The sequence below is a fragment of the Camelus bactrianus genome, chromosome 17, assembly GCF_048773025.1.
Source record: "Camelus bactrianus isolate YW-2024 breed Bactrian camel chromosome 17, ASM4877302v1, whole genome shotgun sequence".
Lineage (NCBI taxonomy): Eukaryota > Metazoa > Chordata > Mammalia > Artiodactyla > Camelidae > Camelus > Camelus bactrianus.
In genome coordinates this window covers 23,605,523-24,182,238 of record NC_133555.1, presented here as the reverse complement: position 1 = coordinate 24,182,238, position 576,716 = coordinate 23,605,523, and the positions used below count along the sequence as shown (strand labels likewise).

The 576,716-nt window shown below is 43.3% G+C and overlaps 4 protein-coding genes, 1 long non-coding RNA gene and 1 other non-coding gene across 24 annotated transcripts in view; 4 read left to right on the top strand and 2 right to left on the bottom strand.

The window, feature by feature from the left end:
* The window catches only part of PTPRG (protein tyrosine phosphatase receptor type G), a 673,139-nt gene extending 600,989 nt beyond the window's left edge, over window positions 1-72,150 (top strand). For all 5 annotated transcript variants that reach the window (XM_074344575.1, XM_074344574.1, XM_074344576.1 and 2 more), the window contains 16 exons: window positions 9,286-9,377; window positions 20,378-20,469; window positions 27,726-27,822; window positions 34,021-34,103; window positions 34,298-34,432; window positions 35,470-35,604; window positions 37,515-37,687; window positions 38,838-38,973; window positions 48,524-48,670; window positions 50,184-50,277; window positions 51,128-51,204; window positions 51,690-51,818; window positions 55,509-55,655; window positions 56,364-56,506; window positions 66,697-66,832; window positions 67,657-72,150. In XM_074344575.1, coding sequence (XP_074200676.1) covers window positions 9,286-9,377; window positions 20,378-20,469; window positions 27,726-27,822; window positions 34,021-34,103; window positions 34,298-34,432; window positions 35,470-35,604; window positions 37,515-37,687; window positions 38,838-38,973; window positions 48,524-48,670; window positions 50,184-50,277; window positions 51,128-51,204; window positions 51,690-51,818; window positions 55,509-55,655; window positions 56,364-56,506; window positions 66,697-66,832; window positions 67,657-67,803 — 1,963 coding nt within the window. In that variant the 3' untranslated portion in view covers window positions 67,804-72,150. The remainder of the gene's footprint in view (window positions 1-9,285; window positions 9,378-20,377; window positions 20,470-27,725; window positions 27,823-34,020; window positions 34,104-34,297; window positions 34,433-35,469; window positions 35,605-37,514; window positions 37,688-38,837; window positions 38,974-48,523; window positions 48,671-50,183; window positions 50,278-51,127; window positions 51,205-51,689; window positions 51,819-55,508; window positions 55,656-56,363; window positions 56,507-66,696; window positions 66,833-67,656) is intronic.
* On the top strand, window positions 64,373-64,479 carry LOC123612286 (U6 spliceosomal RNA). The gene has a single exon (XR_006719509.1). It is a non-coding gene; the product is annotated as a U6 spliceosomal RNA (small nuclear RNA).
* A 20,193-nt stretch (window positions 72,151-92,343) lies between the features above and the next one.
* Window positions 92,344-106,156, top strand: CEP15 (centrosomal protein 15). 8 transcript variants are annotated; one of them, XM_074344572.1, is made up of 8 exons: window positions 92,344-92,456; window positions 93,127-93,232; window positions 93,838-93,922; window positions 95,329-95,452; window positions 102,004-102,048; window positions 102,823-102,913; window positions 103,728-103,802; window positions 105,757-105,893. In XM_074344572.1, exons 3-7 carry the CDS (start codon window positions 93,870-93,872, stop codon window positions 103,784-103,786), a joined length of 372 nt encoding a protein of 123 aa, XP_074200673.1. In that variant the 5' UTR covers window positions 92,344-92,456; window positions 93,127-93,232; window positions 93,838-93,869; the 3' UTR covers window positions 103,787-103,802; window positions 105,757-105,893. The 8 variants fall into 8 exon arrangements, with proteins under 8 accessions (XP_074200673.1, XP_074200674.1, XP_074200669.1 ...); XM_074344573.1 differs by lacking the exon at window positions 102,004-102,048; XM_074344568.1 differs by lacking the exons at window positions 102,004-102,048; window positions 102,823-102,913 and having other exon boundaries at window positions 92,346-92,456; window positions 93,841-93,922; window positions 105,757-106,156.
* A 30,805-nt stretch (window positions 106,157-136,961) lies between these two features.
* On the bottom strand, window positions 136,962-140,071 carry FEZF2 (FEZ family zinc finger 2). Of its 2 annotated transcripts, XM_074344116.1 has the most exons (4): window positions 139,142-140,071; window positions 138,658-138,792; window positions 138,334-138,466; window positions 136,962-137,463 (listed from the first exon to the last, which is right to left on the bottom strand). In XM_074344116.1, exons 1-4 carry the CDS (start codon window positions 140,018-140,020, stop codon window positions 137,204-137,206), a joined length of 1,407 nt encoding a protein of 468 aa, XP_074200217.1. In that variant the 5' UTR covers window positions 140,021-140,071; the 3' UTR covers window positions 136,962-137,203. The 2 variants fall into 2 exon arrangements, with proteins under 2 accessions (XP_074200217.1, XP_074200216.1); XM_074344115.1 differs by lacking the exon at window positions 136,962-137,463 and having other exon boundaries at window positions 137,501-138,466.
* A 20,671-nt stretch (window positions 140,072-160,742) lies between these two features.
* On the bottom strand, window positions 160,743-576,315 carry CADPS (calcium dependent secretion activator). 7 transcript variants are annotated; one of them, XM_074344558.1, is made up of 30 exons: window positions 575,448-576,315; window positions 483,524-483,637; window positions 473,117-473,449; window positions 400,550-400,630; window positions 389,166-389,399; window positions 385,024-385,145; window positions 341,377-341,488; window positions 334,175-334,314; window positions 327,320-327,386; window positions 318,930-319,038; window positions 312,477-312,689; window positions 299,141-299,277; window positions 295,520-295,707; window positions 293,305-293,463; window positions 279,945-280,046; window positions 278,390-278,453; window positions 277,893-278,016; window positions 275,437-275,505; window positions 261,587-261,693; window positions 254,792-254,948; window positions 253,264-253,405; window positions 245,049-245,195; window positions 241,449-241,604; window positions 237,525-237,672; window positions 229,634-229,708; window positions 228,638-228,721; window positions 206,219-206,251; window positions 198,865-198,972; window positions 165,324-165,428; window positions 160,743-161,973 (listed from the first exon to the last, which is right to left on the bottom strand). In XM_074344558.1, the coding sequence occupies exons 1-30, from the start codon at window positions 575,883-575,885 to the stop codon at window positions 161,794-161,796; spliced, it is 4,248 nt and encodes a 1,415-aa protein (XP_074200659.1). In that variant the 5' UTR covers window positions 575,886-576,315; the 3' UTR covers window positions 160,743-161,793. The 7 variants fall into 7 exon arrangements, with proteins under 7 accessions (XP_074200659.1, XP_074200661.1, XP_074200660.1 ...); XM_074344560.1 differs by lacking the exon at window positions 293,305-293,463 and having other exon boundaries at window positions 575,448-576,314; XM_074344559.1 differs by lacking the exon at window positions 245,049-245,195 and having other exon boundaries at window positions 575,448-576,313.
* On the top strand, window positions 340,148-343,610 carry LOC123612266 (uncharacterized). The gene is made up of 3 exons (XR_006719484.2): window positions 340,148-340,463; window positions 342,578-342,654; window positions 343,326-343,610. It is a non-coding gene; the product is annotated as an uncharacterized LOC123612266 (long non-coding RNA).
* Window positions 576,316-576,716: the final 401 nt, after the last annotated feature.

Here is a 576,716-nt window from a genome sequence, read left to right as displayed (position 1 = left end):
TTTGCTGTTTATGTTTATGCTGCTGCTTTGCCATTTACATTATCAAATTTATCCATAAATTTCTTTTTTGGTTTTTGAGTTTTGAGTCATCATCAGAAAGTCTGTCTCCATTCTGAGGTTATTTTTTTTTTAAGTACTTTTATGGCTTCAAAATCTAACATGAAATTCTTAAATCATTTGGAATTTAACCTGGTTGGGGGTGTGATGTCTGAATCAACTTTTTTTTTTTTCCAGATGGTCCCAAGTATGTAAAAAGTACGACAATCTGGGGCTGTTTAGTGAAAAGGCACGTAATACCTCGCGAGATCCTTAAAATAACACTCTTACAGCAAAAGTCTGACAGCGAAAGTAGTTCAGTCAGTATGTTAATGAAATAAGTAGTTGCCAAAGGATTTTTTACCAGACCATTTTATGATACAGATACCAAATCATATGTGCAGTAAATAAAATGTGAGTTTTCATTTCCAAGCTTTTGTCTAAAATGAGTGGGACCACCCTGTCCCCATGAGCATCCCCATTCAGTGAGGGATTGCGTGAGTGCCTTAAAAAACAGCAGCAAGATAGTTTGTGGAGAGTCTCTGAACCCCCAGTTCAAAAATTGAGAACATTCCTGGCCAGGGTCCTAACTCAGTGTGAGCCGACTTCAAGCCTTCTTTCTGGGTAACAGCTGGGAGCACTGGGGGGGACTGTCTGGAGCTCACTTCCCTAAATCCAGCTGGAACATGAGAACTGCTCTGTGCAGGTTCTTAGTCTTGTCGAAGTGTGGTTTCCAAAATGACCTTTCTCTCTTACCATCCTGGAAAGTGTTACTGGTACTTCAGGGTGTTCGCAAGGGATTCTTGACAAAACTTAATGTTTAGCCAGGAAGTGTGTTGCCTTGAGACCACTTACGTGGATATAATTTGTTAACTTTCTCCCATCTTCCTAAGATGTTCATTACCAGCAGTTTGCATCCTCCAATAAAATTCTCACTGCAGAAATCAGATTTCTGTCACTTCCGGCTGTAACCAGAGTTGAATGGGACATCTCTCCTACCCATGTGAGAGCCAAAATATCTTGAAACATGTTCTCATCAATCCTCAACATGGTTTTGTTTGCTTTTCTCTTCCCTTCCTCCCATCCTCTCCCCCTCAACACCTGGCAAGCCCCACTTACTATCCAAGGTATGACAGCCGTGTGTCTCAGGGTTTCCGGGACAGCCCTGATGTAAATTATCCCCGAAGTACATGGGTACTTGTCTGATCCCACGTCCCTGTGATGGTTTGGAGACTATGCAAATGAGACGCACAGCTTTGAATTCTTGTTTCTGGAAGATCCCGTCCTGAAAAGATATCACAAGTATAAACTGAGTTGCACCAACAGTCATTTAACCTCCAGTCAGGGAAACGTGACCCGCGAGTGAGTGGTTGCATCTGCAACATCTCAGCTCAGAATTTACAACGGGCCCATTTCCAAGCCGGGACCCCTGAGTTACTGCTAGCAGACCGTCCCCTTTGAGGAAAAGCGCAATAATGCCCACGGCCTTTTCCTCCTATTGTTGTCCTTGTCACTTCGATTTCTTGAAACATTTTCCCCTAATAAATCAATCCGTGTCTTTTTAACGTAGCCCTCGATCATCTCCCTTGAAGGCATGCGAATGTGTTCCCACTTTGTATTTATAAGTGGCTCTTATTCGTACACAGTTTACTACAACAGCTCCATTTACAAAAGTAAATATTAACATGATTTCTGTACTTGACAGCAAGAGAATAAACGGGATTATTAGTGGCATGCCACGGTAAATTTAAATGAGGGCAGTATATAAATCAGTCAAGATTACTTAATTAATATTCAGCAGCAGCTCAGCCAACTGCCCATTCTAGCCTGCAATTAGCATTTTGAGCTGCACGCCGCTGACAAACTCCTTGTCACTCCAATGTGATTATGAAACCATTGAGCTTAATTTAAAGACAGTGACTTGGTTTCTAATCCCCATATATCAATATTTGGTTCTTTCGTAATCCTGGCTCTCTGAATGGAGTCTAGAAATTGTGTTGTGCCCCTGCTCCGGCCCTTGCCCCGTCAGTCATAGTGATGCAGAGGGAGGTGTTGCTCTAAGCCAAGGACCGCGGATGGGACCAGGGCGCCATCTCAAGCTTGCCGAAGAGATGTGCGTTTCAGACCCAGGTGTCTAGAGACCTCAGGACCCCCTCTCCTGTCCGCAGGCCTGGGTGCCGGCCTTTGGAGGAGAGTTAACCTTCTTTGTGATCACTGTAGCAATTACTGTGGCTACAAGGTACAATTTTACCATCTTATTTAAACTTCATGAATTTGAATGTTTTTTACGCTAATTTTTCCCGATAAAGTCCACTATGAAACAAGAAAGGAAGAAAGGAAAGAAAGGAAGGAAGAAAGAAAGAAAGAAAGAAAAGAAAAGGAAGAAAGAAAGAAAGATTGATTGATTCAGCTCCTTTCTGTCTTGGAGCTAGTGAAGACTCACGTGATGCTTCAGAAGGGGCTCTGAGTTCTTGGACAGGAATTTTGTTCCCTGTTCAGTGTGATGAAATGCTGAACCCCTCTCTCCACCTACTTTTTTTTTTTAAACCAGGGATGTCTGTTGAAATAAAACATTCAGTCCAAAAAAATAAAAATAAAAAGCTCCAAGACAGAAAGGAGCTGAGTGGAATTCCAGACGCTTAGAACAGTCAGTCTCCCTGGACTGGAGAGCAGCACTCTGCTTTTGAAAAGTACCCATCACCTAAATGATTCCCTGCTTCCCGTCAGAGGGGCAGAAAGACACCAAAGTAAGAAAGGTGTTGGGACACGTCGGAGGTTCTCTGAGCGGGTCCCTGGGAAGACAGGAGCTGCAGAAAGGAAAGCCTTTCTGCGGAAGTTCGGTCATTCTGGGTGTTGTGCATTAGGATGTGTCAGATTCCTAGAAAGAAATGGGAGGGAAGGAGGGAGCATCTAGTGAGTTCTGCTTATCTTCCTAGATTGCGTCATTTCGTTTGAATAGGAAGGAAGCTTCTGTAACTTGAGTATTTATTAACAGCTCTAAAGCACAGCCAGAGCAGCTGCAGGGTGTGTGTGTGTGTTCGTATATTTCATTAGTCAAGAGAGCCAATTAAACACACCAGCCTGTCCAGCGCTGACAGAGTGTGTGTTTCGGTGGGGAGCTCTGGGAATTGGCGTCGATGGCTTACAGATCTCAGTCTAGAAGATGTACTCCGGCACCCCAGCTAGAAGATGTACTTAGACATGTGCTGTGCTTTCTCAAGTGGAGAATTTTTGATTTTTGAAAGTCTCTCTTCAAAACACCTACCTTCTTCGAAAGGATGGAAAGTTAGTTTTCGAAATTGCAGTCTCAGGTCCATTGTTCAGGACCATAAGCTTCAAGTGTCCGTGGGCTTTTTAGAAGCCAGGTGTCGGACCCGTAGCTGCACAGTCCTGCCACCAGGCCTTCAGACAGTGGCTGGGTCTGGACCCCAGGTTGTGGAGTGCGGTCTTGGGACCAAGGAACTGCTCGCCAGGATCCACTTGGATCTGACCAGCTGCCGGAGAAGGTGTGGCAAGTTATCCTTTAATTCCAGTCACGCCTTTCTTAGATGTCTTAAAATGCACAAGCCCACATTGGTTTTCTCAAAAGGGGTGAATGGATGGAGAGCAACACAGAAAGCTTGTTTTCATTTTGCTGCTTAGAACTTACTGTGAGATGCGCATAGCTAACCATCTTTGCTCAAGAACCAGGAGCATTTGGCTTGTGTTCAGGGCCTGTGTTGTATGAAACACACACCCCTTTGAAGCAGTAAGCTCTCACTCAGTGTGAGAGGCACATGAGAAGTGGGACCAGCAGACTCACATCTCCCATTTCATTTTCATTCTGGTCCATGCCCCCCTCGAGCTGAACTGAGGAAAAGTATCTCATGCAAACTGGGGTGGGTGTCTCTTTCTTGCTCCCCTCTGGGAGTGTTCAGTGAACGGGCGATGTAACTCTGCCTTGGTACTTTCTTCATGGGGGTGGGTTTCAGATTTAACTGAAGCGGTTTTCAAATTTGTTCATGTGGCAGGATGCTCAGAATTCAGGACGTCAGAGCATCATGAACTGCTTAGTATTGAAGTTCATATTGACAACTTCAATTCCTTCATGGAAACTAAAATTTATTCTGCTGACAGACAAGCAGAGCAGTCCACAAAGGTGGCCTGAAAGGTCGTTTTAAGGAGGAAAAACGTACATCTGAGAAATCAGGCTTTTTTTTTCTGTGCTCTGAGAAGACTTTCATTCAGTGCAGTGGCAGCACACTGGGCCCCAGCTGAGAGGATTCCATCCCATTTCTGAGAATTTAGATTCTAACAGAAAACAAAACAGAATACCTTTCATTTTTTTATTCAAGTACATACAACACGGTTTTTCTTTCTGCTTCTTAGATGAGCACATTAACATCCTTGAATTCTTAATACCATGTTGTTGAGGACCCTTTAAATTCTGGAGTTTTCTCTGGGCATTTTTAAGGTGGCTGCCATTCAGGATGGTTTGATTTCTTGGGGGCTGTCTGAGTGAGACCACTGGAAATTCTTGGGAACTGTTTTTCTCTGGCAGGGGTCCCTCACCAGAGACTGTCACACAGAAGCTCGCGGCAGGGCGTGGGGGGGGTCTTTCCAGAACACCCGGGCCTGTGCCCACCCCTGGACCTGCTCAGCTGGCATCACCAGCCGTGGGCCTCATCCAGCGCGGGGATTTTAAAAGCTGCCCAAGCCAAGGAGGAGACAGGTGCTGGCAGGTGATAAACACCATTTGATTGAAACTTCAGTCGTATGTAGGGTGTGTGTGTTTAAGAGAGAGAGAGAGAGAGATTGGGGAGCTGACTGTCTGACTTCAGGAACCTCTGAAGCTAAGATGGACCTAAATACCTAAACTGGGAACCTCAAAGTGTCAGGAAAATACACCCTGAAACGTAGATGAGGAGAAGTAAAAGATAACTAATTTGGAGTATCACAAAGCCAGTCAGGGTCAGTGGAGAAAAAAATAAAATCTGTTTTGAGTCCTTAAAGCAGATACATGGGGTTTGGGGGGGGGGGCAGCGAAGAAGGAAAGAAAGAAAGGAAGGCAGAAGAGGTGAAAACAAAGTTCATGATAGGAAGCCATTGGACCATAATTTGTACTTACAAACTTGTAAAGGTGTTTTTTTTATTCCAAACATGATCCACTTCATTGCTTCCCCTTTTCAAGGTCCTGGCATAAACAAATGCTCACTCTGAAGAGGTAATTTCAGAAAACGGCCCTTGATGAGCCTAGAATCTGTTTCACTCAGGGAGGGATCTGACAGTCAGGAACCTGCAGGCGGGTTGGACCCAGACAGAACACCAAAAATGCGTGCCTGGTGATGCAGCCCGGCATTTTCAGAAACTTTATCTCCATTTTCCTGAGCTCAGACTTCAAGGCAACACTGCCTCTCCGAACACATCACAGTGGAGACATTTAGAGGCATTTACACTTGCGTTTTCTTTTCCTCTTCTCCAAAATCACTGCCTTTGCTTTTTTATTCCTGGACCCTGCTGAAGGTCAAGGGGAAAAAAAAAAAAAAAACTCTCGAGACATCTCTGAAATGAGTAAGTAAAATAAAATGTCCTGTGATCCGCCTCTGCACCAGGCGCTTCAAGTATTAAACCCACAGTGTAGAAAGTGCACACAAGAGGGCTTGTCTCAGTGTGGTCAGCGGTGGTGGAAAGGTGACAACAGCCTCGCACCTAGATGAGTCCCTCGTCCAAAGTAGACCCCCAGTCAGTAGTTAAAGGGATAATAAATTAAATACCTGACAACATAGTGCATCCATGAAGTGGAAGGTGAAGCAGACATTAATGTGAAGGTGACAGTTCTTATTTGTTATCACGGAGATACGTACAGGATGATCTCATCTTGTTAGAAACAAAGGGAAACTGTCTTCGGCCGTCAGCGTTTGGGTGAGCTCACAGCGGTAGCCCCTGCCAGGGCTCCTCGCTCCACTCTTGCTGCTCTGAGCTCCACACACCACACACAGCAGCTGAAACGAGCGCTTCACGGCGATACACGGTGAGGCTGTTCAGGTCGGCGGATTAAAGCCCTCAGTTGGCTCTCCATTGCTCGCAGACGCCCATGGAGCTTATGTCCTCAGGTCTGGCATGACCTGGCTCTGGATCCACCTCTTTCCCGGCTCTTAAGTCTGGCTTCCTGCAACATGTCAACTGACTCTGCTCTAAGGCTGTTTCACCAGCTCCTTGATCTGTCTAGAATAGTCTTCTCAGACACCCTCCTGTGGCTGGTCCTCCTCACTCGGTTCTCAGCCCTGAGGCTGCCTCGTCAGGGGGGTCCCTGCCTTCACCTCCTGCATCAGTTATCAGCGCCTCCTGTTTTATTTTCTTCATAGCTCTAGATTATTTACTATTACTTGTTCACTTGTTTGTTGTTGATTTCCCCAAGAGAACATAAGTGCCCTTAGGGCAGAGACCTGGTCAGTCTTGTTTATCATTCTGCCCCCAGCCCTTCATTGTTGGTGGTCAGGAAATAGTCAGTCAGTGAAGAAAAGTGAGGAAGGATATACCCAAAAGTATTAATAGTGATGATTACCAAGAGAAAGATAGGGGTAATTTTAATTGATTTTTTCCTTTTTACTCATTTGTATTTCCTAGTTTTTTTGCAAAGATCGTGGATTACATCCACACATAATTCTTTCTAAATGGCTTAATTAAATGCTTGGCCAGCCTTAAAGGAAGTGTTTTGAAGGCTTCCAGGCAATTGTAGAGAATGTGTTATCTGCACGCTCCTTGCTGTGCAGTGGGTGCCAAATAAATGTCTGCTAGGTGTATTGAAACCTTTAAGGGAAGGTGTTTCCCCCAAAGTCCCATGGTCAGGTGCCCACCCGAGTCCCGTGTGGGAGGAGAGGCCACGTGACCTGCATCAAGGTGCAGGGGGAGGGAGCTGTGAGCCCCAGGGTTCTGACCTGCATCCCCAGTGCCACGCTCTTCTCTGGCAATCCCAGAGTCATTTTGCTCCAGGGAAAGTCCATCATCAAACAGCAGCGCGTGGGGCACGGGACAGTGATTTTACGTGGGTTTGACGCCTCTCGCTCCTCATGTAACTAAGAGACCAGTGAACTGTCGGCCTCTCTTCTTCCAGAAAAAGAATCTACCACATCCAGGTCACCTGACTTAACAGTACCTTGGCCAATACTGGTTCTTTTTAGTAATGCCTTGTATTTTAAATATTCAGTAGGTAGGGTAATCATGGTCTTAAAAATAGAATAGTTATTTCTTTGTTGTTGTGGGGCATCTTTTTTTGCGCCCCTTTTTTTTTTCCTTCTTCATTTCGTTAAAGTCTGACCTGGTCAGTTGCATGCCGTTTGTTTCACTGTCGAACGTGCCTCTTTGGGTTGCAGTTACCTCGCTGGTCTAATACCTTGACAAAGGCAGATTTCCCTTAGCTGTGACGCTGGGCAGGTAGGGTTCAAGCCAGTTGGGAAAGTCCAGATCCTGATGTTACATTCTGGAAATTATGCAAATTGGGGGCAGGGGCGTCGGCTGAGGAATCCCAAGAATAGAACATTTGATGACCAGCTTAGAAACCGAAAGGAGCTATTACATCAGACATCAAAATCATGGATTGTTTTTTTTTTTTTAACGTGGATTTCCGTTATTTTACATTCAGTAGAAGATCCTGTTGCCACCAGAGCCCTAAAATACTTTGTGCATTTCATATCCACATAGCTTAAGTCAGACTGACTGACTGACTGCTCGATCCACATTTAGGAACAGGCAGCTAGACAATGAGTGATGAAAACTTGTATTATTTATACAAATGCCAAGCAGTATCAGAGGAAAAAAAATCATTGTTCAGTGCCCTGCAAGAGCAGTCCCATGAGACATGTGCCAGGAGCGGAAGCGATTTGTGTTCAGGACCCCCTCATGGTACGGAGCAGCCATGCCAATCGCGTCTAGAGCGGTGCCCGGTGTACAGTTGGTTGGAGCTGCTTTCCACCTGAGCACAGGCACCGCTGGAAGGGAAACACTTACCACTGTGACACTCGATTGGTTACAGCAGCTCCATGTAAAGCTGAGGGGGAATGATCTGGGTGACTTGGAGCCCTCCTCCCTCCCACCGAGATCCCCTGCGCTCTCTAGAGTTCCATGATTTTTCCAACCCCTCTGCCCCCCTCCTAGAAACGCGGTACACCCAGCAGGATCATCCCAGGGTGCTCTCGAGCAGATGAGCAAAGACGGCTCTGAGGAGAAGTTGACTTACTCCAGTGGGTGGAATCAGGCCCCCCAAAGAAGCGAGGCTGGAATGTATAAATGGGGCTCCGTGGGAGACGCCAGGGGAGCGGGCTGGATCCCAGGAGCACTGAGCACCAGGAGGATGCCGCCTGCCTGGCTGAAAGACCCAGCAGCGGGGCCGGCTATTGTGAAGCCCCTCCGCCAGATGAACAGGGACCCTGCTCTGGTCACAATAGCCATTCATGCTGAGCAGCCTCATTAAATATTCAGCCGGCGCTTCCGGCAGCTCATTAGGGCCGCACTGAGCAGTGACGTGGCTGCGGGAAAGCCGAGGGCCGGCCAGCATCAGTAGGAGAGGCTGAGTGAGCTGCCGATGGCTCTTCTGTTCACTGCCTGTCCTGTGATGACCAGTGTGTGCTCCCTGCTTTGTCTGAAGTCCAGGTAAAAACGAAACAGGCCCCCACACAAGCCGATGACCCTGGAGGGCGTCGGGTCCTCGTCTCCAGTGCTGTCTGGCCAGGGCCTCGGGTGTTGAGTGCTTGCCCCTGGAAGCCTTCTGACCCCCTGCAGGAGCCGTCTGGGGTTCCGGGGACCTTGGCTAAGCACTGACAACGTGGTGCTGTTGTGTGTCTGGGCTGGTGGGGGACGCCTTTGAGGGGGTTCGAGGTGTGGTTTGAACTTGGTGCTGGGAGCTTAGAATAGCAAATTCTTCTGTGAAGCAGGTCGAATTTAGGAACACTGTGGGATAATCCTAGCAGTTTACTCAGTCCGTGCCAAGTTTTCCTGTGTCTGAGTGGCTCGTTAACTAAGCCTTTCCCCTTTCACTCTCAGGGTGGGCAGAGTGTAACGCAAGGTGGCTCATCTCCAGCTCCTTGGGGTTCTGCCCATACGCTGCATATTGTCTTGCTTGTGTCTTGTTACTTGCCCGTGGGTTTGCACTCAGTGCTGCGTGAAATTTAAAGCTGGGACAGTCTGTGAAAGAACTGAAAGATGATGAACTCAGACGGAGCGTATTTATTTCTCTGCTCTCACCGTTGGCGTGTTTTTCTCTTTCCTGCACAGAAAATGTTTTCAGACAGCTCATTTCTACGTGGAAGATAGCAGTTCACCTCGGGTGGTCCCCAATGAAAGTATTCCTATCATTCCAATTCCGGGTAAGTCAGACCCCGCCCCTGTTTCCACTGGGCTAACTGTCTGTCCCTTTTGTCCTCAGTGCTATGTGACAGCCGTGACAAAATATTGTTTTTACAGCCTTTTAAAGCTGGCCCGGTCTGAGGGAGCCTTAACTAAGGGTAGCTGAATGAAATCTGTGACCCTTTACACGTCTGCCACGTAATGAAATCATCTTTCAGAGGAGCAAATACCTGAGTTCTTGCAGGATAGAGTCACACGCAGGGAAGGGAAGGAACAGTAGAAAAAAGGGGAAAACTTGGTGTTTTTGCAATCCACTTGGACTGAATGTTCTCATAGGCAGCTTGTGCTTGCTTTTTAAAAAATTGCAATTTGCAATCCTTTTTTTTTGTAAAGTTTTTTTTCCCAAGATTCAAGATACTCTGAAAATACTTGCCTCGGTGCTGGAAGCGTTGGTTCTTAGGCTGTTTGCGTGGAGGTCCAGGGCGAGGGCCCTGGGCTTGGTATTTCCGTTGTGTTTGGTACAGACACTCAGTCCCGGCCGGGGCGGGGGTGGGGGTGCTGGTGGCGCACACTGGTAGCTGGCGAACGTCATAGACGTGAGAAGTTCAGTAGTGGGTTCGCTGTGCTGGGAAGCATGAGGGGTTTGAAGATGGCTCCCACCATTTTTATGTGGCGTCCCCTTCCTTTTTTCCAGACTCGAACATTCATCCTCTGGGTCGCATTATGTACTTGCAAATACCTGTCTTCAGGTATCTCACACACCCATCCTCTGGATGTTACTCTGCTGTAAACAGAGGCACTCCTTTTATTAAGCGCGGTCCCCCATTGCACTTGCCTACCTCATTCTCCGGAATGGCTTTCTTCATCATCTAAGGCACCTTATTATTTTACTTGCTTCTTTGGGGTCTCCCCCCAAGTAGAGTGAGAGCTTCCTAAAGGCAAGTGGTTAGAATAACACCTAGCACATAGTAGGCATTCTTTAAGTCTCGGAACAAATGAAAGAGTGAATGAATGAATGCATGGAATGAATGTCAGCAAATCTTCCTTAAGGTTCTTAAAAGGCCACAGCTGTGAAGCCTAGAGGTGCAGTCGTTCTCTGAGTACCAAGGAGTGCTTCTGTTGTTTGCAAACCTTCTCCAGGTGCGGTTATGGTGGGGGGCTTAATCGGCCCTTTATGCCTGTATATGTTAAGTCATAAGACACGGCTGGACTTAGCCACGATCTCTCCATTCTGGTCCGCTGTCCCACAGAAACAAGAGGGGTAGCAGAAAAGTCTCTGGCCAAGTACCCTACCGGTGCTCATTTTGTGGCAGCCGAACAGTTCCCACACAGATGGGCCAGGTTTGGGGGTACCTTTGTTCTTGTCTGCTAACCCCCGCCCTTGCTGCTCAGTAAAGGAAACTGCACTCTTGCCTTTGAGAGGAGGCAGATAGGAATCAGTCCTCCATCTACACGGGGTAAGTTTTGTTGACTTTCCCAGATGTGGGCAGCAGCGTGTACGTAATCACTCTCCTCTTGCATCCCCTACAATTTGTGTTGACCTCTGGAAAATGCCTGCGAGCCACTCTCCTCTGAATTGATTCCACTGATAGACGGCTGTTGAGTAGCGGGGCAGTTGAAATCCATTTCAAAAGGTTAAATGGTGAGACGCTTCTGGGTCTGTCTTTTAGTTTTTAGGGGTTTTTTTCCCCACTGGATTAGGAATTGGAAAACCTAGGACCTCGCCCTGCTTCCACCATGAAACCTTTGGTCAGTGCCTTGGCCTCTCTGAGCCTTAGTTTCCAGAATCTGAAAAGTTAGCAGGGTGTCTGCCCTACTTGTAAGTGAGGCGGGGTTAACAATCCCATGAGACAGTACACGTAAAAGCACTTTGGAAACCATAACATAAGCCAAAGTGTTAGCTGTGGAAACTTTCCTTCCCAAACCATGATACTGTTCATCCCAGCAGCCAAGCAGAGCATTTGCACGGTTCCCAGGTTCAGACTGTCCCGAACACCAAACCACATCCACTGGATGCAGCGGCCTCACGTGCTTTTTGGCCTGGGCTTCAGGACTTTGAGTTCCCCAGAATCCTCGGACAGTGCCATCAACCATGCCTGCCTTGCCACACCTCTGAGAAGGTGTCTTAGAGCAGAAACGCTTTTGCGTGTTTCCTGCCTCAGTTCCCAGCAGCCTATTTAATCACCAAGTTTAACACTCACAACCCAAAGGCATTTCCTTAAGTGTGAGTTTCTCCTGATTCTTACCCACTGGCGGTATCATTACATGGAAGGAAGATGTCTTCACGTTCTCCACTGATGGAGGAAGCCATGGTGTCCCGTTGTCCCTCACCTGGCGTAACAGATGCATCCTTGACGAGTTGTAACACATTAGTAAACGTGAGTTACTTTACACACTGCTTTAATGCAGTGTGGTGTTAAAGGACTTATCCTGCTGAAACCCAACGTGAAACTATTTTTCCACGGTGTTCGCAGGTTTTTGTAGACAGCGCAGCCTTAACTGAGGGCGCGCGCCTAGACCCAAAACTTCCTTCACTTAACTGGGAAGAAGGACTCGCCATGGCCTTTCTTTAAAAATCTTACAACTTGATCACAGTTTCTTAGTTGTCTTAAACAAAACTACATAGTCCTGTTTACCAGTTCCATTGGTGAAATATTTTGTAATTTCGCTTTAACAATCCGTGATTGTATTTATCCTGAAGACTTCTTCCAGCTACTGCCGTATAACGATATGTCTTGCGTAAGAAAAGTCAATCTAATTTTTTTTAGAAATCGTGATTTTTTTTTTTTTTTTTTTTTTTTTTTTTTTACTTTCCTATAATGGAATCCGCCTTGGGATCATTTTGAGTGATTCACCTTAGGAATTACCTAATTGTTTTTATTTCTAAAGCTAGTAGGATATTCATAGAGCTCATATGGAATACTTTCTCTGCCCACTAGATCTCACTTGTAGTTTATCTGTGTTTGAAACCTAACAAACAAGACTGCTGGGCCCCAGATATATCAGCTTATTTTCTCACTTGAACCCCTCATTTGGTATCACTGATTATTTTTTTAAAAGCTATTTTCAGACAACAACTAGTAAACTGAACCATTATACGGATTTAAAATGGGGGCAACAGGGTGAGATTAAAAATTCAGGTACCAGACTGTTGTACAGCAGGGCTCCTGGGTCATCACTGTAAAATGTGTAGGACACTCTGATCCTAGAACTGATTTTACACTTTACCTTTTTCAGAAAACCTCATCACCACCACCTAATATTTATTGAGCATTTATTGATCAAAACTGCATGCTTTATGTTAATTTTCACTACAGTTTAAGCAAACAGATGCAGTCAACATCCCCATTTCACAGATGAAGAAACTGCGGCTCAGAGAGACATCATTTAATTTGCCTGAGGTTACAGGGATAAATGGTGGAGCCAGCACTGGAATTCCCTTGTGTGACTTCAAAGCACAAATGCTTAGAAATGGCTGTGCCCCCTCTTGGCACGCTGCTCTGACAGTGCTGATCTCTCAAGGCTTCAGCCTCCTCATTTGGATTTTGTTTCATTAAATTAAGGCATTTTCAAATACATGTGAATATTCTCTTTAATTTTTTCTGTTGTTGTTCTGTATCTGTTCCTTCTTTGATCAGCGCTGATGGCTTGCTTTTCCATCAAATGCTCCTTCATCCTCCTGGAGAGAGTTTCATCATTCTTCTGTTGAAGCTTCCTCCATATCAAAAACATCTCTCCTCTTACCTTTGTTTTCTAGTCATTTTAATTCTCTTCCTTCCTAAGAAAAAGACTCAACCTACCCGTACCTCCAGTCCCTGTGCAAAAAAGTATGTCTGTGTGATTTAAATGGCTTGGGGAGCAATTCACAAACATGTTGAATGTTGAATAGATTTAGATACTAAATCAGCAACTTTTGGGTGATTCTGCCGTGGCCTTAATTCACAAGTAAACAGCTCTGGTCTTGAAAGCATCAGTGGAATCAGTGAGTTACACCAACTTTTAAAAAATGTTATAAAATAGGCCAACGGTTAAGGAAGGCTTTGCAGACCTTTTAATACCCATCTCTTGGAGACAGCAGTTGATAGGAATTTTTGAGGAATTCTGAGTTAGCAGTTCTACTAATGCTGACTTGGAATGTAGGAATTTACAGTCTTCGGTGTGTTCCGGGTTAGTTGGCCAAAACAGTCTTGTACGACTGAAGACCTCTTTTTCCTGGTCTCACCTACATTTACGTAAAACGTGGACACGCCAAAGCCAGTATGGTGGCTGAGTGTAGTTAGCCGCATGGAAATGCTCGTCACGCGAGAGTACCATCCAGCAGGAGAGAGGTGCTCTTGAGGTCACGTTCCAAGCTCTAGAGAAATGACATCAAGTCTTTTATTAGGTAAATTTTGAATTGTGGTACCTGCTCCACGTATGACGTACGATGTGTGGAAAAAGTGAGGGGATTTTCTTCCAGATGAGTCAAATCGTGACTTCCGTTGGAGAATGAAAGGGTCTTTGACTCTTTTAATATTTTCCACTGATGATTTTTCCTTCATCAAATGTTCCATGGTTACTGGTCTCCTATTGTTAACTCTGATAAAGGATAATTGAATGCAGTAATGTAGCTGTCAGTCCCCCTATAAGCTTTCCATCTTCTAAGATGTTGAAGTGGTCACAGATTTCTGTCCTTCAAGATTTGTATTATTCTTAACATCTACAAGTACTTTGAAAAATCTAGGAGTTCCTTCTTGGGGATATTCTTTTGAAAGCGCAAGCTTGCATTGTATTTCCGCTACAATTATTAGAGAAGCATTACATACAATATGTCATCTGCGAATTATATTTGCTGTATTGTATTAGTTATTCTTTCAGACTTTCATTGTATATAGCTTTTTAAAATCAGAACTCAGCTCATGAAATTAGCCTGTGTGCAGAGCATGATGAAGGGGCTTTTCCAAGTGTGCGTATTGTCGCACACAAATGTCCTTATAAATGCTTGTCTCTGGAAATTAGAAGATCTAACTTTCTAATAAGAGCATTACAAAACAGAATGTTGCCGCTAACCAGTAGCTTGGAAATCCAGAAATTATTCATGCCTTCCCAGCAGTTAAAATACATCTTAATAATTTGAAGGTCACTGGCTTCAGCAGGGTGCCAGCATATAAAGGGGTTTTAAACATGCAGTTTAAAACCCTTGGGATTAAACCAACCTATTTGGCATATTTTATTTATATAGAGATTATCTCCAAAGGAGATTCATTGGTCTTTTGACGATAATGAAGCCCTTTCTTTATTGACTTCATTGTCTCATAAATGAAAAGAGATTTCTTTTTATGGCAGGAAATAAAATGTTCCAATCTCCACAACACTCTTTGCATCCAAAGAGTCTGATTGAGACAAAGATCTCTTTGTCCTGTCCTAACTCAGGAACTAAAATCTGGATAATCTTTTATTTCCTACGTGCATTACCTTCCTAAGTCAACACAGGTATTATCAAGCCCAGAGAGAGGCCTGAACTTGGCCTCTGCGAGGCCGAAGGGACAGACAAAAAAGGAGACTGAGTTCCCAACACTGAGGTCTGTCCACTAGAGGGGCGGTTAGCAGTCCCCGGTAACGGCCCTGTCATGGGATTTGGGGTTAGAGGTTAGGTCTGAGCACAAGTACTGTGCTGGGGTTTTATATGTTCTCCCTGCCCTCAGATAGATTTGGTTGGGATTTGGGATGGGGTTGAGGGAACCGCTAAGGTTTAAATGAACTTTACAGAGCTTGGTTGCAGTAAGTGATGTAAGGCCCTCTGGAATCTTGAAACAGTAATTACATACGTACCCACACACCGCCAGAGTAAGCAAGCAGGGATATGCTCATAAACAGACCTTAAGCCAGTCAACCCCACAGCGAAGCATGTCGGCAGGATGGTAAATACTATGACAACTTTATTTACCCGCCATCATCAAGGTGACCAGAACACCAGTGTGGATTTTCCAAATAACTGAAGCTTACCCTTAAAGTCAGAGCGATTTGCTTCAGCCCTTTTTTTGTTGTTGTTGGGAAGTTTCTTTTAAATGTATTATCCGGTTCTCTGCCCTCTCTACGCACGTATGTTCAATTTAAGGTCTAGAGAGGTCATACGAAGTGGAAAAAGCCAGCTTTGGGGTCAGCCTGGCCCCACCACTTGACAGGAGACCCTCGCCAAGTTCTTTGGTTCTCTTAGCCACAGTTTCTCCATCCATAAAATGGGGGTAATGACAGCCCCTGAATCATAGGGTCATGGATGTAAAGCCATTAGCCCCTCATAGTAAACCACAGTTTTATGCACTTACTAGACGCCACGCACTCTTATAAGCATTTGTGTTGTCTAGTGTGCTCTGCATAATGGTCTAGGAAGTAGGTAGTTACTACTCCCGTTTTAGAGACGAGGAAGGGGAATCACAGAGAGGCGAAGTTGTAACACCAGGTGGACTGGCTCTGGCTTTTTCCACTCACACCGCTGCCTCTGGGTGCCTGCTGCACAGGAGGCACTCTGTCAGTGGTGGCTGATAAGAACAGCTACACAGTTCTGAGTAACAGGCAAAAGACCCTACCACCCAGCAGTGCGCTGGGCTGGGCTCTCCAGCGCTCCCTGTGGTTGATGTGCAGGGACAGCCCCCGGTGCTGGGTTTTTTGGGGGGTTTTTTTTGTTTTTTTTTTTTTTGAATATCAAAGCAACCATTGCAGACACGGAAGCTTAAGTTTTTCCCTATTTATTTATCTGTTGTTCCTTAAGATGAAGAGGGGGCGGGGGAGGGGTGTAGCTCAAGTGGTAGAGCGCATGCTTAGCATACATGAGGTCCTGGGTTCAAGCCCCAGGACCTCCATTAAAATAAATAAAAACCTAATCACCTCCCCCCACAAAAAAAAAAAAAGAAGAAGAAGAAGATGAAGGGGTAGTAAATTCATGATACGTGAGGAGGTGAGAAGCAGAGACCACAGCCTGGGTGATGTCCCCCAATGGCCCTGAAGATTCAAGTACAGCAGAGATGTAACCACAGATTTCAGAAGCAACTTTTCTTTATATTCACTTGCATTTTTCTTCAGTTCCTGCAGTTTTGCATTTGAGGTCAACGTTACCCAGCTCTTTGCCTCCTTGGAATCTCTCACTTCCATACTCTCTTCTCCGTAGGGGTTCACCCTCTTCCGATGCTCTGCTTTTCGTACCTGCAAACCAGAGACTAACTGTGGGCTTCATCAGAAATGGTCCATAAGGGTGTTTTGTTGTGGACTGACCCAAAGAAAAGACCTCTTCCATGCCGAATTTAATTCCAGCCACAAAAGGCTAAAATCCTGGAACAAAGTGTAAATACTGTGATTTAATAAAAAGTCCACTTCTCAGTGCTGATCCTCAACTGACTGTATCAGACACACTTATAGTGGAGTGATTTAGTGATAACAGTAGTTGTCGCATTTTTGCCCACTTTAAACCTTTGGTATCTGAAAACTCTCTAAGTGAAAATATTGGCACAAAATGATAAAGTTAAGAGTTTATCAGATTCACCTAGATACTCTCATTCCTTGGTTTTCCTTAAAACTGTGCTTTGAGAAGGAAGACAGTGTGTCCCAGTGCATCGGGGCACCAGGCTTTGAGCTTCATACACCAGGGTTCAGATCTGAGCTCTGCCCCTTAGTAACTGTGTCCCGGTAGACAACTTGCCTCAGTTTCCTTACGTGCACTGTGATGATAACAGTGTCCTCTTCACCTGGTTCTGGTGAAGATGAACATAGGAAAAGCATTTAGCCCAGTCTCTGGCAGCAAGTGAAAGCTTAACAAATGGTGGCTTTCTTCTTATTTCTGTCGACCCTACCATTAGACCATTTCATCGTAACATCACAGTCTAGCATCCAACCTGTCGTCAGTGAAAACATCTGTACTTTGATTCCAGCGCATCTTTTCTTGATGCATCTCCCCCATCACCGCTGTGTCAGGGACATTTATTTCCACCCAAGTCATCGCACCCATCCCTCTGACACGTCTTCACCATGTACTTACAGACCGTTCTTGCCATCACTTAACGTTCCTCGTAACAAATGCTGCCCTCGGGCAGACACCATCTCCCTGATCTCTGGCTGAGTCCTAGGTGCTCGGTAAACACGTCACCCCGTGGCTCCGGTTCCCTGTTCTCTCTGACCCCGATGCCCCTGTTCTCTCCCAGTCGGAGCGCTCTTGACCTCTTCGGTGGCCCGCCTTCCTCTGCCATACACCAGGCTGCAGTGAACCTTTCTCAGCTTGTGTTCTCAACTGTAAGATGAGAATGAAAATAGTACCTATCTCCTAGGGCTGTTGGGAGGCCTGAGTGCAGGTTAATGCATGTCAGAGGCCCAGGAGGGCCTGGACCTAGTCAGTGCTGCTGGAGTCTCTCCGTTTGTTCATGAAATGCAGGCGGATGCAGGTGGAAATGACATCTTCCAGATGAGTGTCCTCGTACCACACAGGGTCTCTCCAGATAAAAATTGAGCAGATCAGGTCTATGATGCTGTTAGCATTGCTTGGCCTTCTGCTAGTTACATAATTTTATAATTATCTGGCTCCTGTTGAGAGAAATGTAATAGAAAAACTATGTGAGAGGGAAACTAGAGGACTTCTGATGAGCCATAGCCTTGTATTCATCTTAATATTGAGGGAAAAAGATTTACGACCCCTCAGTTTCATTTATCTTGATTGAAAGACATGTATTATCTAGGTAGCTGATGGGAGCGTGTGTGTGTGTGTGTCTGACAGTCTGGTAGTTTTATGGCATTATTGGTGGTGCCTGGAAACCCAGAGGGATGTGGTTAGACTTCCTTGGATAAAGAAGCAAACTGGAGAGACCAGAGAGTCGTGTATTTCCATGATTATCATCCTGAACTCTGGGGTTCTGCTGCATCCAGCCTTTGGGGGAGCAGGCCAGCCGACTTCTGGGCACGTGTGGCATTCGCTTGGATAGAGCAGTTGAACACTTTGCAGGGAAAAAACAATAAAGCATTAACCCCAAAGCATTTTTTTAATGACTTGAGGTGGGCTGTGACCTTTGAAACACTGTGGTCGGTACCTTGCAGAGTGAAATGACTCTAAAGCTGACGTGTTTTTTCTTATTTTGAACTAGAGTCCGCATGCTTGATCATGGCACCAAAAGTTTATTGGGAATCGCCAGTTGTAAACTGTCGTCACATAATAAATGGCGCCCTCAACCTATTACACTATTAATCATGTTAGTTTGCTCTTGGAGACAGTGTTGTGTCTCTCATTTCTAAGTAAGTAGGAGAGAGGTGCCTGCCGTCTGTGTGCTGGAATGTTCGTGGAGCCACGCTGTGTCCCGTATTATTTATTTTGCCTCTTGTCCAAAGATGAGTTTATTCTTGGGGTAATCTTTCACAGAGGCTCCAATTTTATTTACATTAATCCTTTACTCAACCTAAGATCTTTTTTTTGCCACTTGATCATTATTGTAGAATTTGCTTACTTCTAAACATTTGAAGTGAAGTGATCAGATAATTTGGGGAATTTTTCTTGAACTGTGCATTCTGCTAAATATTCTGGGGAAGCATGTTTGGCTCGCCTCACTCTGTTAATGGCGGTTACATCATTATGGGAGCTATAGATTTCTTGGGCGTGCAAAGTGATTGCATATTCATGAACATCTTCAGTCCTGAAATATTTGTAAATAACTTGGCAATTTTATTTCATAAGGTGGCCTATTAAAATGATTAGGTCTTTAATTGCTCACAGGGAGAGAATTTGTGCCTCCTGAGCATCACCTATTTGATAAGTAACATTTCTCCGCTAAGCAGTTTGGATCATGGGCGTTGATAAGTCACCTTCCTGAAACAGCGTATATAAGAGATGCTATTTTCCGCTGAAGAATGATTCAAGTTTGAAAATGTCAATAGATGCAGAAAGCCACCCCAGAGCTTTGCTCTCTCGAAAGAAAGTAGAGAAGGAATGACATAGTCAATGCTAACTGTCACCAGATGAAGAGAAATCAGATTGTCAGGCCTGGATCTATAACATTCTTGCCAAAGTAGGACCTCATTTACACATACAGATCTTCATACCCTTTGCTAAGAAAAGCATCTGTGGCAGTTTAGATGTTTGTGCGTTTGCCAAAGATCTTTCACTCTGAATAAAGTAAATGTCATGTCTGTTGTTTATCTCAAATTCAGCAGAGTATTTTTAAAAGGAAATATTTGCGGGGGAGGGTCGCAGGAAGTGGGGAAGGAGGAGGCTGGGGAGCTCCAGTTCGCGGGGTGTGGCTGTTTCACGGCAGAAACTCCAAGTAGCAGAGTGGATGTGGGTAAATGAGTTTTAAAACACACTTTGGGCTCAGGCGTGGAAAATGCCCCTTTGAAGTGACAACACTCCAAGTCAATTAATTGCAAGGTAGCGTTTTCCTGAATCTATACCTAGTCTGTCAACACCAAAAAAAAAAAAAAATCCACTTAATTCCATCAGACGGGTTATTTGGCATTGTGTAGACACAGCTGTCTCGAACTAAAATTGTGAACACTTAAACATAGATGACACTGCACCCGAAGCCAGCTGGTACAATGGCACCGATCTGTAATTGCCTATGAAGATTGCTGAAGACTTCAGGGATTGGAAATGGAACTTAACTGCTCCAGCTTCAAGCTGGACCCCATTCAGTAGCAATTTACTTGAAAACCTAGGTTGTGATCAAATTTCTTAACAAATCAGTAACCTTAATAAGTTCAGGATCTTAGTTAGGAGTAAGACGTGGTGATTTCACTATGTAAATTGCCTTAAATATTTAAAAAAAAAAAAAAAGGTAATTCTTTACTGGCCTTTTTAAAAAACCGTATTTAACCCAGCTTGTAGGCACTCAAAATCAGGAGACCCGAATGTAAAAGAAATGTTAAAGACTTTCCTTGAGGACGTCTGCTTCAGATTATGGAATTTTATCACTCTTCGCAAAAACCAAATATTTGCCTTTGGTAATCCCCTTCCAGTGTTACTTGTCTCATGGAAGTGTTCTGTGTGACTCTGAATGTTATTTTATTCCCACAGATGACATGGAAGCTATTCCTGTGAAACAGTTTGTGAAACACATCGGTGAGCTCTATTCTAATGACCAGCACGGGTTCTCCGAGGATTTTGAGGTGCGTTTCAGAACGGGAAATTCAGCTCCAGAAAGCTAACTCTCAGATTACAGGGATTTTTTTTTTTGTAAACTTGAAATGAGCATATTCCAAAAACAATAACTGAGGGAGGTGGGGACTGATTCTCGTTTCTTTTCCTTCCACTTAGAGTTTTAGCAGGCGTATCTTTTCCCAGTAAAAATGAGGTGAAAGGGAGTTGGTTGCACAGTTCCTGAAGGTCTTTTCTGTGAAAACGGGGGCAAAGTCAGATCCCCCTTCACCTGCGTTCTGACCGGGACAGCAGTCATGATGCAGATGACAGGGCTCCTGATTCCGTGGACGCGCAAGGTGTTTCAGTGGAGACGGCAGGTTGGGAGCCTGAGGAATGGGATGCTGGCTCCCCCAGCAGTGATCTTTCTTATCCTCCAGCTAGTCATTTCATCCCTGATCCCCAGTTTCCTCCTTTTAAAAAATGGCACTGATGTCACCTACATCCCCAAAGTTGGTAAAAAAAACAAATGAGTAACATGTTTGAAAGTGCCGGGGTAACTGTCAAGCCCACGCAAAGGTTGATCGTTGTTGTTTTCGTGATTATTAATCCTTGGAGAGGAGACACAGCCGTCTGATTCTAAGCACTGGTGTGCAGGAAGCAAGGTAGAGAGCAGCGCCACCACCCTGCCAGCGCTGGGGTCCGTGCCAGTTCAGCAGTGACAGGGTGTCAATGAGGAGCTATTAAACAGACTGCCCTTTTCTTCACTGAGGCGCTTAACTAAGGCACATCTCTGGCAGCAAGAGTTGTGCCGAGGAGGCCAAGTTTTCATGGCAGCTCAGCTGTCTTCTAGCTTTGTGGGGAAGTCGATTCCTTTCTCTGTCTCATTTCTACTTGAAAATGGAAACGGTGGTGATGGCGCTGACCTGCCCACCTCTTTTATGCAGTTGGTGTGCGGGGCGGGGGTGGGAGGGTAGCTGGGATGGGGGAGGCAGACGGAGTAACGGAGGCTGAGCGCTCCAGCCAGGAGCTACACCGCTGGGAGGTGTGATCATTCCGCGTGGAGCATGAGAAATAAAAAGAGGACCAGAAGCCCCCATCTCTGTGCAAATTTGGGGTCCCCAAAGGCCATCCTAAAGGCAGTTATATTGACAACTGGTTTTAAATCAAGTCTCTCTCCTAGCTTTTGTGTTTGTTATTGTTCTATTTCTTGGGCAGAAGCAAAGCAAAGATGGGAGAGAGAAGGTCCCCTCTGATTTATTCTGCAAAGTCTGACGTTTCATGGACCAAACAAAAACATGTCAAGTGTTTAATGCAGCTATTAGATGCTGACCGAAAAAAGGTGCCTATCCAACTACAAAGAGCGTGGTTTAAAGTCAGGCATTTTATATTCATGAGGACAGCGAATGTGTGTGGTGTTCAAGTGATTTAGTTCAATTGACTGCTGGCTGGATGACTGAGCAAGAATATTGAGGCATTTAACAATGTTGATGGTATTCAGGACAAACATTTATCCTCTAGAGAACAGAACTTGATCAGGATGATCAAATGCAACTCCAGTTTCTCAATTATTTATGATTTGGGACCCCAGTGCTATTCATCACAGCTGGTTTTGACACCATTTAATTATTCAAAATAATCAGCTACACCTCTGTAAACTTGATCTGACTTAAAATGGGCTTTGCTGCATCAGAATCATGCCGGTTAACAGATCCTGGGCACCTGCACCCTATTCCTCTCCTACAGAAAATACTGTGGCTGGAAGCTTTTTTGTCGCCTACACTGAATGAACTCTGTAGCTTAAGTATTAGTAGCTGGTATCTTTGGGATGTTATTTCACAATCTCTCCTGGTTTGAAAGGTTTCCAATCAGGGCTTTTCAGAGGAGGAAGAATGTCCTTTCTCCCCAAAAGATCAGTCAGACAGCAATGTAAAGGGGGTCAAATGAGTCAGTACAGGTACTTACTAACATCCTGACGTCTTCAAATTTAGGGGAAATCTGAAGTATTTTACAGCAGTGGTCGTATTCCTTTTTGGCACCTCAGCTTAGAAAAGAAAAAAGGTAACAGGCTATATAAGAAACTATCAAGGCTGTTGTAGAAACGAGATAGTAACAGGCCATCAAAAAAAAAGAAAAAAGAGGTCAGGACATGAGATTTCATGTAATTTAACAAGACTAAAACAAAGCCTTCATGATGGTAAGAGAGTAGGAACCTCAAGTCCAGATTTCCAGATCCTTTTATGTGGAACAGTGGCGGCCGGCATCCCCTTAGCACTGTTGCGTGGATGACCTCACTCGTTCCTCAGAAACACCCCATGAGGTGCCTGCCGTTTTACTGTCCCCGTTTTACCGACGAGGAGCTTTACCCGTGAGGAAACGAGGCACTGGCTGGCTCAGTTACGCGGTGGCAGCAGCAGGGTTTAAGACCAGGGCTTTCTGACTCAAGCCCGCACGTTTAACCTTGATGCCCTCCAGGCTCCCTTGAAGTAAGTCGTGGCCCGTGTGAACGAAAGTCAAAAAGCAGTAACCAAGATGATCAGCGACTGTCTGAAAGCGATCGTGCAGCTGACAGGCCAAAAAGTCAGAGTTCCTTCGCAGGAAAAAAAAAAAAAAGGAGAGCAGTCAAAATAAATAGCCCCCACCTAAGAGAACTAGGAGCCCAGTATGTAATCTTCATGGTCTAGAGGCCTCCCAGAGGGCCGAGAATCTGATTTCTAGAAATCTTACGTAACTTCTGAATTGAGGCCTGAAAGTAGTCAAAGAGCAAATCTTAAGATGATAGAGAAAACCGCTTAACAGGTAATATTTGGCCATTAAGGGGAGATAAAGCCACTCACCCTGCAGTCGCTGAGTACCTGCTGCTCTCTGGACATTGCATAAGGTACAAGGATGAATCGATGAATCGGACAGAGAAGGGTTCAGTCTGGTGGGGGCCAGGGAAGAGCAGAGTGGACACAGCTCAAGTAGACAGAGGGCAAAGCCAAAAAAGTGCAAATACAGAAATGAAGCACTGGAGGAGTACAGAGGAGAAAGGCTCCTGTGGACTTTGGTTGGGTATTTCCTCAAAAGTTCTCTTCTGCCCTGTCTTGTGTTAAAATCTTGGATGGAAATGGAGAAAAAAAATTTGGTGAATAGCTGTCATATGTTCAGAACTTTGCTGCTTGGAGGAGAATGAGAAACGATTCACTGGTAACATCGAGTCTTTGTCTAGAAGTGATACTGAAAGCAAGCTTTTTATCCTTGTCAGATAAGTTTTGGAGGCTGGTAAAAGCTGGGGACGTCACACCTCTAGCAGACTTTGCAGTCACTGGAAATAACATCAGTCCTTGTCTCAGGACAGCGTTCCGGGACTGTTCCCTTGGCTCCCTTACCTGACTTCAACCTCACGCTTCCCCAGCCTCTCCAGTCATAATCCATGTGGCTCCCAGAGGCATGATGCTAGAATACAATCTTGCCAAAAAGGGGTAGCTCCAAATGCCCTGTGGGTCAACAGAATTAATAGGCAGGGGTCAGGAGCATCGTAGACTGAAAGGCTGAGTGCATAGATGAGGCCAGAGGTCCAACACCCCTTGACAAGATCCTTTGGGGAACCGGGTCCATTACAGTCAACTCCAGCTGAGCTAAATTTGGGCCAGATGCTCATCTTAAATCAAGAGAACCAAACTTTGTCCACTTGAGCCCATGCACCGAGGGAACCAGCGGCCACAGCGGCTTTATGTGAGATGCAGATTTCTCGTGTTGCCGACGACACACGTATGGGAGTTGCTGGACAGAGGGCTGCTCTATCCTGCAGGACGGCAGAAAATGATGCCTGTCGAGTTTCCTGAGCCTCTGGGCCAGAACGCCAGTTTGGGTCTTAAATGTCCTAAAGGAAAACATTTAAAACTCTTATCATGAAAATAATCATAGCTGGTTAAATTGAGGTTTTTCTGAAGAGTAGGAAAAGGGTGTGTTAGTCCAGTTCCACAAATCGTACATGAAAAATAATTCTATCTTATAGACCAGCTGCAGGACGATGCGTTGTGACATAATCTCCAAAGACGGGTTGGTTTTCTGGAGGGTAAGGCCGTCATTGAAATGAAGCCACACGGGTTCGAATCGGGGAGAGGACAGGCATTCTTAGCCAGGTAAAGGGCACGGAAGCAAAGACCAGGAGGCTGTTCAGTCTTTTCAAGGGCCGTAGAGTTAAAGCTGCCTGGCACTGGGAAGGGAGAGGGTGGGAGACAGAGTGAGACCTTGAAAGCTCAGCTGAGGGAAAGGCCAGTCCCAGCAGCATCTGAAGAAGGTGAGCGTGGCAGCAGTTGGCAGCCGGGGTGGAGGAGAGCGGAGGCAGGAGGATGAGCGCCACGCGCGGGCCCGGTGAGGGCCGGCCCTGCGTCCGGCACCACGCCCGCACCCAGCGGGGGTCATGAGCTGAGCTCCGCGGTCCTCTGGGGCGCGGTCCCCTGAGCACACCCGTGGGCAGCCTGAGCCCAGACTCTGAGAATGTTCTGCAGACTCGGTCTAACACTTGGTCACCAGGTCCCAAATATTTTCTTCTCATCGTGCTTCACTGTGAAGCTAAGTGATCGGAAAGATTCCTAGATCTGTTGTGGTTGAATTGTGTTTGTTTTTTTTTTTTGTTTTTTTTTTTTTTTTTCCAAATTGAGCTGCGGCCCGGGAGGACAGGAAGCCTCCATGTGCCCTTCCAACAGCCTCTTAACGTCCGCAACTCCAGGCGGGAGGTGACTGAGCCGGTCGGTCATCTCCTAGGAGTTCTGACTCTTTTATCAGCTTCTCATGTTTTTGTTGCTTTTTAAAGTTTTACTTCCTTTTAAATTTCTTGCTTTCCGTTGGCTCTTTCCTGAGGCGATATGCCTGTTTGTAACTCAGAATACTCATTTTGAGAACCTCAGCTCTGTTATGTGGACAGTGAAATACAAACAAACTTATCTCTTAAAACTGTTTATCAAGAGTGCAGAGTAATGTTACTATACACACTCTAGTGGCCAGGGTCACTTCAAAGGGTTTTAACGCCTATGAAAATCACATTAACTCTGAAATGCCAGCTCTGATGGAAAAGAAGCCACTCCAGGGTCCGATGATATTGTCAGCATCTAAATGAGCTGGGCAGGGCTGCAGGGTTTTACAGATGACATTTATTATCCATGAGGCAAAATCGGAAGGCCCTAGGCAAGCCCCTTGGGTTCTAATAAAATCAGATTTAACATTATTTATGACTCTTCTTTGTTTTCTGCCATTCACATAATTGGAAAAGTGAAATAGAGGCAACGGATCAGACCAAGGGTTTTAGATAACGCAGGGTCTGATTGGCCGTACTGAATGACCGCTTCACACAGTGCAGACAGCTGCTCCCAAGCCGTCCCGGTCAATTGCATTATGCTGTAATAGATGCCCAACTTCAGTCCATAGCGTGTGGTCAGATGCAGACAATGGGGGAAAAACATGTCAGTAAACGAAGCAAGTCTCAAACTACAGTCCTAAAGGCTGAAGTCTCAGCACAGGATATCTGAGCACCTCAGCCCTGAAGAGGTACCTGCCAGAGGTACGGCCTTCCAAACCCAGAAACAGAAGCACGTCAGCCTATTTCGTGCATTTGTCGACAGAATGAATTACTGTCCTCCAGAACGCAAATGCATTTGCAAAGGATTTCTGCGCCTGGAACTTCTCAAAAGGGTGCGCCTCAGGCTTTCAAGGCAGTTCTAAAAGGCAGGTCCCCCAAATGTGAGTACGGCTAGCAGTCCTTCTGTTCTTGGACGTGTTAAGATGGCAGACTCAATGCATTGTGCTCACGCTTTATCATCTACGTTAGAGAAAAGAGCCAAAGGCTTCCTCAGACCCTTGAAACCAGCGTTTCCCAAACCGTAGGTTATAAGCCATTTTAAATAGAATAGCAAACATCAGAGTTGATCACATTCAGTACAAGTAAGAAAAGCTTAAGTATTGTAATAAAAAAATATTTTTTGGACAACTGGTAATGCCCACAGTGATGAAAAATTAAATATACAGCCTCGGAGAATCAGATGTCCGTGAATGTGGTTTCTTTGACTAGATGATGACCCTGTGTTTTTCTACCTTAGTTAAGTTGTTTGAGGGCGGTGAGTCCCTTCTCTGTGCTTTGTGAATATAAAAAGGCAGCCAGTTCCATGTTTGATTATGCATGACGTAAATGCTGTGGAAATCACCCGTAATTGCCGTTGCCAGTCCCTCATGAAGAAAGTCTGCGTGCTTGTAAACTCTGGTACATCTGTCACGTGGAAGACGCTTCTGCTGATAACGTTGTGTCGCTGCCCCTGCTCTCTGTCGCAGCTGTGCGCTGCTAATGACTTCCCTTATTAAGTCGGCTCCAGTACTTTCTGGGGTTTGAGGCAGACAGGGTAGGAAAATGTGGCTTTTTAGCAACCTCCTATTAGGCTAACAATGATTTTTCTATCCATGGCAAAGGTTAGCTGGAGAGAGTGGCTCCTCCCACTGCTGTTTTTCTAAAGAAGGATAACGTACATAAAATTTGAGTTAACAAATAACGCATCAGAGCCACATGTATTTGAGTCAGATACGACAACTGAGTGGGTTCTGTGTTAATGTCATTTCAGGACTGGGTCTTTATTGTCAATTTGCAGTCTGTTAGTTACAAAACGAGGCTGGAACAGGGAGGGCATAGCTCAGTGGTAGAGCGCATGCTCAGCACACGCAAGGTGCTAGTCTCATTCCCCAGCACCTGCACTAAAATAAATGAGTAAATAAACCTAATCACCTCCCCCGAAAACAAAAAAATCAAAACAAAACGAAACAAGAAGAGGCTGGAAGGACTGTCAGCATATTGAAAATCATGGTGGAGACAATTCTTCTGCGTGGAATATTCCTGTTCAGCCTTTCAGACCTGGGAGAGTGATCTCCTGTCTAAAGCTTTACTTCCTCTTTGCTTCCATCACAGTTTCTTCAGGCCTCTTTTCTGTTAATCACATTTGACTGCCATCATCTTAGTGCCTGTTTTTCCCGCCCATCAGACTGTGACATATTCAAAAAGAGACACTGCTTTGTAATCCCCACGCATAGGTCATAATACGGAATAAAGTGGATGGTCGATGAATTAGTAAAGAATGAAATCCTTTTATTTTGTATTTCGCAAGTTGAGTTTGGGGAGGTAACGGTGGCCAGAGGCTAGGGAGTGAGTAAATACTCTGTGCTTTTGGATGTAAATAGTTCCTTTCTTTCTGTGACCTTACTGGTAAATCTCTAAAGCGTGTCTAAAAGCCTTTGAAATCTTCGTGTTTGTTTTCTTCACTAGGAAGTCCAGCGGTGCACGGCTGACATGAACATCACTGCAGAACACTCCAATCATCCAGATAACAAGCACAAAAACAGATACATCAACATTTTAGCCTGTGAGTAATAAACTTTAAACTGTCTTCAGCTGCGAGGAAATTAAATCTTCACGCTGGGTGTAAGCTGTAAGGCAAGCAGTGAGAATCAGGATGCCGAGAGAAAGCGACACTTGCAAGTTAACCTCTCGCTAGGCCGTCTTCAACAGTGTCTGCGAAGAAGAGGGCACATTTTCTGCCCCCTTCATCTTTCTGGCAGACCTCTGCCTGGTAATCAGGTGATGCAAGGAGATGTTCTGAGCTTCTCTGTTTTCACATGAAGTGATTTCATAACCGATGCTGGGAACCAAAATTTAACGTCACTAGGCTGTCTTGACATTGTTTCTAACCAATGAGAGGCAAGTCTTTCAATACAAATAGAAGTAATGCGAATTGAGTCACGGAAGCTGAACTTCAAAGCAGTCTAAGATTAGGTAATTGGTTTATGGGTCCCTGTGGCCCATGTGCTTAGTCCCGTCCAACACATTTCCAGGGTCAAGAGTGTCCTGGAAGTTGAGGACTCAAACAGGTGTTGTTCTTACAGGCTCAGGGGTACCCTAGGAGGACTGGCTGCTTCTGTGGCCAGAATGCCACTTGTCACGGACACTGGGGCTCAGGTGACTGGCAGAAAATCTGTGCTTCAGTATTAAGGGCAGGGGCCCAGGCGTTTATGGTTAACGTACACTATAAGGAACACAGTACATAGTTTTATGTCACGGTGCATTTAAATTGATCCACTTAAATTTGCACACCATGGCAGATAGTTTTTTTTATGAAACATTGGTGAGGTGTATAATTCACATGCCATATAAAATGCACCCATTTTTAAGTTAATTAGAATTTGAATTTAAAGTGAATTTTCAGTGGTTTTTTTTTTATTACAGTCACAGAGTTGGACAGCCATCACCACTATCCAATTTTAGAACATTTTCAGCATCCCGGCCAGAAACCCCTTACCCATTAGCATTCACTCCCACCTCCTACTTTTCCCATGTCCCTAGGAACTGCTTATCGACTTTCTGTCTCTCCGGGCTTGCCTGTTCTGGACATTTCCTATCAACACAGTCATACAGTATGTGGTCTTTTGTGTCTGGCTGCTTCTACTTGACATGATGTTTTTAAGATGTACTGATAGGAGCTATGCCCTTTGTCCGGCTGAATAATGCTCCATTGTGTAGATACACCACATTTTGTTTATTCATTTATCATCTGATGGATATGTGAGTTGTCTCTACTTTTTGACTATTATAAATAATGCTGCTCTGAACGTTCGTGTGCAAGGTTCTGTCTAGATATGTTTTTCAGTTCTCCTGGCTGTATGCTAAGTCTAGAATGGCTAGGTCATATGGTAACTTGATGTTTAACGTTCTGAAGGACTGCCAAACTGTTTGCCAAAGCAGCTGCCCCGTTTTACATCCCACCAGCAATATATGCAGGTGCCAGTGTTTCTGCATCCTTGCTAATAACTTGTTAGTTTTGTTCCTTTGATCCTAGCCATCCTAATGAGTGTGAGGTGGTACCTCACTGTGGTTTTGATTTGCATGCCACTAATGATTCGTGATGTTGAACACCTTTTCATGGTTTGATTGGCCACCTATGTATCCTCTTTGGAGAAATGTCTATTCAGATCTTTTGTTCCCTTTTTTTTTTTTTTTTTTTTTTTTGGATTACCTGTCTTTCTCTTGTTGAGCTGTAAGAGTTCTTTATACATACCAGACAGCAGTCCTTTATCAGATACCGGGTTTGCAAATATTTCCTTCTGTTCCATGCGTTGTCTTTTCACTTTTTGATGGTGTCCTTTGAAGCACAAGTTTTTATTTTTTTTGTTGTTTTGTTTCAAGATTTTCTTTAGAAATAATTATAGATTCAGAGGAAGGTATAGTTGATGTACAGGGAGGCCTGTCCACCCTTCACCTGGTTTCCCCAAGGAACATCTTGCACAGCCGCAGAAAACATCACAGCTGAGAGGCTTAACATTGAGTTCCCTCCGTCCACAGAGTTTATCCTCATCTCACCAGGTTGACGTGGAGTCATTTGTGATATTAACAGTTTTAAATGTGATCTGTGGAATCATTTGGAGTGTCTCTGCTTAGTACAGAGAAAGGCATCAGTAGGAAACATGGCATCACGATAAACTTACGTGGACACCTAGTTGGTTTTTCACTTGTCTTATTGGCTATATTTTTGCCTATACATGCATGTATTCATTTTCATATTCTTTTCTCATTAAAGATTATTACAAGATACTGAATATAGTTCTCTGTGCTCTACATAAGAAACTTGTTTTTTTTTTTTCGTTTAATGTATTTTTGTATATAGTGGCTAACATTTGCAAATCTCAAACTCCCAAATGTATCCCTTCCCACACCCTTTCCCCTGTAACCATAAGATTGTTACTAAGTCTGCAAGTCTGTTTGTTTTGTAGATGACTTTATAGTGTCCTTTCTTTTTAGATTCCACATATGAACGATCTCATATGGTATTTTTCTTTCTCTTTCTGGCATACTTCAATTAAAATGATGATCTCTAGGTCTGTCTATGTTGCAGCAAATGGCATTATTTTATTCTTTTTTATGGCTGAGTGGTCTTCCATTGTATAGGTGGACCACAGCTTCTTGATCTACTCATCTGTCGATGGACATTTAAGTTGTTTCCATGTCTTGGCTTTTGCAAATTGTGCTGCTGTGAACATCGGGGTGCATGCATCTTTTCACATTAGAGTTCCCTTGGGATATATACCCCGAAATCGATTGCTGGTAGGTCTGTTTTTAGTTTTTTGAGGAATCCCGATACTATTTTCCATAATGGCTGCACCAAACTGCATTCCCACCAACAGTGGAGGAGGGTTCCCTTTTCTCCACAGCCTCTCAAGGATTTATCTTTCATGGACTTTTGAATGGTGGCCATTCTGATCGGTGTGAGGTGATATCTCAGTAGTTCTGATTTGCATTTCTCTGATAATTAGTGATATTGAACATTTTTTCATGTGCTTCTTGGCCATTTGTATGACTTCACTGGAGAATTCCTTGTTTAGGTCTTCTGCCCATTTTTGGATTGGTTTTTGCTGTTGTTGTTGTTGTTGTCGTTATTAAGTTGTATGAGCTGTTTATATATTCTGCAAAGTAAGCCTCTGTCGGTCACATCATGTGCAAATATTTTCTCCCATCCTGTAGCCTGTCATTTTGTTCTGCTTATGGTTTCCTTTGCTGTGCCAAACCTTATAAGTTTAATTAGGTCCAACGTGTTGATTTTTGCTCTTATTTCTGTTGCCTGGGTAGACTACCTTAGGAGAACATTGCTACAGTCTACATCAGAGAATGTCTTGCCTATGTTCTCTTCTAGAAGATTTAGTGTGTCTTGTCTTATATTTAAGTCTTTAACCATTTTGAGTTTATTTTTGTGCATGGTGTGAGGGGGTGTTCTAACTTCATTGATGTACATGCTGCTGTCCAGTTTTCCCAACACCGCTTGCTGAAGAGACTGTCTCTACTCCATTGTATATTCCTGCCTCCCTTGTCAAAGATTAATTGGCCATAAGCCTGTGGGTTTATTTCTGGGCTCTCTGTTCTGTTCCATTGATCCATATGTCTGTTTTTATGCCAATACCACACTCTTCTGATTACTGTAGCTCTGTAGTATTGTCTGAAGTTTGGGAGAGTTAAGAGTTATTCCTCCAGCTTCGTTCTTTTTCTTCAATATTGCCCTGGTAAATCTGGGTCTTTTGTGATTCCATATAAATTTTAGGATTGTTTGTTCTAGCTCTGTGGAAAATGCTCTGGGAATTTTGATAGGGATCGCACTGAATATGTTGATTCCCTTGGGTGGTGTGGACATGTTAACAGTATTAATTCTTCCAACCCATGTGCGTGGAATATCTTCCCATTTATTTGTGTCGTCTTTGGTTTCCTTCATTAATGTCTCGCAGTTTTCAACTTACAGGCCTTTCACCTCCTTGGTTAAACTTGTTCTTAGGTGTTTTATTCTCTTTGATTGTAAATAGGATTCTTTTCTCAGTTTCTCTTTCTGATAGTTCATTATTCGTGTATAGACATTTCAACAGATTTTCATGCACTGATTTTTGTACCTGCAACTTTACTGAATTCACTCAGTAGCTCTAACAGATTTTTGGTGGAGTCTTTAGAGTTTTCTGTATATGATATCATGTCATCTGCGAACAGTGAGTTTTAACTTCTTCCCTTATACTTTGGATGCTTTTATTTCTTTTTCTTGTCTAACTGCTCTGGCTAGGACTTCCATACCATGACATATAAAAACGGCCAGAGTGGACATCCTTGTCTTGGTCTCGGTCTTAGGGCAAAAGCTTTCGGCCCTTCACCATTGAGTATGACGTTAGCTGTGGACCCATCACATACAGGCTTAGGATTTCTATGTACAGGATCATGTCATCTGTGAATACAGTCTTACCTCTTCCAGAAAGAATGTTAAGAGAACCAAAAGTCATTTTGGAACAAGAGTATTTGTTTCAGTTGTCTGAGAGACTCAGGAGAAGGAGAAAAAAGAGAACAAGGAAGAAGAGTCAAACCTTTCTTTCTCTCCAGTCTTTGGATGGGCTGACTCTGGCAGTATTTGTTGGCCAGCTCAGTCAAGGCTCACCTTCCTGAGAGTGTGACGACTTGTCCATCCACATACTTCATTTCTGACCATGTAAGTCAGGCAGACATACACACATACGTGCCTTGCATGTGTCTGCACACATCATCCTCTCCACCAGAGCATCCTTTGCTTCTAGCGACCTCACTGCCTTGGCTAAAAGTATGGGACAGAGAAGAGGGAGGGGAAAAAAGGAACTTCTGTGTGATGTGCCGAAGGGTCGTGGTGTTTTGCTAGAAAAGCACCATTTCTGGTTAGATGTGTTTTTAATGTCACAGGTTCATTTGAGGTTTTACTTTCACAAAATCAAATTAGATGTCGTTTTAAGTTAATAAGTTCAGAGGGTTGCGTTTTGGTGTTCTCTTGGCCACTTGGTCAGATTCTCAGTACATCACCTGTCACCGCGGTCTCCCCATATGTTAATGCCTTTGTATAGCAAAGCACAGCATGGGAAGGTCACAGAACAAGTAAAAGTAGCCCATGAATGTGCCAGAAACCCAAGTAAGAAGCGTCTTCTCTCAGGAGCCATCACAGCTTTCACAGTATATATGGATGCCACCTCCTATAATGATCTTTGTAGCCAGTCCTGTTACCTTTTTGATTAACTGTGAATTTTGTAACCTGAGGAGTATGTGTTCGTGTCACTCTGAGAAAGAACAATTTAATGTTTACTAAGGCATTGCAGTTTGGATCCACATGCCTTAGGAGAATATTTTCATTTGTGTCAGGCAGCCCCTGTTCAGGTCCACTGTAGTCTATGAGAGTTTGTCAGCACAGCAAAGCAAGTCACAGGTCCAGGAAGGCGGAGGGCTTTGAAACAGTGCCTGATGGAGTCTGAGGTCAGTCTTGCCTAGGTTAGTCCACTCAGTGGACTCCTTTCTGAGCTGGCCTTTTATGATCATGACTATAAACAGAAATGTAAACTGGCTTTTGGCCATTCTGTTCCTAACTGGGGAAAAATAAAACTACGACCTCAGCTTCCTTTTATTTGTGTTCCTATAAATACAAGCTCGTTCTGTCAGGTAACTGGAGGCACATATCTCCACCCACCTTTTGTTCATTGGTGAAGGTTTAAGTGGGTTTTTAATCCTGACTGAGGACTTGAGATTCGTACAGTGAGACCACTGTTACAAGCAAGCTCCGGTTCCCTGCTTTACTTAGGTTCTGTTGGGGTGGTGGGAAGTCCAGCAGAATTGAGCGGTGGCGTCTCCTCAAAACAGATGCGCTGGACTTGATACAAGATTCACCTTTTTATATTTGTATGAATGGGGACGGGAGGGGTGATAGGTTGTCAAAGGCCTTGGAAATTGGTTTTTAAATATAGGAGAAGAAGATTTTGAAGGGTTGCAACTTTTGAATGGTTTTATATGACCGAAGGAAGACTTCAGTTTGCTTTTTTTGGGCGCTGACAGGTCAGAGCGTGGGGTAGGAGTGTCCCTGTAGTTTGGAGATGGACTTGAGTGCTGCATCTTTGAATGTTTAGGTGTTTTGTCGGGGGTACTCTGAGAGATGCCGTGTTGCCTCTTTGCCTTGTTTTGTGCTTCGGAATGCTGCTAGTGTTTGAATTATACATTTTGTTTTTTTTGCTTTTTTTTTTCTTACCCTTTATAGATGATCACAGTAGGGTGAAGTTAAGACCTTTACCAGGAAAAGACTCTAAGCACAGCGACTACATTAATGCAAACTATGTCGATGTAAGTCAGAAATGTTTTTATAAACCTATTTCTGATAAATGCAGAGTGCCACAGAGGCTGTTGAATGTGTGTTAATGCCACACAGAGCTTTCACGGGAAAACGTAGCCTGGTACTGAGTATGGAAAGGCACTCGTACTGTGACCTGGTCTGTGGCCCCACTCCCATCTCACTGTGTGCTGTGTCGTCTTTGAAGGGTTACAACAAAGCGAAAGCCTACATCGCCACCCAGGGACCTTTAAAGTCTACGTTTGAAGATTTCTGGAGGATGATTTGGGAACAAAACACTGGCATCATTGTCATGATTACCAACCTGGTGGAAAAAGGAAGAGTAAGAGCTTCTTGACTTTATCATATACCTTCATTCAAAAAGTATTTACGGAGTACCTGCTGTAGGGGGGGAGCTTTGACCAGGCCTAAAGAGTTAGACAGATGTGCGATGTCCTCCTTGCCAGGAAGGTGAGCTAAGCGCTCATCAGAATGGATTAAGTGTGATGATCCAGGCGAACAGGACAGTAATTAGGGGGATGCTGTAAAACACACGAAGGCGTCCTCTAGTACAGAGAGTTTTTTCAAAAGAGCTAACATTTGAGGTGAGATTTTGAGCAATGGAGGAAGAGGAGAGTTACACAGGCTTGAAAAGAGGAGGGACATCCCAAGAACAGGGGTTAGAAAGAACAAAAGCCAGGACATTGAAAGAAACTGTAGTCCAGGAACTGCTAATAGTTCAGAATGGGGGGAGTAAAGACTTGGCCATCGGTAAGAGTACCTTTTTTTTTTTTTTTTTTTTTAAGATGATGACTGATGGTTTGAATTTACTGGATTATGAGCATACGCTAGATGCTAATTTAGGCTGGAATCAGGGTCGAGGCTCAGGTTCATGACTCGAAATCACAAGTGCTCCACTTTGACCCCGGAGTCCCTGTTCTGCCCTTGATGACCCAAGTTGTACCGCGACGGCTCTCGCGGTTCCAGGAGGCTTGCTTTAGCTGCGAACACAGCCTGGCCTTCCAGAGAATACGTAAAATCCCTTTTGGACATACCTTACCCAAGGATCAGACACACAGGTTGTTTTCTTAGCGCCTCTATTAAGTGCATCACGCGTGGAAAGGTGATCACACATCCTAGGCCCAGTTTTGCAAATGACCTTGCTGACCTTGGCCACATGTGTCCCAGGATCGACCTCTTCAGCGGCCACGTCTGCCTGAAAGGATTTCAGCCCATCCCTTCCTTTTTTTTTTTTTGGTCAAAAACAACGTGGCAGTATTAGCAGTGTTTTAAAACTGTCACTTGAAACCGTGTTATGAACGGTGAAATTGTGGTGTAAATTGCAGTTGTAATTGACAACTTTTTTTTTCCCCTCCGCAGAGAAAATGTGATCAGTACTGGCCAACAGAGAACAGTGAGGAGTACGGAAACATCATTGTCACTCTGAAGAGCACAAAAGTACACGCCTGCTACACAGTTCGTCGTTTTTCCGTCAGAAATACAAAAGTGAAGAAGGTACTGCAGGGGCGGGGCGGCTGCCAGGGCATCGCTTTTTAAACTACTATGAAAATTACGGTACAAGCGAGGCCAACTCTCGTAACCAACTTGGTGGGGGTTTTTTTCTTAAGTATTTTTGAAGCATTTTTTCACAACTCTTTTGATTGACATCAATGTATGGTGTGAAAGATATTGGCAAAGCACATAATAGAATTTAACTGGCCTGACTGAGTTCTTTAGTCTCTTCCTGAAGAAGGCTTCATTTGGGGGGCGGGGGATCGTCTGAGGTTTTGGTAACCGGCAAATATGGCAGCATCTGGTTGCTGATTGAGCTTTTGAATTCCAATTTTCTGACAGCTTTAAAGCACTGTTTCCCAAAGTGTGTTCCAAGGAATGCCAGCCGTGCAGGATGCCTGCCAAAAGCAAATTCTGTGATTTAGCAAGTGTGGGTAATGAGTGCCACCTGATACGTGGTTCCCCGTTAGAAATTTACAGCGAACACAGGTACCCAGAGTGCTGGAGTTAAGCAACCGATAGAAATGTGTAGTGTTTCCTAAGGTGACTTAACAGTGCTGTAGAGAAGGGTTAATAACATCCTGAGTCACACCTTGTGGAAATGCTGCTTTCAAGTTATCTCAGTTTCCCTTGTGGAAAATCCCCTGTCCCCTCGAGACTCAGGTCACTACTGCGGTAACTGAACTCAAGACCTGTGGTCATTAAGACATTGACAAGTATTACTACTCTGCGGAGGCTTAGGTAGGGCAGTTGTTTGTAGCAGTGGTTCTTAGTTTTTAATTTTTTTTTACAGTCTTGAACATGTTTGAGAGTGTGGTAATAAAACTGTCACCCCCTTGTCCCAGAAGAATTCACATGTAGTCACATTTTTATATGTATTTTCAGTGGCTCTGAAGTTCATTTGTGATCCGAGGTGAACAGTACTTTCTTTGTATAGCTTTTTTTTTTCCCTGAGAATGACAGAAGCATATGAAAATTAGTGGCTTGGTTTTCATCTGTGTTCTCTATCAGAGAGCTGTGAACTGGCTTAATTCTGAAAGAGAATAAAGCCATCACTCGTGAAAACAGTTCAAGTATTTAAACATGGCCCGCTTAACTTTTATTTTAGAAACAGCTTAAGTCCGAGAAGGAAGTCAAATAGGAACTTTAGGTGTTTTGCACACGGCCAAGTGGACAAAAGTAGTCACTGGATATGAGGGAAGATGAGAGAGAACAGAAGAATCAGGACATCGCAGGTCTGTGTAGCTCAGGGCTGACCACCCTACAAGCTTCAGTGTCGACTGAATAGCGACCTACAGTCATCAAATTTTTTTTTTTAATTTTAGAGGTATTAGTAATAAGAGAAAACCCATCCCAGGAAGTGATCTATTGGGGGAAATTTTTCATCCAAAGTAGTTAACATGTAAAAAAAAGTTCAACCACTCAAAGGACAAGTACTCTGAGAAATCCATTTATAAAAGTGACAGGTAAATTGATGGTTGCCTCTGAGTCTGGAGCTTAAGGACATTTGGCACTCAGGCTCCTGGCCACACTCCCTGGGGAGTGCGGAGCAGCACCAGCCCTTGGGTGCTGAGGGTCCCACCCGGACAGTGGACAGAGAACGGGGCCGGGGGCGGGGGGAGGAGCGCCGACCCACGGTCAGGGGAGCAGGGGCAGGAAGTCAGGCAATGGAGGCCTTGGGGGCAAGTTACAAAGTGCTCTGGATGCTTCCAAATCTTAGAAAACTGATATTCAACATTCATTCCTGGTTCAGTCTTCAACCATTTTCTCTTCTTAAGAGACGTCCAGCGAGGTCATGCTCCCGCAGTCAGGGTGAACGAGGTCAGAGGTCATGTTCTCGACATCCTGACAGGATTTTTATCCAGAATGCCCCCTCTCAGCTTTAAAGACCTCTTTTTTCACCTTTGTCTTAGGGCCAGAAGGGAAACCCCAAGGGGCGCCAGAACGAGAGGGTGGTGATCCAGTACCACTACACGCAGTGGCCCGACATGGGGGTCCCCGAGTACGCCCTCCCGGTCTTGACCTTCGTGAGGAGATCGTCCGCAGCCCGGACGCCGGAGATGGGCCCCGTGCTGGTGCACTGCAGGTGGGCGTCGGGCGCCCCGCCGGGCTTCAGCTTTTCCAGTGGGCGGAGCGGCGGTGCGCGCCTCGTGACCCTGGACGCCTGTGGCCCTGCTGCTGCTCTGTTTGACTCGGAACCTGGGACTTGCCCTGGAGCCCGGGACCCATGAGACCCGGGGGGCGGGGAAAGGGGGTTACGGAAAGTAACTATCCATACCCCTAACGTTAAGAAATCATCTGCTCTTAGAGAATGAATCTCCAGGCTTCATAGCGCCATCAGTGATAAAATCTCCACTGTGCGTAGGGAAATTGTCAGCTCCTAGTAACCTAATACACACACACACACACACACACACACACACACACACACACACACACACACACACACACACACACACACACACACATACACACATACAAAATGACCTTTTCAACACAACTGTAGAACTTTGAACACTAGAGATTTTGAGGTTTTGAATATGGCTTTTCTGTAGGGTTTCTCCAAGTAACTGCTTTATGTTTGCAGGGATTCCAGCTCATACATGATCTATAAAATGGCTTTTTAAAAGCCCTTGTGAAGCCTGTTTTCCCTCAACTAGCTGAAATAACTGTAGGTGATTTCTTAAGAGTGCTTGTATTGTGTTTCGTTTCTACGTCTTGGTTTCTTTCACCTTGGCGTTCACACGGTCTTAGTCTGGGACGGGCGTTCTGTAGCTGCCCAGCCTTTTGTCAGCGTTTCTGTCGGGCTGCTCTCACAGCACGATTCCACGGAGCGAGTCCTTCGCACAAGCTGGAACCAGTCTTCTGTTTAAAGTCACTTAGAACTGTACATTCTTGCGAACCCACTTAGAATCATTAAGATCAAGGTGAAAGTCTTAACAGAGAGCTTGGGTATCAGCAGAGTTGTGCGAGAGGGCGGGGTCGGGGGGGTTGTTTCTGCCAAAAGCTTCCTCAGCCCCGCCGGGCCCGGCTCTTCCGAGCTGGTTCCGTTTCCTTAAACAGTCAGGGAATGGGAGTCGGAGGCCAGAACTTGCAGGTGGGCGCTGTTTCTACACCGGGCTTAGGAGAGCACGGTTAGTGCCAAAGCTCCCTAGACATTTAGATGAGGAGCTTTTCAGTCCGTGGTGCACGAGGCGACAGCCAGTGTGCGAGGTGACTGCGGCCCTCTCTTCCAGCGCCGGCGTGGGCAGGACGGGCACCTACATCGTGATAGACAGCATGCTGCACCAGATCAGAGACAAGAGCACAGTCAACGTGCTGGGCTTCCTGAAGCACATCAGGACGCAGCGCAACTACCTCGTCCAGACGGAGGTGAGGGGGAGCCCTACTCTCTCCTACTCTCCTACTCTCCTACTCTCCTACTCTCCTACTCTCCTACTCTCCTACTCTCCTACTCTCCTACTCTCCTACTCTCCTACTCTCCTACTCTCCTACTCTCCTACTCTCCTACTCTCCTACTCTCCTACTCTCCTACTCTCCTACTCTCCTACTCTCCTACTCTCCTACTCTCCTACTCTCCTACTCTCCTACTCTCCTACTCTCCTACTCTCCTACTCTCCTACTCTCCTACTCTCCTACTCTCCTACTCTCCTACTCTCCTACTCTCCTACTCTCCTACTCTCCTACTCTCCTACTCTCCTACTCTCCTACTCTCCTACTCTCCTACTCTCCTACTCTCCTACTCTCCTACTCTCCTACTCTCCTACTCTCCTACTCTCCTACTCTCCTACTCTCCTACTCTCCTACTCTCCTACTCTCCTACTCTCCTACTCTCCTACTCTCCTACTCTCCTACTCTCCTACTCTCCTACTCTCCTACTCTCCTACTCTCCTACTCTCCTACTCTCCTACTCTCCTACTCTCCTACTCTCCTACTCTCCTACTCTCCTACTCTCCTACTCTCCTACTCTCCTACTCTCCTACTCTCCTACTCTCCTACTCTCCTACTCTCCTACTCTCCTACTCTCCTACTCTCCTACTCTCCTACTCTCCTACTCTCCTACTCTCCTACTCTCCTACTCTCCTACTCTCCTACTCTCCTACTCTCCTACTCTCCTACTCTCCTACTCTCCTACTCTCCTACTCTCCTACTCTCCTACTCTCCTACTCTCCTACTCTCCTACTCTCCTACTCTCCTACTCTCCTACTCTCCTACTCTCCTACTCTCCTACTCTCCTACTCTCCTACTCTCCTACTCTCCTACTCTCCTACTCTCCTACTCTCCTACTCTCCTACTCTCCTACTCTCCTACTCTCCTACTCTCCTACTCTCCTACTCTCCTACTCTCCTACTCTCCTACTCTCCTACTCTCCTACTCTCCTACTCTCCTACTCTCCTACTCTCCTACTCTCCTACTCTCCTACTCTCCTACTCTCCTACTCTCCTACTCTCCTACTCTCCTACTCTCCTACTCTCCTACTCTCCTACTCTCCTACTCTCCTACTCTCCTACTCTCCTACTCTCCTACTCTCCTACTCTCCTACTCTCCTACTCTCCTACTCTCCTACTCTCCTACTCTCCTACTCTCCTACTCTCCTACTCTCCTACTCTCCTACTCTCCTACTCTCCTACTCTCCTACTCTCCTACTCTCCTACTCTCCTACTCTCCTACTCTCCTACTCTCCTACTCTCCTACTCTCCTACTCTCCTACTCTCCTACTCTCCTACTCTCCTACTCTCCTACTCTCCTACTCTCCTACTCTCCTACTCTCCTACTCTCCTACTCTCCTACTCTCCTACTCTCCTACTCTCCTACTCTCCTACTCTCCTACTCTCCTACTCTCCTACTCTCCTACTCTCCTACTCTCCTACTCTCCTACTCTCCTACTCTCCTACTCTCCTACTCTCCTACTCTCCTACTCTCCTACTCTCCTACTCTCCTACTCTCCTACTCTCCTACTCTCCTACTCTCCTACTCTCCTACTCTCCTACTCTCCTACTCTCCTACTCTCCTACTCTCCTACTCTCCTACTCTCCTACTCTCCTACTCTCCTACTCTCCTACTCTCCTACTCTCCTACTCTCCTACTCTCCTACTCTCCTACTCTCCTACTCTCCTACTCTCCTACTCTCCTACTCTCCTACTCTCCTACTCTCCTACTCTCCTACTCTCCTACTCTCCTACTCTCCTACTCTCCTACTCTCCTACTCTCCTACTCTCCTACTCTCCTACTCTCCTACTCTCCTACTCTCCTACTCTCCTACTCTCCTACTCTCCTACTCTCCTACTCTCCTACTCTCCTACTCTCCTACTCTCCTACTCTCCTACTCTCCTACTCTCCTACTCTCCTACTCTCCTACTCTCCTACTCTCCTACTCTCCTACTCTCCTACTCTCCTACTCTCCTACTCTCCTACTCTCCTACTCTCCTACTCTCCTACTCTCCTACTCTCCTACTCTCCTACTCTCCTACTCTCCTACTCTCCTACTCTCCTACTCTCCTACTCTCCTACTCTCCTACTCTCCTACTCTCCTACTCTCCTACTCTCCTACTCTCCTACTCTCCTACTCTCCTACTCTCCTACTCTCCTACTCTCCTACTCTCCTACTCTCCTACTCTCCTACTCTCCTACTCTCCTACTCTCCTACTCTCCTACTCTCCTACTCTCCTACTCTCCTACTCTCCTACTCTCCTACTCTCCTACTCTCCTACTCTCCTACTCTCCTACTCTCCTACTCTCCTACTCTCCTACTCTCCTACTCTCCTACTCTCCTACTCTCCTACTCTCCTACTCTCCTACTCTCCTACTCTCCTACTCTCCTACTCTCCTACTCTCCTACTCTCCTACTCTCCTACTCTCCTACTCTCCTACTCTCCTACTCTCCTACTCTCCTACTCTCCTACTCTCCTACTCTCCTACTCTCCTACTCTCCTACTCTCCTACTCTCCTACTCTCCTACTCTCCTACTCTCCTACTCTCCTACTCTCCTACTCTCCTACTCTCCTACTCTCCTACTCTCCTACTCTCCTACTCTCCTACTCTCCTACTCTCCTACTCTCCTACTCTCCTACTCTCCTACTCTCCTACTCTCCTACTCTCCTACTCTCCTACTCTCCTACTCTCCTACTCTCCTACTCTCCTACTCTCCTACTCTCCTACTCTCCTACTCTCCTACTCTCCTACTCTCCTACTCTCCTACTCTCCTACTCTCCTACTCTCCTACTCTCCTACTCTCCTACTCTCCTACTCTCCTACTCTCCTACTCTCCTACTCTCCTACTCTCCTACTCTCCTACTCTCCTACTCTCCTACTCTCCTACTCTCCTACTCTCCTACTCTCCTACTCTCCTACTCTCCTACTCTCCTACTCTCCTACTCTCCTACTCTCCTACTCTCCTACTCTCCTACTCTCCTACTCTCCTACTCTCCTACTCTCCTACTCTCCTACTCTCCTACTCTCCTACTCTCCTACTCTCCTACTCTCCTACTCTCCTACTCTCCTACTCTCCTACTCTCCTACTCTCCTACTCTCCTACTCTCCTACTCTCCTACTCTCCTACTCTCCTACTCTCCTACTCTCCTACTCTCCTACTCTCCTACTCTCCTACTCTCCTACTCTCCTACTCTCCTACTCTCCTACTCTCCTACTCTCCTACTCTCCTACTCTCCTACTCTCCTACTCTCCTACTCTCCTACTCTCCTACTCTCCTACTCTCCTACTCTCCTACTCTCCTACTCTCCTACTCTCCTACTCTCCTACTCTCCTACTCTCCTACTCTCCTACTCTCCTACTCTCCTACTCTCCTACTCTCCTACTCTCCTACTCTCCTACTCTCCTACTCTCCTACTCTCCTACTCTCCTACTCTCCTACTCTCCTACTCTCCTACTCTCCTACTCTCCTACTCTCCTACTCTCCTACTCTCCTACTCTCCTACTCTCCTACTCTCCTACTCTCCTACTCTCCTACTCTCCTACTCTCCTACTCTCCTACTCTCCTACTCTCCTACTCTCCTACTCTCCTACTCTCCTACTCTCCTACTCTCCTACTCTCCTACTCTCCTACTCTCCTACTCTCCTACTCTCCTACTCTCCTACTCTCCTACTCTCCTACTCTCCTACTCTCCTACTCTCCTACTCTCCTACTCTCCTACTCTCCTACTCTCCTACTCTCCTACTCTCCTACTCTCCTACTCTCCTACTCTCCTACTCTCCTACTCTCCTACTCTCCTACTCTCCTACTCTCCTACTCTCCTACTCTCCTACTCTCCTACTCTCCTACTCTCCTACTCTCCTACTCTCCTACTCTCCTACTCTCCTACTCTCCTACTCTCCTACTCTCCTACTCTCCTACTCTCCTACTCTCCTACTCTCCTACTCTCCTACTCTCCTACTCTCCTACTCTCCTACTCTCCTACTCTCCTACTCTCCTACTCTCCTACTCTCCTACTCTCCTACTCTCCTACTCTCCTACTCTCCTACTCTCCTACTCTCCTACTCTCCTACTCTCCTACTCTCCTACTCTCCTACTCTCCTACTCTCCTACTCTCCTACTCTCCTACTCTCCTACTCTCCTACTCTCCTACTCTCCTACTCTCCTACTCTCCTACTCTCCTACTCTCCTACTCTCCTACTCTCCTACTCTCCTACTCTCCTACTCTCCTACTCTCCTACTCTCCTACTCTCCTACTCTCCTACTCTCCTACTCTCCTACTCTCCTACTCTCCTACTCTCCTACTCTCCTACTCTCCTACTCTCCTACTCTCCTACTCTCCTACTCTCCTACTCTCCTACTCTCCTACTCTCCTACTCTCCTACTCTCCTACTCTCCTACTCTCCTACTCTCCTACTCTCCTACTCTCCTACTCTCCTACTCTCCTACTCTCCTACTCTCCTACTCTCCTACTCTCCTACTCTCCTACTCTCCTACTCTCCTACTCTCCTACTCTCCTACTCTCCTACTCTCCTACTCTCCTACTCTCCTACTCTCCTACTCTCCTACTCTCCTACTCTCCTACTCTCCTACTCTCCTACTCTCCTACTCTCCTACTCTCCTACTCTCCTACTCTCCTACTCTCCTACTCTCCTACTCTCCTACTCTCCTACTCTCCTACTCTCCTACTCTCCTACTCTCCTACTCTCCTACTCTCCTACTCTCCTACTCTCCTACTCTCCTACTCTCCTACTCTCCTACTCTCCTACTCTCCTACTCTCCTACTCTCCTACTCTCCTACTCTCCTACTCTCCTACTCTCCTACTCTCCTACTCTCCTACTCTCCTACTCTCCTACTCTCCTACTCTCCTACTCTCCTACTCTCCTACTCTCCTACTCTCCTACTCTCCTACTCTCCTACTCTCCTACTCTCCTACTCTCCTACTCTCCTACTCTCCTACTCTCCTACTCTCCTACTCTCCTACTCTCCTACTCTCCTACTCTCCTACTCTCCTACTCTCCTACTCTCCTACTCTCCTACTCTCCTACTCTCCTACTCTCCTACTCTCCTACTCTCCTACTCTCCTACTCTCCTACTCTCCTACTCTCCTACTCTCCTACTCTCCTACTCTCCTACTCTCCTACTCTCCTACTCTCCTACTCTCCTACTCTCCTACTCTCCTACTCTCCTACTCTCCTACTCTCCTACTCTCCTACTCTCCTACTCTCCTACTCTCCTACTCTCCTACTCTCCTACTCTCCTACTCTCCTACTCTCCTACTCTCCTACTCTCCTACTCTCCTACTCTCCTACTCTCCTACTCTCCTACTCTCCTACTCTCCTACTCTCCTACTCTCCTACTCTCCTACTCTCCTACTCTCCTACTCTCCTACTCTCCTACTCTCCTACTCTCCTACTCTCCTACTCTCCTACTCTCCTACTCTCCTACTCTCCTACTCTCCTACTCTCCTACTCTCCTACTCTCCTACTCTCCTACTCTCCTACTCTCCTACTCTCCTACTCTCCTACTCTCCTACTCTCCTACTCTCCTACTCTCCTACTCTCCTACTCTCCTACTCTCCTACTCTCCTACTCTCCTACTCTCCTACTCTCCTACTCTCCTACTCTCCTACTCTCCTACTCTCCTACTCTCCTACTCTCCTACTCTCCTACTCTCCTACTCTCCTACTCTCCTACTCTCCTACTCTCCTACTCTCCTACTCTCCTACTCTCCTACTCTCCTACTCTCCTACTCTCCTACTCTCCTACTCTCCTACTCTCCTACTCTCCTACTCTCCTACTCTCCTACTCTCCTACTCTCCTACTCTCCTACTCTCCTACTCTCCTACTCTCCTACTCTCCTACTCTCCTACTCTCCTACTCTCCTACTCTCCTACTCTCCTACTCTCCTACTCTCCTACTCTCCTACTCTCCTACTCTCCTACTCTCCTACTCTCCTACTCTCCTACTCTCCTACTCTCCTACTCTCCTACTCTCCTACTCTCCTACTCTCCTACTCTCCTACTCTCCTACTCTCCTACTCTCCTACTCTCCTACTCTCCTACTCTCCTACTCTCCTACTCTCCTACTCTCCTACTCTCCTACTCTCCTACTCTCCTACTCTCCTACTCTCCTACTCTCCTACTCTCCTACTCTCCTACTCTCCTACTCTCCTACTCTCCTACTCTCCTACTCTCCTACTCTCCTACTCTCCTACTCTCCTACTCTCCTACTCTCCTACTCTCCTACTCTCCTACTCTCCTACTCTCCTACTCTCCTACTCTCCTACTCTCCTACTCTCCTACTCTCCTACTCTCCTACTCTCCTACTCTCCTACTCTCCTACTCTCCTACTCTCCTACTCTCCTACTCTCCTACTCTCCTACTCTCCTACTCTCCTACTCTCCTACTCTCCTACTCTCCTACTCTCCTACTCTCCTACTCTCCTACTCTCCTACTCTCCTACTCTCCTACTCTCCTACTCTCCTACTCTCCTACTCTCCTACTCTCCTACTCTCCTACTCTCCTACTCTCCTACTCTCCTACTCTCCTACTCTCCTACTCTCCTACTCTCCTACTCTCCTACTCTCCTACTCTCCTACTCTCCTACTCTCCTACTCTCCTACTCTCCTACTCTCCTACTCTCCTACTCTCCTACTCTCCTACTCTCCTACTCTCCTACTCTCCTACTCTCCTACTCTCCTACTCTCCTACTCTCCTACTCTCCTACTCTCCTACTCTCCTACTCTCCTACTCTCCTACTCTCCTACTCTCCTACTCTCCTACTCTCCTACTCTCCTACTCTCCTACTCTCCTACTCTCCTACTCTCCTACTCTCCTACTCTCCTACTCTCCTACTCTCCTACTCTCCTACTCTCCTACTCTCCTACTCTCCTACTCTCCTACTCTCCTACTCTCCTACTCTCCTACTCTCCTACTCTCCTACTCTCCTACTCTCCTACTCTCCTACTCTCCTACTCTCCTACTCTCCTACTCTCCTACTCTCCTACTCTCCTACTCTCCTACTCTCCTACTCTCCTACTCTCCTACTCTCCTACTCTCCTACTCTCCTACTCTCCTACTCTCCTACTCTCCTACTCTCCTACTCTCCTACTCTCCTACTCTCCTACTCTCCTACTCTCCTACTCTCCTACTCTCCTACTCTCCTACTCTCCTACTCTCCTACTCTCCTACTCTCCTACTCTCCTACTCTCCTACTCTCCTACTCTCCTACTCTCCTACTCTCCTACTCTCCTACTCTCCTACTCTCCTACTCTCCTACTCTCCTACTCTCCTACTCTCCTACTCTCCTACTCTCCTACTCTCCTACTCTCCTACTCTCCTACTCTCCTACTCTCCTACTCTCCTACTCTCCTACTCTCCTACTCTCCTACTCTCCTACTCTCCTACTCTCCTACTCTCCTACTCTCCTACTCTCCTACTCTCCTACTCTCCTACTCTCCTACTCTCCTACTCTCCTACTCTCCTACTCTCCTACTCTCCTACTCTCCTACTCTCCTACTCTCCTACTCTCCTACTCTCCTACTCTCCTACTCTCCTACTCTCCTACTCTCCTACTCTCCTACTCTCCTACTCTCCTACTCTCCTACTCTCCTACTCTCCTACTCTCCTACTCTCCTACTCTCCTACTCTCCTACTCTCCTACTCTCCTACTCTCCTACTCTCCTACTCTCCTACTCTCCTACTCTCCTACTCTCCTACTCTCCTACTCTCCTACTCTCCTACTCTCCTACTCTCCTACTCTCCTACTCTCCTACTCTCCTACTCTCCTACTCTCCTACTCTCCTACTCTCCTACTCTCCTACTCTCCTACTCTCCTACTCTCCTACTCTCCTACTCTCCTACTCTCCTACTCTCCTACTCTCCTACTCTCCTACTCTCCTACTCTCCTACTCTCCTACTCTCCTACTCTCCTACTCTCCTACTCTCCTACTCTCCTACTCTCCTACTCTCCTACTCTCCTACTCTCCTACTCTCCTACTCTCCTACTCTCCTACTCTCCTACTCTCCTACTCTCCTACTCTCCTACTCTCCTACTCTCCTACTCTCCTACTCTCCTACTCTCCTACTCTCCTACTCTCCTACTCTCCTACTCTCCTACTCTCCTACTCTCCTACTCTCCTACTCTCCTACTCTCCTACTCTCCTACTCTCCTACTCTCCTACTCTCCTACTCTCCTACTCTCCTACTCTCCTACTCTCCTACTCTCCTACTCTCCTACTCTCCTACTCTCCTACTCTCCTACTCTCCTACTCTCCTACTCTCCTACTCTCCTACTCTCCTACTCTCCTACTCTCCTACTCTCCTACTCTCCTACTCTCCTACTCTCCTACTCTCCTACTCTCCTACTCTCCTACTCTCCTACTCTCCTACTCTCCTACTCTCCTACTCTCCTACTCTCCTACTCTCCTACTCTCCTACTCTCCTACTCTCCTACTCTCCTACTCTCCTACTCTCCTACTCTCCTACTCTCCTACTCTCCTACTCTCCTACTCTCCTACTCTCCTACTCTCCTACTCTCCTACTCTCCTACTCTCCTACTCTCCTACTCTCCTACTCTCCTACTCTCCTACTCTCCTACTCTCCTACTCTCCTACTCTCCTACTCTCCTACTCTCCTACTCTCCTACTCTCCTACTCTCCTACTCTCCTACTCTCCTACTCTCCTACTCTCCTACTCTCCTACTCTCCTACTCTCCTACTCTCCTACTCTCCTACTCTCCTACTCTCCTACTCTCCTACTCTCCTACTCTCCTACTCTCCTACTCTCCTACTCTCCTACTCTCCTACTCTCCTACTCTCCTACTCTCCTACTCTCCTACTCTCCTACTCTCCTACTCTCCTACTCTCCTACTCTCCTACTCTCCTACTCTCCTACTCTCCTACTCTCCTACTCTCCTACTCTCCTACTCTCCTACTCTCCTACTCTCCTACTCTCCTACTCTCCTACTCTCCTACTCTCCTACTCTCCTACTCTCCTACTCTCCTACTCTCCTACTCTCCTACTCTCCTACTCTCCTACTCTCCTACTCTCCGTCCCTGGAATCGAACCTGCTACCTTCACTATGCTGGGCCTACACTCTACCCCTAGCCTACCACCTCTCTATACTTACCTTCCTTTCCCCACACTCACCTTTCACTCCCCTGCTCAGGGAGTAAGCTGGCTCACCTCCTGTAAGGCTCCACCTGATCTTACTGAAGATCTGAAGAACATTCAGAGTCATCACCTGAGAGAGGCTGGCCTACTCCTCACCTGACAAGGGTAGCCTTACAGACGCTATAGGAAAGCTTGGAATCTTGGGGCTGGCAAAGGGGTTCCTCTCCCCTGCACAGGGGATTCAGTCTCAGGAGAAAGGGGACAGATCTCTCAACATGCCTGCGACCTCTGTGACAGGACACGTCCTTACTGAGCCGAGCGAGCCTGGGTCTTCCTTCGTGCCCTCCTCCCCTCACTGAGTGCCATGTACTTTCAGGAGCAGTACGTTTTCATCCACGATGCCTTGTTGGAAGCCATTCTTGGAAAGGAGACGGAAGTATCTTCCAGTCAGTTGCACAGCTACGTTAACAGCATCCTCATACCAGGAGTCGGAGGAAAGACACGACTGGAAAAACAATTCAAGGTAATGCTCTGAATACATCTCTTTGCTAAAAAAGCAAGGAAGGAAAGAAATGCCTGGATTGGGGTGGGGGGGGGCCATGTGTGCTTTGCAGGAACGTGCACCCCTGCGGTGCGGCACGTGGGAGAGTCAGGTGTCCACCTACGTAGGAAGTGCTGGGCGCCGAGCGCATAGCGCGGTACGCTGCTGTCTTGTGGGCACTTCAGTGCTGTCTGGACAGAAGACTCAGCCCCGACCGCAGTGACACAATGCTTTGAACCAGTCATTCTGGTCCAAAAAGTAGCCTCTGGATTTTCTCAGAACTAATCTGCCCTCCCCTCAGGAAGAATGGCTGCTTGTTGACATCTTATCCCCCAAAGCCAAGCTCTTTGAAAGCCATGCCTAGCTGATAATTTAGAAACCACAGAAAAGAGTTCCTGAAGGAAACTAGACAAAAGTTAATTGTCCCCCAAGTGGTGGTTCTTTTCCTTTGATGGGGGCGTGAAGAAGTGGGAAAGGCACATAAGGTTTATGTGACACCGAGTGACATAAAGGCGGAAAAAGAGACTGTAAGAAATACCAGGTCATTACGCTCAGGAACTCAGCCATCTCCAGCTACTGCGTGCTTTCCTCTGTATTGCTTGCTCCTGAGACTTTCAAAATGGGGCTCTTTTGCACATTTTTCTACATGTAATTGTTCATCTTGTATCGGGATGGAAAGAAGGAGATGAATCCCTGCCGTCTTGAGTCTTCATGATAAAACCGTCCATAGACTCCGAAACCTTCCTTTGAGTCCCAGCTGACAGCAGTGAGACTCTCAACCAAATGATAACAAATGATGTGAAACGAAAAATAGATTAATGTCACCAAGTTCAGCGATAACAGTTTAAAATGTCTGGCTCTCCTTATCTAACGCCCTAGCTACTCTAAAAACCATTTAAGGCAATTAAAAGGGAGGACATAAGTGTCTCTTTTTGAATGTTCAGTATGAATTCTTAAAAAATATTAAGTACCATTATTTGTTAATATTCTGCCTTTTTTGTTTCTGCAACATTTGTCTATACATACTTTAAAAAAAAAATCCATCAAAGAAATCAGTTCATTGGAAACCAAGTACTGTGTTCCTTTGTAGGCACTAACCACTTTAGAACTAAAATAGAAAAAAAAAAAGCAAAACCAGAATCAGAAGCTTAATCCCCACCCAGGTCACTAGACAGAAGTTACGAAGCATTGGCACGAGGAGCCCACTCCCCTGTACTCTGCTGGGGCCCCCCCGGCCCCCCAAAATACAAGGACAGACAGATTACTGGCACCTCCTCCAGCTCGCCAGGCACCTGCTACCAAGTATATCTTTCTTCTGGTTTTGCTGTTTATCCCAGCTTGATGGAGACATACATGGTTGAGGGTGTACACAACACAATGATTTATTATGTATGTATATGCAGAAAAATGATTGATTGCCACAGTGAGTTGGTGATTTAGCAAAGCCACAGTTTTAACCCTTTGAAAGAAGACTCAAACACGGCTTCTGTTTCAGCTGGTGACACAGTGCAACGCAAAATACGTGGAATGCTTCAGTGCGCAGAAAGAGTGCAACAAAGAAAAGAACAGGAACTCCTCAGTCGTGCCGTGTAAGCTCTTCCCAGCGGTCCGCCTGGACTGCCTGCCTTTTCTTACTGAATTGACTGCATGTGTACAGAGGCAGCTGCTACCCAGGGGGAAGGGCGTGCTCGGGACAACTAAAGCAGGAGGGGGGTGCCTCTCGGCACCGGCCAGCTGCCGCATCTCTGGGACATGGAATCTAGCTTCTTTTCACCTTGACATTCAAGAGTTAGACCAGGGTCTACCTTAGAAAGAAAAAAGTCGAGTCGCTGTCCCTGCAGCTTTAATGCTCTTTTAATACCTAGACTCCTGGATTAATCTGCATAAGTGGAACTACATTATTCAATTATTCTGGCCATTGAGACCACGACACTGCTGTGTGAGTAACTCGGGTCGCAGCAGGGGACTGTGTGCGAAGGCTGCAGTCAGAGGCACAGGGGACCACTGGAGAGATGGTCTCTGTGGAGAAAAGGCCAGTACTTTCTAGGCCCTTCCAGAGGGGACAGACACGGGTAACGGGATGGTAAAAAAGCACAGCGCACTATGTTGATATCATCGTAGGCATATCAAACCAGGGTCAAAAATTATGAAACCCTCTGTCATCTCTGCACAGAGGATTCTCTCAGTGATCTGGTGGGAAGACCTCTCCCAAAGAACAAAGTTATTCCTGTAATGCGTGTGTCCTTATGGGAACGTGCAGCCAAATTTCCTTTCACGTTCTGCCTTAGCTGGTAACGCTGGAGCTTGGGTAAAAACATAGGTAAGTCTTAAAAAGAAAGGGGACCCAAGGGGACATATTATTCAACAAGTAAATCTCAGACAGCACTGTTGCTCGTGTTTGTAACGAGGCAAATGTGTTCTCGTTTCTCCATGTAACAGCCGAGCGAGCTCGCGTGGGCCTCGCACCGTTGCCTGGAATGAAAGGAACGGACTACATTAACGCTTCTTATATCATGGTGAGAGTCAACAGCTCATTAGAAATAAACTCAAGTAAACTGAAAGGTGCTGAAGAGCAGATACCATCTCTGAGACTTTCCTTTTTCAAATAATTTCTCGATGTGTAATATCAAAATAAGAGACATTTCTGTATCCAGAGACCTCTGACAAAAGTACCTCATCAGTGGGGATACAGAAATGCTCAAATTAAGAAAATACTTTATGCTAATTTCACCCACCGAGTCTTGGACTAAATGCTGAAATTACTGTAATGTAAGAACAGTAGGGGTAAGCAGAAGTCAACTGGACGTGGACAGAAAATTGTCTATTCGTGTCAGCAGAAGTACATCTAAAAATTAGCCAAAGGCACTGAATGCCTTTTTCGATTATTTCAGGGAGGTCAGAACAGGGCTGGTCTTACTGCTTCATGAATTTATTTCACTACTGCAGAGTTAGACGAAAACTCTCATAGTCACTGGGGGTTTTTTTGTCTTTCTAACCACAGGGCTATTACAGGAGCAACGAATTTATTATAACCCAGCATCCTCTGCCGCACACCACGAAAGATTTCTGGCGAATGATCTGGGATCATAACGCGCAGATCATTGTCATGCTGCCAGACAACCAGAGCTTGGTAAGCAGCGCACATCTGCTGTATATTAACGAGCCCGTGCGGCCCCAGGCACCGCTTAGCTCACGATAGGGCTGCGGTGCCGGCACGCGCCAGGGAGGGAACGGACACGTCTCAGCTTTGACGTCTGCACGGGTTCCTTGCACAGTCTCACCGCCACTGACCCCGTACGGTCCACCACTGGGTTTCTAATGCTGCTGCTACCCGCCCTCAGCTGTACCATGCGTGGCGCTGCGGGAGGAGGCGCTGCCGGGGGCCCTTTTACCAGCTGCACTGATGATGACCCGAGCCGACCCCCTAGTTGCTGGGTGTCATGGTGAAAAACGAGTAACAGTGGCTAGCATTTATCGAGTATAACTGTGTTTTCACAGGTATGAACTCATTGAATCCTCTCTACAACTTTATGACAAGGGACCTCCCGTCTACCTAGTAGCTGAGAAAACTAAGGGGTAGTCACCAGCCCAGGGGCACGTACCAGGAACCAGAGCCAGGATCTGAGCCTGAATCCCGGGTCTCATTTTACTACTGTGTTTGTCCCACCCCACATCATAGAGATGTGCCCCAGCTCCCCCCAAAAAAATATCCAAAGTACTGATAATGGGGGATGGAGCCAAGAGACTCACCGCTCGCCCTCTCCCACAAATACACCAAGGATGACATCTGCAAACCCTCTGCATCGCACAGAACACCCACTGAACACTGGCAGAGGGTCTCTTGTTTCGAAATACAGGCAGATTCTCACCAAATCCGAAAAACAGGTTTATACTGTGTAGCACAGGAAACCATACTCAATGCCTTGTAGTAGCCTGGGGTGAAGAACAGGAGAACGAACGTGTGTATGTTCCTTTGTGACTGAAGTGTCGTGCTGTGCGCCAGAAATCGACACAAACGTGTAAACTGACAGTACTTCAAAAAATATATTTTTTAAAAAGGGCTGATAATGTATCATTATCGCCTCCCACACACACCCCATAGACAGGCCACATCCATCACAGGGAAGGAGATAAGGCTTTCTGGTTGCAAATTAATGCGACTCTTCCAAACCTGGACTTAGCTCCTACCTCTTCTTCCTCCTTCCGGTCCTTCCCTACTGAGGTCTCTCGGCCCCGGAAGAGAAGGGCGAGCAGGTTTATAGAAATCAGCGTTTGTGCTGAGCCCTCACTTCATTCTTAAAGTTGCAGCATGAGTTGGGTCTTCGAAAGTGACTGGGAGGATATGCAAGACCACAGAGTAAAAACAAAAACAAAACCGATCTGCCGCCATGAGTGTCAGAGTAGCGAGTGTTTTAATCAGGAAAGAACAGCCTGTGATTGAACCCCTAGTCCTGATGACATGCATTTGACTGTGTGCCCAGTCAGTGGGAACTTCACTTTGTCGCTTTTTGCTCCAGCTTCAGAATACCAAGACTGCTTCTGTGTGATAGAATGGCAACAAAGTTGAGAATCTTAGGCTAAAAACTGGAGTGTAAATTTTCAAATTAGCTGGCAATAGGGGTCTATTCTGCGTGGCATATGGAAATTGGAGGCATTTAGGGTTGTTAAAGCGTGCATTTGTTGGATGAGTCAGTGTTTTGTGAGCCTCACTTAGCAGAGGACAGTCACCGAAAGCATCTACCCGTGGGCTCATTTGTACAGGGACGACAGTGGGGGACTGGACCAAGGAAGTCAACACGTGTTCTGCGGGCGGTGAGGATGCAGGCCGGCCCCGTCATCTCAGGGTCTGAGGCCGAGGGAGGCTCGGCTGGGATCGTGCGTGCCTGCACTCATGGCTCTGGGGCGGAAAGTCACATTCCTCAGTGCGTGGTTTTTCCTGAAGACACTGTCTCTGGGGTTTTGGTTGCTTCATTACTTATTACTACTGCAACTTTACAAGACCATGCTTCTGTGAACCCGCTGGTCACTGGTGCCTCGGCCCCTGTGCCCTACCTGTAAGCAGCATTTAGTGCGAGACCAGAGCTCCTACTGAATTAAGAAGTAGCAATTCTTTGTCATAGTCTGTCAGGAGGCTCAGTTACTCCCTAGTTTACTATCTGGATTCAGAAGTTCTCGCTGCTTCTTCCACCACTAACGTTTCTTGGGCAGTCTTCAAGCCAATCAGATAATTTCCAGTTCATGTTATCAAAACAGTGCTTTGAGGTGTGCAATTTCTTTTGTCTCACTTTTCAGAGATAGAAATTAAGGCTGAGCTAGATGAATTTATTCAGCATCAGATCCAATCGTGTGTGTAGTCTGTGTATACTGGTTAAATTTAGAGGCCTTGTGCATCATTATGTCTTTAATATCTATTAAAAGGGCTCTAATTCCATTTCCTTGGACAAAATAGATTAAAACCCAAGACACTTAGAGACTTCTTTTGTATAGACTAAACCCAATTGCTAATCTGTTTCTCCTTATGCTGAGCTTTAAAAATAAAAATGTGCTTGGCAATAATAAGCTATATTGAAACTTGAAAGGGTGATAAGTCTTACTGGACTGTTGGCTCATTTCTAATGCAACAATGGAAGAGTAAACACAGCCTTCTTTGTTTTGAACATTATTCAGAACTATTTCTGACTTCATTAGGAGTATCTAAGCCTTTTCAGGAAAATTCCCATTGAAATCTACGTATTACAGCCAAACTGAAATATGCCATTTGACCTGAGGAGGAAAAAGGCGCAGCGGGGGAGGGCTCGTCCTAATTACTCTGTTTCTCACAGTCTCCAGCCCGCGGGATGCAGCAGTTAACCTTTTCATAGCATCCAAGTACCAAGCCCGAATGATGATTTTTATAATTGAAGTATAGCTGATTTACACTATTGTCTTAGTTTCAGGTGTACAGCTAAGTGATTCGGTTTTTTGGGTTTTTTTTTTTCCACATCGTTTTCCATTAGAGGTTATTACAGGATACTGACCATAGTCCCCTGTGCTGTACAGTAGGCCCTTGTTGGTTATCTAGCTTATGTATAGGAGTTTCTATCTGTTATGGAATATTTACTTAATCTTAAAATAGATGCACATTTAAAGCTGGCCTGATTCAAGGCTGAAAGACTTTGTGTTACCCGCTTTTGAAATCTAACATTGACTGATTAATTTTCCTTTTAAGAAGCCAACTTACAGCCAACATGCTTTTTTCATGGACTTGTCTGCGTGAGTGCTTGTGTTCTCATCTATAAAGACAGACAGATTAAATAAACAGAAATCCCTTACCTCACTAGTACACTGTACAAATTACATAAGATACTGTTCAGGAAAGTCCTTTGCAAAATGCTGATTCAGCTCAACTATTAGTTACCAACATAATGCACAGGAAGCAATAATTAGTGTATCTTCGTGGTTCAAGCAGTTGTGAAGTAACATTAATGGACCCAGACCCTGTCTCCTTTTTGTTTTCTTTTTGCTATGACCGTTGTATTACAGAGCATTTCGCGGCTCGGGCTCATACAGCCCCCAGAGGGAGCATTTTTGGTTGTTGGACAGGTGCAGGGCACTAGGTAAGAGGTACTATTAAGCATATTTTACAGTAACAGAGCAAGCACTGAACGCAGCACAATTACACAGGGATGTAATGTCACTTAAAAGCTGCTTTGAGAGGTATGGGAAATGACAAACATAAGAAATAAATCATCGGGCAAGAAAAACCAAAAGCAAACAGTTGACGGCACTGCAGAGGAGTTTTTCTCTTTCTCTTTCTCTTTCTGATTCTCGGCTCCCACAGGCTGAAGACGAGTTTGTGTACTGGCCAAGTCGAGAAGAATCCATGAACTGTGAGGCCTTTACCGTCACCCTGATCAGCAAAGACAGACTGTGCCTCTCGAACGAGGAGCAGATCATCATCCACGACTTTATCCTGGAAGCGACACAGGTACCGTCACAGCGCGGTCCCAGCCGCCCCCGGGCCCCGCGCCTTCCGTCTGCGCGATAACGGACTCACTCACCGCCCTCCGACGGGCCCGGGGATCCGAGTACGACTTAATTTGAGTACGACTTGTTTTGCTTCCATCAAATAGTTGCTTTTCCCAGCTGGAAAGATGCAATGTCACACTTCCTCTGAGCAGGCACACAAATGGGCCCGTTGCCCTAATTACAGAAACAATGCGCTAGAGTTCAATATTTTCTCTGCCTGCAGAAATGTAAGCCCTGAAATGTGCTGCAGAGATGGTACTACGAAGACTTTTTTTCTTCAGTAAATAACCCTTTGATAATTAACTCCCTTCTTATGGGCATAGACAACAGGGGAGCTGTCGTGTATCAGTAATTTAAATAGTGACCTCCTCGCCCCTTCCTTGTTTGGTTTCTTTCCCTTTATTTTTCTAGATAAGACAGAGTAGGATATAAAGTCTCCTATAATTTGTTGTCCCTTGAACTCTTCCCCTGAACAAAACCAGACTCTGTCACTCCCACGACCTCCGTTTTTTAGTGGCAGGCAGACCTCCCTGGTATTTTCTTACAGACCTAGGTGGCTCCCGTGTCCCTCAGTCACCTAGACGCCCGCGGGAGCGAGTGCCGGCCACTAGCCCGGGGCTGTGCCGGCCCCGGGGCGGGGGGCTGACCTGTGCTGCGCTGCTTGCAGGATGACTACGTCCTGGAGGTCCGGCACTTCCAGTGTCCCAAGTGGCCCAACCCGGACGCCCCCATCAGCAGCACCTTCGAGCTGATCAACGTCATCAAGGAAGAGGCCTTAACCAGGGACGGCCCCACCATCGTGCACGATGAGTATGCCTCTCCTCCTTGCTTTTCTCCCTGCATGGCTGTAGGAGAGGGGCAGGGAGCCAGCTTTCAGGACCCTTCTCCCTGTCAGCTTGTGACAGTTCCAGGTCATTTCTAACATGTACACGTACAAGGTCATTGTCGTCCTCATCGCATTTTAATTCGTCAGATGCCTCCAAGGCCTCCGGCTCTCCTGGTGGGCGGGCTTCTAGACAGGTGACAGTGCTTAGCCCTCCAAGATGCAGTCCCATGCTGTCTTTCGGAGGTTTTCTGTTTCAATAATGTAAATGAAACAGTTCATTCTTAATGTACATTTTTATATTTACACTAATTTACATGTAATCATTTATATTAAGTTATTTTAAATCCTCACATTGAATTTTAGCAAATGCTTATTACGGAAGAAACCTTTTAAAATATAGTTTAGCTGATTCGTAGTGGAAAAGTTACTATTATTAATGATAACATTTATAGTTTACAGTGTGTCTTTTGGGGGGGGGGGAAGGGGGTAAACTAGATTTATTTATTTATTTATTTTTTAATTGGCAGTACTGGGGATTGAACCCAGACCCTCAGGGATGCTAAGCACACACTCGACCACTGAGCTATATCCTCCCCCTTACAGTGTGTCTTGAAGTTGACAGCACAACCTTTGGGGGTTTAAAAGGTAAAGCCTATGAATCTCAAAGAGAACAAAGTAACTTACTCCTGACTCAGCGTCTGAGTATCCAAATGGAGTTCAAACTCAGCCCACTTCCCCTTTAATGAGAAGGAAAGGCTCATAGATATGATACAGATTTGTACACATACACTTATGGTATATGAATATGATATCTACCTTAAGGTATAGATGCCCTGTATGGAATATGAATCTCTGGAGTCAGACTTCAGAGTGGGAATCGACCTGCAAGTCAGGTGCGTAATCCCACGCAGTTTAGACTCACAGACATCCAGCCGATAGCACCAATTACACCCCCTCATCTCTATTTCAGTTCCAAGCCAGCTCCCTTGGTCAGCAACTTTTTAGGGCATCCATTATGTTCATTCCGTTACCAGCTGCTGTGGTAGCATAGATATTAATACATTTCACAGTAAACCTTATTGTTCCGGTCTTTTGTGTTCCTGGAACGATCGCTGTAACAGTCTAAGTGAACAAAGACTTTGGGCCTAGGTCAGCGCCTTCCCCTCAGATCCAAGTCCTCTATTTGAAGCCAGCCGTGTTACTGGCTCCCTCCAAAGACTTCGATGGTCTGTTTCAAAATGTTGACCTCCTTCTTCATTAGATGACGAATTAAGGTTAGTGAAATCCCTAAGTAAGACCCCTGGAAACGTGACAGCCACCAGCAGTGTTTAAATAACACACACAAAACCTCAAAATAACTGGGTAGTTGCTGCTAGTCCGTGAAACTGAAGCATATTATGCAGTTAGAGCATAAAGCTGGGGCTGCTTCTAGAGTCCCGTTCCCCCCCCCCCCCCGGACTGATCTGGGTTAGCTTTTCAAGAACCTTTTGGAATTCACATTCTAATGTTGCTCCCGTTTCGCTTCTCTGACAGGAGCACTCCCAGGGTCTGTCCTGCGGTCAGAGAGGCAGCTAGGGAAGGCAATCACCAGCTACTTCAACAATCTGAACAGAGCTGTGTGATTCCTTTCTCCATACTGTCTTATTCAGCGATTTTTATTTCAGGCTACCTGCTGAATATGTCTCCTCTGGAATTAATCACATGTACCTTGTTCTCAGGCCTAAATAAAGAAAAGAGCAAATTATTCCTAAACTAAACTAGTGGATCTTCACGTACCATACAGTTGAGCTGGCTTAAAAGCCACCTAAAGATAGATGTTCATTCATTTATCCACCATCTTTAAGAGATAAGTGATTGCATGGAAATTAGTTTTCTACATCAAACAAATTTGAAATTTTTAAATAGTTGCTCGCTCTCGTGCAGCACTCTGAAGGCCAGTTACCTTTCAGGGTCCATCTTACCTTCTGATGGCCTGCCGACACCCCAGATTTACCATCTGTCAACCCAGACTCCTCATCCTCCCAGCCTGCTCCCATCCACTGAGTTGTACAGACCAGAAACGCATCAGAGTCCCTTCTGTGTGTGTGCCCCTCGCCTCCACAGCTGACTGGCCACCGGCTCTTGTCCACACTACCCCACTCTCTCAGTACACTTTTCGCAGTCTTCGGCCTGGTCCAAGTTTACTTCTCCGGCTCTCATCCCCGTCCTCCGCAGCCCACCTGGCCCCAGCAAATACTGTCTTTCTCTGAGTGCCCTTTCATTCAGCACACACTGCAGGAGTCATTCTCTTTGAACCCGTCTCTAACTCACCCCGGAGGTGATCATCCACACACATCATGTCTTTACCAAGGCCGTTCCTGTTTATCACATCCTATCGTAACCACTTGTTCACAGGACTGTCACCCCACACTGCAGAGACCAGCAGTGGTGACTTACTCGTCCCCGTCTCCAGAGGGTGACGCCCACTGCCGGGCACGTAGTGGGTGCTGGGTGAATACTGGTACGAATGGGTACCGTGCTTCAAATCAAGATGACTTACCCCATCATTAAGGACACATACCCTTATATGACCTTTCCCCAGAGAGCCTTGCTTTTCATTTTGTATGGTGTTATCTTACCAGCTTGCATTCATTTGTGAACCGTAAAACCAATTTCCAAAGGTTTTTTTTTTACCTGTCAAAAATAGAAGTGGGCAGGCTTGTAAAGAAAGCTTCAGTGCTTCAACTCAAAGTCCAGGAGTTGAACTTTGCACACTTCGTGATAACTGTCTGGTCTTCACAGCTATGTGCCCAGAGGTTGAAGGTTCTAGGTAAAATGATCTAAGGATAAACTTCCTCACCAAAAAGTAAACGGATTCTATCTGAGGACAGGTGCAGCTTAAGGGCAGACTGCTTTATTCACAGCATCCTTTGCTTGCTCGTCTGTTCAACACAGTTCTCGCCGGAGGCTGGTCTGTGTCATTACTGTCAAATTTTAAACAGAGTCTACGTTCCTACAGAAGTATGGAACACAGCCATGGTTCCTACAGTTTTATGAGCCAACACTAGATCAGGCCTCTACACGCGGAACGAAGGCTAGTTTCTTGTGCAGATACCTTGTGTTAATTATTTGCTCTGGAGAGCTGTCTCGCACCACCCTGGATGCCATGGTGGGCTAACTTACTTACTTACTTCAGCGTTTCTCAGTGTGATCTCGAAGACTCCTGGTTGGGAAGTGGGGTCTCCAAGCCCTACCGGGAGATCCGAGAGCACACAGCTCTTTTCATACTACTGCGGACACTCTTGTTCTGTCTTGAGCACGTGCTGGCCTTTCCCAGAGCTACGTGGCAGCGGGATGACATCCCCACCGACAGCTAACGGGATGTGCGCTTGCATGGTTTTGTGTTGTAACATTCTCTCAGTTCTGATGCCTGGTGCAGCAAACACTGATATGATCCAAATAAGCAAATCTCCTTCAATAAATGTGCATTTTACTTGTCCTGAGACAGTCCATAGGAAATGCCAGAGTACACGGACTGCCTTCTGTACCAACGGTTGCAAAGGCGCCCTCAAATCCTAACTCTTCAGTTCCTCAAGTAATCCTCAAACATTGGGGGTCATTTTAGGACCCCCCACTTCATGTATGAGAAAACAGGGCCTCTAAAGGTAAGGAATAGGGCCCGTGTACACGTCTGGTTAGTACGTGTCAAAGCCAGGACCGGCTACATAACGTGTGGGGTCCAGCGTTAATGAAAATGCAGGAACACTTGCTCAAAAATTAAGAATTAACAATTTCCAGATGGCAGCACCAGAGCACTAAACTAAGTGCAGGACCCTCCTGAGTAGCGGACCGAGTGAAAAGCGCGGAGCGCAGTGCCACAGCCCAGGTGACAAGCCCGGGAGCCGGCACTGGCCGCGGTCACAGCCCTCTGATCCCGGGGTTGACACGCCTCCCAGCGGCTTTCACAGCCGGGTCTCCTGTGCTCGTCTCCCTCGTGTCTTCGGGCTGTGGGTGTTTTTTTTTCTCCCCTTCTTTATCTTCGCATCCACTTCCGAAGTTTCCATCTCTTGAAGTCCTGTGGTTTTTGTGTTCCGTTATGCCCCAGGATGGATGCACATTCAAGCTCTGACTCTGTTTCCCTTTCTGCCCTCCTGATTCCTGAGGGAAGCGTCACTTCCTGCACAGTGACACGTGCTGACTCTGGACCGCGTTCTTGGTTATGATTTTTAAAACATCGTAAAAGCAAAACAAAGATCTCTCTCACTATATGAAATAGTAGAAAGTATAATTAAACGGCCGTAGGTATGATACACCCTAACAATGCAAGGAGCCCCAATGTGTTTTAAAACGAATATAGACAAGCCACTTAGAACCATTACTGACCATCAGGAAACTGAAGTACTTTTCTCTGAGGCATAGACAGGAGATGAAAATACATTTTCACAGCACTGCTTAAGTATTGTTCTCAACAGGGCCCTTTGAGAAACTGGCAAACTATCAAACCCAGTGAATTGATATCTTACCCTTATTTTTGTAACTGAGTTATAAATTACCTGTGTCACTTTTTCACCAAGTCCCTGTGGTTTTAAGTGCAAATGCATGAAACCTGACAAACATCCTTCAATCCTACTTAATTCCTAAACTTCCCAAAGAGAGTAGCCTGCCTGTATTTTTTTTTTTTTCTATTTTTTTGGTTGTCTTTAAAGACTGATACTTTAAAGCATCTGTGCGTTTGGTTGACTTGACCTAGTTTCTAGTCATGTTGAAAGTCCTACTGTACTTCCTTTTCATTTAGGTTCTTAAGAGAGGCTAAATACAGGAAGGGCAACCCAAGGAAAGGCCAGGGGAACTCCCCGTGCAGTGCACACTGCATAATAAAATACATCATTCCTCACTGAATCCTATCTGATGGCTACAGTGAGCTCGAAGAAAGAGCTGAGGGGAAAAGAAAAAAACAGTTTCACTAGAACAGATTAAGCAAAAGTTAAAAGGTTAAAATCTTCCTCTTTAAAAAAAAAGTCAATATGAGTAATTGGGGGGAAAAGAAAAAAACTAGCTATTCTAAAGTGAGAAAGTAAACTCAGTTCAGTCTAGAATCTGAGGAAAGACAACATAATGAACTAGAACAAAAAATACATTAAATCAGGGTTAACAAAGCAATCATGATAGGGTTTTAAAATAATATGCTCAGAGAGCTCAAGGAAAACTGTATGAGACGAATTAAAGACATGTATTATGAAACAGGACTAAATTAGAGGTTAAGAAATGGAAACAGTAAGAGATGGGCTGTTAGTAGAGTGGACAAAATCAGACTCATGGAAGTAGATGTTTACGAGGTCCACGGAGAGAGAAAAGAGATGAAAGAGGAAGGAGTAACAGCTGAAAAAAAGGTAAGGATGACTGAGATTCTCTAAGAAGTGAATCCAGGGATGACCATGTAATCTCTTCAAACACAAAAGCTTTGTTTATAAAAACTGACCATAAGTGGAATTTGTATACATTCCCCCAAAACTCTTACCTTACAAGACCGCATTCATTGATTACAGTGCATTATATGAGAAACCAACAATGAAAATGAGGCCCCAGATCCTTATACACACACTGAAGTCCCCTTATGCTTAGATTAAATTTAATTCATGGGGTACAGATGTAATAAAAATAGTAATTACGGTTTCTTAAAACTAAATGATGGGGGGAGGGTATAGCTCAGTGGTAGGGTGCATGCTTAGCATGCACAAGGTGTCCTGGGTTCAATTCCTAGTACTTCCTCTAAACATAAATAAATAAACCTAATTACCTCCCCCCAAATAAATAAATAAAATTTTTAAAAAAATGATGGAGGCGCACTGCATTTCAAAACCTGGTAGGATGTAGTCAAACTACACTTAGAGAAAAAAATGTATAATCTGAGCTGCATATATTGGAGAAAAGGTTAAAAATAAAGTAAGTTTCAACTCAAGAAGCCACAAAAAGAACCAGATAAATCCATAAAAAGTACAGGGAATTAAGACATAAAATCAAACAGTAATGGTATGGGGGGCAAGGAGGAAACAGATTAAAGTCTAGCCAAAAATACAACTTTGGGGAAATGGTGAAGGAAAAAAATAGAGAAGGCATAATTTATTTATCATTGGGAAGAAAAAAAAATCTACCACTTATCTGTAGTTCTCAAATGTTTTAAAAATTGTTAAAATTTGCTTAGGTGTGATTATTATGTTTATTTAAGTTCTTATCTTTTAGAGTTTTATTATAACTTATTAAAAGAATACCTGCGATTTGCTTCAAAATCCACGGGGAGGAAGCAGGCATGAAACAAGACTGGCTACGAGCTGATAGTTGTTCTAACTAAGCGACAGCTCTGTGGGAGTTACTATCCTGTGTGTATGTTTGACATTTTCTTTAATCAAAGCTTAAAAATAGAAATATTTTAAAACAAATAACACATTTAAAACTACAGCTCTACAGAAATAAATTTTAAGACTCCCTAATCGTAATAAATGATACCTGGTGGACACACGGCATATACTGTCTCTGTTCCCAGCCACTGACGCGTATCGGCTCACACATAAGCTCCAGGCTCCCCGGCTGTGAGACCCTGGCCGGCCACTTCACCTGGATGTGCCCTGCCTCTTCAACCCCAAATGCGGGTAATAACCGCACTACAGCATCGGCTGATTCTGAGGGTCACACTGGAACCTGTAAGAGCGCCTGGCACCCAGAGCACAGCGCACGTCAGTGGTTACTACAAACTCAATATAAGGATGAGTTTTCAAACTGTGAAGACCCACTGAGTTTGGACCGCATTTGAACACACAGAATAAGACAGAGAAGATTTAATGTAACCTTGATTAAGAAAAAGATAGGCCAGTGTTACTTACTTGAGTATGGGTGCCAAGGTCTAAATAAAACACTGTCAGATAAAGCCCAGTGTGTTACATTAAAAGAATGACATACATCATGAAAAAGTACGATTTATCCTAGGAATATACAAGTAGTTAAATGGTACCAAAAAAATCTCTCAGTAAATTCAGGATACTATGAAAGGAATTTCTGTTTTAAAAAAAATCAATAAACATTGGAAAGCATACAATAAAATAACACCCACTCACAGTCCCTATCCCCAAAAAGAAACACTCTTAGCAAACCAGAAGTCAGAAGCATCCTCTCTATCTTCATAAATGTTACTTCTCAGAAGCCAACAGCAAGTATTTTTATTCAATATTAAAAACTTGGAAACTTCACCATTACCGAACACAATACGATACCTCTTCACAATGTCAGAATGCAAACTCTATTGATATCCTAGCCGATGCAGTAAAAAGCAAAAGACGGAAGAAGAATAAAAGTTCGAAAGAGACAGGAGTGGCATTATTGGCAGATAAAGATGTAGCCAAGTTCCAGGAGAATCCACAAATTATTAGAACTTAAAAAGAGTGCTGCGTGGCTGGGTGCACGTTCACCGTGTGAAAAGGCAGTAACTTCCCTATAGATCAGCTGAAACCAAACAGTATGTCATAAAAGAGGCCATTCTTCAGAGTAACAGAAACTCTACGGTACCTAGGAATTCAAAATGAAATTGGTAAAGACTATGAAGAAAACTGTGAAATCTATTTTTAAAAGACCTGAATAAATGCAGAAAAGACATCATGTTCATGAACAGAAAAACACAAAGATACTAATTTCCTCACGTCTGTCTGTATATTCAATGCAGCCTAACCAAAGCCCCAGCAAACCTTTTCGTGCTCCTTGACAGGCCAGTGTCACAATTAACGTGAAACGGGACAGGACGGCGTAGAAGGGTGGAGGTCTATGGAAATACGCATACAAGTGGAAAATGAAAATACATATGTTTGAAGTACAAAAAAAGCGCAGTGCTCGTTTCAGCAGCACACATAATAAAATTCAAACAGTACAGAGAAGATGAGCATGGCCCTTGCACAAGGATAACACACCAATTTGGGAAGCAGTCCACAGTTTTTAAATTAGGGCTTAGGGATTAACAGACGCACGTTACTGTGTATAACAAGGACCTACTGTATAACACAGGGAACTATATTCAGTTTCGTGTAATAACATACAATGGAAAAGAATCTGAAAAGAAAAAACATTTATGTAGGTATATGTGTAACTGAATCACTTCACTGAACACCTGAAACTAACACTGTAAATCAACTACACTTCTATAAAACATTTTTGGAAAGTGAAACAATAAATGTAGAGGCAGCCAAGACAATACCTAATAAAGCAAGTTTCCACAATTAATGACTTATTTAAACACCTATAGGAATTTAAACGAATGCGGGGAAATACAGTATAAAAAATAAGCAGATTTAAGGGCCAAAGCAGTTCAGAAACAGGCCTGTGTATATGAGAATTTAGTGTATGATAAAAAAATGCAAGTCACATCAGTGAGGAAAGACGAGACTATGCAATTAACCACGGGGACAAGTGGTCATCCGTAACTATAGGAACTAAAGTCAGACTCCAGCCTTACATCAAAACAAGAATAAGAGTCCAAGGAATTAAACAATTAAATGTAAAAAATTAAACAGAAAAATGGAGCAGAATACATTTTAATTAGTGGGTTAGAGAAAGCATTCTCAAACAAGTTTCAAAAGAAGCCAGAACAAAAAAGATCAGTAAATTTGATGACATCTAAGCTACACGTCAGCTTAACAAACGATCACAATGTTAAGAGAAACAAGAGACTGGAAAACATACTTGCAAGACAGAAAATACAAAAGAACTCCAATAAATTCATTTAAAAGGGACAGACCTAATAGAAAAATGGCCAAAATACATTCATACGCAATTTCAGAAGAGGAAATACAGATAGTCAATAAACACAGAAGACGTTCAACTCCCCTGGTCATCAAGGAAAGGCAAGTTAAAGCAGCTGGAAAATACACTCTTCACCCGTCAGCTTGGCCGAAGCCAGACTTGGAAATGATGAAGAGAAACAAGTATTCTCTTGTTGGGAGGAGTGCAGACAGGTAACAGCCACTTGGGAGAGAAATACGGCGGCATCTTCGGAACTGAAAATGGGTCCATCTGGGACTACTACTACGCGGGGTACCGGGCCCCTCTGCACCGCTCCGCTCGTGCACAAGGACAAACAACATAAACGGCCACCCGTGGGGAAACGAGGAGGTCGGGCGTGCGTGCGGCAGATGAAACCATGAGCTTGACTGACGTCTTCCCACATTCCTAACTCTGGGAAGGCTGTACCTCAACGGCTAACAGTTTTTCCCTTAGACAAGTTAGCTCTGAAGTGGGCGTGATGGTTAGGGAGAAGTCGGCCTTATTTGCATCACAGGGGCCATGCTAATCGTCTCTGTATTGTTCTCTGTAATGTTTTTATTTCACATAACAGTACATTTAGAAACTGCCTATTTAATCGTTTTTAACAGAACAGTGGACACAAAGCATCTAAATTCCAGTCTCATTTCTACTACCAGCCAGCAACACCACCTTGAACAATTCATTTAGTCCATCTGTTTTCTCGTCACTAAGATGGAAACTATGTGCCATCACAGGTTCCGGGAAAAACTGGAGATGCCAACCTGGCCTGATGAAAAAGTGCTACCCTGCTCAGCGTTTTTTTTTGTGTCGGGGTGTGAAGCAAAGAGAACCGTATTTTTCCAAGAATTTTATAGAAGGTGCTCATATTTGGAAAGTTCCACTTCAGTGCCAGAAATAATTACTAAATATGAAACTCGGTTTCAGAATTCTCTGACTGCATTTTTAACCACATATTTCCATTTTTATTCATATTCTGGAAGTTCAGTTTAGCTGCTTGGGATCGTTAGAACACATTTTTTCCAGAGCCTTCCACCACTTTTCTACTTGTCCAATAACCTCTAGTTAAAATTCTCAAATACTATTTTTCCTATTGTATCACCCACCTCGTCCCCAACATCAAATCGAACAGCCCTCCCAAGTCTTGAGTTTGAACTTCTCACTTCATGGAAGGTACCAAGCTAAACGTCTGGTAAAGCCAGTCTGAGAAATTTCACACTCAGCAAATGTCGTCTGTGCGCTCACCTCTCAGTCTCTCCCCTTGCCCCGCATTCCATTCACTTTTGTGTTCTATACAGTCTGCTTCCCTTCCATGTACACATGTGATGGTAATTTCATTCCAGTGTATTCAGTCGCTTAGTGAATCTGAAATCGATTTTTTTTTTTCCTCCCCAAGGTACGGCGCAGTTTCAGCAGGAATGCTGTGTGCCCTGACCACCTTGTCCCAGCAGCTGGAGAACGAAAATGCCGTGGATGTTTTCCAGGTTGCAAAAATGATCAATCTTATGAGGCCTGGAGTATTCACAGACATTGTAAGTACTCTGCTTATTTGTGAACCCTGTACAACATCAGTTGAAACTCTGGCTCGCCCTTTACAACAGTGGTTCTTACCTGGGGGTGATTTTGCCCCCTAAAGGATGTTCAGCAATGTCTGGAGACTTTTTTTGATTGTCACAAGTGGGGATGGAGTTAAGTGAGTAGAGCCCAGGATGCTGCTAAAGGTCCTACAGCGCCTAAGACAGCCTTCCACAAAATGCTTGGGACTTTTAAGATTTGCAAATGTTAACCACTACATATAAAAATAGATTTAAAAAAACAAATTTCTTCTGTATAGCACAGGGAACTATACTCAATATTTTATTAAAACTTTTAATGAAAAAGAATATGAAAATGAATATATGTATATATCTGCATGACTGGGACATTGTGCTGTGCACTAGAAATTGACACACTGTAACGGATGTACCTCAATTCAAAAAATTAATTGATTTTTCTAAAAAAGACAGCCCTCCACAATAAAGAATTATCTAGGCCAAATGTCAAAAATGCTAAGGTTGAGAAACTGTTTTCCAGAGTATAGCATTCTCAGGTTATAAAATACGGGTATCCTGTTACCTCAGTGGCCTGTCGACACTGAGAATTCATTCCAAGGTAGCAGAGATCAAAAGGACACGAAGAAGGAGTAGGTCTGGATTATAAAGGATTCCAGTGATTCTTTGTGACGTTTCTTGGCATGAACACATACTCCTGTTTCTCTAGTCTGTTTTCCACAGTCACAGTTTGAGTCGGCATTTCCACCTGAGGCAAAGTGATGAAGCTGTCCTTTGGCTCAAAGTGTCTCCCTCTTGTTTTACAGGAACAATACCAGTTTGTCTATAAAGCAATGCTCAGCTTGGTCAGCACTAAAGAGAATGGAAATGGTCCCATGACGGCGGACAAAAACGGTGCTGTTCTGATTGCAGATGAATCGGACCCTGCCGAGAGCATGGAGTCTCTGGTGTGATCGGGACCCTGCAAGGGCACTTCATTTGTAAACCTTCTGAAGACTGAGAACTTTTTTGAGGCCTTTTTTGCCAGACTCTAGGTTATAACAATAACCCAGTTACTTTTTTACACTGATAAAAGTTTTGATATTTATTTTTTGCCATTTTATGTCTTAATGGTATCCTACTGAGCATTTGCACCTCTGTTCATTTCACACGGTGAAACGCGATCTTACCTAGTTTGCACTATATGATCAGTGTTACTGCCTATAATCTAATACTAAAGCGAGCCCTGATGTGACATTCCATGACTGCATACATGCTACTTTTTAATTCAGTACAGTGAAGGTCTTTGTTAGGACAGTGAATCTTGATTTTTCTTAATCATTATTATTATTGCTCAAGTAGTTGCATTCTACTAGCAGGCAATGCTGTACTTTTCCTCAGTCCTCCTCTCCTGTTTGTTTTGTTTTGTTTTGTTTTGTTTTGTTTTAAGGCACTGTTGAATACTGAATGCCTTCTGTATTTTAACGGAGTGGATGAACACTTATCCTTTTAGAGAATAGCAGGTTTAGGGGAGCTACTAAAAAGGTCTGCCAACCTCACGGCCTTGAAAGAGTTCCATTTACGATGGTGAAGATGTCCATTAAGAAATGAGAAGGTTTAAGAGTTGTTTCATGTGAACATCACTTATTAGTTACAAACTTATATTCATAGCTTTAAAAAAAATGCCCAACTGTGTCAAAATAAAGGATATCTCTGTATTACTGTTTTCACAGTAGCTATGTGGACAGTGTGTGTTATTTCCATTTTGCCTCTCTGAAATAGCAACACCCCAAAGTCAGGGCCATCTTTTACAAAAGAGAAATGGCAATATTTCACACACCTCCAGTCATGAAACCCTTTAGTGAAGCTTCCATTACTGCTTCACAGTTTCTAATGCCATACCTCACAGCAGGTGGAATAATGAGAATTTCTGCAGGTGTGTAATTTTGAAACTAGTCCTCTAAGATATTCCTATTACTCGTATATCGATCTAATAAAAAAAAAACTACCTATATAGCTAACATTCTTTTCTTTCCTTTTTTGCCAAATGTTTCACAATAAATCTCATAATTGTATACATTCTCCTGTTTAGGATTAAGTTGAAAATACCATATTAGCAAGAGTCTTGGGACTATCCAGACTCCCACACAGGGTAAGTCTGACTTAGAGAAAATCAGAATCTTGAGTAAAAGGGGATAGTGACATTTTCAAATAGTTTTTAAAAGGAGGAGACAACGTTGTGTGCTTCTGTGTAGTCTAGGCTTAGGAACAACAGATTCACTTCCATAAGAGAGGCTGCTCATCGTTACAGAGCCCAACCAAGGAGGTGACCTCTTGGAGCTGTGTTCACCCTGCAGTGCATCATGGGAAAATCAGGAGCATCAGTTAGAAAAATAAGCTCCTTACTCAGATCTGCTTCCTCTGCTGCATATTTGCTTTTCAGGGACAACGTCTGTCAGAAGTGAAGCCATCACCAGAACTGGGCCTGTTAGAAAGAAAAGGGTTTTGGGTTTTCGTTTTTTTTTATGTCAATAAACTTCAACAAAAAGTCCACACTGGTTACTATCATACTGTCTGGATAGGCACTGAAACATTCATGATAACCAGCACTGAGATGCTGCTTATCTTGAGGTGGCTTTCTATGAAGCCTGTCAGAGAGGAGCTGAAGGCCCCAAGCTGCGAAGGAGAGACAGGCTCCAGGCCAAGCCCAGGAGTTCTGACGCACAAGCCAGTTGAGCAGAGTTTTCATACGTAGCTTGCCAGGGTCCATCTCATCTTTTCATCACATAGATTTCAGCCACACAGGATAGTCCACTGTTAATGAACCGTGTGGGCTAGGCTGAGAAAAGATGCAAAGTGAGCCAAGTTTGCTAAATGGTATGTGCCAGGGACACAGACACCTTTACCACCCCTCTGCTCCCATCAGAGGGGACACAAAGACATTCCACCTAATACTTAAGCAAGCAACACTACAACTGCCAGGTGGCTGAGGGAAATCAGGAAAGGTTTCAGACCGTGGCAAGGGCTAAACCATGTTGGTCAGTTAAGTAGGTTACTTCAGTTGTAGGCAGGACTGATACGAGCTCTTTTCAGTAGATGGCACAATGGACTTGACTTTGGGAAGCAACGTTCAAGGTGGGGTTTGTGGTCCCTCTGTAATTTTTTCTTAATAAAAACAAACACTGATTAGAAGACACATGGCAAGTATTCCCTTCTGTGCTGTTTACAGAGGGCTCAATTCACTTACTGTCCAATTCTGTGACCATCTCTTAGATGAATATCAGAATCACGATAAAGAGAGAGAACCAGTAAATAGAATAGAAACATTACAAGGAAGGCTTAGACATTCACTGAGTGTCTACCGCAGGCTTGAACCAAAGTCTACAAATCCTGACCCGCTGAGCGATGAGCAACTGCTATTTACCCATCTTGCCAAAGTGAACCAAACACACTTCACTGAAGACAGGGCAGTTCCTCACTTTGACCAGAGTGTATCCTATTACTCTTCATTTGTTATTGGCAAATATACGCTTGCATCTTTCCAGAGAGTGTTTCAAAGATGGCCTTTTCTTTGAGACAGAGGCATGTTGCTTAACTGCATAACAAGGTTTATTGCCACCTGCACGCAGTAGGAAAGACAGCGATTGCAAATTAATGTGTGCTATTTTATAAAAATTAACTTTTGGGATGTATGAATGTAGCTCTAGGTAAACAATGCACACACATCATTCAAAATTGAATTGCAATGATCAGAAGTGGCCATGCTGGACATCAGAAAAAAGACATCTTACTGCCATCGAGAGAACTCTTTCTTGCATCCAAAACCACAATATCATCTTTCATAGTAAAAAAAAAAAAAAAAAAAAAAATTAACGTCTGAAATTTGAGATGATTAAGATTAGCTGAATTGGTTTTCCTAATTTGTATGCCTTGGAGCTTTTTAGAGTCTTATTTCAAGTTGAAGAGTCCAGCAAGGTCAGAGAAGGCTATGGCATTTAAGGTCTGGCTGTTGCAGTTTATAGCCCAGAGTGACATACTGAAATCAACAAATAACCTTAATTGTTTTATAATGACACAGCACAACTGCCTTGTTATGAATTTTTTCTTAAATGCATATATACTGTATTTAAAAATTAAAATATAGATACCAATTTACCAAAGATACGTATTACTAATTCTAAGCAAAAAATTTAGAAACAGAAACCCAAGTTCATCATAATTTAAGAAATAATAATCAAAATGTAGTTTGTCTTAAGAATTTAGCAGTTATACTGGAAAATACATTTTCAACTCCTGTCTCCTAAAGTTTATGTTCAAATGGTGCCAGTGACTTTTTATATGAAGGGAAAATGCCTGCTTTTTTTTTTTTTTTTTTTAAAGCTGTAATTTCACTTACCCCTTTGCGCTTGCCCTTCGTTGCCATTTAACATACAATACTGGCTTCACTTATCTCTAGAAAGAAGGCATGCTACCAATAGGAGGGAACTGTAATAATGATATTTGGCCTCTACTTTGTCTTAGCTGTTAAACTGTTTTTAGTATTTTTGTTAAATATTTGCAAAGGGAAGCATTTTCTACAGAGGATAATTAATTTCAAGAAAAATATCTTGAGTTTTAAGAAATAAACATCTCCAGAAAAGGAGACAGTCGATTTTATAAAATGTCGCAACTCTCCAACATTTGGGGTAGTGACTCCTTTTTTGTTAGGACATTTGAAACTAGCAAGCAGCCATTGTTTCTAAAAAAAAAAAACAAAAAAACTCAGCCTTCGTGTCGATTCATGTTTCTTTCACTTCATTCTGAAATAGCTAAAATCATTAAAACTGTAAATATTTTGTTGCTTGGATAAGCATCTTCTGGGAACTTTGTATCTATGGTATATAATCATAGAATTTTATATTTTCATATAAAGCTAATTTTTTTCTAGTTTCAACTCTGTCATAGTTTTTTTTTCTTTGTGGTGGATATGTGAATTCAACTTTCTGTGTATTGAAGTAGCAAGAACCATCTTTGCATTCCAAAATAATCCAACGTGTGTTATTTCTTTGAGGCAGTGATCGTGAAAGTTGGGTTTTTTTAATTTCACTGACCATTTGTGCAATAGGATTAGACATAATTAGTCACTGAATACATTCGTTGCATTGACCCATTTGGAAAAAGTGTTGTTTTTTTTTTTAATTTGTTCGGGGGGAGGGGTTTTGTAACCTGAAATTTTTCCCTTTTTTCTTCTGTTTAAAACTATATCAAATCATTCTATTATAGTGTTATTTAATATGTAAATTGTATTGCTATACATAAAATAAAGTATGGTTTTTGATGTATTCATTTAGTGCTGAGCATTTCTATCAAAATAATCTATATCCAAAAAAAATCAGATTACTTGTTTCTCTTAACAGGTCACATTTATACCCACTGACCCTTGGTCTTAGTTTTTATGGTAGTAAAATGATTGCTGGTAGTCATCTTTGCATAAGCAGAAAACCAAAAAGAAATGGCTTTTCTGAGTTCTTCCTCCTTTACAGAGTAAACGATGACACAGTTTTACCTGTATATTGAATCAAACTCTATTTCCTTTATGAGTCTGCTGCTAAGTTACTAGAATTATTTCTCCACTTTATCAACTAGATTTGTAGCAATTTCTCCCTATTAACATTTACTCTGTAGGATGAAGGGCATACCCTGGCAACACTTTGGGAGAATTTATGAAATACATACATACAGCATCGCTACAATTGCTTCTGCCTATGAGGAATTCTGACATTTCCAAACAGGGGTCCCAAACTTGGCAGCTTGGGTCCACTGTTCTCTCTGAACTTTTACAGGCCCTACATTAGGATTTCAACTCTTACCACCAGGGCTCCCGATTTTTCCTTCCATAGAGAGAAAGAACTGGGAGTTCATTCTCCACAAGTAACTGGAATTTAAGAAACAATGTATTAATCTTTTCCAGTGGTGTCTGGAAGAAAGACCAGTCCAGCACAAAAGAATGAATCTCTCTAATGATACAACTCAAGTCTTCCTCACATTCCATCCATGGGGACTCAATACTTCGTATCACAGAGTCCACAGGAGGTCACAAATTGATGACCTGTAGATCATAGTCACTCTACAGATATATTTAGGCTGTAATTTAAAAAATTCTTTAGTTTCCAACATCTAAAAAAATGAAAACTTTTATATTAAGATTCAGATTTCAAGTTCCTTTTAAAAGCGTGGGTGGTATTACACCACCTGGCTCATGTCCTCACATGGTCTTAACAAGCTGGAGCGGAGTGGCTGTTGCCCCTTTTCGGTGATGCATCTACCCTCCAGTTCACCAGAGCCTGCATCTGACCCGTTACATCATGTCTCCTCGTCATCGGTCTAACCTGCCTGGATCTGACGAGCAGTTGCATACGAATTTTGAGACCATCTTCCATCTCAAGCTGGTAAACCAAGAACTGAAAGCACAGTAAAAGTATTTAGTATAAATTTATAAAATAAATACCAATATGCTCTTCCATCTTTAAAATCCTACGAAGCCAGTCAGGATGGGGTAGTGGGGGCTCGCACATCGCTAACTGCTTCTAAGTCCACTCAAGATGCTTCCATGAAGCAGCAGTTAGGACTGTTCAAAATAAGTAACAAACCAGTTCTCTACTCCATGGCAGTTACTGTCCAGGATAGAACTCTAGAGAAGGAAACACTTCTGCTACCAAGAATGGGGCCATGAATTAAGAGTGCAAAAAGCCACTGGTCCAAAACCCCATTTTCTGACAGTTAGTTTAGACTTGAGAACATTAAGATTTAGAAACAAGTCACTACTAACCATGCCTTGATTCAGAGACAAGATTAAAAACACTGGTTTTACCAGCTCATACAATTTAATAACAAAAAAAAACAACCCAATCCAAAAATGGGCAGAGGACCTAAAAAGCAATTCTCCAATGAAGACATACAAATGGCCAATAGACACATGAAAAAATGCTCAATCTCACTAATTATCAGAGAAATGCAAATCAAAACTACAATGAGGTATCACCTCACACCAGTCAGAATGGCCATCATCAAAAGTCAATGATAAACACTGGAGAGGGTGTGGAGAAAAGGTAACCCTCCTACACTGCTGGGGGGAATGTAGTTTGGTGCTGCCATTATGGAAAACAGTATGGAGATTCTTCAAACAGCTAAAAATAGACTTACCATATGATCCAGCAATCCCACTTCTCGGCATATATCCAGAGGGAGGTCTAATTCGAAAAGATACATGCACCCCAGTGTTCACAGCAGCACTATATACAATAGCCAAGGCATGGAAACAACCTAAATGTCCATCGACTAGTGACTGAATAAAGAAGCTGTGGGGTATTTATACAACGGAATACTACTCAGCCACAAAAAGAATAAAATAATGCCATTTGCAGCAAAGTGGGTAGACCTAGAGATTGTCATTCTAAGTGGTTTAAGCCAGAAAGATAAAGAAAAACACCATATGATATCACTTATATGTGGAATCTTAAAAAAAAAAAAAAAAAAGGGACACTATGAACTCACCTACAAAACAGACTCCCAGACATAGTAAACAATTTTATGGTTACTGGGGAAAGGGGGTGGGAAGGGATAAATCTGAGAGTATGAGATTTGCAAATGTTAGCTTCTATATATAAAAATAGTTTTTAAAAACGCTTCTTCTGTATAGCACAAGGAACTATATTCAATGTCTTGTAATAACCTTTAATGAAAAAAGAATATGAAAATGAATACATGTATGTATATGCATGGCTGGGACATTGTGCTGTGCACCAGAAATTGACACACTGTAACTGACTACTTCAATAAAAAAATAAAAATTAAAGTAAAACTGAAATAAAATAAAATAAATTTTAAAAATACTATGGGATCAGCTGTTATAACAGGATACTAGGTATGAAACATTTTCCAGGCAAAGATACACAACAATCATGCAAATTTAAACTGAACTTATTAATAATATTATTTATTAAGACACCTTTGGCCGGGACAAAATTCTCACATTGTGTTAAGAATATCTGAACTGGTTTTGTGTTGGAGCATTCCCAACAGGCTGCCAGGGATTCTTTACTTTTAGGCTGTCACCATACCAATAACCAAACACTCTCTCTCGTAGACGCAGCATGTCCTATTCCTCCCTTCATCCGACTTCTCAAAGGCCTCACGTGGGTGCGTGCATGTGAGCACCCAGGCCATAGAATTCCTAAACCATCCTCTGGCTTTTAAAAATCACCCCAGGATTATCAAAAAGCATAAAGGAGTCCTTGTTATTGTCAAAAGGATTTGGGCCTAAATATGCCCTGAAATTCTGAGCAGCACTGAAGAAAACATAAAATGCTGCAGCCGCTGACCCCACCCCCATCTCCCTCAACAGCTCCCCCTTTGCTCAGTGTTACAAAACTGTGCTGGGTTAGACTCTTAGGAGACCCACGTCTCTAAGGAAGGGTGTGCACTAGAGCAGGTGGACTATGGCCGCTCAGCTGCAGTCTACTGCTAGCAGTCCTCTCACATGCTCTATTCATAAAACAAACCCCAATGAAAGGCATGGTTTCTTATGCTGTAAAAACACTCCAAACAGAAATACAATCTGGAACTTTATGGCATACCCTGACACCTTTACTGACAACTGGGTGCTGTTTTACATCAGAAACCTTAAGTAAAGGACTTAGGGCTACTCTACCCCAATAATTCAGACAAAAGTCAGCTCAGATCTAACTTCCCTGTTTCTGTAGCTTGTAACCTCTACCTCCCCTCCCTTGCTCCTATGTAAGGCCAACCTTCCACCTTCTATTACTTGTAGGCGGCCCAGGCCTTGTCCTCTCAAGGACTTCGTGTGTGTCATTATCCTCCTCTCAGCTGAATCAGATACTTCTTTACTGAATCATTCATCATACAGATATGCTCTATTATCACCAACTTAGAAAAACCTCTCTTGAGCCAAGGCTCCGTTGACTATCATCTCATTTTGCTGTTTCACTCTGACTATAAAACTTCTAGAAAGAGTTGTCCGTACTCACAAGCTCCATTCCTAGCTTCCATTCTCTCAGCCTGTTTAAGTTGGGGCTCCATTGTCCCCACAGCACAGCTCTTATCAAAGTTCTCCAAACACCTTGTTCTTTACCTTCAACTCCACTCACTTGTCACCAGATTGACCACACTGCTTTCTGCTTTCAGCACTCAACAAATATTTACACAGCAACCACTATGCACCAGGAAGGATTCTAGGCACTAGGGATAAAGAAAGCAGTTCACAAAATAAAGTCCTTGACCCCTTGGAACTTACAGTTGACAGACAACAAATACCTAAGTAAAATTTAATAAAATGGCAGGTAGAAGGGCAAAGAAGAACACTAAATCAGAGAGGGGCACAGGGAGTAATGGGGGAAGACAGATAAAGTGGTCAGGCCCATCTACTGAGCAAGAACACAAAGTTTAGAGGTTGACACATCTCTTTTTCCCTATGACTTTTCTTTTGATGTCTCTCTTACACCTCACTGGTAAAGAAGGCTCTGAGAACTACGTGGCGGTCTGAGAAATGAGGCTCCATTAGGTACTTCTGGAGAGTGAAAATTACTCAGGATTTAAAGACAACTTTTTTCTCCTACCTCAATACCTGCATAATTTTTTCTCATACCTCAATACCCGCTATTTCTCAAGTTGCCGTGCGTGTTCACTTCATATTTTCGACCTCTAACTGTTGGCCTGCCCCAGGCTTCTGTTTCAGTAGCCCTTTCCCCCAATATATATCCCTGAACCCAGGTAATTCCATCCAATCCCACAGAATTAAATGCTTCCTATATGCCAATAATTACCAAGGTATATCTCTAGTTCCAACCTATATTGCAAACTCCAGATTAATATCCAACTGATTTTTTAACATGTCCACTTGTGTGTTTAATAAGGATCCTAAATTTAACATGACCCAAGCACAACTCTGCCCCTCACCTCCTCCTCCTCCTATCTTCCACCATCTAAGTAAATAGCAGTAGCATCGACTCAGGTAAAAACCAGTTATCGTGAAACAATCCAAAAATGATTTGGACAAGCAAAATCCAAACTATTCTAAACATAAGAAAAATAGCTGAACAGATACTTCACCAAAGATACGCAGAAGGCAAGTAAACACAGAAAAAGATGCTTGATATTATTGGTCATCAAGTAAATATAACATAAAACCACAAGGTCATACACTTATTAGAATCAGTGAACTTGAAAAAAGGTTAATAGATGGGACCTAAAACAAAATGCAAAGAGATAAAGAGAGAACAAAAAACACCACAGAGAATCCAAGGACTGTGGGCAGCATCAAACACTGTAAATACATAGAACCGGAACTCCCAAAGGAGAAGACAGAAAGGGGCAGAAAGAATACTTGAGGAAATAGTGGCCTAGATTTTCCAATATTAATGACACCAAGTCACAGATACAAACAGCTAAGAGAAAACTAAGCAGGATGAACTTTAAAAAAATTTGCATCTAGGTACATCACATTCAAATTGCTGCAGCTCAAAACCAACGAAGAACAGCAACGCACATTACTGAAAAGGAAGGTAAGAATTACAGTGGATTTCGTGTTAGAAGCCATGCAAGTCCTAAGACAACACAGTGACAAACGTAATGGGTTGGGAAAAAAAAAACCAAACTGTCAACCCAGAATTCTGTATCTAGTAAATAGGTTATTCTTTCAAAATGATTTATGGGAAGGAGTAAAATATTTTTTATATTTAGAGCCATACCCTTACAAGCTGTTTTTATTTTCCAAATATAAGTCAATACTTGCTGGAGGTATTTTTTCCTAGTGATGTTCCATAAATCTGGTTTAATGGAAGCCTAATTAGGAGCTGTTAATGTATTTAGTTTAGGGAAAAGCTTAGGAGATTAGTACAATCCCTAAGTAAAAAAAACTGAGCTAAAATTAACAGAGGGAACGCTTTTACATAATCACACTTTTCTTTTGCCATTAACATAAGATTAAGTTGCTTTGTTAAAACAGTCCCATAGACCACAGAACACTACATTCAGATTTACATCCACATTATGCAGTGTGAGAAACAGAAATCAAAAAGGCAAGATTGAATTCATTATTAGAGAATAACCAGTGTATTAAAAAAAATACTTTGGCAGAGTGTCCAAAGAAATCAAAGCACAATGTTGACTTTGCAGCATGCAGGCTATCTGCAAGCCACACAAGATACAGAGCAAAAAGGATAAAAGAATATGTTTAATGAATGTATTTGAAAAGATGGTTTTAGAGAAGGCGAGTACCAAGCTGTTAATTAATCTTCCTTTAAAAACCAATTTAACCTTGTCAGTCATCTTTAGAACATTTCAATAGTTCTCTTCCTAAACTGCATCAAATGTCAACTCTTGACTTTAAATATGTCATCATCCCTCCCTTTAAACACCACCTTTATCTGACCTTCTATTTCTTCTTCCCTTCAGATCACACCTTTGTTCTAGCCACTTCCAATCTATTCACTCACCGATCCACAGACCCACTCTTTCATTTCTATTTATCCCTGTCATTCCTCTCACTTCACTCCTACCCAATGTTCAGATGATGAATTTCCCCTGGAAACTGTTTCTCAGTAGTTAACCTACAACCATACCACTTGATTCTTAACTCTCGCTATGACAGCTTGCCCTAAAACTATTCTCTACCTTGTTAAGCAGGTGTTGTTCCTGAGACCTTAAAGGTGGGGGGCGAAGAATAAGGTCATGAGATATGTGTTACTCTGTAAGAAGAAACCAGCATTAACAGATGAAGTGGCCAACATCCTCAAAAAGCTGTCGGTGGAGTGGGGTCCCTTGAACATAAAAAGCGGGAAGGTAGAATGTACAAGAATATACGCAGACCCGCAAAATTAAATAACAATACATGACAGTTTATCGTCAGGTCCCAAATAGATGAGAATTGTTAACATAAATAAGTGCCACAGGAGTTCACAGAAAACGTTCAAGAAGGAAATGATGCCTCAGCTGAACCTTGAAAGATGGGTAGATTTTTGAATGACAAAACAGGTAGTGAAGGACATTCTGTTTACCTAAATGTTGGGGGAAATCTTGCATAAACAAAATTTGCATCATAAAAAAATGAGAACTTGGAAAAGTAGGACGAGGTCTGTGCCATGGAAGACTTTAATTATCAAGCTACAGAGTTTGGATTTTGTCTGAAGGTGAGAGTCACTGAGGACACGGGTATCAGTGACGTTACTGCCAAAGAAAGACTATGAAACAGACCGTTTGTCTGATTCACATCAGTTTTCTCAACTTTTTTCATGAAAACATACCTCTACTGAAAGATAAATCAGAATTTTCTTGCAAAGCTTTGGAATAAAGCTCACTCTAATTTAAAGTGTCTCTAAGAATAATTGCAAAATTTAAATACAAATAGTGCAACTCTCTTTTAAACAGAAAGTCAGAAATAACTGAATTTTTTCATTCATCTGAGGGTTAAAGAGTATTATAATTTTCTGCTTCCAAGAAATATCTCAAAGTCCAATAGAGTTGTTAATCCTCTCCTGGGAAACTTTGTGGGTTTAAAAAAGCTTTAAATTTTAGATTATGTACTTATCAGTGATTTTTGAAGTTTCAGAATGAAAAGTGGATATTCAGTTCTTTTGAGTCTAAAAAGCACAGGAAAATCAGTTCACAAAGCCTAATAAAAAAATAAAAAGCTAAGGATACTACTTTTAAGATTTAGTGTCAAAAATCTACCTTTATTTGCACATTAAATAAGTGAATAAATATCTTTATTCACATGCTCAATAAATTTAGAGTTCATCAGTCTTTTCAAGTCTTGTTATTTCAAAGAATATACTATCTTTGACAAAATGGGAACTGGAAATTCAAAGAATAAATCTGAACTAAAATACACCAGAGACCTGCTATTAAGGAAACCTTAGTCCGTGAGATAGAACCATCTTCTAAATTACGCAATTTATAGTAAGGTTTGGTTTTTTTTTTAACCAATGTAACAAGACTATGTGTGATACAGTCTAATAAAATAGATCCGCTTTACCATTAATGCGACTCAAAAATGCAAACTCCGCATTTCATATTGTCTATCAATAAGGAAAGCCCTTCCGTATGCATTATTTCATGTGGCCCTCATAAGTATCCTGTGAAGTTGCGAAGGTAACAGCTTCCCTTTCTGGCCAATGATGAAACTGGGTTCTTCCGTAGGAAACCTGGAGCTGGGATCCATGTGTTCTCATTCGGCAACAAGGTGGTTTCACCACACAGTAGCTCTCCCACAGGTATCAGTGCAGGGCTCCAGGGTGTTTCAGGGGGAAATGTCAGACTCTTTAGGTTAAATTCACAACACAAACTGGGCTAAAATGTCTATCATGTCTGGGACAGGAGGATGAGTTAACTCCTTCTGTATTTCTTTTCCTATAAATGCTATGTTTAAGGGTGACCTACTCTTAGTCAAGGTAGAAATTTCCCATGGATGTATTTGTGTATAGGAAAGTTGGCAGAGAAATACATTTACATAAAATAAAGTTTCCTTCTTCACAGAACTTTCTGTAAAGTCCTGTCAGTACTCTCAGACTATGTTTAAACTGTCAATGAAAACAAATGATCTTAAAAAAAAAAATTAAAAGCATTCCAAGCTGTCAGAAAACTTGTCTTACACAAATAGATGAAAAGTTAACATGCAAAACAAGATTGTAACAAAAACTATAAGAAAATCTTCAACAGTGCTGAAATACTTCAACAATTTAACGTATTTTCTATGTTGCGTCTACTGTGACTTCCTTCTCTACCAAGAACTTGTATACAATGATACACAAAAAGAAGAAAAAACTATTTAAATAATTATTTCTTCTTATTTCTCTAAATCCTTATTTATCTGACAGAAATTCGAAGTATTACTATGAAACACATCTCCAGGATTTTATCGTGAATGTCAAATGTTAAAATGACAGCGCAGATTCAAAAAAGATAACTTTCCAATAGATTTTATATCACGATAGAACTCCTCATGCAAAATCACACCATGAATTTAGTAAGTCACTTATGAGGATGTGGTTGTACACAGCATGTTTAACACACCACTTTAAAATTCTATCATACAATATAGAAAGTCAAATTTCTAAAATTGAAAAAAAAAAAAACAAAACCTATTGGGACCACTGGCTACAATGATAGGCCAATATGTCAAATGTACATCACTGAGAGAGCAGAGTCCTAACTTGCAATGTCTTCCTAACTTGGCTTCTGTGGCCCTTTCCAAACTTGACATCTCTCTTCAATCACTCAGTACCACAGTGGCTGGCTAGATCTTATCTATTCATTTCTTCGACAATTCAGCTACGCAGAATAGGGCTAGGTGCTGTTCTAGATATTAAGCATACAGTAATCACCGAGACATACGAGGTTCCTGCCTCATGAAATGTATACTTAGCGGGTGAAAAAGACAACGAACAAGTAAGCAAATATATCAGATGCACATGTTTATGTGTATGTCTGTGTACATGTGTACACACACACACTTGCATGCAAATATGTGCCAGGGAGAGGTAAGTAGTATAAAAAAAATAATAAGTTAAGAGGATAGAAATTAATGGGAACTAATTAAATTTAAAAGTTTTTGCACAGCTAAGGATAGCATCAACAAAAAAACAGCCTACAGAATGGGAGAAAATTTTCACAACTGATGTGACCAACAAGGGGCTAATTTCCAAAATATACAAAAAGCTCATACAGCCTACTATAAAAAAAAAAAAAACAACCAAATCAAAAAATGGGCAAAGACCTGAGTAGACATTTCTCCAAAGAAGACATCCAGATGGCCAACAACCACATTAAAAGATTCTCAACATCACTAGCTGTTAGAGAAATGCAAGTCAAAACTATAATGAGGTATCACCTACACCAGTCAGAATGGCCATCATTCAAAAGTCTACAAATAATAAATGCTAGAAAGAGTCTGTAGAAAAGGGAACCCTTCTGCACTGTTGGTGAGCATGTAAATTGGTGCGGCCACTATGGAGGACAATATGGAGGTTCTTTGAAAAACTAACAATAGACTTACCATATGATCCAGCAATCCCACTCCTGGGCATGTATCCGGAGAAAACTATAATTTGAAAAGTCACATGCACCCCGGTGTTCACAGCAGCACCATTTACAATAGCCAAGACATGGAAACAACCTAAATGTCTATCAACAGATGAATGGAGAAAGATGTGAGATACACACACACACACATACACACACACACACACACACACACACACACACACACACACACACAGGAATACTACTCAGCCATAAAAAAGAGTAAAATAATGCCATTTGCAGCAACATGGATAGCCCTGGAGAATGCCATTCTAAGTGAAGCAAGCCAGAAAGAGAAAAAAAAATACCATATGATATCACTTATATGTGGAATCAAAAAAAAAAAAAAGACACAAATGAACTTATTTACAAAACAGAAACAGACTCACAGACATAGAGAATAAACTTATGGTTACCAGTGGGAAAGGGAGTGGGAAGGAATAAACTGGGAGTTCAAGATCTGCAGATACTAACTACTATGTATAAAGCAGATAAACAACAAGGTCCTACTGTATGGCACAGGGAGGTATATTCCGTATCTTACAATAACCTACAATGAAAAAGAATATGAAAAGGGAAAAAAAGGAGGACAGAAAATGATGGTGAAAGGAATTATTTTTGACAAGGTAGACAAGCGAGGACTTTCTCAGGGAGTGACATGTGAAGAACATAAAAAGCTCTGTGGAAGATGTTCCAGGCAGGGGGAACATGAGGGCAAGGCTCCCGAGGCAGGACCTGAGCTGGGCAGACATCAGCAATATCAGAGTGAACGCAGGGGAGGCTGGTGAGAGATGAGAGCACTGGGAAGAGCGCCGGATCAAACAGGGCCATGGGAAGGGACGTGGATTTTACTCAAAGGGCAATGAACAGCCACTTCAGGGTTTGAGGAGGTTGAGGAGGAAAGCTACAAGTTTCAACTGTGTTTTGAAGAAAATTAGTCTGACCATAAAGAAGACTGCAGAAAGGGGGAAAGTAGAAGAAAAGGCAAGGAGAAGGCTAACCACGCCCTAGTCTTTCCTACTTGCATTTTTGGACCCAAAGTGGCACGTGCTACCTAAGGCAAGTTACTCTCCAAACCTAATTTAAGGTTATTTTCTGAAAATGAAATTAAGAAGGTTAAAATGCAAAGAATAGGAGCAGATATCTGTAGCTATTACTCAAGAGAATAATGGTGAAAATGCAATGGGAGATTTTTTAGAAAGATCCCAAAATCTGATTTTAAAAGAACTAAAGTGTAACCTCAAAAAAGTAGGATTAGATGGCAACCGTAACTAAAAGATCTAAATTAATCCATTTGAGAACATGTTACAAAAAAAACAATGAATTTACAAAATGAGAGATACATTGAAAGTTGCAAACCATCAGTCCACTGGTGTGTGTGTCCACGTATCTGTGTGTTTTGTTGTTTTTTATTTGAATTAATTGCTAACACTGAAAAATTGGAAGATTTCACATGAAAATCCAAATTTCTGTCTTCACTTGAAAATCAGAAGTTCAGACAACTTAATATTCATGTGAGGAAACAATTCATTAGAGATGAGTAACAATTACATCAATCATTACAAAATTCTAGCAGAAACTTCCTAAAAAAAAGGGGTAAATTCTTTTACTTCATTTTTGAGTAATATAGGACTGCTTTTTGTTGCTTAAAAAAAAAAAGGAAAAGAAACAAAGCATGTATCATGTTGCCAAGTTTATATTCAACATGCATTTATCAAGAAACTTATCATAGAAGGATTTCCAGTCAAGATGGCAGAGTAGTAGGACCACGAGCTCGTCTCTCCACTGCAACAAGACCACAACTGACTGCTAAACAACTGTTGGAAAAAAAAAAAAAAAAAGACTGGAACCCAACAAAAAAGATCTTCCCCCACTGGAAACCAAGAAGGAACCACAGTGGGAAGGTAGGAGGGGCACGCTCACGATATAATAAGGCCCCATTATCCACAAGCTGAAGAACAATTAAGTCACAGAGGCCCTCCCACAGGAGAGAGAGTTCTAAGCCCCAAGTCTGGCTCCCCAGGTGGGGTTCCAGCATTAGGAGGAGGAGGAGACCCCAGGACTTCTGTTTTTGAAGGCCAGTGGGACTTCACTCCACAGGACTGGGGTAAACAGAGACTTCATTCTCTTGGGATGAGCACACTGAATCTCACATGTGCCAGGTCCAAGGGCAGAGGAAGTGATTTCATAGTAACCTGGGCCAGACCTGCCTGCTGGTTTTGGAGGGTCTCCTGGGGAGGTAGGGGACAGCTGCAGCTCACCCAGGGGACATAAAAGCTGATGGCGGACATTCCCGGAACATTCATCTACATGACCTTTCCTGAAGGCTGTCTTTTTGACTGAATCATTAGCACCAAGACCTAGCCCCACCCAGCAGCCTGTAGGCTTAAGGGCTGGGAAGCCTCAGGCCAAACAACATAGCAGGTGGGAACACAGCCCCACCCATCAGCAGACTTCCTGAGCCACAAACACCTCTAGACTCAGCCGTACCCACCAGAGGCCCAGGACCAAGCTCCACTCAGCAGTGGGCAGGCACTGACTCCTTCCGCCTAGAAAACTGCATAAGCCTCTAGTCCAGCCTCATCCACCAGGAGGCAGATACCAGAAATAAGAAAACAACAACCCCAAAGCCTTTGAAAGTCACCCACAAACACAGGCCAGACTCTACACTAGGACCAGCTCGACTCTGGCCCTTGGGTGATAAGAGAGGAGTGTACTGCTGGGATACACAGGATGTCTCCCACACAGGGCCACTTCTCCAGGGCTGAGAAATGTAACTAACCTACCTAAAAATACAAATAGAAAGGTAGACAGTATGAGGCAGCAGAGGAATATCTTCCGGGCCAAGGCACAAGATAAAATCCTAGAAGAAATACATGATGAAGAGACAGGCAATCTATCTGAGAAAGAGCTTAAAATAAGGATGGCAAAGATGTTCAGAGAACTCAAGAGGAGTATATATGCACAAAGAGAAGTTTTTAGCAAAGAGTTGGAAAATATAAAGAACACCAAGAGTTGAAGAATAAAATCACTGAAATGAATAACACACTAGGAGGAACCAAGAATAGACTAAATGAGGCAGAAGAATGGATCCGTGAGCTAGAAAACAGATTAGTGGAAATTACTACCGAAGAACAGAAAAAAGGAAACAGAATGAAAAGAAATGAGGATAGTTTCAGAGAACTATGGGACAACATGAAGCACATTAATATTTGCATTACAGGGGTCCCAGAAAGAGGAGAGAGAGAGAAAGGACCTGAAGAAATTTCTGAAGAGATAATAACCAAAAAGTTTCTTACCTTGGAAAAGGAAATAGTCACCCAAGTCCAGGAACTGCAAAGAGTTCCACAGAGGATCAACCCAAAGAGGAACACACCAAAGCACATAGTAATCAAACTGACAAAAATTAAGGATAAGGAGAAAATATTAAGATCAGCAAGAGAAAAGCAACAAATAACATACAAGGAAACGCCAATAAGATTATCAGCTGATTTTTCTGCAGAAACTATACAGGACAGAAGGGAGTGGCACGGCATATTTAAAGTGAGGAAAGGGAAAAACTTACAACCAAGAATACTCTATCCAGCAAGGCTCTCGTTCAGATCTGATGGAGAAATCAAAAGCTTCACAGATAAACAAAAGCTAAAATAATTCAGCACCAACCAACCAGCTTTACAACAAATGTTAAAGGGACAAACCACAAGAAAAGAGAACACAAAGAAGAAAGAGAAAAAAAGACCTACAAAAGATTGCTTTCGCAATTCAGGGTCTTTTATGGCTCCATACAAATTTTGGAATTGTTTGTTCTAGTTCTGTGAAAAATGTCATAGGTATTTTGACAGGGGTTGCATTGGATCTGGAGATGGCTTTGGGTAGTAGGGCCATTTTGATAATATTAATTCTTCCAATCCAAGGTCACAAGCTATCTTTCCATTTTTTTGTACCACCTTCCATTTCCTTCATTAATGTTTTATAGTTTCCAGAGTATAGGTAAACCTCCTTGGATAGGTTTATTTCTCGGTATTTTGTTGTTTTTTGATGCAATGGAAATGTTCATGCCAGTTATAAAGTTCTGGTTTTTGCTGTGAAGACAAAAAAAGTGAATGAAGCCCCCTCTCCAATAAAAAAAAAAAAAGAAAAGAAAAGAAAAGAAACTATTATAAACCAACACCTGCTGTTAGGAGTTTGTAGTCAAGGGAAATAACTCCAAGGACACAGAAACTCTCCACGGTGGGATCACATCTTACTAGAGAGCCCACTAACATTTATTCTACCAACTCAAAAGGCAAGTGCTAATTCCAGGATCTGAGAGGTTCAAGGTCCAGCTGCAGGAGGCTACCCTGAACCTCCACACCTTTGTGGCTGAGAGGCAGAAAGACGGCGCCTGTGCCCTGAGTGCAGCGCCTACAAGGTTTTGGATCCACATGACCTGGGGGCTCACACGCAGGCCCTGTGCCCTGGGTGTCAGCTACTGCCTAGACCATGATTCGTTTGGAAATAAACACAGGACATAAATTGCTACATACCAAAAAGGGGAGTTAATCAAGTAAGTCCTCTCAAGAGGATTTGGTTATTTCATACAAAATCTGCAATCAATAAAATTTTTTAAACATATCACATCCTTTCCTTCTCTAAGCCACCTGACAAATGAGATGAGACTAATCAGGTCTCCTCTAAGTCCTATTTGTGCTATTTACTAGACACCGTATCAATGTACAGTAATCGTAAACCAGAGGTGGCTGCACGCCACCTCTACAGAAGGACAGTATTCAAAGAGCTGAGGCCATGAGAACAAAGTACGATCTGACAAGCTTTTCTTTTCCCTTATAAATATTACCAGAAATGTAATTTTAGTACCCTAAAAGCAATAAGCTAACATTGTGATTTAAAAATACTTACATGTAAAAAACAAATGTATTTTTAAGTGCACAGCAAAGAAAAGTAAAAGTAATCTCAAATGAACACACTTGGATATCTGTGCCAGATTTTGGAGTGGACTTTAATGGAACAAATTTTTTATGGAAATAGGGTTTGCTTATATTAAAAAATTTCAAGATATTAAATATGTAATAGTTTTCCCAATGGCATATGGTTTGAATCAATACTGGTAAATAACTGTACATAAGATAAAACTGCACTGAATTACATGTTGGTGAAAATAACAGAATAAAATAGGTGTGTGCCACATTACCAGCTGAAAAAAAATCCTGCAATTACAGGCCTACCCTATTTAGCTCATTTGTGTGTAATTACATTTTATACACGTTTGTTTAGTAATGTCAATCCTGGACATCATTTTGAGAATATAATTAACTGGATGGTAGGACGGAATGTGTGTTTTACTATTTTTGTATTTCTGTATTTCAAACAAGTTGGTCTTTGTTAGCTGTGTTTAACTGCCATCTAGAGTTAAAATGAATCCATTTCTTTTTCCCTTCACTACTCTTCTTTAAAATTTTAGGCCAACATGTTTAGTCCCTATTTCATATCAAATAAATATTCTTCAAATAACAAAACTGTAAAATAGTAAGTATCCAATTTTTCAAAGTACTATTAACATTTGTACCAGCCACAAATAGTTTAAGTGGACTAAAAAGTGAGGCTCACATTTAATCTAATTAAAACATTACTTTTGACTGTATGAACAAAGCAGTGAGCAGTTAATACACATTGGACTTAAGGATATACATTAAAAACGTCAAGGAAATTAATTTTCAGTCTATTCCTATAGCCTCCTATTTGTATTTTTTTTTCAGCGCCGAAGAAAAGCAGACTTACATGTAAAGCTATTCAAGAGTTATTTCATTTTTTACACCTGAAAAATCTGATTATGCAAATTAGTCAAGAATCAAGTGCATATTTAATTTACATTTTTAATATTCTTATATTAAAAGTGGCATTCGTTTCCAAATCTGAGGTTTGGAAGAATAAGCCATCAGTAAATTGCTCAGCTCTTGTAAGAAAGTCATTACTGGAAAGCAATGCCAAAGAGGTAATTAAGAGAAAAATAAAATCATATTTGAAAATAAGACCTGATACTCTAGCAAAAAAAGAAATGCATTCACCCGAAATGTTTAAAAAAAAAAAAAAACAAACTAGATAAAACATTTTCTCACAGTGTTCATATATACATGACAGATATGGGTGTTTTTTTTTTTAAAAAAAGTATCTGTCCCAAACGCATTAAACCACAACAGCCTTTGCTGACAATATTTTTACACATCATTAGATCCTGAAACAAAGATGGTGCAACGCAGTAAAACTGCAACTCTTATTCTTCCAAAGGAAAGTATAGAAAAGCTTTCAAGGGGATGCAGATAGCAAACAATAACAATGAAAAACTGGCGCAAAGAGCCTTGAATGTTCTCCATAAGCACAGCTGCACCGCATCACACAAAGACGGGACTGGCAGAATCAATGCTTACCAGGTAGGCAAGTATGCATTTAAGAAGGTTTTTAACTAAGTACTCAAGAGTGAACTAATGATAAAATTACAGGATTTGTAAGAGCAAAACAGTAGGCAAACGGAGAAAATAAATAGGCAGGAAGGCTGTGAAACAGAAAATTCCTGCTTCAAGAAAAACCTGAGTTAAGAGTTACAGTGAAACTAGTGAATGAATTGAAAGCCACTGGGAAATCAAGGAGACAAGATATATAGATAGACAGACAGATCTTTATAAATTATACACAGCTTGAAGTGTGTCAGTTTAAGACAGAAGGATTGGATGCGTTTTAAATGACTAAAACTTGAGAAGTAACAAGTATATGTATGTGTATATATATATGTATGTCTATGTATACAACGTACAAAGGATTTGCTAAGAATTACCATGTGTGCTGTCAACTTTAAAATTCTAATGCTTCCTCAGATAAATTTTAGAATGGGTGAGGTTTTTGTCTCCCTAGAAGGAAAAGGCATATGCAAATTGTCACTGGAAATTTCTAGAATTGAGCATAATTTTGTCAGCATGGCTTTGTTCTCTCAGTCAAGAATGTTTACAATGTAGGCACCAGCTGTGACAATGTTTCCTCTATTGCAGAGTTTTATCTGATTTTATTTGATTGGACCTAGACTGATAGCTGAGTCTTTGACCAAAGATCCCAAAGAGGTATCTGGTCGTAAAGTCTCTCTGGCCAAAATCCATCAGGGGCCAATTTAAAGCATTTCAGATATATTCTGAGTGTAGAATATTTTTCCATAGTAAAATGGACAGTCCACAGCTATGGAAAAAGGTAAAATTCTAATGATTTTATTTCAAAGTGAAAAGTAGAAATACAGGCAATTGGACCCACTTTACCAAATTTCAACTGGGTTTTCCCAAAACAGGAAGAAAAACTAACTTCATTTCAGGCGTGAGGTCTTCAGTTTCTTAATATTTGACCATCCAGAGGAAACCCAAAGGAGGTCTAAAAAGACGGCTTCCGTATAAGCCATAACTGTTTACGGTTAGTAATTTGGACTCTTTGAAATTGTCAAGGATTCTGCAATACTTTTCATTATTTCTTCCTCTTTAAATCTTGTCTTTCCTTTCTCATCCTCAAGTCTTTCCTTTCTATCCTCATTTCTATTCACTACTTACACCAGTCCCATCTCCAATAACTCCTCTTTATTATTACAAACCTCTATTTTCAAATTCTTTGGCACCAGGAATGAAATTTTCAAAATTGGGGGCAATGAGAAGAAAACACTCTTCTCAATGCTTCCTTTCCACGGGCTCTCACCTCACGTGTGTTCTCAAGTATGCATGTAAATGTACGTACACACACACACACACACACACACACACACACACACACACACGCTGCCTACTTCATGGAGAAGACTTCATGCTGCACTCACTTGACACCTGAAACACCCAATCACAAAAACAGGTCTCCAAATCCCACCCACTTTTCAAACTCTTACCTCAATCTCCCAAAATGCCAAGGAGACTATCCCAAGAGAGCAGTGGTTGCTCCTGTGTTCTCTAGCACGCTCATAATCTGCATGTTACACATCTTCAATATGATACATATAATTACTTAGAATACTAACACCAAACAAGCTGGAGTTCATTTACCAGCAGTGTGATTTTAAGTAAGTCACTTCTCAAAGCCTCAGTTGTCTCAGCTGTAAAAACGGGGACAGTAAGAGTCCAGCACCCTTGCTCATGGGGTTGTTAGGAGGACTAGAAGAGGTAATTTGTACAAAGTGCCAAGTGCAGAACAAATACTCAGTAGATATTAGCTATCTTTATGTTGTCAACCGCCATCCTCTAGCATCTTGCATATACCTTAGGAGCCCAGCCAGATTCTAGGCTCTTGAGGGCAGAGATTACATCTTACAGATGTTTAATAACTACATCTTTATGACTAAATGGCACAAGAATTTCTAAATAATAAGGCGAAGGGGACAATTATAGCAGGCTAGTGGACAGAACTAGTCTAGGGTTAGGAAACAGTAACTTTGCCACATATTTAGAGAATGCCTCATTATGGGCCAGGTGTTACTTAGTAGGTTACGGTAATTTGCATGGGAGACCATGAATACCTCACCCCAGAAAGTACCTAAATTTACCTAATAAATACAGAAGCTGTACATTAATAGCTGGCCTGTGCAACCGCCAGGAATTCTTCCTCCCCGGCCAGGCATCTCACAGAAAGGATCACCCACGGGTTATGTCAGGAGGAGGGGAGCTCTCCCAGCAGATCTTGAGGTAGGAAGTAAATACTTTCAGGGGATACTATAAAATAAATAAGCATAATCTATCCAGGTAACTTAAGTATTTATGAGATGTCCCTGCCTATCATTCACCTCAAAATTGGAAGACAATTTCCAAGGTGTTCCTTAGTTCACTGCTAAGGCGGGCAAAGATCTAAAGAAGTTGACCTAGAAGTTGAAAGAGCTGGGTTTGCCCCAAATGTGTCATTATGTAAATTTACAAGCAGGGAGATGAGCAAAGTCTGTCTTAAGCAACATACAAATGCTTTAATACGCCCTCTCCCAGTTCTCTACTTCATGCAACTCACTATCAATTTACGAAAAATCCTTATTTGTTAACTTCCATGAAAGACAAACAAGAATGCCTTGTAACCATGAAAAAGCACCATTTCTTCCCTAGAACATACGACCATTCAGAAGTCTATTTTTTTTTTAATCTTTACAAAGTAAGGCTGTGGAACAGCTATATCAAAAGTCCTAGCAACTGAAGACCTGTAAAATTATGATGGAATTTCCTCAGGGGAATTATTTCATCCATTCATTCAAAAATATTTACTAAGCACCTAAAGCTCAGGCAGTCCTAGTTGCTCAGCAAACAAGAGACAAAAATACCTTTAAAAGCAAGTTCAAATTCTAGTCAGGGGTAACACTGGTAAACAAATGAACAAATGATTATGAAATACGTGGAATGATGCTGTGTTCTAGAGAAAAGTAAAGCAGGAGAAGGAGCGTAAAAGTGAAGAAACAGACTTCCAATCTTATACTGGGGGGTTCAGGGAATGCTTCACTGAGGAAGAAGCATTAAAAGATGAGAAATAGTTTATGTCAGTATCTCGTGAAGGGGTTTTCCAAGCAAAGAAAACAAACGTGCAATAGTCCTGAAGCAGGAGCTAGATTTTATGTAGATACTCTAAAAGGAAAAAAAAAATTTAAACACCTACGTTGGAATCCTAGCTCTGTGCTCTTTACAGGCTCAGTAACCTTTACGAAAAAAAAACATTACCCGTGTTGAACCTCAATTTCTTCCTCTGTAATTTAGTACCACGTAACTCACAGTTATTTCAAGGGGAAAAAAAGATGTTTAAGAATGCAGTATACAGCACTAAGGGATTATTCCCAAGTGTGTGTCCTGAGGGCTGTGGGAAAATCTAATCGAGGCTCTACAGGTTTCAAAGCTACGCCCTAAATAAATGACCAAGCTTGTTTCCTCGTCTGTCAAAATGAGGAGAATGGCATGTATCTCACCAGGCATTGTGGGGAATTCAATGGATGAGATAATCCACGTAAATACAGCAACTGACACATAAATTCCTCCTGAAATGAAAAATCAACATTACTGTCTCTACAGGGGCTCCCCTGCAAGCGGGCAGGGTTCTGCTGCCCGACTCAGCATCACATGCCCAGGGCGAAGCTCTCTGAAGCCACTCCACAGGCCTTTGTGGAAGTGACTGTGAAGTCCGGACACTTCAGACGACTCTCAAGTGCTTTTCCCCCTTCCACACTCTACCGCGATGTTCTAGCTTCTAAGAAACCAGCTTCACTCTCTGGATCCTTTTCAACATACTCATGTCCCATTTCTAAAGGGCTTGAAATTAAACTACCACCAAAAGGGTCTTCTATGGGGTTAGCGACATCCCTCACCAGCCCTCACCTTCTTAGAGCCGCGTCACTTCACTAGCCTTTGGCGCCAGACGCCCTCCTTTTATATGGACGTGATGACGTCACCTCGCATCGCGCTTGCGCAAAGGTGGTGGCGTGTCCAAGCCCAGGTCTGCGCAGCCGCCGGCGCCTTCCCGGAAGAGGTCCGGACCGAGTTGGGCGAGAGAAGTCCGACAGCAGGACGGCCCGCGGGTGAGTGCCCTGAGGGTCTGAGCGTCGGCGCGCCTGTGAGGGGCAAGCTGTTAACGGGGGGGGGGGGGGGGGGGGGGTAGGAGGGGTGATGAGGAAAGTTCCCGAGTCCTCTCAGTGTGAGTAGGGGCTGGAGTGGTCCGTGGGCTGATGACTCCGAGAAGATGCAGATCTTCGATTCAAAAGGCAGACTTTGTCTTGGGGTTTGTCTGAAGTGCTGATGGCGGCCGCAGCAGAACAGAAGTTACCATGGACTAACTTCCCGGGACTTCTTTGACGCTGCATTGGAAACTAGGAGGAAGGCGGCGAGGATTGGCCTGCAGTGACTTCGGGGAAACTATCTGTAATTCGACCCCTTCTGGGCGAGCCTGCGAGCGATTGCTGTCCGTGGTGCTGAAAACAGAGAGGCGCCTTGAGGAGGAAACCCGTTGAGGGCAGGACGGTGTTTCCCTTTCTCTTGGCTGCACTCAGTGTCCTACACTCAGTGTGCGCGTGCTGAAGGAAAGGCTCAGGGAAAAAAAAAAATTTTTTTTTTTAATCAGTGCTAGACACTCAGGAGATGTTAATCAGTATTAATGTCATAATTTAGGAAAGCCAGTGCTTCATCCCAAGAAGGAATTTTCAGCCCTGTTTTTTATTATAACAGCTCAAGTTGCATTCTCCCTTTGGGCAGGCACCTTCAGCTCTTGTATCCAACCAGATGATTTGCCTTCAGACTCACAGCCTTCAGAGTAGTTCTCTAGATCTCTGTCTGTATTGGCCCAGGCACTTCATCCAAGGTGAGCTTGCTCTTGGTGTAAAACGTTTTGTGAAAATGGATTTCCCTAAACTCCCCACGTCAGAGTCCAGAGCAGCCCAGGTAAAGTGAAAGGACCTAATTGTGCCTTTCTCCTTGGTTAGGAATGAAAAATACTTCCCTATTTGGAAGAGAGATGGTAGAACTGGGCAGTCTTCCAATAAAGGAAAGACCATGAGTTTCCAGTTGGTTCTCATACTTGTTTACCTTTATGTCTGCGTGTGTGAGGGATGGTATTCCTGTGTTAAATTTTACAGAGTGGATTTTGTTTTCTGTCTGTTGATTCAATAAAATGTTTACTAGTGTTAGTACCAGCTGCTTGTTTGTTTTGAATTCTGATTAAGGTTAAAGTCTGGGGAGAAAAGAGGGGAAAATGTGAAATATGTTTTTACCTGTATCATAGTGTTCTGGGATCCATCTGGCATATGGAAAACTGTGCTGTGAGTAAAAATCTTTTTAAATGCATTCTTTTATACATTATTACAGCTCAAGTTGTACTCAACCAATGGGTTGAGGTGCTGAAATGATCAAATGTTGCAAAGCTGAGGACATGTGGTAGAAGTAACTTTAAACGTTCTCATTATTTAGCAGAAAGCTTGTAAGGGCAGCTTTGACTAAAGATGACGTCTCTGTTCACTCAAGAAATTCACCTTTCTAAAAGACATGATAAAATGTAAGTTGTTTTTGTTTTTGTTTTTCTAAGGCTAATCTCAATGTACAAACTGTATTGGCTTTATTAGTGAAACTGAGTTCACAGGAAAGTGAACTAAAAGTGTGTCATTTTAATCTTATGACACTTGAGAGATTTTATGATTTTAGGATCAATTTAGAGATTGATGTTAGGGAATGTCATTGTCGAGAATAACAAAAATTAAAAGGTATAATTATGTTTTATGTCTTTTTACTTTTTGTTACTAATATCTAGACAAATTCATTCTTCCTCTTGCCCTTTCCAGGCTCCACACTGGTATTGAATGAACTTCTCTAAGCCTCTTTATCGAGGGCTGGCTTTCATGGGTCCATGATCTGTGCAATCACTTGCAGGGCTCTAATGTCGCCGTCCTGAAATTCCCAGTACATTTTTAACATGGCCCCCACATTTTCATTTTGCACTGAGCCCTCCTCCTCAAACCTCTGTCTGTGGGCTCGCATGTTTTCTTTTAATTAATTACCAGGCCCTCTTCTGTGGCCTTCTAAGATATTTTTCTTACAAAAATGACTGTTCAGAGACCTAGGTTTTTAGTCCTACCCTCAAGAACAGCCCTATACAACCTAGTATTTCTTGAGAATCTCAACTATTTGGGAAACGGTTAGACAGTTGTGTGTACTATTTGTGTATTTTTTTTCTCATCTGATCACTTAATAGGACCAAAAACTTGTAAAATGAGCATTTAACCCATGAGAAGCTTTTGAAGTATAATATATATAGCAAAGCACTTTGATAATTACAACTTTGTACATTATCCTTAAATTACTGTTTTACCTTGTTGTGAGTATGCATGCATATACACAGCCTCTCACTCATATATGGAACCATCATCTTTCTCTTGGAAAAAGAGGGAAAAAAATATTTTTATTGCTTCTTCAAACATATGGAAGTTTAGCACAATTCTAAATGTGTAACATAAGATTCAGGGGTATTGAAGTGTTAAGCAGAAGGTTCCGTATAGCAAGTTATATCAATGTATGTGTGTGGGGAGGTATATATAAGTATGTGTACAAAGGGATATGTATTACAGTTTGCATTTTCACTAAAAAATTTTTAACACTAATTTCAAAAGACCAGAGAAGTTTAAAAAACAAAAACAGAAACAAGCATGTACTTAACAGCGTATGTTAATGAAAATGAAAATAAAAATAATTTTACCCAGACTTCAGACTTAACTGAATGACCCAAGTTTTTCACTGTCTTATTAATTGACGTAGTAATTTCACTATCCTATTAAATTGACATAGTAGTTGGGTCTCAAAATAGGTTGAATTGAAGTGAGGTGCAGTTAAGAAATGAATTCTTTGCATTGGTCAAGAATAAAATGCTTCCTTTTTTTAAAACTGTATATAATCTTCATTTTTTTCTAGAGTATCACAAAGATTAATATTACTGCAAAAAATGGAGGATAAACTTGGAGGTCAAAATAAGGAAAAGGCATCTCAGATGCAAGCAGCTGAGACTGCTTTTAAAAGGAACCTTAGTCTTTTAAAGGTAAGATTCTCTGACTTAAGTAGAGAGGTTTTTTCCCACTTTTGCCAAAAAGATTGAGTGAATTTTTCATAACTTTGATATTTATATGATTTCTTTGTTATGAGTAACAAATAGAATTAATGGCTCACTACCTGTTTTTTAAACACGTTAGCTGGGTAAGAAGCATATGGACTCTCGTTTTTTAAAGTGAAAAATCTTGAAGTTTCCTTAGGCTACATGATTTTCATTAGCCAGAAAAACTAATGACTACAGGGGGAATTTTAAGGTCACCTTTGTGCAAGAAGTAACAAATACAAGACACAGCTTCCATCTTCCATCTTTTACTTGTAGGAAGATCCTGAAACACCGTAAAGTACCTAGAATGTATTTAGAACAATTTGGTGTTGCCCTACTGGGGCCACAGTCGACACACAGAATTCATATCTAAGATAACAGATTTCCCAGATCTTCTCTGATGGTGATGGAGGAGGTGGTCAAAGTATGTGATTGCGCAGGGCCTCGCCATTTGGCCAGTGTGCCCATTTGGAGTAAAATCATATGTGTAACATTTTTGGCTGCTTGCTATACTCTGCTTCCAGAATTGTATGGCTTCATCCATAATTAAAACCCTAAAGTTTGCTTCCATTCAAGCTTCCAAGAGATCCTATGACTAAAACATTTGGTAGTGAGGCTATATTATTTAAGTTATAAAGCAGTGTTTTCAGTTTTTTATTGTTAAATATTTTCATCGATAGGCATGATGTAGTTATCTTCTGTCCTCACTGGAGGATAAAGGGAGAGGGAAAATTCAGTTATCTTCTCAGTTTCTGGCAGTTTGATCCACAGTAATTTAAGTCACAGCCATAGTGCTACCAAAGCATTCTATATTGCCATATGTCTTACTTGCCCAATGGTGTTTGCAATATTTATTTTTAAATGGAAATATATAGGATAATCTAGAATTTGCTGTGAAAAGTCAGAAAAACTAAATTAGAAGTCTTGAAGGCTTGATTGCTCCTTACCTACAGCAAGTGCAGGTGACATTAAGTGTCTTTCTTTTAAAGAGCAAGTATTTGATGAGGGTCCAAGGGGTCCTTACTGTTGAGCGAGTTCTGGACAGAAAGTGGGGATAACCAAGTACGTACAAATTAGAGTCTGGAGCAAGTAGCTTACAGGCTTAGTTGATGACATAAGGTTGTCACACACAAGATAGAGACCACGGATGATCAAACATTAATTATGTGGAGGAGTAAGTGTAAAACCTCTTTGAGAGCTAGAATATTCTATGAGGTCTCAGAGAGGAAGCGAAGCTGGAGTTGTGTTTCAGTAGGCAGAAGGAAAACCATTCTGTTGGATTCTTACAGAAGAGCCAAGACCAGAAGAATAAATGGCTTTACTAATGTTGATGAGACCCTGAGCTAACTAGCTTGGAAAGTCACAGGAAACAAGGTTGAACGTGTATTGTGAGACCAGTTAAAGAAGTTGAGACTTGATATGGAGAGCTAATATAGTACTGAAAGCAAGCAAAAAAAAAAAAAAAAAAAAAAAAAAGAGAGACTCATGTAAGAAACATAAGAGTGGGTCTTTAAGAAAGATTCATCTGCTGTTTAGATGCAAAGTGATTTTACGAATGATGAGATCGGATAAGTAGGGTAGCTAAGAAATCACTATCATATCCAGAAGGAAGATAACGATAAAGACTCCCTGTAAAAAACTTGAAAGAGCAAAGATGAGAAAGCACATCTCCCATATCATCCTGCCCATCTAGAAATTAGTCTATTTTTGTATATTTCCTTTGTCTTTTTCTAAACATTTTTCAAGCCTCTGTTACATGCCAGATGCATGCTTGCTATTAGAGATGCAGTTTTTTCCCTTTTTTTTTTTAACATACTTGAAATAATTGGATATGCAGGCTTTTTGTCCTTCTTTCCTTCATATTTTTTTTTTTTTTTAGACTTTGGATATAATGTTAGTGGCTCTACCATAGAAGTTATTGTGAAAGTAAAATAAATAGGACTTGAGTACACAACTTGAGTTGGGAAAGACTTTTAAAAGCATATAGATTAGATTCTCATCTAGAGGTTTTCTTTTTCTTTTTTCCCCAACATAAAAACTTTTTCCAAAGATGTAAAATAGATAAAAGTGGACATGCTTTAGCCCAAAGCCCTATCCATTCAGCCCTTCCTTCCTGCACTGCTGTGGCCCTAAGGAACGGTGAAAACCACTGATCTGGGCTAATCACTTAGTTTAAAGATAAGGAAACCATAAGGTAATAACTCCTAATACCCCTTGTCAAGAACAGGTTGAGTTCTGTCAGGATAGGTACTTAAGTACAGAGTGCACTTTAAAACGGTGCTGTTAAAACTTGGAAGCATTCCTATAAAGGTAGTAACAAACTAAGGATGACCTTATGACTGTCCATTATTTCACCTTACTCAACATGTTCCGAACAGTACAGTACGATGGCATAATAAACGTGAAAAGGGCATGAGCTTTAACTTTTGCAAAGAAAGGTCATACAACATCTTTCAATGATACGGTTTTACACTTGGAGAAGCCAAAGTTGTTTTAAAACTAGTATATTATGACTTAAGTACAATTCATGGATAAAACATAAACATACAAAAGTCAACAGCAATCCTGTATATACAGTTGGAAAATGGAGATCACGTTCGCGTTAGCAATAGAATTATAAAACACATACTTGGGGGGTTGTCTTAACGCTCCTAACGAGGGACTTGCATGCCAGGTATAAAGTCAATTATTACACTTTAGTGGGAGATAGAAGAGAAAAGTTAAGTAGAGATGTACGCCTTAATCCTGACTGGGGAGACCATTATTTTTCTAAATCAGTTGTCACAAAGCCATCTTTCAATTTAATAAAATCCCAACAAGAAATTTCTCTAACTGCATTTGAAAAAATAAATTAACAAAAAATATTGAAGAATTATTTTAAAAGACACTAATCCCATCAAAGAGTCCAACATATTAATAAAAGAATGACCATGAGTAGAAGCAGTGAAGAAAACTCACAGTGAGGGTTCAGTCAGTAAATACCATACAAGACAGTGGGCTTGGGAAGCAGGCTCAGTGGGTTTTCCTGTTAGTATTCAGACAGTGAAACTTACCTCCCTTTTAAAAACAGAAACATGGCGGATTTCTGAGACACAGGAGATTTTATTTCTACTAGGACTTCCATGGTACAGACTATCATCACTCCCACCTTTCCCTCCACAAAATTTAATTTATCCCAAAGAGGCGATTTTTTGGTAACAAATGTCATCTTGTGCGGACAAATGGTTGCAGATACAGCAAGCGCTTCCCTTCAGGAACACCCTGGAAGCCTCCGTGGGGCAGTTGGCAGTTCGAGCATTCAACCAACTGCCACCCAGCATGGCCAGGGACCTCCCGGCCCTTCTCTCGCCTCCTCACACGTCTCCCTTGCTCCAGTTCATAAGTTTAACGAAAGCCTACTTGTTCCTTGTACCAGTGATCCTGCACCTCACGCTTCAGGATGTCATTCTTGCTACCTCCAGCAGATTAAAAGATGAAACCCAGCCCCGCCAGAGCTGGGTTGGAGGGAGTGGTGTTGGTAGAGAGAAGGAAAGAGAGCGATCTTTTTGTGCTTATGGTTTACTTTTCCTATAAAACTCATTTATATAGGCTTCTGAATCATACCATAGAGTAACATCCACAATGGCAACATGCTTTTTAAATGTTATGGAAATTGTCACACCTACGTAAAAGAGGGCAGAGAAGGATGTACTTCGTGCGCTTATCACCCAGATTCAATCATTCTCAGGTCACAGCCCATCATGTTTTATCTATACTCCTCACCCCCCGCTTCAGATCATTTTGAAGCTAATCCTCAGATGCTGCATTGTTTCGTCTGTATTTCAGTATGTCTCTTTCCATACATCAGTGTTTATCACTAAAAGATAAGCACTATTTTAAGCAGAATCAAAATAGCAGTATCAACTTAAGAAATGAACAATAAATCCTCAAATATCCATTCAGGTTCCAAATAAAATCCAATCTGTAATTGATGGATAGGTCTCCTAAATTTCCCCGCCCCACCCTTTTTCCCCTCTTTTAAGTATATCTGTTGAAGGAATTGGGTCATTTGCCCTGTAGAGTTCCTGGATATGGCTGAGCCATCACTGCGTTGTCCACGGTGTGTTCCTCTGTTCCCCTAATTCCTGTAATTGATAGATCTAAGCTGTGCTGTGCACCAGAAATGTAATTCAAGCCACATATGTCATTTTAAATTCTCTAGTAACCATTTTTAGTAATATCAAAATAAACAGGTTACTTAAAATGTTATTAAAATTTCAAACACAGTTCAAATGTAAATGTTATAAAAAGTCAGTCAATATTTTTGATCCTTTTTTTTCTTACTAACTCTTCAAAATTCAGTGTGTATTTTACACTTACAGCACATCTTAATTCAGACTCATACATTTCAAGCGCTCAGAAGCTACATGAAGCTAAAGGATACGGCATTAACAGTGCAAACTACAGAGGCCTGATCAGATTGAGGTTCCGAGGTGTGGGGGAAGAATGCTTCCAGAATGCCCGGCTGTCTCTCTTTTTTGGAATGTTAGCTGTCACTGATGATCACTGCCTAAGCTTATTTCTAGGGGTTGCAGAAACTAACATTCAGATTGTTTTATTCCTTCTTCTTTAATTGCTGATTATTTATATTAAGAGAAATGTCCCTTTGTCAGTTATTTGGTTACACTGAGGTATATTTCACATAGAAAAAAGCATGGTGAGTGCTTGATTCTCTATTTAATTTTCAAAATAATAGGTTGGTTCTCTGGTATCCTCTAAAAGTGACTGATTAGGTGTTGCTGGTTTGGTTTTTTTTTTTTTCTTTTTTTTCCTAAGATGTCTGGGATTTTAAATGTTTCAATCCATTTAAATTTTGATTCCTATTTATTTTCAAATTGTCCCATTTTTACCAAGTGGGAGCCTCTTCAGGCTAGCTCCTGAATGCTTCTGACTGATCATAAGAGTCGGAGAGCTTCCTTTCCTTCTGGTCTGGTGAAATCTTCCGGGCTCATCATGTGCATGTGCTGCTCAGACCTGGAATTGGCTGTTGTTCCAGGGAGCCCTGGATCCTTTTGGTAGGAAATATGTTTAGAGCCCTCAATCTGGGCACTCATGGTGTTCATTGCAACATTTTTTTTTTCTTAAAGATAAAATACATCTTTTAAAGATAAAATACAAAATAAAGAGCTCATGTCAGAAATTCCCAAATTCCAATTTGCAAGACTTTTAACTTAGAATCATGGATCCTGTACCTCTCACTTTTTTGTCGAACCAAAAATCTGTTCCTCAAGAATCTTGCACCACCAACATAACTTACTTACTTTATCTTGTGATACAGACACAGTATCTGAGCACACAGAAAGATTCGGTCTCACCACCAATATGACTGCTGACAGTGGTTTCCGGTCAGATACTTTTTACCACCCTTTTTGTTCCCCAGTGTACCTCACTGGGGATGCTCAGTCAAATTACTGTGCTCTAAGGCCGCCTGATGTGCAATAATTATTCTCCGTGTGGTTATACCACCGACTAGATAGCAGTTCCGTTTGTTTCATTTTATTTTTAAATTGTAAGGACTGCTTTGTCATTTGTTCTATAAATGTATAAAATTTTAAATGGTCTCGTGACGAATCTATAAAACAGTACAAAGCCTAGCCAGGTAAAGCTGGCCAACTAGCCTTCCTTCCTCTCATCTCTTTTCCTTTTCCCTGCCTACCACCCCTGTTTCGGTTTGTTTTGTTTTTTAAGTTTTTGGTTTATACTCAGGAAACTTTGACACCTCAGCCTTTATTTAATGAATATTTAAGTACCTAGTACATACCCTGCACTTTGTTAGATGCTCAGATGCTTAAAGGCTGTATGAAACATAGTATTTACCTGCAGGGCAGCACACAGTTAAAGAGAAGGCTCTTAAATCCAAACGTTAGGATATAACCTGCTACAGAAGGCTGGGGTCAATTTGCCAACATTTTGAGTCAGGCCAAGGAATTCATGCCTGATCTTCTGTATTGTGGGTACCAATTTTTTTTTTCAGTCTAGGGGAGGACATATTTAAAGTAGTTCTTAGCAAAACTAATCAATTCCATGTTACATATGAATTCAAGTAAAATGAGATAGAATCTAGGCATGAGTGTAAGTGTTAAGTATTTGTTGAATGACTAAGTGTGATATTACGGCCATAGCCTAGGGAATAACAGGGAAAGACTAGAAATTCATCCTGAAGGAACAATATATGGAGCATTGAATTTTTAAACGGCAGAAATAATAAGAGTTGGAGAGAGTGACTACAACACGTTATCTAAGTGAATTCATTTCCCTCTCTGATATACTCAACACATTCAGTGGGAAAAGAAGAGTTTAGTTTTATCAGGTTGAGAAACAAGGGCTGGAAGAAAAGTTAGCCATCCCTCTACATTAAGAACTGAAGCTAGTTAAGAGACAATCTCGGAGGGAGAGAAAGCAAAAAGATGGGGACAGATGTCACAAATCTTAAGAAAGCCCACACTTCGGATTAACAGGAGAAGAAGGAGCCAGCCAAGGAGAAGGAAGTAGGAGTCAGAGAGGTAAGTTAAACTAAGGAGGAAGTTCCCTGGAGGGGTGATAACCCTTTGTGGAAATGCTGCAAAGATGACAGTCAGGTCAGTCACCAGAGACCTGCTGTGCCAGGCCACACCTCCCTCCTGTCTGCTCTCACGGTTACAAAGCTGCTCTTCTGTAAGAGACACTCAGTGTCCTTATTTTCTGATCTTTAAGAAAAATGTCTCATCTTGCTGATAGGTGCTAGTGGAGCCTAGATCTACCGGTAAGGAGAACTTCACAACTGTTCTTAGAGTAACGGTAAAATTGGGGTTAGGATTTTTATTCTGTTTGATTTGTGAAAATAAAAAGTGATTCTCCGGGTCCTGGTAAAATCTCAGCATAATCGGAAGAGTTGGGTCTCACGTATCTGTCGTATCATTTGCATCAAAAGTGCTTTAGCGTGTGTGTTGACCGTGAACTTCTGGTATGGGATAGACATGCTACTAGACAGGATTTTTACATCCCCAAATAGTTGTTTTTCCCCTTCAAGTCACCTTCTTCGAGACAGCAGGTGCATTAATGGTTGGGCAACTTCGGGGAGTCCCTTTAGGGAATTTCCTGTTTTTCCCTTTTCCATTTCACACCCATTCCCTGCTCCCGCCGCTGCCATCTGCTATCTCTTTTCTCCTGTTCAGCGCTGGCTTCTTCACACCCCACTCCCACGCCCTTTTCCATCGCTCTCCGTCTGTCCAACAGCCCTGTGCTTAGACTGCTCCAGTGCTTGTACAGGGACCAGAGAACTTCCTCTTTCCTATCAGCTCACGCGGCTCAAAGCAGACGAAATCTACACGGCCTTCAGCCAACGCCCCTGTGAACCTGACAAACACCAGGAAGTACAGGACAACGCAGGTGCTGACCTGGGGAGTGTCTGTTAAACAGGGCTTGAATGTTTCTGTGACAACATGCCAAGTCCTACATTTCTGGACGTGCACTTTATGTTCAGATCTAGGTAAAATCTTAACCAGGGTATGAATTAACCTTAAATACTCTTGTGTTTGAACAACCCTAAGAGCAAATATAGACATCTTCAAGTCCAACTATGAAGTCATGCCCGGTGCTTGAATGCCATCAACTGAATGAATTACTACCTAGCAATAAAACTTGCCTTTGAAATTAGCTTAGAAATCTAGTACTAAAAATTTAGACAGTATTATAGAAAGGCTTTTGTTGCAGAGAACTGAGGTACCTCATTGTGTCATTAATATACCGCTTGGATGATGTGGACAGACTAGAACTCTTCACTTTTCAGGTTAGCATAGTGTGGGTCTGAGTATCTGATTGTTTTGAGTATCAGAATATTTGACTATTTTATCCATCTGGCTGTTTTTTAATGATTTTTAAAGCTAACTTGGTATTCCGAGCAGTTTTAGAGGAAGTTCTTTTTCCAAGAATTATTGGCATTTACTAACTACTTAAAATGAAGGAGGCAGAACTTAGAAGTACCACCCCCAGCCCCTGCCTTTTATTTTACAATATGAAACCCTGCATTCTGTATTTGAAACTGGTTAATTAAGCAATGATCAGTTCTCCGTCAGTGTCCCTCCATCAGTTCCAACTGTGTATCCAGAGGAGAGTTTAAGGGTATAGATATTGCTATTACAGGTGCCACTGGTGTGTGTCATGTAAATACATTCTGTTCTTAAAATGCTGTTATCTGTTACAGGATATAGAAGCGGCAGAGAAGTCTCTTCAGACCCGGATTCAGCCACTTCCACGGCCTGAGGTGGTTTCTCTTGAGGTGAGAATCTTAATGAACAAATGTAAGAGACCCTATTCTGTTCGTAGTGCGTTGTAAATTAACTAGGGGTTGTGTGTGTATATTACTCAGATTTAGTCCTTCCATGAAATAAACAAGAAGTGTGTGATTGCTCTACGTCCAGCATGCCATGCCATGCTTTGTACGGACTATAGGTAATCCATAAGAATCTTGCTTTAAAAAGATTTCTATCAAGTGCAAATGTTACCGAAATCCTGTGTCTTTTCACCTGATTACTTAGAAATAACTATCTTGTTAAATCATAACAGACAAGATGCACTCAGTCTTAAGACGACTGCATGCCTAACCAAAATGCTTTTCCTGATGGCTGATGTGAGAAATGGCACTTCAGTCTCTTCACCAAAAATGCAACCAACGCTGTTTAAATGCATATTATCGTGCAGTGTAGTGTGGCTTTTGTCTGTTTAATTTTGCTCAGTTGAAGAACAGACTGGGAAGATGGTTAGCAAAAATAAACCATATTTGGTACATGAGTGTATTTGTGCTGAAAGGGAAGTTGCTACATATAGAAGAGTTAGATTTTATATTTTTAATGACCTTTTTTAAATACAGTTTGGCTGGCTGCCTAACCAGGGATGTGAACAGACTCAAAATTAAAGGCTGAGAATTGCCCTTCAATTTTCTGTGTCATCTAGACTAATAAGAAAAGGCAGTGATCAAGGACAGAAAAAACTCCGGTACAAAGTTGTGCCTTGGGCATGTCTTTTTCTTTGTTGAATTCTCCAATACCTTCCTCTGGCCCGTACAGGGCCCACACAATAGGGGTTAATCCAGCCGTGAATGGCGGAGAAACTGCCAACCACAGGCTTGGGTTGGTATTTTTCTTGGCTAGTCTTGCACAGCAGGCTGACCTTTATTTTAAGCATGTCAGGCTATTTCTCAGACCACATGCATAGATGCATAGATACAGAGACTCCCTCACCATCTTCAGCTTTCAGAACCCCCCTACCTTTTTAATGCTCAGAGGGAATAATCACGTGTCCCCAACGTGATCTCTTTGGCTGAACTTCCCAAAGAGAGATTGATAGTGACGATCTAATACAAAACGCCCTCCTATGACAGAGCTTTTGGCAGTTTCCTTTTCTTTGGCCTCCTTAGGGCACTCAACCTAGAAACCACCCAGGCTTGTAGACACGTTAGAGCACCATGGTGTGAGCTGGTAGATCATACAGACTGCCATGGTCAGGCCAGTAACACAGCATCTCAACTTCCGAGTTATCTGAATTAAAAATATTTGGATGATGTTGATATTATTTTCTCATTATACCAAAAAAAAAAAGTTGGGGGGGGGAAGAAGTTACAATATGCCCTATCAAGTGCTCTTCTGAAAGATACAGTGGATGCTTATTTTTAACGTGCTTCCCCCCATACAATTAAGGGGTCGATTCACCTGAATCCAAAAACATCCTCTTTATACTCCACTTCCTGATCTCATCCCGGGTCAAATCTTTTTCTGTTCATTCTCAAACAGTTGTTCCTATTGTATCATTTCATTGCGATAATTTTAGTATGGCTAATCATTTGCTGTGGGATCGGGAACATGAAACAAAAACTCACCATGATGGTGTAGCCCCAAATAGTACGACGGGTAATAATCACAAGACTGGCCACAAGAGGGCGCGTAAAATCACAATAAAATTCTGAAACCTGTAATTCTGCCAGGCTCCGGTTTTACTGAGAAATTTGAAAATTAACACTAGTAAGTAGCCAGGTTTTTTTTTTTTTTCTTCTAAAATTAACATAAAATATTCTGTAGAGGAAGTGCATTCTACGTATATGTGTGAGTGTGTGTGTGTGTGTGTGTACACGCACCCACACACTTAAGTGAATAAACATTTAGACTATTATGAACAGCCAAGTTCAATTGCCTGATACGCTTTTTTACTTTTGGACGTTTTTTTTTTTTTTTTTCCAGACTCTTTACTGGGCATCAGTAGAAGAATATATTCCCAAATGGGAACAGTTTCTTTTAGGAAGAGCACCATATCCTATTGGTGTTGAGAATCAAAATGAAGCAGAAAATACCATTCAGAAGGAGGCGCAGTGATAGCTTCTTCAAACGCTATTTCAAAAAAAAAAAAAACCTGTTCCGTAAAGCTGAGTATTCAAGAACATGCAGGTCGCTTTGGGGAATCGGGTATGTTCACGTTGTCTCATTACCCCCTCAACGACAACGAAAACTGGGAAATCTACCGGCAACTCGCAGGCTCTCACCTACTCTTTCAACATCAGGAATCTGCTTTCAGCCAAACCCAAAGAAGTATTAAGAACTAGTATTGAAAGGTGGACTGCTGATTAAATAAGTTGCTAAATGAGTGTTGTGTGATTGTTTTTTTTAATCACTTTCAGTCATTCTTATCTAAACAGTGAATGCCAGTGGCTCTGATTTTACATTTTCTAGAATCTTGATCTTTTACTTGTTTTGTGCTGGGGACAAGGCACAGGAGCAAAGCGGTTGTATGTTCACCGTTATCATTCTTTTTTTTTTAACAAATGAAAAGACAGTGACAATTGACTGCTTTAGTATAATAATATCGCTCAGAAAATAGATTCATAGGCTTTTGCCCCTCATAGGGAAGTGAACCTGTAAGAATTCTGGAAGAACGAACTGAACTACAAAGCACTCAGTGAGTTCCCAGGTTTAGGAGAGCTCAGACTAGGTTCTGGAAAAGGACACCTATCAGAGCTGGTATTGGTTACTGGATTTCCACTTGGTTATTTAAAGATTGCCAGTAACTCCTCTCTCATCTTTTCATCTTCAGATCTGCCCTTTCCTCCCCTTCTGTTTTTGTTATTTCTCAAACTGCCAGAAGGCTTTGGGTGACAACCCTCAAGAGCTTCAAGATTTCCCAGCCCACCACTGCTGGACCACTCAAAAAAATTTTTTTTTAATTTTCTAATTATAGAAGTATCTCCTGCTTAGTCAAGGAGTCTACCTCACAATGAAAGATTTTCAATTTCAAACTGGTTTGTGATTTTCAAAGACGACAAGAGGACAAGCTACAAACAATAACAAAGTCCATTGTGCTGATAAGTTCCTTGAAACTATCATCTTGGAAATACCCTGTTGAGTGGGTGTCGATGTGGGTAACAATAACGTTGTTTTCATAATATGCACTGGCAGATCCACACACTTCTCTCCAGTGTTAACAGTTGTAATTAAGGAATAAACAGCACGGAGTGTCAGTCCGATGACAATTTCATCTATAGTGTCACAATACAAAATGTCACAAAATATTAGAACTGTTACACAACTATAAAAAGGATAGGCTTAAAAGCCGAAAGCCCTTTAAAAAGGAAGACAGAGAAAGGAAGAAAAAAAGAAAACTGGCAGAGAGACCAGAACAATTTTATACCTTCTCAAGAATGTTCTGTCACGAAAATAAATTGATACATTTTTTTTCCCCCTGTTACATTGCAGTTTGGTTTCTAGCCATCCAGTTGATTTAGCAGGAGAATGCAGGGCTTTTTAGCAGCTTTGAATTGGTAAACAGATTTAGATGTAGTACAGAGAACATGAGGAAGTTTTTTCTTTTTTTTTTAACATCCAATCTTTCCCAGCATATGCACATAAGAAGGTGAATGAAGCAATGTGAAACTTATTTCTCTTTAGTCAAGTGGAAAAAAGGCTAAACATTTGTTGAGATGGTAAAATATTGTGTCAAGCAAGTAAGCACATTCCAGAATTAAACAGCGGTTGATACATGAATGTCATCAAATATTTGAGCACACACTTCCTTTGAGTTCTGTAAATTAAATCACCAGTAGGTTAGATTAAAATACAGAATGAATAGCAACTTAACCATCTCTGGAAAGGTACAGGTTTCTGCTCCCCTAAATGGACTAACTCGCTAGATAGTTTTTAAAGAGGGCGTAAGTTTAATGTACCCTGGGTTATGATTCAGAGCAGAAGGGAAGATATTTCTAGGCTTCAGCAAGACCATTTCCCTCATTTCTAGTTAAATACCTCGAAAACTCCCAGAGATGACTTTATCCCTAGCTCCCCTCCCCCACCCCAGAGCTTTCCCCACTCCCCTCCTTGTAGACTGGAACAGATTGCACCGCATGGTATATGTTTAAAAAAATTTTTTTTCCCAAAGGGACCTGGATACCCCATGAAAGGACTTTATATTCCTCATGACAAATTAGCTTTACCTACGAATTAACAAATATTGTTTTCTGTAAAGAGGGGAGAAATACCACATATCTCATGTATATTTTGTACACAATTAGTAGAAATCAGACAAGGAAAAAGAAATCTACCCATATACCTTTTCCTCCCTAATTCAGTGTCCTTACCATACATGACACTGCACCCACTGTTCTCCAGGAGAACTATGAATTTGGTTTTGTTTGTTTGTTTGTTTGTTTGTTTTTAGAATAATGGAGTTTTCAAAATAAAGGTTGTCCAAGAATTTTTCACAGCCTTTCTTAGACTATTCCAAGTGCGCCTAATATTTAAAACCCATTTTCAGCTGAAACATTTCTAGTATATGACATTATTAAACCATAAAATGCTACAGATCAGAAGGAGCTGCAGTTTTTCTCCAAACTTCCAAAAATTAATTTTACTAGATACTCAGAAAAAAAAAACCTAATGCTCTGGAAACCAGACATCTGGCCTTTTCCTGTCGGGGGAGCTATGTGAATGGAAGTGATGTCAAAAGGGACAGGTTTCCTCTGCTCGATGTACAAGGTGTTTTAACTTGTTAGCTCAAGACCTGGATGAGAAATAAAATAATCTTTAATAGTCTTGACCCTTTTGACTTCTGCCTCATCCTCCCATTTCTATAAAAAAAAAAAAAAAAAGAGAGAGCGAGAAAGAGAGAGAAGGTCTATTTATTTTTGATTCAAAATTAAACTTACTTGGAGATTATTTTGTCACTTCTGAGACAATTGGAGGCAGATCAGGAGTAGGAGGGGGTGTGTGAAAAACCAGGGTTTGCAATCACCAGTTTTAGACAGGAGGAAGATTATTAAGCTCTAAATCCACTGTAAGGTGGATTTTCCTGTAAAAAATTTAATGCACAAGGTCATGAATTTGGCTTACCTACAAAATATATTCTTTTCCCTCTTTAGTCTATTGTCTTTCTATTCTAAGTCAATTCCCATCCTTTTATATTTTATTTTTACAAAAAGATTCATACTTAAAGCAAAATAACATTTTAAATCTCCCTAAAGAGTGTTTGCCCTCTTTCAAGAACTGCCCAAACATAATAGCTACATGGCTTAAAACACTCTTCATCTCAGTAGTCTATTTTGATCTCTTCCACTTTAATTAGGATACTAAGTTATCTCTTTTTCTTTTTCTTTTTTTAAAGAGCTGCTAACCAAACTCTACTCTTCAGAGAAGGTAATACCTAAATGGTGAATTCAAACAGTAAAATAAAGTCTGTTGAAAAATATGGAGAAGGGGGAGAGGAGAGAAATTAGTTTGAGAAAGCTTCAAGTCGGAACAAGGAAGCCTTTCTTCTCCCCCACCCCCCCCGCCCGGTGATTGTTTTTTGTTTGTTTCTCATATAATTTAGAAGTTAATTTGTCTACATAGGAAATTTAATTCCCTACTGCTAATAAGAGAACATTTTCAGTTTTCTGGGACAAACATGGGGACATGTCAAACTTCAGCAATTAAGGAGAGGATTGATTTGTGGATTTGACACCTGGCATTGTGGTCTCCCTTTCAAACTGGAACTGAGATTATATCCTTACTAAAATCCAAGACAAGGAAAAAGAGTCCAACAAAGACAAGAGGCCAAAACATGCTTCCGGACATCATCCTACCTCTCAGAGTCAAGTTTCCTTGCTTGCGAGAGAAAGGACTGCATCCCCTACCTTGTAATAATGTGTTCAAGTTCTCACTATTTTAAAAACTCTAATTTGTGTCTCAGACAAAGAGAGGGACTGAGACTCTGCTAAAGAGGAAAAATATTTGCATGACCACAGTATAAATCAATAAATAGTTGCACAGATGAAACGCTGAAGTGTTCTTATTTTAGAAAGTTGGGGTGATTTAATTTGTTTCATTTTGATAGTAACGGGGTCAAAATTCCAATGGCATTTTTCACAGACATAGAACAAACAATCCTGAAGTTTTTATGTAACCATAAAAGACACCAAATAGCCAAAGTAATCCTGAGAAAGAAGAACAAAGCCAGAAGCATCACGCCTCCTGATTTCAAACTATACTACAAAGTCAAAGTAACAAAACAGTATAGTACTGGCATAAAAATAAACTTATTGACCAAGAAGACAAAATCAAGAGCCCAGAAATAAATCCCCACATAGACAGTCAATCAATACGTGACAAAGGAGCCAAGAACACTCAATGGGGAAGGGAGGGTCTTTTCAACAAATGGTGTTGGGAAAACTGGGTAACCACATGCAGAAAAATGAAATTGGACCTCAATCCTACACCACTCACAGAATTAACTCAAAATGGATTAAAGACCTAAACATAAGACCTGACAGGGTAGAACTCCTAAAAGAAACCATTAGGAAAAAGCTCCTTGACATTGGTCTTGGCAATGATTTTTGGATACACCAAAAGCACAAGCAACAAAAGCAAAATAACAAGTAGGACTACATCAAACTAAAAAGCTTCTGCACAGCACAAACAACAATAAACAAAATGAAAAGGCAACCTATGGAACAGGAGAAAATATTTGTAGACCATGTAATGGATAAGAAGTGAATATCCAAAATATATAAAGAACTCATACAACTCAGTAACAACACCACCAACAACAAAAACAAGTAATCCAATTTAAAAAATGGGCAGAGGAACTGAATAGATATTTTTCCGAAGAAAATATTCAAATGGCCAACAAGTACACGACAAGATTCTCAACATCACTAGTCAATTGAGAATCAAAACCAAAAATGTCACTGCACACCTGCTGGAATGGCTACTAACAAGAAAACAAGAAAAAATAAGTGTTAGAATGTGGAGAAAAGGGAACCTTTGTAGACTGTTGGTGAGAATGCAATAGAAAAGGCCAGGTTGGTTCAGCCACTCTGGAAAACAGTATGGAGATTACGCCAATTCAAAATACAACTACCATAGGATCCAGTAATCCCACTTCTGGGATATCGCCAAAGGAAATGAAAATAGAATAATAATTAAAAAAAAACAAAACCCTACATTCCCATGTTCACTGCAGCAGTATTCACAATAACCGAGATATGGAAACAACCTAAGTGCTCACTGACAGACGAATGGATAAAGACAACGTGATATATATGTACTGGAATATTACTCAGCCATAATAAAGAAGGAAATCGTGCCATTTGTGACAACATGAATGGACCTTGAGGGCATTATGCTTAGTAAGATAAGCCAGACAGCAAAAGACACATATTATATGATATCACTTACATGTGGAATCTTAAAAATGTCAAGCCCATAGAAACAGAGTAAAATATGGTGGTTACCAGAGGCTGTGGAGTGAGGGATTTGAGGAGAGGTTTAAGAGTAAAAACTTGCAACTGGAAGATGAATGCGTACTGGTGATCTAATGTACAGCATAGTGATTAAACACCACAACACATTAAATACTTTAAAATTGCTAAGAGCCTAGATATCAATTATTCTCAGCACAAAAAAGGGGGAGGGAGGATAGTTCTGTGACACGATAAAGGTGTTAGCTAAAGCTACAGTGGTACTCCTTAAGGCAATATGTAAATGTATCAAATCAACATGTGCACCTGAAACATACAATGTTATATGTCAATATCTTAATTTTAAAATGTGGGTTATCTATAAAGCAGAATATTATTTAGGAAGGAAATTCAGACACATGCTACAACATGGATGAACCTTGAAGACATTATGCTAAGTGAAATAAATGAGACAGAAAAGGACAGATATTGTACAATTCCACTTATATGAGACACCTAGGGTAATCAAATTCATAGAGACATAAAGTAGAATGGCGGCTGCCAGGGGATGGGGAGTTAGTGTTTAAAGGGCACAGAGTTTCAGTTTGGGAGGATGAAAAATTTCCAGAGATAGATGGTGATGATGGTTTCACAGCAATGTGAATGTGATTAATGCCACTGACATGCACACTTTTTTTTAAAAAAAAAAGGTTTAAACTGTAAATTCTATATTATGTGTATGGTGCCACAGTAAAAAATAATCCTTACTAAACATAACCTGAATACTTCCATTGTATGAGCTGTATGATTCAAATCTTGTTATCTGTGACAACCAAGCATATATAAGCAAGTTAATTCCTCCTAGAAAACTTCTTTATCAATAGTTAAACAATTCTTTATTCTCCATGTGTTCAAATTCATTTGACCACCTGCCTTTTGAAAGGGTGGTGTTCCCTGTGGTGGCTTTATGTCTATGAAACTCCTTACAAACAAAATTCTAGTCCCACCAGTTAGATCTGCCACTAACTGCCACTCAGTTTCCTCAGTGGGTTGAATTAGACCGCGTTGTACAACAGATGGTTCTGTGATAGTGGAAATGGTCCATTTCCGCGTTGTCCAATATGGCAGCCACTAACCACAGGTGGCTATTGAGCATTTAAAAACGGAGCTAGTGTCCCTGCGAAATGAAATTTTTATTTCATTTCAATTATGGGAAAATATTTTAAATATGTTTGTAACAATCTTCAACTGTAAGTTTTATAAAATCTAAATAGAAATCAATGAAAACGTAGCATCCAAATGAAGATATGCTGTAAGTGTAAAATACACTTTGGATTTCAAAGACAGTGAGGACAAAAAGAATGTAGCTTGTTAATAATTTTTGTATTGATGACACTGAAATTATACTTTGTGTTGATGATACTGGGTTAAATAGATTATTAAAATTAATTTCACTTATTTTCTTTTTACTTTTTCTCAAGTAGCTGCTAGAAAATTCAAAGTTACATATGGGTGTTGCATTATATTTTACTGAAGAGCATTGAACCAGACAATTCTTTAGAGCCACTGCAATTCCCTGAATCAGTAACTTTATGAGCATTTTTTAAAAATCCACTCTAATATTTGACAATGAAGACTATAATTACTGAATTTGGGAGGAAACTTAAACAGTTAATCGACATTTCATATTTTACTTCCAACAACACTTCAGAAGGTACATAAAAGTTCTTAAGAGCAGAGTATTGTTTTATCTCCAGAGTTTTTTTTTATATTGAAGTATAGCTGATTTACAATGTTGTGTTAATTTCTGGTGCACTGCATAGTGATTCACTTACACTTTACCTCTATTCTCATATTCTTTTTCATTATAGGTCATAACAAGGTATTGAAAATAGTTTCCTCGGAGTTGTATTTAGATGTGTGTTCATTTTTCAAATCTCAAGTCCAAGCACAATGCCTAGGAGTATTAGATGTTCCGTAAATATTTTTGGATCAATGTGCAAACTGGGATTTGCGTTTTGACCAGACTCTTAATTAAAGTACATTTGATGAGAACATTTATTAAAGATGAAACAGCATGAGGCCGCAAGCCAGCTACAATAATTTGGCATTGCTTTTCTTATGGTACAAGACAAAAAGGTGGATACTGAAATCAAAGGTCTGTCTTTCCTCAGGAGACCTTGCTAATCACAGGAAGCAATGTTAATACTTGGTGACGTTTATAGGAAAAGTACATTACAGACAAATTCTATAATGGAAGCACTGTGACATTAAGTGACTGTCAAAGTCGCACCAGGGGCTCCCTTCTTATTATACCTGGGGACTCAGCATTCTTCGTTTCTCCTCCCCACAGCCCCCACCATTCCCACTACCACACCTACAGGTTCTCCAGAGGAACCAAAGAGAAGCAATTATCAGTTAAAATTAGGTTGAAAGGAAACACTGCTTTCACCAAGCATGTATTTTAACTTCATAAACTTAATAGGCTTGGTCCAAAATGGAATTAACATCACTGTCACTCACTAGTGAAAGGCTCTGAGCAAAGACCTTTGTATTAACCTTTATTCAAAATTAACTTTTTAAAAAAAAACAAAAAACAAAACCAGATACACCAGGTCCTCGAAGTGCTCTCCTGTGCTGTTCTGGCAATGCCAACGTCAAGAGAAATGGTGGCGTTTTGGGCATCGACTATGGAGTTGCCTGCTCATCTGATGCAATTTACTTTCTTTATCCACTCCCCTACAGTGCTCATCGAATTCAGACTCTCCTCTGTCTAGGACAAAGCTTCCTTTTATCCCATCCTCCCTTGTAAAACTGAATCAGAAGTGAAGTTCAATTCAACAGATATTTACTACAGAGACCCAGAATGAACTAGGATTTGTGGGTGGAGACCATCAATGGGGCCGCCCCAGAGGCTCTCGTCTGTTGGGGAGGCAGCTGTGGTGACAGATAAAGCAGAGCTAGAAGAAGACCCAGGAAGGATTGCTAACACAGTCTGGGAAATGGGGGTGATGGGCATGTGGGGTTAGGGGAGCTGGGAGAGAGAGAGAAACCAGTGCTAGCGTTTAAGTAGAAGTTGGCCACGACACTTCCAGCTTTGAGACAGCAGAGAAGCAATGGCGACCGCTCTCTGGCTGTACCCCACCCTTATAAATGAGGGGGGATCTCCACATCCTCATCTCTGATTTCCCCTCCAATCCTCCCCGCTGAGACTTGTCAGGTAGAGGTCACCAATGTCCTCTGTCCTACTACGTCCAAAACTCATCCTAAGTACGCATCTCTCTCAACCCTTTAACTGCACTGGACATAGAGCCTCCCTCATTCTTGAAGTGCTGCTTCTCTTCATTTCCAGAGCCCTGACAATCCATCTACTGGCTTCTCCTTCCCAGCCCCTGACTCCTAGGTGCTGCAGTGGTCCTTGGCTCAGTGCCCCTGGTTGCTTCCCTATTCTCTTCCTTTATTGGTATCGCCCAGTCCATGATGACTCCCCTAAGGGGACAACTCCGAATACGTATTCTTAATTCTAACTTTTTTTCTCAAGTTTAATGCCACTCAACACTTGGAGATCTAATGACCACACTAAACTTGACATATCTAAACAGAGCTCTAGATTTCTCCCCTCAAACTACTCCTCCCAGGGTCTTCTCCATCTGTGCCATCACTGGCCCTCCATAGCCCAGCTCAGTACCCTGGAGTTACCCCCAGCTCTCCTTTCCCCTCTCCCACCAGACATACGTATAACCCACCAGCAAGTCACACTGGCTCCACCTTCATATGTCCCCTCTCTGACGACTCCTCAACCCCTCCATCACCATGGTCCCGGGGACCCGACTGCAGTACCCACCTGCCTGTGCTCCATTCTGCCCCACTTGTCTCTCCTCTCACTACCAGAGTTACCTAAATGACACTGTCCCGGCCACATATCTCCAAGGCTTACCCTTCCCTTGGGAATAAAAGAATCTTTATTACGGAACTCGAAGTCCTTCGTGATCTGGATCCGGGTGCATTTATTCAACATCATTTCCTACTTTCTGCCTCTTGACCTCCAAGCTCCAGCCACACCAGCATCCTTCCTACTTGGAGCTTTTGCACGTGCTGACGCATCTCCTGGGAAGAGTCTCCTCTCCTTCACTTCATTCAGGTCTTGGCTCAAGCCCCACCTTTTAGTAGGGGCCTCCCTGACCACTTTCTCTAAAGTAAGACCCTCCTCTCTTTATACCTATAAGCCCCATCATAGCCTTCTCTTCATAGTACGTGACATGGTACTACGCAGATTTATACGCTGTCTATTTCTCCCACTGAAATGCAAGCCCCACAATGGCAGAGACTTTGTCTTGTCACTGTCCTACCATCAGCCCCTATCCTAGGCCGGGCACCCAGCAGGCATGAGAAATCTATTTTGAATAAATTAAAAGAGAAAGAAGCTAAAACCTACAGAAGCCTGCTCAAAAACGAGAGGAAAAGCCAGCCAAGAGCCAGAAACAGCAGAGGAGCTGAGAAGCCACAGCAGTGAACCAGGGCAGCCGGAAACCAAAGGGGCACAGAAAAAAGGAAATGACAGCCGCCACCCAAGGTAGGAAATAACGCCAAGTCTCAGCAGTAATCCGGGAAATGTGAGTTACACCCAGAGACCATTTCTCGCCCGTTGGACTGGAAATATTAATAAAGTCTGATATCACTAAGTGTTGGTAAACATCTGGGGAAATGTCCTCTCCTCCGCTGCCAGTACAGATGTAAACAGGTGCAGCCACTTTGCGGGGCGCTTTTGCAAACCCCCAAATCCACACACCCTATACGACCCGACACTTCCATTTGTACTCTAGAGAAATGGCCACACGGTTGGACAAGGAGCATGGAATTGGTGGAATGCTGACTGAAGCTTGGTTTGTAGCATTTTGAAAGTTAGGAAAAGGGGGTTAGAGTGTGTGCTTAGCACGCACGAGGTCCTGGGTTCCATCCCTAGTACCTCCATTAAAAAAAAAAAACCAAAAGTTAGGAACAACGTGAATATCCTCAGTAGAGAAATAGAGAAAAGCTCTATCTATTCGTTTAGTGGGATAATAAACAATTACAAAAGGAACAAGACAGACCTACATGTGAAAACATGGAGACCTCTTTTAAGGGAAAACGGCAAAATGCAGAATGATTCCCCATCTCATTTCTATAAAAATGTGTACACACAGTATTAAGACATGTCTCACGAGCAAATAATATTTTTGCATGTTGGAGGGCACAAAAGCAAGTGGATTGTCCGAGGGGCCCTCAGCTTGGTAGACAACACTAATATGTCACAGGTAATTTATGTAAAGAACGTGTACAGTTGAAGGTCCAAGGAAGTTAACTAAGTGAATTGGGATAGGGTTGGTCTTCAGACCAGAACTAACAGCATGAAAGCAAGAAACCATTTGGCACAGTGAAGAACAAACAGGTCTACATGGTTGGAGCATCAAGATTGAAGCAAGGAGCAGCAGTAATTGAGACTAGAGAGGGGCCTGGGGCAAACTGTGCCTGGCTTGAGCACTAGGCTCAGTCTCACGGACTTTATCCAATGATTCCACACCATTCATCCACGTCCCTAGCATAATTCATAGCTTTGAGCACTCTGGGAAAGTTCTCAATAACTAGGATTGACCTTACACATTTTTTTTTTAACATATTTTAAATCATCAAGTTCTCTTGCAGCCTTGCAAAACAGTCATTGTCTATAAGCCCCCGTCACAATTTACAAATGTCGCCCTGCTAAAATCACTATATTCTTTTAGACATCATTAAAAAAAAAAACAAAACAAAACAGAAGCTCACTATGGCACCTAATAAATTACCCCTGCCCTATTTCTTTGAAATTCCAAGAAAAAAACTTAAGTTGAAAGACAGACAAGGATGCTTAATTGTAAAGATGTTTTCAGCCTGCATGATTAACTACTTTATGGTGACAGCATTCAATCTATTAGTCAGCATGTCATTCATCCAAACTTGTGTTGAGCTCAATGGTGTTAGGTACGCAGGCTACAGTGATGAACAAGGACAATCCCTACTCTCGTGGAGTTTACAGACCAGGAAAGCAAAGAGATATTAATAGATCATTACAACAGAGAAACATAAAATGACAACACTAATCACTTCTACAAAAAAGTGGCCCATGGTGGTTTAAGCACGTGATGGGGGAATATGACTTAAGAAGGTTGAAACCATGAAAGGTTTTTCTGGGGAAGGGGAGACTGAGACTTAAAGGAAGAAAAGAAAAAAAAAAAATAGAAGCAGCAGCAGTGGGTAAGGAAATTAATTCTCCTTGATAAATGGAACAGCGTGTGCAAAGGTCCTGTGGCTGGAAAGGTAGAATGCCAATATTTCAATGGACCTTTGAGAACAAAGTTGCTGGCAAAAATTTTTTTGCTCCATGCTATTTCCTCATGTGCTGACCTGGAAAAGATGAAGAGAATATAAATGTATCCTATAACTTAACACTTGACTTTGCCATCTTGCCCTGAATAATGCTTTTTTTTTTTTTTTTTTTTGGTGGCAGACAAGGCCCTAAATCCATTGCTTAAGGATGAGACTGCAAATTTGAGGCTATATCTCCTCTAGTCTGAGTTATTCCATCAAACACCACCAACAGTCAAATCAATAGCCTTTAAGAATGAACAGCTTGTGTGTTCACAAAATAAGAAAATTCTGATACCTCATTTGGGAAAGAAAAATAAGAGTCAAAGCACTTCCATTGCTCCACATAGAAGAAAAATGCAATTAATGGGTGAAATTTTTACTTTATGCTATCTGGCATCTACAGAAACTGCTCACCTGAAAAAAGAAAAGTTCGTACCTGAGTTCCCAACAAAAATCTGTCAATGCCCTCAGCAGCAACTTTCCAGAATGCTTCTGATCGCAACCCACGTTAAGAAATCTATTTCACGTTGTGATTTACCACAGACATAAATAGAATTTTCATGTTTCAAATAAGCCAACTGTAAAAAAAAGATTTTTAAAAAGAGTTCATTGGAGAAACTAGAATATTTGGGTATTTTGGAGATTGGCTATTACATGATATAAATTGTTAATTTTATTAGGACTGATATCAATTACATTGTGGTTATGTAAGGAAATGCATATACTTGAAAAACACATACATTCTTAAAAATATGAGAGTGAATTGAAGTAATGTCTGGGATTCACTTCAAAATACAATGGGACAAAAAAGAAATGCAGCTGGTCAAGAACTGTCAACAGACCTTGACAATTGCTGGATCTGGGTAGGTTCATTATACTATTCCAGTTATGCGTATGCTTGAACTTTTTCTAAAAAAAAAAAAATTTAGTCCAAATAAAATGAATCTACTTTTACCCTAACTATATATAATGTTCTTTGATATTTTCTGGGGTTTTTTTTTTTTTTAACTAAATAATAGAAGGTAAGAAGAATGGTGGTGATGACCCCCTAGGTTGATTTAATGATGCTCTCAAGGTTTGGGACACATGGTTTGAGATCACTAACTACCTGGTCTTTTCTCTGCCCATAGGGAATCATTCTAACACAAAAGACACGTTTTGGCCACTTGGATACAGATCAAAAACGAAAAGCCTAATCTCTTCAGTGTTTCCAAAAATGGAATGCTTCCTGACATTTCCATAGTTGTCTATTTCAGTTCGATGTAAATAGCTGCTGCTCCTTTGGGAGCGCCTGATAATGTCTGTCTCTCACAGTACAAGGACGTATGCCTCTCTGGTGACATCTAAATGTTGATCTTGTAAATTCTACAGCAACACATAATGTAGTACAAAGATATGCCAAGTAGCATCAAAAATATTTTTTTTTCAAAATCTGGGTTCAATATAAATGTCAAATCAAATTAGAGGAAAACAAATTACAAAATGTATTCAGATGACTTCAGCTAATTAATTCTCTCCATTGATAATGTTTTGAACTTTGGACACAGAGGTTACTAAATGTTTCATTTCTGGTTTTAGTTATAATTGCTAACTTTCAAAGCAAGTTGATTGTATACACTGTTAAATTTTTGTAAAGACAAACTCTGCATTTGCATTAAGTGGGAGTTTCCAACATTAATTTATCTATACTCAGTGTTTTTATTATGCTGAGACGTAGATTAAAAAGCAACAACAACAACCCATGATCCAAAAGATAAATATGTAACACTCAGCCTTCCTTTTGCTAACCTGGGGGAAATCATCCGTCAGTTCTAAAATCCACCCTGACTTTGTGAATACTTTTCTTGCCTTCTTCCTCAAAATCATGGGCAGCAGACACTGTTGGCTGGCTACAGAACAATTTATATCAATGCTTCTTCCACCCGCTTCTTAACTACAACAGATTTTATTCAAGTATCACCTATCTTCAAGCCTTCAGTGAAGCTGCCCCACCCTGCTTGGTAGTTCCAGGTGATAGACGCCCTTTTATCTAAATCAGTCATGCCAATCCCCTTCTCCCTGCCATTGACTGGTTTAGAAATGGGCGTGTGATAAAATTCTGGCCAATGAGATAGGAGAATAAGCCAGCCAGGAGGGTTTCTGGGGAAGGTTCCCCTGCTCCTAAGAGACAGAAGCCGGTTCATCGGGAAACTGTTAGAGCTGCATATGCGGCTGGGATCCTTGCAGCATCTCTGTTGACCAGCCTCAAGGAAAACTTCACATAGAGGAGGGCCAATCTAAGACAATCACACAGAGACAGACCTGAGGCTCCGACTTCCGTGGTTCTTAAAATGTGAAATGATCGATTTCCTTCTCATTTAAGCCACTTGCTATGTGTTACTTCCAGCTAAGAGAGCTCAATGAGACTTTAGCTTTTTAGAATTTCAGACTACACTTCTTATCTATTATTGGTTAAGTAATTTGTGAGCTTAAACAAAGTATGGATCTTTGTGACTCCAAAACAGCTGGTCATTTCAGCTCAAAAGCAAAAAGTAAGTGCACAAGTTGAGATGGGATCAAAGAAAAACACCAACAGTACAAGTGTCTGAGACCTTTAGAGGTACCCGAGCAAACAGAGTGAGGCTGAACAGAGAGCAGAAGAAGGTCAACAAGAACGCTGTTAGAAACAAGGAGGGATAAACTCTCGCCCGTCTAAATTTCACACATCCTCAACCCCAGTACGTTTGGAGGCATGACTGCAAGGTGTCAACTGCTACTGAGAAAGATCTCAGCATTCTGGCTAGTTATGAGACAAGCTGTACACTTAAAAAGATGTCCAAATGGCTAAAGTTCTGAACACAGACACAAGATGGGCTGACCTATTTCATTACACGGGACTGCACAGTGCGTATAAGCAGGCGATTTCTGACATTAAGTATCTGCAGAGGGAGAGATACTGGCCCAATCTAAGGCGTGGGGAGAGAGAGAGGGGGGAAAAGGGAAGACTGAATCTTGACAACAGATCTCCTTGTGGGGAAGAATGAGGCTGCCCTCATTCTGCAACTGATGAGATTACTGGGCAAGGAATGGGCAGAGATGCTGTACCACTGTCTTCACCAAGGCATGAAGACACTCCTTTCTGCTTCCTGGTGCAAGAATAGGTAGGGAGGACTTGGTTTGCATTAAGTTCAGGGGAGCAATGTGAAGATGATTGTTTTGATATCCAAAAATATCTTGAGCTCCTTGAAAGGAATGATGTAATCTTAAAATGAGAATTATATATTTTATATAAAGGAGTTGTATGCTTGACGTATGCTATTTAAAGCAAAATGATTACAGCATATGTTTGTTTTATATTATTTGAGAAGTGACATCCAATTTTAGAACACTGCCTAGCACACAGTAGGCATGCAGATGCTGGAAGGAATATTTGTTCACTAATTACTAGAAGAAGTTGAAAATGATGAACATTTATTCAGCGGAACATAGGGGAAAAGGCTTTCTAATTTCTAAAACTTCTAAATAACTTTAAAGTCTTTTTTTGTGGTTGCATGATATTCTTTTAGAATAAATGATTTCCATTATTACCTTTGGGTTTTTTTTAAAGCTGACAATTTTTTTAAACCAGCAAATATATTTTAAAACAGTTTCTAAAGCTAAATAAAGCTTGATAATTAGGTGTAAATTGAGATGTGAGTGGCAATTCTATTTAAACTCTTTCGATTCCATTCTATACTTGTTGGTATTCTTAATAAAATTCAATAAATCCAATAAAATTCTTGAATTTTAGAAGAATTTGCATGGAGATAATGTGTAGGCGTATCTGCCTGCTACGGAAACTTCCATGGATTTCAAATGTTTCTTTTATTACTTTTTATAGTCTCATACAGTAAGTCTAATAATTAATTCAACAGGACTTCCATGAATAAGGGCAGGACATTATAGACCACATTTGAAAAGTGTACATTTAGTTCTAATCTGACCCACACATGTACTATTTCTTAGAAGCTTATCAAATCCAAGCCTTTGAAAATGCATACACTGTAACAGATTTTTCAAAAACATGATGGAAAATACATACCACCCAGCTAAACACTCTCTTGATTTAGAATCAAGGCCTATATGTTTCTATTTCCATAGTGACTATTGCTGTGGAATCGACATGTTTTAATTTAGATTTGAGATTATAAACATCATTTGGAGACAGAATTTATTTTCTCTTCTACAACTTCTGAAAATTGATCAGTCTTCAGTGCTACAGAACAGAAGCAAATTCCGAAGCAGGCTGTAGAAATTATTTGGCCTAAGAGACATTTTTGATTAACAAAAGATTTTTTTTATGCAAATTCATGGCTTTTAACCCTTAAAAAATGCTCATGAATTTCCATACTGTGTAAAATGATCTCAAGAAGGGATTTCTAACCAGGCTTCCCTCAGAAGCATTTAAACTGTGCTAAGATGGAATTGTTTAAAAAAAGATATATCAAGGTGTAAGTACAGATTCTGCAAATATTCCCTAACAAGCTGAAATGAGACATTTTTTCCTTCTTTAATCATCTGAGTAGTACGAAGGTGCCTCACATTTAGGGCAAATACAAGTCAGCAATCCAAATCACTAATGGAAAGAGGAGAGCGAATTATGCTTTTATGAATTTTTTTCAATGCGCATTTTTTGGAACCCCGACTATCCCTGTGCGCAAGAGCCTTGTAAATGAGGGTGGGTGGGCAGAGGTGAGGAAATGGGCGAGCAGCTCAAGATGCTGGCAGAGCAGAAAGGAAGACCCCAGGGAGGAAAGAGAACCGAAGAAGAAAAGATCACAGGCAGGGAAGTGTCCTGAGTGCTCCGCAAAAGGACAATGTCTTATACCCTGAAAGGAGGGACTGCTTCTTTGCACAAAAACCTCAGACAACTTCACTTCATATGACTCACGCAGCCCCGCCGGTACGGAAACGGGCGCCACCATCCCACACCTTGTGACCTGCAGGGATTAGAACGTCATACTCACCAGGGTAACCCTTGAACTGCAGCTTTTCGCTTTGGATAAACAAGGTTGAAAAATGTTACATAAATCCAACCTCTTCCAACTCTTTCTGATGGCTTTTTTCTTTTCTCTCTGAAGAGTAGAGCTAAACCAAAAAGTTTATACACCCCCAAGGATTGCTGGGACTGCCCGAACCTTGGCAGCCAGCTCCTCAGCCCAGGGATGGTCCTCCATGGACAGTAACTGACGGTCTGCAGAGGGCGAACCAGGAGAGATGTCAGCAGGAAGAGGAGATGAAAGGTGGTAAGAAAAGACATCATGTTTCATTCACGATTAGCCAGACTCACCAATGAGAGCAGAAAGCTAAGGCTTTGCAAAGTAATTGCAGTATTATGTCTCTGAAAGTCTTTCAAGTGTTTGCTGAAGATCTGCAGTGTGTTCAAATGTGTCTGGTACACTCTTTGAAGGGACCGTATTTAGTATCTAGTGACAGATTAATTCATTCTTTGAAGCAATATTCAGTGAAGGTTTGCTGGAAGTCTGAGGGCCATGAAGAAGAATGGGGCAGATCAGAAGGGCCAAGACAGCCATTCACTCCATGTTGACTGAACACCTATTATGTGTTAGGTGCTATTCTGGGATCCAAGGAATCCAACAGTGAAGGAAATATATAGTGATTCCTGTCGTAACAGAGCCTACACTCCAGTAGGGGCAGATAGACAATAAATAAGGCAGGGAAGGGGAAGAGGAGATGTGTGGGAGTGAGTGAGTCTGTGGGTGTGTAAGGGAAAGTTTCACATTTCTAGAGATTGGTAGGGGAAGGTCCTCCTCGGAGAGCAAGATGTGAGCAGAGATCTAAAGGGAGAGAGAAAGAATCCCTAAAAAAAAATTATATATATATAAAAAAAGTTCCAAAGGCAGACACAGCAAGTGCAAAGGTCCTGAGGCAGAAACTTGCTTGGCACATGTGAGAAACATCAAGGAGGCCAGTGGAGCTGGAATGGAGTGAGGGGAAGGAGGCAGATGAGCTCACAGACTCCAATTCAAGGGGGGGGGCCTTGAAAACCAGAGTAAGGCTTTTACTCTGAGTGGTAAACTATTGAAGTGTTTTGAGCAGACAGGTGACACAATGCATTGCTTTTCAACAGTTACTGAGCACTTACTATGGGTAGGCACTGTGCTAGGTCAGACACGCAGGTCCCAGGGATGTACAATGAACACGACAGACACCATCCCTATCTTGTGGAGCTTAGATCGGAGTGGCAAAGAAAGAAAAGCAAGCAAACCAGCTCACAAAATTAACTGCTGGCTGTGATGATGCCGAAAGCACAACTAAGGTCCTTGAAGAATGCTACACGGGGTGAGGCGAATGGGTGTGGACGGCGAGGAAGGTGTCTCCGAGGAAGCAGTACTGGAGGTGAGTTTTCAGTGAGGCAGAGGAGCCACATACAACATTGGGGAAAAGAGGTTATCAGGCAGAGGGAACTGCATATTCAAAGGCTCAAGAAATGAAAGGATATGGCTTGTTGCAGGGACAGGAAGACGCCAGTACAGCTAGTCCCCAAAGTGTGAAGAACATGATGTAAGGTGAGACACAGGACGGATGGGGGAGGCCTGGGAAAGTGATGTGAAGAAGAAATTGTTGATCCAGGGTAGGAAAAGGTCAGACATCACATGAGACCTATAGGTAACAAGATGTGAGAGTCCTGAATCGGGCATCTGGGAGAAGGAAGCTTTGAGGGGGCACGTCCGGGAGGGGCAGAGGTGACCCATGTCCTGGGAAGGCAGAAAGGACACAGAGGGACTCAGCTTTGCCATCAAATGCCTACTTAGCCAGTAACAGCTGAGCCACACGAGAGTCGTCGGGAGCTTCCTTTAGTCCCAAATGAAAGGACAAGTGCCTCGAAGGTTTGAGAGAATTAAAAATGAGTTCATAAAATCCCCTGTGCACAGTAAATGCCAAATAAATGCTAGTTCTCACGATGGAAGATGAGGGCTGTTGATTTGAGTTTCTGCCCCCGAGTCTGGGAGAGAGCATGGATCCGGCACCAGTTACCACCTGAACCTTGCCTGTCCTTTTCAATACTCAATTTTGTCCAAGGAGGAGGGACATAACTTCATTCAGCCCTAGATTTGGTGAGTGCCTACTACGTGCCAGGCATGGAGCTGGGCACTGGATACATACAGGCGACAACGTGGCCCCACACTGTGGTCCTTCCAGCATACTCGGGAAGCAAACAAGAAAGGAACAAGTGCATATATGACTGGTATTAAGTACTATGAAGGAAAGGAAGGGGAGAAATTTGGAGGGAGGGAGGGAGAGAAGAACAGACAAAACATCTAGGATCATGAGGTGGAGATAAAGGCTCTTTCCAAGGATAAGCCGCTTTGTAGACCAAACCCACCCCCAAATATTATTACAGAGCCCTATTATTTAACTCCTTCCTTTCCAAGAAGGATGGAGGATGGGCAGGAACCAGCCACAAGAGGGAGGGAGGAGGGAAGAGGCCACTCTATACGCTGAGAGAGGGAACAGCAGGTGCAAAATACCAGACGTGGGAAGACTCAAACCCAAGCAGGAAATCAGCCACCATTAAAAGAACAAAAAACAAACAAACAAAAAAATTCATCGAGAAATTAACATCTCTCTTCTCTAGGAGACACTTTGGCATTTCTTTTCCCAGAGGATGGAACGTATAACACTGACTTTCAAATCGATTGATTTCCCACAATCTAAGCAGAAGTGATGTGATGAGTACTTTAAGCTTAGAGCTTCCACTTGTGAGTTCTACTAAGCACCCCTCGAGGGAAGCAACTGCAAACATCAGTGCATTCTTTTTCCAACACAATATTCCTTTGCAGTAGTCAGTCACTGGTCTTATGTCAATTTTATAGATTTGAGAGGAAACCGTGGAGACCCCGCATCTTCTTCAAATTAATCTTAGGCCTACAATTTAAATCCCACGTTTATTCTGCCTCACTCAAGACATCCAGCTCCACTCTGTATTCCTCCCCAGAGAAAACCTGCACATTTTATCACAGATGTGTAACATGCGAGAAATTTATAGGAGAGAGAATTCCGACCAAGGGGACAGTTTATCTAAAAGCCATGCATTTTCGTGGATCAGCCCCAAGAGTCAGAGGGCTCTGACTTTCTGCATTTCTTCCTGCCTGAACTCTACCACGACGGAAGTTGGCTGGCACCTCCGAGTTACCACTGCACCGCCCAGCTGGTGCTAACCTGTAAGAACTGGATCAATACGCAGGCTTATGAGCACATAATTCATGGCATTCGAGGCTGAAGGGGTAACTTGAAAGGAAACCTACAAGAGAATCTCATCAAGGAGGCTGTTCTGTTTGTTTTCCGGTGTCTGTCTCTCGAAGAACATCCGGATCATATAACCCACCCACTGTCTTTCCCTTCGGCTTCCAGGAAATGCAATGCCTGTCACAGCCATTCCTCTCTCTCGCTATGCCTTGTAGCTATTTGTCCCTATTTGATACCTTGATTTTCTATTTTTATTGACCACTGTGTCAAATGTATAGGGCTTGGGGTGAAATTACATTCATTCATTTTTGGAATGGGACAAATCGTAGTTAAATAATGCTTCTTGGCCCATATGTGCACCAGGTTTTAGGATCTGTGTCCTTCGATAAACAAAGCATAGACTTCCAGGCTCAGACCCTCAGGAAGGAAAGCCAGCGTTCTCCCAACTCACTGCACCTCAGTCAGCATCTCCCTCAAGTCTATGTGGAGATGCCCTGTTTTCCAGCAGACTGCACTTAAGTTGCTCCTACATCATAGGAATATTGGAAAAAAATAACCAGATTATATCCTTAGAGCTCACTCTTCCTTTTTTTTTTTTTTTTTTTTGAGAGGAGGGTATTTTATTCTTGTTTTGGTTTTGTTTTTTTCCCCAGCTTTAAAGAGATATCATTGATATATAACATTGTGTCAGTTTAAAGTGGATGACATGTCGATCTGACACACATGTACTGTGAAATGATTACCAGTAAAACATTAGCTAACACCTCCATCAGGTCACATAATTACCATTTCTTTTTTGTGGTGAGAACATTTAAGATTTATTTCCTTAGCAACTTCCAAGTGTAAAACACAGTACTGTTGACTGTATTCACAATGCTGGGTATCAGATCCCTAAAACTTAGTAAACTTTCTGACTGGCAGTTTGTACCTTCTGACCCACATCTCCCCATTTCCCGCCCTGGGAGCCCTTTCGAGGCAAAACCACTCTACGTCTCATGATTGCAGTGATGTATTTTCAACTTTTCTCTTCCCCGAGCTGCTTGACTCAGTCAGCCTCAGCTGCACCTCACCCTGAAGACATTTTTATTCTGTATAAAAATGTGAGGTTGTGGCTAGGTTTATAGGGTTCTCTTCCTCCAAAATTGTTTCATGTCATAAAATAGGCCACGTCTACTTGAAAGAGTCTCGGGACTAAAAGAAGATATTTAGGTAGACAATCCAACTGACAGCAGGAAAATCCCATCTTGAACTTCAGATGTTCTGTTTCTAAGGATTACAAGGAGAAGGGGGGGTCACGGAGGGGGAAGATTACTGTACTAGTCAGTATCTTTGGTTGTCAGCTACAGAAAACAACTCTGGCCAATTTAGGTGGAAAATGAGTTCATTAGAACGTTATGGGGAACCTCCCAGAACAAAGGGAAGGTTATAATGGCAGGAATTAGGGCAACTCAGAATATGTAACCAACAGGCTGATCCACCATCTCCTTGGAATGAGTATCAGTTATTTGGAGCCTTATCCCTCGGCTCAAGGGTCAAATTTCAAAGAAAACACCTGTATGATTTAGCTGATGCCCCATGCCTGTCCCCTGGCTGGTGCACAGATCCTGGGGGACCTTCTTCACAATTCCAACGATCTGTGCTCAGTGGGGAAGGGCAGCTCCCTCAAAGCAAAATCAGAATGCTGATAACCGGAAGGGAAAGCGGACAACGGTCAGGCGAAAACAAACCACTGAACCATCATTATGCTTACGAATTGTCCATTAGAGGCCATCGTTGGCATTAAGACATCCTATAAACCTCTTCTTTCCATGAGCGCTGCAACAGCTCGCTCTGTTTTTCCACTCTCCTGACACTACAGCTAGGTCTCTGACTTCTGTGACTTCAGGAAGTGAGAGGAAAAAAAAGAGTGGTATCCTGGAAAGCTCTCACCCAAAAGTCTGTTAAGAGTCTCAAGTTCCTAAGACAAGCAACCACCTCCTTGTGGAAAAATATGGCCTACCCAATATAACTGTTAAACAGTCACATTTAAGTCAAGGATGTGTTGCTTCGGTGATTCCATCTGGAGACTTGGCTGGGAAACGCACGCTTTAAAAACATGGCAGCAGTATCTCTTTCTATAAATTTTTTCCCTTTGATCAATTACCATGCCATTCAGAGGGAAAACGGTATGTGGGTCACTGGCCTAGAGCACCCACTGCCCAGGGGTGCTTTTTCTTTTCTGTAGCGTACCCTTGGAAAACCGTTTTTCTAAGTCCCAGGCAGATTTAAGCTGGATCAACCAATGGGCACTTTGGAGCTGTGGGGGAGGAGACACTTTGTGATTAAATCCAAGTGGATTAATTCCAGGGGCCAACTCGAGTTGTTTGATGCTTCTCTTAGTTCTTGGGTGCCATAACTTGTATCGAGACTAATACTGACCATTTATTTCAAGGAGCCTTCTCCCACATATGTCCCATCAGACCCCTCTCTTTGATTTCCTTCCTTGTGTTCACCACAATCTGAATTTGTTTCCTATTTCTTGGCTTCTTCATCACCCATGTCCCACTATTAAGATGGAAGATCCACAGGGTCAAAGTCTGTCTTGTTTACAATCGTATCCCCACTAGAATGCCTGGCATATAGCAAGCCTTCAATCAATTGTTGTTTTATGACTGATTTGCCAGTGACTGCCCAGAAGACTGAGCAGGGCAACCTCGGAATGGGAGCTTATATCTAGCTCTTAATTTTCATGTACCTACTATGTGCCAAGCACTGGGGACATGGCACTGAACAAAGCAGACAGTCCTTGCCCTTGTAGTGCTTATGGCCCTTTGTTTGCTAAGTAACGTCGTACCAAGGATCTCAGAATTATCTGAAGGGTAATAACTATAGTAGTAGTAATTAGTTGTCAGTAAATAGCTGTAATTTATCACATATTAACTATGCGCCAGACACTTAACACATATCTCATTTAAGTCATTCTCACTACCCTGATAACGTTACAGAATTTAAAGATGAGGCAACTGGATTCAGTGTTAAGAGGAAGCACCCATGGTCACACAGCTGGTGAGCATTTGAATCAGCGGGTATGTGGTTCTCTGAAGTCTACGCTATGTCATCTACATTCCCTTCCTCACTCAGGAAGAGGCAGGCTTCAGCAGCCGGGTAAAGGCTGACAGAGTACTAGGGTACCAAGCTCTGCCCTGAGATATCTCTAGCTCCGGTAGCCCACTCCCTTAGACTAGAAGTCAGGATGCCGACCAGTCCCTCCCTTTTAAGACGCCTCACCCTCCGGTGATAATAATCGCAATCATTTACCCGAATGCCTGCAATGGAACAGGTGTCTGATTTGCCCCACTGCATTCAATCGTAACAGCCCTGCGCGAGGCGTGTTACTTCTGTGCCCACTATACAGAGGAAAATCCTGAGGTTTAGAGAAGTCAAGACTCGACCCTAGAGCCCCACAGTTGCTCAGAAGCATATGTAAGTTTCAAAGCCACACCTACTGGTATTAAACCGCGCCACACCAAACACCAGTAAACTCACCGTCTTGTCTTCCACCGCTGGGCTCTCACTTAGGGTGCTTGAGACAGCGCTTCCTCCACTCCTCCTCTGCTACCATCACCAGCTCTAACCCTCTAGAGGTGCAGCTCAGACCTCCCTTTCTTCCGCCCGGTGTCAGTCAGGAGTCTCAGGGCGAGGGCCGAGAGGCTCCGTATGAGAGCAAACAGCAATTAGGTCCACGTGTGCCCCAGGCGTCAGTCAATCACGCCAGCGTCCACGGGGGCTTTAGGGTCGCCTTTCGGTCCCTCTCCCTCGCCACCTCAGTCCAGGGAGGCCTTCCGTAACACTGTTAACAAGCACGCGTAGACCAAACACCCAGACAAACGCTCGGCGCCGCGACGAGCCGCCAAACAAAGTCTTCTCCTTCCGCCTCAGCCCGAGGCCGTGCTTTTATTGCTGCGTCTGGGTCAGGTGCCCAGGCTCAGCCATTCACAGCGGCCAGGAAGATGCTGTGTTCTGATTGGCCAGGCCTGGGTCACATGCCCACCATGGAGGGCGGGGCTAGCCCCGCCTTAACCAAGAGGCCTGAGAGTGGGGGAGGGGGCGGAGTCTCCAAAGGAAATGTCAGATGCTGTTACCAGACCGGAGAACGACGATCAGCAAGCAAAAATAACCGATGTCCACTATACAACCCACCCCAGACTGGACTGAATGCCCAATTCCATCTTCATAACCAAGTATCACATTGGGATTTTTGCTGTATGTGATTTTCTCCCCTACTAGACTATAAACTTCCTCCTTGTAACTCCAGCACCCAGCATAGTGTCTAACACATCAGAGGTGTTCATATGATATTTGTTGAATGAATGCTCGTGTATTAATTAACTGATGAAGAACTGACGGTGTTATTTCACCTTTCAAAGGCAGCCTCATGGTGAGGTGGAAAGAACAGACGCTACATGGATGTTTCTTAAAGTGTAGTCTGGGGAACCAACTGCTTCAGGTCAAAATGCAGATTCCTGTGCTACAGAGCAGATCTATTGACCCAGCATCTCAGTAAATGAGTTCAGGTGCATTTTTAGCAAAAACATTATGTGATTCTTGTGCACATTCCTGTTGGAACCATGATCCCATAGTCCCCCATAGTCAGACAGAATCATATGAGTATGAGCCCCACTTCACTGGTTTTCAGTTGTGTGAACTGAAGTCATATCCTCTTCACAACTTAGTTTGCCCCTCTTTAAAATGGGGCTAAGAAAACGTACCTAATGAATATGTAATGAGACATCAACAGGATAGCACAGGTAACCTTTAAGTTTCACAACTTGAGTTTTTCTAACAACCGTCACAAACTTTTGGGGGTATTTCCTGTGTGTGTGTGCCAGGTACTATTATTCTAAGTTCTAACTTATGTGTGCTAACTCATTTGAACCCCGCAACAACCCTGTGAGATAGCTATTCTGTGTTCTTTTTTTCTTTTGGAGGCGTGATTCACTTACAACATTATTTTACTTGCAGGTGTGATACGAATGACTCCTACTTTGCAGGTGCAGAAGCAAAGTAGTTTTCCCCAGTAAGTGCCTCAACTAGGAACTAGCTGAACTCAGCTGTTCTGGTGCCAGACCCCAGGCTCTTAACCACTCACTTGACTTTCTCCATATAGATAATACGTTATCTTTCCCAGGCGAGTCACCACCACACACTTTAGGGGGCAGAATGAGGACACTGAAACTCTTTGAGGAGAAAGAGGTCCCAAAATGGCCGAGGACTGAAAAACGTTGAAGAAAGGAGAGAAACAATGAAGGTCGTGCATCAGGTCATGTGGCCTTGAGAGGCCGCCTTGATAACAAATGAATTATATCAGACTTTGTTCTGCCATAGAAAAGTCTCCTTTTTCTCCCTTCTTCTCTGAAATCCACCTTTCTAGATTGTGTAACACCTCTGTGCTTTGAAAAACAGAACAAGTCTTTCATCTTAGACGACTGTTTTTATTTTGAACTGCAGTACTCTCTCTTCCCCATTCTTTACTTCTAGGCACCAATGTATTTTTTTCCATGAAGCATGAGTGAAGCCTGAAGTGCCAGCCAAGCCCTCAGAAATGTGATAGCTGTTACCAAGGATTTGAGAGGAAGAATACAAAACCCAGAATCAAGATTTCAGTGCTGCACTCTAGCATCTGAGATGGTGCCAATGCCATGGCAAGGATGGAACCAATAAGACATTAAGAAACCACAGAATTTGGAGGGGAGGGTATAGCTCAGTGGTAGAGCACTTGCTTAACATGCGTGAGGTCCTGGGTTCAATCCCTAATACCTCCATCCCCCCCCCCCACACACACACACACAGAATTTGTTCTGGGATCCTTAGCTCGTGGACTAAGCTGATTCTGTTTACCTGGCTTTGCTGGGCACTGAGTGTAAAAGACCCCCAAACACCTCTGCTGTTATGACTCCTGGACCTTGATGTTTAATTAAGATGTAAAACGTGTCTTAGATAGACAAATATGTTGACCTGTTTTGTTCAAAAGAGGAAGCATTACAGTAAGGTGGTCTCTTAAGGCTCAGATGCACTATGAGAAATAATTTCAATACTCCATTAGGTGATCTCCAAGGCTGTGGGTTGTGTCTTCAATGCCCTGCCACCTCTGCTCCGTGCAGAATTAGGAAGGTAGACACCTGGGGGTGAAGATATTGTAATGGTTACCAGGAGGCAGAGAAGAAGACTGAATGTGAACTATATGGTGTCTCTGAGGGGCCTGTGGCTCTAGAAGAGAGAGGAACAGTTTGAGGAATGCCAGGGACTAACGACCAGATGACCAGAACTTGTAGGGAATCCTCAAAGGCTAACCTGATATATTTTTCACTCATGAAAGAAACATCCAGAGGGTGGGTGGTGGGTACCAGGAGCTTCAGATCAGCACCTGCCAAGGTGCGGGGCTGGTGGCTGGTGTCTGCTCTGTGATGTGAGCTTACCTTTCTGCTTTTTTTCCTCGCTCTTGGCCTGTTGAGCTCTGTCTCTCTCTGTCCACTGTCCACCAAGGGGCCTGGCTGTGGCTCCCGTTTCTTGGGCTATGTACTTTCAACCAGTTTTGAGCAGCCCCATTTCAGATTGGCCTTTTTATGTTTGATATAAAGAATAGTTGTTGGCCAATTTCATCTTTTCATCGCTGTTCTCTAGGCCTGAATCCAAGCAGTTTGTCAGATGCTCATTAACTCCCCCTTTGGCTCTTTCTAGTGTGTCTCCTAAGCTCATTGTGCCAAGAACTAACGCTTTCTTTTACACGATTCTCTTTCTCTGCTCCATCAGGGAGACAAATTACTTTCCAAAAGGGATCGCCAGGGATGGTTTAATGAGAATTTCTTTGGGGCTAGGCATGGAACGCAATGTAGTTAACATTCGGTGGACTTAATTGGACTTTTCTTTTCTGCCTCTTTTTAAAAAAATCTGAAGCTATCCTGTTAATCTCTCATTTGTAATCAATTGTGTTGACTAAACAAAAGTCTAGGTCGTCTTTTCTTCCTGTCCCAGACAATCCTTTGTTGCCTCTAAATGCCTCATTCTTGAGTGATCCTGGTCGCGTAGATGGGCCCGATTGTTGACAGTTCATTATTGCGCTTTTGTCCATTTAATCTTTCTTGCTGTGTTTTGCATGTGCATGCCTTAATGAGCTCCGTTGGCAATTAACATGTTTCTAGGAGCAAACTGGTTGCTCAGACGTTTGAGAGGGAAGTGCAGGGAAAAGGGCAACGCAGCTGCCTTGAGGTTGTTTATTTCCCAGCGTTTTCTCAAGACTCCTGTCCTCTCTTTGGCAGCACCCCCCCACCCCAACCCTCAAGCTTATTCGCCCCCTCCCCTCCCCCAGCTCACTCACCAGCAGCACACCTGGATGCCTGGTTGCTGTGACCCTTGGACCTGGCTCCGGTGGCTCCCTATCCTCCTGTGAGCCAAACAGCAAAATGGGGACCTTATAGACCACTTCTGCAGCCAAGGCAAGAGTGCCCCCCAAAATGCGTCTGGATGCTGGCAACTTCTCTATGTCGCTCTTTGCAGAGAGGAACCTCTTACCCGCCTAAGGCAATAGGACTGTACAATCTGTTATGTACAAGGCTGTGGCTTTGGAAGAAGGAGGGTTTTTTTTTTTTTTTGAGTCTTGCTGGCAAGATTGCTGAAGTGTGAGCAGTCATGGACAGAACAAACATCTTGTAGGGGAAAAGATAATTGGAGTCTTTTTTGTGTCTGTGACAGGAATCCCCTCCCCCGCAATTTGATTTTTTTTTAAAATATTTTTTAAGGGCGGCCTCTTCAATTTAATCAAGGTTAGAATATTAATATGCAGCTGATGACTACCTTGTTTAAGTCATTTATGAATATTGCAAACTACAAGTCATGCAAACAGTTTAATATTAAGAGGAGAGAAAAAAAAATCAGAAAACAGAGCCTTTCACCCATCAATTCTGATGCATGGGGAATAACCAAGAGGGATCCTAGTTAGAGTGGTGACTGAATGGGTTCAGCACTGGTTTCAGAATCTGCCCTGGCTGTGAAAGGTGTTTAGTCATTGAGACAGAAGTTTCCTTTTCTCTTCACACGGCTTTTCAAGTGAAGGAATCCTTTCTGAAATCCCATACCTGAAGGAAGCAGACATCTTAAACCTGGGAGGAGAGACTTCAAACCTGAGGGAAACAGAACTGCATCCTAAAGATACAGCAGAGCTCTGTTTATCTCCAATTACCGAGAGATGTGAAGTCACACCTTCTCAGGTAAGAGCGATTGACGAGAGCTGGTGTGAAGGCTAAGTAACGAATCAGGTGATGAGGAAACAACCTCAAGGAGGTTGGACTATTCAAGTAACTCTGCTCAGGTTTACCCCAGAGCCACAGTTCCTGGCCTCTTCCCGATGGCAGAGACAGACGAGCAGTCCCAGAGAGAGATGCCTTCTGCCCCACCCTGTGGTTTTATTTCACTTGCTGTCTCATTTGCAAACATAGGCTCTTCACCCCGCTCCAGAACTGCCCCCTGGAAACAAATTTCTCCGGTTTATGTGATGCACAACCCTTTTAGTCTTTCTCCTGGGAAAACGTATTACGGAAGAACTTCCTCAAAGTTCTTTCGCTGGATGGTCGGAAAGTTATTTCCCTGGATGGAGGTGTCCCATCTATCTTTTTACTTATCTTTTCTTCTTACAGGAAAAGAGGAGAACTGGGCCACGAGCCCCATTGGCAGACCCAACTGTTTAATCTACTTCTCTAAGAATTCTAAATTTTGTGGTGTCTGCCCCCTTGCCCAAAGTTCTGGAACTATTCAGGAAGAAAGTGGGCTTGTCCTGACCATTGTCTGGTCTCCAAGAAGCGCATCTGCCAAGGATCCTTTCAGGAACGCATAAGGAAAGGATTTTTGTTACAGCTGTCGGAGGGCACCCAGAAATGGGGGAGGGGCGTGTGTCTAGGAGGCGGGGCTAATAAAACCTAGTAAGATAACAAGGAAAGGAGCTGACTCCTCAAACCAGCCCGCAAACCCCCAGGGGGTGGATGTCTGGGAAGAGCAAGGCGTTATTTCCATATCTTTAGCCGCCAAGTCCTCCTCGCCCATTGTGGGGTTTCCTGGGGTTTGTGGCATCCACCGAGATTTCGGAGTTAAATCTGCATATCCCTCTGGGTCCCAATCTCCCCTCAGCGAAATGCAGCCAGAACGAGCTAACATTTAAATTCCTCCTCGCTTCCTCGTCCCCCCTCCCCTGGCTGAGTCTTCCCAGACTTGGGAGGGGGGGGAGGAATACAAAAAAACGAGGACGCTCTCCTTTCAGGAAATGGAATTCTAATGTACACGTTCCTATTTCTGAATCGGAGGTACTAAAAATACCCGCGCGACAGCCTGAGGAAGCTGTCGCTGTCCTCCGTGCAAACAAAATCGACAATTCTTCCCCGCGCAATGGGTCTGCGAATGGGGCGAGGGGTGAGGACCCAGCCTTTGGCTGTGACAAGGACAGAGCTTCCACCCAGCAGCCGAACGTCTTTCCCCCGGGTCCCAACCGTGATATTCGTCCTCCACCGACGACGACTGAAGGCACTTTGGGTTTTCTAAAAGCCTAGACTTCGAATCCTGACCCTACTTAGTGCCGTGACCCTAGGCATGTCATTTAGCTTTTGTCTCTGCCTCAATTTCTTCGTCCGTCCACAAGGTGGGAATATTCACCCCCAGCTTGCGGATTGTGAACCCCGGAAAGAATGTGCTTTGAGTTCCTGGCTTAGAGCAAGGGCTTGGGAAATGAGAGCTTCTCTGATTATGGGAGCCCCTGGCGCGAGCAGCACTGAGCGCCTGCTGTATACCGGGCGTTGGGATAATCCTCACTCGAGTCACTTGCAGAGTTACTTGGGGGTTTTCTTTTGCATTAACCATCGTTCCCTCCAAATAGCCTCCACCTGCAGTGGAAATCCGCATGGGATCAGCGCCCAGACGCCGCCGCCCTAGCCTTTGCAATGGCGAGGCTGCGTGGAAGCGCACTCCCCGGCCCCGCGCCACATTTCCTCCCGGCGCTGGGGAACATTGTTCCAGAAAACGTGGGTTGAATCGCCGTGCGAATATTAGGAAGGGGGGGGTGGTGCAGGAGGAGAAGGCCCGGCGCGCCGAGCCAGTAATCCGAGCTCTTGATTATCCAGATTCGGATCAAACGGGGCGGCGGCGGCCGGCCCCCTCCTGGGAATGATTAGATGATTAATGTAATGCTGTTTGAAGGGTCTCTGTTTTCTCTCTTAATTTGGGTCATTACTTAGAAAGCAAGCGTGAGATCATTTCATCAGCGTGTTCGGCGGCGGAGATAGCTATTCAGGAAATGGGCTAACCGCGCGGTAATCAGGACGCCGGGGTTGGCGGCTGTGAGCGGCGGGATCCCGGGTGCGCCCTCCCGCGGCAGGGCGCACGGCACCCGCACTCGGAGGCCGGCCCCAGACCACAGCACGGGCCGGAGAGCCCCAGAGGCCCTGCTGAGCTGGCACCCTTGGCCTCCAGCTCTCCTCTCAAGAAAGGAGTGGCTCCCCTTAGGTCACCCAGAGAAGGGGACGTGCCCAGAAGCACCGCGGCGGAGCAGTGCCTTGGCCCTTTACCCCCGTGTGACGCGGCGCTTAGCTCCAGGACACGCACTCAAAACCTGCTCTCCCAGACCCAGCCACTTTTAACCCCTTCCTCTTTTAAAAAATTTTCTCACCCAATAAGGCAACACCCAGAATCCCTAGCGTCGAAACAGTCACCAAATAAAAACTTGGCACCACTTGGGGGCCGCCGTGGGCCTTTGCGCCCTGACTCCTGGGGGGTCTAAACACGCTAGCGCCGCCAGAGGACCGATTTGGTCTCACCCCATCCCAGCGCCCCAGAGGAAGTCGCATTTGGGCCGGGAAATGCTATAAACGCTTAATGCCTTTTTATTTTTTGGGATTGCTGAGCTGACCTCGCGGCGAGGGGAGAGGGAGGGAAAGAAAAGACGCACTAATGCTTCTGTTTATTGAGTTATGTATGTATATATTCCGTGTTCGCTTGTACAGGAGGATTTACAGGCTGTATAAAGATGGCTGGGGGGCGCCGCGCTCTTCCGGGACGTTCACGTGACAGGCTGGGGTTAGAACCCGTTGCCCGAGGAGAAGTCGAGGCCTGGAATTAAATAAATTTCGGCGCACTAGGTTTAAATAAGTTTCCCGAATATACAAAGGTGGGAGCCAGCCGTTTGCTGCCAGTCATCGAGGAAACGTTTAGCTTTCCAAAAATATGCTGGTTTCGATAAATAGATTTTAGCCTCTCTGCTATAGCTTTTTTCTTTCTTTTAATTTTAGAAATAAGTTTATACGCGTGATCTGTTTGGGGGCTGGATGGGGCTGGAAGGGAGGGCGAGGCAGTAGCTCTCAGCTCTGCACTGTCCGAGCCAGGTCCTTTGTGGAGGGGGCAGCGGGGCCCACGCTGTCGTGGAGTTTGCGCACGTGTTTCTTTAAGTCAAAGTTTCTGCAAAACCCTTTGCCGCAAGTGGCGCACGTGAAAGGCTTCTTGTCGTTGTGGGTGTGCATGTGGAAAGTCAGGTTGTAGACCTGGTGGAAGGCCTTGTTGCAGATGGTGCATTTGTACTGCTTCTCGCCGCTGTGGGTCAGCTTGTGGTTCTTGTAGTTCCCTACAGGAGACCAAAAACAAAAAAGGGAGGGGGGAGTGAAGTGGGATGGGGGGGGTGTCCGGGTGTCCTGGGGTTGGCTCAGGTGCCCGCGCAAAGAAGGCGACGCTTGGCTAGGCGGACGCGACCTCTCCGAGTGAAGAAGTTGTCAAACTTCGTACGCGTCAAGCCTGGGGCTCTCACGACAGGATGGAGGGCCGAGTCCCGCGTAGCCGCCCCGCGTCCCTGCCCCGCCGGGGCCTGAGGCCGGCGGAGCGACCCTCCCGCTGTGCTCTGCCGGCCCGGAAACTTTTGCGCAGCACATCGAGTCCTTCTCCCGGCTGCTGCCTCGCTCGTAGAAATTCGCAGGAACCCGGGCTTCGTCCCTTATTATTTTCCTTCTCATTTTAAAAGTTACTCCCTCTGGTCTCCTAACTACTACTTGGAGATCCGAGAGTGCCCTGGAAAATCCAAGCGGGGTGCCGGGGACAGTGGTGGTTTCCCCCAAGTCTAAGCCTAAGATGTTCCCAGGAGGTGGATTTTGCCTCGATTTTTTTTTTTTTTTTCATTTCAAAGGAGAGTCCCGGCTACAAAGGGAAGGTTTTCCTATAGGGCAATACCTTGTCTTTTTCTTACTTCCTTTCCCTCTGCCCCTTCCTTCCCACCCCCCAAATTCGGAGTCTCCCCATGCAACCAGCCTCAGTGCCGCGAGGTCTACTAACCCGCCCGCAGAGCTTCCACCCAAACCCTGCACAACCCGATTCCAAAGAAATGCTGCGCCAGAGCCTTCGGCTCTCGCGCTCCCTCTCTCCGGATCCTTCTTTGCCTTTCCGCTAGCAGTGACCTGCCGAGTCCCGAGGTGAGGTGAGGAGTGGGCCTTGCACCGCACGTTACCTTTTTGGTGAAAACCTTTGCCGCAAAATTCGCAGACGAAGGGCTTGTAGCCCGCGTGGATGCGGATGTGCGTGTTGAGCGTGGAGCTGCGGTTGAAGGCTTTGCCGCACTGGTTGCATTTATGCGGCTTTTCCTGCGGAGAGGGGCGCGCGCACCGTGAGGCCAAGGCCTGGGCGGGGAGAGGCCACCTCGGGGGCACCTTGAAGGGACAAGGGCCCCTAGTGGGGGTGGGATAAGGGGAACCCTTGGTCATCCTCTCCCCAACGCCGTCGCTCAGGCACCGGGTGTTGGGTACGGGTTGGGCCGGACCCGAGGGCCACGTACCTGGGTGTGAATAATTTTGTGTCTGCAGAGCGTGCTGGCCTGGCGGAAGCCTTTGCCGCAGACTTTGCACACGAACGGTCTGGCTCCCGTGTGGACCGGCATGTGGCGGGTGAGGTTATAGTGAGCGTTAAACACCTATGGAAGCACACAAGGGGACCTTGTGGCGTGTCCGTCCGAGAGTCCAGAGTCAGCCTGGGCAGGGCACAGCCTACCTCCCCCAACCAACAACCCCCTTCGGAAGCCAGAGCCCTTTTCATTTTGCAAAGAGCTTCCCAACCCACCGCTCATGCCAGTCCTGTGTGGCCACTGACAAAGGCATCCCCATTTTACGGAATAGGAAACTGAGGCCCAACTGCGCCCCCAATTCGAGCAGACGGCTACTGGGGAGCTCCTAAGCTTGAGGAAGGGGGCAGTCCAGGCTGCCTCAGGCAAGCAGCCGCCTCTGCTCACCCCTCCCGGCGCCCCCGCGGACCCCGGGCCTCACCTTGCCGCACACCTCACAGGTGAAGTTTTTGGGCTTGCCGTCTGCGGAGCCCCCGGGCAGTTTGCCGTGGCCTTTGACGCCGCTGCGCTCGGCTGTCAAGGCTGAGTTCTCCTTCAGCACCTGCTCCAATGGAGCGGGCAAGCGCTCCTTATGGGCATACGGGGCCGGATGGGGGAACTTGTCCGCGGCTAGGCCGGCCAACTTGGCGTTCTCTAGCAAAAAGAGCTTGGGGTGCGCAGCCAGGGCGGCGGGAGCCTGTGCGTTGAGGAGGCCAGACGGGAAGAGGTGGCCACCAAGGAGCTCAGACGGCGGGTACGCGGAAGAGTCCAGGTAGTTGAAGTAGTAGAGCGAGCCGCTGGCCGGCAGCCCCACCGCCTGGTTGATGACCTGAGGCTTGATGACCCTGCCCGCGGGCAGCGCAGACGGCGCCAGGCCCAGCTCGGCCTTGCAGCACACGCCACAGTTGGTTTTGCACAAGCCGCTGGCGCCGCACACCGGGGCCCCCCCGCCGCCGCCGCCGCCGCCGCCGCCGCCGCCGCCTCCTCCTCCTCCTCCTCCTCCTCCACCGCCGCCGCCCGCCCGGAGGCTGCTTTTCCAGAGCTCGGAGTAACTGAGCAGCGTCTTGGACGGCACCTCGTAGCCTAGGGGCTGGAGGGGGATCATGCAGGGCAGCGGAGAGCAGAGGTTGAGCAATTTCTTGCTCTGGCCGCCGTCCGCCTCCAGTGCCCCAGGTCGGGGCTCAAAGGGAGCACGAGGCTCCGACGTCTTAGCCATGATGCGCTCGATGGAGAAGGCCAGCGTCTTGGAAGTGGCCGGCGACGCTCCGGCGCGCGGGCAGGCAGGGGGCACCATGGTCTCCAGGGAAGCCGAGCTTGCCATGGCGCGCCGAGCCGAGCGGTGCCGGACTGGGCCAGGGTGCAGCCTCTCTCCTCTAAGTCTGCATTCCGGAAAAGGCAGGGAGGGAAACCGCAATTTAATAAGCACCTTGTCGGGTCCAGGTCACCCATTTGCATTCAAATGAACAGGGGCAGAACAAAGTGCACCCAAGGGTTCCAAATTACCGCCCATTAACCCTGCGCGCAAAGGAACCCACCAGCCCCTGCCCTGGGACTTTGAAAGGGGGAGAAAGGGGGAGGGTTTATAAGGGAAAAAGAGAGAGAGAGAAAAAGAAAGAAAGAAAAGAGCCTCAAATTAAGCCCCCTGAGCCGCTCCCTGGACCCCGGCCTCCGCCACGCGTGCTGGGAGCCGGACAGGGAAGGGGCAAAGTTAAAGAGGACCAGGAGAACCACCTCGCATTTACCTCTTTCCCCCACCGCCAAGGAGATGCGTTCCGAGCCATGCAGCGTGTCTCCTCTGTCACATTTTGATGGCAAACATCTTCCCCTCCGCGTGAGATCACTGTCTTTTACATTCAGCTGACATCACATGAAGTCACTTGAAGTGGAATGACATGGGCGGCGGCGCGGCTCCCGTAGCGGCCCCTGTGTTCCACCGCGCCTGCCGGCCGCCGCCGCCACCGCCCCTCAAACTTTAAAAGGAGGCAACTGGCGCCCGCGCTCCCCTCGGGAAAGTGCGAGCGGTTCGCGAATCGGGAAGGAGGGAAGAGACGGGAGGGGGAGGGGGAAGGAATCGTGATGGTTTTGCCGGTGGAAAAAAAAAAGAGGGGGGGAGCCCAAACCCAGGCTGAGTTCCGTGCGTGATTCACAACTTTGGGGGCCTACAGATTTGCGGGACGCGGGGAGGGCAAAGGGTCCTGGACGCGCCGATCCAAAGGGCCCCTGGGTGTCCGTCTAGTCGCCGAAGTATCCCTTAGCCCTCTGCAGCCGAGCTGGGCATCGTGCTAATAAACTGCCATTTACCCACGGAGCCGGCGCCAGCCCCGAACACGCGCAAATGATAATTACCTCATTAGGATGTGGCGCATGGACGCGGGCGCCGCGTTTGGAGGGGGGAACTTGTTAATGGGGAAATATTAATTTATGCAAAAACAAGGAGCTCGCCTTGGCTGGCGTCGGAGGTCGGGGGAGAGCTCCCGCAGCCTAAGGGCGACCCCGTAGCGTCCGGAAGAGCAAGGCCGCGCGCCCAGATCCCGGGGGCCCCGGTGCCCCGCGAGTGCGCCTCCCCCTCTCCGGCCAGCTCTCCGCCTGCGGCTGGGGGAGACTGCACTGCGAGCTGGAGGATTGTTTGGGCTCCTAATCGATCAGAATCACTGATCTGTGATCGGCTTTTGTGGCAAAGCCCGGCTCTGCCACTGGTTTAGGGCTGCGTGTGGGGAGGATTCGGAGGGCAGCTCTCCCCGCTGATGGGTACTTACTGTTTGTATAATTGAGAAGGTCCAATCTCCACCTGTTTAAGGAGCAGATTGAAACAGCAGAACCTCCCCTGGATCCTATTAAAACGTTTTTCCTCCTAAGGCCATTCAGTCGAACCAATTTTCCGAAGTGATTCATAGAGCTGAATTCTGCCAAGGCAGTTCTTTCACTTTTAGCCACTAAAGCACCGCGTGGAACCGGGTTTTGTGTTTTTCTAAAATAAAGAGAAGGATTATCAGAGGGGAGAGGGAGGAGGACTGAAGAGGGGCGGGCAGAGACTTAGTGTGGCCAGAGGTACAAGCAGAGGGAAGAAAAGGCCCTTTTCTAGACAGGCCCCAAGTAAGTTCGGAGGAATTCAGCGTTTTGTGCCTGGCGCACAAAAGCTGCGCGCTCGGCTCTCGGTTTGGAGGGGCTGAATTCATCTGTTTGCAGACCATTCCACCTGCGTATCACAACAAACTGCTCAAAGACGCTCCAGCACTTTCAACAGGCCGGGTGCTCTTGGTGACAACAAAAGTGATCGAGGCTGAGGGTTCTTATGGGGAAGGGGTGGGGGTGGCTTGCGAGAGAGCAAAGGAGAGAATTAGGTTTAGGAAAGGAGGAGGGGGGTGCAGGGCTTTTTTTTTTTTTTTTTTAACTTTTGATCGGTTTTGTTTGCGGGACAATTATATCTTGCCAGCCGGCTTTTGCAAGACCTCGAGCTTTATAACCACAACTACAGTTTGAGGGGATTACGGTGGTTATAATATGAGCAAACAGGGTTGCGGGTTTGATAGTGAATTTCATCTCCAAAGACACGCGATCTTGTGGAGCCCAAGAAGCTGCTAGAGGGATGAAAACCCTCTCCTTTTTCACTCAAGAACAGGTCTGCAGGGGCTGAGTACCCCATCCCAGGCCTCTCTGCTGCAAAACATCCCAGGAAAACCGTTAGGGGAAAAGACAGGAAAGGTCTAGTTTTAAATTCAGGCAAACCACTCCTTTTTCCCCTTCAGAAGTTCTCTCTCCTACCCACTCCCCCTCTGACGTGCAACTGCAGACAGGATATTGACATGGCAGGTGAAGGAAAGGAAAAAGGTGTACTTGGAAATCTAGGAGGGGGAACAAAGAGAGAGGTCTCCGAGGGAAAGTGGTCTGGATGGCGAGTGCCGTGGGTTAATTTTTCCATCCTGCCATGCTTGGAAACTACCCCTAAATTCAGCAGTCTTGAATCTATTCTCCAGTACTCCCCCCACCAAAAAAAAAAAAAAAAAAAAAAAAAGAAGAAGAAGAAGAAGAAAGAAACTTCCAGATTTCAAAGCTAGAAAGAGGCTAGCTCTTCTGGAGGAGAACATTTCCAAACAGCCCATTTAATTTAGATGTTCAGAGAGGCACAATTCCAGACTCAATATACCCCCTTCCCTATGTTCATGTGAAAACAAGAACACAGATGAACTCCCTCCTTCCCGCCCCCCCAGCCCCCACCAAACAGGAAACAAACCAACAACTCACCCTGACATTGAAAGAGTATCAGTACACCCGCAGGGGCTCAAACCCCGAATTTCTATCCCGACTTTCCCGTGGATCCCGTTCAGCCATCAGCACTGCACCCCAACCCCCTTTCCAAATTGGGTAATTGTTGATCTCGGCAGCAGCTCGTAAAATCTGCTAGTTTGAAGGCTCCATCAGGCTGAAAGGCTTCCAAAGGCTTCCCGTGAACCTGCCTTACCATCCCCAGTGCTTTTTGTAGCTGCATAAGCCATCTCTCTCTCCCCGGCATCACAAAGGAGTGCTACCTCCGCAGAAAGAAAACATTTGGGTAAAAACAAGTTGCCCCTAATGTGCCTCTCCTTCCAAATGTTGGGTGAATACACTGGCTTTTATGAAAGTATTTAATTAGCTTCCACAAACTTCTCCTTCCCTCGCCTGCAGATTATATTGAAGTGGAGGGTTGAAAACTATTTTACACCTTGCCACTCACATGTTAATTAATCTCTATCTAACCCTAATTGCAGTTTATTCAAGCACCGCTCAACAGCTCACCCACACAATAAACACTGATCCTACTTTTATACATATTACTTCAAGTTAACACATTGAGTAATTAACTCCAGTACCAACTAATAGTGCAAACAAATATTTTCTGTAAACGAGATGATTTCAGGCAGAAGAATAGAGGACTAGGGAAATGTGGCACTTGGTGGAGGGAGTGCTGAGATTTCGATTTGCTGCCCCTCAGCCCTCCAAATTCATTCTCACTGCAGCGTCTCCCCCCTCCCCAGGCTGAAAATGCTTTTAAAAAGGAGGGCAGGGGGCAGTATTAAAATTTGACTATTGTAGGGAGCTGTTGAAGGGGTTTTGTGAGAATAAGGGTGACTTTTTTTCTACCTACACATTTTCAGTGAGGGGGAAAAAAAAACCAAAATAACTCGACAGGAGGGGCAAACAGGAGGCTCCAGGGACCCGTAGCTGTATTTCAGGGATGTGGATCCATTCATAACAAAGTTTTCCGAAACCTCCCACGTTAAAGAAATCCTGTCCTTTAAAGGAATAGTTTCCCAATGGAAGTGACAGGAGGCCGTTGTGAGAGATCAGAAGTCCCAGTCTCTCTGCCAGTCCAGACTGGTACACAAGTCTGGAGTGCCTGGGAGTCAGCCGCCAGCCGGCCCAAGCGAGGCACCTGACCTGCAGGCACGCGGCCGCAGCCCAAGCCAGGCCCGCTAGGCCTCACTCAGCGCGCGCTCCGCCCCGGGGGCGGGATTCCGGGGTTGGACGCCGGTAATCCCCGGGGCACCCGGGCCTGGTGACGGCCAGCCTTGCTGGACGGCGCGGGTTGCAGCCCATCGCGCTCGGCCTACCGGCCTCGGCCCCACCGTGAGGTCCTCCTCCGCCCTGCGGCCTCGGCTTCGGGCCTGTCTCCTTCTGGGCGCCTCAGCCGAAAGCCAGACGCTGTCGCCTCGGCCCATCTGGCCCACATTCCGGCCTCCACACCTCGGGCGGGGGTGGGGAAACACTGCCAGAGTTAAGCCTGACGCCCCTCGGCGGCCTGTGCTCTTCCCACGCTGCAGAGCGGGGTGCCGAAGCCCGGCGCTCTGCAGCTCCGCCGGGCCTGACCCGGACCGCGACCTCGGGGATCTGCGGCAGTGGGACGCCGCACCGGGGCCAAGCCACTCCTCACACCGCTGCCTGGGGATCCAGGCTCAACCCCAACGACTGGAGCGCCGTGTTTTAATTGAAATCGCAGGTTTAAGCACAGCTGGCGGCTGTCTATTGATTTTGCAGAGGCTTCTCTTGTGGGAAGCGTATTAAATATGACTGGCCCGGCTAGAGTCCTCCTCCTCCTGCCCCCTCCCTCACGCCTTTTTTTATGGTCACTAACCTGAACATCGTTAAGGATGGCTTTGGCTTTAAAAAAGTTGTTTTAATGCCAGAAATCGCCCTCACTTTAGAACACATTACTTAGCAGACGCCTTCGCCGTGTGTAGACAACCTCAGAGGAAACACTCTTTCTTGGGCAAAAACTCACACATTTGTACCACTTCTGGGATCACAGAGGGAAAAGGCAAGAATTTCTACTTCAAAAAGGTGTCACAATTCCAGCCCTGGTGCCTTGTGTCTCCTGGTTCTAGATAAATGCTATTATTATCATCATTTTTTATTTTTTTTCTCACCTGATTATTCGGTTGCAGTACATAACACAGCAACCTCTGCCACCTCCCCAGGGAGTTAAGTAGCTTGGGGGCGCTCGGGGCTGCTGAGTTTGGGGAAACACCCACTGGGCAGATTTGATGTCCTTTCTCCCTGCTGCTCCCTAACTCGTTTGGGAAAAACAAAAACCAAACCAAACCAACCAACCAACCAACCAACCAAACCCAGACCAAACTTTATGGTTTAAGGAGTCTCTTTCCCACCCTTCCTCCCCTTTCCTTACATCCTTCTAAAGGGACTTTTAGGATCTGATTTACATGGTGCTGCGCTTAACTGCTGAAAATAGATGAACTTCTGAAGAGAAATTCTCCTGCGATCCTCTTTTTTCCCCCCACCCCCCAAGGAAGCATTTTATTGAAAACATTCGAACCGGCTTGCCAGTGGCAGACTTGTCCAAAGGCGCAGGGGCCTCGGCCTTCGGTGCGCGCCGCTTGCAGGATTAGCGCGGCCGGGAGACAAAGAGCCCCTGATAGCCCGGCCAGGCGAGGCTGGGCGCGCCCGGAGAGCTCCCGGGTTCCCGGTACCCGCGCGGAGCGCGCGCGAGCACAGTCTTGGGCCCGGGCCTCCAGGGACAGATGGGCCAGAGCCGTCTGCATCTGCCCGCGTCCTCGGGGATGCTGCGGCGCCCACAGCCAGGGTGGCGGAGCGCCCGTCCCACTGCACCCGGCTGTTCGCGGCGCCCCTCGCATTCGGGGACTGGTTTGCAAATCTCAATGCACCCACAGACTGGTTTTCACCCTTGAACGGGAGAGGCGCCTATAAATCAAGAGCAGCCGGTTTTAAAGCCACGGGGCGGGGGGTGGGGGTGGGGGCGCGCTGGTGCAAACCTATCACGATTTCCAGAACCCTCCCTACCCCCTCCGCGACCACATCAGAGGACTTTCACCGCATCTTCAGAAATCTGGGCAGTGTGTGTGCTCCTAGGCCAGAGGGAATCTCCCAAAAGAGCAGATCCGCTGTCTCTACGCACGCAAGTTTGCTGCGCTCTCCTCTCTGCTTCAGACGCATATATAAGCACACATGCATATATATGCGCATGCATGCATATTGTGTGTCTCTGTATATATATTCACTGCTATCGACAACTCTGCACTTAGAAATGCCGTTTGATCAGGACTCTGATCCAATACCTGCACGCGGCAATTCGCCAAAGGATGTGTCATTTTCCCAGGCGTAGTGGGGGCAGGTAGTCGGCTCACACAAACGCCTTTTCCTCTTGCCACGCGATTTTGATGTGCACCCCAAAGGAAACAATACTTTACAAAGAACAATTATGATATATATCACACACCATGTACATCTATATGAGTGTGGGTAATACACATATGAAATACATATATTTATTTTTTTCATGAAATAAAAAGGCATTTTGGTGAGTGACAGGCCCTGCGTAGTTCGGGAGCTGTCTATTTCTAACTCCCCCGGAAGCTGAGGATCCTCCATGTTATTTAACTTGGCAGCTAGTTAAACTCCGCGGTGGAGCCTGCCCGAAGGTATTAGCGTTAAGTGCTAAGAGCTGGAGTTAAGCCGGCAGTGAAAAGGAGGGACTGGAGGGGCCAAAGGGGTGAGAGGAACTGATTCTAGGTTCGCCCAAACTTCTGGAAGTTTGCCGGGCAGAGTAGGTCTGAGTCGGATGGCCCATTGGATACGAACGCTTTGATTTCTTTACAAGCGAATCAGATCTCTCGATTCTGCTTTGTTTGGTTGGTTGGTTTGGTTTGGTTTTGCTAGGAACTTCCCAGATGTGCGTGAGAACGGAAAAGTTCTATCCTGCCTAGGCTTCTTCAGTTCTCACGCGTTCAGCCAAGTCCCGCCTTCTCCTCATCTGGGTAAAGATTTCTGTCTGTGAGCTCACCCCTGGAGTTTGCAGTTTGGCTTACCTAAAGACAAAACGCAAATTGCGAAAATTGCAAAAATGCTAAGGAGGGCTCCACTAAGAATGAATCAATCTCTTTCTGCCTCCATCTCCGTCTCCCTGACACACACACAGACCCTCTCTCTTTGGGGATTTAACTAGGGTAGCAATCAGCAGATGACTACTTATTACTGAGGACCTCTTACATGCTAGGCACAGTACTAGCTACAAATGTGCTCTAGTGGGTTCTCAGTTCTGTCCTATGAAGTCATCATATGTAATCAATGTGCCCATTATACACATTTGAGGCCAGATAACATGTCCAAGGCCACATAACTGGCAAGAGGTTGTTTGCAGAAACTGTACTCCTAAGATGATGCCAAAAGCCCTGAGCTGGCTGGTGGAGTGTAAACTGGGACAAACACTTTGGAAAATTGGTTGGCACTGCCCATTAAAGTTGAATATTTGCATTTCTCATGAGCCAGCAATTCCACTCCTAAGTATATACCCAACAGAATGTTCACAAAAAGACATGAACTAGAATGTTCACAGCAGCACTATCTGTAATAGTCCTACATGGGAAATTTCCTGAATAACCATCAAGAGTGGAACCCATAAAAATACAGAGTGGTATGTTCACAAAATGAAATACCATCCATCAGTAAGAACCAACAAACCACTGCTACACTAAACAGCATCAATGAGTCTCACAAACATAATATTGACCAAAGCTGCCAGGTCCAAAAGACTACATGCTGTATGATTTCATTTAAAGTTCAAATTTGCAATTAGGCAAAACTTGTGGACACAAGGCGACTTCTGGAGCACCAGTAAAGGATTGGTTTCCTGATCTGGGTTCAGCTTTGTGAATATTCATCGAGCTGCATACACTTATTATTTGAATGTATTTCTGTGTATTTGTCATACTTCTATATATGTTAAATACATCTATTTGTTCACATTTTAATATATCTGTTATAATATCTCTATATCCATTAGATAAGTGAATAATCAGCCTGAATTTGTCTGACTTGCTCCCCTCCCCGAGTTTCCCAAAGAGATACTCCTCCTTACCTGCCTCGTGAGTAATGGACCCTGAATTTCTTCCTCTGGATCAGACAACCACATCAATTAACTGGCTTCTCACATAGACTTAAAAACAAGCTACAGCCAGCCTTCTACCACCATCGTCTATGGAGCCTGGGCAGTTGATCTAACTTCCCAGGGAACCTGCAACGGGCTCAAGAATGCTCAAACAGGGGACTCACCCGAAGCATTCTTCTCACCCAAGACCTCAGCAGAGGGGTGGCAACCATGAACTTGGATCTATACCCTTTGCTGCAGGTGAAACAGGTAAAGAACCTCTTGCCAGGAGCTGCCTCAGACATTGCAGAGACACCATTTGGCATGTTGTGCTGGGAGGTGGAGACCTGGTTGAAGGGGGAGGATGGGGTGTGGGATGTTTGTACGAACTGGCATTAATAGAAAGCCTTGGCAAGTCTTCAGAGTTCAGCTCACTGGGTCTTGGCCCTACGCAAGGCCAGGAGAAAAAAGACAGAATCTTGGCTCTCTGGCAAGTGACCCAGTTAGCACAACCAGCCGCTCTGCTTTGGGAGAGGGTGGGGAAGTTCGTTTTAGCAGGAAAAAAGCCTTGGGATGCAGAAATCAAACCAAATACTTGACAATCCCTTTGTGCACAGCCGAGGTGAATTCTGCCGGTGGCAATGGTTACATATCTGATCTCAGCATTTTAAGAAAGATTTCAAGAACCTACCGCTAAAGCAATTAAAGTGGGAGTGAGGAGGTAAGAGCTGGTTCTCTCATTTCCATAGACTAAAAAGATAAAAATTCTCTTGTCCTGAAGGAGTGAGAAGAGATAGGACCCAAGGTGGTATAATTCATTCATTAGTTAGGCAGTACACCTACCTTGAGTCTTCCCGTACTGGGCACCATCTAGATGCCAGGGATATAGTGCTTACTAAGATAGATACAATCCTTGCCTTCATGCTGCTTACATTCCTTCATTCAACCAACAGATATGTGTAAATACCTTCTGTAAACTGGGTTATATGCCAGAAATGGAGAAAGGAAGTGGGCGCGGCTAAGGTGGTCCAAGATTCTCAAAGAGGGCAGAGCTAGAAGGAAGAAATCAAAAACAAACAAAATACCCAAAGAACACCCTGACAGTGAAGTTAAATAATTTAAGAAACTTACCAGGTTTCTGGAGGCATTTCCATGATGGGTGGGTAGACTCCTCCTTTTTGCCTGGTGCTTTTTTCCTAGAGCCAGATTTCTGGTCTGCAGGACTCGGGTCTCCCTGGAGTATGCATTTCTTAAGATACCGAGACAAGACATGAAACTCCTTTCTGGGTTTTGTAGGACGGAGTGTCTTTGAACCAAAGTGGGTTCTGGAATAAGATCAACTTAGATGCCTGACTCATCTGAGAGCTGTGTGTCCACAGGCAGGTTATGAAATGTCTCTGCCAGTTTCAGTTGCCCACACTGGACAGGAGAGGAACACCTACTTGGTCACAGTGTGGTGAGGACTGAATGAGAAAAATGCATAGAGAGAGCTCAGCGGCCATGACTGGCCAAAGGGAAGCTACCAGTGAACATTTGCTATAGTTATTACAGTGACTGTAATAACCTCTTTTTGTAGATAAAATGAGCTCTTATTTTTTGTTTCTGATTTAAAAAGTAAGCAATGCAGAAATGCTGGGAAAAGCAGAGAATTACAAAGGGGTGTATTAAAATTGTGCAAAATCCTGCTACTCAGAAATCACAGACAATGCTTTGGTATATATTCTTTCTCTGAATTTACAAGGTTGATATCATATGATATATACTGTTTTATAATCTGCTTTTCCATTGATTATAGCATGAATATTTCCCCATGTTTAAAATATGCAACGAAGACACGATTTTAATGTCTCTGTAGTATTCCACTCTCCGGCTTCAACGTGAATTAAACAGTCCTTTGTTGCTGGATATTTAGGTTGTTCACAATTTTTTTTTTTTTTGGCCATAGTTCCATCAGGAACATTCTCACACATACATTTTGTGCATAGCTAATTCCTGTAGGACAAATTCCCAGAAGCAGCATTACTGTAGCAAAAGATATGCACATTTTTATCTCACTCTTTTTTTTTTTTTTTTGGTGGGGAGGGGAGGTAATTAGGTTTATTTATTTATTCCTAGAGGAAGTACTGGGGATTGAACCCAGGACCTCATGCATGCTAACCATGTGTTTTACCACTTGAGCTATACCCTCCTTCCTGATATGCACATTTTTAAGGCTTTAGATACCAAGAGACAAACTGCCCTTCAGAAAGGGGGTACAATGGCCTCTTTCCCAGTGCCTTCACAACACTGGGCACTGTCATTAAAAAAAAAAAAAATCCCTACCAATTTGATAGGTCCCCAAATGGTGTTTCATTGCTATTTCTGCCTGTATGTTCTTGCCCAGGGCAGACTCAGGTGCTAAATGATGGAGAACTTGGAATGTAGAAATGCCGGTACAGACCTGGGTGACAGAGTAGAGGAAGAAACATGGAAAAAGATGTCCCAGAGAGAGAACCATTCAGAGAAAGGGGAGACCAGTGTCACATATTTTGGGGCATCCAAATGGTTTCAGATTGCTTTAGGTTTTGAGCATTTCCTGAGACGCCTCCTCACTTTCTTACTCTTTAGAAGAAGCCATCAGTCACAAAGTGAGCTGCTGCTGCCCCCTCTACATCTTCTAGACCTTCCATCCCTTCCCCGGCCAGCTCGCCCCTTGGTCCTGCGTGTGGGTGCTGATCCGTAGGTCTGGCCCCATCAGCGGGAGCCTTGGGCTAATGAGGCCAGTGTGGTCCGCCCCTCTCCCCCAGGGCGGCTGGACCAGTTCAGATCTCTCACCATGCTCAGAAAAAGAATCAGAATCTCCAGGCAAACGAAGTACTAGAAATGAGAAGAGTGGTCCTGCCCTTGGCCACACAAATAAAAGAGAGGGTGCAGGGAGGGTTAGTTACGCCCAAGAGCTAGGTTTCATGCTGAATTTCAGCTCCTCTGTAGCCAGAGAACTGCATGGTTTTTATTACCTCTCTGATTTCTGCTGACTCTTTCCTAGTAATTAAAAAACAACCAAACCTTAATAAGAGGAGTTTTCAACAAACACAAAACAAGTACAGAATAATATAATGAGCCCTTATGCTGAGCCCCAGCAGGACCAATCCATGGCCAGTCCCGAGTCATCTCCATCTCCACCTCCACCTCCTATTCCTCTTATATTTTTCTAAAGCAAGTCGCAGACATACTATTTTATCACTCGTAAATAATGTAAGTCCTATCACCTAAAATATTAACAATAATTTCGTAACATCTCAAATACCCAGCATCCCAATTTCCAATTTTTTGATTCATGTCATAATTTTAAGTAATCCTTGGTTTAAATGATGATTCAAATAAGGTCCATATATTAGGATTGGTTGTTATGCCTTTTACATCTCTTTTAATTTATAGATTTCTCTCCATCTCTTTTTCCCTTGCAATTTATTTCTTGGAAAAAAAAATCAAAAAAAGTTTTTTTTGTTCTATGGAGTTTTCAGAGTCTGCATTTTGCTGGCAGCCTCCCTATGGTTTTGGCAATTTTAAACACTTGAGTCTTAAGATGCTGTCCTTCTTTCTGCCACTCCGTTTTGAACATTCCTTGAGAGGGAATCTTTACTGTCCAAGTCCTGTGGTCTGTGTGCCCTGGGAGGGCCGGGGCCTCTCTCAGTCAGTTTTGGTCCCTGCTGTCACTCACACTCACCACCTGGACAGAAAGCACACCTGGTTTGTGGGATGCATCTGAGAGAACTATGCTCCGCTTTTCTTTACTTTTCTGCCAGGCACACCCTTCAACTCAGCTTGCAACGCTGCATTTTGTACTACATGTATTTTTTCCCCCACATGTGGTTAGTGTCTAAGGACAAGATAGGCCTCGTGCTGGTTTTAAAAATACAGACCTTTTCCCCGCTGTCCTGCAATGATGCTCCGCGTGGATCAAGGTTCTGAGTTACCGACTGTTGAAAGGATGACTGGCTTTTCATCCCCTGTGGCTTGGGATCCTATGCTGGCGCTTCCATTCTCCTTACTAATATTTGAAAAGGCACCTAGTTTTTAAATGAAGGAAGCCTTCCAAGATTTTTCCTTGGATATTGAGAAGACACTGATTTTAATTCCAGAATAAAGATTTCTTGCTCTCTCCCACCCACACCTCCACAGGTCCCCTGGGGGTGGAAGTGGAGGCTGTACAAAGTTCTGCAGAGGAGAAACTTCACATCCTATAAATAAGAGCTTGCTTGCGGAACGAAGGAGCCATAGCAAGTTAAGTCTCTATCCCCCGAGTTAAATTAAACTGGATCACATGCTTATTTAACATAGGCAAGTGAAGGAAGAATTCTCTTTTGATTTCTGTTCGCAGATTAGATTAAGGTTTCACCTGGAGCACATAAAGGAGTAAATCAATTAATATTGATCATCTAGGAGGTGACTGGCAGATTGGAGTTTTGTGTTTCTAGATTCAATGACTTTTTGGATGCAATAAAAATAATTGCTAACGCTTACGGAGTTCAAGCAACGTGATACAGTTTGCAATGAAAATCAGCCTTCTTTCCACCTAAATCTCTGGTCTTTTTCCCCAGAGGCAACCACTTAACATGGTTTCTTGCTACGTGCCAGACCCTGTGAGCTTAGTAATTTCTACTAATTACTGTTATTACTGCATTAATAGTGTGACCCTATAAAGCAAGTGGACGGTTATCTTCATCTTCAGATGAAGTCAACGGGACTCAGTGGGTATCCGTGATTAGCCTAAGGCCACACGTTTAGGTGAGCGGCAGAGCCAACCCTCATAGCTCGCCAGGATGGGACCCCGCACCCATTGCTTTTAACCATTAACTCATCCTGTGCAGAAACACAAAAATCTGACCTACTGATATCCTCAAATAGTAAACTGTAGGCTATCATTTCTTGAATTGTTTTGGCCAATTTGATGCTTTTGACTTTCAAGAAATGAAAACCTTACAGCTTACATGGTTTGCATAAAGAAGGGAAAGATACTGTCCCCATTACATAGGTAAGGAAATTAAGAAGACAGACAATGGGTAAGGCAAGGAATGAGATGGGGAGGCGAAAGGTGAAGCGCTTTGGCCGAAGTTCTCATCTTTTCTGTGTGTGTGTGTGTGTGTTTGTGTGTGTGTGTGTGTGTGTGTGCAGAGGACATAAAGCATGCACCCCTTTGACAGTCTGTTAAGACTCTGGACCCCTTCTCAGAATAACGCTTTTAAATGCATAAAATAGGTATAATTCCAAAGGAGACCAACCGTATTGCTACATAGTTATCAGTATCTCTTAAAAATAAATGTGTGACACAGTGATATGTGCGCTTCCTTTTTAATGCATTAAATAAGATCTGGTGGCAGGTGTAATAACTAGGGTAATTTAGAAGTACTGATGAGTGTAAATGATATTTTGAGATATTGCCACAACCATAATGTGATAGGAAAATATCTGTGATTTCTCTTGGTGACAAAGTCACAGACAATGCAAATGCTACTATGGTTTGCTGACTTCTTTCTTTTTTTTTCTTATTCAAGTTCATGGACTTCTTGAATTCTAAGCCAAACACTCCAGTTTAAGATGCAACCCCTTCCCCACCCTGTGGAGCCCCCCCCCCCAGAGGAGCTGAGCAGAGGTTAGAGGCAATACTTAACTTTCCATCCTGCACCTGCTACTACGAACTCTAATTCCACATTTTTCTTGTCCAGATGATGCTCTATTGGGACACTGTACACGGTAAATTTGTTTAAATTACATTCCTTTAAAATATTTCAGATTTGAAAAAGTAATAAATGCACATGGTTAAAATAATCAAACATAAAACAATAGGCACTGAATAAGACATCTTTCCATTTAAAGTCGGCTGTCCACTTTCCCAGTGGTAAACACTGTTACCAATTGCTTCTGAATCCCTCTTGTATCATTCAGTGCTCTTGGTCACCAGCGACAGAAACTGGCTGCAGTAAAGGAGCTTGTGGAGTAGCTCAGAGAATCCACTGAAGGCTGGGGAAGCAGGCTTCATCAGGAGCCAAGGGGCAAGCGAGGTGAGGCACAGCCAAAAGAGCTCCCCCCGCCCACCAGACTGCTGCTCAGCGCACTGCCCCACCCTTGGATGTCCCCAGACTGACCTGCAGCTGCCATGAAAGTCCTCTAATGCTGCTGTGCAGGACCCAAAGGGGTGCTTCCCTTAATGAGCTTCTAACAACAGTTCATACTTAGGGTCTTATTCTGCTTAGTTCTATTTTACAGATGAGAAAACTGAGGTCTAGGGAAATTAAGTAATCTGCCCGAGGTCACATGGCAGGTCATTACCACTGATTGCCTGAAATCGAGGCCGAGGTCAGCCTGATTCCAGAACCTGGCCCTGTGCTTGTCACCTCCCCCTGCTCTTCCCCCTGCTGTCCCTGTCCCACAAGGGTCTACGAATCCTGCAGCCCCTGCTTTCACCATTCTTGCTGCACTTAACTAGAGTGGTTTGAGTCCCCATCCTTTAGTTATAACAGGATCTAGGCCCCTCCCCATCTGAAGGATCATCTCTCACAGAGTCGGGGGGAAACGGGCACTTGGTTCACGGCCACTCCAGCAGCTCACTGTGTGGAAGGAAGCGACAGATCCCTCTGCTTCCTTGCATTCTCCAAAGACATATTAACCCAAGACTGTGCGGACAGCGGTGTTGTTACCGAGGTATGGCGGTGGCAGAGGGTAGATGCCATGTGACTTGGGTTTTTCACAGTGGAAGGATGAATTCCAAATTCAGAGATGTTAAAAATGTAAAAAAAAGAATAAGTGTTGTCTTAGAATCACTGAAACATAAGAATTGGTTTGACTAAAAGTTGGAGAAGAAATGGATCAGAGATGGTTTTACTTTATTTCAATGCAGAAAGAACCCCATTTCCTTGATTGGGGAGATCATTAGTTTACATTAATCTCTGCAGAATTATTTTATCAGAAACTCTTCTGAGTTTTGGAGAGAAAGACATCTCCTCCCGCTGCCAAAAATTACTCCATAGGAGTTCAACTTTCAGTCTCTCAAAACGAGAGGTTGCCATTTAATGAGAGTATCATCTGAAGAGTTCAAACTTTCCAAATACATTGCAATGTCAGTTTTCTCCATATGCTCTGGAATTTTTAGTCTATAATCTTGATGTTTGATTTTTTTTGGAAGGGTGGTTTTTATTTAAAATGGAAGTAATTACACTAAAGTTCACTGGAGGAATTTAATGTGCTCAAAGCCCCGTGCGAGGAGGTGAGTGAGGTACATACCTCAGCACAATAATAGAGTGACATTAATTTAGTGACATCAGAGTTTGAAACCTAGTCACAGCTTCCACCCAAATTGTACTTTTCTTTGCACCAAATACCAGCAGTATTTGTCTTCTTATGTTGCCTTTGGTTTTCTTTTAAGTATGTTCCAAAATTTCTAACACTTTCTCTGAAATCCGTACTATTCTTCAATCACACGTTTCTTGCTTGGAGATTTAAGCAAAGCCTTGTTTATCCTTTTTGCAATTGTATTCATTACCCAGGAAACAAGCCAACTTATTTCTGATGGACAGAGGGAAATATGCCAACTTAACCGTGTTTACAATTGCTTTCTGCCATCACACCCTCAAGTCTTAGGAAAGCAGAAAAAACATTTTATTTGGGTATTTTTGGCTTTTTGTTGCCTCTGCACTAGTCCTCTTACTTTGTAGTTGGGTGTTTTCATTGTGATCATTTTATCCCTCCGTGAGCCGGTGGCTGTGATTAATTTGTTGTGCAGTGTTTTTCTGTGACCTTCAACGTACTGTTGTCAGAGTAGAGAACTCTGTTGGCTGGATGCACCCTCGCCAGCCCTTTCTTCTCTTTTGCCTCAGATTTACAACTTTTAGATGAAATGCACGGTTTCAGAAGAAGGAAAACAGATGATGATTTTAGTATTTAGATGAAGAAGAAAAACATCCTTGAATAAAAGATGAATATTGATATCGAAAAAAATCTGTTTACCAAGGATTGCAGAATTGGGCATAATTTGATTTCATTTCAGATGCGTTAATCATGTGCTGATGGAAACTGGCCACAAAGAACACACTTATTCTGGATTTTAAAATTTAAACACAATGAACTTAATTAACATTTATGCTGGAACAATCATGATATCACCCTTGTTGGCTGATTGATTTCCTTAAATTCTTACAGAATCTCAAATTTATGACAGCGTGACTCCTCATGCCTGCCCTGGAAATTCAGGTCACGTTAGTGGTGAGGTGGATGGTTCTCCTGAAGCTGCTGAAATTCTTCAGCTTTTTTAGTAATGCTTTCTTTATAGACAGAGTACCTTGTAACAGATTTAGTTTATACTTTCTCAGTCCCGCTCATACCCAGGTATACCTCTCTGATGTTCAACCATTCAATTCAACATTTATTGAGTGCCAATTGTCTTCCAGGCACCAGACTGGCACAACATAAATGAGTGCACAGTCCCTGACCGCGAGAACGTGGCAGTCTAGTGAGGAGACAGACATATTAAAAAAAAAAAAAATCATTATAATACAGTGCCACGAGACTGGGATTAAATCTGGGCTGTTTCTGAAATGCTCGAGTCACATTTTAAATGGCCTCTTGGATCACTTCCACAGATGGCTTATTTCCACCATTATGTTTTCATCCATCCTAAATTTCGCCCTGGATTTTGAGTTTACCGTCTTTTGCAATTGTTTCTTCTGTGATCAGACCATCTCCTTAAACACAGCACAACCATTAAAAGTGATACAGAAAATCTCTATGTGCAGACATGGAAATGATCCTACACTGATAAATGAAAAACAGGATTTGACTCAGTAGGCTCAGGCTGAATCCCATTTGTGAAAATATATTTTAAAATATATATATATATGTAAATATATAAAAAATATAAATATATCCAACTGGATATTGGATATATGTATTATATATATAAATCTATATCCAATATACTTGTATATAATTTGAACATATTTGGAAGAATATATGCCCATCTGTTAGCAATGGCTACTTTGGAGAAATGGGTTGGGGAAGAGAGAAGCTTCAACTTTTTGTTTCACATAATTCTGTTCTATTTGGTTTTTTTTTAACTTAAAACAATTCTTTAAGTATTTTTGAAAAACTGAAAGTCCTGGTTAGCTCTCTGTTATGCAGACCAACAAACCCAAACTAAAGGAAACTAGATGTCCTCCACTGAAACCTGAACCCACCCTTCCCGTCTTAATCTCTCCCAACCCCCTGCCTAAATCCACGAAGCCAGACTCCCCTAACACAAGGAGCACATTCATTTGCATCGTAAATCAACATGTATTTGTTGCGTCTTAATTGTGTGCACTGGGAATCCACCAGAGAACAAAACAGCTTCAACCAAATGGCACATCCCCTCACCTCCCTCTGCTTTGGTCCGTGTCTTTTCCTGTTCTGTCTGTGGGCTCTTCAAGGCTTACCTCCTCCAGGAAGCCTTCCTTGCCTTCTCCATCCTCTGACTCTTACAGTATTTAGTCTAGATAAGTCTCTTGAAGAGTCATACCACCTAGACTAAAGGTTCTAAAAGAATAGTAATCAGATGATTTACATTTCTGCACTTTGAGCCTTCATTTATTAATCATATACTGAGTGAATACACTCACGCTAGAGTAGGGAGGCTGGCACAGGTCACTCACACCCTCCTGAAGTGGAGAAAAGCTACAAGAGACATGTACTGATGCAAATAACCCATTCACGAATAGCGTGGTGAACACCATGAAAGAGAAGTAGAACGTGTCCTGACCATATATACCGGGGGAATGGGTGCTGGACTGGGGGTGGGGTTTGGAAAGCTTTCCCTTCCTTGAGCTGGGGTTTGCAGGAAGAGATGAGGCGCTTAGGGAGAGGGGCCCAGCTAGGAAGAACCATGGTGCACAGGAAGTGAAAGGTGGCAGGGGTAGCTGGGACCCAGAGAGAGAGGAGTAGGGTGAACAGAGGCTGGAGAGGTAGGCGAGGAGCAGATCGTGCATGGCTTCGTAAGCCACCTTCACAAATTTGGGCTTCATTCTATGAGCAAGGCGAGCCACTGGAGTTTTAATTAGAGGGTGGACAAGATCACACTTACCTTTTAGAAAGGTCCCACTGGCTGTTGAGAGGGAATGGATTAGAAAGAAAACCTGGGTGTTTCTAGCAGTGCCCGGCCAGTATGGACTCAACTCTTTGTAGACTGATTGTCAATACAGTGAATGATTTTCCATCAGGTTAACGTTTCCTCTACACCTCAACGTCTCACCATCCATCTGGCACTTTTTCCTATGGCCTCTTCTCTACCAGTCTTCCAATAACTAGAATTTTCCTCTTTAAAAAATAAAAAGGGGAAAAAACTTAAGCACGCACTTCACAAGGCTGGCTACCCAAATTGCCAATACACACATTAAAAGGCAAACAACTCCATTTATGTAATCAGTGAATTACAACTATAAACTGTGGCACCAGTTTGCACTTACCAGGATGATGGCTAAGTCTACCCTTATCAAATACATTTACCAGAGTGATGAAAATTAAAAGCAGTGACACTGTGTAGTATCGTCAAGGGCAATACCCAGTTTGGTTAGGAGCTTTGATACTATGCTGGTAAGAGTGTAGCTTTGTTCATGCTTGGTGGAAAAATGGTAGTACTTTCCTAAAAGTGAACAGCGTATCTTTACCCTATGACTCAGCAAATGTCACATGCAAAGAAGTTCATGGCAGTATGATTCGTAAGAGCCCCAAACTAAAAACAAGATGTTAACACGGGTAGATTGTGGTATATTCATGCATTGGAAGACGACAGAGCATTGGGAAGAAATGAACCACAGCTACACCAACAATACAACACAGAGCAAAAAGAAGCCGGACAGCAAAGAATATTTGCTGTGAGTCTAACTGCACGAGGGCTTAAATTTAATTGATGCGATTAGAAACCAGGACAGCGGTTACCTTTGGATGGTGGCCACCTGCAAGGAGCAGGGAGAGACTGGGAAGGGGGCTGGGCGTGGGTATGTCTGGGGTGTTGTTCACTGTATTCTAGTTCTTGACCTGCTGGTTCTCCAAGGAGGGTGTTTGCTTTCACAAATCACTGAGTTGTACGCTTAGGAGTTGCGTATATTGTATTTTAATTAAAAAAAAAAAAAAAAAGGAAAAGAAGAGAAAACTTCAGCTTTCATCCCCCCAAAATAAAAAAGCTCAAGCTCCCCAAACTGTCTCCTTCTCAACTGAGTTTGTGGCAAAGGATAACCTGAGACTTAACCTTGTTCAGTTTTTTGTCTCTGAGTTCGTCTGATGTCATTTCCGCCTCCACGGTCCTCCCTCCAAGGTTGCCACGCGGAGGGGATGCTGTGCTGGGCTGTGGCAAAGCCTCCTTTTGAAGGAAATTTTTAAAACCTTAGTTTAGGGTCTTTTCTAACTTGCTTCTCTCCATGTCTTTCGGTGAGTTATCTAACTCATTCACTTAGCTCTCTGCCAGGTTCCTGAACATTTTCTTCCTTTCCCCAACTTCTGTCCGTCGGGCATTTCCAACTCCTGAACACTGGGCAGACGCTGTCTCATTACTTGTGCATTTTTGAGTTGTTTGTAATTGTTGTAAAAAATATGCTTTCGTCTTGTAACTAAAAATACCACGAATGCACATGTATCTCGCAAAATTCTGGCTTTGCCACACTGACTTTGTGCTGTTGGACAATGGATGAGTTTTATCATTTTATCCCCATGACTGGTCTTAACATTTCTCTAGTATCTCTGGGTGAAAGTTTCTGCAGGGAGTTGTGTAACCATTGGGCAAGTTACCTTAACTGTTCTGATCTCAACTTCTGCGTCTATAATGAGGATAGAAACACTCCTCTCCTCTTACGGTGGTTGTGAGATTTGACTGTGGTAAATACATGCAGAATGCCTGGCACAAAATAGCTGCTCAATAAATGGGAGTTATTCTCAGTACCAAGGGCAGGAAGTTCTGGTGATGTGTACCTGCAGACCTCAAGGATTAAACAGAGTGAGATGTGCTATGTAGAGGAGTTGAGCAACTGGTGAGCATTCTGTCTGGTCCTATTGAAAAAGTAAGTATTTCTCTAAAACCTCAGTCAGACCCAAGGAAAGGTCAGCTTGATTTAGTGGCAGACAAATAAAACAGGCAAAGCGACCAAAATGCCTGATTTCTTTTAAACTTAGGTGATGATGTGACTGACAAAGACTGGGGAGCGTGAAGAGCACTCCGTATCTCAGAGAATCTTGTAAAATGCTTTAACAAATATATAAGAATCATATATAATTGGCACACGCTTTGTTTGAATGCAAACACTGCTGTTAAAGCAGTGCTTAAAAACAGTTTGTTGGCCTTCTCTTCATACAGGAGAAACATTTCTCTCGTTTACGCTACTCTCTTGCTGAGCAAACCCTTATTTATCCTATAATGCAAGCGTAATCTGCCCAACATGTCCAAATGCCCACAGTTTCTGAATTAGTCGAGGCTGAATTAATGGAATTTTCGGCTGTCTCTCGTGGAGACAAGCGTTTGAACACCACCCACTCCAACGGTTTCGAGAACACTCTACGAAAATTACTCCTTCCCTCCTGTTTTCCATGTCTTCCTGCTTCGTGGGCTTCAGTTCTGGCTTTCAAAGGAGACAGAGGAAAAAAAAAAAGGCTCAGCCGTATTCTTAGGACATGTGAAGAGTTATTTATTCGAGAAGCCACAGTTTCCCACACTTTCATAACTGTAGGCTTTATATAAGGCAAAAGCAAGATGGAGCCACTACTTTACACAGAAAGAAACAGCTCTGCAGAGGACCCCGGGGTCATGCAGTTACAGATCAAAATGCAATGTACATGACAGATATAAAAAACAGTGTGGAACAAAATAAAGTCTGGTTATAATCTACTGAAGGAAATATCCATATCTTATTATAAACACACTTATAGTCTAGGGTCATCATTTAAATATTCAGGGTTTTTTTGTTTGTTTTTTTTTTTTTACATACACAGTTATTGAAACAGAAAAGCAAAATGTAACATTTAATAGGATAAACTCTGCTAGAACACCGTTGCTCTGAACTGCACTCGATGTGATTAACTATAGGCTCGCCCTTGCCGTGGCAATTTGGACGATCATTCCATTGGGATGTAGCCATCCTTTTTCGGCTAACTATCTGGATAAATGAAAGGATGGGTTAACAAGGACACCGGGTGGGGGTTCATCTTGCAGTTCTCTGGGAACAGATAGAGCCAAAAGTTGGTGGTTGGAGCCTTTGCCTTTTGTTTTTCGAAAAACCAAGCAGATCTACGTGTCTTAGTTAAATTAGTTTATTGTACTCATTTACATCACTGGCACCCACGGACGGGAAACAAAGAAAGTACTCGGTGTATTTGCCCTCACATCCATCTACCGTCAACGCACACACAGCACATTAATGAAGCATCATTGAACTTTGCTGATAACAGGGATACACCTAGCAACTGAGCTATGTAGTCTCCATAAATGGTATTTAAAGAATGGTGCTCCATATTGCTTGTAAACAGAGAGACATGGAGTCAGGAAATCGTGGAGTTGTAGGTCGTTTGCTAATCTTGGGACCATGTAGCTAAAACGGCAATTGTTATCCAGACACATCTCATGGGCATGGTCGTTGACAGAAAATTCCCTAAGGGGGTTAACTAACAGACTAAGGACATGCATTGGTTACAGGACTCTGCCCCAGGGGACTCCAGGCCCGAGCGCTCTAATCGTCCTCTTCGTCCTCCTCGTCGCTGTCCTTCATGCTGATCCCCTGCAGGCCCCCACCCTCGCTCACGGACGCCGTGGCCTCCTCCACAGTGAGCCGGTTCCGGATGGTCTCGTAGGTCTTGCTGTTCAAGGTGGAGTCCAGGACCCCTTGCAACCGGAAATCCCTATAGGTTTTCTAAAGAGGGAAAAGATGCCGTGATGAGGGAGATCTCGGCTCCACGCGGGGAAGGGAGAGGGCACAGAGCAAGTGTGAGAACACCGACCTCGGCTAAGTGTCACGCGGCACGCGCTGTCACGTGAAAAGCCACCACGCTCTCAGATTTCACTTGTGCTGAAAACTGAGAGGTGGTGAATGACAGAAAATGAGAAACTGTGACAGGATAAACTGTATTAGATGAGACAAAGCAAAGAACATAAGCTTGTGTTTATTCAGTTCCGTACAGGGAAATGTTCCATAATTGTTTTGATTCCCTCTTTCTTTTTTTTTTTTTGTTTTCATTCTGGTCTGGTTCTTTCTCTGAGGTTAATGTAATATAACGGGATAGACAGTACGAGGGGCTATAACACATAAATAATGAATCAAGTGATTATGGGATTTTGCGAGTTCTTTTGCAGCCTGCTCTTAAGCATTTGCGAGGCTCGTGACTGCATATCCCTCTGCCTCGTTCACAAGACAGACGTGTGCATGTTGGTATACAAAACCTCAGACGGGCAGCAACAATCATGGGGAAGACGGAGCGCTAATGCCTCATTAAAATGTTGCGGGCATGTGACTCACTTCTCGTCTCCGCGGCAAAGAAGCGCCTCTATTCTGTTCACAACTTCCTGGTCTCAGGGAGGAAACTTGGCTCTTTGTCAAGCACAAGGGTTTGGTATGACTATACGGCAAGTTCTTCCTTTGTTCCTTCAGGCAATTTCTCTTGGATTTCCTTAGGTATCCCAGGGACCGTTTCTCTAGAAATCCCTTCGCGTTAACTGAACATGACCAGAAGCATCTGGCTGTTGTCTACTTCACAAAACATTTGTTGCAAAAAGGTCTCCCTCTAACTACGACGCCTCTCCTCACACTGCATATCATTTCGGCTACCGATTCTGCGGTTTGTGTCTCCTCTTGGTACAGGAAACTCGCTAAGGGGGCACGGGAAGGGACACTACCATACTTCAACGGCACTCGTAGCCCATCTGATGTAGTCCTGGTGTCAACTGCAATGTCAACTCTCCTGAAGGTCATACGCGGGAATGACGGCAGAATTAACTAGCGAATGCTGTTCTGCTCAGTGAAGTCCAATAATATCATAAGATTTTGGATAAGATGACCACCTGTTCCCTTTGCCAGTTTACATCTGTGGTCCCAGGCTGATCATTCGTGGCACCTCCTTTCCCTCTTTAAAAGTAATCTGGTTTATGGAAATTGACACAATACTGTAAACTGACTATACTTCAACAACAACAACAAAAAAGGTTAGAAAAAATAGTAATCTGGTCTCGCCACTAAATTAAAAGGGCATCTTAAATATGGCTCAAGCTGCAGGGCTCTCCCAGGTAGCCCACCTGAACTGTGTCTTTCCCTGGAGCAGGGAGGGTAGAAGGCTGGGTAAATGCTAGGTATGGCATAGACCAGAGAGCCTGAGGATTTACTGGATTTGTTTGTACTTTTCAGTCATTTAGGCTCAATTGTCAGGATAGTTTGGGAAAAAGAAAGGGAGAAATCACTTGACTATTCTCCTCTTTGTCAAATTCCAGAGCAGTGTGTTTCCCCAGGAGCCTCTAAATGTCTGAGGACCACGTAGAGTCGCTTTTTCCAGTCCTCCGTCTTGTAATACACAAGGAGGGCCCCAACTAACATGAGCCCAGTGTTGGATGGATGAATAAATGCTTGCTGAATAATGAATGAACGGATGAATAACCAGAGTGGATGTAAAGGCAGGAAAGAAAGCCAATTATCACTGGGAGTTTGCCCCCGAGAAGGAGTCCTCTGGGTCATGTGCTGAGTGAAGAGGGGGTGAATTCTGCTCCACCCCTCTGTGTGGTGGCCCGAGTTAAGCGAGGCCCACTTCTGGCAAAAGTGAAGGGGTTCCTTTGGCAGTGACGTTTCTGTGTCCCTTCCCTGTGGCTCATGTCTGTGTCGTTTTTGACAGAAGGCTAGGAATACACTTCTTCTCTGACTCACAATTTTTCCTTAATAAAATGTCAGTAATTCCAACAGTCTTGACAAAAATCTGGGAATATCAGGAATGGGAAAGAATTTTAAAATATTAAAATGAATTGTCTTCTTTTCATGTCTACCCAGAAAGAGTCAAATGGAAAAAAAAAAATTCCCCTAAAGAGTATTTATGCCCAGAAAATGGAATTCAAGGGGTCAGGCAATGTTTAGCGAGCTTGCCTTAAGGAACTGACATTAAAAAAACATAAAAATTAGTCTAGGTGCCTAGTCCGAGTACATACATTCCTTTTTTTCATGAGCTGCAGCGCACCGCTGTCTGTTAACCTTCCCTGGGCGGACGCTTTGTGAGATCAAATGCATATGATAATAATTCTCCTTAATTACACTCAACGGAACAGTAATTGGTTTTAAGTCAGCACTGGGATAGAGGGGCACCTTCAATGAAATGGTGCTAATCCGAAAGCGACTAAGAAATGGGGCGGGATTGGGGTGGGTGGGGGAATAGCAGGGGCCGAGGGTGGGGGGGGACTTCTGGCAAACTGTTCAGAAATGGAAATGCAGCTACGTTTCACTGTTAAAATATTTTTAAAAAGACTTTGTGCTTTGAATGAGATTTTTGCACACGCATGTTTTCAAACCCTCGACGGTGAAGCATCAAATGGAAACTGAAATGATCAAAAACGTATTTACCCCCTTCTGGGATCTTATTATTTCATGTAAACCACTGAGATTTCACGCTGAAATAATTATCATTAGTCCAAGGCACACACACAAGAACAGGGGAAAAAAGCTGCGTTCAGGGTATGTTACCTCACCTTTGTGATCTTTTACATTTGATTGTATACACGCATTGTAAGAGAAACTAGTTCAATTAACTACCAGAACAATATTGATTTGCATCCTGATAATGATCACAGGACATATTTAGAAATAGCCAGAGGTAAATATTTCTATTAAATTAATTGTGGCAAAATTTTATTTAATTAAATCATACACTAAATGGGTAATTGATGTGATTAGCATAGTGGTACCCTAAAGCCAGCTTTTGAAAGTCTAATGCCAAGGGTACTTTTGAAAGTCTATTTTTACATGGCAAATATATAAAGTATTTTTCCAGTCTGGATAAAATACCAACTTCTTTTTTTTTTAAATTAAATTTCCCTTTGATGTCTGAGTAATAAATTAACCATGCATCCCAAATTGATTTCATCGGGTTTTTCTCGCCTGAGATAACTGTTTTAGGAATCATCTTGCTTTATACGTAAACTAATATCCTTTGGATCAAGGAAGTCCTGGATCTTGCCAAGGAAATGGATTTCAGGGAGCTATTTGCAAAGAAGAATCATTATGTTTTCTTTTACCTTTACCATCCTAATTAGTGTTTTCAACTGATAAATGTGAAGCTGTAAGTCCATCCGGTCCGTCAGCCAGGTACAGATCACGTTCATGGAGCTGTTGTACCATTGCTGAAAAAAAGAGACAAAAGTTCTCCAGCCAACACGTCATGGAGCGTTTAAAGAGCAGAGAGGGAACAGACCACATCTGAGCACCCTGCTTTGTTTCAAGAGGAAAACAAAACGGTTAAGAAGAATTTGAGAGCACAGAGACCGTGCCCAGCAATTGATACAAAATCCCAAGGTACCAGATCAGCCGAAAAGAGACCGGCTTGGTCTTTGAATCTAAAGCAGAACTCTTTATACACATCTCAGATACAACCAGTCCCTAACGACCATCTCTCGCTCTTCTGATTCTACTTTTTGTTGGTTAGTTTTACTCAGTTGAGATTTAAGTTACCATTGATTTCCTAAAGCCATTGTCGCGGGTGCCCAGGACGATGGGCGCTTCTCCACTGACTCAACTGATGCCACTGGCTACTTACCTTTTGAAAAATCCAGACCCTGTCCGTTTAGGACAATCCTGGGAATCAGGCTGAGAGCCTTGGGAATTGAGGGCAAAGTCCGCCTTCACTGACCCTATTGGGGCATTTGGATAAAGACAATGAAACGGAGTTTCTCTTTAAGGGCCAAATCATACTCTGGGCAGCGTATGTGGCCTTACGTTGACTGTGCAATCTGTTTGAATCTTAACACCAAAAAATTATGGAAGATGGGAGGGAAAAAAACCATCTACAAATGAGCTCATTTCAAGCTGTTGAAATCATACTTCCCCTTAAGGGGGTTAAATTTTGCTTCTTGTCTGTGAAAAATGCTTGAAGCTGTGTCATTTTAGACTGCCACCCCTGTGGTGCAGGAAGTCTCTGGTGCGGTATAATTTTGCAGCACTGCTCATATATTCATAAATCTCACTCGGAGACATATGAACAGTGTTATGAAGTGTCAGGACGGAAAAAAAAATCTAATCTTTTCAACTTCACCAGGTTTCATTACGCATTGCCGCTCATACCAAACAATTTACAAATAAAATGAAAAGGTGTGGGGGGACCTATATATATTTACTTAGAGGGCGTGGATGTGAACCGCGCACAGAGAAGATGTTAAAAAGAAGACGTCGTTAGGGGATGGAAACGGGGCACACTCTCCTGCTAACCGACGCGCGCACGCACACACGCACCCGCACACCAGTGGAGATTTTAAAAGCATAAATAAAAACATGTTTCTGATGGTAACTCCACCCTTTCTCACCTAAAGATCATCCAAAATCAGTTTATGCCTAACACTCACAGTTTCTCCGAAGCCTCGTTTCTGACTTAATTTCTTAAAAAAAAAAAAAAAATTAATTTGGGTTTTTACTTGCAAGGCAGGACTGCCAAGTTTCACCTTGCAAGGAACGACAGAGTCTCAGCCATGGCGTTCAGAAGCCCTCTTTGCAATCTTTCATTTCTAGGCTCTTCCCTCATCAGAGACAACTGTGGCTCTCCTTGGAGCCCAGCCGCCAAGAGACCACACCACCCCAATCAAGGCGGCACTGCAGCCTCACAGCCAACTTCTGCTCTTTTAAAGATCATCGAGGCGAAACTGTCAGTTTCAGGAACCTTCTGTCCCTCCCCAAGGGAGCTGGGGTGGGGGGAGGATTTTTTTCTTGATTATCTGCACTTCACTCCACGCCGGGAGGGGGCTTGTCCTGGTCAGACTGCCCCAGGCGCCGGCAGGTTTTCCCCTCGAGGAGTGAGAACATTCCCCTGAAACTTTTTTCTTTTGAGGGGGCGGTTGTGATTATTCGGGGGTGTTCTTGGCACCTCCTGCCTTGGGATTCTGGAGCTTTTGCCGTCACTGCATCTGGGTTTGCTAAGAAAAGGGCCAGGGCCAGGAACAGGACGGGGTCACGGGTGTCTCCGCAGCCCTTACTTACTCTCAGCAATAGTGGGGGGCTCTCTTGTGTTCACCCCAGGCCTCAAACCCCACGTTTCCTGGCTTTATCCACATGCAATCGGGGGCTCAAATAATCTATTTTGAGAGTCATGAGCAATGCACATCCCCCCCCCCCCGCCTCCTGGGGTTGGAAACTGACCTTCAAGGAACCCGGGTGACCTCCTGGCCAAACCTACAAGACTGAGGGCCTCATGATGGGTGCACCTCAGGGACACAAAAGAGGAATGTGGCACTCTGGCTTCTAGGCAGAGGTGACATTTTGCTTTGGCTGTGACAACAGGCAAACCGGCGCTGGCTTCTATCCGTGCCAGCAAGCCTTGTGCAACGTGCCTTTTTCTCTTCGCTGAGAGACATGCCACCTTTCTGGGTGGGGGTGGGGGGGGTAAGAATAACGAACTCCCCATCTGATATAAGTAGTTCCCATTCTTATAAATGGCTTCTGGATAGTAAAAAACACAAAGGAAAGGGGAGAACACTGTCAGTATTCGTCCTCCGCTGCCGAAAGGGTAGGGAGGTAGGAAATGCGCACAGCGATGGATCAGTGCATCACACTCACAGATTCCCACCCCAGGAGAACAAGAAAGCCCTGGAACACCCATGCTTTTCCTCCTGGATCTCACATCTAGCAAAAAAGTGTCAAAAATGTATGATGCCCCATTGGCTACACATGGAAAGAGGCAAAGGGAGTAAGTCACTCCTTTCCAAACCTTATGCTCAGTAGATGGAATTGGAGGCACTTTTGGCTGATGCACAGCGCTAACTTGGTTTCCCAGAAAGGCGCTTAAAGGCACTTGGATGTTGGAGAAAGCAGGAGTCACTGCCTTCGAGAACTTTAAAATGTGAGAGGTGAAAGGGGTCTTCCACAGCATCCTCTGCAGAGGAGGAAACAAAGGCCCAGAGAGGTGAAGAGACTTGCCCAAGGTCACGCAGCTAGTGGATCCGGAAGTGGCAGCTTTCCAGGATTAGGGACTGGAGTGAAACAGCTGAGCACCTAATTGCTCCCCCCTAGGAGGGCGTAATAGTGTGCTGGGCCTGAGAGTTGATCTTGTGCATCTCTGCCCACCTCTACACTCAGGGATATCACACTGATAGCCAGAAATAAGCCTTGCAGGGAGGTTTTAACCCATGGAGACTGGCAAATGCCACAAACCAGGGCATTCTCCCTCCCAGAACGCCAGTCGTGAAAACATTTTACCAGCACATTACTGGCTGTCTGGGTTGTTCCTGCCTCTCCTCGTGCAGTTCACAGTGCTTATTAATCAGGTTTGCTTTATTTGAGATCGATGCGAATACAGCAGATTTGTTATGATTCTTCAAAAGGGGAAATTCATAAAACATTTTAAGTTCTCCCCATTTTGTTTTGTCTTTGGTTCAGAAACGCCTTTTCCAGAGATATCCTGACACCTGGGCACTGAAATTTTGGTGAAATGCACACTAAACTCTTCGAAATAGAAACTGATGAAATACAGTAAGTATTTAAGTACAATCACAACTCCTTGGCTGTCCTGCCAGAATTCGGGTATATTAATTGGAAACTTCTCATATAAGGTTACTTTAACTCTATAAAATCCCTGGAGACATAAAATCCCCAGGACCCTGGGCACCTCTAAAGTATGTTCTCTGGGGAGATTCTGCAAAGGTTTAGAGCTGGAAGCCAAAAGGATGCCCATCACAGCTAGGGCCCGCAGGGTAATTCGGGTCCTTGGAAAGCTGAAAACTTCTTGAGTAGCTACAACCAGATCTGGAAGCTGTGATTAAGAGAACGTGGAAAGATGATGTAAAATTCTGCCATTTAATTCTCCTTTCTTTCTTTCCACAACACAGTCGTTAAGAGCACAGGCCTCACCTGACTGTCACCCGGGCTTGTGATCTTGGGCAAGTTACTTTACATTCTCAGAGACTCAGTTTCCTGATCCGCGAATGGGAATTAATCAGGCTTTCACGGGCTTTTTGAGGACTAAATGAAGTAGTGCTACAAAAGCGCACGCCAGAGTCCTTGCACATAATAAGACCTCAATAAATGTTAGCTACCACCATCATCATCACCACCACCATCATCACAATTGTCACCATGACCCCTAACATCTTCGCCGTCATCACCATCACCATCTATTCTCTCTTTCTCAACCTAAGAAATGCTGCAAAGAAAGGAAGAAAGCAGAGCACAGGATGAGAGAAAGCCATGCTCTGGGAGAAGAAATGATTCCTGCTGGAGGATCTCCAGAATCTCAAGCGTAAGTCTTCCAGGACACGGCCAGCTCTTAGCAAAGCCATTCCACTGTAGAGCTGTTTCGTGTCAGATCCCCACCCAAACCTAGAAAAACCACCCTCGGTGCATTATACACATTTGAAACTGTATGGACCTAGACTTAAATATTGGATTAAAAGGATTCAGACAAATACTGAGTGATTTTTTTCAAACCCTGTGTAGCTACATTACAGCTTCAGCTGGGGTTGGCTACTTATTAACTGGATAACCTCGAGCAAGCTACTTAACTCTCTGACCCTTAGTCTCCTCTTGGGGTTAATACCAGTACCTACTTCATAGGATTACTGTGAGCATTAAAAGAGACAATTAGGGAAAGTATTTAGCAGAGTGACCGTCACATAGTAAGCGCTCAATAAAATTTAGCCACCGTTGTTATTCTTACTCTCAGAAACACAACACGCATCCTTTAAACATACAATACGGAAGAATCTTCTTGATTCATTTCCAGTCGATGCTTAGATAATTAACATGCAGATACACTCAGGTCCCACATTCTGCCCTGCAACTACTCCGACTTCATGCAGGGAAATTCTTATACATAACGTGTCTCTTCTGTAACGTGGGGGTTCACTCCAGCTAGGATTAGGGTGAGGCAAGATCTTACAAGTGCAGGATTGGATGCAGCCTTTAATTAGTATTTCCATATTTTATGTCTCACGGATTTTTTTTGCATTCATTTTGATTTTTTAAACCATATTAAAATACTTATCTCAATAACCGTCTTTTTGGCTCCCCCTTAAATTCTGCGACTAAGAAGTGATTCATTCACCTCTTCCTAGTCCCCACCTTTGGGTTCATTGTGCCCCCAGGGAATTTTATCCCCTGGGAGGGGCTGCAGGATTGTGAGATAGGATGAAGAATTCACACCTCACCGGACAACATCGGGTTCATAGAGAATGGACTTTCACTTGGGTTTGGATAATCCCTCATCAGCAGGACAGAGTGTTACCACTGCGATTGCTACTGCCTTTACGCCTCCACCATCGTAACCCCCTAGATGAGTCTAAACTCCCAGACCACTCCCCCCATCTTGATGTTAATTCAGTGTCCTAAAGGGACCTTACTATTCACGATTCATTTGTTTTCAGAGCCAGCCATGTTGCATCCACGAGTGGCAATGGAAGCGAGGAATAGAGGCTGAAAAGGAGGCAGAACTATTCAGTGCATTATCAGACTCGCTAATTACAAGGACAACATGTCCCCTCAACTTACACAATCCCCCCATCACACTAGACCACTCTGGAAGACTTTAGAGTCTATGGTTTTTAGCAAAGGACAACAGTACACCCAGGATTCCACACACGCTCACAACGCATGTGCAACATTAATAAAAATAGTTACCAATGCACTGAACACCAAGTTCTTACAATGTACAAGCACTGTGCACGGCATCTGACAAGAATTATCTAATTGCATCATCGAGCTGAACACTTAAGAGCAGCAGCAGTCTGAACAGCCCCGTTTTGCAGAGGAGAAAAAGGCGCGTTGGTAGCCTGTGGTGGGACAGGCTTCAAGCTGGTGATTCACCACTACGTCCGTATGACTTGTGACGTTCAGCTCCCTAATTTCCAAAAGCAATGGCTTGCTTGTGTAGAAACACCCCTGGCATCCAGGTGCCTTTTCAGCAAAGTCATTCAGCTCTGAACTTCTCAAAGGAGAAGGGTGTGGGTAGGATAATGCTGTTGAACCTGTCTCCCCCAGAGCCCGAGCTTGGCTTGGTGTTGAAAAGATTCTACTTTTTATGAGCTTAGAGAGTTGCTAAGCAGAGTATGCTTGGGGAACTTACGGGTTTTCCCATGGAAAACCACTCATCATCAGCCTTAAAGAACTAATGGATGAGAGACAGTCATTGCTGACAAGGGAAATGACTTGAGAAAGTTGGACCAGGGGCAAGAACGCCATTTCTCAGCTAGCATCAGCATATTGGTAATGTTCCCCTGTAGCCCTACCTAAACTCTTCTTATTTTCTTTTAGGTTCATAACTCAGCAATTGCTACTGAGAGGAAGTTCTCACTGTCGGCAGTTTGCGTTTTCAAAGAGCCACATAATTAGAAAAAATTGCCTATGTCACAATGGATTGAATTTTCCTAACAGACTTTTGGAGACACAAACGTTATGACATTGATCAAAAGTTCGGCTCTGAAAAATGATACATCATCAGCTTTACAATTCTTGGTGAACAGGGAGAGTAAAATAGAGCCCTGGGGAAATTTGGTTTCACATTAAATTAAAGGAGATGTCATCAGAAAGGGCTGTAAGAGAAACAATTTGAGGCAGAGTCATGAATCCAAAGAAAGCAGTCTAGCTCAAAACTCAGCTCTTGTGTTGCTTTTTTCTTTTAAAGAAGAACTTGTATTGAAGTCTAACACGCATACTGCAGTGTATCACTTTTAGCAAAACGCACGCACAGACACACACATGCTGAACAGGGCGTGCTGCCCTATGCCTACAGCAAAAGGTAATATTTAGCCCAATATGGTGAAATTGAGCTCTTTTAGAGATTATGTTCTTAGCCTAAGGACCAATAGCCACACCATGCACAAACACAGATCTTCATATACCTTCTTTGATTAAAATCTGTGACTCAGTCCAGTAGAGCCTAAGCATGAATGATAGTTGAAATTCACAAGGATCTGAGTTCTATGGTTGGCTCATTTCCAAATATATTTATTTCCTTTGAAACTAGCATATTCATGCTATGTCTACCAGGCAGGCAGAGAACTAAATGCCTGGGCAGTTCATGGCTAAAGTTGAAACAGTTGAGCCTTTATTATCATCTATGGTCTCACTTCAGAGAAGAGGAAACTGAGGCTCAGAGAAGTCAAATGATCTAGTGGTTAGTAAGAGATGGAGCCTAGACTCAAGAAACTGACAGGCGGTACAGCCCAGTGGCTAAGAGAATGCATTTGAATCAAGCCTGTCCTGTGTTTGAATCCTGATGAATCCTTTAACCTCCCCGTGCCTCAGTTTGCTCATCTGCTAAATGGGGATGGTAATAAAAACCACTTAGGCTTGTGCGGATTACATGAGTTAAAATGTGTGGCGTGCTTACAATAGGCCCGTATTAAGTGTTAGCTGTTACTATCTAAGCCATGTTATCTTACCTGCTTCACAAATAAGAAATATCTCTCCAAGTGTGAGCTATTCAGGGTTGTTTCAGGGTTGTGCAAAACTTTCTGAGCAGCTTCCACACTTCCAAAGAAGTCTATGCAAACAGGTAATTTGTAACCTCCTGGTAACTGACCTGTATTTCTGGACTGAAGCAGCACAGTGAAAGCTGGACGATTTTGATCTTTTCTTTGGAAAGTACCCTCTCCAACTCGACACAGCCGTACATGAGAGGAACTGTCTCAGAGGCAATTTGCCTGGAGTGTCTAATGAAGAAAGGACATTTTTTTTTTGTTGGCAAGGAGTCAAAGGGGAAGATAATACCTTGACCACACCCCTGTGACTAAGTTCTTCACTTTGCTTTTGGTGACAAACATGGGTTATTATTTGTTGGGGAAAAAAAAAAAAAAACCACAACCTCTTTAAATTGCTGTATTGAAATACTGTAATGAAATCGTTTACATTTGCAGCTTTCAATGCATATTTCTTCCTTACAATTTGGGTAATTTAAGAGCATGTGAACAACATCACGGAGGGTTTCTCTGTGCTTCTACCAAAGTCCTGTAGCTTTCTTAGCCTCAGCCACAATTCCACAGCCTCACGGGTCTCTTGGGGCTAAGAATAGGTAGGGATCTGGTTGTCTCTGGTGTTCTAATCCAGATTCAGAGAGGGTTTGACGAAGAAATCTTGGCATATTCAGGACATCTGTGCCAAGTAGGCAAGCACTAAAGCATTGCATACAAGTTTTAGGATTTGTCAGAGCTCCCCAAGGGGAATAAAACTTTCTAAAAGGGCATATCATCTGAGTACTTAAAAAAAAAAAATGGGTACGTAGGTGAAAGATACAATCTTTGGCCTTCCTTGAGCGCTACTATAATTCAAAGCTTTGATCCACCAAAACAACTGCCCCTAGAAAAGGTAGTTCCCATTCACAGCGTCAGGACGCCCAGCCAAAAGCACAAAGACGCTAAAAATAACCGGACACCAAAATCAGAGGGTACAGCTAACCAGAATGACCTTCCAGGCTGTCTCAAATGTCTTTTTTAGCTGGAGGTATGTTGTTTTTGTTTTTGTTTTTAACATCTGTAATTCCCTAGGTGCCTAAAATCCATTTCATCAACGTCTTTGTGAAGCTGTCTTAGTTCTGTGGCTTTTCAAGGTTCTAAACTCTGGAATAGCAATCCCCCCCCCCCCCCCACCCCGAGTCTGATGAAATCCAGACTGATGGGAAGTCAGAGGCATGTTGCTGAAACCATGGATCCAGAGGATCATGGATGATCCAGAGGTCATCGTTACCCACAACTCAGTGCTGAGAGCCCCCGCTACCCTTTCATCTTTAGCTTCTTTTCACAAGGAAGATGCAGTGCAAACGAAATCATTATATTTTAAAACTTTGATTTAAATGGTTACTGCTTAAAATGTTTGCTTCTTCTACAGGAACGTGTACAGACCCTAACACTTGGGAGCACTTTGATTGCAACCTCCTGAGAAAGGGCCTAAATGATACCTTAATATTCTTTTATTAAAATAAGCAGTCATCTATTCAAGAGTAAATTTCAACTCTCTACAGCTGCGATGCGGAGAAACGCCAACAACGGGTGCCTTTAGCCGTGACATTTCAAATGGACACTCAAGACGAGGAACCCGTACTTGGACCCCTGATGTAATGCACGGCAGCCTTCTAACCAGGTCAGGCCCATCTCTGTTAGGTGCCTGGGAGAGAACACAAGGGAAGTCAGAGTCCTGAAGGATCCTTTCTGAAAGCAAATTAGGCAGCAGGAGAGTTAACTCAAAGCTTAGCTTATATGGGCTACACAAGGACCTCTCTTTGGAAGAAATTTTTTTTTAATGGTTTGATGAACTTGCTGGTAATCTCAGTAAGCTAGCCAAGCTACCCAAAGCCAGATCAGAAACAAGTTTGTCGCTTCTGAATCAATTAGACTGTGCGAAACCCAACAAGCCGCCAGTCCCCTTGTATCCAGCCCATGTCTCAGTGTGGTCACCTGCAAGGAGATGGGACAGTCTCCACAAGGCTAAGATATTGCTGGAAAGTTGACCATCTCTGAATGAGAAAACGAAATCAAAGATCAGCTTGTTGATGTTAACTTAAAAACAGGAAGGTGTGTGATGGGAAAGCAGAGGTGCTCAAGTGAATTTTCAACTGTGAAGGCTGTCTCAGCTTATACCCGAATACCCCTCTTCTACCATTTCCACAACTTGAGTAAATGCTATTCTAAAAAGAGGGCGATCCAGCAGTTCTGTTATGAGTATAGGTGCAAAGAAACTGACAAGATCTTGAAGGGATATTTGCACGCCCATGTTCATAGCAGCACTATTTGCAACAGCCAAGAGGTGGAAGCAACTCAAGTGTCTATTGACAGAGCAAGGGATAAACAAAAAGTGGTATATATACACGATGGAACATTATTCAGCCTTAAAAAGGAAGGAAACCCCATCACACGCTATAACATAGAGGAACCTTGAAGATATTATGCTGAGTAACATAAGCCAGTGAAACAACACAAATACGATATGAGTGCACTTCTGTAAGGTTTCTAGAATAGTCAACTTCATAGAACAAAGAAGGGTGGTTGCTAGGGGCGGTGGAAGGGGGAATGGGGAGCTATGGTTTAATGCATATAGACTTTCAGTTTTGGAAGATGAAAAGCACTGGATGAAAACCTCCAGTTTTGGAGACTGGTTGCACGACAGTGGGAATGCACGCAACGCTACTGAACTGTACCCTCTGAAACAGTTAACCTGATCAATTTTACCACAATTAAAACAAAAAGAAGGGAAATGAAAAATCACTCTCCATACTGAAAGGGAAACTGCTTGAGAGAGAGCATGGCTATGTAGCAAAGGACATATTCTAATCTGGAACACCTAACTGTGTTTCACAAAAGCCAAAAAAAAAAAAAAAAAAAAAAAAAAGACATGTATGAGGAACCTGGGACTTCCATTTAATACCAGGACGGAGACAATTTCTCCAGGCCGAGTTCTGAGACTGCGAAGAACAAAGAACAAAATCTGGTAGCATTTGCTCAGTCACTTATTGGGCTTATTTAAAACATGCCACGGGGCCAACATTTCTAAATCTGTGAAACAGAATTAAATGAAGCCCAGAGACGAGAACAGAGAATCCTCCTAGAGGACTGGGTCCAAACAGCAAAAAAAGGATGCATTTTTCACACTGCGTGACACGTCACCTCATATGTTCTCACGGAGACTCGCCGTCCCCTTCCCGACCTCCCGCCTGCCCCACGATGTTCCCAGCCCAGCCTGATCTGATCAAGCAGCACTCAGCACCCCCAGACCCCGGTTCCCTCTGCCCCAAAGGGCAGCAGCTCCCCCATCCAGAATCATTTCCCCCAACAGCAGATTTATTACGGTTTGGAATGTGTGTTCAGGAAGCCCTTATTTTAGGAAACAATTAAGTAGAATTAGGCTAATAATGTGAGGCAGGCAAAGCTTTTGCCCTTTGCTGAGAAATAACTCCTACATGGAACGGTTATACTCATAAAAATCATGTATTTCTTAAATGCCTCAAAATGATCTTTGCACCAAGCTCGGCAAGTAACACTGCCCCACTGAGGAGCATTTATTCCCCAGGCTAAGGAGGATTAATCTCCGCGTTTGCTCCACCAATGTCTTCCTCTGGTGAAAATCCAGTACAAGGCTTTGGGCTGGAAACAGAAATTTCTGCAAGCGGGAATTTCACAGGAGGCTTAATCTCCTTCCCCAGCTGAGAGGGTGGCAAGGTGGACAGGAAGGGTTGGGTGCCCCCTGCCAGGCACACATGGGGGCCCAGGCCAAGCACCTTCGTGGGCCTGTCCTTGACCGTGAGGGAGGATGGGAAGGCCTTTCTTCGGGTGGCCTGGACCTCACCTACCGAGGGGACATCCGCCCCAAGCCCCCAAGCCTGCACCTCCTCACAGGAGCCATGAATGGGCCTTCTTCTGGGCCAGAAGCTATACATTTCCCACCTCCAAGCCTGGGCAGGAAGTGACCGCTGGGCAAAAGAGGGACACGGACCCTCCCGTTGGACGCTTTGTCTCCTTGACAACACCCCAGCTGGTGGCCCGAGGAACAGACTTAATTTCTTTTCTTTCTCTGCCCACCCTCCCCGCCCCATATTTCTTTCCCTCCTTCTCGAGACGCAAACGCACGACATCCAACATAAAGTTGCCGAAATAGCAATCTTGTCTCTGAATATATAAATCGCAAAAATTGATATGAATAAATCTGCAAGTAGCACACTGATTGTGGCACATTTTATCAAAAAAAAAAAACAAAAAAAAAAAAACCCAGCTCTCAGTGGCTCGGTGGCTTGGGGGGCGGGGGGTTGGTGTCATTACACGTACAGAAAAACATCTGCAAACTCCCAGTTTCTTTACTTCGAACTGAATGGAGGCATGACCTCCTGTTCCTTGCCATGAACCCTGAGTTCACACTCATATTTTACATGTTACAGGAAGCCACAGCTCACCCCAGGGGTGCTGCAAACAGACACGCCGCCGAAGCCAGATGTAGCCCCCCACCCCCCCACCCCCCTCGCTCCTTAATGCACCTGAAGGAGCCGGCGGGCGAGTCGACATTCAAAAGCTGACATGCTCGTAGCTTAAGGTCACTTCGGATTTTGTAAAGCGGAGGACAAAACCAGGAATGCTTCTAGGGCTGGGCTGTCAGCGGGGAGGCGGAGGGATTACAAGAAACCTGTGACTCTGCCTCTTTCTGCCTTTGCTGGTAGATTTTTTTGTGCGTGAACAAGTACCATACAACAGATTGGGTCTCGTATAAAGGCCTGAGACTGTGCAAGGGGCCCCCCGCTGGGCCTCAGCTGTGCTTGCAATTAGCCATAGGCACCGAGGGATTGTTGTTGGGGTAGCGGATGGCGATGCGAAGTGACAAGTTTTATGGGGGAAGTTGGGAGTGGGGATGCTCGCCGAGTTCCTCTTTCTTTCCTTTTTCTTTCTTTCTTTCTTTTTTACTTTTTCTTGTTCTGCAAAAACCCTTCCTCGGGGAGGCTGCCACCTCCCGTGGCAGTGAGTGCTTTTTTTTTTTTTTTCCCCTCCCCCTCGTCATTCAAAAGCCTCTGAACAAAATCGGTGAAAGAATATTCTTCTCGGTGCTTCAGAATGCGGGTTTTCTAGGTCAGAGCTTCCTCGCTGCCCTATTTAACGTCAGAAATACCCATTTGCCTCAAATTAGCAGAGATCTGGGAGTTGAGGGCAGGAGATTAAGTATACAAAATTACGCAGCAGGTGACGGTGGGGTGGGTTTGAGGGTTGAGAAGTCTTTAAAACTGACTACGAGACATTATATACTTCTGACAAAAGAACATAGTAATCCTACCTGCTTGCTTTAACCACTGTTGTGTGCCTATTATTACGGGCTTTAATGCTCAGGAGAGCAAAACTATTGCTGCTACTACTCAATTACCATAGTAACTCACACCACTGACCTCTTATCTCAAGGCTCCCAGCCCGGCCAGACCAAGCGAAAGAGTTGGTATCTTTTTATTTATTTAAACGGTGACAGATACATGGACGGGAAAGCTCCAGGGGGAGGCTACTCTTCTCTTTGTCCAAGATCAGAACTTGTTTTGAAATTCTGTGTCAGGGCTTTTCACCTTTTGAATCCAAGGTGGTTCTGAAGTTTATGGATTTGAGGCGGTGGGACGCCTTCTAAAACATGATGAACGCGCAGAACAATGGCCAATAAGAAAATAAACATGTGTGCATCAAAGACCAGCAGCCTCCCAGCTGCACGGAAAGTCCCGCCTGGGCCTCCAGCTCCAAAGTTTGGGAGGAGGAAAATGGGAGGCTTTTTACTGGGGAACGTTTGCTATTTTATCCTATCGGTGGGGCTAGATGCAGACGGGACCACTGACTACCCAGAGGGATTTAACTGCAATTTTTTAAAAAGGAAGTAAAAATGATAACTTGCTTAAACTTTTCCAGCTTTGCATTCTCCCCTGGGCTGTGACCGTGTTTGTGATGCGTCTACGCATCCTGTATACTCTGTCTGAAGAAGACAGGTGATTCAGCGTCACGCGGTTACCTTAACATATTAAACGCTCTGAGAAGTCCTGCAGTCAAGAAACCCACTGAACTTGGCTTCATATTTTCCAAACCTATTTGACTAAAGAACCACTTTCCATGAGCCACCTAGTAATGTCTTTCAGGGTACTTCTGTTCCTCTGAATCCACTTGGGAAAAAAATTTTTATAGTGACATTCCTAGTAACAACGAATAACAGTAATAAAAAATAACGAGTAAACATTTAGTGAGCACCTTTTCTGTGTCAGGCACTATTCTGAGCAGTTTCTATGGATTAAACTCATTTAATTCTCCTAACCACCTCAAGAAATAGTTACTTTTTAAACCCCACTTTACATTTCTAGAGCATCTCATATTTACAGGAATTTGTTCTCTACGAAAAAGAGAGAAAAGAAAATGCATTAAGCCATATGTAATAAATTGGCTTTTAATGTCCACTCTATTTTTCCTGCTCTGACTCTCCAGAAACTATGAAGCCCATGGGCTCCCCAAATGCAGATTTTGTTTTTCTCCTATAACTCCATGCCCTATTGTATTTCAAATTAAATGAAGAGTGAGGCCTGACTCCCCGCAAAATGCCCCCTCCTTTGAACTTCAGGTGCCCAAACAGCGAAATATACCTTTCTCCTCTGTCTCTCTTGATTAGCCTCCAAAGCCCTGCGGTCCCGAAAGAAAGAATCCAATTTCAGTATCAAAATGAGATCTGTGCTTGCCTGTACACAACATGACTTCTGAAACTGCTGGACATCTAAGTAATTGAATAAAAATGTAACCAGTGGTCAAACCTGAATGAAAGATGGACCATGGGACCAACACCAGCTGTTTTCTAATACAGCTGGTTGACCAGCAGGACCTGTCACGACAAATCAGGACAAACTCGAGTCCGGGACTTAGTGTTTTAGCAAATGACAGAAGCTGATACCTAGCTTTCGGCAAGCAGACTCAGGAAACTGCGATCTTTAAGGGAAAAGGAAAAAGCTCTCTTAGGTACCTGGATTTTCTCAGGCTATTTCTTTTTCCAAGAGATAGAACTAATGAGCCCAATGTGATTAATCCCCAATCCGCTTCAAGCCAGGCTGGGTCTGCCACCTGGGCTGCCCAAGGCAGGTGTGCAGTGTGGACATGAACAAACTCACCACCGTTAACAATACCTTTCTCTGGGGCCTATTTTTCTCTGGATATGTTGGGGATTTAGTCCTGGGCCTCCCTGTGCATTGAGAAAATGGACCCCCATGCCTTCAGCCTCTGTCCTCTCAAAGGAACCCACTGTTTCTGAGAAAATGTATAGTTCCAATCCAAATTCCCACTTCAAGTCATCTCAATCACTTACAGCTCAATTGTGCCGAAAATGAAATTCCAGTTTTCGTGGCACATCCTACCACCTATTATCCACATGAAGAGCGGGAATAATTCATCTGAAAACTATTCTCTGATACACACACAAGGACTTCAGAGGTAGGAGAGAGATTCGTCCCATGAACTGAAATCAGATTATTCACAAACAGCACCTGCCCACCCCCTGACTGCTCCTTAGGACCGGGGAAGTGCATGTAGAGCTAGCCGCATTAATTCACAAGCAGATTGATGTAAGCAACTGAATCAGACATTTGCATACCATATAGAAGTGATTATAGAAATCAGACTCTAAAATAAGGGTGGTAGCTCCTGTACAGAACAGAGAGATGAAGCGGGGTGCCAACTCTGTCTTTTTCAAACGGGGCTGGTTAATCACATTAGGGCTAACTCCATAATTTGCACACATTAAACTTTCTCTCGTCATGACTCACGAGAGTCTTGTGAGTCAAAGTTGAAGTTCTTATGCAGGAAAATTCACATTGACCTCGGGGACTCATTTTCCTGGACTGAGGTTGTTTTAATCTCTACTCTCAATATTTTAAAAAAAAATAAATAAAACCACACACAAAAAAACCCCACGATCTGTACATTCCTATAATTTCCATCTTATTCCCTGGAAAGCATTCAAGTCAACAGGTAAACGCTGTAGGTCAAACCACCCAGCTAGTTTCCAAGCAGATGATGACAGTTCACTAATCTATCACCCAGAAGGCGCTGTCCAGAGCCCCAGGGTCCCGAGACCACAAAAGCCAACAACTATAACTGGGTCCAGAACCCCTTTCCAAAGCCTCTAAGCGGTTATTACATGAGATCTATGCAGCTTAGGGAACCTGGGCTCCATGCGGAATGACTTCTCATAAGGAAAGGGTATGATCTTTTTAGGAGCCAGAGACGGCACTGATGTTTCCAAAAAGCAGTCAATGGGACAACACTCAGATGCTGGTTCAGGAGCATTGGGTTTCAAGGAGAAGCCAGAGTCGCACGAAGGCAGGAGAAAAAGATGGCAGGAGATTGGGCAGAACGTGGCAGGCGGACTGGTCAGATTTCAACTCTTAGGAGGAAATATTTAGGGGTGCACAGTGGCTGCCCCTATAAAGGAGATCAGAAAACAGGTTCTGATGCCTGGGGCTCGAAGATGAAGAAAAGAAAGACAAAGTGCTGCTTTTTCAAAGTTAACATGTGTTTTCACCACGTACAGCTGGGCTCTGCTTCCCAATGGCCCCCTTTCCTCTTGCTTTATTTTTAATCTCTGGAAACCATATTCCCCTCTTACTACTTCTCACTGAGTGTAACTCTAATTTTTTTTTTTTAATCTTTCTGGGAGGGGAGAAAAAAAATCACATTTGCCAGATCACTTACCCAAAGTTTATCCTGGGGAGCCCACCACCCCATCTCTTCTCTAAAAAGGGCAGAAACGTCAGACCATCGTCCTAACATAAGACACACACTTGACCCGGCTGGGTGCCCTGACCATCCACAGATGGTTTTGGGTCCACCAGCCAGGAGACGAGACGTCTGCGGCAGGTCCCCCCCATTGAAGCATTCAGATGGGTCTCGGACCTGAGCACATAAGAGTTAAACTGTAAATTAGCCATGAGTTAATATGTGCAGGCTGGATCCCCCTGCCTTGCCATTAATGCTTTCCGTCCACAAGGCTCCCTCCCCCTTCCCTACACCCCCCCCTTTTTTTTGAGGCGACAGAATAAGAAATTAAACACTTGTGGGTTCATTCGAAAGAGTGAATGAAATTGAATCAGCTCTCAGTACTTGAGGCGCCCAGCGAGTGCCTGAATGGGGCAAACCTCCTAAGTTGAATGGAGTGTCTTTTGGGACCAATTTGTCTCTTTTCACTCTTTATTCTTCCCTTTTTGCTGACAGATGTACAAAGGCGGAACTGCGCCGTGCAGCTTATCCGCAGGCGCCCGCAGCAGCTGTCACTTTTGTCGAGCAAGTTAATCAAGCAAATGCCACCATATCCCACTTTCTATAAGGAACAACATGTTATAGACAGTAGTCTTGCTAGAAAGAGACTTTATTTTAACTTTGATTGGCTTGCTTCCCCCGTCCCTCCCAATGCTTTCCCCCTTCCCCCCTCCAAAAACAGGAGGGGGAACGGGGTGGGGGGGACTGTGCCCAAGCCAATGATTTAGCTATGATCACGTTAGATGTAATAATAATATTGTGCGGGGAGTTGAAGAGTTGATTCAGAGTTCCTTCCTAGGGACTGAAGGGTGCCCTGGGTTTGGGATTTTTAAAATTTTTCAATTTTTTTGAGCCAGCTCCTGCTGCTTGTGCTGGACTACGAGGCTGTGTGTCTCAAGTTATAAAAAGCAAAGCTGAGGCCAGAAGACAGTATTATGCCACGGATGTCTCGGGTTAATTTTACTCTTTTCCTTTGTCAAGCAGGTTGTGTTATTTACATGTTTCTTTTGATAACCCCCTTGCCTGGCCACGCTTGCAAAGACCGCGCTGAACACATAACAGCACGTCTTTGTGCATCTCAAGTTCTTTCAGCCGAATGCCCAAATTTATTTCTAATGTGCAGCAACAAACGCAAACAGGCCTCCACGTCTCTAACGCTGTGTAAGCCAAGTGGGGAGCCTTTAAAAGGATTCCAGCACATCCACGTCCCCGTCCCCCGAGCCGCAGCGCGGTCACTGCTCTTTGGTGGCGTCCAGAAACCACAGGCAGGAGCGAGCTTCATTAAATCGTGTTCGGTGCTGACCTCAGCTGCTACCCGTGAGCCCCCACTCACTTAGAAAACTGAATGCCTAAAGCAGACATATTTTGAATAAACAAACTCTTTAGAAAACAATGCATGGAGAGAACTTTTCCACTGGCCAAGGGATTTGGGACTTTCAAGGGTTGGCTGACAGCTGATGATCTATCTGATAAGCTCTTAAAAGCTTTAAGAGGGAAAAAAACCCAATTTCTTCCTCCCTTCCTTCCTTCCTCCCTTCCTTCCTTCCTTCCTTCCTCCCTCCCTCCCTCCTTCCTTTTTCTTTCATCACCTTGTCACATTGTTTATTGTCAGCTTTGGCTGAAAAAAAGTCAAGGAAGGACTTTGGTGAAACCCGATCATAAATTTTCACATCGCTGACATCGGAGGCTTGATTGGATAATGACCACGTAATGATTTAGTTGCAACTGCATTTGTATTATGCATGGATTGTATGACCGCGTTATTCTGTAATTCTGGATTACTTTTCCCCTCCTGTGAAGCACTGCTGACCTGTGGAACCTCCCAGTGCCATTGAAAACGGAGCTACAAGTCCATGGGGCCTCGCAGGAAAATCCTGGGCATTGTTGTTGAATTCTACCACTGTGTCAAGATTTGCTTAAGGAACTTAAGCTGCCACCCTAAACCATTTATCAACTGTCTGGGATGGAGCGGTATCGTGTTACCATCATTCCCCCTCGCCCCAAATAAACCACAAAACTGTATTCTTGGGGGATAAAAGATCTTAGACGGAACGCAGAGGGAGATATAGACGGAAAGCTGAAGCCCGCCCCTCGGCTGGGCATAGGGAGCAGCGGTTTCTGCAGCACATATGGTGTGCAAGCTTCCCCACCGTGCTGTGGTCCCTCTCCACTGAGGATGGGGTTTCACCCTCGCGTGGGCACAGTAGCGCTTCCTGGGGTCTCCCACCTCCAGGTCTAGGATCTGCTGGGGTTGGTGGGACCCTAGCCCAGCGACGATGTCCTCACATTGAGGAGGACGCAGGGTTGAAGCTTCATTAAGGGTCTGCCTGATCAGCTAGGCAACTCCCATCATTGTTAGTGGACAGACCGTAACTAAATAAACCACTTCCCATCAGGGGTCCATAACTGCAGCTTCTGTCTTGAATACTGTGGCGTTGCCACGCAGGAGACAGAGACTCTGTTCCAGGACCATCCCCGGTGGGTGATGGTGGGCGTGCAGAGCTCTCCGTGGAGTGGGAGTTTGGGGGCTCATCTTTGTCTAGGGTTGACTTTTTTTTTTTCCCCCAAAGACATTACACTTAGGTGTCTACTCTGCATCAGAAAGAAAGGAATTCAATTCAGGATTGATCACTTCCCAGGCTTCCAAATTTAGAGAACTCTATTTACCTCTCAGTGACTCAATATCTTTATCTGTAAGAATCTACCTCACAAGGAAGTTATGGAAGTTACACGAATGATTACATTTAAGTGCCAACAATGGTACCTGGGACACAGATCGTGCCCCATCAGTATTGGCTCTTATCAGTCTCCATACCTGTAAAATGGGGTAATTAGGCACTTCAAAGAAATAACTTCTTTCACAAGGTGATGTGGTTATCGCCAATGTACCGTCAGGAAACATACATAAAAGAAAGTCTAAATACATTGTATCATTATTGTTAAACAGCCATTTATCAAACCCCTCAATCAATGGGTATCTTTCGCCCTGTTGGTCCTTGCCTTTTAGGAGAAAGCTGTCCTTTTCCCTCCCTCTAAAAGTCCTCTTTGGGACTGAATCAAAGAGTAGCTTTCAGAATGAGTTTTGGGCTAATAAACATCTCAGCCTCATCTTCCTAAGGCACAGGGTGGGAGAGGAGCACTGTGTTTGGAGTCCAGGGAAGTTATGAATAGTGCAATCCCAGAAAAGTCACTCCTTTTACCTCTTCATGACTGGACAGTGTCACTTGGGGTTAAGCACGGTAAAGCCAGCGCCCTGAAAGATCTTGCCCCAGAGAATCAGATTCTGTTTCAAATGCTCAGTTAAGGCAAAAAATAGAACTCAGACATTTTAGAAACTATTCCAACAGCAGGGGTTGAAAGAGAAAAGATTTTCCAATTCATCTTCAGATTAACCAAAAAAAAAAAAAAAAAAAATCAAATGGGCCAAAACAATTCATTCCCCATGAAATTAACCAGAACACTGCATGTTCAAGGCTTCTGAAAAAAAAAATCAAGTGACAATCGCAAAAACCCATAGTGAGATACTTAAAGGATTTAATGACTATCTTTGAGTTAGAATTGGAAACAGACAAAATCCTTGACGTGGTCCACAAGATGGGCTGGGGATTCATCAATGCCTACTTAACACAAAGCTACTGAGGGTTTACACAAGCCAGAACACGGCAGATGCAATGGGAAATAAGATAGGTACCATCACTGCTCTTGGGGGCGGGGATGGAAAAACCATAGTTTCAAGGGATGGGGTCCCTTTGGGGTCCTGGGCAAGCTCTTTTTGGACCTTAGGTGCCTGTCTTAAAAATGAAAGTAACAGTAACATCTCCTGTCTCCTCATACGGTTGCTATAGATTAAAAAAAAAATAAGATTATTAAGTTGTTTTAGAGGACACAACATAGGGAAGATATTAATAGAAATAAGAGAACTTAACATGTCTTTCAGTATCTTTTCAGTTATCTTTTTTTTTTTTTGTAGAACTAAAAAAAAATTTTTTTTAGGTGGGGAGGTAGTTAGGTTTACTTATTTTATTTTTTAGAGGAGGTACTGGGGGTTGAACCCAGGACCTTGTGTATGCTAAGCATGCACTCTACCACTTGAACTACCCACCCTCTCTTTCAGTATCTTTTATCCCCTAAATCAGGCTTTATCATCCTTACCACTGTTGACATTTTGGGCCAGATAATTCTTTGTTGGGGGGGGGCTGTCATGTGCAGGGTAATGTTTACCATCTATCCATCAGATGTTAGTAGCGCCCCTCCCCACCCTCCCTGAGTCGAGACTGTCAAAAATGTCCCCAGACATTTCCACATAAACTCTGAGGAGACAAAAATCACCCACAGTGGAGAAACACTGCTCTAAATCAACAGTTCTTGATCGGATTAAGCCCTTGGACTTGTTTTAAAAATACAGAAGCTTGAGCTCTATCTTAGATCTACTAACTCAGAATCTGTGGCATACAGCTGGGATGAATATATTTTCAAAAAAAAAAAAAAAAAACAACAAAAAACACATAACCCCAAACCCCAAACTAATTATGATGGAAACAACCGACAATTTATCAACAGAGGGGTACCTGCGACATATCTGACCACGAGTCCTCAAAATGGCAAAGGTTATCAAAGAAGAACCTATTGTGATACACAACTCAATATAACGAGTTAGTATAGATAGGAACCCGGAACAGGAAAAGCACATTAGGTTAAAAACTTAAAAAGTATGACTAAACTATGGATTAAAAAAATACCTAAGTAATTCTGATACACACCCCTGGTTCAGAAGCACATGTTAAAAGACAGAACAGTATCTATTCCTATAAAAAGAAGTTAGCCCGCAGATTGTGGGGCTGCTAAATGCCTACGAAGCAAACACGCAGACGCATAGATTAGAGTCATCATAACCCAGGTTTAAGTTCTGAAAGTTCCCCTCCAAAGAAAAGTCATGCCAGTGCTGATGAAGCTACAGAGGTGGTGAGTCAAGGATGCTCCTGGAGGAAGCAATGATGTCTCCCTGCATAGTGCCTGAGCATAGACTCCTATCTCTTTCTCCTCCTTAGATCCCAGTTCAAGCTGGGCTGCCTGGATCAGTAGATCTGGGCTGCCTCTTCTGAACCGCTACCTCGGAGACTCCGTCCCATGGGGAACTTGCTCGTCTTTCAGACAGACTTTCTTTAGGGATCCTGCGGCACACCTGGGCTCTTTGCTCCTCGCAACGACATCCTCTGACCATTTCCATCTCTGGCTTTTCAAACTCCCGTCCACGCGGAACGTGTCACTACTTTTCTTCTCTCCATGGGCAGAGCCTGCCTTAGCGTTAGGCAAAGATGTGCGCTGGCTTTGCGCGTTACCACCGCTGCCGATGGAGATGACAACATCAAGGAGGGACATTTGTGCAGTCGTTTCTATGTGCCAACCATTACTATGGTTTACGCATTACCTCATTTAGTCCTGCTAATCCAAAGAGCTACATCCCGTTTTTAATCTTCATTTTTACAGAGGGGGAAGTTGAGGCTTGGTAAGGCTAAGTAAGTTACCCAAAAGGCACACAGCTAGTGAGACCCAGAAACTGACCTCGGGGATGTCTTACTGCAAACCCCGTGCTCTCAATGCCTGCGTGATGTAAAAGATCCAGTTCCTTAAAGACTCCATAGGCACTTTTTTTTTGTAGAAGGAAGCTGTTCTTACTCATTTAACCGACACGATTGGAGTTTCTATTGCAATACTTAAGTTTCAAGGGAACTACACGTGAATGAGTGTTAAGTTCAAGCTGAGAAAGGTAGGTGTTAATGATTCTTTGGTTTTTATTTTCTAGACCCTAAAAATATGTCTTTGAATGAAGCTTGTCAAAGGGATTTCTGAGACTAGTTTCTGATAAATCTGCCAAGTAGAACATTCTTTGGAGATAGTCATTGAAATTCCTCGATGAGAGAACGAGCCACAGACGAAGCTCATGATTTATCCCAAAATTTAAACTCAAATAGGTGATTATCATTAAAGACAAAGGATTTTTAAACTATTGCCATTTTGAGCTGGATAATTCTTTTTTGCAGGGACTGTCCCGTGCATCGAAGGATCTTTAGCAGTCTGCCTGGCTTCTGCTCACTCGATGCTAATAGCACCTTTCCATCTGAGACAACCAAAAATGTCCCCAGACATTGCTGAATGTCTGGGGGGACCTCTGGGTGAAAAACACTGAACTCCCAGACAAGCAAGGAACCTAACAGCTGCGTCTTTTCTCTTTAACAGGATGGTTTCCTAGGCCAAATAATGCATTTTCTGAACAAAAAGAAGTGATGGTTCTCTTCCTTAAAAGGGGTGTAAGAAGCTAAAGGATGTATGAGGCAACACGGTGAATATAACCAGCATTTTGTAATAACTGTGAATGGAGTACAGCCTTTAACAGTTGCATAGAAACTTCTTAAAATTTAAAGAAAAGGCAAGAGGAAGGAAAACATGGACAGAATTTCACATGAAAACTCATGAATTTAACTTTGCTTACTCTACAAAGCATTTGTTCTTTTCAAAAAAAAAATTTCTTTACACAAAAAAATGAGAGGGGCTTTTCTATCCTGGTTGGCATGGAGATCTGGTAATTAATAAAAATCCCATCCTGGGCAAGACCTGGAGGTTTGCTGGGACAACGGGCATCAGTCCAGGGATGGTCAGAGGGAAAATTTTGCCAAAGGCAGGCGAGGGGCAATCCAATGTGGGAAGTGACACTCTCAGCTATAAGCCTTCTGACACGGGGATATTTGAACTGGTGGCGAGTCGCTAGACTCCATTAACTGGATTTTTCGTTAACTCGGCAGGAGTTTAACAGAACAGGAGGCTGTTAACTGTTCTCTTCTGAACTGGGAATTGGGAATGAATGAAGTATTCATGTTGAGCCTTCTTTTCAGGTTTTTGGACACTCAAAAATAACTTGTAGCCACCTGGTAGAAGCAACTTTTTTTTTTTTTTTTAAACCAAGGTCCGGGTAGAATTATAAAAAGCAAAGCATAAAAAAAAAAAAATACCCAGGGAGCTACATTCAATATCTTGTAGTAATCTATAATGAAAAAGAATAGGAAAACGAATATAGGGATGTATATGCATGACTGAAATATTATGCTGTGCACCAGAAATGGATGCAGGATTGTAAACTGACTACACTTCGATTAAAAAAAAAAAAAAAGCAAAGCGAAGCAAAGCAGTCGAGGGAAGCCAAAGCGGGAATCCGCACGGCTGATCTAACACACTACTCCAGCCCCTCTGCAGGAGGGGGACTGCTCTGGGGAGGGACAGTGAGGGGGAAAGAGTCTTGGATGTCTCACAAGCTGGTCCTGTCACGACATGAAGCCCCCAGACATAATCTACTCCCAAGATGGGCACAGCTCCAAGCTAACTCCCGGGTTGACAAGTGGACACTTTGTTATTGTTGCTGCGCATGCTCAAGTGCGTGTGGTGGCGGCGGCAGAGGGACACGCGACGTGCGAAGGGGTAGAGCTCCCTTGTGTACCTGGAGCATTAACCTCTCTTCTGGTTCATCCAGATCAGTGCATCTCAAACAGGAGCGATCTTGCCCACCTCCCTATTACAACCTACACATTCTACAGTGGGCGATAAAGTCATTTCCCTGGTTACCACCAAGATCTGTGAGAGATGGAACAGAACACATCAGGTTGCAACAGACAGAGCGTAAATATTGTTCCGTAAACTTTTGTTTTGGGTGCATGCGTGTGTGTGTGCGTGTGTGTACACATATGTATGTACTGAGTTGCAGTGCAAACTTTGCTTCTTACTGTGAATCTTGGGCAAATGAGAAAGCCACTGATCTCATCCAGAGCTTCTCAAACTTTAATGTGCCTTTGAATCAACAGAGGATCTTGTTAAAATGTACACTCAGATTCATTTCGGCCGGGGTCAGGGCTGAGATTCTGTACCTCTTATCAACTCCCAGGGGAGGCTGATGCCAAATGTCCTGGGACCACATTCTGAATAAGAACCTAGATGATATTTTAAATGCATTCGTTAAAAAGTTTTGGGCCAGATGATTATGACTTTAGGTATAGACAGTGAAATTTTTTGATAGTAGCCTCTACAAGGCCTGGCAAGGAGGAAAACCATTATTCGGTTAATTAATGGGAAGTATTTGATGATTTAGTACATCTCGTACCTTGCAACACAGTGCGATAATATTTGTTCCACAAATGTGCCGTGGCTGCTGTGTGTGTGTGTGTGTGTGTGTGTGTGTGTATGTGCATGCATGTATATGTGTCTGTCACTTACTGCCCCCCATGCTGTAAGTCTGCCACAAGAAAATAACAAATCTTTTCTAAGACACAAAAGTACTGGGCGGGTCGTGTCAGTAAGGATACTGTGACCTTAATGTAACAGAGCAATCAGCCTGGCTTCTTAGAATGATTATTGGAACATTCTCCGCTGGGAAAGAAAACAAATTAACTGCGTTCACCAAATGTCTCCTGGAACACAGAAAGCTGTTCTGATAGAGACTCTTAGCAAAACTCTTCGTCACACACAAGCTCCAGAGAAAATTCAAGACTGGTTTTATGCAAAGTTCGCCTGAAAGGAGATGAGACCTATTTCTATGAATGGCTTTAGAAGCAGCAGCTACATTAGAAAGGACTGCTTGAAGACATGTTCCCTGAGACAGAAATCTGTAAGGATGATGCTAACAAAAAAATAAACCCTTCCTTCTGGCTGGTAATAACCCATCTGATACAATTAGTTCAAATAATCCAAATCTATTAATGTCCCCTTATCCTTTCTGCACGTACGATGGCCGTAACCGCAAATCGCCCAGGCATGGACAGAAAGAAGCCTTCCCGTGTCCATGTGGAATAGAACCGTGTTTCCAAGACTCCAAAAGCAAACAAATCAGTTGTTACCATTTACTTATTGTGACGGCCATGGGGCAAGACAGGAGTCACATGTGAATATGAGGTTCATTGCAGTAGGGCATCAGAAGCCTCAAACACGCGACTTTCCATCCCCTCCCATCCGATTAGAGCTTGCTTTCTGCCATGTCAACGATCAGAACCTTCTATTATTCATGCCTTGCTCTTCCGGCTTAATATTTTGTTAAAATTTCGAATATCCCAACAAGGGCAGTACTAAATCTTCTTCATGTTAATAGGGAAGGAAAGAGCAAATCTGCTCAAAGCAGACGTGGATGATGGGAAATAGGGAGGTCATGAAGACACTGGGTTTTTAAGGGGCACTGGAAAGGTCCCGAGTCCAAGGTTCACATCCAAGAACCAAAGCCCTAATCATATGTGCCTGCGTGTGTGTGTGTGTGTGTGTGTGTGTGTGTGTGTGTGTGTGTGAGATCTGGGTGTACGTATTCCTTCTCATGTTATAAATCAGGGTGAGAAGAGCAGGTCTTCCATATCTCATCTTCCTCTCACTCTGTGTCCAGTTTCCATATCTTCCTTGGGGAAGGACCCCTCTACAGTCCTAACGGATGGCCCAGGTCATGGCTTAATGGTCAGAATTTGCTTTGGGATTCAAAATCAGGTGGAAAAAAAAACCCGATTGTCTCTCCTTTGCGAACAGCCTCTCCTGGTACATTTCGGATTGGCTTTCCTGTATATATTTCCTGTATTTGTTTTCCTATATATATATATAATCACACAGGTTCTGAAGGCTAGCCTAGCAGCCTGGAGAACACGTTCTTTTTGCCTCCTGGTGGAGGATGACAGGGACGAGGCCATAGTTTAATTAAAGTTTGATCTGAAAAGTACTGAAAACGCAGCATTAGACTGACTTAAAGGGCTTAATTTCGGATTGATGACTGCAGGGAAAATCCTAGCAGAATCAACCAAGAAACCTTCCTAATGATCTAAGGGAGGGGAGGGTGGAGTGGGGTGGGGTGGGCAGGGTCAAATTTCCTAGTCCAGGAAGTTCCCAAAGCAGTTACAGTGAGATAAGACATACTAGACTAGCTATAGAAACAATAAAAAGACCGTGGTTTGCAGGAGTTTGGGGAGAGGGAGGGAGGGAGGAATGAATAGATGGAGCCCAAGGGGTTTTTAGGGCAATGAAATTATTCTGTATGATACTATAGTGGTGGCTACATGTCACTATGCATTTGTCAAAACCCAGAGAATGTACAACATCGAGAGTGAACCCTAATGTAAACTATGGACTTTGGTTGATAATAATGCGCCCATGTCGGTTCATCGATTGTACCAAATACGCCACACTGACGAGGGATGTTGAGGGTAGGGGAGTATATATGTGTGGGTGGGGAGGGCTATGTGCGAACTCTCTGTATTTTCTGCCCAATTCTGTTGTGAACCTGAAACTGCTCTAAAAGAATAAAGTCTATTAAAAAAAAAAAGAAAAAGAAAAAGAAAAAGGAATACCAGCCCAGGACTTCAGATTTACCCACCCAGCTCAGACATCGTGCCTTAATACAGGAAATAAAATCCCTGTGGCTCCTCACACAGCCAACTTCCACCCTGGCCTCTGGATTTCTTGTTGGTCGTTATCTTTGTTTGTTGTTGTTGTTGTTTTTTTTAACTAGCTTTAGAAATTCTCCTTACGCACAGAGAACAGCTTTAAAAAGCTCTGGTTGAATTATGCTGAGTTACTAATTATGCCTAAAAGAGCTACTTGGTTGAATTCAGCTTGATATAATTTTTTTTTTTTCTTCTCAAATCAGTTCTATGTTTAGATAGTAATAAACTCCTCCAGTCTGCAGAACAATTGGCACGGCGGTCCCTTTAGCAAGTCAGGATCACGAAAAAAGGGCCAGTGCTGGTAAAGACACATTCAAAGTACATCGCAGCCACATAAAATGCACGGCTCGGCCTCGGAGCCTGGGTTGCCCAGACCAACTGCACGGAGTATTTTGGGGTCAAGTGGGAAATTTGGAATGTGGACAGGGTATTAGATGAACACTTGCTGGCACAGAAAATAAAGATCACTAACTTACGAACAGCAATTTTTTTTTTGCTCACTTATTTTGGTTAAAAGTACATACTGCACATAAGCACATAGAAAAAGATCCAAAGAATAAACACTCAAGCAATAATCTCTTCGTGCTGGGAACGTAAGACTTTCTTATTTTTGCTTAGCTGTATTTTCTAAATGTCTACAGTGTACATTTATTTCATCTGTGATAATAAAAGGTATTAACTACTCCTCCCCATCCCTCCCAAATATTCTTCACGTTTAGAAGGTCAATTCTGATTTCTTTTCCAGGGCACTGTGGTTTTGTTGAGGGCACAGGGCTAGGTCATTTCAAAATCATGGCAAGGAACAGAGTTCAACAAGATGATGATGACGATATGATAAAAGACTTGCTGAATTTTTAACTATGCCCGTCAACATCCATTATGGTATTTAGCCCTCCAACAACTGTAAGAAGTCACCTTCTTTACAGCTGAGGAAATTGAGGCTCAGAGAGGTTAAGTCATTCACCTGAAGTTAAACAGCTCAGAAGTGGCAAACCCAGGATTCCTTCTCCTGTCTGGCCTACACCAAAGCCTCAGTCCTGACCACTGCTCTTCTGCCTGTTTCAGAACTACTTATCACCGAACGTAAAAAGGTACCAGGCTGCTGTACATCACGTAATTCTAAGCAAGCTTGGGGTTAATGTCTGAAAGTGATGCGGAGAGTCTTACAACACCTTGGAACGGGGACAGAGTTTTGTTTAACAAGAAAAAAAAAATGATGCCTGGGGAAAAAAAGCCTTTCCATTGCAGTGATGAGGATGATGATGACAAAGTGATGATGGTGATGGTGGTGGTGGCAGCGGCGACGGCGACGGCGACCACTTACCAAACGCCTCCTCAGAGCCCGATGTTTGCAGTAGCCCACGGCACCTCCACCCTCATCTCGGCTCCACGAGAAGGTTCTGCTTATGACCATCTCTGTTATGTGGCTGAATCAGCTGAAGCTCCGAGAGATTAAATACCTTGTCCAAGGTCACCCAGCTCGTAAGGATCAAGGGTGAAGTCTGAAGGCTCCGGAAGCAAGGCCGGTGCAAACCACACAAGCGCTCCCAGTAAGGGGCAGGCAACCCTGCTTAGTGCTTACGGAGGACGCAACTCAGTGTCTCAGTGTCTTGAATGCCATATGCCTTGATTGTCTAGAATCCCCCCCACCCCCCACCGCCCTGAGACCTGCAACCTGTATCCTGCTGGTGAATCTTGTGTGCCTTTCCCCACTTTTGCACTTTCGGAAGCAGTTTTGTGCCTTTGGAAGTGGTTTCCCTCACCTGGACAGAAGCGATCTGCCTCACAAGGTTATCACCTAAAACATCACGTATTCCTTGTTGCCTTTTCTTCCGTACTTACTTCCTTGAGCAAGACGGCTCCTACTTTGATTGAGATGTGTTGACATGGGTAACGCTTCTGTAATTTAATCAGGTTATTAAAAATAAGCTTATCGGACGCTTCACGTGGAAGGACAGCAAATATATTCTAACAGGCAGAGGTTTCATTTTTCAAATTAAAGGGACATACTCACACTCAGTTATTGTGCTGACATATAAAGTGGACAAATATATGATTCGATAATGGAACAGCAAATTAAAATCTGTGCCAGGCAGGGGTCTACAGAGCAGGCAGCCCCATCAGGACCTGACCAGGCTGCCTGATTAAGTGCTTACGAGGCGGTTTGGTGAGGGGCCCTTTCCTGATCTGATAACTGCCACGGAGAAGCCAAATGCAGAGTCAATCTGCAAATACTTAATCCCCCAGAAGGCAGATTAAGTGTATAAGTGACCTATATAATCCATGTATCATCTCCCGTCAAATGTTCCCCGGGCCTGGTTCACAGTGACACGGGGGGCCCGCGGACGCGGTATTACCCGCAACGTGGATGCCATCCAAGTTCGAGATGGCTTTTTAATCACTCATCCTCCGAGCCTGTGAGGTTTAAGCAGATGAATTCATCCTAAGCACATCGCTTTTAATCCCGATTTTCTTCTCAGTCTGTGTCTTCAAGAAGTACAAGGAGGAAAGAAAATAAATTAATTTTTGTTTAGACCTTGAAATCTTAGGTGCTTCTCTTGATGATCTGATCTCTAATTTCAAAAAGCGTGTTTTTGTTTCGGGGAAGATGGTGAATTAATCACCGGAGAAAGGGGGAAAAGCCATCTGCATGATTTACGGACACTCAAGCTTTAAACCACTGTCTTCGAGTTATTTCTTGGGCTGCTGCTCTTGGAATATGGAGATTATTTCATCTCCATATTTTATGTTTTCTCTTAAAAGTCAGCAATAATTTTCGAAGTGGCCAAGCTCCCACTTGAATCTAACAGCAATAGGATTCTCTTTTAAAAATTCAGCATCTTTAATATAATTTAAATTCATTGTTATGGTACACATTGGAACACTCCTTTGCTCTAAACCTCCGACTCTTTTGTTTCCAATCATTATAAACTGTTATTTTGCAGCAAATGAAACCAGTTTACAATGGCATGTCATTTTTTAGGAAAAAAAAATTACAAAAACACAGATGAAAAAATGTACAGCTGCCTATCTGAAATACCAAGAAAAGCAGTTTGAGGATTCTTTTCCAGGCAACACTGAATTTGGGACCATTTATCTTTTTCTTAAATGCATGACTTCAAAAGTTGCTAGCATTTTATAGAAGGACTATGTAAATCAATGATTAATAAACAGGGGAACTTTCAGTGCATGAAAAAGATCTGGTGAGGCAATGTTATATCTGACGGATTTCTTCAACCAACCTAGAAAAATGCCTGCTTAAAAAAAAAAAATTTGGTGAAGATGAATTTGGAAAGCTGCTCTTAAGTTACATAATAAAATAGATAAAAATGCAGAACATTAAATATAGAACCCCAAATGCTATGCCGATAATCTCCCACAAGTACCCAATTCCAGCCAGAAGTATAATGACGAGGCAAAGGAAAAACCAGCTCAGACAGAGAGAACGAGCGAGCGAGCGTGCGCACACTGAGATAGTGGCCTGGTTTTCACCAAAGATGTGCTCATTAAATGACCATCTATTAGCCCAAATATTCTTAGATACAAACACACACTCATGCCACCCAGCCTTTTCTACAAGGTACACTCAGAAAGGCACAAAGTGGGAACAACCCCGAACAGCAAGAACTCAAAGGACTTATCAGGTAAATAAAACTTCGACTTTGAAACACAGCTAAAAACACAACAGGAACTCCGAGAACATGCCTCTGAGTGACAGATGCCAGCAGGAACTAAAAACCAGGGAATGACACAACAGTCAAAAATCAACAACCCCCAGACAGCAAACAATCTCGGAGAGAATATGTATTTTTTTTTCCTCCTTCAGAATGCTAATTTTCTATTATTCATTTTTGCCATTTATCAAAATGCAACAATTTGGAAGAGGAACCTCTCAGATCAACAAGTTTTTCTCATTAGCTTTCTGCCAATTGTTTAGGAACCTGCCCGGGGACCACTGTCATTAGGAATGGAACTGAAAGGATCAGCTCATCCTAGCAAGAAATTTAGGGTGGGAGGCTTCACAGAACCTTTTCGCCTTAATATTCCGATTCCCTTGTTTCGCTTGGTGGACAAGAGTCCCTTGCAGAGCGTAATATGCAAAGAAATAAACACCATGCTTGAGGAAACAGAAGCCGAAAATAATCAAACATGTTGGTAATCTGATGTTTTGCCGCTAGATTATAGAAAAACAGTAAGTACTGAATTAAATTACTGGGGCTGCATGGTAATGAAGCTTTTTGAGAAGCTTTGGGTTTTTTCGAATGACAAATGTTTCAAATCCATGACAGATTCAAGAACTTCTTTTGCACTGCATCAGTTAGGTTGCCTAGCACCAATATTCTGTAAGTTAGGGGAGCAGGTTATTTGGGAAGAAAGGAAGTAAATGGCAAAGAAATTCATTATGTCTAAATAAGCTACTGAAAGATTTTTTTCCCACCAGGGGCAGGGGAGTGAGGTTCAGTGCATGATTGCAATGGTTAAGTTTTAAAATCCGATACTCAGGGGAGCGTAATTAAGACTCCCCTGGGAAAAACATCATTGGGACAATACGAGACTAAATTGTGGGGATTCCTATAACGTGACTGAAGCCACTTTATGCGGGTCAGTGTTACTCCACAAGGGACTTGACATTCTTGTGAATTTTTAAGTGACCCTAAACATAATTTGCATCCTGAAAAACATCTTCTTGGTGATGTTTCTTTTCATTACGAATTCACAGAAATGACCAGAGGGCTTGAATTTGCGTGTGTTCTTCAACAGTCAGGCAAGTCCAGTTTCACCATCTGTGCTAGCCAAGGCTACACTCTTACTTTTTAAAATAAAGACTCTGTTGTACTTTGCCTTTAAAATTACCCCAGGAAAGGACAATTTGCCTTGCTGCCTTCAACCAAGCTACCTTAAAAAAAAAAAAAAAAATTCCCCCTTGTACTTCTCATTAAAAAAAAAATAAAGAGGGAAGGGTGGGTTATTTGTCAGTGAAGCCACAGGCTTCACTGCAGATTAAATGTCAAATTCAGGACTAGATGTTCGAGAAGTTTTCGAGAGCACGGGGTTACTCACACACACGCTCACACAGGAGCACGCACGCATATGCACGCGAGGGCCACACAAAATTGAGAATCAGAAGATACCGATCAAAGGGAAAAAAAAAAAAAAAAAGAAGGCAACCTAGGCATTGAAAAGAACAACCCACAGGCTTCTCGAAAATTTGTGGCTTGGAATTTCATTCAGCGGAGATGGGCAGAGCGTCCACGCTCCACCCTGCAGACCCGAGGGGGCTGCCTGCCGGCTTTCAATGCCTATTGGCTGGGTGATTGCGCCCCAGACATTCTAGGCTCGGTACTTTCAAAAAGGCACGCATGCAGAGAAGGGAGAAGACCCGCCGGTGAGCTTTATGCATGTATGAGGCATTCTCAGTGGATGTGGGCCATGCTAGAAGATGTACACAGGAAGATTATTTGATTCTAATTCATGCCACTTGATATAATGTGATAAAACATTTGACATGAGAGATAAGTTCCATTTTAATCCGAGAGAGGACGGGTGGGAATTCAAAAGTAAGAAGGGTCTTCTCGAAAAAAGGTGATGCAGAGGGGACAGCGGTATTGAGCACAGAGAGGGGATGATTGGAAAAGGGGGGAGGGGAAAAAAAAAAAGACAGGAGCCTTTTCAACACACGAGGAAAGCAAATGAGCTGGAAGACAAAGCAGATAAAAGTCAGGAGCTGCAGATTCTTAAGCGGTGCCAACAATGAGCTCACTGAGCCACGGAACAAACACACACACACACACACACACACACACACACACACACAAACTCAATGTAAATTGCTGAACACAATCACAGAAAAATTATAGAAACACGGATTCCATAGTAGACCAAAACATTAATGTTCGGGCTGGCACTAAAAATACAGAAACCTGGACAGGAGATGCTCACGCTGCACGAGACAGAAGTAGGCTGTACATTCAGAGCCACACGGAGACAAATACGTCCGCGTCCATGCACTCTGGCCGGGTCTACACTGGCAAACTCGGGCCGGGTCTACGCTGGACACTTGCAACAGAATCTCTGGCTAAATTAGGCAGTCCCATCTGCTTTGGCCTGAAGGAGACCGAAGCAGATTCCTTTTTTTTTTTTGCTCTTTTGCCTCAGTGGCTTGCTTTGGAAGTACAGATGTCGTCCCAGTGGAAATAAGATTGCTTGGTAACTATTAACCCTCAGAAACCTGCTTTTTCTGCAGTTCGGTCTGGCTCTGGCAGCCTGCTGGATCTGCTGTTTGTACACCTGCTTCTTCTCCCAAATTCTCAAGTGGGTGGAATAGGGTGAGGGGCACCTCAATTTAGAACTGCAAATGACCAAGGAACGATCATAAAGGATTTGCCAAAACCCAGGGCTAACTAAGGATTTCTCGTCTTCCAGAAACCGATTCGTCTTGGAAGTGGTAACAGTGCAACATTTACTGCACAGCTCCACACCCCAGCTGGTGGCAAGGAGGTCCCACCCTCAGGAGAGGGGGCTGGTCCCAGCCTCCCAGACAACAGGGAACATCTCCCTAAAGCGAGGCCAGATTGCAAGGAGGAGAACCATGACCAAGGAAGGTCTTTGCCAGTGAGAGGAAGCTGCTTCACAAGCTTCTAGCAGAAGCGAGCCTGGCTGCTGCGAGGCTGTGCGCCGTCCTATGTATCACACAGATTGGGACTGAGACAGGGCCACGCCAGGGTGGGTTCGGAACAGACACACGACAGAGAAGAGCCTAAGGCAGAGGGCGAGGAAAAGGTTTTGCTTGCATCGGGACCGATCCATTTTCTCAAAATGTGACTTATCCTCCTGTCTCTTATTTTGTCACATTTTGGAGGGTCTCCTCCTTGGCTTTCAAGGAGGAGAAGGCATTTACTTACATCAAATAACCTTTCTATATACATCTCCTCATTGACCTTATCACGAAGGACATCCTGAGAGTGGCGGACGAAAGTCACATAGGCATCGGCCACGTCCATCCCGGGTTTCTGTAAAGAGACAGGAAAACATGAAAATGGAATTCTCAGACAGTGGCTCTTCTTCGCCTCCCCGTGCAGTTTGACACCCCGTGCCTCAGCCCACCATCCCCGCACAGCACTTGCCGGAGTTTCAGGCTCTCTGCAGGAGCTGAGAGCTAACCACAGCACACGATATTGCTACCCACAGCCTGGCCGGAGAGTCCAGGAACTGATAACTCCAACCTCCTGCTCTTTCCAGAAATCCAACCTGGCTAAGAAGGGAGTTGGGATTACAGGTGTTTATAGGTATTTTTTTTCCTACTATTAATTTTTTTTTCCACCGAAGATACTCTAATGGATAAATCTTCACTGGATAACCCAGAGATATTTCTCTGGTTTTTCTCTGGATTGAAACCTCCATTGCAAAATACTCAAACATACTCCGTCTTCTACTCTCTGATCTTAACGTAACATTAGAAAGTTGACAGCCTTCCCTGACCCCCTCTTTGAAAAACTGAGAAAGTGCCAAGTAAAGAAACTGTCTTTTAACCGATACCCCCTCTGACCCAAGTCATAGTCTTGGGGGTACTTTAACTTGAGTATATAATGAGTATTTCCTAATTTCCTAATCAGTTTCCTCAGAGGAGACATTCAACTAGTTGTCACTGCTTCCCAGTACAGCCTCATAGTCCAAGGATTAAAAAAACATGGGGAGGGGGAAGAATTTGACTTTTAAATAAATGAGATTTTCTGGAGAGGTAAGCAGGTGGTTCATCCAGTAGTTACAAAATGATTTATTGTAAGGAAAAAAAAATAAAGAAACTAACAATGTACACTGCTTGAGATGTTGCAATCAAAGTTACCTCCAAAGAAACCTATTAAAACACTGTAATACGGGTCATTAGGAGAGCTGCCATACACCCATTAAATTTCCACAGTAGAGATGTATGTTTGCTAATAACTAAAAAGATGAGTTTTCATTACTGTGATTTACCTTAGATCACAAAGTATCATTTCTCTACAAGACGTGACTGTCAGGCACTGCAAATTGAAGTTAGTTAACACTTCTGTGTAATTTCCAGGGTGAAAATGAGGGAGGTTTGGAAACAGTAGGACTGTGTTTTTTGTTTTTTTTTTTTCTTTCCTGATACAAAGCAAACAATTATCAAGCAAAGGGCCAATGCTTGGCCCCTAGGGTGCTAGTAACATTTCTTAACACCTGCTGGAACAATGACAAGGTATTAATTTGAAAAACAATGAGGACAACCCAAAGCCACAGTAGTCAACTGTTACGCTTTCAAGCAATTTTCAGCAAATGGATTGAGCAGGTTGTGTGATGGTCCTATAATTGTTGCAGTTTCATGATACGAAACAATAGAGGTTCTCCAATGAGATGGAAGTGACAGCTATCAGTTCTCAACTGGCACCTCTCTCCTTCTCTCCCTTTGGCAGCCCTGCGTGGAAAGGCATCCTCAGTGGGGATGGGGACCCCTACCTGGGGCACTTGAGAAACTTCTTATTACTGTTTGCATTTCTTCCCTGATGCTAGTGGCAGATACAGCCTTTTCCTGGACACACGCAGCCATCTTAGAGCTAAGATTCAAAGCCAAATTCAGCAGATCTGTTGCTAACCGTGCTCTTCAGTAACCATTATTTTCACCTCTCCTTCTCTTCTCACTAAATTACTGTCCTTAAAGGGGCATTTAAATTTCAAAAAACTTGACCGGAAAAAAAAAAAAAAAATCAGTGCGGTTCAGCTTACCCAGAGAGTTAAAAAAATAAAACAAAACTCCATGGTTCTCCATCTTTTGACTTTTATTTTTCTTCAGAGCACGTACCAATATCCAACATTGTACTATATATTTATTGGTTTGGTTTTTGTCTTCTCTCATGAGAACATAAGCTCCATGAACACAGGGAGTCTATTTGATCTATTTTCAATTGTATCCTTGGCACATAAATGATGCCTGGCACAAAGTAGGTGCTCAGTAAATTTTTACTGAAGGAAAGAAGTCATGAATGAATATGCTCTTCCTCCATTTCCTTGTCTAAGCCTCTCAGTCACACTGTGGATTTTTACTGGATCCCCCCACAAATTGGAACTTGTGAAAATCATTTCAATTTCCCTGGGCCTTGGTTATACCATCTGTAAAATGGGACGTACCCTACTTACCTTCGAGGATGATTATAATCAACAGCTAAAATAATGGATGTGAAAATGCCTTAAAGCCATAAACTGCTATACAAACACGAGCTGCTATGATTCTCCCCCTCCCCCATCAAACACACAAAATTATATCACTTCATGGCCTTACCTACCTTTGGAATCTACTTTGGAGCCAAGAAGAAAAAAGGGGCTTTGGAAAAACCAACACCAAAAAAAAAAAAAAAAAAAAAAAGACGGAGTCTTGGTATGAAAATGTGTATAATTTTCTCAGAGTCTTCAGGTCCCTGCTCACAACCATCTTCCTTTTGAAACAGATTTATGTCCAATTCCAACAAGTCTACTTTCCCGCCTTTGGTGGACCAGGAAGAGGGATGAGGGATCCTACTGGGAACAGGTGTGCTGATAAATGAGCACTGACTCTCTTCCTGATGCCCTGAGCTTGAGGGAAAAGGCTGCCAAGCTGTAGACCAGACATGTACACCCAGCAGCATGAGGTTTGGGGCCATCGAGGGCAGAGTCCCCTAGACCTCAGGAGCCCCTTGGGGGAGTGGGTCGCTATGTGGCCACTGGGGAAAGACACAGTCACAGTGGTGATCCTTGATCACAGAAAAAAAAAAAAAAGGTTAAATTACTGTCAGCTTCCTATTTTAAAAGGCAGGGAAGGCTGTGCAGTGCATTCTAAGTCGATTTCCAACCAAAATGGTTAAAAACTGTTTACAGACCAACAAGCTAACTTGTAGTTACAGATGGAAAATAGTTTTGACTAAACAACCAAGGCTAAGAGATAAATTAAGCTCTATACCACATTGCTATCTACACACAATGGGAACAACTTTAGGCGATGGCTTTTAATATCTCACAGTAACGCTGTTTATTTTAAATGTGGCTTGGAGAGACTGATGGAACAGGATGTAGGATGTAGGATGTAGGTTTTAGAAAATAATTAAGCACACAACGAATAAACAAATCTCTGTTTGATTAACTCTATCCATGTATGGAAAACATCATTTGTGAGGAAGCCACTTGGTGGCTTGGAAAACATAGAGCGTTTTAATCAGAGCTTGTTCCTCTCAGGATATTTCTGAGCTTGAGGAGAACGAATTCAAATTTCCAGCGTCCTAAGCAAGCCCTAATTAGGAATGCAAGTCTGCTTTGTACGGAAGGGTTGGATACTACATCTAAGACAGAGAGATATGCTTTGGGGATTATGCGATATTTTGTATGTCTAGTATCAGTGCTTCTTTCTACTAGTGTAGATAATTAAGAGATAACCTCTGAGGTAATGAACTACTAGTCCCCACAAGAAACTAAACCAATAGACCATGCGCCAAAAACCTTACACGGTAACAGAGGTGAACTCAGAGCCTTTGGAGCTAGAAACAAGCAGAAAGGTGATTTTATCCAATGGTTCTTAAACCTGGCTGCAAATGAGGACATGGGAACCTTTAAAAAATACCGATGCCTACAGCAGCACTGTATATGATTACCAAGACATGGAAGCAACCTAAATGTCCATCGACAGGTGACTGGATAAAGAAGCTGTGGTATATTTATACAATGGACTACTACTCAGCCACGAAAAAGAATAAAATAACACCATTTGCAGCAACATGGATGGACCTAGAGATCGTCATTCTAAGTGAAGTGAGCCAGAAAGAGAAAGAAAAATACCATAGGATATCACTTATATGTGGAATCTAAAAAACAAACAAATGAAAAAGGACACTATGAACTCATCTACAAAAAAGAAACAGATTTGCACACATAATAAACAATCTTATGGTTACTGGGGAAAAGGGGTGGGGAAGGGATAAATTTGGGAGTTTGAGATTTACAAATGTTAGCCACTACACATAAAAATAGATTTAAAAAGTTTCTTCTGTATAGCACAGGGAACTATGTTCAATACCTTGTATTAACCTTTAATGAAAAAGAATATGGAAATGAATATACATATGTATATGCATGACTGAGACATAGTGCTGTGCACCAGAAACTGACCCACTGTAACTGACTGTACTTCAATTAAAAAAAAAATACTAATGCCTAGACTCCCACCCCCAGAGATTTTGCTTTAAATTGGCAAACAGCCTCACACTAGTCCTTGTAAAAGCTCCCCAGATGCTTCCATGCAACCAAGGTTAAAAATCACTGATTTAGTCCACTGGTTCCCAACCTTGCGGTATGTATCAGACTTGGGTGGAGAGCTTTTTAGACAGAGATTTCCAGGCTCCACCCCAGAATGACTGAGTCAAAATCTCTAGAGGCAAAGGCCTGGGAATCTCTATTTAAAAACAAACAAACAAACAGAACACAAACCAAAAAGCTTTTGCCAGGTATCACCTCCGCACATTCTGGTTTGGGGACCACTGACTCATCAGGTGATAGTCACGGGGGAGCTGGTGAACTGACTCTTCAAAGCAAAAACAAAAACAAAACGAAACAACAAACCTTGATCGGCAGTGCCTGCCGATTTCCATGGTGTAAATACACTCTCCACGGCTGAATCTGAGCTACCAGCGTGCCCTCTCTGAAGGCAGAGTTGGAAAGAAATGGGCACGATGGACTCTTCCAAGCCAGTGCCAGCGGGCTCTACAGATCAAACTGCTCCCACTTGAATCTTCACTCTCCCTCTTACTTGTCAGGTGACCTTGGCCGTGTCACTTAACCTCCCTGTGCCTCAGCTTCCTCAGCTGTGAAACAGGATGGTAACATTACTCCCCTCATAGGAGGAGAATTTTGAGAAGTAAACAATGTGCATATAGGACCTGTGTGTTATGTCCTATTATTTTCCAAAAAATCCTTTATTTAGTAAAACACTTATTATAATATTATTTGCTATAAAACTAGCTTGATGAAGTTGAAGTTTAGCTTTGTCCTGAGCCATACTACTTGGTGAAATCATGGTGAAAGAACACATATGATGTTCCAGTCGTATTTTTTTTTCTAATACTCAGTAAAATAATGTCTCGATTATCCAGATAAAGATGTTTGTCTCTGCGCTGATGGAAATCATCTTGCAGATGACATCGTGTTTAAGTCTCAGCCCTGCCACTTACCAACTGTGGGATCCTGAGCACGTGAACCTCTCTGTGCGGCAGTTTCTTCATCCTTAAAGTGGGACTGTTGTGCAGATTAAATATAAAGTGCTTAGAACAGTGCCTGGTGCACAGTGGCTGCTTTAGAAGGTTTGGTTGCAGTCGCTGTTAGGATGATACTGTATATCATCGGTGGTAAACGGACCACACTTTGGGGACGTGCTGCATCATTTTCTGGTGCCTCCTTAGAGGGAGGAAACTTGGCTAATTCATTTTTTTCCCCTGCATGTTGATGGAGAGTCCATTTTTATCTCATCTTTACAATGACTCTGCACCTGGCTTGTAGGAATTAGGCTGAACCAAATGAAATTGCCAAGACCTGACTTTTTTTTTGCCCTCCCCCAAATTATTTGACTTCCTTAATACTTTCAGTTGATACTACCAGTTGCCAGGTCACTTTTTTTCCAAGTATTTGGGTCTTGTCTACTGGCCACCTGTTCAAACCTCCCTGGTGAGATTTCCCCTGCTTTAAGGTGAACAGAAAACAGACCTCAGCTACCAGATCTTTGGGTTGGAGGCTAGAATTTCAATTTCTATTATTGTTGAAGACCAGTGTAACCAGGGTTGATGTCAGCAAATTCATCCCCCATCTCACACTGTGCAATAGAGCAGAGACTCGCCCCCCACCCCCGACCTTCTCTCAACCCAAAGGCTCTACTCCTGCTGCTTAAATACCTAGTGAGCACCAGGTACGGTGCAGAATGTCCCACGTGTGTATGTGATTAAGTCTTCACAGTGAATCTGTGACGTGGGTATTATTACCTCTATTTTAAGGATGGAGAAACAGGTTCAGAGTATTTGAGCTGTTCGCTCCCTGAGAAATGAAAGTTTATACTTTGGGGCTTGGGAAAATAAATTACTTAACTTCTCTCCTTGCTCCAGGTATGTGCGCTCTTTCTTTTCTCCATTCTAAGGACTATCTACGCGAAGGAGTCAGAGGTCCCCCGAGGACAAGTATTATATAAATTCAAAGCATAATTGTTGATTGTACATTCTTTCATTAAACAAACAAAATATATTCTAATGCTAAGTTCACTCCAGTTTTCCATTTTGCCATCCTTTGAGAAATAAGCCAATAAACCATTATACACTTAGCTTCCTGGGGAAATGAATTTAAATGTTAATATAAATCCTTTCAGAAAAAAAAACAAATTTCAACAAATAAGTATTTGAACAAGGAGGGTACTTAACCACGTTCAGAATGAGAAACATTCACTACAAGACCCGTGGTGGCTGTTGAGATAAGCTCTCTAAATTTAATATTTCATAATAGAGACTCGCACCTCTTTTGTTAGAAATGGAGAAACAGAATCATTTTCTTTCCCCCTTTATTGGAATATATTTAAATCTCTCCAATTTTATTTTGCTAATAGGCAGAGCAAAGTCGGCCTAAAGTGTATCCCCGATTTATCACAGGTAATCCCACACTCCAGCATTCATGTGTAGTACTTAACCTCAATTTAAATGTAAATTTTGGGCAACTTTGAGTGCTTTATCTGTGAACTTTGAGAGCTCTCTCCATTAATGAGGTCTGCACTAATTATAAGCAGTTTTGTGAGGTTTCCTTAAAACAACTGCAGAATCGACCCAAAAATGAACAAATTCAGAATTTGTTTAAAAAAAAAAAAAAAAAGTACTGGCACCCTTGTGCAAATTTCTAGCTCAAGGCCCTACTCCCAAGGTGTGCACGCAGGAGGGGAGGAGAGCCCAAGGGTAACAGAATGAAATAGACCAGAGAAACCAACAAAGACGGAAACGAAAGTGAACTGGGTTTACCCTCAAATTGGATCTTTTTTCCTGTTGAAAGAAACCATACCCTCTTCTCGTCTCAAAACAATTGTACCATGAAATATTCTTGGCTTCCTTTCTTCTGGTGATTCAAGTCAGGAAGATACAGTTTAGCAGGAACTAATGAAAACGGCACCATCAAAATTCCCATGAAAGCCAAACCCCCCCCCAAAACAAACAAACAAACCCCAAAACCCCACAAAAGCAATGTTCAAATACTCACAGGTACATCCACATACTTGGAAGCTGCCTTCACCTAAGGAGGAAAGAAGAGGATGGAAGTGAGGCTGGTGTTTATGTTGAATTATTCACAGCTCAATGCTGTGTCACCGTCAGAGTTAAGACAACATGCTGGCACATGGAGTTGACCGGGAAACACAGAAAGGTACTAAAAAAATAAAGTCTGTTTGCTATTTTTCCCCCCACAAGCCAGAACCACTTCTTTGGAGAGAAAGAGAAAGAGGGAGGGAGGGAGGGAGGGAGAAGAGGAGAGGGAAACAGCAAAGTTTTACTGACTGAGATTCTGGAGCTGCCGTGAGAGATTTGCATTTTCCTCCCTCCCTTTAAAAGGGAGAAAAATGACTGTAGCTAAACCCAAACCGATTAGCGAGGGCTCACTAGTCTAGAAAAGCAACTAAGGGCATTGTCACTTCTTGTACCTTGGGGTCTTTGTGTAATTTGGCTGCAGGTTGGTCCTAAATGAATCCTTGAGTTCTCAGTTTCCCTTTCCTCTCTTCAAGAGGAGGGGATGTGGTGGGTGGGCACCCTTAACCCAGAGGGGGATGGATGTCTGTGGGTGGGAGTCGGGAGGGTACCAGAGCCTTTCAAAACTGGCCCGAGGCTGTTGCAGCCTCTCCTGGTTTTAAATACTAGAAACCCCAGAAGGGAAGTGCAGGAAGCAGGTATGAAATTTATGTTTAGTTTTGAGGGAGGGAGAGTGGTAGAACAGAGTGTGTGAGAGCATGGAATTTGGAGTCAGATCTGGGTTCCAATCCTGGCTCTCCAACTGACAAGCTGTGTGACCTTGGGCAAGTTACTTCATCTCTCTGAGCCTGAGTTATCTCATCTGCACAATGCAGATGCAAACAGATGCCTATTTCAGCAGGTCAATACAAGGATGAATGCACACAGAGTCCTAGGACACAGGAAGCAGGGAACAGATGGAGGCTCTGAGGATCAATTCACATGTAAATCGAGGGGGCTCTGGATGCTGTGAGAAGTCAATGAATAGCTAGGTTTCCTACAGGAAAGGTGACTGATATTCTGTGTGTTTTATTTTGACAGAGGTCACACCTGTTCCTCTAGACACAGGTAAGACTTCAGGGTCCACCTATGGGGTCAGAGAGGGTTTTTAGTTCTGTGGGCAACTGTGAAGACTGCAACGCACACCAAGCATGTAGGATGTCTTTTCACATCTCAGTGGGCTTCCTCTTGCCACGTGACTGAGACCAACCTCGGGACTCTCCACCCACGTGTCTCCCAGGAAAGGTGAGTGTTTTTCCCTGCTGATCTTTTTTTCTCAAAATCACTTTTCCCAAAATGTCAACTCTCAAGAAAGAGAAGCCAGTGAGCCAGTGAGTGGGGTGGAAAGAGCCCAGGATTTAGAGTCACAAATTCTGTAAGGGACAGAACGAGTTGACCTTGGGATCATCACTTTGCCTGGGTTTCTTGATTTCTGGAACAGGGTGAGAACACTGTGGACTTTGTAGGGCTGATTTAAGAGCCCGATCAAGTGACAAAACATCAGAGAACATGTGTCCTAAAGTTGAAAGGGCGGAACGCACATTGATTAGTTAATTATTGTGAGGGCAACGCGCTCTATCTCCTGGAATCATCGGCAACACCCAAGATGATCCTTACATTCTCCTGTTACAGGCTCTCTGAGAACTCAACATTTTCTTTTCTTGGCAGCACTGATTGCAACTGCAATTCAGTAATTTTTGTGCAATGCCTGTCTCCCACAGACTGTCATGTCTTGCCCATGGCTGTCTCCCTGGTGACTTACTTGGTACTTGGCTTAGAAAGGGCATTCAGGAAAAATTTGTAGAAGGAAGGAAGGAGAAAAAGCTAGTGACCAGGGCTCATTTCAGGATGGCTGAAGAATAAGGAGACCAGATGGAGAAGCCACTTTATGAGACGGTCTGAAAGTCAGCATTGTTGCGTACATAGCTGGATGGCAGCAATGGCTGGTGGGTAAAAGAAACCCTCCGGGACGTTAAGGGGCTACCTGGAAAGCTTTCTAGATTTTGCATAATTAACTTGTTACTAAATGATTCCTAGCCCCAAATCTCTCCTCTTTATTCCTGGTCTAGAATTTAGTTTGAGCAAGAAGGTGTTTTTCCTTTCACGTCTCCTCCGTGTACATTAATATGTAACATTTGTATGATGTTTTTCACTTTGCAGAGAGCACTTTTAGGAAGAGTTCCTTCTTTAAGCCACCTGGCAAAAGGGGGGCTGTTAGTCGTATCTATTTATGACTGAGAATACTAAAACTCACAGAATTTAAGAATTTATTTGATCATGATCTGAGCCAGAAGGCAGAGAAACCTGGACTCACACGTGGGTCTCCTGCGCCCCCAATTTTCCCTTTCGACCTCCTGATCTCCTCACCTATGGCAGAAAGTATGAGGAATTTAAGCATCAGTGGTCAGGGCACATGTTGACAAAATAATGCTTCTCAGCTACCGATTGCCTCCTTTGCAGAGTTACTGCTTGGCAGTTGGTAGGAGTTTGGCTACAGCTGAAATGATCAACCTTTAAACACGCCTACTCTTACCACTAACATGTGGTTCCAACCCAGAGAGAATGACACCAGTCAAAGTCGATTCCTGTCAAAGCAGTTTGGGAAGATGAGGCAAGCTCTACGTCATGACCCAAACAATCCCCTCTCCTACCTGCAGTGGCCTTCAGTTTGTTAGTTGCTATAATGAAAGGTGAAAACAGCTCAGAGTAAATTATAGCCCTATTATTACTTAGAAAGATGTGCCATCGAACTTCAAGAATGATGTTGAGTTTATAGGGCTATCTGGAAATGCCTTCTACAAGGAGAGTAAATCAGATGGCAACTTGCCTGGAAAAGGAAGGGATAATGGTGAAGAAAATGATCATCTTCGTGTAGTTAATCAAGGACCTTCAATGCAGAAGGACTGAATTTGATCACGGTGGTTCTGGGGCAGAGAATCAGGACGAATGAGTAACACAACAGGGCCCCAGAAAGAGGTGCAAACAGCTATCTCAGTCCAGCCGGGCACTGGCCAGCCGGGCACTGGCCATCTCTGGTGGTCAAGACCTTGCTGGAGGAGCTCAAGCAGAAAGCACGTAGGATGCTCTGGATGCGAGCCCTTTCCTGTGTGAGAGGGTACCTCTAGGGCTGTTTCCTGTTCTGTGTTCTCTATTGCTAGACTCCTTAGGAGGTAGAAAGCTGCCATCAGTTCAATCTTTTTTTTCCTCAATAGTACACATGTCAAGATAAAGCAGAATGAATAAACAGGCAGAACGAGGACCAGAGCTCTGGTCCCTAGAACGCACCCCTGCCTAATGCCAACAGTGCAACCTTTAAGCATCACATTTCAAGTATCCACAGGACTATGTTTTTTTTTGTTTTTTTTGCCAGCCATACTCTTAAGTAGGGAGGAAGGACCAGATCCTTGCAGCCCACTAGGGGTTTGGAATGATCGCCAAGGGTCAGAAAATCCAAGCGCACACCCAGCACTGTGTCTAGATCAAATAAACAAGAGATCTTACAACCTACACAAGACTAGTACCCATTGCAGGTAGATGCTGTTTTGAGGAATAAAACAGAAATTCCTTAAAAAGCACACCTTATTTTGTAAAATTTCAGCATTATGCATTTTTGCCACCAATGGTTGTCAAGAGTGTGTGTGTGTTTGTGTGTCATTTTCTTTTCCAACTTTAAAAGAAATCTTCTCGGTGACGTGGCTGAAAGGACGGGCTGAGGATTGGCAGGGTGTGAAGTTGGGCTTTGCCATCTTCTAGCTTGGTGACTTTGACCAAGTTACTCATGAGATGGTCTCTGTAAACGGGACAATTGTCGTGTTTCTCAAAGGAACACGGAGAGGACTGAATGAGGTCATCCAGCTCAGTGTGTAGAAAAGAGCTGGGAACCTGGTAAAAGCTACCAAATGTACCTCCTCTTACTGGAAATACTGGCTTGCTGGTGTAGATAAAGCACCTGCTCCTCGTCCTGGTGGCCACGGTGACACTGCTCACCTCTAGCCCATGGGCAATTGCTCGCCCTAAAAAGGAGGCTGGAATCTCCCCAGGTTACCAGCAGGTTATCTGAGCTGGTTCTCAGTCTGGCCAATCTCCTGCCAATTCTGTGAACAGCTCAGGCACTGGAGTCCTGTCCAGAACACTGAGGCGGAAGCAAAGACCTCGCTCCCTCCCTCAGGCTGAGTGAGCCAGGGTGTGACTGAGACGGCAGCTCCCCAAGCCAGGGTGCTCTGTTATTTTCAACGACGCGTCCTTACTGCTCGCTGGGTCCAAGCCACGTGCCCCGGGCACAGGAAATAAGATTGAGGGAGAAGGCTTTGCCCCAGACACCTGGCCTGGCATCCTTTCTCTGTAGGGACTCAGTTCCTCTCAAGGGAGAGGCAAGATCTGTGACTTCAGCCAGACTTCATTTCCTGAGACTCTCTGCTTTCTCACTGTCCCCTCTGGTGGGACAAAGACTGCCCCTTCTCCAGCAGTATCTATGGACACCCCCTCCCCACCCCTCGACCAGACAGAGCTGATTCTCAGAAGGGAGGTTCAAAAAAGAGACACGAACTAGGAGAGGCTGATGGAGACCAAGGGTAAAGGAGAGACGAGCTGTCAGTGAGCAACCAGCTGTCAGTGTTCCTATTGTCACAGGCCTGCTGCAAAGACCAATTCTTTGGTACAGAGCAGGGCATCAGGGGCTGGAGATAAAGGCATTAGCTCCTTGATTCCTGGTCCCCTCCTTGGATGATGCCTAAATGCACAATGTCTCCAAACACCCAGAATGAGTCACGTCCATTCAACAACCCAGAACTATAAGTAACATTTCTTGAGTGCTTCCTACATGACCAGTGATGCGTTAGGAGGACGGCGTTTGTTCCATTTAAGCCTCACACCCATGTTTGCAGAAGGTCCTATTAACACTCCCATTTTCCAGTTGAAGAAACTGAGGCTAAGAGCGAGAAAGCAACTGGACTTAGAGTCACACAGCTAGCAAGTTACAGCTTGGGACCTCCCATCCCCGAAGCAGAAACCTACCAAACCACCTTTATTAACCAGCCACATTGAAAGTCTTGTTTCTTTGTGTGTGTGGACACAACCTATAATGGCTTCCCCAGGAAAAACGCTGGAGAGATGTGCATAATTATCTGTGCCGACGCAGTCAGGGCAGAAGGTCCAAAACAGTTTCTCTGGCTTGAATGTCCCAGCTAATTACTTCGACCCTCCACCTGACTTAGCGTGTGTAGACGGGCTTAATGGTTACTCCATTGAGGTCCTCCATTATTTTTCAGGTGCCCAAAGGTAATCTTTTCATTGAACACTCACCATTCTGGGATTTTTCACAATGCTCATGACTAAGGGATTTCCCTCTGCCTGGTCCTAATAAAGGGACCTCAGTTAATCACTGTGGTGCTTTGATAGGGAACGCGGCAGGGGCTTAAACCACTTCTCTTGCTTCATTAGGGGAAAAAGCAACCCAGGTGCAGACCACGAGGACCTCAGGGTTTGATACTATTAAATCAATGTGTGGACAAAAAAAAAAAAAGTGGATTAGGGCCCTTTTTGCAAACAGAAGTCTGGTGGGTAAGACTCAAAGATGGAAGAAAAAAGAAGTCTGAAGAGATACCACTGCATTAGTGACTGCCTGAGCTCTCCTCTCTCCCCATGGTCCCTTAAAAAAAAAAAAAAAAAAGAAAGAAAGAAAAAGGAAAAAACCAGCCTAGGAAATGATTTGTTCTCCCCACGAGCGGACTCCACCCCTGCCCATTTGACTTCACAAGAGCTCTGAGCTGATTTCTCGGTCTTTGCCTACAAGCTGCAGACCACACCACCCTTCCAAGGGGCCAGAGGCACTGACTCCAGTGTTTGGCTTGTGAACTTCCTGCTACAAAGAGAACGATGCTGTTTTGTTCCTTTCGCCACTTCACTCACCCAGGGGATCTTAGAGGTCTGGATTCCTTCCTTTTTTTTTTTTTTTTTTTTTTTTTTTGGGAGTTGAAGCAGGTCAGTGTGTAACCATGCTACTGAGTGCCACCACCATCTATAAAATGATTTTATCTTTATTCGTTGAATCTTATCATCTGTCACCATCCTCACATCTAGAATGTAGGCTCTAAGAGAAGTAAGAACTTCTTTTTCTGTCCCCACCATCTGCACGGCCTGGTGTATAGCAGGGGCTCAATAAAAATGTGTTGAAAGAATGAATTTCTGAGCATGGGACACTTTACTCAGGACCCAGGGTAGAGGTTTTTCTAGCGCCTTCTTGAAGATGGTTTTTAAGCTGCAACACTCTTAAAGAATCACTTAAGAAAAAATGCAACCGGGTGCTATCAATTCAAAGGGAAATGGCATTTGTTGCTGCTGTGAGATCTTAAAGGGTCTCCGGTTTCCCCACACTATGGGCAGCACAGGGTAGAGCTAAGTGGTGGGCTCCGGAGTCAGACACCTGGGCTGGCCTTGGGTTCCATCAGCCACCGGCCGTGGGCCAGGTAATGAACTGCCCTAAGTGTCAGCTTCCTTCTTGGAAAACAGAGGTAATGACATTACCTCCTCACGGGCCGGTTGTATAGATTATTAATAAAAAAGATAGTTTTAAGTGTTTAACACGTGCAGGACACTATTCAAAGTGACTTGTATTCATTCATTCATTGAGTGCGTGCAAAGCATTACGTGAGATAATGTGTGTAAAAGCCTGTGCGTGGGACCTGGCACATACTACGTGTTCAATAAATGTTGGCTATTATTTTCACATTCTCTTTCCCTTTTACATCCAAAGGGCTGATTTGATGGTTCAGGTTCTAGGGCACAGGTTGGGTTATGTTTGCTAGCGGGCAGGGATGTTAAAGCTTAAATATCTGCACAGGTAGGTATGATGGCTCTGTTTCATGGTTAGAATGTTTCATAAGGTGTGTGACCAACCCTCCAGTAAGAGCCCCGGCCATCCTACCTCCTCTTCTCTGCTGGCCCCATACCGGGTTGTGGTCTAGACCTTCTCTCTGATTCTATTTCTCCTTGGCTCCACAGGCCTAAGCACTTAACAAAGAGATCCCTGGAGACCAGCATGGCTCCGTAGAGCTCTCTGCATTGTAACATGGACCCGAGACCCAGTTCGCAATGTGGTGGCCGGAGATGCCTGCCATCACTCATTTTGCCCTGTGTGGGTGCGCCACTCGCATTGAGAAGTGGGGTCTCTTCCTCCATCCCCCTTGAGTCTGGGCTGGCCTGTGACTGCAGTGACCAAGAGAATATGATGGAGGTGACCCTATGCCAGTCCTGAGCCTAGTCTTGGAGAGGACTGGCAGCTTTGCTTCCTCACTTCTGCTGAGGCGACCACGCCAGCAGAAGCCCAAGGCACGTGGAGAGGCTCAGCAGGATGAGACCCCGTATGGGGGAGGAATAAGGCACACAGAGACCCATCAAGTTATCAGACATTCAGCCCCAGCCCAGCTCAGTCACCTGCTGAATTCAGCCAAGCAAGTGACCCCCATCGGTGCCACATGGAACCAAAGAATCTCCTGGTCAACCTCTTCCCAGATTCCTGACCCAGAAAATCGTGAGCAAAATGAACAGATTGTTTTAAGCCACTAACTTTGCCGTAGCGTGTTATGCAGCAATAGACAACCAGGATATTCAGGAAGGTGTTACTTGGTCTCATATTCCCCTAACTTTCTCCATTGCATGCATTTCCCTGGAGGATGCTGTGGGGAGGTCGCTGATGGTCTAGGATTTGGGCATTCCTGGCTCTCCTGGCTATAAAAACACCAATGAATCACCTGATTTTCACATGATCCTCAATAATATTTATTGAGCACATAAGTATGGGGCACTGTGCTAGGCAGCTTATGTATAATTAACTCAATTAATCACCCCTGTAGAACACTGAAAGGCTCCTTTTACCATCCCCACTTCACAGATGAGGGCTCTGAGGTTCAGAGAGGTTAAGCAACTCTCTAGAAGTGAACCAGTGAGTGGTGGAGCTGGAGTCCGAGCTCGGGTCTGGCTATTAAGTGCAGAGTCCTTTCACGACATCAAGTTGTTGATATTGTGAAAATGATGTGTCATTCTAAAGCCGTTTCTTACCTAATGATCACCTGGATGGGGGAGCAGGGGATCCTATCTGCATGACATATGGGGGCTTTGGATCAGACAGATCTCGGTTGGAATTATGCTCCATCACTTACTGGTCGAATGAGCTTGTGAAAAACTATTTAACCTCCCTCAGCTTCTCATCTGTAAGATGAGGATAAAAACAGTATCTTCTTTATTTTTAAAAATCTTTGTTAGTGGAGGTATGGGGGATTGAACCCAGGACCTCATGCACGCTAAGCATTCATGCTACCCCTGAGCTATCCCCAGCCATACAATAGTATCTTCTTTAGATACTGTTCTTGTGAGGCTGACCAGGCTGACATCATGCTAAGTGCTCAACGCAATGCCCGGTACCCAGTAAGAACTCACGCTGTATTAGCTCGCGTTACTACCGGTGTTTAACTCACCTGCTGTTAGCTGCGAGTTGACTGTACCAGGTGAGGTCCCATCTACTGTTTATAAAACAAGGGTTGGCACACTATGACCTGTGGGCCAAATCTAAATCTGCTGCCTTGTGAATCAACTATACTTTAGAAAAAAAAAATTAAAAAAAATCTAGCCTGCTGCATATTTTTGTGTGGCTCATGAGCTATGAACGGTTTTCACATTTTTAAAAGTCTAAGAAAAGCAAAAGAAGAATATTTTCTGAAAAAAAAAAAAAAGAAGAAGAATATTTTCTGACATGTGAAAACTACAGGAAATCGACATTTCAGTGTCCATAAATAAAGTTTTATTGGAACACGGCCATGCCCACTCGTTTGTATCTTGTCGATAGCTGCTTTCACGTTAGGAGGGCAGAGGCTGAGTAGCTGTGACAGAGATTACGTGGCTTGTAAAGTCAAAAATACTTGCTCTCTGGCTCTTTCCAGAAGAAGTTTTCTGACCTCTGCATTAGACCACACTTAAGTGGGAGCCAGTGGGGTGAGAGTGGGGGCGGGGGGTGGGAAATCACAAGATGTAAATTTCTCACCCTAATTTGATCGTTAACTGGTTGACTGATGACTTGTCTAACCTGTTGGCCTCTGGTCTTTATTATAATAGGGCACAGAGCTAAGTGTTTTCTCCCGATTCCTTCCAGAAATCTGACTCTTCGATGGTGCCCAAGGCAGGTTCTAGGAAGAAGGTGGGAGAGAGAACACGTCCCACACCTTGAAAAGGTTATAAATACTCTACCAGTAAAACAACAACAACAAGATATTACTAAAATTTTTGCATTAATAAGAGCTTTGGAAATGAGGTTCCAGGAGAAGCTGTAGGAACAGGGAAAGGGGGAAAAAAACATTAGAGATAAATAAAGAGCATTCACACAGGTACCAGACAATGTAGCAGGGCCCAGAGGGTGGATATCAGAGTGACAAGACGCAGGATGTGTGGTGTGTTTATCCTGTGACAGGCACCGTTTTCGGTGTTCCTTCTGAACCACCTCACTGAACACTCCCGGCACCTTTCGGCTGCAGCCTCCTCGTCAGTACCTCTCTGGTCTGCTGTGAGGATCAACGAAGGTGATACACGCCCAAGGACACGGCAAGTCCTCGGCACATGTTAGCTATTACTATCGCAGGCCAAAGGAACAGCCCTTCTATTAGCAAAATCTATTTCTGTTAGCAAAGTCTGCTCACTTGTCCTGAGTCCTGTTTATTTGCCTGTATTTTTCCTCACTCTCCAGTTTTCATGCTTTTTTTTTTTTAAATTGTGTGTGTGGTGCAAACAGGATGGGCAGGGTTTACATCTAAACGCACACAGCCCCTGTGATAAGCATCACTCAGGCCAATAACATGGGAGAAACATGACCACGTCATCCATCAGCAGATTGGAAGTACCTGGAAAAGGATGCGGGCATTATAATGGGGACTAGAGGCCGTGCGGGGAAATGGTGGAGGCTATAAACTCTGGAGTTGGATTGTACGGGGCCAAATTCCAGCTCTATCAGTTACTAGGCAATTAAACTTCTCCATGACTCACTTTCCCCATCTTTAAAATGGGGGTAAGAGCACTCCTCATGGAGTTACTGCGTTATTAACTGAGTTTCCGGAACAGTTAATAACCTGGAGCATAGTTAGAAAGAGCTATGTGCCAGCCATTACTCTCATTTCTGCTGGAAAATCAGGTTGCCCTAGGGAGTCAGACTTGTAATATTAAGCTAGGTCTGGCCCTGCACTGTCGGACAGCTACAAGAGGCTGTTTAAACTGAAATACATGAAAACAGAATGCAATTAAGAATGCAACTTTTCCTTGCACTAGCCACATTCCAAGTACTAATGAGTCACATGTGGTGGAAATTTCAGATACAGAATATCTCCATCACCAGAGAAAGTTCTCTTGGACACTGCTGGTCTAGACTCCAGAGACATGCATAAATACAGGTTATTACATTTTTTGAAGTGATAAGGATGAAGAGATGTGTCATTCCGTTCCCATGTGAGAATAGGAGATCGGCTGGAAGAAGCAGCAGAGGAAGGAAGAGGGCAGGGGTGCGGAGGAAACAAGAACTAAAAGTGGGTGGGCATTTGGTACAGTCATAAAGATGCCGAGAGAGGAATGGTGATGCCGATGGACCTGTAACAGGAGCTGGGGGAGGAGAAGTGGAGAGGCTGATGCTCTGTCCACTACAGTAGGGAGGCAGATAATCTCTACGATGGATAAATCAAGAAATAGCAATAGAAGAAATAGTACTTAAGAGCTAGGAAGATTAAAGCAAAGTTGTTTGGAAGGGTCCCTTCTTGCGTAAGGGATTGAGGGTGGAAAGGGATGGGATAGAAGATTGCTTCTTTTAAAAAAAATTATTTTGAGTCTTTCTGTGCTATTTCGTTTTGCAACCACGTATGTCTATTTCTTGCATAAACAATTACTGCAAAAAGAACAAAATGAAGGATGGAATTTTTAGCATTCTAGCACTGGCGGGAAGAATGTATCTTCCTTCTCCAGGCTAACTTCTTCAAGGTTTTTGGTTGACTGAAACCATAATTCTGAGAAGCAAAATGTAGCAAACCTCTCCCCTCCCTTAATACATAATCTGGATGCTCTAAGTGCATCTTGGGAAGAGGAATAAATTGCAAGTGCCAAGCGAGGGACTGACGGCTTGGGGGAGACAGAATGTGCCAGTGGGTGGATGTACTGGGACTGTGTGTGCGGGTGAGCAGTTGAGCAAACCTCGGGGGCTCCTGCTTGGGGCCAAGTGACAATTACAGTGTAAGCCCCTTCCAACACTTTCTGAGCCCTGGAGAAAAACGCAACCCTTGAAGTCGATCTGGGATCATACACAGCATGACGGTTTGCCAGAGCTCTGCCATCAGAGGGGCTGAGGCGTCTTCACTGTTTGCCGAAGATCACTGGTGTTTCCGGCCGATGGTGAAGGGCTCTGCCCCCGTCAGCACCGGGTAAATGCCGCGTAGACGCACACCCACCGTCAGGCCATCTCCCCTCACTTGCCTTTTTAGGAGGGCCAGGCTTGATAAACGCTGTTTTTACAGAGGTGGCAACTGTGACACCAAAATTTTTTTTATGGATAGGTCATCAGATGGCCATTGCAGAAAGATAACACTGGCTTCCAAACTTGGATTCACATTGGAAAGCAAAGAGTTAAGCATCACTATGTTTTAAAATAAAATTTCTCTAAATTGCCTATAAGTGGAACCAGTGTTAACTTTTTTTTTTTTTCAGATAACAGAAAGAGAACATTGAATTCCAAGTCTGGACTCTCACTACTGTTCTTCCTATGACTGGCTATACGAACTTTGGAAAAGTAACTGTTCAGTCTTCTCATAGGCAACATAGAAATACTTAATATCTAATATGCAGTCATATATAAAAATATGGATGCATTTACCAATGACCGAATGCCTAACTCACACTATCTTATTCAATTCTTTTAAGAACTTGTCTCCTCATTTTACAAATGAAGGAACTGTGGCTCAGAGAGGGTAAGATGTTTCCCCAGGGAACACAGCTAAGGAGGAGTAGAGCTCTGATGTGAACCCAGGTGCATCTGACTTCAGAGGATCCACTGCTACAGTATGCTGTCCCCCACCCTCAACCGCCCTGCCCTACTTTTTCACGAGCTATTTTACCAAAATCTGAAGATGAAATCCAGACGACAGCTTATGGATGTATTTTGCAAAGCACAAAGTGTTATATCATGATGATCGTCACTCATTACCACAATAAGACCTTGTATGTAACGACTGATGTAACCGTCACGGTTACTCTGAAATGACCTCTGAGGATCACTGTAAATAAAGCTGCAGAGGGGGCCGGGCGAAGGTGGGAGAGAGCCCAGGCTTTCCGGGAAAGCATCCTTAGGGAAGAACATGAGTTGTGGGGCTGCTGGTTGATTGCACGGCTCTGTGCATGTTCATAAATATTGATTGTGATTAAACTATTATCATAGTAATGAGGGCACTAATACCTTCTCCAGCCCATCCCACCACTCGACTCGAAGTCCCCACCTTTCATTAAACACAGAGCGGCTGGCACTGCTGGGGCGCTGGGCAAGAGGCAGGGAGATGATCTCTATTAAGCAAAAGCATTCCGTTCCATGCGCTGCTTAGGCGCTGCTGCCTCATTAACGAGGAGAATTGTTCACGTCTCCTGTTGCTCAGGGTACTGTGCTCTGAGACTGGGTCCAGGAAGTGTATGTTCTCAGCTCTCTTCCCCCCCGGGGCTTCTGAGCAGATGCCCGATTGTAAGTAGACCTGTTTTTCCTTCCACTCTCCCTCACTTCTCATTTCCCAGCCCTTCATTCCCACAGAGCATTTCTGCAAGGCTCAAGGGCTCCTCCAAACCCACCCTTTTAATGCTGCTGAGATTGAATGATGGGTGTGTGCTTATTACGTGCCTGGCATGAGGCTAAGCACCTTATTAGTAATTCACGCCCACAGCAGTGGGTGTGATGATTATCATCATTTACAGATGAGGAAACTGAGGCTCAGAGAGGTTTAGTGACTTCCTAAAAGACCCACAGCTGGCAGCAGCATGGAGCTGGAATGTGACTGTGGGTCCACGGGACTGCAGGGTTTACCCTCTGAGCCGCTCTTCCATGCGTCTCTATATGTGCCATCCTCTCATTCTAGGAGAAACTCAAAAGTGCTGATTAGAAAGTTTTAATTTTATAAAAATCTCCAAGCAGGGAGGAAGGCTTATTTTGACTGATTATAAGTGGGGGTCTCTGCCCACCTCTGACATTTTTGGGTTTTTCCTTTGCCTTAGAAACATCTCTCAATTCTAAGAAGCCAAATCGAAAGCAAGCTGGAAGAGGGCAAGGGCCATGTCTCACTCGTGTCCCTGCTTCCACATGGCCGGGGTGCTGAGTCAATGAGGCTGCTACTGTCATTACTCAGTTAGTCATGCATCTGCACGAAGGGGCCACCTGTCACCCCACTGACCTCCCCTTCTCCCTGCAGCTGCCTTAGCCTGAACTCAAGGGTGTAGACTGCTTACATCACTGCTGCCAGCGACAACTGGCCTCTCATAGCCAGCCTAGGTCTGCTACACAGTGGGGAGGGCTTTTCTTCCCCCCACCTTTCCCCCCTGCTCATCTTAGGTAAAGAGGAGGGAAAACAAACACATGGATAAGACAGGACGTCTAGTTCTGGGACTACAGGAGCTGTTCAAGTCATTTTCTTTCTCTGGTCTCAGTTCACCCAACGGCAAAATGGGGCGGCTACAGTGTATCACAACTTCCCAAAGTTCTGGCATCAATATCACCTTCCCGATTTGGCTATTGCCCATCTGCCATCTGTAATATAGTTCCTTATTGACCTAATATTCTCCTTTAAATTGGCTTGCTTTTTCAATACTTGATTATCAAAAGAAATGTTGTATCACTACCATAAATGAAAATTCACTATCATTCTCCATAAGAGGAGCATAAAAATAAACACAATGTAAATAAAAGTAAGTTATTACACTCTAGGTGGAGTGGTTGCCTGCTGAGGGTGCTGAACAGGAGGACTGCTCTCTCTGTCTCTGTGTCTCTGTTCATTACATATGAAGACCTGAAATTCTCAAGAAGTGTGAGAGGCAGATGAGCACTCAGTGGACGCTTTCTCCCTGATAGAAAGACAAGGATGAAAATAAAATTTAAAAAGAAGTAACACCCGCAGAATTTGATTGGTGTTATTTAATACTGAGTTTCTGTAGCATCAAACATCATCTCAGGTACCATTTGGTACATATCCTACGCTTGGAAAACACTCAGGCAAGTAAAAAGGCTCTTGAAAAGAAGAAAAAGGAGGATGAGGAGAAAGAGGAGGAGAGGGAGGGGAGAGGCGAGGAGGGGGAAAAGGAGAGGAGCAGCCCTGGTTGGTGGTTTGCCAATTTCCGTGGTGCAAATACTTCAACTCTGGTCAGTTTCAGGCTGCCAATGTGCCGTCACTCAATGCTGACATGAAAACAGCTACAACGAATTGGCTCTCAACAGCAGGTAGGAACTGAGCCCATCACTGGAAACACTGGAACCAGAACATCTCAAAAGTTCCTTCTGTTGTATACACCCTAGACAGCAACTTCCCAATGACAGAGGTAAGAATTGTTTTTTTAAAAAAGTCTTTCCCAATCTACAACTCTAGCTCACTAATTTACATAGAGCAGTCATTTAAAACATGGTGGCGGAATGAGTAACTGATTCTAACACTCAGTATTTGGTGCCATAACTACAGTAACAACCACAGTCATAACAATACTCAGAAAAAAACTATTGAAGGCTTATCTCATTCCAGGTATATAAATTTTTTCTCATCTATCTCTAACAATACCACATAATACAGATCTTATTATTATTCCCATTTTATAGGTCGGTAAACTAAGGTCAGAGATTAATTAACCTGTCCAAGATTACACTCTGGTAAGGGACAGAACCAGACAGAACTAGACAACCTTGGTATATGTTGAAATAAATTTAACATATGCTTAAATAGAATGGGATATTCAATTCCAGTTAAGCAGCTATTTTGATTAACAGAGATGAATTCTAGAGACCATGGATGAATGAAAAGTCCTTGAAGAATTAAAATAAAGCACGAAATGCTAAAAAGTACATTAAACTTAATGGAAAATAGATGAATCAAATTTTTAAATATAAGAGTGTGCTGAAATAGAAGTTATAAGAGAGTTCTGGTTGACCTTGCTATGGCTATTAATTTGGGTTGCTTAGGAGAAATGATTGCTATACTAAGGACAGAATCAGTGAGAAAAATTGTTGCTCAAAAGCCCTAGGGTCGGTCACTTAAACCTTCCTACAGGTTTAAGTTGAAGATAAGGCGCAGAATGGCTATTTATGGGGCCCGCACAACATGCCAGGTATCATGCAAGGCCGACGCTCACTTTCTAATTATCCCATGGACTCCCTGACGTGGGCATTAGCACCCCCATTCTACAGATGAAGAAACTGAGACTCACAAATGCTCAATCATGTGTTCACGTTTCTGTGGTCTGGGCTCCACAGTCACATCCCTCCCTCTTACTTTCTGGTGATGAGCTGCCACACGCAGCTGGAGGTCAGGTCAGAATCTCTAACTTTTCATTTCAGAACAATTATTTCCTCTTTGAAGCCATGGACATCTTTATTAGGTATTTCTTGCATAACTGATCTTTCTGTGACCCTGTAGTTCAGCGCCTCAGAGTATGAAGAAGATACTGTGTCTGCCTTATGCTCACTTTGAATGACACTCATCTGTTTACTAAAGAGTATTAAGGGACATGGGCAACTCTGGGTGCTGATTTTCCTTCTTCTGAAAGCTTCTGAAGGGTTGCCTTGGATGGCAGGTACGCTAATTGTCAGCTGAGTTTTCGGGGCATGAACTGGAAATGAGGGTGATGCCCTAGATGGTGGTAAAATTATCCATCTTAGACCCGCAAATGGATGTCAAGTTCTGAAACACTGGGGGGAGGCTGATGAATGAAGTCCATAGACGGTGTGGCAGATCAGTGCTTTACAGTTCCTGAGGATTTCGGGGCACGGTGTTTTTGTTCGGTCCACGTGAACAAAATACATTAGACAAAGTAAGCCTGGCCTTTCACTGGTGGCTCAGAGCCTCAGAATTAGAAGATCACAAACGCAACACCAGCTTATTACAGGTAGCTGGTCTCTCTAGGACATCTCTTAAGTTCTCCAACCAAATCCATTTTCACAGTGTCCTCAGGTAGACCCTTCAGTCCCATCACTGTGGGCAAGGTCCTTCACGACCAGGCTCCTGATCAGCTCCTTAACTCCATCCCTGTCATTTCCTTCCTTCTGCTCTGGCCTTTCCCTGAGTCGCGATGAATTTACAGTTTCCAGGATTTACCAGACCTCCCCTTTCTTCTCCAAGTCTTTGTACATTGGAACACCCTTTGGTTTCTTTTTTTTGCCAGGTGAAATTTCACTTATCTGTTAGATTTCAGCCCAAATGCCATTTCCTCCCTGGCCTCCCAGGCGAGGTTGGGTCACTTTGGGCCGCGGTCCCACCGCAGCAACTTCTCTTTCTCTGGATAAGTAAGTGCTTGTAAGTTGCTTGTTGAGAATATGCCTCCCTCATGGGGATATATGACACACTCACTGCTAAGGTCCCAGTGCCCAGCACATAGTAGGTCCTCCATAAACGTGTGTTGAATGAAGGAGTAGCAGGAAGCTAAAGATTGTCTGGACAGCATAAAGGAAGTGGGGAAATTCTGAATGTCTGTTCCTTTGGTTTTACTGCAAAGCTGATGGGCTGGTGGGGTAAATTATAAAATATTTTTGCTGGTAGGATGTGAAAAACAGGTGCCTCCCTCGGTAATGATAACAGTTAGTGGATGGCTCTTGGAAAAGTCACTCATTGACTTCGTCTGTGGGTTTCTGTGCTTCTGTGGTGAATCACATTCTGGCGACAATAAAGGAATAAATCTAAGGCGGTATATTAGTTGCTGTGTGACTTTGGACACATTGCTCAACTTCCCTCATCTGTAAAATGGGGATGATAATCATCATATCTGTTACACAGGGTGATTGGGAGGGTCAGATGAGAAAATGCACACAGATCACTCAGCACAGCGCTTGGCGCATAGTATGTTCAATAATTTAAGCCTCTACCACCATGGCTGGGGCTCCTGTCCAAGGCAGGCATCTCCACTCTGAAGTGTAGAAGCCAACAGACTTGAATCTCATGAAGTCAGTGTCTGATAATTTGACGAGGTCACCCTCTGAGGGTGGAACAAGACTTCTCTGTCTGCAAGGCCATCACCAACCCACACTATCAAAAGCCGTCTCTCCCATGCCGGGCACTCCCTAAAGCCAAAGCGAAAATGGAACACCATCTGAGACAACGCTGACAGATCACCATCAACATTCACCCCACTGTACCGTTTGAACTGCTTCCCCACCACAATGCTCTGCGGACAGCAGTGAATTAATTCCCTGGATCCAGTTCTGGCTTTTGACCGAGGTGGCAGTCTCGTTCTCTGGCCTGACGTCATGATCTCTGCCCAAAACCAGTTCGTGCTGCTGGTTAATCCACACTAACATCCGCCCTGGTCATGGATTCTACTTTGTTTCATTTCTAAGTGGCAGACTAATTAAAATGCTGGCAAAAGGAAAAAAGGGTGAATGAGGGTAGTTTGAGACCTAGGAGATTGGATATACCGTAGGGCTGGGTCCCGGGCAGCCCTAATGTACACTTTATCCTTCCTGACCTGAGTGGCTTCCATGTTATACTGTGACCATCTCCCATGGGTGTGGTTGACTGGTGGGGGGAACCCGGAGTGAATTCTAGGGGGCATCAGGGGAATTGATGCGCCTGTTCTGCCTGCCGGGGCTGGCACTTGGCTCCTTCTACACCGTTACTTTCCCTCGGAGGCCCCAGAGATTGCAGGGGGGGAGTATGCTGGTCCCGCTGGAGGGCTTAACCTCTCGGAGCCTCAGTTTCATCTCTGCAGAAGAGCCTTGTTGGAGTGGGATTGTTGAAAGGATTCAAGGAGAAAAAAATACATTTAAAGCACTTAGCCCTGTGCCAGGCACTCAGCAAGCACTTAGAGAACAGGATTTGAAGCTATTTTGGACTTCTCAGTTCATCTAATACAGCCATCGCCATATTACACTGAAGCGAATGAAAAGCCAAGGGGTGGTCCCGTGCTCCAGGTCACACTGGTCGGGGGAAGAGCCGGGGTCCCATCCCAGGTCCCCTCGTCCACAATGTCTTTTTTCACTGGACTCCACTGAATCTCGGGACTAGTAGGGCTCAGCTGAGCTCTTCAATACATCACATTTCTCGGACCTTGCACCTTTGCCCCCTCCAACTGAGTCTTCACGCTCAACATCCGCTCAGTCCCTAAATCCCATTCATGCTCCTTCCAAAATACCCTGCAAAAATGCCTCCTGTTTTCCTGCCACATGGCCATAGTGGCTGCTGCTCGGTCTGGAAGGTTCTCCCCTCCTCCTCACTCATGGCCGGCCCTTTTAAGTTTCAGTTTCATGTCTCCTCCTTGAGGAGATGGGCCAGAGCCATCCCAGATGAAGGAACACTGCTCCTGCCTTCTCTCTGTCTCCCTCCCTCTCTCCAGTTCGTGGCCTGTACAGCAATGCCCTCACTCTATAGTTTCCTTTTCTTTTAAATTCAGTCTCCTCTTCTAAACGTGAGCTCCCAAAGGACAGGGAACATGTCCTCCTCGCTCACTGCTGTGTCTCTAGCACCTGGCACAATCCATGACACACAGGTGCTCGGTAAATATATCCTGGGTGAAGGAATGAATGAAAGAATGAACAGATTCCAGAAACAGCCTAATCGGTAACCCCTGGATAGGACCAAGGAAAGGATTTTTAACTTGCTGGGAGAGGGACCTGGACACCTGCTTGTCCCCCTTCTTGGCCTCCTAAAAGAACAGCGCAAGGCTACCCACCAGACAGGGACTCTTCCAAGCAGGCAACCCACACAAAAGCACATCTTGCAGTCGGGGGAAATGGGCGGATAGTTGCTAATTGCGACTTCCAACTGGGCTGATCTTTCAAAAGTTCGAAAGGCGCCTGCCTCCAGAAATCCCAGGCTGCTACTGCTGCTGGGGCTGGAGAGGGAGGAGAGGAGGGGTGCGCCTGGGCGCCTCTTGGGCTGGCACGCAGAAGCCACATCTCCTCCCCCTCTCCCCCCCCCAGCTCCTCTCCAAGAGAGGAAGCAATGCAGATGGAGACGAGAAATAAATATTCCTGCCTGCTCTGTGCCACTGCAGACGTCTTCCAAAATGTCTGGCTTGGACCATGAAATCAAGCCCACCCAGGAAAGGAGGCGCTCAGCGGGAGAAAGAGGGGGAAAAGGGTGGCATATTTGTCGGTACTTGTCAGCTTTCTGGAGGACAGAGCACATGGCTCAGACTTGGCAGCCCTGCTGAGGTGGGGACGTGGTAAGTGCACAGTAATACTTGAAGAACTGAATCCGAAATGGGAGCGGAGTTAAGGAAATCCTGCCAGGGCGTCGGCACCATCTCTAGGCCTTTGTCCAGGGTCCCTGGACCCACAGCTGGTTCTCTTATCCTTGATTTCAAGCCTCTTTCCACAATACCGGCTGCCTGTGCTCAGCCCTCACACCCCGACTCCACTCGGGGGTAATTAACACAAATGGGCTGCAGGGAAGTCTTCAGAGGCCCCTGGAAATTTGGGCAGGAGCTCAAATGCACGCGTGGAGAGATTCCTGCCACCTCGAAGTGCAGCCTGCGTTCTCCAACGCTGGAACACCAGCGGGGATGGGAACACAGGCTGCAAATGATAAGTGGGTGCTTTTGGCCTTGGGGGAGCCAAGTGTGTGGGAGAAGTGTCACTAAGGAAGGGAAGTTACAGGCCCAGCAACAGCCCCTGTTCTGAGGTTCTGGGGACTTCAGGAGGCCTGCTGTGCGGCTGCAAAATGTCTCCGAGAAGGGAGACGAGAGGATGAGAAATTCAGCTGGAAAGCTCCTTCCTACAGGAAGGTGCTAGGTCTTCTTTGTTTCCAGCCTCCCGTGAGCATCTCCCTGGTCCCTGGTCCTTGATATGGCTGCCGCCGGACCACCTTTCACTAGTTCCCCTGGTAAGTCAGTCATTGGTGGGGGTTTGTGGCGGGTGGGGGGGGAGCGGCTTGGTGGATTGAATTCTGCTAGATAAAGAGCAGAGGGGCTTTTCTGGTTTGCACTGGTTCAAATACAGGACCATAAAAACAGTTGCCCAAAGTGAAGACTCAAAGAAAGTGGTATCTTTTGTGGGTGTCAGGGGAACATTTTCCAGAGATGCTGCGTCTAATTCTGCCTCATTTCACCATTGCCATGACTTCACTGAGGAATGAAAGATTATCTAATATTTCCCACTCATGTGCCCTGAATCCTTCTTTATAACTCTTCCCCACTCATTTGCCCATCTGCCTCCTAGTGCCAGGCAATTGCCAGCTGAATCCCACTCTCTCCAGGAAGCTGTTCGTTCAGTGGTGGGGAGAAGCTGGCAGAAGACCTGGGTTCCTGTCCCCAGTCTTCTCATGGCTGTGTGACCTTAGACAGCTTACTCCCCCTCTCTGGGCCTTGTTTTTTTTTGTTTATCAAAGGAGTGGGTTGGACAGGTTTCCTTTCCACTGTGACACATTATGGGTGGTTCTACTGAGTGACTCGATAGAATTCCTACTGTCATCATCCTCTTCCTACCCCACCTTCACCAATTAATTCTAGGGACCAAAGTCATTACATTTTCAGGATTGAGTTCAGTCCTTATATTTGGGAAGATCAGAGCTACATATCAGAATTACATAACAGAACAAGCTGGATATATACAATCCAAAAATTGCTTTAAATGTTTGCTGGCTACATTTTCCTTAATTCCTAGGAAATCTAACATATGGGTTAGGGAAAGACCAAAGTCAGGTATGTTTGGAAAGAACTATGTGCATTTATGTCTGCACTGTACGATAATCATATTAGTTATCTTTTATTAATAAGAGCTGCCATTTAGTGAAGCCTCTTAGTGTGTTAGGACGATGCTAAGCTCTATCTACTCTTACATCATTATCCTCACAACAGCTCGTTACGGATGACATGACCCACTCCCTACTCGCATACAACATTGCTAGGTGACCACCATGAACACATAACCCAGAAACAAAGCAACACAATGGCACACCTCCCCCAAACCAAAACCAAACCAAAACTGAGTCTCAGAGATGGTGAGACACCTACTCTAGATCACACAGCTGCTCAATATTGGTAACAGGGTTTGGACCTGGTTCTGTTGGATTCCGAAGATGAGGATGTGCTGCTCACTCCCCGGGCCTCATCTTGGCACTGAGAGCCTCTCTAGGGGATTCTCCACACCATAAGGCTGTTTTAAAGACCAGAGACGGTGAGTCCTAAACTGACTGCCTTTCCTCTGGTGCTGTCACAGGAAAGCAGCTGGCCTCAGAGCCAGCAAGAACCCTGCCATCAGAAATGGCAGGACAGCAGGCAGCTGCAGCCTACCTGGCACAGGAGCGATGGGAGAACTGGGCCCCCACGAAGCAGCCGATGGACAGCGACCACCTCTGGTGATCACTCACCTACACAGAATTCGGCGGGCTTCTGCCCAACACCTAACTCACTTCCAGCCCCACGCCCAGTTCTGCACAGAATCAGAAGTTCTCAGCACGCGTACAGATTGGATCATCTGCTCGAGAGGTTGTAAACTCCGGCACCCCCAAACCCAGGCAGGTACGTGAATGAGCGAAACAGCCAGGAAGGGGCTGCCAGAAACTGACAAGCACGCGTCTGGTCTGTGGGGATGACCCGACTCAGCCGCAGTGGACTGGTGCGCTGCGCACATGCAGACCCAGCGCTGCCGACCGCCCACCCCATGGAGACACCCTGGAATACGAACATCTCTGTGAGTTCTCTTGATTCTTAAATGTGGGCCACTAATTCAGGAAAGAAACACATACCCGATGCAGTGAGGACCAAATCAAACCTATTTACAAGCTCTCTCTGACTTGTAGGTCTCCATTTGTAGCCTCTAACATTAATTCTCCTCATTTGCAGATGACAAAGCTGTACCCTGGAAACATGAAGTGATCTCCCCGAGACAGCTGACGTGGGTGCAGGCCGGCAACCCTCTCTTTGGATACATACGTACATACATATAGAGACATACGTGCATCTGTGCACGTACCTATACATACATACATGTTATATAGCCACAAATGAAAAAGAAAGGATTTGGGATTACCCATTGTATGAAATGTTCTGCTCATTCTACTGGTGTCACTATTACACATCGGTAGTTAATGTCGAAACTGCAATTAACACACATACACAAACCAAAACCAAAATGATGCAACACAACAGCCCCCCTCCCCAAAACCCAAACCCAAACTAGAACAAAAACCAGAAAAGAAAGAAGCTCTTTACTTACGGTAAACGATAAAAAAGATGAAAACAAAGTTCCCTCGTCATATCTGGATAATTTTGCCAGCACTCCTTCCAAGATTGTCACGAACTAGTAAAACAGCAAAAAAAAAAAAAAAAAAAAAGGAAAAAGAATGATTACTTCAAACTGTGACTGTTCACAATAAAGAGCAGCGTTTCCCAACCGCCCGGAGACCAGCAATGAGCCCTCGCTCATGTTCAAGTTCTATTATTCGGTTCCCGTCTTTGGGGAAAGGAATAGACTCCCTTCACATAGAAATATTTGACTTATTCGGCTTTCTCTTCATTATTATGTGATTGCAAATATAGAGTGTTACAGAAGTGCAAAGTGACAAAATATTATTGAGTTGCATCTAGCACGCGATAATATTAAATGCACTTTTCAAAATCCAAAACTGCGCAAAGCAGTTTTTACGTTACATATTAGCACTACATTTAATCCAATCTATTTTTATTTGTATTTTATCAGTAATTTGGGGGAAACAGAAGTTTAGCACTGGCAAATATAAATGTCTTCCCATTCAGCATTACTTAGTTAAAATTCTATAATTCATGAGGGTGACTGAAATAGCTTTATCTGACTTTTCTGTTTTATTATGACTCTCACTGCATGTGAAACTAGGGGAAAGGGGGTTTTCAGGATGGCAGAATTCCTTATTACCGTTTAACTTTCTGTTTTGAAAAAAAAAATCTAACTTTGTCAATGCTGAAAAACAAAACAAATTTCTTGCGCATAACCGAGTGCAATGTTTGGGGCCAAGTTCTTATTAAGGTAACCTATGCCACTTCATCAATTTATCTTCACACGGCTTGCAATCATCAGAAAAAATCATTCGGCGCTGAGGCTGGGTGACGTACAGTCTTGTTTCCTGAGAAATACAAGTCCCCAGCACAACTTTTTAACGTGTTACATTTTAATGGAAATGCAGACATAACAAAGCGATGTTCACAATGAAACATTTCACCTGAAGCTGAAGGTTACCTTTGCAACCAAGAGTGTTATCATTTCTTTAACAGTTTCTTCAATTAGTTCGTCTATTTTTGAATGGTACTGATGCTAAAGAACACAGAAAGACAAATATTAGCATGTTTGAGAGGTGATGGCATTGCATCCACTGGTAATTTTTAGACAACACAATTTATAAATAAAGCCTGGCCTGCAGACCCAGTTTATTTCTATAGTCACAGAAGCAGCTGTAAGATTCTGACTCCAGGTCTTTGATGAAGGGAGATCTGAAGCTCTTAAAAAAATTACCAGGCGCATTCTTCCTCACCCAAAGCTTTTGCTGGCTTTGACATGTGTAGACACACACACATTTACAAACAGCAAGCATAGATGGCTTACTGGCCTGGCTGTTTGCTGATCTAGGTCTGATAAAACAAGATACCACGATGATTTAATAGAGGGGATAAAAATTATCTTTGGGAAACTGCTGGGGGATGTGACTTACGGAGTCACAAATTCCAAAGGGAATTTGACCAAGATACTGATTGATTTTGCAAAACGTGTTCTCAAATCATCAGATCTTTCTGGTTAATGCCTGAGAGCTCCCCGGTTCTGTCTCCAGGTGTTGACTCAGTATGGTAGCAAAGTGTCTCTTTCTGAACCGTGTCAGCCACACATTTCCTTCATTCGTGGAGAAGCAGACCCAGGCTTAGAGCCTCTCCTGAGACGGCTGCTAAGTTTTTCAATTTCTCTAACTGCTGCTGTCAATTAAACTTAAACACTAATGCAAAAACAAACCCCCACACAAACAAAAATCTGCTGTAGTTGCCAGGAAAAAAGAAAAAGCGATTTCAACAGAAGATACCGTATGCCAGCTCCTTGACATTTATTAGATCACTTTAGTATCCATTTGAATTATTCCATATTTCCTTAATAAAAAATAACAATGCAAAACATTGCTATTTGGAAGGGAAAAATACACTTACCCACTCTTTAGCAAACTTTCAGAAGGATGATTAATGAGGAATGGAGAAGAAAAAGGAACAGTGCAAATAAAAATTAGGACAAAAGGACACGTGAGACAACCAAAATTAAACAAACCATCCAAAAAGCTATGAACACAGACAGAAATAATAAGCCATAGTAATGTGGTTTGATATTCTGATAACTGGCAATCGAAAGCGAGCAAAGGGATGTGAATGAGGTTAATTCATTAAAAGTCATGGGTGAAGTTTTGATTGTAATTGGAAGACCTAGATAAAGTCCCAGGGCAAAGATGGGAAGTCATGATGCCTAAAAAAATACAGCTCAGTTTCCTCATCTGTAAAAAACAAACAAGCAAACAAAAACCCCCAGATAATTCTACTACCACCCAGGACCAATGAGAAAGGGAGGAAAGCCAGGACAAATGACTGATTTTGGAAAGGGAATGAGGCAAATCTTGTATAAAGATACTTAGCAAATTTATTCTGTTATTAATACTATCATCATTACATTATTAGTAGTACTAGTATTTAAAAACCAGAGCGAAGTCCTTTCCTGGCAGTCCTACTCTCAGACTCTTAGATCTGTTTTGAAGATCAAATTGAGGGTCTAGGTAGGAAAGCATTCTGTCAACTATAATCGCAATTCAAATATTATTATTTGTTGAAGGTCAAGAAGATAAAGGTAGGGAGAGGGCGTCGCCTTATAGCTCAATCATCTCATTGTAGTTTCCTTTTAGTTGATTAGAGGAAATGGCCCACATCCTGTCCTGATGAATGAGGACCCATCTTGTGTCTACTGCTGGTTTCATGAAAGGATTTACTTGTAAGCGGCAGAAACCTGAAGGTCAGCGTGAAAACTATCTGCAGAATTCTGCGCCCGAAACACAAAGAAAGATGTCAGAGCTAAAGAACTCAGAAATACTGACACATTCCTGGGCTCCCAATTCATCTTTCGGTCTTGAGATAAGATTCAGAATGACCTTCCCTCCGCAGGTGACTGCCTCACTTTGCTAGATTTTCTTTGGAATTGCTGTATATGATTCACATTTATTAAATTAATTAGGAGGCTTCACTGACTCAGAAAAGCTAGTTGCAGGCAAAATACTATCATATGAAATATTAGATGAGGGGCTTCTAACCAAGCAAAGAACATCGAGAAGGGAAAAATCTCTTGAAACACTTGGCCGAAGTGGCCAAGGGAGCCAAGAGCGGTCACTCGATGCACCAAGAAAGATGGAGGCTCTTGGTCTGAAGGCTTAACCATGGTCACCCTTTCTTGAAAGACAAACAACCTTTTCATTCTCTAAGGAATCCAAACTGAAGTATATGGAGACATGGGGGTTTATGGGAACCTCTTCCTACCTCCAATATTTCCATGCCGAACACAGCCCGCCTTCCCTCCACGCAGTCCCACTGCACCTCCCTTTCTCTCTAAGTGAATAATATTATGATCTCCACTCCTGTCAATCTCTACTGGTCTATTTCTCATCTCTTCCACGTGGCTAGAATTACCTCTGTTGGGAATACAATCATCATCTTCACCTAATGGAGTAATGAAACCATGCATGGAAACATGGTTTAGAAACTCAGAAGTGCCATCCGTCAGAATGACTATTACAAGTACTAAGTGATTAGCATGGTGATTACATGTTTGCATACATTTCTCTAAATTCATCTAAAATCTATACACTTCATTGTATGTAAATTATAACCCGAGTTAAGTAAAACCTACTTTGGGAAAGACAGGTGGTCAGGGTAATATCCACCCTGCTTATCATGTGGCAAAGGGGTACACGTCAAAGCAGTCCCCATTCCTATTCAAGTGATTGCAAAACACATGAATTTCCTTGATCAGATTCTCCTGAGACTTAATTTGAGGGATTTGCTTTTCTGGAGCAAGTGAGTACTCTGCTTTCGCTCCACTCTTTCTTAGGAGATACATCGCTCCATGCAGATGAAAAGGTCCATTAAGGAGACAGAAATACTACTGGGGCATCTTTTACTTACCACCCCCTTAACTAAACTATCTTGTCAGAAAATTTCTGCAGTCATATTTCTTGCAGTCTATCTGCCTCCTAATTGGGGAACCAAGAGGGATCCTTTCTATTTTTGCATTTTCCGTTCCTCTCTGTTGGCTTTCTTAGATTGCCTTGACCCTCATAAAAATAACAATATCCTGAAGTTATATTCTGGGGCACTACATGCTGGCGATCGCAAGGAAACTACTCATCTTCAACGGCGTGGAAAGTTTGCAGACTTTACTTTTGCTCCTGATGAGCTAAGTTGCAACAAACTCACAATCACTTTGTGAAAATTATCCCACTCGACTTCCTGTGCTGCACATTTTGCCTTGTCATGGAACAGATTGTGTGTACGTTGTCTTTCTGTTAAGACCATCTGACCTTGGAAATGAGATGAAAACACACTAGACCAAGTGAGAAACTATTTAATACACAATTTCCCCTCTATGGGTGCCTTCACAAATTTTAATGAACAAATAAATATTTAAGATGGAAAAGTATGGTTAACAAATGTTTCAACAGCTGCCTTTAAACGCGACTTCACCCCAGGGATGAAATTCAGGAAGTGATCTTAAAATTGGAGACTACTGTGCCACCTGGTTGGTATCTAGCCCAAAATACCGTGAGGGAGTTGGAACCCAGGTGAGAGCAGATGTTAGGAACTAGATCTATAATATGAGTTTATGATCCAATATCACAAAATGAAAACTACATAAAAACACTGGGCTTTTCTCCTCCCAGTTTCATGATGTTTCTAGCCACCCTTGGCCAACCTCATTTTAACAATTCAGTTTCGACTTTGGAGATGAATATCCCCATTCTACAAGGTGAGAAAAAGGAAGGAAAGAACGTTTGCAGGAACTTCCCCATGACAGTTCTACTCAAGGTCGCAGCCACAGAGCAAGGTCCTTCAGAGGAAGTATGTATTTACGTATGTACTGGCTTCATTCTGACTGTCCTCAGTCACTTGGCATTTTAAGGTCAGAAGAGGCCTCATTTCTCACAAGCTCGTCACTTAGGTGCCTCTGATTCAACTATACGAAGGAGAAATGGCCCAGCAAGTCTCTCTGGCGTGGCTTGAGAAATGGATAGGCTTAGGGTAAGAATCACAGACCAGAATACAGTACTGGATGGCCCTTCATAAAGATCATTTAATCTGGGGGTGTGTGTGAACTAGTTTACGCAACATGGGATATGTTTATGAGTCTCAGTTAATGTTTTCATTAAAAAAAAACCCCAACATGTTGAATCATTGGGGGGGGGGTAATTCATGAAGTCTTTTCTACTCTATCAAATAGAACAATGTCCAGAAAGAAGTAGTCACTGCCGTTTTGCCTCAAAAATGTTACTATTTGGGGAATATCCAAGCCAGCATTCTCATCTTACATCCAGAAATTGGGAAGGTTTATCCCCAAATTTGACAAGCGCCATACCTCTCTAAGGTTGTAAGTTGCATGCTCTCTCTCTCATGAGACACACGATGACAGCAAGGTTATGAGAGTAAGTGACTTGCTCAATGTCATACAGGTTGGTAGCTAAGGTGTGGAGTCCATGTGATGTAGGTATTAAGCCACTGGGCAATTTATTCTAGAAAATCAAGACTTCGAGTTTAAGCCAAGGTCATTCTACTCTAGCACAGAAGTGGTGAGTGGCAAAGATAACAGACAGGGTCCACTGGGACAATATCCACTTGTGATTTCTCAGTACCAACCAGCAGCTATAGTTTGGCCTAACAAGGTCCACCCACAGGTCCCCTGCCATTACACAGTGAAATTGTATGGAAGTATTTCCCCCCTGAGATATGGCTTCATGCACTTCATCAGATTTTCTGACCACCTCCCCTCCACCCTACCCAATCCCGTCTACTCTCTCCAAAGCCCAGTTTAAAAAGAAAAGGTCAGAGTGATGGGGCTTCTTTGATGGGATTGTTTAGCCTTCTGCTCAGGTATGTGGGAGTTGTATAAACACGGCCACAACTGAATCAGTCCGAAGAGAGACTGTAAAAGCCACCAACCCTGCCCTACTGAGAACGGTGTCATGCTTGTGAAACTCAGTTAAAGCGGACATCTCAAGCAGCTGGGAGGGAAAAAGACAAACTGGACTCCATAAAACTTAAAAAAGAGATTCTTACCAAGAAAGTGGAAAAACAAAACAAAACCAAACCAAACCACAACCCACAAAAGGCAAGAAAATAGTTACCAATCATATATATGATAATTGTCTAGTATTCAGAATCTATACAGAACCCTTGAATGATATAGGACAACCCAATTTAAAAAATAAACAAGGGATTTGAATGAATAGACATTTCCTCAAAGAAGAGCTATAAGCAATCAAAAGCACATGAAAAGATGGCCAACATCACTGCAAATCAAAACCATAATGAGGTACCATCTTACACAATGTAGGATGCCCAGAACAAAAAAGCTAGATAAAAAGAAGCTCTGGCTAAGCTGCGGAGAAATAGGATTTCTCATCCACTGCTGATGGGAATGCAAAATGGTGCAGCCACTTTGGAAAACAGTTTGGCTATCCCTCAACCAGCTAAACATAGAGTTACCGTGTGACCCAGCAACTTCACTCTTAGGTACCTATTCAAGAGAGCTGACAACATAGGTCCACATGAAAACTTGTACAGGAATGTTCAGGGCAGCATTACTCGTAGCAGCTAAAAAGTAGAAACAACTCAAATGTCCATCAATGGATGACGTGACAAATAAAATGTGGTATATCCACGTAATAGAATATTACGTAGCTATAAAAAGCATGTACAACATGGATGAATCTTGAAAACATGATGCCACGTGAAAGAAACCAGCCACCGAAGGCCACATATGGTATTTCTTTTATATGGACTGCTCGGAAGAGGCAAATCCTTAGAGACAGCAAGTGGAGTGGTGGTTACCTGGGGCTGGGGAGGGAGGGTTGGGGAATGACTACTAATGGGTCTGGGTTTCTTTTTAGGATGACGGGAATGTCCTACAATTGACTGTGACGATGGCTGTGTAACTTTGTGAATATATTAAAAACTATTCAGCTGTACACTTTAAAAGGGTGATTTTATGATATGTGAACTCTACCTCAATTTAAAAAAAAGAAGCTCAAGAGGAGAAAATTTTAGAAGGGAAGGGATTCGGGAAAGTTTGAACTCAATGGGGTCTTAATGAACTTCAGAGATCACCAAAAACAGGGTTTTTATAGTGGGCTCTGTGAAGCCTAAGAGATTGCTCAGAGTCCTGCAGAGAATTGTGGGTGGGTGGGGGGCTGGGGGGCAGTGAAGAAACACAGAGGTGAAGACAAATATGGTAGCTTGAGCTCTGGGTTCCCTCTTCCTTGATCCCCTGGCCCCCCCACCCCATTTCATACAGAACAGCTCTAATTCTATTTGTTTCATATAAATAAATGAAACCTGGTCTTCTTGGTAAGGTTTGCAGAATTGATCCCACAACTAAAAACAGCCCAAATAAAACTAGAAGCATGCTATCATTTTACAGACGAGGAAACTGAGGTTGAAAGAGACTGAGTGACTTGACCAGACTGGTTGCAGCATAGCCAGGGCAAGAGTCCCAGTGTCTGGATGCCCAAGCCACACCTTCCTCAGGAGGCTGTCCTTTGTACCTCAGCCCTTCTCCTTAACTCTTTGTGGACACTGAGCCTCTGGACCAGGGTTTCTCAAAATGTGGTCTCCAGACCAGCCAGTAGCATCAGCATCAGGGGGAATTTGTCAGAAATGCAATTTCCTGAACCACACCCCAGACCTATCAGAAACTCGTGGGGTGGGACCCAATAACCTGGGTTTTAAGAAGCTCTCTGGATAAGGCTGACAGAGTCTGAAATTTGAGAACAACCGCTCCAGCTCATTCTCATGCAGCAAATGGAGCCAGGCAGAGAATCCCCAGCACCTTGCCCTTGACCCCAGTGCCTAGAATACACTCCCTGGGGAAAGGTACCCACTAAGACAACCAGTGAGGAGCAGAAGCTAACGGGGATGGCTGAGGAAGCCGATTTGGAGGGGAAAGAAGGTTAGAGATGATCTTGCCAGGAAGAGAATACCACCAACCCACATTTAAAAATGGAAGGTGCCGAAAGAGAAAATAAATAACGAATAAGGAGCAAATATAATTTAGTAAAAATTCTGAGCGTGTTAAGGCTGGTATCGAAAGATCTGATTTAGGAGCAATTTATGCCAATTGGCAACAACACGAGAGTTGCCAGAAATGTTTCTGAATTAATTCTAAATTGGTATATGAATATCTAGCTGGCTTAAGGCCATCAGAGAAAAATGATCACGATAGTCTTTAATCAAGCCCAAGTTGCTGTTTCTTTCTCCTTTACATTTTAAATACCACTTGGGAATTGGAAACTTCGCAAAGGACTAAACTTTCGGTCAGGGAAGATTCACAATCAATTCCGTCTAAAGAAAACGGAAAGTCTGTGATGTCTTGGAAATTCAAAGCCTGCTGGCTGGGGGGACTGGGTAGCAGGGTGACAGAACATTATACATCCCGGAAGTTGCCTGATGTAAAGAAGAGTGTTCCTCTGTTGTCCAGATGTTCCAAGTGACAAAATGCACTTCAAATGTGAAAATGACTTGCTTTCTGGCAAACAGATCTGTTGGCGATGCCAGCCTGTTCAATAAGGTCATTGAACTTCATCTGACTTCAAGGAACTTTATGGCCACCCCCAGCTCCAGCCAAGAATCACTTCTAAGTGACTGGCATCACCATCAGCACATGCCTTAGAAATTTACTTAACAAACAGATCCCAAACATTCATCCGTGGCTTCATCCACAAATGTTAAGAGTGTATTTCTGAAACTAGCAGACCAGGGTAGATGGAAGGAATTTGTGAAGTTTTCTTCTACGTGATCGATAGAGAAGGGAAAAAAAAAAAAATCTATTTTTTTTTTTTTTTTTTTACCTCTTGGCCCATTTCCATGCTGCAAAGTTTTGTTGATTGAGCTTTGGCATCAACCATAACATTAAACATGGTGCATATTGACTGTGGGACTCGAAAATCTGTTGATCGACTGGTTTTTTGCAGCTTAACTTCAAATGCAATCCTGGTTCTATTAAAACAAAGTAGGAAAAGACCAATTCAGCATTCAGATGGCAGCAGGTGGAGGAGACATTTTCTGAGAGGTCAGTGAAAAAGAGAATTGAAGGCTGTAATCAGTTTCAATCGACAATGACTTCACATGTGTTCTTTTTCAAATGACTTTCCCGGCTAAGGAAGGCCTATTCACAGAGACAGCCACGCAAACCCCTCCTTTCTCGGCAGTACGTGGAACACCTGTAGCTTGGCGTTTTTCTGTCTATAGTTCACACGCTATGGAGAACCCTAATTGCAGGAGAATGAATGAATGAACAAAACCCCAATTACAGCATTATAGCATATATAAGTTCTCTCACATCGACAACTGCTTATCTTCAATCACTTCATTAAAAAAAAAAACAACCAAAAAACAAAAAAGGAGCTTCTAATCTTCGAAAATCTCATAGGGGGAACTATCTTAAATGACATTTAATCTTTTTTTTTCTTTCTTTCTGATTTTAAAAGAGAGTGAAGTGAAAAAAAATCCAACAAGCTTATTCTATTGCTTTAGAGACTAAAAAAAATAAGATGGCTACCTTTGGGGAGGAGAGTGAAATTAGGAGGCGTCATACTGGGGGACTTGCAGTAGGTCTGTTTGTGTGTTTTTGCAACGTCAGTTTATTACTTCGCAATAAGGAAATATTATTTTTGTAAGTAAAAACAATATACTTACCATTTCAAGAAATACGCAAAGGTGGAATCTTAATGTGATCTAATTTTGACCTAGGTCAAATTATGACCAAACCAATGTGTTAACTGCTCACAGGACAAACCTAGTCCAGCATATGGCCAGCTGGTAACACAGGTGTGAGATTTCACCCTTGATATCAACATTGTAAAGGGGACTGGTTAGATTTTTTAAAAGGTTTCGGAGAAGTGGGTCACACCATCACGTGCTTTTAAAGAAAAGCACCTGGTCGGGAAGAGGTTTTGCGAAAGCTCCCTTCGCCCGGTGCGTCCTTTCTGCCTCGTTCACTGTCGGGTTCTGGAGATCATGCAGCCACCGGGAAAGCATTGCTTTAAGAGGTATTTGTAGCAGTTTTCTAACAGTGCACAGGGAGGACCACACAGCTAGTTCGCTCAGGAAGGGATGCCAGCTTGCTAACACACCCTGGGTGCATGCAGGGAAGCCAAGTATAATTTCTAAGGTTGGAAGCCCAGCTCTTAAGAAAAAAAAAAAAAACTTAAAAAAAAACCCAACCCTTATAACACTCCTATATATTATATGATCATGTTAAAGATAAATGTATCTTGGCTTCTAAAGGCTCGGCGCACTGAAGTAGCTTTCTAATCGTGATGATCATTTTAAGCTACGTCGCAAATACATCACTTTCTGGTTTTGCGAAAAGGAGGCCTGATGGGCCAGGACTGCGTTGGACAGGTCCCTGTGCTGATCTTCAGAGGTTTGGGTGCCAGTTTCGGCCCAATCTGAGACATGGAAATGCTAAATCACTCCCTTACAATGAAATAATCGTCTTCTGTTTTCACAGGAGAGCTGTTCCCAGCCTGGGAGGGAGCGGCTGTGAAGAGAGGATGCCGAATGCAAGATGAATACGACTGAGAGGGGCCCAAGAAACCAGGGACGGAGGGGTCACTGCATCTACTTTGTCTCAGAGGACAGAGTTAGGCTGCCCGATTTGCTGTGGAGCATGGTGCGTGACACGGACTAAACCAGAGGCTCTGTGATTCCATCAAATGAATGATTTAAATTGCTTAGAAACCTGGAAATAAGGAGCGCCTGATTGACTTTTTGGCACTGCATGTTTACATCCAAGAAATCACGCTCGTGTCCTTCTAGAACAAGGCCCTCTTGCTCTGTCCCAAAGAGGAAAGCAAACGTTCTAGGTTCTTGGTGTGGATTGAAAGTCTTAAAACATCCCCGGACTTTCTCATGTTTTACCCCCTTGAATCTGGAGGCCTGAGGGTGATACCTGCTCCGGTGTTTGCCCCTATCTGCTTTTATCTGGGGCCTAAATTTAAAAGGACATTTATGTGTCCCGGGCCAGGTGTACACGAGCAGTTGATCAACTTCTGTTAATAAAACGTTGCTTAATGGCTGCTTTGTGCCAAGCATGAGGCTGGGGCGTGGGGAGGGTCAGGATTCAGAATGAATTAAGATACACTCCCTTCCTCGGAGTGGTTCCCCCAGTTTGAGGCGGCTGATCTGTAAAGACACGTGGTAAGGGAGACAAGAGAGTCACCGTCCACCTTTCACATCCATGTCTCTTTCCTGTCACCCCCAGCATCTCCCTGTTTCTTACTCCCTACTCAGGACTCTGGCCTCTCAGAGAAGGGCATACGTGTCTGTCCGTACAGTTGCGAGCACAGATCAGAAGCCACTAAGTGTTCATTCTAGTGCATTGTAGCCGCTGGTACAGATCAAGGGAGACTGCCCTGCAAGGAGTTTCTGGTGGAATGGTTTGGCCCTAGGGAAAGACTTACTTTCCCTAAAATTGATACAGACCATATAAGAAATGGTGGAAATTCAAACCCCTAAGGAAAGACTTCGACCTCTGAGTTTGAGAGCAAGGCCTGCCTCTGGTTCTAAGAGTGGGAAGAAAAAGAGCAAAACACAAAAATCTCAATCACCGGGCCTTTAAGCTTCCAGAAGAGCCATTGGACACCTGCCCGGAGTCTCCACAGCGTGATTCTCGCCCCAGTTCCTGCTGAGACGCTCCCCTACCTGCAACTGCGTTGTTTTTTTGCCCTTTCGGTTTCCAGTTTTGACGCTGTTACTTCTCTTTTCTTCCTCCAAGACAGAAAATCACGAATTCCGACTGCTCTCAGCCAAACCCAGCCCCGATCACACACAAATGATCCATCAACTAGCTGGGCTGCCTGGGGGATTTTTTTTTTTTTTTGAACGCGGAGAAATTATGGAAACAGTTATGAGCTGGGAAAGAACTTGGATGTGTGTCTGGGGATAGAGAGGGTGATGATAATGATGTCAAATCAGACGGATTTCAGTTCTGTCTCCGATATTCAGAAGGAGACGCTCCCTGAGGGGAAGGGACGCGATCTCTCATTCTTCTTGATTCGCCAAGAACTTAGCCCTGTGCCCGGCACACGGGAGGAGCCCAGACAAGCTTTGCTGAATGGATGTGTACTGCCCTCATTTTTCTTCTCCTTTCTCAGCAAAGTCTACCCAGGAACTTCAAGGGCTGCGTTCCCACCTCAAACCTCTATGCCACGGTCATAAAATGGGCCACTTGTAGAAAATCAAAATGCACATGTCATGCCTCCTGCTCCTTTGTTGATTGATACCTAGCTAGATTCTGGGCATGGAGTGTGCGCTCCATTCCGAGGGAGGACACAGAGTGAGTGATGCTGCAGGGGTCCTGCCCACGGTGCTGGGAAGTCGAGGGATCCCTGCTCCCTGGCCTGGATACACTGGCTCCAGAAATGGAGCTGCTTTTTTTTCTCCCATCCAGCTATCCATCCACGCTCACACCCACACGTTTAACAAATATTCATCAATTAAATATTCTGTGCCAGAGTCTTCTGGATACTGGGGATACAGACACAAGAAGGACCCTCTTCTCATGCAGCTAAATGAAAAACTGGCAGCCACAGTGGGTTTGGAACAGAAGCTACAACTGGGTGACCACCACTCCAGCTGACTCGGACAAGCCGTCACCTTCCCCAAAACCCTCCAAATCATGGCCACCTCTCAGAGTGGCCATCTTCCCGTCCCTGAGTCAGGGTCCCGTGCACGAGGTGTGTAGACCTTGTCCAGCCACCTAGGCTCACCTTTTGACACAAGATTCAATCATGTCACTCGCCATCAGCTTCAGCCGCTGCTCCAGGTGCTTCCCAAACTCTTCCTCGGGCCAGTGCAAGTCCCGAATGAAGGTCTGAAGGGCATCAAGTTTCCAGAACAGATCTTCTGAAGTCCCTGATCCGTTACTGGCAGGGTAAGAATCAGAAAAATCAGAGTCACCCACTGCCGGCCTAGGGTTCTGAAAAAGCTAACACAAAAACAGCTAGGGGCTAGGGGGCTTAAGGCAAACATTGGCTTCCACATACAAAACGACGCGTGTTGGCGGTGGAGGTGGGGGAGATCTCCACCGGCCGATTTTGAGTTTTACCATACATGACTTGGTCGGCTTCGTTGGGCCAATGATTCCAGACCAGTGAGACGTCCCAGGGAGGTGCTGCCCCAGGAGGAGAACCATGTATGGTAAAAATCAGCCTTCTTTTAATAACCACATTAACATATGTGATGATTCAGATGAAGGCCACGAACCAGAGGGAGAAGTTAAGTCTCAACGGATAATAACTACATGGCAACATGCAGTTATTCAAGGTCAGGGTTTCATGCATTCCCCCGGCTCCTCTCCAGAGCAGGGGCCTCCCTCTTGGAGACTGCACAAGACTTTCAGTTTTAAAAGGACAGTGCTAACAAAGTGGTGGGCGAGGACCCGCTTTCTGCCTTGAAGAGCTGGGAAGAAACTGGGGTGACTCAAATCAAGACGAGTTCACCTGGAGACCTTGAATCCAAGATTCTTGTTCGGTTTGGTGATTAGTCCAATTTTCAGAGACCAGCCCGTGGCACGGGCCGTCCCAGGACAAGGTGAGGTCGGTGGGGAACGGAGGTGAGTGGACAAGGGATATTTGCAAAGCTTTAGGGCTCAAAACCTGAGCTCTTTGACCGTTGCACCATCTTACCCAGTCCTCTGTACAGATGGAGAAATTGATTTCGATTCCTTTCTGTACAATGACGTCTAAGACACTTTTACCGGGGGCATCGACGGAAAGCCTGCGTACGGGAAATGCTTCACCTCGCGCCCTCTCGCCCTTCTGTGGCTGGCTTTCTCTTTTGTGACAACCCCCTTTGGAGCTCTGAGGGGTGGCCACCCTCCACCCTCTTCCTCGCATACCACTAATGCTAACACGGCAGTTTATCAAATGTCCAACATACCATGCATTACCACTTGTTCTGACATCGTCTATAGAAACAGATGAGAGTGGGTGTTTCTATTGTGACAGATGCCAGCTGCATTGAATTAATGCTTCAGAGAGAGAGAGAGAGAGATATAGCTCTAGTGCATAAATGCATACACAGCTACTGCGGGGAGGCGGGGGCAAACTCCCAACATGCCGGGAGGGCACCTACGGCCTGGACCAACAGGGTAATGCTTTCAAGGACAGACTGGCCTGAGGTCAGTAGTACGGAAGATGTATCTGACACAAAGGAGCAGGTAACATGGAAACACGTCCTTAAAATGAAAGGTGGCAAAGGAGTAAACTGAAATTATGAAAAGATATAGAATCAGGCATTTCCTGGTGGGTGACCGAGAATCTACGCCTTCTTCCCAGGTACTGCCATTCAGTGCTGTTCAAAAATGGGGGAACACATGGTTTCTCTGTGGAGAGTCCAGCCTTCCCCCTGTCCTGTCCTCTGCTCGGGAAAAAGAAACCCCAACTTTGTCTAGTTCTAAACCCCGTTTTGGAACTGCACGGTTGTATGTTTTAAATCATTAAGTACATATGAATGCAATAATTGGTATTTATTACAACAACATTTTGACACCCATCTGGTTTCAGAGTTTCAAAAAATTCTTCTAGGGTTTTTTTTTTTTTCTTTGAAGAGCTTATTATTAAGTTTTGACATGAGGAAAAGAATATTTTCTTTTTATTTTTTAGATAAACTGTTAATGTTAAGGCAATAGCATCAAGATTATTTTGATTGCTGAGCAGTTACCAAAATGTGTTCCCACTCATGCCTTAATTAATGGGATGGAGACCATTATCTGCTTTATTACAATGTCTTGATTCATATCTTTTCAAAAACAGTGTTACAGAGCATGCACAGAAGGAGGTAAGAGAAGCTTTCAGATATTTATTTTTTTAAATTTTTAACAGAGACTACCTAATCTAACTTTTAATAGAGTCATCTTAGCATGAATATGATTCATGGGTTTTTTTTTAAAAAGGTTTTTTTTTTTTCTTTCCAGATACAAATTTTGGAGGTTTTAATTTGTCTTTAAAAAAAAAATTCTGACACATTGGCCAGATGATTTCGTTGTGGACTTGTGAGTGAATAGGGTTAAAAAAAAATATATATATATATATATATATATTAGGCCGCTTTGGAGGAATCAAGTAGAGCCGTCATTTTCAAGTCCTGGCCCCTACCTGGATGACTGCAGAAATAAAAATGTTGAAATCCATCTTGATGAATGCGATTCTGAGATTTCAAACCATCACTGCCAGTTTCAGATCATTTTTTATTCCTTTGATAATAACACTTCCCTTTGAAAATGTGCCAATTTATTCTTTCAAGAAAAAAGCTTATCTGGCCTATAATTAGCTGTGGTCTAAGAAAAGGATCAAAGGAGGGTCGAGAATCGCTCAACCTTCTTTCACTCATTAAATCATGCATGTGGTTCTAATTTCATTTCCCTGAGGTAGGATTTTGGGGTGCTGGATCTTCCTGCTAAGGAAAGGAGGAGAGAGGCTTCACTTCCCAAGCAGAAGAAATGGCTTCTCAACCTCCACCCTTCAAACCGCTGGCTTTAAAGGGGTGACCTGACCTCCAAGAGAAACAAACCCCTCCCGTTGCTGGCATCTGTACGGATGAGCGGAGAGACTGGCCCTACGTCTAGACCGCAGGTGATGCGGCTACCCCGAAATCTAATGATCTGTTGCTTGAATCTCGCATTCTCAAATTTACAGATCTTGCTACCTCTCAGGGCTCCGAACTGAATTATGACCTTGGAGAGTATCTTTAAATAACGTTTACATCACTAAGGCTGAGTCCATTCAGACATTTTCATTTAGCCCTGAACATACTGTTAATACTTCTTGCCATTTGCTGACACCAGAAATATGCTTTATGGTTTAGATGGTCTCTAGGATTTTTTTTAATTAAAAAAAAAAAACAAAAACCAACCAACAAGCCAAAAAATAGCTTCTAGGTAGGTGTGCTTTCCTCTCTAATTTGGATCAAGCCAGAAATGATTGGCCAGCCCAGCAAAGAGGTTTCCCAGACTATTTCTGGATGATTAACTCCCCAAATCATGTCACCTGCATTAAAGAAACAAAACAAAACAAAACAAAACAAAACATGGGAAGAAAGAATTCTTTTGCAAAAGAATTCAGGAAGTGAAACACAGTCCTCAAACGTTCAGTGGGCGTAAGACAAATTGTTAGCTCTGTATATATAGCAAACGCCTTACAAACACGTTGGATGCCAGAAATAAACAATATTGTCTCTGTATGATCAGCAAAATATGACTAATTATCCATCTCCATCTCTGTTATATAGGATGTATAGAAATAAACAATACATATCCATGCCAAGATCACTTAAATTTAAATTAGAGCTAATGTGAACTGAATACACACTCAGCATCATATATAGCAGCCATCCATGACGGTGCCGAAAAAGTAGGCATTTGTGGGATGCCTAGAGGGATGTTAACTGGTAGATTTGGTACTTTGGGAAGGTTCACATTGGGTAGGTTCACATTGGGTAGATTACTGGTTAAACTCCTGTGGAAGAAACAGACAGAAAGAAAAAATACCATCACAGTGACAATGCAGATGTGGCAGAAGCACACGACAGTTGTAAATAAACCAGCTAAATCCACAGCAAGACAACAGCGAAAACTTAAGCGACACATTTCAGAAAGCAGCTTACGGATGGGGAGCTGTAGTGTGGCTCAGTCTTTAGAAAGAAAAGATAAAAGTGAATGGAGAAAAAAAATGAACCACAGAGCAACTTAAAAGCGTGGGCACTCATGGACCCCTATATACAATGATCGTATTATTTAGATGTCTTTGTGAGGGGCCTTCAGCTTCCAGATCCATTGCCATGAGGGTCTAGACCTTGTCTCGTACTAAGAACTTGAAGTTCATGGAATTCTTGGCATTGCTGTGGCGAGGGCTGCAGTGAGGTGGCTGGGACAAAGAAATGGTGGAGTTTTCATTTTCTTACTCTTATTTACAAATGAGTTTTGATAGAGGCACATTTCTTAAGTCGGATAGTAGATACAAGACAGAACAGGAAATTCACCCACTAGAATGCATACATAATGGCAATGGACAGAAATGGAATTCTTTCCAACTGCTACTTCTGAAGACAGGTGTATGTGTGATGGAGCGTCAGAGTTGACGGCCAAGATGAAGGAATTGGATCAAGAAGAATGATGAAGTTTGCATGATTTGTTAGAGTACTTAAAGAAAATGGAAACATCCCCTTCCAAACTAAGTCCAGTTACAATGGAGAAATGTTTACATTCCAAAAAAAAAAAAAAAAAAAAAAAAAGGGAAAAGAAAAGGATCCCCAAATTCAGCTCTTACAGTAAATTCTTTGACCACAAGTGGATTTAAAATGCAGCCTTCTGTTATAAGCAATTACCCTGGAAATTGAGATAAAGACTGGAAAAAGGGGTGACAAAGGCTTGTGGGGGGCTGTGGGTGCTCCCTTTCTGGATCTGTGTGATTGTTCCATGGATGTGTTCGACTTGTGAATATTAATCAAACTTCGTATTTTCTGTAAAAAGGTTAACATTTAAGTTAAAAATGAATAAACAGTTAAAAATTGTGATCTCATATCAGCTTTTTGTGTTTTGAACAAAGATTCATCAAACGGATGGGATGAAAGAGAGATGGATGGCTTTATGAGTCAAGAGAGAAAATAAAACCAAACAAAAACCCCCAAGCGAATCAACCATATCTCTTGGGAGGGACTGTATCCTATACTGCTCAGCACGCTGGCACCGCGTGATTCTGTAGTGGCATTTTAAGGGTGTTCCATCCAGCCAAAGTCACTGGCACGGTGGAGCCCAGCCTAACTCTGCATCTGAGAGGAGCCTTCCTGTTTAAGTGGAGTTGACAGCATTTTGGCAAAGAAGTTGAGGTTTTCTTTTTGGATCTTGCAGGAGAAGAGCAAGTTTTGCCAAAGCAGCTCTGCCCCGGGCAAGCTGTATTTGACTAACACAACTCTTGAAAGGGTTGGAGCTGCCTCTGGGCTTGCTTTGGGGGCCAAACCTCCCGAGAAGTCCAAAACTGTGGACTCTGGACACAGTCTGGACACCCGTCTCCCTCTAGAATCAAGCTACCTTTTCATGATGGGAATACAGCCCTGGCTGGTAGATGGAAACACTTGGAATGCAAAAGCGCCAAGCTGGTATTCTCTCCCTTAAGGGAAGCAGGTATCTCACAGGTTGATCCTTTACACTTCGCGACTGGGGAAAGCCAACGACACTTTTCTACTTGGGACAAAAGGGCGCTCTCATGGGAACAGTCAAGGGAAGATGAGCTAAAGCTGACTATTACGCGGAAGGGAAAAATGGAACTTTTCCTTCCATGTTTCTCTGTTTATCTGGGGAATCTGGGTTTGAATTCGGTCCCTGGTGGTTCTCAGTCTTCAACACTGCTATGTAACAAAATCGTTGGCGATTTCCACTGAGACATGTGTAAGCTTATATAAGCAAATGTGATCATTAAATGATGCACACGCTGAATATTGATCAAGGAATTAGGAGATCTTTCGAGATGGCAGCCTGGAAAGTTAAAATGTCAATTCTGAGCAAATTAAAAAGTAGCTAGGAATGAATAACACATAAATGGATGCAAAAGCAACTTAATTTAAACATATGAGCGGATGGTGGGGACACAAATTAGAAATGAGCTTCGTTTTGCACGTGAAAATTAAAAAAAATTATATTAATCAAAACATATTGTATTTGTAAAATATGACATTTCGGCTGGACTGCTGCACTGAATTCACAGGAACATTTCCTTCCTATGATATATTATCATGATCTACTTTTAAAAGGCGGACGAAACATGCTTGCTATTTCTGCTTTTAGCAAAATAGTGTAGTTACTGTATTACTGATGTTATTAAGAATTCATCTGGATATTAATAACTTACATTAATAATCAGAGAGGCAATTTCAAGCATTATATGTGACTAATACACATGTGAAAAGGGGGAATTTTCTAGGAGCACTCAGGTCAGACCAGGCCTGAAGCTGCTGATGGATATAACAAATTATCATTTTAGAGGACCCGTTACCAACTACCTAAAAATAAGTCCAGCATGCTTCTCTGTGAAAATTATAATTGGGTATCTCTGGATAGTGTACGAGTGTAAACTGCAACCTTAACAACTGATGTATGTTAAAAATCAGACTCGTTCATCTTGGGGACTGCGGAAAAAGGATCACTCCCATTCATGTCAGAGGACCCTCCACCCCCACCCCGGAGCACTGGATTAAAAGATTCTCGTCTGCTCTCTCTCCTGTGGATGAAAGCCACAAATGTGTGCATTTCTCCTCATTTCTATGGACGGTAAAGTCATTCCTTACTTCTAGGATTCATTCTAATAAGGTGATGTCTCTGTGCAGAGAGGACACGGTTGGGTCCTAAAGTCTTCTGCTTTAGATTTGTGGATGGGTTAGACTTCAGACACAGAATGCCTCCCATTTAGCGAGCCATTTGTTGGCTGAATGTATGTAGTACATCCCGCCTTCTCTTGGTGCTTGGAACCCTGAACCCTCTCCCACTGCTAACTCACTCTTGGGTCTCATCCTTACTCTGGGGCATGGGGCAATCTTAGATATCTTCCTAGAGTTTAAGGGGGTATTTCTCAAGCTTTAATCTATTATCACCACCAGACCCCCACAACTGCCTTCTCCATGAAAGTTGAATACCACCAAGATATCTGTTCATGTACTGTATATAGACCTGCGCTTTATATATATACATAAAAAGTGTAAGATTTTTTTTTGTTGCTGTTTATTTGCCTTTCCCCTGCCTCCAAGAACCAATTTTCACCATCCTTGGGAGCTGTAAAGCCCCTGTTTAGAGTGTGTGACCTAGAGAATCAAGCTCTAAACTTCATGGGATTTTTAGAATCTCCCAACTGTCCCCCCAATTTTATGGCTTGCCTCTGGTATGATCCATGCTGGCCCAAACCGAACATTCACGGTTTCTACTGCCTACCCCCTGCTCCCCGAATTTTCCTTACGCTTATGCTCTTTCCTTGCACCCCTACCCCTTGCAAAATAGCCCCCAAGCTATTTTCTTTATGACCTCAGTGGGGGTTCATTCCCTTTCACCTGCACTCTCATAACTCTTTCTTATGTTCAAATACATTTGTACATCGGTAAACATTTAAAGTCATTTTTCTTAGGTGCGTGTTGCTCAGACATGATCAGTGGAAAACATCTTTTCTTTCTTTCTTTTTTTTTTTTTTTTTTTTTGCTTTTCTCTCCCCATACTTTTCCTATGGTATCCTTACAATTCTCAGCCTGTGTAGGTTCCTTAATAAATGTCAGTGAATCAATAGGTATTTATTGAATGGTTGTTATGTCCCCGGTCCTGTTCTCGGTGCTGGGGGGTGGGGGGCAGTGCTGATTAAATGCGTATGTGGGCTGAATACGGAAAAATCACATTTCCCAGAATGTTAGTGTTGGGAAGTCTTGGGTATTCAAAGTTCTGGTTTTACAAAGGAGGATACTGAGGCTCAGGAAGGTCATCTGACTTGCCAAGGTCACTCAGCAAGTTAGTGGCAGAGTTACGAGTTCTGACTTCTAGTCTAGTACTTGCCTATTTCATATCAGGCCACCTACATATTGCTAAGGTATCTGTGGTCTGACATTTTATCATCATTAAGGTATTGACATCTTGGCCAATCTGGGAAAAGATATTATTTTAAAAATACTTTTTTTCATGTGGATATCTCAGGCAGAGAGAGATAGTGTGTTTTAAGAAATGAGAAACCCACATTTTTCAGAGTGTTCATTAATTCAGAGTCATCTTGACCTGGAATGGGGAACTGTGAACAGCAGATTCCTTGTGCCTGGGAGCATTTAAGTACAGATGGAGAGATGATCTCTCAAGGAAAGAGTGGTCCAGAGGGCTGTCTACACTTGGCAAGCTTTGGGTTGGATGCTTTCTAAGTTTTCTTCCACATAGAAGCCAGGATGACTCGACTAGCATCAAACCAACTCCCAAGAGCTGGTACATAAGTTGTCTATCTGCTAGGTAGGACCACAAGCTCATACTCAGGGCTGCCGGGAAGGTTGTGAACAACCAGCTTGGCGTGGGTGGTGGCCCTGTGACGTGTCCTGATGGATACCCCCATGGGGGCTACGGGCTCCAACCAGGGCCTGGCCTGAGGAGGCTGGTTATCTTCAGCTGTGATTGGGAGCTATGGGATGGCATTTTCCACCCATGCAGAGAGATTCAAATTGTGACCATCATCTGGTTTCCTGGAAGCAGAGATGCAGTTTCCTTCTCCTCTCCTCACAGAGACAGAAGGTCATCTTTCCAGAGAAAAGCAGCAGTGAGATCTTAAGCCATTTCTCCCTCCCTAATCACATAACTTCAACTGTATCAAACCCAAATGATGATGGCATCTGTTTTCTTTTACAGGACCATATTTTGAAAGAAGAAGATCTGAAGAATAAAGAATATTTAAACCTCGTTTTTAGCAACTTCAATCTCCTGGTACCATTTTCTTGTCAGAGTTCTGTTTTCTTTAACATGTTAAATATTCTATTGACTCTTGAACAATGCAGGGGTTGGTGGTGGGGGGGGCCACAGACCCCCGTGCAGTTGAAAATCCACATGTAAATTTATATTTAGCCCTTGGCTCTGTGGTTCCTCCTTATCCTTAGCTGCATATCTGTGGATTCAGCCAGTCTCTGACCATGTAGCACTGTAATACTTATTACTGAAAAAAATCCACGTGCAAGTGGACCTGTGCCGTTCAAACCTGCATTGTTCGAGGGTCAACTGTACTGGTTTTTCTGCAAGCAAATCTGGCAGTGCATTTCTCAGTCATGTTACCTATTATCAGGTGCCTGTAAGAACCACTTTCGAAAAGTGGAAGAGCAGAACTATTTGAGGATACTAAGTGTTTGAGAGAAAGTCTGTGCTGTGTATTGGAGAGTCATGTTGCAACATTCGAGAAGATTAAGCAAATTCAATCTCTTTATCTAGTCAGCATCTTACTTTTGAGTAAGCTTGATGAAAAACATTCCAAAAAGATCATACTTTACTTAGAAAAAAAAAAAATCTCTGCTTCTTGATCAACCCTCTACCTAGCGATCAGATGGACGTTCATACTTTGTTTCTCTTTGCACAGTAGGAAGTATTTAGACTCATTCCTCTTAGCACATAAGCATGTTCCCAATTTTTTTATACCCTTCATTTTGTGCCGGCTATTCTGCAGATCTGTCCCATAGCATCCACGTTCTGTGTGCAAGTCAGCTAATAACATGTATGTGATCTCAAAGAATTTTAACTTAGCTTATGTTTTCGTTGGCACTTTCTCCAATACCTCCACCTACTCTGAAAAGCACGAACTGTTTAGCATGATTTAAACAGACCACAGTCCTGTTCACGAGCCAACAGCACAGTTTGGGACAGCGAAAAGCTACTTAAAGAAAAACACATTCCCACAAAACATTCTCAGGTTATTATTCACAACTATTAATCCTTCGCTAATTTTCAGATCTTTAAATGACTGATCCAAGTATTCAAATTTTATTTTTTCACTCATGAAAAAAACTTAATCATTTAGAAAAAGTCTAAATCATTCCCAGACTAAGACTTCCAATTGTGAAAATGGTTTTGATTCCACCTTTACTTCTGACTGATCAAGTATACGTAATGCTTCAAAAAGGAATAGCACTCATTGGCTTGTTTCTGAAGAAGGTAACAGGTTATAAGATGACTTTAGGGACATCATCACAGAGCTCCATGACAATTCTCAGACACTGAGTAGAGACGTTCTTAAAGATGTTTTACAGAGGAGAAGACAATTACAGAGGTTCAAACCCTTGCCTTCCGGCTAGAAAATGAAGAACTTGGCCCTAACTCTAGGGCCCTGTAAGAAACAGCGAAGGGTGCTTATCACTTCCTCCCATGTGTGTTGGTGGTATCAGCCTCCACATTTAAATTCAAGTAAGAAAATGCTATTTTAAGACCATAGCTATTTTCAAAATGTGAATATTACTCATTTTAACCTTTTCCTTTTTCACAACTGTTCTGCACAGTACCACTGCCTTGATGAGAGTGAGCATTTAAAGAAACACAGTCACTCGTTAATGCTTTATCATTAAGGGTCCCAGTTTTATCCTCGTGAGTGAAAAGTCAGCAGGGCCATTTTAATAGAATGTTATAAACCTGAGAATAACAAGCTAAAATTTAGATTTCTTGGTACTTGCAAACGAAGAGCCGTTGCCTATTAACCTGCTTTTGGTACGTAAGCCAAGAAACCTCTTTTGTGGCTCAGATGTGGAAGGAGCGTGATGGGCTGTCTTATTCGATGTAATATTAGAAAGAGGGTCTCAATTCAGAAAACTGTGTAAAGACAGGCCCAAGTCAAGGCTTCCAAACTGAGAAAAATCTCTTGAATATTTGTTCCGAAAGTGCCTGAAACTGTGCTGTGCATACCCCAATTTGCTCCATCCTACAAATGGAAAGGGCCAGAAGGAATAAAATGGTTTTCTTACAGGAAAAAAAAAAAAAGAATCTAACAGGGCAAAGCGATGATCAGGCTTTAGTGAAGTTTTTCAAACCATACCAGAAAATGCTCTCCATTTGGGAGTTCTCTACTTCTCCAGAAAAGAGGAGTCTGAGGCTGACCCTCGGCAGCCTTGAGTGACGGCCCTCCTCCTTGCAGGGGGATGGAGGTGGCAGTAAATCTGCCACACGTTTGAAATGGAATCTATTTGCCATGCAATCGTGGAAATCGCCACATTCACAACCTAGGGGATTTCCTGTAATTGGCCCTACAGGATAGATACTTCATTAAAAAAAAATGAGTGATGTGGTCAAGTACATTTAGGAAACTCCGGGGTGGGCACAAACGAGTTTCTGTATTACTTGATTCTCAGAGTTTTGAATTATCCTGGGATGCTTTGCGGAGATGGGTACTGGGGGGGGGGGTGGGGGGGGTGGCAAAGGCAGAGTGGGATACATAGAGTGTCTTAAACGTATCTGGCCACAGAGTCCTTTCTCTGAGGAGTGTCTCAAAAGCTTAGACCAGGAAATGACAAACTCTGGCCCAGAGGCCAGTTTCCCGTTTTTGTCAATCAAGTTTTATGGGAACACAGCCACACTTGTTCATTTACCTCTTGTCTATTGCCGCTTTGTGCTACGCTGCAGAGTTGAGAGTTGACAGAAATCACGAAGCTTGAACAGGCTAAACGTTGACTACCTGGCCTTTTACAGAAAAAAGTTTGCTGACCCTTTGCCTAGACCCCTATGGAACGCACTTTGGGAAACATTAATCCCTAGGAACAAAACCCCTGGAATAAGACACACAGTACAAACATCACAGCCAGGTTTATACCCCGTATTGCTTATTTATCTTGTATAATAAAACCAAGATTCCACTGCAGAAAACATTTCTCAACCTCTCCCCCACTCCCCTCTTTGGACAAGGAGGCCATGACCATCACAGGTGGAAGGAAGTACGGTGTTTGCTCTCTGTCCATGTTAACAATGAAAACCGTAAGACACCATTAATCCATTTCTGCATGACTCTCCAGCCATTGGGACCCAAACTCCGATGGTATCAAAAGAGGTTTCCTTACTTGACTGGTTCCCATGACTCCCGCTCAAAGCCCCTGTGAATGGATTGTGCTATGGAGGACTCCATCAAATCCACATATCTAACCACAAGTGGGGCAAACAGGTCTTGCAGGTGTTTGTGAAATTTTCCATTGCACAGATTATCTAGAAGAGATAAGCAAAAGCTTGGTAAGAATCCACAGTTGCTTCATCAGTGAACTACGTACACAACAGAGAGGACTGTCTTCTACATTAAATATATTGCTTCTAAAAAAAAAAAAAAAAGCCAAAAAGGAGGAGGAGGAGGGAGAGGATGAGGAGGGGGAGAAAGAGAAGAAGAAGAAAAAAGTACAAGAACAGTATCAAAGCTCACGCTTAAATCTGCATGGAAGCAAAACGAAATTCAAACCTTTTTTTCCCATTTGTATCACTCTCCTAAAAAGGAAAAAAACAAAGCAAAACCAATTCTCCCTTAAAAAAACAACAAAAGCAGCAACAATTGAGACTTTTTTTTTTAGGTGTTCTTTGCACCTGCTCCCTTTCTTCCCCTTCAGATACCGGGAAGAAAGAACATTCTGTCCCCCTCCCTTTCTTCATCCCTCTCCCCAGGGAGATGAGTCTCTTTTATGGCCATGTGTTCCCAGAAGATACATTGAAAGGCTTGGGCTGTTACTTAGCTAGAAATTGTTTTTCATCTAGGAAGCATCTTTTGATAAAAATTCAAAATGGGTAGAGGTTAAGTCAATCCGCTTGTTCGAGAGCAAATAAAACACACAGGCCTGGGTACCACCTTCTCACTGCTCTCGGGTTCTTCTGCCTCGTCAAGAAAGGGCCCCCCGCAACAGGACACTTATTGGAAAAAAGGGCATGTTCATCAGCTGTTAAGTTTTTTTTTTTTTTCTTTTCTGATGCTATTTGATTTTCAGTAGGAAAGCTAATATACAATCATTGGGAAAAACCTGCACATTTGTATGAAAAAAATTAAGTTGCTTATCTCTTTGATAACCTGTTCCTTTCAAGTAGCCTGTATGAACAATCGTATTTTCACTACACTATCTGCCTACAAATATTTAAATTACGTTATATGCATAAATGGACTCATACAATAGTATTATTTACTAACTTGCTTCTCACACTGTCTTTCTGTTGTCAGTACATGAATTTTATTTTAAGAGCATCATTGTAAAGGCTGCATGGTAGTCTAGCCATTTGTTACAAATGATGTTAAAAAAAATTCATATTTAAAAAGATCGATCTACTTGTGAGAGTATATTTCTAGAGACCTTGACTTTGAAGGAAGTTACAGGATTTTGTTGTGAGACTGATGTATAACTGAGATCCAGCCTCGAAAGTAGTTTGAAATTTGAAGATGTTAAAGGTTTTAATAAATATAACCCAGTTTCTCCATCACCTGTAAGTTTTTTGCTTTTAAAGTAATCTGAAAACTGTGAAGAGCTGTGCCCAGCCTTTTGTCTGCTGAGGGGGATGTTCTGGCCATCTGTTTATCTGCACACTACTTGGGAAAGTCAAACAGTCAAAGATGATACTTACAATCGGTACGGAGAAAGTCATTCAGGAGCTGAAACAGTGGAAAACTGTCCCACGTGTCTGGGGGCTGCACCTCTAATGCGGCGTCCATGTCCACGGCAAAGAGCGAGAGGAATGTCTCGGCGTGCTCCACCATCAAGTCTGACCACCACGCGAAGGCCTTTGAAATTTGGCAGAGAAACAACAGACCAAGAGGCGATGAGCATCCATCTCTGACCTCAGACATGAAGTCAAGCCCTCGCTGTTCAAGACTCATTGTGCATCCAGCAGGGTTTGGTCATTTTATTGTAAAGAGAACAGCATTTTTGGATACAATTGGGCCTCGATGTGTCCCAAGGCGATGCTTTTCATGACTCCAGATCTGCCTTAGAAAGTCCTTTTTCTGACCCACCGGTCAGAGGACACAGCTGGAGAAATGACGGGTGTGGAACTTCTGTTCAATTTACAATAACTCAGTATGTTTGGAGTCATGCTCTTTATCACTCGTGTTGGCTAGTTCTTGCTCTAAGGTATTAGAATTTGGGAGTTTCTTCACTGTGTTTATGGGTTTTCTGCTGGTCTAACTTGAAAATTGGCAATTATTATTTACTTATCTCTATGCATCTGGGGCTTAATTGTCTGCGGTCTCACACAAGCTCAGCGACTCATGTTTCCCTACACGATGGAAATGTTACTCCTATTTCAGACCAAGGCGAAGGCAACCATGGTTGCAATTGTCGCAACACTTTGGAGTTGGAGTTTCTTGCAGCAGGGAGCCTCTGGTTTTGCATCCTGTTTGTAGGAAAGCTCAGGCTGAAGCTAGGAGACACTCAGTAAGAGTAGGACTTACTTTTCTGAGGGTTGGACACATATGTACATTGAAAACCAAAAATATCAGTGAAGTAACTCATTTTCATGCACGTGGGTCCTTGGAAATCACTGTGCAGGGTCTCAGAGGTGACATTCACATCGGATGGGCCAGATGTGAATGCAATTCAAAGGCATGCATGCATGTTGACTAGTCAGTTCTGGCAGGGAGCATGCAGAATGAGTGGCGGTGTCAACAGGCCCTTTTTATTTTTTATTTTTTGCTGATTTCAAAGAGAGCAGAAAAACAAAAAACAAATTGCCAGCTCCATCTTGTCCCCCGCCTCCCCACCCAATGCCGTAAAGTATTTACATGGGAAACACTTTCCGGAGCATTCACCGAAAGAAAAAAAGAAAAAAAGAAAAAAAAAAGAAAAAGAAAAAGAAAAAGAAAGAAGAAAAGAAAAGAAAAGAAAAAAAAAGATGGGAAGGCATTTGGAAACATGAAAGATGATTATGGAAATAATTCCATAAATGAGGGAGTTTGCTCAATGGACAAGCTCTTCTGTGATCTATTAGTTATTGGGGGATATTCTAACAGCCACCAGGAGGCAGAATAGGGGTCCACCTCTCTTCTTTCATGAGACTTCATTTTACTTACTTCTCCTTTATCAACAGGTGGCTGGTTTGCAAATTAAATGGAAAAAATCAAGTCATGGACCATTCTGCAAGGTCAGCTTGGCTGGAAATAGACACCTGCTGTTTCCGTTCTAATTTACAGTAAAACCTCACTGATTCAGAGTGATAGGAGAAGAGAGATGCTGGTCCACTAGCAGAAAACAACCTAAACTGCTGTGCTTTCTAAAAAAAGAGAAATATAATTTTGCTGCTTTCCAGTGCAGTTCGTACTTGGGCACCAAAGAAAAAGGTATTCATTGGTTATCATATAAATGTACTATAAACATAAAAAAAAATTTTTTTTAGACTTCTAATAGGCATAGATAAGTTGTCCTCTAAGTTGAAGTCAAGGAGATGGAAGCTTTCATTTCATGGATCTTGGGATGGAACTGGGAAGAAGAGACTTCAGAATTTCTAGAGAACGTTGAAATCCCATCAAACATCTCACTTAAGAGAAATTAAAAGAGCCTGATCTGCAACTGAATTGTCACCAATTACAAGTACTTGGGTCTGAATCAATGAGGTTTTACTGTGTAGTTTTACCCCCTGGGGACGAGCGCCCTGGGGTTTGGGGCTTGCTCCGTGATCTGGCTAAATCTGGCAGAGAAAGAAACCGTCCATCCACCCCCAGAGCTCTTAGCCGTGTCACTCAGGGCAGGGTCCTTCCGAACATTAAAACTTGCTGGAGTTCCACTTGCAGCCCCCGACCCCAACCCTACATGGAGGGCTGACTCTCGTGAGTCCTGCTGCACGATATTTGCGAAATTCACACCAATATTGGCTGGTACTTATTCTTTAGTTATTTGATCCATTTTACATCTTCAGGGTGAGTCCAAGAAAACAGTTACTGGGGAGACTGAACTGCCTTCCCAGACACAATTTTGCTCCAGGATGACGGGAAAAAAGAAAGAAACAAAAACAAAAAACAGACACAAAACGAAACAAAACAAAACAAAACAAAACAGCTAATCCTAAATGCCTGAAATTAAACATTTCTCAGCCCAACCTCATACCTGGCTCTTAACAGCTTTATTGGGAAAGTTGCAAACCAGAGGCCATTAGAAGCACTCACTTCTGCTACCTACAGAAAACTCAGTCCCTTGTTAGAATTTGATAAATTATTGAGCAATGATCTAAGTTGCTGCATTAATAGTCATACAGGTAGGCAGCCCTACGAAGAACACTGACTATGGTGATATGAAATATCACCACTGATGTCTGGTAGAGAAACTCAGGTGAAGTCCTAGCAAAGGAAGAGACTTTAAATAGGGGGTTATCGGAGAAATGAAGTCCAAATTTATTTTTCTGCACCCAAGGTAATTCTTTCAGAACCTCATAATCAAACGTGGCTCTCTGAGAAGGAGAAAAAGATTCTGGCAAGGGCAGTAACCATCAAAAAGCCACTATCATCATTTTAATCAAATGAACAGTCTGTGTGTCTGGGTTGGGCCAGGCCAAGCTTCAAAATAAAATCACCACCACCACAATTATATGCATTTATTTTATCCTTGCTCATATAGGTGAATGCTATTCTTGCACATGAGTTAACTCAACGTTTACGGGCGTCTAACGTCTTCGGAAATCTTTTCCAAACACGAGGAGCTGTATTTTGGCTTCTAAATACTTACCCAGGGCTTCTCATTATTTAAAGGCAAAGGCGTATGCTTTTGGAGCACAGTCAACCACGTGGAACACACTGTATATTTGGTACACAAACTACATGTATATATGTACCCCTCTGTGTACCACAATACATATATACATATACATACGTATACATAGAGAGAGAGATTGGCAAAGTGAAGCAACGGGATGTGAAGGCATAATTCCTTGTGTGCGTGCGTGCGTGCGTGCGTGCGTGTGTGTGTGTGTGCATAACTCAGGCTCTAAGAGAATTAAGCTGTAATTGAGAGAGACGTGAGACAACTGTGTATGTGTCTATATGACGTAGTCTTAGCTGGTGGGAATTTTTTTCTCCTGCAACATTGCATGACTTTATATTGGACTTAAAAATGGTTTTAAGGATTATTATATTATATTATATTATTATTATTATTATTATTATTATTATTATTATTATTATTATTATTATTATTATTATTATTGTCAGGGAGGCAATTCTCCTCGTCACTTTTATTTGCATGGTGCCACCAAACAGCATGACCGCACAGCCAAGATCCACGCTGAGGATGGAGTGATTTTCTAGAGTTTCTTGAGCACCCAGAGAAGATGGCAGTGAGGACGGGCCAGCAGAGAAAAACATTTCATACTTCATCCTTTCGGGAGGAAAACCTCGTCCTCAGTGTGTCAAGGCCAGTTCTACTTCTTTCCTTGCAGCCCCAGGGGCCCTTCACCCGGCTTTCCCCTGGAATCAGCTGGGCCATTTAAAAAATTACCAATCTTCGGCCCCTTCCTAAGAGATTCCAGTTCATTGAGCTGGGGTGACATCGGGGCATCAGGAAAACTGAGGAAATACCTTCTTTGGAATAATTTTTAAAAGCTTCCCAGGTGGTTGCAGTCTGTACGTGAGCGCTGAGAACCAGGGGTGGTGACTTTCTGGACCACTCTACCTGGAAACCAGCCCAACCTCCTTTCAGCATATCCTGACTGTGTCATTTGCTTGGTACCGTCCACGTACGTTTTGTCCCTCTTTAGGATGACATGCTTATGTATTTTGCTTCCTTAGCAATTTGTTCCTAGTAAGACAAGAGCCAAGCTTTGCCGAGTGCTCACTGCGTATCGAGCCTAACCCCAGATGCATTATTATTGGCCTTCCATCCTAACAACCATCTGTGGTGCAGTCTGACTGTCTCCAATTTATGGAGTAAAAGAGGTTAAGTAACTAGGTTGAGGTCACAAAGCAAGAAACAGGCCAAGCTGGACTTCAAAGTCAACCCAGAGCCAGAACTCCTGGCCACGCTGCATTCTACTGCCTCGAGGCCAAGCCTGCCTGTGCCTCCTTGTCCAACAAGAAGGCGCTGAGGTAGCTTCCCCAGCACTCAGCAGATGGGTAGTTTTTGACTGATTAAGTAACGAGGTCTTGTGATTGGGTGAGACGACTAATTCAAGAAACAATCCTGTACATTTTTGTCAAAGCAAACTGGGTGTCTGAATCCCAACGTGTGCTGAAGTTTTCATCCCTAACTTCTAAAGCCAGCAAATGAGAACAGAAGTGAATTTATTTCCACTCTATTTTGAATTGGTAAGATTAGAACATTTTTGTGATGATGGTTACAAAGGTACTTTAAGATGGTGATTAGGACTTAGTGAAAAAAGGGATTTTTTTTTTTGAAAAGTGAAAAAAATACCTTCTTTGGAATATCAGCTTTGCTTTGGTACCTCTTGTGAGTAATTTGGAAAAATATCCACCCTTTCTTGGCCTGCAGTGCCTTCAGAAAATAACTTGAAAACAAGTACATGTATCACTTTTCTTCTTCCACTATTCACTTAAGGAACAACTAACTATAAATGAGGGAAACCATCTTCTTTGTACCCTTATCTTCAAAAATTTGGCCTGGCATCTTGGGAAAAGCCTCAACCACAAATTGAGGGAGGGCTGGCCAGACCCCTCCACGCGTCTGGAGACGACGGTGTGGACACCCAGAAAAGAACACACTTACCATCACTTGAACCCCAGATGCCCTCAACCTGAAAAGAACATTGTAGACGAGAGAGTAGGAAAAAAAAAATTCTAGCCCACTTAACGTCATGTTTGAAGGTGAGTCCTATGTTGCTACGGTTGGAGGGTGTTGATTTTGGCCCCTCTTCTCACTCCTGGCTGTGCGTCTGCTGGGTGCTGTAGGAGCCGGCTACACCTGCCGCGAGGGGTCCTCACCCCTGGCTCAGAGGGCTTTCGGGGACATGGTGCTTCTTTGGCACTCTCTCTATATATAAATACTGTATATATGATTCACATACAGACAGCTGTAGAGGAAGATTAGTGTCACTCTGGCTAGCGACGGGTTACCATGGTCGGTACTCCATCTGCTGCGATCAGGGGAAGTACAGACGGACATAGGAGCCACGACAGGCTAAGGGGACGGAATCAAGGCAGGTAGGAGGCGTGTGTTGGGATGTAACTGCAGTCGTTGGTAGGTATACCAGTTGCTTCATGCACGCACAAGAGAATCACCCACGTTTTCCCCTGCCGTGGAGGGCCACCCATTCATTTCACAAGCAGTCCACTGGACATCGCTGTTACATTCCTCGGGTCAGTGTTAGGAAGCAGGAGCACCGGGAAGAGTCCCCATTAGAAGACATGGTACCGGAAGGGCATGCACAGACTACGACAGCAGGGGGCTGACTCATTCGTTTCGGTCACATACCTCTTTGCCCTGCCACGATCAGCCAAGATTGAACGGAACAGTAGAGAAACAGGGAGGAAATTTAAATATGCAATCAGGCATTAGTCGTGACGACTGGCTTTACGGTGTGTTATATACTATTTAACTATACTGCCAATTCTCATTTAGTCCTGGGAATGATCATTTTAGGTGTCTCTGAAATTACTTTTATTGAAGGCTCCCCCCTCCTTTTCTCCCCTCTTGCTGTAAGTGTGATTGGAGAGGAAGAGTGAGAATTCGTTTTCCAAAAGGCGATTTTAAAAGAGGATTTTCAATCTCTCCGTCTTGAAACAAGCAGTGATTTAACAGTTTGATCATAATGAAAACGTGGAACCTTTTCTTGGAAGGGTTGGGTTGTTTAAGTCCGTACAGGTTTGGGATTTAGTTAGCCCTGAAATCCCTCGGTTTATAATTATGATCAAAATAATCATTTTGACAGTGGTTGAGGAAAAAAGTAAGCTATATCTAGATGTAGGCTGGAGAATCAACAAGTTGAACAACACAGAGTAACTAGGTTCTGTCACTGCGTTTGGCATCCCAGGAACAAAGGACAACTCCAGTGCAGGCAGGACTAAAGTTACGGAGATAAATTCAAGAAGATGGCTCTCAATCCACACACCAAATAAAATAAATCAAAACAACAGTGGTGGCAACAGAAACAACCACAGAAGACCAAAAAGTATTTCATGTATTCCGGACAATAACCATATGTTGCCTGAATAATCATCTTGAAAACATACTCACCTCTGGCTGGTTGCTAGGAACATCTGAAAACTTACGCTGAAACGTACAACAATGCAACCCCTCTATGGTTGTTTTAAACAACCTTCCGAAGGCTCCTGCTCGAAAAGCTTCCACTTTCGTTCTCTTTCCAAGGCCAGTTAAAAGAAAATGGGTGTTAAAGCATCTCTCTCACAAGGTCACTGGTAGAATCAGGTCTGCGCCCTCAGCTAAGGGACACCAAGGGACATCGCCCTCCACGCCCGCTTACCTCCGCGTGGTGTTCCTCGTTCTGTTGGAGAACTTCAATGACTAGCTCAGCAAGGCGTATTGTGTCTTCCAGCTTTTTGGCAGGAGTGATTAACCGGCCTACATTTTCTGTAGTACAAGAATGTGTGTTACAATTCAGCGAAAGCGTCAGGCTGGTTTTTGCGGCCACTAGAACTAGTGGATAAGAAATTCCACATGGTTACCAGTTTCTTAAAAAGTTTCATGCAGATGTTTAGTGCCACATAATTAATAGTGAGCAAACCATAAAGCCATTTTATTATGATGATGATCGCCATCGTTTATAATAATACGGATTAAGAAAAAGCAGTGCTCCAGCTTCAGACGTGCTTAGTAAGCTGTATAAAGACTATGACAGCCCGTTTCAAATTTAGCGACATTTGTACACATGTTCTTTAAAGACAGCATAAACATACTATCTTGTATCACTCTCTAGACAGTGTCCGTGCTACCGGAAGTGGGAAGATGTAACGGAAGCTTGGTCTTGATTGCTGCTACTTTTGTTTCCTGGATTTGTCCCTAAATATTTGATACTTCAGAAGTGTTTTTCATCATAGGTCTGCATGTTTCATAGGTATTGGAATGTTTATTAAAAAAAAAGGAGACTCAAAGGTCTGGCTGTTTTAAGTTGTCCAGGGAGGAGGCTGAAAATTAATGGACTTTCTGAGCCATCAGGGAGGAGGCAGGATAGAATTATGAAGAGTGTTGGCTGCAGATTACTGGACGAAGTGCTCTGTGCCACTGGTTGGTACAGCTGACATGTTGTCACCTAACTGATGCACCCCAGGTTTTTGTTTTAGTTTCTATTGCATTGAAGGGGCTTTTATCTGACTCAAGAACAAACTGAACTCTGGTTTCTGTTGTATTCTTTATGGAGCTAAATTCCTGAAGGTTTGGCAATGTCATTATGTTACCAAAATTATAATTTTTTTTTCCTGGGGTGGGGGGCAACAGTAATATTTGAAACGTAAAAGTTTTCTTAGCCAATGAAATGGCCTGAATTCAGTCTAAACTCACAGGAGAACGTGTATTTCATGCTTAGACCCCTCCAGACTTTGACGCCTCAGAGTCATTCAGAGCCCATGGTGGGTAACAGTAATAAGGGTCCTTTAGCCCGATTCCATAGGGAGGTATACACATGCATAGAAGCATGGCTAAAACTTATTTTCATCTCTTTATCTGAAGCAGATATGCTTTGGTTTCAGGATTTTTTCTTGCTAGAGAAGGTCACTCAATACTTCACAGGGAGGGCTGGTTTCTTGTCGTTGGTTTAATTTTTGTGTATGTATGTGTGTCGGGGAGTAAACAAAATTGTAGGAGATCGCTAACTAAAAAAACAAACAGCTCCTCATAATTGTCCCCTTGTGTGTTTGTTAAATAGGGGACGAACACGTCAGATGACTCATAATTTAGTATCTGATAACAAAAAATAAATTCAGTGCAACGTTATCCAGAGTGGTCCAGCCAGTGGATCCTAAGAGTGACGGACAGAACTGGATAAGATTATTGAGGTGTTGAAAGTCTCACTCTACCAAGGCTTGATGACTGGGGTGCAAAATGGGCTTTCTGGACTCAGGCCAATGGAATGCTCCATTGTCTCTGCCAGCCTTGAGGGGGTGGGAAATGTGACTGGGTTCCAGGTTAGGACATGAAGGCGGGATCCACAGGGGAACAAATCAGCAGATTAGGCAGAGAATATCCAACACTCAAAGTAAGGGGATGTGCAGAGCTTAGGGGCTGACAGCTCATTGGCTGGTCCAGAGTGATCAATATTTGGAGAAAGAATGAGTGACAAGATTGATTTCTGTGCTTCTGGGGTACCTGGTCTGATTATAATTTCATCAATGAACTAACAGAATTTCATGAGTAGCCTTTCAGGCATTTCTACAAACATACTGTGTATATATGTTGGGGTAATATGTGTAGAATGAGGTATTTGCATTTTGATAGTAAATATGCAGAAGCTACTAGTTTTTGGTTAGTTGATACTCACATTTACACATCAATCTGCAAATTCCTCATCCTATGCTTATTACCCGTTCGACACATACACTCACATACGCACATCACACACTTACATACATTTTCTAGTAACCAGGCAAGCCTGCCCATTAACACAAATCTGCAGGAAATCCCACTTGGGGCACATCTTTGAAATCTCTTACTTTGAAAAAGACAGAACGTTGTCCTTTCTGGTGAGACACTCACCAAATCCAGGGGAATTCTGCCTGTATGTGACGCGTGATGTAGAAGTGGAAATAATTCCCATCAGTATTTTTAGGTACTTTTATTTAAAAAGCTGTAGATGATTTTTGTGTTTGGAGAAATCCAAGATGCGTAAGCTGGGACCACCTGAAGATCTGTTTTAATACGCAGGGCTCTTAGACTGACTACAATATATATCGATAGATACACATAAAGTGTACGTGTGCACGCATTCTATGAGTGTGTACACATGCACGCTGGTATGTGTATGCCTCACGTATATATACAGACAGTATGTTTAATAAAAGCTTTTGCAATTGTACTTTAACATGCAACCATTTAAAGTAAGCAGGTTAAGTTCCCTTCAATCTAGAACGTTTGATCTTCCAATTAACCCATGTAGCCAGACTTTTCATTTCTTATTAATTAGCTGCAATCCCATGATCTGCAGATCGAGCTACTTTATTGAGACACGATTCTATTTTCCTCTCCACTTGCACTGCTAACTCACTAGCTGAGTAGTTAAAAATAAAAAAAAAGATCCTAAAAGCAACCTCTCTGAGATGTTGTCTTTAAAGAAAATATTGTGCAAAATCCTTGAGCACCTCCTCCCTCCCTCCTCAACAGAGTTCAAGGAGAAATTTGTGTTTAGAAATGATTTTTCTTTTTCTTTTTCTTTTTTTTTTTTTTTTGGTCACTTCGGCTGTCTGGAAACAAACTGCAATATTCTTATCACCCAATGTTATACTAGCTGGAGCACTGATGAAGGAGAATTAAAAATACAATATACTTAGTTAACATTTCATACAACAGAATTGAAGCTCATAACATAGAAAAAAATTGTCATGCAAAATGTTATGCAACAATGTTATTTTGTGCTGACATTGAGATTTGAAAATGTTGCATATGCCAGACATCGCTAGACAAAAAAAAAAAAATGTGGACATTTGGAAATAAATGCTCTCTTTTCGAGTCTCTCAAAACCTACGGTGTCAAACTCGAGAGTCTGAGCCTCAGGTTAGTATTCTACACAAAATTTCCAGAGAAATGAACAAAAAAGCAAACTAAACTAGAAAGCTGTCGAATAAAGGAAAGGTAGAAGTTTACGGTACTTGATTTTGGCCTAGGCATGCCTTTGAGCCTCTGATATAACATGCTGGTCTGCGTTTGGGTGGGTGGAGGAGGCCCAGGAGGTGACGGGGGAGCTGCTCGGGTAGGTGGAGAGAGATGGTAAAAAAGTAAAGAGACAAAGTGACTATCACGAAGGGTGACAAGTGAGACGACAAACTCTGAAAAGAACAACCAGACAGGCAAAAATGATAAGACGCGAATGGAGAGCCGTTGCTTTCCTGGCGTGACTGCAATGTGACAGAGGTGTGACGTTGTTTGACAAGGGATGGGACTCTTACCAGCGTCACCAGCACCACCGTGCTGAGACGCTCAGAGGCTGAATGCAAATACGGGATGCCTTTATCCAGATGGATACACATGAATGATGGTGGCAGCACCATAGACGTTTTGTACAATAAAGAACATCTCTGCGTTAATCGCTGCCTCCTCCTTCTGGATGCTCGGAAACAGCCCTTGATGCAGTCACGGTTGGAGGAGCTGGCTTCTCACCCTCCGCCTGCTACTTAACCGTCCAGGCCACCTTGGACCGTCCACTCAAGCCTCTCTGTACTTCAGTTTCCTATTCTGTACATTGAGAATATTAACGTCTTTTTGGTATACCTTGCGGGGCTGCTGACGAGAGCAAACACAGCAGTGCACGGGACGGATCTCGGTAACGCTTAAGGCGCCTGCAAATGTTTATCGTTATCCCTTACATTGTGAGAAGGCGGGAATTAACCGCTTTGCAAGAGCAGATGAAGGGCCGTTATTAGCTCAAGTGAGCCAGGGAATAATCTTGTTCCCTTCGTGGAATTTCAACATGTCAAAATCTGTCATTTCAGGGAGGAAAAAAAAAATGTGTGGTATCTGATTGTTTCCAGCTCATTTAATTATTTTTCAATTTGGAATTCTCATGGCTTTTATATTGTGGGTTGAATCATATATAAAAACTTGCCAGCTTATCAAATATGTTAGTTGCTATTCCAAATGTTAGAATACCGTAGTCAGCACTTGACCCATCTGTCATGTGGTTTTCAATATCAGCGCAGCAAACATCCTATAACAATAGCCTCTCCTTCCACACAGGCGCTGAGCGCCATCGGCTTCTCCAATTCTCTCTCTTTAATGAGTGTCTTATTAACCTTGGACCTGGCCCTCTCTAATGGTTCTCATTTATAAAGCGACCTGTCGGGTGAGGGGGGCAAACTCCGTTGCCAAGTTTGCTTCTTGGTTTCCTTGAATTTTCAACTGGGAAAATGAGTTTTACTGCAGGCGTATAGGAAATGCAATTCTAGCAACATTAATTAAAAAAAGAAACAACATGAGAAATAAGGATAAATGTAGTATTCTGTCAAAACCCTCTATGAAAAGCAAAAGTTGATGGCATCCTTTTCTTGTGGGATCATCTCAATGTTTTAAATCAAGGACTAAAAAAAACCAAAAAACATTATGTACCCGACTCCTCTTACTTAAATCTTTTGTTTGGGAAAGATCAGAATTTGGGAAAAATCAATTTTAAATGACAGCTCTATAAAGGAAGGCAACTACTAACCCTTTCTTTATAAAAAGGTAGTCCACATTGTATGTTTTGTTAAGATCTGGTTTTCCACCTACAGCTGAGCGGACAGTTAGGTACCTCTCCTGGCTCTTTCGATGAGTGTGTGTTATCTGAGCGTGCAATTCTCACGCAAACTCCTCATTTACTCTTGCCCAGATAACGGCACCCGTGTAAACCACTTAGACTGGTGCTTTATATAACAATGAAATATCCCCACGCTGATCTATAACCGACGAGGCAGCAGATACACATTTCAGCTCAATGGGTCTTGATGAGAGTTCATAAAGGGATTCCCTCCTGCCAACTGTCTGTCCAGAATTCTGACAGTGAGGTTTGCCACCACAGAAAAACAAGCTCCCTGTTTTGTTTTTTTTTTTTCCCTCACAGAGCAAAACAAAAACATCATACCTTGGTTTCCAACTTCATTTACCCAATTACCATTGCTCATGTTTACACAATTAAATCTGCTTGGCTTCCAGAGAGAGAGTTAAATGTGACTGCAGAAAAATAAAAAGAGAATTCCTCTGCATGCTCAGCTAAGCCAAGGAAGAGAAGCATCCAGGAGCCAGAGACTCTCCAATTAGCCCTTAAATAACCTGACCATCTCTGGTTCCAGCGAGAGAACTGCCAGTCTCTGAAATACCCCATGAGAGATGGATGCGGTTGATGGGAAGCCCACTTACAACCGAGTTCCAACCTATTTATGTATGGCTGAAGATGCCAGTGTTTGTATGATGCTATTACTGAAAATAACTAGTCTGGAGGAATTCACTATGATTTGGGGGGAGGGGTAGATAAAAGTAGGAACAGAAAGCTAAGCAGATATTTTCAGAGTACTCTGCCTCCTTAAAATGACGGTTCCGCAGACCAGACGTTTAGCGCGGGGTTATAATTCAACATAATTTCTTCAGTGGGGACGTCTACCACATGTACTGATCCCCTTTGCGTCTTCATCACTCCCTTTCAGAAGACTCCATCGTTAGGACAGCGTAACGTAGATCGTAATAAAGACTGGTGGATGAATAGTGCACTGTTTTCTCTACGCTTTTCACTGCCACCGTCTTTGTCTCTTCCCCATAAGCGCACGGGTGGCATGGCCCGTCCATCCTATATCCAATGTGTCTCTGGATTTTATCTCCCTCTGTTCGGGATCGTGTGCCTACACTCTTGCCGAGGGAGCAGACATGCAACTCAAGTCTTATCATCTCCATCTCAACTGTTGCTAAAGACTCCACACCAGCCTTTAGCTCCCTCCCTTCCCTGCAGTTCATCGTTCATGCAGCAGCCACAGCGATCTCTGTAAAGCACCCGTCAGACCCCTGCTCAAAAGCCTTTAAGAGATGTCCACCCCCACCTGCTTCGTAACAAGACTTATGCCTTCATAGCAAAGATTCAGCTCCTCTGTTCATACCTCTTCTTGAGCACTTATGGCCCCTCAAAAAGAGCTAATTATATGCATGCTTGTCTCCCCAGTGGATTCTGTATTTCTAGGGGCTAGAACAGAACCTTGCCCAGGGCCGGTCCTCAAATATTAGTGGATGGAAATCCTCAGTGGGTCCTGCCCAGTACTGTGCTTCCATGGAAAACCAAATACTCTGTACTTGCAACATGCATAAAAACTATACAGCAACTTTTCTCTCTCACCCAGAGCCCGCGGTTACTTAACAAAGGTATTAAGCTGAATTCCTGAATAGCAAACATTCTAACTTAACCTGCCAAACCAGAGAAGAACTTCAGGCATCTTCATGCAATGAAAAAATGATTTAAGGTCATTAAAATTCTTTGTACTTAAATAATATCCATGAAAAAGAAAAACGCTATTATGATTTTTTTCTTCTCCAATTTGGTACCTTTGGATCTCGAGTCAGATTTTGTCCTTGAAACTGAGCTGCTGTACCTAAGAAAAGTAAGCTTAATTCTGGATAGACACAGTAGTGGACATCTGTTACTCTTGTATGTGCGGTCATCTTGCTCAGGAGAACAGCCTCTCTTCCACCCCACGTGGCTCTAGTGGGAATGCCAAACAATGAACCCTAGAGGGGCAGTCATGTGAGCCCACCTACGGCAACCTCAGTACCCTGCACCATCATGGGTACTATGATTGGCTCAGGAATGAATATGTGACCCAAACTGGGCCAATGAGACCCTTCACTGGAATTTTCTACAGTTTCTTAGAGAGGAAAGCTCCTTTTCCTGTAGGGTCATCAGCTAGGAAAAAAGCCTGGTGCTGTCAGATACAAACTACTGTATATAAAAGAGCTAAACAACATGGTCCTACTGTATAGCACAGAGAACTACATTCGATATCTTATAATAACCTATAATGAAAAAGAATCTTAAAAAAGATTATGTATATATATGAATCACTGTGCTATACTCCAGAAACTAACACAACATTGTAAATCAACGAAACTTCAAAAAAAATTTTTTTTTTACATAGAAAAAAACCTGGTGCTATCTGTGGCTATGTTGATCCTAGCCATGACCCCCAGTCACATTAAAGAAGCCTGTCAGCAGTTGGAGAGATCAAAACACACAAAAAGTCTTTGTGTCTGAGCCCACTTCCTCCATACATTTCCCAGCTACACAGGCCAAAAATTACCTTCTCTTGCTTAAGCTATTTAAGGTTGTGTTTTTTTGTTATTTGTTTTTGTTTTTTGCTTGTCACTTGCTATAGCAAGAATATTGATTTAACAGTACTACTAAATGTCTACCTAGTTCCCAAATAAACTTTCACATGTATGGCCACAAGCTCTCTGGGGCAGGATCCTGGGGCATCTGGAAGGATGATGAGCAGAGACAAACACTTCAACAAGGTAAGGAACACGTTGGGGAATCAGCCCTTGACCTCCATGACATCCTGCTCCCTGCCATGCATCAAAGACCCCAGCGTAGGTGAAGTCCCCTGGTGCTGCCTTCCTGCAGCATCCTGCATTTCCCTCCACAGCACAGCCACCGGAATGAAATGACTTGCTTTATGCCTGTGTTCTCCACTTTACTGCAAGCTCCCCCCCAAGGGTAGGGGCCTCGACTGCCTTTCCTCATTGCTCCCTTCCCCGGTGCCTGGCACGGCTCCTGGAACTTAGTGGGTATTTAACAAACATACATGCAACTAGATTGCAATATTTCAGTTTGAAATTTAGGATAGAAAGATAAATCAACTGCTCCCTATATTCCGCTGACATCCCGATTACAATCCCTGTATCAGCATCGGCAACACCTGGGAGCTTGTCAGAAATGCAGATTTCCAGGCAAGTCAAAATCTACATTTTAACAAGATCCCCATTAAATTTTGAGAAACATTGTTTTCTATTCCATTTCTGAAATCAAATAATATGTCTATATTGCACATTTGGAATTGGAAGTTTCCTTTTAAATAATAATATGCAAATAATAACATAATTTATATTTTTATAATAACAACATACATAACATTATAGATATAGGTACAAAATAATGAGTGTTCACTATGTGCCAGGCACTGTGTTAAGAGTTTTGTGTGGAATCTGTCTTTTAATTTTTGCAACAACCCTTTGGGAGGGGGAACCATGATTATTAGCCCCTCTTGCCGAAAATAAAAGTGAGACTTAAAGACGTTTTTAAAAAACTTATGGGAGCCGAGATTGTGATTTAAATTTTTGATATAACAAATCTCAATTGCTCGGGCTGGCCCTGGGGTGCCATTTTCTTGGAGCTGTACATACAGAATTCTAGTATATGGATGCTGGACACCTTTAGCTGTCATACTGGAAACTCAGGCCAGTTAATGGATTGGGAGTGGGGCCATTATCTCTTGGCTGAAACAGAAGGCAGCCCAGTGAGGGGGCGGGGGTGGCTGAAGGCCCTGAAGAGTGTGCAGGACCCCAGACTAGAGTCACTCACTGCCCATCTTAACCTGAAACTGTCTTCTTCTGCGTAAGCCTTGGTTTCCCCATCTATCAAATGAAAGTTTGGGATTAGGTGACTGAGAAGCCCCTTTTTGGCCTTATGATTTTATCACTAATAATCACAATTATTTCATAGTATAGAGGTTCAAAGTGTGGGCTTTGGAATTAGGCTCGTGTTCCAATTTTGTCTCTGTCACTGACCAGCTGTGTGACCTTGGGTCCAGTCACTTAACATCTATTTCCATTTCTCCGTATTTCTATAGACGAAAGAGTGATTTCTTATTTCATGGAGTGTAAATGGATGCATCTTACATTTGATGGTGTGTCACAGTTTAGTTGGCAGCATTGCTTTATTCTTAGGGGTACATAAGTTAATGGGGCATCTCACAACTGATGGTTTTTGGAGTCAATGAAATATTGTAATAAATTCATATACTAAAGATGGTAATAAAACTCATAGAACTGTTGTGAAAATTAAATGACATTCATGTATCTGCTTAGCTCATACTATATTCTCTTTTTCAGGGGTGGGTGGTAATTCGGTTTGTTTATTTATCTTAAAGGAGGTCCTGGGAATTGAACCCAGGACCTCATGCACACTAAGTGCACTCTCTACCACTGAGCTATTCCCTCCCCATAAATTCTCAATAGATGACAGTTGTTATCATTAGCAGCAGCAGCAGCAGCAGCAGCAGCAGCAGCAGCGGCAGCAGCAGCAGCAGCAGCTTGTCTTTTTTTCTGGTAGAAGAGACACTAGTTTCATATTTATCGGTTCATGGCGTATTTTTAACGCATCCTCTTTTTCTCCGAGATCTTCCTTTGTGACAGTATTTGAAAATGTTTCTCCTTGCCTTCCTCACTTTTTATAACGTATAGACGAGGTACTAGTCTACAAAATAATGTGGGCTTGGAAACTCTGATTTATGTATCATAAAACAAGAAGGATGAAAAGAGGAACCTTTAGTCCCTCGTGTATGAGACAAGTGCGAGATGGTCTTTGTGTTCGGTTGGCCTGGATCCTGCTGAGATGGGATTTGCCCTCACGGGCCTCTTGCGTGGGGGGCTCCACGCTGTGTGTTGTGAGTATGGCAAGCTTGGCTGTCTCTTGTTCTCCTTCAGCTGGAATTGGACCTAGAATTTTGATGGAGAGAGGGAAAGATACAGAACCTCAACATTACAGCATCTGCTGGCAAGTCCTTTGGATGGATTTGACCTGCTCTAGAAGGTTTCCCTCAACTGGGGAGAAAAAAAAAAGTCTCAGTTCTCTGGCCATCTCAGGGAATCTCAACTGCCCTCAGGAAGACTTCACAGTGGAAAGATCTTGGCAATTATCTGGTCCCAGAAAAGACCGCTCTGTTCTTTGGTGGTCTTCCTGGATTAAAAGTTGTAAGTATTTTTGAGTTTATCCACTGAGTGAAAGGATATTGTCCAAGTGCCATATGGTGGAAAGAGACCAAAAAAAAAAAAAAAAAAAAAAAGCATGGTGTTTGTATTTACAATGATCTGGGTTCAAATTCTGCTTGAGAATGTCACTTACCCTTTCCAAATCTCAGCCCCCTCATCTGTAAGAGGGGCAATAATGAAGCCTTCTCTATGGAAATAAGGGAAAGACTGAATCAGGCCCTCCAGGTAAAGTCCTCAGCACAGTGCTTGGGCCCATAGGTGTCCTACCTATATCTGTCTGAATGCCTGTCTGTCTGTCTGTTCTGTCTGTCTGTCTGTCTATCTATTTATCAATCCATCTAATTTAGCAAATCCTTGCCGTATTTCAAGTTCCAGCAGAATTGTTACGATGCTGAGAAAATTAGGCAAGTATTTGGTCAAGAACAGGAGTGTAGACTTTCTCAGAGCTTGCTGGGTTCAGAACGTGTGACAGTTTAAATGGAAATACATTTAAAAGAATAGAATTCATTTGCAGGAGTCACAGCTTTTCTGTAGTAGAGTAACAGCCTTTTGCATCTTTCTGTTTTTTGAGATTCTATCGTTGAACTGAACATTTAATTTCTAATAACGCTACCAGACAGAAAGTCTAAGTTCACCAAAATGCCATCTGCAGGGTCCCATAGCCTCTCAAGGCACGGCCTGACTAAAGGACTCCTCAGCGGTCTCTATTCCACCCCAATGTGCACACAAAAGTCCAGCTGTGCCCAGCCACGTCCCACGGTTGGTCTGGCATAGTTATCCATGTATTCACGCTCTGTTCCCTCTATGGAAACTGAAAAGGGAAGGGGAAGGTAAGAAAAAGGATTTAAAGGTCAGGAAAGAAGTGATTATGATTGAGATTGAGATCTACTTTGTCTGGAAGAGGCCTTGGACACACCAAGCTTCAAACCCAGCTCGGCTTGGGCCTTAACTTTGAGGTCTAGTTTTACTCTCTTCCTCCTCCTCCTCAATCCTTTCTCTCCATCCCTGCCAGGATGATTTTTTCCTGGAGCGCAAGTCACCAAGGCGTCCCCTCGCTTAAAGAGCCTTCAATGGTTCCCTGTCACCTATGGAAGGGAGACAAGTGTGATTTTTTTCTTGTGAAAAATCCATACACGTGCAAAAGTTGGTATAGATTCCAGGTGAGGAAACTCTGGGCCATGAGACACAGTCTGAACTCTGTATCACGAAAGCACGTAAAGGCCTCTGAGGTCATGCCTCTGGCCTCTGTTGCCACCATCAGCACCCATTTCTGCCATCATTTCACCCAGTTTTGCAACCACACTGAATTACAGAGTCGTTAAGAGTGTGGCCTCTACCTGGACTCAGATTCTGGTGCTCCCACTTGCTTTTCTAGGAGCATGTTATTTAACCTCTCCATACCTCAGTTTGCTCATCTCTAAAATGGGAATAATAGTCGCATCTACCTCATGAGGGGTTTTATGGACTCAAAAGGATTAAATGCATGAACGCATGTCAAGTACTTAGAGTTGTGTGTGGTCTGAAACACACACTGCATAAGCTTTAGCTGTTTTTTACGAGCTCTACGGTTTTAGGTATTTGCACACGCCACTCTCTTTATCTACGACACCTCTCCTCTTTCCAATCCATCTCCCTTTCACCGATTCTACCTTATCTTTCAGGATGCAGCTCAAGCTTACCACCCTCGTGAAGGCTCCCATGGCTTCCTGACAGTGCCCTCTTAGACATAACTCTGCCGATCGGTGTCGCTGCGTACTGAATTTGCAATTCACACTTTTTCACCCGCTTACACATATGCTCCAGCTATTTCCCTCTTGTTCACACAGTCCCTGGCTTTTACCCCTGTACTTGGCATATGGTAGGCTCCCACTAAGCACCTGTCTAATGAATGAATGAATGAATGAATGAATAAATGAGTGAATGAATAAACAACGTCCCTTCCAAGGAGAGAAAGGCTTGTATGTCTTGAATATAGGTTTGTGGGTCTTCAAATACTTATTGGTAGCCTGGTGCTTGGCCTGTGCTCAAAAATGCTTTCTGAATTGATCTGAAATACGTTCAACTTTGATTAAATGATAATTATCTTGAGAATCCTTTAGACCTTAAAGCAATGACCCATACTAGATATTGATTAAGGTTTTAAGTTAAGAGCTCTCCTCAGAAGATGCTCAGAAGTTTCAGGACCAAACGAGAAGAAAATACCCAAAGCCAGAGAACTTTTAAGAGCTTTCCCCTCAGGAAACTTCCAGCAATGGCCCCTGTCCAGGCACCTAAGCGTGCATCCTTCCTCATCACATGATACACACAAGAACAACACAGACACAACTCCTCTCTGTTTGGCTGATACACATTCATCAAAGAACACAAACTTCTCAATAGGGCAGAAAACAGAAAAAAAAAAAGAAATGAAAAACAAAAAGGCAGATTAATTTGGGTCAGTAACTTTAAAAAAAAAAAAAAAAAAAAAAAAAGCACGTGAAGCCAAATCACTCGAATCCTGAAACCAAAGAGGAAATGAAGCTCCACAGCAAACCAGAGTTCTGTTCCTTCAAAGCTGAGGCCTTTACGAAATTCTGCTCTAGGAGGTCAACATCCAATGGGCATGAGATATAGTGAGACAGCACAAATTAACTCCTTAAGGATTCTTGCAACTCCACATCAGTCTTTGGGAGCACATACGTTAAGGAGCTATTGAAAAACGGAAACAAAACAAAAACCGAATATAACTCCACAGTCCTGACAGTTTATAATGCATAGACAATGGGTTCACCTGCGTCCTTCTGATTCTCTATTTGAAAAAGAGAGCACGACAAGGAGAGAAGAGAGAGAGAGAAACAAGAACACATATGCAGGATTAATGAGCAAGTGAACCCAAATGCCCCCCACCTTCTGTGTGATACATGATATTGGAAAGAAAAAGTTGCCCTTGGGGGTCCCACCGCCCGGAAGTGTGGGGGCCAGCAAAAAAAAGTCTCCTTCACAGAGGTGGAAAATGCTGCACAAATAGAAAATTAGTAAAATTAAGTTTCATGTGAAATCAAGCTATGAAACATACATGAACCATCCAAGTGACAATTAAGTCATATGTTCTAGCCAGAGCTTTGAGGACGAGGACAAGTCAAAAATCTCCAGAAAGAACAAGGAAAAGCTTCCCAGCTTGAGAGAGAACAGACAGGAGGCGCAGAAGATCTAATTTTGACAGAGAAAGGACCACCTTGTGTGATCTTATACCCACGATAGTTGGACATCTTAAATCATGGAAAAGAAGGCACGGGTTTGCCCCCCAACTGTCCTTTATCTGACACCTGACACATTGCTCCCCACCTAGCTGCTACCTTTTGATTGTGTACCAGTGACAAGCACTTTACAGATTGGGGTTACACACAAGCAAAGTAAAAATGCATTCAGGTCACAGACAGAGAATAACTGAAACACTTAACAGACAAATCTGAGTTGATCACAAACAAATGGCGTAATTGTCTAACCTGTGTTAGGCTGATAAAAAGTGACTGGACTTCTCACACTGGGTTTCACAGACAGAATCAACAGACAAGCCAATGCTAAAAAACTTGAAGCAAGGAGAGTGAGTTGGTTTGGATCTGGATTTTCTTGAAATAATGAAAACAGAAGGAGTGAAGACAGCATGGCGAGGAGGTGGTAGGTACTCACGAATGGTTAAATCCATCACTTGGGAGGCCAAGCAGAAGACAGGATGCTCATACATTTCTCTCTTTTTCCCTATAAAAGAGGATTTGGGCATGCAAGAGGCTTAGGTCAGAGGTAAAGAGGTCAAAGGTCATAGGTTAGAGGAAAACGTTACATTAGCTCAAAGGAAAATAGCCACAGAATATTTTGGGATAAACACAGGATAAAAGAAAAAGGAGTTTCAAAATTGGAGATCTACTGGATTAACCATTCAGCATGCCGTGAGTCACGAGAGAGATTGTGACCATGATTTTACACGTCTCTTTAGAATTATTTGCAAGAATACAATGACCAAAAACATCATGAATAAAGGGAAACAGAATTTCATTGATCGAAGGCTCCAAGATACTAAGGATTTCAGACTTTAGTATCTAAGGCTCTTGAGGTATTTCTTCATAAACATAGTCCCCAGCAATATTACTACAACTTCTTTCCGAAATTCTCAGGGAACTAAGCTGTTAACGGTCACAGAGGGGCTCAAATGTAAAAATGGAAGATTTCTTTTCTGAGGCTGGGACCAGACCCTTCGTAAAAAGGAAGTCATCTGGTAGTAATATCTTTAAAGCTGCAGTGTCCTCAGCCTATGGTGGACTATGTTCATGAAAGAAAACCTGATACATGCAGCCAGGGGATGTTGGGTTGTCTGAATTAACAATCCCAGCATGCTTTGAAATTGGCGTCACAGCCACTTTTGCAGAGGTAACGTCAAAAAGTGGCTGAGCCAATCACGGACAAGGAAGGAGAGAAGCAGAAGAGAGCAGGTAGTGTGGAATGAGGTACTTCTCTGAAAAGAGAGTTGGGGAAAAAAAATAAAAAAGATTGGTTTCTTCAAAGAATCCCCAGACCTAAAAGTCACAGTGCAGAAGATAATTAACACAACCAAGAAGAATTGAGGCACAAAAGGAAATTACAGACCAGCTGATCTACTTTGGAAATGAATGCATTTTTACTTACAGATCTTAAAGTTTGTTTTTGGATATATTTATCTGAAAGAAGAGAGCAGATCTTACCAAAAGCCTAGTAATAGCTAGACCAAGACCTACGTACGAGGCAGCAGACATGGCGACCGAACGTTTCTTGATCCTATCCCATCTCTGGCCTTGCCTAGAATTATTTAGGTGCCTGGTGGACTTTACCAAATACAACCAATCATTATGTCCTGCGGAGGCAAATGCTGGAATAATTAGTTGCTAACGTAGCCCTGTAACGATCTTCTTGTTCCTCTATTTTTGTCACTCATTACCAAGTCAAGAGTTGATAAACATCCTTTTGGTGCCCAATTCTTAAGTGTTTCTCCCTGGATGCATAACAATGAATTCATTACCACTGGTACACAATTTGCATCGTCAGACAGACAAAATTGAGAGAGGGAGGACGCGTAATGTACGAAACACTGCGAATTTGACATGATCTTAACCTAATTCTCCAAGGAAACGAGGACTTCGGCAAGGTAAGTGATGCGGTTTGGGGAGGTGATTAGGTCTCTTATTTTTATTTTTTAATTTTTCCCAGTCATGTCCTGAAGGCAGACAATGGGCATTTGCTGGTTTTAGCTGGGTGATTCCACATGTGAGAGAACATCAGATTCCAGAATACGGACACATTGAGTTGTGCACACAGAACTTCCACATTTATACAACTTACACCACCGGTCAAGTTGGGTGTGGCTTTCAAATCACCCTATAGAAGCCAACAGGGTAACAATGAAAAGTGATTAATACCTTTGCAAATGAATAGGTCCCAAAGAACCGTATCTTCTCAAGTAGAATGGACTCAAAGTGCCTTTGGGCGATTGCTCGGTCATCAGTGACCGCTTGCCTAAAACTTGAGAGGGCAGTGATGACACCCATCCTGGGTTTGGAGTAACGAGAATGAACACGATCTAAAGCGAACCAGGAGCCATCAGAGACAGCTGGATACTAACCTGCCAGCAAGCCTGAAAAGCTACCAAAAGATAAGATACTTTCAAGGGGCAAGAAGAGGGTTAAGCAAAATCTTGATGCTGCTTCCTTCAATTCTTATTTCACTTCCAATGCTATCAACAGCGGACAAGCAAATTATTTTGTTTTCCTCTCTTTAAAGAAGGTAGCAATCCTACAGAACTCTGTCAGAGGAAAACATTAGCCACAGAGCAAAGTTAGGGCCAACGTAGACTCTTTGAAGGGATCTTAATTAACTGCTAACATCCTATATTCAATCTTCTTCCCTACAGAGACTGTCTCCTGAGCCCCTGCTCTTCCATTCATCTATCTGGCCACAGCCAAGGAAGCGATCACATTTCAAGGACTTTCAAGTTGCAGCTTAACATACTCAGATGGACCATTGCTTGCTGGTGCCCGTCAGAAAAGAGAGAGACTTCCCCAGGGAGGCATAACAAAATTTAAATGGAAAATTGGGGACAGAGTCGGGGGGGGCCTTACCTTCGATTTTGGCATACTCGGATAGCCGAGAATAGTTGACTAAAGCAGCCTGCTCTAAACATTTACGGATGACTGTTTTTACCTCCTCTTGTGGCGCTGGGGTTACAATGTCTTTCATCAAAACCTGCAGGTGGAAAAACAAAGTCAGCAAGATGGTTCAACCAAGTGTGTTACTCATTTATACTTCTTAAAGAATTCAACTGAAAATTCGTTGTGGATGCCTCCTTGCAACTTAATTGACCAACAGCCATTGCTAAAGAGAAAATTTTAAAAAATCCAATGCAGAGTTAGGATGTCAAAGCCTGTCCATGAACCAGGGAAGGGTGAGGGACGGATCTTCAATATATCCTAACTATTCTTCATTTTTATTCTGATATTTGATGATCGGTAAACAAATCCTTTAAAAATACAAACCAGGTCATTCAACCACACTATTTCATGATAATTATGTTCATGTCTCTGTGTATATGTCATCTGCCTTTTACTTTCCTTCTTACCCTTTCCAAGAGTGAGAGAGTAGCTTTCAAAGCACCTTCAGGTCGACCAAACGGAAAGCAATACCTAAAAAAGACAGAAGAAAATTTCAGGTTGCCCAGATCGATCGCATGTTAGCATATTTCGTGCAATTTGATCCCTATAGCAACTCTCTCTGAGGAACAGAAAGCGCTTTTTATTTTGTCACGTTGTGTTATGTTAATCTGAATTCACACCATATATGTGTGTATATAATGTATATATGTGTATGTGTGAATAATGACTGAAGAGAGACTCCACAAATGTCTGCAACAGAAAAGAATATTTCAAGTGATGACATGAGTCTCTGTTTAGATTTCTGTTGTGAAGGAAAAGCATTTGTTAGCTCAAATATAAATTTATATATTATTATTGAGACCAGCATTAAAACAATATTAGTTGAAACAGGCACAAATCCAAACACACTTACTTAAATCCCCACCCCCAAAATTAAGATAGGAAATAAAAGAGTGTATTTTGAGCAAATTCGTGATTCTACTAATTGCCCTTCCTTGATGGTAGGTTTTAATTGTTATTCGATCTTTTGTTACTGGCAATGAACGTTGAATACAGTGTATGGCCAATAAAGATTTATCCAGGAGGTTTTTGATGGCACAGACATAGAACCGTATCAGGTACCACTGAGAGTTCTAATGACTATTTCAGGCTGTCACAAGCCCTTCGGGACACTCCCCCTTGTGGCACAAAGGGGGCAGGATGGTCTGTGGACACCCAGAATATTCTGTGTATGCATCTCACTTCTTCCACTTGCTGGCTGAGTGGCCCGGGGCAAGTTACTTAACCTCTCTCAGCCTCAGTTTACTCCTTTTAAACTGGAGATTATAATAACTACCTTAAAAATTGTTCTGAGAATTCAAAAAAAAAATGAGTTCTAGTTCTCTAACACACAGAAGGATTTAATAAATAGGAACTACTTATTATGTTATTATAAAAGGTCTTACTATCTATGAGCTCCTATTCCAAGATCTCTAGTCCAGAACCACCAGGGCAGCATTAAAAATGTCTCATTTGCTCTAAGGGAGAAGTGGGCTGTGCTGTGCAAGGCTTAAGTGCTGGGTCTGCTGGCTGCCTTGAGTGTGTCAAGGCTGATGCTCATTTCTTCCTCTGCATAGCCAGCTAGTCCTGTTTCCAGGTAACGGAGAAGGTGGAGATGCTCTTCTGGGTACCACTGCCTTCCTTCTCTGTTCAAGTGAATTGATTCACAGGATTTTGCACTGTTTTGTTTGGAAGCCTTGAAGAAGCATCACATCCAATGTTGCAGTAGATTCTTTTAGACTGATTGATGATTGGGGTCAGCTTATACAAGGAGGGCTTTGTCCTTTCAGTGGAAATAAAATGACCTTAAGATTTCCTAGTCTCCTGGCTATTGGGGAACCCTGTCTTGGTTTGCTTTTTCATTCAGCTATTTCTAACTATCAGTGTGTCCCTGATAACTTTACAGTTTTAGCAAATCAAGCCCTTAATTTGCCCTTTCCCAGTCTCACCCTCCTAAAAAGCCCTTTCGCCCCAGATCCTTACCTAAAATGTGTTATCTGATTTTCCAGCAGGACACGGAGTCTCTCTTTGATTTCTTCAAAACGTTCCTTTTCCTCAACAGTCACAGTTCCAATCCCATCAGGCCTGAAAGAAGACATGTCATGAGGTGACGGGAACCTCATATGCTGACACCATCAAATCAAACCTCTAGCAGGAGGAAACTGTCCATTTTAGAAGAACAACTCCAATGATCGATGTGACCTTAGGAGAAGTCCTGCTTTTCAGTGCCGGCGACTGGAGGGGATGGGGTATTCTGAGGTTATCGTTTGAAGACATTTGCAGAACTGTCGCTCATTTACTGTGAAATGGTAAAATGTACAAAGTGGTGGCTTGCAGGTTAAATCCAGCTTCTAGACCTCTTCCGTTTGGCTCACAGCTTCTTAAAATTTTGAACTGCTTGCCAACATTTTTTAAATTAGGAAAGTTTTTATAATACAAGTCTCTTGAAAATTTGGAACAACTGGCATTAATTGGCAAGCAGCAACAAGCAGCCTCTTTCTTAGCTGAGGCAGGCACTCAGCAGGTCCACACCTCTAGTTTGCATCACCTGCCTGTCTTGTAGGTGCTTAGGCCTGGGACTCCTGCATTATGCACATAAACTCCTATGAAAACCAGGCGTCTTGTGAGTGTTTATCCTTCCCAGAGCTAAATGTTATTAAATGACTCAATTTCCAGCTTACAATTACAGATGTTCAGATTAATTTAAGTACTCATGTATTAACTGAAGAACAAATTACAAGACACTGTAAAAATTATAAAACATTGATGAAAGAACTTGAAGGAAACACAAATAAATGGAAAGAGATCTTGTGTTCACGAACTGGAAGAATTAATTACATTAAAATGGCCACTCTACCCAAAGCCACCTTTGAGCTCTATGCAATCTCTATCAAAATTCCAATGGGATTTTTTTTTCCCACAGAAATAGAAGAAAAAATACAAAAATTTGTATGAAACCACAGAAGACCCAAATAACCAAAGCAATTCTGAGAAAGAAGAATAAAGTTGGAGGCATCATATATTCTGATTTCAAACTATATTACAAAGCTGTAGTCATCAAAGTGGTATGGCACTGGCATAAAAACAGATACATAGATCAATGGAACAAAACTGAGAGCCCAGAAATAAACCCTTGCATATATAGTGAACTAATGTTTGACAAGGGAGATAAGAATACTCAATGGAGAAAGGACAGTTTTTTCAATAAATGGTGTTGGGAAAACTGGATATGTACATGCAAAGGAATGAAATTGGACCCTTATCTTACAACACTCATAAAAAAGAACTGGAAATGAATTAAAGACTTCAATATAAGACCTAAAACTGTAAAAAAAAAAAAAAAAAACCTAGATGGAAATATAGAGGTAAAGTTCTTTGACATTTGGTCTTGGCAATGATTTTTTTGGATAGGACACCAAATGCAAAAGAAGAAAAGCAAAATAGAAAATGAGACTACAGCAAACTAAAAAGCTTTTGCACTGTGCAATAAAAACACAACGTATGGGATGAGAGAAATATTTGCAAACCACCTATCTGATAAGGGGTTAATATTCAAAATATAGAAGGAATTCATAAAAAAATAGCAAAAAAAAAAAAAAAAAAACTCCACTCCAAATAATTTGATTAAAAATGGGCAGAGAATATAGACATTTTTCCAAAGAAGACCTATGAATAGCCAACAGATCCATGAAAAGATGCTCAACATCATTAATCATCACAGAAATACAAATCAAAACCACAATGAGATATCACCTGTCAGAATGGCTGTTATCAAAACAAAAAGATATGAAACAAGTGTTGGTGAGGCTGTGGAGAAAAATGAACCCTTGTGCACTGTGGGTGGGAATGTAAACTGCTACAGACACTATAGAAAATGGTATGGAGGTTCCTAAAAAATCAAAAATAAAATTGCCATGTGATCCAGCAATCCCCCTTCTGGGTATATATCTGAAAAAAAAAAAAAAAAAAAAAAGGAAATCACTATCTTGAAGATATATCTGCACCCCCATGTTAACTGCAGCAATGTTTACAACAGCCAAGGTAGGGGAACAACCTAAGTGTCTATTGACAGATAAATTGATAGAGGAAATGTGATATATACACAATGGAATATTATTCAGCCATTAAAAAGAAGGCAGTCTTGTCTTTTGTGATGACATAGACAGACCTTGAGAGAATTATACTAAGTGAAATAAATCAGACAGAACACTGCATAATGTCACTTATATGTGACATCTAAAGAAGCTGACTCATAGAAATGGAGAGCAGAATGGTGGTTGTCAGGGCTGGGGAGTGGGTGAAATGGAGAAATGTGGGTCACAGTGTGCAAATTTCCAGCTATAAGAGGAGTAAATTCTGGGGCTGTAATCTACCATATGGTGACTGTAATTAACAGCACTATATTATTTACTTGAAATTTGTTTAGAGAGTAGATCTTAAATGTTATCAACACATACACACACAAGGTAATTATACTTGGGGGTATAGGTGACTATTATGGTAATCATCTCAATATATACATGTATCAAATTACCACATTGTACACCTTAAACTTACATGTGGTATATGTCAATATCCCAATAAAGGCAGAAAAAAGAATAGGATATTTTCCAATCTCGGAAATGAACTATTGCTCAGCTAATAAACAGAATGACCCTACCGTAAATAAGTAACTTTCAGCTTCACTATAGTAATCTCATGTTTCTGAATCACCCTTAGGTTCACACACATTTTCCTCATTTCCTTCGGCCCATTCAAGTTGAAAATACAAAGGAAGGCTGCATATTTATAGCCCAAATTGATCTGTGCCAAATTAGACGTGGGATAATCTGACCCATTCAAAGACTTCAGCTCCCCAGATCTTGTAGTGACTTGTTTTGACTACTGGCTGAGCCAGTTTGCAGATTGGTGCGTCACCATGAAACTTCTATTGGAACATTCTTCAGTTTGCAAATGCAAGTCATCTTGAGACCAAACAAATGGTCTTATTTATAGGCCTTCTCAAGGATCCAGCATAAGTTGGGAAAATCCTGTATACTAGACCAGTCTGACTGCACAAAAGACTTGGCAAATCATAGCACTGTACCTCCTGTTAGGGGTTTATTGGTCAGCTTCCCTTCTTCTTAAGTACTAAAAATGCCCTACTTAAAAAATAGGAAAACTTCCCCTCCTCCATTTGGTAGAAAATATTCCTGAACAGTAAAAACCTTACAGTCCACTTCTTCACCCCCTCCTGAACTTAAAGGCAAAATGGTAAATATCAGGGATGCTACTGGAATTAACTTATGTGTTTTTTTTTTTTTCCAGGAAAAATCTCATATGTTAATTTATAAAATTTATTTAAAAAAAATTTTTTTTTAAAACATGAACTGTCCACAAAGCTGTAGTTAAATCTCAGGACGAATTCATTGGCTCCCACAAAATATATGTGACACTGTCTGTGGTAACGTCTCCTGTTTCTGTAACCATCTACAACTTCCCTTTAGCTGTGGCTTCTGGATTTTGTTTACACAAAAGCCATCTTGCTAATGCACTGAACGTACGTTTCTACAATTGGTGTGTGTGTGTATGTACACCATCGATTTGAGGGGGCAAAAAAAAGAGCCATTTTAAGCATTTTGTTTCTTAGCAGGGAATTAACCCAGAGAAAAATGCTATTAAATATAAGGTACAATTCAGAGAGGAGTTTATAGATCACAGAGAAAAGCCTGAAAACCATGTAACACGGGCAGCCCAGAGATGGTTGTGACCATTATTAAGTCACATTATTTTTTTCTGTGAAGAACTTCATTCCTTCCTTATGAAACAAGCCCTCTAAGGCAATTAGGCAATGAGAAGGTAGCTTTTAGACTTGTGCTTTGAGATGATAAAAACTGAACTTGTAGTGTGTGCCTGGCCACCTTGCCATTCTCACAACAAAGGCTATTATTCTAAAACATAAAGTTTGGTTGGTTTTTTTTCCCCCTTTTGTTCTGATGATTCACATTTACAATTAGTAAAGGTATCAGATGACAGCTTGCATGTCTCCGTGGGCTACTTTGTGAACACTGTTAACCTCCCTATTCAAAAAAAGGTAAACAACTAAAAATTACTGTCATCTTTTCTTAAATTTGCTTCTTGACTGCCCATGCCAGCATGAACAGTTCCATTTTAAAATAAATGGAACCAGCTAATCTTACGTCTGTAAAACACAAAGTACAGGCTTCACCACCACCACCAACAACAAGAAAACCAGGTGACAAGACACATCACGACTTAGACATCCAACACAGATTTATTTGTAATTGCCAGAAATGTTCTGAAATGATGCTGGTAACAGTGAATATTATTTTACAAACCGAGGAAGAGACGGGCAGGAATAACAATTTATCCAAGATCACAGGCTGTCACTCTATCAATTAGAAAGCAAAAGTACCCTTTGTTAGGGGTCTGATTTCTCATAATTACTACTGAAATTCTCGTCAAACATCAATTTCTTTTCCAATGACCCCTGTAATTTGCCAATGTAAATTTTACAGGTTTAGGTAGATTTCTATGGGTCTACTAACTGAAAAATCCGGGTTGGATATTTCGGGGAGCTCTGTTCTCACAGAAGCAATGAAATACTTTTTCTAGAACGGTGATTCTCAAACCTGAGTGTGCCTGAGAATCACCTGGAAAGTTTGTGACAACTCAGACTGCTGGACCACCCTGGACTTTCTGATTCAGTAGATCTGGGGTGGGGCCTGAGAACCTGCATTTCTAACAAGCTCTCTGGTGCTGCTGGGTTTGGGGAACCTTCCTTTGAGGAGCTCTGTCTTAGAGCAAGAAAATTCTGGGTGGGTGGGCTGAACACCTTAAAGGGTACTTTTGTTTCAGGGCTCCCAATTTCCCCTGGAACAGACTGAACATGGAACCAGAGATCTTCTCTAAGAAGTAATGGTCCACTGTTGAAGCTAGTAATCCATTCCCAAAGTGGCATCTGCACTGTTTCCAAGGTACTATTCTAAGCAGGGCTAGTTGCAAAATAAATAGAATTGTACTGGTGTCTCTCTGAAGCCATGCTTTTGTTTTTCTGTGCTGGAAACATTTGGGGGTTGATTCTATAATTGTCATAAAACTGGCTCCGCATCTTGTTCCTTCCTCAATACTTTTAACACTTAAGGAATCACAAAGAATGAGAGAAGAGGAGGGAAGAAGCTGGAGTTTTAATCCCAGACCGAGATGTGTCTTTACTCGGAGTCACGCCTACGAGCCCTCAGCTCTCTTGTATCCTGAGTGCTGTTTTCTGCTCGTATTTTTACACTTCTTGGGGTCCACTGCCTCTTCCTAACGGCGCTGGAATTTGCTCTGGAGGAAGGACCTGGGCTGTGTTGTGGGTACTCCTGGGGGGAGGGCAGGGGAAATTCAGGTGCCTACTCTCCCACTGTCAACGCTGCAGGACTTCCTACAGGTCAGCCCCTACCTCCCGTGGTCCCTGCACCTCTAAGCTGGTCTAGACACTACACTCAGCTAACTGGACGCTCCTTCCTAGGACCTTTACATCAAGAAAATGATGTGAGGATGAAAGAGACAAGTGGAATTTGCTCATCCCAGCAGTCTGTCCTCATAGGTCAGTAGCTCTTAATCTCTGGCTGTACCTTAGAACAGGAGAGGGAGCTCTGAGAGGTCCCACCCTGAAGCTCTGATTCAGTCTGTCTGTAGTAGGGCCTTCACACTGTCATGTTACAGCTCCCCGGGTTATTCTAACATGCAGGTAAGGGTTGAACCATTGCTCTGGTCCTTTTGCTTATTTTTCCACAGCTGCCTTCAATCCAGTTTTCCCCTCCCTTTCTTTGAGGCTCCTGGCATCGTCCCAATCAACTCCCTTTTGCATAGATTATCCAGAGTCAGTTTTTGGTACTTATAGTGAACTGATGGAAGTTCATAAAGCACACAGCCCCTTTGTTCCCACGCTCCCAATTTTAGTAGAAGCGTTGATGCCTTCGAATCTAGCTTTAGAAACACACACACACACACACACACACACACACGGAAGGAAATGTGGTCCCCGGTTGCTGGTTCCACCTAACTGCACACTGGCTAACCACTCACTTCTTGCAGATCATGATCCCGCAAACCTGAGACAATACGCAGGTCAAGTGCAGTCATTTCGGGAGCCCCGTCGCAGACTGGACGCCGGGCCACCTGCAGGCCATCGTCGGAGCCAGGAGCGGGCCTCCCCGGCCACGGCAGACTATATCACATCTGACACGGCGGGCATCTCTGGGATCCACCTTTCAAGTTTTCGGCAAACCGTTTTCTCACTGTCCTTCACGAAGTTGACATTTTCGGCAGCACGAGAGGAAGGATGTCAGGTCGGCTGCTCTTCAAGTCCTTGTCACAGTGGTTAACACCAGCTCTGTCATCTCCACTCTCCTCACAGCCTCCCATCCTGAGCCATGTCACAAATAATAATACATCTACAGTTGTGTCCCCCCCCCAACCTTTCTTTTCTTTTCTTTTTTTTTTTTTTTTGGTCAGATTGCAACTACCCTCACCCAGCTGCCCACACTTTAGGAGTCGGTATGTAAATTCTCCGTTTCCCTAGAATGCTTCTGAGCTGGATTTTGTTAATTCACATCCATTGTAGGATTAACCCAATCCGATTAAACACTAGGCTTTTAAAGGGAAACATTTTGTTGCGATATTTGAAATTAAGCGTGAACAATCGAGCCAAAGAATTCCAGCTACACCATGTTTTTGTGGAAATGAACTGACCTCTCCGGGGTCGTTACACTGTCACTCCACACCCAGGTGGGCACACGGAGGCCCAGCATTTAATTATCCTGTTAACGGGGCTCTCCACATAATTTTGTAAAGCTGGGCTACAAAACCTTCGTTTTTGTCAGGTTACTAAGTGAACTCAAAGCATACTATGACTGATGTGTTCCGAGGCTGCGTCTGTTTGGTGATTGAGCACAGAACCCGGTGTAGAAAGAAATGCGTGGATTGATTCAACAAAAGAGGAAAGAGTGCCTGGTCCACCTGTCTGCATACAGCCAGCTTTAAGCTCCTATCGCTCCCAACAAGGGGTAGAACCCCAGCTGAAGCGGGAACACACTCTCTCTAAATGCAAATGTCCACATATGCCAGTGCAGGCACCGTAAACATGATATATTTTCTCTCTCCAAGTGGATGCATGCCTGCAGACCGCGTTACGGAGCCACGAAAATGTCCTTAAACAAGCACGCTAACCGAATCCTCCTTGCTGCAAAACTGTTCCAGCCCCGAAATATGAGCACTCAAAGGGTCTGAGTGGAACAGAATTATTTTCATAGACGTTCCTCACGATGGTCCCTAAAGAGAACACTGAGACCCAGCACACTCTCTTAACCTCTCTCTCTCTTCTTTAAATTGACTTTTTCTAGCCATCCTTCTCCCTGACAACTTTCAGAATGACACTTTTGAGTTTAATCCCAGTGTGGGATATTTCCTTTGTCTCTCTCGAGCAGATCATCACTCCAAACTCAAGGTAGCACCAACGCATCAAAAGAAGACATCCCCACTGTCTCCTCTGGATGGTCTGTATCAACTCTAGGTTGATCATACATTGTAATTAGGGCTCTCACGTCCCGTAGTCACTGCTTCATTATGAAAACCCAGCCTCGCCCTTTCCCTCCCTCCCCTCTCCAGCCCATGCCCTTTTCTAATTATGCCCTGATGCCCTGGGGCTCAGACATGCTGCTAAAACAAATACATCAGAGCGTTTGTATCACAGAGTAAGACAAGAAGCAACAACAAGCAATTTCTACATTTCAAACATGCATTGACGCTTCTCAAGGTTGGCTTCAGTCGATCTGAAAAAGAGGTGTGGAGAGGGCAAAAATCTACCAGTGAGGTCTTTCTGATTTGTATACTGCTTTCTAAATATGTAGCTATAACCCAACAATATCAGGAGATGTCTTCACTCTAAGGATGGGGGTGATGGAGCAGCCTCTCCCTACCGAACAGTCTCAAAGAATGTGGTTGCTATTTGAGGAAGAAGAGAAGACGTGTGTTTCTTTATTTCTAGACAAACCTAGGCAGTTAGGCTTTAAATTCCACCATGAACACCTGAGGACCTTAAGTACAGACTTCTGGGTGATCAAACCAGTCATATGTGTGGCTTTTGGGCATAACACACACCGTGAAAAGGGTGTGACACCTGAAAATATGTTTTGCACCAATGAATCCACTGACTACTGAATGAGGACACCCTGGTGGAATTTCAGAAGGAAAATGCACATTAGCTGGATGGTTTGTTATGGGCCAGAATGAACGCACTGATGGGATAGATAATTCAGCACATTTTATAAGATTTTATGTGTGAGTTGAAAACCCTGCTGTTCTCATGGGGCAAATTTCCTTCAGGAAGAGAGTCACATGGGTTAAAAGCTAGAATGCAAGCTCTAAAAAGGATTTCTCTTTCGGATGCAGACGTTCACTTGAAATGTGTTTAGACTTTTTCCCTCTTCTTCTTAGAAGTATTTCCAATCAGGTGAAGCTGGTTCTCTAGAATTTAGAGAGCATGACTCAGCTACTTGTAAGGGCAACGCCACCTGCTCAGAGCCGGGAGGCCAACCAGCCACGTGCTCCTGCCAACAAATGCAATAATGCCTGTGTCCCTGTGTGACATGAGACCAGGAATGTAAGTGTCACTATCGTCCCCTACCCATGCCTGCCTGCCACCGAACTGCTGTATTCAGAGGTCAGTAAAAGAGAGCTATGGTCTTTCCTCTCTCTTTGGGGGAGGGAGTTAAAAAGCACCAGACGTAATGTCATGATGGGTGTATGTGTAACTAGGAGAGAGAGAAAGGGAGGGAGAGATGGAGGGAAGGAAAGAAGAGAAGGAGAGAAAGGAGAGATTGGAGTGGAAGGAAAAAAATATACCTACGCAAAATGAATCCTTCACTTCCAGGTAGGTATTTGCAAAAAAGAAATAAAGGAAACCATTATGTGACACGGATTGGAAGTGAGGGACCAACCCTGGAGGCAAGGACATGGTTCACAAAGCAGCTGCTGTGGTCCAGGGAAGAGAAGATAGAGACCCAAGCCTGGTAGTGGCACTGAAGAGAAGGAGATGCGGATGGACTGGAGAGGTACCTAAGGGCACTGACAGGGCATGGTAATTGAACCTTGTGATGTGCTGAGGGAGGAGTGTCAAGGATGACTCTCAAGGTTTTTGTCTTGAGCAACTGGGTGGATGGAACCACGTACTGACTTAGGGACCCTGATGGAGTAACAGAGGAGAAAAGTGAGTTCCATCCGATTGTTCAGTTACTCAAATCTAAGCCACAAGGATCACATGGTCTCCGCATACAAGCAGCACCTTGGCTCCAAGCACATCTCCCAAAAGAATCCTTGGACTCATTTTCAGAGATTTTTAGGACTCATGCCCTCTTACATCTGCTTGTAGACTCATTAATCCATGCAGCTTACTTTGGATTGGGGCGGTTGGCATTATGGATTTGTTAATTGCTGATACAATGTACTTTCTCCGTAGGCCATATGTGAAGAGCAGCACTGGCATTCAAGAAATGTTAAATAATAATGTAAATGAGAAAAATTTCCAATCCCAATAATAAATGGATCCAAGGAACATTGACGCAACTTGCAATCATCGGAGCTGTTTGATTGCCTTGTCACTGTGGGACAGTGACCAAAGTGATGTGAATCTAAATGTCATCTAGAAAGAATACTAAAAATATTATGGTGAAAATTAAGTACTGCAACCCTAGGAGCTGATTTAAAAATGAGAAGATGTATCGATTTACATCTGTGGATTTGATGATCGCCAAGTGTAACCAGCTGAACGTACTCACATTTTCCCTTTATTTTCCTCTCCCTTTGAGAAAATGGGCTCAGTTTTAAAGAGCTGGTCCAAACTAATGTTCCCTCAATCAGTGGTTCTTAAATGTTGCTACATTTAAGAATCACTTGGGAGATTTTAAAACTATGATGCTTAGGCTCTATCCCAGATTAATGAAAGCAGAACCTTAGCGGGTAGGCCTAAAGCACAGCATTTTTTAGGCTCCTTGAGTGAGTCCACTGTGCAGCCAACTTTGGCCACCAAGACCTTGAATGAGTAGGATCTGCAGACCAAATGCCTTAGAAATACCTGGAGGGAGGAACCGATTAAAAGGGCAGGTGCCTGGCCCCATCCAAGACTTGCTGGATCAAATTATCTGAGGAGGGGAAACTTGCCCTCTCCATTTTAACAAACTCCCCGTATGATTTGTATGCAAACTAGAGTGTGACAACCCCTGCACAGGCCAAAAATCAGTGGTGGCAACTGTCATGCCTTTAGACACAGAATAAGTCTGTGTGAAAGAAAACAAAAGCCAAGTAAAAATGAGAAATTTCAGTGCATCACCTGGACGTTTGATTTTTCTTTTTTTAGGGTTTTGTTTGTAGGGGGCTGCCCTACAAACTAGTGTAGGGCACTGTAGAATCTTTAGAAGCATTGTAAATGCCTCTACCCACTAGATGAGGATAACATCACCCTTCTCCATGGTGACAATCAAAAATTGTTACCAGGTATTGCCAAGTGTCCCCTGGGGAAGAGATCACCCCTAGCCAAGAACCACTGCTCTAAAAGATGCCAACATGTGGATGGTTCCATATCTTCCACTGCTTGGAATTATGAGCAGCAAACATCCTCCTATTGACCAGATATGTCTACTTTGAATGAGATGTTCTGAATTCAAACAGGCATAGCGTTTGACAGGGACATGGCACAGGCTGCCAGAGAAGGCAGGATAAACTCAGTCACCAGACCCTGAGTGGTCACTAACGATGTCCAGCTGCACTAGGGCAGGGATCTTTCGGGCTGCTGAGTTATTAATGGGTAGAAAATTAATAATTAGGTAAAAAGCGACTTTTCACCTAATCAAGTTGGCTGTGAGATGACAACGGGAATGGGCTCTATTGTTCAGTTAAATTCAGTTAAAGGGCAATTTGCTTCCATGAGTCATGAATTCCTTCTTATACTGAGTCAGAAAATAGATAACATCTCCACATGCAAATAGTGTTCATCCCGATGAAGGAGGCAGGAAAATGTATTTCCCCTGACCCCCAGGACCGAAAGGCTGTTAATTACTGTTCAAAGGAGACTCTCCCTTAGGTGGTCTAAAACTCCAGATCCACTCTGGCTTTTTCCACAAGGCCAGAGTTACCAGATGAGCCAAAATGGTTTTGGACATCTTTAAGACAAAAATGGAAAAATGTTTTATGACTTCAGATGACTGCTACAATGCCTCACCAGGAAATTTTGAAATTCGTATCAGATAACTGAATCGGCATCTCACACCATATACAAGCACTTATGCTGGGCAGGTAGTAAGGCAGAGAGGTTACAAATGAAAGCACCACAGTCAGAATATCCATGTTTGAATTAGGTCCATACGCGTATTTGCTACAGAGTAAGTGAATGAATTTATCTCAGCCTCAAATTCGTCATCTGTTAGGTGAGGGTACTAATAATATAGATCTCATAACAATGTAGTAAGCATAAAATAAAATAATATATGTAAACAGCACTTCACACAGTGCCTGGCATATAGCAAACTCTTATTAAATTGTGATAATTAAACTTTATTTATGAAATCTGATAATAGATAATTTTACTTGTTATTATAACCTAATAAGATAATTTTAGAGGTTGATGGGATATTACAGGTGCTATGGTTCTATGTGCTCATTTTGCAGATGAGAAAACTGAGACACAGAAATGAGGTATGATAATCTTAGATTTTTGCAGAACAGGCTCTAATACTCAGACTTTTAGAATCTACGTGCAGTGCTGATGTACTAAAAAGAGGAAGAGTTTGGGCACAGAGTATCTGGATTTGCCACTTAAATTCACATTCAGTTTCATCATCTGCAAAATGGGTGTAAACGTAGCTAACCTGACAATGTTAGAGCAAATGAGACAGAATGTACTTTATAAACTGCAGAATACCACACAACTGATATATAATATTATGATTTCTTCTTCCTTAAAAAATGCAATGCAAACATAGACCATGGGACACACATAAGCCTCAAAATACCATTCAAGATCATTTTAGGTAGTTTTTCAAGGCGTAGGGAATAGGTCAGACGCAAGCAAGTATGGCCATTTACTCTCTGCTCTGCTTTAATGCTGAACATGCTCAAAGCAGCACCTTGGACAGCAGCCAGAGAGGCTTCTTTTAGGCACCAACAACATCCTCTAAGCACTTTCTTACCGGCTGCCAGCTGCAGCAACCTCACAGTATGACCGTCATGGGGAGACACAAAAACTCCATTCCACCTCCTCCCTTGTATACTGCAAATTCAGAAGGTGGGTGTCCACATGGAAACAGGGCTTTCTTTGACCTTCACTACTAGACCTGCGTACACTGATTGACAGCCTGTTACATTCTCTAGGAAGTGAAAATTGGCATTTTCATTCAGTCTACCTGTAAGTGAACTGTATATTTTAGGACATAGAAATATTCAAATGAATAAACTCATTCTGAAGCATAGAGCACACCTCCTTGCGAACTATGTGTAGTTCGACATGCTAGGGTCAGAACAAACCACAGCAACAAATCTTTAAAATGTCAATGTTAATTTGGAGAAGATACGGAAGGTGAAGAATGACATAAGGATAACACTGGAGATAATTGTACATCTAGTTTAAAAAGGAAAAAAGCCACCAATTTGCCATTTTACCAATTCACAAAGAGAGCATCTCTAAAGGACATGGGAAACAGGAGAGGATAAACATAATTTACAAAGAATCGAAAAGTGCTTTCAAGGAGACCTCATCATATCAATGATTCTACTAAGAGTCATTAATTTACTGATAGACTTGACTTTGTGTCTTTATTATAAATCATTATTTGAAGTTGGATTTCTTTCATGAGATAAATGTAGAACGGAGGGGGTTTGCTGAAAATGTTGGACCTACTACAGATGTATGAACCCAACTTAAGCCAACCTATTTCACTCACTCCTTAAACATAATTTCAAAATTATAAAGCACCAGTTGCTTATTATGAACGGCTTGGTAAGGTACCAGGCCCCTAACGAGATGCCACTTAAAAAAGCAATTAATGATTCTCTTTACATATTGTTCAATTAGTTTTTTTCAATATGAACATGTTTTCAACGTCCACTAAATACCTGACTCAAATTCAGTCCTAATACATAGTATTTTTGCCCATTGTTAGGATTTTTAAACACACATCTTTTGACAGAGACTTTGGGAATACACAAAGCTTGCGGTTGGCTAAGGTGGAAGTTGTAGCGGAGATGAGGGGATGGGGAAGGTCACAGACATCGCGGAACACAAGCGAATACACACATAACTTCTTACCTCTTGGGCTCTGGATTTGCCTGGGTTTTGGGATTTTTTCTTTTTTTGGATTCCTTTTTGGTATCTTTTTTAGCCTCTGGTTCAGATGGGGAGGGAGTTTTGATCCCTTCAGGGTCTGTATTTGGTGGCAGCCCACTAAGGTACACATGCATTTGTTGACTTTGGAGAGGGGGTGGTCGCATGGGGCATGCACAGAGTGTGGTCAGCCACGGGAGAATCGAGAGCACACATACATGCACAAACAAAAGAAAGAAAAAGAAGGATGCATCAAACAGCGAAAGCAAATGCATTCAAACTAAAATAATAAGCAAAAAAAAAAAAAAAAAAAAAGATGCAAACTTGCATAAGGAAAATCAGAACTGAAAAGAAAATAAGAAATCCAAAACTGTTTCCATGACAAGATGTATAAACCTAACTGTGAATCAAGTGGCAGTCTTACAATATGAAATCCAGACAATGTGTATCATAATTCATGATGATGTTTACCAGGGAGTTTACAAAAACACTTCATTATTTTATAACACTTTCTTATTCAGTAACATATGTAGAATACAGTGTGACAAACCAGAGAATATAATGCAACTTCTCTCTCTCTCTTTAAAGAATTCAGTCCAAGAGGCTGTAACAGATAGTCATCAAAGTGTACATATTTATAAAAAGCAGAATTATGCAGAGCTACTCCCCAGGTATCAGAGTTTTCATGAATATCTTTGATGCAAATGAAAGGTCATGTGCTGGGCTAGCAAGCATTGTAACAATGGGAGGTGATGAAAACCTTGTTGCCTGTTAAATATTCAAACCCGCAATGCTATTGTTATCTAGCTCTAAATGTTGAAGTTGCATCTCATAAAATCTAGCCGTACTAGAGAGAGAGAGAAAAAAAATCACAGCCCGAACCCCACAGATATTTCAGTGTTATAGCTTGCAAAGATGAAGATGACTGACAGAATTCTGATTCAAAATAAAATGCAGTCAATTCCGGATTCTCCCACACATGAATTTCCCCAGAGTAGCAACTTTTTCATCACAGGCTGGGTTTCTGGAGCCACTTCGTTTTCCCTGGCTGTGCCTTCCCTGGCTATTGGTTGGGCTTCCTCGGGGGGGTAGTGGAGGTTTATCTTTATAGTAATGTGAGGCTCCATGCACTGGGATGGTAAACTGGCTATGGCACTGTGGAAATTTATTCCATGTCTTCAAAGCCAAATGGTAATGTTCTTAAATTATTTGCTGCTTTGCATTATTCAGAACCTGGATTTTTTTCCTCCAGGAGCTGGGCAAGGTCTAAAGAAAGAAAATACTTAGTGTGGAGTTAGGAGAACTGATGTTCCGGTCTTGTCTGCAAAACTTAGAAACAGAAGGGGTTATGATTACACTGTGATCTCTGAAGTTCTTCCCAGCTCCGTGGTTCACGATGAGTTTTGCTTTGCAGCTTCACCTAGCTTGTTTCTGATCCTGAATTTCCTCTGCAGAGCATTTGGACATGCTGCTCCTTTGGCCCAGAACCACTGAACTCCTCCTCCAGTCCTCAGTCCTCAGGGAGGCCCTGCCTGTCACCCTGCCATCCCAGCTGAGTCGTGTTTCTCTTATTAAATGCTACCATGGGACTTCATTCCATTTTCTCAGAGAGCCAATCTCTATACCACTCTGCCCTCGTTTGGTGTCTAGTTTTTGCTCACCATGGATGCTGACCCTCAGCAAGTAATTGTTGAATATTTATGGAATGAATGATAATAACAACAAAGGCAAACATTTATTTAGCCCTTGCCATGTTCCAGGCATGGCGCCGAGCCCTTTATAACCGCTTGCATCCTCTCAACAATCCCAGGAGGTCATTATCATCCCTGACTGACAGAGGAGAAAACTGTGGCACAGAGGTTTTAATCACCAACCAAGGTCATGGCTAGCAAATGGAGGAGCCAGGATTTGAGCCCAGACTATCCTAACTTCAGAGACCACTCTAGGAGTCCTGTCTGCCGCTTCTATTAAGTCTCTTGAAACGAGAAGAAATTCAAACCTGTGTGTTCTTTGTGTTTGTGTGGCTGGTGTGTGTGTGCATGTGTGCACGTGTGCACACACGCGTATGTCTGTACTACTGAGGGAATGGGGATGGATAGAGGGTGAGAGATGATACTAAAAGCAGGACCAATCATAAACCATTGCCAGTGTCTCAAAAAAAATTTTTTTTTTGAAAGAATACTTCTGGACACGTGCTTACCTGTTCCCGTGGACATGGGACGCACAGAAAGCAAAGCTGTAGTGAAGGAGGGTGGGGTCGATCATGGCGCCGTTTTCCGCCCGTTCAAGCAAGTCTCTGAGGTAGCAGAGATGGCGGTGACACCCTCGGACTCCATTTCGGGCGCAATACTCGTCTAGTACAAACACCTGGCCTGGACTGAACCAGCCCTATTTGGGGAATAAAGGAGAGACTTTCTTTTAAATACAGGTTGGTTTTTCTGGGAGAGCTGCTAGAATTGGGGGTGACTGGAGAAGCGGGTAAAAATAGAGCTAACACTTACTGATTGCTTATGGAGTGCCAGCCACTGTGCCAAACTCCGCATGTGCTATCTGGTTTAACCCTCACAACAGCCCTATAAGGTAGGTACTGCGATCCCTCTTTGATGGATGGGAAGTTGGAGCTCAGGAAGGACATGGTGACGCAGTAAGTGATGGCATCTGGATAGCAGAGGGCATGATTCCACAAAGAGAGTCTCACCCACTGCTTTAACACTGAACCATACACTTGAAGAGTATTGGAGTTGAGGGTAAGGTTAAGTCCCGGTTACCAATAAGAAAAAATAGTATTATTAATGCCTTACATGGGTCTAGTGTTTTACTCTTGACAAAGAACTTCAGTTGAGTCCCATAGCAACTTTGGAAAGTAGACATCTTCATTTCATAGATGAAAAAATGGAAATCAGAGCTGTTAAGTGACTCACAAATAATACCAAACAGGCAGGATTCAAACCCAGCTCTGTTTGACTCCAAGATTTCTTCTTCTTCTTTTTTTTTTTTTTTAATGCTCTGGAGCATAAAGAAATACTAGGATTGGTCTACATACATGCCAGGACTTCATAAATCCTTCTACTTTGGAAGGAAAATGGTTTTAGATTTTAAAATGAAGAGAATAACATCACTTTCCAAAGAGAATAACATGACTAAGTTGTTAAGTTGTGAATCAGACATGATTCCATTAAACAGAGAGGAGCTTCTTGTGCCCTGGTTGAGCCTTTTCCCCTCACCCCTCCTCTGGCAATTATTTGTTTTCTTCTTATTTATTTATTTGCTGCAGGACCACACAAAACTCTGCTCTAAAAGAGAACCTGGATGGAATCTGTGATTCAGAGCTGACTGGGAGGCATGATGGGGTAGAAACTGCTGCCTCCGCCGTGCACTTAAGAAAAGAGCCGCACAGAAAGCCCTAGGGACTTGCCACTCAAAGTCACCCTCGGAACAAGCCTGAAATCAAATCACTTCTTTCAGTTTGGGTATCCTTCTGAAGTAAGACATAAACCAATTTAGGTGGTACTTTGCAAGCTGGGAATTTAGGGTTGTCTTAAATATAAATTTAATTTTCCTTGGAGGGTCTTCTCTGAGTCCTCTTTTGACTGTCACTCCATCTTGGGAGGGAAAAGGCAAAAGAAGAGAGGGACCGGGTGGCAGGTAGAGGCCACAGCGGTGCAGCGTGGGAAGCCTCTGCCACACTCCAGTCTCGTATTAGCGGATCTGGGGAATCTTCGATTTGACAACACGCAGCTCAGCAATGCATCCAACGGAAGACGGCATCTTTCCTATTTCAAATTGTAAGTTACTGCAGAGGGCGGGAGAGTAGTCGAGGCAGTGGGCTGCCCCTATAGGCAACTTCTTTGCCACTCCATCTGCTACCCCAAATGCTAAATCTTAGAAACAACACTGCTGTGAAAGATTAAAATATATTTTCTACGACTCAGATGACACCAAGTCTTTTGTAGATGCCAAAATAGCTGCTTTGAAAAGAGTTGAAGAAATATCAATTAGGAACTCAGTCGAAGACACAGAAAAATTTATGTATCCCTGCTGGTCGGTCTCCAAAACTAACTGAAATAAAAAGATTGTAATAATGAGAAAATGGATTATATAGAGGCAGGAGAGAAGGTCCTTTTAATCGCTGTTATTTTCTGAAATTCTGGGAGGATGATTAATAGATACAGGTATACAAATGGGGAAGGAAATTATTTTATTCTATTTGTAATTAATTTTGGATTTTAGACCATATTTTTAGGCCTATATGTGACTAATAGGAAGCAAACATCAAAATTTCATTTCTGGTTTAATTTTTTAGAGGACATTTACTAACTCTCCTTAGTGATGAATTTCTTGGTGAAAAAGAAAATTGTTTTAAGAAATTATGCTTTGAAAAAAGTCTTGAAAATAAAATGCCTCAAAAAAAATTTCCTCAGGAGACTAGGAATTATACATAAAAGCAAATGACTTAAGTTTGGAGGCATATTCTTACAAATTTCATAAATGCATTTTATAATTATGTGAATAATTACATAATCGTAGGAAACACATTTGCGAAAAACTGCCTTGCAATGCAAGGTAAGCTTTTTTTTTTTTTTTTTAAAGTCAAAATGATGTGTTCTTTTCCAATTTGGCAAACTTCAGATTCTTCTGATGAAGTGATTCTAAACCTGAGATAATCAATGAATCTTTTATGAGGCGAAGATTAATAAACTATTCCATGTAATCCTGCTTCTGTCTTTAAGACTATTTTATTTGCCATTTTTAATATTTTGGCTTCTGGCACAGAAAAAAAAGGAATTTAAAACAAAAATTAGAATAGATTTAGGCTATAGTCCTGGCATTCAGAAAAAAACAGATTTTCATTATATTTATGTTAATATCAGTAATATGTTATCCTTAGTTAATTATATAATATTAATAATATATAAATATAGTCACCTTAGTACGCAGAGTCAGGGACGAGGCTTTCCCTCTGTGTAAAGTCATTTCACCCTTTCGCCTCACCTTTCCCATCTATAAAGTGGGATTAATAGCACTTATCTTTAAGAAATGTAATAACTGTTTACGGTTTGCAGAAGGGAATGAATTGGGTCGTTTTTAGGCTTTCGAATTTGACAGTATAAAGCCCCAAATGTATCTTCAGAAATCCAATAAGGACACAGCAGCAGCCCTTTGCATTTAAATGATTTAAATCCAGGCTTAAGACAGGATTTCAAGAAATGCTCTTGCTGGAGAGCTGGACTTCTAAACGTCTAAAGCAGCAAAAGAAAAATTCCCCCCACCCAAGGGTAAAAAAAATGCTTTGAATGCCATGAAGGAAAAAAAAGCCACCCAAACAAGCCCAAACCCCTTTAGCTTATGAAAAGTGAAATGAATTTTATTTACAAATCATTTTCATCTTTAAAAAAAAATAAGCAAAAAGAACGCTTTCATTCCTGAGACAGGAGCACAGGGTCTTATCGTCTGGGGTGGGGCGGGAGGGGGGATCTCGAAAACTAAGAAACCGAAGCAATTTTTATAAGTTCTCCACAAGCAGGTGCCAAACTCGATTACCCTCTTGGGAATATTTCTCGAGTAGCAGCTGAAAAGGGGGAAGCTCAGATAGGGAGGCTGGGGAATTGGATCCATCTCCACTGATAACTTCCTCTCGTTCTGTCTTGTTTCTTGGGTAAGTAAAACTACCCCAATCCAGGAAATCAAGAACACGTTTATAATTGTTTAAGGGGCCCAGCAAAGGAGAAAAGAGCTTCTGACATAAAGGTAGAGAAATATTTCATGTTTAAAAAAAAATGTCATCACGATGAAATTGCTGTAGACCAAAGAATATACTTGCCAGGCAAGAATAGGAATCATTAAGTCTGTGGTCCAAAGTAAGACGTTGCACCATCTCAAAGAGGGAAGCGTGGTCAAAGTTACAGGGGTTGGAAGAGATAAATTCATCCATGCCATGTTTTTGAGCTCTATCTGCGTCTGTTCATTTATACATGTAGAGAGAGACACAATTTAGAGAAAACACATCATATTTTCTTTGACATTTCAAATACACAGGAATTCACTAGGCATTACAAACGCTAGCTGTTCCCCCGCTAGCCTCCCACCAACAACCCCAACGTGTTCTTTTTACCTCCCATTGTCAACTTGCATCACTCACTGGTGAGTTTACTGCATTTAGGCAAAAATATATTGGCATCAACATGTTTATCAAATGATCACAACTCCAGTGCATTTATGTTGCTCTTTAAAAACTAAGCACACGACCGGAACTTCGCCTGCGTTTCACCAAACCCTGAAAGCAGATCGGATCTTTGCTTATAAAAGCCTATTTAGCTTTTCGGTTTTTAATAGATTCTGCCATTCCAGTGGTTATGTCTAGAGCAATTTCTCTACAATTATTGGGATTGTCTGGGGAAAAAAAAAAAGGGGGTTATGCTGATTTTCAGCAAAGTGACAATCTTTGTAAATATCCTCCCCTTCCAAATCCCCGTTGCCAATTTGGTTTCACAAAAGGTTTGGGTCCCCAGCCTCCAAAATGAAAAGAAAATAATAACAAAAGATTTTCATTGAAACCTGGAGAATAAGGTAAACGGGAATTTAGTCTGTGATAGCCAAGGACGTTGCCTTACAGAGTGCTTACTCAGAGAGCAAAGCCTTATGAAAGACAAACAAATTTACTCAGCAAGGGCTGCGATCTGCCATTTATTGTGAATTAATAGTCTCAATGTATTCACACTTTTCCTTACAGGGTGAAGGCTGTAGGCAAAACCTCCTAAGGGCTAACTAATTAATCTCAATATGTGTGTAACTAAAATAGCCTCTATTCAATCGGCAAAATAACTCAAGAGAATTCAACTCGGGTTGAGACCAAGCAAATCCCGAAGAGGTAGGAATGAAGGTCCTATAGACGTTAAAGGAGTCGGCTCACTCCACCTCATAATTTACTCACTCTCCCAAAATGCAGACTGCAAAGTAAAAGAATTTCTTATATCAAATCGAGCAAGAGTTTATTCATTCCCTTGCATGCAATATTCTACTGGAATACGGGGACCTGCCAGGGACCAGAGATGCTGTCAGGAACTCGAGGAAAATGGATTTCTGACTTGAGAGGGTGTGTGAATAATACTTCCGTACGTAGCCTTCATCCCTGCTTGAGGTAGGGCTAAAAATGGGGGTTAGAGTAGCAGTGTGATGCTAAGATGATTTCCCCTCACGTTATTAATTTTGTGCATCGTTCCAGCCTAAACGCACGGTGTGTCAGGTAGACGTATGCCCTCCTATTGTTCGGTGTTTAAATCTTCAGCCATCTTTCGTAGAAGTAGCAAGTGGTCAGTGTTTGAACAGGATGTGTTGTTTATGCCCAAGACACGCAGAACGACAGTTTCCAAAAGGAAAGTTGAAGAATGTGGATTTTAACAGCCAGATCAGTCCACTGGGACGATAAAACACCAGCTTTTCGAAGGGATATCACATGAGCAGGAATTATAGTAGAGCAGCTGAAAGAATTCTCTTTGCTGGGTTAATTGCCTCAGATCTGTCTTCAGGGAAGTGCTTTCAGTTTGAGGTTCGGTGCTTTATCCAGGAGGGTTCTTTTGTTTGGTAATTTGGACTTAAAGCTAATTTCTTCCTTTGCCTCAGGGTGGCCAGTAAGAGAGGTGGCCAGGATGTTGGTACTGGGAAAAAAGCTAGCTGCTTCTCTGTGTGTGTGTGTGTGTGTGTGTGGTGTGTGTGTGTGTGTGCGTGTGGTGTGTGTGCGTGGGGTGTGTGTGTGTGTGTGTGTGGTGTGTGTGTGTGTGTGTGTGTGGTGTGTGTGTGTGGTTGTGTGTGTGTGTGTGGTGTGTGTGTGTGGGGGGGTGTGGGGTGTGTGTATGTGTGTGTGTGTCTGTGCCTCCTCTGGCCCAAGGCAAATGTCTTAAACCTAGTCCACCTTCTGATGTCCCCCTGCCAGACAGCATTCCTATAATCCAGGCGGTACCTCCCATCCCTTAGGACAGATTCTACCCTCTCACCTGCACCCTGCCAGTCCCAGGACAAACTAACAGTGGGGTCCACGAACTGCTCATCCTGTTTCATCCTCATAAAAAGCCTCACTCACTCTGTGTCTCCCAGATTGAACAGGGAGATGAGGCATTTGGGCTAGCACCAGCTTCTTGCTTTCGGATTTCTCAGAAGAGGCTGCAAGCTGACAAACGGGCCGGGCCCTTTACTTCGCCAGTTTGGCTCTGCTGTTTCATTGCTCTTTAACTACGATGCTGCAAATGGTCATTTCATTTGGAGAGAAGGGGGGGGGCTCTCTTATAGCTGTTAAAAATAAGGCCCATGTTTCAAGTCTCTGACTCTTATTTGCTGAACCTCCTGAAAACTTTGTGATGAACTATTTTGCTTGGATGCCCACTCAGGAAATGGATTTGAAAAGGGAGCTTGGCTCCTCTGCAGAGATCTGGATACAGACCCACTCCCTGCCTCTCCCCACCCATCATCACGATGCAGCTTCACTGCACTAATTCTTGGCTTCGAGTTCATCTAAAGAACAATTTCATTTTTACTTACATCTTAAAGCAGGGCTTTTAAAATCTGCTTAAAATCCACCTGTTTTCCTTTTCAGAAAGCCACCCTATCAACATTAAAACCTCCTTTTCCTTTCCTCCTGCTTTCGCTCCATCAGTCCACACTGGAGAACAAGCCTGGGACTGGTTTAGGAGGTCCGGAGGCTGGTGTGAGCTCCGTTTTTTAAAGAGCTGTGGGATGCTGGCTGAGTGGTTGATCTCTCCGAGCCTCAGTTTCCTTATGTATGAGATGAGCCTGTCAGTTCCCTTTCCACTGTGGTTGTCATTTAATAAGATCCTTAAGGTCCTTAAGATCCCTTCCCACCTTCCGTGTGCGGGATGGAGCTTAATGCGGTGGGAATTTCCAGCAGGTAAAACGAGCTTACGCAAAATCACCATCTACTCAGCATCCGGCTCGTTACCTTAATGGTTCCCGCAACTCCAGAGGGCTTAACAGGATGGCTGGCTCCCATGAAAGTTCTGGGAGCTTCATTGAGCTTATTATATTCGGCAAAAGAAAGAGGAGCGGTGGGCTGGGAGTGCTATTTTAAGGTGTCAGTGGAAGGGATGTGAGTTTTAAGCTCCATCTGAGCAGAGATTTTTGAGATTTTTGTCTTCTGCCATGTTCCCAGCACCTGGGACCGTACCTGGTACACGGCGGGCACTCAAAACCTATGCGTTCAAATAATGAATTTATTTCATGGAAATAAACAAAGTCACCCTCTCAACAAACAGGTTCTATTTTACCTGATTTTATGGAATGTTGATGCACTAAACCCAATGGGAACGGTTTATCTGAGCTCGGGTATCCGTGGCTCAGTGGGCGGGCCTGGACCATCACAAGGACTGACGCTGAGGCCAGCTCTGCCGCTCCAGGCTGCGTGACGTGAGGGAATCGATCAGCGTTTCTGAGCCTCGTTTTCCTCACGTGGAAGTTGGGGATGGAGTTTGAGTCTCCCCTCAAGGAGGGTGGTTGAGAGGATCGGATGAGGAGAAACTATAAACCTAGGCGTCTGGCCCCTCCTAAGCACTCAAGAATCCTCAACTATGAGTTGAACGGGCAGGCTTCTAAGCGCTTCCTTAAGCCAGTTTGTTTAACGTTCTTACTGAGCCAAGAATGTCTCTCCATTGATAGCTAATGTTAGTTATAGGTTGTTTCTTAAACCATACTGTTTCTAGGAAGCTGGGAGCCCTTCCCAATCTCTCTGCTTTATGCTTCTCCTCTGGCCCTGTATCACCAACTCCTTGTGTTTTTGCTGGGTGATGTTCCAGTTTCTCTGTGGTCAGAACACACACACACACACACACACGTACACACACTGAAATCCCTTGGTAGATGACATGGTCCTTGAGGGTAAGTGTCTGATCTGTGATATCCCCTTCCAGCCCAGAGGAGCCAGCTCCTTGGGAGGTTTTTATTAGCTGCCTTACTCTGACACCTCCAGCCCAGGAAACTTCCCATTGACTTTATTAAGAGTCACACACATGGGGATTCAGATGGCATCTTGCAAATCCAAAAGTGGGAACATGTGCTCTTAGAGGGGAAAAAAAAAATCTTATAAAAGGAAACAGAATTCTAGGTGCAGGTGTCTTTGGATACCATTCAGATTGTCTGCCTGTGTCTCCATACATGTCTAGGACCATATGCATTACATATGTTGTCTATTTTAAAATAAAACGCTGCAGTGGTCCAGCTGTTCCAAATTCTGTTTCAAAGAACTTGTGGGTGCTTCTCAAGCAACACCATATAGTCATTCTTGCACTGTCCCAGTCTGTTCTTCTTCAGTGCTGAACAGTTAAAAAAAAAAAAAAAAAAAAAGCTCCTGGCAATCCCATTCTGCCCTGGACAAACAATGGGAATTGTTCGATTAGAGAAAAAGAAAACTCCAGTGTTGACATTAGCAAGGGGAAAAGAGCCCGGAGCAGAAGTATGAGAAAGTCAATTCCCGAATTCAGGACACGTCGGGATCAATTCCTTTTTTGCCAAATGTTCGGCACGTGTCAAGAGAACGAAAATGAATGTGAACGCTAGGCTGAGCAAAATAGAATTAGGAGAGTAAAGGAGAAGCTTAAATCTCCAGCGATGTTTGGATTATCTCTTGCTTTGGGAGTTGCACGCAATCCGATGCTCTTTTTTCATTAATATGTGTATTCTTTCATTATTTTTTTAAATTTAAGAAATCAAGGATTCATGGCATTTTTAAGAATTCATATCAATCTTTACCTTTTTCAGACCTGGCTGAATAGTTCCTAATTCCTGCTTGGTCTGTAATGGCTTCAAATACATTGAAAATGTGTTACGTAATTTTTTAGGCTCTGGGGCTCAGGCATAATTCAACACATCTTCCAAACGATGCTACCTGTGTGACTTCTGCGGTTGAACTGCATAAAGATTTTGAAGTCCTTCATAGCATGGGCATAGGAGACTGACCTCGGACTAAACTTAGACAAATAAAGCTGATACTGGTACCCAGACTATATTTAGAAACTTACAGCACTGTCAGTGGTTATCCACGACACAGAAGCAGGCTGATGGATGTGCACACCTAGGGAAGGCACGTATGCTTTCAAGGGGAAACTAACCAAAATCTTGACCCCCAAGTTTGCTCAGAAACAATTTTGTTTTGGCATTTAAGGAATATTGGGGAATTAAAGGTTTCTAAAGTGATGCGATTATATGGATTTCACACTCTCATTTAATCTACTTAAATTTCAAGTGGCCATCCATCCTGCCATTTATGCTGCTCTTTAATTGTCGATCTGGAGGTCTGGGTTCATTTCACATTTGATATTCTCGTCCTTTTTCTCCCTCACCCTGGGACAACATATATCGTATTTTTTTTTCACGATCTCTCGTCTTAATAGCAAGCATATTTGTGTGATCTTGTTTCCGATAGAAAAGAATTTTGATACGTTTGCAATAAGGTCTAGCAAATGGAATTTTCTTGGGAGTGGGGGGAAATGATACAGCTTTCAAATGCTCATTTTATGGAGATTTTCCTGTTACTCCAAAAGCTCAGGGATCAAAGACAAAAAGGTCAAAGCTCTCTTTTTATTTTGTACTATTACGTTTTGGAAATTTTTATAGGCTAGGGAAACAAGAAAATCTGCTGTTGAATGAAACTGTGAGTGTGTTGTTGATAAAACTGTCTGAGAGACGCTCCTTTCTCTAATGAATCTCTTTCCTAATAAGGTAGAGGTAGCTGTTTCATCACTGAAATTCAGAGCACAGTTACGGCTGCCGTTACTCCTCACGGATGCTGGAGGCAAGAGAATAGCTAATGTAACTCTAAAGTCACTGTGAACTCAAACTGCAAATTAAAAGGTGACTTTGTATCTTTCTTATATGGCAAATGTGTGCTTGTCATATCTGCTTGACAGTACAAGGGGGAATGCATGGTTTGGACAATAACGAGCAATGACAGTAGTCAACCTCATCAGAAGACATGAAATAAAGAAATGACAATGATTGATGGCAGCTGGCTGTTTACGGAGTTTTCTAGAAGAGTGTTTCTTGGCATGAACAAGTAACCAGGGGATGTTGTGACCTGCCTGAGCTCTGCACAGCAAGCAAAACATTGGTCCTCCCCTGGCTGCTGCCCTTGAGAAACGACGTCATTCTTTCATGGTCCCTTTGACTAAATCAAGCTAACCTGCGTGGCCAAGAGAGGATGGCTTCCTAAGGAAGCTATCAAGGGCCACATTGCCTTTTGCGGAAATCTCGAATTTAAAACTACACCCAGGGGGATAACCATGTGATGGTTATCTCCATATTCATTTTTTTTTTTTTTATAATTCTTCCTAAGACAGATGCTTTGAGTGAAAAATCCTGACAGAGATTTTTTTTTGTCAGTGACCTCAAAACAAACACATGATTTGTAATTTTCCCTGCTGTCATCATTACCTTTCGATTCATTTACAGAGTATTTATTTGCTGCTGTTTTTAGTTCCCTGCAACATGAGCAAAAATAAATTTTCTATAGTTGACTCATGAGTAATTTATCTTACTATAAATCACTATAGGTCATGAAAACACTCCCCCGATTAGTGAATAATATGTCCAATGTGTCTGAAGTAGTTAACAGAGACGTGAACCTTCATTAAAAATGGTCTGTTGAAATCACATCATGGTATTTGGAAAATCTGGGACCTGATCGCGGGAGTCGATTTTTTTAAGAAGTCATTTACTTGACGGTGAGAAGGAAAGTCATTTCCAGTGTGGTTCGGGGGTCATGCAAATTAAAACTGAATTAATTCTCTGATATTCCATCCTTGCAATTGCAAGGTGACAATACAAGAAGAAAATTGCAAAAGTCTCGTGAGACAAAACTACAGAACGGAATTAAGGCAAACGACTGTTTGGAAGTCTACTAGGATAGCAATGCGTTGTGCAAACACATGTGTATTCGCTACAACAAAATTCATTCAGTCATCTGTGCATCCATCCTTTCTTTCAGTCTTGAAAAAAAAAGTATAGCAAAATCCTAAATTCCCACTTCATTCACATTCTCTGGTAATCTTTTAAAAATGCCTCATCAGACATTGAAAGGAAAGGAAAGTTAAATTAAGTATCTGCTTGGAGGGGTGAAAAAAAAATCTGTCTGCTAGCCAGGGGCACATGTATGCAAAATAAAAGGAAGAAGAAAGAAAGGGGGGGGGGGAGGGGAGGAAAGAAAGCAAATTAAAGAAAGAAACAAAAAGAAGAAAGAACTATTATTAAATGGTCAGGAGGAATGGTGCGACCTACAGCTTCTAAGTTAGCATTCAGAATACTCAGGTACATATTTGCCTGCTCTCTTGACCAATTTTTTTAGCTCCCTCGCACGTCAAGTTTTCCCTCAACACATTTTTTTTTTGGTGGACAGCTTTGTCCTCTATGAATAAAGGAACTGTGGACTCTCTTCCACTAAACTCAAACAGTGATGAGAACGATTTTTCTAAGTTGGAAAGTGTCTTTTTTTGTTCTTCCCTCTTACAGGTGTATTTTTAGAAAAACTGATACCAAGACACATGATGTCAAAAAAGCTATTGCTGTCACTGTTTCTGGGAGAGGAGGAGAGAAATATTTGAGACCAGAGGTCAAAACCCTCCATGGCATCATGAGAGTGTAAACCTGCAGCTTTGGTGAATAAGCTACATGAATTCAATCGTGCCCTTAATTTCCTGTTTTTTTGTGGGTGGTGGTTCCATGTATTGCAGTTCTCCTTTGAAAATTAATCCTCTATTGGGTCTTAGAGCACACCCTCAAGCCAGGTAGAATGAATTCCTCAGTGTTCAAACAATGCATTTACTTTATTAATTGTATTCTGCCATTTCTTGCTCAGTTACCATCTTTGGGTTTCCTACCCCACCTTCTATTTGTTCAGGTATCCATGGGTACCACACCACTGGTTTACTGACCATTCTAACCCTCGGAATGGGAAAGGAGAAACAACACCAACAGCATATCATCAGAGTGCAAAATGATCTGTTTTCAGGCATTAAGCAGTCAGGTAGCTGTGAATTCCATGAAACAAAGGCATTACTTGCCATTTCGTTGTGATGTTCATTAATATTCTCGGAATTAAAAAAAAATTAGGAGATGTCAATGGTTGGCTTTACTCAGAGGATCATTTGATGCCAATATGAAAGCCAAGGAGAGGAGGCAATTATGCACACATCACATGCATCCTAGTTTCAGTATGGAAGCTTAACATTTCCAACCTAAGGTCAGGAAAATAACATGAGAAGTTTGACTACAAAGTCTAGACATGAGGAAGATTGAAGAGGAGAGGGAGGAAGCACATTGCAGGTGTCAGATAATCTAGTCTGATTATCTGAGCTGTGCTAGCTATCAGGGGAACACTTACCCTTCAGTCCAGCTAGAAGTTAGCAGGGTAAGAAGGAACAAACCAGAATAACATAAAGACTAGCAACAAGGCTCAGGAAAGCAGACAGGAGTTCTACCCTAGCAGCTACAGTTCTCGGGTTCGAGCAAAGATTGAACAAGAAAACTTAAAGGAAACCAAACCAAACCAAAAACCAAAATCAACCCCCCCCCCCGCACACAAACCAACAGTCACCAAGGTTCCCCCTAACTGTTGAAGATGGTTCAGTGGTAGCAAAATTAGGACAGTTCTCAAAAACATCCAACTTTCGGGAATCTGCGATGTGATTCACCGTTACTAGTTGTGAAACAGACATTAAAATGAGACTCATTGCAAGTGGCACAGCAAATAACCATTGATCAAGGGGCAAAGCTTAGAGTACCCCCTCCTCCAAATGAGAACAGAGGTACCGATTTTTCCTGTTCCTCTAAAACAGATTGGACAGGGATCAGGTGCATTGGACAGGGATCAGGTGCTTCAATGAGAGGCCACTTGGCATCACGAATTGTGGCAGCACTCAACTACAGATTTGCACGTCATTTCCAAGGTAAGCAACATTGGCCTTAAACATTGGAAAATTTCAAGTATTTGTTTTCAAAAGTTGTACAGCTGGGCAGTGACTTAAGTTTTTCAAGTCTTAACTTAAAAAAAAAGACAGGGTGGGGGCAGGGAATTAAATCAACAACAACACACACCAACAAAACCACAAAAGAACAGAAAAGTTTTAAAGTTTGGTGGAACCCTCCCCAAATCATTGTAGAGTCACATACAAATGAATGAATAGCAGGATCTATTTATTTATTTTTTTCAGCTTTTTCCAATTCCAAAGAAATACTCCACTCCATTCTTTCTTAGACGTGTCTTTGCATTTTGAAATTAAGCTTTTGAAATTGCAAAAAAATAAAAAATAAAAAATGAAAACTGCACGCAGAAGTCTGCTAAACTGAATTTAGAAAAGACCCAAATAAACTCACAATTACTCGCAAGTTATCCCAAACTGTAAAATGTTCCATTCTCAAGTTTCCCTTGAGCAGACAGCGACATGACAAGACTGGAGTGTTTATTTTTCTCTATCCAAAAAAAAAAAAAAAAAAAAAAAAAAAACCCTCTCCCATCTCTCTGTAGCTTCCCTTTGCCATGTAAATAACTAACAAAGCGATTACAAAGTTAACCCATCGAAAATTTCTTCTTAAAAAATCATTCACTTGCAAGAACACCAAATACTTCAGCAAATATTCAAAAACAGGGATTGATGAGATGTGCACAGAATTAAGTATTTAACAATGGCCCTTACCTTTGGGAAGTCAAGGAACTCTTTTTAAAATGCAATACTTGATGTTTTTTTTTTTTTACTTTTTTTGTTAGAGAGTCCGTGACTGACAATGTTTGTGTTGTGACAATTAAAATAAATCTATGTATAGACTGAGGTCCAAACATAAGTGACGGATCCAAGTTTGCTGTTTCTCACTAGGTTGTGATTGTTTTTCAATTTCCTCTATAATCTTGCTTTGAGTACCAGGTGACCAACCCATCCCAGTTTGCCCAGGACTAAAGGGGTTACCAAGACACAAGACTTTAATGGCTAAAACGAGGCAAGTCTTGGGCAAATCTGGATGAGCTGGTTACCCTAAGTATAAATCAACATTGTAAGTTTGACTGAATTATTGGATAGTAAAGGTTTGAACTGAACAGTTTAAATGCAGCTGTAAAGTAACTGAGATAAAACCACTATTCCGCAGCAGACTCTACTAAATTATGATATTCCCCTCACCCCACCCCCAGCCAGTTTTTGGTTGCTTTGCATCATTACTCAGTGACACCACACAATGTATAATTCTTTGTTCCTTCTCAGATCTTTCTCATGGATTTTATACACCCTAATGGTAAATGATCAGGTACAGAAGGTTGAGTTGGTTAAATCCTGATTGGATACTGATGCTGGCTTCTAAAGTATGGAAAGAGAACTTCACTTTCTGGTACTCTGACTGCCAGCAAACTGGCAAGAGATTGCATCTAGCAGCGTTGAGGCTTGGTTTCAGGGGTAGTAATGTAACTACAGAATTACCGGGTTTAACACTATTGGATTGAAGCTCTGAGTAAAGACTGTCATTTATTGCAGGGTTGCAATGTACAGTTGTGCAGGGTGGGCACTGCACAAGTCAATAGGAACCACTCACATTTCTGCCTATGGGAAAAGGGTCTCCTGCAGGGCACAATCTGCATGGCTGAAAGGGGTGGCCTTTGTTCTTACAGAACCTGGTAGGTGCGGTAGGGCCCCACACTGTCTGGAGAACCTCTATTCCCGGGCAGTGATTAAGGAAGACAGTAAAAAGAATGGTGGCTCTCCTGCCAGGTACTGATAAATCCAAGAGGCATGAACTATCTGATCTTCTCACTCATCTCTCAGCCCACCCCACATGCTCTGAGCCACTCAAACTCTAATCCTTAGAATTTTGCTTTGGACACTCCATTTAATCAAAGTTCCCTATGTCAACTAGAATAGTGACCTACATCAAGCTCATGTGTACTCAACTGAATCTTCTTGCTGATGCCTAGTGACTAGATTTTAATCTCACAGCTAAATGAATCCCACCTACAGAGGGAAATCTAAGCCCAGAGCCCCGTCTATGTCCATGAAGAGACATCCATCCTCTCTTTAGCAGCCCCCATCAGTAGTCTTCTTTTTTAAATTAGTGTCTGGTCCCCATTTCACTGTATCCCTGAATGTCCATACTTCTTCCTACATGAGAGAGGAAAAAGTGGGGCTAATCGTGAACCAAGTAGTAATTTCTTAATCTGGGCAGATGATAGAACAGAGACACTGAATTTAAGGCAACATGACTTCAGAAGAAATGGAGATTATTTGGAAATAAACCAGGATTTTCCAAATATCACCTGAGATACATGCTTTATGAGGTTGATTTGGATGGTGGTTATAATTGGGCATTTTTTTTTCCTGACACACGGATAATTCCATCTCAGAGAGAGATGACAGGTTCTGTTGTTTCCACATTGATGAAAAAGGAGGCTGTCAGGCAAGGTGAAGGAAGGGATTCCATTATAGAGTTTTTAAAAAAAATTAAATAAATATTGGGTGTGCTTTATGTTAACGAATGACTAAACTATTTAGAAAGAGATGTAGTCTTCCCTCTTTTTGCTTTCAAATAAACTTAAGAGCCACAAATGTTAGAGCAAAAAGAAAGTAGAGAACTTGGTTGTGGTTACGGTCAGCAGAGCTGTCCCTCCTTTGGTGAGTCCCTGTTAAACTCCTTTCTAATTCTTGCAGGGTTTCCTGTATAGAAGCTCACATGACTGTGATTATTCACAATGTTTCACAGGGAATGCATCTTCCTTCAAGAAACCATCAGGACTGGACAGGAATTCCTGGGAGCACCTGATGCATGGCATTTGCCATCCAAAAAACCCCACCCGTCAAGGAGTTAAAAGGCTTAAGAACATAGTCTTGTTACTCACTGAAAAGAGGATTCTCTCTGTTTAGTGGCTGTCACTGCAGCAGAGGAGAGACTATGTGCAAGTACCGAGCTAAAGGTCAAGTTCCTGATGTGGGGCCTTTGAACTTGCTTTCCTTTCTGCTGCAATTCTCTTCCCACAGAAATGTGTGGGGCCGACTCCATGTCATTTGGGCTTAAGCTCAGATCATCCGTCTTACATCCCCTCTCCCCACTCAGTCACCACTGCGTGACATTCTTTATGGCATTTCTCAATGTCTGCAACTATCTTATTTTATTTTTTTCTTTTTTAACTTGTTTGCTGTCTAGACTCCCTGACCGAGATGTAGGTTTCCTGAGAGCAGGGTCCTCATTCGTCTTCCTCATCCATGTGCCTCGTCACCTAGACAGTGGCTCAGCGAACGACACTGAATGAATGGGTTCCACGCTAAAGTAAGGCCTCACCATGGTTACTATTAAAAGTGACTTGGACCTGAGCTGTCCTTAACTGACCTGTTATTCAGGTTAAGGCAAACATTTCTTCTTAGGGTTAATGTTTATAACCAAAATGAATGGTTTTATTCGGCGCTTTAGGTTTACAACGTTTCCATTTCTTTTCTTTCAATAAGCATCTCCCAGTGTATGCTGTCTCTCCTCTTACCCTGTGCATCTGAAGTGTCGCAAGATAAAAAACCATGCTAGGTGGCAAGAAATTTAAAACAGATGCAGAGGTAAGAGGGGAACAGACTAGAATATAAACTGGGGCTGCTTAAGGAGACGGTTTCATTTTTGGGTTTTGGTATTTTAGCTCAGAATGGGATTTTAAGTACCGCGGTGTTGTTTTTTTCTTTTTTTCTTTTTTCCACTGCATGTGATAATGTCATCATTTATTTTTAAATGGTTCTAAGTTGCAGATTTAAATTTATTTCAAATCAAGCCCTATTTTAAAGTTCCTTTTAATAGGAAGCAATGAGGCATGGACATACATAACCTACTAGATGTGAAGGACTCAAACAAATACATGTTTGGCTGTGAATTCCAAACTCTCACCGAAAACAAAGAGATAAAAATCCAGCTAAAATGTATTTTCCTTGGTTTAGTCCTTGAGGGAAAGTGTCAAGTATTGCACTTTAAAATTACTTTCATCTGACATTTTTGTCCCAACTTTCCACCTCCGAAGTTACTATTTTTTTTTTCCAGCAAACATGATTTCGGGAATCGTTAATATTAAAACAACTGATTTTTCTAATTCAACTTTGGAGGATTGACTTTAGTCTACAAGGCTATTTTGAACAAACGGCATATTTACTTACAAAATTGGGAGATGGGGGCGTCCAGCTGAGGCACGTTCCCTCCCTTGGCGTTGAGTTTCTGGACTTGGGTTGGGGGCACGGGCTTGTGGGACTGCCCGGTGGCCCGGTACATGGCTTGGACCCACAGGATGCGATCTTGCTCGTCATCGCTTGCAAATATCACGGTGTCTCCTTCTTTGACTGCGTTGAAGAAGGCTCGGCCACCCTCCAGACCTGGGTTCAAAGGACAGAAGAACCACTCAGTGGAGCTGCAATGATCTTGGCAGCACTGAGCTCTGAGAAAGGCAGCTTCTGTGTTTCTCCCTGGGCTGGAGAAGGGAGGGCCCATTTATCTGCCTTTCGGACAGGAAGTCTGACACCCTCTTGGCCACGGGAGAGGGGCCATGATGTCAAAGAGGTATTTTGAGCCTGGCTTTTGCTCTGCTGGGGGCACAGGGGTCAAGTGGGCTACCTACTGGCTATAAACATACTAGTATTTTCTCCCCATCCTTAAAAAAAAAACAAACCAAACAACAACAACAACAAAACACCCTGTGACCCCACCTCTCCCTACAGCGACTGCCCTACTGTCCTTCTCTTTACCATGTGAGGGGATCGCTACCAGGGCTTCTCAGACGTTAGTGTGCATGTGAATCCTGGGCGTCTCGTCAACATGCAGCTTCTGATTCAGTACAAGCGGAGCTAGAACCCGGGCTCCTGCATCTCTAACACGCTCCCAGATGACGGTGATCGGAGGACTACACCTCAAACAGCAAGGGTCTCCCTTCTCTTGGTACTCGTCCCCAAAGGCTTTCCCTTCTCTTGGTACTCGTCCCCAAAGGCTTTCCAGTCAGGCTGCTGCCCCGCTGACACATCTCGCCAAAGGTCACCAGTGCCTTCCACCTTGCTGAAGCCAGCGATCAATTCAAAGGTCTCATTTTACTCCATCCATCAACTTACTCTATCTTCCTTGAAAGGCTTTCTTCAGTGGCCTTCAAGTCACCTGATTTTCCTCCTCCTTCCCTGGTTACGGCTCCCAGTCTGGTTTGCTGGTTCCTCCCCCTTTAAATGTGGGAGCATCCTGGTCCTCTGTCCTTGGACCTCTTCCTTTCTTCCTCTACACCCAATGCCCCCCGGGGGATGCCATCCAGCCAAATATCATGAATACGTTCAGGGTCCCTACATGTCTACCTCTACCCTGAACTGCTCCCTTGCACAGCAGACCTGCACACCCAGTGGTTTTCCTCACATGGATGTAGGAGAGACACCCCAATCTTACATTTCGAACCCTGAACTCCTGGGCTTTCTCCCAAACCTCCTCTCCATCTCAGCAAAGCTGGGCTCATCCTTCTAGGCAATCAAGCCCACCACCTTGGGGTCTTTTTGAGGCCTTATTGTCTCTCACTGCCCATTCCAATGAAATTCTGAAGGCTCTACATTATAACACTTTATATATATAATACTACATATGTTACATAAGACATTATATATTATATATATAGTATAAGACATTATATATATATATTATATAAGACATTATAACAGAATTTGACCCCTTCTTCCCTCTCCCGTGCTGCCCCCCTGAACTCGGCCACGCTTATCTCCCACCTGGATTATTTTCATAGCCACCTGTCTGATCCCTCTGCCTCCATGTCCTCTCTCTATAGCCGATCCTCAAGATGGGAGCCAGTGTAATCAGTTTAGCACAAGAGTCAGGTCACACCACTCCTCTGCTCAAAACTGACCAGCGGCTCCGCATTTCACTCAGAGGAACAGTCTAGGTTCTGACAAGGCCTGCAAGACCCAACATCAACTGACCCTCCACCACCTCCACACTCCCCTCTTACAGCTCTCTCTCATGTGCATGTGCATGCACCCAATTCACAGTGGCCATGCTGGCCTCTTGCAGTTCCTTGAACCCTTCAGATACATCCTCACCTCAGGACCTTTGCACTTGCTATTTCCTGTGGCTAGAACTCTTCCTCCAGATATCTGCACGATTCACTCCCTCACCTCCGTCCTGTCTCTGCTCGAACGTCCCATGCTAGTTTGGGCCTTCCCCGACCTCTGCCTCTCCTTCCTCATCTCTCCTCTCTTGCATCATTCCTCTCCATAGCTCTTATCACCTCTAACAAATTGTAAAGCCAGGGAGTTTTTGGTCTCTTTTGTTCACTGCTGCATCCCTGGTACCAAGAACAGTGCATGGCACAGGGCAGGTGCTCAGTGAACATCTGCTGGATGAATGAATGACCTACAGACTCATCTTTCCCACAGGCAGTTCTCAAGGTTAAAGTTTAGAGAAAAGTAGGCGGAGGCCTCTTTGGGGGCCCAAGCCAGAGCTACACTGTGTCTGTCCACATCGTCCAAAAGCCTGTGTTTTGGAGTTACTTGGACTCTCGGTCCATAAACAAAGCCTCATATCTTCATCAGGTTCCTCATCGTTCCTCCTCGCCCGATTACCAGTTTCAGATGAGAGGAAAGTAAGTGGAGTGATGAGCATGCTTAAATTTCCATTTCAATAAGGCCCAGTCACTAACCATTTATGTTGGAGAAAATTTCTGGTGACGTTAAGACTTCCCCATTGTGCTGAGAGCATTCATCTGGCTGCCCATTCTACAAGAGTGGGGGAGTGTTGGCAGTTTGGCACTTAGAATTGCCAGGGATCCTAGAACAATAAATAGCTGCTTCTTTATATGAAGGGTCTAGAGGGAGAGCATTTTTAATAAAAGGTTTTTGGTGGTTATGATTATGAAGGAATATTTTGGTTCATCGCTTACGGAGAGTTTATAAATGTGTGATTTGGGTAGGATGAGGTGCAGTGAACAAGTCGGGAAAACCTGATGAGACAAATGGATGGTGTCATAAGGAGGACAATTCTGCAGGGAGGGGGAGGAAGAAGAGCTTTGAGGGATCCTCTCAGCCCTGAAAACTGGGCACGAAGGAGCTGAAAGGAAGAGTGGGGTCAGGAGACTTTCTGAAGTCCAGTCTCATGGTAATGTTTGGGATAAACTATTTTGATACTGCAGGTGAATTCCGGGCGAGACATCACTGGACGTGTCCTCTTCCTTGCCTGTCCCCAGCCTCCCCTCCACCAGGGCCACTGTCAGAAAGTCAGTTCATGGGATTGCCTAAGGAAGTAGAGAGGTCGAGATGGAAAGATGCTAAGAAGTTTTCAGATTTTTCGTTAATCCTCCCAGCAGCCCTACAAAGTAAGCACTATTATTCCCACTTTATAAATGAGAATACTGAGTCACAGGGAAGGCGATGGTTAGCCCATGAACACAAAGTGGGGCTGGAGGTGTCAGAGCTGGGTTCCTAACCCCAGCTGTCTGACTCCATAGCTGGTGACTGGAACCACGAGCCAGACTGCTCCGGAGCCTGGCGAGCACGCCCCGCACCCAGGATCAGCTCTCTGCGGATTCGTCATTAGCAAGAGAGGGGAGAGTACCGTGGGGTGAGTGGGGCAAAGAGAAACATGTAAAGCAGCAGAAGCTGTGACAGTGACACCAGCAGAGGGCCACGCGGAGCTTTTTCAGTGAGCATGGGAGACCCAGGACACAACAATGAGAGTGAGGAGAGAGCAGAGCAACCAGCAGGGAACCAAGGAAGAAGAAGGCAACGTGAACATCAACACGAGCTCCAAGGCAGCGGTCCTGGGCAAGGTGGCAATTCCTGGGGACGGAATCTGCAAAATGCAATGTGTGACAGTGCCTGGCTCTCCATGGAATGCCCCGCAGGGAATGACCTGCCAAGATCAAGAGGACATGTCTGGCAATGGATGGAGTGGACCAGGCAAGGAACGCTGGCCAGCTCCCTGGCCAGGGGTTGCCGTTCCAACAACACACACGGACATGGTCTATTTATGCTGGCAAAGTTGTCGAAGATCTAATTTAGTCGTTTAAATTGTGCCAGTGCATTATTCTGAATGAATATCGTCTTATGTGAAGACTTGGTTACTTAATCTAATAGGAATCGAGAGGATTGCCACATCCTCTCTGAACTGTACCCAGGGAAAGGTAAAATGAGACATTTTCATCTTTAGATGAAAAGGAGGAGCCTGAATGGAAAACTTACTTATTTATCAATTCTCCAAATCAATCTTTCAAGACCCTTAAATAGGTAGAGCGGATTTGGAGCAAATGTTTTTGTCTGAGTGACTGCTGGATCCTAGGCTGGCACAAAGGCAAAGACATCCATGGGGAAGGCTATCTGCCCCGTAAATATCTCCCCCAGTTGGTTCCACTGACAAGCAGGATACAGCCCAGAGGGAGAGGGGGACAGATGGACTCAGTTCTGCTCCATGTGCCCCCTCACCTTTCAGGGAGAAGCTGGGGGAGACTCCTCAACTCTCTGAAGACACTGGCTAAACTGTGCATCACCTCCATCTCCAGCTGGCAAACTCTGCTGTATGTAGGACTCCCCTAGAGCGCCTATTTAAATAGGATTTTGCCTTCCTCCTCTTGGTTCTTGGTTAGGTTTGGGGTCCAGGAACTACTATTTTTAACAAGCACTCTTTAAGAAATTCTGGGTTAGACTTCTCTCATGACAATTGGGAGTATTTAAATCTCCGTTTTCAATCAAACGCTGCTTTGAAAATAACTAGGACTTGGCACATGGAGAGGCAGAGAAGAAGCTGCTTATTATTCTCCAGAACATAATCAATTTACTTTCCATTTACATCCTTGGTAAAGGAATTTATAAAATTATATCCCAGGGGATCAATGTGAAAAAAAAAAAAAGAAGAGAAGCTTTTATAAAACACATGTGCAGTGACTCCTTTTCCATGTAGACAGAAAAAACTTTCTCCCCGCTCCCGTCCTCCCTCTGCGATAACAGAATTCTGCTTTTATATGATAAAGTAACAACTCTGGCTTTGCTCTAGCTGTACACGTAGCTACGTTTTCCTGCAAGTACCAAAGGGCCAGACAGGTGAGACCTCAAGTCCCAGCTCTTTTTCTTCCTGTACAAAATGAGATGACAATCCTGGTTCTTACCTACTTGGTGGGATTGTGGTACCACCTAAATGCAATCACCCAGAGGCAAGGAATAGTGAACGGGACTAAAAAGAAGTTAGTGGCATAAGATGGTATTTTTTCCCTTCTCATATTGGCCCTTAAGTCTCCCACTTTAAAATATGGGTCTTAAGAAAGAGGGTCTTTATTTCCCTGATGGGAACTCAGTGGTTTGAGAAGAATGCAAACCATCATAGAGCAATATGAAGGCGGATTCATTAACGCAGGAACCACAGCCTTTCCGTGAGCTGCTGCAGGAAGCTGTTTCATTCATTATGAGAGATTTCACTTAAGTCTTCTGTGGTCAGCGCTGTACCACGCTCTGGCAAGATGCTAATTACCTACGGAAGTCCGAGGCTGGGGGTAGGGTGGGGTGGCTGGCCCAAGACTGCTGGGTTGGGATTCTGAATCTCACGGAGATGCTAAATGCTAGTTCTCCCAAGTGGGCTGGGCCAAAGGGCTTCCTCGCCACACCTTGCCAGGTTAACACCCCATCTTCTCTCAAACTCTGTTTTTCTTCTCTGTGTATTTTGTTGCATGTGGAAGAGCAATATGGGAGTAGAAAAAAAGGTTTTGGGCCAAATAATGCAGTATGGTTGGAAATGCTTCCCTTGTGCAGATTTGGCATAAAAATAAACTTCTCTGGGAGAGGGCTGTTGGTGCCTGTTGCTCATTAATATGCTGAAATGATTTCGCACCCCCCCCCATTTTGAAGGTTCCTTGAAGCGGATTTCTATTCATTTTTTTCTGGGAAAAGAAAAAAAAATGGGTGTGGAGGGGGGAGAGGTGTGAGGGGACAGGATATAGAGCTTCTGCAATGTAGAACTTATGAGAAATACTACCATTTGCGTGGTTCTCTTAGTTACATAAGGCGGAGGAGCTTGGATGTCAACGCTGTGGATTAGTGTCTTTTTAGGAAATAAAAAACATTTCGGGAGGACTTTCTTTTCAAGTGCCATCAGCTCGCTTCAGATTGTCGTTAGCAAACGTGGATGGACAGGGCAGTCTTGCTTGGACATGGAGACACCAACACCTGCCAGGCTCACACATCACTGGTGAACAATAACACATACCAAGACACACACACACACACACACAGTCCTTGGTGTACATACAGGACTTCTTATTCAGAAATTTCTTTTTAACATTCAAGGGTGGAGGACATATTTGATGCAGGCACAGTTATGTAGAAGAAAAATGTATCATGTTTTCCTTTTGGTTTTACGAGGCTCCCTCGAGGGAAAACGACGCCCTTGATTGAAGTGGCATTTACGCAACAAGGATGGAGTAAATCTTACGATTCTGTAAGGTCGGGGGGCTGTGGCTGTCACGGGCAGCTGTGTAACCCCAGAAACTTGACTTAGGGTTCAGCATGGAGGAATTGCCCACAAACACCAGCTGACTGTTCACCTGGGAAGGGGTGGGGTTTTGCGGGCTCATGGCTGAGCAGGTGAGCAGGTACCTGGCTGGGGGTCGGTGTAGTCCACAGTGTAGCCGTCCAGTTGGAGGAGTTCCTGAGGTTCGGCTTTTTTCTCCCGGTAACTGCACATGGCAAACGTGTACTGACTCACCTGAAAAGGAAAAGCGCAGGTTGTGAGACTGGTTCCCTGGATCTCATCTTCCTTGGGGGAAAAACAAAACCCAAACCCCTCCCCGTTCAAGCCTGTCCTTTCCCCTGAGGCCCTGCACGCAGAAGCCGGGTTCAGATGGAGTTTCTCCACCTCTTGGCTGTGTGACTTGGAGCAAGTTAGGGAGCGTCTCTGATCCTGTTGCTTCATCAGTAGATGGGATATAATCTGAGACCCCATCTTCTCACTGGCTTATGGCGAGGTGCGAATGAGTCCGCGTGTGGAGTGCACTTAGAATCTTCCAGGTGCTTGGAAAAAAAACTTAGCTATTACCATGACTGCTGCTGTTTTAAGTGGGTTAAGCTGCACAAAATTGCCATTTGTGTAGGTCAAAACTGCTTCAAAAGCCGCAATTTTGTAGGTTGTACCTAATATCAGACTACGGCCCTGGCTGAGAGCTCTCAGATACAACACAAGCCTTTTGGTCAGAGGTTAAGACTTTTCTTTCTTTATGCCCCCCTCCTTTCTTTTACTATTTTACGTTTTGCAGGCCGGTTCTCAGCACCGAGCCGCACGTTCCGTGTCCCCCCCCCGCGGAAGGATGCTTTCGGTTGCTGTGAAAAGTCTTCCCTTCATCTCAGACAAGTGCCGGAGTGACACGCTGTCACAAGCAATGAGCGCTTGATCTCTAGGTGCCAGAATCGTAGAACCATCCTCAGCCCCCGACGGCGCGGCCCTCACGGCCCGCACGGGCATCCGCCCACGCCGGCGCCCGGCTCGGGCACCGCAGCTGCAGGCCGGCCTTCAGGACCCTGTCGCCCCGGTGCATCCAGACCCAGCGCGGCTACTCAGCATGTCTAACATGTGGCCTGTCTGCAAGGCGCCCGTGGGAGAACAAGCATCCTTCCGGCTTCCGGCTAAAAGCTCACGGGCATATTTACCATCCACGGATGTCAAATGTCTTGGCGAAAGAGTGCCACATCCCTCATCTCTCGGGTTCCCTTTATCCAAAGAGACATTTACGAAGTGAACTTTGATTCCTGCGGGGGACATTTTTTTTTTAATCTCCTCCATGGGTGAGTTGTTTTTTTTTTTAATGGTAAGAAATTGGTGCGCTCAAACCCTGCCTACATCTCCCGCACAGTCCTCCGCGTGAAGGTCCCAGCAGGAGATAAAGGGAGTCCAGGGGAGAATGTGTTACTGGTTGGTTTATCTATTGCTGCCCTCTGTTGGTTCCTGATGAAAACTTTCTGCCCGACTTGGGTGTCTCATGCCCGTAGTTTGCAGGACCTGTTCCTCATCCTGCAAGGTCTTCATGGGGTTCACGGGAAACACAAAGCCAGATCACTAAGATTATCTTTATAAGTATTATTCCTACAAAATTATTATTTGTATTATTATTATTCTTTGTAATAAGCAGAATAACCAATACCATCTTCCTTTTAAGAGGATTAAGAGTGCAAGCTTTGTGGGGGGTCATCACATAGGCTTGGGGCCCCATCGCAGCTCTCATAAGTGGTCACAGGTATAACTCAGAGTCCTCTTCTGTATTCTGCCTGCGTCTTATTGTGGCTGGAGGATTAATCGGGCAGTGAAGGGCTTTGCACACTGTGCGTGACACTCACAACAGTATATGCCTTTATGCAAGCAATCGCCTTGCATTTGGCACTAACATTCTAATATAAAGTAGCTATTTGCCCATTAGATTATAAATCCTTGGAAGGCACGCCTAGGGGATCATATCCATCTTGGTTATATTCACCTTGCCATGAGCAAAGTCTGCCTTGTGGTGGGCATTCACTGATGGAGTCCGACTGGTTCTAGAAAGTTGGGTATGTGTAATCCAATAAGAGGTTTTCTCCCTCCCAAATTTACACGTTACTTCAGCCTGTTACTGGTCCCAGGGACAAAGGAACCCTCCTGCCCCCGGCATGACAGGGAACACAGATATTGCTGGAACAGTTCTACAGTGACTTTTTTTTTTTTTTTTTTTTTTTTTACCTCTCTGGCAACATGGAGAGGATACAGTCCGTTAATGTGATGATTAGCCAAGTGGAGAGTTGCAGACACTCACTTGAGATCAGGAAAATATCACAACAGAAGGGTGTTATCTCAAGATTCAGGCATTTACTGTTACTACATGCTTGGGGCTTATCTGATTTTTCCTTTTCTGTTTTAGGTCCTTGTTTCTTAGAACACTGTACGCTGCTGCCCTCTTCTGGTAATTCGGCTGAAGTTGTTTTGGACAAACTCTGGGCTCAAAGAAACTTGAATTGGTTTATTAGGACCAAACTTAATTAATTAATTAAATCTTTAGACTCATCTGTTTTTTGTTTGTTTTTCGTTTAATTGAAGTATAGTCGGTTTACAATGCTCTGTTACTTTCTGGTGCACGGCATAGTGATTTGGTTTATTGGGATCATTTTAATTTGAAATTCGGCAACTTTAGGAAATAAAAGGGGGAGAGAAGAAACGATTTAGTTTTGAATGTTTCTAATGATTGCAAGTTTGGAGGAGCCTCAGATCTTCCAGAGCGCTTGAAGGGTGAGGGAACAGCAAGGGCTTGGGAGCTTGCTGAGACTTTTTTTTTTAAAGCTTCCACGAGACATTAATCGGTGAAAGCTATTCCCAAGGAAATGCATGCTTCCCTGCCACAGGAGAATTCTGTTTAAATACTGAGATAGTGAAAGCTGTTGTCATAATGGCACGGTAGAGCCTGGAATACATGTTAGACGTTAAGAGGGTCAGCCAGCCTTGCCAGAGAGGCTGGATTACACACCAGAAAACAGATCAAGTGATCTCAGTGACCAGGAGACACCTGAAAATGCACTTCGGAGCTTAAAGAACTACACCTTTTACATCTTTGGAATTTTCAGCTGGTAGGCACTTTCTCATGTGAGAAGGGCTGATGGGACTTCTAAGGGTACAAACCTTTTTATTTTCTGGGTGGCTGGACCTCAGATACACAGGGAACCATTTAGCTCATTTCCAACCACTTTCTGAATGAAGAAAAGGTTTGAAATAATGTTTCATAAAGTGTGGGCTGAGGCCATCTTCATTAGAGTGAGTGTGTGTGTGTGTGTGTGTGTGTGTATGTGTAAGGGGGGTAGGTTATAGAAATGCCACTAAATCAAACCAATTGAATCACAATCTCAGGTCAAGGTGGGCTTCAGGAATCTATACTGTTCATAGTTGTCTCAGATATTTCCTAATGCATATTAAAGTCTGAGTACCACTATTTTAACATATAGGAACTGTCTGGCAACTTCAGGGTTGCCCTGTGTCTCAATTATATTTAGCAACTAGAGTCTAGTGGGAGGCAGACATTAATCACGTTATCTCAGAAATGTGTAACCTTAATGGTGGTAAGTGTGCCAAAGAGAGATAAATGGTACTGTGAGAGCTTGGGGATTTGGTCCAGTTCGGTGGTCAGGGAAGTTTTTTGAGGAAGCATTGACTGAACCAAGACTTGAGGTTAGAGAAAAATTTTATGAGGTGAAGCACACAATTCCCGGGGACTAAGGACCATTTTTAATGTGATGTGGTAGTGAAGGAAGGATCGCCGAGTCTAAATCCCAGACTCCTGGTTAACACGGACATGAAGGCAGAGCAAAGAGAGAACAGGTTTTGTAGCTATCAATACCGAGATTTTGATTCTCAGATGATTTTCTAGCTGTGTGACCCGGGGCAGTTCAGTTAACGGTGCTGGGAATCCGTTTTATTATCTTAAAATGGAGATGATGGTAACATCTGTAGGACATATTTTATGTTTGTATGCAGAGCATTCATTTGCCTCTGATGATAACTGAAGTCTGATTTTCCCACTGCCAGCCAGTATGGTGTATGCCAATAAGGCTAACCGTGCCTCGAGCTGGAGGCAGGATGGGTGGAATGTGTGGTCCAGGCCTGGCCAATCAGCATCGTATCTCCTTAGCTGCAGTGATTGGTGCAGGGACGGGCACGTGACCACATCAGGCCAATGAAAACTCAATCGGGGCTTCTGCTAAAACTGGTGGGAATAAAAAGCTGCCTTTCCTCTGGAGCTGCTAACCTGTTTTCAGCCCTGACCTTTCAGAGCCCACTGCATGGAGAGCGCTTGCTTGAAGGTGAAGCCAGCTTTGAGGAAAGCATAGTCAAGAGATAATATAGATAGAACAACCAAGTTTTAATGACTTTGTTTAAACTCTGGACCTGGTCACGCTAGAAAACTCTCCAGTGGATTACTAATTTAATTAACTAACCAATATAATGCTTCCTCTTCTAAAACTTAAGCTACTTTGGGTTGATGGTTGTCATTTATAAACAGAATATAAATATAAATGCCCTTTAGGGCAGTTGTGAAGTTGGACAGAGAGAAGGAACATTCCTTCAGAGTTACGAATCATTCACTGACTTCAGTGTCTTACAGTTCACTTTCACAGTTAGCTTATTTTAATATTGTTGTCTAGGTGACAACGGCTGTGTTATGAAGTATTTTACATTATTAGACAATATCTTATCTCATTCAGATTTAGATTTCTTTGAAAGCTGAAACAGTCAGAACTTGGGCGCATTGTATTACCTGGAGGGATTCAGAAAGAGGATATGGATTTAGGGACCACGCTGGTTCTGACTGATGCAGAAGCACATTGTGAATGCATACATCTCCTTAAGCACAGTCTCAACGGAGTGCTTGGACTCATGGAAGACATCTGGAATTACAAGACCTGGGTTGGGTTTCACATTGGCTGCCTATGAGCCATCGACCTTGGGCAAGTCATTTAACCAGCCTCAGCCTCACAGTTTCCTCCAGTGTGAATGGGGATAAGACTTGCCCTTGTGACAGTACAGAAAGGCTGTGAGGACCAGTTTGCAAACTCTGAGAAGCCAGATAAATACAAGCAGTTATGAGCATCACTGGAGGAACCACAGAACACTGTGGCTCATTTGTATGATGCTAAGAGGGGGAAAAATATCTCAGAAGGTACTTTGGCTGAAGACCAGTTAAAAACTGATTTTAATGAGAAGTCTTTGGGGTGTAGAAGAAAAACATTTTAAAATTAAAAAGATGATAGAGGTGAGGCTTTCTAACCTGGTCTGGATGAGTTGGCCATTTCCACTCCACCCCGTACACATCCAAGGTGGGGGGCTCGTGGTGGAGCTCCGTGGAACTGTCACCTTCATCATTAGCACTTGCTTGGTCGCAGTTCCTAACAATGGTAATCAACAAGCTTGGTCCTTACTGTGGCCCCTGGGGTTTGGAATGAGTTTGCTCATCCCTGTCTGGACTCAGGATGCTGGGGACCCATTCCCCCTTACTCCTTGTGTCTGCAGCCATGTTCACAGGGCATATATTGGAATTTCAAGGAACACAGCTAAGAGGCTTTGTCATGTCATTTGCACATAACCATCTGTTTAGCTCCTCTGATGCTCAGTACCTTGGAGAACATAAACTCTGAGAGCATGTGGTCTAGAGGGAATGGAAGTCTTCTGTTTAAAAGGGACAATGACCTCTGGGGCAGTGTTTCTCCAAAGGTGGTCTCTGGGCCACCTGCTTCACTATCTCCTGGGCTGCTGTTCAACATCCTGAATCCTGAGCTCCACCTCAGAATCTTCTCTGCACCAGAAGCTTCGGAATGGTCCTTGGGATCTGCATTTTAAACAACACCTCAGTGCAGGCGGTCCAGACCCATACTTGGAGGGCACCGGGTAGGGACACTGCAGTCTTTGACACAGAAACACCTGCAACTGCTTTATTCCCTTCAGAGCCGGCGGGGCAGGCTCCAGCCACGTCCATTAGAATTTTAGCTTCCATCCTCCAATGTGGGAATTGCTGCTTTGGCTTAACGCCCCCTAAGGGGGGCCTTTGTCTCTGGTTCGTAGGAAGCCCATTTACAATCTATCCGTGGATCCCCAAGGGAGTAGCTCTAAAAGGAAATCTCACTAAGAGAGAATGTAACAGTTCTGCGTTACAGACAAAAATGTAGATTCCGTGTGTGTGTGTGTATGTGTGTGTGTGTGTGTGTATGTGTGTGTGTGTGTATGTGTGTGTGTGTGTGAGAGAGAGAGAGAGAGAGAGAGATAGACAGACAGACAGGCAGGCAGGCAGGCAGGCAGATAGGGGTGGCAAAAAAGAGATGACTTTTGAGGAGAATAATGTAGGATGTGTTCTATCTTTAGGCTTTCCAAACAATTTTCCTTATATTAAATCTAACGGAATTCATAGTTGTGTTGGAAATTATGTGTTGCCAGCTCTCTCTCTAAAAAAAACTCTCCATGAGACCTAACGTCTAAATGAAAGGAACAATGAGTAAGTCACTTGGGTGGCCGTGCTTTCTGGGTGGTGGTTGCACACCGACTTCCACGCAGATCCCGCTGGGGCTGCAGGGAGACGGGGTGGGGGGGCAGCCTGGGGGGCAATGTGCCTCCTTCCCCAGCATCCTCACCTTTTCCCCACATTTGACCAGACTGGTCCTCCTGATTTTACTTCTGCATTTTCATTTTCAGTGGAAGGGTGTGGCGGCTAAAAAGAAACTGAAAATCCTTTGTATGGACGACTGCATTCAACACTGCAGGCAGGGGCTGGGCGCCAACTGTCCCTGCTTGGACGGCCACCTTTCTCTTCAGGCAACTTGGGACATTTTTTTGCTTCTTCTGAATTGGGCCGGGACTCGGGGGCCGTGACCTTTTCTCCTGCAACTCTGTTGGCCTTGGGGTTGTTCCGGAGGGGGTAAGTTTTTTCCTTTATCATTCTGATAAAGCGCCTGGAAATGGGATCACTGGGGACAGTGGAGATGAAAGAATGTGTAGAATCCAGAAATAACGCGGTATTTTCTAGGCAGGCCGCCAAAATTGCTTTTAGACGTTGTCGTGGTGAACAGGACAAAAGGCAACAGAAGACCTGAGTTCTCATTCTGGCTCCTCTGTCACCTTTGTGATGGTGGCACTGTCCTATTCCCTCTGTAGGCCACAGAAGTTGTTCAGGGTGGAAATGGATTTGGGTTGAAACAGAAGGTTTAATTTGGTGGGGGGGAGGCGGTGGTCTATGTACCCAGTGCATCTCAACAGCACATTAAAATTAATGAGAGTCACATGTATATGAAACAGCTCATGAAACCCTTGTATGGAAGGTGCTGAGCTTCAGACGGGCTTTGTACGCCCTTTTATGATTTTCAGAAGTGAGTACAAGCGTGCTTTGTAGCAACAGAATGGTTCTTCTCCTGGTAGACGGTGGAAGCCCTAACACGTCTGTGTTCCAGGCACACTGCCTAAAACAATCACTCTCTTCTTTTTGGTTCAGTACATATCACATAGACCTGGCTTCGCTAATATTTTCAGCACAATTCGTCTTTTTTTTTTTTTCCCCTGAAGAGTTTTTTTCCTCCCCTAGAATCTCCCCCAAAGTAAGAGGTCAGCTCCATCCCCCTGAGTCCTTTGTCATGTCAAACATACTCAGAGAAAAGTCTTGGTCTCCTGGCTCCCTGAGTCGGGGGAGAAGCTCCATATCATAAGACAAGGCCACTTGTCCCCCTTCCTCTGGGAAGGTGCCACCAGCCACTCTCCGGGCCATAGATTTTTTTTCCTCTCTCAGAACCACTGGAAGCAATGCCCGAGCTCTTCCTCTCTCTCTTCCTTTTCCTTCTTTCTTCCACCAAACATTTCCCGAATGCCCACGTCAGACACCCAGCTGGAGGATGTGCACGTGTGTGGTGGGGGAATGAGGGATGCAACGGGCCCTGAAACAGCACATCGTCTATCGAGGGAGGCCAGGCAGACCCACAGGGGATTTTGAGACAGGCTGCAGTGCCAGGTGAGCAGCATGGAAAGGGGAGAACCACGCGTAATCTAGCACTGCCTCTTTGGATGTATCCCGTCTCTCCATCTAAATGCTCTCTCTAGAGGGGATACCAGCTGTTTCTGCCTGCCCAGCATCCATTTCTTTTCCTGGTAATGGCATCCTGATTTTGTACTGGACGCAGCTCAGTGGCACCGTGAATCAAAGTGCCTGGCCCCGTCCTGTGAAAAGTTGGGTGTGTGACACGAGCTGGACCAATCTAATTCCCTCTCAGATCTGGCCCTAGAGATGCACGGAGAGAAAATAGAGAGAAATCTAGAGAGTCCTCTCCATTCTGGGTAGAGAGAAATTTAGAGATTGCATGGGTATCCAATATATAAAAATTCACTGAGTTACACGCTGGAGCTTTGTGCACATAATATAAGTCACACCAATTAAAAACATTAATTAATTCAATCGAACCTTTAAAAATGGTGGCTCTTAAGAACGATATTAGAGTTGAAAAGTTACCTGCACCAGTACAAAAAATCTCTTCTTCCATCTCTTCCAGACATTCTTACCGATGGCCCATAAATACCTAAAGAAAAGAAAAAAGAGGTGCATTAATGCCGGAGCGCGTGCACGGTGTAATTCACTTTACCATGGAGCTGGGTGCTTGTATAAAGGAAATACACACAGCTCAGGAACAGAAAGCAGATACAGGACTGTGTGGCTGAGGATAAGTGACAGCCAGCAGGGTGTACCTCCACTTAGAGGAATTGTGATCCATCATCAGACTTGACTCAGAGTCCTTGACTGATTCTGGAAAGCACTTTGGAAAATGTTACACTGCACCTTAATTGGCCTATGTGCTAAAAGTGTTTTAGGTAGGGGAACTCCTGAAAGCTGTCGCACAAGAGAGAGAGAGAAAAAAAAAAGAGTGCTAAATCTCACAACTCCAACTCTTTCACGTCTCGTCAAGTCTCATTCGGGAAAACCTTCCCTCGTTTACTTCTGCTGTAATTCTGGCAAATGCAGGTGTATTACAGAAGAGGTTTCAAGTCGACACAGGAAGTCCTCCCTACACCCTTCCCCGTCCCCAAATGCTCTTCTGTGGATGGGAAGGAATCTTTATAGAGAATTTTTTTTTTTTTTTTTAAAAAGGAAGGGTTAAGAACTACAGAGGCACACCTCAAAGCTGGCTGGAGACTTTATGATCAGTGTTACTAATTCATTTGTGAATTATCCCACTGGCCTTACAGACTGTTACGTGTTGAACCGGCAGTGATTGAGGAAGTGAGGCGGGTGGTTCTCAGGCTCCACTGGACCAAGTGAGGAGAGATCTGGTCAAACTCAAATCCATTCAAATCCTCGAGTTCTCAAACTGGCTTTACCTGCTATCAAATACCAACTGGACAACTTCCAAATCCCTACTTCACCTGGAGTCAGACAGAATTTCCACTTTGGAACATAATGAAGTATGCACCTAGTTAAATGTCAACTGTTTCACAAATTGCAGAGGCTTGTAGGAGTGGCTGGTGGTCAGAGTGCTCAGACCTTGGAACCAGAAACCCAAGTCACCTGGGTCCTTCTGCTTCCTCGTGCTTATTCCTCAGCCGCCAAGTGCAGGTGATTTTTTTTTTTTTTTTTTTACCTCCTGCAGAGTTTCTCACTCTGCTCTATCTTTCTACCTCACATCTCCACTTCTTCAGTCCCAGCCCACATTTTACCGCCAGGGACAACTATAGGCGGACTTCTAAATGGGTCTCAGGGACAGCAGAATGATTTTCATCCTCCTCCTGGCCGTGAGATGGACCCTACCATCTGCAAATTCTAGCATGCTTTCCCCTGATGAAACCCCTTCAGTGGGTCCCCCTGTCGACATGAAGGGAGCCCCCAAGGTTGGCCATTTACCCTGCACTTTCATTACTTAACCCAAATCTGTCCACCTATCCTATGATTTACTGGACATTTTTCTTTGAATTAATGTAACACAGATAAATGTATTTTGAAAGGAAACTTTATAGTAATTCAGTTTCTGCACCTGATAGCATCTTAATTCCTGACCACACCATGAAGGTTCATATTCCCATAGCTTTATACATGTTATGCTGTCTAGAATGCCTTCTCCCTACTCCTTATGTGAGAATTCACATTCTTCCTTAAGTGTAAACCCTGGACCATCACAGTTGGTAATGAGGCAGAATTCTTTTTTCTGTTCTTTTTTGCCAGTAATTTTTCATGAGATTTTTTTCCAAAAAAAAGCAGCCACAATAAGACCAAAATCGTTATTCCTACTAGGATGCTTTCCTCCCTTCCTTGGGAAATGAAAGAGATTAAGGAGAGTGCTAATATTCCAGACGCCCCAGGCTTCCTTCTTGCATCAGCTCAGCAGGAAGTAGGGTGGACTGAGGAAAGGTGTGAAGTATGGATGAAAGCAAATGACATCCATGAGGGAAACCACACCATCGTCAGCTCTTCTGTGGCTGCGGCGCCTATCATGTATCAGATCTGATTCTAAATGCTTTACATTTATCAACTTATTGAACCCCCACAGCAATCCTCGAGGCAAACGCTATCATTACCTCCAATTTTCTACTGAACAAAATGATGTCCAGAGAGGATTACGTTCTAGGCAATTGACCTGACTGGCATGTATATATAACAATACAATGAAGAAGATAAAATGGAATCATAAAAATATTCAGTTATTTCAAAAGAAGGCAGAAAAAGAGGAAAAAGGGAATAAAGATCAAACGGGATCAACAGAGAACAAACAAGATCACAAAAAGCAATTTAATGTAAACTTAGCTCTATCAACAATCACATTAAATAGAAATAGGCTAAACACCCCAATTAAAAGGCACAGATCTTCAAGTTGTATTTAAAAAGCTAGATTCAACTGTATGCTCCCTGCAAGAAATGCACTTTAAATCTAAAGACACAAATAGGTTAAAAAAAAAAAAAAAGGATGGAAAAGGATTTATGATGCTAAAATTAGTTTTTTAAAAATCTGGAGTGGCTATATTTATTACTGTCATGCAAAATAAATTTAAGGGCCAAGGCTATTACCAGGGATAGAGAAGATCATTTTATAATGATAAAGGGATCAATTCATCAAGAAGACAAGGTAACCTTAAATGTTTATGCATCTAACAACAGAGCTTCAAAATAGATGATGCAAAGATAGACAGAACTTTAAGAAGAAACACACAAATCCACAATTATTGTCAGAGATTTCAATACTTCTCAATAATTTATAGAAAGCCAGTAAAAATTTAGAAGATTTAAACAACAGTATCAACTAACTTGATCTAATTGACAGTTATGAAAAATAAGTCGCCAGGGGAAATAAAATGGAATCTCCAAAATGCTCTAGGTAGTTCTGTTTGAGTCTGTGCCAGTATGAGTGGCGTCTTAGAGACTTAGGGGGAGGAGAGGAGAGTGTGATGGTTTTGAAGAACAAGAAGTCTGCAGCAGAGGTGCAGTTAAGGAGATAGAAGAGGAAAGGGGATTTTAAGAAGCATGGCTAAGTTTTAGAAGCTATATTCCCTTTAAGGTTTTTAAAACATAAATGAAAAATCAGAATTGTTCTAAATTGCTCCTGCTTGGTGGACTGTGGTTCATTGGACGAATCCAAAGTGGAGCCACGGGAAGCTCCGTATTTTATTCAAGTTTCAGGTCCTCAGTCAAGTTAATTTCTTTCATTTCAAACTGCAGGAAATAACACAATTCTCGACCTGGCTCCGATGCTGACTCTGACTTGGGACAAGTGTGTTCACCAGGCTAAGCCTTAGTTTGCCTATTTGTAAAGTGAAGATTCATTCATTCACATTCATTTAGCAACAATTAATTTATTGGACTTCTACTACATGGCAGGTCCTGTATGAACTACTTTGAAGAAGGGAGACAAATGCCCCTGCTGACAAGGAACTCCAAGTCCAGTGGGGAAATAGGTAACAAAAAAATAAAGAAATATATGGTATGTGAGATGACGATGGGTGCTCTGGTGAAAATAAAACACAGTAACAGAGAGACAGGACAGAGGTGGGCCAGGAAAGGCATTCTGATAAGATGCAGAGACATGCAGAAATTAAGCTGAGTTGTATGGACATCTGGGTGAGGCAGAAGGGACACTCAAGGCAGGAAACAGTGGGGACAAGGGCCCAGAAGTGGGGATCCACTTGAAGTCTTTGGTGAAGAACAAGGAGGCCCATGAGGCTGGAGCAGTGATCAAGGTCAGATCGGTAGAAGAGTCCTCATCAGTCAGGGCCTTGTAGCCAAGGAAACAACACTGACTTTTATTTTGAATGAGAAGGGGAATCGGTGCAGGTCTTCCGGCATTCGAGTGGCAGGATCTGACTTGCGCTTAAAAAGAAAGAATTACTCTGGCTTCAGCATGGGAAATAGACCACAGAGGGGCGAGCACAGCATTCGGGGAACTGCTTGCCAGGCAAGTGCCACAGGTGAGGAGGGGAAGTGAGGGAGGCCTGGACTCAAATGGTGATGCGGACGTAGTGATGAGAGGTTGAACTCCAGATTCACCTTGAAGGTGGAGTGAAGAGAATTTGACAGTGGTTGAGATGAGGGGTGTGAGAGAGAGAGAAATGGCAGAGATGATGCCAAAGATGGTCTTAGTAACTGGGTGAAGGGCGAGGCCACCAATTAAGATGGAAGGATAATAATACCGAACCCTTGGGAGGCTGTTTCAGGGATACAGTGAGACAATGTATGTGAATGCAGTTCTTGAACTTGAAAACACTGTATAGACAGAAAAGATGAAAAATTAGAAAGCCACTGAGGAGTTGCTCATTCTCAAATATCCCCAGTACTCATGTCTTAAGGCCAAAAAGCAGTGTTGATTTGCTCACCGACATTCTTCTATTCAATAAAGAAAGTTACTCTGATTGGCCCAGTGGCTCATTCTAGGAACCACAGTCCGCCAACAATGAGTAATTCACAGTAACTCCGATGTTTCCTTTGGGTCTTAATAAACAGTAAAAGTGGTTACAATTTGTAAGTTCAGCCAAGTTTCTTAAAAATTCCTTTCTCCCTCTCATTCTCTAAGCCGTGACACAGTTCTGATCGGTCTAGCCTCCTTCCCCACACACTAGGGCTTCAGAAAGCTATTTTAAGCTTACATGAAAAAAGAACGTAGTCCACAAACATTTTTGTTTTCCTTGAATCCTCCCTCGGGCAGCTAAGGTTGGCTACCCCTGATGTGGGCCATAGTGGGTCTGACAACGTTGTTAAGACATCCACTGTCCACTCTTTAGAACACTCTATGCCCCCCTGGTGTATCTCCTGGCAGGAGTAACTTTTAAATGGCAGCCCGCTAAAATGAAATAGCTGGGGTCAGGGGAGGCTGTCAGAAGTGAGTTACAGACTTCTTCTGTCATCTGGAGGGTCAAGGTGGTGGGAAAGATGTTTATAGTTTTATAAAAGCATCAAAAGAAAAATTATTTACTCCAGATCAGTTAGTTCAGTTGCCAACAGAGAAATGAAGAGGAGGTGGGAAATGGGAATTTGTCCAGTGAGAAAAATAATACCCGAGTCAAGTGTTTTCTGAGGGGATTAACTGATGGAGTATTTGTAAAATGGTGCTTCAAAGGGGCTGGAAAGTGGGTTGAGCTACTGATGCTTTTAAGGGAGTTTTTTTTTTTTTTTTAAAGCAAATTTAAAGACAGAGATATTCATTCATATTTTTGTTTCTCTTTTCTTGTCTGCTCTACCCTCCTCATTTTCCCCTCTTTCCCTCTGTCCGGCTCACTCAGGCTCTGGTTCCTTTAGCAAATATTTACTGGGTATTTTGTGAGCCAGTGTTTTGCTTAAGACACGTAATCTGTCCCATTTAACGTTTTTGGAATATACATCAGGAATATGATAAGAAGGAAGGAAAGCTGACCTTAGAAACACTGCTTGAACGTTTTCTTGAGATGCTAATGTAACTGAGGCAAAGATGTCTGCCCGGCGTCACAGACGGGTGGTAAAGGACAGAGTGTGTACCCGGGGCTTGGCTCACTCCCGCACAGCCCTCACATGGCCACCGGTCAAAGAGCTTTGCCATAATCCCATCTCAAACTCTGGGAATAGTTTGCCCTCAAGACAATGCGATGGAAATCCTCCCAATCCAAGCCAGAGCTCAGGTCCAGGACCAGGTCTCTAGTTTATGGGAAACCTTTGCTGCCTCTGGAGTTCCCCATGCCTGACCCCTTCCAGTGACATGACTGGTAAGAATCAGTCTTTCACGTGACCCTTGAGCTTTCTCTGTTCGCTAGAACTCTGAGGCACCGAGTCCAGAGTGCCATTCTTTACTCTCGGACCGCACGCTGCCGTGGTCTGCTCATCTGATGGCACGTGTACTTCCCATCCTGATCACACCCTCCCGGACCTCTCCTGGGCTTCTGTTCAAATCTGTCTGAATCAGTGGCTAGTCCCTGGTATTGCGTTTCTGAATTCCCCACACCTCGGGCACATAATCAATCCTCAGGGTTCACGTCAGCTTTATCACTTTAAACCCTCTCAAAAACACACACACTCCCAAAGAGATTAAGGACACATTTCTCCTAACCTGAGGGGTCAAGCAGAATGATAGCTTGTTGGCAAATGGTACCTGCAGGACCCTTGGGAAGCAATCCATTCCCTTCTATTGGTTAAACATTCCCCTACTCAGAGTTAAGTGATTGCATTTTCTGAGATAGGCCCAAGCAATTGAGTTTAATAGGTGATGGGGCTTTAGCATATGCCCAGCTGTCAATACACATTTCCTGTACAAACCATTGTTTGAGCTGCAAAATAAAACTATATTTTACCTTTTTTTTTTTTATCCTACTTTAAATTACTCAATTGGTCATTCCTCTCAAACCTTAAGAAACGGAAGACAATGATAAATGTTCTATTTTGGGGTCACTGAACGCTATGCTGAACACGAAAACTAATTCAATGTGATCTGATTGTTTGACGGTCGCCTAGGGCAACCGCTCACACCTCCTGGATGTGGTTGTTAATGAAGGTGTGAGTGCGTGATGCGGAGAGCCTGAAAGATCTGGATGCCTTTAAGAAGGTATGTGAAGCCAATAACACCCCCCTAAACCAGAGTCACCCAGCACGCTTCTAGGAAAGTTCTGAATTGTACTGAAAATTCTATTAGAAAAGGAGAAGGCGATGACTCTCTCTTGACAATTTAGCAACAATGCAAACGCAGTAATCCTAAGAACTGAGGAAGCTTATAGTAAATATCAAAGCCATGTATTTCAATGATCTCTCATATATTTCTTTCTATTTTCTTCCATGTAGATTTCTGAAGATCATTAAAAAAATTTTTTTTTTTTTAAAGAAAGGAATGGAGGTGTGCCCCAAATTACCACTCGGAGGAGGAACACTCACCCAGAATGCTTCATATTTTGAGGCTTATCCATTCGGACGGCAAGTTTGATTTTGAGGTCTTGATCAGGGCAGTTTTTCGAGACGGTCATTTTGTGCCACTCTGACTGCTTGGGGCTGTTTGGGGTGGGGTGGAGAATAACCTGCGGGGGGAAGAAAGGACGATCATCTTAGCCAGAAAGTATGAACACTGTGAACGAGTATGTTTTCAGAGATGAGAAACTTCGCTGCTGAGAACTTGAGTGTCTCATCCGGGTCTCTCAGCCAGTGAGGAGGTTTCACTGCCCGTGAAGCGGAAGTCTGGCCATCGGACTCAGATCCAAGGCTCCACCTACGGACCCCAGCCAAGCAGCCTCAGGACAGAACGGTCATTCTCTGCTTCTACCCTCTCTCTCCCCCTGGCTTATTCTGTTAAGAGTCTGGATTACCATTTCTGTGCTCCTGCTCTTGGACTTTCCTAAAGTCCAGAAGTACTAAAGCGACCCAGAACAGAAAATATACTCCCCACATTATGCTCCTGACATTAGAAGGCAGATACATGAAAGAAACAAACAGCCTTCTGTATGAGAGAGAACTTCCAGCCTTTTTTATTTTTTATTTTTCCATCCTTTAGGATTTCTCCTCTTGAGGCTGCAGGGGAAAATGGAGGGGTCTTACTTGATGAGAAATGTGAGATTTCGCGACGGGAAGGGATATGCGCTGAGTCCCACATTCCAACTTGACTTCACCTGGACTCGACACCTTCTCACGCAGCACCGCAGCTTCAAGAAGGATCAGCTTGTAGAAAGTGCCTTTGGCCGGGTGCTTCAGAGACGGCGCCGTGACTTGGGTCTTCTGCGTCCCTTGTCACGGTCCCAGATGCTGTAGGTGAAGCAAGAAGGAGACCCACTCCTCCAGTAATATTCACTTTTTCATTTTGCGATCAAAAGAGTTCTCCCTCAGGAGCCACGTGGATCTGGGGAATGTGCACTCCAGGAGGAATGAAATACCGGGAAAATCCCCCAGACGAAGGGAGCACGAACTAAACAGGGGCACCACGAAAGCTGGGCCTGCTAAGATCTGCTTCTGCGATGGCGGCGTGTCCCGGTTTGTCGCGTGTTGCCTGGGGTCTGTTTTCAAAGCCTGCGTTTTCTCTGGGTGCAGGGAGGGCAGGCTCCTTTCCTGGGTTTCTTTCACCTCTGCAGGGGGATGGAGGGTGCTCAGAGTCCAGGGGTGGGCACTGCCGCCTTCCAGATGCTGCACTGGCCTCACTGCCTTCATGCAAGGCTGGCCCGGCGGGTGGAAGCACGTGGCTTCCTGTGTGATTATGGAAAAAGAGCTTTGAGACCAGTAGGAGACCAGGGCAGAAAAACTCCATCAGCCCACTTTGCTGTGCCTTCCCTGAGCTGATTTTTCACCTCTTCTGATTCCAGGCCTGACCCTCTTTCTTCCCCCATGAAATTCCCTCTCTCCGATGAAAGAAAATTTGTATGCTCTTGCTCAATGCAACATCTGCGACTTCTCAAGGTCTCATGATGTGATTAAAATACAGGAAGGCCTGGTTTTTCAAACTTGTTTTGATCATGCCCTACTTCAGTAAAATATTTTTGAGCAAGTAGCCGAATATCTGTAAATATATCACTATTAACCTAAAAATATATCAATATAAATGTATAAATACCAGTAAAATGCACATCCAGAGATCTTTTACATTATGTATGTTTACTTTGTATTAATATACTATATTATTACATATTTCATAAAACACAGTTTTAAAAAGATGAGCTAAAGATGAAAAAAACCTCTGTTTTTAAATATCTTGCTAGTTGAGGTGGCTTTGTACTATTATTAGCTATATTTTAAGGTACCAGATCTATGGCGGGCAAGGCTCACTGTTAATGATACCGGATGTGAATCCGTGGTTCAAGCAGTCTTCTAAATCATTTCGTCATGTCTTAACTGATGTCTCATGCTGGGTCCACGGGTGCTGCTTTTATCTCGTGACATGGATGGCGGAACTCCTGCTGGCAGGTCCAGGGTCACCTCCAACATGATCATGCTGTTTGCCAGGCTTGCAAATACCATCATTATCTTCCAATCACAGCTCTTCTATCTTAATCTTTTGGGCCAATTGCTCATTTTGTGAAGGTTAATTTAGTTAAGATTCTACCATGAGATGGATATGCTCACCAAGGAACTGTGATGTGAAGCAGGATGCTGGAGGTCAGTGAGTAAGGCAGGGTACCACTGGGCCATGGAGACCGCTGGTGTTATTCCTCAAGGTAACACCTGTCCCTCTCTGTCACCCCATATCATGTTCCACGTCCTGAGACCTCGGCCTTTGGGGGATCTACGTAGAGGAGGGGTCTGCCAAGCTCAGTGAAGCGGGCTGTCTCTCCTGAGCCAGTTTGGCCTGAGAGGTGAAGTGGGCAGGGGAGTGATGTCCTGGGAAGCAAGGAGCTGGTAAGAGAAACCCCACCAGGGCCAAAACAGCAGCGGGTAAGGCCCAGGGCCGCCTTCTGCTCCCGCTCGTTTGGCAAAATCAAAGTGGGAGCGGCGCTCAGGACACCCGGAGCTCGTTAACGGGCCATCCACCATATGGATCCTGGGCGCGGTTCCCACCGGCAATATGGTGTCCATGCGCCCAAGCAAATAGCCGCAGCTCATTACTGGCCGATCCACAAAGCCTTCTTCCTCCACGCGGTCGCTCCCGGGGGAGACCTCCTCTCCCCGGGGGATGGAGAGATGAGGTCGCCGCAGTCTTCCTCCACCTTCATCCTCACTCCGCCACGTGCCCGATGGGCCGGCGATCCCTTTGTAAGGGTCAGCCGCGCTGAATTATTAGGGTCCTGATGGGTGCACACGAGTGATCCAGACACCGCATCTAGACATTCCAGGCTGCGGATCGAGCACTTTGTCATCTCAGCCGAGGCCCATGTGTGCTGTGCTTTGATGTGGTGACGGCGGATGTGGGAATTCAACCCATCCCAGGCAGTAAGCTGCACCCAGCCAGCCCCAGCGTCTCTCAGTTACTTGGGCATGCAGGCAGGTCCTTCGGGGGGATGGCTCTGCCCTGAGCCCTTCCGTGGCCGGTCCCTTCCAGGACTTAGCCGATACGCCTCCCCTTACCTCTGCATTCTCCCCCATAAGGGAAGTCATCCCTGCCTCTCAGGCTAGATTATGTCCCCCACCTGAAAAGTTGTCCCTTTTCCCGCAGAGACCTCGCCACACTGCACTATAATTTCTGGTTTTATGTCTATACCCCTTACGTACTGTGAGGGGGAAGGCTTTTCGCCTGTCATTATTCCTGCTTGCTCTGTGCTCAGCATGAATGACCAGACACAGTGGTCCCGTAATCACATTCGATGAGTAAAAACTTGGTAGTATCGCAGTGTTGTCAAGAGTGTGGGGAACAGCCACCCTCTCATGCCTTTTGTGGAATTATAAATTGGTGTATACTCTTTAGGGGACAATTTGGTAGTATCTGTCAAAATTCAAATTTCATTAAGTTTTTTTTTTTGAAATTTATACTATACCTATGCACACATATGTGCAAAGAAATAACTTAAGGTTATTCACTGAAGCAATGTTTATACGGCCAAAGAATGGAAACAATCTAAATAAATTATAATACCTCCACACACTGGAATATTATGTAATTATGAAAACAGGAGGGAAGCCAATGTGGTCTGAAAGGGACTAATCTCAAAATATCTTGATATTTCAAGCAAGTGTAGGGCGGTATATATCCAGCAATTTCCAACTGTGTGCTCTTTCTTTTTTTTTTTTTTTAAAGAGATACATACGAATATGCCATATATGCGATGCTTGTACATGCGTAGAATATTTGGGGAAGAATACACAATCAATTGAAAAGAAGGCTTTTCTCCGGGAAGGGACACTAGGGATCTTTAGTTTTCACTATATATCCATTTTAATTATTTTTTTTACAATATGCGTGAGTTACTTTTTAACTCAAAAGGTTAATAAAAATGAAACACAAAAATAAAAATGGAACAAACTAATACTGTTGCATGAACACAGCGCCAGGATTTTGAATGTGGAGGTGTCCTCCTAAAGTGGGGAAAAATTAGCACATAGAAACTCTTTCCCAAGGAGGCCGAGGGCTCACTTTGAAAAAGAGCACTTTTATCCCCGGGCTGCTGCCTGTGGAGGTGCTGCCAGCAGAGGGCGCCCGCCTCCACCAGCACAAGGCCCAGGCAGGTCCGCTCCACTGCAAGGTGGAAAGTGTCTCTGGCAGGAGGGGAATGTCAGCTAGCATCTGGGGGAATAGATCATGAGACTGGAGGAGAGTGCCATTTGTTAAGAGATGAATGGCCGGGAGGGACTGTGGCAAATTCATGGCCTTGACCACAACAGCAGAGCCCAGAGTTTTATTTTTGCATAGGGACAGCATGATGGAGTAAAAATAGCCCTAGAGATGAGGCAACATCATTCCTGGCAAGTCACTCACCTCCTCTGGGCCCTGGTGCGCTCGTCTATACAGGAGGAGCAACACCTGCAGCCTCCCTCAGGGTTCTGGTGACGGCGCAGGGAGGGGCTGTGCTTAGCGTCCTCAGGACAGTGGCCTGGCCGATGGTTAACATGCAAAACAGTACCTGGGCCCCGACTACTGGGCCGCTCGGGGTGGGGAGTTTCCTGCCTTCCACAGGGATCAGCTTTCTCATCTATAAAACAAAAGGGTCTCACTAGCCCAGTGGAAACAGCTTCGAGAAGCTTTGGATTAGAAAGTCGAGAAAAAGGCACATGGGCCCTACCTCCCAACATTTGTACACAATCCCCAGGGGCTCCTGAAACCCATGGAGTGGAGTCAGGTTGAGACTTGTGGGGCTTTTTAACCCTTGTATCCTAGGCCTCTGACGCTCTCATGCTCCTTGACCCGATTCTTCATGGAAAGAGAAAAGTTTTGAAGAAAAAGAAAAGGCAGCTACTTGCCCCACTCTGTGGGTCTCTCTTTCCCTAGGGACAGAAATGAACACTTGTCATTTCTCAAAGAAAACAGGCAAAGCTCTTCCTCTCTTTTCATCCCCCCTCCCTTTTCTTTGCTGGTGTCACTGTTTTTTGCTATTAGCCTTGTTTACTTTTTATTTGACTTCCATCTGTGGTCTAGATCCTAGTAATACAACTCCAGTTCAATTCTATAGATGAAAGCCAGATGAAGGAAGTGAAGAAAAAATAAAAGAAGGAAAAGAAAGCATGGTTAGTCTGTCCTTGCTGGCATCATTAGGTGTGTGTACTGTGTGCCTGCCCTGAAGTGTGTTCTTTCTTTATTCCGTAGATAACGTATCAGAGGCTCAGAGAGGTTAAATGCCTTGGCTAGTGTCACACAGCTTTCAGAAGGGATTATGCACTCAACCAGTAGAAATGAAGTTTATTACAAGTCTATGTGTTGGGTTCTGGTATAGGTAGAGGGCGGTGAACAAAATAGTTCAAGCTTCATGATCCTGATATCTCCCCTACGGTGGGAGGAGGGCTGAGGGAGGGGCAAAATCGGGGTAGGAGATTAAGAGGTACAAACTACTACGTGTAAAATAAATAAGACACAAGGACCTATCGTCCAGCACGAGGAACACAGCCAATGTTTTATAACTGTAAATGGAGTATAATCTATGCAAAGATCAAGTCACTATGTTGTACACCTGAAACTAACATAATATTGTAACTCAACTACGCTTTAATTTTTTTAAAAAAAGGAAAAAGTAGTTTTGGTTTCTATCCCCGTGCAGTTTTTACAGTGCAGTGGGGGAGACAGAAGCCAAAATTTCTGTCAGTTCTGTCTCACTGGTGGTGAGTTCTGTGGAGGATGTGAACAGGGGGCTGCGGTAATGGATGCAGGAGGATGGGCAGTCAGCCAAGGGCTCTGGGAGGAGGAGGTGGCCTTTGTGCAGAGAAAAAAGTAGCCTTTGGAGGAGTTGAGCGGTGGGGAGAGTTCTCCAGGCAGAGAGAAAGCCTCCTGAGATGGGAAGGGATCTGGTGTATCTGAGGGGCTAACCTTTGGCCAGCGATGCTGGGGCATACTGGATGAGCGGAGGGTGGTAGCAGATGAGGCTGGGGAGGTGGCCAGAAGCCAGAGTCTTTAGGTGCTGTGGTGCAGAGTTCAGATTTTATTATAAGCAGTTGTGGGAGGGGTGTGGAGCCATTTTAAGCTTCTGTCCTGAAAATACTGGCTGTTTGGTGCAGTCACTCGCTGAGATGGAAGACAAAACATCTTGATGATCTCCGTGGTGCTCAAGGGCTGGGTACCGCCCCTGGAGACGTTTCAGATATTTGGGAGACACTTTTGGTTGACAACGTAAGTGGTGCTGGTATTGAATGGTCGTGGTGGGGGGGCCTGGGATAGTGAACATCCTGCAACGAGTGAGATGCCCCTCCCCAAGGAGGAATGTCCTGCATCCCACCTGACTCGAACATTCCCACCAGATATGAATGGAGGTAGAAAGGCCTGGTGATAATTAACTGAGTCTAGATCCTAAAGCTTTTTTATAATACGCTCTAAGTAGTTTTGGCACTTTCCCAGGGAACACAAGGAAACTTGGTTACCAAGACTGGTTTACTGGTTTAATAAATTACTAAATCTCGTGTTTTCGAGTCCTCACCCTCCACAGGGAATGTGGTCACCTGCACAGTGATTGTCCCTTTGGGAACAAGGAAAGACTCCTTCCTTAGGTCTTCTAGTGCCTGATTCTTAACATTTTGAAATTATCATATTATTAGTTAATTCCCTTTTTAAAAAGTGGATTTTTGGGGGGGGGGTAGATTTGTTTGTTTGTTTGATGGAGGTACTGGGGATTGAACCCAGGACCTCATGCATGCTAAGCATGCGCTCTACCACTGAGCTACACCCTCCCTTTTGTTTCTCCTTTATGTCATTGTGTTGATTTTAAATTCATTTAAAATCATTAGTGTCAGTATCTAAAATTACCTAAGAATTCTGCTTCAAGATAGAAAGGGCATTGCAAATCTTTGCTCTTAAAGGCATCTGGGTCTCATGGTGTTGAGAACTCCTGATCTTCTGCAATGCACACAGATTTAAAGAGGGGAAACTGAGGTTTGGAGAGGTGAGGGGGTGGCTTGTCCAAGGTCATACAGTCAATGAAGAGCAGAGCCATGTAATCAAACCCTGAAGCTGGGCCACTTGGCAATACTGCCTTTTGGGGCCTGGGGACACCTGCTCTCCGGAGCTCCTTGGGATGGGGAGCGCTTACCCGTCCGAGCTCCTTGTCCTCCAAGGCCAGGACTCCCGTGCTCTCTGTGAACAGCTTCACCTTCACAGCAGGCAGTGCGTGGGTCGTGGAGAAGTCACCCTGGGTGCCCCAGCTGCAGACAGAATCAGAGAGGTTAGTGTGGAGACCTCGGTCTCGACGATGCTAAACTCAGCTGCCTTATTCCTGGGTCGGGTGAGTGCAGGGTTAACCCGAGGCATCATTGGCTGTCACATCCCCCTCCCTCCCCTGCAAAGCTGCCAGAGTGACAAAAAGTGTTAATTAACTTGTTAGGCAAATGCAAGACAGATGCTCAGAAAGTTGCCATGGGTCTTCACAGAGCACTGTAAGGAATCACTTGGAATTAGTATGAAAGCAAGTTGGCGAGAACTTTCTCCCATGCGTTCGCTATCCCTACAAAGTATTCTCCTCGTTCCTCCCCACAAATATTTCCTTGTAGCCTCTGACTCCCAGGTTCTTGGAAATTGCGGTTCCAGATTTTGAAATGGGGCTTCGTTCGGTCTGAGCCAACATGTGACTTTACAATGAAACCTCACTGGTAGTGGGGAGGTGGGGAGCCCCACTGGCACGGGCATTCATAGATACGCTGAATAGAAGAAAGGGTGGAGCTTAGCCCCGCTAAAGAGGAATGGAAGGTGGAAGACATGGGAGACACCCCTCCCCACTCTCCGGTCTCTGGGAATCAGAGTAGATCTCCCCAGTGGAGAGGCTAGCTTACCTAGCATCTTGGGTAGAGTGCCATCCTGGGCTGACATGAGCCCCTGATGGCCCTTCAGACGTGACTTTTTCATTCATCACGATTCTTACAGAGTCAGCTCCACCCACTCAGTACCTGAAATCAGCATGATCTTCTGGAAGTGTCAACTGGATTGCACTGAGTTCCTGCCCTACACCGTCCCACGGCACCTGTGCCACTGCACTGGGGGGCAATCCAGACCCCTTAGTACCGTCTCCCACTCACCTACTCGAGGGCCCCGGGCCACCTGATTGTGCCGCCTCAGGGCTGGGCATGCCCTTCCCACTGTTAGCAATGCTTTGCCCCACCCTACTCTGCACCCGGCTGTCCCTTCGGGGCTCAGCTTAAATAATGCTTTCCTGGAGAACATGTCCCTTGATCTCCTTAGTCTAAATTTGGTTCCACTGTTAAACTCTCTTGAACATATTATTTAATTTTCTGTTCTAGCAATCACTGGATTTAGCATTATCCATCTACCCACGTGACTGCGTCATAGCTGACTCTCCTAATACTCTGCAAACTCCGTAAGTACACGGACTTTGTTTATACTGCACACCAAGTACTCACCACAGCGCTAAGCACACAGAAGACACTTAATAAATATTTGTTGAGTAAACAAATGATACAGACATATAATCTTTTACAGAACTAAGAAATAGGAACAGATACAATTTTATATAGAGCTGTCTTTTATCTTGCCTTAAATAATGGCCAATTTCCATACTGTAGAATATTCATTAACTATTATTATTATTATTATTAATTGAAGTATAATCAGTTTACAATGTTGTGTCAGTTTCTGGTGTACAGCACAATGTCATACATGGATATACAGATATTCATTTTCATATTCTTTTTCACCATAAGCTACTACAAGATATTGAATATAGTTCTCTGTGCTGTACAGTATAAACTTGTTTATCTATTTTATACATACCAGTCAGTATCTGTAAATCTCAAACTCCCAGTTTATCCCTTCCCACCCGCCTCCCCCAACCGGCAACCACAAGTCTGTATTCTACGTCTGTGAGTCTGTTTCTGTTTTACATATAAGTTCATTTGCACTGACTATTATTTTTAATGATTATAATATCACACCTTATGGGTGCATCTTAATTTATTTAACCATTGTTCTATTTTTGAGATTGGGCTGGACGTTTTTCATTTCCTCTCTGTTTATTTCCCTGGGAAATAGATGGGAGATCATTTCATCATTCATTTAGCAACAAACATGACGGTGCTCCTACAATGCTGAAAGAACCATGCCCATCAGTGAACACTTTCAAGGCGCGGGACGTCTATTCCCAAAATGCTTTCCGCAAAGATGGCAGCTGTCCTCCCATGATCTGGGAATGAGACTGCAAATCGCTCAGCTTCCTGTCCTCTCCGGGTGCCCCAATTCACTTTGCCTTCTAGATGATTTTTGTCATCGCCATTCTCATGGGCATTTCTTTGATTAATAGCAGTCTTGAATATTTCACTCTGTGTTCGTTGACTGTCTGTGTTTCTTCTGCAAATGATGGAACCCTGACTTCTAGTCTCACTGTTGCACTCAGTCAAATAAATCCCACTAACTTAACTCAAAGACAAGGGGGATCTAGAGAGAGTTGTAAGAAAGCACCAGAACAATGGAGATGGGGGAGCGAGAGTCATTGAGGAAACACAACAATCACAAGAGAGAAAGGGAGAAGACATGAGAAAGGACAAGAAGCCACAGGTCCCAAGCAACAGCAAAATGTCAGAGGTACAGACAGAAGCCCCGGATTTTGGCCATCAGCCACCGCAGAAAGCTTCTAAGACAGGGGAATCTTTGTTCCAGCAAAGGCGACACTGACAAAGCATAAGGTTTTGGACCTGGCATTCTTAGTTCATATCCTGAATAGTCACTTACAAACTGCAGGACTTGGGGCAAGTTAATGAACATCCCTGGACCTCAGTTTCCTCAGCTATAAAATAATACCATCTCACGGAGTAGTTATAAAGTGTATGTAGCAGCAGGCTTGGGACAGGACCAGAGCCCCCCCAGGTTTTGGCTACCTCCCCTTCCCCAAATAAGGATGTGCAAGACGCATTCCAGTAACAGTGATGATCACTTCTATTTTGTGTTATTCAAGCCACACATATTTACCAAGCACCTACTAAGTGTCTGACCCTGTGCTGTGCAAGCAAGGTGAACATTCTCCTTCCTCCTACACAAGGTAAGAGGGGGAACGGCTCACATTGTGCCCATTTCACAGATGAGAACCTTACGATCTCACTGCTTTTATTCCAGTGAATTGTGATCAAGTCGGGCTAGAACCCAAATGCCTTAATTCCCACTTTATGGCTCTCGCTGCTACTACTGTCAAAATTATCAGTAACAGGGATTACTCACGATTTACAGTTTTGGCAAAACACATGATCATTACTATTATTTATGATTAACTGCTATGAATCTCTTTGGGCATTTATCATGCTTGGTCATGGAAATAAGGACAGTTCCTGCTGGAAACTAAGAGAGTTCTGCAGTGAGATGCTCAAACACTCAGCCACAAAGACGACTCGATCCCAGTGCCCTGGGGGGTCCCCCACACCGTGTCCCTGGGACCCTGTCCTTGAAACTGGTTTGTAGGGATTTCCTGGCCTGTGCAGTGGGCATGAACCCAGTCTGCCTAAACTCCTGCTGCTCCCCGAGGGTGCTTAGCTCCTAAGACATTCAACATGATTCAGACCATGGGGCAGGGCGAGGTCTCCAAGACCCCATCGGCTGGACGGAGTTCAGGCCGCTGGAGGCTGCCCTGACCACCCCTGTCCATTTGGGCAGTGAGTTGCTTTCTCTTTCCACCAGGCCTGCAGCTGTGCTCTCGGCTTCTGACCATGACCCTTGGCTCCCCTCAAGCTGTTAGGTCATGACTGAATCCCAATGTATCCACCAGGTTTCAAAATGGCAGCCTGGCCCAGGGGAGCCGGCAAAAAGAGAACGTCCCCCATTGAACCAGAACCAATGACATCATTTTCAGGGTCCAGTGCAAAATGAAAATGTGGGCTTCTTGTCCAAAAAACGGGAAAAATCACCAGTAAAGACACTAAAACACTGTGTTTTCCTTTCTCTATTTCCTCTGCCCAAAAGCACACTCATTATTCCATCAGACTCCGCTTAACCCACACAAGGTCAAAGATAAAATAATGAAGAATTCCACGACAGCCATGGAGAGCAAGAAACCAAATGTAGGTCGGAGAGTGGGGCCGGGGCAGCCACAGGGGTCATGAGCTCATGAATCAGGCTCTGAGTCCAATGCCACCCAGGCTGTTGAGTGTGGCCACACAGCGGAGGCTGGCTGCCAACCTTTGCCCCTCACGACCGTCCCAAGACTCCGTGAAAACCACTCCCAGCTTCTTTTGGTCAACGCTTCTGATTCGTAGGAGCCCCAAAGAGATTTCCTTATCAGCACCCTCCCTGACGCTTCCCCTTTAGAAAAAAATAGTTATAAAAACATCCACTCTGTTTCTTTTTCCAGCCATGGAAAGACTTGACTATTTTTATAACAAAAACAGCTAATAGTCTGACCTTACTATGTGCTGTTCACAAATTCCTATCTCGAAAATGTTAACTGTTCATACATGCCTTTTATCTTTTTAAACCCCCTTGGCCATCCTGTGAAATGCTTATAACTAAACCCCACCGTTACGTAGGAGGAAACGGAGGCTCAGAGAGGTTAGCCACGTGTCCAGGATGTCACACAGGGAGCAAATGGCAATCTGACTCCACAGCCCAGACTCTCAGCCAAGCCGCCATGCTTCCTCCCTCCCACATCCCAACCAACTCGCTCCTCTGCGCCTGGATCCAGTGAACATCAATTAACCTTGGTAACTCAAAGGGAGAGTTCTGTTTCAAAACGGATGGGACTCTGGGCCGCCCTGGATGTATTTCACACATTCAATAGACTTCACAGAGGGCTACGTAACCCGCAGACAAATCAGTCCGTGGTGGAGCCGCCCAGGGGTAGATGAATCTATTTCTCACTGTTGCGGTCTTCTCTGTTTCTTTTCTTTTCCTGTTCTGTGCACTGACTGTGGCTATTAAGATAAATACCTCTTCTTAAAAGATTCCCAGGACTGAAATAAAATTCCGCTTTGATGTGAAAAGCCCAGAGGCTGATGGTTATTTATAGCAAGCGGCCATCGGGAAGGTTAACTAACTTCTCTTTGAACGCAAGGTTCAAGTCCAGAGGGTGAGGTGTCCCACCTTCGCGATCTTATCCCATCTGCTCCTCTGCGCACACTGTACAGCGAGCTCACAAAAAGCACTAAAAACAGTCACCAGGTCTCAAGTTATGGTTTGCCAGACCTTGGGCTTAGGGCTTTCCATGGATTACCTCATTTAATCTTTCAGACGACTCTGTAAGGAATACTCTCTTAGTATCCCCGATTTATCAATGGAGAAAGGAGGACTTGGAGAGGTTAAGTGAATGGGCCAGGGTTCCAGGCTATCACAGAGCTGGGCTTCAACCTCCGAGTTTCTGACCCCAAAGCCCATGCATTAAACCATAGAGCCTGACTGCCTCTCCGGAGCACCTAATACAGTCTTAGAAAATCAGTCAGAAAATTACCTGTGTGCGTATCTGGTTCTCTCTCTACCTGGTGAACATCATGGGGCAAAGAGGATGATGTGACTTTTTAAAAAAAAAAATCTGTACCAAGCACAGGGTCAGAGGGTACACAATAAATATCTGTCTAATGACTAGAAAGATGTGACAAATTCAGAATAATCATGCTACCAGTTTCAGGGGATTGTGGAGAGATGTGACTCAGGAGATATCCAAGGGTGTGGCTGCTTCCTTTAAGTCAAACTGAGGGCTTTACCTCCTGGATGACTGGATGTTTTTTCGGAGCACACCAACTCTCTGACAGGTACCCAGCGGCTGGCAGCATGAAGAGGGGACCCAGGACAGACAGCAGCAAGGACAGCACTCTGAGGAGCAGGGCGTAGGTCTCTGAAGGTCAAGGAGTGGTCAGGTCATGGGGTCAAGGGTGGGAAGCAATGTGGACGCCAAGGGTAGAATGTTGGAAAGCACCACTGAGTTATAAGATGAACTATTGTTTATTACTTTTGGTCTTTCCAACCAGAAGCAACCCAAGCACAGACTATGGACATGCCATCACCCACAGCGGTCCGTCCAAGTCAAAGGAACCGTGTTGACATCGCGGGTCCATTTCAAATCAGAGACCCAAAATGTCTTTCATTTCAGGAATACAGACCAGGGGTTGGCACACTAAGGCCTATGGGCCAAGTCTGGCTGAATACCTGCTTACGTAGGGCTGATGAGCTAAGAACGGTTTTTACATTTTCAAGGGGCTGAAAATAATCAAAAGAAGAGCAATATTTAATGACACTTGAAAATTACATGAAACGCACATTTCAATGCGCACCGATACAGGTTTCTCAGCTACACTCATCCATTTACACAGCGCCTACGCTGTTTCTGCACTTCAGAAGCAGAGGTGAGCAGCTACGACAGAGACCCGACGGCCAACAAGCCTAACTTACTTACTTTCTGGTCCTGCGCTGACAATGTTCAGCGACCCCTGCTACAGACACAGCCAAGTCGCCCGCTGAGTCTAAAAGGAGGTCTTTGAGTTTCATTAACAGATTAGAGGAGCGCTCACCAGAGCACACGGACGAAGATCAACTGTACACACGCGCTTACAAGGACAGCTCAGCCCGCGGCGACTCCAGGGGCCGTTCCAGACTCTTCACAGAGCGCTTGCTGGCACTCGCGGTGTAGTGGAAAGCCTGCGCCTGCGTATCACGGCATCAGACACGTGGTGCCCAAATGCTGCTTCCAGGCCCACTTGGGCTGGCTGACGCCTCGGGTCACACTACATCATTATTAGTGTCCAATAATGAACACGAGTCGCAGATAATTCATATTTGGGGGTGGGGGATGGAGATGACTTTTAAAGTCACAGCACATCATTTCTCCAAACCTATTCCACGGTGCCACTGGGGCTTTGAACGTGAACACTTTGATCTAGGGGAGAAGCGAAGGGAGAGGGATGTGCTTGGGTGGAGGAGGGGAGAAATCTGCGGGCAGAACAACCTCATCCTGTGTGTCTGGAGAGCATCTGCTCCATCGCTCGCACATCTCTGTTTACTATTTAAAGCCTCTTATTTGCGGAAGCCTCCTCAGACCATATGTTATCAACAAATGTTGCTAATCAAATACACGCAGTACTTTTCATTAGAACTTCCCCCCACCCCCTCCTCGTGAACAAAAAAACAACATTTGCCACAAAGGGAATATACCTCCCAAAATGACAGTCAACAGCCGCGGCAAACTTCTGACAACAGAGCGGTATTTACGAATGCGTACGCAAGTAAGCCAAGAACACACCCACGGGAGGCAAATAAGGACCCTTGGAGAATTGGATTTTGTGCAGTTTGGTGGTGGGGGATGATGTCATTAGTTGCCATGGCGATGCTCAGCATAAGGCCATCACTCATGCCACGGAGACTGGATTTGCATTTATTCAAGGTATCTGGCTCACGTGCGCTGGGTTTTCAGTTAGTGAGGTTCATAAAATTAACCAGGCAGCTTTCACGAGGGAGAAGTGTCATTTCAGGGTAGTAAAGTCTCTTGGTCCCGTTGCTAAGAGGGAAAGTTAATAACTGCCTGGAGACAGCTGCCATTAAAATCTCTTGGTCTGCCTTTCAGGCAGACGGTATGATATTCTGCATCCAGGAAATCAGTTGTGCCCACTGCAGTGTGTTTCACGCAAACTCATTGATAGGATGCGATCCGGGGCCTTTAATGTACTAGAAAAGCTAAACCACCTCTTACCTCCATAAACGAGGCGTCTGCTTTGTAGAAACTGGGTTGTCTGGGAGGCAGAGGGATGGACCTGACATTTCCACTGAAATAATCTCCTCTCCAGCAATCTGAACTCAAATGTGTCCAAACCGCAGCTTTAAACCATCTCCCCTCACATCTGTTCCTCCAAGGCTTCCCCAGCTTAGTCAAAGGAGCCGCCAGCCACCCGGGAAAAGGAAGATCGGATGTGCCGGGGAGAGGGCGGGTGGGATATTTACATAGAATGGACAGTTACAGCTTCACCAAGAAGCAATTACTGCCTGCACTTCTTTACTGGGTTTCTTGTTTCTCTCCTCCTGCTAGAATGTCAGCTCCCCATGGGCCGGGCTCGGTGTGTGTTCCCCGCTCGGTCTGAGGACTGCTGTATCCTCAGCTCCTGGTGCTGTGCCTGGCACACAAAGGCATTTACGAAGGAATGAATCCAATGAATTGTGGATTCCCCCACACGCACATGCACCTTTCGAGATGAGATTCAAGTTGAAAGCGGAAGTTAACAACGTTGGATTCTCCTGGACTTACAGCCTTTGGTACGGTTTATGGAGGAGGTACACGGACATTCTCTACTATAAACTTCATAAGGGCAGGGACCAAGCCCATGACTGTTGTAGCCCAGTGTTTTGCTCTGCCCAGTGCAGAAGAAACATTCAATAAACGCCTGTCGAATGGAGGCCAGAGAAGAGCCAATACAGGAGATTGTGTATCAGCCTTTCTTTTCTCACCAGCTATGTGGCCTTGGACAAACCACAGGCAGAGGCCCAGTTTGTTTATCTCTATAATGGGGCTGTGGGATGGGGGGTGGGAGCTACTATAATTTTTCATCCTAAAGACAAAAGCTTGGGTATTTGATTTTTAGCATTTTCTTTCCATTCTTTCTTTAGAGTTTCCATCTCTCTGCTTTTATTATCCTTCTGTTCTTGTATGTTGGCCCCCCCTTTTTTTCCATTGAAGTCCTTAGCGTATTAATCATAGTCGTTTTAAATCCCCAGTCTGATCATTCCAGCATCTCTACCATATCTGAGTCTGATACTGATGCTTGCTCTGTCTCTTCAAAGTGTATTTTCCATCTTTTCACAGGCCTTCTCATTTTTGTTGAAAGGGAGGTACGGGGTAAATGGAACCCGTATGGCTCCAGGAGCAATTTCTCCCCCTGGTCTTCCTGCTCCAGTAGGCGGTGATTCTCTGTATCTGCCTGTCTCTCTAAATCTGGGAGCGGTGGTGTGCCCTGCGCCCTAAATTCTCCGACAGATCTTGGGAGAGTTACTGATGTTCAGTGTGGTCAGCCTTTTCCTAGTTGTGAGGACAGGACCCACAGCTTCTAAGCTCTTCACATGCCAGAGCGGAAACCGGAAAACCATCAGAGCCTGGACAGGCCCCGCTGTGAGAGCTCAGATTGAATTCTTCCTTGGAAACTGACTCATATGAAAATACACAGATGGTCAAACAGAAAATCTAGATGGGAAACCCAGGGTTGGGGCTAAGTAATGGCATGGCGTGGGCTCCGGGTGGGTGGGGTGGTACACAGTGCTGGTGCGGTGGGGGTCCTGGGGTTTGTGGGGCTGGGGTGGAGTGGGGAGGAGCTGTCAAGGGCCAGATCACGGAGATGACAGCAACTCACAGGGTGTGAGTGTCAGTGCTGACTTCTCTGGAATGGAGTTTACAGCGTGGCCCAAAGATATCCTCTGTCATTGTGAAAGACAATGGGAGTTTTCTGTCACTGGAACTGGTGTCTGTCTCCCCGTCTGAGGGTCTCCTGCAGCTCCATCTCTAGCTGCCCTCCTGTAGTCATCTGTTTATTCCAAGGACCCTTAAAGAAAATGAACTGTTTACCGCCGGTCAGTATTAAAAACGCTCTCTCAAGAGGTTGCTGGGAAAGTGTTCATTCACCTCCTTCTCTCTGTGACTCAGCCAGCCCACTTCTATTTAACTTCCTACACTGAGCTTTTTCCTATACTTGCTCTCGTAACCTGAGCTGGGTATTAGGGTGGCAACCTAGGATTTTCATAAACAACTGGGAGGCGCTATGGTGAATTGCATCTTTAGAACTTGAACTTGCCTCAGGACACCATGCAGCCCCTAGAAGGCTCGCAGGTATGCAGTCAGGGAGGCTAACTTTGCCAGGAAACCCGGCCAGGGGTACTACTAAATGCACTGCAAATCTCTTTGCATTCCAGCCAGTTCTACTAAAAACACGAACCAAAGGAAGAAAAACAATCGGGAGACACAGGGCAATGGACTCGCTCTAATAGACTTGACTGGAGCCCTAAAGATTACTTTGGCCATGGCCCTCATTTACAAATAAGGAAGCCGGTGCAGTGGGGATCAATTTTGGAGTCAGGTGGTTTAATTTCTATCATTTGACAACTTTATTATCTCAGACACATTTATTGGTCTCTCAGATCTCAGTTTACCTGTCTATAAAATGGGCACATTAACAGCCTCTACCTTGTAGGACTTCTTATCTGTCTATCCCCGGGTAATACAGATAGGAATGTACAATGCAAATTCTCAACTAAGGGAAGGTCACATTATCTGAGGGGTTCAGGACTAAGAGAGCAGGCTCAGGACTTGGCCAGCCTGGGTTCTATACCCAGCTGTGTCCTTCTACCTGAAGTGACCTTAAGCAGCTGCCTGAATGATGTGTGGCCTCTATTTTCTCACCTGTAAAATGGGGAGGTTAAAGTGCTTCCCTCTTAGCATTTCCTTGTTAGAATTCGATGAGAAAATGCTCCCTGCCCTGATCCTCAGTAAGTCTTCCACAATTATTCAGGACCTCTCAGGGACACGCAACAACTTAGTCCAAGGGCCAGCACTAGAATCAAACACTAAGATGTGAGCTGACCTTGCTGGTGTTTTCAAAACCATCTGAGTGATGGTTTTTGTGTTTTCCCAGTCTGGGCAAAACAAAACCGGGGTTTGAATTTGGGTTAATTTCTTGGCAGTGACAGCAAAGGAATAAGAACTGAGAACTCATTCTTAACTGTCTCAAGACTTCCTTCTCTGTAAGTGCCCAAGACGCTTCCTCTCACCCCATCCTGCTTTTCTCCCTTCTCTGGCCTTCTCTGGACCCTGGGGGGTAGATCAGATTGTGATTCAAAGAGACTCACTCTCCTGCTTTCTCCAGGAGAAGGGTTTTCTTCCTGTTCCACTGATGTGGGCTTTGTCCACGTGATTATTTGCTTTGGGCTTCCTTCTGGGCAGAGGATATAAACCCACAACTTGACTTTGAAATGATCCATGTGACTTTCCTGGGCCGAGAGGATATTAGCAGATAGGATGGAAGCAGAGGCTTGAAATGTGCTTGAGTGTTTGGGGTTATTCCCCCGAGCCTCTGTCATCCCCACGAGCAGAGCTTCCTCCAGGTAGCTGTTAACTCTTCAACCTGAATCCTACAACGAACCACTTGGAGCAGCCTGAACCCAATCCAGAATGAGGAGCCAGGCCCAACCAGACCCACAGCTTGAAACAGAGCTGCCCAGCCATGTCTGGCATAACTCAGCTGATTCTCCCCAAAATGTGCAGATGAGTGAACAAAATAAACGACTGTGGTTTTCAAGCCGTTGAGTTTTGAGATGTTTTGTTATGCGGCAATAGCTGATCGATACAGTGCCTCTATCTGGTGCTTCATCACACCGTTCTGGTTCTACTGTACGTCTTGTAGATAGTTCTGGAGTCCTCAGCTAGACTAGGACACACTGGAAAGACCAGACACATTTCATAGTCCTTTCATACATTTAAAAAGTCTATTATTGTCACTCAATAAACTCCTGACTAATGACCTTGCTGGTTTGGAAAAATAGTTCCGAGCTCCTATGTCCTCATAAAACAACCTCGCTGTGTGCCAGTGTCAAACGAGGCAGTCTCTCCACGGTGTGAGAACTGGATGAAGGCCTGACTGTGCCAGCAAAGGCGGCCACAGGCACTGCCTAGGTCCCAAGGCCAAGGCAGGCAGCCAGGGTCTCTCCCACACCACTTGTGGTCAAGTGCTCTTGGGGGAAGCCCTCACCACATCAAAGGCGCTCCAGATCAAGCCTCCTGCCTGGAAGGTGATGAGTGTTAAGCCAACCTTGGCAACACCTGAGTGCCCCCAGTGCTTGTGGCTCTGTCCGACTGGGCATTCAAGCTGCGGTGGGCACACAGAGGCAGCACTGGGGGGTGGGGGGACTCAGGGGTGGCCATTCAGAGCTGCGGCTGCCCTCCAAGCAGCCCAGCCCCATCCTGTGAGACCTCCCCGTTGCCTTTGATGGAGGGGATTATGGGAGCCGTTGCTGGTTTTGCTTCCATGGGCTGGGTTCCCATCACTCCACAGAGAGGGATCCCTGAGGACACCACTGTGAGCTCTTCCCCCAGGGACTGGCTGGTGGATCTGTTCTTTTCTCTCTCTGATTCGCATTTGTGAGAAACCACAGGGAGTGGTCATGAGTGCCAGGGGTCTCAAAGGGAACCGGTGGACGGGCCAGCTGGCCAAATGCCCTTCAGTAAGGACTGAGGCGTTGTGTTAGAGCACTGGGGAAACTGCCGTCAAGGCCAAGTGCGATGGCATGGGCCCAACCTGAAGCCAGAGAGTTGTTCTTGAAAAGCGACAAATCTCAGCTGTAGAGAAATATCACCATCACTCAGCCAGTCCGTGATATCCTGACACTAACTTAGTGGCTGAAAACACCACTTATGTTTCCAGTCAAGTCTGGCTCTCCTTGTGCTGCCCACTGGGGCCCTCCACGGGGCGGAGCTACACTTACTCTGGGACTCCCATCCACATAATATTAAACATACTAAAAAGACTCCAGATCATCTCGTAAACAACATGTAATAAAAAGTTGCATGAAAGTTCAATCGGGCTGCCATCGCCTGGTGGATGTAGGTGGGGTCAACAGACCCTGGAGTGCGCCACCCACGCAAGGAGGCGGGCAGGCAGTGGGCAGACAGTGGGCAGACAGACAAGCTGAGCGGAGGTCCGTGAGCCCCTCGACCTTTTGACTTGCTCTTCTCCAAAAAGGAAACTTCTGGCTCCTATTGGCAAGAATCAATGCCTGAGCTATGACCGAGAAATTGTCATAATTGAGAAGCCAAGGTCTAAAAACAATCAATATAGATCAGTAACTTCAATCAACATTCCATGTTGATCATAATGATGATTTCCAGAAGGGAAAGAGCCAAGGACCTGGCCGTGGCGTGAAAAGACATCGTACCTGGGCAGGCACGAATCTTGTTCATTAAGAGAAGCTAAGCTCCTATTCCTTATCCCCTCTGTCTTCAGGCACCAATATTTGTTTACTGGCACTTATAAGCATTTACGCTTGTGACCCCTGCTGCCTGCTTTTGGCAGGGGAGTGATGTAATCATTATCGTGTGTGCATACGCGATGATGCAATCATTATTGTGCGGCATTTAGAAGCGGGAGTTCTGAGCCTGGGTTTCCTGTTGGCGGGTACTGACGTAGGTACAGACATGACACACCATTTACCAGCTGTGTGATCTTGGGTAAGTCTTCTAACCTCTCTGAGCCTCCAGTTTCCCATCTGTAAAGGGGGAATAGAACAATGTCTACCTCTTGGGGGTGTTGAGAAGATTAAATGAGACGATGAATGGTAAGAGCTCAGTACAGTTTCAGGTAGAGTTCTCAGTAAATGCTGGCTGGTTTGTAATTTACGATGATACTTGGGGAGAAACGTGCAAAATGGATTTGAGGAAGGACGGGCCAAGGAGCGTGGGATAGTTTAGACAGCACAAGATAAAGGTTGCAGAATCGTGAGTTGGAGGGAGGATGGGTGAGGCACTAAACCAGAGACTTTCAGACGCCATCCAGTACCAACCAGGCAAACATTTACACACAGAGTAGCCTGTCCTGGAACATTTATCTTTAATGATCTCTCTTGGTGATTTTGCTGTCTGGCTATGTCTGTGAGCTACTGCCGAGGCTACCGTCTTTAGCAGAGTGATACAAAACCACCAAACAGGCCTAGAAGAAATACTTTGATTAAGATTCACAAAGATGAACAGGCAGACGGGCCTCAGTCTCCCAATGACACATTTCCCTTCAATACTAGGTGGCCCTTGAAGGAAGGAGAGAGTGCTCGCTGTTTCCTTAGGATGCGGGCCACGTGTGAACTGCCTCTTCTAGCTTGTGAGCGGTTAATGGGCTCACTGGAACGGTGGCTCTTAGAACGATGATTCTGTCAAAGTTACTGCAATAATGACTCTTGGTGGGAAGTTATGAGGGACCCTCCCACAGCCAGCAAATGATGAGGCAAATAATAAGGCTCTGACTGAGGGCTCATTATGTGCCATTCACTGTTCTGGGGGCTTTCCCACGAAATCATCTCATTCATTGAACTCAGAATTGAAACTCTTGACAATCACTTGTGTGAGTTGGAGCAGGTCAGTCGGAGTCAAGAAGGCTTGGTTCATGAAGCTTGTCTGAGACCCCCAAGTGGACACCCGATTCCTGGAAAATGGATGTGGTTGAACAGAGAATGGTCTGCCTTAATGTGACTGCATTATAGTATTGTGGGGATATTAGGTAACCGATAGACGTGAGGCCAACCCCAGGGTTGGGAGGTGGAGAAGGAGAAGGTAGAAGAGGAGGAAAAAGGAGAGGAGGAGGAGTAGGGGGAGGGAGGAAGGGAGAAGGAGGGGGAGGGGAGGGGGGAGGGAGGAGGAGGGGGAATGGAGGGGGACAGGAGGAGGAGATAGGGGAGGGGGAGGAAGTGGGAACGAGGGAAAGACATTTGTCTCTAAGTAAAATGCGACAAGTAAATTTGTTGAAAATCAAAATTCAGTAACCATCTCATAGCTTCCAGATTTACACACATAATAAGACACCTCTGTGACCTTCTGCGGTGCATGCTGCCACACAGCTTCATGTCCCTTCCCGCGAGGGAGGAGAGCGGCCTCAATACCACACTGCTCTTCAACCGAGCTCCAGTGTGCGCCCCCCCTGAAGAAGTCCACGTGCCTTTCTTCTCTGCCGGCCAACACCCCCCTCTCCCTCCCATCTGTGGCTTTAGGCTCTGACAGTTCACTAGGAGCACAATAAAATCAGGTTTAGTCTCTCCATCAATCATCCGAGAGGATTTATAGAACTGTAGTCATTAATTCCATCACTTTAAGCCAGGGGAATGATAATTTCATTACCCATTATGATTGCTTGTAAATTTTTACGAATTATTTGCATCATTAAAAATTGAACATGCGTCTGACATGAAAAACGCGGAGCTGTCTGCATCAGACAGACTTTTCCCCCTCTCCTTCTGTCTCATGTCAGTCATAGGTATTGGCGATGCTTAGGCCATTGAAACTTTCTCTTCTCCTTCCTAGAGGGTGGCAAACACAGAGCTATGTTCTGGAGGAGAGTGAGAAAAGATGCCAAAAAAGCGGTAAGTGACACAAATGAGTGACAGATACGCAGCCCTTCCTACAGCAGCGGTATTGTGGGACGGTACAAATGACTGGCTTATGTTCATCCCTTAACATAAAGAGCTGGATGGCAAGTTGATGGTCATGTCCAGGGACCCTGGCTTGGTCAACGCTTTGTCTTTAATAATGGATCATGTTATATAGCACATCTTGAATATAATTCCACACTTTTGTGTATGGTCACCGTCTTAGCTTGGACTGCTCTAACGAATACCCTAGACTGGGCGGCTTAAACAACACGCATTTACGTTGTTTGGATATTGTGAAGGCTGGGAAGTCCCCCTAGCAGTAAATTCAGTGCCTGATGAGAGACCTCATTCTGGTTATGTCCTTCCACGGCAGAGAAAGGCTGCTTCTCCTGTGTCTTTCACAGGGGCGCTAATACCATTTACAAGGGGTACCACCTTCATGACCAAACTGCCGCCTAACACCATCATCACACGGGGCACTGGGGCTTCAACACAAGACTTTGTGGGGTGTGGCACAACCACAAACACTCAATCCATAGCATTCTGTGTCTGGACCTCTAAAATTCATGACGTTCTCACAGGCAAAGTACATTCATTCCATCCACAAACTGCCCCCAAAGCCCAAAGACTCATCCAACTATCATATCATGAGGACCTTGGCTTGGTCAATACTCTACCTGTAATAGCGGATCTTGTCTGTAATTCCACATTTTTTGGTATCCTATTGACAACAACATTTATTAACTATTTACTATGTCTTAGATGAGACGCTGGGTACTGCAAAGACATAATCTGCATGAAACCTTGCAACAAGCCCACGATGTAAGTATGACTACCTCTAATTTACAGGTATGATGTCTTAAAGACTTGCCACGGCTGAGGGCAGTTTTTGATCGTCTAATTCCATAGGTAGTTATTATAAGATGTGGTCTATCTATTGCGATGTCCACATTTTACTAAAATTGTTTGAGTAAACTTAGAGACTTATTAAAATCAGAAATAATTTTTGAAAATTCAGAAGTCCTTCTAACCCTGTATAAAAAACTCCTGCAGAAGAAGACAGACATCTTAAGTTTTATGATTTTATGATACCCTGCCACCCTGGGGAAAGACGTGTGATCCATCTCTCTGCCAACATTAACTGATAATCTACCCTTTTTATGCCACGAGGTTAAGTTCTGAGGGTGACAAAGCTGTCTGGCTCACAGTTTTTGTCCTAGCTCACTTGAGGAACTGAGTAATTACCTGAACAATGAAAGAACGGCACGGAGGAACTAAACAGTTTAACGTAGTGCCAGAAAAGTCCCAAGGCAGAATACAGCCAGCTAATAAATGGATAATAGAGGTAATGAATGGTGTCGTTCAGAGGAGAGTGAGATGGATGCGGTGGCAGTGATTTGAGAGTCCATCGTGGTCAGAGAGGGTACAACGAGAATGTCTTAAGAAAGGATAAAGTATGGACGGGCAGAGGGAGTACAGCGGGGAGGGGAGGTTCAAAGCAATTGTTACTAAAACTCCTTCAGTGTTTTCCTTTGCTTTTAGGATAAACGTCAAACTCTGGGTTCATTTCTTCAATCAATACATACTCGTGAAGCACCTACTGTGCTTGGAGTTATTGCAAACGTGGTCCCTGCTTTCCTGAGCTCATAAGCTGGTGGAGAAGCCTGACATGGAACAAAGGCACGGGTGATGACATTCAGGAAGCGGAAAGTAGGGCCGTGTGACGTGGGAGGGTATCTGCTACGGGGACGAGAGAGGGGAAGGCTGCTCGGTAGCTCTGTGATCCCGTCTAACACACAGGGCGTCCGTCCTCCCCTTTCACAGAGAAGTGATGGCAGAGGATGGCGGACTTAGCTGCTGGATAAAGGGCAGACATTTGCAGGCTTGGTCTGATGGGTGAGCAATCTACAGGGTAGGCAGTGTTGGCCCAGAGCAAATGAGTGAACTAGGTGAAGTTCATGGGACATCCATTATTTTTTTCCTGCTCAACACTGTTGCCCCTGCATCTAGTTGTAGCATTCTAATCTTTCCTTGGGAACCTCCTCTCCCTGACCTTGGTTCATACAGTTTGGGTGAAGGTGATGCCACTCCTGAAATGCGAGGTGGCCATTCTTGACACTTTATTTCCTAGGCTAAGATGACTGCTTCAGGGCTGGATCCTTGACTCAGTCGATTGAGTGAGAGTCAGCCGTAAGACTTTGGCTAAAACACAGGGAAGGAGATGCTTCTTCTATGGGGGTTACTACAAGCGTAGAATGTCACCTGTGAACTATTGGCGGTGACCAAATTGCCTCCATGAAGAAAGAGGTTGCCTGAGAATAAAAATAGCCCAGAGGAAAAGAGCTGATGGAAGGCGAAACTCTTGATGACATCATCTGAGCATGGATCAAGCCATACCTGCATTCCCCCTCAACTCTTCAGTTAAATGGAATGATGAAATCCTTCCTCAGTCTCACTTAGAATTAGGGTTCTGCTAATTGCAAGAGAAGAAGTAAAGCAAAGCCCCATCTATCTGTATTCCTGCACCTGCCTGTTCCCGCTCCATTTACTTCCCATATTCCAGGCGTCTCCTTCAGATGCCCTCTGTCCCATGATCTGACATTCTGCTTTTCCAAATGGGCCGCCACGGCTCCATTATTTGAACATTTCTTGAGAACTCTTTTTAATCAAAACTTTTTGTCCTTAAGTCTATTCCTTCGGGTTCTTAATAGAATACAGCCTAGTACGAAAATTCAAAATTTCCTTTATCTGTTCATTCAAACTCATTGATTGGCTCCTGGTAGGCCTAGGCACTGTACTAAATACTCTGAGTACTAGATAGGAAAGGTCCCCGCTCTCATGGAGCTAACTTTATTAGCTGTACCATAACCCAGTCTTACTTAGGTAATGCTGACCAGGAATGGTCTAACCCAGACATCACCACACTATATCCTGTACGTCAAACCTGGCCCGCTGCCTGGTCTTGTAAACAGTTTTTCTGGGGCACATCCACGCCCGTTCATTTACACATCACGTGTGGCTGCTTTCTGATTAGAAAGGCAGAGTTGAGTATTTGGGACAAAGACCACACGGCTGGCAAAGCTGAAGTATTTGCTATATGGCTCCTTACAAAAAACTGTGCTGACCTGTGGTCTAACCTTCCTTTCCTCACCAAGCCATGTGCAGCAGAAAAATGGGATCCCGAGAGATCCAGTGTTTCAATTCAGTTCTTTTTTAATGGTGGCGGTAAATACAGGGAATCCTTGAACGTTTAGGAGCCGGGTGGCGCTGTCTGAAATGCCGCTCTGCAAGCACCACGTTTATTCAGTGACTGATTTTAAAAACCCGACACATTTTGCATTCTACCCCATACCGTGGATTTCTGTTTCAATATAAAAATGTTTGCAGTCTTACCAGTAAGTTGCTATTGACAGGCAGACGCTCCCTGTTGAACCCTGGGACTCTGGGTTGCACGCCTGTCCCAGCTGGACAAACATGGCCTGCATTCAAAACAATATGCCTCTCACAGGGGACTTTTTAAGTCAAGGCTTGGAAGAGGGGAGGCTTCCTCTGGCTCCCACAGCCCCTCTGCCCCACATCAAAGAGATGGCAGCCGTCGGGGAAGGCCAAGGCTTCCAGCCGATTGCAGGCTTCAGCGGCTACCCCTTTCCGCCTCTTTGGAATACTGAGAATTTACACGGGTCTGAAAGAAGTTTTTGGTGTCCTATTTTTTTAGTTTTTTGGGGGAAGCATTACAATTCCCCTAATGAGAGGAGACCTTCCGATGTTATTCATTCTGCTGTGTTTTGTGCCCTTCCCCCCAGGGACCTCTCTCGGTTTGAGGTTATGATTATGGATTTCTTGGGTTGCCTTTATTTACTGGTTTGGCATGTCGGATGGCAGCAAAATTGTTCTGTGCGGTTGGAGCTGTGCATTGTTATTGAAATACAAGAAGGCATTCATTATTTACTGGGTGCTATTGATTGGTTTTTACTCTTGGAGAACTGGGATCTGTTTATACTGGTAGGTTTTGTTTAACCTTATTGAAAAGAGAATCGCTTAGCGGGACAGACTCAGCCCCCTCCGCTCAAGGCAGGGATGGCAGGGAGGGACCATTACTATTTAGGGCCATCTGATGGTTCACTCACTAAAGACACAGACTGAGGGCCCACTATGTGTCTGGTCTGCGCTAAGCACTCTGCCTCTTGGCTGGATACCACCATCCATGTAAGGTTCCGCTCCCATTTTACAGATGAAGACACTGAGAACTGGATCGAGGTCACTCAACCAAAGAACAATACCGATAATAATAAGTTAACATTTACCAAACACCTCATATGCTAAGCACTGTATGCGCTAAGCACTGTACACACAGCATCTTGTCTCTGTGTGGCAGCAGCCATGCAGAATGGGTACCATCATTCCTGTCACGTTCAGAGCGGGAAACGGGGCTCAAAACATCAGAAAACTCGCCACAGGTCGCCAGACTAGGATGGAGTGAAGCTGAGATTCCAGCCCAGACAGCTCAACTTCAGAGGCATTTTTTGTTTGTTTGTTTGTTTGTTCTTTTTAGAAACCTGTGTAACCACACACTCCCTACAGGTAGGAAGTGAAACTGGGATCCAACAAATGTAGCACCCACTGAAACCGATGCCCCTCTCTCTTATCAGTGCTGGCCCCACAATCTGCCAGAGCAGCCTCCGGACGGGTACCTCTGGCAGAGGCCCCAGCCTCCCTGACTCTGAGCAGGGATTCCAAAATGGAAGAGGAATTCCAACTCCCTGTACCTCTCCCAGGATGCAGGCGGTCCATTAGAAGGAGCACAGGATGGAGAGTTCAGAGGCGTGGGTTCCAGCCCCTGCTCAAGTCCAGTGCAATTCTGAGCAAGCTCCCTGCTCTCTCTGGCCAGTTACTCCATCAGTACAACGAGAGGGTTGGGCTAGATGAACTTAACACTCCCTTCCTGGTCCAGCGTTTTTGTTTCTGTCAGTTAATCTCTGCCTAAGGTGCTGGAGATTTTCCTGTGACTCCCGCATGAGTACAAAGTACAGACAAATCTCTGGATGTGGGAGAGCCACAGAGTTTTTCTGGGAAGTGGACTTGAAACATCACATCCTGGAACCTAGTTGGGACCATTCTTGTGTCCAGAGGCCTTGACTTGGATGGAAAGATGGAAGGCAGGTGGCAGAGGAGCGAACCTAGGCAGCTGGTATGTACCAAAAGGGGCTTACAGGAAGCCAGGAGCTGTGGGTACCACCTGGGCAGAGCAGGATGCCAGCCTTCAAGGCATGGAAATGCTTGCTGGGTTGGCAGCTTCTCAATGACCCAAACTCCCCTGACCTCCCTCCTGATGGTGACCTCATTGCCCCCAACCCTTTAATCTTACTTGCTCCTAAAGCTTTCCGGAGGCTGCTGCTCCTCATTCCTCTCTTATGCAAAGCCCACTCGCCCCCTGCACCCTGCCTAACAATTCCAGCCCTTGCTCAGCTCTCCCTCCTTCTGCAGTCACCCCTCCCCTGCAGAGTTTCTCTAATTGGCTCCCCTGTGTTGGCTTCAGTTGGCACTGGTGTGTATCCCCAGGGAACCTGGCCCAGGGCTAAGCAGGCCCTCCCACATCTCAGAGAGGCTCGGCTCGGTGCGGAAGGGAGATGAGACGGAGTTAAGCATCCCTGACTCTACAAACCTCCCATTCGCAACAACAAATACTTCTTACATTTCAACCACGTGTCAGGATGAGGCCTTATATATCACAGGGCACAGGATAGACACAGCACTGTTCCTTGGGCTCCCGGCCTTTGTTTTTAAGTTTTATTCCCCCCACCCCGGGCCATTGAAACTTCTTCCAAAAGCAGAATAATCAGGCCTCAATGCATATGCACATCTGATTTGTTTTCCGGGTCATGATAATTGTACGCTTTCCTATTTTAGCTAGGACTGGAAAGGTAGGTAGCCAGCCTTGATTAAAGAAGAAATAAGAAAACATCTTCTAAATGGAAAGAGCCAAACATCAGGGACTGGTATTTTTAGGGATCCCAGTTATTTCTTCTTGTGCAATTCTTTGCTGTTTATCCCTGAGCTGGGCTTCAGGATACGCTGGCTTATTTTATTATTTGTTCACTGAGAAGATGCTCTTGAGCCACCAATAAAAGATTCTTGAGGCCCAGGGATAAAGAAAGTTATGGTAGGATTTAGCCACTAGATGGCAATCCCAGGCTATGAATTTAAACTTCCAAGGCGCACATGGTTAAAACTCAGCTACGGTGGATTTTTAATCCCATGTTCCCAAGCACCTCTCCATCTGCTGGGGAACAATTTCTGCTGATTTGACAATGTTCAAGAACACACCAGGTCCTCTGCATTCTTAACTACCTTGTTAATTTGACCAAGTGGAGTTAGTTGATCATTAAGAATTGTAGCTGGGGTTAACATTCACCCATCATTTAAAAATCCACCGTAGTTGTTTTTAAAAAAAAAAAAAAAAAGCAGAAACGGACCTCGATTCTGCTATATACAAAAGCATGCTAGTGATGTGGAAGGTAAGTGAATCTCAGGAAAATTCCATCTCCTTTCTCTAGGAGCTGTCTCCTCTATGTGGGGTGGACACGGGGCTCCAGTCGTTCTGGCTAAGCCACAGGGCTCTGCCCTTGCCCAGAGCTGACCAGGCCAGACAAAGACATAAGGTCAGATCAGGACCATTCCAGGTCTCATGCTTGGAGAACTTGAAGCTTAGATCAGGGAGACAGGCAGTAAGCTGAGTTTGAATGGACAAGTCTTTATTGGTGGCTGATGACTGCCTAGTGTTTCATTAATACTGAAACACAGTCCTTCCATGTCCTCTGCTTCAGCCATCTAATCAGGTTCCATCCCTGGACACCATCAGGAAATGAACTAGACTGGAATGGATTTCTATTTATTTTTGTCACGTAAGAAGATAATATGACTCAAGAACGAGCCCCAAATTGATTTGCAATCAATTCCTCACCTCCTTGCTTGCTAAGCTATACCTTGGTTCCTCGCTGGCAAAAATACGAAGAAGGTTAGATCTTGCACTGGCCGTTTTTTTTGCATTAACCACCAGGCAGCCAGGCTCGTCGATACAGTTGTGCGACAATGGTATTGCCCACAAGGCCAAAGAACACAGACTGCTAACTTCCCACAGCTGAACAATCTCTTTTCTTAAACTACTGTCGCAGTTAGTGGAGATAAAATGGTTTGACATCACAGATAAAAAAAGGACCATTAGTTAAATCAATGGTTCTCAGCCAGGGCTGATTTTACCCTCCGCTTTCTAGGGGACATTTGGCAAAGTCTGTTGACATTTTTCGGTTGTCATAACCGGGCGTGATGACGCTACTGGCATCTGGTCAGTTTATATTTATAGACATTATCCTACTGTCACCCTTTTATAACTTAACCCTTTAGAAGTTTTCAGAGTCCAAGGATACTGACAAATGTCCTACAATGCACGGGACAACCTCCTGTCACCAAAAATGAACTGGCCCTAAATATCAGTAGTGCTGAGGTTAAGAAGTCCTACCCCACACTTTTCACCTCCATCCAATGGTATGGAAATTTTAGGTAGTTCTAGGAGTTACACAAGTCAGGAAGAGGACTCATGGGGCTGTCTCTGACTGTTTGCACAGGATGCAATGTTTGGTCCCTGAATCTCTGTCCTTCCCACTCTTTCACCCCATCGCCATCCCAGTGAATCTGCATACCTTCCCAGCATCAGCCCACCCATCTGTCTCCAGGAAAGAGGAATCCAAAAATGCAAATGACTTGTTCTTTACTAAGTATACAGCTGTGCAAAGAACCATTTAAATCAGGGCTGGAGATTATATATAAGAGTGTGTGTGTGTGTGTGTGTGTGTGTGTGTGTAAAAGAAACCATTCCTAAACTTTTCCAGCCTCTTAAAGAATCCCTTAAGAAATCTCTTGTTGAGAGATTGAGTCACTCATCTCCTTTAAAATGAACTTGCTTCCTGCTTTACTCAAAATTCGGCAATTTCCGGAGACACATTTGTTTAACTCCTTTCCTTTGTATAGTTTCTTCCCATGCCACAGGACAAGGTACCTAATGGTACGGAGTCTCAGTTTTTCTTAGCTGTAAAATGGGGGTGAGAATACCGACCTCGCAGAATTGTTCTGAGGTGGGTGCGCACTAGCGTGCAGCTCAGGACAATCCTTTCTCACCGGCCCCTCCTCCGTGCACCGGTTTGGCCGCCAGTAGCCACGTCTGTGGTATATGAACTTGCCCTCCTGGCCACAGCTGACTGACCCAGGGATGAGCACCTGACCCGGGCTGAGCCAATCACATTCCTTCTTTCCAGAGTTTGAAACGTACAAGGAGGAAGCCCGGAAACAGGAACCTCTGGAGCTGGGTCCTAACCTGATGGCGGATTCACCAGCTTTCTCTGTCCTGTTTTTTATGTTGTCCCTTTTAATATCCTTGTTTCTTTAAGCTCCCTTCCTTTAGTGCAGTTTTCAAGGCTCTTTTTTTTTTTTTTTTTTTGGCCTAGACTCAGCCTGTATTTTTAGATTTCATTCTCTTCTCTTTGCCCTTTTACACCTTTTTAGAAGCAACATTCCCCACACACTCCTGAACTTGCAAGCACTTGATAGCCACATTCAAAGGCCATTTTAAAAGCCATCTCCTTCATGGGCATTCGCTGGTTTCCCCCCAAAAAGGAACCTGTATTTTCCCTCAGAATGGAATCCTTTCTGTTTCACATTCATTATGAACACACATGACTTACATCCCGTGCGTGCCTCCTAAGGGCAAGGTCTTTGCTTTTCATTTATTCATCTTTGGCCTCTAGGCGTGTTTTACACACTGGCTATTCAATTGAAATTCATCGAATTAATTAATGCATTATTCATTTTATTTATTTGTGGCCTGAGAATTTCTTCAGTAAGTGTTATTTCATCTTCTTTTTTTTAAAGGCTGTAGTAAACGGCAAATGCATATCAAAATAAAAATCAGAGAAAAGCAAGGGCTTATTTCAAATGCTTCCTTCCCCATGGTTTTTTGGCTTCCCCCTCAAGAATGAACACTTTCATTTGATATTTTATTCAGGTAACTTGGGACACAAAGCCAGCAGTGGAGGAAAATGTTTTCCTTCTTTGGTCATGGCTGTCCACCTACAACATCGCGAATTGCTTCTCATCACTTCACAAGCTGGCACGGAAAAGAACCACAAAATGTTCTAGAAAAGCCACCTGAGAAATTCAGAGGGTAGTGAAACCCTTCAACAAATAGAGAATGAGCCCCACGACTCTCAAAATGCAGATCTTGTTTCCCGGAGGTGATGTTAGGTGGCCAAAGATGGGGCGACAAGTGGCCACGGGGACAGCCATTCTCGTCCCATCCTTCTGACGACCTCAGGCAGACGGTCTCAAGAAGAACGACTTAAATTTGCTCATCCTCTTTTGTTTATAAGAGATGGCAGTTTTGCTGACATTCGGAGCCTCCTCCTGCAGGGAACAGCCTAGATCTAGAATTTACTAACATTGTTTTGTTTTCCCTGAAGTTACTTTTATGGCTTCTCTCTATTCACAACCAGACAGGGAAAGATCCCCTTTAAAATGTAAGTTCAAGAATGGGAGTAGATTTTAAAAATATATACATAAAACAAATAATCGTGCTGGTGGTGTGCAGCTGGCGTGTCAGTGTGGCCAGAACGACTGGAGTTTTAGTAAAAGATACAGCTAGCGCCAGACACTGCGTATTTAACTGCAGTCAATGGGAAAAATATGCTGGATTTGAAAAACGGAGGGTGATTTACAAGTACCTGTATGTCCTAATTCTTCCCAAAGCCAAATTTGGCATAGATTTTGCTATGAAACCTCATCATTAATATGTATATATGAAGATTTATTTTTACATAACAGTAAGCTCTTAATTCCTCTGAATCATTTCCATGTTACATTCTACTTTCTTTCTGGTGTGTGTGTGTGTGTGTGTGTGTGTGTTTGCACACCCTGCTTTCAACAGGACAGAACAGCAAACATGAACTGTCATATTCTGATTCTGACAGACTAGGCAAACCTCTGCCTAATCCAATTATTCTGCATAATTAAAGCAGTTAGATTTAAATTACAACTGAGCTGCATTTTAAGGGGAAAAATAAATCTCTCTTTTTAATTTTCTAGTGCCTTAGTTTTACCCAGCTTTGCGAGTCGTACTTATGGCCGGTCTATAAAAATAAACCTAAGTGTAAATTATGATTTAAATCCCCATGGGCAAGCTGTTCTGCCTTATTTGTTAGAAAGCAAATAAGACCTACTTTATGGTCTGTTTACGGAGCTGAAAATTTCAAACGAAGGGATTTTAAAAAGACATCAGCTCGCTGGATGCCATTAACTATAGAAATGACTAAACAGAGGAACGCTGTCAGAATCGCCTGAGACTTTTTAAAACAAACCATTATTTGATGTTTTTTCTTTTAAAGTATATGGTGATACAGAATTTAAAAAAAAAAGTATATAAACACATTGCCTATGTGAGCTGTAGTTTAAACACTCTGTTGGGATGGAGGACTCCAACCTGGGAGCTCCTTTTGTAATTTAATTTTGATCACTGGAGATCACTCAAACCTGCATTTAGTCCCCTGCCTCCCTCATTTGGACTGTGTCATTCAGTGGCTTTAAAACCAGTGGCAAGAAATACAGTTCTCTCTCTCCTTGAAAAGTCATTTTTATTTGCGATCTCAGATACATGCAGCCTCAAACTGTCACATGAAATTCGAATTGAGGAACCCCAGGGTAAGCAAAGTGTTCGTAAGTCAGTTGCTCCATCCCTGGTCCCGAGGAATTTTTGTTTGCAGGTAACATTTCTCATGCTCATAATGTCTAAATAAATATTTAGGTCTTCACTATTGCAGGTGAAGTGTTCTCTCTCTTCCTGTGTTCAGAATCACCCATCAGGAAGAAACAAATGAGGATGGTGTTCTGCTGTGAGACTCGCTCCCACGGGCAAAACCAGGTTGGAAAGACGCCATCCCCGGCGTGTGCGGAGGAGGAAAGCTCTGTGCTAGCCCCTGAGGCCACAACAGAGAACACTGCCCAAGCGGCATTCACTGCTGGGGCCACGACACCGGTACGGCCGGATGCGGGTGGGATGCAATTCCCCGTGCATGCTGGCCAAGCAATCATTTTCTTCCAGACTTAAAAAAAAAAAAAAAAAAAGACCTTATGAAAGCACAAGAGAATCAGAGAGCTGTTAATACAAGGACAACTCCAGATCATCTCTATTTGAGTATGTTTTTTGTGTCTGTGCAAAATTTCATAACTAATCACTAGCAACAGGCTTTGTATGGTGATGGTGACTTAACCAGGTGTGGTGACGAGTGAGTGAGCTGTCCTGCTGCTGCTCAGGAAACGGCACACTGCAACTGTCTGGGGGCTCAAGCCCCAAACCTAGACCCTATCCTGGGTGCCTGTCCCCTCCCATCACTTACACATACACACATGCACACACACACACACACACATTGATTAATTTAACCACACACCTTTTTGTCTGGCTGGACAAAACATGTCTGTTTTTCCTCCCTGGCAGTCCAGTCTAAGCCACCACCACCTCTTGCCTGGACGGTGGCATGAAGCTCCCCACTAGTCTCCCAATGTCTGCTCTTTTTAAAAAAAGGACATATATGGAATTACTTTTCCCCTGGTAATTTAAAAAATAACAGCCTTATTAAGGTATACTTTCTATATCATAGAATGCATCTGTTTTAAGTGTACAATTCAATGATGTTTAGTAAATTTACAACACTGTGCAAACACAGCTATCATCCAGTTTTGGAATACAAACATCACCTCCCTAAGATCCTTTGTTTGCTGCCAAGCACACTCCCACCTCCCACTAGGCAACTTTGACATTGAAGTCCCAACTCCAAGGGCACCTCCCAGGGAGGGATTTCCCGACCAGCCAGTCTAAAGGGAATTTTCCCCCTATCCAGTCATTCCCCCTCATACTAGCCTGTTTCATTCTTATTTTTTTCATAGTATTCACTGCTGTCTTAAATTATTTTATTTGTCTACATATTTATTTCACATCTCCTCCCACTAGAATATAGGTTCTCTGAGGGCAGGAACTATCTGTCTTGTTCACTATTGTAGCCTTGTGCCTAGAGCAGTGTCTGATTCAAATTTTTATGTAAATGACTATTTATTGAACGAGTAAGAAAACAAGAATGAATCAGGACAGAATAAGCAGAACAAATCCAGATGCAAAGTGCATCTGGAGACGTCAAACAGCCAGACACTAAAGCTCCTCCAAACCCGAGTCTTTGTTTGGGATCAAGTGGCCATATTTTTGGATGTGTGCTTCCTCATTTTCTTCTTAAAATAAGAAGAAAATTCCTATGAAGAAATATTAATCACTTGTCCTTTGATTAGACTTAACCTCCTGCAGAGAAAGTGTGTACCTCTAATCAGCACTCTGGGTCTTCAAAGAAAAGAAAAGAAAAGAAAAGAAAAGAAAAGAAAAGAAAAGAATCAGTGTCACTACTGCTGGTTTGGAGTTTTGTGTGATTTATCCTCGGCTTTTAACAAGGTGTTTGATGTCAATTTCAAGAGCCATGGTTTTAGTCACCCTGGCAACCTAGGTTTAGAATTGAGCTCTATTAACTGCCTCTCTGTTTAGAGTTTCCTCAAGGTTACGTAGGTTTCTTATCTTATTTCTTAAGTGCCTGAATATTTTCCATTTCAAATGTGGGTCCAGTCTTTTTTCTTAGTTTCCTTTTTAAAAAGAGATAATAAAAGCCAAAAGGAAGGGAGAATCCTTTCCTCAAATTGTACACACACACACACACACACACACACACACTTCTCTCAATTTATATTATCGGTTTTCTCTATATATTTACACTTAAAATATAAATCTATATTTTTCTCTCTCTATATTTTTCTTTGTATAATACTTTTTCCTAGATCCTAGAAAAAAATTTAGGTATCAGGTAACAAAGTTGGTAGCTGATGTTAGGTTACTTTAATTAAAGCCAGTGGTATTAACCTTGGTTCTACCATTTGTTTGGCAGCTCCATTTTCCCTTGAACTCAACACATGCGATGAGGACATGGTGTCCAGATTCCCGGCAGGTTAAAAAAATGGGAAGGGACTAAGCCAAGAATTCTGTTTAAAAAAGGACTTAACATTGTTCCTAGTTACTGCAGAAGACCTGGAAAGTTTCAGCAATGGATTGTGTTTGTTTCGCGTGCACTGCCTCTCCCTGTATAATTTAATCTTTGACTTTGTTTTCTCCTGAGGCTCTAATCACCCAAGATCCAGCACAAACAGAGCTAAGAAATTAATTGTTCTCACGTCGATGTATAAACACCAGAACCGAATCTGCTTGCTTAGTTACGTGAAGTATCCCTCCATTGTTTACATAATAATTCTAATTACGAGCCTTTTTATGTATCCAGACAAATGGAGCAAATTGAGATTGCTCAGTGAGGCCGGAGGATGACCTTCATTTGAGCACAATGACTTGTTTGCTGTTTGTATACAAACAGCTGAACCGCATCTTAATTTCAGGCTCAGATTTAAAAGCTGCCACTAATTCTCTGAGGCTGCCAGAGACAAGGATGGCAACCTGATGGTGGAAGCTGAGGACTTGCAACAAATAACCTCAGCAAGTAACAATCAGCCATGCCCTCTCCCACCACCTCCTGGTGTAAGAAAGTTGAAAATATGTGTTCACTTGAATAGGGTGACTGACTACCCCAATTTGCCCCCAGGACACAAGACTTTCCATGCTAAGACTGGCAAGTCCTGGGCATACTGGGAGAAAATGGTCACCCTGCTCACCAATACATAGGAAATAACTAGCCATGAATGATTTTTCTAGGCATTTCTCCAAAGGAAACAATCATAGGTGAGTATAAAATTTTCCACACAAGGTTACTGATCACATGCTTGTATCTGTGGTGGGGGCTGTGTACACACACTCCTAGATACAGACTAGCAAACTGGAAAAAGAAAATTCAAACATTTATATTCCTTACTGATGTATACTGGGATCATGAGTAATATTTAATTTTTCCCTCAAGTTTTGGCAAAAGACATATTAATTTTTTCAATTGGAAACATCAAATCTAATTTTTTAAAACTGAGCCAAGAATAAGCCCAAGCACCATGCTTTATACAGAATAGATACGAAGAACATACTATATGTATAAAATATGTTATTTCCCGCCCAGACCTTTCAGCAGCTGCATTTGTTAGGAGAGTCCTAGGTCTAAGATTCCCCTTTGAAGTTGGAGGCAAGCCTGATTTACTTAAATATAATTATTCGTTATCCTCACGAAAGACTTCAAGTACCCAATACTCACATTATTTACAGAGAACTGCTCCCTCGCTCAGTGACAATGGACCCATTGTAGGTTATTTCTTGAAATCCTTTCACCTTAATACCTCCCTTCCAGGCAGCAAGTGTTGCCACGAGCACAGTGTGCAATCTGATTTTTAAACCAAGCAGGAAATGTAACCCTCGAGGGGGAAAGTGAACGGCGTTAATTTTCTTTTTTGGTTTGGTGTCAAACCTCACGTCAGCGTGTAACATTCTGTAAAAGATGTGTCTTTGCTAACGTGGAGAAAGAACAAATTTGGTACAGCTGTAGAGTAATCCTTGCAGAGAAAAAAAGACCCGGCTAAGGAACCGACTGTCCTGGTTCCCAGCTGATATATCCATTACCCATGAAAGTTACTGTAACAGATGCCTGCTTGCAGACTTTGACTCACTCAAGGTCATTCACCAAGGTGTCAGAACCACAACTTACAAACTGGCAAGTATCGCGTGCAAAGCAAGGTTTGGAGGGTAATTAACAATGGCAAATGCTAGAATGCAACCACCAGGGGGCAGAGTACTCCCCTTGGAAAAGAGTAGAAAAGGGGTATGAGGAAAGTCTTGGTTCAAGGTCCCAATACATTTTTTTAAATGGAAATATAGTTGATTTAAATATTGCATAGATTCATTTTTTTGCAGATTATATTCCATTATAGGTTATTACAAGATATTGGGTATAAATCCCTGTGCTGCACAGTGAGTCCTTGTTCCTCCCCTATTTTATATATAGGAGTGTGTGCCAGGTTAATCCCATGCCCCTAATTTGTCCTGCCCACTCCCTCTTCCCATTGGTAGTTCTCTGTATCTGTGAGTCTGTTTTTTGTTCTGTATATATACTCATCTGTATTGTTTTTTTAGATTTCACAGATAAGTGATAGCAAACAGTATTTGTCTTTCTTTGTCTGACTTATTTCACTGAGCATAATAGTCTCCAGGTCCATCCACGTTGCTGCAAATGGCAGAATTTCATCCTTTTTTAAGGCTGATACTGATATGCCATTGTATATAGACACCACACCTTCTGGAACCTGTGCCTTTCACTCCTGTTCCTCTGCCACCACCAGCTGCCATCACCTCCCGCGTGACTGCCATAGCCTCCCAGCTGGTGTCCCTGCTTCCACGACCCCCCGTGAATGAAGTCACTCTCCATACAGCAGACAGAAGGATCTTTTAAACAGGTAACTACCGTCAGGTTACTTTCAGGGTTAAAACCCAAACCTCTTCCCTTGGCCTCCAGACCCTGTGGGCTCTGCCTTCAGCCATCCTTGGTGACCCACCTCTGTACCCCCTTCCCCTCGCTCTGCCCCAGCCCCTCTGGCCTTTTACTTGCCCTCCTCAAACATGCCAGGTACCTTCTTATCTCAGGGTCTCCGAACCCCATTCCCTCTGCCCAGCACACCCTTTGCCTGATTGGCTCCTTCTTGTTCAGTTGTCACCTCTTGGGGACCTGTTCTGACCAACCTAATTAAGACAGCTGCTTCTTCCCAGCTTGGTTAGTCTCCACCGAAATCATTCTGTGTCTTTGCTTTACAGCAGAGCTGGAGGGGCCCTGAACCCACATTTTGGCTGAACGCTAAATGGACAGAGAATGACAAATACTTGGCCAAAGCTGAGTACTGACGTTACAAAATAAGCTCCAGAGAATATAAGAATCAAATGAAATGATTAACAACTTGGTCACTATTATAATTTCAATAGTCAAAATTTCAACTTTTGTTATTATGGTGTAGGGACGATCATTTCTCAGTACAACCAGCTAAACACAGCCTCTCGGTGTCGCTGTGTGCCTCATTCAAAGGTGAACACCAAATAGATGTTTGCTTTGCCTTGAGCTTGGTGGAGAAGTGGAATATTTTGGGGCCGGCCTCTGATAGTGTCGGGAAATGTTAACAGTGACAGCAAATTATTAAGTTTTCCCTCCTTCCAGATAGCGACAGATTAAGGTAAACCTTATCTTATTTTGTATAACATGATGAATGCTAGGATAGCAAATGGGTCTACAGAGATTAGAATTATAAGAGAGTACCCTTCATTTTTCTGTCCTGTATTATAACTTAAATTTTATAAAGACATTTTGGCTCAAATGAGATATAATATTCACCCTAAAGATATCAAGTTATATTCTTTTAATATTCATCTACTCATTCAACTCTGAACATCTTGCTTTTTCACATAAAATAAGATTTTAATGGCCAATTATTCCTTATGTTGATATTTTGATAAACACGTGCATATATATGTATATAGCTGCTGACTGATAGAATTTCAACATATAAAGCACAGGTAAAGATTTTGACTTTAATATGCATTTGCAATGCTCACCTGTATTTTAAAATAGCTATGATATTAACAAGAAAGCAGAATGATGTACCTTGCCTGTATCACAGATATTATCCCGCTGATTGGCTATGATGGTTATCTCTGTGTTTACATGATCACTGACCACGCAGAAGGGCAGAGATGCGAGACATGACTTTGAAATATCATTTGACTATTAGGCCTTCCAAAGGGAAAGCTGGAGCAAAGCTACATAGATTCTGATGGAATAGTAAGGTCGCAGCCAAACTCCGATGCATCTCTACCCAGTGATTGACAATGGCCTCGTTTACTGTCTGCCCATCCCATTAGACTGTGGGCGCCAAATGCGGGATTTTTATTTCTCTTGATCATCGCTGTATCCCCAGCACCTTGCACAGTGTTTAGTGTACAGAAGCCACTCACGTAAATGAGATGAAGGAAGGGCTAATGAACAAAGGAGTCTGGTGAACAGTATCTTGTGTTCTTCTCCCTGTGATCTGATTCTCCCTGTGATGGACAAACATTTACGGGATCATTAAGGAGCAGACCCATGGGATGAATTCTCAACATAAATGACCAGAAGAGCGCAATGAACTCCTCCAGAGGTTGCCATTTCCAGACACCAGGCTGGCTTTGAGATTTGTTGTGTTTGGTGGTTTCTCTGAAGTAGGAAAGTGAGAAAGTAAGAGAAGCATTTTCCAGGTCTCAAGTCTTGAGACGTTTGACTCAACAGGAGATCACCTGGTTCTGTTGTCGGGAGTAGATGGTTTGTGTGATTTGACATAGCAAGGACAAAAACAAGGTGACAGCACATGGCAGGGCAGAACTGGGACTTCAGACATTGAGATTCCTGCCTCCAACTCCCCTCTCCTCATAGTCCTCAGGTACTGAGACTGCAACTCCACCGTCCTGCTTGATATGCGAAGTAATGGTAGACAAGAAGTCTCTTTATTCCTTCTCTCTCTCTAGCAAGTTTACAAAAGAAAAGAAAAAATCCAGAACCTCAGAACCCTGTCTTAATTAGGTTGCATGGCAGCCTATTTGCTAAATGTCAATACCCCCCAATTTATATAGTGGTTCCTTGGTGGGGTATATGTGTAATGTGTGTGTATTTTGTTCATTACTTGAAAAGTGACAGTGGCTTGGTGTTAAGCAGAGCTCACACAATGGGTTCATTTTACTTTTCAGATTTTTTTTTTTTGTTCTTTTGGATATTTTGCAGATGATTCTATTCTTTTGGATACTGGATATCTCAGCAGAGAAATCACCACCATTATGGCCATCAGTATTCTAAAGCTGTTTCCCAGCCCATCACATGGACCCACTTTTTAGATTTGCCCAGAGCCCTTCACCACCTGTCATTAAGGCTTAGCTCTGAGTTAATCAAGATGTATTGACCACCTACTCCATGTAAGAAATGATAAGAAAACGAGCCTGATGTATCGATTTTTCCAAGTATGAGGAAGGCATCTCTATATTGTTGGGGCTCAGAGCAGGCTGCCCCAAGATATGCCACAAGGACATATTGATTACTCTGAATTAAAGTTACTTGGAAACAGCCAGTAGCAGAAAAAATGATATAAAAAAGCACTCTGACCTCCCTCTTTCCCTCTGACAGGGGGCAATAAATCACCTGTGTGAAAGTAGCCTCCACATCCCAAGGGGATAGAAAGCATCTGTGTCACCAGAGTTAGGGGACTGAAGGCTAAGAAAACTATATAAATAAACTTTGTTACTTCTTCATTAGTCTTGTTCCCCAAGTGAGACAGGAGGGACAGGGGCAGGGCACATCCTTTAAAAGAATGACACAGCCATTGAGGATATGACATAAACTGGTTAGAAACAACATGGCCCAAGATGGCAGAAGATTCAATTTCCAATAGAACTTGAGCCTCATTATAGGCTCCCTGTAATCCATCAGCATGGTAAACGACACACCCACAGGGGCCGTGACAGTTCTAAGGCTGACCATAAAAGGCCAAAAAGTGAGCAGGGGGCCCAGTTCCTGGAAATCTCACCCCCTTCCCCAAAATAGTTAGAATAATCCTTCCACTTGTTAGCATATAATGTTACCAGCCCATAAAAACAAAAACACCCCCACATTCCAGGGCCGCCCTCACTTTCCCAGATGACCCCATGCGCTGGGGCCACCTCTCTCACCTTCTGAGACAGCCCACACTCTGTCTGTGGAGTGTGCATCTCCCTGAATAAATCTCCTTTCACTTTACTATGTCTCGATCTGGAATTCTTTCCTGCACGAAGCCAAGGACCCTCACTTGGCAGGGCATATCCCCGGGACTTGCCCGAGAACTGGGACATGAACATCCTCTCAAACCCCATATTCCTGCAAGGATTGTCTCACCCAAAGCGTTTGCTCTCATGCCTGCCTAAACTGAGCCTAATTTTTCCATAGAATCACTAAGATGTTTCCAACCAGATTCCATCTATTAAAGGCTTTCTGAAATAGCATTTTCTCCCCAAACCCTCTGAACCAGAAGCTATGGGGTGGGGCGAGAGCTTTAACGTCCTTACCAACGAACCCAGGGAGCTATGAATGATTCTAGATTTTAAGCACCAGAGCCCCAGAGGTTTCCAAACACCCTGATGACTGGCATCCGGCCAAGAAGAACATCTGTCTTCCTTGGAGGTCCATACTCATCGGCATCACTGCAGTGAGGTGACCTATATTATGTCACAGCACAGGGGGTTTCTGCCGTAAAACAAATAAGACGCTTAGCAACGTGTAGAAAGGATTATCTCAGCAGCACGCTATCTCTCTTGAACAAAGGCTCTGATCCAGAAAGAAGCTGGAAGAAGGGGCTGGAGGAGACCCGAGCGGGAAGAGGAGAGATGATTTGGTGCGTTGGATGACTCTGGATGAGGACTCGAGGATGACACTGCTCTTTCCCATTCCTCTCGCCTCTGGGAATGAGCTCTTGTATCATTCAGTTGATGGCAGCCCAGGCTGAGGGTCTGACTTCTTGCTCTAGAAAGCATTTTGGTAATAGTGCCCCTTCTTCTTTTGGCCAACTTGGCTATTTGCTTTCCATGTGCTTCAGATCACATAACTTGGGTGGAGTTATAGGATTTTAGGGCAGGCTTCCTAACTTTTCTGACCTTCTTTTTTTTTTTTTTTTAAATATAAAAAGAAAGTGAGCATCTGTATCTTCACAGCACCATATGGGATTCAGTGGTATTATAGTGGGGTTCTGGCTATTAGCAACGCTTCTCAAGAGGTAGGATCTACCGCTCCTTGGACTCAACCCTTAGCTTGAATCATATCATTTTCAACACCAATCCCACGGGGCAGAATGTATTATTGTCTCCCTTTCAAATCGGCAGAAAGCAAAGCTCAATGTGTAGAATCCACTGGCCCAAGGTCACCCAGTGGGTGAGTGGTGGAGCTGGGGTCTACAGCCAGTTCTCTCTACCACGTGGTACCAAGTGGCTCGTGCTTGGCACCCTGTATCTTTCAGTAAATGGCAGGAGCGATGGTTACTGATAATGATTTCCACAAGGAAGGATGGTGATCACGAGTACTGTACGCGCCCCGAGGGCAGGGGGCACCTCTGGCTCATCTCGACAGACTCACATTCTAGCACCTAACAGCATGGCGGCAAATGGGCTGAATTAGAGCTGCTGAGCTGAGCATCTGCGTCGAGGTCGAACACCTGTGCGAGTGGGCAATCGCACATTTATCACCATTTAAAGACAGGCAGTGGTTTAACCCACAAAATAACTGAATCTATGGAGAGGAAATGAGCCCTGTTAAGACAGTTAGTCAGTGCTAATTAAACTACCCTCTTCCAGGGGAGTGCTTTCAGAAAGGGAGGGTAGCAGAATCAGATAAAAGTAAAGACTTTTGAAATGAATATATGTACGTTCATGTATGACTGAAGCACTATGCTGTGCATCAGAAATTGACACAACATTGTAAATTGACTATACTTCAATTAAAAAAAAAATGATTGGTCCTGGAAAACAAAAGAAAAAGTACAGACTTTGGGTTTGGCTCCTGGCTCAACTATTTGCTACCTGTGCAACTTCAACCCAACCCTTTAACCGCTCTGAATCTCAGTATTTCCATAAGTAAAATGGGAATCACAAGAGTCCCTATGTTACAGTTTTACTGCGGCGTTCAATAAGACATTGACTCTGAAATACTTAGTCTAGTACCTGGAGAGTGTGGAATTGATGTTAGTGGTTACTATTTTGGACCCAGGTCACTTTCCACCCCCCCCCCCATCTCTCCCTTCTTCCTCCAGACAAGAATGAAGCCATGATAATAATAAGCAATATGATTACCATGTGACAGGCACTAAGCATTTTATGTATATTAATTCACTTAATTTTCACCAGAATGTGGAAAATGAGGCCCAGAGTGTTAGGTAGCCTGCTCAAGGTCACAGAGTTCAGATATGCACCCAGTGCTCTGACTTCCCATCTGCGTTTTTGCCTACAACATTATTGCTGCTTCTATGCATTGATGAATGTAATCTAAACCAACCCTCTCTTGTTTTCTGATTAGTGAGAATTTAGAGTTTCTGGGCTGCATCCCATGATTACAGGCAGGTAACTACATGGCATTCCTTCCTATATTCTCCCTGAGCAGTATATAACAAACACAGTGGTTTTTCACACTTGGGGAGATGCGCATTGAATTGGCTTTCCATTAAACAGTGATGGGCAGTCAGTCCGCTTCTCAGATAGCATCAGCATCAGATATAACCGGCAAGTAAGCTCAGACAAGGTACTCACGGAGCTGAACTAGAAGGGACATCGACCTACTGTCACGCAGTCCTTAAAGGGTATTAAAAATACATCCTTGTTTCATATCCATTCAATGTTGGGCTACTTGTAAAATCAGAACTTTCATGGACGTCTCACGTTTAGATGGAGCATCACTGTCTAACTGCCAAACTCTACTCACGACTCCATCACCCAATTCTGGAATGCTTACCAACTCTAGAAATTCCACCAACTCGACGTGACTTGCAGTTCCTGAAAATTCTGTGTTAAGTTCTGCCACATCTGGATCAGCTGGATGATAAAGACTATAGAACTGTTGAGGGAGAAGGAGTCTGGGGTACCACTTATCAGGATGTGGTGAAGCTGAAAAGATTGGTGACCTACGTAAGAGAGGGTGGCTAATTTAGGATGGAGTCGGATGCAGCACTCAGAGCATCTTCTCCAAAACTTATTCTCTGGCATCCTGCTCCTTTCTACCATATACTCTCCTGTCTACCAGCCAGCTTACTTTCACCCTCCAGCTCATAAGCAAACACAGACCAGTTTTCCCACAAAATCTGCGGCTTTTGGACCAAGCATTCTGGTCTCTGAGCATCCCAAACTGTGATTATAATTTTGCTTCCTCCCAACCCATCCATCTTCAGGGAGTCTAGCAAAATTGAATTTCTGGGTCAGCCTTGGCCTGTACCGTCTATGATTTAATTAACTCTGAAAGAAGCTAAGCCTTTTTCTCAGAAAGGAAAAAAAAATGAGAGAAATGGTATCCAAACTCCCATTCAGTATTACATAAATGCCTTATGGACTCTGACCTTGAGCTGGAGTTTCAAGAAAGGGAGACAAGAAAGAAGCTGATTCTCAGGAGGCTTCGCTGCTTTTCCCACGTGGTGGCTTTGCGGTTGTCAAAAGCTACAGTGGCTCCTGAAGAATTTATCCCTCTGTGCCCAGGCGCTTGGATTTTTCCAGCCGGCTTTCCTCTGGGCCCTACAGCGTCAAGGGTATTATCCCCTGCCTTGACACCAGTGCCTGGCAAACAGTACGTGCTCCGTTATTTGCTGACCAATACACCTGTTGTTTCAAGTCTACTCCGGTCCTTCAAGATGCTTCAGGTTTCAAGGTGGAAATCCCATCATACCCTCCCTGGCTTAAAGTCTTCCAACGGTTCCTCCCTGGTCTTAGAATGAAGTTCAAACCCTTCACGTGGCCCAGAAGGCCAAGCTGTCTGGTCCTGCCTTGCACTTTGGACTTTTCCTGGAGCACTGACTGACTCATCTCTAGTTCCACTGCTCTCTTTTCGGTCTGAGAACACATCAAGCCCCTTTCTACCCCAGAGCCTTTGCACTTGCTGTTCCCTATGCTGGGAACACTTTTCCTGCCTTTTCTAATGGCTGGTTCCTCTTCATCCTTAAGGTATCAACTCACACATCACCTGCTCTGAGCGGGCCCACTTCCTTGGCCCCTGGGGGTACCCTACATCCCGGTTACTTTTCACCACAGCAGCCTGTTCATTTCTTACAGAACCAAACTCCATTCTATTATTACTGTGTTTGTTCATTTGTCTACTGCCCGTGTCCTCTCCTAGAATGTACGCCACATGTGGCCAAGGCTTGATCTGTTATTCCTGGCTGTAGCCCCGGCCCCAGTTGGACACAAGTCGGGCACCTCACGCACACCTTACCTGTTGAAGGCATGTACGTGCCTACCCTTCGTATCATAACCTCATACCAAAAGTTCAAAGCAGCCTGTCAGGAAACGCATTCTGTTTCCTTATAAACCATTCCAAGGCCCAGTACAGAGGAAATATTTTTAGCTAAATTGAGGAAGGAAGTACCGTTAAGAAGATGATACACAAAGCAAGAAATTGGAGGGCTGACTTTGTAACTGACTCAGAGTGGAGGCCATTTAATGGAGCTGTATTTCTATGAATACTTTGGGCATAATAAGCCTGGCCATCAGGACAAATAACGTATTTCCTAGAAGAAAATATAGAAAGTCATTGTGTTTTGTTCTTTTTTTTTTTTTTTTTAATATGGTCTTATCAGAGAAGTTGCCATTAAAAAAAGGCCAGGGCCATAGCCAGATTTACCAGTTAGGATATTTCATTTTCTTGTTCCCTCGGAGAGTGTCTGGAAACAGCTTGATTGTATTTTTAAATTCCTGACAATAATGAAAGCCATATATCACGAAGCCCCTGGTTTGCTAGGGAGTAATAAAATTGTTAAATAATCGAATACGAAGTGGCAGCCTTGGTTTCAATTCAGAAGAATATGATTTCAGATAAGCTAGCAGGGTATTGGGCTGCTTGCTCAAACTGCCTTTCTTTTCAGCAAAATTATTGAAATTTCTCTAGTATTTAACCCCCGGGACAGGCTTTCACAGGCACTGCACAGATCCACCGAGAAGGATGGTCCCTTGGGAGTGTATGTTCTATGCAGGGAATATGTCAGCTTTCCTTACATCATTTCCCCCAAGTTAATTTCCATATCATTACCGCAGTCTTTGCCATTTCCACATACCAACACGAGATACTGTTACCATTATTCTTTTTTCTCATATTTAGGCACCACCTGCGCTATTATTTACTTAATATATTTTATTTAAATTAATTCACTTTCTAAATGTTAATGTAGTTCTTTCCAAAGGAAAACTTACGTCACTGCTGCCAAAGACAAAGACATGGCGCCACCAGCCATGAATGGAAGGTGACACACAATACAGTCTGTTATTATCTTACATATTTATTGGTTTGTTGTTTGTGTCCTTCTAGAACGTACGGTCCATGAGGCCAAGGCTTGATGTACATTATTTTTGGCCATAATCCCAGCACGAGTCAGCCATAAGGAGAACATTTCACATACACTTGTTAAGAGCATGTACATGCCTGCCTTCCGTATCATTCCCTTACATCTACATTTAAAAGGAGCCGTTCAGGAAAGACATTCCGCTTCCAATGAAGCCATTCCAGGACCCAGTACACAGAAAACGTTTTTGGTTAAATGAGATCTAAACAACGCTATGAAATTCTAATTGGAGGCTCTTGCCTGCAGAAGGCTCTGAATGTGAGGCGGGGGGAGGTGTTCAAGATTTATCAGATATAGACAAGATCTTATGGTAGCTCACAGAGAAAGGAATGTGACAATGAATATATATATGTTCATGTATAACTGAAAAATTGTGCTCTACACTGGAATTTGACACAACATTGTAAAATGATTATAAATCAATAAAAAATGTTAAAAAAAAAAAAAAAGATTCAACAGAACCAATCCAAACATTCTCCTTGGCTTGATCAGAAGAACTGAAAACTACACGGAAGAGGAGTAACAGCCTTCTCACATGATTTGATGTCACTCAGTGCCATGTCTTGCTAAAACTTAACATCATCCCTGTTATCAGCAGAGGTGAGAGAGTCACCCTTCGGAAAACACCGCCTTGTGGCCAGACAATTCCTTCTGCTCCACTTTGTAGAAGGTGGACAAACATATCTGGGTTCTTGAATCCACAGAGTATTTCCCTTCTCCATCCCCATGCCTTCCTGAGATCGCTTGTCCAAAACCAGGACTTCAATTACTCCTGCTCTGCCTCAGCTCCCTCATTGGCTTCCCACCAAAAGCAGAAATGGTAAATTGCAAATGGAGGTGATATTTTTTAAAGTAAATATATTTCTTGAAAAATTGTGATCCTATATTCTGGCTTTCTACGTTACACAGAAGAAGAAGACAATGGAATTGAGATAATATATCATCTGCTTGAAAATAACCCACATGAAGCATAGACTGATAAAAAGAAGGTCGGGGGGGGGGCTACACACATACACACACACACCATTTTTTCCAACCACAAAATATATTTAAACTCATAAACACAGCCGTCTTATATTATGCACCTAATTCAAAATGATCATTTTGGGGCAGGGCCCTGGTTGTAAGGTTGTAAGGGAAGAGGTGGCCTTGAGAAAGGAGGTGAGGGAGAGTGTGGACCCTCCATTGTTAGGTCTGGATGATACAGACCAGCATTTCCAATGGATGCTAATAGGTGTCAGCTGAAAAAAAAAAAAACAAAGTGTGGGAAACTTATAAAAAACAAAGCTCAAAAGATTTCCGTTCTATGATGAGTCTTCAAAGTCTTTAAATGCCAATGTACACCATGAATGACTTAGAAGGAAGTGTGATGACTTGCATTTCCCAGCTTTGCTTGGCGGTGATACCACCCTCCCTGCCCTTGCTTTTCCTGGAGTGTTCTACACATTAGCGATCCGAAAAACACCCTTGGACAAACTAGATTATGTCATGTACCCCTGCATTTGTAACTGAAAACAAAACAAAACAAAAGCCAGATTCCTTGCAGACACGTGATTGGATAAGATGTTCGAGTTCCAGTCACTGGCTGAAATCTTTGGTAGCAGCAATAGACTTTAGAGTAAATAAAACAGGCTTGAACAGAATCTTGGTTTTACAACGTGTGAATGAAGGATGGACATCAGCTCGCTGTGGGAAGAGTCGAAGACAAGATTCAGAAGATGAATAAGACAGGAAAAGGGCAAAACCTGCAAGATGATGAAGTGGAGTTATTAGGACGGATGAACGATGACCCCACAAGGGTACTTCTGGGGATAATCAAAATCGAGCAGCAGAGATGACAGCCAGAGATTAGTAATGTGAGAAACTGCGTAGAGGCAGGAAGGAGGAGAAGAAAGGCAAGCTTCAAAGAAGAGAAACGATGGGGAGGATTCTGAGTAAGTCCAAACGCGAGAGGGAGAAAGAAAATGCACCTGCACAGACAGGCTCATTCATCCTACCCGACAAAACCGGAGGCAGAGGAGAACTACCGCCAGTGAACTATGACAAAGAAAAAGCCAAGGAAGAGAAGTGGGAAAAGAATCGTGGCTTTGGAAGGCAGATGAACAGAGGTTCTAAGGAGAATTTATAAATAAGGATAAAGGGAAGATAAAGGAAGATGCATGAACTTTGGCAGATTTCAAACTCTGGGTGTATCTCCACGAGATACAATAGAAATGGCAAATATAAGGCACTTGGACCCCTTCCAAGTCAACCATGCACTACTTTCCTTTGAATACAGGTTTGGCTTCAGAATCCTTCTCAACACAGCACTCCAGGAAGCCGCTACTGACTGATCTGGCTTGATGCTACTTATGATAGTTGCATTCTAACCCTCTCTGGGGTTTTGGTCATGCCTGCTCACTGACTGGAGAGGAATAAAAAAATTACACTTCTGGCTAGAAAGGCAAAATGCTTCAGAGCGTGAGATGTTTATTCTTACGGACATACTAGTAATGCACACGTATGGATATGAGGAAATGTACGTGTGAAATATGAGTATTTCTAGGAGGTAGATCAAAGTGTTCCATATTTATCTGTCATCTGAAACTCGGTTTTAAACATTCATAAGCATATGAAAATTGGCTCATCATTTACCCTGGCAACTGAAACCTTTAAACCCAATAAACTGATATGAATTACATGTTGAGTTAAAATAGCCCATACGCAACAGCAGCCTGTTTGAATAATCAGAGCTTTCTCCTTCCTTCTGTAACGTATAATACCATATTGGGCTTAATAACTTAAAAGGTTGGCGTAAACACCAAAGAGATTTTTCTTCCCCTTCCATGACACGTTTTTTTAAAAGCACATATAAATAATGCAACATAACATAATAGCGTTGATTACGATCGGGCCATGGTGACAGTTGGGGGCGTGGAAATGGGGATTTTTATCAATGATGGTAAAAAAGAATAAAAGAAACTGCATTCATTTTCCGTTTGAAACGAAGTTTAAAAAAAAGGGAGGAAGGAGGGTGTGCGAGAGCTTGCGTTGGTCTCCATTTCCTCCTGCACACACTCATTAATTCCACCCAGATCTGAGCATCCGAGGCCTTAGACTATTCACACAAAGAACCACTTGAAGGCCTACAATGGCCTCAGACTTTCTCTAGTCAGGGAAACATTCCGTTCTGTCTTTGAACTATTTTGTCTGAACATCCTGGTAAGTTATTCACGTTCTGCCAAACAGCTCATAATGCTCTGAGGGAGGAGAGGCAGTGAGCGGTTGGGGGTTACCTTTTTACGCCTTTCTTCTGAATTAACAACAATAAAAAAAAGATGCTCATTAGCCTGGGCTGGTTTAATCGAGATAGCAAAGAGAAGGAGAGAGGCGGAGGGTAGGGAGGGGAGAGAGCAGTCATCTCTCAAGAATATTTGAGCCCCGAGAGTCTACTGACCCAAATAAATTAACCACCATCACTCTTGGGAACCACTGCAATAGAATCCTAACTGGTCCCCTGCATTGACTCTGGCCCTCTCTACCACAGCCAGAGAAATCTCAAAACACACGTCTAATCATGTATGCCCATCCTTTCCTCTCCACAGTCTAGCAAGGCCCTTCATGGTGTGGCCCCTGCCCGCCTCACCGGCAGCTCATAGCACATCTTGTTCTCTGGACTCCAGCCCCACTGGCCTTCTTTCAATGCCTCCTTGCCGCGTGGCTTCTGCTGACCACAGGACATTTGCACAAGCTGACTCTGCCTGGAATGTTCTTTCTACTCCCAACCTCTTTGCTTAACTGTTATACTATTAGCCCAAATGTCTTCTAGCTCCTCAAGAAGGCCTACTCTGACTTGTCTCCGCACACTGGCTCAGGTCTCCCTCCTGTCTCCTCTCAAAGCACTCTTTCCTTCTCAGCATTGATAACTATTTGTAACTGCATATTTGTGTGATTATTTTTCTGATCCCCCATTCAACCGTAAGCCCTGTAGGGCTACTAGAGTGACTATTTTCCTTTCCGCAGTGCAGTAGTGCCCTATACAGTGAGCATTTGACAAATACGTGTTGACCTAACAAATTAACGTGTTGCACCTAATGCAACACACTGCTTTGCTGACATATTCATAACTGCGGCACAGAGAAAGATTTTGAAAAAAATACTGCTTATAAATAAACCAAATATTATTTAGTAAATATAATACAACAAATTTATATCAAACTCTCTTGCACATCATGCTGAAGGATGCAGGTTGTGACTAAAATCTCTCAGCCCCCAGCAAGGAGATCGTTTCTTAAATTTTCTCCTGTTCTCCACTCTGAAAGGACTGGAATCCTTATTACAGCCACTGATGAAAATACAGTCAGGTCATTTTGTTTGGAAAATAAACAAAGTGTATGTCCTGTATAACCTTCTGGGGAAACCAAACCTTTAACTTGGAGTTGGCCAAAATGGTGCCAATGAGAAGAACGTTTTGGAAGACGCACTGTGGAGAAACGTCACTTACGTTGGTTTAGAAGCCTCGGCCTGGTCAGTCTGTAGTTTCTCTCCTCCTTCCACCTCCATTGTGCAATATACGATGCGGTTTGGAGCTAATGATTTGAGGCCTTGGACTTCCATGATCACCACCTGGAAACAGAATCATCCACAGTGGAGGTTACTGCCAAAGCCCATGCGTGGGCAGCATCACCCCAAGGAAAAGGGATGCCTGAGAAGTTACCAAAAAACCCCAAACAGGTATCTGATAGCTTCTATCAGGTTTCTGCCATCCACGCTGGGACAAGTCCAGCAAGAAGATACAATTCTTCATGGTGTAGCTTATTGCCTCCCAGATGGAAACACAATGTTTACTCATTCAGATGCTTACAGAGGCCAGACAGGTTATGTGAAATGGGCTATTGTTTTCAGGGTTAAACACATAAGATTATTTTTCATTTCCACAAAGAACTAGACTCTCTTATTTAAAAAATATACAGTCTAGCTTTTAATTCAGAGTTTGATGGAGACACAGGCCAAGGAATTCACTTTTCTCTTTATAATAAACAAACCGATAACACAAGTGCCAAGATAAAGGGAAAATACCATTCTGCGTTAGAGTCAGAGACACAATAGGGAGTAGTGGGGACTGTGGCAAACTGCAGGGGCTTGCTCCATTTAAAGGAAGCAGTTGCTGCTCAGTTGCAGCCCACTGTTGCCTTGTTTTACCCCAGTCCAGAGTTCCCAAATACTCCAATTTTTCCCACCAGAAAATGGAAATCTGAATCAAAGTCAGAAACCTGATTTTGAAATTTTGGCAATGATTTTTAAAGGGAGTAATAAAATCCATCAACTCTGTGCAGGCCAACATTGTTGGGTCAAAACAAAACAAAAAAAATGCCTACAGTTGCATACTCTCTGTCTAGGCTGAGGGAAAAGCCTGGTGTTTTGATGGACCAAGATATATCATTTACAATTCCTGGCATTTCCCACCACTACCCTTGAACTCCACTCAATCACCTGCTATTTTCAGATTCAAGGGTATTCCCTATCACTCATCAGAGAGAAAAAAGAGGAGAGGACGGGAGGGGAGAGGAGGGGAGAAGGAGACAGAAACACTGGTTTAAAAATCTGAAACAAATGACTTACATCAGAGATTTATAAAGAACAAGGTGTATTAAAGAAATCACTGAACTGTACTCCAAAAGAGGCAATGGCATTACACAAGGAGAAGGAGGAGGGTGTGCAAAAAGTGTACACCTCTTTAATAGCCTTGATTCAAGGAAGTACCAGAATTCACAAGTCAGTTTTGCAGCTTAACGGCCCCAGGGTTCTCAGACTTGATGTGGATCAGAATTACGTGGAGGGCTGGTTAAACCAGACACTGCTGGCCCTTCACCCCCCAGAATTGCTGATAAACAGGCCTGGGGTGGAACCTAGACTTTTCATTGCTAACCGTTTCCCTGGTGACAGGGACATTGATGCTGCTGATCCAGGAGCCACCCTCTGAGAACCACTGTACTGCTTATGTGATGTTGGGCAAATCTTGATCTTGAAGCCACTCTGCTTTTCTTTCAAATCTCTGGAGCCTCAGTTTCCTCATCTGTAGAGTGGGGGTAATCATATGTGTTCTCTCTCTCTTTCTCCTTGGCTGTTGGGGGAAGATCAAATGAGACGATGTATGGAACCGGAAATGTTTCCACTGGGTGGAAAGAATCACCAAATGAAAAGAAATAGGAGGCAGAGGAGAAATAATACAATGTTTGGAATTGAAAAGATCTCAGTTCAGATCCCTAATTTCCACCTTCACCAGCTGAATAATCATTTGCAAGGTCCTCAACCACCAAGGCTCTGTTTCCACCTCTGCAAATGCCTCGAAAAATGGTGGCGAGGATTCACGGAGTGAATAATGGCAAAGAATTCTGCAAATACCTATTGGTTTTCATCAGCACACTTCTCCTACCGGAGGCCATGCCACTCGTAATCCTGGACCTCAGTCCTTTTGCTGCAGTTAACTGCTGTCTGCTGTCCCTTCCAGTCATGCAATTTCTCTAATTATATAAAATATGTCTTGTACCAACCTGCAAATTCAAACCCAACGTGCCCTGATGGAATGACGGTCCTCTCTCTTCTTTTACCCCCATCACTGTGTCTCTCCCAAACACATTCACAAATAGACGCTCAACACTTGGTGCTGTCTTAGTGTGATGCACAATTGAGGTTCTAATTAAAAAGTTTTGGGGGAACCCTAGGGCATTTCATTCTGTACTTGTACTTACAAGTTACAGCCTGTGTGAATCATGCACACATGGCCGTACAGTTGAGGACTCGCCCACATCCATATTTCAGATAATCAGCTATATAATATTGAGTACTGATAAAGAATTAGAAAATTACAGGTTTAACCGCTTCATGAAAATCAACAAACCATGTTTTCCCCCCTTTCAGTAGGAAGACAAGAGGCAGTAGGGAATAAATTGCCACCTTTAATTGGCAATAATCAAATTCAAAGACACCTAAGAAAGTGTTCAGCACCTCAGGTGGCAGTATTAAAAAAAAAAGAAAGGCAGTTTCTGTGAAATTACACTGATGATTTTTTCACACACCAAGTGCTCTGTAGTTAATTGAATACCGTCTCTTCTGACTGCAAAATACACGTTGAAAACACTGCAATGTGACTCTCTCAATCCAAACTGAGTGAGTCAAACAAATTACCTTCAGTTAATTCACAGCAAGCCTTAATGATGCTCTAGGATATTAATTTAGTCTTTACAAATTATAATTAAATCTATAGAAAATTCGATCTATTCTTTTGGTTTCTCCGAATCTTGGGTTATCATAGAATCCTTCTGGGGATTTGGGCTTCCCTGAGTTATGAACGATTCTAAAACTGTGGATGCATGAGAAGTACCTGGATAGCCTATTAAAATGCCTGTCCCAGGGCCATACTCCACCGAGAGATTTTTTTTCCCCTGATAATTTTATTGAGGCATATTTTACATGCATAATTAACCCAATTCAAGGGTACAGTACAGTGGTTGAATTTACTAAGTTGTGCAACCATCATGATAAATCAGTTTTAGGACATTTTTATCTCCCCCTAGTGAAGATCCTTCACGTCCATTTCTACTTCCTGTCCCAGGCAACACTAACCTGTTTTCTGATTCTGGATATTTGCCTTTTCTGGACATTTCATATCAATGGAATCACACAATATGTGGCCTCTTGTGTCTGGCTTCTTTTACTTAGTATAATGTTTTTGAGGTCCATCTAGATCTAAGCATGCATCAGTGGCTTGTTCCGTTTAATTGGTGAAAAGCATCCTGTAATTTAGACGTACCACATTTTGTCTACTCATTTACCAGTTGACAGCCATTCAGATTGTTCCCATTTGGGGCTGTCGTGAATAACGCTGCTATCAACATTTGCAAGCAAGTCCATGTGTATGGAGTTGTTGGAACACATGGTAATTTTATGTTTAATGTTTTGAGGAACCACCAAACTATTTTCTAAACTGGCTGCACCATTTTATATCCTCATCCTCTAGAGATTTGGGTCAACAGTTGTGGGTGGTGACAGGAATCGGCATAGTGAACCAGTTTTCAGTAATTCTGGTATTGCTAGACAAGAGCCACTTGTTAGATTATTTGTGTGAAAAACTAACATGTGAGTAAAAGTTACAGAGAAACACTGACACGTTGAGCATTCGGCCACAATTCTGGCACAAATGCACTCTTTCTTGGGGTGATGAGACAAACTAAAATACAGCTCCACTGCAACAAGGGGCTCTCTATGGGTCAGCAATGGGAGACATAATGGGAGATAACTGGTAACTCACTGTGAAGAGATGCTACGTGACTTTTTTCCTAACTGTAACGCGGGCTGCCAAAATTTTAAACTTTCTAAATTGCACAAGGTATTTATGAAACCCTCACTCACTGCTTTAAGATGGGGAAAGTAATCCAACACTAAATTTAGCAGGTGGTTCTTTTGGAAAAGGATGGGCTCCCGGAGATGGAAGACGACTTGCCGATTAGCTGACCTACCCTTAGCAAGCTGCTATTTCAATAACTGCTCCTGGGGTGCAAGGCGGAAACCAAACTGTGATGCATCTAATCACCCGTGTCGTGCCTGCTATGTCAGGAAACTTTCAAGTGGTTGAGGGCTTTTTACCTCCAAGGAGAAGGACAGCACGACGTCCGACTTGGAGAGCTGGTTCTCGCTCTCCTCACCCATGTCGATGATGGAAGCGTTGTGGCTGCGTTTGAGTTTCTGCAGCTTGAACTCGCCACCTTTGGACACCGGCATGCTCTCCAGATTGGCCATGAGCAGGTTGACGGACGACTTCAGCTCCTCAATGTACATGTTTTCCATTTCTTTGGATACAAATTTGGGAAATTTGCGTTCCTTGTGGAAAAAAAAAAAAAAGAAAGAAAGAAAGGAAGGGATGAGCAGAGGAGTAAACAGAGACCTGATTGACAGAGATGGTTTTTGTCTCGCAGCCCAGAGTGGTGATGACATTGACCACTAGTGAAATTTGCCCAGACAGCATGCTAGAAAAATGTTCAGCCTAGGTGTGCAGACAGCTGCCTGCCTTCCAGTTATATTTATAATCCCTAACAGGTAAGAAACACACACATAGACATATAATAAGAAAAGAATCAAATGTTTTATTAGAGCTCTATTTTGTTCCTCAGTTTTCTTCAGCAAATCTGATCTGTGGAGAGAAAAATGGAATGATACTTTTCAAATCTGTTTTCAGTTCAAACAGTTTTTCTTTTTAGCAAAATGCATCCAGTTGTTTTTAAGTTGTGGAAAGAGAGAAAGACACCCTATTTCGGGATATCTACAGAGATTTTCTCACATGAATAATTCAAAAGGAGCTCATTTGAGATGTTTCAAACATGGCCTGTGGCTGTTTCTAAAGAAGAAGAGTTAACTGTTTTCAAGAAAAATTGAAAAAAATTAATGAAGTGATTAAAAACGTGATTAAAATTCCTTAGAAAAGAAGATAAAGCAATTCAGTATCAGAACTGATCTCTATTTTTTTTTCCTTTCTCATGAATTAAGTTGCAATGGCAACATGTCTCTTGATAACTCTAAGTTGTCTAGGTGCCTTGAATGTACTTTGGATTGATCGCCTTCCCAAAGAACCACTTCCCACCTGAGACATGAACTTGCCTTCCCCAGCCCAGCTCCATAATTAAGCTGGTGAGGGGCAAGCCAAGTCTGTTTGACCCTTTTTTTTGTTTTTTGGTTTTTTGCAAGTGTCATAAAAATTCAGCTTGAACTGTCTTAAGCAATGAAAGGCATGTATGGGTTTGAAAATGTCCTGGGGTAGAAGCAGCTTCAGGCAAGGCTGGAATCAGGAGTCAGATAATATCACTATAATGGTTTGGGTTCCCCTGGGGTCGCTCCATGCTCAGTCTAGTTTCCAATAATGTCACAAAAAGGTTGCTAAAGATCTGTATCTCACGTGACATCATGCTATCTAAAGGAAGATATGCTCGTTTAGAAGTGCTCACAGAAGATGGGGCATCTTTTATCTCAGAATCCTCACCCAAGTGTGGCTTATGTACATACTCTGGACCAATTTCCGTGGCCAATGATATCTCATGCTGGATTGTTCAGGCATGAGTTATTTCTTCCATCCCTGTGGCTCAGGGTAGAACTCCACCTGAATCCCATGGAACATGAGATGGTTTGCCAACTCTGGGTGGCAAAAAAAAATAAGATGTCTAACGTATGAGCACCTGACTCAAACTCAACCAGCTAATTCTACTAAGTGGCCAGCAATCAACTGGATTTTGATGTCTCAAGCAGCTGAACTGAGAGATACAGAGATCGCAGTCAGTGGTGGAAATGAAACAGCAAGGTCATACAGACTCCTGGGTGGTGGCCATACTGTTCGTACTGGATCAGGTGGAAGCAGAGTAGGCACCGGACAGAGAGAGAGGAAAAGGTGGAGAGATAGAAAGAGGGAGGTAGAGACAGAGAGAGGGCGGGTGGAAGGGGTGGGGGAGGGGAAGAGAGGGAAGAGAAGAGGAGAGAAGAAGCTACTTAGAGTCACAGAAAGGAACTTTTGACTTTTAATTGGTTTTCTTTCTTTTTTTTTTTAATTTACTTTTATTTTAATTTTTTAAATTGGTTTTCTAATTCTAACAAAGCCAAGTCATTCCCGTTGCATTTTGGATCCTCGGGATACCCTTTTCTTCCTTTCAATATTTCCCCCCTACCCACTAATTAGCTAGACGGTTGTTTCTTCCTTTGCCACCACAAAAACTTCACAGAGATTCACACAGTGAGAGTCACAGAGATTCACTGAGATTCACATAGCAGACCCCCTTCACAGAGCTTGGAGATGCCCTTGGGTTACGCTGGTCTTTCTCCCACCTGGAGGCCAGCATCAGTGTTCCCCTTACCACCTGCCTCCCTAGGGGACTCTCAGCCACCTTGTCATCTTCCACATTTCAGCCTCAAAACTTCAGTTCACTAGGTTGGATCCCCCTTTCATACTTTCTTGTAATACCTCCTTCATCTTCTTGGTAACACGTATTGTAATTATAATTAATGAAACAATAGTGAAATTTATTTAATGTCCTTCTTCCCTGCAGAGTCACAAGGCAGGACCAGACCGATTTTTACACCCCTAGTGAATTCTTGTTATCCAGTATAATGGTTGGCTCATAGTCGGTATTCAATGCATATGGATGGCCCGTCAAAATGTCCATATTAAATATCAATGCAGCTAAAAGTCAGCTAGGAGGAGGAGGTGGCGAGATGACGAAATTAAGTGCTGGAAGAAAAGTCAGATTCTGCTTTTCCATGTAAATGAGTATAGGGGTCTGAGATCCACCCAGCAACCTTCGACTACTGGTTCCTTCTAGAACCTCTTGGTGTAATCACTTCCCACCTGAAGGCTGGGCTCAGCCCACAGCCTGGTGCTTTCTAAACACACTGTGGGTGAATGTGAGAGGAGAAGCAGGATGAGTGTTTCGGAAATGATAAAATGGACTGATGAGCTCGGCAGGACCTCGTAATGATGCAACACAAGACTCTTCTCTTTGACAATTTTGTACAGTGGGCTTTATCATCCTTCAGCTCTATCAGAGGGCAATTGTGAGCCTCAGAAGTCTGGGTATCCTTCGTGACAAAGGCCATGGGCTGCTGGGTCGCCATGACTTAGAAGAGATTTACGGCCAGCCAAACTGTGCCTGGCACAGTGTTAGGCATGGGGGATGGTGATCAAAGGATGTGGACTGTTCTGGAACTTACAGCTAGTGGGCAAAAGACCTACAGGGAAACATCAAAGTAGATGCTCTAATGGAAGCAGATGAGAAGTGAACTCTTCCTGAGACAATCAGTGGGGGCTTTCCAGAGGAGGTGACCCTTGGGCTGAGAGTCTGACGGATGAGGAAGGGTTCGACATTGACTTGGGTTGACTGAGACATGGTCACTGGTCTTCGCTCTTCTCTGTGAAATATATAATAGGCCACTGTGAATCCAAGAAGGTCTACCTGACTGAACAGGATCACCAAATATTTCCCCATCTCCTTTTGAACATGGCCCTTCTTAAGAGTGAAGGGAAGAATGGGATAAGTTAATTCGTGTTCAAGGCTGCCAAGCAGCAAAGGTTACAAGCTAATGGCCTGAAGGCTGTTACACTGACCTGTCTCTTTCCTTCCTGTCCTGGGGCCCAGACCTCATGACTATATGAGATCTGGGGGGAGCAGGGTAAGTGGTATCCATGATTTTTACTGGAAGCTGCTGGCCCTGCAGTTGCCATGGAGATGGAGAGAAAAACCATGTCTGTGATGTGGGTTCTTTCCTGCCAATCAGCCTCTAGGCACCTTACTCTCAAGTACAGTCCTTTCATCACACCCATCTTTGGGGCTCACTCAAGGCCTTTTAACTCCACAGTCCTGAAGTTTTGGAATAAGACACAGCGGTTACAGATAACATCCTTCTAGCCCAGAGCTGGTGTCCATCAAACGTTACGCAGCAGAATACTGGAAAAATCCAAAGAACAATCGCTCCTCCTAGAACTTGGATAGTTCCACGACATCATAAAAAGAGGCCCATAAAACTGAAGTCTTCAAGGGAAAGCAAGGCCATGTTCCTGCTCTGGGCACTTAAGCCTTGAGAAGAAACAGCGTTCTGCCAATCCAGGCTGAGGCTCTCAAGCGGAGTCTTCCACAACAGACCCGTTACAAACACATTTCAAAGCCGAAGTTGTGCCAAAACAAGGAAAACGGAGTCATCCATCCTCGACTGCTGCACTCCCAAGCATAAAAGTAAATCAGCCTTGACAACAGGGTTGTTTATTCATATTGCTTTATGAAAGCCCAAGCATATGGATGGATGAAGCCTTCCAAAGAAACTCTCCGCCGGCCGTTTATTTTGGTCTTGGGCTGATAACACTGCACCACAAGGATGGTCTCCCAAGGACAATTCCTACCAGAGTTACTGATGCTCGGCCACACTGAGGGATTTTTGGAACATCTTGAAAAATAGCATTTGAAAGTGCAAAGAGCTCTGTCAGTCACTTGCTTTTCTTTTCTGCATATAAATTCATATGCATTTTTACCCATAGAGATTGAAGTGGGTACATATAAAAGCTGACAAGGGTACCCGCCTTGTCACTGGGTACCACCCACTCAGATAAGGGATCCTTAGACCACAAAAATCTCAAATAAAATCTGGTGGGTGATCAGAAGGAAGGATGTGGCAGAAGGACTCTGTCTAGACGTGGAGCTGGCCAACAGCATCACACCGATTCTATCCAACCTCTCAGACACTTCCTGGGGCCCTAGCCCGGGTCGGACGGTATGGTTATCCCTGGGGATAAAAGAGTCCGCTGACAGGTAAGTGCTCAAGCTGGGGCCAGAAAGCAGCCAATCAGGTGTCACCATGTGACACCCGAAGGGAACAGAGGTTATGTGCAGAGTACAGAGGGGCACCGAGGAACCTGATCCCGTCCACACTGCTGAAATAGACTCGTCTCTGAATCCTGGGCCAGCTACGTAAGAATCGTGTGACTTTGGACACGTTTCTTCACCGGTCCAAACTGTAGTTTTTATATTTGAAATGCGAATAATAATAAACTTCATAGAGTTATTGTGAAGAGTGAGAGATAATAACCAACGTTAATACTTTCTGACCACTGACCATTTATGTATATACACATACATACGTATACATATACACATCGCTCATACTCATGTACATATATACACACGTATATACATATGCATATACATACACACACGTGTGTGCACATACACACATATACGCATGCCCATATGCATATATACATACGCATATACATATATGCATATGCATTTATATCAGGCACCACGCTACTGCCGCCACTCTAACAACAACAAAACCAACAATAATGATGGTGACTAGAGTAAAGATCATGATGCCGGTTGGCATTTTCAGGTGTCCCTGGCTCTAAGCTAAACACTAAACGTGCTTTATCTCATTTAATCCTTCCAACAAACCAATGAGGCTAGCGCTCTCACTTATTCCCATTTTCCGGATGAAAATGAGGCATAGAAGTTAAACCAATGACTAGTAGAACTGAGTTGGAAACCCAGAGCCCATGTTGGTTGGCTACCATTTGATAGGGCTGAACTATCTGGCCCCAAATGGCAATCGGGCCGAGGTAAAGCCTCTCAGCATGGGGTACCCTCCGTGCACGGCGCACGTGCTCAGCAGAGCGCTGGTGACAGCCGAGTCCTCCACAGCAGGGGCCAGTCCACCATCACCGCCAATGTGGACAGTGCGATGGTGGGTGTTGGGTAGAGTGTAGGAGTGATGGGGGAAGGGTGGGCAGCTTAAATGAGAGAAAGAAGGTCTTGGTGGTCATTTGTGCAAACCAGCATCACAGATGTTAGAAGGCATTCTGGGCACAGGTCTTACAGTTCCCCGGACTAGCCCTTTTACTCAAACCTGTCCTGAAGGGGCTCAGTCTTACTTTCTGAGCGTCTGTGAATTAGATGGACTTCCTTTCCCTTGAATGAACCTCCCTGGCATTTACATTTCTCTCTGAACTCAGATCTCCCCGAGTTCTCAGCCACCTGACAAAGGCCAGAGTCAGGCAGATGCTCCCTACACACATCCTTTCTGGCAACAACAACAACAAAAAAATTGAACTAAACTTCTACTCTGTTCCCGGACACTGCGTTCCTTCATGACGCAGGCTAGAAGTTGGCACAACAAAATTAATTTGTAAGCCGAGGGTGGTATCATTCCCTGGTAGGAAAGGATTCCACTTTTATCTGATTTTTGGCAACGTATGGGACAGAACTTTTCCATCAGGGAACTATTTGGATGTTATTTCTCACCTAGGCACATCATCAGTGTTTGCAAGGGGACCATGGGATGAGACGGTAATTTTCCTCTGCAGAGAGCAGGGGTTTAAATGACAGCTCCACATTTCAATGATGGCTCGAAAAATCAATGGTGTCTCACTCCCAGACCTCTGCCACTAATGCTACAAAAGCGGTATTATTTGTCTTACATAATTAGCTCAGGAATTTTGGAATTTTCCCCTAAAATTCGGCCAAAACAATTAGCAAATATCACAGTGGCACTAATGCCACAATCTGCCTGTTTAAGCTCCAGTGTCAACTTCTAGTCACACAATTTAAATAACTGAAACTTGACTCCTGGTTGAAATTTGGGGACGTTTTAATATCAACCTGGGAGGATTTGGGACAATGTTTGAGCAGGGATTAAGAAGTCTTTTCTACCAGATTTTTTAAAAATGCATTCAGAGCTCTCCACGGAACTGTTAAGGCAGCGTGTGGGATGTTCACAGGGAGGCTCACGCAGCTGTCTCTGTCTGGTGACTCGTTGGATGCTGGTGTGACTGAGTTGGTATAGGGTTGCGGGTAGTGGAAAGCCACCTTGAACCTGCCTCCCCTTCTCTCCTCGGAAGGAAAGACAAACACACTCCTTCCATAAGTGTGTGATGATGAGAACGCTGCTGGCAGGCAGGACCACCAGGGGCCCTACCGTCTCTTTCCCAGATTCCAGGCAAATCAGAGGAGAGGGGATTCAGAATTGCAGGAGCCTGTTCTGCCTGGTGCTGTGGCTTCATTTAGCCTTCTGGAAAAACTGAAGCGAACACCCAGCAACTTTATGTGGAAGAGAGAAAGCAGTTTCCTGAAGGAGCGACCATCAGGGAGGGAGGAGCTGGGGGCAGACTTCCTGCCTGTCATCGGACTGCTCAAAAGAAAGAACGCCAACTTGGAATCAGCACTCAGCTTTCTACTTACTAGCTGAGTGCACTTTGGTACATCACTTAAACTCTTTGATGCGCCTCAGTTGGGGACAATTATCTTAACTCCCAGGACTGTCTGTCACAGGTCTAAATGAGAGTTTCTGTGAAATTGCACAGCCAGGGCCCAACAACATTTAATAAAGGACTGATTAGCAGAGAGGGAGGTCAGGATGAGGTAAGGGGAAGGCCTTGGTGAAGGGTACGTTAGATTCTTGGATTGGGGTGACTGGGAAAATGAGGGCCTGTATTTGGGAAGGCATTTTGCAATGGTAGTGCGCATACTGGTTAAGAAAGGAGATTCTGGTCAAGTGACCTTGGCCAAGTCCTCTAATGTCTCTGCTTCAGCCTCCTCTATGAAATGGGGGGTGGTCATGATGGCACCTTTCTCCTAAAGTTATTGGGGGATCAGATGGATTATCAAGTGTAAAACGGTTAGAAGAGAGTCAGGCACACGGTAAACACCACGTAAGCATTAGTTATGTTTGTACGCATCTTCAGGTGTCTCCCAATTGATAATGACCAGCCCACGCATGGCCCTACCTTGTAGGTACCACCCTCCTCCTCAGTGATAAAATATCTCCAGCATCCAAGCGTTCATTGAGACCCTCAACCCCTTTCCACAGTGACCTGGTCGATTTCTCCAGGGCTTGGCTCTTGAACCAAGTGGAGCCAATCAGGGGCCTGACTCTTGAAGTTGTGAACTTAAAGAGGGTAGTGAGAAAAGGGGAAAGAGGAGGCAAGGAGAAAGAGTTGAGAGAGAGAGGTTGATTGGCTGAATGAGTTACTATTTGGCCTTCCTGGAAATACAAACTGTGGAACCACCATGTTTCCTACCTGAGAAGCAAAGAAAGATGGTGTGCAGAGGAAGAAGGAATAATGAACGGGACACAGAGTCAAGAGATGCGGAAAGTCCTGATCACCTGGTGGCTCTTGGGTCCACGTCCTTCCCAGGCTGTGTGCTCTGTGAGACACTCCTTGATCTCTAGAATTGAACCCCTCTTTTACATAAGCTTCCTTGAGTTGGTGCTTCTAATTTGCAATCAAAATGCTCTACTCATCTTTTAGTTCAGAGGACAGAGTGAATTATGTATGACGGCTGACATCTATCTCCAGGAATTTCTGGTTATGATATTTATAGGTACTGACGTTCAACCATATGGGTTGAAATGCACACCCTCAGTAAAATTCACTGTGATGCCGGAAATAGAAAAATCCGGGCATGTGGAAAGAAGATAAGCCAGGGTGCTTTGTTTCGATACCTCTTCATGAACTAGCCCCTATCTGAGAGCTTGAGATTTTATTTAATTCTTAGTAGATGTGATATTTCTCACTCTTCCTCAGCATCAGCCAGGCTGGTTTAGGCAAAAGGAGAATTTACTTTTCCTGGAATCCAACTCAACTGAGGGAAAAGCAGTTATACAGCAGAGGGTCCAGAATAAGTAGAGTCCCTTTGTCTCTCGGTATGTTGGCTTCACTCTTTTATCTTCTTTTCCCTCCATGGAAGAATTGAACATGGCTGTAGACAACCTTCTGCCACATGAAGACACAGTTCTGTGGGCCCACAGTCCACAGGTCCCAGCGAAGGGTTTCATTGGTTTAGCTGCATCCATCTCTGGACCAATCACATGTGACCAGGGCGGGCTGGGAATTGTGATTGGTTCCACGTGAGCAAGGAGCTTACTTATGTCCAGGACCAACTAACTCTGACAAGGGGGCCATTGGCATGAACGAATATTGCAAAAGAAGACAGTCAATTTCCAGGAGAACAGGAGGCAGTAGTACACAGACTCTCACAGAAATCCTCAGTACCCTGAGTGTTTAAATATACCCTCCACATACCCTGAAATTATTCTTCATTGTCTGTAAATAATGACCAAGATTCACTTTAATTGACTATTTCATTGTCCAAGAAAGTCTAGTGCTACTTTGTCAACGACACCCTCTTTGGTATCAGAATACCTAGTGGCGTGTGTGGGCCAGGGGACAGAGTTCTTTGATCCACTGCTCAGAAATGAGCATGTTGGCTCCACTAGTAACAGTTGTTCACCTATGTCTTTTAAAAATTAAAATTAGCCTGTACAAGGTTCTTAAATTATCATGTGAAGCCTCAAAGCAAACAAAACAACTAAAATAAAGGTGCCATGAGCTAGTGTTTGAAGCGCGCGTGTGTGTGTGTGTGTGAGATATTTCCTTTAAGTGGCATGAACACTTACTTGTTGAGGATGTCATAGTTGCTTAAGGGAAGGGCATGGACCAAATGACCTCTACTTTCTAGATAATCAGCTGAACAGACACTGAGTTTACAAAAGTAAATTCTAAAGCCTTACTGATGTTTACTCCCACATCAAGCAGAATTTTCAAACCCAAGAGCCTTTTACACTACCTGTAGCCAAATAACTGCATACTATTTTTAGCCACCAGACTGGACTCTACTACAGACTTTGAAGGTGTCCAAAAACAAGATGCAAACCATTTCAATAAAACTGCTTAAGCAGGAACAGGGATTTTTCCTGCCTCTTGGAATCTCTCTTCGGTTTCTCCTCCAGTAGAATTCCTTTCCACGTGCACAAACCCTGAGACACTTCTTTCCATAAAGAGGAACGTTGAATGCCAAGCTCTGCTCTGTGCGCATCCTCCCTCCCAAGTCCCACAGCCCCCTACCCTCACTCACATGGCCAAAGGAACCAGTAGGATCCTGTTATTTAAAGTGTTGCTATTTTGTTCTTCCTGGATATTTTTGCATGAATTATCATTTTCAAAATATTACATTAAAATATCATTTACTTCGATGACTGCACTTTCCCCCTTTAGTTTTTAAATTTTGCAGCTGAGGTCCTCACCCTGTCCCAATCACGTTTAGACAGACTTAAGGGTCCAGTGGAGCCTCTTCACTAGCACCTATCAAGTTCCGCCTGGGTTTCTCCCATCCCTAGAACTAGAATGGTAATACCCCTGCAGGACTGTTTGGAGGACTGCATGAGATGGTAGATGTAAACCATTTAACATGCTTGACGCAGACTCAGTTCTCAGTAAGTGCTCCTAGCATTACTAGTGTTAATAATAACACAAACAGCAGTGCAGTGAGAATAGGAGATAACAATTTAGGTTCACAGTCATGAACAGGAAGACATAATCCCAGCCCCAGAGAAGTCCTGTCTATGGGAGAAAGACACATAAATGAGTAGTCACCACTTGATGAACTGTCATAATAAAGGTTTACCTGCAGCATAAAGAAAGCACAAAAGTGGGGAGGACTGGCTCAGCTCTCAGAAAAAGGGTTTTAAGTTGAGGACTGAAGGCTGAGAGGGAGAGCTTGCTGAGGGGAGGAGAGAAGAAAGGTGATTCCAGTCGGAAACACTAGTGGGTAGAAAGGCACCGAGGCTGGAAAGAGCCTGGGACGTTCAAAGGGAGACATTCCGTGTAGCTGGAATGGGGGAGTTCTGGCGGGAAAGTTGTGGGAGGTGTGACTAATAAGGGAGGATACGGTTTGTGGACTTGAAAGCCTTGAAGATCATGCTGAAGAAGTTAGGTTTTGTTCTGGGGACAATGGAGGATTCTATTGAAGGACCGTGAGGTTCTCTCTTGAGCTGTTCGTACACGAGGTTTTAGAACAGCAATCGGACGAAGGACGGACAGGAGAAGGGGAGGGAGTGGAGCCAGGGATACCCATCAGGAGGCTCTTGTTAAGATCCAGGTGTGAAAGATGAAGGCCTCAATCAAAGCACTAGCAGTGATGCTGAAAAGCAGTGAAGAGATCGGACCCACACTTAAGAGGCGGAATCAGTGAGCCGGGTGGCAGTTTGAGTGTGGAGCCACGCGGGGAGGAAGGAGAAACTGACAAAGACAAGGAGCCTTCATCCACAGTAACCAGATGAAGGCCACGTGAAGAGGAGTAAAGGGAGCTATGTGTACTTGGTGGGAGGAAGAAGATAAGGAGTAAGATTTTGAACACACGCAACATGAAAAGCAGGGGCCTATCCAAGTGGAAAGGCTCAACAGACAGATGGAACTCTAAGTCTGGGACTCAGAAGAGAGGTGAGGCTGGAGTTTGAGTCTGGACTGATGAGAGGAAATACATGTGCTGTGTCTGGGACAGCTGCCGTGAGAAAGGAGGGCTGGGGACCCAATCAGGGTGACTGTCCTCATGTCCTTCCTCTCTGAGCCTCAGTTTTATCCTTCCATGCCCCTTAGTAATCAGTGTGCTTCCTGTACTCCAGGACTTTGGCCTGGTCCCCCCCGGCCAGTGTCCCCACAGTTTCCTTACCCTGGCTATTTGGTCTGCCATTTGGAGACGTCCATCCAGCTCGCGTCTGATCTGGGCCGCCTGCTCATCCGGATTGTCCAGCTGCACAAAAACACAAACATGGAGATGTTCAGTTTGGGTGACAAAAGCCACAAAATTCACGACTTCCCATTTTACATGCCCGCTAGTGCCCCCATGGATATATTTCACTAAACGTTAAGGATCGTGTGACAGACAAGTCCAGTTGCTGGGAAATCCCAAACTAAATCCTTTTCAGGATGTGGTAGGCAGGTCGTTGCCAAGAAAGACATTTGAACGAGCTTGGATAAGAGTCACTTCTGAACCTCCAGGTAGCACTGCTCCTAACGAGGGCCTGATGCAGCTTTTGCGTTTTGGGGTCGATTGAAGAAAGTGTTTACAGGGCAGACACGCAAGGAGGGAGATGGTAATACAACTGTTAGTAATGAATGGAGCAAACATAGTCAATATCCATAGAGTCGTCATGACACACATCCTGCTGCTCTCGCACCCCTGGACCATGGAAGATTAGTCAATTACTGCATCCTCCCTCTCTGAGCCCTGAGACCTACTCGACCAGCCCTCCAGACGGCTGCTACCTCTCGGTTGGTGTTGATATCTAGGTTGAAATCCACCCTTGCCTTCTCTGATGGGTCGGCAGTGCCCTAACTTCTCTAGTTTCAGTTTTCCCATCTATAGCATCAAGGGGTTGGTTATGTAATCTCATCATTCCTTTCACATCTCCCTATAAATCCATGAAAGATATTGGCAAATACTTCTGTAAAAGGCCGTACAATGAATACTCCAGCCTTTGAGGGCCATGAGATCGCCGTTGCAATGACTCAGCTCTTCCAATGAAGTGTGAAAACAGACATGGACAACATGTCAATGAATGAGCAATGCTGTGTTCCAGTACAATTTTATGTACAACAGGTGGTGGGCCATTCCTGTTCATCCCTGTTCTATGAATTGAAGTTCTCTCTTTATTTTCAAACAAGGGCAGCATTATCCTTCAAACTGTAATGGATTCTGCTTTGTTCAGTGATTTACAATGTATTTATCACAGAAAAGTTTAATGAGTAGGGAACAGTGACATTCAAATAAAGTGCTCTGTTCTTCTTTTCAGAACATACTGACTCACAACAAAAAAGTATGATATAGATGAACTTGTTTACAAAACAGAAATAGACTCACAGACATAGAAAACAGATTTATGGATACCAAAGCGGGGAAGGGGAGTGATAAATAAGGAATTTGGGATTAACAAATACACACTATGATATATAAAATAGATAAACAACAAGGTCCTACTGTATAGCACAGGGAACTACATTCAGTGTCTTGTAATAACCTATGATGAAAAAGAAAATGAAAAGAATATACATGTGTGCATATAACTGAATTACTATGTTGTACACCAGAAATTAACACAGCATTATAAATCAACTATACTTCAATTAAATTTTTTAAAAAGCAGATTACAAAATAAATGAATTCTCTAAGTCCCTATTTTTTAAGTCATTTTTATTCAGAAATTTGAAAATGAAAACCCAGCTCCATGCAAAAAAAGAATCTCATCTATCCTATGAAATGATTTAGAAAAGAAGTTACTTCTAATACGATGTAAATAAGAACACCGGACAATTTATGGTCATAGTTTTGAAGCATCATGAGTAGTTTGATTTGTTTTATAAAACAAAATGAAAATCTCTCTGGCTTTATGCAGGGCATCTTTATCACTCTGATCAATTCAGGAGGTGCTTTATCTTTTCTTTTCCACAGTTTCGATGAGCAGGACTGTTTTCTAGCTCATAAAGATTGGATTGAGACTTTGCACCATATATTTGAAGGTAGAATTTCCCAAAGGGTGTTCTGCTGAGCAATTTTATTAGATACTCCAGAAGAAAGGGTTCAGAAGAGCTCCGAAAGAATGGTCAGAAACATTTGGACAATGCTGTGTCGAATTGCACAAAGTCTCTGAGAAGTTCTGCGGTAAGGAAATCTATTAGACTTTGATCAATTCAACCATTATTTAATTTAAAATTAATTTTTTTTGCATAATGCCCAGAGAACAAGAGTTGGAATTTCTGTTCTAAATATAAAAGGAGAACCCCCGGAAAGGAGTCACAACACTCACCGGTGGTCCATCCATCACCATTTGCCAATAGGCATATGCAGGATACACGATATTCTCAGTGCTGTTTTTAAGCTCCAATGAACTGTATTTTATTCTGTTCCCTTGGAAGCTGAAGAATTCTTCAGCTCTGGGTGCGAACCCACAGGGAACACTCAGAAATGTTCCAAATACAGATGCAAAGAAGACATCTGACTACTTCACTAGGAAGCAGCAAAACGATTTGGTTAGGGGCTAGAGCTGGGATTCTGTCAGAAGATGTGGTGCCCGCAGGGGTTAAAACTGAAAAACAAAAAACACAGCTCAACGGAACCACCCCCGTTACGAAGTTCCTCAAGGTGTCTGAGTTCTCCCACTGGCCTCATTGAGTACAACTAGAAATAGCAAAGACTGAAGATGAGCAGGCTGAGTCTACACTAAGTTTCATTCATTCATTCATTGGTTCACTTCCTTATTCATTCATCCAATGTTTATGGCGTGTCCTGCAATGCAAGACACTGCAACACAGAAAGGAACAAGACGGACTCGGTCCCTGCCTCCATGAAGCTTAAATCTAACAAGAACAGGAATGGTTATTTGAATAATTTGGGCACAAAAGGGAGGGGGTTAGCATTTACTGATGCCTATTTCAAGACCACGTACTGTGGGACCTGTTTTAAGACCTCTTTGAAGTGGTGTCCCAAGGTGTCCGAAGAAGTAGATGGGAACATGCATTCTCCCAGGAAAAGGATTCTGGGGTCCAGAAACACTCCTCCCTCCTGAAAATTCATAATACCTATGAGCATAATTAAGAATTAAACAAATTCCCGAGTAAATAAGCCTATTTAACTGCATTTAACTGTTGTCTTGTACACAACTGTTTCACCGAAAATAAGAATTCCACAGAACAGGAAATTCCATGAGAAACAACTTTATGAGGTCATTACCAGTATTATCCCCATTTTACAGATGAGGAAACTGAGTCTCTGTCAGGTTCAGGAATATGGGAAGGTGGCCTGCACCATTTGAAATGGAGTCTGCCCTGCCTCAAACAGGAACTCTTTCGTTCTGCTTTATGTTGACTTTCTTCTTTAATGCGTTGTTTTGTTTTTCTCATTGGCCCCGACAATTAACTCAGCACCCCTACTTTGTTCAATTTAATACAGAGAGCCACCACCGCAGGTGCCAAGAAATGTCTACACCCCTCCCAGTCTCCTGTCATAACTGATTTCTTCTGGGGAGGCTATAGCAGCCAGAGCCCTCCCTAAGAAATGACAGCAATGGCATGTTCTTATCCTGGCTCTGCCGCTTTGTAGCTATGTGACCTTGGGCGAGTTACTCAACCTCTCTGTGCTCAGGTCTCCTCATCTGAATAATCAGGATAATAAGTCTACCAAAGGCGATCATGATGATCCACTGAGACCACGGATATAAAGCGCCCTGCCCAGTGCCTGACATGCAGCAAACCCTTAGGAAACGGTGTTTGTATTATTAGATCAGCCCACGCTGGCTGTATTTCTGACATGGGCCACAAAGGGGCATCAAAGATTCAGATGAGAAGGTGCTAGATGGGGTAGTGTCCCTCCCCGGTGTGGCTGTGGGGTCTTGGTCTGATAGTCTGTGTCCCAGAAGGGGAGGTGATCAGGGGCTTCCATCTCTCAACGAGTTTCCTTGGCTTCTCAGTGTATCCCACCTCCTCCCGGGTCAAGTCCTTGGCTCTATTAGACTTTAATTAGCAGGAGTGACCAGAAGGCGGACACTGCTGCCTGAGAGCTAATGATCTGAAGGGAGGATGGTAATGGAAATGAAACCAAAACTCCCTAACATAGCCTGGTGTCAGAAAGAAGGCGCACCTCCATCAGAAAGCTTGACAGCCTGGCTGTATGAACCCCCCACCCCCCATAATAAAGAGAAATCAAGTAATTGCCTCTCAAGTGCTGGAAAGAAAAAGCCAGAGAGTGAGCTTCCATGGAAACGAGGTTCTGTTTACTGTGCTGGTCTTTTTCCACTGGAGAAACATCAGCTGGTGAACCAGACCAAGGGCAAACCTTTCCCGTCGACAGCTCATTAGGGTTAGAATACGTACATGTGCATGAAGGCCTTTTACCCAATTAGCCAAATAATCTTCCTACTAGCGGAGGTCAGACAGAGGCAGCGTGGTTGTTGTGATTTGCCAGCCAAGCCGAGGAAAGTATTGCCCTGGGCTTTTCTTTTAAAGTGATGGAGAACCAAGCTCAGTACCATCTTAGCGCAGACAGCTATCACCCAAGCCCATCCCGAGGTGTGGGATCCTCTCCACTCAAGACTGTGACTTCCGTCGATGCAGACATGAGAGCTCAGACCAGCATCACTGCCGGGCTGGTTTGCACTGGTGGAAACACTGCGCGGTCGAGGACCCCGCAGAAGGGAGTCTGCACCCTGCGATCCCACTGCCTGGCTGCAGGACCTTGTCAATTCTCTTAACCTCTCTGGGTCTCAGTGTCTTCGACTGCAGAGTGGGGGACCATTTTCTACCCTGCATGGCTACTGAGAGGCCTGAATGAGACCTTGTGCTTCAAGGGAAGGCAGGCTGACTTGGGTCCAAATCTTGGCTCTGCAGTTTCCTTACTCAAAGGGATCGAACAAGTGGCTGAACCTCTCTAAGCCTCAGTGTCTTGTCTGCAGTACTGGGGCTAAGAGAAGACACCTACCCCAGTGTGTTGATAGGAGTGAGTGAGATGATTACGTGTGCACAGCACCATAGTAGGTCCTATGGCTTAGCAACTAGCTTCTAGAATTATCCCTTTTTAGGGTGAACACTCATCAGATGTTAACTCCCCTCCCTGCCCTTTTCAATTTATGAAAGAAACCAGATGCGGGGACGGGGAGCCCTGGAGTAGACGTGAGGTGCCTGGGTTCTGGTCTTGATTTGTCCTTAGCTGGGGGGACCTCAGGCTGAAGTCATGACCTCTCTGTGCACAACTCCTGCATCTTATAGGTGACAAACAATTATGTTCCAGTCTCTGAAAAGCCTAGATGAGCATTTCTCAAAATTATATTCTGGGAGCATCAGTCCAGCAGGTCCTGTTTGAGCACCCCAACACATGCTTAGCATCCCTGGTACCTCGCGGGGTGTCACATACATAGTGGGCTCTGACAACTGCCTGGACAACTAAAGGACTGAGTCAATTAGCTGTGACCCACAGAAGGAAAGTAGCCGCCCACAGTCACACAATCATCCATGAGAGATCTGGGACCAAGTTCCCAACCTGCTAACTTCTAGTTGACTATGTCTCGCTGCTTGGCGGCTGTGTCCTGGGAAGCGCCACTTTCCGCACTTAGGTAAAGACTAAACTTAGCTGGCTTCTGACCAGTCACATTCCTGATAAAGCATCTTTAATTCTGGGCTACGGGGGACCGAGGCAGATGTGCCTGTCAGCAGCTGCAGTGCTAAATCCACCTGCTGACCCGGATTTAGCTCACTCTGTTCTTGTTTCCTCTCCACTTCCAGGCCCCTTGGTGCCCAGGGATTTGTGTCTGAGGAAGAGGAGGCAGCCAAGAGCCCTGCGGAGGAGAGCCGAGGCGCCTCCCATAAAGCACTCCCATCAGCTGGCATGGCCCTCCTTTCCTCCACAGCCCCATGTTTTTCATCCTCCTTCAGAGACAAACTGCTCTGGCGGATGCTGCCTTCCTGCTGCACTGCAGTCTGGAAAGTTACAGCCGGGACAGTGTCGGTTCCCAGCCACGGGGTGTGGTACCCGGGCTCCCGCCTCCAGAACGCACTGAGGTTTGGACTGTGGCTACGTGACCACTGGGTTCAGTGCCTGGCTGCTGCTTCCAAACTCCTCTCCTCCCATCTATCTCCTACAGCCTGTCTCCCTCCCCTCTGCCCACCTCTCCTGTAGAACAAGGTCAGACCTCTCTTGTCCAGGATCAGTTGCTGACTTTCCACTCTGAAGCCAAGCAACAGTGAACAAGTCATTAGATCTCTCCAGGTCTTAACTTGTAATTTTTTCAACTCTGAACTCTGCAATGGGAATAATACTGATAATATGGCCCTCGCAGGACTACTGAGTGGTTAAGTGAGATGGTACATGTACGACACTCAGCAGACTGCCCGAAAACACAGTCATTTTTAACAAACTTCAGGAGTTACTAGCACTTAGCGTTCTGCAGCCTGAGGACTTCATCCTCCCTCCAATTCTGATTCTGATAACACTTAAAGTGGCAGAACAGGCTTCCCCTGCTTGCAGGGAGGAAACCAAGCTTCCAAGATGAAGCAGTTTCAGAGATAGCTGACCCTGCACAGAGGGCATCATCCTAAAAAAATAGAGGATGGATTTTAGAATCAGAAAAATCTGAAGATCAAACCCTATCTTTTGTCACATACTCAGCTGTGTGACCAAGGCCAGGGCACTCAACCTCTCTGAGCATCTGTACCTGTAGCTCTAAAATAATGCCCTCAGAGGGCTATAGTAATGATGACCGTAACAGGTGTCTCCACACTGGAGGGTTCAACACATTATGGGTTTATTGTTACTTCAATTATTACCACTGGGGCCAAATCTGATGAAATGTGCAATCGTGCCTCTGAGTCTTTACCGGGGCTCCGTTCCAGGGTTATTTGTAGAGAAAACATGAAGTTTGGTGTCCTGTGCACGCTCAATTATATTCTGGGTTTATATTAAAAAAAAAAAAATCACTCAAGCAGCTACAGCCCCATTGGTGGAAGAGTTGAAATGAGATCATGAGTGTCCTTCTTTCCCAGGTCTGAGTTCCTCTCCAGGAGAAGACCTTGAGCAGGTCAAAGTCTCCGTTCTAAAGGATGGGCTTCTCCTTGACTGCAGAAGGCAAGGCTTAGCTCCCAGAGTTTGCCAGCCAATGAGGACAGCCCCTGCATCTGAGTCACCCTTTTAATGTCTTAGCTGGCTTCTGCCAATGCAGTAAATATAACCCAGGAGCTCCAAATGCAGCAGTTCCCTGAGTGAGCAGCTAATACACAAATATACCCTGCACAGAAAACCAACCCATTCCTTTATGATCCTGCAGGGCTCCACCAGTCCCACCCCAACCCCACCCCAGTCCTGCAATGACCTCCTCTCTGCTTTCCCCCACTTCAGATCTGACATATCATGCAGGGTCCGCCTGCTTTCAGGGAAGCCCTCCTTGATGGCTTCCGCCATGTATCAGCTAGCTCTTGTAGGTATCTCAGCCTTCTACGTGTCACATTTTAGACTTCCTTTCCCCGCCGGAATAGTTGCAGGGCACAATGATCAGGGACCCAGAGAACTGGGAAAAGTCGGACCTGGGCTCCAATCTTGGCTCTGCCCCTTACCAGCTCTGTGACACTGGACCATATACTGAACTCTGTCCGCTGCTTCGTCTACAAAGTGGAAGTCCTAACAGTAACAGGGCCAGAAGCAGAGGCTGGTTATGAGAGTAAAAGATTTTACTCCTCAAGCACGTAGCATGCTGCCTTGCATATGATGTGGGGCCATACAGTCAAGGTTAGAATTTGGTATTACTGAGGACAGAAACTGTGGTTTTTCTCCAGGATCATGGACAAGGCTGTGCTTTTTCACGGATCATCTTAATGATCTTCACGGCTGAGGCTGGGAGGTAGGTGGTCCGTCACCTGCACTGCCCTGAGGACCCAAGAAACCGAAACCATTCAGAGAAAGGAGTGGGCATCGTCCCTCAGAGAAAGGAGTGGGCATCGTCCCTCGGGGGGTAGCATGGCAGCCGAAGTCCAGGGTATGGAAGAAGCACATGGTTTTGTGACATGAGGATGCACGGGACCAGGTTGGTTTATTTCCTCTTAACCGTGTAGTCAGATCTTCAATATCGCCTGAATCCATCTATTCTGTTTATCCACCTCCATAAGGCAGGCTGCCACAGTCCCCATCATGGAACACTGACCTGTTCCCCCGCATCCTCTCTGACCGAGCAGTTCTCAACTCTGGCTGCACACCAGAATCACCTGGAGGAGATGAGGGACCCTCCTCATATGCAGGCTGCACCAGGCCACCTAAATCAGGCATCTGGGTTGGGGCCCAGGCATTGTTTTTTTTTTTTTTTTTTTTTCCCAGCTATTCAAGTGTTTCCAACGTGCAGCAAAGATTGAAAACCTTTTACCAAAAGCCAGTGCTTCTCAAACTGTGGTGCACTTAAAAATCAACCAGAGAACTTATGAACAAACAAACGTATGGTTACCAGGGGTTGGATGGGGGGGTGGGGTGGGTGGGAAGGTATCAATTGGGAGCTCAAGATTTGCAAATACTAACTGCTATATATAAAATTAACAACAAGTTTCCACTATATAGCACAGGGAACTATATACAGTATCTTGTAGTAACCTAAGATGAAAAAGAATATGAGAACGAATATATATGTGTATATGTATGACTGAAACATTATGCTGTACACCAGAAATGGACACGTTGTAACAGACTCTACTTCAATTAAACATACACACATAGTTTTGATTCACTAGCTCTGGGGTGAGAATCAAGAATCTGCCCTTCCTGGGAGATGCGGATACTGAGAACCACGCTCTGAGAGAAAGGATGACTCCATGCCCATCTTTTTGGAACACGCATTGGCCCACGTGACTCTCCTGCTTAAGACCCTCCAATAATGCCCCATTCTCCTTGGTGACAGGAATCAGAGATCCCTATCAGAGCTGAGGGAGCACTGCCATCTGGCTCCTGGGCAGCCTTTTCTCCCCGCACACTGTCTTGCCCTCCAGCCCCAGGTCATTCTGCTCTGCCACCAGGTTCTCAAATGTGACATTTTCATTCATGGCCCCAGGCTGATGCTCCTGCTCTACCTTCCTCTGCCATCTTCATCCAACACTTACCATGAACCCAACTTCCAGCCTCGATGTTGCTCCCTTAGGATCCTTCTTGGCCCCAGCCAAGGTCATTCTCTCAAGGTCCCCACCACATCTTAAGCCCCCTGTTCTATTGCTCCCATCACATGTGCATTATTTGCTCCAGGTCACGTTCTCTGCAAGAGTATAAATACTTTCAAGACAGGGACCTTGTCTGTATGGTTCACTATAAAACCTCCAGAGACTGACGCATGGTAGGTGTGCAAGATACCTTTGCAGAATTAACTCTGACAGTAACGTCTACTTGGCAGGGCTGTTTTGATGAATTCATGAGACGAGTCTGTTGAAGCACTCAGTGTGGGCTCTGACACTTAATAGGTGCGCAAATCGTGACCTAAATAGCAATCAGAACGCAAATGGCTTAAACTTATCAAATCCCTGTTGAATGCATAACTGAAATTAAGAAGGGACAGATAAATGACGAAAGCGATGTCAATAACAGAAGGATGAACCAATCAAACTCTGGGAGCCCAGTTCCCCCACCTTACTTGGAAACTCGGAATATTAATACTCAACTCATCATTTAAAAATATTCATTAAACACTTGCTTTAGATCAGGCATTGTGCTCTGAGGTGTAAAAGCAGGGCAAACACAGAACTTGCCTTCTCTGAGCTTAGGGTCCACATGAGAGCCAACATATACTGAATACTGAGTATACACTATGGCCTGGCATCTGTTATCGAATATTTCATTCATTGTCTTGTTTACTCCTTGAGATAATTACTATCACTGTTATAGTCAACACTGCTTTATGGATAAGGAAACCGAGGCTCAGAGGGATCAAAGTAACATCTCGAAGAAGTGGGAGAGCTGGGCTATGAATTCAGTTCCCTGTGAACTCAGAGCGTGTGCTTTTAAACAGCTTGCTTCCACGATTCTTTCAAAACCTCAGAAGAAGGCTTACCCCTTCAATGAGTAAAGCATTAGGCAAGTGAAAATTATTATTTTTCTTGTGATGAGCTTTGAATTTAGTTTTTGCTCATTTCTGAAAATCTGTTCAGGCAGCTGATTTGATGGAAAGCGGTCACTTTTTTTCAAAATGCGCCACGGGAGATTTTTGACATGAATATGATAGGAAATAAAATGCCTTTTTGTGCAGTTGAATCTGCTATCTCAGCAGCACTGAATCATAGTGAAAAGTAATTTATAACTGGCAGAAATAATGTGCTCAACAGGAAATCCAGAAGACATCCAATGATGTCTAAAATACTTCTATACATTAATATAATCAAATGCTTTGGCTAAAAATGCCCGCTATTTTTAAGAGGAAGTGAAGTTCATTGTCAAATATTGATAAAGCAGTGTAAAAGTTATTCACAAGGTTAAAATGCAATTGAGTTTTCCAGCTTCTGCAATCATGGCTTTAGTGAATCTGTATGTGTACGCAAGTGAGCTTGTGTGTGTGTGTGTGTGTGTGTGTGTGTGTGCATGCATGTATGTAACAGATCTCAAGCAGTGGAAAGCATTCAGAGCTCTCACAGAGCTGCCCGTCAACTAAAATCGAGGTGGTATAATTTCCAGGGTATGTGGTAACTGTCACATGCACCTCTGTTCCCTTTGAGTAGCGTGTACACAAATACAAGACATGCTCAATTTCTAGTCCCAGGCTGATCATTACACAAGTTCCTGGTAGAAATTGGGTCTATTCATAAGTCTACCCACATATATCATTATCTCATTTTGCCTGCCCTGAAGAGTGTGTCTGCCTCGGTGATACCATTGTTCGAAGACAAAAATATTTATAAAGGGTGTGTTTCACCTTGATTAAGACCTGTCAAGAGGAACAGTTAGTTCCTGCTATCAAATCCATAACCAAGGAGATGTATTTTTTATTCGTTATTTTAAAAGCATCTGTGGGCAAGAGAAAGAAGTAGTATTAAAAAAGAGTGAGGTTCCAAATTTTCAACAGATGGGAGAAAAGAAATGATCAAAAAAAAAAAAAAAAAACCCACCCAAATTACATTGTCGGACTTTATTGAGAACCTCCTTCTTGCAATATTCTGCGTCATGTGCTACAGGTGAGCAAAGGCGCCAGGCTACCGTCTGCTCTGACACACACAATATACTGCCATATGGAAAACAGAAGTAAATATTGAAAAAGTAAATTTGAAAAGGGGAACAAATTCATCAGAAGAGACTAATTTATTCCCTGGTAACAAATTAACCCTGAAGTCCCAGTGGCTTAAGACAATCATGGTTAATTTCTTGCATCCCCCACATGCCCCCATGTGGATTATGGGGGACACTACTCCACAGTGACTCAGGGACCCAGGCAGATGGAAGCACCACCATTTTCTGACTCTGCCACCTCAACATGTGGCGTCCAGGCTCACTGTCCCAGGAGAACACAGAGCAGGGGCAACTCGTAGCCTCTTGGCTGGAACCAGTCACGTGGCCCTAACCTAACTGCAAGGGAAGCTAGAAAATATAAAAGAAGACAAAATACGTTGTGAGCACGACTGTCCCTGCCACAAAAAGCTACCACGGATTCTGATCAAAGTGCTTATCATACAAAATCTATCTTGAGTATCTGGGAATTGCTCGACTCTTTTACCTGACCCGTGTGGGCAATTCAACATCATTTCAAATTAGTGCACGTGGCGTAACATAATTAAATTTGCATCGTGAAAGGCCAATATGGCTGTGGCTTAGAGGAAGGAAATTAAAGAAGTACTCTCCTCGGAGAGAGAAACCTGCAAAGAAACAGCATTTTAACCAAACTGAAACAATCATGATGAAATACACAATTCAGGCACCAAAGAGGTTCAAATCAAGATGGCCCTAAGGTCTCACAACCTAATTTATTTCTAATGTCTTTACAACTGTCCAGGCTAAGAAATCCTCTGAGCAGTAAATCACCATCAAGACAGATGATTTCTCATCTCTCGAAATTTGATTTGCACTTCAGATGTAAGACTAACCCTCTGTGAAACAGTTTTTAAGATTAGACGGTCCATTTGTTGACGTTTGCAAAATCACCTCAGTTGAATTTTCTTAGCAAAAGGAATGCTTTTGAGGGCCTTTAGAGAAAAAAAAAAAAAAAAAACAACCTTATAGGGATTGTAGCAAATTTCTCCCCACCTCACGAATGAACGTAAAATCTCAAAGAAAAAAAGAATTTCGTCAGGGACTTCAATTAACCGCCTTAAAAAAAAAAAAAAAACCAAGGAAAGTAAATTCACAAGGGGAACTGTGTTTTTTAAAAAGCAATACCAAAATATATGCATCAGGTCAATGCCCTCCTGCCCTTTTGATGCCAGCATTCCTCAACGCAGAATTGATTTGCAAAACGATGACTTCCAGCAAGACATTTGTTGTAGTCTAAAGCAGCAGAGTGGAAAAACGCATTTTTGAGAAATGGTTTTAACATGAAGTGAAACCCAAATGCTTTTCAAGTTGATAGCTCTGCTAGTGCCTGACAGAAAATAGGTGTTCAATACATATTTATTGAGTGATTGCCCTATGAATAGTTTATCCTCCATGGAACAGGGAACCCTCAGTATTCTAAAGCTGATCTACATGTTTTTTAAATGCAAAAAATTATTCTCTATGAGATGACCGAATCAGCTGCCTTTTTATTTGATTAACATTTGATTTGATTTTAAAAATGGAGAGATGATACAGCACAGCGAATATAGCCAATATTTTATAATAACTGTAAATGGAGTCTAACCTTTAAACATTGTGAATCGTTTTGTTGTATGCCTGAAACTTACATCCTATAGCAAATCCATTATACTTTAATAAAAAAATTTTAATTAATAAAAGGTGTAAACATTCTATTTTCACGACTTGGAGTAAATGACACGTTTTTACAAGTCTATTCCTTTGTTTTCTCTGAAATAAACACCTTTTGAAAATGAACAGAAAAAAGAAAGGGAGAAATGGAGAAGAATTGGGGTTGGAGAAAATGAGATGCTTAAAGAGACATGGAAATCCTTTACCACGTTGAAAGGATTGTCCAGAGATTATTATCATTTGTTTTTGTTGTTGACGATGTTTTACCTGCTTTTAAGTCCTGCAGGCATTCTGCTGACATTTTAGCAAAATGTATACTCCTCTAATTTCTTACTATGAAATTCTGCCTGAGTGATATCCAATCACGGTGCCACAGACCCCTGCTGGTTTCAGACGGTGTTTAATGGATTCTGTCTCTACAGTTTGATATGTGCAGTTGAGTTGGAAAATGGCTGATTAAAAAATTTAGAGCCAACATATGCAGCCAGCCTGCACGGAACAAGATAAAGCCCTGGGTGACAGCCTGTGGCTTTGATGTAGGACAGTTGGAAGGGATCCCATGCTGCTGATAGCAAGTCAGGCTGCAGCACCCAACGAGGAAAAAAATTCTGAAAAATTCATAAGCTTCTCTATCATTAAAAGTTAATCTCTAAGTCAACAAGCACTGGCAATTTATACTGGCCAGCACTGGGGAACAGCCAAGGACTGGAGCTATCCCTCCCTCTGCAAACCTTTCTGAAACGATTAATTTCACAGCAATCTTCAGTTTCTTGTCATAAAAGCAGGGCTGCAGAAATTCAGGAGACAATCCTCAACACACACCATGATATTAACCGTCATAATTTATAAGATGAAGGTGTCAGGTCCCTCCTTAACCGCAAGTTTCTGAAAAATGGTCCAGATTTGAAAGAGACCAGGTTGGGATTTTTCTTAAAAAATTGTGATCTTTATACGCCAGTGCTTAACCAGGTGGAGTAGGGTTGGTGATTTCTGGCCCCTTCACTAGGGGACATTGGGTAAAGCCTGGAGACATTTTTGGTTGTCACAACTGAAGGAGAGAGTGCGACTGGCATCTAGTGTGTAAGAGGCTAAGGATGCTGCTAAGCATCCTACAAGACCCAGGACAGCCCCGACAACAAAGAATTATCCAGCCCCAAACGTCAATAGTCCTGAGGTGGAGAAGCCCTGCTGTAGACGCTGACCTCGGGCAAGCAAGCTGTTTGCCCTGACAACATTTGATGACGGGGGCCAAGAGAACGCAGCTAAACTGACAAGGAGGCTTAACTTCATCATGTTACTCCTCTAGCTGGTCAGCTTTTCCCAATATTACCAGCTGGGCTGGGATCAGAAATAATTTGAGGAAAGAGGGAGATAAGAATGGGAATTTTGGTAGTTCATGCTGTGGTTAAAAAATTTGTTTGAGAAGATGCCAGGCTTACAAAAATAATCTGGGCAGGTATTTGTGGAACCCTGCTTTAGAGGTTACTGCATTGCAGTGTGTGTAGGACAGGGGCAAGGAGAGGGGATCAGGTGGGGATTCCAGCACTGGAACCTCGAATGAGTGTTTGGAGTGTATCAGCCTCACAGTGTTCAGTGTATGTTCCAGGAGAAAGCTGAGCGGGGTCCCTGGATGCATACAATCTTCTCTAACATTCTGTCAAGTGTACAGTGACTGTAACATACTCATAATCCAGGACCCCAACCTGTCACTCAGAGGGAAAGGGTGACCCAAACATACAACCACCACTCCTTGATTTAAAAGCCTGAGCTGACTCCTAGAATTGAATCAGAGCCCAAGACATAAGAAACCCAGGGTAGGATGGAAGCACAGGTAAGGAGGACAATGTTTGGGTAGGTGAATCTTCAATCCCTTTAGACGAACTCATCTTAACATCAAAGTAGAAACCCCCTACTCCATTTCCAATCAGGCAAAAGATTTTCCTCTCCTTCCTCACTAAGTTCCATTTTCAGTTCTCCTTTTAGGTTTCCCAATGTCACTATTTCATAAGGAAGGGAAAAAAAATTAAAGCTCGATTCTAACATCTGTGTTTCTCGGGATTCTTCCACTGAAATGAGAAACCACACTAATCTCGTACAGAAGAAAGAGCTTGCATCGAATTCATTTTTTTTTAACCAAAGAATATCGTAAGCCAGTTTCTCTTCTCTGATAAGACTCACAGTGAGTGGGAAGTTGAGATTCTGGGACCCACCCTTCCCTGGTTAAAACTAAGCATAAATGTCTGCATATTTTTACATATCATTTCTACGTGAACAAAACTGCAAATAAGAAGCACGCTGACCCAAGAAAATGTCTACCATGGGGTACTGAATGGGACTCTTCTTGTTGTTTAGGAATTGGAGACACATGCTTTAGGAGAACATGCACACCCCCCAGGACTTATTATTAAGAGCTGTCCAGCCTGACTTGATGTCCCCGATCATCCTCCCAACACCCTCCCCACTAACCTTGTCCCCATGTCTATGGAAGCAGAAGACTGAGAAAGGAGAGGAGGGAGAATAGTTCCTGGGACATTGGTCTAGGGGCGATTGAAATGGCTTTTCTTTATACTCCCTGGGGAGCTACCTGCTGCTTCTCCTTTAAGAAAATAACTTGGAGAGACTAGCATACCTGCAAAGAAGAGGGACATCTCATTTTTTCTGTCCGCCTTGCAACCAGTTGGCTGATCTCTATCTAGCTGAGCAGATCTAAAACACAAAGAGAACTGGAGGAAGACAGCAGGGTGGTGGGGGGAGCATCTGTGGTCTAGTTTCACTACGACTATTTGGTGTGGCAAAGATGCATGGGTTTCTTATGGGCCAAGGGCACACAAAGGAAGACAGCCGAGCTAAAGCCATCTTGATGTAATGTTGTCCTAGAAAGCGGATGCTGACCCAGGGAACCCCAGCCACAGGGGGCCCTGGAACGGAGTCCCAGAGGTGAGAAGTGAGGTGTGGCCAGGAGACAGCAAGTTCCTGAAGAAGGTCTCTCTTATGCAAACACAGCTCTGCATGACTAGGATCTCCCGGGCTACAGAGCCCACCTCACATGTGCTGTTGCCCTGTCTAGAATGCACCTGCTGCCCTCTACCCTAAGGTCACCCCTGCCATCCTTCATCTCTAGGGCAGGCTTTCCACCACATCCTGACTTGCAGACTCCTTTCCCGAAGGCTCTCATAAAACCACGCACCCATCACCATGGAACCCAAGTTAGTTTGCAGTTGTACATCCATTAGTGTAATTGTCGATCGATGTCTGTTACCCATTTGACTGTATGTCCATTGTTTTGGCTCAACATGATAACCTTAGAGACGGGCACAGAGCCTGGCCTGTTGGGGGTTTAATCAATTCCTGAGGACAGAACGAAGGAAAGGAACCTTCTGTTTGGAGCCCTCCTGATGACGCCTCACAGCACTTGTCACTGTAGGACTTGTATTATCATTATTTGCACACACATCTAATGCTCCTATGAGACTAGAAACTTCAGAGGGCAGTAACTGTATCTGGTTTCTCTTCTGATCTTTGATGGAATGTTGAAGAAAGAAATAAATGGTGGGCAAGACTTTTGCTGTCTGACATGATCAAAAATCTACAATGGATTCTTGTCATTCAAACCTTACCCTCAAAGTCCCCTATAAAAATCTTGTTTTGAAGAACTCTGATTCTTCCATCACTGACTCAAGAGCTTCACCACATCTCCATGATCTCTAAGATTTCCCCTTCTTTATTCTGAATTCCGTTCCAGGATGACTTATGCAATAGGGCGGGAGGAGGAAAGGATGCTGGGTGTGGATGAAACAGAGAGAGGAGTGACACTTTGGGTCTTTTTATTTTCAGAGGACCTTAGTGGGGGTGAAATCGTATCGAAAGAGACATACCATGTTTGCACCTGTAGAGGAATTAGAGAGTATTTATTGCAGGGCTGCCTTAACAACTAGCAAATTCAAAGGCAATAAGAAAATAACCAGAAGTTACAATAGTGAGCTATTTCCGGCAGCACAAGGGATGAAGTCAATTCGCAAAGGGGGAGACTTCCTTCTTTAATAATTGAAATCTTATTTCACAGTCCACAGATTTCATGGCTGTGCCTTGATACCACAGTAACAGTATTTCTGGAATCAAGGAAAGAACTCAGATTTTTTTTTTTTTACATTAACGATAAGTGCAGGAGCTTATTTTTTCACTGTTCTATTTTAGCATAGGGATCCTATACTCCTAGGAAACTAGCAAATCACTAAATGACTGGAAAATGCCAGGATGGACACGCTCAATCTCAGGTATGTGAGATGCTTAAGTCCTAAAGGCGTTTAATTGAGAATCCTTGCAAGGAAGCCCCGAGCACCGGAGATGCCAGCTCTTCATAACTGCTGTGTGCACTGCCTCTGCAAGCACTGGTTTCCCACTCTAAATGTTACTGTTTCAGAAATCATCTCCAAAACCTGTTACTGTCCAGCAAGTCCTAAGATTTCCAAACTCGTCCGTTTTTAACACTCTCCCTCATTTGACTATTCAACAGAGTGGAAAGCTGAGAAGTCAGGAAACTAGGTTAGCATTTCAAAATTCTTATTTAAGAGATCTGGCTCTCTGGGGGAAAAAAAAGGTTCTAAAAGAGATGATTACAGAGGCAGTGATCCTTTCCTTTCCCATTTGCTTCTTTCCACAAATATATATTAAACATAGACTGTGCCAGGCAATGTGCTAGGTGTTACACATACAGTGATGAGCATAAATGAACCAAGTCATCCTTCCCTCACGGGATTTCTCACTTAGGGAAGGATGCCGACATTTATCAAATAAACACGCACATTCGCGTAAACTTACAAACAGATCTTTGTTCCAAAGGGTTAGAGCAAGATACAGTGAAAGAAGTCTGACCCAGGAGCTATCAACTGACAACTAACGATACGTAGAGATTAACCAGGCAAAAAATGAAGTACGTTCTGACAGGCATCGTATAGTCAATCCTTTGTATGTGTGGTTTTCCCGACTGTGAATCTAACCAACCACGAATCCAATCATTGTTGGTTGAATCTGCAGAAACTCATGGATACGGAGGGCTCACTGTATTCTCTGCGCCATTTGACACAAGGGACTTAGCATCTGAGGATTTTGGTATCTGTGCGGGCTCTGAGAAACAATCCCCTGTGGATACTGAGGGATGACTGTATGTGTAAAGGGCCTGGGGCAGGAGGGAATGTAGAAACCGGCCAGTGTGGCTGGAGTACAGGGCGAGAGGGAGAGTGATACAGAATAAGGCTGGAGTTATAGACAGGGGTGGAGCCATGCCTGGGGTCATGGAGAGGCTGTGCACAGGGTCTTGAAGGTCAGGGGAGGGCTATTCATCTTTATCCTAGAAGCAGCAGGAAGCCACTGAAAGATTTAAAGCTGAAAGGTAGGGTGGGAAATGTGGGGAGGAGGGATGAGAAGCTCTGATTAGCATTTCATATGGTTCATGGGGAGAATGGGTCAGAGCAGGTAAGGGTAAATCCTGCTGGCGCAGCCAAGTCAGCTGGATATACACCAAGTGCCCACATTAGACGAGGTGCTTCGTTCTGCACACAAACTTATTTGACTGTGACTATAATCGCACAGAGAAGACTTTCTAATACTGAAGTAAACTTGCACTTGTAAAATAGTCTGAAATTTACAGAAAAGTCACACATACAGTACAGAGTTCTCATATACCCCACGCCCTATTGCTAATATCTATTATCACCACGACACATTTGTCAAAACCAATGAACCAATATCGATACAATATTATTAACTAAACTTCACAATTTATGTGGATTTCCTTCATCGTTCCCTAACATCCTTTTTCTGGTTCAAATATTCCATCGCCTACCCCTTTGCCTTTTGCTGTCATGTGTCGGACCCCTCCAGGCTGTGACAGTTTCTAAGGCTTCCGTTGCTTTTGATGACCTTGGCAATTTGGAGGAGCAGCAGTCAGGTATTTTGCAGAATGTCCCCATTCAAGTTCTTCTCGTGGACAGACTGGGCTTATGGGTTTTGAGGGGGAAACCACAGATGGGAAGAGTATGTTCTCAGGATACTGTATTGAGGGTGTACGATATCAACATGACACCAACCTTATCGCCGATATCAACCCTGATCACCTGGCTAAGGTAACGTCTTCCAGGTTCCTCCAGGGTCATTATTTCCCTTCCCTCTCCCCGCTTCACACTGCTCTCTTTGAAAGCAGGCCACCAACTGTAGTCAAACTGATTGGGTAAGTTACGCTCCACCCCCTGAACTATTATCTACAGAAACCACTTGGAATTCTTCTTCATGGGAGATCTGTCTCCTGTTTGTCTCTTCTCCATTTACTCATTCATTTATTTACTTAAGTTATTTATTTATTACAGCATGGACTTAAGGAGGCTTACACGTTACACTATAACAACCCAGTGTGTTATTTAATTTGTTACTCTAATTGTTACAGATTTGGCCATTGGGAATTCTTTCCATTGGTTCCTATACCCCTTTTATATATATATATACACACGCCCAGTATCCTGGCTTTTTTTTTTTTTTTTGAGCACCTCTTACATTTTGGCACTACATGATATTCCAGGTTCATCAAGCTTACTGCCTACCCCAGTCCTAGAATTCATCATTTTTCCAAGGAGCCCTCGTTCCTTTTACGACAGAATGGTATGAGAAACCAAGATCTGGGCACTGAATGTGCTCACGGCTGCTGGGGAAAGGATTTTTATCCTCAATTCAGATGAGGACACTGATGGTTAGAGAGTTTAAGTGACTTGCCCAAGTGAAGGACACAGCCAAGATTCAACCAAACATCCTTTCCTCCATTGTCCTTTGTTAAGAATGCTCCAGACCTCATTCTGTACCATTTCCCTAGGTGGCCCATGCACTTCGGGGGAAGCGGAGCCTATCCTCAGCTCCAGGTGAGTGTCCCCTCTGTCTTAAGCCATTCAGCAGATCCCATGCACCCGGTCACACTGATTGGCTCATGGATGGGATACTTTTGCATAAAGTAAATGCGCCAGTCACCTGCAAGATGACATTTTCTAGAGGGTTTCTGGCTCAGAGGCTTTTTCACTCTTCTGTGAGAGCTGCTGCGGGAAAATACTCTCTTCCTGCTGCTGTGAAGGGAAATGTGAGAAGAGCCGACTGCAGGATAAGACTGTGCAGTGCACTGGGAGGGAAACAAACAAGGCAGAGACTGTCCCTAAACTCCTCATTTCCAATCAAAGTAGGGCCTAAGATCGCACAGAGTTGAAAATTCTGCTACCAATTAAAGACAGTAATTCCCCCATCCATTTACTTATATTTCTAATACAGCTACTTCACTTCCAGAAAAGAAGTAGGTGGTTTCCAACAAGGCATGGATGCAACAAACCTCTATGGGACAAGAATCAGCTGAAAAAACCGGAATGGTCACTTCACTCAAAAACGGAGGCTAAAGAAACTTACTGAAATTGAGCAAAACCAGGACTTTTGATTCCTTACCACTAAAGGAAACAACGAGGAACACAGTGAATTACTTAGCTTTCAGAATCAATTTCAAAGGTGCTAGTCCTGCACTCCTGGGAGGAGCCTGCCAGCGGACAGTTTGCCAAGGGGACACCACACTTCATAACTGTTGATGCCAGTCAGCGTGGTTTCTCAAACAATGCAGGACCATTCAAGGCCACTTCTTACAGTCATTCGCAGTAAAGCCAAGGGTATCAAGTGTAGTTCTATGGTGCTTTCCAAAGAAACTGAAGGTGGGTCGCCCAGATGTGTGGCCTTCTGACGAACTGCCTTGCTACAGGAGGACCTTTCCAAGAATCTCAAGGAATTAAAATCTAGTTAGCGTGCCACTTTTACTAATTCAATCCCAAATTCTTCTCTGATCTTAACTTTCTTCTCCGGATGTTCAGATTCATTACTTAGCCCATCAATTTCGTCTTCCTAAAGAAATCTTTGAATTACCTGACCTTCTCCAATCAGGACGCGTTGTCTTCTGCAACTGATCCATAGAGTTCCTTCTGGGATTCTCCTTTTTACAATCATCTGAGGAGGGAGGATTTCCTTTACTTTTCTCCTGTCCTATGTTGATTCTCCTTTTCCCTTGTCTTAACTATTCCTCTTTCTTGAGTTACTTCCCTGTTTTGTTGGAACACTCCCTTTAGTAGCTTTCTAAGAAACGATGCATGGAACATAATTTTGGGGGAACACATTTCATGTCTGAAAATATGAATTTCTCTCCTCAAACTTGATTGATAGTTTGGGTATGTAGCTTTCTAGACTGGAAACACTGATCTCTAGAAATTTGAAGTCTTCCCTCCCTTGCCTTCTAACTTAGAATGTTGTCATCAAAAAGCTCAAAATCATTTAAATTACTCAGTTATCCTATCCTATCCTTGTCTCATCCCCATCGAGCCTGAAGATTCTTCTTTGTTCTTGATGTCTTGACGTTTCAGTCTAAGGGTTTTGGTGCGGTTCTGTTTTCATCCACTGTGCTGGGCACTTAGTGGGGCCTTTCAGTCTGGACCACGTTTCCTTTAGTTGGTGTGAAACTTCCTTGAAATTATTTCACTGATGATTTCCTCACCTTCATTTTCTCTGGTCTCTGTTTCTGGAACTGGCATTCTGAGGTGGGACCTCCTGAACTGATTCTCTTATTTTCTCATGTTTTCTTTCCTATGTTAAGCAATCTCTTTAAGTCTTTGCTTCATATTCTAAAAGATTTTCTCAATTTATCATCCAACCCTTCTACTGAGTTTTTAATTGCTGCTCTCACAGTTTTTATTTCCAAGAGTATTTTTTCGTTCTCCAAATGCATCTTTTTTTGTTAACGTACTGCTCTTGTTCCATGGTTGCAGTATTTTCTTTGATCCCACCAAGGATGATACCATCTATTGGTATTTTCTTCTTCTTTATGGTTGATGTTTTCTCCAAGTTTCCTCTGGTTTTTCCTTTTGGTCTCTATTTTCCATATTAGAGGCTTTTCTCAGGTGTCTGATAATCTGGTTTCCGGTCATTTGTAAGGAGGGAGTGGGGAGCTAAAAATCTAGTTGGAAGTTTGAGACCTTGAGGGAGTTTTTGACTGTGAGCATCACTTAAGATGATCTGGGTGCTTTACTGGTGCAAATCTCCAATGTCACTATCTTCTGATGTGCCTTATTGAGTGCTTCTGGTTCCCCAGAGAATATGCTTCCTGTCTCCTTCTTGGAGGATGAAGGTCCAATTATCAGTAGCTGGTTGCTAGGCAGCAGAGGAAAGCCGAGGATCTGAACATCCAATTGGCCTCTGTCCACTTAATCCCCTTTCACTATATCAACTACACTCTCAGCTGTGCCTGATGGACCCCTGTCCAGAGACCCTTTGTTTTATCCTCTTCAATCCTTTTCCAGGAAGAATGTGGTTGGAGTTCTGAGGATAGCAACGCTTCTCAGACGTTCAACCAATTCTTACTTCTAGCTGCTTCTTAAATCCTCACTTTCAGAGACTTATATTGGCACAAATTCCTGAGTCATTTAAGGATGCATATCCTAGGGAACTCAGATTTCCTTAGTGCTGCTTTAGGATTACATTTCTTTGCTGTTGCTAAATCATTTAATTCTTGTCTCTCTCTTACCCAACTTACATTAATTTGTCATTATCTCCTCTCTTCACCCCCCCCTTAATTATAAGCTTGGAGTGACTGCAGGAGAGAATGACGGTATCTGTGTGTGTTTTATACACCATCCTTTAGACAGTGATTTCCAAAGTGTGATCTACTGAGTCCTCCCTGTAGATCCCTCAGAGAATCAGGTTGAGAATCAGTGAATCAGCTGACATCAAAGGACAGGAAGACATCTTGGGTCCCTAACAAGAGAAACACATTTCTGTGTTAACTGCGATTCTGAGAGCTATTTCCCTTGAATTTCTGAAGCTTGTATTTTGCCCATTGGAGTTAATGTACCTTGTAAGTCATGATGTAAGAAAAAAAGGGATTAGTCTGCAGACAAGGAGAGGCAAATAAAATCCCCCATTTTCATAATGGCATACTCTTGAGACTGTATCATTTCTATTTTTTTTCTGTGTTCGCCTCTTTGAATGTCCTGTTTATGGAATGTATTTCATGATGGCACCTCACCTATCTTGTTTAAGTGCAGTCCAACTCATTTATGTTTTAGTGTGTATTTCCTCGTGACCATTTTCTTAAGATTATGCATTTTGATAGCATCTGTCACGTAGGGAGCATCCCAGAATGCACTGGGTAATTAGGCAGGAATGTATCTTAGGCCATCAGGGACTAGCGAACTTGCCATCACTACACGTATCCTTTGGTCTCATCCCTTTCCCCATAGAGTAATGCCCAGAAGATGCTGGTCTCATCATCTCTTAATACCATGTTTGTGATGACGGTGCCGACTGTGGGTTGCCACCAAACAGCTCAGCTGCAGCAGCTGTCACCACAGCCTGGGAACTGCCATCGGGGACGGGTTGCTTCTTTTATGGCTAAAGGCTTGCAGCTTAAAACAGCATGAGGAGCTTTGTTTACGGCAGAGAAGAGGGATCAACAGTCTTGTTTGTGTAGATTAGGGTTGAGGGCGGGACCCGTAGCGGGGTGGCAAATCTCTCCCATCTGTTCTTGTTTTTCTAGAGAACTGATGTCAGGGAGCAATTTTAAAACGACTAAAATTCCATGCTCACTGTCCTCAATATCGGTTTATAGGTGTGTAAGTTCACACTGACCTCCTCGGGGAATTTGCGAATGAGCCCCAAACACGGCAGGAAATACTGCAAAGTGCCATCAGATTCGAGCAGAAATAATTTCAATCAACAGCCGGAGAGGGGGCATCTTATTGGGAGACTGGCAATAAATTCGAAGGAAAATCACTTAAGTGCTGCCAATGAAAGGAATTTTTTCTTGTTTTTAATTAAATGAGAGGAAGGTCCATAATCAGAAAGGGGGGCCTGTGAGACCCCAGGGTACCAGGCACTGAGGGCCAGGATGGACTGGCTTGAACATTTTCCATCTTCAGCGGTATCACGATTACATCATTTTTTTGTTAAAAGTATCTTTTGTGTATTTTGAAACCTTGTCCTTCAATTTCAACATTGTGCATTAGGAGTTTTTATGGCTGCTTCCTGCTTACCCTTCACTATTTTTTTTTTTTTTTTTTTGCTTCTACCTTAACATGACTATGGTTAAAAATAAAAAAATTAAAAACCCCTTATTATTATCCTGTTTTTTGTTTTTTGTTTTTTTTTAGTATTTACAAAGAACTTTCAGACATTATCTCCCCTGCATGACAGCTGTGCAATAGGTGGAAGTAAGTCATACCCATTTTACAGGTGGGGAAATTGAGGCCCGAAAACGTAAAGAAAGTCTCCCAAAGTAAATCATTCATCTAATCCCATTATGCATTCATTCGACAACTAGTGAGCAGGCACTATGCTAGGTGTGCAAGCACATTACAGAGAGGAGGTGGAAAAGTACTGTGGCCAGGAGGATGTGTTTGGGAGCCGAGATCAGAATGTAACAAAATTTTTCAATCACTTCCCCCAGATTTCTCACTCTCAGCACTACGAAGATTTTGGGGTTGCCCTGTGCGTTGGGGGATGTTTAGCAGCTTCCCTGGCCTCTACCCAGTGGAAATCAGGGGTCCTCTGCCTGACTTGTGATTACCAAAGTGTCACTAGATGCTGGCTGGTGTCCCCTGGGGATGGGCAAGTCACCTCAGCTGACAACTACCGAGATAACTGAACTTGTGGCCCTCAGTCCCTCATCTCTAAAATGGGCATAAGAGTCTCCACCTAACAGCCTTGCTGGGGCTAACGGGCTGACCGGAAGTGACCAGTCATGGGAGATGCTGTTGCTGTACTGTTATTCTTTTTCACGTCATCTGACACCGATGGCGTGCCTTCCGCGTGCCATGCGAACAGGAAGGTAGCAGCAGATTCAAGCCTTAACCTCCAGACCTTGCCTCCCTCCTCTCTCTAGTGCCCCCTGCCCCTCACCAGCCGGCCACTCCTCTAAGCCTCCCATCCTGCCTTGTTCTTGTTCCCCCCGTGGGTAAACATCTTCCTGTCCCAGTCTGTCATCATCTCTTATCACCTAAGTTGTAAGGAAGCATTTAGGTTTGGAAGCGCTTTTTCTCAGGCTGACATTTTAGAACGTGCCATCCTCAGAGGTTCCGTGTCATCCTGCCATCCCTTCTCGTGAGCAACCCACACAAAGGATGACAAAGCCCTCAGAATATCTAGTGTCAGAAGAACTGGGGATCCTGTAACCTACTGTCCCCAAGGGGTCCCTGGGAGCAGTGAGAGGTGATGTGGGAAGAGAGGAAGAGAAGAAGCAAGAGGACATTGCCAGCAATTTTCCCTAAATGCATCCCAGAAACAAAACAAAACAAAACAAAACAACCCAACCCTTTCCAGGCTGTGAATAAGAGTAACAATGTGACAAGTGATGTATCTTTTGACTTTCTTTGCTACGCAACTGTGATTTGACAGCTTTCAAGACTGTTAGTGATACTTATCTGTACAAAAACTTCCTAGTCCTAATAATAAATACGTTTTGAATAAGGAAGGGCTAACGATAGATTTCATCCAAGCAGTAAAACAGTACAATTAATTTTCCCATGCTGCACCTGAGCTGAAAAAAATGCATTCCTCCATTCCATTTTTTCCCCAATATTACCTTAGATGGCTTATAAACACCTTCCCTATAATAGAAAATGTGAATCCGAAGAGACCGTACATGATGAACTTTAAAATCATAATGTAAACATAATTAAGATCGAATGCCAAGAGGGTAGAATGTCATCTTGAGATAATGACCTTCAACTGCTGTAAAAGTGTGGAAGAAGAAAACCGATGCCCAGAAATACAGGCTGGGCGTTAGCCAAGACCTTCACTTGAATGTCAGTGCCCTAGGGCTCCCCGAGTTGATAACTGAATCCCTGCTTTATAAAACATAGTCAATTCTCCATCATTCTCAGGAGGGGGATTGTAAGGCATACAGCAAAAGACAACATATTAATTTCTATCTTGATAATGTATTTGTATAACCCTTCAGACACGAGTGTACTTGACATTGTAGAATTTCTTTCCGCCAAGTCGCCAAAATTTATCAGACCCCTGTTGGAATCTTTGAAAGTCTTAGGTTGATAAATTCATTCACGCAAATGTGCTAATAGCTTCTTGGGCCATCTTTCCTGGCAGATACATTTCCCTTTTAATAACTGGAAAAGCTTCTGGGAAGAAGCAGCTCCTAAGATGGGCAGGAGGGGTAAGATTTCAAAAGGAGGCAAAGGGAAATGCGCTGAGAGGGCATTCTAGGTGGAGGGAACAGCAGAAGCGAAGGATGGTGGTAGGAAAACCCAGAGCAACTTTCAAAGGATGACGCATAGTCTGGTTTGACCACAGGGTAATACTGGTCAAAAAGAGTCACAAGCATTTTAACAGGGAACAATATGGATTCTTCTTTAGAATAGAGTCCCAGACGGGCCCCTTGTTTGCTACTTTTGGAGTGAAGATGTGCTTTGACTGTCCTGTGCAATATATATTTTTAATCAAAATGTTTACCTTTGCTTAAAAATCTGTAAGACCGGTCAACAATGGGCCCATCATTCTGCTGGAGCTGGAGCTGACTGGCGTCTCTGTTTGTTGAGGTGTTTATTCTCCAGTTGGTCGCAACCCCTACCAACAACACATTGCACAGCAAGGGAAAAAAGGAAGTTGTGACCTATTGTCAATATTTTCTTATGATGGAGAACCGTTATCTCCCAGAAGATGCCTGGTTGTGTTGTGTTTTGTTCTTAGACTGAGGGTCATGAAAAATGAAGCTGAACTTTCATGCAACAGACTCACTTCACTCATTTCTATGAACACTGTCAGCATTTGAGATCATGGCCCCTGGGCTTTAAACAGGGAAAGATTTTAAACACTGTTGTGGGAGGGGGTGACATGACCAAAACCATATCTCGGTTTGGGCACGAGAAACCATGCCAGATGGAAAAGAAGGAAGAGTGCTCAGAGACAGAGCAGAATGAGCACGTGGCCATAGTACGGCAGACCCAAGTTCACAGGGACGCGGTCTGAACCAGGCTCGGAGATGTGATGGTAGACTGGGCGGCGACTCAGATGCAGGGGTGAAGGAGATGACGTTTTCAGGGCTTGAGTTTAGCTTCCTGACCGTCTGACATCGGAAATTGGAAAATGAGAAGGAACCCGTGTGCTGAGGTGAGGGATGAGCTTGTTTTGAATACGTGTTGTTAAGGATACTGGGCAGATTAGTTGGAAATGTGAGACTGGGGCATATGGAGAGACTGAAGCAAAGGGTGGGGAATTGGGAATCACTTGAAAGGATGGTCACCAAGGCTGAGAGACTGTATGTAGAGAAGGCAGAAGTCTGTGTAAGAACCACAGGAAGAGCTACATTTAGGAGTGTCTTAGTCTGTTTAGGCTGCTATAAAAATACCATAAATTGAATGGCTTATAAACAGCAGAAATTGATTTCTCCCAGTCCTGGAAGCTGGGAAGCTCGAGATCAAGGCACTGGCAGGTTCCCTGTCTGGTGAGGATCTACCTCCTGGCTCACGGATGGCCACCACCCTCCCTGAGTCCTCACACGGCAGAAGGGGACAAGGGAGCTCTCCGGGGTCTCTTTTATAAGGATGCCATGAGGATGCCACCCTTACGACCTAGTCATCTCCCAAAGGCCCTGCCTCCAAGTACCATCACATGGGGGATTGGGTCTCAACTCATGAATTTGGAGGTACACATTCAATCTATGGCAAGGAGCCATGAGGAGACCATGAAGGAGTCAGAGAAAAGGAGTTAAAATGAGAGCAGAGCAGGATGACAGGTGGGGCGCAGGGAAGCTCAAGATACAAGGCTGCAGCCTGAGACAGAACCACTCAATTCATAGGACGCCCTGGGGGTCGTGCCAGATTCAGAGGGTTAAAGGAGAGAGTTGAGGAGTGAAGTCATGTCATAGCCACCCTTAGAACCATCACTGTCTCTTCTTGTTTCTAGAACAATCATGGCCTCTTAGCAGATAATCTGATCTCTACTCACCTCTCTAATATCATCTTGAGTCGCTCCCTTCCTCACTTTAAAAAATATATATATTTTCTTTTTTTTTATTGAAGTATAGTTGACTTACAATATTATATTAGTCTTAGACGTACAATCTAGTGATTTGATATTTTTACAGATCACACTTCATACAAAGTTATTATAAAATAATGGCCATCCCTCCTGTGCCATATACGACCTTCTCGTTAACTTCTTTATTTTATCACTGGTACATTGCACCTCTTAATCCGCTTTACCTATTTCGCCCCTCCCTGCCCTGCTCTTCCCTCTGGTAACAGCTAGTTTGTGCTCTGTATCTGTGAGTCTGTTCGTATTTCATTTGCTTATCTGTTTCGGTTTTTTTTTTTTTTTTTTTAGATTCCACACATACGTGAAGACACAGTATTTATCTTTCTCTGACTTATGGCACCAAGTATAATACACCCCAGGTACATCTATGTTATTGCAAATAGTAAGATTTTATTCTTTTTTATGGCTGAGTAATATCTCATTGCATATACACACACCACATCTTCTTTATTCATTCATCTGTTGATGGACACTTAGGCTGTTTCCGTATCTTGGCTCCTGTAAATAATGCCACTATGAACAATGGGACACATACATCTTTTTGAATAAGTGTTTTCATCTTCTTCGGATAAATACCACGAGTGGAATTGCTAAATCGTATGGCAGGTCTGTTTTTAATTTTTTGAGGCACTTCCATACTGTTCTCCATAGTGGCTGCACCAGCTTACATTTCCACCAAGAGTAATATGAAGGCTCCCTTTTCTCCACTTCCTCGCCAGCATTTGTTATTTTTAGTCTTTCTGATGAAAACCGTCTTACAGGTGTGAGGAGATACCTCATTGTGGTTTTGACTTGCATTTCCCTGATGATGAGTGATGCTGAGTTTTGGGTTTTCCCCGCATTTTTTGAACAACAAGCAAATTTCCCCGTCCAGAGTCCTTACACTTCCTCTTCCCTCTGTCAGGAATACTCAGTCCCTTTCTATTTCCATGCCGGTTCCTCTCCATCCTTCAGGTCTCAGCTTAAATTCACTTCCTCAGAGAGGTCCTCCTGACCACTTTATCTAAAGTAGTGCTTATTTCCTCCCACCCATTATTCTTTATCACACGATCTGTTCATTTCCTTCCCGGTCATTCTGATGAGCCAGGATTATTTTGTGCACTCATTGGTTCACCTTTTTTTTCTTTCCTTTTTTACTGTCTGTTTCTCACCCTGAGTTGTAAGCTACACACTACAGGGACACAGCCAGTATCTGTCATTCCCATCAATGGTACCCCCAACTCCAGGCACCACGCCGGGCGCAGAGCAGATTCTCAGTACATATTTCTATGATGCTGGGGTTAGGAGCCTGCAAACCATTTTCCCCCCAGCTTTACCAGCTGTGTTAGGCTCTGACAACAGAGGGTGCTAAGGGAAGGCTGCAGGGTGGAAGAGAGAGAAGGGACGTGCTTCCTCCTGTTTGCTTCTGTCAGTGTGAACTGCACCCCAGCGAAACAGCTCCTTCCTGGCAGGGGCGGTGCCTTCTCTCAGCAGTAGCTGAAGCCAGTGTGCGAAGTTTTCATCGCTTGCGTCTCCCTCAGAGAAACCAGTGTTCCCTCTTCAGAGGTCTGGGTACCAGCCTCTGAGCTCGGGAACACCAGCATCAGTGCCCAGCACCCTCCTCAGAGGTCAGGGTTTCAGCTCTGTGTATCCTTCTTCCTTAAGCTTCTAAGGGAATCATTCCAACGTGTTTTCTTTGTCCCCTCAAACTCTAGGTGTGGTGGCTGCTTCCCGTAATTGCTGCCTCTATGATACTTTCCGGTTCTCTCTGTATCATCACATTCACTTATTTAACAACTTTTAGCCATTCTCTGTATTAAATCCTCTCTGATCAAATACCTGGACTGGTTTCTGTCTTCTGACCGGCCCTGACCAATACAGGCAGACAGACCCACAGCAGTGGGTGCGCAGCCTAACGGAGCAGGTCTCCACCCTGCTGGGGGTGGCGGGGGGAGGTGACGCAGAGACAGGAAGGCCTGCTGGCAAAGGGAGCCAGTTCCTTTCTTTAGCAGGTCACCCAAAACAACGAGGAGACGGAGGTGAAACCCCTACCCGACAGTGAAGGCGTTCTGCAGCAGGAGAGGGAAGGCAGAGACCCAGCGAGAGGCAGAATGACCTATGCTAATTAGTACCGCACTGGGAAGATGGGGCCACGCCTGTCTGTATCTGTGTCTTGGTCCAGAGAGGCATTCGCATCAATCAGGGGCCGGGGGGCTGACCGACCAGAACGGGGCTCTTTGCCCAGTGAGGACATTCTGATGGATTACACTTCCAGAGCCCCTCCTACTTTCATCCTTGAATGTGGAAACTGGCCTTCTATAATAATGCCTGACATATGTACAGGGCTTTTGAGTTTACAACACATTTTTATAGATTGTCTGATTCAGTCTTCACAAGAACTCTGAGAGCTGTAGCAAGGCAGTCAAATACGTGAGCTTTGGAGACACAAAGACTTGGATTCGAATCTTGCCTCAATCACTTCCTAGCTATGGGGTCCTGGGCAAGTTACTTAAGTATTTTAATCCTTAGTTTCCTCTTTTTCTCAAGTGGACACCCTAGCATCATCCAGCTCCTGGGGCTGTTCTACTGGTTGGGAGAGAGGAAGTACACAAAGCACTTAGCACACTGCCTGATACAATAAATGTTCAATAATGCTCGCTGTGACGTCACGGAGGACGCCATCCTTTAGGGAGGTGAACTTACTTGCCCAAAGTCACTAAGTGATGAATGCAGGCCTCACACTTGTCTTTGCACTCAAGTTCCTTCACGCTTGTTCGTCAGTAGCACCCTTGTTCTGGAAGCCTCGCTGCAAGGGGCCGGGTTTCTTGCCCACCCAGGATGTCCTGCGCAGGCAGCATCTCACACACAGGTTCTGATGCGTGAATACCTGCTCAAAGGCAGCTCCCGCGACCCCTCTCCCTCATAAGTGTGAGCTGGCCCCAGCATCGCCATCCTACGTGGGTGTGAGTCAGGGTTTCTCTTCTCACCCCGCTGGGCCTCTGTTTCCTCAAGGAAGATGCTCACCTCCTACGTCAGTGGTTCTTTTTCCTCTGCCTGCACTTTGGCATCACCCGGGGAGCTTTTGAAAAACATACTGATATCTGGGTTCTCACTCCCAGAGATTTGGATGTAGCTGAACTGAGCTGTGGTCTAGACATTGGTCATTAAGAAAAAATCCTCTTGGGGCTACTTGTCAAGCCAGGGTCAATGAATACTGTATAGGTCAGAGGTTGACAAACGAGAGCCCAAGGGCCAAATCCGGCCCATGGCTGTTCTTATAAGTAACACAGTTTTATTGGAACCCAGGCACATGTGTTTGTTTGCATATTCTCTGCAGCTGCTTTGGCACAATTAAAGCAGCGCTGAGTGGTTTCAACAGAGACCATATGGCCGGCCAAGCCTAAAATATTTATTAACTGATCCTTTATAGAAAAAGTTTGCCAACCCCTTATTCTAAAAGTCTGTATGATCTCTGTGGGTCTTCTGTCCTACTGTGGATCTATGATTCCCATCTGAGAAATCAGATAATACAGTCAACCTAGAGAAATGATTTTCAAACTTTCTAGACCACGGCCCAGAGTAAGAAACACAACTTCTATCTGCAGTGGTTTGGAAAAAATGTGTCTTCAAAGTCTTTGATAGGCTTCCCTTCAAGAGATGTAGCCGAATTCTTCTCTTGAGGGCGGGCTGGGCTCAAAGATCTGCTTCTAAGGAAGAGAATTCAGCGGAAGAGCTGATTTGTGACTTTGGATGACTGGGTCATACAAAGGCACTGTGGTTCCCATCTTGACTGTCCTCCCTCTTGGATTCCTCCAGGGATGGAATTAGATAATGCAGCTCAGGCATTTGGCACAGTGTCTGGTACACAGTAAGGGCTTTTTCATAAATCTTGGTTCTCATTTCAATGATCATAACTCCATCCCTGATAGTGGCTCGCTCCTATTAGGGATGAGTTTTGCATTGGAAAGGACGGAATGGGGCAGCCAATGCTATGACTCACTGGTGTCATTAACGTGCGGAATTCTAGGGCTAACACTATAATCTCTGTTTCCTTCTTACCATGCCTCTGGCAAGGCAGCGTGCTTACACTTCACATGCTAAGTCTCCTTCCATCCTCACAGGAACACTACAAAAGTGGTACCATTATTATCCTCAGTTGAGGTGCGAGAATGGAGCACAGAATTTTTAAGTGATGTCCTCAAGGCTACACAGCTAATGAGTGGTAGATGCAGAATGGGAACTGTTCGTTGGATCCCAGAAACTGCAGTCTCGCTCACATTCTAAGACAAGAGAGAGCAGCTATTTGGGGGAAAAGTTATCATTTCTAGTGTTGGTAGTTGTGGGGAGTGGTGGGTCCAGGACTGAAAAATCCCAGTACAGGAGCCCAGAGCTATCCCCACTTGAAGGCACAGCTATGAACAGAACATGGATAGAAGAACAGCTTCCTGGTCTCTGCAAAAGACCATGAGACCACTGGGGAGTCTCTCTGCAAGAGCCCAAGGGCAAAGAGATGCTTGGAAGACATGCCCTGCTTGCCATCTGATTTCACACCTGCAGGCACTGCCTTGGGGCACTGAAGCAGTGCCTCGCAGAATGACTTAAGAACTAGACACAGCCTCCTGTTCCCCAGCACAGGAAGGCGGGCTTATTTATTCATTAATCATTCATTTATCCAAACATTTGAATGCCTATTACATGTCAAGGACTGTGGGAGACGCGAAGATAAATAAAACATGGTCTCTGCCTTTAAGGATGGTAAAGACCACGGCTCAAGTGACCGGTGACAGTGCTAAGGGCTGAGCCTGATAGAGGGAGAATGAAGACAGTGCAGTGGGGCTCAGCTCAGGGGGGGGCTCCCCAGGATGTCACAGAGGAGGAGGGCCCTGGGGAGACCAGCTGAGCTGTATCATCAAGAAATAAATGGACTGGTGGTGATGAGACCAGAGAGGAGGGAACACACCGGAAAAATATGCACCCAGGAGTACCTCTTGACTGACTGGATGGAAGCGGAAGAAATGCAGGAGTTACTGGGATGATTTTAAGTCTGTATTTGGCAATCTCTGTCCAAGAGAATGTTCTATAATGATGGAAACATTTTATCTGCATGGTTCAGTACGGTAGCTGCCCGTCTCAGGTAAGCTACTGAACACTTCAAACGTGGCTAGTGCGACTGAGGAGTTAAAGTTTTAGACCCTTCTCATGAATGTAAATTTAAAGCTTTTTACATGAGTTTTCTCATTTCATTCTCACAGTGATCCCATGCAACAGGTCCCACCCTTAGCTCCATTTCACAGATGAAGAAACTGAGGCACAGAGAAGTGAAGCCACTTGACCAGGAGGACACGGCTCATAAGTGGAACCTGAGCTGAGACATCCTGGCCCGAGAGCCTGCACTCTCGCCCGCTTCACCATCAGGTCAGCATCCTGCTCTTACAAACCTTTTTGTTGAGACAACCCCATTACGTAACAAATACAATAAAAGCTCGTGCGATTTTGACAGTAGAATTTTTGACAAGGTATTAAGGCAGCTTGCCTTTAAATGAATTCATGTGTGAATATCCTGATTCAACTGTTTTGGTAAATCTATAAAACTTTGCGGAGATGGCTCACGTCTCCAGCTGAGTGACTCCACTTAATGAATGTTGATAATGTATTAAACTGCTTAAGGGATGCCAAGCATTTCGCTACCGGAAGTCACTTAATCCAGAAAGGGATCTCTCAGTGGGAAGCGAGGATGGTTCTAGAGTTAATTTTAGGAAAAGGAGTGGGTATTGTTTTGACGTCCAGCACAGGGAGCGGGCAATAGCACTGACAGCTGGATACTGTTGTATAGATGCTAGAAAGCCCCTGGGGGCACCCTTCTCCAGTCCTCAAAGATTGCTGACATTTGGCTTGTCCCACACTGGGAAGCTGAAATTGAGTTCGGACTCCAGTTTCTTCTCTAGTGGGTAACAGCAAGACGAAGAGAGAAATCGTAGATGTGACAGACCCTAGGGAGGGAGTCAGAATGAATTACGGGGCTCAAAATAGATTTGAATCGGTGGCTCCTGAGGTAGTGTGGGGCAGCTCCGGGAAACTGGCAAGGTCACATAACGTGTGCCCCTAAGACGAAAGGCAGGCAAATCATACTGAGATGAAATGCCAGGTCCTATTTTCCCTTAGTTGCAAAGGGTGAAAATTTGAAAGATGAGTAAAGACACGCAAGGAGCCAGTGGCGTATGTAAGCACAATGTTTAATCCCGTTGACCCATTGTTACAGCAAAGCGCGTCCCTTTGCAAGACCCCTTCATCTAGAACTGGGCGCCCGGAAGTGAATTCCTGGCAACGTGGAGAAGTTTTAGCTAAGGGATGCCAGATCATGCTGGAGGAGCTCACTCTAACTTCATTCATTCCTTTTACCCGTTTATTGGACACCTGTACTGTGTCAGGCAAGAGTTTAGGTACTGAACGAATCCAATGAGGTCTCTACTTCCTCACAGCTAATATTCTAGTGGAGAAAGAAGGCAATAAACAGGAAAAGTAAACCAAGAAGACAATTACAGATCATTATACCTGTGCTGCAGCAAATAAAATAGGATGTAATGATACTGTGGTCCCATTGAGTAGGGACGTTTCTCTTGACCTGAGTGATGAAGAGTAACTCCATTCTTTACTCTCAGGGAGCAGTCCTTCCCTGCCCTGTGAATCTGCTCTACCAATCACTCCTGCCAAACTGTCGCTGTGAGGTGCTTGTCTGCACAATGCTCATGCGACTATATGTTTCACTTCGATCTGACTCGTTCTTTTTTCCATTTCACTCCCATACGCTTTAATGATACCTAAGGAAATCGGCTGGTATCCATCAGGGTTCAATTTATTTCAACTACTGTTTTCTTTCTTCACTTTTTTGCCTCCCACTAAGATCCCTAATTTGGTCTTCCTTTCATCTGGCCGGCTTTCTCTCATCTGCCCGCTCTGGTGGTGCTAATGAGGATGGATTTGTTACACGGAAATTCAGGTAATGATAATGGACGAGTGCTGGGGATGGAGAATGGCTTCCTCCTCTAGTATAAAGCTAATACCAGCCAGACACAGCACTCTCGAACTTCCGAAAAGGTGCCACAAATTGTAGCAGGCACAGGAGGATCCGGTACTAAACAGTACTTGATAGTATTTGTTTTTCACATGATTTGTAAGTGTCCTGTAGACTGACAACTTTTCAGTCAGTGTACAAACTGTAGCTTGGAAAGACCCCTTTCCCCTCTTCATTGTACCACTTCTGGGAAGTCCAGTAAGATAACTCTTAACGAAGTCAGCAAAGTAGAAGAACCAAGACCATAGAAAAGCCCCATATAAATTAACCCAGCCCAGCACATCTGCACTTTGATGATGTTTGGGAGTCCAGATTGGTATTTAAAATAGTCTGTGACAGAAGTCGTATTTCTATGAGTAAGGCAGGAGAGTTGCTCTGGGAGAAAATTGGTAAAAACCAGTCTCCTTTGCTATGTTTTCTTCCTTCATTGGATGGTAGCCTTTGCAGGATTCCTTCACCACGTGTGTCATGGGCTGTAATTCCAGGAAGGTAACAGTGGCTGGGGTGAGGTCATTTGGGGTTCCCCTCTGCCCTCAAGGCAGCATCCTTATCCTTATAGACAGCTGAGCACACTGAAGGATTCTCCTCCTTTGTCCAAAAATACCCATCTCCTCCCACTCACTCTTCTCTCCTCAGTTCCTCCTCATTTCCCAACAGAGAAGCATGAGAGGAGGCCTCCCTGACTCCCCTCCAACCCACTCTGCTTTAACAGAATGTCTGTCTTCCCGTGGTGGTCTCCCTGCATGTCTGCCCAAATCTCCTTATATTACAAGGACAACAGTCATACTGCCTTGGGGACTCCCCCTAGTGATGTCACTTTAACTTGATTACCTCTGTGAAGTGTTTATCTCCAAATAAGGTTGTATTTACTTTTAATATGAGTTTTCCCCGGGGAAACAATTCACCCCCTAACAAGAATTATGTCACTTTGCATCCATGACACTCAACCCACTGCCCGAATGTGGTAGGCGCTTAGTAAACACTTCCTGAATGAATGAAAAGATCAAAAAGTGATAATGGGCCCTGAAGGCAAAGAACTGGGTTAGTGATTTTCCATAAAGAAGGATGATGGGATAAGGCTTTGCTGTCAGTTACACTGGCCTCTAGCCCCATGTGGCTACTGAGCACCGGGAATACGGCTAGTCCAAATAGGGTTGTGCTGTAACAGCAAAACACAGCCCAGATTTCAAAGACTTGGTTAAAAGAACAGGAGGCAGGGGGACTTAGTCCATTGTTTAAATAATTTTTAAAATTAAAAGCACTTGCTTATTTTTACTTTGAATGTGACTACCAGAAATTTTAAAATAACATGTATAGTTTGCATCATATTTGTATTGGACAGGATTGGTATAAGGAGAGTTTGGAGCATAGAGAAAGGGTTGAAGTGGGGAGAGGAAGGAAAAGGTAGCCAGGAAATAATAATAATAATAATAATAATAATAATAATAATAATAATAATAATAATAATAATAATAATAGTAGTAGTAGTAGTAGTAGTAGTATTTGTGTGTATTGGTATGTATGTCTATATATTGCCAATTGTGTGTATATATATTATTATTATTATTATGCATCCATCCCTGTGCTAAGTGCTGTATGTGTAAAATCTTATTTAATCTTCACAATCTAATGTGGTGGTTGTTATTACTGTTACCTCCATTTCACAGATAAGGAAAGAGAAGTACCCGGAGATCAGGACACCTGCCAAAGGACACTGTAAGTGATCATTTAAAGCCAGCCATCCTGGCCCCAACGCCCACTCCCCAACACCCTGCTTCCTTTTCGTGAGAGAACGCTATCTATTTGTAGGAGGCAAAAGCTCTGAAAGGAGCCAAAGCCTGAGTCAGGGCGTGTAGAATCCTGTAGGAACTACCTTCCCAGGCTTTGTGAGGATGCAGCCTAATCAGACACAGTGAAGGAGAACTCGGCCGAGTCACTTGTGACCCTGCTATAATTGCCCCCACTGTGGGATCAATGATGCAGCACAAAGCCAAGCGGCTGTGGCACCTGCAGTCGCAGATCAGGAGGAAGAAAGGAAGCAGGGGCGTGGTAAGCACATCTCAGGCAAGCCCCAGGGACTGGCGCGGGGCAGAGAGCAAATGCAGAGGGGACAATTAGCTCACAGCCTCTCTCTGCCCGGGCTCCGCCCCCAGGAAGAAAGCTCTGTGGGATGCGAGGAAATGAGCTCCAAGACCAGATACACCTTCCCTTTCACTGCAAAGGTGTTTGAAGGTACTCACAAGAGCTAACTCAGAGTGGCCAGATTCTGCATTCCAGCATCCTACCATTCATACTGGCTTTAATGGGGGTATCTCCAGCTCCTGCTCAAACAGAAAGGGGTGTCTCCAAGCAAGAGTCTGACAAATCAGGTCCCTCCCTCCTCTCCTCTTCTCTTCCCCGTAACCCTGGTCCCTCCGAGAAGGGAAACAAAACAAAACTACACATTTTCACCAGCGTTCAGACTCGAGGTCATTATGAGAGATGTGGGCTTGAATCCCCACTCCCCAAACTTACTAAGTATCAGAACTTGGAAAGACTGTTTGTCTCCAAAATGCAGTTTCCTTGAGTTTTATTTAATGCATACCATCAGAGGGTTGTCACTTATTATTAAATTAGATACTGTATATGAAGCAGGTGGCCCAGTAACTAATTCAGACATTCAATAACTATTTGTTTCTCTCCTACTAGGTGCCAGACCTCGTGTTATTTTTCCTTGAGTAGATTCCTTAGGTGCCAGCCCAGACCTACTGAATCAGAATCTCTGGGGGCGCAGCCTGGGAACCTGATTTTCAACACGTTCCCAGGTGACTCTGAGGATGACCAGTGAAGCCAGAGAACCCCATAGGTTCCCTGCTAACATGGGTAGTGATAATTACTACTTTATTTCACTTCATAAAAAGTCTCAAGAACAGAGATTACCTTTCTCCCTCTCCTCACCCCTTATGAACACTCAGGATTGAGTGAATGATTCCATCCCGTGACGCTTCGAGGTGGTTCTCAATCTTGGTTGCACATTAGAACCAACTGGGTGGGGGGGGGGGCAGGGGGAACTTTTTAAGAAATACTGATTCCTGGGCTCTACTTTAGACGAACTGAAATAGACTTTTCAGTGGTGGGGCCAGGGAATTGATTTTTGTTTTAAATTGGGGTATAAGTACACAAATCTTAAATGGACAGCTCCATGAATTTTCATACAGAGATATAATGATTTAACCGCCATCTAGATCAAGACCTGAAACACTGCCAGCAATCTAGGAAGCTTCTTTATGCCTCTCCTAGTCAGTAACACACCTTACCCGTACAACCTCTCACTGATGTATTTGCAAAATCTACATATAGCTAGGTTTGAGAATCGCTCATTTAAATTCTAGACCATTGGGCATTCCACCTTTGCCTCGTCCCACCGCATTCGCGACCTCGTCTTTGAGTAATTTCTTCACGAGGTGATAGAGAACAGAAAATCATGGGATGAATCTTAATTAAGCTAATTATCAGGGCAAAGCACGAATGCAACGCTTTCCGTCTAACCCAAGCTTATCATCGCTGCCCACCCATGCTCATCGCTTTCCTCAGTTCCTGACTTCTGACTTCCTCTGTGCCTGTTTCATCACGCTGTCAGGATCCCCCTGTGAACTGCTACCTTTCTGAGGTTTGCGCCCCTCCCAGGAAGCCAGCCTCTGGTATGAGCTGCAGCGGGAAAGCAAACAAGAAACAAGGTGGAGGCTCTTAATTTCTTTTGCACCAAGAATTCCTTGGCCCAGACTGATGAAATCTATAAACTCCTTCTCATCATTATGTTTCTAAATTCCTACAATAAGATACGCGGGATTACCAAGACAACTAATTGTGTTGATATACAGATATCAAAACAGTTTCCAACATCATCTGTAACAAACGTGCTTATTTAATAACTCATTAAATAACAAGATCTAGCAACGAATCTAAGATCTGGGGTAATTCTGATGTAGTGATGAGTGTAAACAGTATTTCAAGTAGCAACTACGAAGATAATACGAAAGTATTTATTAATATCAGTATACTTTGTTGCCTCCATTTGTAACCGAATTAAATCCTAAGTTTCAGGTAAAGGCTAGTAAAAATAAAGATGTAATTTTTGTCCCAGTTGAGTTCACAGACCTCCCAAATTCGACTTATGGACTCCTCCTTAAGTCCTCCCAAGTGCCCTGAGTGACACAGTCTCAAATTCTTGTCTTACTGGGACTTTCTGAATCAGAAGTCATCAGCTAGTGAGGGTGATTAGCTGGGCCAGCTTGGTCGTATTACCTACACGAAAGCTGAGAGCTGGAGAGCTCAAGTGACGGTCCAGGGTCACACTGCTCGCTGGTCAGGGCGATGCAATTCCAGGTCTTTCCCCACGTCAACACTCTTCACAGCGTGGAATAACCTGATTGTCCTCTCGGCTTGTACCAGGTTTGCACAGGATTTGCTATTACTTATTTATTACATTATGTATTCATAGCATTTCTTTCTATTCTATTCTATTCTATTCTATTCTATTCTATTCTATTCTATGCATTTCTTTGCTGATAAGCAATATGGAAACCTATTTCATATGCTTATGGTATATTGTATTTATTTAATGTTTGTGTCCTTTGGTTACTTCTCTGTTTGGGTTATATGCATGTTTCTTAGATGAATGAAAACAGAAGCCTTGTTGCTCACCTCTGCATTTCATTGAACCAATTTTGCATCCTTTGGTTGATTAGTTAAGAGTTGAATCATTGCTACTTACACATCATATGAACAGTTAAAACTTTTGGGGGCAGGAAGGTAGGGTTCCAAATAAAGACACTTAAAAATACGTAAACTATGGTTGGAATGCAACTTGCCTCAGTTCTCTGACTTCACTGGAGATGTGTGGCCCTATTTCCCTGAGTCCTTGAACAATCTGCTCAGAAACTGTGCTCTACAGCAGTTCTCTGCTATAACCCGGTATTAATCACCATCGCTTTGAACAAGGAGGAACTGGCCAGAAAGGTTAAGACTCAAGGTCATAAAGTTAATGGATGGAAATGAGCCAACACCAAACCAGACAGATTCTGAGAATCCTAGAGTTGTAATGTCAGGACCTCCTCGTAGTGAAGGAGTTGCTAATGATGCTGTAGCCTTGCATCACAGCTCAACTGTTGCTCATTTTCTCCTTTATATCATAATAATAGCACTGCCCACCACTTACTGAGCTTTTTACCAAGGCCAGGCACTGAATTTTATATGTGTTACCTCCTTTAATCCTCATTACAACTCTGTAACATAACGGACATCTGTTTCATTGCTCTGGATTTTTTTCTCTCTTGTCTGCACCAATCCAGTTTCCTCTAGGGGGATGACTTCTCCCTCACTGTTCAGTCATGGTGACATCTGTCCATTAAGGAGCCTTGTCAAGGAGGGATATTGTGACCCAACCCTGACCGGTATTACTCTCCAGGGATCTGGAGTCTTTCTGTTAGACTGGATTCTTCTCAGGGGTTGTGACCCCAGCGGGGCTTTTCATTAAGTCCTGCTACTTAGATCCCTAGAGCCACCTGGCTTTCTGCCTTTTCTGAACCTAGAAAATAACTAGGTGCTAATATGGCTATTTCTTTGATTCTCTGAATTTTCCATATCCTTCCAACATCTTCACCTTTGCTTAAATCAACCAGAGTATATGTATATTTGTATTAGTCCCATTGTACAGATGAGGTAGTGGAGGCTCATCCAACTGGTTAAGTTAAGAAGCTGAGAACTACCCAAATCCTGTTCCATACCAAAAAGCTCTTCAACACTCAGACATAAGCAAGGTCACAGTTAGGTGGGACAGAGGAAAAGCAAGCAAGCAAACAAATTTTGGAAGTGTCTTCTAACATCTCTATTACAAAGTATAGTAGCTGAATTTAAAAATCCTTCTCGTAATGAAGGAATTGCATATACAGCATTAAATAGCTGTATATCATGGTTAATTAATTGTTCATTTTTTTACTACACAAATTCCTAATTCTGGAGAGATCATTTGGAGAACTAGAATCCCCAGGTGGCCAATTTCAGGGTCCTAACAGGGGGGGATTTGCCCTCCCAGTTACTGCTTTGGAACTGCTCTGGAGCTGTGGTTAGCGGAGACCAGAAGTAATGCTGGGAAAGCCAGGGCTGCGATTCCAAAGGCGAAGGGGAAGGGAGGGGAAGGAGACAGTTTTATGCAAAGCAAGAGACTTCTAAGGCAAAAAGCAGAAGCCGGTCTGCAAAATATCAAGTGATTCAAAGAAACCAATTAAATAGATAGAAAACCCCAAATTCACAAATCTAAATAAGATATGATTAGGCTGGAGTCCTAAAGAGAAGGTGCCCAAGATCACAACATTCTCGTCATTTCAAGTTTTTAATGATGCAAAATCTCCTGCCAGGTAGACACTTTTTCTTTTTTCTGAATCGAGCAAAGCTTTAGTTAAAAAAGTAAAGTTTCTACTTACCGATTAAAAAGAGACTTGAGAGAATATAGGACCCAACACAATGTCTGGACCTCATTTGCATAGCAGTTCAGACAAACTGTAAAAAAAAATGTATGCACGTACACAAGAAAATGGGGAAATATGACCACGCTTGAAACTACATGGTACCAAATGTTTGCGAATTTGTTTAAGGCGTGATAATGACTCTGTAGCTCAGATAATTGTTTTTTTTAAAGAGTTCTTATCTTTTAAAGACATATTTTGACATATATATAGATGATAAGATGTTTGAAACTTGTCTCAAAATAATCTAAGGGGAGAGGATGTAGTGGGACAAAGACTCATTTTGTGACAGGTGATAAAAGCTGAATGATAGTTTCATGGGGGCTCCATATACTATTTTCTTTACTTTAGCATGTGTGAGAGATTTTCCATAGCAAGAAGTTAAATATAAAGGGTGAAATGTATTTCTTAAGCTAGGTTTAGGTGTTCATTTGATCATTCATTCTTTAAACTCTATATGCATTACGTATATGGTTTTGCATGTATGCTAGATACGTGTTATGAAATTAATTTTTTTTTTATTTAGCCAATGTCTGCAATATTTATTAGGCTCAGAATGTCCTTTGCATGAATCTCATTTCTACTCAGCTGTCGAGCCTTGCAAAAGCTACTTTAACTCTCTCTCTCTTAATCTCAGTTTTCCCATCTTTAAAATCAAGATAATGACAAAGCACACATTTATCACATTTTTGTGACTAGTATATTAACAGTCTCTGTAAAGTACTTAGCTTGGAGTCTGAGATATTATAAAAATTGAGGTGTTAACTACCACTATTATAACTATTAATATCATATAAGAACTTTGGAGGTATTTATTCATTCAACATTCATTGAATGCTTATTGTGTTTTTTATATATTTGCAAACTTATTTTTCCACCTTAGAATACTGTAAGAAAAAGGACTTTGATAAATATGAGAATTAAGTAGTAAATTACATTTGTTTGAGTCACAAAGGACACCATTATCCATGCTGTATTCAAAGTTCAGCTTTCCTAAACCTTTGGAATCATTGCCACATATTAACACATGCACATTAAATATCATAAATGCTGCTTGAAGATATAGACAGTCTTCTAAAATGAAACATTAAGACATTCTGCTTAGTAGTTTAAAATTCAGTGTAGCATTTAGAACGCTATCACACCATGCAAATTCATATGTATCGCTTGTTCACAGATAAGAAAAACAAGAGGTTCCAATGCATGGTACAGGATTTCAATTTATACTACTGTAAATCTAGATCCAGTAGAGAACGAAGGGAGAATTTCTGGAAAAATCCAGAAAGCTTAGGATCCAGGTCCCTGAAGGGCAGTTTTTTTAAAAAAATGTGAGCCAGATCTTCATGTGAACTTGGAATATTCTGTATCACGTGCTTGCTACATAGTCTGACGGTTCAAAGCACTTTGCCATTTTCTGAAGGTGGCATTACATTAGATCCTGTCACCCAAACGAGAAGGCTTTTCTGCTGCTTTCCACCACTTGTCTATATCAAAACCAAACCTTTAAAAATGACAGAATCGGGGCAGAGAGATGACACGATCTTTATCTTTGACATCAGACTTATGAGTTATCAGAACAGTTAGTTGAAGGCTGGACTGGTCCCTCATTATCCGCTTGCTTTGACTATCTACGTTCTATCATCTCGCTTGACTGACTTTTTGGCTGAATTAGTGGATATTTTGGAGAGAGTCAAAGCATCACAAAGTCTGAAAATCATCTTCATGTCCCAAAACGGTCCTATTTTTCTAGTATCCTGGTGATACAAATTCAGGTTCTAGAAATACTTATGTCTCAGAGGACCAACTCCAGGCAGGCAGGGATAATAAAAGGACTGATCAAGCCCATAATGTAGGTGTTCAGTCTCGGGTTGTTTCAGACCTTCTCAGTGGCAGGGCAACTTACTCCTGCAGACACATCTATAGAAAGTCTGCACACTGAAACGGATCGATTTCGTGTTTTTCTTCTTCTCTATGCCAGTATCTCCAATTCCTTCACCTCCCTTTCAACAGACCCATGACACTGAGGACTAGACAGACAAAAGCATCAATGAAAAGTCGTATTACTTGTCCATCACAAACCAAGATGGGGTTGGATCGGCTAGAGTTCAATACAGAATCTCACATGTTGTCATAGTAAACACATCCTTTGTCGAATGAAAGAACAGAGAAATGTCAAATGTTCAGGCAGCGATGCGAACTAGTTTTGTGGTATTCGGTATTTATTATGCAACTGAATATCCCAATTTTATCTCCAGCCCTGTGCTCCATATTTATTTGTATGCCTCCTAAAGATGTCTGTTTAGATATCCGAAAAAAGTATCAAAGTTAACTTACACAAAAGAGAAACCCTGGCTCCACCCACCCCCAAACCTGCCCTTTACTCTTCTCTGACAATAACATCTACATTCATTCTATTGCTCATAGTTAAAAACCTGGGGATCATCCTTATTTCCTCCTTTCCCTCATATTCCATATTCAGTCCATCAGTAATTCTTACTGCTCCTGTATCTGTACCTTCTGCAGAACCTGACGGCTTCCCAGTATCTCCAAACCACCATCATCTCTCACTTGACCACAGATCAGATTTCCACCTGGTCTCCCTATGTACATGCTCGCTCCCCCTTCAGCTTACTTTCCACAAAGCAGCCAGTGTCCTTCTCAAGGCATAAATGAACTCTTATTACTGCTCTGCTTAAAATTCACCAGTGATATTCTGTTGCAGATAAAACACAATCCACACTATCGTGGAGTGCTGGTCTCCATAAGATCTGAGTCTTGCCCACCTCTCCGACTTCATTTCTTCCCACCTTCCTCTCTGTTTTCCATGTTCCTACAACACCCCACGCTCATTTTCTCCTCGCTGTTCCCTCCACCTGGAAACTTGCCTCTGCCCAGCCCCCGGCTGCCTCCTTCTCATTCTTTAGCTCTCGGGCCACATGTCACCTCTTAGTGTGATTTTTTCCCTGGGCTAAAGAAATCACTCCTCCCCTCCCTGACCCTCTCTCCCATCGTCTTCTTTTATTTTATTCATAACACTTACTACCACCTGCAATTATCTGATTTAATTATTTACATCTTTATTGTCCACCTTCTTTCCCCAGAATGAGAGCTCCACTGAACTGAGAACACATCCGCCCTGTTCCCACCTGTCGCATTTCCAACGCCCAGCTCAGTGCCTGGCCCATCACGGGTCCTCAGTAAATGATGGTTATGTTCATGAACAAACAAATGCATTAAAAAAAAAAATCCATCCATGTACATGTCTGAGGGCCCACTCTAAACCAGGAACTTTTTTCTAAGGGTGCAAAGGTTGAACAATTTCTACTCTTAAGAGAGTTTCCAAACTGTATCTTTCAACCCAAAGGGAAATGGCCAGGAGGCTTGTTTATTTTTCTGTCCAAGCCTGAAGGGCCACAGCCAGGCTCTCTCTCCTTGACGACAAGCACGAGCAGGTGAAATTCCTCGAATGCTAGTTTGAGAATTCTGCATGCTTCCACGCTGAGTAACCGCTGCTCTATTCTTTGCACCCATGTAAAGATGTAGACGCAAGACTGGGTGGGCTCGGTGAGTAACAGCAGTTTTGGCAGGAAAACTGGAAACTCTAATCCTTCCAGGCTGAGGAGGTGACACACCCGACCCTACCCGACTGACAGACTGAGTGCAACCCACACCCCCAGGAGGGAACCGCCTGTTGTCAGTTGCGTGAGGCACGCTTTGCTCCCTGAAGGCAGTCGCACCGCCATGAGGATGTGTCACTTCCTTCTCAGAGTCTGTGGGAGGCCTCCCCTGAGCGTGAGAAGGGCAGATAGAAAGGGACCCACATCAGCTGTACAGAAGGTGGCTCTGGGATTCAGGTTTGGAGAGAGGCTCAGGGCATATACCTTAAAATGCTGCAGGTCAAGGTCAGGACCTGGGATTTCAAAAGATCGCTGGTGAGGGAAAGGCACCGGGGCCTTCCAAACACAACGGATTCCTCTGTCAGTTCAGAGCTCGTGGGTGCGTTATCTGGGTTCATAGGCCAACCCCTTGCATTAAGTGCTTCAAAGGGTTCAGCTCCTAGTGCAGACAGACATTCAGATCCCAACCAGACCTCACCCGGGATCTGCACAGCCTGGTCCCAGCCTGCCTCTCCGGCTCCATCTGCCACCACGCCCCTTCTCTGCCCTCCTCTCGCCAACACACCTACTTACAACCCTTTTTACCTTCGGTCTCTTTCCTGGCCCAGGGCCTTTGCATATGTCATTCCCTGGTCTTATATTTTTCTCACTCATCCCCTACCTCACTTACTGAACACTACTCATCCTTTACATACCAAAGTCAAAGATCAGTTAAGACTAGCTACCCCTGACCCCCTCATCTGTATCAGATTCTCCCCCACAGAGACCTGTTTTTTGCCTTTAGAGTTCTTATCTCACTTTAATACTACAAACTCATTGGTGAGATCTTTAATCTTGGTTCCCTTCAAAGGTCTGTAAGATACACAGGAGCAAAGATTTCATGTTTTGCTTAACATTCCATACCTCGTACCTAGCATAGTGCCCCACTTCTACAAGTATTTGTTAAATATACTCGGGTAATTTATAAATAAGGGTGAGACTCTCCTGGAGAATACTCACCATGAAAAATGCAGCCATCACCAAAAGAAAAAGTTCATCCTACCGTTATGCTTAAGGTCTGCACCAGTCATTAATCTTTTTAGCAAAATCTTTCCAGCTCCCTGCCTAAGCTCACATGGGAAGAGTCAAATTCTTGTAACTTGTAGGGCTGGGTGGGGTTATGGGACCAGGTGTGGCCAGTGAGTTGTGAGCCCATGTGCTGTGTGTCCCTTCTAGGCGAGAGCTGGTGCAAGACCCACCAGAACTTTCTTTTGCTCTGGCACAGTGGGAACATCATTTGAACTGAGGACTGCACCACTGACCTGGATCAATGAGTAATTTCTAAACAGAGCTCCCTTGCTCACCTATAGTGGACACGGACCATAAAAGAAATACAAGCCCTTGTCTTTTAAGTCACTGAGATTTGTTTGTTACTGCAGCACACTGTACCTCATCCTGACTGATGGAAGAGCTGAATGCCAACTTCCTTGCTTGAAAAGTAACAGGAACAATAGTAACAGTGACAGTAATAATGATAACCCTTTACTGAGAACTTACTACACGTCAGGTATGGTTCTAGACGCTTTGAGCAATTTCAAGACATATAGTAGAAGGGAGGTAATGTTTTTATTCTCAGTTTACAGATGCAGGAATTAGACTCAGGGAGGTCAAGGAGATTGTGCAAGGTGATTGCCTGTGAGATGAGGAACCTGATTCTGCCTTGCTCCAAAACCTGCGTGCTGGGTTAATCACGGAGAGAGCAGGCCTGCCCAGCTTAGGTAAAACCACACGTGAACAGATTTCTCAGCACAGATTTCTCAGCACTAATGACAATTTGGGGCTGGGTAATTCTGTGCGGCGGGGGCTGTCCTGTGCCGGTGGGCTGTTTTGCACCATTGTGGCCCTTAACCTCTACCTCGACTCTAGCATTTGGCTGTAAGTAGCCAGATTTCTCTACAGTGCCACTGAAACGTGCTACTTTTTAACTGGCCCTCTACAGTTTGCTGATTCATAAAGGTATTGAAAACACTACAGGCGTTGAATGGTTAAAATGTAGGCGTCCAGTTCATAACTTGGGTTATTTTTTTGAGTGCGCAAACAGCTATTGAGCACTGTATTCAGTGTAACTCATTTAATGAAATCAGAAGCAGGAGACAGATGTTGGTCCGGTACAAACACTGTGATGCATTTATAGGAATACAATGCTAAATGTCAATTTATCACGATGCGTGTTTGACTTTGAATTGTAAATAGAGATCAGTTTATTTCTGGGCTGGTAACAAGCACTGCGCAGATGCGGCTTCAGGGAAATGAATCCATTTTATGCTTAAAAAAAAAAAACCCGGTAGCACCCTTCCCCCACAGCTGAGCCCCAAGTGGCTCCAAACACTGAAAATATTGGGGTGGGTTGGGTATCCAAGCTGCCCCGGCTGAGAACCACTGGTCTGGCAGCAGATTCCATGGTGATGGGCAGGTCGGAAGGGGCGGGGGCCTTCAGGGAGCTTACAGTTTTGAGAGAAGAGCCAGATGTTAACCACGCAATTCTGGGAATAATTCTCTGTACAAAATGCTAAAAGGGAAAGCGCAGAGCCTTCAGCTGGGCTGAAAAATGTTCTCGGACCTGGCTGCAAAGAGGCAATTCACTGTGAGTAGATTTTTATCAAGAGACGATGTTACAGGTCTCCAATGAATGCCAGCAGCCTCTGCTGAACCCGACTGTGACCAGGCTCTAAATCACCTTAAACTCTAAGGTTTTTCTGGGTCAAGGGACCCTGACGGCAGCCTTGAGATGGGCAGACAGGTGGAGAAAAAGGGAGACGGGGTACACAGCCTCCCTTTGGCAACACGAGGTGAGGGGCTCGCCTCTGCCGTCTGAATGTGCACGAGCGAGACTCCACGCAGCCTTTTATCTGTCGAGGAGCTGTCAGATGGCCCAGCAGGCCTGGGGATAATGTACTCGGATGTTTATCAGGCCAAACAGAAACAGCATCCACTGAGACCGAGGCAAGGGGAAAACAGATCCTGCTAAAAATAAACCTCATTTTCATTTCAAACTGGGTCACTTTGGCTTGGGAATTATTGGGGAGCGCGGGGGAGCTGCTCGGGAGATGAAGCGCAGCCTTGCTGATTTAATTTGCATATTCTGCTGAAAATGTGAGAAGCCTGCCGCTGCAGGCTCTGTCTGAGAGGCAGCACGGTGGCCCCCGTCTCAGAGAGGGGCAGGATTCACGGAGGTGCAGGGCAGAGCTTTCTCCCGAGGGCCGTGTGTCCCGGGCCGGGCACGGGAAGGGGCACCGGGTAGAGGGTGTCATGGGTCAGGTGGCCTCATTAAGGGTCCTGCCGGGTCCAAGGGAGCCCTGTCTGTGGTTTTCCGGTGCCACGAGATGGGCGCCAACTGTTTCTCTGCATGCACTTCACCTGGATGTGCGTGCGCTCAGGATGGGTGGCCAGGAGCACCCATGGAACAGGGGTGAAATGGACGGGAAGGCAGCCCAGCAGGAGGTCAGGTCAGTCCTGGCTACCCTGCTCCACTCACAGGCAGGGAGAGGCCAGAGACTCTCTGGAGACCGCTGCCATTCCTTACTCCCTCCTCCTCGATTTTTCCCCATCCACTTTTCTCTCTGGCTTAACCTGATTCACTCTGAAACGCGCCTCCTCCTTCCCCTAAGAACTCATCACCCCTCACCCGGGCACCTTCACCAAACTATCTAACTCAGCAGTTCCCAGACTTCGGGACTTCGTGGACTATAAAAAATACTAATTTAAAGACAAACCAAGGCACTGACATACATTTCATCTTGCCTGGTAAGGACCAGCTACTATGATACCATAAGCATCATTTCATAAACAAAAAGGCATTTAAACACCAAAAAAGGAAGAGATGCCGTAATCTCTGAATAATAACAGATTCTCAAGAAAGTACAGTTGCGAAAGTGGGAATTCTCACATACGTGGTCACGTGCGCAATACACACAAGTCTTTACCGCCCTCAGTTTTTGATGGATCAGTGAAAAGTCTGCCAAGAACTGTCACCAGTCCAAGGGCCCACCTGTGGGAACCACCATCCTAACTTATTGCCCCGACTAATTTCTCTCTCATCAGTCGTTTCCTTGAAACCTCCAGAAGACACCTTCTTAAAAGGCGAGTCTGATCACACCTCTCCAATGCTGAAAACCCACAACCTTATCCTCAGGATAAGGTGAAACACACTTGGGGAAACACAGAGAAGTCAAGTCACTTTCCCGAGTCCCACAGTGAGTTTCTGACTGAGCCTGGGTTTGAACCGCAGGTACATGAGACCAGCAGACATCGCTGTGAGCCGGTAAAAGCTACCTGCTCCCCAGGTGGCTGGCTGCCCTGCGGGCCCCCTGGGAAGTTTCACGTATCTGCCTTTCCTCCCTTCCCAGATCTAGACCTTTCTCTGTGAGAACAGAGATAAGAATAGCCAGGGGCCCAGATAAGTTCTTTCATAAATATTCAAAGGGAAAGTATAGTGTAGCAGAGTCAGATCCTCCGGGTTTGAACCCTACCGTTAGCACAAATTAGCTAGGTGACCTTGGACAAGTTTTAACACTGGTGCCTCCACTTCCTCAACTGTAAACCAGTTGATAAGAGCACTCACCTTGTAGGTTTGGATGATGATTAAATGAGTTAATATGGGCAAAATAATTAGACACTGTCCAACATAGAGGGAAGCACTGGTGTGTTGGCCATCACTACTTGGTTCTCACTGCGTGTAAAGCCCGTAATTAAGTTTAGACCAGCTGCTAATGACAAGACACTCATCTCTGCTCCTAAATTGATGCTTTAGAGGTGTTGCCCACCCAAAGACAGACCACTGGACTCTCAGCAGTGGTGGCAGGACCACTGCACAGGACCTCACTTGATACTCACTGCCTTAGCAGGAGACATTATCACCACTCTCCGTTGCAAAGAGTACATGTCTCTCATGAAGGATGCTACTCTGACAAAAGGCCCAGAAGGAGGAATAGGCAGGGAAGAGAAGCAGGTGGAGGGAGGAGCTGTGTGGATATTTCTTAAGCTCCATCCTTGGATAAGTGAAGGACGGAGCAGCAAGTTGTTTGTGGATGGATGGTGGCTGTCTGCTGCTATTGTTGGTGACCCTGGCCTGACACAGATCTACCCTGGTAGGGAGACAGTGAAAGAAATGGTCACTTTGGGTCCAGAAAGAGACTTCTGAATTCATTACACCAATCTCCTTTTACAGCACTTAATACGGCCCAAGTAATGCATCACACCTCTTTCCCCAGATCGAGACTCTTGACTTTCCTATGTTCAAATTCAAAATAAAACTCTGGCTGTAGATGAAATAAAACAGACTCAACAAAAACAATCCTGACGTTCTCAGTAGACCTGGTTTTCACCACACATTTCAGGGGGACGGAGTACTGCCTACTGCCGGCAGGAGCCATCGACCCAGCCTTCACAGGAGGAGACAAGGAATTCTCTTATGACATGAGACATACTCTACTGGGAAACCTCATTTTCTTTATCTTTAATTACAGGGACCGGAGATCACTCAGTTTCTAGTTATTTAGGAGATGTGCCATAGCTTCAAATGACCCATGAAGTCTATTGATCAATGGCCAATGATAAATAACACAGGATTCTGGCAAAAGACAGTAAAAGCAGTATTTAGCTCAAAGTAATTAACCCTTCTGCCTCCTTTATATTTTTGCGACCCAAACCACCAATCCTCAAACAAAAGTTCTCTTTCATTCTTCATAGCACAGGCAGACCAGATGAATCATCCCTCAGATAATCAAGTTCTTGCTCTATTTTCAGTTCTGTCTGGTCTGGGCAGGCGTTTGGGAGAGCGATGTGGAATTACACAGGTTTTTACAGGCAACTCTTTCTACAAAAGGTCACTGCTTTAAGATTAACCTAGATCAGGCGTGCTTGCAGGTGACAATGGGAAGCACCCAGATTGTCTTATGTTGCTGGTGGCAGTTTATCGATAAAAACATTTTGGGGAAAAAAGTCTTGCCAATATCTATGGAGGAAAAACACGTGTGCATCTATACAGCTGGCCGTCTGTATCCACAGGTTCCACAACCACAGAATCAACCAAGCAGACGCAGAACCTGCAGGACAGTGGGCCAACCATGAGAGCTGAGCATCCGGGAATTTTAGCATCCGTGGTGGGTGGGTCCTGGAACAGATACCCCAATGGATAGTGAAGGATGACTGAATAGCTACAAGTCCCACAATCTAGAATTCCACTTCCTAAGTATCTACCAAAAAAAAAATTTTTTTCAAACACTCATCAAATAGCACGTATTAAAGTGTTCAGAAGTGCTTTATTCACATTAGCCCCAAGTTGGAAATAAGCCATGTGTTCAACAGTACGTTGGATAAATTGCAGTGTACTCACACACCTGAATGAATGAGAACGAATTACTGTTAGCGACCTGCAACCTACCTCACAGACATCAAGTTGAGAAAAAGAAGGCAGACACAAGAGGAGAAATACACATAGACAGATAGGTAGGTAGGTAGGTAGACTTAGATTTAATAATTTCATTTACAGAAAGCTTGAAACAGGCAAAAACGAATCCCCAAGTGCAGTTTCACGGCTGGGCAATCTGGGAGAGAAATGCTGATTTGAAAAGCCCGACACTGAGTTTTTCTCCGATGTCACAGTTGTCTCCGTAGCAGTAGACACAGGCCTCAGAACAGGTGGCCTCTTCAACCAAAGAGACACTGTCATTCCCAACAGCTGCCTGGGAAAGGGGCCAGTACCTCGATTCAGCGGCACCTGCAGAGACACGGGGCTTCCTACCCGTCTTCCCGCACAACGTCCTCCCTGGCACAACTTTGAATGAGGACCCCCCTGGGAGGCCTTTCATAACCACTGTCTGGAGGGACAAGACTGACGTTCATTTAGAAGTGAACGTTGTTATCTCTGTCCTGGGGAGCCTGTGATTCATCTGGTGGAAACTGGAAACAGAAAATGGGACTCCTGGTGAAGCTTCCCCTCCAAATGCTCAGTTTGCTTGTGCCTGGAGGGAAACTAAAATGAGAATATTCTGACTGCTGCTCTTGTCTTTTTTTCTCTAAGTCCAGGAGCAGGGGTAGCTTTTAAGAAATGACATAAACTCAGTTTTGGTTCAACTGGTGCCTGCATTGCTCTTATCAGTTTATAAATGGCCACCGAGATGTTACGTTTTTGGATCACGTAGATATCCCCACAAAGTCAGGAGAGCACATTTCACTGTTTTTCTTTTGCAGGTGGAGAAGCTGAGGCTTAGTATGGGGACATTGCTGGTATGGGACAGGGCTGGAATGCAAATCCAGAAGTGTATTCAAAGTTCACATGCTCTTTATTGCATTAGCCGTCTTCTTCTTCCATAGACTGGCCTCGTCTCAGCCTTTTGCGCAAAGGGAGATGTGATTCTTCTTATTACCTTGAACAATCAGTTTCCAACTTGATTAGGGAAGTCTTTCTTACATCTGACACTCATCTCACTTTGTCCTTAAGTAGAGTCGTCTAAATTCTCTGGAAGAGACTGAGTCACATCTGAGCTTTTGTTTTTCCTGCTGTATCCTCATTCCTATCTCTTATTATCTTCTCTCCTTGCTCCCTCAAGTACAGCACTGGGAACTGGACTTTGAATTTGAGGGAAGTTTCAGACCCGGTGTCATTTCATATCCAGATCCAAAGCTTCTCTCAATGATAACAACTTGAGTAACTGGCTGAGTTGTCTCATTCTGAAGACTGCCTGGGAAAGTCTGAACGTTTGTATTTAGACGTGATGAATTTAACAATTCTCAGGTAACCCCTTGGATCAAGGAGGGGAGAGAAATGAAATCAATCTCTGTCTTTTATTCCCTTTTCTCTTTGAAATAAGTTTTGTCAGCTTGTCCTAGGGGCATGGATGTTGCTAGAAAGAGATGCAGGTGTATGTTTAAAATGTTAAGCAACTTCACGCACCCACGAGTCTGGGTAAACGCTTGAATTTTGGAGTCAAACCTGGAGTCCCTCCCAAAACCTGCTAGTTCATTTCTCTCAGCTCCAGTTTTCTTGTCTCCAAACTGGTGATATTAACAGCATTTACCTGCATGAAATAATGCACACTAATAACCATCTCTCAATAAATATTAGTCATGGTTATTGTTGCTAGCTTTTGTAATTAACTCTTCGACCTTAGCATCTGGGACCTAGAAACACTAGATCAGGTGGGGCAATAATAGCAATCCTGGAATATTCACGTTGCAGAGTCCACTAGGTGCCTTAGTGTAGGAGTCTGTTTTCTTAGTACCCAAATTAATGTGGAGCTCAGTGCTGTCTCTGGAATCATTCTCTTCGCTTCTCTGAGCATGACCACCCCATGATGGCATGATGGAAGGCTCTCTTCCAAGTGCACTACAATGGTGGGATCCTTTAAGAGAAACTGTCAGGAAATGGAAGGATGGACCGAGTTGGTACAAACACACCTCCATCATGCCTCCAACTTAAACCTCAGAGGTTCAGAGCAGGTTCCTGGAGACACGGCTTACTCAGGCAGCCCAGTAATGGCAAAGTGGCTGGCACAACAGCCGAACTGACTTGTGAAGTGGGGTTAAGGGCTTAGCCCTTCCTGCCAGAGAGACCTGGCATCAAATCTCGGCCCTGCTGCTCACTAGCTGTGTGAGTCTAGGCAAGGCACTTAAGCATTCCGCAGCTCAGTTTCAAAATCTGTAAGACAGAAAGGACTCCCCTCACTGGGTGGTTGTGTGATACTCAGGTTACCCAACACATAATAAGTACAATCCAAAGTGCCATCATTGCTGCATCACTGTTATTTTTCGTGTGGCTTATGTTTTCTGGAAATACTGGGTAACCTAGCACATCCTGCCTTTAACACTTCCTCATTCTATGTCAGCATGTAAAGAGACTTCCTTTGCAGCCATGGTGGTCATTAATGCTGGCTATTTAAATACTTCTAGTCCTCATCTTTGCTGGGCCCACTGTAAGGCTACACTGCCTGAGCTCCTTGTGGTTTGGTCAGTCTAGCTGGAACCAGTGGGTTGCGAGAGCGAGTGGTGTGAAACTTTCAGGGTAAAGTGTTTGATTGCTAGTTTGAGACTCACCAGGGTACTCCAGTCTCTCCATCATGGCACCCATGACATTGGCAATGTTGGCGGTTCCATCAGCCTGAGCCTCTGAGTGACTGTGAAGTCGAATCCTTCGGTCACCCCACGAGGGTCAGTTAGCACGAGCAAGAAATAGATTCTTGCTTTTTTTAGCCACTGAGATGCTGGGTGGTTTGCTACCGTCCTCTCTCTAGCCAGTCCTGACCATGACACATCTCTACTGAGGGTCCAGTGGTTTTCAGCTAGTGGTGATTTTGCCTCTCCCCACGGGGACATATGGAAATGTCCAGGGACGTTTTGGTTGTTACAGATGGGAGGAGTGTTACATCTGGGGATGCTGCAATGCTCAAGGCAAACCCCACAAGAACGAATTACCCAGCTGAACATGCCGATAGTACTGTAGTCCAATACTGGACTTCCCGTGGCTCCACAAACTCTGAACCTTCTTAAACCCTCTCCCCACAGACAGCTCTTCATCAGTCGATGAACCCAGAAAGCCCACACAGGCCACAGGGGCCATGTTCACTTCTCACCACATGAGGACACTGAGCCCTGGTAGGACCCACAGACATTCCACCTTGAGGGTTTGGCCAACCACCCCTGCAAAGGGTACCCTGGGGGCTGAACCAGGCTTGAAGACAAGACACTGAAGGAGAAATGAGCCATCTCTCTTTTCTTTCATTGCAAGCTGCCACAGATGCCACTGAGTTATATACTTGCCTCGTGTCTTCTGATAAAACTATAGAAAAATCCATATTCTGACTCATTAAACATTTTCAGTACAAAGGCTTGGAATGGAAGGGGAATTAGGCAGAGGTATAAGACGTCCACCTGAGCCCAGGCTTCTGACAGTCTGATATCTGTGGGCAAAGCTTGAGCTGGAATACTAACAGGCCTGCTTCAAAGAGATGATCATATTTGACAGGTTTAAAAATGATGTATGCAAGGTAACCTGGACCAGAACCCAGACCTCCAACTCCCAAATCTTCTAGTGAGGTGGGAAGCCCCATAAAAAGACCGGCAGGACCCCCAGGCAGGGCGGCTGCTCTCCTCCCAGCACCATCTGGTTCCCTGACCTGGAAGCTCTATTTCACTTTTTGCCTCTAAAGCGGCTAACTTACACCTAGAGTTCTATTGGTTCCCTGAGCTCACTTCTGATTGGTTATTTCCTTCACTCCTGATTGGCTATTACTCTCACTTCTGATTGGTCCACTTCTCTAACTTCTGATTGGCCCATTTGTAGTATTTCATTTGCATGGAGCTCACTCCTGATTGGTTATTTCTCTCACTCCTGATTGGTCTATTTCTACAAAGCTTTTTCCTGGTTGGTCAACTTCTCTTATACTTTATTTGCATATGAGGTTGCAAAGTGTAAAACTGGCAGCCTATAAAAGGCCTGTGTAAACCTACAGATGGAGTCTAGAGCTTGAAGTGTTAACTCTTCTGCGCCTGCTGGCGTAATAAACCTGAGTTCTCCAACTCTCGGAGTGCTGCTTGGTCTCTCGTGTGGATCCAGGTTGCTGTCACAACTGAGTTGTAACATCGAGCTGTAACACATTTTTCTGCAACACTAGTATATGTTCGGAAGTGGAGAGGCCTTGGGGAGGGGGCAGTGGATGGAATTAGCTTGGCCTTAAAAGTCGGGTTGCCTGGAATTTTTTATTTTAACTTATCCACACTTAAGTCTCTTGCATAAAAGTTGTGGTGACAATTGGGAAGGACCTATGTGAAATTTTTAGTACAATGCCTGGCATCTAGTTATTAATAAATTGTGGCTATTCCATCATCAGACAAGGCAGCCTGTACTGCAGAGGCCAGGGGCAGAGCGGAGCAGACAGCACACAGGAATGTGAGGCTCTTGGCTACTTTTGAGATGTGAAGCCTGGAGAAGCGGGCAGGGAAGAGAGTTGACAAAATCCAAACACAAATGTCACTCACATTTGTGTTCTCGTGTCTCAATATTTTCTCACCTCCCAAATTAGCTAATCTAAATCTGTCCTTGTAATTTATTCACAACTTACACCCCAAAGATGGTTTGCTTTGTGGGGATGCATACTCTCACGTCTCAGCGCAACAGGGTCCCCTCCCCTGGGAACGCTCGAAGTCCCTGAAAACTATTCAAAGTATAAGGACTCCACCTGGCACTCATTTTACAAAGCAAATAAACTGCAATAGGATCTAATAATAGTTTCTCCCCATCACATATTTATTGAGGTCGAATATGTGGAGGGCACTGGTTAGAGAGGAGAGAGTAGACAGGCTGGGTTCCTGTCCTCATGGGGCTTACCTTCCAAAGGAGGAAACCAACAGTAAGTAAAATAATTACGGGTGGTGATCTGTGCTGGAGAGGAAAAGATAAGAGTGCTGGTTAAAAGAATGGTTCAGTGATCAGATTTTTCACATTCCGTGAAGGCTCCTGGGAGGTGGTGGCACTTAAGCCAAGCCATGAAATATGAGCAGGATGTGGAGAAGTCCATTCTAGGGAAAAGAACAATCTAGCAAGAGCAAATCTAGTAAGTATATGGTGTCTTCCAGAGACACTGCCTCACTCTGAACACCCTCATCGTCTTGTGAGGTAGGCGTTCGTGGCGGGCAGCTCCTGACATGGCCCCCAGTGCTCTCCACCTTGGGCTTCATTTCCTTGCATAATCCCTCCCCTGTGAGTGACATCCTGACCTAGTACTTTGGTTCTAAGAAATGAAACCCAGCGAAAGCCACAGTATGGCAATTCAGCGATTACATTATAAAAGTTATAGCGGACTCTGTCTTCCTAGCACATGCCCTCTCGCTGGTGCAGGCTGCCATGCTGGAAAGTCGCACATGGCAATAAACTCAAGGCTCAGTCCAACAGGCCACGAGGAGCTGAATCCTTCCAGGTACTGAGTGAGTTTGGAAGCAGATCCAGCCCTAGTTGGGAGGACTGTGGCTCCAGCCAATACCCTGACTGTAGCCTGTGAAAAACCTTTGGGAAAAAGGACCCAGCTATGCTACACCCAGCTTCCTGACCTTTAGGAATTATGAGATATTAAATGTGTGTTGTTACAAGCCATTAATTTTTCGGGGTAATGTGTTACAGAGCAGTAGATTATACAGCATTCATTCTTTCATTCATTCACTCACCAACTCACTTAACAAATCTTTTTTGAGACATCCTGTAGGCCAGGCAATGGCGTCCATGCTAAGGCAACAAAGATAGATTTCATTGTCCCCAGATGCTCATGGTCTCAGAGAGGGAGACAATGTGCATAGCATGAAATTCTAGGACCACTCTGTGGTCTGTGCCTGTCCAGTGGTCCCCATGTCTTGTGCTGAGAGCAATAGAAGGGAGACAACAACTCTTCCTGGCAGAGTCAAGGGAGGCCAGAAATAAGGGAAATTGAGGGAATCAGAGAAGGTAAGAAGTGGTCCACGGTCCCACAGCTCTTCTGATTCACTCTGCTCTGTTCTAACACATGATGGAGGACGTGTGTTTATCTCCAGCGTAAGCCTGATTGTGTGTTTCGACTACAAGTCTTTCTTAATGCTTTGTGATCATCTAAAACCAAATATATGTCAAAAGGAATTCTTTATCGCAAATGTAAGACAGGAAAGGGGTTAATCAGGTTTCTGTGACAAAGATGAAAGTTCCACTTCCAAGCTAACTTTCATAAAACAGAAATCAACCCACTCTCATCTCATTCATTGCTCTGCGTGCCTCCATGCACGGGTAAGGGTCATGCATCTCTATACAAACAAAGATGCTGGTGTTGGACAGAAAATGATTACAGCTACGCGTCAAGATGGAATGTAATTAGCAACATAGATCAGTTACACAGAACTGTGACAAAGGTAACGATGCCAGAAGAGCATCCACAGATGCCTCAGAATTTGAGGAAACTTGCCTAAGAGCTGACCCTAAGGTTTTCAGTTTTGGTTTGATAATTTGCTAAACCTGCAAACCTTGAAGGAGCCTAACTAACGTTAATGAGAAATAATCTCCATTGAAAAAGTCTTATTAATTTGACATTTTTGTGCAGAGCTCCTGTGCTTTTTAATCCTGAGTTCCTGTCCCACATTCATTTCAGATTCAAACCTGAAAATCCCTTATTCATATTTTTTTGCTTTTCTTTCTCTTTTCTCTTTCTTTTCTTGCTCTTTCCTCCTTTGTGACATAATATATTTATTTTGAAGTGTATTTTATCTATGAGGCATACGTACTGAGAAGTGCAAATTTCACGGGTGCAGCCTGGGCAGTTTTTTTTCTACCTATGTGCACCATGTAACCACCACCCAACTCAAGATACAGAACAGTGCTTTCCAAAAGAACTTTGTGTGATGATGGAAATGTTCTGTCTGCACTGTCCATTTTGACAGCCACAAGCCACGTGTGGCTACTGAGCCCTTGAAATGTGGCTACTGAGAATGAAGAACTGAATTTAAAATTTTATTGCATGAGGCTGGTGCCTGCTACTTTGGACGTTACAACGTTCTAGTGTTTAAGTCCCTCCAGATCATTATCTACCCAGTTCCCCCTCCTTCCTCTGCTGACACAAGCACCATCCCGATTTCTATCACGGGAGATGAGCTTTTCCTGATCTGGAATTTCAGGTAAATGAAATCATAGAATATACACTCTTTGGGTTGGGATATGTTCTCTCAATATAGTGTCTGTGAAATTTGTTGTTTTGTTGAATGTAGCAATGTTCTTCTTTTTTAAACTGCTGGAGTATTACATTGTATAAATATACGATAATTTATGTATCAGTTCTACTGTTGATGAACATTTGGGTTGCTTCCCATTTTTGACTATCGGCAATGAAGCTTCTGTAAGTATTCTTGACGATAATCTTTTGGTAGACAAATAAATTAATTTCTTTCGGGTATGTACCAAGGAATGGGATTGCTAAATTTTATCTTCCCAAAAGCAACATAGGAGAGGGCAAGGTGCTCCATTAAAACAAAATTTTACTTTTGAACTATGGATATTTGTAAACAGTTCAGTAGTTACTTTTGTGCTGTTCAAGGGAATGGACAACTAATTAAAGCATTACTTAGTAATATCTAATAACTTTAAAATGCAATTACCCCATGTCCCAGTAATTATCCTTCTTGGTATGTTGCCTGGAGAAATTCTTGTACACGTAAACAAAGAGACATGTACAAGAATATTCTTAATAGCATTTTTTATAATATCAAAAATGGAATTTCTTTGAGTCAATAAACAACAATCTATCCATAATGAAATGCCACCCAGAAGATGGATAAATAGAGCTACGTGTATCACTATGAATAAATCTCTCAAAATAATGATGAGCCCAAAAAGCAGTGCCCCCCAAATTACTAAAGACCTACTAAGGATGGAGATATATTTGTATCTACATCTGTATAGATATATCTCCATAAGACTATTAAGAAATGCACTGAAAGAATAAACAGCAAAAGCAGAAAATGGTTACTCTATGTTTGGGCCAGGAGGAGAGGCTGAGGCCCCAACTTCATGGTAAGTTACTTTTAACTTGGCCAGTGGGTATGCAGGAATGCGTTGAACGTGAGATAGCTTCAGTCATGTGCACACGGACCCTGCCCTGCCTTGCCCACTAAATGGCAGTTTCTTGAGGCCAGGAATCTTGCCTGTTACTTTCACGGCTGTATCCTCAGTCTCTAGAACAGTATTCTCGCGTATGATAGACATTTCATTGATGTTGGATAAATGCATGACTGAATGCTGTTTTTATCACGAATGGTGCATCCAGTCTTACACACGTAAGTTCACTCTCACCCCACTGTTTTATGAGGTTTTGCTGATTTTATGACAATCAAGACAGTACTTTAAGATGGAAAAGCAACGCCTATTTATCTCAGAGCAACATAGTGGAGTGGTGAATGCTTCTCAGCAACAAAAGGATCAGAAGAGAAGATACATCCTTTTCTCTGAAGGGCATTTGAAATGATGATAAAAAGTTGATGACTCTCCCAGCTGCTAATTGAAAACATTATCGACCTGATCTTTCTGCATTTGCTAATAGTTTCCTGAGTATAGAAATGCTTCCACATTTAAAAATTTTACTTCATGTTTCCTTAGGAGAGGTCAATGATCTTCAGGCGCAAATGTTATTTATTTTCACTACAGCAATAAAAATATTATTACTGCCTGTTCATTAAAAGAAGTGGGAAAAGTATGTTGGACATACATTGGTTTAAACGGTTGAATTCTAGGATGTGTCAAAAACAATGATGTGAACAACAGCTGTGGTCGATTCAAAAGTGTCCACAACCCTTCACTCTGGTTGGAGCCACGCCACGTGGAATGTGACTTCGCAGCTCCTATGGTCAAGAGAGGGAGTCTGCTTCTCCTCCTTTTGAATCCTGGCTGAACTTGTGACTTACTTCGGCCAAGAGAAGTGACAGTGTGACAGATCTGAACTAAGACTTCCAGAGGCTTTTTCCTCTTTCATCCCCTTGCTTAGCACCCTGTCTAGCAGTCACATGAAGGAGTCCAGGAAGCGAGAGTGTATGGAGGATAACCAGGTCGTCCCAGCTGAAGTCATCATAATCAATCTACAGCCAACTCATCCCAAAAGAGAACTGAACTTCCCACCAGACTCACTGCTGATAATACCTAAGTGAGCCCAAGCCTGGAGAAGCCACCCAGCTCATGCACAGACTTGTGAGCAATAATAAATGCTTACTGTTTGAAGCTATTGAGTTTGAGGGTCATTATGTAGCAATAGCCGATGGACACAGGCATCATGGCAACGCTAAAATACATGGTAAGATACATGCACCCCTTAAAGGGCAAGGGCTTTGCACATTTCTAACAATCCTTACTAAGTTTCCTTGGCCTTTTTTAATCAAGAGGGATCTCAGATTTCTTGTTCACTTGCCCAGTTCCCAAAACTGTTCAGACTCTACCCTCACTCTTGGATAATGGGTAAAACCATGAAGCTTTATTTCTCAAATATTTACCCCAGCCAACCTATCTTCTCCTTCTTTCCAATTTTGTAGAAGGAGCCCTTTAAATTAGCAATGATACCAGGAAGCCAGCACATCAGTATAGTCTTGAAAAGTTCAACTTAGGTTGAAAACAGAAAATTGAGAAGGGCAAGAGCGGAGATTCTGGATTCAGTAGTTGAAATGCTAAAGAAAGGTCAGTAGTTAATACAGAAGCCCACTCAACTTGAGGTTCTGTAAGATACAGTTACACGGTATATAGTGTATCTTATTGGTGATCTGCTACTTATAATGTATACTTATTTTCAATGTTTGTGCTGGTCAGCTATTGCCACAGTAATGCTGCATAACAAATCGCCCCCAAACTCAGTAACTTACACAAATAAACATTTGTTGTCATGTTCATAGGTCTGTGAGGTGGCCTGGGGTTCTGCTGATCTAGACTAGACTTTGCTATAAGTTATGACTCTGGGTTGCTTTAGACTGAGGGTTGGCTGGACTTGGTTCCACTATGTGAGTTCAATTCAATTCTGTTTCATGTGTTATTATACTGAGGCCCAGGCTGGAATAGTGTTCAGGAGTGAACCTGAGACATGTTCTTCTCTTGGAAGATCACCAAAGTGCAATGGCAGCAAAACCACATACACAAGCATATTTCACACCCTGTGCTTTTCAACTCTGCTAATAGTCTATCAACAAAGCAAATCTGATGCCTGGACCCAAAGTTAAAATGTGGATAAATTTACTCAATGACCATAAAGCATAGCAGGATGTTTAATTCTAAATAAAAGTGAGTGAAAATTTGGAACCAATTATTGAATCAACCCTGTTATCCTTATGACAATATTTCTTCTCTTCTCTGGACTGTTACAAAAAAAAATGATAGTGGACATCTCAGATAATCTCTCCTCATTCAGCCTAAACTCTATCCTCATCATTCTAACCCAACTCACCTGGTACCTCCACACGGAGTGGTTCCTGACCAATCAAATCCCACTGTCATCTGAGATTTCCACATCCTTCAGCTGTCGAAGCTTACACCCCTGTGCCACCACTCCCACTGTCCCATCACCTTTGCCACTAACTACCGTGACCAACTCAAGCTACTGTTTACTGAATCTCTAGCACATGGCAGGCTCTTATTTCTCCCTGGTGGCTGTTAATATCCTTGCTTTATAGAGAAGTTAATGAAGTTGCTAAAGGTTAAATAGATGATAAGTAACTGAGCTTGGATTCATACCCAGATGGGTCTGTAAACATGGTTATCTCTACCATATCAGGCTGCCCCCATACATTGCAACTGACTGCTTTGTCATATATTAACTTTGTATTATGGATGGATTTTGCCTGCCTATCAGTTTTGTTCCTTCGACTACACTGTATAATTCTTGAAAGCAAGGACCTTGCGTTAGGCTTCTGCAGATTTTTCCTTAGCATGATTCGATTAATTGTTTGATTTCAAGAACGAATTTCAGAGAACTAGCCCAATCCTAAACATCATTATTTATCAGAATGGAACTTCCTTAAGACACAAGAATGAGATTCATTAATGGTGGCTAATAATAATAGCATCAACCATCTTACTAGATGGGTACTATCAATATTCTTGCTTCATATACGCAAAAGGTGAGGCTCAGAGAGGTTAAGTGTATGGCTCATGAACACACAGTAAGTAGCAGAGTCAAAAAGCAAACCCAAATCTCTGTAACTTTAGTGTCCTATTTTTCAACCAATGGTGTTCAATGTTTAATTTCTGTAGGACACGGGAGTTAAATTATAACAATGCTGAAGGTTTTAGCTGTGAAATTCTATAAAGACCAACCCTAATTATGAACAAAATCTTGGCTCAAGTGGCAGTAATCATAAATAATAAATAATAATGATAGTTTAAAAATTTTTTTAAATGTGTATATACCAAGCATGGTGCTCAGTGATTTATTTAGTACCTTATCACTACATCACAATAGTTGCAGTAAAGCACATTCTGTTGTTATTCCCATTCTACGGATAAGCACACTGATACTTCAGGAAGTTAAGTGACCTGTACAAGATGCACAGTGGTAAGGTAACCCCAATGTTAACTTTATTTTTTTAATTAAAATGTACTTTTCTCTTATAGAAATTAACCAATCAAAATGACAAAGAGACCGTAATGGCTACAAAGAAACGGACAGCACACACTTGACTTCAGCGTTAAGTAATGACTATCTCCAGTGCCAAGATCGCAAACCACCGTCACTTCCCACTGTCCACAGAACGGATGGGCTAAGTTTCATGTGAAAACCTTTTGGGCTGAAAAGGTTACAGCTTATACTCACCGGGCAACTTTTTGGAAAGTAAAGATTTCTTTGTTATGATGTGACATATTATTTAACTCAGGGGTTGACAAATTGCAGCCCATGAGTCAAATCTGCCAGCTGCCTGATTTCTTAAAGAAGGTTTTACCGGAACACAGATCACCATGCACACCCCACTGCATATTGTCCAAAGCTACTTTTGCTACAGTGACAGAATTAAGTAGTTGCTTACACAGGCTGCAGGACTCACAAAGCCTAAAATAATAACCACGCCCTGGTTTAATTCTTCACTTCAAACCTTTGTAATGTGACTGTTCATGCATGCTTTTGTGGGGGTTCTTTCTCCAAAGAGCAACTCTGTTCTAATTCTGGGGTCACGGAGCCCCAGCAGAAGGTGCTCACATTACGGGACGCGAAGCAGTCAACGTGTTCAAGTCACCCAGTGGGCTGGATCACACACTAGTAAGGACAAGACAAGAAGGACAAGCATTTCCTGTTCTTAGCCATCCTCCAGACACTGTGGGGGCTTTAAGCACGTTTTCAAAAATGAAATCAGGAAAATGCTTGTACTGATATGGTAGAACCTAAATGAGTGAATCAAACACGAATCTAATCGGTCACCCCTGAAAAAAGACACACCCATCAAAATCATAGTTAGAAAATACACAGAACTTAGCTGACCTTTCTTTTCCTCCCACAAATTTTAGGAGAAAAAAAGAGCAGGCTATATAAAAGGAGACTCCTAAAAGATTGAGCGAAAAACACACATACCTGTCTTCCTAGAAAATTGGCAGGATCGACAGACTTTCTGCTTACTCTCTGGAACCTTCTATATCGATAGAAAATCACCACTATTTTCAGCAATTGTGTTAAAGAGCTGATTTTCAGGTGATCCCACCTTGAGTTCAAATTCTGATTCTGTTGCTGACTGGATGTTTGACCTTGGAAACATTGTTTAACTTCTGCTTCTCTCTCTTTTCTAAGTTGCTTATTAAAATGTGGATAAAAATATCTGGCTTACAGACTTATTATGAGGATTAAATATGATAATATATGTAAAGCACTGGGTTTAGTGCCTGGCACGTGGTCAACCCTTCATATCTGGAAAGGGCATGATGACTGTTGAAGGGGAAGTCAGGACACAGACGGGAGGCCGCCTGTGATTGAAAGGCCACCATGAAAGACATGCAGGTTCACTCACTGGCTGGGCAGGAAAGAGGACCATGATATTTTATGCATATTTTCAGAAAGGGTTAAAACATAAAAAGGTTAACAACAAAATTTAATCGGCGCACTACGCTCTATTATCCGAGTTTCGGCTAACTGCAGGTCTGCATCATTGAAGAAGAAGAAAAAGGTAAATTCAAATGATTACAACGGGGAGCCTGGGCTGGCGAAATATGTCAGAAGACTTGTAAACTATCTCCGTTTGCATCGCTGCGTTGGATGGTCTGTGATAGCTTCCGTCATTGGGGGAAAGGTGGCAGAAGCAGAAAGCACTGTTTCTGTACGTCCTTTTCTGGAAGTGTACCTCTTTGCCACCTCTGATTACAATTTTGTGGTTCAGTGCTTATGAAAAGACTTCAAATAAAGGAGCATATTTATGATTCCATTTTGACAACAAAGGGAAGAGCTTCCTCAAATGTCTGAGCGGTTCTGAAGCCTGCATAGAAAATACCGAATTCCCCGTCCCTCAGATGCAGGGTACCCACTGCCTCTCAACTTCAACTTTCCATTGCAGTCCGTCTCTCCATAACAGCAGGTGCAGGCAGACAGAAATATCTGGCTACATATTCTAGGAAGAACCGATAGAGAAGAAAGAATTTTCTGATGATTCCACCATGAAAAGTCACAACAGGGTCATCTGAAAATTGCTGCTCTGGGAAATTAAATACTGCTGTCTGGCCCTGTGCCCTCCACATCTTTAACGCCCTCTAATTTTGCTCCTGGTAACAGAGTAGAACATGTTCATATGGTGTATGCATCTTCATCTCTTTCCATGTCCGAAGAATGCTGAAATTAAAGGACATCTGGCAAGCAAAGCCCTTGAAAACCAGCAGTCCATCAAGTATCTAAAGACTGTTAGAGGCAGCGTGTGACCTTGGAAAGGCAAGATTTAATTTCTGTACCTTTTATTTTTCTCAGCCCTCTGATGGGAGAGACAGGCTGAGCGTGAATGGAGGGAAACTTTATGGCTAGAGACACAGACCGTGAACCACAGTATAAAAACGAAGAATCGGCAGGTCCATTCAGGTCTCAGATCGACATGCCCGTTCCATTGCTGCACTTTACCTAACCAGAGACAAAAGACCCAACACACATCTTTGTGGCTATGGGCACTTACGCCTCAGGAGACCAGAAATGCCGTGGCCTTTGCATTTACTGATTTAGTCAGTATTTGGATGAACATCTATTTTGTGCCCAGCATTGTGCTAAGTGTTGGCCGTACAGTGGTGAATGCAACAGACATGGTCCTTGCTCTCAAAGAGATGGTCAGGAGCGGGGCTGAATAGCATGCAAGGTAATTTCGGACTGTGTGAAGTTCCGTGATGGTATAATTAACAAGGCACTGCTACAGAAAAAAACCCACAACAAAACAAGAAGCCTATTTTAGGCTGAATGATAAGGGTGGGGCTTCGCTTAAAAGGTTACATTTAAATTGCTACTTGAAGGAGTTCTATGAACAGCAGTGGGATGGGGGAAGAACACTTGGGGCAGAAACCCTAGACTGATACCCAGTCACGCCCTACCCTGTAGTCTCCTCCCCTTGAGAGGATGGAGTCCTACATCAGTTGACTTTGATAGAGAAGAATGATTATCCTGCATGGGCCAAACTTAATCAGGCGATGCTTTTGAAAGAGGGTATAGAAATCAGAGACTGGAAGCATCAGAGACGTTTTCTCTCTCTGTTGCTGGCTTTGAAGACTTTTTATGACGGCAAGGTTATGCGATGCATCAACAAAATGAGGGATCCTGGGAACAGAGCCTTCCTTGTTGAGCCAGTGGATGAGCACACAGCCCAGTCAGATCCTTAATTCCAGCTCTGATAAGTCCCTGATCAGAAAACCCAACTAAGTGACGCCTGACTTCTGATCTACAAATCTGTAAGGTAATAAATGGGTATTCTCTTAAGTCACTAAGTTGTGGCAATACAATGAAAACAAATACAAGTAGGAAAAAGCGACAGTCATTGGCAGTCGTGTTGTGGTGAGCAGGGAGGAGGATGGACGGAAGGTAAACACGGGCTATTCTATGACGAAAACAGGACAGCCCCGGGGCTGTATCCCAGTACCCACATGTGGTGCTTAGTGCCCAGCACACACTTAAAACATCCGCTGAATGAATGAAGGAAGGAAGGAATTCATGAATAGTAAAAGTTTCTTGCTAAATAAAGGTGTTTAATACTAGAATGCCATTTCCACCTCCTCAGATTTGAAAACACTCCTTCAATAGACGTTCATTGAAAGACCATTATGTACAAAGAACCGTACTGGTGTCGGAGGGCTAAGGAAAGTGATTAAGAAATAGAACCTGGCCAAGAAGCAAATTCTCACACAACAGATCTACTGGAAATTTCGGGATTAGGAAAAAACGATACGTACCCGTGGAGAGACAAAAGACTCCATAATGAGGTACAGGTATGACCCAGTAATCCAGATCACAGCTGAAAGCTGATAATTTGAGATTTCAGAGTCTAATAAAATGTTTGGAAAAGTACCAAGTGTTAATCAAGACCAAGGAACGGAGCCCTGTAATAACATAACCACCTCGTCAAAGGCCACATTGTTGACAGTTGGGAGGAAAAGAAAGGAAATGTGAAGGAAATGAGCAGTTCCGCAATGGTGGGGGACTTAATATTGAAAATGCAAAGATGCTCATAGATTGGGAAATTGTATCCCAGGTGCCTCCAGTCAAGTCTTCTGGATTTTGTGAACAACCTCTAGAAATTCAGAGATGATAAACGAAGAGAATACTGTCATCTTCAATTAGTTGGAGCATGTTACCCCTGCTGCCCAGGAGGCACAAACGATAGCTCAGGAAAGGTTAGAGTCATACTACTGATGTTTCCAGGAGGGACAAATGAGATCAGTAACAGCACAGCAAGAAATGCCTTCTCAGAGAGCAGAACTGAAACACCAAGAAACAACTAACTTTCTTAATTTGTACTCATCCAAAGCCCCTTGGACATTAGCCGGGTTGCTGCCCCAGGAAGAATTCATCTTTATTTTAAACTATGGGGAAATGTAGACTGGCCTCCTTCTAAAACACACCTCAGAGGTGTTTTTCAAGAGGAAATGTCCACACATTTGAGAACCAAACAGTTAAAACTAACTCACTGGCTTAAGTAGAGGGGTAGGAAGTAGCAGCTATCTGGTATACCTAACTGGGCCTCAAATGGACTCAAGATTTGGAAGCGACTGAAAGGAATGAGGGATAATGGTGCACTGCGTTTTTTAAACTTTTAAAATATCATCATCATTGTCATCTTTGCACTTTATGAAAATGGAAAGCATATCTGTGTGAGTCTCATTCCTCAGCTGATACCACCCATTCTCGAAGAGGTTATCCTACTTTTTTTAAAGTTAGGTCTGGAATTCCATTCACATGTTCAAATAGCTACATAATTGACGGCTTCCTCTCAAGAGTTTAGGAAAATAAGAACAACACTGATTTCATAATAAAGGCTACTTTACATGGATTACTATGTTGAGTATGAGCAAACTCTTCTCTGAGATATGACCATCCCATCTCAAATAAACAAATTCAACCTTAAATTCTGTGCATAAAAATGGAGACATATGTTATGGCTCCTTGCTTTTAAAAAAATGTTTTTGAGAGACATGGCTCATGTTACGACAGACAACTGATACGTGACTGATAGAGTCACTCTTTGTTAAACTTCATTTCTCATCTGAGATGAAAACTGGCAGCACCTCAGAGAGACATCACAGGAACCATCAGAAAGCTGCCCCAGAAATCGGATTACAGTTTCCCCTAAAATGTCGATATGCATTCAGAGAAACATTGCTCATCGCCGGATTTAGAAGCACCTACAAACTGCTCTGTCTCAGAAGAAGGAGGTCCAGAAAATAGGAAACAACAAAAGACAACTTAAACAGGGTGAGAATCCAAGTCATACGATGTTCAGTTCTGTATCTCTGCTCCTGTGAGCTGAGAGAGTTCTGCCAGGCTGAGTATAATCTACGAGAAAGTGAGCGAGTCAATCTGTAATTTCTGAATCCTGACTGCAGGGCGGGAGCAGTACAGACTTCAGGGGAACGCTGTTCTGGTCGGTCTGGGGCTAATTTCCAGGGATGGCGTCAGAGGGATCTGTCCCACCAACGTCAGTATTTTGGGGCACTGGTCACCACAACCATGCTTATCACATCACTGGTGATGTGACATGATCTAAGAGGCAGACGGACGAAGAGCTTCTATTTTAATGATTATGTTTCACGTTAACGCATATTGTTTAAAAAAAAAAAAAACCTAGTACATCAAAACTGTCATTTCACATATATGACTTCTAAGGATAAAGATAGGTTTTAAAAGTGAGCTAGGAGTTGGTTTAATGGCAAAAATCATTAGGTGATACACTAATGGCTGAAGTCAAGAATACAATGCTGAAGATAACATTCTTCTTCCCTCATTGTTTTGATAGTTTTTTGGCTGCGATTTTTGCTGTTTGTTTCTATTTATAAAATACCTATATGCTTAAGGCAAAAAATTTAGACGCACAGGAAAGCACAAATGAAAATCGTAAAAATCAACCATCATGCTATCCCTAAAGATAGACAGTTACAATTTTATTTTTTTACCCATCCAGTACGTTTTTCCTTAAAAATGAGAGTATGTCTTCAAACTCTGGTTCATAGCCTCATTTTCCACGTATAAATATCTAATGAATCTTTTCCCATGCGGTAAGCTTCCTTCTTCAACAACTACTTTAATGGCTGGAGAGTGTTTTCTCATATGGTTAAATCAAAATCTAGTTAATTAATCTCCTACTGTTGGGAATTAAAGTTGCTTCGGTTTTCTCACTGTCATATAAAATGCTGCAATGAACATCTCTAGACTTAATCCTCTTGTACCCATCTCTGAGCATTTACGTAGAGCAACTTCCGAAAGGCAGAGCTGCCAGATTCAAAGGCTTGCCCGTTACAAAGGTAGTTTGCTGTAAATGACCAGATTATTCTACAGAAAGTTTACAATAATAAGCTATCCCACTGGTAGGTTATGAGAAAACCCACTTCTGCCACAAATAGACCGATGTTATATTTCTTTTAAAATACTTTAAGTGTTTATCAATACAATTATATAACTCAGATTGCTAAAGACATGGGACTTAAAAATAATCATACGTACAGAATTAATTCGTGTTTCTTCTTTTGTGAATGACCTGCATATGCTCTTTGTCCTAATTTCTGACGTAAAAGCACTGAAGCAACAACCAGATGTAGATTTAAGTACAAAATATAATACTAAATGTCTTACCTATCACTGTCCCAAGCAGTATTTCCTTTATATTTCTTATAATTCTCTTTTAGCTAAGAGGCTAATCATTTGGGGGAGAGATAACATTATTCTTTTATATTATTGTATTTTTTTTTTACTAACTCATAGAAAAGGGTATTGAAAATATGAGTCAAATTAATTCTTTTTTTTTTTTTTTAGAAGAAAAGAGTAAAATATGGTCCTGCCACTTAACTCTAGTCAACAAGTTCAAAGCCACCAAGATCAGAAATGGCACAGCACTAGATTAATTCCAATGACGGTGAAGGCTGAGCAAGAACAGAAAAGATGCACAATGAAGTAGCTATTGCCATAAGAAAAATATTAATCCCTAGAATCACTTAATGTGTTACTAGCAGGTTTAGGAAAACTGCACTATCTCTATAAATTTCCGTTGTACCTATAACCCCAGTGTGGGTGATCATCCGTCTTTTTGAAGCTATGACAACCCATCTTCTTGCGGTAGAGAAGATGGTGGTGGTGGATGGTGATGCCACCCCATTCTACAAGTGCCACATGGAATGCAGTAATATTTTAATTAAAAAGAACAACTGAATTGAATTGCACATTGAGACTTATTTGAGAATTTCAGAATACTTCCTCACCCATCAAAGAAACTCTCTACCTTCAGGCAGGCAGTCAGTGTTCTGAACTGAAGTGGGCTACATAGAGTGTCAGGTGTACCTTTGAATGTAAAATATATATTATATTACGAAATGCTAAACAGATTCCTCCTTACTGAAACATCCAGAAATTTCTGGGTAAGCTATGATGTCTGATAGCGAGACCCTACCCACCAGTTAAAACAATCTGCCATCTTCCACTTACTAATTCAGTAGGCATTTACTGGACACCCACTATGGGCCAAGAATTGTTTCATGCATTAGAAATATTAGCACTAAAGCACAGATGAATTCCCACCCTGATGAGGCCAACATTTTGGTAAAGGACGGGTGGAGAGAGTGAGGCAGATAATAGATTAAAAAAAAGGGGGGAATGAGAAATGGAAAATAGTGGTAAAGGCTGTGAAAAAAAAAAAATACAACAGGGGAATGGGAAAGAGAGTGACTTAGTGAGGTGTGAAGCCGGGGAGAAGTTTAGATAGGGTGGTCTTGGAAAACCTCTTGGAGATGTTGACATTTAAGCTGTACCAGTCATGCAAAGGTCTTGGCAGAGAGCATTCTGAATTGAGAGAAAAGCGAATGCAACGGCCCAGAACCAATGTGATGTGGCCCAGAACCAATGTGATGTGTCCCAGAAAGGCGGCCGGTGACTAAGCATGCAGGGAAAGCGGTAGGACCCGGGCTGGTTCCCGTACTGCCTCAAGCCTTAGTGATGAGTGGGGATGTCATTCTAAGGGTGACGGAATTTTAGGCACATAAGTGGCATGAGTCAATTGACATTTAAAAAAAAATCATGTTGGCTGGTGTGTGAGGGGTGCAGTACCAGGGGCACGAGGGGAGGCAGGGTTACCATTTGAGGAGACACCGTGGTCATCAGGGTAAAAGATGATGGTGCCATGAACTGGGGGCGCATCCATGGAGGTAGGGAGAAGTAAGCCTCAAAATCCCATAGTTCTTATGTTAAACGTTTAGGACACGGTTCTGATGCTGTCTGTTGACTTTTTGCCTCTTCCGGTAGACTATATTTTCACTGCTACCATTTATAAAGTGTCCTGTGTTGCTCTGGGATTTATACACGTGCATTCTTGTAACAATTTCATTCCAAGCTCATGTCAGGGAAGTTAACTAACTCCCCAGGCCTCAAACTTCGTGAGGAAGCATATTAAGATTTACCTAGACCCGTCTGATTCTGAGCAAGGAACAACTCTTAGTCAATACACTACAGTGTCTTTACTTAACCAACTTTAGGGACAGAGTTGGTGCAGGGAAACCAGGGCACAATGGAATTTCTATAATGGCTTTTAAAAGGTAAAGGGGGTTGTAAAATTACCAGGAAGGCAGGCCCTTGTTTAAAATGCAGATTCCCGGGCCCAGCCCTGAGAATGCAGAGCCAGACTCTCTAGGAGGGCACTGGAAATGGGCCTTTGAAAAATGCTACCAGGTGACACTCAGTAAAACTGGCCAAGACCGCAAAGTAGGCGCACAATAAATACTTGTTAAATAAAGGACTATAATGGGGAAAGTTTCGCTAGAAATGAAAAGATAGGGTACTTCACTCCCCCGAACTCTGATCCAGAGGAAAATGTAAGCCCATTTTGGAGTGGACCCAAGCGGAGTCTCAGCCAGACACCTCACATCCACTGGGAGATCAACGATGTGACTAACCCGTGGGAATGGCACACTCAGGTCTTCTAGAAACTTTCTGCTTGAAATAATTACTGTTCATGACCAGGTTCTAAATCCAATTGTCTCCCCAACTGAGGAAGTACAAGCCCTTCAAATGGCAAATACCACCTATTTTAAGGACAAAGCATCTTTTTAAAAAAAATTCATCATTTTGATCTTTTGGCATTTTTGACGCATGGGCTAATTTACCCGTTCGACACGACACACGCAGTTCCCAGGCCCATGAGACTTTTAGGAGCTCACAAAATTTCTTTTAAAAATCAGAAGAAAAACCCGAACATAGTCTAGCCTGGATTATATTCAACTTTTATCAAGGCAGTTGTAAAATGTAATTAATTTTTTTTTTTTTGTAAATCAAGAAACGGCACATGAAGGCAACAATACCGAGGGCACATAGAAGTCATCACGTGGCCCTCCTCTGGGCCCAGGTGACAGACCTCTTACCTGGCAGGCATTGTACAGGAGCTGATGCTCGAACTTCTTGATCCCAAGAATGTTCTGGAACATCTCGTAGAGTTGCTCTTTGCTCAGAATCAGCTCAGAAGCGGCGCTGGCTGTCATCCGGGCCTGCTGCTTCCTGGGGTCCTCCTCCCCGCGGTAAATGGCATCAAACTTGGCCATCCAGGAGCTCAGCACCGTCTCCTTGCTGAGGCCGTCGATCTCGGGCAGGCTGCGCACCCTCTTCTCAATGTGCTTCTTGAAGACCTCCCGGGAGTCGTTGGCAGAGCAGCCCCCGCTCTGCACCATGCGGGCCACGCGGTCGCTCTTCAGGAAAACCTGAGTAAGGACAGGGCCAGGACAGACATTAGGAAGGTGGCCCTGGAGGAACCCACTCCCTGGGACTAAGGGCGGGGCATCACAGGGGTCACCAGTGTGGCTCACATCCTGCCCCACTACCGCTTATGTGTTTTGCTTTTGTGTCCAAACCTGGAAAGTGGGAGTCACAATGGAACTTACTAAGTTATTGCAAGAATGAAAGCACCCTGAGAGGCAGCCTATAATATAGAGACGTCTTCCTCTGCCACTTGGGGGCTGCATTTCTTTTGGCAAATTAACCTCTTTATGCCTCAGTTTTCTCATGTACAAAATGGGGGATAACAGTAGTCTCTCCAGCACAGGTATTTCTAAAAGAGGACTGGATGAGTTAATCTCTGATAAACACTTAAAAAGTAGCCCCTATTCATGCCATATGGGCTGCTGTGGTTGCGATTATTTTTATGTGTCAAGTTCCTGGCGTGATGTCTGGTACGTAGCACTTTATGCAGCACACAATTCACTATTTACATCTCATTTTATCCTCCCAGTGATACTCATCACAATTAAAATCGAACAAGGATTAGGCAAAGATGCATTCAGTGCCTGTCTCCCCTTCGCAGAATGTAAACTCCACATGGGCAAGGACTGTGTGCTTCCTGTTCCTCCAAGTACCATCCGTCTCTAGAATAGAGCCTGGCACTTTGAGAGGGAAAACAGGGAGGCAGGTATTCCACTGAACCCAGTTTGTAGATGGAAAAACCAAGACTCCAGAGAGGGGAAGGGACTTGCTCTTGGTAACTCAACCTGGCTGACTCTAGCTGCAAGGTCTCTGGGCTTCACCCTGATTCCTTCCTTTCCTGTGGGGCCCCCCTGCCTGGGGCAGAAGCCTCGGCTGTTTTGCTGGTGCTGCCTGGGTCCTGAAATGAAGCATCCATTAAGGACCGTGTGCTTTCGCTCCAGCGCCCACAATTCGGGAGCTGACACAAGCTACGTGATTCTGGGGTGTCATACAAGGCAGAGAGGCTGCTGCCTCCTATTCACAGAGAGGACACATCTGACACCGTCAAGCTGTCATGGTCACACCTCCGAAGGTGCATGAATATCCTTCTGGAGGTAGAACGAACGTTCACTCCCCTGTCAGATTTCAGAAGACGCCCTTGTTAGGCGATGGCTTGGGAGGAATCTCAGTCCTCCTGCTTCATCACAAAGCCTTCCTTGCGGAGGAGAGCTATTAGGAAGCTGGGCTCCATTGATTGTCAATTTAACGAACTAATTTAGAAAGAAGGAGGGCTGAGGGTTTGCTACACAGGGTCCCGCTCCACTGCATCTGGGAACTGGTACTCAGCTGAGAACTTAGAGTTCATTGAAAAATCAATTATAGAAAAAAAATGTTTCAAATGAATCCTCAGGCCTTATGAGCCTTAACGAGCTAAGGAATTCACCCGAAAATCTGTGATACGTAATGCAGACAGTTTCTCTACCTAACACACCGTGCCTGAATTATAAATCTAGATCTCAAAGAATATCAAAGTTTTGAAGCAAAAGAGGAAGTTTCTGGAGAGGCAGTGGAACGTTGTGACAGGAGCTGTAAACCACAGTCCCAGCCCAGCTTTGCCACTAACTTGCTGTGTGACCTTGGGTAAGTCACCTCCTCTCTCTGATTCTCTAGTTTCTTATCTGTATGCTGAGGGAGTTGGATGATAAAACTATGAGGTTGTCTTTTCAGCTGTAAGGTTTATCCTCTTCTCCCTGAACCCATTCACCCTTTCTTTGGGGACGCGCTAGGCGGGAGGCTCATACTGGGTGCATGGATACGTTGGGGAGCAAAACAGACACAGATCCGGCCCGCATGTCTCCATGACATCGTCCTAATCGCCCCATACCAATACCATTACAATCTGGGACAAGTGCTACTAGGGGAAAGGACCTGGTTCCATGGGTGCCCAGAGCCAGGAATCTATCCCAGTATGCAGTCAGGAAAGCGTTCCTGCAGGAAACCTCCTTTGAGATGAAATGTGAAAAGCAGATAGGAAAAGAGAGAGCATAAGAAGGGGCAATATGTGTACACACCCCGAGGATCGGAGGAAGTAAGGAGAAGCCAGCGTGGCTGTGGCAATGAGAGGTGAGAGAATGGCTAGTGTAAGATGGGCAGAAGGGGCCAGATGGCCAAGGGCATGGGAGGCCACATGAAGGATACGGGTAATCGTGGTGAAGGGCACTGGGAAGCCACTGAAGGCTTCAAGCTGGGGTGTGATACCATCAGATTCACATTGTCTGGCTTTAATGTGGAAAACAATATTCTCTGGCCCTGAAAAGGGCCAAGAGAAAGTTAGACAGGAGGCCAGCCGGGAGGCACCTGTAGGAGCGCAGGTGAGTCGTGATGGTGGTGGAGATGCAAAGGGGTTAATTCTTGGCTGTCGGCTCTAATGATCATCGGAGGTGACTTAAAACATCCCATCAACAGTGAAGTCATATTCTCCTCCCAGCTGTCCATATCAGTGTCCCCCAGACCTGGAGCAGGCCCCCATCACAAGCTCTTAGCACCATATTCCCTTCCCCCGAAGCCTTTCCACAGCTGCCATTTCTCATCTGTCTTTGTGACTGTTTGGTTAAGAGCTGAGGCTCCAGCCAGACTAGAAGTCCCAGAAAGGCAGCAGTTGAGGTGTTTTTTCCCTATTACTTCTAAGTGCCCAGGGCATGTCTGGCCCATAGATGGTACTATGTCAAATGAGGGAATCAGTGAACGAATAACACGAACAAAGCAGACATCTCAAAGCAGAGACCCTCCTGAGATTATATCTGGATGAAGGCAAGAAGGTAAAGAGGAAACCAGCAAGTACAATACACTGGTCTCTTAAAACAAGTGACTGAGGCTACATTTTCCATGGGACCTGACAGCGGCAGGTAAGGAATAAGGATACTGGCACACTGGTCCCAGGCAGGTGGCATCCATGACTGCACACATTACCTGCCTGGATCCTGTATGTATGATCTGTTTCCCATAGTCCCTTCCTTCGTCCACGGTAGCTGCTCGATAAGTATGTTACCGGTGGGTGACCTTAGACAAGTCACTTAACTTCTATCAACCTCACGCTCCGTCGCTGTCACACTGGGTTCATCCAGCCAGCCTTCTCTGACAAGGATTAAACTGAAAGGACTCTGCAAAGTGGAGGGTGCCATCCGTCCAGAGGGAAGATGTGACTGCCAGGCTCCAGAATGAAAGGAGCGGAGTGACAGGTCAAGAGGGCAGAGGAAGGAGGCAGAAGATGGAGGAGACGGCAAAGTGCTCAAGGGAGGCAGAACGGCCACGGGGAGAGAAGGTGGCAGCAGAAAACGAATTTTCCAGGCACCGCATCTGTCTTGGCTTCTCTGTCTGTCAGAAGGGAAGTGGGGCCTGGGCCAGCCACGTGCTCGTGTGTCTCTTAAAACCACCCCTGAAATGCACCCGTACTGAGAGCTCTCTCTGGTATTTTCGAGTTTGTTTTCAGTTTTATTTCCTGGTGGCTGTTGGAAGAGACTTCAACCCCAGGCACAGATCGACATGGCACATCCATAAGTTGTCCCTACTCCTCTGCCAACTTCCAGACAGGTCATAATGGGAGAGGGAAGATAAACAAATAAATACGGAATGGTGAAGGGCAGTCAGTTCAGCGACTCGACCTCATCCATCAGTCCTTCCCTCCATCGCCAGAGCCCCGCCACTTCAAGGCTGTTTTAGAGACATGCCAGCACCTCGGTTCTTAATGACTGTCCACGGTGCGGGGGGAGGCTGGCCCCGCTCCTGCTTCCTCACTGACAGGTGGAGAACACAAGACGGAGCCTTTCCTGCTCTACCAAACATCTCATTTCAACATAAATAAGACAAATACCTAGAGGTTAGAGTAAGTAAGATTTTTTTAAACACTACAACATCCAGATGGCTACTAATGAATGACACACCGATGACAGGCGAAGTGAGCTGTAGTGCCAGATGACCTGGGACCAAATCCTGGCTCTACCAGCCGTTAGTTTTGTTGGCTGGGCAAGTTACTTCATCCTTCTGGACTTTCAGTTTCCTCATTTTTCAAATGGGAATCATAACCCTCCCGGCTTGGAGCATATAGCTCAGTGCTAGAGCAGGTGCTTAGCATGGATGAGGTCCTGGGTTCCATCCCCAGTACCTCCATTTAAAAAAATCAAATAATCAAACAATAAATAAACAAACCTAATTACCTCCTCCCAAAATAAAAAATTAAAGAAAACAAAACCCTCCCTTGTAGTATTGGGTGAGGATTCGATATATGTCAACTGGGAAGCAGGGCACCTGTGGTAAGAATGTAATAAAAATCAGCTGTTATTTTTAAAATAAAATATCACGTAGCCATGAAAAAGGGTACTTTTTTTTTTTCATGAGCATCAAAAGATGTCCGTGATTTACTGTTGAACCAGAGACTTCGCATGGTAAGGGTGAAGTAGGGTTGAGGTACAGACACATAACCCCTGACTCAGAAATATGAGAGTTCATACAGCTTTTTACTCTTGAGAGAGTGTCATAGGTGTGACTTTTGCAGGAGGAGGACCAGGACTGAAAATCACACTGCAAATGAAACAGGTGGGTTAGTAATACTTTTTAGTGATTTTCCATCTTAACATGGAAATCAAATAGTTCTCTTTATGTGTATAAACACATCAAAAAAAAAAAAATCCCTGGAAAGATACAGTGCACAATTAATAATGGTAGTCTAGGATGGATGATGGCACGACAGGCATTTTTCTAAACCATCTCATTTACATTTTCTCCCACATTTTCTATGCTTATAATTGGCAGGTTTTACTTTCACAGTCACTTAAAGCTTCTTTCCGCATGGGAAACTACAAATTTTACTGTCACTGAGGCACGGTGCACGGTTAATTTCTAAAATAAAAAGCATCTTTGGATCTTAAAGATATTCAGCACCAGAAAGGAAGGGATCCTGGGCAGACTTCAGAACAGATCCGGGGCCGTGACTGGTGGTAGGTGGGGGTAGGTTAGGAGCAAAAGCAGTTCCCTTGACCCTTCTATGCCCTTTGCCCCTGCCTTGACCTTGCACCTCCCGTACCCCGTGTCCGGGCTCCAAAGTAAGGAGTGGGTTGATTCGCTAACTTTCAACTCTCTGTTATCATTTCTATGCAGCGAGCGGGCACTACACCATCATTCTTCTCCTCGAACCGTAATATATTCCCAATGGGGCACTTTCCACTTGCTACATTTACAGTGAGGTTGTGTGTTTGAGTGTGTGTGTGTGTGTGTGTAATTTAATCTTGAGAACAATTATGCAAGGAAGGTCCTGTTACAGATGGAAAAACTGAGGCTCAGACATGGCTAAGGTCCCAGAGCCAGTGTGCACAGAACTAGGATTCAACCCCACATCTTTCAGACACCAAACTCATCCTCATAATCCCCCGGCCCTCTGCCTCTTCCTCCCGTGCCTGGCTTTTCCCACAAGCGTGAATGCCTTTAGAATGGCTAGTTCCTTTTTTCCTAAGGATTTATCTATTTTAAGGCCACTGAGGAATTACAGTGGTATCGCTTATTAGAAAATACAAAGCTTTATTTCAGAAAAATGCCAGGTATGACCTGACATCTACTTTTTTTTTTTTTAAGTTCAATCATAAAGATGAAACGTGTGTCACCCTGTGCAGAGGACACGTGCCGTTTTTGCCCGTCGACCATCCTTCCCTTTGTAATAACAGAATCTCAGTCCGAGCACGCCTTTGTCACTACGCAGTTTCAGTGGGCTGTCCATCACAGGACCTCGGCCTGCCTTTGCCAAGTGGTAGGTTGGGACCTGAGCTCGGCAAGCAGACTTCCCCTTCTGGGGATCAGATTCAGAGCGGGGTGGGGTTGGAGCTGATTCACAGCAACGAAGGGGTGTCCATTATCTCCTGCTACCTGGCTTCCCGCAGCTAAGCTGCCCTGGCTTCCATCATGTCTTCAGCTTGGTTATTTCCTTTAACATCAAAACAACCACAGTCATTGATATTCTTGTTGTTGTTGTTAATATTGTTAGGGCTTAACTGAGCCACAGTCAGTTTCTGTTGCTAGCAACTGAAGAATCGTGTCCGATACATCACCGGACTAGTTCATCATCAAAACTAGTTTGACAAAAACCAACCAGGACTTCGGTAGAGAGGGTCAGATCAAAACACAGCACAACCAAACCAACTCAGTCATAGCCGTGTCCCTGGCGGAAGTCCAGATGCCAGCTATAGCGTTCTCCCAACAGGTTTCGCTATGTCTTCTACCTCATTCTCCACTCCCTCTTCCCACCAGATGCCCCCCCTCCACCCCCCATGTTTCCTTACAGGCAGGATCTCAGAGGAAAAGTTTTGGTAAGATCTCTTCACCACCTCCTTTCTCTGATGTTGGGACCAGCGTGTGAAAGAACCAAAATTTAGCAGGGAGATGGGGAGGTGAGGGTGAGGATGGAGGACGGGAGGGCTTATGTTTTACACATTAGTTTTAAAACAGCTCAGAGTTAGGAAAGATGTGGGGACCCTGGAGAAAAGGGTGGGTTCTCTGATATCTCAGGACCGTGGCTCTGGGAACAGAATGAAGTTGCTGGACCAGATCTCAGAGCATCCACCTCAGTGCCCAGCCCTCAAAGTCAGAATGAAAGAGATTAAAAGATTAATCTCCTGCCCTGCTTGATCCACTTTGCCAACCAAGGCCACCAGGGAAGGACAAAATAAACCTGCACGCTCGCGAGAGCCACGGGGAGCCTGGTTCTCCCTTTAGCCTGGCCCAGCTCTGGGTCCAGGCCTGAATGCTGGCCAGCTGGGTTCAGACTAGGCTGGATGGGCACAGATGGAAAAAGGACAGTGGCTCCCCACTCGTTTTATTTTTAAAAAATTGCTCTTTACTACTCTCTCATGTTGACAAGGCACTACTGCCTTAGCAAAACGTGGCCATGGCCTGAAACTGACTTTCGGTAATATAGTAATTTGGAACTTTAGGAAAAAAGTTTTTTTGTCATGATCACTATTAAATTGGGATTGTGGGTGCTGGTATGGTGAGGTGGGATGTGTGTGTGAGAGAGAAAGAGAAACAGAGAGAAATTGAGAATTTAGAAGGAGAATATATTGGTTTTGCCTGCTGAGCATACATTCCCCCTTCTTCTGCTAAAAAGCAGCCCAGTTTCTTAATGGAAACCCTGCCATTTTCAATACAAATGGTTCCAGTGGGACTGAGCTTATACTCCAGCTCCTGAGGTCCTGTCCTAGGCCTGATCCCCAGGCTACATCACTCCCCATCTACAGTGATTAGCTCAGGAAAGGACCCACGGCCCATGTCAGTCCAACCAAGTCACTCGAGGCCTTTTGCTGGGACTCTCAGCAAAGAAGTCCTCTCTTTGCCCCTGGAGTCACTAAGCTGGTAGGATGTGAGCTCCCAGGGTCCTCTATATAGAAAGAACCTGCCCAAGAACGCAGCCAACACAGGGATGAACAAAGCCGAGGGATGGGGAGAAAGACACTCAGCCTCCTGGCATCTTTGGAGTCTCTGGATCCAGCCACAGCTAAAGCCAAAGCTATCCCTGGACTCTGAAGTTGCTTGAGCCAACAAACCTCATTTTTTGGCTTAAGCCCGTTTGACTAGCTGTCTGTCATTTGTAATCCGGAGAGTTCTGACCAAGACAGATCCTCAGAGGGAAGCAAGCGGATCCCAGAGAAGGGCAGAGGAAGAGACTCCAGCTTCTCCATCGCCCAAGAGTGAAGGGAGAGAGAGAAAGGGACGAGTCGTCAGCCTAGAGCACTCCCAAATTTAGTATTAATCCCAGTCCCTGCTTGGGGACCTTAGCTTCAGAAGATAAGGTTTCCCTGGAAATCTTAAGACTCTCTAAAGCTCTACTAATGAATACGGTAAATAATTAATACCCCACGTTATTTCCTGTTGCTCAGATCTTAATATTAAATATTCAGTAATTTCTTAATGTCTGTATTCTCACCAGACTAAAAACACGTTCTTTCAAACAAACTAGCCGCTACAGAGGAAAATATATATAGATGTAACAGTAATTTCGAGAGACTCATTAGCAAGTTGATGACTATTAATTTTCTAATTTAATTAATAGATAGAAATGCCACTTTCTTGTAATTTATGTCATTAGTCAAATGAGCTTTCTAATTAAGATTTGCAATCTACAAATTTACAAACTGGTGAATGACTCTAAACATGGAAAAGGATTGACAAGTGTCTGCCTGGTCTCAACCGGCTTCCAGAACTTGAAAAAAGGGGGAGAAACTGAATTCATTTCCTGATGGTTTCTAAACAGAATCTTGGTTCAATATATTTAGGTCGTTCACTGCCACACCATCACCGTGACTGCGAATCCCATTTTCACTCTCCATCAAACCCAACCGAAAAAAATAGGTCACATCAGATAAAGCACTAAGTTCGACCCTTATTGGCAATAATGAATACTACTTGTAAAATGAAACAAAGCTCAAATTTGACAAATACAGAAATATACCAGACCTCTAAAACAGATCCAAATAGAAATTTCACTGAGGAAACGGTGTGCAAAGTGAGCCTGTGGATGGACCCAGCAAACATCCCAGAGACAAAGGCTGTTTTACTATTTGATGCTAATTAGTTAGCAAACCAATCAATAATATTTTTCACAAGCTCTAATTGCCAACTTGCTCCACTCTCTCCATGAAAGAGGAAGTCAAGTGCTTTAGCAATAAGGAGTGTTTTACCGAATCAATCAACCAACGTTTGCAAAGCATCTACTGAGGAATGGAGCACCCAACGGGCAGAAAAAGCAGCTGCTTGGATCACCAACAAAGCAGGAGCACCTATGTTTTTGTTTTCAAACAATTTTCTACCAAATAATTGAAAAAAAGGAAGGAAGAAAGAAAATTCGCAAAGCAAATTGCAAAAAATTGGGGGGGGGATGGGAATCAGAAGCTTGTTGATTTCCTAACACTTACTTTATAATTTATTATTATGCTCAATTGTATATGGCAGGATACTGTAAGTTTGTTTTTTTTTTTTTAATACTTAGGGGTTGGTTTCTAATGGTTTTAATCTGGTCTTGACAATAGGTGAGAAATTTGGGGCATAGGATTCCAAACACAGAGAACATCTGGTTGACCTGAAAATAGAGTCATATGAAGTAAAGCATCTCTCAAAGACCAAATCATCATTTTTAAAAATATGCACAGCAGGTAAACAGTACCGATCGGAAGATACGGCATTTTCATGTCATTAAATATGCACAAATGATAGCCAATATGCACATTTTGGAAGAAGAGTTACAAAATTAAAAAAAAATACTAGTGGAATTCCAAATTCACTCAAATAAATCTCTGGGGTCTAGAGGTGAAAATTTACTTAAGATATAAACTCAGGATATAGTCTCTTGAGGGAGGGTATAGCTCAGTGGTGGAGCGCATGCTTAGCATGCATGAGGTCCTGGGTTCAATCCCCAGTACCTCCTCTAAAAAATAAATCAGCCTAATTACCTCTCCCCCCAGGAAAAAAAAAAAAAAAAGAAGTCGATAGGATATAGTCTCTCATTTACAGGTTTTCAAGAGCGCAGCACTGGATTTGGGCCGGTGTTCTAAACTGCAGAACTCAGAGCACCATTTTAATAGACAGAACAAGGCAGATGTGAAGGCACCACCCTTCAGAGGCATTACCATCCTTCAGAAAGTGGTGGGAAAATGCTTTTCACCTTGGCTAACATCTGAGTTTGCGGCATTTTAACAGCTGTGTGACCTTGAGTAATTGACTTAACATCTCTGAGCCTCAGTCGCTTTGTCAGTAAAATGGGAATAATATCAGGAGCGAACTCGAAGACTGCTGTCAAGATTAAAGTAGAAATGGTCCACAAAGCGCTTAGCGCACTGCCTGGTCTAATAACCAGTTGGTAGACAGTAGCTTCTATTTACTGTTTTTCCCCCCAAATAAAATGCTGTTATTCCTTAAAACTGTAACCAATTACCAAATCCTTGGCCTCAGGAGGGAAGGCCCTGTAGAAGGCCAAGGCTGCTGTTCCACTGACCAGTGTTCAGAAACCCCTGGCTTCAGGCATGAACAGTCTTGGCGTAATTCCGCCTGGTGAATCTTACCTCATAGTAACTCTGGACGGCGTTCATGAAGGCTTCGTCAGCCACGATTTGGGTTTCCCCATTGAGGAAAGCCTGAAACCGGTCCTTGACTGTCTGCAGCTGCTGTTTGCTGATCTGCAAGAAACAGAGGAAGAGGGGACAGTGAGGATTTGCTCTAGACAAGGGTCAAGGCTACTTTACGTGGAAGATGTCGGCGTGCCGGAGCGGGCTCCGACTGGCGCGGAGAGCTGATGGTTATCTTTGCAGGAATTTTGCGAGGCAGATGTTACAAACAGCTGTTACTAAAACTTAATATAAATTACAATTAAATTATATTAAAACCAAGGGTAACACACACTCACAATTCAGTGCTTCCTCATGATTTTACCGCATTTTCTGTAACAGAGCAGGACCCTGTGGGGGCATTCAGGGAACAGACCCTCCCCCACATCCCCTGCTGCAGCTCCGGATAATGGTATTTCATGTGTATTTCCTGAGTTTTTCAGATGCTTAAAACCTGCACCAAAGGGAAGAAATTAACTACTTGGCGGTGAGAGCAGGTGGCCCCCAGGCCTTCTGGTGCCTAGGGGTTGATAGTGTTGACCGCCCTGTTACCTCCACATCAACCAATCAGAGAATCGTGTACCAGCTGATCACGCACCCTACGATGCCGCCTCCCCTACCTGGCCTTTAAATACACTTTGCTGAAACCCTCCGGGGAGTTTGGGGTTTTTAAGCATGAGTCCCCACCCCGACCCCGTCCTTGCTCAATCCTGCAATAAACCTTTCTCTGCTCCAAACTTCTTTGTTTCAGTTTGTTTGGCCTCGTGGTGCAGCGGGCACACAAACTTGCCTTTGGTAACATTACTATTATGTGTGTCTTTCAGGTTATGTTGTCAGAGAACAGGTTCCTGCCTCGCGCAGGAAAGAATTCAAGAACAAGGCATAGTAAAGTGAAAGCAAGTTTATTTTTGATATGTTTCTCTAAGTCTAAACTTAGTTATTTTTTAAAACATAGGGGGGAAAAAAGTGTGCATACCTATTAATTCCACAAAGTTACCTGCTGGTATTTACGCAAGGAAATAATCAGAAAAGCACACAAAGCTAAGGGAAAAAAAAAAAAAAGATACACAGTCCATACACAGAGTTGCATCTGTCTCGCTCAGAAGGGAAAACAGCCTAGGAGATACACATTCCACAGGCAGCGTGCGGGCCATCTCAGAAGGCAAGAGAGAGCAACCATGAGGTGCAGAATTGTTAGGTTTTATGGGCTCGGGAATTCCATGGGCTAATGAATGGGAGGATTATTCCAACTACTTTGGGCAAGGAACAGGGATTTCCAGGAATCGGGTCCCTGTCCACTTCTTGACCTTTTATGGTCAGCATGGGAACTGTCACGGTGCCTGCGGCTGTGCCACGAGGCTCAAGGTCCCCTGGAAGTCAGATCCTCTGCCATCTTGGTTCTCACCAGTGTGTCCTGTCCTCAGTTGCTAAGTCATTCCTTCAGTGGTTGCGCCCTGCCCCTTCTCCTCCTGTCTCAGTTACATCCGTCTCTTGTATTCGTAGGGTGGAAATGATATATAATGTCTACCACATGTCTCTTCCCAGTTTTGCATTCAGTGATGTTTTATTAGAAACAAGTTATCAGCCAAGGTGGGAGTATTTACACCACGGAAATAGGCAAATGCTACAAATCACGGCTGGATTTTTCATTTATTTGGATTTTTTTTGTTTTTATTTTTGTTTTTTTGAGAGATGGCTTTTTAATACACCCCTGCACCTTAGATGATCTGAAATATCCTTCTTTACAAAGATGCAGTAATCAAAACAGTACAGTACTGGCATTAAAAAAGGCACATAGATTAATGAAACAGAACTGAGAATCCAGAAATAAACCCATGCGTATATGGTCAATTAATACTTGACAAGGGCGCTAAGAATACACAATGGGGAAAGGATAGGCTCTTTAATAAGTGATGTTGGAAAACTGGATATTCACACGCGTAAGAATGAAACTGGACTCCTATCTCACACCACTCACAAAAATTCATTTGGAGCGGATCAAAGCCTTAAAAGTGAGAGTCTTAAATGAAGTGTAAAGCCACTAGAAGAAAGATCCTTGCTATTGGTCTTGGCAATGGTTTTTTTTGGGATATGACACCAAAAGCACAAGGAACAAAAGCAAAAATTAACAGATGGGACCACATCAACCTAAAAAATCTTCCACGTAGCAAAAGAAATAATCAACAAAATGAAAATGCAATCTACAGAATGGGAGAAAATGTTTGCAAACCATCTGTCTGATAAGGGGTTAATACCCAAAATACATAAGGAACTTTTACAACTTAATAGAAGAAAAAAGATTAATATATGGGCAGAAGACCTAAATAGACATCTCTCCAAAGAAGACATCCAGATGGCCAACGAGCCCATGAAAAGATGCTCAGTGTCACTAATTGTTAGAGAAATGCAAATCAAAACTACAATGAGGAATCACCCCATACCATTCAGAATAGCCATCCACAAACAATAAATGCTGGAGAGGGAGTGGAGAAAAGGGAACCCTCCTACACTATTGGTGGCAATGTAATTGGTGAAGCCACTGTGGAAGACAGTATGGCGGTTCCTTAAAAAACTAGAAATAAAGTTACCATATGATCCAGCAATCCCACACCTGGGCATATGTCCGGAGGAAACTCTAATTTGAAAAGACACATGCACCCCAATGTTCACAGCAGCACTATCTACAATAGCCAAGACATGGAAACACTCAGATGTCCATTGACAGATGACTAGATAAATAAGATGTGTATACACACACACACACACACACACACACACACACACACACTGTGGATTACTACTCAGCCATAAAAAATAAAATAAAATAATGCCATTTGCAGCAACATGGACAGAACTGGAGATTGCCATTCTAAGTGAAATAGGTCAGAAAGAGAAAGGAAAATACCATATGATATCCCTTATATGTGGAATCCAAAAAAAGAAAAAAAGACACAAAGGAATATGTCTACAAAACTGAAACAGACTCATAGATATAGAGAACAAATTTATGGTTACCAGGGGGTAAAGAGGGTGGGAAGGGATAAACTGGGAATTTGAAATTCGGACCTCTTGGGGAGTGGTGGAAATGTTAGCTATCTTGATTGTGGCAGTGGTTTCATTGGTGTATACATCTATCAAAATTCATCAAATTGTACATTATTGTACAGGAATCATACCATAATGAACGTGTTTAAGAACAATGAGCAGAGGACTTGAATAGTCATTTTTCCAAAGAAGACATACAGATGGTAAACAAGTACATGAAAAGGTGCTCAGTTTTACTAATCATGAGGGAAATACCAATCAAAACCAGAAGGAGCTGTCACCTCACACCTGCTGGAGCAGCTATCCTCAGAAAGACAAGAGATACGTGCTGGCAAGGGTTTAGAGGAAAGGGAACCCTGTGAACTGGTGGTAGGAATGTAAACTGATGTGGCTACTACAGTTCTTCAAAAAATAAAAAATAGAACTACCAGATGATCCAGCAATCCTACTTCTAGGTATATATCTCAAGGAAAGGAAATCAGATATCTTGAAGAGATACCTGCGCTCCCACATTCACTGCAATATTGTCTACAATAGCCAAAACATGGACACAACCTAAATGCCCATCAATGGATGAATGGATAAAAAACGTGGTATATATACATAAATATATATACATGTGCATATGTATACATATATGTGTACATATATGTAATGCACACGCATATTATTATATACACAGACACACATACAGACATACATATACTGGAATTTTACTGAGCCATAAAAAAGGAAACCCCACCTTTTGCAACAACATGGATGAAACTTGAGGGTTAAGTGAAATAAGTGAAAGACAAATACCATATGTTGTCACTTATACGTGGAATCTAAAAAATCTGAACTCATAAAAATAGAGAGTAGAATAGTGGTTACTGGGATTTGAGGGGTGAGAGAAATGGGGTCAAAGGGTGCAAACTTCCAGCTATAAGATGAATAAATTCTGGGGATCAAATATATAGAGCATAGTAACCATAATTAACAATACTCTACCAGGGAGGTGGAGGGTGGGAAGGGATAGACTGGGATTTCAAAATTGTAGAATAGACTATACTGTATAGCACAGGGAAATATACACAAAATGTTATGATAACTCACAGAGAAAAAAATGTGACAATGAGTGTGTATATGTCCATGAATAACTGAAAAATTGTGCTGAACACTGGAATTTGACACAACATTGTAAAATGATTATAAATCAATAAAAAATGTTTAAAAAAACCAATACTCTATTATATACTTGAAAATTGTTAAGAGAATCATCTTAAAAGCTATCACAAGAGAAAAATGGTAATAAGTGAGAGGATGAAAGTGTTAATTAACTATATCGTGGTAAGATTTTACAATATATACATGTATTAAATTTTTACATTGTATGTCTTAAACTTATATATGTTCTATTTCAATAATATCTCCATAAAGCTTGGGGGAAGTGCACCATGGCAATATACAGAGGTTTTCAAACCTTACTGTTGTTACATTCACGATCACGTGAAAGGTGGTATTTAGGGACAAGATACACTTCCAGGATGTGGCATAGATAATTTGGGCGGTAGGTGATGTGCAATTTCCTTCCTTATCAAGCCCACCTTCCTTCCCCACTTAGGAAAGCATTCCTAAAAGACTCCTATTTATTCTCCCTCCTCCAGCCCTTATCTGGCTATGTCTCACGGTCCTTCAGTCTTAGCATGAATCGTGCTAACTTCTGAAGCCCTTCCCAACCCCTAGCCTGCATCTTCCTGCTAAGTAATTCCAGGGCACATCGTCTATTCTAACTACTTGTTAGTTATGATCAAATGTGTTAGATGATCTGTCTTTTCTTGCTGTTTTGTTCACAGATGTTTCCCCAGGGCCAACTCAGAGCTGTAGTACATGGCAGGCACTCAAAAAGTGCTTTGTTCCATGAATGATGAAGTATATGGAAGATAAATTATTTTTGAATATCCTTCAATCAGTTTTAATTTATATCATAAGAAAGTCAGCTAAACACTTTACTCTCCTAGAATATGAAAATGAACATATGTATGTATATGCGTGACTGGGACACTGTGCGGTACACCAGAAATTGACACATTGTAACTGACTGTACTTCAACTTTAAAAAAAAACTTTACTCTTTTAATCATTGTTTCCACAAAGTTACACTTCATAATTGATAATGGGACGTTGTCTGAGAACTGCTGCTCTAGTAGAAAGAGGACGATCATTCAGCCCCAGTTCTATCCACCACTGTGTCATCTTGGATAAGCCACTTAGATTCTCTGAATTGGCCACAGAGCTAAAAGCCTTTCTGGAATAGGGCCAGGCTCAAATAAATACATGTTATCTCTTAGTTTTCTCACTTGGAAAATGGTGATAATTCTTATTACTCACTACCTTGGGGTAGTTACAGCCATTCAATGACATAACATGAGTTCTTTTTTTTTTTAAATAATGAATTTCTATATACATTTAGAATGCTTTCATCATTAGAGTGAATGTTAAGTCTTGCTGGTAGAAAATAAAGCTTAAAGCTATAGGAGACCAAGTCTGGCTTGAGTTTTTATTCCACCAGGGAACAAAACAAAACAGAACAGATTTTTGAGAACAGAACTAGATGGAAGCAGGATTGCTTTAGCTAATTTTTGTACTTTGGGAGAAATAGGGAAGAGTGAATTTAGGGGCAAATATAGAGGAGTTAGGTTTTTATCAAATTCGTATTTGTTTAGCTGTAGAGCAGCGTCCAATGTCAGCCGCATGTGCAATTTTACATGTTCTAGTCAATTTACATTTTTTCTAGTCACCGTTTAAAGCAAAAAGCAGGTGAAATAAATTTCAGTATACTTCATGGGAGTCAACGTGTCAAAATATTATCACTCTGACACGAAATCATTACAGAAATGATTAATGAGACATTTTACATTCTTTTTTTATACTATGTCTTTGAATCTGATGTACTTCACTCTTACAGTAAAACCTAGTTTAGAATATTCCCACTGTAAGTGTTCAGTAGCCACATGTAGCTAGCTGGTGGCTACGCCGCTGGGCAGCGTAGGCCTAGAGCTCAGAATGAACTCACTTCTGAGCTGCTTAAGCATTCCTGTTCTGATCCAAAGACACTAATTATCAGTGGAGTTATATAGAAAATCATAGCTATTTTGTATGTGCTTGAAATCATTTACACTGGAATGTTAGACGGTGGTTGATTTGTTCATCTTATGATGACTTTCTTTTCAGCAGGCCAGGCTTACCTGGTTATGGCTACTGTCACATATAGAACCAACTGAGGTGTCTCGCAGAATTTCTTGCTCCGAATTCCTTCCAAGACTGGGTCCGTACCACCTCTGCATAACATGGGGGGTGGGATGGAGTGGGGTGATGGGGCATGAAAGGGGAGGAAGACCAAAAAAACCCTGCTTTTGCCTTAAATGCTTAAGTAATTGAGATGAAATGGGGGGCATACCATCTGAAAGATGAAGACTGTTGACCCAGGCCAAATCCATGATCACTCCCACCTTCTGTTAAGTAAGTACAGCTCTCATTTCTTCAAGGAATATTGACAGAACACCTACCATCTGCCTGGCCCTGCCCAAGCCCTGAAGCCAACAAAACACACTCAACCTCTCATCTCACCGGCCAGGGCCAGGCACTGGGGAACCACAGGAAATCGGGGATTGTCCTCAAGGACCTTGTGATCTAGATGGAGAGGAAAAAAGTACAGCAAAACCACACACACACAAAAATATGCTTTAGGGTTTCAGAGGAGAGACATGACAGATTAAAAAACTTCCAAAAACAAAGGCCTCCAGGAAGATTCATTTCAGTCAAGTTCAGAGAACGCACTTCACGAAGCCCCGCAGAACATCCCCCACTTCCCTGGATACCTCAAGCTCTGTGCAGGAGAGCTTGGGACGCGGGTTCTACCAACAGAGCTACGCTTCTGTCTGGGCTTGACACCTGCCAGCCCCATGCTCACTACTTTCCTCACCACTAATTAAACAAGCAGAGTGTCTATTTCATCAGCTCACTAGCCGGCTCTCACGGGGCAAATGACTCACTGCTCCAGGCCTCAGTTTTTTCATCTGTAAAATGGGGCCAATAGTGACCTCATAGGATTGTCATCAGGACTAACTGGGAGAAGTGCAATAGTCACCAGAGAACCTGGCACAGCATGAACGTTCAATGAACGTTCGCTGCTGCGATGATTAACCCTCATCTCTGAGTCTGCGTCCTTACTGCTCCCTTGAGAAAGCATCCCTGTGGGAGAATTCTTCATCTTCAAAATCCAGCCCAAGTGCTCCTACCTTGCCCCAGCTGGGGTTTTCTACTTGTTCAGGACTTTGTTCACAGCCCTAACAGTGCATGCATCACTCTGTGAAGTAGTTCTTTACTCAAATACCTGCGCTCAGAAGAAGGGTTGGAGACAGAAGTTGAGAACGTGGGCTTGGGGTCAAAGGAATGTGGGTTCAGATCCTGGTGATGCCACTCACTTCCAAGCTGAGTGACCTTGGGAAGGTGACTTATCTAAGTCTTGGTTCTACGTGTATAAAATAGGGGATAGAAAACCTACTTCCCAGGGTTGCTGGAAAGATGAAAAGGAAATGGGGTGATGTCCCCAAGGATTTTAGCATACTATCTGGGACAGAACAAGAGTCGAATGATAAGGGGGTGGGCCAGAGATGAAATGACCCCACGTGGCCTTTGTCCGCTCCTGTCTTTGTCTTGGCCCAGTCTGCTCTCCACCCTCTCTGCTCCAGTCACACCGGCCTCTTTTCTCCGTCTCAGATGCACCCTGTCCTTTCTTTTCCGAGAGCCTCTGCACTTGCTATTCCCCCTGCCTGGGCTGCTCTCCCTGTCTTCCACCACGCTGGCTAACTTCTCACCCTTAGCGCTCAGTCTCCCCCACATCTTCCAGGACGGCCTTCCCACATCACCCCACCTAACACGATGCTCACCCAAACTATTCTCTATCAAGTTGTCCTAGATCCTGTGCATTTCTTACACACCCTTTATCACAGTATTTACCTTTTGAGAGATATATTCATTTGACTGAATTATAACATGCACACAGAAAAATACACCTCGTAAGTACAGAGCATGAGAAATCTTCACACAGTGAGCTTTCTCCCAAGGAACCAACTCTCTTACCAAGATAAAGACCATCACCTGGACCCCAGAAGCTCCTGCATGTCTGCGAAGGCACTGCCTTTCTCCGAAGGTGACCGCTAGCTGGATTTCTCTCAGCACAGATTGGTTTTGTCTGGTTTTGAACTTGATGTCAGTACAAGCAAGCATTACGAGATTCTGTTACACGGGTAGGGGTAGCAATAACTTGTTCGTGCTCATTGCTGCGTAGTGTGACGTGGTGTGACGCTACCATTATGTATCCATTCTCCTACTGATGGACATTTGGGTCTGTTTCTTTGTTACAATTCTGCTTACCCTTCATTGTCTCCCTTCCTGTAAGAGCATATGTTTCACAAGTACAAGAACCACATCTATCTTGTTTACTGTTCCGCTTCTAACGCCTGGCACATAATGGGCTGTAACCACACGTTTGTTGAATGAATACATAATCTTACAGAGTACTTAATATATACCAGACACAATGTTTAGCTCTGAAGATACAAAATGAGCAAGGCACGGTCTTAGGTCTCAGTTTCCTGACAGTGGAGTCAGAAATCACATTCATCTTCGATTCCTCAGCATCCTTTCACTGACTGTACGAGTGAATGAGAATCTCTCTTAGGAGCTCACATAAATAACCAGTCTAAGAGCCAATCTTCAGGACAGAATTTATCTCTGGGTAAAAGTAACTGACCTCGATAGGACTGAACCCCGAAGGTGACCTTCTCATGAGCACGCCAAGGTAATTGGCCCAGAGTGGCTGACTGTACAATTCTAAATAGACACACAGGCTTCTGTGAGCCACTTCCAAACAGAATCCTCCTGAAATAGAAGTCCATCTAAAAGCATTCAATACGTGTGGAAACCAGTTGTGCATCAGATCAGAATTCAGAACTGAAGGAATGAGAGCTAAGAGCAGAAAACCTGAAACGATAAAAGGTCATTATTGCAGAAGAAACTGGCGCAGCAGCGTCTGTTAGAACCACGCGAGCGTTCTTGGTTCAATCCACCTCATTAAGCACGGCCTGAAAATCCCCACTGCATTTCAGGCCGTGTGAGATTTCCCGCAGCGTTCTGCGGAAGTGTGACGGGGCGTCTACAGGGCAGAGAGAACCACGCTTTCTGAGTGCTGGTCTCAGGAGAGGCGGTGCAGAAGGCAGAACAAGCTCAGGTCAAATCCTGGTGTGAATACAAGTCCTTGGGTGTGGAGTTAACTTTGGCTGAAAATAGGAGATAATCTTACCTGCCTGGTAGGGTTTTTGTGAGAACTAAGGTGAGAGAATATACGTAAGGGACACCTGGCATCGTATGTGGCGCAGAGTAAGGATGCAATGAGTAAACAAAAATAAGAAATATGCTTGTTAGGGTTTAGTTTTTCCCTTTTCCCTTCCATTCATCTTTTATCTTCTTTCAATGCTCCTTTTTTTTCTTGTTTACTCAGTCATTTGAAGTTGTATTTACCCCCTCTTGTTCTTCCCATTTTAGAGGCTCAAAAGCTAACTACTCTTTTCCCATCACCCATGTGAAAGAGGAAGAAAGCTATTAAGGGTCTTCTGGAAAAGTTTTTGGGAAAAAACCCTCATAAAAAGGAAAACTGCCTGGTAGTATGACCCTTTCCTTTCTTGCTCCCTCCCCCTCCCGCTGAGAATACAACAATATTATCCAGAGCTGCCGTGTCTACTGCGTGACCACGAAGGAAGGTTGATGTTGGTACTTACATTTTTTAAGGAGTTACACATATGTTTGTAAACACCCATCTCTGGCCTTCTCATCATATAGGATGAAGTCTAAGTGCTTTGTGTATATTTATCATTTCATTACACAGAATATCAAAAGGATGTCCTCAGGGTCAAATTTTAATAAAATTAGTAATGCCTACTGCTTCATCAAGAAGAGTTACTGAGTGAACCTGGCAGTTTTCAACAGTGAGTGTGTGGCAGGGAGGAAGTCAACGGCTAGCACGGTTTGACACGACTGCCTTGGTGTGTGCACCTAATGCACCAGCAGTTTCTTCACTGTTGCTTTTGCACCAGGAGTTCCAGTGTCAACACCGTGGGGCAAAAAAAAAAAGCAGAGTGTCTTAGTATTGTTAGGAAAATCATCTTGTAGACACCCAAGGGTATGGTGACCACAGTCTAAGAACCGATCAGAGCGGTTTAGTGACTCACCAGCAGTCAAGGAAGCTGATATGCTTCAAGGAAGGGAGGCAGGAGGAGAATGGTAGGGTGGGATGCTGGACAGGGAAGCAGGGAACAGACATGGTGCAGGGTCTTGTGTGCCAAAGTGAGGAGATGGGATTTCACTCGAAGTATGATGGGAAACCACCAAGGCATTTCCTTCGTGGCTTGTCCAACCTGACATGAAGTGAGAGCATGCAGGACCAGGGAACAGGAGTGAGCTCTCGGGTACAGCGGAGAACCAGGAGAATGTTTCATGCAAGCGGTATGACACGTGGGTCGGGGAGGTGGGGCGTTGCATAGTGTCCAGAATCTCAGTTGGCAGAGATAGGACTAGTGGGGAGAAGGGGAAGGAGGGAGGGAAGGTGGGATAATGAAGGAAAAGGGCATTCCAGGATGGGGGCACAAAAGAAGTAAAGAGAGATGAGGAGTTGCGGGGCCCATGTGGGGGGACATGGTAAGAATTTCTTTTGTCAATTTATGATTTAAACCATGATGACTTTAAAAAAAAAAAAAAAGAGGTTCTCTCAGTGCAAGCTTCCAGCATCCACGACAGGACAGTCCAAAAATAAAGTCATAACAATCTTCTGGAAATGGAACCACAGACAGTTCCACTGGGCTGGAGCCCAGACAGCAAAACATGGAATCATTATGTCACTACACACCATCCTGAGCCTTACGTGGTTTAACAGGGCACTTATCAGTAGCAAGTATTCCCAGAGAAAAAGCTGAAAAAAATCTGAATGTAGGCTGAGTATAGGTTATAGAAGATTCTTTTACGATAATATCTCACAAACTGTGACTAGGGGCTTCACCGAAATTGATGTAGATGAGAACGTCGTCCTGTCGGTCATCAGCAGTGAGAGAGCACGCCCCTGATCAGCAATCACCGTTCAGGCTGCTGGGGTATTTGGAGGAAGGGGAAGATTTTAAGTAACAATCTCCATCGTGATTCAAAGTGACAGAGGGGAAAAAATGGGACCACGTTGGAAAGTGATCTGAAATTGGGAAACACTAAAAACACACGTGCAAACCCTAACAATGGACTTCGGTTCGTAAGATTGTTATCAGTGCCGGCTTGTCAGTTGCCAGCGATGTCCCACACTAGTCCAAGATGCTAATGAAAGAAGAGGGTAGGGACGATGCCAAGTATATGGGAACTCTGTACTTTCCACTCAATTTTTCTGTAAACCTAAAACTGCTCTAAAAAATAAGCTGTGTGAATTAAACACCCTACACACGTGCAGATTTTCTATAAAGGGACCCACATATAGCAGCACACGCACAAAGCAGCCCTGAGCCTGCACAGAGGAGAACAGAGAATCCTCCCACTCAAGCCTGTCCTGAGAGTCAGAGCAGGAAAGAGTAAAAACCCATCAGTGTTCTTGGGTCCCGCTGTCTGAAGCCCTGCGGCAATGCGAACCAGCTGGATCGGACAGAGGTTTCAGAAGAGCTTTCCGCATCCACAAATGAGTTCTGCCTTATTAAAATGATATTTATCATTGGCTCAATCCCTCCCGCCCCCCGAGATGTTGTGTTACGGATAATTTAAAGACATTGGGAATGTAATTGCCCTTGTTCTATCAGACAAGAGAAATACTGGGAGATCCTTTCGGAAGCAGCCGAGAGAGAAAACTTCCTTCAACTTGAGTGATGCCACTTCTCCTACAACAGGAACAGGCAGGGCTGATTTCATGCCCTGGTAAGCAGGTGGGTAGGCTGCGTGGACTATTACTGGAATCTCTTTAAGGAAAGTTCTTTTTTTTTTTTTTTTTTAAACCCGCTGTAATATTTGTCATCAATTGGGGAACAACTTGCTTTTATGCTGTGTCTAAAACCTTGCCCTTATGGGCAACGATCATTTGAATTTTATTTTTCTGCAAGTCCTCACAACTCCACTGATGCATTGGTTTTTTTGGTTTGTTTTTTGTTTTTTGTTTTTGGCTATAGTGTCATCTAAGGGCTTTTCATTCTGTCTTCTCCCTTCACTTTCTTCACTTGGCTAAACCTTACTTGTCTCTCAAAATGTTCAAAGTCACCTTTCTCTGACAGCACCTCCCAGTCCCTAAGCTAGATCCCCTCTGTCTGAACTCCCTCACGCCCCACCTTTTGGCATTTCTTATAACATTAACGTAAAGCATGAACTCTTACATCTGCCTCTTCTACTAAACTGCTCCGAAGAAATCTTTTTTTTTTTTTTTTAATCACTGAACCCCGGGTCCTAGTAGCAGCCAAGAGCTCAATACATCTGGGGGGGCTCTTAGTTTGTATCGGCATTACTCATGAAGCTTGTAGAAAAATACTGATGTTTGTTCCTTCTCAATCAGAATGTCTGGGGGTGGAGATCCAGGTATGCACACGTTTAGAAACTTAAGGAGCATTTCTCACGGACAGCCATTGCAGGAGTGAATTGAATGCTGAAAGTGTTTAACTATGATTTTTAAAAATCGAAGTACAGTTGATTGATAATGTTGTGTTAGTTTCGGGTGTACAGCAAAGTGATTCCGTTTTTTTTAAAATATCTATATATTCTTTTTCATATTCTTTGCATTATAGGTTATTAAAAGACAGTGAATATGAACTACGATGAAGGACTATGATGACTCCTAACACGGGATTAAAGGTACTTTCCTATTCTCTTTACAATGGGTTGAATTTTCTGCAATGTGAAATAAACACTAGTTTTTTCTGCACAGTTCCAGAAGACCAAACTAGGGCTAGGCAGAAGGTACAGGGTAGCTGATTTAGGAGCCACATGAGGACAGACTTTCTATTATCTGGGACTTAAGAAAAACTGGATTCGATTGTCCCTTGATGCAGAGTTTCTTGTCATCAAGAGTATTTGGTTATTTCAAGGGGATTCCTCATTGAAGTGAGAGTTGGGGTCTGTGGTCACCTCAGCCTTGCATACAGAGTTCACGGTGCTTTATCCTGCAGAGGTATGTTCCGCTTTTAGAAGTGTCTAGTCATCAGAGACAAGGAGCCGTTAATTATCTTCCTGAAAATGATAAATAAACCCATGGCTTTGAATTTCCTCCTGGGAAAGTCGCAGGGATGTGCTGGTAAAGGTCTAACAACCAGATCTCTGCAGGAGGTTTCTGTGATGTAAGTATCTCCGCCATGACAGAGTTCAAGCCACCAATATGCCCTTACGTGGCTTGCAGAATTCCCCAAAATCTAACGTTCAGTCTTAAGTCTACTTTGAGCACACCACTGGCAAGCTGCTTCCTCTTTCTCCCTCCTCTTCTCCTCTCTGAACATCTCTCCCTCCTTCTTCATCCCTCTTCACCTTTTATTATTAAATGGTTTTTGACTGGGAAGAATTGAAACTGAAACACCAAGGAAATTCACCTTACTTCTTTAAAATTTAGAATTCTTCTTTGAATCCAGCAGCTGGGAAATATTCATTCTGGTACAAACTCTGACTCAAGGCAAAGCTTTAGTATATACCTGCAATGCTTCACACCTCCCATCTCCCACCCCAGTTTTAATACTGAACTCTGTAAAATGTCGCTTCCTCCAGGAAGCCGTCCCTGAACATCCAGATAAGGCTATATAATCCTCTGGCTCCTCAAAACTGCAATTCTCATCATCCTTGCATTTTTTGGCTGAAGGTGCATCTTCCCCATGATCATGTGCCCACAGGGCTGGGAATGTGTCTGCTCCACTCAATTTCCTGCACCAGGCAGAGTGCCTGGCATGTAGAAGTCACTTATTCAGGGTGTGTTAGATAACTGGATGTCATAAAACACAAGTGGAAACAATTTTTTAAAAGCCCTAGGTGGGGGGTGAAGATGACTGTGTTTTTCCCTGCTCTACCACCTTCGAGCTATGTGACTTTGGGCATTTTACCTAATTTGCCTTAAAGCAGAGATACTGGTCTTTACATCCTAGGTAGTTGGAGATGAAACCAGATACTTTATTAAGACAAACTATCCTAAAGCTTCAAAATAAAACCAAAAGATAACTGTGTCCCCTTTTTTGTCCCGCAGGGCAGCACCTAACAAACCTACCCTGAGGTCACCACGTGCTCCAAAGAAGCACATTTGTCTGACTTGTTTCTGTTGATTAGAACCCAGATTCCGTGAAGCTAGAGGTTAACAGTATATTGATTAACTGCATATGATCTCTGTCTGGTGGAAAGGGATCATCTCAAAAGTCATAGCTTTATTGACCTGTAGGACACTAACCAATTTTGACTCTAACTTAGCAAACTGATTTTAGCGTCCTTTTGCTGGCTGACTATATAAATCTCTTGCCCTCTAATGCCCTTTGGACCCCTTTTCCATCTGGCTGGTCCCTTTAATAATGAGTTAAATAAATCTTATGTATTTATATGTGAGTCATGTTTTTAACTTTTTGAAAAATGTACTTTAACAATCTGTAAAGACTTAACATAGAATTTGGCAGTTAAGCGCTACTTAGTCCTGACCTCTCTCTCTCTCCAGGACGACCGTTTCTAATTTATGAAAAGAAAAAGTTGGAATAATGCTTATGAGGGTCCAACTCGCTTTGATGCATGACTCTGGCTACTAATGTGAATGAAACCTGTGGGAGACAGGGAACCTCAGGACGCAGGAGGTGGGCTCTCCTGGGGGTGGAAGGACACACACACTTCTCTATTCACATAACCCAGGCTTGTCCCAGGATAGGCTTCACAGTCTCTCTTAGGAGTGTTCCCTGCCCTGAGGGCTCACAGCAGACAAAGCCACCAGCCCTGCGACAGCTGAGTTGGCTGCTGCCAAACACAAGAGCAGAGACCCTTCAGGTAGGAAAAGCTTGAGGGTATGTTAGGACATGCACTCCATGGACACACTTCCATTTAGAAATTCAGACGCCATTGCCACCCAAACCTCCTCCTTTCAAAGAACAAGCAGCTTTCAAGCTGTATATGGAAACCCACAGGAGAGCAGGTATGTTAGGCTAGCCTCCTGGGCTTCTGACTCACCAGGATGGCTGGAAAATGACACACTGGATGCTCAGCCTGGGTAGCCGAGAATTCTGGAGCAGAAAGATAAAGAGGGGCAACGTGGGACAAGGCTTCTGGAAACAGCAAGGTAAATTCTGCTGGCAGGGCACAAAGGAGGGCAGGGCAGAGGTAACTACTCAGGGAGCCAGGACGTGCTGTGTTTGTGTGTGTGTGTGTGTGTGTGTGTGTGTGTGTGTGTGTGTGTGTGTGCTGGCGAGGGGGACTGGTGCCGATGGCAGTGGCAATGACCCAAGGTGTCCCAGGGAAGCCAGTACACAAAGCCAAGCAGACCACAAGATGGCAGAGGTGATACAGAGACCAGGCATTCCAAGTCTTTGCATCTCAGAGACCATCTTCTGGAAGTTTGCCTCTTTGATTTTAGAAATTAATGAAAAGAGACCAGAGCAGACTTTACATCCTCCACTTCACTGAAATTCCTTATTTCCTTTTGATCCTCAGATTTGATTAATTTGATTAATTGAGATTTTCTTTTAGTTCTAAGAAGATTTTTTAAAAAAAACCAAAAACCTGAATATCAATTTCTAGTCATTCATACCCTAATAGTCCCCAGCTCCCTCTAATCTCTCCCAACCCCCATCAATACTATTCTGACATTTGCTCTAGTGAAAAATCTGGATTTTTGTTAAGGGTAGGGAAGAAGAGAAGCATCATTCTGGAACTGGTTGAAAAACTCTGGGAAAAGGAGAGGATGTCCAGAGGTGGGAGACAGAGAAGAAAGGTCAGAGGGGAAAATGCTTTGGCAATTTTTGCATAAGGCAGACTAATGTAGCATCCTTAAAGTTTTACATCAACACTGACCAAATTTCTGGCGCCCTGATTCACTCATCCATCTATTCATACATTCATTCAATTATTTATTGAGCATCACTATGTGTCAAGCACTGTTCCAGGCACTGACGATTCAATGGTAATTTAAAAAACAAAATATCTTGCCCTTTAGGGACTACCATTCTGACCCTCACGATACCCAATGGATGGTATGAGTTCACGTCTAACATTTTCCTTAGTGTATACTAAAAGAAGAGGTAAATGCTGACTTATAATTTTCCATGTAGTCTCCAAAGGGAAAAAATAGTCTTCATGGGTCACCTTTGGCTATGAAGAATAGCCAAATTTCCTTCTCTAGAAGGACATACAGAGTCATATTATGTAACCCTGGACAGGAGGAAAAAATAGCTTAAGAACTATATTCCAGGAGTTTTTCTTCCTAATAGCACGATCTTCCATCCTTTCAGAACAGCCCTGTGGTTCCAGAAAGCAAACAATAAAGTGTGTGAGTGTGTGCCTCTCCTTGAACAGAGGTGCCCTGAGTCAACAGCCTAACATCTAGACGAGTCTCAATGACCTGTGTCCTTCTGGCTTGCGCCCCGGTAAAAGGCTGACATCGTTTCAAGCGCAGGTGGGAATGCTGCACCCCAAGTTTTTCCACCATCCACAACTTCTATTTTTTTTTCCTCCAAGGACCCCAGTCTTGAAAGTTGTCTCCTTCCTGGAACTCTGGATTTATCACCCAATACTCTTTTCTTCCCTTATTTTTTATTAACCAAAGGCCAAGCTAATCAGGAGTACCTCCACAGTGAACTGATAGAATTCCAGGCCCAGTATTTTATCCTACGATAATTAAGAGACAGCAGATAAAAACCTGGCTTTGAGGGCTAGACGACAACGTGAGGTTTGAATCCCAGCTCAGCACTAATTAGTTGTGTGACCTCAGGCAACATACTTCAGCTATTAAGCATGATTATAAAGTTAAGTGAGACAAGTTAAAAAAATATGTATGTAAGGCTGTTCATCAAAGTATCACGTATAATAGCAAATGTCCATTATTGGGGACTGGTTGAATAACCTGTTGTACCACCAAGCAATGGAGTACTGCTTAATTATGAAAAGGAAGTGGAAAATAATTTTAGATACTGATACAGGGATCCCTGCAGAATATGTTGTTCACAGGAAAAATAACAGGTAGAGAAATGTGGGTCTAGTATGGTACCGATTGGTCTAAAGGGAGAGATACACATACACACACAGAGACCTATTTAAAATATGGAAGATAAACCAAAGCTTTAAATGAAAAATGATTTCTCGGTTGTGATCTCTGAATACCATTTCCCAAGGAAGTTCATTCCTCTGCTGATTCCCCGTCTGAGGCATAAAGTGTACACGGTGACCGTTCTCTTACCAGAAATGAAGGAAGCTATCAAATACGGCTGGGATCTTGCTAAAAGGATTCAAGAACCAATCAGAGGAGGCTCCCACTGGCTGTAGGTGATTTGAGAATTCGTAAAAAATAATGACTACACAGAATGGGCTGTCAAGCATGTTTAAATCCTAACAGTACTCAAACGAAACAAAACAGAGCAAAACCAGTAACTGATTACCTTCCAAGGATGCTAAGGAACCGATCCATTATTTTGATACTATAAATGAAGGAAAAGTACCAAACTTTTTTTTTTTTTGCATTTCTTGTGTGATCTGTGACTCAGTAAACAACTGACAAAGGAAACTTTTTCTGTATAGACTTATTTCAGCTAATACATGAAAAAAGAAAGACAGACTATCACGCTGTCACAACCCCCAACAAAACAATGGATCTAGGTCATTGTCATTGAGGGCTATTAAGATCCCCAAAGGGAAAGTATGAGTCATCACATGGCGACAGATGGAAACACAAATACTGCCTCTGAGATCTTCTCGTAAAAGAATCAGATCTTAATGTGATGGTTCACTGGATCCCATTACCAGTTTATGGGAATGGTAGATGGTCGTGTTAAACAACACGAGGAGGCTGCAATCAGCAAAATCCGGACTGTGGGAAAGTCTCCGAGACAAATGACCTGGTGTTTTCAACCAAAAATTGCAAGCAAAATAATAATAATATTAATTTAGGGGAAGAGAAAAATCTACAGATTAAAAGATATGCAAGTTTCATGCCAATCAAATACAATATATGGACCTTATTTGGAAACTGATTTGAGTGAACAAACTAAAACAGATTTGTGAGACCTCAGGGAAGCTGACAGCTGATTGGATTTATCTGATGATATTGGGAGCATTGTTCATATATCAAGTGTAATAATGGTACCATGAGTTATGTTTAAAAGAACAGGTCCTAATATTTTGGAGATTCATACTAAAATATTCATGGGTATCATGATGTTAGGTCTCAGCTGGGATGCATGGGGAGTACAGGTGAAACCGATGAGCCGCGAAGGAAGAGTTAATAAGCTGAGGGATGGAGACGTTAGGGCTCGTTACACTAACGTCTCTGCCTCCGTCTGTACACTGGGTTTTTCCATAATTTACAAACAGTTTTTCTAAGCGTTAGTGAAAGATCTAACTCTGGCAGTAGTGGTGTTTTGGGGCAGGAACAGAGAATGTCAGCGACCAGGGCTATTTATAGCAATTTAACTTCCCCACCAAGGTAATGCTGAGCGAGTCTCAACCTCCAAACGCCGTGAATCTGCTTGTACCGTATTTTGATCATTTGGAAAAACTGGATTTTGAACGTCACGCACCTTGAGCCTCACTTTTGTTATCCAGCAGTTTTGTTGCTGTTGTGGCTGTTGATACCAAAATAGCCTTCTTACAGAATTGCAGTATTTGCCCAGTTCATAGGGTAGGATCTCTGGCCATTCCCCAGACTGAAAGAACATATGGAAGGAATGGAATATAACACCATTAAAGGCCCATCAGGTTCCCGCCTCCCATCCTTGCTTAAGTGGTTAAGATGATGAACATAAAATCAGTACAGATTTGTAGGAAAATGGCAGAATCAACACTTCCATTCTGACTCCTCATCAGCCATATTATGAAATACAAACAAAGATGAGCTCTTCAAATCTATCACGAGATCGGCCCACCCTGACGCAAAATTATGAGAAAAATGTGTGATATATGGATAATCATCATCAACAGTGAACTACGCCCTATGTATATGGTCTTGAGATATTAGCTCATGATGGCTTGAAACCATCACACTTAGCCAGACATAAAAACCAAGCAACCAGGACATAAAGACAAACTCTTCTAAAACAAAACAAAACGAAAACTGGTGTTAGAGCGATTTTAAAGCAAGAACTGTTTTTGGAAATGTTTCTTTCATTGTATGATGCCAGGGCATATTCATATACTTGATGTATCTCCAAAAATCTCTTTCAAAATAGCGAAAACATGTATAAACCTGATTAATCAGTATTCAGAGGTTTTGAACTAAGAGTTTTAGTTAAGTTTTCAACAAATTAAGAACTTAAATAGAAAGATGCAACGTTTGTAGAACATTAAGAGATTGACATTGGAAAAGACAATTCACCAGGTGAATTTCAACAGAAACTTTGCATAACTGATGGGTAGAACTGAAACATGGATATCTTGATTTCAAAAGTGCTCCCTATGATGCCCATCTTCTATTGAATCTAAAGATCTTTCTAATGCATCATTTTCAATTATAACAAGTAGTTTAAAAAATGTAGTACTGAGCCTTTGAGTTACTAATTCAGAAAGCATTAGACAAACATTTTGAAGATATGAAAGCATATGACTTTCAGCAAAACATTAACTATAATTATCTTTTTATGAGACCAAAAATACAAAAAATAATCAAAGTACCATTGATAAATATAACAAAATCCAACATTATTTCATCTTTTGTTCATCCTTCTTCATTTATACTTTATATATATCTTATTATGTACATAGTATATCAGTATTCATTATCAATAAATAAATAATAAATAGTATAAAAAGGGGGTATCTTCAAAATGTCTCACTGATAGAGTGTGTGTTCAAAAATAGCTTGGAGACCACAGATAAAGTGATTAAAGATCTTCATTTTGAAATTAGACTTGTTCGAGTTTGAATTCTGGATCCATCGCCCACCAGCTATGTGGTCTTGGGCAAACAAACTAAGGCTTAGAAAAGCCAAGCTATATTGTAAAGTAGGTATGCTACATTCATTATGATTGTTTTAAAGATTAAAGAAGCTGGTGTATGACTTTGCAACTCTGTCCTTGGCACATGGTAAGTATATCAAAACATTACATACTATCATCATCATCATGGTCATCATATCACTGTCATCAGCATTATCATGCAACCAGCTCTCTGGTCACGACCATCCATGTGATGCTCTAAATATTAAAATTTAAATAACCTTCAGTGTGTCTTTGAGGGAATCACACAGTTGGGTAAGAAATTCCATAACTTATTTTGGCAGTTTTATTAAAGGCACGGCTGCTCAACTAGGTCGGGTGTCCCTCAAGGCTCCTTTGAATGACACAGTATGTAACACACACAGGCAACTCTGAAATAACTGAAGGGCAGAGAATGCAATACCTTTCCTCACTGGTTACCTCCCTTAATTTGTTTACAAAGTACACAAATGAAAAGTAACAGGCTCTTGGAAATAAACTAGGGCACAGTGACAGCATTTCCCCCCAAACATATCCTCTCTCTAGCTTCCTCTCACGTTCTTCTTTTGTGACTGCATTATACAGTTTCTGTATCCCTAAGTTTCCTTAGCTGAGAACAAACTGAGTTCAGAGGAAGTTCAGATAAGCAGTCACTTTATTAGGAGGATACCTAGGAAGTTAGTGACTCATGGAAGGTTACTCATTTCTCAATGTCCACTCAAATAATTCATGCTGGAACAAGAAAAATTTCATGAACAACCTAAACTTAAACTAAAAGGAACTAGAAAAAGAAGAACAAAACCCAAAGTTAGTAGAAGGAAATAAATCAAAAAGATCAGAGCAGAAATAAATGAAATAGACTAAAAAATATTAGAAAAGATCAATGAAACTAAAAGCTGATTCTTTGAAAAGATCAACAAAACTGAAAAACCTTTAGCCAGACTTATCAAAAAAATTTATCAAGAAAAAAACTTATCACAGAAAAAAAAAAATGAGAGGGCTCATGTAAATAAAATCAGAAATGAAAGAGAAGTTACAACCAACACTACAGAAATACAAAGGTTTGTCAGAGATTACTATGAACAACTATACACCAATAAAATGGATGACCTAGAAGAAATGGATAAATTCCTAGAAACAAATTATCTCCTGAGACTCAATCGGGAAGACATAAAAAATATGAACTGACCAATTACCAGTAATAAAACTGAATCAGTAATTTCAAAAAACTCCCAACAAACAAAAGTCCAGGACCAGGTGACTTCACAGGTGAATGCTACCAAACTTTTAAAGAGGAGTTAACACCTAGCCTTCTAAAACTATTCCAAAAAACTGCAAAGGAAGGAGTGCTTCTAAACTCATTCTGGAAGGCCAGCATCACCCTGATATCAAAATCAGACTAAGATACCACACAAAAAAAGAAAATTACAGACCAACACGACTGATGAACATATATGCAAAAATTCCTAACAAAAATATTGGCAAACCAAATTCAACAATACATTAAAAGGATCATATACTATGATCAAGAGGGATTTATTCCTGGGATGCAAGGATGGTTTAATATCTACAAATAAATCAATGTGATACAACACATTACCAAACTGGAAAAAATCATACGATCATCTCAATACAGAAAAAGGTTTTGACAACATTTAACATCCATTTATGATAAAAACTCAACAAACTGGGTACAGTGGGAGCATATTCAACATATAAAGGCCATATATGACAAGCCCACAGCTAACATCATACTCAATGATGAAAAGCTGAAAGCATTGCCTCTAAGATCAGGAACAAGACAAGGATGCCCATTTTTGCCACTTTTATTCAACATAGTGTTGGAAGTCCTGGCCCCAGAAACCAGACAAAAGAAATAAATAAAAGGAATTTAAATTGGAAAGGAAGAAGTAAAACTGACACTATTTGCAGAACATGATACTATATATAGAAAATCCTAAAGCTGCTGCCCAAAAAATATTTGAATAAGTCAATTCAGTAAAGTTGCAGAATACAAAATGAATGTACATAAATCTGATGTGGTCCTATACACTAATGATGAATTATCAGAAAGAGAAATTAAGGAAATAATCCCGTTTATAATCGCATCAAAAAGAATCAACGATCTAGGAATAGCCCTAACTAAGGAAGTAAAAGACCTGTACTCTGAAAATTGTAAGACACTGATTAAAAAAAAAAAAAAAATTGAAGATGATGCAAAGGAAAAGATACACTGTATTCATGAACTGGAAGAGTTAATATTTTTAAAATGACCATACTCCCCAAGGCAATCTATAGATTCAATGCAACTGCTATCAAAATCCCTATGGCATTTTTCACAGAACTAGAATGACTTAAATTTGTATGGAAACACAAAAGACCCTGAATAGCCAAAATAATCTTGAGAAAGAACAAAGCTTCCTGACCTCAAAATATACTACAAAGCTACAGTCATCAAAACAGTATGGTATTGCTACAAAAAACCAGACACATAGATCAATGGAACAGAACAGACAGCCCAGATATAAACACATGCTTATATGGCAATTAATCTATGACAAAGGAGGAAAGAATATACAATGAGGAAAAGACAGTTTCTTCGATAAATAATGTTGGGAAAACTGCATAGCTACATGCAAAATAATCAGACTGGACTACATTTACATACCATATAAAAATATAAACTCAAAATGGATTAAAGACTTAACAATAAGACCTGAAAACCATAAAACTCTTAGGAAAAAACATAGACAGTATGCTCTTTGATATTAGTCTTAGCAATATTTTTTTGGCTTTGTCTCCTCAGGCAAGGAAAATAAAAGCAGAAATAAACAAATGGCACTACATCAAACTAAAAAGCTTTTGTAGAGCAAAGGAAACTATCAACAAAACAAAACAAAACAAAACCCAGCCTACTGAGTGAGAGAAGATATTTGCAAAGGATATATCTGATAAGGGGTTAACATTCAAAATATACAAAAACTCATACAACTCAACATCAAAAAAAAAAAAAAATCAATTTAAAAATGAGCAGTGGGCCTAAATATTTTTCCAAAGAAGTCATATAGATGGTCAACAGACACATGAAAAGCTGCTCAATATCACTAATAAGCAGGGGAATGCAAATTAAAACCCAGTGAGATATCACCTTACACGTGTCAGAATGACTATCATTAAACAAACAAATAAGTGCTGGTGAGGATGTGGAGGAAAGGGATCCGTTTGTTAGTGGGACTGCAAGTTGGTATGGACACTATGGAAAATAGTTTGGAGGTTCCTCAAAGAATTAAAAATAGACCTACCATGTAATCCAGAAATTCCATTTCCGGGTATTTCTCTGACAAAAGCAAAAATCTTAATTTGAAAAGATTTATGCACTTCTATGCTCACTGCAGCATTATTTACAATAACTAAGATATAGTAGAAATGTTGTGTCCATTGATGGATAAACAGATAAAAAAGATGTGATATATACATCTCCATTATCCATATATCTCTCTCTCTCTCCATTATCCATATATATACATATACATACATATGGTGGAATATTACTCAGCCATAAAAATAATGAAATCTTGTCACTTGTGACAATATGGAATGACCCAGAGGGTACTGTGATAAGTAAAATAATTCAGACAGAGAAAGATAAATATCATATGATTTGACTTATATGTGGAACTGAGAAATAAAACAAAAGAACACACATAACAAAACAGAAACAGACTCATAGATTCAGAAGCAAATAGGTGGTTGCCAGAGGGGAGGTGGATGGGGGGGATGAGTGAAACTGGCGAGGGAGATTGAGAGGTACAAAATTCCACTTATCAAATAAGTACGTCAATGTACAGCATCGGGGAATGTAACCAATAATATTGTAATAAATCAACTTGGATGGTGACAGATGGTACCTAGAAATATCACAGTGATCATTCTGTAATGTAGAGAAATATCAAATCACTGCGTTGTGCATCTGGAACTAATATAGCATTGTAGGTCAATCATACTTCAAAAAAAACCAGTAAGTTTCATGACTGCCGTCCATGTGTTTTCAAGACCTATCAGAATGACCTGGGAGACCCACACAGGTACGTTCTTTAATCCTGCAAAGCTACTGCGTGTGACCTTTAGTCCCTGTTCTAGCTCCTGACTCAACGGCATGACTTGTTGCTAAAGAGACTTCCCAGCCAACAGGGCCTCCCCTCAATAATGAGGTTATTCGTGTGTTTTCAATCAGACGACTTGTTTATTTGAATAAGCTGCTGTCTTGCTCTTCTCTGTGTGCTTAACCAGAAAGCTAATGAATACGGGCAAAATGAATCTCTTCTTACAAAGGAAAGTGGGTTTTCACTCAAGTCTTCCAAGAAGGCTTAAAACATATAAGTCCCACTGAACTTCAGATTCGAAAGGCTAGCGGCTTAAGGGTGTTTTTCACTGATCTTAAACAGAACTGGAAATAGGAAACAGAGTTGGAGTTCTAATATTGATCTGTCTACACATACAGTCCTGGTGATGTGGCAGTTATTTCAATGATCAAAAAAAAAAAAGTTCTCACTGATTTCTGCTGAGAATAGAGACTAGCTTCTGAAGGGCTGGTTTTACAAGGCGGATTGTGGTAGGTAAGAGGGCCGCTTTTGGCTCTCCATAGCACTGGTTTCTGCTCATTGCTCTGCAGTTCCCAGCTATGAGGTCCTGGACAAATTAATAAATTCTCTCAGCTTCTGGGAACAACAGCACTTAACATTTATGGTTGTGGAGGATTCAATGAGCTACTATGCATAAATGCGTATTTCTGAACCAAAAATAAGCACGCGTTGAATGCAAACTTTCATCAGCACTGTGATGACCATTATCACCAACACTATTTGCATGATTATCAAGAGGTGGCCTGATACTTTGAAGTAAGGATGGCGATGCTTTGGTTAGAGTTCCAGTTCCAACATTTTTCTGGATCCCTGTAGTGCCAGAAACATTTGCCATGCAACTTTCGGTCTTTCTTTTAGTGGAAAACGGACTCAATAAAATCTGCTACAAGACTTCCCCAGGTAGTAAGCTCAGCAAAATGTAATGCACTAATCTCAGAATCTGAAAGCCAATGTCAAGTCTATTAAAAAAAAAAAAAAAAACCAGGGGAACATAAAACTGTACACATATTCGGTGTTTGATCACTGGTGGAAATCATGTCCTAGCATCAATGATTTACTGGGAGTTCGTTCTGAGCTAGACTTGGTGCTAAGAGCCTTATACGTACAGTCTCAGGGGCTCTTCCTGACAACACTGAGACTTAGGCACTGCAGTTGTAAGTGAGAAAAGCAAGGCTTAGGGAGACTGGGGAATTTACCCAAAGTCACAGAACCAGGATGACAGACCCCAAGTTCTAATCTAAAGCCAATGTTTTTAATAACCCTGTTATATTCCCTTGAAAAGAGGAGGACTATGTGGGTCCAACCAGCAGACACATACACACAAAGCACCTATATTGGAGAGGGCACTCCTGTGATCACTTTCTTTGTTTTTCATAAATTCAATAGTCTTTTGCTCAGGCTAATTTCTCTCAAAGAGTTGCATCCTTTGAGCCTGAGCAGACATCAGTGACAGCATGAAGAAATTGTACAAATAAGATGTCCCAAAAAAAAAAAAAAAAAAAAAAAGGTCGGGGAGGAAAGGCAGAAACCAGCTCTACCAGGAACATGTTCCAAAGACATTTAGCAAAGGAAACAATCCACAGGAGAATACAAAAGGGATTAGGTTGGCGTTTTCAAGTTTTATGTTTATTTTTGACCTAATTCCAAATAAAAATTAAAACCTCTAAAAATGTTGTCATGCAGTGAGAATGTGTGTGCAGTGAGAGTGGTAATAACTTCAGAGAAATTGATACTATAATTAATATTTACCCAACATCACTCTGTACCAGGCTCTGGGCTAATAGATTTTACTGACGGCTACTCTCTGTTAGGTACTATCCTAGGTATGGTGAATAGTCTGAAATAAAATAGCCAGAGTCCATATCCTCAGGGAGTTTACTTTTCTACATTTTTCTCTTGGATACATGAATACGTTTTGGTGAAGACTTTGAAAATTTGCATCAGAAGGCTTCAAATCTTTTGAAAAAACATTTGACCAAACAGTTCCATTTTTAGGAACTTATCAAGAAAATTATGTCAGTTACTCCTATAATGATGTTCATCACAGGTGGTTCAAAATAAATAAAACAGAGTTAACAGTATAAATGTTGAACAACTGTGACTCAGACTCAATGAACTATCACCTTGGCCACTAGAAATGACTCACAATCTTATGACATGATTTGGGAAACTGTTCATGATATTGCAAAAGAGTATGTGATACACACTTTTATAAATTATACACAGAAAAATAAGAAGGCTGCATAATCACCAAATTCCTAGTAATAGCGCTGAATAACTGCTACAGGTGATTTAAAATTTATTCTCTTTTCTTATTTGTAGTTTCCAAGTTCCTATAATGAGTAGGTACCACTGATACAAAAAGAAATTACTTGTGTAAATATTGTAGCCCTATTTGTTTCCATTCCAGACAATCTGTTTCCCAGTCTAATGTCTCCATGTGTATCACTGACATAGTGCAAAGAAAGGGGAAGTAAAAAGTGATCTTCAGGGATCACTACATCATTCAAAGGCAGATTGTCCTGCCAGGGGTTGGGGGGAAGTGGAGAAAGAAAACTAGATTCCCATCAGTTTGGCAAATATTGCCCTGTACCTGAGACTAGCTCTAACTGGCACTAACTGGAAGTTACATCTCCTTTTGAGCCTTTGTTTACCCATCTGTAAAATAAGAGAAATGGACAAAATGATTTTTTAGGATGTTGTCAATGAACAAAAATGATTTTCCTTACTCTGCTGACGTTGACCATGACCTCTAGAACCCAAGGCGTGGAAACTGAGTCTTTGACAAGACACGTGTGGGGAAAAAGTCCTAAGTGTGACTAAAAAGGACCAGAGAAGGCTGGTTTTGCAGATGTGCTCTCAAATGTTTTCTGAGTCTAATTAGAATGTTTTCAATAAAGTCCTGGTGCTTTTGGAGTCTTGACAAAAAGTCCTGTGGCTTGTTATTTTAAAAACAGTGTCTTTTTCTGCCCTCCGATCCACATGTGTTGGATCTTAAGCAAAAAAAGTGTAAATATACTTATCAGTATTCTTTGTACAATATTGACATTTCCCATCAAAGTTTGGGGTATCGGATGTGTGGGTAAAATAGCATAAGAGATGATGAGAAAAGAGATACTTTTTCAGACCGATAAAATGAGACAGGAACGTATTCGGGATTCTTAAAGCAGATTATTGTTCTATGCTAACTGAACATTCTACAGCAGTGCAGTCCTGCAGGGCTGTTTGTGACGATGGAAATGCGCCATGTCTGCTTGTCCAGTACGGTAGACATGAATTACACGTGGCTATTTAGCACTTGAAATGTGTGACTAGTGTGCATGAGAAACTAAGTTTTCATTTCATTTCATTTTCATTGCTTTTAAATCTAAATAGCCACATGCAGCTAGTGGCTACCCCACGGGACAACTCAGGCTAGAGCCTGGCAATGCAAAGCGTGCTGCATGGGCCAGCAGCATCAGCGTTACCTGGGAGTTAGTTAGGAATGCAGAATCTCATTCCCCTACCCGAAACCTACTGAGCCAGATACTGCATTTTAACAAGATCCCCAGGTGATTCACAATGCAAGCTAACATGCGAGAAGTGTCGGTCTAGAGACAACTGGTCAACTTTCCATTTCATCAGTCAGTCAAGCAACCAACTGATGTTTCCATCAGTCAGCTGGCACCGGTACCTGTCCAGGGTATCAGGCACTGGACTAGGCACAGCAGGGAACATAAGGAAGGCATGAGAATGGGCGCCAGGCAGCATAGCAATGGTGGATAAAGGCATGAGCTTGGGATCAGAGTCTTCCGGCAACATCCCTTTCTAAATGTGTCATCTTGAGCAAGTTATTCTACTTCTCTGAGGCGGTTTCCCATCCTTTAAATGGAAACAATCTGTAAAGATTAAATGAGATAACACACATTAAGCGTTTCGCACATGTCCGGCACAGAGCAAGCACTCAATAAACGGTCCCTGTTCCTGTTGTTTTAATTATCAAGGCCCTTACAACGAAGCTGCCGGGGATTCACACTCTTAAACCACTTGTTGAGATGGACCTTTGCAGCAGATGAGAATGTAAACTACCGTTCACGCCAGAAATATGCAAACACCCAGCATTCTCGGGGAATGGCACTCATACAAGTCCAGCAGGTAGAAAGAGAGAGATCCTCTGTACAGAGACACCTTTTTTCATTAAGTAAAATATCACAAGGTAATCGATGAATGTGAACACAAATTGTACTGATTAATTTTCAAAGGCTGTGTCCTCTATCATAGAACCTAGGTAAGTTCTCCCAACTAAGGCTCACATGATAATTCTTTCACTTAAACATTTATTGATAACATACTTTTGGGAGGCAAGATAGCATAGAGATTTAGAGCATGCATTTTGCAGGTCAACTGCCTGGACTGAAAGCCCAGCTATGCCACCTACTAGCAAATTTTTCTTTTGCCTGCCTTAGTCTCTTCATCAATAAAATGGGAACAACAGTTAACACCAACCTCGCAGGGCTATGGAAAGATTAAATCAGTTGGGACATTTAAAGTACTCAGTACAGTGCTGGGTCCTTGGCTGCTCGGTAAATATAAGCTGGAAAGACACCAGAGGTGAATAAAATAAAAAGATACATGTACCTTAAAAAAAAAAAAAACAAACCTCAGTATCCAAGTGACTTCAAAACAAACAAACAAACAAACAAAAAAACCAACTACCTTAAAGTCATCTGGTTTAGAAGTGTTTGGAAGTATATTTCTTCACAAATTTCTTCTGTCCCTCCTTTATTCAGCATTCAAACAAATGTTGCAAGAATTTATGAATGCCACGTGACAACAAGCATTTACAACACTTAGGGAAAAGATACAAAATTGAATATACTGTTTCTTCGAACAACAGTATTAATTGTACACTTTCCTCCATGGCCTCTCTGGGGTCAATGCTGTTGTTAAAGGTGAAACTGAAACGTATTTATATGAAGCAGGGCCCTTTTGGTATTCTCCCTCTAAGTGAGTCTTTTTGGAAAGAATCCCACACAGATTTACATTACAAAGAATCAGTTTCACTGTTGCTGCTGATCAAATTTATCCATGAACTGAATTAAAAATTATGGACGAGGTTGGAGCTAATATATGCAGCAGACCGTCCCATTAAGCATCCTTTCTCATTTGCCAGCGTGAGTGTAAAACAGGAACACAGACCTTTGCGACACAAACCACGGCTCAAAAATGACTGCATCAAAAAACTGGGGCCTTTCCCCTGACTCATCTCGACCCTCCCTACAGAACACTTGGTTATCTCACACAGATTAGGGATAGGGTTATTCTCTGAGGACAGTAAATCTGGTTTTTAGAGAATTTTACTAGATCTATTATTTACAGATCTCCAATTTTCAGAGAAAATTAAAGAAAAAACTGAAACCATCTGAGAATGAGGTATGTGTTCAATGACTTTGTTTCTCAGAATCGTTGTTATAAATTGTAGGTAACCCCATGGATAAGCCTTTGAAGAACAGAAAATCCAAGTCTATCTAATTTGTTGAATGGACTTGTGGGAGCCTCTGGGCTGTTGCCAGAGACCAAGAATCTAAACAAGACCCCAGAACCTTGGATTTTCAGCTCCCTATGCCCCTCTTCCCTTAACAGCCCACAAAATAAACAAAACCTACACTCAAAATCAGTCAAAATAAAAGCATGAATAAATCTGCAAGTTTCCAACCAAGATGATAACTCTAAATCAAAAGTGTGAGGGTGATGATTAAGAGCTTGGGCTCTGAAGTCTGTCTGGGTTCAAATCCCAGCTCTGCCCCCTGACTAGGTATGACACCTTGGCAAATAGGGTAAAACCTCTGAAGTCTTCTCGTGGGTAGTCTGGGGGCAGCAACCTTACCCACCTGATAAGGTGGTTGTGATCATTTAATAAGTTAGTGATGGAAGCTTGTATTCACATCAGTCTGCACGAAGTGCTGTTCTAAGCACTTGTCCTCTGTTGCCTAATTACATCTCACGATGGCCCACAGGACATGTCTTGTTATCTCCTCCTGCGCCCATTTTACAGATGAAGAAACAAAGGCACACATACTTGGTAACTTGCCAAAAGCAACAGAGCTGGTACGTGCAGTCTGCAATATTTGAACTCAAGGAGTCTGACTGCAGAGCCCACATGTTAACCCTTGTGCTATGAGTTGCAAAAATCATCACTGATATTAGCTATTATTGTTACCGCTTCTGTGCTGGACAATAATGAAAAATAGAACAGAAACCATTGCTCACGTCCCTATGCCATTATCTGTCCCTCCCTTCCTTAAGGAGGGGAGGGCCCTGCTAATACATTTTTTTGTGGGCTAGGGTATCTGTGGTCTGTATTTACAAGGCAGGGGCAAGAGGTAAAGGGTATAGGAGTCCTTTCCAACGAATGTTGTGGTCTTGGTAGCTTAGGTAAAGAATTTTCCAAAATTTAATTTCTCTCTTCTCCTCTTGCACATCAGTTTACAGAATGTGGGGGTCAGAAATTAGCTTATGGAAGGCTCGCCTTCAGACTCTTGTCTCCCTGCCAGAGCCTCACCAGCCCCGAGGGGTCCTTTCTCTGCAGGCTTCTAAGTCTTTTGTTTCTGAGTTATCCATAAGCTCTTCTTACTTTTGCTCACCATCCCCCTTCTGAACTCAGTCCCTCAAAATTCCCTAGTCTGACTTCTATAGAATGATAGACCCTCTCTCCCTCATCCTCTTGACTTTGTCCCACCACAGGGCCTTTGCACACCCTAGAACAATCTCCCAGCAGCTCTTGGCAAAGCTGGGTCCCTGTCCCATTGTTTTTAGGTGTCATCTCCAAAGTCTTCTTCTCAAAGAGGCTTGCTCTAACCATCCAGTCTAAATCTGTTCCCCTACCACCCTTTCGTCACCTTCACCTTATTTATTTCCTTAAAGCATTTACTTTTTTTGGTAATAATCTAGGCTTAGGCCCTAGAAGTAAGTTGCAGGAAATAGGGTCCTTCTTTATCTTGTCCATCACTGCACCTCCTCTGTTAGCACGTGGATGCTCAGTAAACATTGACTCAACAAACATATAAATTGCCTCCTCCCTGCATTAACTGTATCCATCACACTTGGTCTCTTGCCTCCCTAGAATTGTATTTTCAAGGTCTTTCCTGCCTCATTGACTTCCCATCACAGTTCTTCCTCATGGGCCCTCATTCACTCATTTATTCATTCAATACACGTTTACTGAGCATCCACAAAGTGCCAGGCATTGGTGCACAAAGATGAATAAAACACATTCTGGCCCTTGGGGCATTTTCAGTCTGTTGGGAGAGGTGGATACGTGGAGCTGATTTCAACAGAAGCTTCGGTCTACGGAGGGGCTCTTCACCAACCTTGGTAGCGAGGGGGGAACTTCCTGCAGGGCTGATGTCTGAAAGGCAGTGGGAGACAGTCAAATAAAGAAAACTGGGACAGGCGTTCCAGGCAGAGGGAACAGCAGGAACAGGGGCACAGGAATCATGATGGTGGCGAAACTCTAAGCAGTTAAATATTAGATGGTGAGGTGTGAGGAAAAGAAGGCCTGGGCCAGATGATGGATGGTCATGAGTCAAGGGCTAAAAAGCTTGAACTTGATTCTGTAAGTTACGGGGAGCTATTGAGTGTTTTTTTCAGGAGAGTAAAAATCTCCAGGGGGAGCTGTTAAATTATTTGGATTTTTAAGACACGACCTCAGCATCTCCTTTCTTTGAGCTCTTTCAAAGGTAGTGATTTGTACTTGGTCAACTTAAGAGAAAGAGGAATAAAGGAGTTGTGAAAGGATGCAAATGCTGTGCTAAAAAGATATTCATTTTTTTTTTCTGCAGAAGACCTGTGGCAGAGACAGCCGAAGCACGAGCATAAATTCCAACTCTTTTTTTTTTTTTTTAATACTGGCATTGTTAACTTAAACTAAAAGATGATTTCACTCTGATTGGAAACCACTTCGGACTCAACTTAAATGACCTGCATAAACACTTTATAAGCACTCAGGATCTGCATCCTTGAGAAGCAGCTAGACTACTTAATAAACTTGTCTGCTTGCATGCTGCAGAGAAGAAGTAAAATTTGAATGCACGCAGGGAGTGTTGGAATCAAAAAGATGTGAAATTCTTTAGATAAACAACCCACTACTATGAAGCCACTAGTTCTCAATACTTTAGTATTTAGTAGTCACCACTTAATTAAACATATCCTAGGGTATTTCTAAGCATATCTCATCATTTTTCTTAACACTGTAAGCAGGCTCAGATTTATAATTTCACAAACAGCGTAACTTCTCTTCGTTATTCTAGGAGAAAAATAAATGTTAAGATGAAGATGAGAAACAGAGTGGGGAAATTAATCATGTAAAGAGTGGATCTGTATTATCCAACCCCCAATTTTTCCTCCCAGAAGATCAAAGTATGAGATCTAATGAAAGGTCTAAGAAATAGGCTTTTAACACCACACTTTTTATTCTGTTATGCCTCTTTATTTTATTCTTTCTTGTACAGTATGTCCACAAATTGTGTCCCAGGGCTATGTTTGATTTCTCAAGGACAGCGACCAAGTTGTTGGCGTCTATATGACCAATTAACATCCAGCACTTGGCACGCAGTAGATGCGTAAAGGACACGTAATGAATAATAAACCAATAAGTCAGTCAACTCTCCTTCCACTTTGTCTCCTGTCTTGTCATGAAGACAGGTATCTCCATGAGGGCAAACTTAAAGGTTTCCTGAAAGTTACTTACAACAATAGAATCTTGTAGGGAACTACAAAATGCACATGTATAATTTCTGAACACAATCTTGAAGAATACAAGCAAGATTTAATGTTTAACATTCATTCATTCATTCATTCGACAAATACTGAGCATCTCTCCTGGGGCTGTGGATACAAAGGTGGGTACTGTCTATATCCTAGTATAAAAGTAACGGTTGAATAAATTAAACATTCCAATTTGAGATAAGTGAAATGAACACAAACAGGGACGGCAGATTTCTATTTTTTTAATTTCATTTTTTAAAGCTCGGTTCAAGAGCGTTACTCGTGTGAAGCTCCCCACCACGTCCCTGGGATGCACTGGCTGCTTTTTCCTGTTTTCTCCCATTAAAACTTTCTACAAACCACCTTTATAGGATGTACCACTTCAGACTGGATTCTAATAACAGTTTTGATTGTCAGCATCTACACCAGACTGAGAACAAATACGTCGGACATAACAGACCTTCCTTAAGAATCTGTTGAATGAATGAACAAACAAAATTGTCTGAATATCTTAAGAGTATCAGAATCCCTCAGGTGTGGATGGAGAAAACACGAATCTCTCTGGGCATCATGAGACGCTTTGACAGCAATCTCACCAGTCGCTGATGACACTTCCCTCTGAACCACTGGGTAAGCTCTGGTTGCTTGTCGTTTTCCAGAATCCTACTGTGATGTGATGGTCCCTCTCTGGACAGCCCACGTGGGTCATGTGTTTCTCAGCTGCCCATGCTTTCCAGAAGAAGAGCAACACTTCACAGATGGAGCACAATGACTGACAACACTTCACCCCTGTGCTTTCAGGGGATGTGCATTTCTTAGAAGGTTAAAGCATCCAATGAGGGAGGTAGTTGCCCAGAGGTAACTCTGCGCTCTGGCCTTTGTAACTGAAGGTTTGTCTGTCCAGTGCTATCTAGCTTCACGGTGAAGGGCTCCAACTCTGAAGACAGACTTCCTGGATTGACATCTGGGTTCTGTCACTTACTTTCCCAATAAGTCCACTTGTGAACCAATCTCTCTTAACATCCTGCTAAGACAACAGATTACACCTTTACAGACCTGACCGCAATTATTTCAATTTTTATACAGCAACTTGTTTCCTCTCTGGCAAATATTGAGATGCAAGTATATTTTGTAAAGCAGCAAGAGAACATCAGGATTCCTTAACCCCCAAAGATTCTGGAGTCAAAGAGACCTGCATTAGAGAGTTTGCTTTGCCACTATCTGTGTGGCCTCGGGAAACTTGCTAACCCTCTCTGAGTCCCCACTATGTTTATGTATAAATGTGGATAATATCATTTACTTCTAGGACAGAATGAGATTCTGTATTGAATGAGACGTGAACTTGGTCCAATGTCTGAGAAAAGGGGGCTCAATAAATGTTTGCCACCCCGACTACCACCACCACCATCACTGATGGGAAGTAATTCTCCATGACATTGCTAACCTTCTTGTGACAGCTTTACTTCTTGGCTACCCTTTCAAGTTCGTTTCTATGTCAAACATTTTTCGAAGATGGAGATGGGGTTTCTCTACAGGGCAGAGGGAAGATTTTTCTCCTGACCAGGATTAGAAAGACATTTTCTCCCTCCAGGACAAAGACTGGGCAAGTCCGCTAGATAGCTTAGCTTCCTAAGCTCGGCGTCCCTCAGCTATGACATAAGCCCTCTGAACACACAGTGTCTACTGGGTTCCCCCATCTGGCCCCACAGGACGTGGGGAAGCAGTGTAGATAGGAAGGAAGCGCATGCCCCAGTGCTGTGCCGTGAGTAGGACAGTCGTCACTGTCACAGGGGTTTTGTGTCATCTGCCAGCATCTCTGATGCTCTGGCAAGTTAACCTGCCAGCCTGCAAGTAGAGTCAAATCTCAGACCCGTCACCGTTCTGGAGAAGCATTACCATCAACATCATTCTTCCGAGAGGAGCGAATGTTGAAAGCATATATAGTTATTAAAGTCTTTATCCAACTGAAACTCCTGTGTGATTCAGGGGGACCAGACCCTTTGATGGCACTAGTCTCTTGACTTTAATATAGGAGTATAACTAATTTATTATATTTTTCCCTCAGAATCATGTAGATAAATGGAAATTCAATTAACTGGGCAAACATTTCAAATGCCAGTTAACTTTGAGTGTGTTTACCGGACGTAAGTTAACCTGACCAATTAAACACAGAATTACGTTTAAGTTACAAATTGCAGATTTGCGTTTTCCTCATTAATGTAAACAGTTTCATTTACTTCTGCTTGTTTTGAATACACAGGGTTCAAAACAGAGCCATCCATGCAATCTGGTGTATACATTGCACTGCCACGATCTTGCTGAATGTGTTTCTTAATATCCTTTTTAATCTGTGTCATTTTAGTTAAATGATTTGGAATAAACCAGAACAACAACAACAAAAAGATTAAAACATCGCTCCTAGAAAACTCATTTATAAAACATTCCTCTTGGATATCTTTGTAATAAAACAATTTTACACCTAGAGCCCTCAATTTAATTTTCCTTTTTTCTTTTCTTTTTTTTAACAAAGCCTTTTGTTTGTTAGTTTTTCCCTGTCAGGGAAAACACAGAGCCTAGCTGTCACTGTTTAGTGGCAGGCTAGGGAGAGGAGGAGGACAGAATTAAATGAATTAAATCGACATTGGTATAAATCCTAGATCCATCTCTGTGACTAATCCTGGATCCTGAACCCTGACTTCTTTACCTGTAGAATGGGCATTATAATACATAATTCCAAGACTTGCTTGGAGGTTTAACCAAGAGACAGTGCATCACGAATGCTACTTAAATGTGTGCCTATCAACACACAAAAAAGACTAGATGATGTATCTAGTAAATGCCACCAATGCAGGAATTTGAGGGCACATGTAAGGCTGAATTAAAAATAATTCTGGTCAACAAAAAATGCTCTTTGACTTTGGCTTACTCTGAAATGTTAAAGAAGAAATAAAGGCATACAGCTTATATTTATTTGCCATGGGAATGATGGTAAAAAATACTATCTTCCAGATTACTCAGTGCGGTCTCAGCGAAGACCTGGGCAAAATATTTCTTTCATGCCTAACTTCCCAGATAATCTCGCCCAAGGAGTTTCTGTGCTTTGACGCCACTGACATTATAAATCATTTAACTTTCCTGTTTTGCTGTGGACACCAGGAAGCTCTAAACAAAATCTGTTCAGCGTTTAAAACCCAGAAGTTCCAGCATTACCATATTAATCACAATAATGGTAGCTGCTATGTCTTTTGCACCAACCATGTACCAGGGGTTTCTCATAAATCATTCTTACTCCTTATGAAGTAGGTATCATCACCCCATTTTACAGATAAGAAAACAGGCTTAGACAAGTGAAGCAATTCATTCAGGGTTGCATGGGGAGTGAAGCTGAGTTTTGAATCATCCAGGTAATTCTGACCTCAAAATTGCCGTCATTTCCACAATGTCACACTATCGCCAGTTTTGGTCATTTGACCTGTTTAGATCTTCCTGGATCTTAATTTTCTCTCTTTACAGTTATTCATTTCCTTGGACACAACCTTGCAGGCATCACTCCAAGGTCTCACTCTGCTTGCATTCACGCGTTATTTTATGGTTTCTATTCAGCGAGGTGTTCATAAAGACAGAGATTCAGATGGGCAAACTTGCCTTCCAAAGCTGAGCTGAACAGCAAAAGTCTATTCTGTGTAAGCAAATATTATCCATCCAAGGACATTCAACACGATTAAACCACAGAACCCATGAAGTCCAGCCAAATGTTGATTGCAACCCACCCAGCCATGTGCAGTGTGGGCACTGACCAGTGATGCCAAATTAAGACACACTTGCACACACACACACACCTACTTACCTACAAAACACACGGTCCTGGGTTTCCTGAGATGAAGTCAACCGGTCTGCTGGGCCTTTGCACATGCTTTACTCTCTGCCTGGAGCGCCTTCCTTGTTTCTAACTTCACCTAATTCACGTCTACTCATTCATCATATCCCTGAACAGCCTTCGCATCTACTGAGCAGTCTTCTCCTCCCCCGACTCCAAGACTAGGTCAAACCCCACCAGCCCTCCTGATAGGTACCAAGCACTTTCCTCTTGAAAGTGGAGGTCAGAGCTATCATTTACGTTTACTCGGGTGACTCTCTGATTGGTTCCTTTCTCCTTTAGTACACCTTAAACTCCATGAGGACAGGCGAGGTGTTTCCCAGCCCATGAGAGACGCCCAGAACATCTTCATTGAACGAATCAGCAAATCTTTAACCGATTTACTTTGATGGGGGTAGAGTTAGATCCCTTGGGTGGGGAGGATGGTTTTGAAATGAAAAGTGGTCAAGACAACCTCAGATATTGAATATACTGAATAAAGAAACAAATATTTATGGACGCTTGTGAAGTGACACTCACGTTAGGTTCTGTCACACTTCTCAAGAATCGGAAGGTAGCACACGATGGTATAACATTTTTCCCAAATTTTTTTGCATTTTTACACCCTTCTCTTTCCCACCATTCTCTGGCCCAGAGCACGGATCTAGAGAAAGGATGCGTTCTTCTGTGTCTCCGAACTAGGGATTCACCAGCCACACCCTGCATCGCTGAGAGGCACTTGTTCTGAGTTGGTGGTGGCACTGCCTCAGGGTCACTCAGGAGTGCAGAGGGGGCTTCTGAGATGAGCAAGAAGAGCTCTCATAAAGTGGAGAAGGTTTTATGGCAAAGAACAGCGTCCTCCTCCAACTCAGCCCGCTCTTCCACCTTCCAAGTCTGTTTAATGCTCAGGAGAGCTGAGCCACAGGACTCCACATTCTCACTGCATAGTTTATCAGTGGGATGGATCGAGTACCCACTAGCTGGGGAAGGAGAGAACCATTGCTCTGAGATGGTTGACTTTTGCAAGAATGGTGTTTGGAAGCAAATGAAGGGAAAGCTTTGAGAGGAGCCAGGAAGACATCAATGGAGTCACTACTGGGTGATAGATTGGAGGTGTTTCCAATTATTTCTCTTTCTCTAAAGCAGAGGTTCTCAGCCTGGGATGATTTTGCTCCCCTCCCCACTAAAGGTCATCTGACAAAGTCTAGACATGTTTTTGGACGTCACAACAAGAGGAGAAGGGAGGCTGCTACTGGCATCTGATGGGTAGAGGGTAGGTTACCGTTAAACAATCTATAATCAATACTCTAGCTCCTGCCCCATGTGTTGAGAGTGGTGAGGCTGGGAAATCCTGATGTATATACTGAAGATGCTCCACGATCTTCAGTTCTTAAGCTCTCTCCCCACTCCTCTGTTCTTATCTGAAAAGTGGGTCTAATAACATTTCTTACGTCACAAATGGATGAGAGGATTAAATGAGTTACCATCTATGTATAAAGTGCTCTCAGCCCACAGAAAATGCACACTAAATGTTAACAAATATTAAGTCACCCAGTTTAAAATATTTCCGTCTCCCCACTGTTTTCAGGATAACTTCAAGCTCCTCCTAGACCCCCGCTCTCTTTTCCAGTTGATCGTGTCTCATATCCTCTCATCAGAGAAGCCTCACTCATCAGTGTTTATTCCCTAAACTTACCCAGTGCTCCCCTACCTCAGGACCTTTGCACACGCTAGTCCATTTCCTAGAGGCCCTTCCCCTGCATTGCACTTGGGAAGCCTTTTCCTTCTTGCCTCACCTTATAGGTCATCTTCTCAAAGAGCCCTTCCCTGATCAGATTGCCTAATGAGAGTCTGATTTTGTTTTCTGCCATGGTCCCTGCTGCTTTTACAGCGCTGGTCACAAATGGTACTTGTTAATTTGTCTGCTTACTTGATTAACGTCTCCATCCTACAGTGGTTGTGTGTTTGCTCTGCCTTAGCAGAGGACTGGAGTGAAAACTGATGAATGAGGGAACTGGAGAGATGGGAGGACCACTCTTCCTTTGAGGTTGAAGGAAAGGAAACAAACAATGAATCCCCAGAGCCATCTGGACGCTGAGGGGCATTCTGCTTTAATAACCTCGACTTTCTCAAGAGGAAGGTCCACTGTTGCCAGGGGCAACAGCACTGGCTGGAATGGCACTGAGCTGCAGGATAGAGAAAAGAAATCGAGAAAATAACACCATCAAATTATATTGAAGGGTGGTCCTTATTTAAGTGAATATTTCATTCCACCGGTCTGTTTCAGATTGATTAGCTTTACGAGCTTGTGGCTTTTGTTTGCTATGGGAAGCCTCACCAGGAATTACAGCTCAGGAATAACAGTATGTTCCGACCAATTTCTCCCTGGTGATTTGAAATGCCCCTAGAAATAGCTCTGTATTGTTGCTGGCTTACAAGTCTACAATATGAATTTGACATAAGTACTTTAATACTGGGTAGCTGTAGTTCAGATGATAACATATCACAGTGATTCCTTTCCTTTTCTTTTCTTTCTTCTTTTTCTTTCATTTCCTCTTTTCTTTTTTCTCTACTTTCTTCTCTCCTCTTCCTTCTTCTTTCCTATCTTCACACAGTGAAGGACAAAGTCACCCAGTGTTGAGGCACTATGCACATTACATCCCCTCATCTTTTTATGGAAGGAGGATCGAAATCTCAAACTCACCGAGAGTGAACAAGGGAGCAGTAATCATGGATGTGAAGAACCAGCATCCAAGAATACAAAGACCCAAAGCTGGACTTACAGGGATGAACGCATCCTCTGCGGGGGCCAGGCTTTCTCCACTGTGGTACTCCTGGCATTGTGGGTCAGATAACTCCTTGCTGTGCAGGGCTGTCCTGGTAGAAGGAGGAGGTTTAGCAGGATCTTTGGTGTCTACCACATGATGCCAACAGCAGCCCCTCCTCCGTTGCTACAACCGAAAACATCTCGATGTTGCAGAGTGATGCCTGAGGGGCAAAACGGCCCCCAGGTGACAGCCCCTGGCACTGAGAACTCACTTGCTAACATTTTTTCAGCATTTCGCCATGTCAGCCAGACTACGTACATCATCTCATTAACCTCATCTTTCTTTTCTCAAAGGAAGAAACCGAGGCTGAGTCGTTTAGTAACTGCCCTCAATCCCACAGTTAGGAAGAGGGAAAGGCAAGATTCAGATTGGGGTTGGTGGGGTTCCCAACCTGACCTCCAAACTCCTAAGCTATTAAGAATGATCTTTCTCAATCTGCATTTCAGATGAAATTTCCACATTTTAGGAACCACCTTTCATCAGTTTGTCTTTCCTTTTCTTCCACAAACATTTATTGGCCCCTGTGGCATATAAAGCAGCTGTATTATTGGACCAAATCACCCCAACAACTTCACGGGTAGCCAAGTGTGATCGGATTTGGTTTTTTTTTTTTTAATTGAATTATAACTGACTTACAATGTTGTGTTAGTTTCTGGTGCGCAGCATAGTGATTCAGGTATACATACACATATGTTCTTTTTCATATTCTTTCATTATAGGTTGTTATAAGCTATTGAATATAGTTCCCTGTGCTACAAAGTAGGACCTTGTTATTCATCTATTTTATATATAGTAGTGTGTATCTGCTAATCCCAAACTCCTAATTTATCCCACCCTCCCCCTTTTCCCGCTTTGGGAACCATAATTTTGTTTTCTATGTCTGTGGGTTTCTTTCTGTTTTGTAAATAAGTTCATTTGTATCATTTTTTTAGATTCCATATATAAGTGATAGCGTATGATATTTGTCTTTCTCTGTCTGACTTACTTCACTTAATATGATCATCTCGGAGTCCATCCACGTTGCTGCAAATGGCATCATTTCACTCTTTTTATGGCAGAGTAGTATTTCATTGTGTGTGTGTGTGTGTATCACATCTTCTTTATCCAGTCATCTGTTGATGGACATTTAGGTTGCTTCCTTGTCTTGGTAAAGCAACTATATGACATGACTCTGCTGCTTACTCTGTTTCCTTCCCGGATCCATTCATCTTTCTCCTCCCTGCTGTGTGTTAAGGATGTCAGTTTCTACACACTGTCTTCATCAGCTTCCTTTTGGGCTCAGCCAATGGGAGGCACCAACAAGAGATCAGAAGGCGGGATGAGAGAGAGAGGCTAGGGTATTCGTTCTGCTGGCTCCCTTCCTGGCAGATAGCAGTTTGGTACTTGTGTATCTAACTAACCCTCGCGTGGCCCTCCTTCTGTGCCTCTTCACGCTGCGGGCACTACAGGCTCCCTGCTCCTTCATCCCTTATGGGTTTCCCTCATTCTGCCCACTCTTCTGTAAATAACCCCTTCCCTCAGCACACCTCAATTACCTCGTCTGAGTGAGACAGCTGGTTTTGTGCCGGGGCTCTGATGGCTGATACGGAGGAATAAAAATAACTAATGAAGGAATAGAGCCTAACCCTTATCTTGGAAAGTTTTCATCCTAACTGGGGGACAAATCATTCAAAGCAAGCAGCTAGAGTAATCACAACGTGAGCACAGAAAATGTGCAACATGCTAATAATAGTGGTGACAGTAAAGACAATTTGAGCATCTATTTTAAACCCAAGTATTTAAAGTCTTCCTCTCACTTAATCTCCGCAATATTCCTATGATGTGTTATTGGTACCACTGATGGTTGAGGAAGCAAGATTAGAGAGATTAAATAACTTGTTTAAGGCCATTTACAACAGAGTCTGTTACTGAATTTAGTGATCCAAGTGGAGTCAAATTGGACTAACAACTCCAATTCCAATCCAAAACTATATTTTTTTTTAAAAGCCTAAGAATAAACACAAATTTTAGAGAGAACTTTTTTCCGGTTGAAAAGGCACTAATTCAGATGACACTAATTCCAAAATTGTCCTTGTTCAGGCAAGGAATCTGCAACTCTTCCTGAGTAAGATGCTGGAATAATTATTTCCTCTCTAACATTTGCAGTCTTAATCGACACAGAAAGGCTGCAGTCCCAAAGGGTTCATTTGTTCAAATCAAGGGCTTTGAAATTAAGAATGACTTCAGTGGGCCTTTGACTTTTGGAATGGCAATTAATCCCTGCACTTTCCAGACAGTTGTGTTCACAGCATACTACTGCATACGGTGGGCCTTCCCAGGGAACAAGGCATTTTGAGCTCATAGTTTGACCCTGCCGTTTCAATGCCACAAATATTTTGATTACAAACACTAACCAGATTTAAATCAACACTGGAGAATGTTCATCAAGGCACTCGTCTCTCGGGTAAATGACATTAAGCCAACTAAATTCCTGAATCAAATTTTCTATCCAGCACAAGTGAATCATCTCCAATTTTTCTATTTTCATTTTTATTTTATCAAGATGGTATTCAGAGACCGATGACCCCCCAAAAAAAGCTGAGTCGTAGATTCCATAAAGAGGTGGATATAAAGCACGCTGAAACGAATCAAGTCAAACATTTCACAACATCTTTGATGTTTAACTGAGTGGCTTAATATTTTGACCTAATTGCTCTCTCTTCTAGTTTCCGAATAGCCCGCCCACTCCTCCTGCCAATCATGAGAAATCTTCGAGACGAGCCTCTCCGGCACCCCTTCCTTCAGTGCGCTGCACTGCGTAACCATCATTAAGACTTCACTGCTCGGCATTTACTTCGCTCAGAAGCACCACTCTCCACACTGCAAGCTTTGAGACAATGCATGCATTTGGCAGGATGGATTAACATTTATTGTATTAAAAGGGTTACAAAAGCCAGTATTTATAGATGAACTGATACTCTGTGTGACTGTCAGAAGCCCTTCATCATAGAGACTTATTTCCATCTTATTCCTTCCTTCAAAGTCCAGCTTACAGCCCATCCAACTCCACCCGAAGCCTTCTCGCACAGGTCTGCCACCTAATGTTCTTATTGTCATTTATTGGCAATTTACTGTCATTGATAATTCATGGTTCTTTCATACAGGGCAGGGACTAGTGTTTCTTAAATATTCACAAACGAGTTAATTTTTATTGGAAACTATCTTTCTCTCCCAAATGAGACCATTCTTTATCTCTGTGTCACAGTTTAAGCAAATTCATTTATAACCATAAAAAAAGGTCAAAAAGACATATTATGTTGGAGTTTGAATTAAACTTTTCAAATATTATATTTATTTTGCTCTAAAGTCCCCAAATTGCCTTGTATTTACTTAAATATCCTCTAAGGGCTTAAATGCCTCTCAACGACCTAAAAGTTCTCCAAAGGATTACAACATAGATGGTCATATTATAAAAAATTATATATGAAATCTAAATTATGTTAATTCTTTTCGTTCCCCAGTTTTACACAGTAACATTAACTTAATTTTATTCTAAAAATATTTACGAAATAATGTCGAATGAAAGGGAGGCTATATAACGGAAAGGAAGAAGGACCCTGTGCCCTCTGCCCCCCACCCTTGTCTATGGTCTGCCAGGCGTTCCTGAGTCACAGAGGAGCAGGCTCACAGTCAATTAGGACAAGCCTGCAGGCATTGGGGGATGGTGATGACTCTGAACACCTATCTCAATGATTAACTGAGATTATTCCTTCATTTCCCTTTAAGACTTTCATGGCTGAACAGAATCTTTGGAGATCTTTTTTTTTTTTTTTTTTTTTTTTTTTTTTTGAGATGGACGCTGGGTCCACTAGATTGCAGGCATTCTGATTAAAAGCAACTTTCCGTTTTGTTCCCGAGGCTGTTGCCCCCCCCCCCCCCAGGATCATACCCCTGCCCTTCTCTCAAACAGAAACCAATGACTCTTATCTAAGTCTCAGGAGGCAGCAGCAGAGAAGAAACAAGAACTGGTTAGAACCAACGGAGTCCAAGATGATGGAGGAAGTGACTCCCAGTGGACCTTGAGCCTCATTATACACTCACTGTAACGTATTAGCATGCTAAATGACACACCCACCAGTGCCCTCACAGTTGATGGTTGCCATGACAACATCCAGAAACGCCCCTATGAGGACTGACTGGCTCCATCACATAGGAAGGAGGGCAAGATGGCAGAGGCACCTCATAAAAGTCCACATGGCCCAACCTGGCCGGAGCTGTCCCTACCGCCCATCTTGGCTGATGGCTCCCCACTCAGACACCTTTTCCTCGCTCGAGCACCTTCCTTCCTTTTCCCCTTCTGAGCAATAAAGCAGCTGTTCACTTATGTCTCTGCCTCTGCTGTGAAAATTCTTTCACAAGTCAGCGACAAGAACCCACACTTTGGTGGGCTTCCTAACTTAGGGGTCCCTCCATCCACTAACATACCTGTGGAAATAGAGTACGACCTGAATGGCAAAAAAATATTATCCAAAAACAATTGGAAGGAAATGCACAAAAATGTCAACATATTTTTCTTCTGCGGTGGTCATACAGGTGATTTTTAATGTATTTTTATATTCTCTTCTGCACGAGTACATTGTATACAATGAGCACAATTTTACTGGTATAATCTGAAATGTCCCTTTTTAAAAAGCCCTTTTGCCTTCACCCGTGGGTTGGCCTCCCACTGCGAGGTGGCGATACCCAGACAGGTGAAATAACATTCCGAAGGTTAATAACCTAGTGACTGTTAGAGCTCGAGTTTGAACCCAGAAACCATCACTCTTCAGAAACGGCTTCTTCCTGCTCACAAATGAGTATCAAAAGGCCGTCTTTCACATTCAGAATCAGTGTAAAGATGCAATCCTGCAAGTCTCAGCTTCAGATATGCACGCAGCCTCACTTCAAAGCCAGCAGGCAACTGGCATTTGCAGCCTCAGGCCACACATGCTGTCTAGATGGTTCTTAGGCGTTATGCAAATCACCCACAGGAGCAATTAAGTAGTTCAAAATATACACTCTCCATCACCGGGAAGAACACAAAGACAGGCAAAAGTATTCCATGGGTAGAACTCAGGATAGCGGTGATCCTCCATGGGGCGAGGCGGGGTGATAAAGGGGAGGGGACAGAAAGGGGCCGCCAGGGGCCAGGTAACATCCTTGTTCTTGATCTGGGTGCAGACTGTATGTGTGTGCGTATAAAATCTGTGCAATTTTCTGCGTGTCCTTTATACCTCAATATCATTTACATAGAAATAACTGGGCACAGGGGACAGCGAGAACCTTGGTGTCATACACTCCTACCTTGTGTGTTTCTGTTAAAGATCAGTCACTGTATGTTGCCTCTTCCTTCTGTCTCTTTGTATCTCCAACTAAGCTGAGATAACACAACAGATAGGGCTTTTAAGTAAAAGATGTATCTCCCCTTAGTCTGTGTGTCTTTGTTTTCTCTCATTCTGTCTACCTCAATCTCTGTCTCTCTGTCTCTCAGGCTTACTGTCTCCTTCAGGTGTACAATTTCACTGAAAAAAAAAAGGAGAGATGAGTATTAAGGAAACTTTTCTAGTTGAATTAGAGCAGCTATGGGCTGTCCTTGAAAGCTTCAAATTGTTTTCGTGATGATGTGGGGAACTTGAAGAGTTAAAGGATTTTTTTTTTTTTGTCAATTTCTTATTTCATTTTCCAATTTGAGCTGGGAGGGAGATCCATTTTTTCTTCAGTCATCCAGCTCACATGGAGAGTGACCACGGGAGATGGACATAAAGCTTTTCATAAAGCTTTAAATTAACAAGTGGGTGATACTCCAACCCTGCCTTGCTATGAATACTTAGTATGTTTATAAGATAACAGGTAAGGCCAAAAGGACGAAAAAATGTTTCATACACCAAAATCTACCTATTTATCTATATATTTATTTACATGAGGGCAAAAATCCCTTTCCCATTTCAACTGTTCCTGGACCATTGCCTCTTTAGGAAAAGGGTAATCTCGCTGCAGGTTTTGGATACAGTCACCAAGGAACTGAATACATTCTGGACGTAGAGGGTGTCCCCTGCCCATTATCAAAATCGTTTTCAAAAGGTGGGTATTTTAGTAGCCCCTGTCACAAAAATAACGTGTGTTAAAATGATCTCATTTCAGAGCATCATACAGAAATTAGAACAGAGAACTTAAAAAAAAAATCTATTCACAGAGTAGGACAGCCACTTAGAGCAACCACAGTACTCCATGGTTAGACGACGGAAGGGATTTCCCTTTGATGGCAAGTAGAAAAAATTAAAAATTAAATAAAATAAAAATCAGGCATAGCTAAATGAAAACTTCCCAGCACTGGTGGGTAAGACGACCCTACTGCCTTTGCAGAAACCTGCCTTAGTGCAAAATAGCATGAAGCTGTGTGTTCAGAAAGCCTCATTTTTTTTTTTTTTTCCACAGGGGACTTTGAAAAATGCAGTTTCTCCTGGAGTCATTCAAACAGAGCTGAAGCAGCGTCATCACTCCGTTCGCATTTCAGTATCTTGTGCTAATCGCCCCAGCCTCCTGATCTCCGCAGTCTTCAGTGACCAGGAAATTCACAAATGAGCCGGAAGCTGTGTCAGAGCCCAGGTTCTCCTCTACTTTCTCCCGATCAAAATGTTCCAACCAGAGTTACAAGTGAAGGGAAGGATCTGGGTTGAGCTTCCCTTGGCCTTCCCTAACCTTGACCTAGTGGAAATAACATGAAATGGTCCCAGGCCAGAAAATAAACACAAAGACAGATGAGGCTCCTGGAGCAAAGATCATCTGGAATCTCTGAGGATTTCACCATCTTCCCTCCCTAGGATTTAAAACATCTCCTCTCACTTACGTGGAGAATCTAAAGTTGACTGAGGAGCCTTTCTAAACATCGGGATAACAGGAGATTTGATGGACACTGCATAATTTGTTTGCTTTTGCTTTCTGGCTAACTGCAGAACCTCATATCTTGAAAGGTCAAGTACACAGTATTGAAAAAGGCACTTTCTTCTTCAGGGATGGTGGGCATCACAAGTCAACTGCATCCCACTTTCCTAAAGGAATAGGGAAGGGCCTGTGCATGACCCTCCAGGAAGCCACATCCATCAGCATTTTTATCGGATAGTCATCCACCGGCCACCTTTGGATTAGCTTCTTAAGGCAGTAGATAGAGCTCCCTGAAAAAGAGAAATAATCTTCTGGCACATTTTCCGATGCCTAAGCTTGTAGAAACCTTTTGATTCCTTGAATACCATAATTCATTAGCCCCTAAGCCCCCTACAACCATGAACCGAGGGTCAAAACAACGTCCAAATCTGGGGTTCCCTTTAAAGAAAAAATGTCTAAGGTTTACCAAATTATTAAGTGGAACTCAGTGTTTAATATTTTCTTCTGAGGGTAAACAGAGGTCTTTAAGTGGGTAACTTGTTCAGTGTACTCTGTGGATCAGTGCGAAGGTTCAAGGGATTATTGGGTAGAAGCCTAACATTTTAGATCAAGAAGGTTGTTTGCTAGACAAAATTGGTACAATGTGAACATTAACACCAAGTTCATGTGGTTCCCAAACCAATACTTAGAACAGAAAGCAAATGGCATATAGGCTTCCACGTCTGAATGTCTACATGACCACATTTCCCACTGAGAGAGAAAAGCAGGGTGGTGCTTTCGAAAGCAGCTATGCGCGGACTCCAGGGCCCCCTGGGGTCACGGTACTGACACCTTGCACACAGCCCACGTCTGCTGCTAGTGACTGGGTCCAAGCCAGGCATTTTCTAGCTGAAGTTTGACATTAAAATTCAGTGCCAAGTCCGGAGTGAGAAGACAACAACATGCTGAGAATCCTTTTGCAAATGTTTTTCTTGACAATGTCAAACCATCACCAAGCAAGCCCTCTGGATGGGAGAAATCTCCAATCATGGCTGCTGAGGACGGTTGAAGGCTTAGCCAGCTCACATCTTCCTCAGACTTGTCTGGACTTCACATGGGGACCCGAACTCCATCGACTGTATCAAAATCTCCAGAAAGGCTAAGCCAGGGCCATCCCTCCTACACTCGCTCATCAACAGTCAAAAAACCCAACCTTTAAAATTGGCAAAAGACTTGAACAGACACTTCACCAACGAAGACGTGTAAGAGTGGCTAATAAGCTTATGAAAAATGCTCAACATCCTTAGTCGGAGGGAAAACGCAAATTAAACTACAGTAAGTGTTTCAAAATGGGGAGTATTTCAAGGAGGTGGGTCAAACCCGTCTATGGGAAGAGCTAAAATTTAAAATAGGTACCCCGTGTTGAAGAGGATGTGGAACATCACTGCTACATTTTACATACCTACTAGCAAGGTACTGGGGGTTAGGACTTGAACATAACTTTTCATGGTACCGCATCTCCCAAGGCTGAATTGAAGGTGTCTTCAGGGCTGTGCTTTTATCTAGAAGCTGTGGGGAAGAATTCATTTGCAAGCTCATTTGGGCTGTTGGAAGAATCCAGTTTCGTGCAGCTGTAGGAATGAGGTCTCTTGTTTCCTTGCTCTCTGTCAACTAGGGGCTGCCCTCAGCTTCTAGAAGCCACCGGTATCCTTCATCACAAGGTTACCCCCTTCTGTAAGCCAGTCATGATGCACCTAATCCTTCTCACGTTTGCAACCTCTCTGACTCTCCCTTTCTGCCCACCAGCCAGAGAAAATGCTTTGCTTTTAAATGGCTCATATAATTAGGTTAGGTCCACTGGAATAATTTCCCTTTTGCCACAGAATTTACTCTCCTCAAAATAAAGACAATATCGTTACAGTTTCCATCCACACGCAAAGCAGAAGAAATTACATAAGAGTGAGGGCCACTGGGGGTCACTCTTGTAATTCTGCCCACCCACATCTCCCTTGCCAGTCTCTTCTGCAGTTTTCCCTCAAATGTCTAAATCCTTATTCAAAATTTGTCTTGCACGTGGGATTGTAAGCTCCAAGAGGGTAGGAAGTGAATGGTTTTTATTCACAGCTGGTCTTGAGCACCAAGCATGAGACTGAGAAGGCCCTTGTTGAGTAAAGAAATCAACAAATGGATAGATGGATGATGGATGGATGGATGGATGGATAGATAGATGGATAGATAGATGGATGGATGGATGGATGGATGGATAGGAGGATGGAAAGATGGATGGATTTCTTCTAGTTCATTATAATAGTTGATGCATTAGCTGGTTCATTAAATAAAGAAACATTAAGGAACACAATCTTGGCTGATGGGACTTTTGTTTTCAGGCAGGAAAATGGTAGAAAGAAATGGGGTTCGCAGAATAAAAACCCAGACGTCAAGGTGGAGATAATAAAACCAGAAGTTGACTGAAGAGAGTCAGAAACTTGCGATGCTGAATTTCTGTTACCACATGAGAAATGGCCTGTCATTTACTCTGTCACTTTCTAAATTGGTTTCTCCAGGGATATCTATTGCCTTTGCAAAAAATTAATAGGTGCAGACAGTCGTATGACAACAAATGAGAAAACATAACGTGCGTTTTGTGGCTGTACTAACTCAGCTGATGCGACTTAAACCAACAGGCATATCTGTGTTGCTGAGATGAAAAACCTACACTCAGCCCTCAACTGAACTGCTAAATGGATAAGAGCCTCCTTGTAAGTACAAAATCCAGAATGGACTGAGACCAAAATTCAGATGTACAATGCTGTATTTCTGATGAAATAACCAGACTTGTACATTCCAAGCTAATCACACTTCTGAAGTTTGTCCTCATTGAGGGTAACACAAATGGTTACCTTTAATTATATTTTTCCTTTGGGTGATTCTATGAAATACTATTTTTAAGTAAGTTTTAAAAATATCCTTTATTTGAATGTAAGAAAAGTGGTCGGGGGCAGACAGCTTGTAGCCAACAGAACAGCAGACTTCAAAGAGGGGTAGGATCGATGTGTATTTCCAGGATTAAAATACACAGCTGCAGTTTGCAAATTTGAATACATTTTAAGGCCTCCTCCTCTCTCCACCCCCTAAAGCCATAATCCTTTGACTGACAGTTCCAGCCCTATCAGAAAGCCAGACTACATTCATCCTGGTGCACTGAAGGGGGGAAGCAAGCCTTAATCTGTTTAATCGTTTCATCCACGATTTCTTTGACTAAAGGAAAGCAATTACTATTTCAGTTCCTGCCGGTTGCCTTTCCCAGGAAGGCACCGATTGGGATCAGCAGTCCTGTCAGCTTCATCTTTTGCTGGACCTCGGGGGGGGGGGGGGGGCTGCAGGTTTACAAGTTGTGTGACAGCCCAGAGGAACCCTGCCCCTGTTTTCCTCCTGCTGTTACTCTCCATCTGACTTCTCTTTGCAGACGTTACATAATACACAAGGGGGAAATGACCTGAAATAATCTCAGATTAGGAGGACTCGGACAAAGAATCAAATCCAAGCTGACATTCAAGGCTAAGATCACCATGACCATTCAAACCTCCTGATTCTGAAACATTTTTGCAGCTGGTGTTTTGGTACCTGTTGCTATAACCTCCAAAAAACAACAACAAAAAAATGGATGTCATCTTTCAAAGCTACATATATTTCAGAAACCCAGCCAGACATTTGACAGAAAGCTCAAGCTACTGATGTTTGTATTAAGCATGAATATTCAACAGTTATCATCTGCTGAAAATGGAGTCAATTATACCCCGTGCGGCAGCAACGGGCTAAACAGCACCTTGGATCTGGAAGTCAAGTTTGAGGCTACGGCAATAAATCTGAGTTCTCTCGTAGGCTGCGTGAGTCTCCAGTGTTGGAAGCCAGACCACGTAAGGAGTCTGGAGGGCGAGCTAATAAAAAGAAATTAAGGGTTACCTGCAATGATAGGAAATCCAGGGCACCAAGGATTATTAAAATAAGCCCTCAGGTTCACACCTGGGATTCCCTTTCTTACAAAAAAACATTCACAGTGGCAAAGAAAATGACATTTAGAGTGATTTTCATTAGACTGCTCACAGCACATGCGAAATATGAGTCCTTTTTTTTTTAAAAGACAATTCTATAGCCTGCATTTTATTCCATCACGAACTGATATCATTTGGCGTACTTAGAAAGAGAATCACCCCGGGACTGAAATATTTTAATTCTCTTCTCTAATGAGAGGTTCTTTGCAGTTCTTCTAAGAACACTTGTTTCCTCCGTCTTCCCTCTCCCACGTCCTCTCCCACGTACACATGCCAAAAAATAGCACGTTGAGCTGGGCCTGCCTGGTGGAAATATTGTGTGTCAGGGATAAAACTGGCACATAAAAACCGAGAAGTGTGTGTACATACGTGCTTGCCAACATATACACATGCACACACACACACACATCCAGCAAGAAACCTTGAAGCCTAAATTTGCTTTCGGGGGAAAGTCACTTTTAAACTGGATAATATCCAACCTGGCTGGGTAACCCTTGTCCAATATGCTTAATAATTTCACAGTCTTTTGTTCTACCTGGCTGTTTAGATATTAACCAGGGGATCACTTTTAGGAAAATCAGAGAACTCAGGATCGGGGTTTTTTTTTTTTTTTTTTTTTTTATCTGGGGAGAGGGACACCTCATTTCTTATTAGCTTGGAGGGAAAAATAGTTACCACTGGGTGAATACCCAGGGTCAGGTATATTATCAGGCACTTTGTGTGCCTGATACTAGGAGTTTGCAAAGTGTGATCACGCGGGGACCACAAGGGGTTCCCAACATGTGATCCTTACATGGGCAACAGCAACACCTGGGAACTTGTTGGAAATGTACATTATCAGGTCTTACCAAGGCCTATGGAGTCTGAAACTCTGGGGGTGGAGTCCAGCAACCTTTTGGGACACGCCCTCGGGGTGATGCCAATGCATGCTCTAGTTTGGGAAACACTGATTTCCACCGTTTAAACCTCATGACTGCCTTATGAAATGTGAATTGTCACGTGCGTCTCCAATTTCTCACAGAAGAGGCTAGAGAGGCGAGGATGTTTGTCACACAGCTGGTCAACAGTGGAGCTAAGATTTAAACCCCAGTAATTCAGTCCTCTAACCTTAAACCTTTTCCATGCAGCCTTCAATACAGTCACCGTTGGATACAGAACATTGCTTCAAACTTGGAAACAGCTCTGCCTGGCTTTGCCCAGAAAGGAAGCAGCTTCGCAGGCATGGAGGTACAAGGGTTCCTCCTTTGCATGCATCTATAGTCAGAACTCTCCTTCTACCCTCAGCCCTCAGTCCAGTAGACACAGAATCACACGTGTGAGCTGGGAGGTTTCAGCAGCATTTAAAGCATCAGGAGAGTAACCTGATCTTCATAACTCTGATCTCCAAGAATTCAGACGTTTGCCTTCCCTACTATAGACAAGGACGTGTGCTTACAAGTAACAGAAACAGGGCTGCCGTGCCTGATCGCAAGTCCTAATGTGACCTTGAGACACAGCTCTTCGTGCCACGGCAGGAATTCTGAGTCAAGGGATAGAAAAGACAGAGGAAGAAGAGTCAGATTCCGATGCGGCTCCTAAGACATTTCCAAGACCACTTTGTTCAACTGATCAATGTTATCAAGAAAGGTTTTTTTTTTTTAAAGTTGGGGGGGTGGTTTGTTGCACTAGGTTTAGATTTTCCTTAAAACTGGTATCATCCCACATATGCAAAACTGGTGAAATCTGAGTAAGATTGATGGGTTGTGCTCACATCGTGGTTATGGCGTGTACCATAGCTGTGCAAGATGTCACCATGGGGAGGAACTGGGTGAACAGCATAGAGAACCTCTCTGTATTATTTCTTACAACTGGATGTGAATCTGCGAGCATCTCAAAGGAAAAGCTTTTTTAAAAAATGGTGTCACGGTGGCGTGGAGGAAGCAGGAAGATGGTGGACAAAGAAAGGGTAAAAACTTTCAATTACAAGATGAATAAATTCTGGAGTTCTAATGGTGACTATCGCCTAATAATACTGTATTTTATGCTTGAAATTTGCTAAAAGAATAGATTTTAAGTGTTTTCACCACATACACACACACAAGGTAGCGGACTGTGAGGGAAAGGGTATGTAAATTAACTTGACTGTGGAAATCATACATAGACATATAGCAAATCATCACCTTGTGCGCCTTAAAAAACCATGTCGCACAACCGAAGTATATACAATTTCTATTTGTCCATCAGACCTCAGTAAAGCTGGGGAAAAAAATTGGTGTCATGCAAGGAGGGCAGGAAGTGGTCTAAAGACAGTAACCTGGGGCTATAATATTTCAAATCCTGAAATGCCATCCCTTTCTGGACCTTAGAATCCCTGTAGCTCCCAGCAGCTGACAGGGAAGCTCTCACATCATCTTATTTTTTCACAAGAGTCGCTGAAACCCAGATGCTTCTGCTCTCTGTTGAAGCTGTTCTCTGATGGAGGGTCTCCTTGATGCGGTGATCAGTGGGCGTGTCTAGCGCCCACCCTGAGGCGTGGTTGCTAGGCAACATGGCCACGCCGCTATTTCGGTACAGCATCTCTCAACCTAGCCCTTCCTCGAAAGGGGTGGACAGGTTGTAGGGAGAGAATCTTTGTTGGAAAAAAATCTGGTAGTTGCTGCCTATTCAGTTCTTTGCTTCTTTTTTTTTCCCCCCTGAGCTGCCAGACGGAATATTTAAAAATACACCTAAGCTGTGTTGGGGCGCCAAGAATGTCACATCAACTGACTGCCTGTTAATGGTTTTGATGGGAGGTTTGATATGACATCCTGGCTTTCCAGTGGGTGACGTGATGGCTGACAATATATAAGACCATATACTGCAGAGCAAAGTGGGAGCTATCGCCTGATTTTTTCCTCCAGTTCTATGAAGGAATCTCTCCGCCCTACAAGTGGAAATACATTACAGTCCCTAACCATATCTTTCCAGGGAGTCCAAAAATAAGATGAATGTTTCCACTGGTGGGCAGGTGTGAAAACTGAGGTAGGCTAGCCACTTTTCAAGCAAATGTTGGGGGCTGGACAAGATAAAAGTAAGTTTTTATTAGAAACACTCCTTATGCCGAAGACATATCATTTAACCATCACGACACCCGTGAGGTAAGGCTACTACTGCTATTTTATGGATAACTTAAGATTAGAAAAGCGAATTGATTTGCCAAGATCCCATAGCCAGGGGAGATGTGGTGGGGGTCACAGCTCAAACTGGACACCTTTGGACTCTAAATTCGTTCTTCTAACAGTTAAGCTGTGTACCCTACGCACGCTTTTCCAACTGCAGATGCTTCTAAGACTACGAATAATCGCAAAACTATTCTTTTGAGTAGCTTTGATATTAAATTGGATACTGATAAATGACCATCTCAGTTGATACTTTCAAAAACAAATGCATCTTGTAACTGAGGGCTTTTTTTTGAGAACCAGAGGATCTTAATGGATCAAAACAACCATTTTAGCCCAGATGGTTCAGATTAAGTGTTAAAAGAAAAAAACAAAAGAGGGAGATTAAGGATCTGTATAGTTCACAATTTGTTGTAAAGAGCTTCGCCGCTTTTGGCCCCTTAGCGTAATCATTATAATACGTCTCTTGCAGGCAATGCTTCACGGCTTACAAAGTACTTTCATATGTATTATCTCATTTGATCTTCATCATAATCCTATAAGCTCAGTAAGACATTTCACAGATGAGAAAAAAAACGAGGTGCACACGGGGTAAACAAATTGCACTATTTCTCAAAAGAGGAACTTCTGAGTTTGGGCTAGGACACAGCTTCATTGTGCGGGACCCATCCTGAGCCCTGCAGGATGTGTGGGAGTCCCAGCCTCCCACCCACAAAAGGCCCGGAGCTCTGGCTAGTCATCATCACAGCCAACCCCACATCCAACCACGTTTTTCAATGGGTCCTACGAGAGCTGAAGGCCCTGTGTTCCAGGGAGAGCCGCTGGTACATGACACGGGTCAGGGCGGGGTCCCATTTGGGTATGCTGCCGGAGCAGGGGCCTCCGATCTGGTCTCCAGACAGCAGTGGTGGTGCTTTTTCTACTCTGTCACTATGTCAGGCATCGCATGTGTAGTGGCCTAACGAGGGTTGGGCGGCTCCGTAAAGCAGTTCCCATCCTGTCAGGGAGAGCCCTTCAAAGTAGCTGGGCAGAAAGACAGGATTATCACCAAGGAACTGAGCAAATCGCCAGTTGTTCATCGACATGATCCTACTTTGGCCATAAAAGCTTTTTTGTTCTTTTAACATCAATTACCAGAATCTGTACCAAAGGGCAGATGGACACAGAGAGCTTTATATAACCCAAGGGGCAGGTCTAGATTTATGTCCCACATCAGTAGCCTTTTGACATTCCGTTTCATTTCATTCATTTACAACTGGGAAACCAAATTAGATCTTTATTTAAGTATGTTTTTTTAATAACATGTAAATACGTATCAACAGATTTAAAATTCTCTTTTCTACGTATTATTTTCTTTAGGATAAATTTTTTATTTCAGTTCTTCTGTTGAGGTTGCAAATTGGATGCTTATGAGCCCAATCCTACAAGTAAGTGGGAATTTTGCTTTGGCCTTCCTGTGTTTTTTATTAAGAATTTGCTTTTAGCTTCCCTTAGTTGATATATAGTTAGTTGATCCATTTTACCACAGTCGCCACCACTCCCAAATGTATCGCACTTAGTTTACTTCCCTTATAGGTATGACCCCTATAAGCAACTGAGTAAGATGGCCATGTAGAGGTACATAGTCTAGGACTGGTTACACAAGAAGAAAAGTTTGAGGATTAAAGAAACTGATGGCCATCAAGTTTTAGCGGCCTGATGCTAATGCTTTGAAAGTGTACAGGCTTTTCACTCTCTGAAACCTTGGTTTCCCAGCATGAAAATATGACACTAGTATTATAAGTTCACCCATGTCACATGTTACTGTGAAGACTGAATGAATGGATAACGTGCAAACGCTTTGCTGGAGCTCAAAGCGTAGCTTCCATCCATCCACAGACTATTTATCGAGGGCCGACAGTTTACTGGACACTCTTGGTTCTTGGGTTCTGGGCCAAGACAAATGAGCAAGTCAAGGTTTCATGGAGCCAGTATTAGCTCTCTAGGCTTCCCATTCAATATTAATGAATACTCTATTCATTTGTGACAGCCGTCTCTTTGATAGAGGACCAAATACTAGTTCATATGGAGAAGGATGCAAAATGAAGACTAGAGAAGCTGGAGGAGACGCTGTTTCAACTGTCCATTTGATTCAGAGCTATTCCTGCCTAATGGCCAACCTGTTGTGAATAAACAGTATCCCTCTGCTAAAATCTTACCCCTTTCTTCTGTCTGCCACCACCAGGTTTGGGGGTCACCCTCTCCTTGCTCTTATAACAAGCCTATGCTTAGCTCTGTTAAGGCACCTGCTACACTGTATTGAAATCATTCCATTACAGAAGGCCCTAAGCATCTTCACACAATCCCGTCCCAGGACAGGCGGAGGTCTGGCACCTAGTAGGTCCCGGGGAAAGATCCAACTCGATGCTCATCTTTGAAAATCATTCTCCCTCTCCTCTAGCCCACAGCAAGCCACCAAAGTTGCTTCTCTAGGTGCCTACATTTTTACAAATCAGGATCATCTTCACCATAAAAGAGAACATTTACCCCCATCTGAGCTGAAAGCTTTTTCCGAGTCCACTGTAATCACCGTCATCTGACAGCCATCCTTTTCCCCCTTAGTTATGCTTATCAGCCCAACTGGTACACCCAGGAGGGAAACGCGGAAATTATTTGTGCCACTGGCCCCTCCTCCTTTTTCCCCTAGAAGAGTAAATACAGGGAAAATGGCTCTGCTGAGTGCTAGAAGCTAAATTAATTAGAAACCCCACAACCCCAGTCAGCCATAAAAAAGCCTCCCTACAGGAAATTGGTTCTATAGCTGCACAGACATAATTCAAGACATCTTTCAAGACATGGCCTTTTCAATGACGTTGAAGCTATTACGCTGACTGATGGGGTGTGCTGGACCCGACACGTCTCTCCCAAGATAAGACTCCACCACGTGTCCCGTGGAGGCTCGATTAGATTTCACTTCCATTAGAAAACCACAAACACACACACAAGATCGTCGGGTCCAAGCCTGGGCAAGAGGGGCCATAGAACGTTTCTATTATCCAGTTAGTCTTTCTATAAATGGATGTATAAATCCTCACATATCCTCATGCAAATTGTGGACTTTACCAACTGTTGCCCATGGAACAATTCCAACTTGCTGGGGAGGATTTATTTCTTCATATGCACAAATGTCAGGGTGGTGGCACTTCCTAGACAGACTACGGTGACAAGTACAAGCATTTTAAAGATCATAACCAGGATGTTCGCCTGATAACAGAACCCCATCATTTTAAGGGTGGCAGAGCGTAGAGCCAACCCCCAAATCCTGGGCAGTTTTTTAATAGAGACTAATCACTTTTAACCACAGACATAAAAGTCAGTGTCAAAATGGCTAACAACAATTGTGCGCTGTACGCGAGGCAGTGGGCAGTACTTTACATACACTTAATCCTCGCAAGAACGCGTTGAAGTAAATATTATCATCTTCATTTTCCAGATGAGGAAACTGAAACTCAGAGAAGGAAAGTAACTTTTCCAAAGTCACACAGCTTAGAAATGACAGAATCATTAGTTACACCTGTTTAGTCTACCATCTCACCCCCCTGCAGGAGGCTGCTTCTAAGACAGAAGTCACCTTGTCACCGTCACTGAGCAAGGAATCAAGACAGTGGTTTCTCTTCAGTGAACACTGGGTACAAGTCTTAAAACCTGGATTTCAGGCATGACTCCTTCGCCAAATTAGTGTGAGCCCTGAAATCATTTCATTTCTCTTAACTTTCAGGCTCTCTTATGTAAGAAAACGCAGGTGTTTGTGAAAATTAAACAAGGTCACAGATACGATCTTCCAGAAGGTAAATCCTGTGAACATACTCTCCCAAGCACCTAGAGCCATATAGAAGTGTTAACATTTTTGTTGTTGCTGAGTGAATGAATGACGCAGCGAAGGAAAAATCACTACACAAAGGCATTAAATTCAGCAAGCTTTTATGACATAGCTGATCGGAGCTGACTACCTACTACGTGCTACTGGCCTAATGTGAACGATTTCATTAAGCCTCCAGACCACCGTGCGGCACAGGTATTTGTATCTTACCTGTATGAAACAAGCAAGGAAACAGATGCAGAAGGTCTAAGTGTGTCTTGCCCGAGATTGCACCGCTAAGTCTTAGAACTAAGTTTAAGTTTTGAAATCGGGTTCCCTCTGCTCACAATAGGAATTCAAAGATAAATCACTCATCTGTCTCTTTCTTTAAGAAGCCTACTGTTCATTGCCAACAGGTAAACCCTGTCCAGAAAGAAAAAAATAACAAAGACTTGTTGGAGTTAGGAGTTACAAGAAGGAAAACAGAAAACAAACACAGAAAGTTGAGAGTAATTCCGAGTGGGATTGTCAGAGCTCGTGTTTCTAAGTTCTGGCTACACTTTAGAATCATTGGAGCTTGGTGATGGTAGTTAAAAAAAAAAAAAAATACCCCAAGAGGTCCTAATGTGCAAGTAGGGTGGGGAGCTGCCAATCCATACAAATCTCTCAAAGAAGTGCTTTAGGTTAAGCTTTAAGAGATAAGTGACGTGGTATTATAATCTGAGAAAAATAAAGAGCTTAAATTCCTTGCCTGAGGTCACATGGAAAACGCATCAAAAAGTTAAAACTGAAGGCAGAAGCCCAGTGCCTGGATCTCAGGGAACATTGTGAGATCATGATGCTTCTGCTACTTTGACAGCATCAAATGTCACCAGGAAGGTGGTTTCATTCTGCCAGAGGACACTGTAGAGGGTGCATTTCAGAGCAGGCTTTTCACCCAGCACCATAAATTCCACGTGAAGCGCACTGCGAGCGGGAGGACTGAGAAATGGGGAGTGGGGAAGAGTCTGTTTAACTCCGTCTCCCCTCCCATGGCTCATCATCAGCTTCTGATGTGAAAACACGAAGCTCTGCTTAGTCCGTATCTAGAGAACCTAAATGCAAAAAGACGAGCTGCTGTCGCCGAGGCGTTGCCTGGCGTCGCGGACGAAGCCAACTATTTCAAGTGCCGAAAAATCTCCCCGTCTCACAGTCACAAAACTAAAGGGCAGAGAAAGGGGGCCATCTGCTTTTGCTGGCTACAGATCCATCCCCACTTGGAAGGAATGGAGAGCCCCTCCGCTTCTTTAAAACAACAACAACCACCAGCAACTTCTTCTTGTTCATTTGTGGAGGAATTGCTTCTTCTAGGTAGGGAGTATTTCAAATATGCGTGTATGTCTGAAATTAGGGAAGAGGAGGAAAGCCACAAGGTACCTGCTTTTTGTCCCTAGCCCTCTTTCAGTTGTCTCGTCTTAGGGAGAGTCCAGGCTGCTTTTCTAGCCTGGGGGGAAGAGAGCACAGATTTTTTTTATTCTTCTTAGATTTTAAACAAACCATAGTTGCAACAAGCGTGGCTACTAGTACCTTTTAATACTATTTTTATCCTAAGAAAGATCCTCATTTTTCTAAGGTCTAGGCTTTGCCCTGCAGTGCTTCAGGACAGAGATGCTCCAGCTGTGGTAGGCACACTCCCCACCCTCCACACCCCTTCCCCCAAGAGAGAGCATCTCCATTTTTTGTCTATCTATTAGGGATCCACATGAGACTGTTTTTGACAAAACTATTTCAGTTACGAAAAAAAATTAATTGGGGGAAAATCAGATCATTAACCATGTATACAGTATAATCTCATTTTGTAGTAGGGAGGAACAAATCTGACTCCATATTAGATCTGCTCCTTTGGGTCTAACCCTGTGCTCTGTTTCCTGTGCTCAGTCATGCTGGTTCTGCACCTTTTGTAACAGAATGTTGCCTGTAGCCTGAGATAGACAGGAGAGCCCACCCTCAAGGCTCTGACCCTTAAGGGTATAACACTTTCCCATTCATATAGAAATAAAAAGTTGCTGAACAGAGAATAAAATCTGTCTCGTTGGAGGTTTATAGGGACATCGTAACCTGACCTTTGTGGACAGTTGCAAGAACAAAGGATTCTGACAGCAAGAAGTCTACAGCAAACAAACATACCCCCTCCCTTTTTAGCATAAAAGGAGCCTGAATTTTAAGTTGGGGAAGACGGTTCTCTAGGACATTAGTCCCCTATCTTCTTGGTCTGCTGGCTTTCCAAATAAAGTTGTTATTCCTTGCCCGAACACCTCATCTCCTGATTTACTGGCCTGTCGTGCGGCGAGCAGAACGTGTGTGGACTCAGTAACAATTTTTCAAAAATAGACATATGTGCCTTTACAAGGCACAGAGAAAAATGTACTGGGGATCAGTGATAATTCATATTTTTGCTGTTTGGCTTATTTGTATTTGCTAAGTTTCTTGGTTTTTTTTGTAAGAAGAAAAAAGAATCACGAGTGAAGGTAAAAGAATTCTTCATGTTTTCCACAAATGTGGACCTTTGAGGACTCCTTGGTGGTGTGAAGTTTGGTGCAACACGAACAGATGCTCTTCTAGACAGGTCTGAGGATAAGAGCCTGCTTCCGGTGTGGAAGCATTTGCTCTGGGCCATCTCTGCAGCTCAGGGCAACGTGCTGGCTTCCAACCGGCCCTGCCCACGGTCCCTAAGACAACTGCCATTTCCAACTGGATGGAGAGGAGTTATCCAGCAGCGGGCAATTCACACGCAGAGAACGGTCTAACCCACTTGAGCAGAAGCCCTCGTTTTACAGATGAGAAAGCGAAAAGGAGAAGTGATCGCTGAGGCCAACACACAGTGGTGATGGAAATTCAGGACTAGACCCTTGGTCTTCTGAGTTCCTCTGCATCAACTAGGCATAGTTAACCCTTCTTCAGCGACAAACTGAGGCAGGGGTATGGTAGTTAAGAGCATCAACTTTGAGGTCAGACCACTCACCGGCTGCAACCACAAGCAAGTCATCTGTCTTCTCAGCGTTTTGGCTGCATCATTTGAAACATCACGGTCTTACTGTTGAGAGTTACTGTGAGGCTTGGATCCAGCCATCTCATGCGTGTCAGCTAATGCCCAGCTAGACCTTATCTGGTCTCACCAACTGTCTACCAGTGAGATGAGTATTATTATCATGTTTCCTTTGCTCCTCCCTTCTATCTGCTTTTCCTGGAAGCATCAAAATTAAATTTGACTGTAAGTCCAGCCAACTAATAGAAGATGAGCTCATGGGGAACGTAAGGGGCTTCTTTGGCATTTGGGAAAACCAAGGCTGCAATGTTCTCCCAATGACAAGTCTCTTATACAAATACACCCAAGTAGCAGTGAATAGGATCATAATCCAGTCTGTCATCAGAGTTCAAATGCAGAATTTGATTCCGTCTTCCATTTGCTTGGAAGAGGGGATAATACGGAAGAGGGGAGCATGGTTCATTGTTTGGAATATAAACCATAAAGTATGATAAAGCAGAAACCTTTAAATAATTTAACATGAAATTTTTCTAAATCTTTGCAAAACACAAATCCAATTTTATAAGAAGCAATGCCTGAGTGGTAGCTTTTGAATTGGAAAAAAAGGAAGTTAAAGCACTTTTTTTTTTTTTTTTTTTTTTTTTTTAGTTTCATGGAAATAAACGAAGATATTCAAGATAGTCAAGTTAACTTTCCCCATGACATGCTATCTTGACATCTAAACAGAAAGAAATCATATCACAGGCTACTCTGCAGAAAATTAAATAGTCAGTAAATGCTAAGGAAACTGGTGTGTCAAATTGAGAAAATTCCATGTAAAAATGCCACACTTCCAGTGAATTTGCAAAAAAAATTTACTGTGATTCAGGGATTCATATAATCTTTCAAATTCAATTTTTTTGTATTATGTCTATAAAATGACACCCAAACACATTCTCCTCGTTCCTTTTCATTTTTGAGTCTGTGATTTGTTTGTGCTCAGTTCTTTAGGAGAATCTACTAAAATTAAACAACAGTTTCCTTTACCATCAAGCTTATGTGCCTTGTGATTTGAATTATGCCGGCCAGTCCTGGCTGTCTTATGACGGGAGCACAGCTGGGTGGACCTCACGATGGAAAGTCATAGAAGAGGCAAAATGGAGCTGCATAGTCTTGACCAGAGAAATCATCAGACATCCTTTCCAGTGATGCTTATCAAGACACACTCACAACATTTCAGGGAAATTCAGCTTCCCATCCTGCCCCTACACATGACAATGACCAACAGAATCAGAAATGAAAGAGAAAGAGGGAACGGTGTTTAAATTAAATTCTCTTTGAAACTCATTTTGTATTCCTGGGGGCGGGGAAGTCAAACTCTTTAGGTGACTCAATCAAAAGCTAATGGTGCCCTTCTTCTCGCTTCCCCCACCTCCCCACTCTTCCCTTGTTCTCCTTGACCTAGTTAGACATGTGGCCCAGGTGAGGCTTTTGATTGAATGGGTCAATCACTGTGCATTTGTTGAGCAGCTTCCAGTTAATCCAGTGATTCTTAACCTTGGACACACATGAAATCACCTGGGGAGATTGTCTACTGTCCTGATGCCTGGGCTTCTGGGTCTTTTAGAGCTTCTGGGTGAATCCAGTGTGCATCCAAGTTTAAGAAAGACTGGTCTAAGCACATGGGATTCAAAGATAAATCAGGCATGATTCTAATAAGTAGTGATCGGAAGCCTCTTTTCATGTATCTGTTGATATCCCCTCACACCGGTCAGCATGGCCATCGTCAAAAAGTCTATAAATAATAAATGCTGGAGAGCATGTGGAAAAAAGAGAACCCTCCTACACTGCTGGTGGGAATGTAATTTGGTGCAGCCACCATGGAAAACAGTATGGAGGTCCCTTAAAAAATTAGGAATAGGGTTACCATATGATCCAACAGTCCCATTCCTGGGTACGCACCTGGAAAAGATGAAAACTATATTTCTTAAAGATCCATGCACCTCAATGTTCTGTTTATAATAGTCAAAACATGGAAGAACCTAAGTGTCCACTGACAGATGAATGGATAAAGAAGATGTGATACATACACGCATGTGCAATGGAATATTACTCAGTCATAAAAAAGAATGAAATAACGCCATTTGCAGCAACATGGATGGGCTTGGAGATTATCATACTAGGTAAAGTCAGACAGAGGAAGACAAATATCATGATATCACTTATCTGTGGAATCTAAAAAAATGATACAAATGAACTTATTTATAAAACAGAAAGAGACCCAAAGGCACAGAAAACCAACTGACGGCTACTAAAGGGGAAAGGGGATAAATTAGGAGTTTGGGATTAACAGATACACACTATGTACAAAATAGATAAACAACAAGGACCTACTGTATGGCACAGAGAACTATATTCAATATCTTATAATAACCTATAATACAAAAGAATATATACATATATGTATATATATAAAACTGAATCACTTTTTGTACACCTGAAATTAATACAACATTGGAAATCAACTATACTTCAATTATATATATATAAATCAGGCATTTCCCCTGATCTCCAGGAACTTACTTAGAGGGCAAATTCAGACCCAAATAAACAAAAAATTAAGCTAAAATACTCCTAGCACCATTTCTTCCTTTCTTCCTTTTATTCAAATATTTATTATCTATTATGTACCAGAAACTGAGGCAAGAGAGGCAGCGCCCTGTCTCCCCGTGGGTGCGTGGTCTGGTGGGAGACACAGGCAAAAAAATAAATAAACAAATAAATAAGATGAGGAGGAAGTGTGGTGGATTGTTCAGGAGAATCTACGGGACTGTAGATTAAACACTGGATTCAAAGGGATCCCCAAAGGAAGTCCCTTTGGCCGCCAGAATGCAGATTTAAGGAATAATCTTGCTAGGGGATTACAAAGCAATCAGAATTTTCCAGGATGAGTTGGAATTAGTCTGTGTGTGTGTATATGTGTATATATGCCTATATGTATATAAAATATATGTGTGCACATATGTATGCATGTATATATGTGCATATATAAAAAAGTATCTGCATGCCCATGCGTATGTGTATGTTTGTATATATGAATCTGCATATAGATAAAAGCAAATGCGTCAAGTCAGAGGGAAGAGCATGTGCAAACGCATAAAGACAAGAAAGCGCTCTGCCCCTGCGTCTCTCAATGGGGCTGAAGCAAAGCGCACGTGTGGAGCAGGGCTGGAGAAGCCAGATTCAGATGATTAAAAAGTATTGTTCGCCATGCTCTTGAGCTGGAGCGTCACCCTGAAGGCTAGGGAGAAGCCTGGGAAGAAATTTAAACTAGTTAAGGTTTGGGTTTGGAGGTAAATCTTGAGAACTTTTGACGAAAGAAGCAATCCGGGACCCACGTGTTCGTCCCAGGATATTCACAGGGAACAATTTCTCTGCCCACCTTTATACCAGTGTGGACACCTTGATGCTCCGCCTGAATTTACCAAATATTTTGTAGATAACTCTTCACGATGAAGGGGATGCCTGAGTAGCTGAGAGCTCGTCTTTCAGGTAGAACAATAATGATAATGTTGATAACTTGGATCCCATCCCACATGCCAGGGATTTTACGAACATTTAATCCCGACAGTGACCTTTGTTAAGGTGTTGCTATGAGTCTTATCTTTCACGTGACGAAGCTGAGGCTTCAGGGAAGTAACTTGCCCAAGATCACCCAGCTTGTCTGTGACTGAGCTGGGATAAAAACGCACGTCTGACTGCCAAGTTAGGGCTCCTTCATCTTACACTTTTCAGTTCCCAACCCACATAGAGAACACCCTCTTTGCTCCCCCTGGCCTCTTGGCAGAGGGTAAGTGGACAGAACCAGGGCATCAATAATCCGCCAGGGTACTTAGAGCAGCCCCACGGAAATCAGACCAGAAACAAAGAGTAGCCGGTTCCTTCCAGTAACACCGACAGAGTCTCATAAATGCTAACTAGGGTCCGGGCATGTGGACCCATCAGGGTTTACTTCCAGGTGGCTTTACATGTGGGCTGTATCTTCCAGAAACAGTGTAGAACAGCTCCTGATTCGTGGCTTGGGCTACTCAAAGTTCCAACCATTTTATACAGTTGTTTCCTTTTGATCGCGTGAGCTGCCCTATATCATGTTTCACAATAAATTATCCAGTGACTCGGTGCCAGAATATAAGGATATAGCCAAGTAATTGGTATTTATTAACATGGGAGGACCACAGAGCAAGCTGTCACAGAGCAGGGAACATGGACACTTGTCAAAAACAAATCTGTTTCATTACTTACAAATTGAGTTACCTTGGGGTGAAAGGCTTACCCTCTTTGGGTCTCATTTTCTTCAACTGCAAAATGCAGAAGACTGTGACCGCTAGACATAATTCTTGAAAGTCAAACTCCTGTCACAAAGTGAGCTGTCAGCAAATATAGAACGCCCTTCTTCTGATGGGACTAAAGATGGATTAATTAAGCATTGATGAAACAGCCTCCAAAGGGGGCGTGCTAAGCCTGACAGAGGACCGGCCTTACATGCATGGAATAGCTTTTAGGAAAACGGATGTCCCTTTCTGATATGGGCGAGAAAGTCACATGCTCCATACATGACAAGCATTCACATGCTTCTATAAATTAAGAAGTTAAAGTCAGGAAGCAGGAGGGGGTAAATACAAACCACACCAGACTTGGAAGAAAGAAGAGCTTTGAGATACTATAAAGGTATGGAAAATCCAATGTTAGGATCAATTAGCTGGGGTTCTGAAACAAGAGGTTTTTATATGGTCCTTAGGGCAATTAGGAAACCCCTAAAACCATGGGCAAAACAGCGTATGGAAATATGCGTTGCGGGGGGCAGCAAGTTTAAATTCTTTGGATTTTCAAAATGGTTAAGAGCACAGACTGTGCGTTCAAATCCCAGTTCTGCTCATTTCTAACTCTGTGATTGTCATGAAAGTCACTTAACTTCTCTGGGAATAATAATAAAACTCATCCCATACTGTTGTGACGGTAATTAACTGAGTTACTATTTAGAACACGCTCAGTAAATCATCATTACTGTCCTTATCTTGGATGAAGAAGGAACTGCTTGTCCCTGGGTCCTGGACAAACCCTGCCCTGCAATTAATGAACAAGTCACTTGAGAAATCTGGGCACCAGATGCCTAATATATAAAATGGGATGCCTCCCAGCTCTAGTACTTTCGGACTCCTGTTTAGCTCCAGGCACTGGGCAGGCCCCCTAAATATAAAAGTCAGATAATTCTCCGTCCCTGGAAGAACTCACTCACAGTCTGGGCTGGGCAAGTAAGTATAAACTGAACACTGATCATTACAATCAACTGGCAAATTCAATAACAGAGATACGTTCAGAGGGAACTGGGGACACACGTGACAGATGGCAATTCCGTTGCGGGGACAGACAACCTCCAGTGCCCGTCCGGGAAAGCTTTGCTTAAAAAGATGTTATATTTCTGGGGGAGGGAGGAAATGGTCAGGGTCTTTTCAGCAGAAATACTAGCACAGGTCAAGAGACGAGAAATACTATTGCAAGTGTGAGGGTCACAGCGGATTTACAGTCCGAGAGTCCAAAATATGGGACAAGAAGAGATGAGAAGGGAGCAGTAGAGTGCAGCTAAACCAGGAAGAGCCTGGATGCTCAGAGAGGAGGTAAGACTAACCCCGTAGGGAACATTACACAATGTGCACAGGGGGGTGAATCTGCAGTGAGAGTGAAGAATGGGTTGGAGAGGCCAGAACTGGAGAGAAAGAGACCAATTATATGAGGTTTTGATGTACACACACACAGACAGAAACGAGGATGGGAAGCACTAAGGCCAAAGTATGAACTGGGTTTGTGGCCAAGAAGATGCTATGAGGAAGAAAGATACACGACACATTGAGGAGATAAACATAGATTGACTTGGTGACTGGTTATATGCGGGATGCAAGGGAGACACATTCAAGTATAATCACTGAGGCTTCTAGCCTGGGTGACTAGGTGTATGGTGATCCCAACACCTGAAATTAGGAGAGGGGGGCGGGGCTTAGCCTGTGTTCAGGGGGATGGGCAGGAATGGCGAGCTCGGTGTGGGACATACTGAGTTGGAGCAAATCGAGGACGTAGTGAGCGAATCCATACTAGGTCTCTAGTCAGGATTAAATTAAATAATGCACATGGACTGCTTGGTGAACAACAAAAAACGAATTATCCTCATTATAATGGCCTTTTGCTTCCAGCATGAGCTTCACAAGTTCTGATTTAACCTCTTTCAGCCTTAAATTGTCCATCCACCACTTCAATGCGGATAATTACCACCCATCACTTCCTAACTCCTAAGAGATTTGGGTATCAAATGGAATTGTCTATGAAACATCGAGCTCTTTGTGGGAAAGACATATACATCTAACATAATATTATTCAACGGCACTAAATTCAAAGCGATGAGACAGCGCACAATAGTGATTTCCATGGTATTTAATAATGAGAAGACAATCACGGTCCTGAAATGCATGGTTTAACATGACAACAAGATTGCCATGGTAATTTTAATCATATAAGTGAGAACTCAGTTTTCCTATCAGTCTTGTCTGTTTTTGAGGATTCTTTCCTAAAAAAACAAAATATTGTGTATGTTTTTGCACGTGTATGTCGTGTGTATATGTGTGACTAGAAGTACGTACCCCTCCACATGTACAGATGGGAGATTATTAATAAACAGCCTGGGTTCCTGGAGTTGGTTGGTAAATTAAAGCTGAGTAAGGAATAGCTTTTATTAAAAGTTTCTATGCTTTATTATAAACCTTTCATCTGCAGAACTGGCTCAAAGGAAAGAATCAATAGTCAAAAAAAAAAAAAGGACTGGCAATTTTCCAAGGTATTTGGTGGTGAATCTTGGGTCCCAAACGATGCAGACACTTGCTCGCATATCTAATTTTCTGGATTACTGCCAATCCTTTCTGATATAATGACCAAGTCAGGAAATCACAATAGAATCAGCCAGTTGAAATTCTGTTTTGCGGGACTAATAATCGCAGTGTCTCCAAGAACCAGACAGGCTTTGTATTTGCGCATGTAAGAGTCTGTTCACTTTTGAGCCAAGGGGACCTGATTTACTCCATTCCCCATCTCCAGGCAGTAAATGAGATTCCTCAATTTCTCCCTGTAACACATTCTATTCTTTAACAGTCCTTATTGCTCGCAGATATCTCCTCTGAGTCTCATCTAAATCCATTGTTAGGCACCAACCAGCACGCGAACGTTGAGAGGAAAATTTACCGTCTAGTAAGAGATGAAAGAAAAGCTTTTAGTCCAAAGCAAACACAAGGCAGGCCATGAGCCTGGGTTCTTAGAGTCACATAGACCAGCAAATCAATTGCATCGGCAGCCTACCTACTGCCCTCAATGCATGGACAGTTTGAACACAGATTCCCTACCTGCGGCTAAGTTTCTTCTAGGATAATTGAGAGTGTTTCCTTTTCCTTTAATTTGCTCTAAAACTGAACCGTGGGTTCTCTATAGAAAGTGGCATTTGGGCCTTTCTCTCATCTTGTAAAGCGACTTCTGCCTAGTTTATTGTCCAGTTACCTTTAGTTTAGTAACCTTTTAAAAGCTGGCATTGTAAATAAAACAACCTGCATCAAGTTTGCTGCGCTAGAAAAACAAAATGAAAAGAAAACAAAGAAACACTGTATGCTGTATGGCTTGGTCTCACAACTGTCTCCTTGGAGCAGGGGGAAGTCCTTATTTCTTGGGGACTCATTTTGGCATTTGGGTTTGCAAGCCATAAAATAATTCATAGCAAAAGGGAATAAGATAAAAAATACTCTAATCATCTGCATCCTCTCATAATACTGGGACTTCCCTAAGAAAGCATTTTGAAACTAGAATGCTGTTTCCCAAATAAGTCAACGTATTTTTTTCCCGTCTGGCTTATGGTCCTCTCCTGTTACCAATGAAGATTGAGAAAAAAGATTTATTTCCTTTAAGCGAAGGCCACTGTTCAAATACTGAAAGTGTTTCTGTGGCGGTTCCCCTATTCATGGACTTTAGCCACAAGCATAGATTTAGACAACCTATATCCTCAAATTAAAACCAAACAGGAAGAAATTATTTAAACCCACATCCAAGAAGCAGATAATCCCTTGAAACAAATCAAGACATCTGGGGATGGTTTACAGAAGACAAAACCTACATGAATCTCGTGCATCATTGGTCCAGAGGACACAGTGTTCATGAATCCACTTGGCAGTAACATGAACTGACACTAAAAGATAGCATTTATACCAGTGCCAAACCATTGTTCTAAGAGCTTTATAAATATCATCTCCACTAATTTTCACAAGAACTGAATGAGGTAGGTACGGTCATCCTTATTTTTCAGATGAGGCAACGGAGGCACAGGGAGGTCAAGTAATTTGCCCAAAGTCATAGAGCTGGTAGGGGGTCAAGATGAGATTGGAACCCAGGTCATCTGGTTCCAAAGTCTGTACTCTTACCCACTATGGAGTGAAGATTTTCTTCAGTAAATCTGTCCAATATACAGATCAAGATAATACTGTTTTTAATTTCACAGCAAGACTGTGTGTTTAATTTTCTGCATGATCGCCTCAATTATCCATTTAATCATCATTACCATATTGGCAGTAACAATAATTATAAGTGCTTTTTAGCGCATGTCAATGATGTGCATAGCATGCTAAGTACACTGCCTGGATTATCTCATTTAAAAGATTTTATAAAAATTCTACCATGGAAGAAATTAGCCTCATTTTACAGGTAAGGAAATTGATGTTCTTAGAAGTGAAGGGCCTTTCCCAAGGTCAAAAACAAAGAGGTGGAGAGCCAGGAATCCAGATTTCATGGCCTCTGATCATGATACACCACCTCCATCTCACTCTGCAGACCATAGCCTTTGTTTGAATTATGATAATGTAAAAGTTCTACACTCACCTTTATGATGCACAAGATTAGCCATACACATGTGTGCCATGCAAACATCCGTGCTGCGTAACCAATGTTCTTTGAAGGTTCTTAGACCAATACCTATGAGGGCCTGCTTGGGAGTTTATGGTCTTCCTAGCCATGGCATTTTGTAAAGCACATGACAAGTATGTTTCAAATAAAAATGATGGTTAATCATAAAGTTTAGCATCCCAAAATGTTTTTTCATCTATGTTCTAATGGATAATTAACTTCCGATTCTTTTCTTGAACTGCAGAAACGTTAATGGGTTAATTCTATCAAGAATGATCTTTCCCATGAGACAAATGATGCAGTTTAAAGTATTATCTTCCAAGTATTATAGGCATATAACATTTCAGTGACTATTAATAATCACTATTAAACAGAACAATTAATTCCACATTATGTCCTTACTCTGTTTATGGCTAAAACTACGTGTCTTTTTACATTTTAGTGACGTTAATAAATAGGAAAGACTCACAGCCATGAAACAGAAATATCTGAGCTTTCTACGTTAAACAAAGATAATATCTCATGTCTATATTTCAAACAGACACAACTGAATTCTAAAATAGTGATGTAAACAAGATGTGTACTGGCACACATACACACACAAACTAAAGCTGGAGGAAAGCAGTACAGAGTTGGACTCAACCTCTTCTGGGCCCCAGTTACTTTCATTTTGCTGTTTCACTATTTTCGAAACCAAACTCCTGCCTTATGATCCAAGACGGCTGCTTAAGCTCCAGCCATCAAGTATGCCTTCTATTCAGTAGGAAGAAGAAAAAGGAAGACAGGAGGGGCAGCTTTTTTAAATGACAGTTCCCAGAAGTCACTCAGAGACCTGTGCTTTCATCCCACTGACCAGAACTTAGTCCTAATGTAATATCTAAGTACTGTAGAGGGGCTAACAAGTGTCTTTGTTTTGTTTTCCAGCTAATAAAAGAAGGTTACATTATTTGCAAGAAGAGGAGAATGGTTGTTAGAAGACAATTAAAAAGTTTCTACCAGAGTTTAAGACATTACCCTTGGGCTTTGTAGGTATTCTTGTCCCAAAATCTAGGCTCTAGGCCTCTATAATAAAATCTAAAACCCTAATTCAAATTGCATAATCCAGAGCTAAATGTAGACATTTTATACATAAGAGTAGATGTTACTATTATGCTCTTGTAAAATTCATTGAGCCTCTACCATGATCTAGGAAAAGATGGGGGGAAACACAGAGCCAAACAACCATGTTAAGATTAGACCCTTTCTGATAACGTTAACAAACATGAGTGTCATCCATTAGCACAAACTTTGGTTCATCAAGTTTAAAACACCAGGCTGCATGCCTGTCAAAGCCAAGGCCACACGGCATCCAAGCTCAGAAGGGGTGGCAAATAATCTAAGTGTGAACACAAATTTAACAAAGTCTTTAAGATCCCAGTTATCCTGGCCTCTGAACTAGTTGAAGACTAGAGACTTAAAGGTCTCAATGGGTGGATTTATTCAACGTCCAAATGCGAAGAAGAAAGTGGATTCTTAGTATCATATATAAATAGACAAAGAGCTGACCACTCTCTGATAGTCCCCTGTGGCAGAGTGACAGGCTCAGTTTCAGACAAATTTGTGGTTCAACTCTGGCCGAGCAAATCAAGGCTCTTGAATGCAAACAAGGGAAACGAATTCTGGTTAATGTAACAGGAAAACAAACTGATTGGACAAATATCGGGTGGGCCTCAGGGTCTTCGGGAAGGCAGAATGGGTTTGGGAAACAGGCAGGGACCAAAGCTAAGCTACTGAGAAGAGAGGCAGATCACCTTGGAAACAACCATGGACACTCAGCATCACAGGGACGGGCTTTTAATTCCACTGCCTTCATCCCCACTGGACAGAGGATGCTGTCACTGTGGGTGGAATCAACTCAACAGGGTTCCTTGTCTCTCTTCAACTGCCCCACACTTAGAAGGAAATGCCCATCAGGCTGGTCAGTCTTAGGTCAGATGTTCAGGCCTTGTCAGATGGCCTCTTGAGTTTCTGTCATAGAAGACTGAGTCCCATATGTCAAGACGCGCAACTTTACAATTGCCCCCAAATAGAAATGTTCAGATGTTGGGCAGCCAAAAATGCAGCCCTTCACAAAAAATCTTCAACTTACCAGATATGTGATCATGAGCAAGGTACTTGGAGTCTCAGTTCCATTAGCTCCAAAAAGGAGATAATTGATGCCCATATCATAGGGTTGTTTTGAAGATCAAATGAGATTATACATGTAATTGTAAATTACAAGGCCCAGAATAAGCATTCAAAATATTGGTCAAATGCGCAGTTGTGAGGAAAGACAGAAAAAAAATGTTTGATTCCATCAACATTAATAGCGTAACTTTCATGGCTGTTACTATCATAATTATGAAGAGTGGGCTTTGACAGCCTTATACACAAGAGCCAAGGCACGGAGGCAACCCAAATGTCCACCTACAGATGACTGGATAAAGATGTGGTATATATAAACACTGGAATACTCCACAGCCATCAAAAAGAATGAAACAATGACATTTGCAGCCACATGGATGAAACTAGAGATGATTATACTAAGTGGAGTAAGCCAGAAAGAGAACGAGAAGTACCATATGATGTCACTGATATGTGGAATCTAAAAAAAGGACACAAATGAACTTACTTACAAAACAGAAACAGACTCACAGACATGGAAAATACATTTATGGTTATTGGAGGGGGAGTTTGGGATTTGCAGGTACTATTTATATAAAACAGATAAACAACAAGGACCTACTGTCTAGCACAGGGAACTGTATTCAATTGCTTATAATAACCTAAAATGGAAAAGAGTATGCAAAAGAATATATATATGTATAACTGAATCACTATGCTGTACACCAGAAACTAACATAACATTGTAAATCAACTGTACTTCAATGTATAAAAATAATGAGCTTTGAGAATTCAGATTTCCAAACTCCAGTTAACCCCTGCTGCCCTGAAGTATTTGATGGAATTGGCTATAATGTCTCTTAATCTATCAGCGTTTCCTCCTCTTCCCATTCCTCCTCCTTCTCCATCATCTACATTTTCCTGTGATTTTGTTCTTATTGTTGAAGAGACCTGGTGTTTTATTCGGAAGGGTTGAGAGTTTCCAGCAGCCCACATTTTTCTGATTTCCTCCCCCATTTGTCAGGGAGCATGCTCCTCCCTCACCTGGGCTCCCTATTCTGTGATAGTTCAATCCAGATGACTGATCAGATTCAAGTTCAGTCTTCTGGCAAGACTACTCCATAGGCAGTGTGTTGTGCTTCCATCAGGAGATACATAAATCTGAGTCATTTCTGTTTTTATTTTATTGGCACTGATGATGATTGCCTAGACCCATTCATTCATTAAGGGCTGCAATCTTATCATTCCTTCTTCAGTTGTTACTTGACATACTCTGAAAGGAAATCCCTTCCCTCACCTGGTTGGTCTCAACTACAGTCATAAGGAAAGACAGGATAAATGCTTGATGCTTTCCCTTAACAGTTTTCAAAATATATGAGTTTTCTAGCACCCTCCAGAAATGACCAATGAGATGAGTGTTTATTAGTATTATTATGAACTTACGGATTTGGATCAATTTGATGAGTTTCCAACTATCTCTGTTATTATCCTGACTAATGGTCAACCAGCCCCTCTTTGGCCAGCCAGAGCCTGTTCTGCTAGGCTCCTGGGTCCTTTGGACGTGACCCTAGTAGTCTGATGACTTTGTTGGTAACTATTTGCTTTTTGATATCACAAAATATTCTTGCCGCACCACTTCTGGTTACAAAATCCCACTAGCATTGCCTTTAAGAGGACTTTTGCATCAGTATTTTCTTTCTATTTCCTCTGCCAGGAGTCAAGTTCAGTTCAGTTCAATTCAATTCAATTCTTGGCCTCATCAAGAGACTAACGCTTCCTATTTAACTTGACCCCCTTTCTCTGATCTTTCCTCACCCATACCCAGTGACTTACCCCCCAAAAAAACCCATGGAAGCATAGTTTTCTCTTACTTAAAAATCTTTAGTAATTCATTCTTCCTTATACACAAATTAAGTCCAAATTTACTGACCTGATTTAGGTTTACTATGATCTGGACCCCGCTGGCCCCCATTGTACTTTGAATTTCCTGAAGCATATTCTGTGCTCCAGCCAAACGATATCATAATTCTTTAAAAATGTCCTGCATGTCTTCACCTTCATGACTTCGCTTAAGATGATCCATAATTTCCACTTTTTTTGAAATTATGGCAATATTTCAGGACTTGGGGTAGAAATCACCTCCTTCTGGGAGCTTTCACAAGCCATGAACCATCTTCGTCTCTTCCTTCTGGCATTTTTCACTCAATATTTCATATGTCAGTTACTTATCTACTTGTCTATGTAGCACTGAATGGATGCATAAATACTACAAACTCAAAATAACTCTGATCAGAGCTACGTTACTGATATTTTCAATATTCAATTATTCTTGCATTAAAAAAAAAACTGTTTAAAAGATCCTGGTCTGATTATATCTTCTGGCATCTTTTTCTCCCAATTCTCCAATGATATGTAAATGAGCTGCAAGCTCTAGGAAGCCTACCTAAGCAGTGATTCAAATGCTTTATCTCTAACTTGACATATTAATTTTGCACAAAGGGAATGAACTGAATTCTTAAACGAATCACAGAACAAACAGGGAAAAACATCACTGGGATCACTGCCACTTTTATCATCTCTCTCTGTAGGTAGAGTAAAAAAAAAAAAAAAGAAAAAAAAGAACCTCCAGGAAAATAAAATATAACTCTACCGGGTCAAGTCAGAATAGATTCCATCATACTCAATCACATTGCTTTGCAGTATTTATAGCCTATAATCAAGAATACGGTGTTATTTTGTGAAAGAACATCTAAAATACATATGACAAAGTAAGTAAAAGGAAAGACTGAATTCTCTTTTCTTAGTGTCTTTTTATGCTCAACCTACTGCTGCTCCACCGCATGCATTTCAGCATTTTCAAGGCAATTTGTAAAAGAAAGAGAGAGAGGGGAAAAAAAAAAAAAAAGGTTTATTTGGAATGACTAAAATACAGAAATCTCAGCTCAGAAAGCTTTAAAAGTGACTCGCTTGTCAACAACTCCAACCCACAAGTTCAACGCTTCTTTAATTATGTGAATTGAGAGATAGAACCTTTGTGGTTGGAACTGAAAGAGGAAAATTACTCATCTTTCTGTTAAGACAGTAAGTTTCTCTCTGCACGTTCCTATCATAGGTTTGTCCTGTGAAGGTCACAGCAAGCAATCAATGTATCCGGCGGCAGAAACATTCATCTTTTTTGGTGCCAGCGAATTTTATTCCAGAGTCTCTAAAAATAAAGAGTGTAATTTTAAGCTTCAAATCACACCTTTCTCTGGGAGGACACTCACTGATGACAAAGGGGATTCTGGGAAATGCCTTTTGGACTGGTGTTCGCTATCCTGTCAAGGAACATGGAGATCAGTAAGACGATTATTAACAGCTATCTTAGGAGTTTTATATGTTGCTTTCCTTCACGGATGTGGATATGATCAGGTTGAGAAAAGACTGGGTACCACTTTGCAAAAGATCACACACATCTTTTGGTTGGGGGGGAACTGTGTATCTTTTGGTTGAGTGGGATTGTGTATTCTTAAGAAAACGGTGTTCTGTTTTCCTTATCTTCTTCACAATATGAAGCGCCTACCCTGAGCCTAAAAATACCTCCTTTTTGTGCATGATAAATTCTTCAATTTAAAAAATAAAAAACTGGTAGTGAAATTTAAATGGAGAAGGAGTTTTTTTAAACCTTTTAAAAGTTGACTGCTCCTTATATTTTATACGTTTTTATTTCAAAGAGCTAAAAATGGAAATATTCATTCAATAAACTTTTAAACTTTTAGTCTAGGATGAGGTATTTGGAATGAACTTTGTTCAAAGCAGACATAGATCTCAGCACGGTAACCGGACTCTCTTCGCTTGGTGCCTATTCAATTTTCACTAGACAGAAGTTCCAATTATTTTCAAAGAAAACTGTAACTCTAATAAAGTGAAATGTTCTATTTTTAAGTTTTCCAAAGGTATACAGCTGAAACTGTTCTCTTGCCATGTATACGGTTAATAAAGAAGTCAATGTTAGCCAATGAAATTAGAAGAAAAGATAAACCTATTGGAAAAGTAAAATCATTATTTTAATTTTAAATAAGTCATTATCAACAAACACAAAAATAGCTTAAAACTATTTGGAGTGACAAGTAATAAATATTTTCTAAAATATATTTTTGTACATGCCAACAAAAACATAAAAATACTGTAGAATTCCTCCTATCCAATGAAAGCAGGATAGTATTTAATGGGTTAATTAAAAAAAAAAACTAGTTGTAGAGAAGCATAGTACATAGGTAACAAATACCTAATTTTACTTAAAATTTTAATTATTCATTTCCTGATTTTTTGATGCAGGGTTACAACTTTGCTTTATGTATAGGCTTGACATCCTCGTTAATAGCATAATATATGGACTATGATTTCCAGTTTTTATTTAAGAGTAAAAAATTAACAGAAATTGCAAAGCAATCTCACCAAAAAAAAAAATCCTTGAGATATTTATGACTTTTCCACCAAAATCAGACCATAGTTTTGTCCAACTACAATTTAATGACCTTTTCAGATGTAATTGAAACTTCCCAGAGCAATCAACTTGGTTGACCTGAAGACTACCCTTTGTTTTTGTAATCTTATCTCATTAAGTTATATAACATTTAATTGAATTATGGAATTACAATAGCTACTGAAACTAGCCTAAACAGGTTTGAGAAGCACAATTACCCTTGATGAGCAAATGTCTCAGCTGCTGGGGGCAGAAGTGTATTAGAGACCAGCCCATTAGCCCAGGGCACCTTTGCTTTGTAGAGGGAATAGGGAGTTTGGGTTAATGCAAGGAGTTCGCTAAGGGTGCTCAGCTAATAAATACTACAGATTTTTTATAAATTTTTTAAGCTTTTAAAAATTCTTATTTATTTTCTTAATAATTATTAAGGGAGGTAATTATTATTTATCATTATTATCACTATTTATTAATGGAGGTACTAGGGGTTGAACCCAGGATCTTGCACATCTAAGCATGCACACTACCACTCAGCTATACCCTCCCACTTGTTAGAGTTTAATTAGAAATAAATTTTACAATAAATATTTAGGGAATATATAGGTTGAAAAGCACAAAAGTTAACTGAGATATACCAAAATATTTGAATTAATGCAGATTTTCTTCGTTCTCAGACAGGATTACTCAATGTCATAAAGCTGTCAGCTTTCCCCACATCAATCTAGACATGAATGGAATTTCAATCAAAATCCAAATGATCTTTTATTTTAGAACTGACAGAATCAGTATAAAATATTTTCCCAAAGAATAAAGAATGCAAGAAGACTTAGGGATGTTCTTAAGAAGTGTAATAAAAATAGCTTCTCTATTAATATATCCTAAAACCCACCATAAAGCTACAGTCATGAAATCATAGAGGTTATGGTGCAGGAAGGGAAAGTTAGACTAATGGCTTCCTACCCAGAACTCAAAAATAAAACCAAATATTAATAAAATTTAGTGTATTTATAAGGAGGCATTTAACATAATGGGTGAACAAATAGATTATTTACTCTATGGTTTCGAGACAAATGGCTAGTTGTTTGAAAAGAAAATTAAGTGGGTTTCATGCTTCATTCATTATACCATTATTTATTTCGGATGAATCAAAAATAGAAAGGCAAAAACTAAAACCATAAAAATAACAGAATATGTATAAACAGTTTTAAAATCTTTGGGTAGAAAAGGTATTTCACTGCATGAAACCCAGAAATCATGAGATGGGAAAGTGGATTTCACTACATTACAAAATTCTGTTCAGCTAAACACAAACAGACCAACAATGAAACACAAAAAAGACTTAACAGTAAATGACAAAACATAAATTGCACATACATGACAAAGTGTTAATCCCACTAAAATAGAAAGAGTTTTAAAAACAAATAATTCTTAGAAAAATGGATGGGACATAATAGAGAATTTGCAAGAGAAGAAACATAAAGAGGCTACAAACAGGTAAAGAGGAAATGCAAATATACAATGTTGTAAATCACTCATCAGGTTGGCAAAGCTGGAAAAAAACAATGAGCCAGTTTTTAACATGGGGACCAGGTATGTTTATGCCCAACTCAAGGGAGTGTAAGTATTTACAGATGCTTTGACAATTGGGAACAGGAGTTGAAACAGACATACTGTTTCTATTAAGGGCACACACATTTTGAGAAGTGTGGAAAGATGCACAGAAAGATACTCACGGTAGAACGTATATAATAGTAAGAAACAAAAATCAATAGACAACTTGAATAAATAACGTGCATTCATAAATTGAATTGCTACAAGTCCTTTAGGAGAAGACATATTTTTATATTTACTGACAGGGAAAGATTTTCTTTACATACTGTCTTGCAAAAAAAAAAAAAGCAGGTTGTAAAACATGTACAGAATTATTACTTGTATATGAAATACATGTATATATAATATTGATACCTTTATATCTCCATGTAGATAATGTAAGTATATTCTGTGTACAGAGTGGATGTCTTTGGGTGGTGAGATAAGGGGATAACTTTTAGTCCTACTTTACATATCTTCATATTATTTGATTTTTCTGTAATAAACATATTTTACTTTTGTTTGCAGAAAAATATGTAAAAAAGTCAACTGAAGTCAGAGTAAGAAAGACTATTTCATTGAATTCATTTTATCATTTTAGTTATAAGAAAAGCTAACCCTGTGCTCAGACATGATTTACGTCTAATCAATAAAACTTTATTTTTGGCCAAAATATACATGGAGTTAGAAGGAAGTAATTCTTTTTTTTTTTTTTTTTAAGAAGGGAATAATTCTTATTGCTTCTCACATGGTTAAAAAAAATTGTATTTCTACCTCTGTGTCTGAAAGTAAACATGCAAAATAAATATGAGAGTTAAGATGTGAAAACTCAAGTCCCAGAATTCCTCTTTTGAAGAGAAATATAACATGAGTAAGACTGGTATGGGCTGTAAGGAAAGAAAACTCCAACTCAAAATGACTTACAGACCAAGAGACTACTGCATGATGGGAAGTCCAGATGAAAGGTGGGCTCCAGGTCTGACTTAAGGTCGTGGCCTATTACTGTCATCAGAAACTCAAATTATTTCTGTATCTCAACTGCTTTACTACTTTCAGCCCTGACTGCAGCCTAAATTGGGTCTCCTCATGGTTCCAATATGGCTGCCAGTAGCAAGGAGGCACATGCTTCCTCTGTAGATACATCAGGAGAGGAAGAGTAAAACTTTTCTCCCAAGCATGGAGTACAAGCCCCTCCCTCTACTCTGATTGGATCAACTCAGGTCACATGGTCACCCTTGAACCAACTGTACTTCCTGGACAGTGCCATGTGATGATTGGCTTAGACAAATCTGCATCTATTCCTGAAGCTGGGGATGGGAAAAAAATCATTACTTGAAAAAAACTGTAATTCTGTTTGGCATTGGGGCATGAATAACAGGTAAGTAATCACTACTGTCCACTAAAAATAACAGGTTTTTTTAATATTTACAAGGTACAATTTAAAGTTTCATTTGAATTGTGTCAATTCTCTGATCATATGGATTAAATTCACTGGATAATTTGGAGAATTTTCCACATCGCTATAATGATAAGTTTTGCTTAAATGAGTTTGGGGTCATGGAACAAGTATAAATTTTCACCCTAATCAATGCAGATGTCTCGTACTGAAAATACATAAAGTAGAACTAAAATAAAATGCCCAAAGATCTGGCATTTGAAGTAGGCAGTTAAATTTGGTGCAAATAAAATCAAAATAATTACTGCACTCTCTAAATATCTTTGTTGCTACCACACTTGCAAAAAAATAAAAAAAAATTTAAGATTTTTACTTTAAATCCTAGGAGTGAATTGTTTTTGTTCTGAAACCACAACTCAATGACAAAGATAATATTGAGGAACAGATTTTGTCAGAAAACAAAGAAGATGTCAAAGGACAGTGATTAGAGAAATCTGTATATAAAAGCATTTGCATGAGTGCACAGATGAGAAATACAGAGTTCTTCCTCGGAGTGGGGAACAGGAAAATTTAGATCATAAATCTCCCTAAATTTTGGTGCATACGATTTATAAAATGTTAAATTTGGTTTTCTTTTCCACCTTGTCTTTTCTAACCTGGTCTTTTGTTGCCAGGTCATAAGAAGGAAACAGACACTTAATTTGGCATAATGTTTAATTTGAGCTGCAGAAGACCTACATTTCTTTAGTGAAAACTGATGGTTTTCTGCACACAAAGAGGTGAGAGCAAGGAACTTATGTTTTGCTCCTCTGTAAAGAGCTCAACACAGCCTTCCGACTCCAGTGCTAATGGAATATTGACTAAAAGACACCTTGGAGCTCTCAGCACATAGAAATGGAGGGAAAAATATGAAAAGCTCTTTGGATCAAATGGCAGATTCACAGTTGTTTACAACTGCTGCTTCGGTGGGGTATGGAGTGCGGGAAATGTGCTTCTGATTAATTAAAACAAGCACAAATCTTAGCCTGTGTCTGTTTGCTTTGAAGGTCTATAATGCTGAAGTACACGGGCTGCCTGTGGCAAGTAGATGGTGGGGAGAAACCCTCTGCTTGTCTCCATTGCCAGGCGAGCAGGAAAGCTGGCAAGTGATGTGGAGCCATTGTCAAAGCTGACAGGAAGCTGTTTCTAACCTGGCCATGGAAAGATGCTGGAGCAAATCTTGTTCTTTGCAAATAAGACATTCTGCTTGTGTTGACAATGTTCTTCGGAAAATCTGCCTTGTGGGAAAACACATCACATCAAGACAAGGCCAAGGCCAATCACTCAGATGTCCGCATCATCTGTGATAGGCCCTGGGCCTCAGTTCAACGGTATTTCCATTGGAGCTACTCAGGGGTACAAGTCATTTTCAAAGGCTTCCAACAGCCTGTCACATACAAGACAACACACAAAGTCTACTAGTATTCAGTGTTTACCATTACCTGGCCCCAAGTTACCTTTCTAAACTCTTTGTTTTAGTTTTGTGTGGCTTCTGTGTCTTTGCTCACACTGTCCCTAGAATGTCTATTCTCCTGCCTCCCCACATTCAAATGGGGGAATTCAAAACCTATTCGTCAGCTGCAATGCAGCCTCCTCCAGGAAGCCGGCTATGATCCTCTGTGGTAATTAATGTAGTGATCTGAAGTCTTTAAGATGGTATAATGACCTAGTGACCCAGGAATTCCTGAATCTTATCACAGACTCAAGCCACCTATCTTCTCAGGAGAGCTACACACACGGATAACAATGACAAATGGAAAATAAAATCCCTGTTTATTATTGGACTTTGGAAGACTTGGCTGGAGCATGTAATCTTTCCTTACCCCTATGTCTGTATCCTGATCTCACCATCTCTATTAACTGATGAAAGGTAGACAAGATGATGGTATCCAACAATGTGCAAAAAGAGACACTGTTGGGAACTTTGTATTTCCCTTTTAATGTGAGGGACTCTGACGGCTAATAAGTGTAGTCCAATAACTTTTCTGGACTCTTACTACTAAGATCAGAATCTTCCCACTTGAGGAGGAGTGAAGAAGATCGGGGACTTTGAATATACCCCGACACCCAGATGACTGTGCAAACCTAGGTTCAGTTTCGGGGATAGAATCATATGGTTGTCAGAAGAAATCCAAGAATCTCCTCTAGTCTGGTTGGGCACACTCGGAAATTTTCTCTCCAGATCCCGGAACTGTACTACTAGCCAGCCCCCTCCATTGCCCTCCTGTAGGCTGGATATAAACCTGGGCTTATTGTGGTGCTCAGGCCCTCTTGGGGCCAGATTGAGCTCCATTTGAATCCTTTAGGTCAATTAGAACCTGAAATAGAAAACACATACATTTTCTGAAATTACGCCAGGACCAGCTCTACCACTTTTGTCCAAGAGTCATTATGTTCTCCCCAGTGGTATGCCGGAGTGTCTCTGCACCTGCACGGGAATGTATCAGCATACTGATCACCAAAATTCGATATAATTTAGAGGGCACGCAATTGAGTTTAGAGTTTATCCTGCGTAGGCAGCAGAAAGCAGCAGAAGAATGCTGAGCAGGGTAAGGTCATGATGGGATGGGTGCTTTGGCGTGATCACTCTGGAAGCTGGATGGAACGTGGGCAAGAAAGGAAGCAGGGAGAACAGTTAAAAGGTGACTGCAGAAGTCCAGGCAAGCCACCATGAGAGCCCAAAGCAGGACTGCAGGGATGAAGATGAAGAGGAGGAGAGAGAGAGAGAGAAAATCTTGCTCAGGGGGAACCTCAACAAGGCATGTGCATCCTTTTGTAGCCAGGAGGGAACGACTAACGGTAAAGATCTGAAGTTGAGTTGCACACGTCTGCCTTAACAGCCTGGTGACACAGTAGCCCCAGAACTGTACTTGAGAACTGTAAGACAATAAATTTATTTTCAATGAGTTGGAAAATAGAGGTGCAAAGTGTCTTGGTGAGAAATTCGACTGTTGAGTGGTCCGAGGACATCCTAGGGGAGATGTGACGGAGGTCAACGCTCTTCCAAGTGTACTATGTAGACCTGTGCTTTCTGGGAACTGCTTATTACTGGTCTGCACCAAGATCAAGTGCTAGTACAGGAAATGACCTCAACTTCACCGCTGATGGGTTCACTTCCACGGACAATTTTTTTGTAGCAAGACTTCCTTGAAGAAAGCAGCGAGGTGATTTACATTCTAGGTCAAGTTCCTTCTCTCGCTGCAGACCCAAGACAAAGCATTAACTGAATGCACCAGTCTGAGAGCACACCTTCAGCAGCATTGATGCAGATGACTAGATGTATGAATTTGAGGTCTGGGGAGAGGCGTGTCCTGGAGATCCAGATTTGGGAATGGAAGTGTAGAGATGTTGGTAGCTAAAGCTACCATCAGTGGTGAGGCTGCTGAGAGATGGGACAGAGATGAGAAGAGGGCTGTGTTAGTTTCCTAGGGCTGCTGTGACAAAGGACCACAAACTAGGTGGCTGAAATGACAAAAATTTATTGTCTTACAGTTGTTGGTGGGGTTGGTTCTGCTGAGAACCATGATGGAGAATATACTCCAGGCCTGTCTCCAAGCTTCTGGCAGTTTTTGGTGTTCCTTGCCTGCAGGAGCATCACTCTTATCTCTGCCTTTCTTTTCACATGGGTGGTTCACATGCTTGTCCCTATGTCCAGCTTTCCCTGTCAATGAGGACACCAGTCTTAACGGATTAGGATCCACCCTGATGACCTCACCTTAACTAATTACATCTGCAAAGATCTTATTTCCAAATAAACTCACATTCTCAGGTACTGGGGTTAGGATTTTGACATCTGGATTTTGGGGGGCACACAATCAACCCATAAAAAGCCAAGGATGGAGACCTGAAAAACACTAATACGTAAGATGCAGGTGCTCACCATATCCCGCCTTATACTATGAGCTCTGTTCCCTGTCAATGTATCTCAGCTTCTCGACCAGATTGATAGGTTCCTAGAGACCAGGAAAGCTGTCCAAAATGTCTTTCCATTGTTTGCCTACAGGATTTAGTGAGTTTCTTGTATGTAGAAGTGGTCCAAAACAATGTTCTCTGATGATGTATAACAAACAAAACTTGAATACGAAAGAGCCCCCGAGAAATGTTCTGAACACAGTATGTTATGACACGCTGCCTTGTAGAGACAACAGTTGCTGTACTTGTCAGAAATCAAATCGCCAAAGTAGATGTTCAAGATGTATTTTAACTCATTTGCTTAAACAACGCTATGCCTACCATCCACACCAAAAGACTGTTCTTCTGCATGGGCAACAGAAGGCATGATTATTTGCAAGAATTTTCAGTGTTTTTCCTTTGCTTGCTTAAGCTGCACAGTAGACTCTCTGTACCACTCCGCGTATTTGCCAAAAATCCCATTGTCTTTTTGAAAACACGGCAGGCCCTCGAGGGTTTGAAACTTAGCGTGTGCTCCCAGAAGACTTCTATTTTTAATCCCTAAGTGAACTCCAGAGTTATCTCAGAACTTTCCTACTGCATGAAGTGGTCCTGAGAAACACCACATGACAGGTTATTTTCCTCCCATTGGCTGCCCGAGGACACCGGTACATTATCAGTTTATCCCATCCCTCTCAATTTTACAAGGGTAGCCAGAAGCTCTGGACACTTGGGGGCTTGATAATTCAATCTATTTTTCAAACCTCTCAAATGTTTGCCCTGCTTGTTTAAATAAAAGCAATGGCTTGCCAAAGGTAATTTTCCCTTTGACTAGTGAAAGATGCCAGAAAAATCCATATCTAAGCACTTTTACTTTATAGATATTTCACACCCATCTTAAATGCTTATTACCACATCCAAAATGCAAAAGCAAATACTCATTACTTACTTACATTCTGTCTTTGAAAAGGACTTTAGACAGCTTACAATGAGAAAAACAGTGCCAAAATCTTGCAAGAGAGCAAAATTAAAGAAATGTATTTATTTACATTAAATATATAAAACTTAGATTCTATGATATAACTTTGGCAACACTGAGACGGATCATTTTTTCGACAGCCTAACTTTTACTATTGTGCTGTTGACTGACTTTTTTTTTTTTTTTTTTCCTTCAGAAAGAGCTAAGTCAAATAAAACATATGCTCAGTATGGAGATTTAGTTCTTACCTTGGCTTAGTGTTTGGTCACTTAAACATGTGCTAGAGTGATTCAAGTTCAACTGGGATTCAGTCACTGCAAAAATTTCGTAATTGCTTTGTGGTCTTTGAAAGAAGACCTTTCTCTATAACGGATCTAGAAACTCGTCAGTTGTTGGAACACATCAACCAGTTTGGGAGTGATTGATGGTATGTTTCTGCTACATAAATTATTTTGAGGTCATGTGCTAATTGGTTTACCCTCCTTGTTTTCCATTGAAGCTTTTATAAAAGTATGTAAGTTGGGTCTCTTTGATAGAGGCAGACTGTATTTAAGACCCCTTCACTTCTTTTCCTTAGAAATATCCTAGGAAAGAAAACTTCAGTGCAGAATTTCAACAGCTGGTGTTTACAAGCACCTACTGTGTGCCATGCACTGTTTCAGGAGATGGGGAATCAAAGAGGAAGAAGACGTGGCCCCTATCTTTGGGAGTCCTACGGTCTATCCATAGGCACATACAGAAAAGGTAATTTAAATGTGATATAAAGGAGGAAAAGTGGAAACAGACTAGGGAATTACAGGAGCATTTAGCCCCATACAAGGTTTGGTTAAAGTTTCTTGAAGGAGGTAACACCTGATTTAATGAAAGGACAAACCAACAAATCAAGGGAAGAAAGAAAGATATTCAAACATAAGGAACAGCATGGGCAAAGGGATTACAGTTTGAAATAGCAATGGGGGAATGTGGACGAAAATGCAAGAACACTGTTATTACTATGACTGGTAATGTTTGTTCAACATTTACCACCTATTAAGGACTTGTTAAGCAATTAACATACATTGTTTCTTGTAATCCTCACTATTCCTTTCCCCCATTTTACAGATGAGGAAACTAAGACTTAAAGAGACTGGATAATGCAACCAAGGTCATATAGCGACTAAGTCACAAAACTGATCAGGGATTTGAACTAGAGACTGATGGCCTGCAGAGTTAATCAAGTAACTCAACAAAAGATGAACAGGGATGTATTATACCCCATCTATTTGGTAGATGATGCCGTCATGGTAACCACTGCCATCCTGGGTTTGCCTATCATGTCAATAATGATGACGATCGTGACGATAATAGCAATAATGAATGTAAGGCTGGCTGTGGTCAGTACTTTACATACAGTCCTGTCGCAGACAAAAATACCCCCAAATTTGCACAACTTAGCAATAACAGGAAGTAACACTTACATACCACTTACCACATGCCAGGCATTGTTCTAAGAGTTTTACTGTACGATCTCACTTAATATTCACTCAATGATGGACGTACCACTACTATCCCCACTTTATTGATGAGTAAACTGACTCCCGGAGAGTTTAAGTAAGTTGCCCCAAATCACAGAGCCAGTTTGGGCTACATCCAGGAAAGCCAACCTAGGCATTCAAGTTTCAGAGTCAGGCTCTTAACCACCGTCCTTCACTATCCAGCATTATGTCAAAAGCAATGACCAAACTTTAAAGTGTTGACTGACTTAATCTCCTTTTCTTTACCTGCTAACAATGGAGAAGTAATTCTATCCCACGCTTGGATTAACAAATGAAAAAATAATAAGGTAACTCTGACTGCCAGTCCTCCAATTCTGCGCAAACTATAAATCTGATCCTAACAGAGAAACTGTTGCCAGAGACAGGGAACACAGAGTTTCCAATTCCAGATCTTTTTCTTGGCTGCATCACAGAGGCCAGGGTCAGACCATCATTATCTCTGCCATAATAGCAAGAACCAGATAGCTGGTGTCCCACCAACCAGGTATAGATGATGTTCCTCTTAGAATAAACAATTTTAGTTAAAAGTGATTAACATTCCATTATTTAAGTGATGACTTGTTCTCTTACGTCTATCACTTTCGCAGAATCATAAAAACTCAAGGCTCGGCTATGCTACATCTTCCAATTCTAGGAGAAGCCAGAAATGTATATTTTTTACGTGAAATGTCATGAAAGCTTTAAATGTTGAGAACTAATTCAAAAACTTGAAAAATACACTGTAAACAAAACAAAATAGATGTGTGGGTGAGCTTCATGCCCTAAGCTGGACCTCTTGTGTAGTTGGTAGCCTTGTAACCTTTTAAGATCTCACCTCCTCATCTAAAAATTTTGATACTTGGACAGGGTAAACACTGACTTCATCTCTAATCATCTCAGATTCTTTCAAGACACTGCCTTACTTTGTAATGTGAAAACATACTAAATACAAGTTTAAATGAAATTTTAAGTCTTGATCATGAGTAATCTCATTACCCAGAAAGAAACATCAACAATTATATGCAGAGGTGACAGAGATTATCTGAGGCTTCCTTACCCCCTCTTCATAAGGCAGATGAAGAAATTACCCTAGAGCTAGAAGATGACTTGCCTGCAATCAGTAGTTCATTAGTGGTAGAGTCTGAGCTTAAACACAGTTTTCAATATATAATCTTTCTCCTCATCAGCCACCTTTACTCTGTCAAGGAAGTCATTTGAACTCCTAGATCCAGCCATGCCTGAAGTCAACCACCTTGTACCGGAGTTTTCAATTACATGCTCCAATAAATCTTTCCCCTCCCCCTTATTTCCTTATTTACATAGCCACTTCATTTGGGTTTCTGTCACTTGAAACCAAAAGAATTAGACTAATACTCCCAGAAACAATGACTCCTTTCCACATTCCTGCTACCCCATGCTCTTCTCCAGACTGGAATACCTGCCTTTCCCGATGCTTACAAAAATCATACAATTTCTTTAAGACCTAACCCGAGTCTACTTCCTCCATGAAGATTTTCCCAACTGCTATATCCAGTTCTCTGTGAGTGTGTGCATGCAAACACATTCTCTCTCCCACTCCCCTACTTTACAATTGGTACTCAGCATCTCACAATTAACCACTATCATTCTCAACTTATTTGACATGTATATATGTTATCTTCCAAACGAGAAAGTAAACTTCCCAATTCAGAAGCCGATCTCAGAGCAATCTTCTGGTTCTGCCACCGAGCCTGGGAGAGTCCTTAGTGCAATGAATAACTGGTCTTTTTTCTGAACTTTGGTTTAAGTTAGTAGAACTCTGCTAATTATTCCAACTTAAGCTGTATAAACAACCGGCCCCAAATACTGGCTATATTTCAATGTGATAGCCTATGAATGTGTTTTAAATTTGCTTCTGCAGGAGAAAGACCTCAGAATCATTTGACTTTTACCACTTTCCACGGTACGATTTTTCAGGAATGAAAGATTTAATTTCCTTTGTTCTTCAGTCCAGTTTTAGGGGACTGTAAGGCTATTCCAAGTGTGTAATGAGGCAAGAACCTCTCTTATTAATTTTTTGTATTTCACATCCTCAGAATGTCTCTGTTAGTACCAGTGTATAACAGTTCCTGCACAATGTACCAACAAGATTGGGGGGAAAATGCCAAAAAGCATATTTAAAGGATTCAATTCTTTCCTTGAAGAAGAGGAAAACCTATCATTGTTTTAGAAGGAATCCTGGTTTAACAGTCATTTAGTTTTCTCAAAAGGTAATTTTTTTTTTTTACATGCCAACTGTACGTTGCATTGACAAAACAACCCTGAAGAATTTTGAATAGTGTAGTTAACCCAAGTGCCCCAAAGCGTATCTGAATGGATGAATCACCATTATTGATTTAAAATACACACACACTCACACACATATATAGCCACCTAGCACTAGGTCCTAAGTTTTTATGAAAGTTATGGGCTTTTGAGTCATAACTGAACAACAAAGTCAAAGAAGTCAATGAATGAAGATGCAATTTCTGTGGCTAACAGTGACTCAACATTAGCCATAATTTCAGGGCAAAATATATAAGCTGAATCACATAGAAATGAGTAACTTGAACTTCAAACACATTTGATCTAATCATAAGGTCCTCTCGGATGACATGAGGATTCATAGAGAAGAGACACAAGGTTAGGATTGTCCCTTTCTCAGCAAGTACATACAGACACACGTATACACACTTACATATGCACACATAATATTCATAGTGGACATTTGTAATCCAAGCACTATGAATAATTACTAGCTAATTTAAAAAACTGGCCCTATCAATCTAAACATTACACAGAATTGTTTACAGTACCTGCCTTTAGCACAAGAAGAAAAAAAAAAGCTACAAATGATAAAATCCGTTTTCACATCGCCTGTTTAAAGTCTTCTTTTAACTGGGAAGATGGTTGGAAAGCCTAGGCCTTCTCTTTTTCAGTAAAAGCGAAACCAAAGTAACAAACTGTCAGAATAATCCGGCAATGCCACCTTTTCCCTGTGCTCCTTCCCGATTGTTCTTCTGAACTAAAATGCTTCTTTTTTCTTTCAGCTCGAACCACATAGAAACACTGACAACAATCTGCTGCTCAGATTTACCAGCCAACAGCCCATCTCTCTTTTTCATACTCCTTACGAAGTTAGTACTTCAATGTTCATTTTGCCCGTGTTGAGTATTTTGTAGGTGCCCAAAGGGGGAGGGGCAGGCCTCTCTCAACTCAAATAGAAGTAACTCTGAGTAACAAAGTACACAAAGTATATTGTCAGATGCCAGTGTTCTGTGTTTCATTTTAGAATATTCCTCATCAGTGTTGCGCATTAAAAAGAAAGGATTTGAAATCAGAGACCCCCCCCAAGACTAAATTCCCACTCTTACACCTGTCTACGTAGTCCTTTAGGCAAATTACAAAACCTCTCTGAGTCTCTGTTTTCTTTTCTAAAAATGAGGACGGTAATTCCTACATTGGTTAAGTTACGAGAACAACTTAAAATGTTCTAAGAACAGAAATAGAAATCTAGGTAAAAACTAAGGAAACATAGATTGTAGATTTTAGTTAACTATAATGTATCAGTATTGGTTCTTTAATTGTAACACATGTACCATACTACTGTAAGATATGAATAATAGGGGAAAATTGGGGTCCATGGGAACTGTCTGTTCTATTTTCTCAATTTTTCCATAAATCTCAGACTTTTCTAAAAAATAAAGTCTATTTTTAAAAAATGATCTAAGAGAAGTGCCTTGCACATAGTAGGGACTCAAAAAATGGTAGCCTATAGACTATTTGGTTTCATAAAATCTATTATACTCTGTGCAATATGATCTCTGCCCCCCAACTTTATTGAGATATAATTGACATACATTATGTAACGTTCAGGCTTACAGCGTGATGATTTGACAATACGATCTTTCCTTTTCCCCAATTCAGCACTTCTTTGCCACAGACAGTTCTCTCTGTCCCTGCTGCATGCCACACTAGTCCCTTTCTCCACATCATTTTCCCTCATTTTCTAGTTCATCAGCCTTATTTATTGGCTTTAAATTTTACCACAATGATTATGCAAACTTTTAGGTTTGTTTTTTTTTTTTTAATGGTTACTCCTTAAAAGAAAGTGAAAATTCTAAGCTATGTACTTGGAGAGAAATATAGCCAAACAGCCTTTTCCAGAAAAGCACTAAACACTTAAAAGATACAGTAACGGAGGCGTTTGTTTTCTTTTGCAATAAAGAGATGGATATTCGCCTTCCCAGGACAGCCAACAGCCCTGAGGCAGCTTTTTAAGGTCTTTATAAGAACAGATTTCTTTCTTTCTCATTCCGGTGTTTGTTTTCAGCATGTATTTGAAGGACAGAACTAGAGAGCCTTTTGACTGATAAAGGGAAGTTAAAGTTTTCTTTAAAGGGAAGTTTGTTTAATTCTTCTTTAAGTGACAATGGTTTTCATTGCCAAAGGAATAGGACATCTTTAGTGGGTGCTGTTACTAAATTACTAATGGGATAGATTTTGGAGATGGAAATTCCCCTGCTATAAAGACACAATTACCAAAATAACTCCAACCTGAAGCTTGAAATATCAGGCCCTGTGGACCCAAGATCCAACCTTAAAAGAATATCCAAAAAACTTTTACTGTTCTGAGACGACTTTTGCTCTCCTGTAGTCCAAAATCCAGGTTGAAAAAGCTACAGACCACTGATACGGGGTGGAGAGTGGAGTGTAGAGTGCACCTGCTCCTTCTCAACCAGGTAATAAGTTTCATTTTCAATAAAACTGATATCCAAGCTTGTGATAGCTGAAATCAATCATCAACTCTGGGTGATGTGTGTACACATACAAGCAAAACAAACAGAGAAGTCTGTGCTAATTTGAGATAAGGGTGGATAAATATAGGAAAACCTAACATGCTACGACAGGCAACATACAATTCAGCCTTAATTGGTAGCAACTGAAGAATCCACTCTTTTAGGAAGCTGGTCTCCCAACCTTGCTGGGGTTAGAGCTGGCTTTAACCGCCCCTCACACCGCCCCGCTGGAGGGCTTCTTGGCTTTTCTGATAGTTCAACTGCTGCAGAGTCATCTAAAAGAGACAGAACAGGGTGCTGACTTTCTTCACTCACTCACTCCACCTGGGCCTTCTCTTCTGGCCTGCAGCCACTGCCCCTCAACCTGCAGTAGCCAAGCCCTCCTTTCCGTAACTGGAGAACAGCTCTTAGAAATAGGCACTTTTTTCACATCAAAGGCAGCCAGGAGCCGCCTCAGCCTTGCCCCAGTCTCAGACACAAAAAGCTTTTCTGATGCTTATAATTACAAGGGGTTTTTTGCAGCTGCACTTTATCAAGCTAACAGCGGCGGGGCTTGGAGGGCCTCGGAGAGCCAGAAGGTGGCGGCCAAGTCACCTTGGGAAGAGGAGAAGAGGGTCAAAGAGAGGAAGATAGAGGGACTGACCCCGGCAGGACCAGGGGCGCGCCCCAGCTCTGAGGTCAATGAGGAAGGAGGAGAAGGGAGATTGGAGGGAAGCCCGGCCAGAGGGAAGGGGTGTCCAGGGACCCCAAGGCGACCCTAATCGATGATCAGCTGACCCGGGCGGAGGGAGGAGGGTGCCCTTCACAGTGTCACAGGAAGCCTCGCCTTCCAGGATCGCTTTCTCCCGCCTAGCCCTGCGGTGGCTCTCTGCCCAGGTTAGCCTGAGCGCGACTCGGAGGCGCTCTACTCGCTCCGCACCGGAGCCCCCACCTGCCGGGCGCCCCCGCCCGCCCAGCGCACGCCCAGGAGGGCGGGCCCGGAGCTGAGCGCAGCCGCCCGCCGCTGGAGAGTGCTGGGAGCCCTGCGAGCGAGGCAGGCCTCTCTGGGCACCGCGGGCTGCAAGTCACTCCCCGAGCCTCCCGGGCCATCAAGCGGGACTTGCCCGCCTCGCTCTCCATCAGGGAGGCCCGGGCACCCGGGGCTGCGCTCCCGGCCCCTGGCTAGTGGAGGACAGCTCCTGGCGCGCTCGGCGCTGGCCTGGGCAGGGCCTGGCCGCCCCTTCCCCCGGGTGGGGTCTCCTCCTCCTCCTCCTCCTCCTCCTCCTCCTCCTGCTCCTCCTCGCCAGCTGCGCCGCCAGCTCCCATTGTTCGCCCCGCCCGCCTGGCGACGTCCCGGCGCCGCATCCTGGGCCTCCCAGGCGCACCTACCTTCTGCTGCCGGCGAGCCATGTCGGTGGGCTGCTTGGCGTTGAAGGGGTAGGCGATGCAGCGCATCACGAACACATAGAGCTGCAGCCTCTTCTTCCTCTCCTCCTCCTCCTTCTGCAGCCGCTCCAACTCCTCTTTCTCCTTCTCGCTCACCACCGACGGGCTGGGGCTGGAGGGCCGGCCGCCAGCGGCGCGGCTGCTGGGCTGCAACCCCCCGGCCCCGCTGCCGCTGCTCGAGCCGCTGCCACCGCCGCCGCCGGCGCCCACCCCGGCTCCGGCGCCGCCGCCGCTCCCCAGCCCGGCGCCGCCGCCCGAGCCCTCGCTCGTGCGGCTGGGAGACAGGCGCGCGCCGGACGCGGCCGAGCCGAGCACCTCCTTGCCGCTCTCCTCCTCCACGATCTCATCCGATTCCTCTTCGCTGGACGAAGGGTCCAGCATGGTGGAGCCTGGGGAGGAGGGCGCCTGGAGCCCCTTGCCCGGGGTGCAAAAGGTGGGGGGGGGCCCTGGAAGCAGCCGGGGGTCGGCTCTCCCGGATGGGCGCTTCTTCTCAAATCAGGGAGCGAGAGCGCTGCTGCTCAGCCTCGGCCGCCGCGACTGCTTCCTCAGCCCGGCGATAGCCAGCTGGGCTCAGCCCTTCCCAGGAGCACGAGGGGAGGAGGGGTAGGGAGAGGTGCGTCCGTGGGCCCGAGGTGGGCAAGAGGGAGAGTCAATTGCGAGCCCTGAGCCCGCAGCCGGATGCCATCTGCAGCCGCTGAAGGAGGCGCCTCCAGAAAAGATGCCGAGTGTTGCAAGCTGTCGATGCAGCCTAGAGCCGAAGAGGCATCTTGCCGATTGGGGAGGGAGCGGCGCTTACGTGTTTATTGGCTTAACTCTCCCGTGTCCGCGACGTAAAGGGTGGCTGCAGAGGGCTGGAGGTGGGGGAGAACGCGTAGCGTCCGCAAAGTCCCAGAGCTTCCGTGCTGACCCTAATGCTTCCCCGTCCTCCTCACCACCTCGTCTTTGTGGGTAATTTCCTCCTCGTCCAGGTCTCCTGGCTTGGACCTCTCTCCCCCTCCCTTGGACAAAAAGTTCTTGGGGGAGGAAGAAATAGGCAAACCAGTGATGACTTCTTGCCAGCGAAAAGTGGGCTGTTGGACACAAGAAATTCAGAGGCCTAAGAGGAGGTCGGCGAGATCTTACACGGGAAAGAAAGAGGCTATTTCCTACCCCCAGCTTTCTTCATACCTGGGCCATGGGGGCAGTGGGGCTGCTCAGCGAGTTTCCCTCACC

Excerpts from the sequence above, each read along its gene's own strand:
- CEP15 (XM_074344566.1), top strand. The coding sequence starts at position 93,870 with ATGACGTCTCTGTTCACTCAAGAAATTCACCTTTCTAAAAGACATGAT. Across the intron at positions 93,923-95,328 it reads TCTAAAAGACATGATAAAAT|AGTATCACAAAGATTAATAT; the intron begins GTAAGTTGTTTT and ends ATTTTTTTCTAG. Across the intron at positions 103,803-105,756 it reads CTGAGGTGGTTTCTCTTGAG|ACTCTTTACTGGGCATCAGT; the intron begins GTGAGAATCTTA and ends TTTTTTTTCCAG.
- FEZF2 (XM_074344115.1), bottom strand. The coding sequence starts at position 140,020 with ATGGCAAGCTCGGCTTCCCTGGAGACCATGGTGCCCCCTGCCTGCCCG. Across the intron at positions 138,793-139,141 it reads CCTGTGAGGTGTGCGGCAAG|GTGTTTAACGCTCACTATAA; the intron begins GTGAGGCCCGGG and ends GTGCTTCCATAG. Across the intron at positions 138,467-138,657 it reads ACAAAATTATTCACACCCAG|GAAAAGCCGCATAAATGCAA; the intron begins GTACGTGGCCCT and ends CCCTCTCCGCAG.
- CADPS (XM_074344558.1), bottom strand. The coding sequence starts at position 575,885 with ATGCTGGACCCTTCGTCCAGCGAAGAGGAATCGGATGAGATCGTGGAG. Across the intron at positions 278,454-279,944 it reads AATCAGATAACACATTTTAG|GTATTGCTTTCCGTTTGGTC; the intron begins GTAAGGATCTGG and ends TGTCTTTTTTAG. Across the intron at positions 237,673-241,448 it reads ATTGAATCTTGTGTCAAAAG|AACCAGGATTGCATTTGAAG; the intron begins GTGAGCCTAGGT and ends TTGTTTTAATAG.